This window comes from Dermochelys coriacea, chromosome 3 (genome assembly GCF_009764565.3).
Source record: "Dermochelys coriacea isolate rDerCor1 chromosome 3, rDerCor1.pri.v4, whole genome shotgun sequence".
Taxonomy (NCBI): Eukaryota; Metazoa; Chordata; order Testudines; family Dermochelyidae; genus Dermochelys; species Dermochelys coriacea.
The window spans coordinates 16,934,457-17,428,475 of NC_050070.1; the positions used below are offsets into that span (position 1 = coordinate 16,934,457).

Below are 494,019 nucleotides of genomic sequence, written 5' to 3' on the forward strand. Positions count from 1 at the left end.
AAATACTGTGTCCAGTTCTGGTGTTAACACTTCATACAGTACGTTGAAAAAAGGGAAAGGGTTCAGAATAGAACTATCAGAATGATTTGAGGACTGGAAGCCGTGCCTAATAGTGAGAGTTAAAAAGGTCAGTCTATTTTTGTTTGTCCAAGACTAGGTTAAGAGGTGACTTGATCAAAGTCCACGGATACCTACATAGGGAAAAGTGATAGTTCTTTAACAGGAAAAAGCAAAATGGGAGCTGGGGGTTGGAACCTGAAGCTGGGTATATTTGAATCAGAAATACAATGCAATTTTTTTTAACAATTAGGGTGATTAATCATTGGAACAACGTACCAATGGATGTGGTGGATTTTCCATCACGTGGAGTCTTAAATCAAGACTGGATATCTTTCCAAAAATATGCTATAGCTCAAACAAGTTATGGACTTGATGCAGAGATAACTGGGTGAGGTTCTATGGCCTGTATTATGCAGGAGGTCAGACTAGATGATCACAATGGTCCCTTCTTTCCTTAAAATCCATGACTCTAAGATGTGATTAACGTTTATAAAATAATGAAACATTAGAGAAGGTAGATCATGAGCTTATGTTTTCCCAGTCTTATAGCACAAGAACAAGTGAACAGTCAATTAAATTAAAAGGTAGCAAATTCAAAAGTGATGAAAGGAAATACTTTTTCACACAACATGTAATTAGACTTTGGAACTCATTGCCCTTGGAAATTGTTAAGGCCAAGAATTTAACAAGATTCAAAAAGGGATTGGATATTTACATGGATGGAAAGACTATAGAGGGTAATAATAGTTAATAGGAACAAAAATTTTGGAAGGGATACAAACATAATGATTCAAGCCACTCTCTAACTCTTATTGATCAGGATGAGACCTAAGCAGGGGCATGCCCACTAGCAGGGGCAAAGGGAGCAATTGCCATGAGGCCCAGGTGATTTAAAAAGTCCTGGGGCCCCCAGATGTCACACCAGGCCCTTTTAAATCTCCCAGGCGGGCCGCGGGGCTCTTAGCCACTGATTCTTTATGGAGTTCTATACAAGTAGGACCTTGACCATGCACAGAGCTAAAACTCAGAATACTCAGGTTTATATTAGTTTAACTCCTCTCTAATTACACTACAAGTGAAGTGAGTTTGGGGAAGGAAGGGATCTAATCCTACTCCCCTTCTTGCCTGATTCACAAAACTGCTGTGTTATGACATAGTGAAACCTTGTTATGGGTTGAGTTAAAACCCCATTGAGATTAATAGGTATGAAATCATCCTTCAAGTAACATAACTGTAAGCATAAGTCCCAACCTAAGACAAGAGATGTGTGTGAACCCACTCATTGAGCTTTTTGCTGAGTATTGTTTTGTGCTGGCTGCGGGGGAAAGAGATCATGCAAATACTGAGAACAGACATGGAAAAAAAAGAGAGGAAGAGGTAAGAAAGCCCAGCAGGAACCTGTGTGCACAGTGTGACCCTGGAAAAAGCTAGAGAGAAAGCTTTGGGGTCTGGTGTTGTCTAAAGAGGTTTGAGGGCAGTAAGCTAAGAATCTGCTCCTTTTGTTTTTGCACCCTTCTGTATTCAAACACACAGGACTTTGTACATTCCTTGTAAATAAACAAGATGGTATCCAGGAAAATACCAGGCTCCACCAAATTGCACTTTCAATAGGAACAACCCCCAGGTCACAAACTTTGACTAGTCACTTGGATCAAAAAAGGGGCAACCTCTGTAAAAACTGACAATTTAGTCAGGCTTTGTTCCAGGACTAGAACTAGGACTAGAACACTGTACAGGGCAGGAATGAGTATTTGCCCAGTTCCAAAGAGAGTCTCAAGCATCTTTGAAATGGCTTATAAAATCAGCAGCATTCCTCTCCAGAATTTTAGCCCTGTGTATTCAGCCTTACTGTTGTGATTAGGTAATTATTTTTATTAATAATTAAGAATACTAGAAGAGTTGAATTGTACTGATGGGGAGGGAGGATAAACTTCAAGCTAAGAGAGCAACTGAGCACAATTCATTATGCTCCAGTTCTGCAACCATCAAACTGTTCTTTCATGCAGACTGTTAATCCTCAGAATACTAGTTTACACCCTCAGGTACCTGCTTTGCTTCCTGACTTACTAGCTATCAGTGAACTTGCTGCTTAGCCTTGCCATTTTATAGGAGGCTTTCCCAGCATGCTCTCCAGCAGTTGACTCTTTAAATCCAAAAGACAACCAGCTGCAGCAGTGGTAGTCAAACTTTTGTACTGGTGACCCCTTTCACATAGCAAGCCTCTGAGTGCCACACCACCCCCCTTATAAATTAGAAACACTTTTTAATATATTTAACATCATTATAAATGCTGGAGGCAAAGCAAGGTTTGGGGTGGAGGCTGACAACTCACAACCCCGCCCCCATGTAATAACCTCATGACCCCCGAGGGGTCCCGATTCCCAGTTTGAGAACCTTTGAGCTACAGCGCTACAGTGGTGATTTTGCTTCTGAGTTCTGCAAGTTACACTCATCTTCCTTCCAGACAGCAAATACACTAGCTGCTTTTATGTTTTCTCTTTGCTTGCTTTCAGCAGTGAGCTGTAGATGATCTGCCAGTTACCATCAGCATTTTAACTACTGTGGCCAAGATTTTCAGAAGTGCACACTAATTTGGGGTACCTTAAATTTTGGTGTCTCAAACTAATCCTGAGGCACCCAAAGATCTAAGGCCAGTTAAGAAAACTTTGGCTCATGTCAATAAAATTATTCTGAGCAGTTTTAGATGCCATGGTGCTAACAAGTCCATTTACACCAGAGTTTCCAAAGTTCTCAAAACAAGTGGGGAATTTTTTAACCAATGTCCCTCATGTAGACAGGGGCATACATACTGAAAAACTGAAAGTCCTGTAGGTGCAATAATAGCAGCCCAGGAGAAAGACAAAAATAAAGCAAACAAAGAAGAACTCATTGGCCCTCATGTATTTCACAGCACTATCATTTTCACAGTACAGTGGTTCCTTTAGAAATTTTCTTTCTATTATGCATCTACAGAGGAGTTAACAAGCATTCTTATCGGCAGTGCGTCTCTGTGGTATACTTAGAGAGCAGCTAGAGCTCTTTGTACAAAATAAAGGCAAAGTTAAGAGCCAAGCACAAAATCTCTTTTATAGCTTCAGTGCCACTCCCCCAAAGTCAAATTATAGTAGCAGGAAGGGTATTAGTTCCAGTTCACAAAAATGAGCGGGATAATTGGTATTGTTACATTCTCCGGATCACTTATTTTAAAAAAGGAATGCTGAGTTGAAACTTTTTAGTTGTTGCACAGTTGATAAAAGTTTTCACATGTTCTTATCACTGTTCCCCTGGTCTACCCTCTTCTTTCTCTTCCAGTTGCCTCCGGCTTGCTGTGTCTTGCTATATTTAGACTGCAAGCTCTTTGGGGCAGGTGGATATGGTTCGCAACTTAGGTGTGAGATAGGCTTTGTTCAACTGAACCTCAAGAGAGCAAGGTGAAATATATTTTCAGAGCAGCAAAATGGAAGGATGCATGGCCTGTCACTGAAGGTACAAGACCAGGAAACAAGTGTTCTGAGCTTTATTTCTGACACTGCTAAAGCTCTCTGAGATGTTTGGATGGAAGGCTCTATAGATCTGCAAAGTAAAAATAGTGCTTATACCTGAGACTACTTCTCTAATGCTAGACAAAAATTGTGAATTCTAAATGTTGGGGAAAACAAATAGAAGCCATCACTCCAGCACAAGACCTTTATTCCATGGAAACAACTAGTGTGAAGAAAGTAACATGACATGGGACAAAAAACTACTCTGTCCTTTCACATTAACTACACATTTTTGTGCCTGGTCCTCTTTGGTACCTGGCTAAACTTCAAATGAGTGACAGAGGACAGTAGTTTTGGGCTTCTGTTCAGGTGTGATCATGAATAAAAGCCGATACAAAGTCACCACTGAAAACAGGATATCTACAGTGGTTGCTACAACACATTAAAAGGATCATCCAAGTAAGAAATCACATCCAGCACTATTCACACATGTATGTTATGTCACCAGAGATATGTGTGGCTTAAAAAATGGTTCTTTAGGAAGAACTTTCCGCTATGATTCACGCTGTCTGATTCTGTGTGCCAGTACAGTAGCACCCAAGGCCTGAAGCACTGTTGGAGCTGGCTTCCATCTGTCTAGATTTTTCACATCGTTCCTTTCGTTATCCAATTCCTGCTGTTTCTCTTTCACTTGGAAAGGTATGCTGAGGAAAGGAGAAACACAAATGAGTTAACTAACTGCAAAGTTCACTTGTTACAGCAGAGTGGCTTTCCTGATTCAGTCTTCAACCAAACCAAATTGGACTCAGTGGAACATTACAGCATCAGCATATATTTAAATATTAAAGCAGCTTTTGTGTGAAACATTCAGGGGAAGATTCCTTTTGCAATCTAACAGGATGCTTAGAGTAGAGAGCATTGTAGAAGGCACTGGCAAAACCTCAGCTGGAATATTGTGTACATTTCTAGACACCTGTGTTCAAAAAGATGTATTCAAACTGGAGCAGGTGCAGAGAAGAGCTACTTGTATGATCAGGGAATAGAAAGGCTATCTTATGAGTAGAGGTCTACTTAAATCATGGAGAAATAACACTTTTCATGGGTTGGTCACCGCATAAATACCAAATTTTGCAGATATGTAACACATCCATGAAATTTCCTATTTGTGTTGTGATCAACCCATGACAAACGTGTGGGTTTTTTTGTTTGTTTTGTTTTTTCCCACAGCATTTCTCAAACTGGGGGTCCTGACCCAAAAGGGGGTTGCAGGCCTAATATAGGGGGTTTCAGTATTGCCAGTCTTACTTTGGTGCTTCCTTTGGAGCTGGATGGCCAGAGAGTGGCAGCTGCTGGCCAGGCGCCTAGCTCTGAAGACAGTGCTACTGCCAGCAGCAGTGCAGAAGTCAGAGTGGCAATACCATACCAGCCACCCTTGCTGCTGCGCTGCAGTTGGCAGCAGCACTGCTTGAAGCTGGGCAGCTGGAGAGCAGCAGCTGCTGGCCGGGAGCCCAGCTCTGAAGGCAGTGCTGCCACCAGCAGCAGCGGGGAAGTAAGGGTGGCATGGTATGGTATTGCCACCCTTACATCTGCACTGCTGCTGGCAGTGGTGCTGACTTCAGAGCTGGGCGCCCGGCCAGCAGCCACTGCTATCCGCTCTTCCTTCAGAGCTGGGTGGCTGGAGACCAGATTTCATGGTCTGTGATGTGATGTGATTTTTTCACAGCCACAACTTTGATAGACCAGCACTGATGAGAGGAGATTGAAAGAATTTGATTTGTTTAGCCTAGCCAAATAAAGACTAAGAGGGGATTTGATGGCTCTCTATAAACACAGCAGAGGGATAAACACCAGGGTGAGAGAAGGGCAATTTAATTTAAAGGACAAAGGTGCATGAACAAATGGGAATAAACAAACCATGAAGAAATTTAGGAAGGAAATGAGAAGAAGGTTTCTAACCACCAGAGTGAGGTTCTGGAACAGCCTTCCAGTGGGAGTGGTAGGGGGCAAACAACCTAATTAATTTTAAGATGGAGCTTGATAAATTTATGAATGAGATGAGATGACGGGGTTGTCCTGTGAGGGCAGGGGACTGTACTCAGTGACCCAGGACCTACGTACTATGTTTGGTTTCTAAAACAGTGTGCTATTATCTGCTGAAAGCTACATGCAGCATTAGATATTGAAAAGAAAAATCCAGCTTTTTAAGTATTGTACAGTGCTTAATACTTTTCATCCCTAAATATACCAAATTAGGCCAGACACTGACAAATATCATGGACCAAATCCCCAGCTGGTGTAAACTGGCATAGTCCCATTGATTTCATCTGATAATTCTACTGATTCATTTTCCAGAGCAAAATTGAGCCTGGAGCAAACATCCAGCACAGAACATTTCCATTCAAAGGGTTAAAGTTTGGTAACATTATAGGCAACTGAGAACAGGTTCTTATAATAGCAAGTGTCAGGCAGCCTTAATGATAGGCCACCTAGAATCAGGTCCTAAAATATTAGTGCTGGATATCTGGAAGGTCTTCTAAAATTATGGAGCTGCAGTTTTTGAAATGTCTAGTCCTTGCAGACCACATGGTCACCTGGTGTAAAACAATATAGATCCACTGATTTCAGTAAAAGGAAAAGGAGTACTTGTGGCACCTTAGAGACTAACGAATTTATTTGAGCATAAGCTTTCGTGAGCTACAGCTCACTTCATCGGATGCATCTGATGAAGTGAGCTGTAGCTCACGAAAACTTATGCTCAAATAAATTTGTTAGTCTCTAGGGTGCCACAAGTACTCCTTTTCTTTTTGCGAATACAGACTAACACGGCTGCTACTCTGAAAACTGATTTCAGTGGATTTATGTTAATTCACAATAGCTGATCATCTGGCCCTGAATATCTTCAATGCTGTTAAGTAAACACAATCTCTAAGAAATTCCTCTTCATCACTTACTAAAAATTGATTTAGCCGATGTCAAGACATGGGCATACTTATTTAAAGTCAGAGCAAGGGGCTCTCTATCATGTGAATTTACATCTGTTCTTAGACTATGTGAAGTGTGTAGTGAAATCCAAGCATAAGTATAACTATACTGTCATAAACATACAGCTAAGGGTAGTATAAAATCCCTCCTTTGCTTGTAAAGGGTTAAGAAGCTCAGATAACCTGGTTGGCACCTGACCAAAAGGACCAATAAGGGGAGAAGATACTTTCAAATCTGTGGGGGGAAGGTTTTTGTTTTGTGCTTCTTTGTTTTCTCTCCAGGACAGCGAGGAACCAGGGCAGGGAAAATACATCTCCTAAAGCCATACCTGAACTAAGTATCTAAGATTACAAAATGTAAGTAATAGGAAGGAAATGTGTTAGATTATCTTTTGTTTTAGCTTGTGAATTTTCCCTAGGTTAAGAGGGAGGTATATTCCTGGGGTTTTTTGGGGGTTTTTTGTGACTTTGAAGTTTTGCCTACAAGGGAATCCTCTATGTTTTGAATCTGATTACCCTGTAAAATTATCTTCCATCCTGATTTTACAGAGGTGCTTCTTTTACTTTTTCTTTATAATAAAGTTCTGCTTTTAAGAACCTGATTGGTTTTTAATATCCTGAAAACCCAAGGGGCTGGTCTGTGCTCACCTTGTTAACTCTCAATCCTCCCCAGGAAAGTGAGTAAAGTGACTTGGGGGGATATTTTGGGGAAACAGGAACTCCAAGTGGTCCTTTTCCTAAATCTTTGTCTAACTCACTTGGTGGTGGCAATGATACCATTCCAAGGACAAGGAAGAATTTGTGCCTTGGGGAAGCTTTTAACCTAAACTGGTAGAGATAAGCTTAGGGGGTCTTTCATGCGGGTCCCCACATCTGTACCCTAGAGTTCATAGTGGGGAGGGAACCCTGACACATACAAAAACAGCTACATATAACAAAACATCCCCTAGATTATACATACTTACAACCTTAGGTTGGTACAAGATAAAAGCAAAAGAGAACAAAACAGATGCCCACACTTATCTTTTTTCCCAAGAGGGGCTTTGTTCACCAGGCCACACCACGTGATTTTATTTGCATGTAGGTAATCATCTCTACATGGCTTTTTTTTCACAATGGGAAATTTGCAGATGAGGGGAGAAGCTTTTTTATGATGAACACACTGAATAGCTTACAAGCAACTAACTGCATGGAGAATTTTAAACATCTTTGTAACTTGTGTGAGGATCTAACACCAGAGCAACAAGAAATGCTTCAGATAAACTGGTCAAAAGGGAGTGAGAGGCAGTAATGGTGATAGATATAATCAGGAATGAGCCCAGGGCTGGCCCACAACATTTTGGCACCTGAGGCAGGGAGCTCAAATGACGCCCGCATGCCCCCTCACTTGGGCCAAAACTTTGAAAAGTCTCAATTCTGCCTTCTTCCCATTTTACTCCTCTCATGGTACTGCTCTGCTACCTACCCCAATAAAGAACTAACAACGTAAAATGCCTTGTTCAAAAATTTTAAGTAACACTTAACTTTCAAATGCCTGAACAGCAAATGTAACTTTTCTTGTCTGCATAGTAAACACCGGCATTTTTATCTGTTTGAATAATCAAAGTGGTGCCTTCTTAGTTGCAAAGATTTGAACTGCTTCCTGCTGAAGGTCCACAGTCTGGACCAGCTCATGGTCTACTGAGATGGTTGCAAGGCCGACCAGTCTCTCCTGTGTCATTGTGGAGCGTAGATGTGTTTTTATTAACTTCAGCTTGAAGAAGCTGCGTTCTCCACTGGCAACTGTTACAGGAAGTGTTAGAAGTATGCGCAGAGTAACAAAAGCATTTGGAAAGAGGGTGGTCATCTTATTTGTGCACATATATTCCAGAACAGCCTTTGGAGCTGATCCTGCTGAAATGTATCTTGAAAGGGCTTTCAGTTCATCACCTAAATCACTCGTATCAATATCGCACATGTCATCATGTGTGAACACTGTCTCTAGTGCCCTGCATTGCTGATGTAAGTCTTCTTCAGGTAAAGTGAGGAGTTTTGGAATATCATATAACATCCCAAATATACTGCTGTGTTCCTTGAGCTGCATGAAACTTTCTTCAACTGACTGTATTGCACGATCTAGCACCTGGTTAAAGAATTCAACTTTGAATTGTTGTTTGGGGTCTCTTATGGGATTATCCCATGCCTCGTAATCAAAATGTCTTCTTCAGTGATTCTTATATTCTTGAATGGGTGGGGAAATAGCTTCAGTGTGAAGTTCCTCTGCCAACTTCTGTGCACTCTTCAGAATGTTTTGAAATCCTTCATCTGACCGGTAAGACTGTTAGTATGACTTTGCTTGTCCAGTTGTTCCATTGCTCCAGATATATCAAGGTCAACACCTTGGAGTCTCTTGCTTACAACATTTATTTCAAACAGTATGTCATGCCACAACACTAAGCCACACAGAAATTTGAAGTTATGTATGTTTCTGGTGATTCCATTTGCCTCTGCCACTGTTCTCCCACAAACAGTTCCTGTCATAGCATTATCCTCCATAATGGTAACTATGGCAACATCTATCTTCCCAATTTGGTGTTTGATAGGCTTTATCGCCTCCCCTCAACTTTCCCATCATGTGGCACTCAGTGGTTTCAGTATCAGAGAGGATGTTCCCAGATGTTGCTTCAAAATTTGCCATCGATGAGTTGATGCAGAAAAAAATACACAGATGCTTTGAATTACATTAAACAATTCAGCAGCCTCTCTAGAAGCCGATGCTGCATCACTGACCACCAAGTTCAATGAATGAGAGCTGCATGGGACAAAAAAAGCTTGAGGGTTTAACTTTCGAATCTGTCTCTGCACTCCTCTGTTCTTTCCTCTCATATCAGCTATCACAATTCCCGTATCTTCCAGCTTTTTAAGAAGCACATTTGTCATACCAGCTCCTGTAGTATCAATGCTCAAATAAATTTGTTAGTCTCTAGGTGCCACAAGTACTCCTTTTCTTTTTGCGAATACAGACTAACACGGCTGCTACTCTGAAGCCAATAAATTCTAGAAAATGCTCTCTGACAGTCTCCATTGCAGGCACATTTTCACTAGGTTCTATTGTTGTTACAAAACTCACCATTAAAGTCATTTGTTCCGTATGGCTGATGTCAGGTGTGCAGTCCAGAATAACAGAGGAATATCTTGCTGACTTCAGATCTGCCACAATCTTCTGTTTGACTTTTGTTGCCAGTAACTGTATGATCTCATTTTGGATTGTTTTTCCAAGGTGCTGGTGTGTGTACATTTCTTGGGTGGAGACTCTTCTTAGATGCTCCTGGAGTACAGCATCAAACTCAGACATCAGCTCCACAATTTGAAGGAAGTTTCCATTGTTTGGCACATACAGCTGATCTGAGTGCCATGCAGTGCTAGGTTTTGGGTAGCAAGCATTCTCACAAGGGCAATGAGCCTTTTCAGAACATTTTGCCAGTAAAGAGACTCTGATGCAATCTTCTCTTGATGCTGATCATCTGTGGTGACGTTTAACCTTAGTCTCATCTCAAGCTCTTTCCACCTATGGAATGCTCTCTGGTGATTTGCTGCCATCTCATGGCATGCCAGATTTTTCCAGTCCTGTGTTCCTGTAGAACCCAATGTGGCTGGAACATTAGACTGGAAGAGTTTGCAACAAAAATAGTATGCAGCATTCTGGATTTTTGAGTACATAAGCCATGGCCTCTCCACTTTGTCACCATTGGGGATTTCACGCCAGGAATGTATTGGATGGAAACTTCTATTTTCTTTGTCTTTGGGGAACATGATGTTTTTCACTTGCTGTACATGCAGTACAAGGAAGTCCCTCAGGCTACTGCTCAAGTGGGTCCACAGTCCTGGATCATCTAGACTTAAGGAACTAAACTCAGCAGCAGCTGTTTCTTCCGCCTCCACCACACTCTTCTCTGATCTACACTTTTCTTCAGGAATGTGCATGGTTATATCCATTTGAGATGGAGATATGGATGCTGCAGTAGCTGCCAGGTCACCTGCACTCTGACTAACTGGAAGATCAGACATCTCCTCACCACTCACATCCTCACTGAAGCCGGAAGGTTCACTGTGAACATTTGTGTCTATGTATCTCAGGAGAGCTCCTTTCTGCTTAGATAGAAAAGCTTCCTTTGCTTTCTTTCTTTTTTCTGAATGCTGCCACAGGGAGGCGTTTTCTTCTTTCACTCATGACTCATGTTCTGTGCCAGCTATAGTGGCTCTCAACACTCAATTGAAGGGGACAAATAAACAGGCTGGTAGCAGTGCCTGAGAGAGGGAAGATATCAGCATCTTAAGGGCTCCTACTATTTCAGTTGACTGCCGGTTCTCCTCAAGAGGGTTCAGGGAAGCAGCAGGAAACAGGAAGCTCCCTGAGAAGCTGGCGTTAATTGGTCCAGGCTCCTGTGGGTGCTAGAGAGGTACATAAGAGGCTTCTCCTCCTCTCTCTCTCTCTCTACAGCTCCTGCTGCTTTCTGTTATTCCCTCTCACCTTTTCTCCTGCCTGCCTGTTATGTCTCTTGTGCCCTTCTTCCTCCAGCACAGCACTCCACCATCTCTGTGCATCTAGAGCAGAGGGAATACACATGCACCAGCAGCAGATACAATTTTCTAGACTCTGGGTCCTAGTGGCGCCCCTGCAGTCTGGCACCTAAGGCGGCCGCCTGAGTTTGCCTCATTGTAAGGCCAGCCCTGAATGAGCTCTCAAGAGGAGATGGTTCAAATAAACATTAGATTTAACTGTGATCTGTTCTTTAAACTACTTTTTTGCCCAAATATTTTAATATTTAATTTGATTTTTAAATTTATTTACATTTAGTGTTTGGAAAAGTTCTGGTTTGACAAGCTTGGAGAATAAGGATCCCTATTTACTCATAACCAGATTCAGTACAGGCAGTAGCACAAGTTTCTCACAACCTCAAGGAACTTCCTGCAGGAATGCAAGGGCACTTTGGAGCTGATGGACTAATAGTCCTTGACCTCTCTGCTCAGATCTGGCTACAATGGTGCCAGTTAATTGTTGTTTTTATAGTAATGACCAGAATGTGCTGGAACCACATAGGAAGATATGGTCACTGCTCTGAATCTAAGGGCCAGATCTTGAGATCTCTTAGGAATGAGAGTTACTGCATTCATGTAAGTCACACTGACTTGCATGGAGAGTTATTCATGTCCAGGTGTTTGCAGGATCAGGGTCCAAGCCTTGTCAGCATATATCATGTGCACAGACCCACTGAACAGACAAGAAAGGTGTCGGGGTATTGGTTGGCACCAGCTGCCCCTCAACCTAGCTATTGTGAACACTGAACGTCTCGGGATTCCTGCTGCCCAGAGCCCCACAGAATCCACACTCACTCCCAGTGTAGCTAAATAATATGGCCCTGCTCCACTCCCTTAAGCATACATGTAACTTTACCCATTTGAATGTCCATGGATGTGAGTAGAACTTGGGATGTACTTGAAGTTACACACCCACTAATGTGCTTTGCTGGATCAAGGCCTACGGTCCTAGGGCGGGCCTGACTCTTCTCATTTACACCAGTGTAACATCACTGGAGATAATCCCGATTTAAAGTGGTCTAAGTGAGAAGTGAATCAGGACATATGGAACAAATCTTGCTCTCAGTTACAGCAACACAAATCCAGAGCCCCTCACTAGAAATTGATAGTTATTCTGGATTTTCACTGTTGTAACTCAGAGCAGACTTTGGTCCTTTCTATCTCAAATAGTGGCATGTTTCCATTATTCTCTGGAGCCCCTCATTTCACCTGTGCAAACCAGACTATAATTCTGAATTTTATTGTGTAACTATGGATTTTCAGGTAACTTATTACCTGAAAAATACAAATTCATATTTTAACATAAGTTTCAGATCAGCCTTTCTTAAACACAGGCTGTTCTAAACCCAGTCAGTTTCGCTGCTAGGAGCTCTAATCACCACAGTGGGGAGATAAAGCTACACATTTCACATGTCTGATTCCCTGCCGTAGCCGTCAAAGGAAAGACAGTAGGAAAGGATTACATGGTAACTTCCCTCTTTCTGCTGCTATGCCACTCTACACTCTCTAAGGGCATGTCTGCATGAGCATTTAGTTTGCAACAAGCTGGGATGTGAATCGACCCTGCATTAGCCTGCCCTGGACTAACTGTCCATGTGGACCCTGCTGACGTGCATTAACACTTTGTTAATGCACTTTGATCTAGATCTCTTTGAACTGGGACTAGATCAAAGACCATGTAATTCTGTTCCTGCATTGTTTGAAATATTTCAAACAAACAATACTCTTACATTATAAAATCTACAATGCCCTGGCTGAATACAGGAACTCCTCACTTAACGTTGTAGTTATGTTCCTGAAAAATGCGACTTTAACAATGTTAAGTGAATCCAATTCCCCCATAAGACTTAATGTAAATGAGGGGGTTGGTTCCAGAGAAATGTTTTTCACCCGACAAAAGACTATATATATATATATATATATATACACACACACACAGTATAAGTTTTAAACAAACAATTTAATACTGGTACACAGTGATGATGATTGTGAAACTTGGTTGAGGTGGAGGAATTAGAGGGTGGGATATTTCCCAGGGGATGTTTTACTGCTAAGTGATGAACTAGCAAATGGCTGAGCCCTCAAGGGCTGCAGCTCCCTCTGTCCATGTGTCCCTGTCCCCCCGCTCCTGCACCCTGCTTACCCCATCTTCCATAGAGCAGGGGGACACCCTGACATTAGCCCCCCACCCCTTCCCCTCACACACAGCAAGCAGGAGTCTCAGAGAGCAGCTCCAAGGCAGAGGGCAGAAGCAGTACACGGCAGTGAGGGGAGGGACAGCTGAACTGCCAGCAATTGACAGCCTGCTGGGCAGCTGCTGTACAGGGAATTTAAGGGAGCGGGGGCTGCTTGTCCACCCTGGTTCCAGGCCCCCACCAGCTAGCTGCAATGGGCTGCTCTTCCTGCAAGTAGTGGACAAAGCAGGCGGCTGCCAAACGATGTCAGAAGGAAGCATTGCACAACTTTAAACGAGCATGTTCCCTAATTGATCAGCAACGAAACAACGTTAACCGGGATGACTTTAAGTGAGGAGTTCCTGCAGTAGATTGCATTACATAACATTCAAAAACCTGTCGGAGAACACTTCAGTCTCTTTGGTCACTCGATTACAGACCTAAAAGTGGCAATTCTTCAACAAAAAAATTTCAAAAACAGACTCCAATGAGAGACTGCTGAATTGGAAATAATTTGCAAACTGGATACCATTAATTTAGGCTTGAATAAAGACTGGGAGTGGATGTGTCATTACACATCCGATGAAGTGAGCTGTAGCTCACGAAAGCTTATGCTCAAATACATTTGTTAGTCTCTAAGGTGCCACAAATACTCCTTTTCTTTTTGCGGATACAGACTAACACGGCTGCTACTCTGAAACTTATTTCTCCATGTTTATGCCCCCCCACAAACACACTGTTCCTCACACGTTCTTGTCAACTGCTGGAAATGGCCCATCTTGATTATCACTACAAAAGGTTTTTTCCTCCCCACTCTCCTGCTGGTAATAGTTCACCTTACATGATCACTCTCATTACGGTGTGTATGGTAATACCCATTGTTTCATGTTCTCTGTGTATATAAATCTCCCCACTGTATTTTCTACTGAATGTGTCCAGTGAAGTGAGCTGTAGCTCACGAAAGCTTATGCTCAAATAAATTTGTTAGTCTCTAAGGTGCCACAAGTACTCCTTTTCTTTTTGCGAATACCCACCTGCTGAACTGAAGAAACAGATTGACAGAGCCAGAAGAGTACCCAGAAGTCACGTATTACAGGACAGGCCCAACAAAGAAAATAACAGAACGCCACTAGCCATCACCTTCAGCCCCCAACTAAAACCTCTCCAGCGCATTACAGATTTACAACCTATGCTGAAAAATGATCCTTCACTCTCACAGATCTTGGGAGACAGACCAGTCCTTGCTTACAGTCAGCCCCCCAACCTGAAGCAAATACTCTCCAGCAGCCACACACCACACAACAAAAACACTAACCCAGGAACCTATCCTTGCAACAAAGCCCGATGCCAACTCTGTCCACATATTTATTCAAGTGACACAATCATAGGACCTAATCACATTAGCCATGCCATCAGGGGCTCGTTCACCTGCACATCTACCAATGTGATATATGCCATCATATGCCAGCAATGCCCCTCTGCCATGTACATTCGCAAAACTGGACAGTCTCTACACAAAAGAATAAATGGACACAAATCTGACATCAGGAATCATAACATTCAAAAACCAGTAGGAGAATACTTCAGCCTCTCTGGCCACTCAGTAAAAGATTTAAGGGTGGCAATTTTGCAACAGAAAAGCTTCAAAAACAGACTCCAAGGAGAAACTGTTGAGCTTGAATTAATATGCAAACTAGATGCCATTAACTTGGGTTTGAATAGAGTCTGGGAGTGGCTGGGTCATTACATATATTGAATCTATTTCCCTAAGTTAAGTATCCTCACACCTTCTTGTCAATTGTCTAAATGGGCCATCTTGATTATCACTACAAAAGATTTTTTCTCCTGCTGATAATAGCTCATCTTAACTAATTAGGCTCTCACAATTTGTATGGCAACTTCCAATTTATCTGTGTGTATATATATATATATTTATACAGAGAGAGATAGAGAGAGAAAGAGATCTTCTTACTATATGTTTCATTCTATGCATCCAATGAAGTGAGCTGTAGCCCACGAAAGCTTATGCTCTAATAAATTTGTTAGTCTCTAAGGTTCTACAAGTACTCCTGTTCTTTTTGTATAGATTTGTTGAACCAACATGAAGAATTCTGTAGGCGAAGACTTCTATCCCTTAGTTAAACAGGTCTGTAGAAAGAGTCTCAACTGCTACATTCTCTGGGTTTTGGAGTGCACACTTTAGGAATCCTATTTAATTTCTATAGAACCCTATTAATTGCATTCCTATTAAGCCCAACAGGACTTTTCCAAACAGGAGACGAAGGACCTGATTTTCCTCTTACTTTACACCAGTTAAATCCATGGATTTTGACTGAGTTTTCCCTGATTTTGTACTGGTCTGAGTGTGGTCTGAATCAGTCCCATATATTCTGGCTGTTCCCTGTGCTCCAATGCAGATACTTGCCAAGGAGTCCGTGACAAGCACTGGAGAGGGATAAATGTATCTGCTTTCCTTTTGTATGTTGCACTGTAAAAGAAAATAGACCTGTAAAACTGCCATGGCTTCCTGTACAGGCATGTCAATAGCTGGCTTGCTTTCAATAAAATGTATTTGCTGGTATTTCCTTTCCAAGAAATACACCCCATTCCAAATGCATTCTGCTATAGAATTTTGTAAGCAGCTTCAAATCACATGTCAATAGTGCAATTCACATTTTTTTTTCAGATTGCATACTCCATATTACAGTAGGTCCACAGGGATGTTTTTCCACATTCTATCATAAGTGCCTTTCACTAGACAATTCACCTTTGATCTATCTACTGGATGCTCTCTACTACTCTTTCACTCAAATTCAGCAAAGTACTTAAGTATGAGCATTATTTTAAACACTTGAATCGTTCCATTGACACCCTTATTTTTTCAGCAACCAACCATACTTCTTCTTTGGACACACTTTAGCTAATGCCTCTAGCCCCCTTCCAGAAGTCCGTTTCCCTGCCACATTCAAAACAGCCCCACTTCTATAGGAAACACAACCTAATATGAACTTTCCTTACAATTATCTATATCCTGTAACCCACCACCCTTTCTTCAGCAAAGTTTTAGTAAAGGGGGTCTTCTCTGACTTTTTTATCACTTTTTCCATCACAACCTCCTTGATAACACTCAGTCTGTCTTTTACAGGAGTAAGTCTGCTGCCCTCCAGATGGCTAATTCTCAACTTTTTGCCTGTGACCAAGGCTTAAATTCAGCAGACACTATCCAAAGCGGAGCTCCAGTAAATATTTTCAAACCAGTGGGGTGAGCCCCGGCGCCTCCTGCTGGACAGAAGCCCCGAGCCCTAGTGCACCCCCTTGGGCTGAAGCCCCGAGCCTGGACACACCTGATGGGGTGAAGGCCTGACACCCAGTGTGCCCTGCAGGGCTAAAGCCCTAAGACCCTCCTACCCCGGAGCTGAAGCCTGGAGTCCCAAACTGGGGGAGCAAGGGGTACTCCAGAAAATAGTATATGAGAATTTAAACCCTACCTGTGACCCTACGTGATCTCAAAGTACCAACGTTTTCTCTCTGTATCTCTTGAGCTGGTTCAGAAAGTTGATGTCTCCAGTACTCTCCTGTCCTGAATTCCACCCTAACTCCCTAACCACACCATTTTTATCTCTGGCAGACACTTTGCATCTTTCTCTCACTCCCTCCATTAGGAAAAGGATGAAGGGTCTTTCTATAGAACCTCATTTTGTCAAGCCGGGTCACCCTTAAAACCTTGCCACTACTGACCTTGATAAATGGCTGCAGTTACTTCAGTAGCTGCAGATTTATCTAAACTTCCTTATGAAATACCTAAAACATTGCAAACTGGAAGGTAAAAGCTATACAGTTTTCTAAGGAATTATTTAGGCTCAATGGCCAGTTTATAAGAATGCCCACCATATTTAGCTTTTTCTTCTAGGATGTCTCATTACTAGCATCAACTCCAGACATCACTTATATACCAATGACAGCCAACTCTACCTCATCCATCCATGAAATGTCCACCTTGTTACTAAGCTGCATTCTTACTGGCTTCTGCAAGATGGGCTGTGCAACAATCCTACCCCATCTGTCACATCATTCTGACCTTTCAACTCTTGTGTCTGGCTTTTGCATCTGTCTCAACTTTACAACCTGTGATTGACACTCCTTTCTTTTCGTATGACTCCCTTACATGAATATGTCTCCCTTACACACTTTTTGCGCATCTTTGGTCCCATCTGTCTGAACTTTCATGTTCAGATTGTAGCTTATAGGCCGGCCTGGAAATTTCATAATAGCAATAGCATACAATAGGATGAAGTATTTTTCTCAGAAGCAATACTTACTAGAAGGAACACAAAAAAGGCAAACCATACGTTCTGTGAATAGCTTTTAAAACGTGTAATACTACCTCTAGAAGATGCACTTGTCACCACAGTATTTATGAAGCAATGTGTCATCAACCTGTGTTGCAACTACATTCAAACTGGTTTGCATTTTATTTTGGAAAGCTGCCATCTTATATTTATTTCATTTCATCAGCCAAGTTTGCACATAAGTTGGCCACAGTTTTGTCATACTGAATAGTGCATGTCTGTGCAGACTGGGAGGAACTGAACTGTGTGAAAAGAACTGCGTGAATGAATGGGGGGAGGGATAGCTCGGTGGTTTGAGCGTTGGTCTGCTAAACCCAGGGTTGTGAGTTCAATCCTTGAGGGGCCATTTAGGGATCGGGGCAAAAATTGGGGATTGGTCCTGCTTTGAGCAGGGGGTTGGACTAGATGAACTTCCAACCCTGATATTGTATGAAAAGAGAAATTGGCACATTGCTTATTTGTTAGACCTACTGGGCCTGAATCTCATGTCACTCCATTGATTACAGTGACGCTACTCCTGGTTTTCACTGATTTGAGAGGAAAATTGAAATATTCAAAAATGGCTGGTGATTTTGGATGCCCAACTTGAGACACTTGAAAGGATCATGATGATCAGAAACTGTGGAGCATCCGTTCTCTGAAAATCAGGCCCCTTTAAGCTGTCTCTTGGCCCTTGATTTTCATAATTTTTCACCACTATATATAATCTGTGGTTCCTGTGGGTTTAATTAAATAAGTATCCCACATGACAGTTCTATACTCAGGAATGGTGCGTAATAATTTAATTTTATCAAATAAGAGGTAATATCCAGATTACGAACTTACCACCCAAAGTTCACCACGGGCCTTGTTGATCCAAACTTGTGAAAGTTTCTGCTGTGTTCTGGACAGCTGTAGTTGTTGTCACAGGGGGTTACCATTGTAATGCCATTTCTGTGATCGATTTCTATCTCCATTGTAACAAACAAAATTATAAAAAAATAAGGAATTCCTTCCTTAACAGAAAAGTATGAGAGCTAAATTACATTGACTTAATATCTTGTGGTGTTTATTTTTTATATATACAAAAAATCTCCCACTGACTTCATTTGCTGGGATCCCTAATTGATTTTTGCTCTAAATTGACCCAAAAAGATTGATGGTCTTTGAAAGTTTTGCAACATAATTTTCTGCCATTCTCCTGATGTACCCTTAGCAGGGATACAAGCGGCCCATCTATAATTTAGATCAGAATCAGGATTTATTATGGAGCACTTAATAATAATTAATACCTTACTATATAAATCAGTGTTTAACCATAGCTCTAACCGTGCTTTACAGAAGAGGTAAGCATCATCATCATCCCCATTTTACAGATGGGGTAATTGCGGCACAGAGTTGAAGTGACTTGGCTAAGGTCACCCACCAGGGCAGGTGTAGAGTCTGGTACAGAACCCAGGCCTCCTCAGTCTGCGTCCAACACTATCACCTTTATAGTCACAGGGAACAGCAGATGTTTCCAAAGGCTACCCACCCTGGTCTGTATATGTCTCAACAGCTTGGGCAAGGATGCTGGATGAGGCAGGGGCAGAATTGTCCCTTAGTATTTGTGAAAGATGCTGGACTAAAAACCAAGAGATAAACAGTGGAAGTGCAAGCTTCTATGGTGCATTCGTGTGTCTCAATCCTACTGTGGAGGGATCACTTCCACAAATCTGAGTATATTTCAGTTTCCTAACCATTGAATTTTGGAGAAGTTCATAAATATGAGATTAGAGTGAGAGGTGCAGCATATCTTTTAAAGATAATGATTATGGAAGTTGTGCAACCTTGTACATATCTTCTAGGCAACTCTATGGCCTTCATTCACCACTGACTGCAGCTCATCTCTTAATCAAGGTAGTGCTTCACAAATTCTTTCACACAGGAAGGCAGGGCATACAGTAGCTAGAGGAGCGAATTGGGAATCAGAACTCCAGGGGTTTGTTTCACCACTACATTGCTCCAGTTTTATGCCAGCATAGCGCCATTGATTTCAATAGGCACCAGTCAGTGGAGTTACACCAGCGTTTAAATTCTTTTCCTGACTATACCACTGACTTGCTGCTGTTGTGTCATGATGGGCCAGATCCTCAACTGGGGTAAATCAACATAGCTCCAGTGACTTCAGTGGATCTATGCTGTGTTACCCTAGCCAAGGAACTGGCCCGTAAGTGCGTTGTGCTTCCATTGGCTATCTAATAATGCTTGCCTATATCATAGGTATATTGTGGCAATTAACTAATGTCTATAAAGTACTCTGAGATTCTCGGACCAATGGTGTTATACAAAGCATTACTATTCTTATAGCAACTTGCTCAGAGTTGCAGCTGGAGAGAACCTGCCTGTTATAGTGGCAGGGAAAAAAAACAGACTTAGATTAGTGGCAGCTTAGATCTTCCCTTGTTCTTATGAGGACTAGTCTTGGTGTCCATACTCAGACAAACTGTCATTGACTTCAGTGGGAGCTTTACTTCCATAAAGAATAAGTAAGAAGCTCAGGAATTGTCCCATAGCTCCTTAGTGTCTTCCAAACAAAACTTATCTGTGGCTATAAATGGTATTTCCTGAGAAGGAGATAAAACTAAAATGCAGTTGAAACTGTACCTTTAATTTAGTTCCAGCCTTTTAATTAATCTTTTTAAAACATGGGCAGATTAGAAACAGGATGCTTAGACATAATGACTGGTTGACTCATCAACAATTGGGTTGGCTAAAGAACAGTGCTCCAAGGTTTTAGGCTATCTTGTTCTGTTAGTACCCTCACTGAAAATAGATTTCAAAATGGTACAATGTCTATATTGTTAGTTCCACTACTGCTCATAAATATAAGCTTAATTGTCCATGTCAGATGATATTGTCACATTTAATTATGTAAAATATACAGCATCACTAATTCTTGATTTGAAGAATTTAGTCATTTGGATATATAACACTTCTCTGGGCTGACTATGAAACATACACATTGGCTAAAGTCAACAGTGTCTTTCCGTAAATTTCTATATGATTCACTCTTAACAAATAACAATGCATGGATTTCTAAATCTTTAGCTACTGTTGATTTTAATCAAATAGACGAAGAAGGTAAAAATGCATCTATATACTGTATAAACTGATCTAAACTTGGGCGAGGGAGTTAATTCTAAAAAATGATGCAGTACATATCAATCCAGACAATAGACTGGTGCTCTCAGTCTCTCGCTCTCTATGTATACATACAGTATTTTCCTGTAAGAGTCAGAAATTGAACATGAGAAAAGGAAAGCTAGAGGATATGATCATGATTTTAAGACAGAGGTGGGCAAACTACGGCCTGTGGGCCACATCCGGCCCACGGGACCGTCCTGCCTGGCCCCTGAACTCCTAGCCGGAGAGGCTAACCCCCAGCCCCTCCCCTGCTATTCCCCCTCCCCCGCAGCCTCGGCACGCCGCCAACGCTCTGGCCCGCTGCTCCCATCCAACTTTCATCATTGCTGACTCATCATTGCTGAAATGTACAAGGCGGGCGACGTGGCTGGCTCTGGCCAGGCGATGGGGCTGCGAGCTCCTGCCGCTCTGAGAGGCATGGTAAGGGGGCGGGCAGCGGGGGGCAGGGGTTGAATAAGGGGCAGGGGGTTCCAGGGGGCAGTCAGGGGATGTGGAACAGGGGGGATTGGATAGGTGTGGGAGTCCTGGGGGGCCTGTCAGGGGTTGGGGGTGTGGATAGGGGTTGAGGAAGTCAGGGGACAGGCAGCGGGGGGGTTGGATAGGGGGTGAGGTCCCAGGGGGGTGGTTAGGGTCGGGGGGTCTCGGGAGGGGGCAGTCAGGGGACAAGGAGCAGGGGGGGTTGGATGGGTTAGGGGGTCTGAGGGGGGCAGTCAGGGGGTGGGAAGTGGGAGGGGGTGGGGGCCAGGCCATTTGGGAAGGCACAGCCTTCCCTACCTGTCCTTCCATAGAGTTTCACAATGCCAATATGGCACTTAGGCCGAAAAGTTTGCCCACCCCTGTTTTAAGATATGGCCCAAGATTTTCAAAAGTGACTAACGATTTGTGGTTCCTCCATTTGTGAGTGCCCAACCCAAAACACCTTAAAGGAGACTGATTTTTCTTCAGAAAATGCTCTCAGCCTACCCTCTGAAAATCACAACATTGGGGCACCCCAAATTACTAGTCACTTTTGAAAATCTTAACTTGAATGTCTACGACTTTGCACCCCAATCCACATTTAGACAGGTACATGGTCAGGTTTGCAAAGACTCTGAGTACTCACAATCATAGCTGCTGAGCATCTCTGAAAGATTTTTAAATGTTGGCCTGCTTTAACATCGCATTGTATGTCCTGGGGAAACAGACATTATATAGTCTATCTGAAGCCTGCTGTTTCAGCCATATAGTTCTTGTTTCTCAGACTGGTTATTTAATTTCTCTCATCATTCCAATCTTGATAATGATGCTCATCTATGTTCTTAGACATCCACTTATGCCCCAACAAACCAGCATAGGTTGTGTATTGAACCTGAATTTCCAAGCTTCTAGTGCAATGCACGAATGTTGCCCAAAGTCTTTTAGGATGTTCTAGAGTTAGCAATAGTTTTAGAGCTCGTACCATGTTTTTTTCTTCCCAGACACATTTCTAACATCCTTTCTGATGCAGAGGTTTTGTTTCGGAGGAAGAGACCATTGAAGATGCATCGCTTCCCAATATGATATGTGTGAAGACCAGATCTTGGATAAAAAGTCCATTCTAAGTCTGGGTCCCTCTTGTTTTCTGGAAGAAATGTGAAACATTTAGGGAATAGAGGTGAGTTCACACTTTAAAAGTCCACCTTAAACATTGCTTATTTATTGAATTATTTTGTTAGCTATTCCCTTTAATAATATGAACAACATGCACAGTTACACTAGCTAGTTACATTGATTGCTCTGCCTGTATGTCTTTGTCTATTCTGTGTATTTAGAGTGTAAACTCCTCAGGGCGGGGCTCTCTACTATTCTGTCTTTATACAGTGCCTCGCACAATGGGGCCACGATCTTGGTTGGTCCCTAGGCATTGCTTTAATATATAGATCAATAATAATAGTTATGATAAAATGTGTAAGGGATATCAACACATATAATGTCTAAGGTTACAAACAAAATAATAACTGGTTACGCTAAAGAAGAAATTTCCCAATATGCATCTAATTGCACAATTGTGCATTATTGGGATTTTAAACCTTCCTTTGGAGCATCTGCTGCTGGCCACTGTCAGACTCTGGATTAGATGGACCACAGAAAGTGCCAGATTTAGAGGCAGGCAAACCAGGTGACTGCCTGGGGTACAAGGCTTGGGGGGTGCCAGGCTCTGGGTGCTGTTTTTGTAGTTAGCGACAAAAAGGGAAATAGAATTTTTTGAAGTAAAATGTTTCAGGTACTCCATATGTGGATTCATTTTTCACTAATCTCCTAGAATGTTCTGGACTTTTGTAGAATCTCATGGAACCTTCCAGACTTTCTGAGAATTACATTTTCCTCAAACATCCTAGAATGTTGTCAGCCATGCCCTTGCGAGTATATAAGGGGTGGGGCATCGCCAGTCAGTCAGTAAGATCATAGAATCATAGAATCATAGAATATCAGGGTTGGAAGGGACCCCAGAAGGTCATCTAGTCCAACCCCCTGCTCAAAGCAGGACCAAGTCCCAGTTAAATCATCCTAGCCAGGGCTTTGTCAAGCCTGACCTTAAAAACCTCTAAGGAAGGAGACTCTACCACCTCCCTAGGTAACGCATTCCAGTGTTTCACCACCCTCTTAGTGAAAAAGTTTTTCCTAATATCCAATCTAAACCTCCCCCATTGCAACTTGAGACCATTACTCCTCGTTCTGTCATCTGCTACCATTGAGAACAGTCTAGAGCCATCCTCTTTGAAACCCCCTTTCAGGTAGTTGAAAGCAGCTATCAAATCCCCCCTCATTCTTCTCTTCTGCAGACTAAACAATCCCAGCTCCCTCAGCCTCTCCTCATAAGTCATGTGCTCTAGACCCCTAATCATTTTTGTTGCCCTTCGCTGTACTCTTTCCAATTTATCCACATCCTTCTTGTAGTGTGGGGCCCAAAACTGGACACAGTACTCCAGATGAGGCCTCACCAGTGTCGAATAGAGGGGAACGATCACGTCCCTCGATCTGCTCGCTATGCCCCTACTTATACATCCCAAAATGCCATTGGCCTTCTTGGCAACAAGGGCACACTGCTGACTCATATCCAGCTTCTCGTCCACTGTCACCCCTAGGTCCTTTTCCGCAGAACTGCTGCCGAGCCATTCGGTCCCTAGTCTGTAGCGGTGCATTGGATTCTTCCATCCTAAGTGCAGGACCCTGCACTTATCCTTATTGAACCTCATTAGATTTCTTTTGGCCCAATCTTCCAATTTGTCTAGGTCCTTCTGTATCCTATCCCTCCCCTCCAGCGTATCTACCACTCCTCCCAGTTTAGTATCATCCGCAAATTTGCTGAGAGTGCAATCCACACCATCCTCCAGATCATTTATGAAGATATTGAACAAAACGGGCCCCAGGACCGACCCCTGGGGCACTCCACTTGACACCGGCTGCCAACTAGACATGGAGCCATTGATCACTACCCGTTGAGCCCGACAATCTAGCCAGCTTTCTACCCACCTTATAGTGCATTCATCCAGCCCATACTTCCTTAACTTGCTGACAAGAATGCTGTGGGAGACCGTGTCAAAAGCTTTGCTAAAGTCAAGAAACAATACATCCACTGCTTTCCCTTCATCCACAGAACCAGTAATCTCATCATAAAAGGCGATTAGATTAGTCAGGCATGACCTTCCCTTGGTGAATCCATGCTGACTGTTCCTGATCACTTTCCTCTCCTCTAAGTGCTTCAGGATTGATTCTTTGAGGACCTGCTCCATGATTTTTCCAGGGACTGAGGTGAGGCTGACTGGCCTGTAGTTCCCAGGATCCTCCTTCTTCCCTTTTTTAAAGATGGGCACTACATTAGCCTTTTTCCAGTCATCCGGGACTTCCCCCGTTCGCCACGAGTTTTCAAAGATAATGGCCAAGGGCTCTGCAATCACAGCCGCCAATTCCCTCAGCACTCTCGGATGCAATTCGTCCGGCCCCATGGACTTGTGCACGTCCAGCTTTTCTAAATAGTCCCTAACCACCTCTATCTCTACAGAGGGCTGGCCATCTCTTCCCCATTTTGTGATGCCCAGCACAGCAGTCTGGGAGCTGACCTTGTTAGTGAAAACAGAGGCAAAAAAAGCATTGAGTACATTAGCTTTTTCCACATCCTCTGTCACTAGCTTGCCTCCCTCATTCAGTAAGGGGCCCACACTTTCCTTGGCTTTCTTCTTGTTGCCAACATACCTGAAGAAACCCTTCTTGTTACTCTTGACATCTCTTGCTAGCTGCAGCTCCAGGTGCGATTTGGCCCTCCTGATATCTTTCCTACATGCCCGAGCAATATTTTTATACTCTTCCCTGGTCATATGTCCAACCTTCCACTTCTTGTAAGCTTCTTTTTTATGTTTAAGATCCGCTAGGATTTCACCATTAAGCCAAGCTGGTCGCCTGCCATATTTACTATTCTTTCGACTCATCGGGATGGTTTGTCCCTGTAACCTCAACAGGGATTCCTTGAAATACAGCCAGCTCTCCTGGACTCCCTTCCCTTTCATGTTAGTCCCCCAGGGGATCCTGGCCATCTGTTCCCTGAGGGAGTCAAAGTCTGCTTTCCTGAAGTCCAGGGTCCGTATCCTGCTGCTTACCTTTCTTCCCTGCGTCAGGATCCTGAACTCAACCAACTCATGGTCACTGCCTCCCAGATTCCCATCCACTTTTGCTTCCCCCACTAATTCTACCCGGTTTGTGAGCAGCAGGTCAAGAAAAGCGCTCCCCCTAGTTGGCTCCCCTAGCACTTGCACCAGGAAATTGTCCCCTACGCTTTCCAAAAACTTCCTGGATTGTCTATGCACCGCTGTATTGCTCTCCCAGCAGATATCAGGAAAATTAAAGTCACCCATGAGAATCAGGGCATGCGATCTAGTAGCTTCCGTGAGTTGCCGGAAGAAAGCCTCATCCACCTCATCCCCCTGGTCCGGTGGTCTATAGCAGACTCCCACCATGACATCACTCTTGTTGCAGACACTTCTAAACTTAATCCAGAGACACTCAGGTTTTTCCACAGTTTCGTACCGGAGCTCTGAGCAGTCATACTGCTCCCTTACATACAGTGCTACTCCCCCACCTTTTCTGCCCTGCCTGTCCTTCCTGAACAGTTTATAACCATCCATGACTGTACTCCAGTCATGTGAGTTATCCCACCAAGTCTCTGTTATTCCAATCATGTCATAATTCCTTGACATCACCAGGACCTCCAGTTCTCCCTGCTTGTTTCCAAGGCTTTGTGCATTTGTATATAAGCACTTGAGATAACCTGTTGATCGCCCCTCATTCCCAGTATGAGGCAGGAGCCCTCCCCTCACAGACATTCCTGCCTGTGCTTCCTCCCGGTATCCCGCTTTCCCACTTACCTCAGGGCTTTGGTCTCCTTCCCCCGGTGAACCTAGTTTAAAGCCCTCCTCACTAGGTTAGCCAGCCTGCTGGCAAAGATGTTCTTCCCTCTCTTCGTAAGATGGAGCCCGTCTCTGCCCAGCACTCCTCCTTCATGGAACACCATCCCATGGTCAAAGAATCCAAAGCCTTCTCTCCGACACCACCTGCGTAGCCATTCGTTGACCTCCACGATTCGACGGTCCCTACCCAGGCCTTTTCCTTCCACGGGGAGGATGGACGAGAACACCACTTGCGCCTCCAACTCCTTTATCCTTCTTCCCAGAGCCACGTAGTCTGCAGTGATCCGCTCAAGGTCATTCTTGGCAGTATCATTGGTGCCCACGTGGAGAAGCAGGAAGGGGTAGCGATCCGAGGGCTTGATGAGTCTCGGCAGTCTCTCCGTCACATCACGAATCTTAGCCCCTGGCAAGCAGCAGACTTCTCGGTTTTCCCGGTCAGGGCGGCAGATAGATGACTCAGTCCCCCGGAGGAGAGAGTCCCCGACCACCACCACCCGCCTTCTCCTCTTGGGAGTGGTGGTCGTGGAACCCCCAACCTCAGGACATCGCATCTCATGCCTCCCAACCAGCGGAGTCTCCTTCTGCTTTCTCCCCCCAGACCTATCATCTGGTCCACTCTCCGCATTGGTACCTGTGGAGAGAACATGAAAGCGGTTAGTTACCTGTGTCTGTGTTACTGGAACCCGGACATTCCGCTTACCTCTTCTGGAGGTCACATGTTGCCAAGCTTCTTCACTGGCCTCTTGGCTCCTCTGTGCAACCTGCTCTATATCTTTAGAGCTTTGTGCCCCTAGAAGGCTATCCTGAGTTTGGTCCAGAAAATCCTCAGTCTCTCGTATACAACGCAGGGTTGTATAAGATATAAGAACAAACTGAAGTGAAGTGAGAGCCCAACTGCGATATTGTGAACTTTGTTTTATTGTGTAATTATGAAAGTGGAAGTGTGTTTTAAGACTTGAAGAGTGTAAGTAGCAACTAATAATGGACATATTTAATGAGATGCCAGAGATATCTATCGAACCCCTATCTTTACAACTATATAAAAGAAATACTGTTTCCTAAACTCTGCTGATATTGATTGTATTTTGAATGGGACAGGCAAAATCAAGGAGATGAAATTTCCAATAAATGAACAGAAGCGACACTTCTCAAAGTAACACTGCGAAAGAATGCTTGAGAATGGTGAGAAAATGAATCGGCATTTACTAGTTTACTCGAAATCAATTGACAAAGTGTTCTGTTCTTGTTGCAAAATATTTGACAAGAATGCCAAATCGTTGCTTGCTCTTTCCAGGTACAATGACTGGCATTACTTGGCTGATGCTCTCAAGCAACATGAAAAGTCATCCGACTACTTCATGGCCTCCAAATGGATGGAGGTCAAGTCCAGGCTCAAGCTGAATAAATGCATAGATGTAGAAAACAAGTGCATTATTAATGTAGAAACCCAGCACTGGAGGAATGTGCTCAAGTGTCTGATCTCAATTACCCTCTTCCTTTCAAAGACTAATTCGGCTTTCCGGGGTTCATCAGATAAGTTGTTCACTGAACATAATGGTAATTTCCTTGGTTTGGTAGAGCTCCTTGGGAAATACGAAAATGTCATGAGTATGTATGTTGAGTAGTTCGTAAAGAAGCTATCGACCATTGCTGCAGCAAAACAATTCAAAACAAATTGATTAATCTGACGACAACGAAGATGCTTGATAATGCATTGATGCAGCTTGGCAAAGCAAAATACTATGCTGTAATAATGGACTGCACTCCCGAAATTAGTCACAGTGAAAAGATGTCATTTATAAGATTTGTTGACGATGAGGATGGCTGTAAAGTAAAGGAACACTTTATCTGCTTCTAGTCTGTGAATGACCCTACTGGATAAGGCCTAACAGAACTGTTTATGAACGCTTTGAATGAGAATAAAATAAAGCTTCAGGACTACCGCGGCCAAGGCTATGATAACAGTGTGAACATGAAGGGAAGAAACAGTGGCATCCAGGCAAGGATCCTTGTGCTGAATCCAAGAGCTTTCTTCATGCCTCGTGACTGCCATTGCCTCAACCTGGTTGTGTCAGATGCAGCGTCATCTTCTTTAGATTCAGTATCTCTCCTTGGAGTACTGCAAAGAATATATGTTCTGTTTCATAGATACTAAGGTCAGAAGGGACCATTCTGATCATCTAGTCCAACCTCCTGCACAACGCAGGCCACAGAATCTCACCCACCCACTCCTACGAAAAACCTCACCTATGTCTGAGCTATTGAAGTCCTCAAATCGTGGTTTAAAGACTTCAAGGAGCAGAGAATCTTCCCTCAGGTGACCCTTGCCCCATGCTACAAGGAAGGCGAAAAACCTCCAGGGCCTCTTCCAATCTGCCCTGGAGGAAAATTCCTTCCCGACCCCAAATATGGCGATCAGCTAAACCCTGAGCATATGGGCAAGATTCACCAGCCAGATACTACAGAAAATTCTTTCCTGGGTAACTCAGATCCCATCCATCTAATATCCCATCTCAGGGGATTAGGCCTATTTACCCTGAATATTTAAAGATCAATTAATTACCAAAATCACATTATCCCATCATACCATCTCCTCCATAAACTTATCGAGTAGAATCTTAAAGCCAGATAGATCTTTTGCCCCTTGGAAAGCTATTCCAAAACTTTACTCCTCTGATGGTTAGAAACCTTCATCTAATTTCAAGTCTAATCTAATTTCAAATCTAAATGTGTTTTCAGCATCAATATCAGGTGGAAGATCATCACGGACAATGTTACAAATTTGACCATGAAGCCACTAAGGGACACTTGCTGGAAGAGCCGCATTGACAGTGTAAGGCCAGTGAGGTACCAAGTGACTGAGGTTTACTAGTGCAGTCAAGTAAAGCCAAGGCTGGAATCCAATACTAGGCACAAAGCCTGGCAAACCAGATAACTGACTTCAAATTTCTAATCTCAATTGGCACGATATCCTGTTCCAAGTAACTTTGTAAGCAAGGCATTACACACTCAATCAATGGACATCACGACTGCTGTTACTCTGATGCGAAGCTGCCTTGATTTTGTTGTGGCCTACAGAGAGAACGGATTTGAAGATGCCAACACTGCTGCCAAAGAAATGGTTGAAAACTTAGGAGTTGAGCCTGTCTTTAAGGAAACTCATATTCATTGGAAGAAGAGACAGTTTGGTTACAAAAGCAGAGATGAGGTGATGGGAAGCTCAGAAGGAAAATTCAAGGGGGAGTTTTTTTACTCGCTCATTGATACTGCTCGAGTGTCCATTTTGCTACACAAGAAGTACTCTCCACTCCAAGTTCTCCAATTCATTCATGATACACAGCTGAAGGACACTTTTCCTAATGTGTGGGTAGCTTTGAGGATTCTGATCACGCATCAGGCCACCGTCGTGAGTGGTGAGCACAGCTTTTTGAAGCTCTGGCTCATTAAAACGTGTCTTGAATCGACAATGGCTGATGAGAGACTGACATCACTTGCTATTTTATTGCTTGAAAAGTCTTTGCATCTCTCTGATGCTGTGCTTCAGTTCACGAGGGCAAAGGCAAGAAAAGCGACCTTTTGAACTAAAGGACTAGGATTAACATTCTAAGGCTGTACCTATTGTAACGTTATTTAATACTGGTCCACCCAATGTAGGTGCACAGTTCAATTTCTTGAGCTTAATACATTTCAGATATTCTTAAAATCAAAAACTTTCTATAAGCCTAGAGGAAATGATTTTTTTTATTTGCTCATATATCGCATGAATAAATACACATTTACAGATTCTAGCGTGCAAATTTATAATTTTATGTGACAGGGATAAATCATTCATGCAAATTGTGTATCAAAGTCCTGAAATAGGCTACCAATACAATAAAAAAATAAGGTAGTCAAAAGTTTAACAAATGGAGGAGTGGCGGGGGGCTGAAGACACTCCTTGTCTGGGGCACCATTTGGTTTAGGGACAGTCCTGACCACAGATCTGATCTCATACAGCTGTTGCCATGTTTCCATGTAAATTATGCACCACTGTTGTCCCAACCCAATTTCAGAGAATGGAAGGTTAATATTAAGAGGGATCTGGATAAATATGAATTGACTTTACATCTTAGCCTCTTAAAGTTAGCTTCATAAGCTATTATAGCAACTCACCAAATATTAAATGGCCTAAGCAGTCATTCCCATCTGACTTTCAGCTCTGCCACTGTTCAGACTAGCAGAGTAAACAATAATTTCATAATCCCATGCTGAATTCTCTGCTTCCCTCTCCTGTGTCTTGAAATGTCTCTCACTTTCTTCAAACTCCTCCTCAAAGCTCCCTTCTTTCAGTTAGCTTTCAGGCACTTTCGTGTTATTCAGTGGCAAAAAAACTACATTAATGCAGAGTTAAGGTTGGTTGGTGGTATGTTGTCCCTTGTAGAATATTGAGTTGATCAAAATTCTAACTTCTGAAACCAGGAAATTCACAGTAAAGGTTGCCCATGCAACCTTAACTCTGCCCTCTTTCAGCAATGCTCCAATACGTCCCATTAACACATGTACCTTTACGCTGCCTACCTCATCGTTGCTAAAATGTACAAGCTCTTCACCTCCTTTACAACCCATTCACTCTCACTCAGAGGATTCCATCTAATACTATTAAAGAACAAAGAGGAAAAAAAGGTCTCCCCCACTCCCACCTGATATAACAAAAGTTTGGTTAGACCAGCTGCTGCCTATTCTGCTGTGGTTTTGGTTTAGCCTGACCAAAAGAAGAAAGAGGGGAGATATGATTGCTCTCTCTAAATATATAAGTGGGATAAATACCAGGGAGGGAGAGGAATTATTTAAACTCAGTATCAATGTGGACACAAGAACAAATGAATATAAACTGGCCATCAGGAAGTTTAGACTTGAAATTAGGCAAAGGTTTCTAACCATCACAGGAGTGAATTTCTGGAACAGCTCCAAGGGGAGCAGTGGAGGCAAAAGACATATCTGGCTTCAAGACTAAGCTTGACAAGTTTATGGAGGGGATGGCATGATGGGATAGCCTAATTTTGGCAATTAATTTATCTTTGACTATTAGCGGTAAATATGCCCAATGGCCTGTGATGGGACACTAGATAGGGTGGGATCTGAGTGACTACAGAGAGTTCTTTCCTGGGTGTCTGGCTGGTGAGTCTTGCCCACATGCTAAGGGTTTAGCTGATCGCCATATTTGGGGTCGGGAAAGAATTTTCCTCCAGGGCAGATTGGCAGAGGCACTGGGGATTTTTTTGCCTTCCTCTGCAGCATGGGGCACAGATCACTTGCTGGAGGATTCTCTGCACCTTGAAGTCTTTAAACCACAATTTGAGTACTTCAATAGCTCAGAAATAGGTCAGGGGTTTCTTACAGGAGTGGGTGGGTGAGATTCTGTGGCCTGCGTTGTGCAGGAGGTCAGACTAGATGATCATAATGGTCTAGTCTGACCTTAAAGTCTATGATTCTGTGTTCACAGTAAACCTCTCCATAAAATAAAAACATGTTCTATTATAACAGAGACACCCGGAGTGGGCTAAGGACCCCCATATCCTGGCTCAGATGAGTGGGGCAGAGAAGGGACTCAGACACCCATAGAAATGTAAGAGCCCCCCAGATATGGGCACTCACAGGAGGGGAGCATGTGGGGCTGTTACCCTTACCCCTATTCTTCCCCAGTCCCCTGTCACTTATCCCCACGCCTCCCTTCCCAGTATTCCACCTCTCCACTACCCTTAGCACCGTCACCTGAGCCCCCAACCTTTCTCCTCACCCCTACCACCCATCCCCATTAATCCCCCTTCCTATAAGCCCCCTTCCCTTGCCAGAGCCCCAAACCCTCTCCCCCTACTCTCTTATTCCTTCACCCACTAATACTCCTCCCATCCATGGAAGCATTCACATGTCTAATATTTTACCCAAATATTTTGATTACATTCCCCCCAGTATACAATTGCCAACTATGATTCACAAATTGTTGCAACCTTCAGCCACCCAGGCCAAATCTTTCTTGGTTTTAGGTGGGGTCTTGTCATTAACTTATCCTTAGTTTTGTTAATTGAAGGGTGAATTCATTGAGCCATCAATATCAATGCGTTCTGTGATTCCATCAATCATAAGTACCTCTCAGTTTAACAATACAGGGCAGCAGAAGGAAAACAGCTTCTTTTGGCCAGATGTGTAACCCAAATCTGGGTCACTCATGCTACCCCACGCCCCTATGAGGCAATCCAGATTTCAAAGCAATGGAAGCATCTCTAGCTCTGAGCAAAAATAAAACACAAACAAAACAGATCAGCAGGTTACCTGTCTTCAGCACCCAGACACCCAGCTCCCAATGGGATCCAAACCTCAAATAAATCCATTTTACTCTGTAAACTCAGGGTAAATTCGTCAATTGTTCACCCTCTATATCACTGATAGAGAGATATGCACAGCTGTGTGCTCCCCCAGGTATTAATCACTTACTCTGGGTTTATTAATAAACAAAAGTGATTTTATTAAGTATAAAAAGTAGGGTTTAAATGGTTTTTCAAGTAATAGCAGCCAGAACAACATAAGTCACAAAGCAAAATAAAACAAAACACACAAGTCTAAACCTAATACATTAAGAAACTGATTACAGGTAATATCTCACCCTCAAAGATGTTCCAATAAGCTTCTTTCACAGACTAGATTTCTTCCTAGTCTGGGCCCAATCCTTTCCCCTGGTACAGTCTTTGTTAGATCCAGCAGACATCTCAGGTGATAAGCAGGGGTTTCTCATGACTGACAGCCCCTTTTGTCCTGCTCCACCCCTTTGTATAGCTTGGGCAGAAGGCGGGAATCTTTTGTCTCTCTGGATCCCCAACCCTCCTTCTAAAGGGAAATGTACCAGATTTAAGATGGATTTCATTATCAGGTGACATGGTCACATGTCACTGTAAGACCCCTAGTCTCCATTCCCCATGGGCTGGCCCACACATACACAGGAAGGCTTTCAAGTAACTAGGGCCATTTACATTTGTTTCTGGAGCACTCTTAATGGCCTCCACTTAATATGTTTACATAGTGATATAAGTTTATAGCTTATTCTCTTAACTCCAGATATAGAAATAATACATGCAAACAAGTAGGATGAACACACTTAGTATATTACAAGCTTTCTAATAACACCATACAAAGAGTATTTAGCGTAAAGCATATTCCAGTTATGTCATATTCGTAAGCATACTTCCATAAAGCATATGGAATGCAATGTCACAAAACATCCTAGAGATTTTTTGAAAAATAATTATATTTTTTATCCCAAATTTGGTTCACTAACCCTACTCCGCCCCCTCCTAAGGCACACCAATTTTCAAAGGAATCCAGTAAGTGTGTCAATTTTAGGGGACTTTGAATTGTCAACCTGATTGCCAGCCTGTCAGCCTGACTAACCTGATTGCCTTCTATGATGAGATAACTGGCTCTGTGGATATGGAGAAAGTGGTGTACATGATATATCTTGACTTTAGCAAAGCTTTTGACATGGTCTCCCACAGTATTCTTGCCAGCAAGTTTAAGTATGGATTGAATGGACTATAAGGTGGATAGAAAGCTGGCTAGATTGTCGGGCTCAGCGGGTAGTGTTCAATGGCTCAGTGTCTAATTGGCAGCTGGTATCAAGCAGAGTGCTGGGATGGGATGGATTGCACCTCAGCCAGTTCGCAGATGACACTAAGCTGAGGGGAGAGGTAGATATGCTGGAGGGTAGGGATAGGGTCCAGAGTGACCTAGACAAATTGGAGGATTGGGCCAAAAGAAATCTGATGAGGTTAAATGAGGACAAGTGAAAAGTCCTGCACTTAGGATGGAAGAATCCCATGCACCGCTACAGGCTGGGGACTGAATGGCTAAGCAGCAGTTCTGCAGAAAAGGACCTAGGGGATTACAGTAAGGGGGGATTTGATAGCAGCCTTGAACTACCTGAAGGCAGGTTCCAAAGAGGCTGGAGCTCGGCTGTTCAGTGGTGGCAGATGACAGGACAAGAAGCAATGGTCTTAAGTTGCAGTGGGGGAGGTCTAGGTTGGATATTAGGAAAAACTATTTCACTAGGAGAGTGGTGAAGCACTGGAATGGGTTACCTAGAGAGGTGGTGGAATCTCCATCCTTAGGGGTTTTTAAGGCCTGGTTTGACAAAGCCCTGGCTGGGATGATTTATTTGGGGGTCGGTCCTGCTTTGAGCAAGGCGTTGGACAAGATGACCTCCTGAGGTCTCTTCCAACCCTAATAGTCTATGATTCTATGAACCTTTAAACAGAAGCTGTGACACAACCTTAAGTATAATAGCACTCCTGTGTCACTATAATTTGCTCACTGTCTTGCATCTGATTATACCAACCAAAAATAAACAAACCCCTCTCCTGAAATATGTAACTTACAAACAAGATTATCACAGAAACAAAATGAATCATTGGACCTTGCTACAAGGATGCTCGATTCCTGCACCTTATTCTACTGCTATCTCCTTTGCTTCCTATCCCTCATTTTGACCTGCTAGATGTCTATTTTTCACCATCCAGATTTTGGCCTCAACTTTCTGGATGCAGGGATTTGGGTTGGATTTTCAAATGAGCCTATGTGGTTTAGGAGCTTTGCCGTTTTCCTAAGTCTCTTAAGTGCTTTTGAAAATCCTAACTCATGTTTTCTTGCTTGTCTGCATAATCAATAATAATTCATCGTGACTGGCAAGGGAAGAACCAGAATTTGTTTCTCATGTGGTGCAAATGGGGGAGTCAGTGGAAGCACTCAAAGGAGAGAGCGACGTGATTGAAGCAATGAGTTAGGAAGATGATGTTGGCTAAGTGGTACAAGATTGCAGTACTTACGCCCAAAAGAGGAGGTTGCAGTAGACAAGGCATGAGATGATGAGCATTCAGCGCTTTGGCAGGTTAGGCAGAGAGAAAAGCTGAATCATTTAAGGAAAATGTGACATGATTTGGATACAGCCTGAAGTCTAGAGAAAGCAACGTCACAAATGACACCCAGGTTACAGGCCTGAGTGACTGGGAAGAGGGTGGTACTGTCAGGGACGAAGAGACAAGAAGTTTGGAAGGAAGATGAGTTCATTTTTGACTATATTCAGACTGGTAAAACTGGTGTGAGATCAGCAGTAGGCTGTGTCTGTGTATGAAATAACACCTGAACAGAGCCGAGATACATTCTGCCCTGCAAGTAAATTATCTTTTCCTGTTTTTCTTTACAATTTACTCAAATGTGGGAGATTGCTGAAATCTGATCTTACCAGGAGGTGTAATAAACTGATGAGTTTCAGTTGCTGATTTAATTTCAGGTAGTGGAGCATCAGCGCATTGAGAGGAAGATGACAAGGGAAGCCTGGACTTCAGGTGAAGGTCCTGGCTAATCAAAAATAAAAGAGACGAGAGCAGCTATTTCCTAGTAATCACTGGAGCAATTATGATTAAGATCTGCTAATTTTGCACATACTCAGAACAAGAGGGCTCTGTAGAGTGGATAGAAGGTTGGCTGAGACTGTCTTGACTTGCACTGTCATGGGCTGCGTGGCGATGTTCATTAAGTCCGTTGAATTTCATTGCATGGCCGCTGAGTTTGGGAAGGTGGGCAGGCTTGCTGACTTGAGACCCTGTAATACGTATCTGATCTCTAACCACTACTTTTAGAGAGGCTGCAACAATTTCAAAACTCACTTCCTGTTTGGCAGTAGAGTTTGCATAGTAAAATGGGCCTGATGGTCCTCTGACTTTGTCAATGGGATTACAGCAGGGTAAAACTACAGTAAATGAGAAGAGAATCAGACCCACTGTCTTTAAATTTTTCCTAATAGTTAATCTATTGTTTTCTAGCTGATCCTGGAAGCTTTTGCTGTTCACATACACCAAAATACCTTCTACCAACCCAAGAATATATCTGCAGCCTTGAGTATTTTCTTTCATCAAGATTTCATCCTCTAAAGTCCTTCTTAACAAGACCTGTAATTGCAACTAGAATTATAACCCCTAGGCAGCTGCTAGGTCTGGTTTCTAAAAAGTTTATCCTGTGTGCTTTCCTGGATTGAAAACAATCCCAAATTTACACAAGGCAGGGGAATCAAATCTCATTTCTGATTTTTGCAACATCCTGCCACCAACCTAGTGAACTTTATTTTCAGTGGTCTTTTGCAGACCCCTTAATCATAGTCTGCAGACAATGAAAACACTGGTTTAGTAAAGGAGACCCTGAGTTCAGAACCCATCAGTTCTTCTGTTCTCTTAAATTAATTGTGAGCTGCTCAGAGCAGGGACCATGTGTGCTTTGTACAGTGTCCAGGACAACGTGGTCTAGATCCTGAATGGGGCCTTTGGATGCTACCATCAATAAAAATAATACATAAAATAATAATCCTGGGGCTACACAACTGTGATGTGATTTTGCCCTAAAGGACAAATACAAATACCCGTTTTTCCCTACTTCCCTAAACATTACCATACTCATCACCTTGTGACACAGAGCTGCCCTCTGGTTTCTCCATGGTACCTCCCTCGTCTGCGGTGAACTGCATGCTATTCCCAGAAGGCGTGGTGCTCCCACCACATCTCTGTGACACCCAGGTCACTCTGGGGTCTTGGGGTCTCCAGAGACCAATGTGCAGGAGGAGTGGGAGTGGAGACTCAGTGCTAATTATGCCAGCTGAAACAGCTTATTGTGTTGTCTCTTGGGTGTCCAGGAAACGGGAGATACCAAACTCTCCTAAATAAGGGGGTGATCTCATGAGTCTTCTCCCCCATGCCTACCCCACGCACCAGTTTATTGTGGAATCTCGCAGCAGTGGTGGATTTGCGGGCTCAGAGACAGAGCCTGTTCATGTTGCCTACCACCCTGCCCCCAGAAAGAGGCTGGGACCCACATGGTGTGCTAGGTGCCATGTAGTGTCATGAGTTTATGAATGAATGACTTAACCCTACTGCTTGACCTGCCCCTTCCCTGGCTAAGCAGTGTCCTTGCTTGAGCCTTCTCCAGTGGACGAGGACAGGGGCTGATACTGAGAAGGTGTGGGCCAGGGTTACAGTCGGAACTGAGGGGTAAGAAACTGACATGTCTGTGTTTGGTGTGAGGAGTTGGGAAGTTCTGAGGGCAGTAGCCAATCAGAGCAGAGGGATTTGTAGTAGCCAGTCAGAGCAGAGGGGTGAAAGGATGGAGAGCACATTTCAGGTTACTATTAAAAGGATCATACAAGGTTAACTCAGTAACAACCATAACCTGGGCTAATTAAACTCTGGAAGGCAGCAGAGTTCGGGATACTGTTATTAATTTGAAACCCAGAACAATCCACCTTATTTCATTTAATAGTTAATAAGTACTGTTGTTGTTCACTTATATTGTTGTAGATTTGCAGATTCCTGTACAAACATAGATTGACACGTCCCATGCCCCGAACAGCTTACAAATTACAAAAGATCGGACATGGTCTTATATTAGAGGATATGGAGGATTATTGGAGAGGAGAGTAGATTGGGAAGGATTCCTGGAAGAAGTAGAAAGAAAAGGAGTACTTGTGGCACCTTAGAGACTAACAAATTTATTAGAGCACAAGCTTTCGTGAGCTACAGCTCACCTCACGAAAGCTTATGCTCTAATAAATTTGTTAGTCTCTAAGGTGCCACAAGTACTCCTTTTCTTTTTGCGAATACAGACTAACACGGCTGCTACTCTGAAACCTGGAAGAAGTAGGTCAGTTTTAGAGAGGAATCTGACGGCTGGGGCTGGGGGAGAACACTTGGTGGACAAATAGAGAGACTTTTCCAAGCTTAGGAGCAGCTTACAGATGTTTTATGGGTGACTCTTACAAATACACTCTCTGGCACACATGCCTGAAACACTTCCATCACCCACATTTTAAAGTGGATGAGGATGAGTGGATTTTTTTTTAAGCTGATCTGAAACTACCAGTGCTCTAGATGCGAACCTGGGCACTGGGAAAGTAAGTTGGAATTGGCTGATTCCCCACCTAGTCTTTTCTTTCTCCTCCTCCCAAAACACTTGCCACCCCTGACCTGCACCAGACAGCCCCAGCCCTGCTGACTCTTTCAACTGACATCAGCACTGCCTGTAAAAGAGGAAGCATTGTAGTGTAGTGGTTTTCAGCCTTTTTCCAGTTGCAGACCCTAAAAAATTTCAAATGGAGGTTGAAATCCTTTTGAAATCTTAGACTTAGACTTAATCTTAGACTGTAGACCCCCAGGGGTCCATGCACCACAGGTTGAAAACCACTGTGAACCCAGAATCAGCAGCGCTTCCTTCTCCCCTATAGGTGGCACTACTGTTATGTCCCAAGTTACTGTGGAGCTCGTTAAATCAAGGCGCTTAGAGTCAGTGGGGAGGAAGATAAATTATTAGCAGGTCTGCATGGTGTGACTCTTACACAGCAAAGGCTTGGCCAGACTGGCAAACCTTGTACCAAGGTGAAAGCTATCTGCCTTGGAATCTGACAGAGTGATTGGGACAGAATTAGTTACTGTTTATAAAGAAATGTGAAAGATAGGACACATTTGAAAGAGTTGGGAATTTTTACTACCATAAGAAGGCCAGGCTAGGACAAATGAGTACTCTGTATGCAACATATATACTGTATTTCTATTTCCAGTCAGCTTTTACTGTCTTTCCCTCTCAGTTCCTTTTTTCACAAGATTTGTTTTCCTCACCGGCTCCTCCCTGCTTCTTTGCTCAAAGTGTCCCCTAAGTGAAATATGAAGCAATCATGTTAGAGTTTGAGTTGAATCCTGGAATCTGGAACATTCATACAAGTTTCAAATTAAGCAAACACATTTGCCCATCTCTAAGTATTATATGATACACACAGGCATAGTGTGAATGTAACCTATGTGCCTAATAGGGAGCTATCTCTTTAATTCCCCACTTGTAATGCCAACAGACCCCGGGCGGGATCAAACCTGGGGCTTCTGTAACTTAGTGCATGAGCCTTTAACTGCAATGAGCTAAAAGCCAGCTGCCTGTTAGCTAAGGCTGTAGAGCAGACTCATTAACCCTATTAAGTGGTCTTGGTGCCACTAGATGGGACAGAACACCACACCCAGGTGGTGTGTGGGTTACACAGACATAAATAAATGTCTAGCACTCAAGCTGTGTCTACAGGCTTCTGCCAGCATAGCCACGTCAGTCAGGGGCGTGAAGACGAGTGAGCCTCGGCAGGCACTATACTGGCAACACTGCTACCGATATAACTTGTTCCTCTCATAGCGTGATTTCACTGTAGAAAGCACAGCTTTGCCGCTCTAGTTGCATCCACACTAGCAGCACTTTGCCAGTGTATCGGTATTCCTATACTGGTAAAACACTCGTATTTTAGACATACCCTCAACACAGCAAAGTTTGAAAGGCAAAAGACACCAGTTAAAAGTTTCCATAAGCTATATTATCCTTTTACAATAGTCACATTACAGAGCTGTTAATGATTTGTTATCCCGTCCTCTGTTTATAAGGCAGTTTGAATTTGTGTGGTACTAACACATAATCATGGGTCTGATTCCCTTCTGACACCAGTATTACTCTGGTGTAACTCTATTGACTACGGTGGGGTTACTCCTGATGAATGTTCCTGAGACTCACCAGTGTGCGAGGAGAATCAGGCCAAATAATTGTATCTATTTTACACTTACTAATTCTGGCCTATTTTTGGTATGGTACTTAATCTTTTGACACTCCCAAACAAGTATTCTTTTAAAAAATATGTCCCTTAAATGAGCTGCATTTAAATAAGCTCCATTGTATTCTGGCTGCTGGAGTACAGAAAATATTTGCTATAAATAAAATTACCTTTACCTTCTAGGAAAATGTGGTTTTATTTTAGGTCTCCACTGAAAAATAGAGAATAGCAATTATCATCCTCCTAAAGATACCATTGTTGTCACTGTTTCATAGATCCTTATTATCAAACCTCAGATCCAAATGACGCCAAACTTTCAGAGACTTCAGATTTGAACAAATCAGATTTTTGTGGCTTGGGTCCATCTCTGCTATAAATAACAGGGTAGATTCTGAATGCACTTACACTGGTGTAAATGAGGAGTAACCCTATTGACATCAATAGGCTGATCTCTGTATTTCTGGATAATGCATAGTGAGTAAAATGCTTCTGGTTTTGGGTTGATAGCACTTTGCACCTAATTGCAATTCACTGTGCACAGATACAAATGGAAAGGAAGATTAGGCCCAATGTTTTAAGGTCAGTATAGACCATCACAATGAGAGCTGCTGGGTGCTGGGATCTTTTGAAATCTGACCCTATTTGTGGGCACAAGGCACTTGAAAATGTGTCTGTGAGCTCTCTCAAAAGCCTGGCACTTAACACCAATTGGAAGAATTTCCACTAGGGTGCGCAATATGTACAGCATTTCCCCTCCTTTCTTTCTTGTGTGTTATCAGGCTATAAAAATGAACGTATGTGTGTTTCAAAGAGGGAGGATGTGTAATTGTAGAGCTGTATTAACATACTGTGGATGAAATATTGAATCTGGAAGCTTAGTCCAAAATTCCTGTCTTTTGTAGGGCGATATGTGAGATATTTCCCATGGAATTCTGACCCCCGCATAAGGTAACTTTTCACCAATGTGATGTAGTGCTGTCAACATGGAGACTTAGATTGGCTTAACAGTGCCACTCAGGGTTGTGGATTTTTCACACCTGCGTGATGTAGTTATGCCGATCTAATTTCCTAGTGTAGACCAGGCCTTATATTGGTAAGATTTGAACAGTGAGTGGAAACTAGTATAGGGCATTGATGAGATCAATACTGGAATACTGTGAATAATTCTGGCGTCGATATTTTAGAAAGGATGTTGAAAAACAAGAGGGTGCAGAAAAGCACCACAGAAAATGATTCAAGTCTACAATGAGAGACTTAGAGCTTAGTGTGTTCCGTTTATCAAAAACAATTGAGAGGTAACTTGATTAAGAGTATATCAGTACCTTCGTGGAGAGAAAATATGTTAATCTAGTGGAGAACAACCATTGGCTGGAATCTGAAGCCAGACACATTCAGATTAGAAATTAGGTTAAATAAATGTTTAACAGTGGGGGTGATTAATCATTGGAAAAACTACCAAGGAAAGTGATGGATCCTTCATCTCTTAATGACTTCAGATCAAGACTGGTGCCTTTCTGGAAGATATGCTGTAGCCAAAAGCAGGTTATTGGGCTCAATACAGGGATACCTGCTAAAATTTAATGGCCTGTGCTATGCAGGTGGTCAGACTAGATGATCTGATGGTTTATTCTGCCCTAAACTATGAATCTGGGCTGTTTATCTGAAGCACAGTTTTAAAAAGAAACACTCAGATGTACGACTCTCCTTCACAATAAAATATGTCCTGCATTATGAAATGCTGGAATCTGACAAGTCAAGTTACCCAGTAAGTATTCCCAATGGTGATTCAATTTTGATGTAACCAGGGCAGCTTACACAGGAGCGCGGTGGAAACCTTCAAACCTGGTTGGATGATTGGTTGCCTCAGCAACTTCTGGAAATCAGGTTCACACAAAGCAAGATAAAAGGGCTTTCCCTCACCCACCACAACTTAATGACAGGGAAAGAAGGACTGATATGTTGATGATAACGTTAAATGTTGAGATTTAAGAGCCTATTTCATTAATAAAGTATTTGGAATTTACTTCTTTTTCAAAGTTCGGTATTTATGAAGCACCTTGATAGCTAAGAACCATAATTGTTCTTCACTGTGATGCAAGCTCATTATTATTTATTATTTGTAGTATGTCTAGAAGCCCTAGTCATGAACCAGGACCCCCATGTGCTAGGCGCTGTACAAACACAGCATCAAAAGACAGTCCCGGCCCTAAAGACTTTTCAATCTCATATTTGTTCATTAGTAAATAATAATTTGGTATAAAGAGAGAAACTTGCATTTCTGGAGATGGCAACTTTATACATTCTTTTATAAAAGCCATTTAAATGAGCTGCTGCATGACATTTTCTCTGGGAGAAGATATCGGAATCATCTTTATGGTGCACTGATTCTGCCCCTGACATTGGCAGCAGCATGAGCAATGGACTGGAAAAACAAACAAGAGTCTGACATTACATCTCTGTGTGTGTTTTGTGCTCCATATTGCTCAGACCCATGTTCCACGATGTTTTCATAAGGCAAAGGAAGCATTTAAGCTTACTGTATTGTAATTAAAGGGTTATCCGAGCTGTCAGGTGTCTCAAGAATATACATTCCAGTAACACGTACCCAAATGCTGCTACTGTATTGCTGGGGGAACACTTATTTCTGGCAATCCCATAAAAGGTATACTGCAGCTGTAAGTCTTAGAGAGGAATTCCATCTGAAATCATACCCCATCAGAGCGATTCTGCTGAGAAATCGAGTTCAAGACGTCCAGATCCCTCAGGAGAGTACAGTTATGTCAAACCTTGCTAAATAGATGCCTATGTACCTGGTTTAGAACCAAAGCATTACAAAGAGCGTTTTTGGCCTCAAGGCAGTAATTTGCTGCAGTGCACAGACGCATTTCCCATTGGTGGGATGAAAGGAAAACTTTCACCCCTTTTTTTAAAAAACAGTACATTATGTCATCTCTAGAAAGAGCCCTATTGTATGTGTGGCCTGTTGCTAATATTGATTAAACAAACCTTAAGTGATAGTTTGTGGTGTTTGTATCAGCATGCATTAACCCTGTAATTTCAGGGCTTCACTTTAACTTAGTCATGATGATTTAAACCTGATGTCTTGAGTTGCAGTTAACATACAGTGTGCATCTTATTTGTTTTCTTAGTGTGAAACTATTCAGCACATTGTCCATTTTTGGTTGCTCTCAAATGAGGCTTTAATAGCAGAAAGGATATTTTATTTTCCACTCCTAGGCAGACAGTATGTTGTGTCAATTTCCCCTTTGGACAGTGAATGTTTTACTGTAGATCACAACTTGGGGAAATATTATTTAAAGAGTAAATTTGGTTTTATCCAGCCTAATTCTTTATCCACCACCGAGTTTCTCCTGTTTTACACTGGTGTAAGTGAGAGAAAAATCTGGCCTTTAAAGAGTTGTTTTTTAATTTAAAAGAAATTTATTTGCTGGTCAAATAAGAGGTGAGATAGAAAAAGCCTATTTTCCAGCAAAATGCAGCAACCAAAAAGCCAGCGTGACATACACTTTAAAAATCCTGCATCTGCATCAATTGTTCTGAAACATATTTATTTACATGCCTTACTTTGGAAGTATTGTTAATTTATGCTGCGTAACAGAATCATTCAAAAGAGTAACTGAATGAATACAGTAAAGAAACACATATAACACAATTTTTCCAGTGATAGATTTTTATTACTTTAAAATACACTAGCAAATGTTCTATTACACATGTCATCAAAATAACAGTCCTAGCACTATGGTAACTTCCTGCAGCCTCTGCTATTAATTGAGAGCTCAGGCGTGCAGGGTAGTTTGTGGTGCAGGAGAACAGGTGTGTCAAACAGATGGGCAAGCGTCCACTGTACTGGAAATTTATTACATGTCCTTAAAGTATCTTTGATAAAACCACAGTCAGCTGTAGAGAGTGTCTGATGCAATTTCACTTAAATCAGTTTTACATCATTGACTTTCATGGCAGCTGTGGGAGCCTGGGGCCCTAGGTCGGGGCAAGTGAGGGGGCCCTGGGGCCAGAACCACGGCCCTGCCCCACCCCTTCTGTCCCCATGGCTCCACCTCATTCCATGCCTTCCCCAGAGGTCATTTGGCCCACAGCCCTTCCCTATTCTGCCCCTTCATCTACGGCCCTACCACCCACTCACTCATTTCTGCCCCCAGAGAGCTCATCCAGCCCCGGGGCCACACTGTGGGGGAGATTTTTCCAGGGGCCCATGATAATTTACCACTGAGCTCAGCACTTTTGAGCATCAAGCCACATTTATTTAGATTCCTAATTATGGATTTCTGGGCCCATCTTTGGGCATCCAATTTTGGCAGTCTATAATCCCCTTGGTATCATTCTATTACACTTCCTGATCCTGCAAGCCCTCAATGTGTGTTCAACTCCCACTGAAGTCCAGTAGGATCTCACAAAATCCCCCATGGGTGAGCAAAATGCCCCTGCTGATTTCAAGCACAAGATTAAATGTGAGCTTGGGTTGCTACTGTGGTGTAAGCCGCAGTGACGTGGTTGATTTTGTTCCCTGTGTGCTGCATATTTACATCGCTAAGATTGTATCATCAGTCACCATTTTGTGTTCAGTGCAGATGCCACTCACCACAGAAGATAGGCACATACTGGGCTCTCTCTCATGGAGATGTTACTTTTGCTTTTCTTTGTCTTTTTCTTAACTTCAATGAGTTGTTCCTAGGGAAAGTGTATGGTAGCTGTTTGTGTGGGGCCAGCTTAGCACTCACCTGCCCTGAAAATGTGGGGTTGGCACAAGGAAACCCTTCTCTTGTTATGGCCTGGGAGCCTATTCCAGAGACTATTCTGATGCGGAGGTTGAGGATTATCCATTTGGAGCCAGAATGCCAGGGGAAAGCTGCATTTGGAGGGTGAACAGAAGAACACCTGCAAAATTATTTTGTTTTCCAAACAGCTAAAAACAAATACAGAGTCCTGGTGGAACTTGAAGTCAAGTTAGTAAGACAGCCCTGTTATCATGGGAGGATCACAGACAGGTAGGGTAGAAAAGGATTACTACATCACCCACTTCTTCTTGCTGCTAGTTAAGGCCTGTTCCCTGGCTACCATCAGAACTGCAAGTGATGGTGAAGCGGGCGGTGGAGTCACCCTGATAATTCAAGGACTGGAACTTCATTCTCTTTTGCATTGTAGAGGGATGTAATCATTGCAACATCAAATATTTATAATCATTTTAGCCGATGCTATGTTTATGGAGTCATTTATAGTGTTTTTAATCTTCTCTCTCTCCCCCCCCCCCCCGCATCTATTTTTTTAAAGAATGCAAAACACTATACATTTACTGTGATGATCATGATACAGCCCATGCATGGCTATCAGTATGAACTAGCAAGCAGACTTTCTTTGATCTTTATAGCCCCACTAGTCAAAATTGTAAATTGACTTTCCTGATAGTTTTTGGTTTCTTTTACATTCAAGGAACAATGTGCTGTAGAGACTCTCTGGTGGTAAAAATGTGCTATTCAAAGAGAAGCACCAATGATAAACTATAACACTAAAGCACTGGGAACATTAGCCTTATGCCACCCTGTAGTTAGTCCGCTCAACCCTTTCTTGGTTTGTGTAGTATGTAGGAATTGGGCAGTATCCCTTTAAATAGTTTGTGAGCCCTCTAATAGCCCTCACTGTCTTCAGTGTTTTAGAAGCCTCCAGAACCCTGCTAGAGCAGCAGTGTATATATGTAGTGAGCCTTACATATTGTATATAGTTAGTAAAAATCCTGCTATGTCTATGTGATACCTTCATGTTACATTGTTGTGGAAAGAGCAAAAGACACAAAAGTTTGGTTTTATTAGCAAAAACAAAGTTAAGGTCAAACCTTCTTCCCAAGCTTGGATGCTCCTAGGGTTCCTCCCTCAGGACTACTCAGCTCACACTCCATATCCTCTCTCTCTCTCTCTCTCAAGAGCGACTCCTACCTCCCCTATATCCTGGTGGGATAATGAGACACCTGTCTCCCTGAGTCAGCTATACTAATATAACCCTGCACAGTAGGATCGACACCTGTCCATAGGGTGAGTGGGGGTCTCAGGCAAACACTGCCAGCTGTTACATTCCAATTGTAACTACATTACTCTAGCTGGAACAGCTACCACTCTCTCTTACTTAAGGTTCTGATCCAAAGTCTATTGAAGTCAGTGGAAATTGTTGAATTGACTTTAGTGCTTTTTGGATTAGGTCTAAATCCCTCCTAAACAGCTCTCTTCTTCTGCAATGCCCAAAGGAAATGGGTCAATACTAATATTAATTTAAAATATATTAACTTGAAAAACTAAACAATCCTAGTTGCTCTGTGCATCCTAGTGCTTCCTCTCTATGCTATGTCTTTCCTATCTAGATTGTAAATTATTCAGGGCAAGAACTGATTTTATTTTGTATCTTGTACCATGGCAACCAAATGTTTGAAAAATAAGTATCAAATAACAACAATACAAGATATGTGGTTGTCTGGAGATTCCTGCATTCCATGATCATGCAATATGATATATTAGAAGTCGGCCTGACCCTACATCAGCCCCCTCAAAACTTTATGGTGTTCATAATCCAAATTTCACATCTTTTTATTATTGCAGTAGTGCCTAGGTACTGTGCAAAGACCTTAGAAACAGTACCTGAATAAACAAGACACACAGCACAGAGATTAAGACCCAGATCCACAAAGGTACTTAGGTGTTGCTCTGTTCACAGCCAAAACCCAGATCTTTCCCATGAAAAAACAAATGAAGAGAGCCCAGAATAGTTAAGGTGTGAGGGCACTCGTGTGGATGTGTGTTCAAGTATCTTTTCATGAGCAAGAATTTGATCCTGGGTTCCCCAGATCTCAGGTAGTGCTCTAACCTGTGAGCTGTTAGCTATCGGGGGGGGGGTGCACTCTGGTTTTCATGAAAACAGTCTGATTTTCATGAAAAAGTTCTAGTTTTCGGCTGCTATGGCATGAGCTAACTAAGCGGCTGACCTAGCGTAGGCTGCTAACTCCTGGAGAAGGTTCACAGCTGAGTGGAGGGAGGCCTCACAGCCCGTCTGTCAAGGACTAAAAGGACAGATCAATGGAAGTTAGGCACCTAAATAACATTAAGGGTCTGGGCCAAAGCGTCTCCCTTTTTCTCTGCATTTTCTACTAGTAAGCTCAGCCAGTTCCCCACTAAGCTTGCTAGCTTTTGATGAACTCTCCCCATGCACAGAATCAGAAGCCTGGGTTCCCAACTCTGGGGTAAGGATTCCACCAGGCACCAGAGCACCTAAGGGTTACTCTACTGGGCCGATGCAAAACCCTGGATACAAACACACTAAATCTTCTGGGCACTAGAGAGAATTTTCCAAATCCAGATCTTACAGCTCAGTCTGCGCTCTCTAACTGTTGTACTGTGTGAACACCATGCAATGCAGCAATGCCATATACTAGCAATAACCTATCGGTTGGATCCCATTCTGTTTCTTATTGCAGCAGCAGCTGTGAAAGGTCGTATCTAGAATAGTGTACTCAGTTCAGAAGACAAAACCAGTTATATCCCTATGTTCTGTTGCTCGGGTTTTGTGGTTAGTCGATACATGGCAGTGAGTGGGACCTGGGATGGAGCACAGATTAGACTGAATTTAGGCAACTGGGTTTTTTTTTTTCCTCTGGAAGAGAGCCACACAAGGAAAGTATCTGCATAGATCCAGGTTTTTTTAGTTTGGCTTTGGCTCTAGAAGGCTTGAATCTTTGGCCCAGCTCTGAAAGTATTTTTGTATTCAAATCACAGTTCATACGGCTCTGGGGTGAATGAACTGCTATCTTAAAGCTCACAGCCTCAGTACAGCAGCCATGTTCATTTAGCTGCTAGGCCAAAGCTCCTCTTCCTCTGAACGTGTTTCGAAACTGCACTTAGACTAAGAAAAGTGGTTTTGTAAAAAATTACTTTAATATGGGGGCTTCCAATTTACAGGCAGCCATGATACCCATGGGGCTGTCATCTTCACAGGACTCCCAGGGCAAAGAGAGTTGGAACTGCTCAATGCACAGAGGGGAGACCTCCAAGAAAATTGCAGTAGGAAGTGATTGCTGGTGATTTGAGTAGGTGCCGCTCCTCCCTCAGTGTTAGTACTGAGCCAAAGTTAGAGGGTACTGTGCTCCTGGAGATGCCTTTCATGGAAGACACAAATCCTCACAATATATGATAATCAGAGATCCCATGGCACTTCTTGCTAGAGTAGGTGTACATAGATGTAACCACTGCAAAGATTAAAAGGACATGGCCCCAACAATGTTTTATTATTCTGTCAGCCTTCCTTTCATTGCTTAGATACTTAGGTGCTGGACATGACCAAAAAAAAATATCCTGGATAGGTGGATGATAGGAAAATAACGTGTCTTCTGGATGAATACGTTCTCACTCCCACTGTCCTCGCTTTGCGATAGAATACGAAATGCTAAAACCTCCACAGTTTTGTACATTACCTAAAATGGTTGTATCACCAGAGAAGCCAGCTGTGTTCAGACTTCAAAGCTTACAAGCAGAGGGGTAGGCACAGCTGCAAGACGGTGGATCTGAGGAGCTCCAGAGTACTGTAGTGACTGTTTGTGTCAACCTTAATAGATCCCCAGGGATGGTTCCAGTCCTGCAAGGTTGCAAAGCTCTGCAAGTGCAGAGCTACAGATCTTTGGAGCTCTTGGACCTGCTCATCTGCTGGTCTGTTACAGTACTACAGCCAAACCTCAGGGGATTTGTGTATCCTTTGGGTAACTGTGAATTGCAACTAACTGTGATTCAGATAATGGAGGTTTGACAGGCACTCCAAGTGCAACGTGGCAGCCTGGACACCATCTGTGTCTACAGCTAGAAACCAATGTCCATCTGAAAGCTACTTGGAACCCATGTTCAAATGATGCAAGGCATTAACCTCTAACCTTTAGCAATTCATGAGGTCCGCTTCTAAAAGCATGTTTCCCCTTCCATGCACACACTCGCTGGAGGGGCCCATTGGATCTCCCATGTAATACACTGAGACTGCACCCTAGGCCTTAGTGCTGCATTGAATGTGTTCTCGCTTCATTGTTTGGAAGGGACCTGTTGTGGTTGGGGAAGGGTTGTAGGAGGCAGAGCCTGTATGGCTATTGAGGGAGAGTTGCTGAGATGAGGTAAGTTAAGAAACTTCATTGCAAACCTGGGGAGCTGGTGGTGTGACAGTAGATGCGGGGAAGCACAACTTCTATTCAGATCACATACTGCTGGAAGATCCTTTCTATCCTCATACCGATTTATTGTCTTGATCTTTTGTTTCCCTCTAGGTCTGATGTTTTTGCCACTTAGTTTCATTGGTCCTTGAAGCCCCTCTTGAACAAGGAAACAGGAACTGTCGGTGAAAGGACTCAAACAGCCTCTTAAAGGTATAGATGGTAACTCTTACTTAAATGATGGGGTTTTAGAATGTTAATGAAACAAAATGATTAAATAAATCATTGAAATAAATGAGCTGACCCCCAGGCTGGAAGATCCAATATCTCTTAACTTACCTCTGTGGTGGAACCAGTACGAATCCTTTCCCAAACACTGATTCAGGACTGATGATTACAAAGAGAAAATACCCATTCCCTGTGGGAGTTTTCTTGCCTTGTAACTAATTTAACACGCAAGCAAGAGGCAGGCATTCATCTTCCAGCCAGTCAGATGCTGTGAGTGATATTCCTCACATCTTAAGACATTTATGCTTTTTGTCAAACAAGTAACAGGCAAAACACTGGGCAACTGATGCCATGACCCTTCCTGTACACATTTGTGCTCCTTACTAAAAATATCATGGGCCTTTTCAACTAGTGTGTCCTACCTGAACAAAGAAACCCATTGCCACTGCCTGTCAGCCCTGTTAGTGTGCTGCGGGGGGGTTGAGTAAAGAGGCCAACAGCTAAGATGACAGTAGTTGCAGGTTTGCTGATTGCTAATAGTTTAGAGAGGGGTAAACTAGAGCAGTGGTTCTCTGTTGTTTTGGTTCTTCTCTTGATCCATGATGTTGCTTCATTTTATCCATCCACCCACCCCCATTTTTTCACCCATGACTCCAAACCCCAGAATCCTTTGCACTAGTTTCTCCAGTACTTTAAAAGATGTGCTAGTTCCTTTCACTAAAGATCCCTTACAGAGATGGCACTGTAAGCCAGCTGCTTGACCTGGGGGGAGCTCCGCTGTTTCCCCACTCATACGCACCTTCTGGATGCTGTGAAAGGAGGAGGCCTCCATTCTGTCTGTTCTCCTGGTTCAATGATTCCCTGCCTCTTCACAGAGAGTTGGGGCATTCTTCAGCTTTCAGTAATACTTCGCTCTGAGCACTCTGTGTTTTCAGTAGTCCGGGAAAATGACTATTAACAGTCCATTTTACAGAAGGGGAAATGCAGATCTAGAGAGATGACTTGACCTGCTTTAAAGCTGCCATGCAGACTCAGTAGTGTCGCCAACATTAGAACTCAGGTATCCTGGGTCCCAGCCCCACGATGAAGTTACTAAACCATGCCACCTCTCCTACAATTGTGTGCTCTATTCTATGTCACATATATCAGTGTGCTACTGGCAGATAGCCCAGTACCATAGGCGCCGACTTTTGCTCCCGCCGGTGGCTGCTTGACTCCCCTCTGCCCCCAGTCCTGCCCTGACTCCATTCTTGCCCCGCTGCCTCTCGCCCCTGTCCTGCCCCGCTTCCAACCCCTTCCCCAAAGTCCCCACCCCAACTCCATCCCCTTCCTGCCCCTATTCCGACTCCTTCCCCAAATCCTGGCCCTCACCCCGCCTCTTCCCCACCTCCTCCCCTGAGCATGCAGTGTTCCCGCTCCTCCCCCTTCCTCTGAGCACGCCGCCAAACAGCTGTTTAGCAGCAGCAAGGCAGGAAGCGCTGGGAGGCAGGCAGAGGAGCGGCACACTCAGGGGAGGAAGAGGTGGGGCACGGGGGGTGGGAGCTTGGCTGCCGGTAGGTGCAGAGCACCCACTAATTTTTCCCCATGGGTGCTCCAGCCCCGGAGCACCCACAGAGTCGGCACCTATGGTCTGTACTCATTATTTGGCTATGCCCCCACAGGCTGAGACCCACTGGACTAGAATACTCGAGGCTGGCTCCTCTATCCCCTGAGTATTTTATGGGGAAATGTTAGATGAATAAATGGAACCTGTTGGATAATGCGTTGTGTCCAGGCAAACACTGAGCAGAAAAGAACAAAAGCCCAAAACTGCCTGTAGTTTACTTATTGGTGTCGGAAGGGAAGCTGCTGGTTTCTCCATCTTTCATTATGGGCATTGGTACTCAGGAAGTGGCTGGATACAGGAGCCTCTGGGCCTTGATTGGAAGTGAAAGTATCTATTTCAATGAGGGAGCAAAATCCATTTGTGCAGTATGTGGGTACTTTTCTCCCCTGTCAAAAAGGAAGTTTGGATGGGTTGGACCAAGCACAGCTAAATTAAAATGTAGCCCAGACTTGCTTAAAGGACCAGGGGGAATAAGGAAAGCTGCAGGGAAGGAAAAGCAATAAACCCTGATGAAGGGGGCAGAGTCGGGGGCCTTTTAAAGAGTGACTCACCCTGTCTCAGGCAGCTGTGGGTAGGCCTTTGTGCTATAAAGAGCTGCTGAGCAGGGGTGCTGAGTGATTACTTTATTGTTTCTTACAGAGCTTGCTGTGAAAGCCCCGTAAATATGTTTATTAGCTAGTTGGGGATGCTTCCCCACTGCTCGCTGTACTGTAAGTAAACAGGCCTGCCTTTGATTCAAGGAAGTCCTGTTTCTGGACTCCATTAGGTTGCCTCGCTCAGCTTTCCAGTTCTGCCTCAGGGCCTTTCCTACCCACGCACACAGTGCAACATTCGTGTTCTAAACAGTGCACACGCACCAGCTGAGCTTGCCACGCAGCCCTGGATCGGGGCGTCTCTGTATCACGAGGCTCACAAAGTCCTGCCAGAGCTAGAACTGCAGAGCACCATTATGTACTTTTCAGTTTCAGCTGTGGTGATGTGCCACGCAACTATTATTATCTAAATGTCTCATCCGCTCAGCATGGTACAAACCTAAATACAGTCCCCGCCCCAAAAATCTGACTTGCTAACTTAAGTGCAGGGAATATAATATAGAAAAACAGGTTAAGACTTGAGAGAATTTTTAAATCTCATTTTTAAATGAATTAATATATTGTATTGTGTCTTCTATAATTCCATCCAAGTTCAGTAGAGTTACTCAGCATGGACCCTAATTGTTTTGGAAAAGTAGAAATGTTTCAGTTTGATTTGCGGTGGGAGTCGGAGGGGGCAGTTTCAAATGAAGCAGAGAAGTAGAAGCCAGCTGCCTCTGACTCCAAGAAACTCCTCACATTGCCCCAACTCCAGGGGGCTCTTTGCGGTACCATGACTCTGCCTGGTGAGGCTCTCCTGGAGCTGTGGACCCTGGATGCCCTGGGGTCCCTTACTGTGAGGCAGTCAGGATGGTGAAGCTACCCCAAATCCACAGATCCTGGAAGCACGAGCTCCCCAGCAGCCTGCCAGGTAAGCCAGTAGGAAATCACCCAGCATTCTGACAGCAACCTGCCTGTGTATCAGCAGAAGTTTGTTGAAATGGAGACATTTCCACAAACCATTTCAGATTTGATGCACAGTCATTTTCTGACCCACAAAAACCCCTGTTTCATCAGAAAATTCCCCACCAGATATTAGGAAAACCTTTGCAATGATAAGGACAGTAAAGCTATGTAATAGGCTCCCAAGGGAGGTTGTGGAGTCCCCATCATTGGAAGCTTTTTAAAACAAGTTGGACAAGAACCTGTCAGGGATGGTCTAGGATTACATGGTCCAACCACAGTGCAGGGGACTGAACTTGATGACTTCTCGAGGTCCCTTCCAGCCCTACGTTTCTATGATTCTCTGATTCAAAATGCTAAATATGTGAAATCACCTTGGTGTCCTGGATTGGTTCCATGGACCAGCATCCACATCACAAAAAACCCTATCACAATAGGTACTAACTGGAAGCTTCAGCAGGGAGGAATGGAGCAGGATGAACAGCAAAGAAAAATTAATTATCTTCTCATCCTAATAATGATCCCTCCAGGAAAGGAAGTTCTGAGGCACGCTTGCAGTGATGCTGCCTGTTCTGTGGGAATACAGAGGACTTCCATCTCCAAGGTGGTCAGTCTGGCACCTTTCAGCAGAAACAAACCTTTCTCAAAACAGAAAATCAGAGGTGTTTCCAGTAATGTATTTATGGCCCCTATCTCCATAGTAGCCTAGATCCAAACAAGCCCAGACATTGGAGCAATTCAGATCTGATTCTGAACTCCTGTGGCTTGGTACCATGATCCCATCTCTAATTTTACCCTAGAGACATATATTTGAAATAAGTAATTTTTGGAAATGGGAAATGAAGGGGGATTTCCCCCTCCCCCTGATGTGTGGCAGTCAATTGTTCCCAAAAGCTGTCCAGATTTACTGCTTCTGTTCAACTGCCCATGGAAATGGATTTGGCTCTTTTGCAGCCTGTCAAAGATATTAAGAGATAGTTGCCTGAGCTATGTGAAACTGACCATGGAATAGAAGTGACTCCCTCATTGCTTTGCAGGTCAGTTATTGCGCCTTACACCTTAAGGAGACATATTGTGAGTGACACTCCAGATGCTGATGCGGACTTGCCTTTCATCTTTCCCACAACCTTTTCCATCATCTATTCTTGTCCCATTCCTAAAATTATTCTCCCTTTTTTTCTCAGCTGTAACTCAACTGTCAGTTATAGACTTGATGCAAGGATCAATGGGTGAAATTCTGTGGCTGTGTTATACAGGAGGTCAGACAAGATGATCACAATGGTCTTAAAATCTACGAATTAACTCAAGCTGAGTAACATAATTGTAAATGGCAGGTTTCAGAGTAGCAGCCGTGTTAGTCTGTATTCGCAAAAAGAAAAGGAGTACTTGTGGCACCTTAGAGACTAACAAATTTATTTGAGCATAAGCTTTCGTGCATCCGATGAAGTGAGCTGTAGCTCACGAAAGCTTATGCTCTAATAAATTTGTTAGTCTCTAAGGTGCCACAAGTACTCCTTTTATAACTGTAAATGCTAGTCTACACATTCTACGAATGTTTATTCCAGGACGTAAATGTGTGAGGTTTACCTTACGCTGTGTCTTGGAACACATATCTGTAGACAGCCTAGACTAGATGTGGCTGAAATTTGGGATTTCCAGGTAGTGAGAATTTTTGGCATTTAAAAATTTGGTTTGATTCCAAATTGGAAGGAAACCAATTGTTTTGAAATTTCTCACAAACTGGAAATCCATAAAAATGTCTTTTCAAAAACACTGACTCATGGTGTTTCAAAAATTAAATATGCTTCCCCTGTCCAGGAAACTCTATTTTCTCATAATTTCCAACCGGCTTGAGCCTAGACTAGAATTTACAATGATGCTAGTTTATTGCCAATCAATTAATTCAGATAAAAACAGAACTATAAATGCTAGTGTGTTGTATTTTAACATAAGCTAGGTGATCCAGATGAACCCTACTATCAGGGGGGCCTTTGACCAACTAGAACATGTTGAACTACAACTTAGTCTGTTTAAACTAGGGGTTTAAAAATTGTAAGTTAAAACCAGTTAGCTAACATGTTTGGTTTTTTAAAAAATAAAAACCTCCTTTTATCGTAGTCTAGCCATATCTCAAAGTGACTTCAATCTCAAGGAATAAGAACATAAGAATGGCCATATTGGGTCAGACCAATGGTCCATCTATCCCAGAATTCTATCTTCCAACAGTGGCCAGTGCCAGATGTTTTAGAAGGAATGAACAGAACAGGGCAATTATTGAGTGATCCATCCTCAGTCATCCAGTTCCAGCTTCTGGCAGTCAGAGACTTAGGGACACCCAGAGCATGGGGTTGCATCCTTGGCCGTCTTAACTAATAGCCATTGATGGACCTCTATTCCATGAATTTACCTAATTCCTTTTTAAATCCAGTTATATGTTTGGCCTTCACAACATCCCCTGGCAACGAGTCCCACAGGTTGACTGTGAATAGTGTGAAGTACTTCCCTACGTAGACTTTAAACCTGATGCCTATTAATTTCATCAGGTGACCCCTAGTGGTTGTGTTATGTGAAGGGGTAAACAACACTTCCCCTATTTACTATCAAACCAGCCCCTTTAACTAACAGTACATTCACCTACAATAAATGAATCATTTTTGCCAACACTGTGTTTTGTAAAAAGCAAGGTAAATTATTGCCAGTCTTATCTTGCATTCAAAAGGATTATTCTGTGGTGTCAGATTTACAATAAGCACTAATGGGGTAGTATATGGAGCATTTAAAACGTTAATTCTTCCTCTTGGAGAGCACAGGTGCTCATTTCCCACTCAGTAGCATGATGCACTTTGTGGTGGTTGCCCAGATCAAGAAACAATTAATTCAGTATAGTAGCTTCATGATTACCCCAACTACATAATGGATCATGACTGTCTTCAATGAATTATTTTTTAATCTGATGGAAGACTTCACTTTGATTTTCATCAGAAAGTTTTTGCTAAAACTTTTGCTTTCTCATTATCAGAGCTTCTAACTGTGTTGTCAATCCCAATAAGAGCTGGATGTGGCTATTCCTAGTCTGAATTCTCCATGTTCTCTGTGTGTGTATATAAATCTCTCCTCTGTTTTTTCCACCAAATGCATCCGATGAAGTGAGCTGTAGCTCACGAAAGCTTATGCTCTAATAAATTTGTTAGTCTCTAAGGTGCCACAAGTACTACTTTTCTTCTTTCCTCTGGTTTCCCTGTATATTTCTGATGTCTTGGTATCTTTATTTATCAGCCCACAGTACTTCCTCTGACTCTTTTTCTTTAATTTGTTATAATTCTTTGTGCTATTGCCTTACTTCTTTTACACTTCATTAGATCTTCACTATTCATTGTATTTTTGACTTTTTATAGGCTTTGTTCCTTCCTTTAACTGCCAATTTGCACTCCTCTTTCCACCATGGAAGTGAGTTTTTAGTTTTGGGGTACTTCAATATCTTATGGCAACAGCAGCTGCTGCTATAAATCCTTTTATTAAATTGTCATTGAAATTCTCTGTGGCATCACTCACACAATGATTATTCAAAAATTTAGTATATTTATTTGCAAATAGCTCCCAGTTAGCTTTCTTAAAATTCCAGGTGGATAATTTTCCATTACCTTCAACTTTACCTTGCCCTTGAAAAGTAATAAGTTTTGGGAAATGATCACTCCCATTCCTTCTTCCTTATATATTTCCCATTTGCATTTACTTGCAATATCTGCTGTTATAATTCCCAGGCCAGAGCAGGAAAATCTACCATCTTTCCTGGCTGCATGTGATATCTGGTTTAGTTTTCATTTCCGGGATTCTGGGGGTGCTCCAGGGCTAGAGCACCCAGGGGGAAAAAATGGCAGCGCCCAATCAGTTCCCCCCCATGCCTCCCGCCTGCCAGCATCCCCGCAGATCAGCACCTCCCCCTTCCCTCCCCACGCCTCCTGCCCACCACAATCAGCTGTTTCGTGACATGCAGGCAGGAGTGAGGGGGGAAGAGTGAGAATGCGGCATGCTTGGGGGAGAGGATGGAATTGGGCAGGAAGAGGCGAGCTGGGGGTGGAGCAGGGGCAGGAAGAGGCGGGTTGGGGTGAGGCCTTGGGGGAAAGGGTGGAATCCGGGCAGGGCCTGGAGCAGTGCCTCGGATTGAGCACCCTCCCCCCAGCATTTTGGAAAGTCAGCACCTGTGCCGGAATATTTTCTTTTAGTTCTGGCCATGTGCTATCAAGCTGTGTGCATTCCAACAAAAGATTGTGATCCCCAAAGTAGTAATATTTCACCATTAATCTCATTCATAATTGTATAAATATCATGATTCATTGACAAATTGCTAACATACAAATATTCCTCCATTGCCCTTTCCATTTTTTCTAGTTTTTTCTCTGTTTGTGATGTACTATTTATCATTTCTACCATAAATGCAATAAACCTTTCTTTTTTCACTACTAGTGTAACATCACCTAATTCTTCCGCAGCGTTTATCATATTCTCTGTAGAATGTGGCTATGGCTGCAGTTCCCCTTTTCCTGGGCTGATTGTCTCTTCCCTCTCGACCTGATGCTTTGAGCATCTCCTTAGCACTTCCACATAAGATATGTTATTAACAATTTTTGTCTTTTGTATCTCTTTAGCCTGTCTTGTGGCAATATAGCCTGACTGTGATTACCACCACAGTTCTTACAGTTGACCCCTTTCCCTTCTATTCAATTTTCATAGGAATGCTATCCCCAACATTTACGGCATCTCATTTTCCCTTTACAAACAGTTGCTACATGTCCATACTGCTGGCACTTACAGCACCTTAGAGGAGGGCTGGATATATGGCTTGGTTCTGAAGACCTGCATCTCTAGCATTTAAATGTCATCAGCACTTCTCTGGATGGTGTGTTTTCTCCCCCTGATTTACTAATTAGTCACATAGGAGAAGATAAAGTGTTAGTTGCTTTTCATAATTTCATTGTTGGTCAACTTTAATGACGCTCCATATATTATCCCCTTTATTTCAGTCAAATATTTTGGTAGCTGGCAACTTATTTTAACTTTCCCCAGTGTTTTATGTTTAGCAATTTGTCAGCTGGCTCTTTGTTTTTAAACCATCCCCATCTCAGAGCCTCCTGGTTCTTACTATATCACTGTGCCTTTTTTAATACAGTCAGCTACTTTCACAGATTTAGCATCACCTAATCTTATTTATTTGGCTAAGGGTCTTACAGTTATAACATTCTGGTTTATTTCCTTCCTCGGCTTTGGTTTTTTGCTGATATCATCATCATCTGTTTCTGCTTCTACTCTTTTCGTGTTTTACCTACTTTGTATCCATTCTCCCTCTCTAATAGACTCTTCCTCAGCTTCCACGGTGACTTCATTTGGGGATCAGAAAATCCTCCATCTCCCTCAGAGAAAACCCCAAAATGCAACCCTTTTTTTCTTTACTGCTTAGCCCAGCCAGGCTGGCTCAGCTCAGCTCAGTTCAGCCCAGCACCACCTTGACTGAGCTGTCCTGTGCCCTTTTAAGCTCCACCTCCATTGAAAATATTCCCAGCTGGGCAGAGCCTCCTGTGATCAGAGCTGCTGCTTAACCCTCTGTGCCCCAGGTTGGGGTTTTGCACCCCATCACAGGGAGAAGATTAAGAGCTTTGGTTTCACTATGTGGAACTTGAGTGCATGGCTAGACATCCCTGAGGAGATATCAGACACAGGCCAAGATTCGAGTCTGAACAGAAGGAGACATGTCTGGAGTCGAGTTCCATTTCATTTACTTTAATAGGACGTGGGTTCCTAAGGCCCAGAACCTCAAAAATATTTAGGTGTCTAAGTCCCAATGACTTTCAGTAAGACTTAGCTTCCTAATAGCCAGATAGGTAGATAGCCAGATAGCCAGATGGGATTTCCAACAGCACCTCAACAGATTAGGCATCTAACTCCAATTGAAATCAAATCTTAGGCACTTATCTGCAGCTTTAGGCACCTAACTAACATTCTAAATCTGCCCCTTAGGATATGTCCACACTGCAATAAAGATCCACAGCTGGCTCAGTTCAGCTGAGTTGGGTTTACAAGGCTCAGGCTGCAGGACATAAAATGGTAGCATAGACGATCAGGCTCTAAAATCCCATGGCGATTCCACGGGAGCCCAGTCTCCAGCCCAAGCCCAAATGTCTACACTGCAATTTTATAGCCCCACAGCCTAAGCCCGAGTCACCTAATCTGGGACACATTTTATCATAATGTAGACATACCCTTAGGCTACTAAATCTCTGAGCCATTCTGAACATTTTACCTCTAGTCAAAATAGAAAGCATCAATGCAAACTTTCCCACACACTGCCCCATGATTGTACCTCAATCGTGACTTAGTTTGTTTGATTTCTGTGATGTTAAATAGAGGTGAAATAGAGATAACACCATAATGAATCATGCCCCCAGTGCTTATTATGCAAAGTATTTGATTTTCCAACCTAAACAAAAACATGTAATTGGTTTTCTATTTTCCTAGAAACTATTTTCCTCCTTGTAGCACTGATTTTATTTCTCTATTTTAGAAATAAAAAAAAATCCTTCAAGGCCTAAGAAAAAGACTTATAAATTGCTGGCTGTACATATGGAATTGAACCTTACACTAATGTATGGCTTGTTTTATTTTTTATTAGAAAACTCCTGGGAAATAAACATATTTAATAATGGCTGTGCTTGTTATTCTGGTTCTGATTAACATTGGGAAAGCTGCAGCTTCTCTGCATGAACGGTGTTTTCAGAGCAAACCTGGGCAGGATCCAAAACTCCTTTTTGTTAATTTGTCAGGGTGAATTAGTTTTTCAGCAGCCCATTACTGGAATGCAGCCAACCTGGCTTCGGTCTTCATTGTGAGCAGTCAGCAATGCTGAGTTGACAGCAGCCATGGGCAGACACACCACAGATGTGGGGAGTAGCTGCCAGAGCCTAGCGATGACATCTGGAGATCAGCTTGTTGTTCAAGAGCAGTATTTGGCACACATAGTTCAACAGGGCCCTTCTTCAGCAGGAGCAATCAATTTGGTTGCTGTTGCTGCATGTTTCCTCCAATGAATTGGCCCCAGAATTTTAACAATTGGTCCTTAGATAATATTTGTCCTCGCGTTGTAGTTCTAATGGGATACAGGGCATGAGAATATATATTGCAGCTGTTATTTTAGGCCCTTGATACCCAATCCAGCTGGCTACTGTGTGTCTCCTGTGAGGTACTGACAGCTCTCCACTCCCTTTGATGTCAGGGCAATCACGCCTTAATGACTGTTTTTGACTCAATGGAAGTCTAGGATAAGTCCAGTGTTTGTATCATTTAGGTAGCAAAGGAAGGGTCGGCTCAGCTTCCTTCCCTGAAACTGCTAGTCAGCCACCCAGATTCTTGGCACTGTACAAACGTAGTCAGAGACAGTCCATGCCCTGGAGAGCTTACAGTCTGAGTAGAAAAATGAAAGGGTGGGAGGGGAAATAGAAAGAGGTTAAATGATTTGCCCAAGGACATGCAGCAGGTCACTCGCAGGATCTGGGATTAGAATCTAACTACCAGTGGAGTATGTCACATTGACAACACTGGAGGGTGAAGCTCCAAAGAGGTACAGAAAAAGCAGATGCAGCAAAAGGTTTCTGAGGCTGTCCTGGCTATAAGCCTTAATGCTGAACCTGAAGAGACCTCAATTCTTACGCTGGAAAATCATTGGGCCTTTCTTCTGAGATTACCTAGAAGAGAATATACCTTTTGACTGCAAATATGGTGATGGCAAAGGAGACTGGGTAGTGGTATGAAAGATGTGGGGAGGTAAATATTAACAGTATTAATATTCTATTTGTGACATCATTGACAGTGCATATACGAAGCCAGGTCTGGCTGTGGTACAAAAGATTTAGTTCTCACAGGGGAATCTTGAGTAGGCATGGAGAGGTTATTTCACCTCTGTATTTGGCACTGGTGCGACTGCTGCTGGAATATTGTGTCCAGGGGTGATGCCCACAATTCAGGAAGGATGTTGACAAATTGGAGTAGGTGCAGAGCAGAACCATGAGAGTGATCAAAGGATTCGAAAACCTGCCTTATAGAAATAGATTCAAGAAGCTCGACCTATTTAGCGTAACAAAGAGAAGGTTAAGGGGTGACTTGATTACAATCTATAAGTATGTACCTGGGGAACAAATATTTACTAATGAGCTATTCAGACTAACAGAGAAAGGTGTAATGTGATGGCAGGGCTGGAAGTTGATGCTAGACAAACCCAGACTGGCAATAAGGCATACATATTTAATGGTGAGAGTAATTAACCATTGGAACAATTTCCCAAGAGTTGTGGTGGATTCTCCATCAATGACAATTTTAAATCAAGACTGGATGTTTTTCCAAAAAAGATCTGCTCTAGGAATTATTTTGGGGAAGTTCTATGGCCTGTGATGTGCAGGTCAGAGTAGATGATCACAATGGTTCCTTCTGGCCTTAACTCAATGAATCTATGAATCTATAACATGGGGATTTCATTCAGTCGTAGATGATGCTGGAGATGAATATTTCTCACTGTTGCACCTCACTGACCACAATGAAGTTTCACTAGATTTCATCTGTGTATGTATGGGCAGATCCTCAGCTCATGTAAGTACACATAGCTCCACTGAAGTCAATGGAGCTACATCTATTTACACCTGATGAGAATTTGGCTCTGTAATTTGCTTGTTCTTTGTTAATGAGTTGATTCTATAGGCCTGATTCTGTTCCCATTTACACTGTCACTAAACAGATGGAACTCTATCTAAGACAATGGAGCTAGTATGGTGTAGAAAGCAGTGTGAGAAGAGAATCAGGTCCTTTGTCTTCTCCTTTCATTTTATCCTTTATAACGGAAGGGATGGCAAAGAGCCCTTCCATTCCATGCATATGCACGCTGGGAAGAAGCTTTCCAAGACATGTTTATTTTCATAAAAGTTTTTTTAGGTGTAACAGTATTTTGCACAGATCAGCATGCACATTGGAAGCCCAAGGACGTGCATGAAATCTATCAGCAAGTACTATAGGAAATTCAGTGAGTCGTGATTGGAGTGATGATGCTGGGAAGCCAGTAATTTTGAACATGTGGCCAAAGTGTAGTGTAGAATGTCACTCAAGGCCTGATTCTGATCTCACTTACCTGAGTCTATTGAGTAACACTCTTAAATGCAATGGCATTACAACGGTGAACTGAGATCGGATGTATGAATCTGAAATACAAGATCTGGCTACTGAATAAATAATAGCACAATTTAAGGTGGTTTCACAGTAGAAGTGTGATATGAGGAAAGGGCTAAAGGAGGACAGGTAGAGCTTGCTGCACTGAGCTAGAGAGTGAGCAAAGACAGAAGTTAGAGAGAGACTAGACCTGTTAGATCATTGTATGCAGCCCCTGCCAATACAGGATTGTTCCCATCCCATATAGCTTCCAGAGCATTGTCCAATCTAGTTTTAAATGACGAGCAGGAGTGCTTCCAAATTCCACCACAACCCTTATTGAACTATTCCAATAGTTAATTACCCTCTCTGTTAAAAATGTATGCTTTATTTCTAGTCTGAATTGGTCTAGTTTCAAATTCCAGCCATTGGATCTTGTTATACCTGTGTCTTCTAGACTGAAGAGCCCTCTATAACCAAATTTCTGATTCCCGGGTAGGTACATCAAATCACCTTCTCTTTGATGAGCCAAATAATCTCTGCTTTTTGGTTTGGACACCATATTCTCTCACTTCCTGCTTTAAATTGTTATTTACAATAACAGAGGTCTCTACCAAGTTCAGGACCCCATTGTGCTAGGTACTGTACATACCTATATTGAGAGACAGTCCCTGCCATGAAGAGTTTATAATCTAAACAGAGGAAACAAGCAAAGAATGGGAAGCATTATTATCTCCCTTTTTACCGCTGGGAACTGAAGCTCAGAGAAATGAAGTGATTTGCACCAGATCATATAGGTAGGCTCTGTAGCTCTGGGAATTGAACCAGATCTCTAGCATCCCAATGAAATGCCTTAAGCACAAGGCCAGTCTTGACACTTCTCACCTAAGAGATGGGTCTATTTCAGTAGTGGGAGATGTGAGTCCCGTACATGCATAGCTGGTAAACGCCATTGAGAACCCCCAGGGTAAAATAAGCTGTATGTTATAAGGTTATACTTTTCCTACCTTTTGAGCAGAGCTTTCCATCAGGATTAAGAAAACCTGATGACTTGTAGGCTGGAAAACCATAGTACTTATCTGTCTGGCAAATAATGACTACACATTATGTAATGTTTATAAAGCATCTCATGAAATGTTCATCAAAATCCAATGATTGCTGGTAACCTATAGGCCCGTTAACAGTTATTTTGCCAGCACTGTCAGAAGGCAAAGGCAGAGAATGTGCCCCTTGAAACATAATGAACACACTGGTAAAAGATCAAAAAGAAAATTATTTCTGCTTTGCACAGCAAGGCCATGAATAAACCCAATGATAAAATCTCAAGCTAGACCCACATGGCATAAGGAATCGGGGCTGAGGGATGAAATGGTTCATGAGCTACAGCAGTCTGGCCTTTGGAAATATGCAACTCTAAATCATATGCAAATGTCTCTCTCAGCAAAGCTACTAGGTTTTGAGACAGCATAATCTAAAGAGATGCTTAGTGCTCTGTGGTAAGCTAATCAATACAGTGTCTCTCCACCCCAGCCTTGTGTTCATCAATCTTTTATAGAAACAAATGGATGCTTTATCAGCATTTAAAACTTGTTTGTACTAAGTAGTCTCAAAGAATGCACCTATGCTTTCTTCTTTCCCAAAGGGACAGTAACAGATTTAGAGTTCCCCATGGAAACCAGACCTTAACATTACTCTTCCACGTCATCAATACATGTAATCAGTCACTGGTATTTGCCAACGGTTATCCTGGAAAATCCATCCCAGAGTGACATTGGTGAGTGTTGTTCTTAAAAGGCACCCTGTTTTGCTTCTCCCTAAGCTACATATTTCTCAGTTTTCTTCCCTCCTGGGAACATGAATAAAGACACCTTGAGAACAGAAGCATATTTGCAAATATCAGCAGCTTGTAATACTACGTACAAAGCTAAACCAGCAGCCCAGAGCCAAACACATGCTATGCTAGACGTCCACCTACCACTATTTGCACTTGTAACTCCTTGCAGGGGCAAGGATTTGTGGGCTGAAAAATTGCACCCACCTGACAATTGGGCCTTCAGCCCATAAAAGGGGAATATTTGTCAGCTTCACTGGAGTGTTATGAGGCCTAAGTAAATATGTAATGGTGCACAAGTGTAAAGTATTATTAAATTAAGTCCATGGCAGGAATGGGGAAAGAATGGCAAAAGAAGCTCGTTCTTAGAAATGGCTGAATTGCTTTTGCTGGAAATAAATTCAGCCTGAGGCAGGCACCTGGCATGAGAAATTTCAAAGTTTGGCAAAGTTATAAACAACCAAGTCTTATAATGAGAAGTGTTTGGAAACCTTAACTATAGGCATCAGTAATAGCCCCACCTACAATAAACACACACACACACACACATACACCCATCCCTAAGCCTCTGACTGCCAGACGCTGGGCCTGGATACCAGGGGGATGGATCACTTGATAATTTCCCTGTTCTGTTCATTTCCTTTGAAGCACCTGGCACTGGGCCACTGTCAGAAGACAAAATACGGATCTAGATGGACCATTGGTCTGACCCAGTACTGCCATTCTTATGTGCCTAGAAAAATACATCTTCCTGAGCAACAGTTTTAATGATTTGCCTGGAAGGTACATTTGTCCAGTTTATGGGGCACTGGACTGGACATTAAACAATATGGGATGTACTCATAGCTCTGTCACTGACTTGTCTGTGACCTTGGGCAAGTTATATCACCTCTCTGTTTCCCTTTTGTCTGTCTTTTAGTTTTTGAAGGTTTTCAGGGCAGGGACTCCGTCTTACCATGTGCCTGTACAGTATCTAGCACAAAGGTCCTTTGGATGTTACTGTAAAACAAATAACTATAGGTGGTGTAACCAGTAGTTAAGATTACAGTGATGCCTATAGTTTAACTTGCCCTTAATTAGTGGACACTTTTGATTTTAATGGGGATAATGCCACCACCTGTTCTCACAGCGGTGAGATAAATTCATTGTTTGTGAAGCACTCGGATGCAATGGGGACAGCACCAGACATGTGCCTAGGAGGAAATTAATAATTCTGTATTCAGTTCAGGGTTTCAATCATGTATGGTAAATAAGGCCTATACACAGCTATACTGTGACGGAGTCTACCTACCCCGCACTGGTTCAGCAGGGGTTAATCACACTCCATGGGCCAAGGAGGCCACACCCCCTCGTTCCTGCTGGGCATGCTCCAGCTGGAACCAGGATATAAAAGGGAGCCACTCAGCATTGCAAGCTCCCGTAAAGGGACTGCCAGAGCGCCAGGATGTGAGGCTCCAGCCGACCCCCTGCCACCCAGAACTGCCAAGAGAGGAGAGACAGCGGAAATCCGGGACTATCAGCCTTGGAAGGACAGAAGGCAGTAGCCCAGGGGAACTGATCCGGTTGTGGACCTGGGGTTTGCCACAGGGTGTTTCAAAAGGATCCCTGCTGAGCTGGTGGTGGATATCCCCTCTTGGTCACTAGGCCACATTACCGTGCCGAAGAGGGTAGTTCTGTAGACTCTGGCCACTGGGACGCACTGCTCTGCAGCAAAGGGCAGTCCTATTTACTCCAGCCACTGGGCCACACTGCCCTGGGAACCAGGGTTGCTGTGATGGCTCAGGCGATTGGGCCACTTGGGCCGCCTAAACTTTATTCTAATTCCCCCCCAGCTTTATATACCCTGCTGTGGTGTACCTACCCCGCAACACAGACATTGAATGAGGAGACTTAAACAAAACATTGAATGACAATTCATTCGCTCAATGAGACTGGGTCCTATGGGGAAAAAATAGCATGTGATCATGTAATTAAAGGCTGCATCATAATGCATATGCAAAAGGGGGCTGAGCTAAGATTGCAGAGGCAGCCTTAAATCTGGCATTTCCTAACTTTTGAGTGCTTGACTTTGCAACCTTAATGATGTTCTTTTAACGCAGTTATTTTTGGATGCAATTAATAATAATAATTTGCCTCAGCACAAGGCAACGCAAGAAAAATGTGCTGGGAAGATTTTTCACAGTCCTTTATTTCATGTCAAGGGTCGCTAAGGCTCTGCCCAGAGGAGGTTGTGTGTTGATATCTGCAAGGTTTATGACAGAGGAGATAATGAAAAACCTCGAAGGACCACGTAAAGCCGTCAGGGTGTTGATAGATACAGTGCCTAATTGGCTGGCAAAAGAGGCTGAGAGGAGTTAATGGACAGGTGCTGATCTGAATTCCGTGACAAGCTTTGAGAGGTGGAGTGCTGTACATGACTGGAGTGAAGACACAGAATGCAGCCGGAGCACATTCCAGCATCTCACTCTTTTTCAAGGGCCCAGAAAGTAGCAATGGCTTGCCCTGTCAGCACCCAAGCTCTTCTGTTTGTTTTTATTTCAAATGTCACTTTGTCCATCAGATTTTGTGGCTTCTCACTGAAGCAACCTGTGGCAGGTTCACACATTGTGACAATTCTCACCAGAGCATGCCTGCGGGCATGGGGGTGATTGCATCACAAAGTAGTAGCTGGGGCACAGAACGTAACAGACTTTATACAAAAGCAGCTAGTGGAGATTCTCCTTCAGGCCAAGTGGTTCTGGAGCTGAAAATCTTGAGTTCTAATCCTTGGTACCACACACGTATAGTTTAGCTGGCAAGACCAAAAAATTTCCCCAACCTGAATCAGGTTGAATGGTCAGAATCTCAAATTTTAGCAAACTGAAAATTAAAAAAGACAAAAGTCCAGGTCAATCAAAATAGTGTCCCTTTTGACCATTGTTGTTTTTTTAAAAAATACTTAGCTAACATTTTGAAACAAAAAGCCATTTTGAACATGAAAAACAGAATTTTTCTTTTCAAAAATGGCAAAACAAATATTTTGACAATTTTGAAACTTTTTAAATCAAGAAATTTGGCAAAATTGATCTCTTCCCACAAATTTTAAGTTTTCACACACTGGCTTTCATTGGACAGTTCCTGACCAACTGTAGTTACAGACATGGAATACTAGTGCAGGTCGCTCAATAGTATCCATACAGAGCACTGCATAATCCCACAAGCAGTGGGGATAATTTATCTGATGGCACAGTAATATGTGCAGTATGATACAGACAGCAGCAGATTAGTTGTACCAAAACCAAAGGCTTCAAAAAAGGATGTCAGGTGTAATATCGGTTTTGCATTTAATGAAGGGCAGTGTTCTCATTCCCATTCCAAATTCAAGCTTTGCTGTAAAATGCCCACAGTTCCTAGAGGGGTAGGGGAAAGATGTGGGATAGGAAGGGACTTTTGGGGTTATTGAGCCCATTGTCTCATTACAAACAACCCCCTTATGTAAACCTATTAATAAACGTTATCAAGCTCCATCTTAAAACAGGTAGGTTTCTTACACTCCTCCCTGTTGTTCTTATGGGACGGCTGTTCCAGAACCTGGTAATTTTAAAATCAAGACTTCATGTTTTGGTTTTTTTAAAAATGTTCTAGTTCAAACTGGAATTACTTTGGGGCGGTTCTATGGACTCTGTAATACAAGCAGTCAGCCTGGATGGCCCTATGCAACTTGTGTTTGTTTTTCCCCTGGAATGGGTTGTATTAGCCACACAACTGGATTGCTAACACCACTGCCTATGCATTGCTAGTGCCATTTACTGTAAGGAAGTAAATATACTTTACTCAGATGTATAGGGCACCTTCCATTTTTACAGCCTTCCTATGAATATGCATACGCATGGGCACCAATGATACTGCCAAGAATGACCTTGAATGGATCACTGCAGACTACGTGGCTCTGAGAAGAAGGATAAAGGAGTTTGAGGCACAAGTGGTGTTCTTGTCCATACTCCCTGTGGAAGGAAAAGGCCCAGGTAGAGACTGTCGAATTGTGGAAGTCAACAAATGGCTACGCAGGGGGTGTCGGAGAGAAGGCTTTGGATACTTTGACCATGGGATGGTGTTCCAAGAAGAAGGATTGCTTGGAAGAGACAGGCTCCACCTAACGAAGAGAGGGAATAGCATCTTTGGCTAACCTAGTGAGGAGGGCTTTAAACTAGGTTCACCGGGGGAAAGAGACCAAAGCCCTGAGGTAAGTGGGGAAGTGCGATACCAGGAGAAAGCACAAGCACGAGAGCGCAAGAGAGGAGAATTCCTGCCTTGTCCTGAGAAAGCAGGATGATCAATGAGTTATCTTAAGTGCATATACACAAATGCAAGAAGCCTGGGAAACAAGCAGGAAGTCCTGGCACAGTCAAGGAATTATGATGTGATTGGAATAACTGAGACTTGGTGGGATAACTCACAGGACTGGAGCACTGTCATGGATGATATAAACTGTTCATAAAAGACAGGCAGGGCAGAAAAGGTGGGGGAGTTGCATTGTATGTAAGGGAGCAGTATGACTGCTCAGAGCTCTGGTATGAAACTGCAGAAAAACCTGAGTCTCTGGATTAAGTTTAGAAGTGTGAGCAACAAGGGTGATGTTGTGGTGGGAGTCTGCTATAGACCACCGGACCAGGGGGATGAAGTGGATGAGGGTTTCTTCTGACAACTAACGGAAGTTACTAGATCACAGGCCCTGGTTCTTATGGGGGACTTCAATCACCCTGATATCTGCTGGGAGAGCAATACAGCAGTGCACAGACAATCCAGGAAGTTTTTGGAAAGTGTAGGGGACAATTTCCTGGTGCAAGTGCTGGAGGAACCAACTAGGGACCGAGCTCTTCTTGACCTGCTGCTCACAAACCGGGAAGAATTAGTAGGGGAAGCAAAAGTGGATGGGAACCTTGAAGGCAGAGACAAATAGATAGTTGAGTTCAGGATCCTGACACAAGGAAGAAAGGAGAGCAGCAGAATACGGACCCTGGACTTCGGAAAAACAGACTTTGACTCCTTCAGGGAACTGATGGGCAGGATCCCCTGGGAGAACAACATGAAGGGGAAAGAAGTCCAGGAAAGCTGGCTGTATTTTAAAGAATCCTTATTGAGGTTGCAGGAACAAACCATCCCAATGTGTAGAAAGAATAGTAAATATGGCAGGCGACCAGCTTGGCATAACAGTGAAATCCTTGCTGATCTTAAACTCAAAAAAGAAGCTTACAAGAAGTGGAAGATTGGACAAATGACCAGGGAAGTGTATAAAAATATTGACCAGGCATGCAGGAGTGAAATCAGGAAGGCCAAATCACACTTGGAGTTGCAGCTAGCAAGGGATGTTAAGAGTAACAAGAAGGGTTTCTACAGGTATGTTAGCAACAAGGAGAAGGTTAAGGAAAGTGTGGGCCCTTTACTGAATCGGGGAGGCAACCTAGTGACAGAGGATGTGGAAAAAGCTAATGTACTCAATGCTTTTTTTGCCTCTGCCTTCACGAACAAGATCAGCTCCCAGATTACTGTACTGGGAGGAGGTGACCAGCTCTCTGTGGAGAAAGAAGTGGTTCAGGACTATTTAGAAAAGCTGGATGAGCACGAGTCCATGGGGCTGGATGCACTGCATGCAAGGGTGCTAAAGGAGTTGGCTGATGTGATTGCAGAGCCATTGGACATTATTTTTGAAAACTCATGGCAGTCAGGGGAGGTCTCAGATGACTGGAAAAAGGCTAATGTAGTGCCCATCTTTAAAAAAGGGAAGGAGGAGGATCCGGGGAACTACAGACCAGTCAGCCTCACCTCAGCCCATGGAAAAATCATGGAGCAAGCCCTCAAGGAATCAATTTTGAAGCACATAGAGGAGAGGAAAGTGATCAGGAACAGTCAGCATGGATTCACCAAGGGCAAGTCATGCCTGACTAACCTAATTGCCTTCTATGACAAGATAACTGGCTCTGTGGATGAGGGGAAAGCAGTGGACGTGTTATTCCTTGACTTTAGCAAAGCTTTGGTTATGGTCTCCCTCAGTATTCTTGCCAGCAAGTTAAATAAGTATGGGCTGGATGAATGGACTATAAGGTGGATAGAAAGCTGGCTTAATCATCGGGCTCAATGGGTAGTGATCAATGGCTCCATGTCTAGTTGGCAACCAGTTTCAAGCGGAGTGCCCCAAGGGTCGGTCCTGTGGCCAGTTTTGTTCAATATCTTCATTAATGAACTGGAGGATGGTGTGGATTGCACCCTCAGCAAGTTTGCAGATGACACTAAACTGGGAGGAGTGGTAGATATGCTGGAGGGTAGGGATAGGATACAGCGTGTCCTAGGCAAATTAGAGGATTGGGCCAAAAGAAATCTGATGAGGCTCAACAAGGACAAGTGCAGAGTCCTGCACTTAGGAAGGAAGAATCCCATGCACTGCTACAGACTAGGGACCGAGTGGCTAGGCAGTAGTTCTGCAGAAAAGGACCTAGGGGTTACAGTGGAAGAGAAGCTGGATATGAGTCAACAGTGTGCCCTTGTTGCCAAGAAAGCTAACGGCATTTTGGGCTGTATAAATAGGAGCATTGCCAGCAGATGGAGGGATGCAATAGTTCTCCTCTATTCGGCATTGGTGAGGCCTCATCTGGAGTACTGTGTCCAGTTTTGGGTGCAACACTACAAGAAGGATGTGGAAAAATTGGAAAGCATCCAGCAGAGGGCAACAAAAATCATTAGGGGGCTGGAGCACATGACTTATGAGGAAAAGCTGAGGGAACTGGGATTATTAAGTCTGCGGAAGAGAAGAATGAGGGGGGATTTGATAGCTGCTTTCAACTACTTGAAAGGGGGTTCCAAAGAGGATGGATCTAGACTGTTCTCAGTGGTAGCTGATAACAGAACAAGGAGTAATGGTCTCAAGTTGCAGTGGGGGAGGTTTAGGTTGGATATTAAGAAACTTTTTCACTAGGAGGGTGGTGAAGCTCTGGAATGGGTTACCTAGGGAGGGTGGAATCACCTTCCTTAGAGGTTTTTAAGGTCAGATTTGACAAAGCCCTGGCTGGGATGATTTAGTTGGAGATTGGTCCTGCTTTGAGCAGGGGGTTGGACTAGATGACCTCCTGAGGTCCCTTCCAACCCTGATATTCCAAGATTCTATGAAACTAGAGGGGTAATTGAAATGAGCAGAAGGCAGTTACCTCTGCGGGATTCTAGCCAGGACACCAGGTTATACTGTAGCTTTTAAAGCCTAGAAATGGTCAGGGAGCTCCACGTTACTGCTCATCCAAAATGACTGTGGAGCCCACTGGTGAGTGTGTGTTTGAGTCACAGAGACTGAGTCTGTTACAGCCCCACTAGTGTGCTTTAGCTGCTCATGCTTTCAGCTCTGGAGATCCCTGGTTCCAGCACCAGCGTATTGGTCAAGGCGGCAGCCATCACAATAGCACCTCCTGCAGCCCAATGAGCCTTAACACCATGCTCAAGCATAGGGTCTGTCAGGAATTCAATCCAAAAACTGCCTCTCCCAGCCACAGTAAGTGGGCTGGAAGCTCCAGTCTGCCTTATGTCCCTGGCTGCAGCTGACACTACAGATGGCCCCTCCCCACGCCACAAAGAAATCTGGCTGGGGGAGCTGTATGCTCTATCCCTCTCTGTAATTATGCATTAGATATTCAGTCTGCAAAGGGTGTTGGGATACTTCATCATAAAAAGTAGTTGTGCTGCATGAGGAGATCAGCCAAGGTTTTCACAGCCGATTAGGGATTTTTGCGTGCTCACATTAAGATACCCTAAGGATGCCTGATTTTTCAGAAATTGCTGTGCCCTTGCCCTCTGAAAACCCACACCCTTTGAGGTGGCTCAAAGTAGGTACCTAAGGCAGTCACCACTAGTTGCAGAATCACAAGTCAATATTATTAGCAATCATTATGAAATGATTTTTTTGTCAGCCATAGAAGGCTTACCTGCCAAATCATTTTTATCTCGCATTCTATGACGACTCGTGCACTCTAGGTGTCGATGCAGGATAATCAATACTGACTTGGGCGGTTATTGTTTTATGCTTAGGCTCATGTGCTTGGAGTTTCATTGGGCTGTTTTTCTGCAACTGGCCTTTTAAAATAAATCAAAACTACACAAATGTTGTCCTGGGAGTCAGATACCTATGACAGGAATGGTCCCAAACACAGCAGCAAACAGCTTTAGTATTGCCAAATACTGCCGTATGGTTTCTGTAAGGAAAAGCACTTCATGCAAGGAGCAGTTTAGAAAGGGTGTTGGATGCCTTCTGAGCACACAGCCTCCTGGGTGGTCTAGCAGATGCCAAAAACCAAGGCGCTGGATGGAAGAGACCTAATTCTGTCCCTTTTAAACAATTCAGTTATTTAAACAAAAGTCCCTTTACCCTGAGAATGCAGCTTGGATGGTTCCACATTAAAGGGGAGTTTAAAGAACTTTGCAAGAAATGGAATGTACATATCACCAGCGTTCTAAAACCCAGAGGATGCTTTTTTCCAGAATTGCCACCACAACCACAAAAAGTGCTGAAGGGAGCTCACATTGCATTCATGAGGCAGAAAAACATATTACTCAGAACCCAAGAAGGAAATAAGCCAGTCGAGACAGTGCCCCTTCAGGAGCTGTAAAGAAAGATTCCTTTTTATTTGGAGAGCCCACATATTTGTAAAAATGCTGTTTCCCTTTGACTGTCGTTACGGTTTATATTCCTATGTGAAGTTGTAATAGAAATAGGCACTTTCTCATAGCACCAAGGAAGAAATTTGCCATCTCTCTGCTTTATTTCCTTTACTTGTTTCAACTATTTGTGTCCTTGGAAAATGTTTGCCTTAAAAAAAACAAAACCCTGTTATCCAGCAGAAATTATTGAAACTCCAAGGAGGTACTAAAGAGGGAATGTTTACACTTGGCAAAGGGCCCTGGCAAAAATGTCCCCTTCATCATAAGTGTTTGCCTTGCCCTGTTTCTGCTAGACCATTCGAGCTCACTGTGTTCAGCAATCATCGAATCTTGCTGTGAACAAATGATATTAAACTTTTCATATAAACATGGTTGTTCTTTATCCTCTAGACTTATATTTATTTTCCTGGAAGAAAGCAGGAAATGACAAGTGAACTCATGGAAAACACAGGCCAAATCATCTGCTGTGATAGTGTGCCATCTCCTCAGCAATAAGAAAGGGAAAACATAACAGGTACTTCTCAGCTGAAATAGAGAGACAGAGAGGCAGAAAACAACAGCCTCTGGCAAAATGGTCTTTTTGGGACTGCAGCTGCTCAGATCTGCCAAATTTAAAGGAGCAGCTCCAGAAAGGCATGCTAGGAGGGAAAATCCTATAAGAAGGCAACTCTGCAATGGGAAGAACCATTGTGTCCTCTAAGATGTTCCTAGCAGAAGGTGGTGCACCTGTGTGTTGTACATTAGATAGATGGCAGACATGAAAACTCAATCGACTTCTTAAGATACAGTACTTACCTCTGGAACTGATTAATATTTTTCATTTTGCAACCTTCTTGTGACAGAAACTGACCTTCTCGTACATACGTAGCTCAGTTGCAATGCCTGAGTCCCCTCTATGAATCTCATCTCTGTGCCCCAGTCTCGCATCTGTAAAAGAGGGTTAGTAGCACTGCCCTGCCTCTCCGGGGTGTTGTGAGGATAAATACATTGAAGATTGTGAGGAACTCAGACACTATGGTAATGGAGGCTGTACAAGTATCTAAGGGAGATAGGGTAGGGCCTAGCTAGCTACTATGAATAATAATCTATGCCCGGTGTGAAATGAATGTTGTGGGCTCAATCCAGTTCCTAGCAGACAGGTTTCCATGCTATCACATTTGGCCCCTACTCCTGTAAGAACAACCTGTGCAGTGAAGAGTTTGCAGGGTCTAGCCTAAGATTGCCCAATTTATAGCTCAGACAGTCTAATGCAGGCACAGAAGCCAAGAACTGAACGAGCTTGGACACTCAACTACCCCTTCAGCTCATCTAAGGAATCCTCCACCACAGAGGTGAAGCTTATTGGGGTGAAAATTACGTGGCTGTTGCCTGGGGAGCTGTTCTCTGGAAGGGTGAGTTCAGGCTCCAATGCTGCTAACCTGGCATTTTTCACGCAAAGAGTGAACCTCTTCAGGCTGTAGGTATTAACAACAGAACATACTTCAGTGATGGTATAAACAAGCAACCAAAGCCAGCAGGGAATGCTGTTCTCAGGGAGTGACCTTACATGTGACAGTCGATGAGCCAAAGACCTTCGCTGTATTTAAAAATATTTTTAAAAAGGGTGGGGGAACTAAATGAAGCAGGGTGGAGGCAAGGAAGAGAATGGTGAGGCGGAAAACCTGGTAATTACAGAGCGTGGAAAGAAGCCAATAACTTGAGATTTTGGTTTTTCAGGGGGCTACAGCACTTGCGGCTCAGAGCAGGTTGTTAAACATTCATTGTGAGGGAGACCACAGTAACATCTATGAGTGCAGGAGGCTGCGTGGGAACGTTTAACACGATTAACTGCTCAAGAGGCCTTAGAAACTCTAGCGTGCCCATGCAGCGAGAAAGGAAACGCCCATCCCCATATGCTTTACATTCTGCTGAGGCGCTGGCTAAGCAAACTTGCTTTATTTGTGTAGCCCCTGGGGTGCTGAGAACCATGGCAGTCAAGGGGTTAAGTAGAGCTAGGGAGGGTTCAGGAAGGGAAAGCCAGGCCTCATTAACTCTCTGGAATTCTTTGAGGATATTAACACCAGCATGGACATGGGAAAGGCAGCAGACATCGTATTACCTAGCTTTTCAGGGTACATTGAACAGAGTTCCCCATCGGAGGTCAGTGCCTCGAAACTGGGATGACCATGTGAGGTGGCAAATCAAGAGTGGGGGGGAATGAACAGGAACAAATAACGCGTATGTAATTGGAACCAGTCTAGTGTTTGTATTCAGCAGCAGTGGGGGGTGCTGAAAGCCAGCTAACAACACTGTAAAGTAGTGGTCCCAAAACTTTTTACTTCACTCCCCTCCCCACCTGCCTCGCCCCCCAGAGCTGGGGCCGGGAGTAGGCCATGGCTCCGGGGTGGGGGGAAGGTGCGGACAGGGATAAGGGGGGCTGAGGCTGGGGCCACAGGCGGGGGGTGCAGAGCCCCTGGGAGTCCTGCAGCACCCCCACACCCATAGTTCCTGTGTGTGTTTGTATTCTTGCCACATATGTGAATGAGGGCATGGATTGCAGGCAAATAGACTGGACTTCAGTTTGACTACTGGTGTGACTAGTAGTTTGCAAGATCCAACACCTTGGGCTAGTGTCATAAAAGGACTTAGTTACTTTAGGCACTTAAATCCCAGAATCAGGCCCTTCTGGGATTCACAAAGCTCCCGCTCAGCTGCTGCTGAACATTTCAGGCGCCTAACCTTGCTCGGCAGTTACATTTTTGCTGTAAAAGTCCCCTAGGGCCTATGTTTCGGAGCATGGACGCTGCTGCAGCACTCTAGGAGTCCAGACACCTAAGCCCCAGAGCAATGCACATACCGGGGTGTGTGGGGGAAGATGGGTGTTCCTCTGCCTAACTCGGCTGCAGGGCCATGGGCTATTCCAATGTGGGCTGCCTTCACTCTCGCCTGTTGCACTGTGGATAAATTACGAAAGCATCATTGGGCCAGGGAGCACATAAGAGAGAGCGAGCACAAGCATGAGAACGACTCTGTAGCCTGAGGGTGAGTGCAAGAATGGGGAATGGGAGACCTAGGATCCAGGCCCCCTCCTCTAGGGCTTTTTAAAACTATTTATCTACAGTGGAACAGTTTCAACAGGAGAGAGTGAGGGAGCTCCACATCAGACTAGCTCAGAGCCCAGCAGTTACAGGAGTTGCCTGACAGGTGGCAGAGCCCTGGTCAAAAGCCTTCTGCCCCTCAGGGGCAGGAGGAATTGAACTGGGTGTCTCCCCTGTCCCGGGTGAGTACCCCAACCACCAGACCTTTCCCTACAGCTTCTTGTAGCTACAGCGTAGGTGCCTAACTCCAAGACAGGGTTTGCAGCTGAGACTCCCAAGCTCAGAGAGGTGCCTCCATGCATCTAGGATTTCTGCCTCTCAGAGCTACGTGCCTGGCTTGGCATCTCCCACTGGCTAGCTTAGGCATGGAGCCACATAGGATGCTGGCTTTTGTGAATCCCATTCTGACCCCTGTCTCTCCACATTCATTGTGTAGGGAGCCTAGGCACCTACTTCAGGCTTTGGGATTCCCAGTGATTTTCTAAGGGCCTACAAGTTAGGCACTGTGATGGTTAGTGTCATCAGACCTAGTTTTAAATCTAGCCCTTAATTTCCATATTTGGCGATCACGTTGGGCTCTGGACCCACGCTGGTAAAGCCATCATTCACATTTATGAAAAGGCTACAATGTTCCATTGGTTCCAGTTAGAGACCCCTCATTGAATTGTTACTATTCCAAGGAGCAAGAAGTTCTCAGATGAGTTGGTGAGAGGTAGGCACTGTGTCCCAAAATACTTAACTAGTAAATGGGGTGCCATATTCATACATAGTGTTTATGAGGCCCCCCAGCACCGTATTAGCTGTGCACCTCACAATCTGCAATGTATTTATCCTCCCAGCACCCCTGCAAGGTAGGGAAGTGCTTTTATCCCCATTTTAAAGATGGGCAACTGAGGCACTGGCCCCAATCCTCAAAGGTTTCCAGGCAACATTGATTTCATGGGTCTTAGGTCCCTAAATACCTTTGAGGATCTGGGCCAGGGAAAGTGAGGACCAGATTTTTAGGCCCCTAAGGATGCAGCTAGAGACCTATTGGGACTGTCAAAAGCATCTGTTTGGGAGTTAAGCACTAAGGCCCTTTTTAAAATCACACAAGTCACCTAGCTGCATCTTTAAGCACCTAACAACTTGGCCTTATGTCTTGTGCGAGGCCACACAGGATGTCTGTGGCAGAACACCCCTGGTGCGTTGTCTGGGATGTACACATTGGGAGAGGGCAGTGCAGGTCGGGACATGTTGGAGGGATCACTTGGGAAAGAGAAAACAACCAAAGATGCATTACTTTTTCTATGACTGCAGCCACGGTCAGGTGCATGTCCCTTTAAGAGTAGGAGAAGCCTTTGCTAGGAAAGGTTCTTAAATGTGGGGCGCATGGCCCTCCCCCATTTAAAAAAAGTGGGACAATGGCTTCCCCCCCCCCCCTTTGCCCCTATGAGGAAGAAGACAGCACACTGAACTCAGCAGGGACGCAATGGCGGGGGAGCCCAGGGCCCAGGCTCCCCCTTTAGGCACTGGGTGACATACCAGCGAAGGCCCTTCCATGCTGGCCTTAGGGAGGGGCAGCCGGGTCAAATTTAAGTGACTTCTCTAAGGCCAAGTTTACACCACAGCACTACATGGGCACCGCTGTAGTGCATCTGGGGAAGACACTATGTGCTGATGAGCAAGCCCTCTCCCGTCGGCATTGTTACTCCCTCTCTGTGAGAGGTGGAAGCTATGTCGGCAGGAGAGCATCTCCTGCCAGCATCCCACCAGGGTGGACAGCACTTAGGTCACTGTAACTTAAACCAAATATTGCGGCTCACAATATGAAGTGCCACAGGCAGAGAATAGGAGGGACTGAGGTGTAGCCCTGCAATGGCAGGGAAATTATTGACATATTCCCAGATAATACTGGCAAGCGATCCCCACCCACATGCTCAAGAGCAAGACAACCTCCTCCCTCACAGTCGTTGTCAATCTAACCAGGAGGAACATTCCTTCTTGACCCCACATATGACGATCAGTTAGACCTTGACCATGTGAGCAAGAATTAGCTAGCCAAGCACCATTTTGGTGCCACCTCAGGTAGAGAGAGGTGTGTGTGTGTATGTGTAAACCCAAGTTAAAAGTCAAGTTGCTATGTCTTCACTGCTTTTTTTTTTTTGCATTGACTAACCTTAGTTAAGGACACACTTTCTTTTGCAGTGTAGACATACCCTGAGACCAGTGGTGATTAACTTGCAACCCATGGGCCACAGGTTGCCCACCACTGCCTTAGACACTTGGGTCAGCTTTGAGTGTCTGCAAAAGCTCGTTGCTCTTCCAAAGTATCTTACTGCAGCGAAGCGTGAGTCAAGAACAAGGATGCAAATTAAAATAGATATAAACAAAGCAGAGTTTATTTCCCATCCTGCTGGCATATTTGGCCCATTCCATCCCCATTTTCCGCTGGTAAATACAAACCTTTACTTTTATTTTTTTAATAAAATATATAAAACATTGTGCATCACTATCCATGGAAAACTGTAGTTTAACAACAAAAAAGAATAAGGCACATCGCTGTGCAGCCTCTTCAAATATATATCTATATATCTCAATTCAAAACAAACAAAACCCCTTTCAACCTCTTTGAGGCTGTTTAACATTTCACCGATCACTGACACATCTCCTATAATACCATAATTTCACGGTTGGGAGCAGGTTGGTTTGTGAGTAAGGAGATGGGGAAACATACTAAAAAAAAAGGATTTTATCCCTGAGGTGTCAGTAAATAATGCTGCCACTGAAAAGTAAGATTAAAACACCATCTTAAATAACAGGACACACTGTTGAATGTCCAAGCACCAAGACGATTTCATGGCATAAGAATCCCCACATTTTATAAAGTCACTTTTTTTAACTAGGTTAATCTCATGGCTTCCAAAGTCACAAGATAGTCACTCATCATGCACTTGTGCCTCCCACCACTCCCTCCCCATGTTATCTTTCCTTTAGCGGACACAGAGTCTCAGTTTGCTTTTGATTCTCCTGAAATCCTTGGGGAAAGCAGAACACTGATGGTTTCCCTGGCAAGCATGAGAGCAGCATTTGTACCGTAGCGTGCCTCTCACCCACCAAGAAGAGAAGCTGGCATCCACCTCTGCTGTAACCAGACTGATTCCAGAGAGAAAATCCTGCAGGGTGATTTCCTGGTGTGGGTAGCAATATGTCAGGGAAAAGGGGAAGGTGAAAGCTTTATTGCTGTCCATCCACACTGCTCCAGTTAGCCCTTCTGAAAGGAAAAGGGGAGACACCAATGTCACACTCCTTTCCTCTCTCTCTTTAGCAGGGCCAGGAAGACCGAGGCTGCAGTACCAGACTGTGGGATTTCCCAACACTTAGTAGTAGCGGTTCAGGCTTCTGGTGCCCGGAATGTCCGGCTGCCCATTCATCCATATCTCCCGGATGATGCGCTCCCGCTCTTCCAGCCTCTGAGCCCTCTCCAGCTCCTCGGCCGAGGTGAAGACATTCATGTTCAAAGTCCTTTCGAACCTGCGGTGCCTGCGGGCTGACAGGTCCGAAGTGGTGTCCGAATCGGCCTCGCTGTCACTGCTGTCACTGTCGCTCTCTGGTTCCTGAGATGGCTTTTTCCCCGGGGATTGTTTGCAGTCAGTTCGGCAGGACACCTTCAGCACCAAGGCCAGCAGGGTCAAAATGAGTCCGAGGCATACTCCAGAGACAAAATATAGAGCGGCACGCTCAGGATTTTCTGCAAGGAGAAAAGAAATTATTTTCAGAGGACAAGGCATCAAATAACTAGGTCACACGGGGCAGCAGCACAAGTTCAAACAGCCACAAGGTTCTTCAGAGGTTCAGATCTTCTCCTGGTTTCGTGATGGTACTTCCAAAGCTTCCACTGTATCACCCCACTGGAGTCAATGGGATCTAGTGGTCGAACATGTGCCTGAGGCATCTACTGCATACACACCATGAGCTACTTATGTCCGAACGCCATCCAATATTTTAAAGGAGCAGCCCACCAGATTAAATGCTAACTCCACTCCCTACGTGAGTGGGATCGTGAAGCCAGCAAGCTGCACAGTCAGCAGTGACTAAGTGCACCTTTCTGTCCCATACATTATTGGCTGAGGAATAAAGATGATTATAAAGCTCAATGCTCTCTCTGCACCTTTGCACAGCTGAAATGGCAAGCCTTGCACCAAGAAAGTGGCAAATGATCTATTCATAGCATTCATTTGCTTATTATCTAAGGCAAACATGCTCGCTTTCTGCTCAGACCACAAAAATGTACTGCCGATGACACCCCAAAATAGATGGAGCCAGGGCTTTAACTTGACAGATTCTGCATAAAAAAATGTTTCTGAGAAGATATAATGAGACTTTGAAGGATCCATATTGTATTTTAAACTGTCATCTTATTTTTGTATTGCTTATGCATTGGATTTTTCTATGGGCTGAATCTCTTTGGCTCATTTAAGTGTTATAGCAAAAAAGCAGTTGATCCAACAAAGGATGAAGATGAACTGGGCAAAATAGCTGGAGCCAAATTCAATCCTGTTAATTCAAATCAGAGCCCTGCATGGGAATCAAACTTTGGGGCCAGATCCTCAGATCCAGTGCAGCTCCATTGAAGTCAGTGGTGGAGCTGTGACATTTTACACCAGCTGAGAATCTGGCCTTCAAGGTCTGGAATATATCTGTCCCCTTCAGGCCAACTCTGCCTTCACTGGATCCCATTGCACCCTTAGAAATGAGAGCAGAATTGAGTCCTCTAGGTCTGATTTCCTTTAAGTGGAGTTTTCAGAAGGCAAGCAGGAAACATCCCTAAAATCACTTCAAGCAGATTTCTAGTGTGTAAAAGCGGAGGGTGTTTGGAGGTATTTATCTGGCTGAATCAATCCTGAAGTGTATAGTGGGGGATGGGGCATACTCCATTTGTAAATTCAAATAATACAGACAATTTCAGTCTTGAGCTCAGCATAATAATCTCAAATCCATTGCATCTAATATTCCCTTGAAATATGGGGCCACAAATCAAACAAAAGAGCATATTTTAGAATATTTTTAATAGCATTGGACTGTGAATCTGGGCTTGAATGAGGTTAAAGGTCACTGCGAAGACCAATACCTGGAGCTGCCCATGGCACAGCTACAGCAAGCAGTAGGGGGAAGAATCCTGAACAAGAACTTGATACGGTGTTTGATGTAATGTGGTAGGCATACTGCTCTTTATTCAGCATGAAGCTTTGCAAGACATTCCCCTCTGCAATAAAAACCATAGCTCAGGCCCTCTTCAGGTGCCTTCATTAGCTTTACCCCCTCGCTGTCTGGATCCAATTTAAATTCCTCGTCTTTGTCTTCAAGGCCCAGTGCATTCAGGTGGCCACTCCTCTGCTTCTGTTTCTACTCACCCCGCCCCCGATCCCATTCACTCTGCACAAGCTATCAGACCAAGTGCCCACTTTGTACCTCCTCCTTTCCTATCTCTGGGTCTTCTTTCATGCTTCCCCATATACCTGGCCCTACTACTTGATCCAGTCCATCTGCTTCCACTCCCTCCCTGTTCAAGCCCCTTCTTAACCCCACATTTCTCTAAGGAGAACCCAACCTCCCGCCTGGGGTTCTAACTTACTGAAACAGATACGCGAGAACAAAGACATTTCAATCCATGGAACTGACAAAATGGGTGCTGAGTCTCACTGTTTAATTGTACTGCTGTCTGTTGCTGCTCTGGCACCCTGCTGTGTTTGTCAGATCTCTATTTAGATTGCTCTTTGGGGCAGAGAGCTTGGGTGAAATCCTAGTAAAATTGCCATTGACTTAAATGGAGCCAGGATTTCACCCTTCATCTTCATCCCTATCTACAAAGCACCTGACCCTGCTGCTGGCACTATACAAATAAACATAGCGGTACAAGATTAGAGATTCTTTAGGACTGGGATTTTCAAAGCGGCCTAAGGGAGTTAGGTGCCTAACTCCCATTGACTTGAACGTCCCTGAGTAAACTGCTCCATCCCATCCCAGGGTCCAGATGGGTTGTTATTTTGTGCAGAAATTAACTTCACCCCTAAACTTCATTTTCAAGTGAACACATGGAGGGCTCCGAGGACTGGAAGAGAAGGGGTTAGCTGGACTGATTTGCACTGGCAGAATTGCTTATGGTTTGCCTCTTCTATGCCTGACTGATATGATTAGACAAACCTCACTTGTATGAGCTCTAAATTCACGTACGCATACAGGCTCATTTTTAAAAAAATATACATGTTGCATCAATTCCATAGCTCACTCTTTTGACACAATTCATAAAATGCAGAGTGTAGAGCCTGGAATGGACTGAAAACATATTACTTCTCTTTCCCTTTTGCCAGTTTCCTTCTTTCTTCCACACTCACTCTCTCCACTGTTCTAGCTACCATGGGCAGCTAGTGAGCGAACTGAAATTAAATTGCTTGTTAGCCAGTAATTTTTCATACACGACACACAACTCTAAACAGATAGTCCTTCATTCAGTACCAATGCAGTAACTGAATCTTTGGGCTCTGCTGGTATTCATGAGCTCTATTAGTTATGCCATCAGCATTCATAAATGCTGGACACAAGCTGGACTCCTTCACTGAACTGTAGCCTTGCAGACCTGGCACGTATCAGTTCATACAGCCAACCCAGTCATACAGCAGCCATCCTCCCAAAGCATGTGACTTTTTGCACAGCAAAGGGGCAATTTAGGCCAACAATATAGCTCTGAAACAGCTAAATCATCAATGGCCAAGACTCTGGATTTTGAAACATGACTAATAATTTGGGGAGCCTCCATTTTTGGGTGGCCAACTTGAGAAACCTTAAAGGGCGGGACCTAACTTTCAGAGGGTGTTTTTTCAGCCTTTCGGAAACTCCGGCCTCTTTTCAGGCATTTCAAGTTTGGCAGTCGAACACGAAAGCACCCCAAATCACTAGTCATTTTTAAAAATATTATTAGTATTATTATTTGTACGGTGGTAACACCAAGGAGCCATACTGATCATGAACCTGGATCCCATTGTGCTATGCACTGTACAAAAAAAAACCCTGTCCCTCTGCCGAAGAGAGAGAGAGAGAGTGTGTGTGTGTGAGCGCATGCACCAACTGACCTAAAATGGTGATTTTAGCCAAATATCCTTGCCTTACAACACATAAAATGTAAGTTAGCCAGATACAGTACATGGGCTAACTCTTAAAATGTAAGAAAGTGTGAAGCAGTCACTTTCAATAAAGTATAATTAATAGGAAACTGCACTATCCAGGGCATTAGACATGGGTGACTTGGTTTACAAATCAAACAATACGGATCAATCCTTGACAATCTTCATTGAGGGTCATATTTTGTGGTCTTTCATCAAGCAGAATTCCTCTTATTGAATACAGAATCACAGATGTTGCCCTGAGAATGGCCACACCTGTGCACTTCCAGTCTGTTAAGTGTAAGGGTTTTTTTTCAGAGCAGTTTTCAGGGTGTGAGTGCGTGGAGGGGAATGGACTTTAAACTCTAACTATGCATTTAAAAATAGATGTGCTCACTGCAAGTTTCCAAGCGGGGGGGATCCTCTGACCCTCTGGCTGGAAGAAAAGGGGCATTGTCCCTTTTAGGACTCCCCCTACAACAGAGAAAGGAGGGGGAATGTTTGCAGAGGCAGGCAGGACAGGCAGGAAGCAGTTGGGGCCAGGTCAGGAGAAGGTCACTGCACAGTTCAGGTTCAGACTGCCTGAGTGCCATAAGCATCTGTTGGCTGTTTAGTGAAAGGACTTGGTAGCGTCAGTCCAGATTCCAGTAGGCAGATCACAAAGCACAATATCAGACTGGGCACTAATTGGCACACCTGTCGCCAGGCTGCAAGGACCATATTAGCACAGGGAAACAGTTCCAAAGGGCCTGAGACCCAGCTCCTCAAAGGCATTCAGGCGCTGAGTGCCAACTGGTTTCAGTGGCAGTTAGGCATCTAACTACCTTTAGGGAGCGAGGCCTCCAGGGACACAGAGCTTGTCTACACTTGCAGCTTGTCTACACCTGCCCCAGCCCTGAGCCCCCTCCCGCACCCATACTCCCTCCTGGAGCCCACACCCCGCGCCTCCTCCCACATCCCAACCCCCTGCCCCAGCCCAGTGAAAGTAAGTGAAGGTGGGGGAGAGGGAGCAGCTGGAGTCAGTGGGGAGTCGGGCCTCAGAGCAGGGGCAGGGGCAGGGCCTCGGGGAAGGGGTGCTTGGCTTTGTGCAATTAGAAAGTTGGCAACCGTATCAGAGACTAACCCACTCTCTTCCCCCAAGTCCTTCCAAAGCAGAGTTGAGGCATGCTGGCAAGACTGTTGTTGCCTGTGCTATACCCACCATGTGGCTAAATAGTGGATTTCGGTCTCCTGGATTGTCAATCCAGCACATACACTAAAACCCATTAAAAATTAAATAAAATATATTTCACTTCTCTCATTACAAACTATTTCTGGCTCTTAGATAGCCCCCATTGCTGTAGTAACTAAGCACTTCAAAATCTTTAATATATTTATCCTCACAACACCCTGGTGAGGTAGGGAAGTGCAATTAACCCTAGTTGAGAGTTGAGGAACTGAGGCATTGGGTCCTGAATGCACGTTAGGCACCAAAATCCTTATTCCTATTCCACTGTGGATTAATACTTAAATAGTCATTGGGCAAGAACACAAGAATAAGCCTATAGGCCAGTGGTTAGGGCACCCACCTGGGATCTAGTCCCCCTAATCCAATAGATTTCATTATTTATTCACAGTGAAACAGCTTCAGCAGGAGAGATTGAAAGAGCCCTACATCAGACTGTCCTGCTGGTCTGTGTTTAGACACGCACATAGGTGAGTGCTGGAGACTTCTGTTCGGATCCCTTCTCCCCTTTGGCAGAGAGCGGGGAACTGAAGCAGGGTCTCTCACCTCCCGGGCAAGTGCTCTAACCATGGGGCTAAAAGTTATAAAAAAGGTGGGCACCCCCAACCCAGATTTTCCATGAGACCTGATCCACTAGGCAGCTTCTAAGCATTCCTACCGGATCGGATGAACGCCTGCCTTTCCTGGTTTGTGAATTGCTCTGGGGCTTAGGCAGGAGATAGGTGCCCAGACACCCAGAGAGAGGAAGCAGTGTGCGTGGCCCAGAGACAGAAACATAAGTGCCCAGGGAACTTCTACCCTAAAAACTTACGCAGGGTTTCATGCCCTGCCGCGGAGCCAAAACTGTCATGTAGGCAGCTAATTCCTTTGTGCATTCGGGCTTCTGTGATTTCCCCAAGGTCACAGAGGAAGTCACAAGCAGAGCAGGAAATTGAACTCAGATCTCCTAACAGCCAGGCTAGTATCCTTCCCCTCAGTATAGATTGTGCGTAGGATGGGTATCAATGGTCTGCATTTAAGGCCTCTCTAAATGAGTACCCAACCTAGACTTCATTCTTGCTGCCCCTCCACCCCCACCCCAGGGTGCTGATTCAGCAAACCACTCAAACATGTCCTTTACTTTCTGTGCATGCTTAAATCCTATTGTCCTCCTTGTGATTTATGCACATGCTTAAACACTTTGCTGAGTCACAGCATATATCCACTGGTAGATTGTTCCATATGCCTCGTGGTGTGAAGAAGTGCAAGTTAACAGTATTATCCACTGTAAGAGATTCCTCCCTCAGTTTCAGATGACATCTGTGAGTTACATTCTTCCCCTCTACGTTAATCAAGACCCATCTTGGAGCGCCATGCAATCTCCATAGCAGTGATTAGCTTTCCCCCTCTATGGTGCCTCTCTCTCTGGGCTGGGCATGCAGCTGAAAAGGTCGTTGACTGAAGACTGCTCAATCACTTCTTTTAATGTATGTAGCCAAAAGGCACATGCCTCCCCTCTCCCCCCCGGTCCCTGTCTTTGGAACGCACACAGTTTTCTAGAGGCTCCACACCAGCCAAAATTAGAAACACATTTTTTAAAAAAGTAAACAAGCAAACAACAATTATTGAGGTGATTTCCTGTGGGCTAATGATCAGCTGGGAGCATCAGCCCAGACGATCATTAATTCTCCAGGAAATGGCCCAGGCCAAGGTTGTTATTGCTATTATAGTGCTTTATTTTCTTCTTGTTGTTTTAATAAATAAAAATTAATCTGTGCAATGCTGCATCTGATTTCCTGTGATGGCATCAGGCCCTCAGAGAGCTCAGTGGGGAGGAGGAGCTCCTCATTAACATCACTCACTGCATCTCTTCTAAGGCACAGCAGCCAGTTGGACTCCCCATGTTAGGACAGCGATGTAATGGAGGGGACTCGCAGGGAGCCCCCTGTCTAACTTCCAGCCCCAGCAATTTCAGAGGGAAGTTGGTCTGAGCTCCCCAGGATTGTTTTTTGGGAGCCACGTGTTACCACATTGGCAGCACGTCGCTGTTTATGGGGAAGTTATGATGTCTCCCCCCCTTACATTTTTAAAGAAAATTTCTGCACAAATGCTGGAGGTCGAAGTCCTCTGCCTACAGAACAGTTACAGGGTAAATGGAGGCACCATCCCTGCAGCTAATGCGCTGCCATCCTCATCTGCAGGGACGTCCCACCTGTAGGTGGAAGATGGTAACTCAGTTTCCATGCCCGTTCAGTTCTAGGCCAGAGAGGATGCACTCAGGGACAAATTGAGTATCATACAGCTAGAGGGATGATTTTAGGTTTGTTGCTATGTTCTTGGTCACAATTATAGATCCGAAGTCCAATGAAGCCAGCAGGAGTTTTTTCATACTAAATAACAATTCTGTAGTTTGCAGCTACAGACATTATGTAACTAAGAACCTAATTCTTCAAAGACGTGCTGTAAAGTTACTTGCATGCCAATCTTTAAAGTCGAGGACCGAGTCCTAAATCTGACCAGTTTACCAGATGATCCTAAATAGTAAAATCACCAACGATTGATATTGTTTCTATTTTCTTTGCAAATTTCTATAGAAATACTACTTTAAAACTTCTGTGGGGTTGCATGAAACAAATAAACACAAATTCCTTTGTGGCTGGAATTCCAAAGGACCCTGACTAATCGTGTGGAGTGCCATGAGCAGATTGATAAAGAAAGCAAACACTCCCACAAGTGGTTCTGTGACCTGCTATACTGACTTTTTACACTCCTTTGCCATTAATAGGAACATTGCATCTTTACACACAGACTTCAAGCAGAAAGATACAGGGGATGGCCAGGACATGTCCCTTTGTATTTGCATCTAACCTTCCCACCTGCTGCACAACACGGTACATGCCAACAGGTGATAGTGGCAGGTGTTTGCAGTCTCTCCGTCTGCAGCTGCCTACCCGCTTCCCATGGATTTGGTCTGGAAATACTTGCATAGGTCAGTATAGTCAGCTTCTGAATGGCTTTCCTCAAGCTGCGATGGGAGGCAGCTGTAATCAGGAAATGAAGCTTCAGCCCTGTTTTAGTCTGTTGCTTGGAGGCACGACAGACAGGTGTGCAGCAGCATGATGCTGTGAAACACAGAGGGCCCATAACTCCCACAGACTTCAGTGGGGACTGAGGGTGCACATCACCTTGCAGGACTGGCCCCCAAAAGAGAATGGTTTAAAAAAAATCATCACCTATAGCCCTTGTGTCTTTACTGCTAGCTCAACCAGTTCACCAGTACAGAACAGCACTAAATCTAGCAGAATCCCAACTCAAAAGAGATTGTGTCCCACAAGAAAAATATAGGCCAGAGTTTTACTGTGGAAAAAGGAAACATAGTCCAAGGTACTTTTAGCATAGTCAAAAGACCTAGATTCTAGTCCCAGTTTTCCCTGACTGACTGTAAGTCCTTGTGTGAGTCACTTTTAACTTTTCCCCAACTATAAAATGACAATATCAATAATAACCTGCTTTACAGGGAAGTTGTGAGGATTAGAGACGGCTCCAGGCCAAATTCCTAGATTTGAGCTGCAAATTTGGATCTCAGACCAAATTTCATGTCTGACTTCTCCATAATCAACTAAATCCCAAATCCAAAAAATGCCAGAAATAGGGTGGAGAAGCTGGTGAAAGAAGGATTCAGATTCAGGGCCAGAGTTTGTGGCTTGAGTGCATCTCTATTGAAAATTCATAAATGCTTTCAGGGATTTTAATGGGAGGCACTACAGAAACACAAACCTTTATTATGTTACCATTATATTTCTAACTATGTCTGTTTGGCCTGTTAAACTGTATTTAATCCACATTAGCAGAAAGTCCCCTTAAAACAGTCCCCTTATCATGGGTAGCACTCCAGTAGGGATAGAGCCTTAGTCGCACAAAAATATGCTGGACATTCTTCTGGGCAGACTAAGATCCAGCATTCACAGGTTTGGGTTTAGAGCAGGGGTGGGCAAACTTTTTGGCCCAAGGGCCACTTCTGGGTATGAAAATTCTATGGCGGGTGATGAATGCTCACAAAATTGGGGTTGGGTGCAGGCTTCAGGGCCAGAAATTAGGAGTTCAGAGTGCGGGAGGGGACTCCAGGCAGATGGCAGTGGAGTGCGGGGAGGGGGGTGAGGGCTCTGGGGTGCGGCTAGGGATGAGGGGTTTAGGGTGCAGGAGGGTGCTCCAGGCTAGGACCGAGGGGTTCAGGGCGGGAGGGGGATCAGGGCTGGGGAAGGGGTTTGGGCATGGGGGGTGAGGACTCCAGCTGGAGGTGCAGGCTCTGGGGATGAGGGGTTTAGGGTACAGGAGGGTGCTCCATGCTAGGACCGAGGGGTTCAGATGGTGACAGGGGGATCAGGGCTGGGGCAGGAGGTTGAGGTGTGGGGGTGACTCAGGGGTTCAGGCTACCGGCCGTGCTTACCTCAAGTGATTCCCGGAAGCAGTGGCATGTCACTCCTATGCAGAGGCGCAGACAGGTAGCTCTTCTGTGTGATGCCCCATCTGCAGGCACTGCCCCTGCAGCTCCCATTGGCCGTAGTTCCCGACCAATGGGAGCTGTGGGGGCAGCGCTTTGGGTGGGGGCAGCATGCGGAGTGGGGCCTCCTGGCTGCCCCTACGCGTAGGAGCCGGAGGGGGGACATGCTGCTGCTTCCGGGAGCCACGCAGAGTGGCCACCGACACCTGCTCCCCAGCTGGAGCACCGGAGCAGGGCAAGCCCCAGACCTCGCTCCCCAGCAGAAGTGCGAAGTACAGATTAAAACGGCTGGTGGGCCAGATGCGACCCACAGGCCATAGTTTTCCCACCCCTAGTTTGGAGTGTATCTAAAGTTGAAATTAATGGGAGTTAGGGACCTAAATACCTTTTGAGGATCTGGGCTTTTGTCTCTCTGTGCCTGAGTTCCCCACCTTTAAAATGGGGATAGTAGCATTTCCCTGTCTCACAGGGGTGATGTGAGGATTGAATATATTAAAGATGTTGAGGTTCTCAGATCCCGCGATGATGGGAGCAACAGCTAGCTAGATAGATTAGATAGACAGAGGATGCATTTACAGCTCTTTGAAGGTCTTTCAGTGCAGGAGTCCATATCTATGAACCATATAATATTCAACCTTAATTTATGAAGGACGCTTATTTCTACATTAAGAATCTCTGCTTTAAAAAGACACTGAAAAGTCAGATCATGATGCTGCCATCAGATGGGTGGGGGGAAAAACCGTGCACTTAACACCAGGGTTGTTTTTTAAAAAAGTGTTACAAAAAGAACTATACACAGAAAAGTTCTCAAAATCTATGTACATCTGCCAAAACTAGAATTCCAAACCTTGTGCTGGGAACCAAAACACAACAGCCTTGTGCTTGTGCATGAGACCCAGAGAATGACACCGAAGGGAAATAAAAGTGACCGAAGCTTTGTGCCATGAAAAAAAGAAAGCTCGAAATTGTTTGCGTTTTAATCATTTTGGCCCTGATTCTGCAAGATTTATCCCTGTGCTTCCCTTGTTTTAGCCTCATTGCAGTCAATGGGATTATTCACCATGTGCAAAGTTACACACATGCATGTGTCTTTGTAAAACTGGGCATTCGGTTGTTAGCAAGACAGGTATGCATTTTTTAAAAAACAACAAGGGTCGAGATTCAATCCTGCCCGGGGAACGGCAAACTGTATGCCCTGTCTCTGTTATGCCGGAAGGAGGGGGCTCCCGTCCAGGGACAGTAGTTTTGCAATTCCAATTATAATTCTGGAGGAGCCCCTCTCCCCCAGCAGAAGCTGGACTAACAAAAGTGGTGAATCAGTACATCTCCTGGACAGCCTGACCCTGCGCTTTGTGGGGCTGGCTCCACCCACTTTCTGGGTAGCACCAACCAGCGCTGGTCTCTGATACAAACAGGAGCTGTGGACAGCTTGCACTACTGTGCCCCTCATTCTAGCAGGCTTTCTGCTATGGGGGGCCCACCCCCTGGCTGCCCCCAAGCAGTGATTCTGGCTGATGAACTTCATGATGAGAGTGACTCTTTAAAATAAATGTAAATGGAAGAAAGCTCCTGTGTTACATGAAAGACACATGACAAAAAAAGATGTGGACGGAAAGCTAAGCTGTGATCGGAGGAGATCTTTCCCTAAATTAGATTTAAATATATAATTACACTAAGCAGAAACTTCATCTTCACACTTCCACTGAAGATAAGCCAAATTCTCTTAAGTAGGGTAATGATCTTAGTACTGCTCATTTTCCAAATTACAGGACAAGCTTGCCTTCTTAATGAGCCAGCCTTTGATCTCAAGGAAAAAGGCACATTAGAAATAATACTGCATCTAAGATTACATTGTATTTAACTTCAGATGAGAGCAAGTCCAAGGGAAGGCAGAGCACAATACAGCCTGTTATATACAGTCAACCCCTCTCTAGAGCTACACTGGTCAGATCTTTCAAGGGAAAACCTGCTGAGAGACAAATGGGAAAATGAACCTCTGAGAGAAATACAAAAGGGGCAGATTGTGCCCTCACTTACACTGGGGCGCCCCACTGAGGGTCTTAAAATACATCACAGCAGCCCAGAGATGAAGCAGGTGAGAGACCTACCTGTGATAAAGGAATACGCTGCTAGGATGTTGCTGAACAAGGCCATCTCTGTGCTAACGCCCACGGGCTCCATGCTGCTGTTATCCACTGGCCGCTGTGTCTCATCCACTGGAAGCAGCAAGGGAGTGTTGTCTAGTGGGTAAAAGGTAGCCGACCTCCCTTTCTTCTTCTCTGTTTTGAGTGAGGGAACAAGCACGTCAGTTTCAGCACTGCCCTGCCCTAAAGCAATTGAACCTGCTTCTGCATTCAGAAATCTGGAGCCAGTCACTGGCAATGCCACCCAAATCTGCCGCAGTTAGGCAGCTGGACCTTCTCGGTTAGCTTCGGCTGAGAGCACACGGTGGATTCAAGGCAGTTTCTGTGTTAGCTACCAGGCAGCATCTCCTCTCCCCTATATCCTTCTCTTCTACATCCCCCGTTAGACAAACCCAGATGCTTTAAAGCAAATATATAATCAGGTTGGGGGTTTTTTTTGAAAATCAAAGAGCCTTTATCAATGCTGGGTTCCACTAACGGTGTAATAACTCAGTACATGAGCTTGGAAGACACAGACAGGGTCGGCAACACTACATTTGCATCTCACTGTAATTCTAGAGTGATCTACACCTGGCAAGCAGCACTGCTTTCCCTCCAGCCTTATTAAGGGAAGGGCGGATCTTTGCCTATGTTTATGACTTCCTTCAGAAGCATGCTTTCATTGTGTTTCACTGAGACATAATTTCCCATTCAGAGAGGTGAGGGAACATGGGTTAATGATTTTATTTTATTTGTTGAAGACTGGAGCTGAGAAGGCAGCTAATAATTCCAGAAGGCTGAAAGAGACCCTTTCAGACCTTATCAGATCACTGCTAAGAACTGGCTGAACCTTGATCCGTCTGCAGACACCACGACCAATGGCAAAATACTAATTGTTTCAAACACATTAAAAAGTCAGCCCATAGAGAGAGCTCCATCATCCACCTATGCAAAAGCCAAGGGCTGTTAAACCTTTTAAGACTCCTGTCCCTGTGTATCTGGTATAGGCTGCAAACAAACAGTGCACAGTAGCTGGCAATTGCATCTGGCTTCCACTTATCTGCTAGTATTAAGTTCAGGAAACTGACAATTCTGGTGCATGAAATACCATTACTGCTGCGGGAGCAAAGTCACTTTCAACTCCAGCCTGCAGAGCATGAAAGTCCACGTTTGTTCACTGTCTCTCTGTGTTTGCATTTGCACCGCTCACACCCAGGGTGAATGGTTACATTGTTCACTTCACACTGTACATGCCTGGAAGCTGTGTGGCCCCCTGAGGTCAGCGACAAAGATTTGGAAGTGAGGGGGAAATAAGTTAATTTAAAATGTCGGCAGGGGCGATGGCTCAGGTGGATAAATGCTTGTGTGGTGCTGCATCCTATTAGTGTGGCTTCAGAGATTCATAGAGTCCAAGGCCACAAGGGACCATTGTGCTCATCTAGTCTGACATCTGCATAACACAGGCCATAGAACCTCCCCAAAAAAACTCCTAGAGCAGCTCTTTTAGAAAAAACATCCCATCTTGATTTTAAAATAGTCAGTGATGAAGAATCCACCACGACCCTTGGTAAATTTTTCCAACTGTTAATTACTCTCACTGTTAAAAATGTAAGCCTTATTTCCCATCTGAATTTGTCTAGCTTCAACTTCCAGCCATTGGATAGCGTTAGACCTTTCTCTGCCAGATTGAAGAGCCCATTATTCAATCCCCATGTAGCTACTTACAAAGTGTAATCAAATCACCCCCTTAATAATCTTCTCTTTGTCATGCTAAATAGATTGAGCTCTTTGACATTCTCCTTATAAGGCAGGTTTGCTAATCCTTTAATCATTCTCCTGGCTCTTCTCTGAACCCTCTCCAATTTATCAACATCCTTCTTGAATTGTGGGCACTGGAGCTGGACACAGTATTCCAGCAGCAGTCACACCAGTGCCAAATACAGCGGTTAAAATAACCTCTCTGCTTAGAGCTGGATGCTGTGGTGATGTCTAGCTGTTAGAGTAGAGGACTAGCCATTGGGAAACTTGGGTTCTGTTTCCAACCCTGCCATTGAATGACTGCGACCTTTGGCAAGTCATTTAAGCAAAACTTTTCAAACATGGATGCCTGAAGAGAGGGACCAAAGGGGAAATTTTCAAAAGGACCTCAGATTTAGGAGCACTATTCCCATTGAAAGACAGTTTTACAGATGAACAAACTAAGGCACAGAGTGGTAAAGGTGGACATTTTCAACAGGAAATTCAGTGGCACGAAGGACGCTTTTGAAAATCTCCCTCTAAATCCACATTTCAGCATCTTAATAAATGCCTTGATCTTCCCCACTCAACTACTAATGTGAAACCAAAGGAAGCAATGGGTGCTCAGCACCTCCAAAATCCAGGCCATTTAACTAGGTGCTTAATGTTGGGCCCCCACGTTTGGATGTAGTGTTCTTGATCACTCCGTGCCTCAGTTTCCCTAGCTGTAAAATGGCAATGATGCCTACCTCAATGACATATTGTGATAACTTTTATAAGGCACTTTGACAATCACAGATAACAAGCTCTACTGGAGTGTAATTCTTATTATTGTCATGTCAGTTGTCCTCAGCCCAAGGTCTGAGCACTTGTGAAGGTATTTGGGCCTTAACCTAATAACTCTTGGAATGTAGAGCCTTCAAAATGCCATTCCCAGCCCCAGATTATTGATATGGGAGGAAAGATAGTAACTGGAAGTGCCACATATTTGGGAAATAAAGGGGAACTAAATGGGATGCTGAATAAGTCGAAGGAGGAAATGTAAAAGGAGCCTAGGTTGTGGCTCTGTTAATTTACAGCGTTTTGATTTAAAGGTGGTGTTTCTAAAGGGATTGTAATTTACCAAAGTAGCTATCCTCAGGGAACTGAATGGAGGAGATATGGGAAAATTTGACTCTTCCTAAATAACTCTAGTTATTTATTAATCTTATTTCTTTTACAGTAGCATCTAGGAACCCCAGTCAAGGATCAGGGCCCCATTGTTTTGGGTGCTGTGCAAACAACTAACAAAGAAGGCAATCCCTGCCCCAGAGCATTTACAATTCAGGTATCAACGGATAGAGGAAACTGACAAATGGGGTGGCAGCTGGTGGGAGGGCGAGGTAATAAAATGAAGAGAGTTTAGCAGAAAAACAGAAGTCTCAGCTCACCATTTGCCTCGCCAATGCCAGAGGGCAGCGAGCTGCAGGAATCACAGCAGAGGTAGGTTTTATGGAGGGATTTAAAAGACAAAGAGGATTCTCACAGACAAACAGTGAACGAGGCTTTGACAGCTTACTCCCTTGCGTGCTTTGTTATACAATATGTCAGGTCTTCTTTTAAAACGTAGCAGCAGCAGGCAGTCTATAGCAGAGGCTGTCACACCGTGATCAGGGCACCACTAGCAGGTGTACAGCAAAGCCAAACCACAGTGGGCTGTTACTGAGTCTTAACACTGTGATGCATGGATATGGCCCCTGCTCGGTGTGTGTTCTGTCTTCCCCCACCCATGTCCAACCCACCGAGCACATGACTCTGATACTGCTCCCAGCTAGGGAATTCCACCCAAGCTGTAGAGGCTCATACACTAGCACTCAGGGGTGAGTCTCCAATGATGACCAAAATGAGGGTCAACATGTGGATGGAAGCTATGCTTACAAATAAGCCTGCCAGTATCTGGTTAGAGTGTTACAAGTTATAGTGGTGACAGGGCTTTACTGACTAATAGCCATCTCTGCCCCTATGTATACGCTGCAGCAATTGTGCATAACGTAAATGGAGAATAGATAATTGATTAATCCTGTGTATATGGTCCACTCATTTCCAAAAGGGAAACATCCCACTCTCTGCACCCAGAGCGTCCCAAAGGCTCGAAGCCATAACAGTGTCAGCGTACATGCTGGAAGGCTAATGAGGAGGCCTGCCACCTTTTAGTCTTTGTCCTCTTAGGCAAAGTAACTACATCACCACATGGTAGTGCTTCCCTGCAGCCACATGGCATCATCATTCCATGATGCAATGACATGATATGAAGTCACAGGCAATAACTGAGAACTCTTTAATGTCAAAATTGGGGCTGTTCCATGGAAAACAGAAGAGTGTCAATTAAGCCTAAGTAGGAAACAGATAAGTGAGTGCAGGCCAGCAATACCGACTCAAGACCCATCTTCCCATATTGCCGTGTCATTTATATGCAGAGCAGCACTGCAAGTTTATCATGGCTCCTCTCCATCTTTGGTGAGCTCAACAAGCCCCCGCTCCCTTCTCTCCTGCTTTTCCTTCCCTCTTCAGCCCCTTCCACAGAACAGATTCCCCAGTGTTTTCAGAAAGCTCCATAATGGGGACGAGCCTCTCCGGATCTCAGCAGGACAAAGATTTCAAATCACACCCCCTTTTGGGGCTTCCCCGTAGGATGTGCTGTATATTAGATCAACAAAGCAAGGCCCAGGGGAAGACAGAGACAGAGACCTGCTGGGTTCTAGCGATCCCGTGGAAACATTGCATAATAGGCGTGTTTTCTAGGAGGCAGAGTGAAGAATAACTTCTTTACTTTGAACTGTAAGAGGAGTTCCGCTCTTTGTTTTCTCCAGTGGAGCCTTAGTGCAGTCAAACAAGTTCCTAAATGAATGATTGTCTGAGCACTCTACACTCCAGCAACTAGCACCATAAAGTCACAGAACTGGTTTTCTAATCTATAGGATTGTACAATCAGCCAGTAAGGATGGGAAAAAAACTAGAGGGGTTATGCAGGAGGAAAGGAGATCTATTCTATCGCAACTAAAGCATATCATGGAAGGGCCATCCACCGCTGTACACTGTCCTCATCCATCTCCACTGGCTCGCCATTCACTCCAGGATCTGGCTAAAAGTCACCCACGTTCCCCCATGCCTTCCTCAGAGATGTTCTCTTCCCCTATGCCTTGCCTATCGCTGGCCTTCTCTATGTCACCACTGATGGTGTAAGAGTCTTCTCCTTTGCAGCTCCTAGCCTTTGGAACAACCTCCCCTTATCTTTACAACATATGCATCCCATTTCAAACATGTTGCCTCTGACTTTCTCTGGCCTTTTTTCATGTTTGCAATATATCAGTTAAGGCTGTAAAGCATTTTGGCATAGAATTTTATGAAAGATGCTAGCTATACAGAGTAAAAACATAACCCTAATCTCATTGAAGCCAGTGTGAGCTTTGCCGTTGACTTCAGTGGAGGAGACTCATGTTCTAAAGCTGTATGGTAATCTTTGTACTATGCTGACAGACACTTACTGTACTTCACTGCTGGAACAGTACAGAGAACTCAGAAGCCACAAAGTCACGAGCTAGTTGTGCAATGACAAAACTGTATTTCTCCCACTGTTCCGAAATGGGTGGGGCCTATGAACTGCACAAAAGCCTGAGTGTGGATTCTGGTATTTAGTGTCCATTAATGGGAACTCATCATTGTTATCACTGCTGTTAGGTTTCTGTAAATATTGTTATAGCCTTAACTACCTGGCAGAACGCGCTCTAGAATGGCCGGCGAGACATCAGGAAAGAACACGCCGTCCCCTATAACATTAGGATCATACACTCTTGGCTGCTGTGGAAAATGTGGTTGCTGAATTCCTTGGTAGTTGGTTGGTTTTGGCTGGGTTTCATGCAGAAGCTTCTTGGGAACTGCAAGAAAAGCACAACAAGAACAACACGATCGTTAGGATGGGTTATTTCAGCTGGCAATAAACTGAATTATTGCATTTTGCTACCGGCTCAGCTTATATTTAATTATACTGTAAGCAGACCAAAGACATGCTCATTTACCACCATCAGGAGTGTGCTATGAATATCTAGACAGCCAGATTCAATATCGGAATGCAAGGCATTATGAACTTAGTAAGACATCATTTGATTTATAACGAATATTGTTAATTCTTTAGATTGGTCTAAATATTTAGATGAGGTGGGAGGAAAAGATCTAGGAGGTGACCGAAGTCTTTTCAAGACACTGATTTAACATCCCAAAATGAAAAACCATCAATGTTATACCTCCTGCAGTGCTATAGCACTGATCTTCACAAAGTGCTTTACTAACATTAAGCCCTTGTGAGATACATAAACACTATTCCCTCTTATGATCCTTTACTTTAGCATATTATCTTTTCTTTCAAATGCTATTAAGAGAAATTAAGGCAAATAATGAACCGTTCCTTTGTACAATTATAAACCAGCGTAATAGTGCACAACACTACAATTCTTGCTTTGGACCACAGATGTCTTAGTAAGAGCAGGGTATTTTTCTCGTCTCAATTACAAGGCCAGGTCCTCAGCTGTAAATTAGCAGAGTCAGTGGAGCTATCCAGATTTACACTAGCTGAGGATCTGGTCACACAGTAAATTAGCATTTGCCAACAGAGTCAGAACATCAGTTCATTTAGTCTGGTGATGTCCCCAGCAGTGGCCAACAGCCGATTTAACTACAGAACATAAGTGTCTTCCATACATGTTAGGGTTAAGAAAACAATAGTAAAGTCTCCATGAGAAAGTATAATATGTGTGTTCCTTCCATGACACCCTACACTAAAATCAACACAAAATGGTGGTTTCATTTCTCCAGACAGCAGAGTCCTTGAAGATTTAAAGCTGCAGGACACTGAAAATTAAGGTATAACTTTATTATACAGCTAAAAACACCCCAAAGACAAGTGTGAAAAAGGACTTGGCCAAGTGTGCAACATTGCACGTGGAGGGATGGTCCTTCCTGATCTCTAAGTAATTAGCTGACACCTTGAAGCAGGAGCTCTAATTGCCCTTATCATTATTTAGCCTGCACAGCTACAAAAGCTAAGGATCAGGAAGTAATCCAGTTGCTTTACACTGTATTAGACTTGCTGTCTTTGCTGAGCCTGAGAACTGTAACTGCATTTACTGGCCATCCTTTCATGTTTGACAGCCCAGGCATCAGCACTTACACTTCTACCATTATTAGTAGAGTCTCATCAGTTCAGGATACAGATATTTAAACAAACCCAAAGCCCTAACTTGTAAATATCAACAAGCTGGCACAGTAGTTTCTGGTGAGAACTGGAGTGGCAAGCCTCCTTTTCAGCGTAGGCAGTAGAGGAAACACATTATCTGGGGGGTAACTGAACAGAAGCCAGGGGAATGCCAAAGACTGGAACAGGCATAAAGTCCAGGAAGCATGTAGGGTGGATTAAAAATAGTCTCTTGCAGCCAAGAGTGTCACAAGTAACTAACAATTTGGAGTGTCAAGTTTGAGATGCCATAAATGGGCTTGATTTTCAAAGGACAGGGGCTCAGCACCCTCTGAATATCAGATCCTTTAAAACAGCGGTTCTCAAACTGTGGGTCAGGACCCCAAAGTGGGTCATGACTCTGTTTTAGTGGGGTCACTAGAGCTGGCATTAGACTTGTTGGGGCCTGGGGCTGAAACCAAAAGTCTGAGCTCCACCGCCCAGGGCTGAAGCCAAACCCTGAGGGCTTCAGCCCTGGCTGGCGGGGCTCAGGTTAAAGCCCCAACCCACCCAGGGCTGATGCCCTCAAGCTTTGGCTTTGCCCCTTAGGAGGCCGGGGCTCAGGTTTCGGTTTTGGTCCCCTTGCCTGGGGCAGAGCGGCTCAGGCTTCAGTCCCCCTTCCCAGGGTCATGTAGTAATTCTTGTTGTCAGAAGGGGGTCACCGTGCGATGAAAGTTGAGAAACCTGCCTTAACCAATCTAAATTGGGCACCTGAAAATAGAGGCATCCAAAATCACTACTCACTTTTGAAAATCTTGGTCTGTCTTTGTATAGCAGCAGTGGCTGAACCTCAGATTGGGAGCCACATGCGGCTCTTTTACGGTAAAGTGTGCCTTGTAGAGCCCTCCAACCCCCAACCCTCCCCCCCCACACACACACACATCCCTTCTCCACCTATGAAACTTGAGGGGGGAGCTAGGAGTTTCTGCCCCGCGGTGGGATGGTGGGGCTAGAGGCTTCTGCCAGAGACAACTGGTGCCTGCTGAGAGTGGGGGGGGGCACAATTTAAAAGTTCAGCCTCCCCACCCCCCCAACAGCTTCAGTCATGCCCGCTCAGGCATGCCCCCCTTTACCTTCAGCGGCCCCTCCCTGCAGCTCCCAGGAGTTAGCTCCGCAGGGAGAGGCAGCAGCAAACCGCTGGGAGCTGCAGGGAGGGGCCTCTGCTTTAGCCTCACCCCATGGCTGCAGCTCCCAGCTTGCCAGCTCCAGCAGCTGCTGTGCAGGGATGGGGCTCCATGGCACCATGTGACCGAGCAGTGCCAGCAAACCCATGCAAAAATCTGGTGGGGGACACACATGACCGCCCATGTTCCCCCATGCATTGCCTCTGACTTCTGCGCAGCAGGGAGAAGGGTCTCAGGCTTCAGTCCTGCAGGGTGCACCTGCTGGGGCTCAGGGCTTCAGCAGGAGCAGGGCTGAAACCCTGAGCTCTGGCAGACACGCCCCGGCTCTCGAACTTCTGAAGCTTGTCGTATGCGGCTCTGAGGGTCGGTAAGTTTGACCACCCCTGCTATAGAGTGTCTTTTCTCCCAAAGGGTCCCAGATTGCATCATGGATCATTACAGACTGTAAGGAAAGTTAGATTTAAAAAAAAATGAAGGAAAAGAGGGTAAAATTTCACAAACATTTTTACAAAATTTGTTTTCTGTTTTTGGACCAGCTCTTCATGGCCTACGAGAAAGAATATTTTTCCACCCCACTGAAGTGCAGCCATCTCTGAGATGGAAAATAGAATGGGGCAGGCTGGATCCTTATTTCCATGTAAACAATCTGAATGAAATGGGGGAAACCACTGACCCCTTTTTCCTGAGCAGGAAAAAGCAGGAACAGTAGAGCCAGCATTCCCCAGTTAATGCCTTGGCATCCAGGCCACCCCGCAGTAACCTTATCCCCTAGGAAATCCTATCTGTAAGAAGTAAGAATGATAAGTCTTATCCGGAGCAGGAGAAGAACCTGACGAAAGCCATCAGTAATTGATCAATAGCCTCCCATGAGAAGTGGGGAAAGCCCCATCATTTAAAATTGACTGCCTACTTGGGTAGATGGCGCCCATCACCATCATATCTGGGCACCTCACAGTCTTATGTGTTGATCCTCATGATACTCCTTTGAGGTAGGGAAGTGCTATAATCCCCATGTGACAGATGGAGAACTAAGGCCAAAATCCTCAAAGGTATTTAGGCTCCTAACTTCCACTGAAATCAGTAGAAGAGAGAGACTAAGTAACTTACCCAAGGTCTCAAAGGAATCCAGTAATAGAGCTGGAACTTGAAGCCAGGTCTCCCAGGTCCCAGGCTAACACCCTATTCAGCAGACAATCTTTCCTATCTAGAGGGGCTAACGCTCTTGGGAATATGCAGAATGGAAGTGTCCCGCATTGACGGGGTGGTCTAGGTGACCTAATACAAGAGGTCTTTTTTTGTCTAGTTTCCATGATGCTATGATAACATGCAGGGCTGATATCCTGAGTTAGAAAGAAAATCAAAAAGCAAAAGCCCCTCTCAAGGTCAGCATCCATGCAATTTCCAGTTAGCTTCTGTGTCCCAGATGTCTGGCAGCCAGCTAGCCAAGAAAGATTAAAACATCTGGTTCCTTTGAAATGCACCCCTCAAGTTATCACAAGAGCAAGAGGAACTAATTTGACATAATGTGTGGTGTCCAGCTCTAGTGAGCTGTCAAGAAAAATAATTTACATTATACTTCTCATAAAAAATGTAACTTGGATGTTATACTTATCTCAACATTAAGCAAAGGCATCCTGACAAGGCATGGCACACACACAGTCTGTACAGTTCAGTCAACCAATAGCTAAAGCAATCCAATCAAAAAAATGAGCAAAGCAAGTGGCATGTATAGGGAAGATTGCGAGAGGAAATGTTCTCCAGATAGTCTTCATCTGAAATGCTAACATACCTTGGTACCCTGGGTTCTACACATAAAATGTAACATTAAAAATTGAGTAACTCCAGGGGGGTTGTATAGTTTATGAGACTGGTAAAGGGATATGGAAATTTTCACCTCTCAGTCTATTTAATCTCTCACATGGAGCACATGACTATGGTATCTAAGCACCTTCCAAAGTTATGAAGTGTACACATCTCAGATAATTTGAGCCCCACAGTCCAAGGCCCACGGGCTTGAGTCAGCTGACCCAAGCCAGCCACAGTTGTGCTGCAGGGTTTTTATTCCAGTGTAGACATACCCAGAAAGGAACAAATTTAAAAGCAGAGTGTGCAACACAGAACATGCACATAGCCAGAGTCATGCTCTTTAACTGCACATAGTATGTTGGCACCACTATCTAACATGCTGTTTTCTACCTGCGGGTGCTCTAGAATTTCTCTCATGTAGCAAAAAAACAGGAGCTAATGGGGGGCGTGCATTTAGAATCACAGAAGTAAGAGATGGAAAAAACATCCATCAACCCACCTCCCCGCTAATCAACATCCCCTATAGCACATTTTCATGGGTCTAGTTTTAAACACTCAGGTGCTGGGGATTTGACCACATCCTTTAGGAGACAATTTTACAGCCTAATACATCTCCCTCTCAGGAAGTTTATCCTGACATTCAACTGAAATTTTCAATGTATGTTAGGTACGTACATGGCCCCATTGCCATAGTATCTGAGTGCTTCACAATCTTTAATGCATTTACTTTCATGACACCCCCAGTTTTACAGGTGGTAAACTGAGGGCACACAGAAACTAGGTTATTTGCCCAAAGTCACATAGGAAGTCTGTGGTAGTGCAGGGAATTGCACCTAGGTCTTCTGAATCCCAAGCTGGTGCCCTAGCCACTCTTTCTAGTAATTTCATCCTTACTGTTGGATCTATCCTTCCATGCTACCCTAAAGAATGCCACCCCTATATTCCCAGAGTACCACCTCCCTTATCCAACTACTTAGCCAATTCCATTTGCGTGCATGCACACACACACACACTATATATAGGGGTGAATGAAGGAAAGAACATTGAAAGTTCATCCCTAAAACAGGCAGACAAGGATTTGTCAGTTTCCAGTTCTCTACAATATGTTCATTTGTGCATTTCAGCCCATGATGTTTGTTCTGAAAGGTCCATATAATTAAAATAGATCCTGGAGAACATTAAACAAATCCTGCAGCTAATGCTTTAAAGACTGTGCGAGCTGAATAAACTGTGACTTCAGAGAGGAAAACTACATCTAGACTCCTCTATCTGGGCAGGCTGGGGCCAGCAAGTGTTGAAGCTCAGTGTATTCTTTGGATAACAAACAACTTACTATGGATAAACGCCCATCATAAATTACCCCAGTTTTTTAGAGGAGAGTAGATTCCTGGCAGGAGATGAGGTTAGAACCATGAAAATGCACAGCACAATCCACATTTATCAAAAAAGGACCATCTGGGAATTAGAACAGTTCAGAGAAAATGATTCTTTTGCCTGTGTCTTGTATACATGTGAGCTGTGTGGACTTTCAAGACCACTAGATTTAAAGTGTTTTACATGCTGCAAAAATAAAATCCACTAACTTGTTGGTCAACTGAATCTATTAAAAGAATGGATTTTGGGACATGCACGCCACTTACTGCCCAATAAAATTACAATGCAGAGATTAAAAAAAAGAATGTGTATCTTAGAATACAATGCCCCGATAATGCATTTATCCACCTGGTGCATTTATTATTATTCATAACAGTAACATCAGTTTATATTTACAATGTATAGGGACTTTCATATCCCTATGCTCTTTACAAATTTAGGACCAAATTCTGCTCACCATTTTCACACAAGCAGCCCCACTGAAATAAATGCAACCCCTTGTATGATTAAAGCAAGCAGCAGCAGATCTTTACAAATGTATGAATTATAAATAGCAACTGCTCCAATGGTTCCACCACAAAAGAGTGCAGCAGCCTCTAATGTAAAATGCCACTGCTTCAAATAGCGCACAGCAGCGTCACACAATTGTTCAGGACAGGAAGTGAAGAATACCCTATCTAGCTGAAGTTTCAGGAGATTTTAGGTAGACTAGTCCCAGAGTTGGAATTTGGCCAAGAAGCTGGAATTTTAAAATCTCTACTCTTGTGAAAGTGGTCACAGATAATTAATGACCACACATGGTCAAGACCACAATTTTTTCATCTCACCCATTTATTTTAAAAGGTAGGTGTTAGGGACCAAAGTACAATGGTGTATAATCCTGAAAATGAATGCAAAGCCCTCCAAAATAATTATTTGGCCTCAAACAAAAGTGTTTTTGTATGAAACTGTTCCAAACCTCTGACAAAAGGAAATGACTCATACGGCCTATGGTAAGTCCATTTTCCTGAATTTCCAAGAGACTTCTGGGATTTTCTGGGAAAATGCCTCTGTCACACAGCAAATCCCTCCCTGCAACCCACCTACACAGATCAGTCCCATGACTCAAGGGAGTCCCTGCTGTACCTCCCGGGGGTCTGCTACTCACTATGTGACACTGCTTTAAACAGATGCAAATATTCAACATCTCTGATGGAACTGGAGTAAATTTCAGCTTTTGAGCTTTTGGGAAAAGTTAAAGCCTGTGATGCACGGCAGCCTGTGTGCAAACTTTCCAAATAACTATGCCAAGACTGCCCCTGCAGTAGCCCTTCTGTCTCCACAGGGGCCTGAGACATGGGCCTGAGCCAAAGCCCATTGAAGTCAATGGGAGTCTTTTCATTGATCTCAATGGGCTTTCAATCAAGTCTTTCGAGTCTTTAGACTATCTGGTGTCAGAGTAGCAGCCGTGTTCGTCTGTATCCGCAAAAAGAACAGGAGGACTTGTGGCACCTTAGAGACTAACAAATTTATTTGAGCATAAACTTCCGTGAGCTACAGCCCACTGAATGCATCCGATGAAATGAGCTGTAGCTCACGAAAGCTTATGCTCAAATAAATTTGTTAGTCTCTAAGGTGCCACAAGTCTGTTCTCTTTTAGAATATCTGCTTCCTTAGTTGATAAACCAGATTTGTGTACATCCTGGTAGCAGCTCAGAATCAATACCGCTATGGAAGAGCTTCCAGTGTCTACCTACCTATCTAGTTTTTATACCATAGTCATCATTGTGGTATCTGAGTCCCTTGGATTCTATTATGTCTTGCAGATGGTCAGCTAAATTTTGACTGCATAATCTTTATTACCGGTGAGGAGGTGAGAGGCACAAAGAACACAGCTCAACTTTCAGGGTGTACAAGACTGGAAGTGAAGAGAAAAAACAGGGATTATTTTGTTGATTTGTATACTGAGCACATTTGTCATGGAGTCATTAAACGAACGAATGTATAAGCCTATCATGTCATTTTTAGATTCTCTTTTCTGACTATCCCCAAACTACTATTTTACATGGCGCTTCACATCTTTGACTCTCATGTTTCTTCCATCTTTAACTTTTAAAAATTGGCATTTGAAGTTACAAACAGCTTTATCTGCTAGCAACAAAAACCGTAGTGTATCCTGTCCTTGGGCTGTTTTCCTCTTCTCGTTTCATATTCATGGTTTTTCACCATCTTGAATTTCATAACAAGATACATAGCATCTATTGCCAATGATTCATAAGTCTGCTGCTTGATGTGGCTTTTGCTTTCCAAAGGGCACAGTGGAAAAGTGTTTAGTACTCTAGGGTGTTATGTACATATTATATTTGGAAAGAAAGAACCTGTGATACAAAAAGACACTCTCTGTCCTAGTGCTTACACATCCAAGCTCTGCTAGACTGTTATATGCTCCCAAATGTAACGTTGCTCTGCATTATCACACGGTAATGCACATGAAATCACATAGGGTTCAATGCCTAGGCATCTTACAAACATCACTCAGCCAGTCATTTCCCCCCAAAGGGACCTCCACCAGCCGCCAGAGCTCACCAGCACTCTGGCTATGCCCTATTTTCACCTGAAGCATCCATATCATGCCCCCTGGGCCAGGAGGGGTTAACTGTAAGAGAGCATTACCACCTGCTCTGCGCTACCCAGAAAGTCCCACATGCTAGGAAATCCCCAGCTGAGGGGCTGTGTAAGTTTTCCATCCTTTTAAATCCCAGGAGTGGCATAAAGAGGCCAGCGTGGTGTTCAGGACTGAGCCTACATTGTCATTTCCACATAGCTATTATTTTCCAGTGTAATAGCTATCAGTGAAGTCATTGTTAGACTAGCAGTCTGACACCAAGGTCATTCAAACCAATGCCCTGGAGTAACTCAACGGAGTTAAATCATGTTGCCTCAGATTTACACTGGTGCGTAGGTAAGATCTGAATGAGGCTTGTTGTATTCAGTTCTTGGTGCTTCAATTACAGAAATATGTAGATTAACTGGAGGGAATTCAGAGTACAAGAACAATTGTTAAGATGGACTGACAATCTGGGACAGTCTCCAAGTATGTGAAGGTTATAAAATGAGAGCCACAAAACATGACTTTGGATCTGAATGTTCTTAAAAATGCAGGGCTGTTCAGATCTGGGGTACTGGCCCATCTCTAATGTGTATGTAATAACATGAAATTAAAAAAAAGTAAATTCTCTCTCTCCCATTTGCAATGTGCCAATCCCTGTAGTTTCTTGTTGCAGTGCCAGGCTGCATATCAGGAAGATCCTCCAATGGCATCTGTGGAATTGCCTCTTGAGGCAAGTGGTGGAAATATTTGCCATTTAAAATTCCACGGGATAATGTACTGCAGGGAACACTCCTGTACTGGTGGGGATGTGGATGGGGTGACCTAGTGAATCTTTTTAGTCTCTAGCTTCCTTTATTTTATCATGACTATCGATTCAACATAGTAAGTAGTTGAAAATGCTGAGTCGTGCAACAACAGTGCAGGACAGGGGTTAGGGAAAGAATGATTGGGAAAAATCAGTGGGAGAGAGTAGCCTCTTAAAATGATGGCTAAGGGCTCTCCGGTAATCTTGTGAGCTTTGTTGCTTAGAGCTGTCCCTTTTATGTGCCTTTTACAGTCATCTCAATCAAGCTGCAGACTTTGAGACAATCAGATGTCCCATGGACATCCTATATTCACATTGTTCCGGTACTGTACATGTGTGTTGTATTCATGTATGTGCACATCCATGCATGTGTGTGTGTGTGTATATATATATATGTATTCATGCACACACATTATCATCTTCCAAGTGTGATATAGAATCTCCATGTAGATACACACATTAAATACTGTGCCCTCATATAACTGCAAGCTACTGCAAGTCACTGCCCATTTTCTGGAGCAGCAAATACATGCTGATTGCATCAAGTTAAAATGTTATGAAAGTGTGTGCTTTTATGTAGGCGGTGCTCTACTTTGGTTGCTCTATTAAAGTAGTATTTCTCAACGCATTTTGGCAGATTAATCCACCAGTTAACCCTGATGAACGAATCGGAAAATGTATTAAATATACATTTCAAAAGTGTCAAGTAAAAAGCATACATTTCCTTGCTCTGATGACTTATTCCCATAGTAATGGTGCCAAAAGGCCCATTTCAATGCCATTCTGCTAGGCGCTGTGCAGGCATTAAATAAAAAGAGAACCGTACCTAAGCACAATGCAGAATGAGAACTCAGGAATCCCAGCAGATGCTGGGAACTCAGTTTGCAAATCTGGACACCTGTTACTGTGTGTCCATTTCCACATGTGGGTGATAAAAAAGGCACATGGTGACCAATCCAGCAAGTGTGGAGGGAAGGGCCTGGGGTGGGGGAAAGGAGAGGGTTGGAGGGTGAGCCTGCACTGGAGTCACCCCACAGCAGTAGCTTCCATCCATGGGCACAGGCCCTGCCATGTGAAGGAGAGTCCGGGACTGGGAGCAGAAGCCCAGTTGCCCATTTGCAACACCACTCAAATTTGGCCTGGCTGCTCCTCCATCATGCCAGCAGCAAAGGGGCTGTGTGATTATGCCAGCCAGCTCTAGTTACTGTCCCCTTGTTGGCAGAGGTGTGCCCCAATCCATGCACAGCTGGAGAATGATGGGGGAGAATGGTTGCAGTCTGATGGGCTGTGGGAGTCGGGATGCAAGGGGAAGGCAGTAACAAGATCTGGGTGGCATGGGGCAGAGCCCCTCCCTGGCAGGAGAAACAGAGAGGTGGTTGAGCCAATGAGCAGTGTTGCAACAGAGCCCATGGGCTCCTGCTCCCAGTCCCTGGTTCCATTCAGTTCCCCATTTATTATTAGTGGGTATATTAATAGGTATGTTCATAGATTGCCCATACTTCTGGGGCACCATATTAGTATTCAGAAAAACTCACTCATTACAACTTTGCCAACTTGAGACATCGGCATAGGGCCAGAATGTGAACCCCTTTACTTCTACTGGGGAGCAGTTACGCTCATGAGTAATCCCACTGCCTTCAGTTCAGCTACCCTTGAATGCACAATACTCACTGTTCCTTCAGAATACTTTCAGAAGCAAGATATTGTATGTCATATGTTTTTGTGGAAAATACCCAAGTTGTACTAAGAACTTTCCATCAAGTACCATGTCCGATTTTACCTGGGGGTCAAGCATCATACTGTAGAAGTTCTGGTATTTAAAGGAGCTTTTTTACAATGGGAAATTTCCATTGAAAATTGGCTTTCATGGGGCTATCATGCAAATAATTTTTCACTAGTGGGAGAGAGGGGTTCACAATCCATTCAGTGACAGAGGCTTTAGAGGATCTCATCTTTAGTCACCTGAAATGGGTGGTTGCAGGCAAGGTTCAAACTAGCAATAAGCCATCTCAGTGGAACAGGATTGAAAGAGAAGAGGAACCCTGTGGCACTCTATAGCAGAGCAGATGAAGGTCAGATGTGAAAGGAATGTCAGAGAAGTAGCTTCAAATAAGGAAAGGAAAGTACCCAGGATAGTGACCCAGCCACAATTACATTATATAGTCTAAATATTTATCATAACGGATATAAAATTTCATGCTTCAGGACATGCACCAACCACTAACTGACAGGAGTTTGGAAGATATTTCACCCCTGAGCCTTTATGGGTAGATTAGTCTGTAATGTCTCATTATGGGGTTATTTGCACCTTCCTCTGAATCATCTAATATTGGCTACCATCAGAGACATGGTACTGGACTAGACTGACCACTGGTCCCATGAGATGCCCAAGTCTTGCTTGGAACACCAGAGAAGGAATGATCAATAGTCTTGAAATCTGAAAAAAGAACATGAAGAGGTTCATGTGGTTAGAGACAGAGAGCATGTCTATACTTTGAGCTGGAGGCAGAATTTCCAGCCCAAGGAGACATACCTGCACTAGCTCTGATGGAGCTACTGTGCTAAAAACAGAGTTTAGCCACAGAGATGCAAACTGTACTGTGCTGGGGTGAGCAGCAAGTGGGGCTAGTCACCCCAAGTATGTCATTAGCCTCTTGGACGGATACCCATTTGGGAAAGCTAGCCCTTCCTGCTGCTCACATTGCCTTGCTTATATTTGCTACTTACTCGATCAGAGCTAGCATGGGTAGATCACCTTGAGCTGGAAATTTAACCTCTAGCTAGAAACAAAGCCATAGAGTAAATCCTTTACCACGCTAGAAAGGGTAGCTATTGTATTAGAAATCCTGTTACTGTTGTAGACAAGTGCATGTGTGCAAATAATTACTATAGAACAAGATACATTATCCTTTAAGCACAAGTTATCAAGCTTGATGCAGGAATTACTGGATAAAAGTCAATGACCTGTGTTATACAGGAAATTGGCCTCTGTTGGTCTTGAAGTCCAAGGATCTATGATTGAAGTGGCAAAATTGTTTTCTATATAAGTTCTTATATTCACATGGTCATAACTTTTGAGATATTCTCCTTTAAGTCTGACACTTCCTAAGCTTGGTCTCAGCTCATAAGTGAATCATCCTGGAAAGTTTGAGAAAAATCCCTTTAGATGTTTTAAGTTATGAGAGCGTTAAAAAAAAACCCTGTTTTTAAAAGGCGTCTTTAAATGGCAGAAATCTTTGCCTTTTCATTAAATCTTTGCCTTGAAATGATTTGGGATGTATTCTGTGACAAGTACCATACATGGCTTATGTGTTTTACATGCAAACCCATAACACACAACATTTCTTGCTTTCGGGTCTTGGGGTAACAGTAAGTAAGATACATTCAAGCGTAACTGCAATTGTCACTGCAAGTAACTGCCAGTTTTCTGGAACAGCAAATTATAGTCACTTGCTTGTTGCAGCATACACCAAAATGCACAGTACATTCAACAAGGCCAGAGCTTTTGTTTACCCTGGAAAGAAAAGAGAAAGACATTACTGAGCACCTACTGAATATTCTTATGCAACTAAAACTACAGCTATTTCCATGCCAAGCGTAATCTGTGAGCTCAGAAAAAGCTGTGGGAAAATAGAGAGCAGGATGGTCTTGGCAGCTTTCCAGTTCTTAATAATAATGATTAAAAAAAAACATGAAGGTTTGGAGCATAAATATTTGTTTCTGAAGCTTAGCCTATTAAATCCTGTGCAGTACCATTGGTTTTATGAAATGGTCATCCAAAACAACAAGCAGCATTATTCATTCACACATGCTTGACTTTTCCTAGTTGTCACTCTAGTCAGTTCTATTGAGCACAAGGGTTCAGCTTCATTAAGGCTGCTATCTCAGTATTATGCTAACCAAGGGCCTTACTGGCTTTAATAACCCTCATGCCGGTGAGGCTTTGCAGGATTGGGCCCTTGGAATGCAAATTACTCTAGACAGGGACTCCAGGGCAAAATTCTGACCTCATTTACTCCAAAATCAATCTGGACTAAGGCCACTGAAGCCATCCAGGAGACGGAGCAGAAGATAGTCCTCTTTGACCATTTATGAAAGAGGAAATCACAGAATCTGTCATGCCTCTGGTCCCTGCAACAGATGAGCAGTGTTAATAATCACTATCTTAACTTCTTTCTACACCAGGAAGCCTTCAGCACAGTGTCTTCAAGGACCCCTGTTCTTGGGCCAAACAAGATGAGATGGGTTCTGGAAAGACCACCAGTGGCCTTTACTAAGCACCAGCCCATCTTGTGTCTCTTTTTATAGCGCAGCTAGCATATTGCCATTTTAGCTATTTCACCCTTCAAGATTATTGCACTCAGGAAATTAAAAAAAAAACTGAGATGTATCTTAAACCCCAGGCTCTTCAGAAGGCTTTCTTATTACTTCTTCCTTGAGAAATAAAGACTGGCTAACGGATTATTAGACTTCTATTATACACTCTACACTAAAACACCTCTGTGGTCAGACTTTGTCATAGTGAGTATTACTAGGATCCTAGATACCAGTGACATTGAACCCAATGATCTTAGCCATGTGGTTCCAGAGTTCAAAATCAGCCTGGCACAAGAAGTGAATTGATTCATGGAAGCAGTAAGGAAAAGAGCATGCAAAGCAGTAGCTCTGTCAGCTCTGTCAGAGGGAAAAGACAGTTGATTCATCTTAGGTTTAGCATCAGGTAAACCTCTTCTCTCTTTTTCTCTGAGTAGAAACATGCCCTTCAAGACCATCAAAAGATCCAAAGTATAAATCAGCCAGATTCTGCAATGATTCTACACCTAGAACATTCATTAAAGTGGGGCGGTAAGGGGAGTAACCAAGGATAGAATTTGGCCAAAGACTTCTATTGGTAAGTAGTTAATTCATTTCTTTGGGTTGCTTCAGACTTTCCTCTGAGAAAAATAAGGAAACAGAAAGTAAGCTAGTTCTTTTTTAAAAAAAAATAGAATCTTGCATGAAAACTGTTTTCTTCACCCTTGAGCAAATAGTCGCCTCCCAATTACATCCCAGGCAAGAAGAGGGCTAAGACAAATAAAGTTCAGAGTAAGTCAACTGGCAAAAGAGGTAAACTCTAATTAAAAGCAGCCTCTAAATCTGCACCCGTGCAACTGTAGGTACAAATAATTGTATTTGTATTGTATAATTGTAATTTCACAACCGCAATAAATGCTTTAGAGACATGGAAGTCACTGAACTCACTCAGGCATCACAAAGGTGAAAAGGTAAATAGCATCAGCTGAGCCCGCAAATGTCTTGATTGCGAACTGTGAGGATGGGCCAAGGTCCTTTCCAAACTCAGGTATTTCACAAAACAAAACATGTGCAAAATAATTGTTTAAAATGGTCCTTTTTGTGTACATATTTTCCTCCAGGGGAGGCTGTGATGGAGTGTATACCCTATCCTGGCTCTGAAAGGGTTAATGTGGACCTAAAAGGCCAATTAACCCATTTGTCTGCATCTGGAGGATGGACCAGACCTAATTAAAGATGAAGCCCAGCTCGGGAAGGAGCTGGGTGGTGACTATAAAGAAAGGAAGCCCCTGTTGGAAAGAGATTTCAAACACTATGGTAGTGGGGTATCATATAAGTAACTCACATAAACAGTGTCATTTTGTTTTATTTATTGTCTTTTAAAACCTTTTCTGGAATAAAACAAAGACCTGTGTCAGGTGTTGCGTCAGGGAGAAGAGAGATTGGAGTAGAAAGAGCTGGTTTTTTGAAGGGATATAAAACCTCATGCTTCAGGGTTTATGCCGTCTCTACCTATTGGAGATCAGGAAGAAACTTGAAGTGAGACACAGACTGCCCCATCTCTGCCTACTGTGGGGTTTCTTACACCTTCCTCTGAAACAGCTGCTGCAGACCCTTGTTGAAGACAGGTTAGTGGACTAAATAGATCCCTAGTCTGATCCAGTGAGGCAATCCCTTTGTTCCTTATTCAACTACGAATAAGGCTTTGCTTACTTTACATTGGTCAATAGAAAGAAAACCATGTTACTGTCCTCTTGTTTTACCCTATGAATCTAGACGGGGTGATTTCCTTGTCCTTGAATCACTAAACAACCCCAATGTACCTTTCCTACTATGGCAAGCCTCACAGGATCCTTGGATTAGGAAAAAAGGATTTAGGGTCAGATCGCAAAGCAGCTAAAAAGCCCATGGGTTCAGCCCTCCTGAATATTACCCTATGTGATATAGCATATCTGCCACCCCTCTGAGCCTCTGGTAGGAGGGGGCATGCTTGGGGTCGGGGGGGTTGCCCATACATTGGTATAACAGCTCCTTGGGCTGCCAAGTGTAAGCTATAGAAGCCCTTCCAAAAGGGATCAAATTGACCTCAGGAGCAAGGAAGACATAAAGGCTCAGCCAGACAGGAAGAACTCGGAGCTACAGGTGCTCTCTTTCTACCACTCTTTGAACCGATCATAATCCTCCCAGCTTCTCCCATTATCTTTCAATAACTTCTTGTGAGGTCTAGCAGGTTTTGCAGCACTTCTGCTTTATCCTGCATGCCCCATATCACACCCTGCACAAAGACACCCCATAACAGCCTGCAGGCCAGAGCACACACGCTTTCAACACAGCTGCCTCTAAGTCACAAGGAGAAAGACCAGACTGCCAGTCGGTAAGGCAGGTCACGGAATCCCTAAAGGGAGGAGGAAGTTGGGAAATGCTGGATAATGGTCACATAGGGAGTTTGTAAAGGGGGAGTCAAATCCCCCATAGAATGGTGTGTATGGGAAAGAAGTTGGGAGCCTTGGGACTACTGGAGAATTGGGTGCTTATCGGCTGACAGTAAGGTGGAGGAATCCCTTAGACAGACTGATATTGTCCTTTAGAACTATTCGTAAGGTTTGGTTTGCAGAGAGAGCTGATGTTCCAAACAGAAAGGGATGGAAAGAATTTGCATAACCCCCTTTTAAGTCATTTTACATGTGTTCCATCTGTCCTGATGGCAAATCGAACCTGATTTACTAAGAGGTACCTAGGGGCAACAGACCACATTCTGCCCTCTGTGCAAACCCCATTGACTTCCCTGGAGCTACAGGGGGAACAGAATCCTGCCCACCACATAGAGTGAAGAATGAATTCTACCCACCTAAATTAAACATTTTTAATCAATTTTCATAGTGCAGTGCTGCTACTGTTCGGGAACAGGAAGGAAATATATCAGCACATCTCTCCTCATTGCTACTCCTTTCTAAAAGGATGTTTTAGAGTCTGAGGAGGAAACAGCAAGACCAAGTAATTGTTAAAGGATATTATCCTGGACACCTCATCCAACAAAGAGATCAGTCAGGTTAAAGAGAGAGATGATGAGATAAAAAAGTCTCTTAAGGCCAAATTCAGCCCTTAAAGTTGCTCCCACTTACACCCAGGGGATATTTTTTACTATTAATTTTTTAATATATTAATTACATTGTATAAATCATAGACAGCTAAACTGTGCATCTACCAAAGCAACCAAGCTACCCAAAGATTTTGATTATCAGGATTTTTATCTTCCTCAAATAATATTATTGTCACAGATTGAAAGTACAGTGAAATTTCTTTTTATGGCTGTGTTTGTAACAAACATTTTGCTGTACGTAGACTCCCATGACTGGTTCCCATGTGTGTTAATGGCCTGACAGAGCTGGGCTAGCACCAAAGTGCCTCCCAGGAGATGCAAAATGCCCTGCAAGATGGAAGCGCAGCTCCTATCCTTATGTCCATGTGGAGAAGCTCACAATTCCCCACTTGGGGCTAGACTTTATTTTTTCCTGTTCCTCTGCTGATGTTTCTCACGGCCTTTTCAGCAAGGGATAAACTGGTTGGCTATACCAGGGAAACCATGAGAAGGGAAAACCGGGGAAACAATCTAAGAGCAAAAGATGCATTTGTTCTATGTGTGTATAGCACCTACCACAATGGAGTCCTGGTCTTTAACTAGGATTTCTAGGTGCTATGGTAAAACTATTATTTATATTAATTTAATAATAATACAGTAATCATCTGAGGGAAAAATATAAAGGAATTAATGAAGGTTTTTTCCTTAATCAACCTAATGATTCCTTGTAAATGGACCAATATAAAACCCATTGGGAATTTTTCCACTGACTTCAACTGGCATTGGATGAGGCCCACAGAATAGATGAGACACCACCAGAGTAGCTGTAAGGAGGTTCTATAGAGCTAAGGATCAAAAAAGAACTGCCCAGATCAGTTCTTAAGCCAAATATTCTATCATCCCATGCAGAACTGTATTCTACTTTCAATATCTATTTTGGGGTTCAAAAGGAGTCCTACCCCAAAGAACTGAGTATCATATCTGCCTCGCCAAATACTAGGCAGAAGAAGCAGTTGCTGATGGCTGTGGGGTCTTCTTCTGAGCATATGCACAACATGCCTCAGGTGGCATGCGACTAAGATTCATCACGGAATTTGGTCTGCTGGCTGAATCATTAGCTTCCCCCGCTTGGGCCGGGTACTGACAGGCAGCGGAACGTGAACGCTGATCCATGCTTGGTGCTCTTGGTCCAGTTCCCAGTAGACAAACTCACTACCATAGCTAGAACTAGCTGGCATCCTTGTTGGCAGTCATAGCTTAGCAGCCAAAGATAAAACTGATGGAGCACCTAAGATGGGGACTGCATTTGCCTCTTACCCCAAGACGTGGCCCTCTAGGGTACAGACAGCTGGATGGAGCTGAGTGGTATGCTCATGCTGCTGTACCTGTTTGGTGGCTAAATAGAGGACCTCAGGCTGTCAGTTCCAGCACCCTTTGCCAGTACTAGATTTCCACTTATAAAAAAACAAGCAGTGTGAGTAGGGCAGCAAAATGTTAGATGCAATTAACTGTTTGGAGACTATCTGTGTGTGATTGCAATAGGATAGAGAACACAGCAAATATGACCACTGACCTGACCCAACTAGGGTTAATTGGATTTGCATATTACATTCAAATACTCCAGGGCCACAGAACCAGATCTGATAAATGTGACTGAATCAAATAAATCCTCCATTACGGGGGAAATATCTCCTTCTTGAGTCTTTAAATAGCCTCAGTCCTATCAATCACAATCATCGCAACTGGCCACAGTCATCCCTTTCCCTACAAAATTAACACTGTTGTATTCCAAACAACAATATGCATTGGCTTAGTCTGCAGTTTTTCCTTCCTATGTGAGGCAATGGGGGTGCTTCCTGGACCATCTCAATGATGTGCAACAAGCCCAATGCTGATAGAAAGGAGGCCACCTCAGTAATAAAACCTTTGGTCCAGATCTTCAAAGGTAGTTTGAGTGAGGTACCTAAATACAGTAAAGGATCTGCATCTATGTTTCCAATGCCATGCTTCTTTCTTACCAATAGTTAAGACTTATCTCCAGAAGTCCTGGACATGAAGAATACTCCCCGGCCATGTGGCAGTATATTTCCACTTGCACAAGAAACATCAAGCCACATTCTGAGCTGGTATAACTTGGCCTAAGAAATCTGGCTCAAAATCTTTTGCTGAAGGGTAAAACTAACTCGGAGGAAAGGTCTTAAGTTCCACCAGACCAGCCAAAAATCAGATCAGGGTAGGTCTGCCAAAAAGCAAAACACCTTTTCCATTCTTGTCTCAAGTTGTGTGTGAAAACACATGGCAGGCTTCACCATTGGGCAAGTCATATTTCACCGAAAACTCTCATGTGTCCCATAAATACTCCCAAAGTGAGAGAAGAGTGGTAGCTTCTGGCAGCTCATATGGACACAGAAAAACAAGCACAATAGTTCTCAATCCCAATCCTGGCTGACACCGACTCTCTCTGTGGTTCTGGGCAGGTCCCTTAACCAATCTGATTCAGAGTCTACAACTGTAAAATAAAGAATACTGGTATGTATACAGAGGTAGCACCTACATGCCGCAACCAAGATGGGGGCTCCATTGTGTTAGGTCATATACAAATACAGAGTATGCTACATAGACAAGCCAGAAAAATTATGAGGAAAGGGAAGCATTATTATCCCTGTTGTACAGATAGAGATGAGGCAGAGAGCGATTATGGACCAGATTTTAATAGCTCACATGCACAACTAGGACCAGATTCTCCAAGGAGTTCAGTACCCCACACGCTGAGCGCACTTTTGAAAATCTGGCCACTTATTCTAGCACCTAAATGGGAGCTGAGCTCTTTTGAAAATTTGTCCTAAGGTTCCAAAAAAAAGCCTGTGGCAGAGGAGGGACCAGAACCTAGCTCCTCCAAATGCTAGACTCGCCCTGTAACCTCAACACCATCCTTCTTTACAAGAGAGTTCTAATGAGTAATAATAATAATAATAATAATAATAATCTGTAAAGGCATTTTGCAGAGCAAATCTGTTCTATAAGAGATAAGGACATGATTAGTAGTAGTTGTTTGAAATGGTTAAATCCAGAATTTTCTTGGGTAATTTTGACTGGTTTTGCATGTCAGATCACCCCTTGGTTCCATTGAATCATCACTCACAATTTGAGCTCCTTCTTTAGGACAAAATAATCATCTGTTTGTTGCAAGTTTATGCTTTCCTGGCATCTTTCATGCACTGCACTGACTTGGCTTCAAATTCCAAAGAAAGGGTAAAATCCACCCAGATGGAAGCAGGCACAATGTCAGTACATCAGTGAAGTGGCAGCCTACTTATTCCAGTAGTGAATTTGGCCCCTGGAGGACTGAGGAAGTATGAAGTTAGCACACCTTGGATTCCTTGCAATAAATTCAAAAGCAGTGCTAATGGGATAAAATAATGGAAACCAAGATTTTGTTGAAATATAATTAAACCATTATTTTACGACAGGAATTCAAGGGTAGAGGGGACAGGACAAGCAATCCGATTAAAAACTCTTTTCATAAAAGAATCTGGGGGAAAACAACTCACCTGGAATTGTTCAGCTATAAAGATCCTCTATTAACAGAGAACCTCTTTTGCACTCATTGTTGAAGTGTGTTTGGCATCATTACCTGGGCACATCCCGTAGCGCGGTCATGCATACATAACCAGTGTCAGCAAACAGTCAGTCACCACAACGGGAAGAGGGGAAGAAAGTCTGACTGACTCTATTATGGATGGAACTAGAGCACCATAATGAAGACAGTGCTGTCACACAGAGCATTCCGGGGCTTTTGGCAAGCTGGGCCCATTCAAACAAAAAGTGTTTTAATACAGCCAAATGCAAAGTTATACAAGTAGGAACGAGGAATGATGGCCATGTCTACTGAATAGGGGACTGTATCCTGGAAAGCAGGGACTCTGGAAAGGACTTATGGGGTCACAGTGGACAAGCAACTCAGCACGAGTTCCCAGTGCAGTGCTCTGGCAAAAAGGGCTAATGCAACCCTTGCATGGGGAGTAGTGCATAGGTTTGGGGGGAGAGGGGAGATTTTATCTCTGTCTATGGCATTGGTGAGACTGAATACAGTTCCGATGACCACATTTTAAAAAGGATGTTAAAAATATTGGAGTGGGTTCAGAAAAGAGCCACAAAAATGATCCAAGAGCTGGAAAAAATGCTGTACAATGAGAGACTTAGAGCGCTCAATCAGTTTAGTTCAGCAGAAAGAAGATGGAGAGGTGACTTGATTACAGTGTCTAAGGACCTTCACAGGGAGAAAATATTGGGTACTAAAGGGCTCTTCATTCTAGCAGAGAGAGGTATAACAAGCATCAACAGCTGGAAGTTGAAGCAAGACAAATTCTAATTAGACGTCGGGCACACATTTTTAACAGTGAGGGTGATTAAGCATTGGAACAAATTACCACGGGAAGTGGAGGATTCTTCATCTCCTGATGTCTTTAAATTAAGACTAGATGCCTTTGTGGAAAGTATGTTTTAGCCAAATGCAAGAGGCATCGGGAGGAAATGTAATAGCCTGTGATACACAAGAGGCCAGGCTAGGTAACCTAATGGCTTCTTCTGGCCTCTATGAATCTATCAATGGATCTATGAATCTATGGTCTTTAAAGAAAACTGTGTGGGATTTCAAGTTTCAAATGATGAGTTTGCCCAGTATTCTAAGGGTGTGTCTATGCTTAGGGCTCAATCACCAGATGCAAACCATAAGTGTACACAAGGAAAGCTGTGACTTGCCCAAATTGAGTTTAACCTGGTTTCAGGCAGTCAAAGGATATTAAAGTCAGTGGGACTAATCACATGCTTAGTTACGCACATGCTTAAGTGCTTTGTTGTATCAGGCCTTTAAAAAGGAGCAATGGGGTCAAGCAGAGAACGTTAGATTGAATTTCAGAGTGGAAGTTAACAGTGAGCTTTGTCAGAACTGACTCCCAAGTAAAATAGTGGAAGCCTCAGTTAAACTGCATTGGACAAAGCCATAGGTCGAGATTTTCAAAGCCAATTAGGGAATTTAGACACATAACTGCCATTAAAACTAATGGCAATGCAGTGTCTAAATCCAGCTTTGAAAAGCTCAGCTTTAGAAAATATACTGTAAGGACCAATCCCACATCAGCTTGGTGATGAACCTAGACAACCTAAAGAGCCTTCTCTGTCTCCGATATCAGTGATATTCTTTGATCATGTCATTCAACATGCACTTTCACTACATTCCCTTGTTAAAGCGAGTTGAAAAGCAGCCTGTCCCAGGGAAAATCCAATGAGTAAAGGTTTGGTTTTCTTTCCTCCCACTAACATTCCCCTTCGTAATTTGAGGGGCAGAGAAGGGACAGAGGTTACACACTTCATTCCCAGCATTTATCATCTGTCTTTCCCCACTATCTTTTCTTTATTCTTTTATTTTTATTTATTAGTTGTACTGTGGTACTGCCCAGAGGCCCCAATCAGGATCAGGGTTCCATTGTGCTAGGCGCTCTACCTGTTTTGGCTGCCCTCTGCACCTATGGAAAAAGAATGTAAACTGGTGGAAAGGCTAAGTCCTTCTCACGGGACAGGGGATGTTAATTAGGAAATGAACGTAAGGATCTATGTATGCACAAACGTGGTGCTAAGTTCAGCTCTAGAGGGGCATAGGCTGCTCCCTTTAACCTGGTCAAAACCATTTTGCATATGTTCATTTCACGTAGGCTGCTTTATTATATCTAGTGAACTTCGTACATCAGCCTGCATCACTGCAGCATCTGACTACCTATCAGCTGTCTGTTATTTTCATTCTCTCTCACTTGCACTCAGTAACTATATTTTTAATGGGAATCACACACGCACTGTGCGTCACACCCAAAGCCAGGATACCAGGCTACGATTTATCATCCTCAACTTCCCTTCACACAAGGCAGCGCAAACCTGGTTGCGACTATCACTCTGTGTGGATTTAGGGTTTCATTTCTCCTGCAACATTTGCAGAGATCGCAAAGTGAAAACAGTGTAGGGAGTTGCCCTGGCCTCCTTCCTTACACTGCATTTAGAGGCACTGGAGTTTTGACAGATAAGTGAAGGAGGAGGCTATTTTCAACAGCCTGCTTTTAAAATATGCTTATCTTTAAAATCATTTTGAGATTTGAAGTGGGTGCATACACACACACTTGTATGATACAGATGCACAATACACACAGTGTCACAGTTTGGATTCTTAAACAGTTTGCAAAATATATTTGATTTTTTTTCTATTCACCTTTAACTAATTATATGAACATCTAAATCTGTGCCAGATCAGCCAGACAAATCCTGCATCTTGGCAGGGGGTTAGACTCGATGACCCTTGCAGTCAATTCTAACAGTATGCTTCTATGACACACAATGCAGTCATTTGAAAAAAACAAGAATAATTAAATGATCAAAGCCCTAATATGTTTTTCTCTTTCTCTGTTCAGTTACTATTTGACCTCATTGTCTATATCAATAAAGAATATAGTCTCCAGGTTTTCAAAAGCTGCAGAGCTAAATCATTCCCAGGTAAACCAGTTTTGACATCTCAAAACTGTGGAGCAATCTGCAATCACGGATGCTATACCATGGAAGGAAAAAAAAATCAGTAGCACAGCAACTCAACTGACTGAGAGTGATGGATTAACCATCCACCACATGTAATCCACCCCACACTAGTATTAACAGATCTAGAGGTTTTGGCACTTCAAAACATCAGGAGCGATAAATATTCTTCAATGTACAGATGAAACGCAAATAACTGAAGTCAAAAGGAGAAAAACCACAAGACACAGGTTTCTTATTTATCTAATGCAAATAGTTCTAATCTGAAAATTCTAAAACAAATGTATCTGAAGTCAATTCTACAGAAAGGTAGAGAAATTAATGTCTTCTCATCTAAGAAGCGGCAACCTCATTTTCTATCCTAAGGGATTATCATAGAATCATAGAATATCAGGGTTGGAAGGGACCTCAAGAGGTCATCTAGTCCAACCCCCTGCTCAGAGCAGGACCAATCCCCAACTAAATCATCCAAGCCAGGGCTTTGTCAAGCCTGACCTTAAAAACCTCTAAGGAAGGTGATTCCACCGCCTCCCTAGGTAACCCGTTCCAGTGCTTCACCACCGTCCTGTTTATTATCTACATCTATAAAGTTTATTATCTACATCTATAAAGAATCAGAGGCACAACAATCTCCCTGACTACTCAAAAAACCCAAAAGAGCCTTTAAAACCAAGCAACTGTACACAATGGCAAGCTGTTTGGGGCAGGGACCCTTTTTAGTTTTGTGTTTGTACAGCACCTAGTATGGTGGCATCGTGGTCCATGAAATACAAATAAGAATAATAATAAAACTAACTGCAGCAGCAATAATAACTCAGTGGTGTAGATGAAGTTCGTAGTCAGCACATACCCAAACTCCAAGCAGCATCCATTCTCCAGTAAAGCCCCAAAGGAAGTGTCACCCATCTCAGATGTCCTATATAGTTCAGTGAAAGGCTTTTTCTGCTTCTTTTTTTTCTTTTTTAGTATTTTCTGCCAGCCCACCTTCCTGCCCTAAGAGAAGCAGTGATGTACAGAAAGCCTGAAGTCTGAGAAACAGCATCCCAAAACATCTGCAGTATATAAAATAAACTGACACCCAGCCTAGAGGCATAGCAACAGGACTCTACCGTGCCACAACATCAGACCAACTGGGGCAGTCGGGGGCTGATTGACGTTTGGTTGAAGGGTGACTAGTCAACAGACTTTAGCATCAAGGAACTTTCTTTTTAGTGTAGTTTTATTCCATTTCAAGATACCAAAGATGGGAGCAGATAACAGAAATAAAAGGAAAATTATATGTGGGACTAAATACAAAGGAATGCTTAGTTTTGTCTTTTATTTGTTACAGATATAGGGCTTGTCTACATGGGGGGAAAGCCTACAGTAGCTGGTACACACTAGCAACTCCTCACCAACTCCCCATGTGAACACTCTTACTGCACATTAAGGGCAGGTCAGCTCTGAGAAAGCTGCACTGCTGCAGTGCTTTAGTGAAGACTCTACTATGCCAACGGGAGTGCGCCTCCTCTCGGAGTAATTCATCCACCTCCATGAGAGGTATTAGCTATGTTGACAGGAGACGCTCTCCCATCGACAAAGCGCTAGGTCAGTATAACTGCGTCACTCCAGGGTGTGGATTTGTGACACCCCTCAGCAATTAGTTATACCAATGTAAGTTTGTGGTATAGATCAGGCCTCCAAGTATCTTTGTGCACATTTGCTTAATGCTACATGCTTCAGTGTATTAAGCTAAACTGCCTGAGGGCACTGTTAGTGCACAGTAAGTGTGTCCTCATGGGGAATCAGTGCAAAGTAGCTAGTACATGTTAAATTCACATCCTAGTTCAGTGCACACTATCTTCCCCATGTAGAAAAGTAATAAGGCCCCAATCCTGCAAACACTCATGCACGTATGTAACTTTACACACACTAGTGCCACTGAGTGACTTTGTTTACTCACCTACATGAAGGTAGTCATGCACGTAAGTACTTGCAGGATGAAAGCCTAATATTTAACTTCATAAATAAACATTCTAAATAATATCTTTCCCTCACATCCTTGCAAATATTATCAAACATTTCAATATTTAGGGCAACACATTGATTTTCTCAAACATAACCCAGGTATTTCTATGAGCTCTGAGCTTCAAGCACGAAATAGCAAGTGTCCAGAAGCACATGCACAGTTTGCAGACACACATGAACCAGTCTACAACTCACATGAGTGCAAGTACCACAACTGGCTGTCTTTTGTAGGTGCACATTTTTGCACTAGTGTATGGTCAAGTGTTAAAATTGCTTGGGTGCACACACAGGTGTTTGCACGTATGTGTTTGTGTGTGCTTACAATTTTACACATGCTACGTGGAGACCAGGTGGAGACTCAGAGGAAAAGTTGGTCTATAGGTATGTGTGTGCATTTGTGGGTGCATGAACATTTATTTGGACACATGTATTTAGATCAGAAATGGGCCCAAACCAAAACACCCTAGAACTGAGAAATGTTGTGCCTTCATCTCATTTCTAATACAATCATGATAGACAATTGTTACTCTTATAAAGCACTCTTCTTATATGTAATATTGTACATTCTTCCACAGGGTTGTCATTGCTGTCAAGCAAAATAATATGTTGTAATCACCTAATTATAAAAAAAAAGTAATTAAATCCATCATCACAACCCAGGCATTATTTCATGCAGATAGAATTCTGTCTTCCAGACAAACCTGGTTTGCGACAGAGCAGCCATATGGAAGGGTGTGGGAACATTAACATTCATTACACATAATACTCTTCTCTGCTGGCCAAGGAGTCTTGGGGAAGGAAGATTTCATCTGGTTCCAGAATGAAACCTAAAAGGACGTTTTCTTGAAAGATGCACTGTTTGCCTTGCTGTGTTTGACCTGAATGCCATGTAGTTGTGGAAAGCTGAATCAGGCTGCTTTCCAGTACTACAGAAAACAAAATTAGTAGTGTCCTCCAATGTCCTGTGCTTTACGATTGCTGGAGAATCTCATTTAGGGTTTGTCTTCACTAGAGTATTAACTTGCTATTGATCTTGATTGCTCCTGTTAGCGTGTCCCCCATTCAGGCACAAAGTCTGTGGTCATGGTCCATAACAAGGCAGCTACCTCACTGGGAGGTACAAGGAAGACTACAAGTTAGCTAGCTTCATTGGTTGCTAATTCAAGGCATCCCCAGTGAAACACTGGCCAAAGGCCCCACACAACCGTTGATCATCACTGGTCCCCTATCCTTTCCCACAACCCATCATGACACTCCAACCTGCATCCAATCTTGCTATCTACACATTCTCTGTACCCTGGCCAGAAGCCATTCGCTTTCATATGGTGAGGCTTTGTGTCCCCAGCCACACACTACCTCTAGCTTCACTCATGTCTGTTCTCCACTACAGCAGTGAGAAGGAGGCTTGTTTGTGAGCCATCATATCATGCTGTGTCCAGTACCAAAGCACTGGTAAACCTCTGGGCCTATGCCAGCAAAGGACATTACTTTGTGACACAGGCAAGAAAGTTGAGCTATGCAAAACCAGAGCTGGTAAACTACAGGCCAACTTTAGGATCAACCGTACAGGTCCACAATGCATGAAGAATATCCAGGGGCTAAGTGTATATGTGTGTGTCTAGGTGGGGGGTGGGTAGCCTTTAGACCTTTGCATAATTTACCACATACCTCAAGAGACAGCTGAAGATTTAACTACCATCCTCCAATCGTGTAAAAGCAAAAAGGCCACAAGCCAACACAATGTCATGCTGAAAAGAACTGTGACTGCTACATGCTGCTCATGGGGAACCATCTAGCCCTTGACAAAGAAGTCCCTTGTCCCAGTGAAGCCTTTAACCTTCGGTGTTGTTACCCAGTGATAATGAAATGTTCTTTTTTCTTTACCGCTAAAGGTGAGCCCACAGGAAACCTCCAGATCCCACCACAAACAACCTTTGGGGAAGTTCAGATCTTCAGGTGAAATTTGCAGCTCAGGCCCATTTCTTTCTCTCTCTTTCCTGCTTGTCCATTTGTAGAAGTGGGGACCACTGAGGGTCGTATTCTATCATGTCTCAAACCCTGCACAACCCCCCTGTAGCTAATAGGATTGCACGGGTCATAAGTGAGGGAAGAACTTGGACTGGAGCTTCTATACAATAACATTTATAAATCATCTGCTCAATTTTGTAGAGTGCCAAAAACGTAATGAGCCAAACACCCAGCAACGCAATAGCAGCAATCTGACTGTCAGGCAGCATAGTTGTTTTAGTCATGGACGCTGTGTAGAGCTTAAGACAAATCATTCATAGTATATGCCTAACCAATGCATCATCTTGGCTAGGCAAAGGGAAAAAGAAACGAGGCAGACAAGATACTCTTTCTCTAGCGTCAGCACAGAAGATAACGGAGACCATAAAAGTTGGGATCACTGATACAAAGATTTCTGCTGCTGCTACCACACTAGCCACAATTAACAAAGATCTTTAAGGGTGGTCCTCACTGAACAGAATGTTCCACGAAAGGCAATGCAAGTGGAAAGGGGCCTGTACGAAACCCAAGCTCCACCCCACGCTGGACTTTGGAAGGCGTCAGATCTCATGCCAAACGCTATATTTAGGGCTATAAAACACAAGAAAGTCCATGATAAGAACTGGAGGCAATGGTAGAAAAGAGGAGCTAATCTCCCATTAAATTCCCAGTACTATGGACCTTTTCAATGTTCTCCTCCCCCTACCCTACTAGAATGTTTTATTATTTTCTTACTCTCATTTCTACCCTCTTTCATGCCCCCACAGAGTTCCAATCAAAAGCACATTGCCCAGCTCCTTTCTCCTCCAGCCCCTCGCATTCCTGAGCGCAAAGCAGGGGCTGCTGGAGCAGATGAGCTGTAAAAAGCTGTTCTCACAATGAAAGCAGCACTTTCCAATAAAACCTAAGCAGTCTGGCTAGATTGCCTGTGCTTTGCTTCCCTGCTTCAGGGCACAGCTGCAGAGACAGAGCAGCCTCAGACTGGTGAAATAAATAATCATTATTAATAAGCATGCAACTTTTGCCCTGCCAAAAGATGCACGCAATCCAACCACTCAAGCTACTGTTTACTTACAAAAACGCTGGTCCCTGGAAAGCCTTCCCTCGTTGGTAATTGAACCAACCCCAGATTAAAAACAACGAGGAGTACTTGTGGCATTTTAGAGACTAACAAATTTATTTGGAGCACCTTAGAGATTGTGTCAGTTTTTAGTTGACTTGTAATCTTCCCAAGTTCCCCCCATGAGTTCTCCCCAAAAAGTATGAGCTTTCAGAACTTGATTTATGAAGTGCCTATAGTAAACCCATGCGCGCATAAAAAATACACTTGACGGGCAGATACAGCTGCATAGGAGGTGGTGCAACTGTAATCTCACTACACAATAAATACTACCTACATGAATCCTTTTACTTGTCCATTAAGGCTTAGGGACAGATTCCGAGCTAGTGTAAATTGGCATTGCTCTGTTGGTTTCAATTGAACAGTTATTTACATTGGTTTAGGATTTGGCCCTTGGATTTGGAAACTAGATTTTTTGGTTGCATTTGGAAACAAGTTCTCCAGAGGCAGACAAATTCTGTAACTACCAGCCATTGGACAATTCAAACCAGGATGGAATTGCACTTTCAAACAGCCTAAAATGCCCCAGCTTTAAAGCTTTACAGGCTTCTCTTCCCAGCGTCAAAGGTGAAATCCATTTAATTTTCATTTTTAAAAGGAGGAAGGTAAGCATATTATTAGGGGTTTTTAGGAGCTCCCATGGTGGAGGGAGGCATTTGTGGCACAATTTTTCCTCCCATTTATCCCACTTCCCTGTTATCTCTTTAAGACTTCCCACATACTCCCTGCCCCCTTTCTACTGAGTTGCTCCCATTGCGGGAAAGCGTATATTGACAGCATCCCTGTGCTCCCCCCAGTCCAGGGTCTGCTATTCTGGGCAATCCGTATGCAGGCAATGCAAAGGCAGGAAGACTGCTTATTTCCTCCCCATTTGCTGTATGGCCAAGTAAGGAATCGAGCTCATGATAAATCCTAACAAGATCTGGTACAATGGCACTAGCATGATTTTCACCATGGTGGCAAAGTCTCTCCCCTGTGAATTGGGTACAATCACACTTAGGATCTGGTTACCTTGGTGCGTTTGTTGTCTCAGCCCTTGTGCATGAGGCAACTCGGGGAAAAACATTCCTACACCCACTGAAAAGGGCTAACAATACTTGAACATCCATGAGCCTCAGGGATCCAGGGGAAGCACAGGAAGGAGCCCTCCAGAGATGCAGATTTGTGCTCCGTATCACAACAGATCAGATGCTGCTAATCCCACTACACAAGCTCTAATTGCCCATCTGACTCCAGCACCAGTTGTGTGACTTTGTTTAGCAAGGGCTTTACCATAAAGGTTTCCCTGGGGCATACAGATTGTCTAATTACTGATGCTCTAGTTGCTTAGCCCCAGAGCCACAAAGATAGTTAGGTGCCTAACTCCCATTGCAGTTAGGTGCCTAAATACCTTTGAGGATCTGTGTCTTAGTTCCTCAGATGCTGAAATGTGGGTTGGTAATCTACAGCAAACTGACCTCTTTGAATATATGTTTAACCCCCGGCCCCCTGTTTTGTTCCTGAAGGAATGATCCGTTTGCTTTACAGGAGCAATGAAAGAGCCGCTGCTCTGTACATAGTTTTGAAAGTGTCCTGAATTATTACTGTTGCGTTGGAGCAAAGTGAATGACTCTTTTACTAACTAGAGCCAGATAAGCATTCTACCTGTTGGAGGCACCATGCCTCCCAGTGCTCCACCTGTAACAATACAGCTGAGCAGAAAAGCCACCTGGTGCAACCATATATGAGCGCAGTATCACTATCATCACAGGCTAGGCTCCATTTTGGGAAAGAATCCCTATTTAGGAAAGGTGCTTAAGTGCATTCTTAAAGTTAAGCAGGCGCTCAAGTACTTTTCTGAACTGAGGCCGTAAATAACACTAGCCGTAGATCACGCTAATGATAACTGAGTATCTCACTAGGGAAATCAACACTGTGTTGGCCGGTCCCTAGTTAATTACAACATAGCTCTCTGTCTTTACGCTTATCTCACTGAAAGCATCTCATAAACCAACAATAATTAACACCCTTCTTAACAGCCTCAGCAGAAAGACCAAGGACTGAAAGAATAATATCTATGCATTCGTCTTCCAAGTGATCTATAAACACTAACTCATTAACCCTCAGTGCTAGAAAACCAGACATATCCATTTTACAGCTGAAGAAACAGGAGGGGAAGTTAATTGACCAAGGCCACAGACAGAGTCAATGTCAGAGTCAAAACTACAAATGGAGGTTCTGTTTTCCAGTTAGTTCTGTGCCCTGACCATCAGTCCATGCTTCTCTAACACTGGCCAGGAAGACTCAACTACCCCAGTAGGCTAGTTAGTGAGGCAGGATGACCCATGGTTAGGGCACTAGGCTACGATTCAAAAGATCTGGGGTCAATTCCCTGCTCTGCCAAAGACTTCTGGTGTGACCTTGCCCCAGTCACTGTGTCTCAGTTCCTCATCTGTAAAAGTGCCCTACCTACCAGAAGATTGTCAGGTGTTCCGATACTGTGGTACCTGTGTATACCATACAGGCACTGATGATCGCAAGGTAAGAGGTGATGGTTGAGGCATATCAGTGACACTGGACAGTGTTGAGTGCTGTACCTGCTCTGGATAAGTCGAGGAATTCAGGTTTCAGAGTAGCAGCCTTGTTAGTCTGTATCCGTAAAGAGAAAAGGAGTACTTGTGGCACCTTAGAGACTAACAAATTTGTTAGAGCATAAGCTTTCGTGAGCTACAGCTCACTTCATCGGATACATACAGTGGAAAATATAGCGGGGAGATTTTATATACACAGAGAACATGAAACAATAGGTGTTACCATACAGACTGTAACAAGAGTGGTCAAGAAAGGTGAGCTATTACCAGCAGGAGACCGGGGGGGGGGGGAGGAGGAAAACCTTTTGTAGTGATAATCAAGGTGGGCCATTTCCAGCACTTTACAAGAACAGTAGGAGGGGAAATAAACAAGGGGAAATAGTTTTACTTTGTGTAATGACACATCCACTCCCAGTCTTTATTCAAGCCTAAGTTAATTGTATCCAGTTTGCAAATTAATTCCAATTCAGCAGTCTCTCATTGGAGTCTGTTTTTGAAGAGTTTTTTTGAAGAATTGCCACTTTTAGGTCTGTAATCGAGTGATCAAAGAGATTGAAGTGTTCTCCAACTGGTTTTTGAATGTTATAATTCTTGACCTCTGATTTGTGTCCATTTATTCTTTTACGTAGAGACTGTCCAGTTTGGCCAATGTACATGGCAGAGGGGCATTACTGGCACATGATGGCATATATCACATTGGTAGATGCACAGGTGAACGAGCCTCTGATAGTGTGGTTGATGTGATTAGGCCCTATGATGGTGTCCCCTGAATAGATACGTGGACACAGTTGGCAACGGGCTTTGTTGCAAGGATAGGTTCCTGGGTTAGAGGTTCTGTTGTGTGGTGTGTGGTTGCTGGTGAGAATTTGTTTCAGGTTGGGGGGCTGTCTGTAAGCAAGGACTGGCCTGTCTCCCAAGATCTGTGAGAGTGATGGGTCGTTCTTCAGGTAGGTTGTAGATCCTTGATGATGCGTTGGAGAGGTTTTAGTTGGGGGCTGAAGGTGATGGCTAGTGGCTTTCTGTTATTTTCTTTGTTGGGCCTGTCCTGTAGTAGGTAACTTCTGTGAGGACTGGTCCAGGCTGAGGTTGATGGTGAGATGGAAATTGTTGAAATCATGGTGAAATTCCTCAAGGGCTTCTTTTCCATGGGTCCAGATGATGAAGATGTCATCAATGTAGCGCAAGTAGAGTAGGGGAATTAGGGGATGAGAGCTGAGGAAGCGTACCCAGAAGTTACCCACTTGGAGAACACGTCAATCTCTCTGGTCACTCGATTACAGACCTAAGAAGTGGCTATTCTTCAACAAAAAAACTTCAAAAACAGACTCCAGCAAAAGACTGCTGAATTGGAATTAATTTGCAAACTGGATACAATTAACTTAGGCTTGAATAGAGACTGGGAGTGGATGGGTCATTACACAAAGTAAAACTATTTCCCCATGTTTATCCCCCCCACCCCCCACTGTTCCTCAGACGTTCTTGTCAATGGCCCACTTTGATTATCACTACAAAAGGTTCCCTTCCCCCCATTCTCCTGCTGGTAGTAGCTCACCTTAAGTGATCACTCTGGTTACAATGCATCCGATGAAGTGAGCTGTAGCTCACGAAAGCTTATGCTCAAATAAATTTGTTAGTCTCTAAGGTGCCACAAGTACTCCTTTTCTTTCTGGTTACAATGTGTATGGCAACACCCATTGTTTCATGTTCTCTATGTATATAAATCTCCCCACTGTATTTTCCACTGAATGCATCCGATGAAGTGAGCTGTAGCTCATGAAAGCTTATGCTCAAATAAATTTGTTAGCCTTTAAGGTGCCACAAGTACTCAATAACAACAACAAAAAGGCCCTAACCCATTCCAGGGGAGTTCTTGTCTCCAAAATCCCTCTTATGAAAGACGCATGTGAACCTGATATTTCAAACAGGTTGAGGGAGTCCTTCTAACAGCAAGAATGAAAGTTCTTTCGTACAGAATCAGCTAGAGGTAATGTGTGGGGGGTGGGGGCTCTGAAAGATGAGACAAGTAAATCACTTCAACATGACAATCTGGATTTGAGAAAGATCTTATCCCATGGGCCTGAGGGTCAAAGGCAGTAATTACAGGCATAGCAAAGAAAAAAGCCAACCACCTACCTTTCCACATAAGCAGAGGTGTAGTGGTTTGGAAAGCGAGGAAGGAAATGAGCTACTATTCAGAGACAGGCAGATTGCAATAATCAGAAAGCACACATTTATCGGGGGCTTAATTTAAAGCAGAGAGCAGAGCAAGTGAAGCAAGACTAAAAAGAAAAGAAGTAACAGCGAAGGAATGCTATGAGCAAGAGGAAATCGCATGCATTGGAATTGCCTCGCTGAATTATACACAAACCATACAGCATCAGCTACACCCGGGTGGGTCCTTTAGCTGCAAAAACATTTGATTATGTATTCTGCTCTCTGGGAACATCAATGTTTTACTTTTTCTTTTCACTAGCTAGGTTACAGTGCAGCACCGCAAGCCAGCTCTACCAAGCTCTAAACAACAGGAGCAAAAAGAGGCCAGTGCAATTTCACTTGGATCCTAGATTAAGACAAAACAACTGCAAAGTTTGGAAGGTCCGAGTCTTACCTTTGAATCCTCAAGGCAATGAGAAGTGAAGTTCCCTGGCCTCTCTCCAGCAGATGGTTTTGGGGGAGTGGAGGGAGGTTGCTTTTCTTTAGGCTACAGATCCTACAGGTTGTGGCCACAAATTGTTCAATTTGTCTCTTCAGCACCAGCAGTGACAGCAACCACAGAACCACAGGGAGTGCATGCCCAAGACAAAGCTGAGGATTGTAACCAGCAACAAATCCAGGCAGACTGCCACATCTGCTTTTCCCGTTTAAGAAAACCAAACCCGGCTATTAGAGTGATACCAATGGCACCCTCCAGAATGAGTGAATTAAAAAATCATCACTACAGGAATGCCCAAGCACCCATCTAAATAACACAGGCCACCAAGGACAGCCGCTCTGCTCAGCTCGTGTCTGTCACTGACTCCACACGCTTCACACGCATACACACAGATCCAGGCTTGCTTGCTGAGTAACTGGAAACAGTTGGTGGGGTGGTTAAGTCAGTGAGAGGGAAAAGGTTGTCTCATTTCCTTTATCCCCCCATTTCACCCCACACCAGTTCTAGCCCCCTTGCACACCCCCAAAACACACACCCAGGTGGGGACAAGATTGGAAAAGGAACCAGCAGAGAAGTCCAGTCTGTTAGCACTCAGTTGCAGCCAGATTTTTTAAAGAGATAGAACACTCCCCTTTTTGGCCCAAAGCAGCACTGCCTCAGTCTGCCAGATAACACATTCCTGCTAACCAGCTCTGCAAAAATACAGCAATTCTGCTTTTCTAAACTCCCAGCTTTGGAGTCCTTTTGAAAGGACCACAGGTTTGAAACCAGAGCTCAGTTCTCCTCCCCCACAGTGGGCCAGCATATTAATTTTGTTTTTCTTTTTTTGTTAGCTTCTTTGATTGCACGTTCAAACGTTTCCACAGATTATATCCTTTCAAAGTGCTAGTAGTAAATAATAATGAACATATAGGGTCCAATTCTCAGATGAAATACAGATCTTTGCACCATTCTGGCAATAAAAAAGACTGAAACCCTACTGGATTTAGCTGCCAGGAATAGCCTCAGAATAATAATTAGTTTGACTTATAGATACTGTGATTTAAAAGATATACGTTGTCTGGGAGTTATCCGTCAACTCAGGCTGGTGTTAGCATAAAGTGGCATTTCTGTACTTGTTCCCTGTTTGCTTTCACAGCTGGTGATATGCAATTGTTTTCGTTGTACATTTATATAGCACATTTCACCACACAGAATCCCAAATTTCTTTATAACCAACGTGTTCAATCTTGCAAACCTTTAACCTCAGGAGTATTTTTTACTCTTGCAAGCAGTGGTGCAAGGGGTGAATAAGGGTTTGTAGACTCAGGTCCTATATAAGAGCAAGCACTGCCCCAACCCCAACTCTGATTGGAATGTGGCCGCTGCTTAACACAGACCTGATCCACTGCACAACACCGTAGAAAAAGAAGTGAGAAAGAGATTGCTGTCCCGAAGCAAGGGAGCAATATTCTGAGAGAAGAATGCAATGCTTAGCACTGAGGGATAGCTCAGTGGTTTGAGCATTGATCTGCTAAACCCAGGGTTGTGAGTTCAATCCTTGAGGTGCCCATTTAGAGATCTGAGCCAAAAATTGGGGATTGGTCCTGCTTTGAGCAGGGGGTTGGACTAGATGATCTCCTGAGGTCCCTTCCAACCCTGATATTCTATGAGTCTATGAGTAGACTTAAAGTGGAATTTAGGCAGCATACACCCACGTCCTTGTGAAACGTGACACAAATCCCCAAAGTCTCCACAAGAGGTCAGGAGAAATGACACTGCCCCTAGCATGGTGTCCCCAGTACCAGGCTGAGGCATCAGTTCAATATTGACTCTGAGGAAAAGCACCATCAGCTGAATCACTAACCCCCCTGTCTACTGCCCATCTCTAATATTAATCACCCAGCTGTCGAGGTGATGGACCGCTTCAGTGGCTGAAGCCCCAGCCATAGCTGCCCTTCCCCACTAGAACCCATGTGCAAAGGCACTGCTCCATCCCCCATCCGGAGTGGACTCCATGTGCTCCTTCAGACTTGTGACTAGCCAGACAGACAAGCAGCCACAGATTCATATTATTCTCTATGGGGCAATAGCTGGACATTTACTGTGAGTCTATTAGCCATTGAGAAATTAATAAATATATTTTAAAATGTGTATTGATCATCTGGCATCCACAAATCAACTTAGAAGGTATGTCTTTGTCCTACCCACGTCTACAATTACTTTTAAAGACCTGAATTTAAAACTACAATAAAAGCCAGGAAATCCCAAGTTAACCCTGGAATTCTTAACAGGTAAGATTGTAAGAAAATAAAATGTAAAGGGCACAACAGCCGCATTTCCTCTTTTCCCCCTTTATTTATATCATAACCTTAATGTTATTAAAATGTAATAAAAATATTGATTTCAATTTAATTGTAAATAAAAACAGCTTTCCAGCTGGCAGACTGGAAAGGCTCATTGGGACAGATTTTTAAAAGTATTTAGGCACCTAACTCCTATTGATTTCAATGGGAATTAGATGCCTAAATACATTTTAAAATGTGGCCCTTTGAATCTACTTGGTAAAGAGAGTTATTTGGCCCCATTTTAGATATACTGTGCTATGTTATAGAGACTGGAGATTGAGCATTCCCATCTGGTTTGAATAAGGTTTGAGTCAGGCGTTGTAGGTTCAAATCCTACCTCTACCACTCTCTTACCTTGGGAACATCATTTATTCTTTCTGTGCTTCCACCTCCTCATCTGTAAAATGGGGATAATAATTCCTCCCTCCTTCAAGGAGTGTTGTAAATTTTAATTCAGAGCCTAGCACTATTGGGTCCTGGTCCACAGGATAATAATAATTGTGAGACACTTTCAGATCCTTGAATGAAAAGTGCTACAATAATGCTTAGCATCTATCTCTGCCTAGTTAGGTTCTATCCCGCACTCATCACTGTAAGTGCATTTATACAGCGCTCTCCATTAAGTGCTTCATGAAAGGTAGGGAGGTGAAGGTTAGATTAGCTAAGTGAATTTCTCAAGACAAAAAAGAAGGTCTGCATTTACCAAAGGCTACATAGTGAGTCAGTAGCAGAGCTGAGAATAGGCCCCGAATCTTCAGACTCTGAGTCTCCTGCTCTCTGTGCCTCAGTTTCCTCAACTATATAATGGGGGGAAATGATACCTCCCATTTGCAAAGCATTTTGATATCTACTGATGAAAAGTGCTATAGAAGAGCCAGGTATTATTATGCTCATCATCTACAGGATCATATAAGCACTACGTATTTATTAGCATTATTCAGAATCTTCCCCAATATGGATCCTTTTCAAGAAAACAGCCTTACAGACCCATATGTACAGAGAGCCCAGTTGCATTGCTTAACAGCAAAGAAAAGGCATGTGGGATGTCAAATAAAGATATTTAATTCAAACAACTTCAAATGAAACAAGGATCCGGGAAAGTGAAAATTCCCCCCTCACTTCTACTGAAGGAGATAACTCACATGCTGAGCTGCTTCTGATAAGCTGTTTTTTCCCTGTTAGCAGCAGGTCATTGGTTATTGTTGCCCATCAGCTGGCCAATAATACATCAGTGGTTGGGAGAATCAGTAACCATTCAATTATCACAAACAGAGCTCGGAGCTTAAACATCCTCAACCCCTAGAGCACTGAAAATAGCCACAGACATGGTATGCTATTAACCAAGGAGCCTGAAATGTCTGTGTCTAGTGGATGACTAGATCTCCTTTTCTATTCAAATCTTCCCCCAAACTGATTTCGTTATGCAAGGCAATTAGATCACATTACAGATTGTTAAAAAGTATGACTCTCAGATACATTCCTTTATATAATTGTAGAGCAGGTGAAAGGTGCCTGATTGACAGCCTAGAGTCTGAAGTCTTCTATTCCATCACAGAACAGGAATACCAGAGGCAGTGCTCTCGTCTTCACCAGTGTACCTCAACCCTGGGTTGAAGAGGCCACCGCTAGGTGTAAGAGAATGCTTGTTTGCTCTTCCAGCCCTTGGCTTCTATGCTGAGACCACCAGTAAAATCCCACTATGCATTAATTGTGTGGGTAATTATCTATCTTAATACTCATATGGCCCCTCATCACCATAATAACTGAATACCTCACAATCTTTAATGGAGTTAGCCACACAAGACTCCTTTGAAATAAGGAAGTGCTATTATCCCCATTTCACACGTGGGATTCAAAGGTACAGAGAAATTTAATGACTTGCCCAAGGTCACACAGGAAGTCTGTGGAAGAGTATGAAAGAGACCCCAAAGTTCCCACAGTGCAGGCTCATGTCCTATTTAGCAAACCATCCTTCTGCCCCAGAGGACACTGGTCCATTAGGAACAGGACCAATGTAACCAAACTAGTTTCACACCATTGCGGAGCTCAATTAAAGAGCGTGAACCCCCTGCAAACCTTTATGTTTTTCTCTGCTTAAAAACAGACAAACAAATATGTCCGAAATTGTGTTAAAAGAAAAATTGCTGCCACTCTCAGACTGCAAGAGAAGAGTTTCAAATACAGGACTAGATAGATATTTTTTTTAATGGATGAGTTATAAATCTGAGAATGGAATGAGTGAATGAGACTCCAAATGAAAACAGTGAAGCAACAGAAAGCTGCCAATGAGTGGTCTCAATGAATCACTTTGAGACAGGGGTTCTCAAACTGGGAGTTGGGACCCTTCAGGGGGTCACGAGGTTATTACATGGGGGGGTCACAAGCTGTCAGCCTCCACCTCAAAGCCCACTTTGCCTCCAGCATTTATAATGGTGTTAAATATATTAAAAAGTGTTTTTAATTTATAAGGAGGTTGCACTCAGAGGCTTGCTCTGTGAAAGGGGTCACCAGTACAAAAGTTTGAGAACCACAGAAACTGCCCGTCTCCTCATTGTTCTCCCCTAATAAAATAAATAATAAATAAGTCGCCTCTGTTATTTCTATAGTAGACCCATGACCACATACATGCAGGCACCTCTGGATGTCAGCGAGGATTGAACCAGAGACCCTTCCGAACCAAAAGTGCAAGCCCTTTCCACTGGAGCTGGAAGGCTAACCACTGCTCAAGCTGCTGGGGCCAACCATTAGAGGGCAATATAATCAAAAGCAGTGAATCAGTGTGCTACATTTGCACCTGGTATAACTATGTACCAGTGAATGCGGCGCTCACTTGTTACAGTGGGTCAGGATCTAAAGATCCCACTGTGAGTTAGAACCCTACATAAAGCTGCAGAGTAAACTCTACTGCTTTATTGTGGTAGATTCAGCTTGTTAGCTCCCCCAGGATATATGACAGCTAGGAGTGACACTCTGGACAGAAAGAACAAGGCCTTGGAACAGTTGCAGCCAACCTTGGGAAGAAAACATAGGCTGAGGTTTATGTTGTTTTGTTAGCATTTAAGTTACCAATGAATCCCAGAAAGAGGGCAAGTTTGAACTTGTTAAATCTTATTTGGAGCAGGGTGGAAATGCCTGCTGCTAGCACCACCACTAAGAAATTTGCCAACAATTAGCAATACAATGGTATCTGTAGAGCCCCGCAAATCCCCGGGTATCTTATTTATATCCATGGACCATTTTTGCGGATAGCATCGTGGCTGCAGATACAAATTTTGTATCCACACAGAGCTCTGACTGTAAGAGACGGGCAGCAGCTGTGAGGAACTGTGGCGCAGACCCTCCACCTATCCTGGGCGGGGAGGTCTGGGGGGGGCAGGGACATAGGCCAGGGAATGCTCGGGCCCCCCACCCAGGGCAGGTGGAGGGTCCACCATGTGGCTCCCCACAGCGGCCTGCCCGGCTCTTACCGTGGCCGGACTGCGGCTCTGAGCTGCCCACCCTCCACCCCTGCTGGAGCTGGAGAGCCGCGCTGGCAGCTGTGGGGAGCCTGGGTCCCTCCACCTGCCCTGGGCAGGGGGCATGAGCAGTCCCTGGCCTATGTCCCTGCTCCAAAGGCTCCCCACCCAGGGCAAGTGGAGGGACCCAGTCTCCCCACAGCTGCCAGTGCGGCTCCAGCCAGGGTGGAGGGCAGTTCGGAGCCGCATCCCAGCCACAGTAAGAGCTGTGGGGAGCCACGGCGGACCCTCCACTTGCCCTGGGCGGGGGGCCTGAGCAGCCCCTAGGCGGCTCCACAGGTCACCCCTCTCCCGCCCCAGCCAGGCCAGTGTGGAGCCCAGCCGGGAAGTCAGGGGGACCCTCCACCAGCCCTCAGCCATATCCCTGCCCCCCAGGCTCCCTGACTGGCTGAGGGCAGGTGGAGGGTCCGCGACTCTGCGCAGGCTCCCCACAGCTGCCGGAGCAGCTCTCCCTAGCCTGGCTCCGGCGGGGGCGGGGGGAGGAGTGTGTGCCTCAGAACCGCAGCCCAGCCACGGTAAGTAGAGCCCTACAAATCCACAGGTATCTGCAGATAGCTGCATCCACAGACAATTTTTGCAGATGGCAGATCGCATGCAGATACACATTTTTGTATCCGCGCAGGGCTCTAGGTATCTGATATGCCAGTTTTCTCAGTACATTTAGTAAAGAAAATAACTGTAAGAACCCTATTGGCCAAAGCTGACTTTGAAATAACTACTTTATGCACAGTAGGAAGGGGGAAAGTGGGTAGGTTTTCACAGTATACACTTGATTTAATGACCCTATCATTGCAATGTTCTATTTTCTCTTGATCCGTCTGCAGGAAACCTTCAAATACTAAAAATTATTAATTCCAGAAGCAATAAATAGTCTTCAAGGAAGCGGGAGCAGGGGGGCAGCCTATTTAATCTAACAAAGAGACAAAGGAAATTGCATCATACCCAGATGGAAGACTTATGTGGCTTGCCAGAGAGACAGAGGGATCACTATGTCAGCATTAATGGCATCACTTCCAGACAGTCATATAGACGCAGAATTCGATATGGAAATGAGGGCCAAAGCAAATGCCCAGATCTGAACCCCTGTTGGCTGCTGGAATCCTAGATACTGAACTGTGGGTCTGACCACTATTCCTCAAACAGGCTGACTCAAACTGCTGGACTTGAGTGCCCCGCAACTTTGGGTGATATGAACTGTGCCACTTAGACACATCTCTAAATAGATATCCAAGCAGTTTTGCAAAAGAGGCTTATACTTTCTTTCAAATGGCAAATCCATTCATCCACTCAAACCGGAGATTGAGCTGAAAACGGCAGTTGTCTTCATTTTTAAATAATGTAAAACTAAACAACAGCTTTTTCATAGAACTTTTTTGTTCTGTGCTTCAATTTTTTCTCATCCATTATTTCTTTAGTAACAGCAGTGTTTTGCTTTTGACCCCCTTCAACCAGCTTTCTGGGCCAGATAGTGGTATTTGTTTTAATGTAACAAATCTGGCTAGTAACCAAGTTTAGAATGCTGAGGTTATTACAGAGTGTGTTCCCTACACAATCCCAACCTCAATATCATGGAGACCACTTGTATTTGAATTACAGGGAAAACCTACCTTAAATGACCTCTCAAGGGACCAACAAATATCCATTGCTTAGTAGAGGTGCAAAAGAATTGTATTCAGTGGGCCTGTACCTTGACTAGCCATTTATACCATTGCAAAATGCGTGTAAACACGATCAAACCAGAGAAGTCTTTTGCACTCACTATTCACTGGTGGGAGAGCAAGAAAGAATTAATTCTATTATGTTCAGGTATTCTTAGGGGTGGTTTCAAGGGCTAGAAGATTGCCTGGTAGGGTAATCTCTCAGACAGGTTTCCCTGTAGTCTGTTGTAATGGGGCAAAGAGGCCCCACGCCAGCAGAGAAGGGGTGAAGGAGAGTCTCTGGGCCCAGCTAACCCCACCCTTCTATACCTGCAGCCAATACCAAGCCTGGAGAGGGAATAAGAGAAGAGGGCCTGGTTCAGCTAAGGGCTGGCGGGCCAGGAAGCAGGATGGAGCTCTGCCCCCCACCTGAAGGGAGCTTTGCTTGCAGAGTTGTGAAGACAGCTCTAGTTGTGGAGACAACAGTAGCTGGAGCTGCCACGAGAAGGTGTAGTTAGACCACAGGAGTGACTAACACAGGGGTAAGCAACAGTTTGGGAGATGAGACCGAAGGGACAATTGGCTGGTGGGCTGGAGGCCTGCTGCAGTGGGCACCACAATTGGAGACTTCTCTCCCCCATGAGGAGACCTGTGTCAGGGTGCCTGGAGGTCCCCAAGGGGGTGCTGCTCCTGCCACACTATTACATCTGTTATTTATACAGACTATATCCAAGAGGAGCAGGTTTAGCCACTATGGAGCCAACCTGCAAGGGAAACTGCAAGAGAGAAGATGGGCCCTAAACAGAGGATAATTCGTCTCTTGGCATTTCACACTCCTCCTTTTTAATTGGTGGGACCTTTCTTCTACCCATCAAACAATTGCTCTGCCCTGCAAGGGAACAGGAAGTGAGACAAAGCTGTCCCTGTTTGGACTGAGAAGACAGAAGATGCCTCACACAGGCTCAACTGCCAATTTACCTCCAGGGCCTCGCTCAGAATTAGCTAAGATTTAATAAAATGCTGTATAGTACTTTACCCTGAGACTGTGTCAGCGGAGTGGCAATGACACAGCAGATCAGCCTGGCAGAGTTCAAAGCACTCAGTTCCCACTGATTATACAATATATGTTCTGATAATGGTCATTCATACAGACCTGTGGATGCTTCCTTGCTGACCATCTTGAAAACAACAGGCTTACAGAAGCGCCCACAGTCTTATCTATGCTTGGGGGATTTTGCTAAAATTTCTCACTGTTGCTTGTACTGATTTACCTCCACTAGCGTTTGCAATTTGGGCGCCCTAGTGTAGAGGGACTCTGTCTGCTACTGGTGTGTTACACATGGTAAAGATTAGACCTGTCTGAGCAGGACTAGATGACAACCCATAAAGGCAGGGGCAAAGCCCCATGGACTTCAGAGGTGCAAAATCAAGTCTAAGGCAGCAACTCCTCTAACTGTCATAGCTTCATTAACAAAGGATCTGCCCCACTGAGCTTAAAAGAGTAGTAACTGATGGCCCACCGACATTATGGCTTGCATGACTGATAACACTGGTTAAACTGAATGGATGTCGCAAAAATGGCATAGGGCACACAAGCCTTACATGTGCATATGGATGACTTGGCATTTGAGAGGTTAACATGCGGGTGAATGGGGGAAATATGGAACCAATGTTGGGAATATCTAATTACAAACAGGATTATTTATTGGCCAGGAGAAACACATCCCAGTGCATTGAGGTCTGCGTTGGTAACCCTGGGAAAGACAAATCAACCTAATCTCATCACCAACCCCTCCCCTCTCTTTCCCACCACCACCCCCATCCTGCAAAAATCAAGCTAGTGTGCTGGGCTCTGCCCTTCAACTCTCTGTTGCTGGAATTCATGCAGCTTTCTCTCTAAGTTTATTTATATTACTTGCACTCATTGCTGACATTGGCAGTTTGCACCACTCTTTGCAAAACTACTTTTTTCCTTGACTGTACTTAATCTGTTTTATTTTTATCCCATCTGTGAGGGAAAAAATGGCCACAGCTCATTAGCACTGCTTAGCAGTGAGGGCTCTCCAGGCTAAGGAACTGTGCTGTGCATGCTGCCTGTATGCACTCCCCTATAGACTGCAGCTCTTGCAGAATGCAGTTGTAATGTTGTGGATACCTCCTGTCTGAAGAGAGAATCATTCAAGGCTTAGCCCAGTTGGTCTACCTGCCAAGATGGTAATCAGCATGATATGATCTTAAGGACAAGTACTTTGGGGAACAGGAAACTTTTCCAAGAAGGACAACACAATGTTGATCCTTCAGTTGTTTATTAATAGGAAAGAACAGAAGCGAAACGACCACAAGCAGTTGTACTAGCCACAGGCCAGACTGCCGTTGTGAAGGTGCAAAGCAGGATTCCCCCAGCCCAGCCATGTCACCCCCAAGCAGGGGCCAGCCACAATTCCAGTCTCTGTGCTCTCCTGAGAACCAGGACTTCTTCTTGCTAGTGTCCCCTTGGTTGCCAGACACTTCAAAAGAATCATAAGGGTGAGGAGGATAGGATCATTGCTCTGCCTCCCTTTGCAACATCTAACACCGCTGGCCAGCCTCAGAGGTGGCAGCACCGTTCTAAGGGATGCTAGTGTGGCTGCACTCCTGGGAAGCACTGGGCTTCCCCAAGACACTATTGCCCCTGGCCTTTCCCCCTCCCCTTGAGGAGTACATCTCCCACTCCCCACTACCCAAGGCTCTGCCTTAATGGCATGATCTGGCACAGAATCTAGGTGAAAGCAGCTTTCGTTTATGGGGAAATGGATTTAGCTGAGCTGACTGCAGAGTTAATTTTTCAGTGAAAATTTGAAAAGTACTCTTTCCTCAGATTGTGACGTCCTTTGCGGCTGCTAAGTCTGGCTGCAAAGATTCTGCAGTCCTGTCTGTCCGGCATTAGCCTTTTCCTTCTCAAAGTTTAATGGAAAGGGGAAGCCCCGTGTGAGATGCCCCATGTGGAGTGGATTGGCTGGAGTGCGGGGAGAGAAGTGATCAGAGATAAAGCAGGGAACATTCATTTGTGTCAGGTTTTAACTTAATCAAATGATCGCAAATCTGCAGCGCATTTCAAACCACAAATCATTAGTGCCCAGAAACCATTTCAAATCAATGTTAATGTATGAAGTCTGTGTGTTGAAAGCCTGGAAAGGCAGAGGCTGGAAAGTTTGTAAACTTTAACAAGTGATGAGGAGAATATAACCACAAACGTTTTCACTGAGTAACTTTGATCTCCCTCTAGAGCCAGCACAGAAGCACAAGCAACAGGCCCTTTTCCCTCTGTTTTCCTGCCAAGGAAGCCATTTTAATTCTTTTGGGATAACTTCATTCACTTCTCCACCATTTGTGCCATAAAAATATAACATACATCTAAAAAACATAAATCATTAGAACTTTTGAGGATGAGCTGCCGCTAAGGGCTATAAAATCCCTCTTGTTACATAGCACAGAGGTGAAGAGATGGACCTATGGTGGGACCAAAAGGGCCCAGGAAGGCTTTGCAGAAGGTGAATGGGCTACTTGGTATCAGATAATGACACTATCTTGATGCTCCAGCCAACATTTCTGATACAGCACAGGAAAAATAAGTATATGAACAGGAGTCAGGCATCAGACACTCTGAGGGCCAAGTTCCTTTCCAGACACCCAGAGTATGCATGTGCATTTTGACCAATGTAGCATTAACTTCCCCTATTTCACCTTTGAACCTTATAGAAGATATCACAGGAATGCCCGTCGCCAGGTGTCCAAAGGCAGTACAACAACTGAACCAACCATGCTACCATTGCTGGATGCCATAGGCAAGGGGCTATAAAGAGTCAGTCCAAATACCCCATGCAGTGGCCTCTGTCTTTTCTTATGGGTTTCAGACCATGTCTGCTGCCTATTTCACATTGCTACAAGCCCCATCCTTCAATGGGAATGATGAGGCAAAACTAGCCTCCCTTAGAAGCCCCGAAGGCCTTCCAGTAAGTTCTCCTCTTCCATATGTTTTTTTCACAGACATGTTATGATCCAAAGTGGCCTAAAGGGTCTAGATGTTTGGTCTCCTGATCCTGACTGAGGATCAAGTCTTCATGCAAGCCAGTGTAGAATGTGGCTTTAGGTTACAGATGGAAAGGCATTGGTTAAGTCTTATTGTAGCCCCCAAAGTCCATATCACAAAACTACCACAAAATTGTGCTCAAAAGAGCTCCAAACTTGCAAATCAGGAAAGAGGTATGTGAGAAAATTTTGTACAGCAGCTGCCAGCTTTGTGCCTGACTCTTGCAATTGTTATTCTTGTAATTTCACAGAAGTAAAATAGATGCAAATTCAGAAGAAAACAAAGGCAAATCCCACAACGTGGGTATGGAGCACCAGTGCCTGCCAGACGCACACATTCATTAACAGAAGAACAAAAGTTTATGAAATAGAAGCTTTGTTCTGAGACCTGGCTAGGAATCTACTTCTTCTTCTTCTTCTTCTTCATCATCCAGGGTCAACAAAACCTCCAGTTATACTTTTGTTTATGTGCTTTCAGAATTTGCATGCTGCGAGGCTTCTTACATGGACAGCACATCTTTCCTCAAGCAACTTACACAAGACACATTCATGCGGATCTCTCCATTCTCCCTTATTTATAATCCTGAGTAGTCAGAGAGCACTTGTGATATGCCAAGCACATTACAAGCTGTAACTACTGATTCTTAAGGTCGGTAACTCTGGATCAGCACTCCCATTTTAAAGATGGGTTAACTGGCTCCCCTAAGGTATATTAGACCATGATTAGACCTCAGGATTTCTTAGCTAATAAAATTGTGCTCAAACAACACCTCTTTGTTATCAATTCATTACACTAAAAGGGCTAGGTTCATGGCTGCCCTCATGGTCCCGGTGCACAAACAAGGCCAGAAGGGCCACTGCAATAGGGGCATGAATTAGGACGCTCTTGTGGCTGCCTGAATTTGTGCTGGGGCCAAATGGCCCCTCACTGCCCTTGAGTGGAGCTGCGGGAAGCCAACTGCCATGTGTCCCTAGAGCAGGCTCAGTTGTGAATTTGCCCCAGAGAGTTAATTCATTTATAACTGCTCCTTGTATCACCTTAAAGGTAATACAAAGTCATTCCAGCCTACTAGTTTTCTTTATTTCTTTGCCTACACTCATATCTTTCTAAAATATACTGGGGGATGCCAGCAGTTTCCTTTTTACCTGTAAGGTTGCCTCTTACTGTTCCTCCATACCTTGTTGCTTTATATCTGAACTGTCTCACTCAGACTGCCTTGCTTCCCCAGTGCTAGGAAGGGCTCACTGTCCTAAAGGCAGTGCTTAATTTGTGCCCAGGCTTGCCGGGGCTCAGGCTTGGCAGTTCATAGCCCCAGCACCTCTGGGCTTGCCGCGTCAGTTGTGAAAGTAAAAAAATTGCTTGAGCCCCGGCTCCTCCTTCATTACAAATTAAGCACTATCTAAAGGGCTTTTAGGAACCAGATTTTCAGAAAGCCCCTCTTAGCTTACACGCATGAGGCTGCAATTTGCAACTACACAAATGAACTGCTGGAGCAAGCTGTGCCAGTAGTTCATATCCAGGCACAGATGAGTCATTGTGCCTCTACCTACCTAAAACTGGCTTTGTAAGCCCAGCATTCATTGGACATCTGCAGTTCTCCTTATAACCCAGATTGATAGAAGAGGCTTAGAATTGGCAATCACCTCCACCATAAATTTGCAAAATGTATTCACCTGATGGCAAGGGATCTCTTTAATGGGTCTGGTTCTCATTTAAACTAAGACCTCTTTACACACTCTGGCAGGAGCATAATTTATACTTGTATTCCCCTTAAGGCAACTTTACACTGCCAGAGTGGTATAAAGGGGGAAAAGTATAAATGAGAATCGGGCCCACTGTGCTTTCGGTTACCTCCAACTGCTTTTACAACAACACACCTCAGTAGAGGGGGCAAACTACGGCCCGGGGGCCACATCCGGCAGCAGGATCGTCCTGCCCGGCCCCTGAGCTCCTCGGCGGGGAGGCTAGCCCCCAGCCCCTCCCTCGCAGCCATGCTGCCGCACCACCAGCACTCTGGGTGGCAGGGCTGCGCTTTCCTGCAGGGCAGAGCAGCAGCACGTGTAGCTCTGGTTGGGCTACGCGGCTCCCAGACATGCTGCTCTGAGGGGGGTTGCATAAGGAGCAGGGGATCCCGAGGGGCAGTCAGGGGATAGGGAGCAAGGGGCGTTTGGATGGGGCAGAGATTCAGGGGGGCGGTCGGGAGGGGAACAGGGGGTGGTTGGATACGGTGGAGGTTGTGGGGGGGCAGGGGATGGGGAACGGGGGGGGTTAGATAGGGGGTGGGGTCCTGAGGGCAGTTGGGGTGGGGGTCCTGGGAGGGGGTGGTCAGGGGACAAGGAGCAGGGGGGTTGGATGGGTCGGAGGTTCTGAGGGGGGCAGTCAGGGGGCGGGGTCCAGGCTGTTTGGGGAGGCACAGCCTTCCCTACCCATCCCTCCATATAATTTCACACCCCGATGTGGCTCTTGGGCCAAAAAGTTTGCCCACCCCTGCACTACAGGCTAGTAAGATGTTTACAGCTAAACTCCCATAGGATTATGGATGATGGATGAGTCAAGTTCACCCCAAGTGTAACACCAAGAAAAGCAGCAAATTTGTGTTTGAGAAAAAGGTCTCTAAAACTCTCAAAACATACCTAGAATCACTTGCATTCACTTGGTTCATTCCATGTTGTTCCCTGGCACTTCACAAGCTATTCTGTGACCTTCCTTCTTCTTCTTCGCTGTGTGATGTTTGGCAGCCAGCAGTACAATTACATTTCTGCACTGGACAAACTGGAGAACTGGATGGAACTGACTTTTTCCTGCCTCAAAGGGACAACTCTGGAAAATTATAGAACAGGCTACACTGGTCCTGGGTCACTGACTATTTTATACTGTGGGAAAATAAAAGCAGGGGAGGGAGGAGAAATCTTACATTGATAGCCTCTTGCTTCCATTCTTACCATTCCTTATTTCTTTCAATGATGACAATAATAATAATGCAGAGTGTTTACATATTGCTTTGCAAACATTTATTAATTCTGAAAACACCCCTGTGAGATATAGCTGTACCATTATCTTCATTTCATAGATCAGGTGACCAAGGCATAGACAGATGAAGCAATTTGCCAAGGCCACTGGATTAGAACTCAGGAGTCCCGATCCAGTATCCACACCAGGGAGAATAATGGAAGCTGCAGGTAATCATCTCCCAAATATCAACTAAAAGACTTTATTAGTGGTACAAGGGATGGTCTGTGCCTGGCAAGCTGATACACCAGCCAGCCAAATGGAGAAGATCAAATATAGACCCAAGCAGACACAGGACCCAAGCAGAAGATGGCTATGAACTTAACTATAGGTATGGTACATACAGAGCACTTCTGTAATAACAATAGTCTGCTATTGTTGCTTTCTAAATAGTGGAAGCAATTTTGAAGCAGTTTATCAGGAATGGCCAACATGGCAGGAGGGTTTGCCTGGCTGGGGGTCTTCAAAGATGCCACTGCTCTGGCAGACAATGCTCAAGCAGTGCATTCTATATATTTACTATTTTTTTTAAATGGTATGATTCTACATAGAAACTATTCACTCAGGGACTGATTCTGTTTCATACCTAGAGCTCCCAATCAAGTCGGGGGGGTGGATTTGGGAGTGGAATGAATGCAGGATTAATATAGGGAATCAGAATAAAGGATAAAATAACTTGCTGACTACAAATCAGTTTTCAACTGAGGGGAGAAGGGTAGGATTTCCCTATTCTTAATAACATTCATCCCTGTATTCTCACTATTGCTAGCCCACCCGTGATGACTTATATTCATGGCTTCATAATGTCACCTCTGGAGAGCAGCTTTCTTGCCTCTAAAATGTACCGAGTAACAGAAAATACCATTTTTAAAGCAAGAAAGATAAACAAACAAGCTTATGGTTCAGACACTAGCCTAGTACACAGGTGCTTTGGGTTCAATTCCTGGCTCTGCTACAAACTCCTTGTGTGATTTGAGACAAGGCATATGAGGTAATATCTCTCATTGTACCAACTTCTGTTGGTGGAAGGTACAAACTTTTGGACAAGTCAGTCAATCTCTCCATGCCTCCAGTCCCACATCTGTAAAACAGAGACAATTCTTGTCTGTCTTGTGTATTTACTTGCCACTGCTTTTCTGTTTTGTGTATTTAGCTCACGAGCCCTTTGTGGCAAGGCCTCTCCTTTATTACTTGTATACAGAGCACCTAGCAATATTAACAATAAATAAGAATCTCATCACTGTACCTGCTACAGTTCTTGATACCACTTTGTAAAGACTTCAGCTCAAAACTTGCTAAATATATTATATCAGGTTGTAACCCTTGTAGCTATAAACTCTCTTTATAAAGGAATGGGAAGCAAAATAAATATGAAATTTCAGCTTTCAGAGTCTGCCAAATCTTCCAAACCTGGAGTATTGTCTAAAGTAAATAAAGAGTAACAACAAAACCAGAGTCAGAGGGATTTGAGTCTTTTATGGTCACTGATGTAGTAAAATCAAAGCTGCAGTTTACTGTAGACAAATGTAGTAATATGTAAAGTAATATGTCTGGTGGCGAAGGACCGAATTGTAGAGCACATATTTAAATGTGACATTCATGCAATGTACCAGCTATGGAAAGGATTTTGATATCAGAGTGAAAGAAAATCTTTGAAACCATTAAATCCAGTGGATGCACAAGTTTAAAAAAAAGGCAAAACCCAATATTGATCTTTTTCAAGTGAAAAACAGAGTGTGCAGTAAATTATAAAGAACGCTCTATGTTAATTCATAAGGCAGCTCCATTGGGCCAGAGTCGGACAACCTGACAGTGAGTAGTATTTGACTCCACACTTCCTACAAGCGCTCAAGATGTAAGATACTATTCAGTATGAGAAACAGGTATCATGATCTCTCCCAGTATCGTTGCTGCTGCCCTGGAGAGTGTAATGAATGATGGGCAAGCAGGGTACTTCCAGGTTTAATTAATAAAAGCATCATAATTTTAATGTGAATTATGGTGGCACCCAGAGGCCCCACCTAAGATCAGGCTCCATTGTGCTAGGCACCATACAAATGGTGTAAGAGAAGAGCAGAGGCGCTTGCAATCTAAGCAGGTAAAATAGTCAAAGAGAGGGAGAAAGTGAGTGTTGTTATTCTCATTTTACAGATCAGAAGCTCAGGCACAGAGGGTTTGAATGTCTTGCCCAAGGTCACACAGGAAATCTGAGAGAGAGCCAGGAAACGAATCCAGATCTCCAGCTCTTTCTTCTTTCCACCATAAAAAGCCTCAGAGGATCCTAAAGCACTTTGCAAACTACAGGTACAAAGGTTTCAGAGTAGCAGCCGTGTTAGTCTGTATTCGCAAAAAGAAAAGGAGTACTTGTGGCACCTTAGAGACTAACAAATTTATTAGAGCATAAGCTTTCCAATGAAGTGAGCTGTAGCTCACGAAAGCTTATGCTCTAATAAATTTGTTAGTCTCTAAGGTGCCACAAGTACTCCTTTTCTTTTTACAGGTACAAAGGAATCACTTCACTAGTGAAAAGCGGCAGCCTCTGGGATAGAAGGTGACATCCAGTACATTGTACAAGAGATGGGTGGGGAAAAAGAACAAGCTATTGGCCAAGGGTAATGGAGGAAATCTATCCATTTTAAAAAGTACAATGGCTCTATAATGCCCAGCACAGAGTAGGGAAGGCCTTGCTTTTCAGGGAGTCAGCCAAAAGATCCACACACAATACACTGCTAGAAAACTGTTTAACTTACATCAGAAGGATGAAAGTCTGATTGCCCCAATGGGATTCCCTCCTACAGATCCATGGGGTCTAGGTATCCCATATCTAACATTTAGTCTATTAATCCTGTTGTGAGATCAAGTTTATTCTCACAGGGGAATAACACATTTCACAATGACCCAACAGAAGTTAATCAGAATGATGGTGGGGTTCATGAAAGTAAGAACTGGCAAGGCAATAGGCCTGGTCTACTCCACTCAGTTTGGTTTTGTCGACCGCAATGAGAAATCTGGCATTTATTACACAATTCCAGCCCCAGACTTCCTTCCACAGGATGGAGGTAAGAGACCCAGACTTGTATGAATTAACCAAAAACAACACTTCTCGGGAAGGAGAGGGAGACTGAGGGGACTGCTAATAGAAGAGAGGCATGTCACCTTGCATTCACCAGTTCAACTCCAACTCAGATCAGTAATGAGGGGAAATTGTCCATCTCAGACAGATGCTTGGTGGCCTGGATCAAATTAGCTGGTAGTCTGTGTTCACTTCCCAGCAAGTAAGTGACCACATCACAGAAACCATCATCAGAACTGGCAGCCTCCTTAGAAGCCCCAATCCAGGGTCTTGAGCATGGAGGCTGAAATACCCTTTCATCCCCAGAGCAAACCCATTCTCAAACAGACATGAGGCACGTTGTCGAGAAGCTTGAACTGATAGAAGACTCCAGTCTCGTCAATCCAGCACCTCTTATCAGCACTACATGCATTTAAATGTAGAAAATTGAAACAACATACTTTTTTGGGGTGGAAGGGGACCTTCTTGGAAGTGTCCAGCCACCACTGGGGACCTCACCAGGTTGATCCGGATTGTCTTTGGTGTACCTTATGGCTGCTACGAATGCTACATGACCAGAGCAATAACCCGAGCCTCCACAGCCAATGAGAATACTCCATCTTCAGTAAAGTAATGATATTGTGTGGGGAAAATGAAAAAAAGATTAAAACAGACAGGGCTCTCGATGATATAAATGCTGCCTTAACTTGTGCTTTCAGCACTTAGGACTTGTCTATACTGCAGAGGTGTGACTGTAGCATGAGTAGATATAGCCCACCTATCTTTGATCTAGCAAGCTGGAATAACAGCAGTGAAGCCACGGCAGCATGTACTGTACTCTGCGAATGTTCTCAAGCAGCCAAACCCTAATGCCATGGTTTCCCTACTATTGTTATTCAAGCTAGCTAGATCAAAGCTAGCTCAGGTATGTCTACCTGTGCTGCAGGCAAACCTCCAAATGCAGTATAGCTATACCTTTAGAAACCATAGTGATAGGAGCCTTAGATAGACAACAGCCAGGCAAATGAATAAAGTGGGATCAATTAGGCCAGAAGAGATGGCTAGTATCCATCCAGGGAGCACGCAGAAGTAGTTTGAAGCCAGTATCAGAACATGTTGTGTTGTTTTAATGCCAAACAGGCCCAGGGTTCTGCTTCCATTAGCAGGGAAGGAAGGTAAAAAACAAAGCAAGAAAAACATTTCCTGGTCAAGAACTAGAATTTTTGCTATTCATTGAAATGTTAGGTTTGTCACATGATCATTCACATGCAATATTAAGTTTGCTAATGTATATATAAGACCTGTGTGTATTCACCTAGTATCACTTAAAGCAGCGGAATGATCCCTTGTCATAAAAGGGGGAAACCACTATTCCAAATAAACAGAGCAGTGGTATTATTATTTATCCTGCCCAAATAAGCAGGGCCACAGAAAATCTTACCAAAGACAACCCTTCAGATTCACACTTCATTGTCATCAACACAACCACAAAGGTGTACATTCCCTCCCCTCCCCCCAAGCTCTCTTTAACAGCTAGGCGAAGACAGGGATAAGGGTACAAACTCATGACAGGTGTAAACCCCAGGGCCAGATCAAGCACATTTAAGGTGCCCTGCAGACCCTTTTGATTGGGAAACCCCCTCACAGGGAGTTGTTCAATCTCTCCCCACCCATGCCTATCCTTACAATTATGAGAGGAAATGCAGAGTCAGGGACAGGAAGCCGGCAACACGCTGGTAGCAGTATCCAGGCAGAGGCTAAGAGTTCTTGGAGCAGCCTCCGTCAAGGGCAGCAGCAGCAACTAACAGGGTGCCTGAGGCAGAAGGTAGTTCAAGAGGAAAGAATCCCCCGCCCAACACACACACACCAGACATCAACTTTCACCACTCCCCTGCTGTCGTGTCTCACTAGGTGGTCTTCACAAGGCCTATAGGCAACTCCAAACGGTCCAACCCAGGAGCAGTCAGGGCTTACATCTTGTCATTGTCACAAAGCACAGCTTATTAACTCACCATTGTACCATCTGGACCAGGGGTTTTCAAACTTCATTGCACTGTGACCCCCTTCTGACAACAAAAATGACTATATGACCCAAGGAGTGGGGACTGAAGCCTAAGCCTGCCCAAGTCCTGCCACCCCAGGTTGGGGGGTTCAAAGCCAAAGCCTGTCCCCACCACTCTGGGTGGGGGGCTCAAAGCAAAAGCCCAAGGGCCTGTAACCTGGGCCGCACATCCCCTGGCTGAAGCCCTCGGGCTTGGGCTTGGGCTTGGGCCCCAGGCAGTGGGGCTTGGGCTTCAGCTCTGGGCCCCAGCAAGTCTAAGCCAGCCCTGGCAACCCCATTAAAACAGGGTCGTGGCCCACTTTGGGGTCCCAACCCACAGTCTGAGAACTGCTGTTGTCACAGCTGATTCCCCACTCCGGCACTTCGAGTGCAGAAGGTGGGGGCCCACAAGGATTCTAAAAATTAATACTGTCCACTTCAGGCTTGTATTAAACTTCCAAGGTTACAGCTTTACTCTGACCTTGGATGGGTAGATGCTGCCACCACCTAAGTCCAAAACCCCTTTGAGAGCCCAGGAAGGAGCACTTGGGAATTCCTTCCTGTGGGGTACCCTCAAGCCCTTTCACATACACACACTTCCGGGGAAGAGCTGAGAAAGAAAAACAAAGGAAATCAGCTGTTGCCACCAGCTAATTAAACAACGTGCACAAACCTCTTAGGACCCAAAAATCCAATTCTATTCTTTAAAAAAGGTAAATTTTATTAAAAAGAAAGAAAATACATCTGGGAACTTATTGCTAGATTTAAAAAGAGCAACTACAAGGATTAAGCATCAAGAATAGTTTTTTGAGGTCCAGCTTAAAAGTTACAAGCAAAACAAAAGCACTTGGGGTTAGCGCAGAGGAGTCCACAAGCCATAAAGAAATAAAAGGGATAAACCTAATCACGTCTTCCTAGACATTTCCTGATCTACTTACATATCTGGGGTTTCAAATGAGTAGTTTCTAGGTATGATTCTGATGATTTTTTCATACCTGGCCCCAAGCTTCTTACAGCATAGTTCTGCCCTGTCCACCTCTCCCCAGAGAACAACAACAGACAGACAGAAGGGGAGTTTGTTGCAATTTTAAGAAGTTCTAGCCTTCCCATTGGCTCTTTTGGCCAGGTGCCCACTCACTTCTTTTTACCTATGCACAGCAGTGAGGCTTTTTAACCCTTTACAGGTAGAGCAATTAGAGAACAGCTACTAAGGGGGATTTTATAGCTCCTGGCTGACTAGGTGTCCATAAAAGGGAGCTACTCCACCCCCTTCATTTATCACAGCTAGTCTGGATGAAGCACAAGCAGGCACATATGCATAACTCTGCTTTCTTGGGGAGGCCCTTCCCAAGATGAGGCTTCCTACAACACAAGTTTCCCAGCCACTGTGAACTGGCCCTGGAAGGAGGGATTACTTACGGTGGTGCTCAGGGGATGTAATTTGGAGCAATGACATTAAACTGAAACAAAACATTGAGGTTGCATAACAGGAAATACTTCCAGACAGACATCAGGTAAGTAGCAGAACTTGAAGACTGGCCCCTTTTCTCTTTAAGCATAGACTAAATGAACGCTGAAATAAATGTGCTGTTGGGAACAATCTTGCACTGGCAAGGGGATGGAATAGGTGACCTGTGTCATTTTATGTAGACAAAGGTGCCACTATCAGAGAACTGAGACTTTGTCAAGCAAGAAGGCCAATGAAGCAGCAGAAATCTGCTGATGATGTGCGGAACCACCTCATTCCCATCATACTCTCATCTTCAGCAGGTTTCTTTTCTGTCTTTTCTTCCTGCGTGCAGGTCACAGCCTAAGCTAGAAACGTAGAGCCTGCTCTGATCTGGCCTTTACTGGTGTAAATGAGAGTAAACCCATGTAAGTGAATGGAGGGCAAAACTGGAGTGAGATCAGATTCAGATCACTAATATTTAAGGGTCAAATTATACTAGTCTTACATGAATCAGGCTCCCATCACATAAGAGTAGACCAAGCTTTCAAAGCGCTCAGAGCCAGATTTTCAAGTATTCAACCACCACAATGAAAAAAGACCTCGGCTCCCATTTAGGGGCAGAAGTGCTCCGACCCAGTAGCTCCCATTGTGATATATATCGAGCAAAATTTTGTAAAAACTATTCAGCATAAAATATGATTTTTGAAACTCTGGCCAAGATTCCTGAGTTCCTAGCCCTTGTGGAAATGTGGCCCTGTAGGCCAATTGCATCCCATGGTCTGGAATGCAAAATACAGTCCTAGGTAAATACTATCTCTCCCCCCACTGCTTATGGGAGTGAGTGAGACTAGGGGTCCTCTCATGCCCTCTGCTATGTGAGCTCATATGGCACTTGCTCCATCACTTGTATTGAAAGGCAGGAATGGACTCTGTGAAAATCAGTCAGCAAATGGGAGTAACCAATGCAGTACTCTGAGTGAAGGAGCATCAGAGAGGAAGGGGAGAGATGGGAAAGAATCAAAAGAGTTTTCACTGTTCTATTTGTTTTTTAAAATTAACCTCCACACAAATCCCATCCAAAGCACAGAACCAGCTGATCCAAGGGACTGATCCTGGGAGCCTGAACATTTCACCTTGAAGTTGGCAGCTTTGACTCTAGTCTAGGTTGTTAGTTAATGAAAGTCATTAACGGCTACTGGCTGGTCTATGTGAAATGATTTGGTAGGCCCCCATCCAATTCCCACCCGCAGCAACCACCACCACCATGGATGACAGCCTGGAAAGAGACACTGAGGATTGGCAAGGAGCCTGAAATATCACCTCCCTGCAAGAGGTGATTCAGCTAGGTCAGAAATTAGGAATGTCAGACCAGCAGTGCTATTGTGTATGATGTGCCCAATCTGTGGCACAATAATAATTCTTATGCCCCCTATTCTGCACCTTCCATCAGCAATCAAATTCTTGGAGGAGGGAGGGAACTATAAAATGAAAGTGACGTGAGGTAGTAACATGTCTTGAGCAATGATTCTGTATAAACCCATGCTGTATGCACAAATAATTAGGATGATTTTTCCTGAGGCCAGATCTCTGCTCTCATTCCTACGTCTAATTAATCGCTGTTAAAAAATGTATATGTAATTCCCCTTATTAAATTCCACTGAATAGCTGAAGGTTGTAATGAGTAATCCTCTATGTAAGAACATGGGGTTCCTGAGCATTTACTTTATCTGTTAATGTAAACTGCTCTGCAAGCTATTTTTCCCCCAGACTTAGTGACACGGTGAAATTTACTATCCTGTGTTGGTTACCTCAAGAAAGCATTTTAACTCTGAAAGCTCCATGGACTGGCTCCAGCATATGCTCCAGAAGTGATATGCCAGTTTTTTAATGGGCTGTTTGTCCAAGAAGCAGTGGGAAGGTAGAGCCAGGACTGGCTTAACTAGGGCATGAAGTTGCTTTCGCTCAGCTTTAAAAAGAAAACATTTGTACCCCTTTCTTTTTTAAATAAATGCGAATTTTATGAGCAAACCAGGAAAATATCAGCTGTTGCTAATTGGACTTACACAGGCTGACTGATTTTTGCACAGTTTTATAGTGAATAGTGTGCAGATTCTGGAGATTGTCATGTTCCTTCTAGTTAAATGGACTGACTTCTATAACAATCACCATGGTTGTACCCTTCCACCACCACCGCCCCGCCTCTCATCCCACCCTCTGAACACTATAGTGAGCAAGTATTATGGAAAAACTTCTTCCAGAGTAAATCCTGTGCTGCAACTAAAAGACAAAGATCTAGGTGAAGAATGCTGTACACACAGCGTTTATTTCTTTTGCCACCCCAAGTGACATTCACAGCTTCTGTCCTGCCCCAAGCTGTTTTTTTCCATAACTGCTATTTTCTTCCATCAGCCTACATATCAAGCCACCAGTGTTTGCAAAACTACATAAATAACAGTCCTTTTAAATACTGCCTTCTTCTATAATGTGCACCTCAACAGAGACCTACACACGGTTCCTTCATTTCTGAGATTCCACAGTCAGCTTTTTCCAGCTCTCCTGCAAATGGCAAGATTGTACAGAAAATGCTTATCAGAAAGGGACTGAAACACACAGTGTTTGGATTCAGCAGCTGCATCTTCTCCGAGCTCTCCTCTCCCAGCTCTGCCGCTTGCCACTGCATTTCCCTACCCTTTCCCTTGCAATCCTACCTGAGCAAACAACAACTCTGTATCATTACTCTAAATTTGCCTTCTTAGTAAACCCCTGCTGTTATCCCTTTGCAATTACCACTGGGGAGAGTTTTAAAAAAATAACCAAGGCTTTAAGATCTGAACTCCAAAATTCACAACCAACTTTCACCCAAGCCTGAAAAATATGAAGTACCAAGCCCGGCTATAAAGAAGAATTATTTTACCTTCTATGTCGGTAGCAGGCAGAAAGCTGAGTCCAGCAGGACAGCAGAAGGCTGGAATGCAGCGTGACAGTAGAGAGCATGAGGTGTGTTGTCTTTGCCTCCTCACATCCTTCCAAGAGGAGCGAGTCCAGTGTGTGTGTGAGTGAGAGAGAGAGTGTTCGTGTTCACATTCAGAGGACAGCAACAGGAAATGACATGAAAAACTAAACCAAGCTCCAATCCAAACTTGGCCCCTGACATAAAGGAGGGGGCTATTTTCCCCTCATTAACCAGCCAGAAAATCTGCTGACTGGAAAAAAAGGCATCAAATTTTATTAAAGAAGGGAGAAAGCGGGTGGGAGAGAAAACTACCACCAGAGTTTATCTTTTTGAGCAGGAACAATGGGATGACATTATATATTAGTAGCCAAATTCCCTCCCCTGGGCTAACCCTCTTGTCTCCAGTGGCTTTATGCCAGGGAAGAGCTAAACCCTAGATGCTACCGCTCGTGCCTAAGGGCTGCACAGAACAAAGAAAGTTTACGAGTTGTCCCTGAGTGTCACCTACGCCTTGCAAAAGCCTGGATGATTCTGTCGGGGTTGCATGCAGTCATTCAGAAAGATGCAGCATCACTTCCAGCTCAGAACACATCAGGGCAGGGGAAGAGATAACAGGCAGGGCTGTCTGGACTATTTTGCTTAGCCTAGCAAGAAAGGCTCTGCAATCACATACAGGGTACACAGGGCTGGTCTGAGCACGAGCGTAGCTAAATATCTGGCCAGCTGGGCAAAATGGCTTTAGCATCACACAACCTGTGGAAATGAAAAATTATTCATGGCACGTGCTCAAACCATTGCCTAATGGATCCTATATGCTGTTTTGCTTAGCAAGGCTGGGATATATTTTGTCTAGATTTCAATTCAGTATTAAGTATCTTTCCTAGACACTCTCTCTGCTACCCCCTCTCTAGTTTACCACTGTCCCTCCACCATCCAAGCTTGTAGTTTGTGAGTCATCCATGACTTCTCTATCTCATCATTTCTTCCCTTCCAGTCTGTTCTGACAGCTACAATAGTCTTGCAAACCCTGATCAGCTTCTCTGATATCCTCTGCACCTCAGGAGCTCCAGGTGGCATTTATTATCCATTATTATTATTATTCATTATTAGAATTCCTGTAGTGCCTAGAAGCCACAACCAAGATCAAGGCCCCATTATGTTAGGTGCTGTACATACACAGTGAGAAAAAGTCCCTGCCCTAAGAGTTTATAGCAGTGTTTCTCAAATGGTGGGTCACAGAAACATTCCAGATGGGTAGTCATAGCCAGATTAACCCAACCCTGGGCTAGGGATTAGGGTTGCAGTGCCGGGGCAGAGGGTACATATATATGTAATAGAGGGTCACCCAAAAAAAAGACAAAATGCAGTTGGTGGGTCACCTTAGTAGAAAGTTTGGGAACCACTTTTTCTACAGTCTAGGCACACTTCCTCCTCCTAGACTAACAACAAGAATTTTTGCTTTAAACTGGGGATTTATCAGTTGGAAGTGACAGAGGAGGATAAAGACTTTGCGTACAACTGAGGTCAAACTAACAAGCCTGTAGTTTCCTGGATCACTTTTTTCCCCTTTCTTCAATATAGATACTATATTTGCAATTCTCCAATCATACAGTATGACCCCTCCCCCCCCCCCCCCCGAGTTTACAGATTCATTAAAAATCCTTGTTATTAGCCTTGCAATTTTAGGTGTCAGTTTCTTTAATATTCTTGGATGGAGATTGTCCAGGTTGGTCGATTTGGCCCCATTAAACTGTTTGAGTTTGGCTTCCACCTTGGATGTGATAATTTTTGCTTGCATATCCTCATTCTCCTTGGTACGGCTTGTGCTCCACGGGGACTGCAATTGGGCCTGGATTCTGTAGGAGTGTGGGGGCATAGAAAAAGTTCTTTTACCTTTCCCCACCCTGAGAACCTGCCTAGAAGCTAGGCACAAGCTGGGCCTGTATATTAAATTGTTTTTTTTTTCAAATTGTGTTCTCTCTATCTCTCAAATTAAAGATGGGTCTGAGGCAAAATCCTGGTCCATTCATCACTAAACTTCATAGAGTCATAGATTTTAAGGCCATAAGGGACCATTATGAGTATCTAGTACAATTTCCTGCATACCACAGGCCAAAGAACCTCACCCAGTGATTCCTGCATTAAGAGTTCTGTTGAGCTAGGGCACATCTTTTAGAAATGGACACCAAACTTGAATTAAAGACAGTAGGTGATGAAGAATCCACCACAGCCTTTGATAATTTGTTCCAATAGTCAATAACCCACACTGTTAAAAATTTGCACCTTACTTCTATTCTGAATTTGTCTAGCTTTACATTCCAACACCTGGATCTTGTTATGCTTTTGTATCAGAAATCTCCCCATGTAGATACTTTTAGAGTGTGGTCAAATCACCTGTTGAATAAACGAAATAAACTGAGCTTCTTTAGTCTCTCACTACAAGTCAGGTTTTCCAGTCCTCAGATCAGTCTTGTAACTCTCTTCTGAACCCTTTCCAATTGGTCAATATCCTTTTTGAAGTGTGGACACCAGAACTGAACACAGTATTCCAGTAATAGTCTTATTGATGCTGTAAACTTCAGGGCATTTAGGTTTGTATCCAGTCAGTCAGTTGCACTCAAATCTAAATGACTTGGAAGCCTCTCTGTTCCAGCTCTACATTGATGTATTTGCTAGTGTGTTAGCAGAGCTGAGTAAAGGATTTATTGGCATGGTATCATTTTACTCCAGACTTCAGCCTTGAATAAGAACACTTAAAGAGTTGGCATTTATACAATGTCCAGCTTTGATCTAAACAAGGGTCTCGACCTCCATAACCCTCAGTATATTTCTTTGGCTCTTGTGAATGACTTGAGCACAATCTTCAGGTATCAGCTGTCACTTCCTTAACAAGAGGTTATTTTCAATTCATCAATGAAATATAAACAGGGCCCTGTACTGAGTTCAAATAAACTCACAACAATTACCCCCTCAAAACAGATGTCTGTGACAGGGGCCAAAAACTGTCAAATTTTACATCAAGACTTTTGGTCTGTCAAGAACAGGCAGAGAAGATATGTTTGTTCAGCTAGCTGAGAAATCTACTATTACTTTCAGTTTAATGGCCAAATCCTGGCTTGACCTATACCAGTGTAACTCCATCAAAGTTAATGAATGAAACTGCCCAGAGTGCAAATTAGGGGAGAACTTGACCCTCAATCAGTTTCTCAATGATTTTATAAACAATGGAAGGCAACAGAAGAGGGATTAGACTCCAGCATAGTATTTTATTGTAAAAGATGAGCCTGAACCAGCTCCAAGAATCCCATTACCCCTGAACTTCATGATAGTTCAGATCTGGATTTAATTTAAAATAATAGAAGTTGTAGGTGGAAAAGCTCTAAAGTGGAGCATCCTGCTCCAGATCTAGTGCCTCCTCCAAGGTGGATCCAATGCTGACAATTACATGTGGCTGCTAGTCTGGGAGTTAATAGCTATTTCTAGATTGGTGAGGCTTTGGGGCAGCCTGCCAAAGAGGTGCTTATTTCCCACTTAGACTTTAAATAAGCACTAACTAGACTCAACACTTTCAAATAACTGCAGGTTTTTAGCTTCCTTATCCCCCGTCTTTTGTATGTTGCTTGATCTATCTGAAAACATTGTGGAGCAGGAACTGTGTCTATCTTTAAGGCTTTGACCATGCCATTAGTATGGGCCCTTGTCTCCACACAGATGTGCAGCAAAGTCAATGGGGGCCCTGCGTGGAGGCAGGGTTCTGCAGATCCAATTGCAAGAGATAACCTTTCACTATCATAAAATAAATATATTTTCAGAATAAAAAGATCTTATTCATAGATTCATACTTTTTAAGGCTATAAGAGACCACTAAATCATCTAATCTGACTTGGTGTATATCACATTTCATCCAGTTACCTCCATATTGAGCCTAACACCTTTTGTTTGGTTAAAGCATATTTTCCAGACAGATGTCCAGTCTTCATCTGACGACATCTGGAGATGAAGAACCCACCACTTCCCATGGTAGTTTATTCCAATGGATAATCAAACTCTCTGCTCAAAATTTGTACTTTATTTTTCATTTGAATTTGTCTAACATTAAAATCCAGCCATTGGTTCCTGTTATGCCTTTTCCACCAGATTCAAGAGCCCTTTTCCCCCCTTGAAGGTAATACATTGTAATCAAGTCACCTCTCAATCTTCTTTTTTTTTTTATAAAATAGATTGCTATCCTTAAGTCTTTCATTAATAACACCTTCTTCAACATATGGAAAACATAGGGGTAATAATAGAGTCAGTTCAGTCTTTTCTCTTCCATTAGCTTGCAAATAAAAACCACATTTTAATTTTTACCTGAAAATCTGATTCTGGTAAGAAAATAGGGATGTCTCAGAAGGACACATTTTACAGGAGATTTTGTGAAAATGTGTATCGTGTCATCTGTTTCCAAAAGACTAATTAACGTGCCTGTTTTTCAATCCCATCAGGCTCTGTTGTTCTCTCAGACAAGCTGCTGGTGAAGCTCTAGAGAGAAATAAAACAACTTCCTCAATTGCTGGCTTAGTTAACTATGGTCATATTGTACCACTGTTTGGTGGGAGGCGAGTGGGAGCTGAACTCCCCATTGGTTTCTTTGGGGAGTTCTATTTGAAAACCAATGGCATGACATTTAATGTTTGTAAAGTGCACTGAGATCCCCAAACAAAAGATGTGCAAATATATTATTTTTATTAGACATTTTCCCATTTTGTTTTATGACTCAGTAGAAATCCCTTCTTGGTACAATATACACAGCTATTTATTTTAAACCATTTATAAAAACAGTATTGAGGTCTGGTGAATTCCAGTCAGTCTTGTAGAATCCCCAACTCTTTTTTTTTCTCTGCATTTCCCATTTCATTTTTAAATTCTGAATCCACAAACTAAAACAATTTCCCAGGAATCTGATCTTCAGTTAGCACTGAAATTTCTGCTAGGTTCACACTGAGATCACTGTAGTTTTCACACTAGAGTTATATTATTTCCTACCTTTTCTATAGGATTAGGCCAATCTGTTCCTCCCCATGCTATTCCTTATATTTATGAGAAATTTCATTTGCAGAAACTTGCTGCAAGGACTTTGCTGGGTGAATGATCTTTTAAAATAGGCAACGCAACATAAGACTTGAAATCCCAAACATTTTAGCTCAGGAGCAACGCTGACTTCAAACCCCCATGTGAAAACAAATATGAATTATCTCTCCAACAGTATTATACCCATTCCTTCCCTTTGAAGAAAAGTCCAACCTAAGAATGCCTTTCTTATAATCAAAAGGAGTACTTGTGGCACCTTAGAGACTAACAAATTTATTTGAGAATAAGCTTTCGTGAGCTACAGCTCACTTCATCAGATGTGGTGAGCTGTAGCTCATGAGAGCTTATGCTCAAATAAATTTGTTAGTCTTTAAGGTGCCACAAGTACTCCTTTTCTTTTTGCGAATACAGACTAACACAGTTGCTACTCTGAAACCTTTCTTATAATCAGCAGACAAGTTTAGTCTTCAGATGGATTTATCATTAACCTTAAAAGCACATGATGTCCTTTCTATCCAACCTAATGGATGTGCTATAAATAAAATTTTTCTTAAAGCAAGTTTCACCATATTTATCCAAGCCATTGCTGCAATTCCTTGTAACTCCCAAACCCACTTATGTTAGAAACATTAATCACTTGATTATAATTCAAAGCATCAGCTCTCTACAACTGAAACTCCCCAGCACTTGACTTTGGCTAGACCTCCACCCCCACTTATAACTTTTGGTCCTACTTCACATTTTCTCCTCTGATCTGTCACCAGTTGGACCACATGTGAATTCTTCTAGATATGTTCATACATGAATGTTTGCATTTGGAGGGTTTGGATTATTTTGTCTTTCCGTGAGCTAGCAAAATGGTCTTGGAGACCCTGGCAAAAAATAGACCATTTGGATGAAGTTGCTAGGGCAGAGGTGGGCAAACTTTTTGGCCTGAGGGCCGCATCAGGTTTCGGAAATTGTATGGAGGGCCAGTTAGGGGAGGAGAACGTGGCCTGGCCCCCACCCCCTATCACCTCCCCCTGCTTCTCGCCCCCTGATGCGGCCCCCCAGGACTCCTGCCCCATCCAAACCCCCCCTTCTGTGATGGGACCCCTGCCCCATCCACCCTACCCTGCTCCCTGTCCCTTGACTGCCCCCAGAACCCCCGCCACCCCAGCCAACTCCTCCTCTCCTTCCGGACTGCTCCCCGGGACCCCTGCCCCATCCAACCACCCCTTCTCCCTGTCCCCTGACTGCCCCCAGACCCCTGCCCCTGACTGCCCCCCTCCTTCCTGACTGTCCCCCTAGGATCTGTGCCCCCATTCAACCCCCGTTCCGCCCTCTGACTGCCCCGACCCCTATCCACCCCCCCCAAACTCCTCTGCCTTCTATTCAAACCCCCCTGCTTCCTGCCCCCTTACCACACTGCCTGGAGCACTGGTGGCTGGCGGCACTACAGCCTTACCGCCCGGCTGGAGCCAGCCATGCACCGCACAGCACAGAGACCAGGTCAGGCCGCGGCTCTGCAGCTGAACTGCCCCAGGAGCTCGCCGCCCAGAGCATTACGCTGGCGGCATAGTGAGCTGAGGCTGCGGGGGAGGGAGAACAGCAAGGGAGGGGCCGGGGGCGAGCCTCCCGGACCAGGACCTTAGGGACCAGGCAGCAGGGTCCTGTGGGCCGGATGTGCCCCTCGGGCCATAGTTTGTCCACCTTTGTGCTAGAGGTTTGGAGAAAGAGGTTAATTGGAATAAATTCCATCTTTTTTTAACATCATCCATTACAATCTGTAAACGAAAAGATGAAGATAAAACTCCCAAAGGAAAGATACAGCAAATGCAAGTGTAAAAGGAAAGAATCACACATTCTCAACTCTTCTGATGGATTTTTTGCTAGCCTTATTAAACAGGAGTTTCAGATGTCGATTAATCACAGAAATAAACCAAGAGGTGAAGTGAGTTTCGATGTAAAATGAGACAGTTAAGGATTATGATAAAGGAGAACAGGAATCCAAGTGTAGTTCCATAAACTGCACCATCAACTTGTGGGTAATGGTCGCTAATAAACATCATTCTTCTTCTACATTGTCTTGAAGATCGAGAATGCTTCCCAATTTATAGCTGCTGGGAAGCCTCCATGGCACCTTCTCTAGTTACTTCAGTAGGTTTACATTACATTGAAGGCTTTATTTTTCTAACAATTATGGCTTAGTTTATGAAGTGAACTGTGGAACTTAAAAGTATCTTTTTTCTTTTGTCCCCATTTGAAAGGAAAGAGACTGAAGCATCAGAAGAGAAGAATCTGGGCAAAAACTCTTGTGCTTTTGAACTTTACGGGTTTGTAGAATTCTTCACTTAAATGCTGCTTAGCTCTCAAAGTAGCCTTGCTAACATTGCTGGCTAAGTGTGTGAATGACCCTAAATCATGGAAACACAAGCACAGTCTCTCTCCATGCCTGGTTCAGGCTTTCCCAACCAGTCTGATATGCTGAGATGTTGATATCTATGTGTATAGCCATTCTTAGTCATATATGTATCTGTCTGAGTTCTTGTATCATCCGATGAAGTGAGCTGTAGCTCACAAAAGCTTATGCTCAAATAAATTTGTTAGTCTCTAAGGTGCCACAATTACTCCTTTTCTTTTTGCGAATACAAACTAACACAGCTGCTACTCTGAAAAATGTATCACCACACTATCTGAGTCCTCTAGTGTAAATGTATTTTCAGGTGTTATCACTTATGTATTGGTTTCCTTTTCTTTATCCCCCCACCAGTGGATTTCATTAGTACAAATTAGCTTTGTTTACACAAGGGAAAACAAATCCATTTTTCAATACTCCCAGTTCGAAGCTGAAGGTTAGTAGTAACATACTGAGACAAAATGACATTTTAATACAATGAAACTTGCTTTAAGCAATCCCTCAAGGATTAGCAAAAAAACAGCTACTTAATGGTCACCTAATTGAGAAGGAGCAGAAATGCACTAGGTACATTTGGGATGCTTGACGGTGATATCTTAAGACCCAAGGTGGGTAACAAGGATGGTGGTGTCCTGCATAGGTTTTACTGTCTCTCCAATTAATTTTGGATTTCAATCACTTGTTCAGCCAGGGAAGGGAGTAGCTGTCTATTTCATTTCACATTCCCTCCTTTTCCTTCTCTTTCTGATTAGCCTGCGTGTCTTGTCCTGGCCGATAAGTGCTACATCAGCTCTACACGGTGCTAGCACAGATTTCCAAGCATGCTGAGCCCCCGTAATGAGAACAGCACTGCAGCTGTTAACAGACTGATGGGTGCTTGTTAGGATATAGATATTCAGGCCTGTCTGTAAAGGCCTATACTCTAAGAATGTAGGTATATGTTTATCATTTAGCTAGTAATAGAGGTATACAAGAAAGAATCTGTGTAAGGGCCTTCTCTCACTGTGACAGTCTGAGGCCCTGTTCTTAGGCTAAGATCTTTGGCTAAGCAGCAGAGGCAGCCATAAGCTGGGAAGCGACCGGTCACATCCTCACGTTCCAAACTAGTCACATTGAAAGCAGGTGCTATTGGGCCATTAGGATACAATCCTGTCCTGATAATGCCTATCGCCTCCAGAGAAAGGGAAGTGCCTAGAAGATGTAAAAGGAAACCTAGTTTGATAGCATCCTGTCTGGCAAGAACTCACTGGGATGTGAAATCCTCATTTCTTTGTTGTTCTATCACTGTAGTCCGTATTTCTTTATTGTTTGTCTGTATAATCTCTGTTTGGTTCTGTGATTGTTTCTGTCTCATGTATAATTAATTTTGCTGGGTGTAAACTAATTAAGGTGGTGGGATATAATTGGTTAAATAATCATGTTACAATATGTTAGGATTGGTTAGTTAAATTTCAGGAAAATGATTGGTTAAGATATAGCTAAGCAGAACTCAACTTTTACTATATAGTCTGCAGTCAATCAGGAAATAAGGGGGGGAAATGGGAACAGGGAATGGGGGTGGAGAAATTGGAATCATGTTTTGCTAAGGGTGGGGAATGGGAATGGGAACAGGGACACAGGTGTAAGGCTCTGTGGTGTCAGAGCTGGGAAGGGGGACACTAACAAAGGAAACTGGAATCATGTTTGCTGGAAGTTCACCCCAATAAACATGAAATTGTTTGCACCTTTGGACTTCGGGTATTGTTGCTCTCTGTTCATGCGAGAAAGACCAGGGAAGTAAGCGGGTGAAGGAATAAGCCCTTAACATCTTGGTGCCGTGACTTGGATACATCAGATAGGTTAGTGGCAGCCTGTAAGTCCCCCTCCCCAACAGTCCATGCAGCTGCTTGGAGGGGGTATAGCGAACTCTCGTGATGGTAGTTGCGGGTTCTGGCAAGCCAGGGTAAAGGATTTTTTGGATAAATGGATAAGGAAGAACGAGGGCCCATACCAGGCGCAGGGGTCAACCTGGAATGAGATTAAAAAGGAAATGGAGGAAGTGCTAGGGGACCCAAAGGGATGGGGGGTGGCTGAGGAGGCCACCGTCCTTGGTATATGGGTAACGGAAGAAGGTCCAGGCCCATTGGGACTGAATGCCTTCCAGGGAAAGGAGGCACTTCAGTCTGCTTGTGAGAGGTTTGAAGTAAGGGCAGCATTATGGGAAGCTGCCAGTAATCTTTCAAGTTTGGTGCTGCTTCAGCAAGGGCTGCAGCAGGGGTTGTAAATTAGTTAGGGGTGGTTAAAGATGATTTAGCACAACAGGGTTTAAAGTCAAAAGTAGAGTTAACAGACTACCTTTAGAGACTGGAGCTGGGAGTTGGTCCTGGGGGAGTGGAGAGAGAAAAAAAAAAGGTTTCAAAGTGCAAAATGGCAGGGTTTGCAGGAGCAGGTAACAACCCCCACTCTTCTCCCAGAGCCAGGATGAGAACCTGGGAATAAGGGTTCCCAACTGTTTCAACCCAGGGATCCTACTCTTGGCTCAGAGCTAACTATATCCTTTTCTTCTTTTCCTCCTTCTTTTTCTCAGTTTACTTAATTTGCTGCTGGTAGCCTATACTTTAAACTGACCTGACAGGCTTAATTGGTTTCTTTACACCTCTTTCCCTGCCTTTCCACATTTTTGTTTTTCTGAAGTTTTAATGGAGGGTACTTTGGATACTTATGTGAAATGTTTTTGGTTATTTTGGACAAAGTATGAGGGAGGTCTGCGGTATTCCACTGGATTTTTTTTTTTGAGTAAAAGATCCATGGGCACCCATGGAGACAAATGTTTTACTGACTTTTTGAACAGTCTCAAGGTAAAGACAGTACAGGTTAAGGCAGCTGTGTGGCAATAATACTTGGTGGCTAAATTGTTACAGACAAATTGCACTATCTTAAAGAACTAAATGTAGGAGTAAATGAGTGAAAAGTTACAAATACCTTTTGCAGAAATTAATAATACAGAGTTTGGAGGAAAGTAAACATTTGGGAGTTGTGGAAATGGTATAAGGTAACTGTTGTGAAGATGTTAAAGAGTAACAGTTGTGGTATTACAAGAAGGAAGTTTTTGTTTAATGATAAAACCCAGTTATATAAATTTAACTGTATGTGCAACTCTGTGCAGTCACATGGGATGGAAGCTTGGTAATTAAATTATCCAAGGGGGTCAGGTAGAGTGGCTACTACCACCATTATGCTTCTGTCCCCAGAAGCCTTTACAGCTATTCTGAGAGAAAAGGGCCCTTTTCCCACAGAAATGGTTTATAAGGGACTGCTGCAGGCGGAGAGAGAACCTGATCAAAATTATTTGACTATTGGGTAATGTAATCAAAATCACTAAAGGAATGTAAGGGGTTTCTATTGGAACTTAACTTGGCTGTCCCTGGTTGTGTCTAGTTGTACAAGATGGGAGTGCAATCAAGGCACAGTTGTGTAAAAGAGTAATTGCAGTGCAAGAAATGTTAGGCAAAAGAGAATTTTGTGTGTGCACAGGTAAAAGAAAAGGAAAAGGGGAGGAATGATGGGAACACTAAGCGTTGGGATGGCTCTGGGGGATCAGATTGTTGCTTTGGTGGGTGTGAATAAAAACTCTGTGGGCACGAGGGAGACAGTTACACCTTGTATAAAATTAATATGGCTAATATAATGTTATGGAAGTTAAACTATGGAAGGAATGTGCATTTTCCCAGGACGTGTGCAGTGTATATTGGAGAAGGGGTAAAAGAAATGCAAACAAAACATGGTACTTAAATAAAATCCTTTTAGGGCTCCAAAAGGGGCCACGATAGGTTGTGCTTTCTTTTTCAGATCTTTGCGTGATTTGGAGCAGGAGATGAAAGTGGAAAGTAATCAGAACTCTAGTGGAAGTGGATTGTGTCTTTTTTAAGACTGTCTCTGGGCTGCTAATAGCTTTGGATCCAAAAGCAATCTAGAAAGCCTCTGTGTAAATGCTAATTACCTAGCTGATGGGCACAAAGGAGCTGCAAATAATAAATACATCTGGTCAGCAAACAAGTTACTAGAAGACTCAGATTATGGCCCTCCAGGAAAGGGAGGTGGGAAAAAAACAAGTCTGAAAATAAGGGGAACAGGTTAACTCGTAGGTAGGTAGGGGTGTGTGTGTGTACAGTGCAGAAATCTAAAACTGTCTCTCAGCTATTACCTGAGAATAAAATTAATTATATCAGACAGAAACAATCACAGAACCAGAGAGATTATACAGACAAACAATAGGGAAATGGAGACTACAGTGATAGAACAACAAAGAAATGAGAATTTCACATCCCAGCTATTGATAAGTGAGTTCTTGCCAGACAGGATGCTATCAGACTAAGTTTCCTTTTACATCTTCTAGGCACTTCCCTTTCTCTGAAGGCGATGGGCATTATCAGGACAGGATTGTATTCCAAACAGCCCAATAGCACCTTATTTCAATGTGACTAGTTTGGAATGTGAGGATGTGACCAGTCGCTTCCCAGCTTATGGCTGCCTCTGCTGCTTAGCCAAAGGCCTTAGCCTAAGCGCAGGGCCTCAGACTGTCCCAGTAAGAGAAGGTCCTTACACTGGCAAACAGTGATTTTGATTCTTTCTTTTATACCTCTGTACCTAGCTAAGTGACAAGAATACACCTACATTCTTAGAGTATAGGCTTTTACAGACAGGCCTGAATATCTATATCTTAACAGCGCTCTTGGACACATCCCCATGCATTTGCACATTCACAGACTAGTCCTCTGGGCTGGGGGAACCCTGCCACACTTACAATTCCCATCTCCAACTCGCCTGAGAGTTAGAAAGCGTCTTCACTCCCTGATTCTGTCTGGGAAACAAAAAAATAAAATACCATTTTTCCCCCAAAGAGAAACATTGTGCCAAATATTCACACAAGTATTCTATCCCCACAGTGAACTGGGCACTGGGATGGGATTCGATTCCCAGCTGTGCCTCAGACTTTCCGTGTGACCTGGGGCAAGTCGCTTCACCTCCCTGTGCTTCAGTTTCCTGTTCTTTAAAACGCAGATAATGCCGATGGATGAAAATGCTATTCAGATGCTAGGTATTATTATTATATTGTACTGACACAAGCTGAGATTCACTTCTCGTTTTTTGTTTGATCATCATGCAGCAAAAGTCAGCTTCCAATCCAATTGCAATAAAATTATAGGTCCAGATCCTCAGCTGGTGTAAATCTGTGGGGCCTCACTGATTTGCCTCATCTGACAATCTGGTCCATCTGAGGAACTGGACCATAATCCTTAAAATGGTAAAATATGAATCAGAATGCACAATGTAATGCTCATCATGAGATCAACTAAGAGTCACTTGAGAAGCCAGACAGGTGGTATCTGAAGGGATGACACATATATTTCTGAGTTCACAATGGAGTATCTTTAATTACCCCTGCACTCTCATGCAATTCCATGGAATGTTCTCAGGCAGATATTTCAATTTCCTGTGTCCTTACATGGATCAGTATATGTAACTACACATGAAAAGAAATAATTCAAGTATGAAGACCTGAAATCTGGACTTTATGCTGACCTAATAAATTGATGTCTTGGTCCAAGGCATACCTCTCGGAAGCAAGGTTTCATTTCACTTTCAGATGTTTTTTTTTTAAATAAACATAGCTAACTTTCTCAATTAAACATTATTTCAGAATGAAAACTCTAAATGCTTTGATTGGAAATGGTTGAAATGAACCAATTCAACTTTTACAAATATCTATTTTGGCCAAAACCATTCACTGAATTCAACCTGAATTCATGAACAGTTTTGGTTTCCCAAAAAATGTATTTTTAAATTTCTCCCAGCTCTGTTCCTAAATCATAGCAGATAGGAGAAAAGAATAAGAGACAGGTTTATACCTGAATTTTAAGTTGAGTAACGTGTGTTGCTGTTCATAGGGGAAAATTACAAGAGAAGAGGGGGACGGAAAATGAAGGAGCAAAAATAAAAGGAGAAAAGTGAAAAAATAAAAAGCTGGACACATACACAAACATATGGATGCGAAAATCTAAGACAGATGGGACAATATTTGAATAGGTAGAATCACTGTCTTGGTGAAATGTACTCAGTTGAAATGACCTCTCCCAGGTAAAAGGGAGGTCCTTAGTTTCACAGAACGTAAGTGTGACAGTCAGTGAAAACTTTCATCATATGTTTGTACTGAAGTAGCTTAAATTACGCCTTGACATCTCAAAGCCACTACTGTTGGTAGGGCATATTTGAAGTAAAGTAGAGGTTCAAAATCATTTTCTTCCCAGCGTGATATAGTGTTGTGTCTACACCTCGCAAGGTAAAAAAGCAAAGCTGAAGTAAGAGCACAAGACAAGTTTAGATGTGATAAAGCAGTGTAATGTGTTCCAAAACATTTTAATTGTAGAACACCTCCTCAAAGAGTAAGATGATGATATATCGAGCATATTTCAAACAGCAAGGCTGGAATGATACTATTTAGAACACAAGATAAGTAGTAGAACATACATTGAAGGAAAAATTGTAGTTCCTTATGTGGGTTGCAGAAGTAAGCAACAGAGAGAGATCTCCAGCCATCTTTCCAATGCTTTCAAGTCAAAGGTTGGCATAGGTCTCTAGCTCAAAGCTCAGGACAGGAGCATGTTTGTAAGCGCCCATCTCTGATTAGACTGTATATCCCAGAAACCAAAGGTTTGCGCTCCAGTTAATAAAGCAGGGCCTCCTCCAAAAGCACAGAGTCTAGGAAGAGAAGCTTCTCTTTTTGCAAAGAGACACAAGGAAGTGCCTGGTCTGGAGATAAATGTAAAAATCCTACTTGTGGATTCTTCACTCTGATCTGCTCAATAGGCAATGCTTTTATATCCTGAGACTTTCATCTTCCCATTGCCTGCTTATCTGGAATACCTCACAAACTAGCACAACATTATCAGAGAAAATAGAAGTGGCACTCCTGTACCTTCTGAGCATTCTGCCACATTTGCAGGGTGGTCATAGAAGCATTTAATCTGAATTCTGGCAGGAGAGATGACACCTTGGAGTAAATAAAGTTGGGCAGTTGAAATGGGCAGAAGCATGTGATTTCTTTGCATGGCCACCTTGCTTCCCTCTTGTCAGCCTTCATCAAAGCTCAGCCAGTCCCAAAAATAAAGGAGCAGCACTGTTATAGAACTTCCAGCTGAGAAGGGTAGCACTGCCATGAATTTTGGTCCTTTGCAAGCCTCACTCCTAGTTTATTGCCAGGAGAAGTCAATGTAAACAAGGACACAAGACTCTTCCTAGTGGAAAGGCCACAAGGTTGGATGTGGTACTTCAGGCAATCTCTCCTCTGATGAAAGTCCAGGAGGAGGCCAAGCAACCCAAGAAAGGAGCATCCTATTTGGGAAGGAAGCAAGGCTGGGAAATTCATTGGAGCCTTTTGTGGACACTAAGGTTGTTCCTATTGTACCTGAAGAACAATAGGTCTTGCAAGAACATCAGCTGGAGAGAATCTAGCCCTGACTGCATGTTCAGATCAGATACCAGAATAATTCTTGACCTCTCTTCCTTCTCCAGACTCATTCAAAGCTGTTGAAATCTTGTCCAGTGATGCATCAGCTGCACTCCTTCAGTTTGCCACCAAAGTTCACCGGGGGAAGGAGACCAAAGCCCTGAGATAAGTGGGGAAGTGGGAGGAAGCACGAGCAGGAGAGCGCGAGAGGGGAGGGCTCCTGCCTCATACCAAGAAAGCAGGACAAACAGCAAGTTATCTCAAGTGCCTATACACAAATGCAAGAAGCCTGGGAAACAAGCAGGCAAAACTGGAAGTCCTGGCACAGTCAAGGAATTATGATGTGACTGGAATAACTGAGACTTGGTAGGATAACTCACAGGACTGGAGTACTGTCATGGATGAATATAAACTGTTCAGGAAGGACAGGCAGGGCAGAAAAGGTGGGGGAGTTGCATTGTATGTAAGAGAGCAGTATGACTGCTCAGAGCTCCGGTATGAAACTGCAGAAAAACCTCAGAGTCTCTGGATTAAGTTTAGAAGTATGAGCAACAAGGGTGATGTTGTGGTGGGAGTCTGCTATAGACCACCGGACCAGGGGGATGAGGTGGATGAGGCTTTCTTCCGGCAACTAACGGAAGTTACTAGATCGCAGGCCCTGGTTCTCATGGGAGACTTTAATCACCCTGATGTCTGCTGGGAGAGCAATACAGCAGTGCACAGACAATCCAGGAAGTTTTTGGAAAGTGTAAGGGACAATTTCCTGGTGCACGTGCTGGAGGAACCAACTGGGGCAGAGCTCTTCTTGACCTGCTGCTCACAAACCGGGAAGAATTAGTAGGGGAAGCAAAAGTGGATGGGAACCTGGGAGGCAGTGACCATGAGATGGTCAAGTTCAGGATCCTGACACAAGGAAGAAAGGAGAGCAGCAGAATACGGACTGTGGACTTCAGAAAAGCAGACTTTGACAACCTCAGGGAACTGATGGGCAGGACCCCTGGGAGAACAACATGAGGGGGAAAGGAGTTCAGGAGAGCTGGCTGTATTTTAAAGAATCCTTATTGAGGTTACAGGGACAAACTATCCTGATGTGTAGAAAGAATAGTAAATATGGCAGGAGACCAGCTTGGCTTAACAGTGAAATCCTTGCTGATCTTAAACACACAAAAGATGCTTACAAGAAGTGTAAGATTGGGCAAATGACCAGGGAAGAGTATAAAAATATTGCTCGGGCATCCAGGAGTTAAATCAGGAAGGCCAAATCACACTTGGAGTTGGCCATTATCTTTGAAAATTTATGGCAATCGGGGAGGGGGGGTCCGGGACGACTGGAAAAAGGCTAATGTAGTGCCCATCTTTAAAAAAGGGAAGGAGGAGGATTCTGGGAACTACAGGCCAGTCAGCCTCACCTCAGTCCCTGGAAAAATCATGGAGTAGGAATCAATTCTGAAGCACTTAGAGGAGAGGAAAGTGATCAGGAACAATCAGCATGGATTCACCAAGGGCAAGTCATGCCTGACTAATCTAATTAACTTCTATGATGAGATAACTGGCTCTGTGGATGAGGGGAAAGCAGTGGACATGCTGTTCCTTGACTTTAGCAAAGCTTTTGACACAGTCTCCCACAGTATTCTTGCCAGCAAGTTAAAGAAGTATGGGCTGGATGAATGGACTGTAAGGTGAATAGAAAGCTGGCTAGATTGTTGGGCTCAACGGTAGTGATCAATGGCTCCATGTATAGTTGGCAGCCAGTATCAAGTGGAGTGCCAAGGGTCAGTCCTGCTGCCGGTTTTGTTCAATATCTTCATTAATGATCTGGAGGATGGTGTGGATTGCACCCTCAGCAAGTTTGCAGATGACACTAAACTGGGAGGAGAGGTAGAGACGCTGGAGGGTCGGGATAGGATACAGAGGGACCTAGACAAATTAGAGGATTAGGCCAAAAGAAATCTGATGAGGTTCCACAAAGACAAGTGCAGAGTCCTGCACTTAAGACGGAAGAATCCCATGCACTGCTACATACTAGGGAGCGAATGGCTAGGCAGCAGTTCTGCAGAAAAGGACCTAGGGGTTACAGTGGACAAGAAGCTGGATATGAGTCAACAAGTGAGCTGTAGCTCACGAAAGCTTATGCTTAAATAAATTTGTTAGTTGCTAAGGTGCCACAAGTACTCCTTTTCTTTTTTGCAAATACAGACTAACATGGCTGCTACTCTGAAACCAGTGTGCCCTTGTTGCCAAGAAGGCAAATGGCATTTTGGGATGTATAAGTAGGGTCATTACCAGCAGATCGAGGGACATGATCATTCCCCTCTATTCAACATTGGTGAGGCCTCATCTGGAGTACTGTGTCCAGTTTTGGGCTCCCCACACTAAAAAAAGGATGTGGAAAAATTGCAAAGCGTCCAGCGGAGGGCAACAAAAATGATTAGGGGACTGGAACACATGACTTATGAGGAAAGGCTGAGGGAACTAGGATTGTTTAGTCTGCGGAAGAGAAGAATGAGAGGGGATTTGATAGCTGCTTTCAACTACCTGAAAGAGGCTTCCAAAGAGGATGGATCTAAACTGTTCTCAGTGGTACCAGATTACAGAACGAGGAATAATGGTCTCAAATTGCAGTGGGGGAGATTTAGGTTGGATATTAGGAAAAACTTTTTCACGAGGAGGGTGGTGAAGCACTGGAATGCGTTACCTAGGGAGGTGGTGGAATCTCCTTCCTTAGAGGTTTTTAAGGTCAGGCTTGAGAAAGCCCTTGCTGGGATGATTTCGTTGGGGATTGGCCCTGCTTTGAGCAGGGAGTTGGACTAGATAATCTCTTAAGGTCCCTTCCAATCCTGATATTCTATGATTCTAAGGTCTTTCAGTTATGTCAATAGCTTTGAAATCAGCTCCTAATCTAAGACAGGCTACACCTCCCCAAACCGCAGGGTTGTTCTGCATCTGGCAAGACAACAAAGCTCCACATACCAGCTAAGAATCACCTCACTGTAATAATTAACTAGCATCACACCCACTGCACTTTTCCACAGGAAAAAAAGAAGGAATTGCAACACAAGAAGGGAGGCGACTTTGGCAACAATCTATACAATAAAAGACTAAAGCCAGGTTTACAGGTAATCTTGCCTGTCTTGGCAGGCCCAGCTAGAATGATGTCACCTCTAAGTGCCAGCATTGTGTTTATAATGAATAACTCCTCTCCTTCCTAGCGTGGCATCTCTTTAATAGCCATCTCATAGCTGGAGAGGCTATTAAAATCAGAGGTGGAGCTGGTTTTGGTCACCGGAACAGCAGCATCACCAAAAGGCTGCTGGGAAACATTACCTAGAAGTTCATGCTTCTCATGTCAGACAAGACGACATGATGGTCAGAGGTAGAAACACCCCAATGAGCATTATGGGTATTCCCTACAGCCAATAGCTGCTTCTTCTTCTTCAATACTTAGCAGAACAGTTGGCCGTAGTAATTGTTCACCATTTGGTCCGTTCCTGTGTGGCTACAAGGGCTTGACGGGCCAAGAGTCCTACATGGGAAAGATCTGATGCACCCATGTAATAGGTTGTCTGTCTCTGGGCCACCTCAACCCTTCAGTTAGTGGAATTCTATCCCAGATGTTATAAGCCACCCAGAGAACAGCATTCACCAGAGTGTCTTGTGGCATTCTCGCGACGTGTCCAAAAAATGTAATGCCAACAGCTGGCATTTTTAAAAGGTAAAACACTGAAGCAGCATACAGTATATACCATCTATCAAAAGCAGAAGTGCTTTTTGAATCAGATTTCTTTGTGTCACATCTGGCAGTTCTAGCATGCTGACACAAAGAAAATGTTTGCTGTGATCTGACTGTTAATGAGAGCTACATCAATATCATATGACCCATAGACTTAAACCAAGTCACTGGTACACAGCTCACTGCAAGTCCTACTGGAGCAATCGCAATACTCTTGGGTCGATATGCATTCAGGTGAATCTCTTAGAGTTAGCAAAGCAAGTTCTGAGTTCCCCAGACATTAGCAGGCCACAGAGGGGCTCCCCCAGTAATGAGACAAGAAAGCAAGAAAAAAGAATCGGGATCATAGAATTTGTGTGTGGTGAAGGCTTAAAGGCACGTCAGCCCACAAATGCACAATTGTTGGTGCTGTCCAGTTTCAGATAACAGGCAAACAGAGGAGTTTTGGAGGGCATAGCTGTGGACTCTGTGCTTGGAGGCAGAGGGACTTGGTAGGCATGTGTTTTGTTGGTTTGTTTGTTTTCCAGGAGGACTGTGTGATGGGCTGTGGGCCCCTGAACAGGCCAGGTGAGGCAGGTCTATTTCTTTGTGTCTTGGTTTGGACTGTACGGTAGGCCCTGAGTCTTTGATCAACCTCAGCATTTGAAGTCTCTGAATAGTTAGTCCTTCCCTGTTAGCAAGGGAAGAGCTGAACAGTGAGGCTTAGAATATAAGCCTGGTGCCAGGATTGGCAAGCAGGGGCGTTTTGAAGGGCATTTGAGCAGAAAATATGAGTGTCTCTTTCCAGATGTGGCTCTACTCTCTGTACCGTGATGGCCAGTGATGGATCAGTGCCTGTGACCTGCAACGAATGTGCCATGTTTCTTTCCTGCTTGAAGCCAAAGGGACTTCCTTTGTATGAAGCTGGTAGCTGTGCTGGAAGAAAAGATCTTAGATGGGAAGGTCAAGTACAGACACTACAGAGCCTCAGAGGGCTGAGGAGTTCTTGGAGAATCGGAATCATCACCACCCAGATTCAAGGAACCAGACAGACAAATGGGAAATCAGAACCATCAGAGGAAAAAGGACTAAGCAGTACGCTACACAACTGGATGCAGAGAAGGATGGGCAGGCTGTGACTGGAGGGAGACAAAGACCAAGAAGAGCTCCACAGAACTAGAAATTTCCAGTCATTACCAGTTGCTCAGTATGGAAATTGTGAACAATACTTGTGACAATCCAGCTAGTCCAACAAGACAGAGAGGTGTAGGGGACACATCTGTGGATGGGTGCTCAGCCCAACTTGTATGAAGAAAAAAGATTACTCACCTTCTCATAACTGTTGTTCTTCAAGAGGTGTTGTTCACGTCCATCCCAATAAGGTTCATGCATGTGCACATGCACGATAGCCAGAAGATTTTTCCCATCACAGCCTCTGTCACTTCGGCCTGGGTGACCCCTGGAGTCATGCCTTCATGGCGCTCAATACAGAGCCATGCCAACCCACCAACCCCTCAGTTCCTTCTTGCCAGCTACTCTGACAGAGGGGTAGGTGGGTGGGTATTGGAATGGACATGAACAACACATCTCAAAGAACAATAGTTATGAGAAGGTGAGTAACCGTTTTTTCTTCTTCGAGTGCTTGTTCATGTCACTTCCAATCAGGTGACTCACAAGTCCAAGTTCAGGAGGTGGGGTCGGAGTTGTCCACTGATTGGAGCACTGCTCTTCCAAGGCATTGTCTTTGGCCCGCTGGGTGATCGCATAATGTGTGGTGAAAATGTGTATGGAGGACCATGTCACTGCTCTGCAAATTTCCTGGGTGGAAACCTGCACTGGGAATGCTGTTGAAGATGCCTGAGCCCTGGTGGAGTGCGCAGTGATCGGAGGAGTGGGCACCTTCACCAAGTTGTAGCACTCATGGATGCAGGACATGATCACCGACTAAATCTGTTGAGAAGAGACAGGAAGACCTTTAATCTGTCTGCCACTGCCATGAATAACTGGACAGACTTTTGGAATGGGTTTGTTCTCTTGATGTGGAAAGCTAGTGCTGTCGGACATCCAATGAGTGAAGCCTTTGCTCCCTGCCACTCAAGTGACGCTTAGGATGGAGTACTGGGAGGAAGATGTCCTGGTTGATGTGAAACTGGGGGACAACCTTTGGGAGGAAAGTCAGGTGAGACGCGAGCTGAACCTTGTCCTTATGGAACACAGTGTAAGGAGGCTCTGATGCAAGGGCCTTGAGCTCAGACACCCTCCTGGCTGAGGTTATAGCTACCAGAAACGCTACCTTGTATGAGAGAGAGAGCAGGGAGCATGTCCCCAAAGATTCAAAGGGTGGTCCCATGAGTCTAGAAAGGACCAGACTGAGGTCCCAAGCTGAGACAGGCTGTCGTACATCCGGATATAGCCTGTTGAGACCTTTAAGGAAGAGGCTAACCATAGGGTTAGCAAAGACTGAGCGGCCCTCTGCTCCTGAGTGAACGGCAGAGATGGCAGCCAACTGAACTCTTACTGACGATATGGACAGCCCCTGCTTCTTGAGATAGTCCAATATAAATGGCACAGAGGCGAGCATCAGGGACGAACAGTGCTGCGCCAACCAGATTGAAAATCTCTTCCACTTGGCAAGGTAGATGGCTCTTGTGGAGGGTTTCCTACTGCCAAGGAGGATTTGTCTAACCTGATCCAAGCAAGAAAGTTCCATCAGGTTCAGCCATGAAGCTTCCACGCTGGGAGGTACAGCGACTCGTGGTTCGAGTGTTGGAGAGGCCATGATCCTGAGTTAGTAAATCCGGAAAGAGCAGCAAGGTGACTGGAGCCTCCATGGACATTTCCCAGAGCGATGTGTACTAGTGCTGGTGGGGCCAGGCTGGAGCTATCAATATCATCAAAGCTTGTTCCCTCCATACCTTGAGGAGCACCATGTGAATGAGAGGGACAGGTGGGAACACGTATAGAAGACGGCCTCCCCATGGGAGGAGGAATGCATCTGCAATGGAACCCAGGGTGGGATTCAGGAAGGAGCAAAACTGCTGGCACTTCCTCTTGTGTCATAGGTCTATTTGGGGAAAACCCCACTGATGGAAGATTGATTTTGCAATGTCCAGGCAAAGGGACCACTTGTGGCCATAGAATGACCTGCTGAGATATCCACCAACTCATTCTGTACTCCCGGGAGGTACAATACTTGCAGATGTATTGAGTACTCTACACAGACGTCCCATGGCATGAGGGCTTCCTGGCACAGGGGAGAGGAACGTGCACTCCCGTTTGTTGATATAGAACATCGCTGTGATGTTGTCTGTCATAACTGATGCACATCTCCCTGTCAAGTGGACTCAGAGTCTGGTATGCCAGGCGTACCACTCTCAGCTCTCTGACACTGATGAGTAGAGCGAGTTCCGCCTGAGACCAGAGGTCTTGTGTTCCGAGCTCTCCCATATGTGCTCCCCAGCCCAGAGCTGACGCATCTGTCACTTGCCAGAGGGACTGCTGAGGGCTGGTGAAGGGGAACCTTGCACATACTCCCTGTGGGTCGAGCCACCACACAAAGGAGTTGAGTACCAGGTGAGGCAGGGTTACGATCCTGTCCAAACTGTCCCAGACTGGCCCATACACTAACGCTAGCCATGACTGAAGAGGTCGAAGTCTGAGTCTGGTGTGCTATACTAAGTAGGTACAAGCCGCCATGCATCCCAAGAATTTCAGGCAATTCCTTACTGTGGTGGTGGGGAACTGCCTGAGACCTCATATGATGTCGCCAAGGGACCGAAACCGTGCTTCTGAGAGGTATGCCCTGGCTTGTGTCGAGTCCAGTACTGCCCCTATAAACTCTATCCTCTGAACCAGGGACAGTGTTGATTTCCCCTCGTTGAGAAGAAGGCCCAGTTCACTGAATGTTGTTCTTATGAGGTCGACTTGTGCCTCCATTTGGGACCTGGATCAGCCTTTAATGAGCCAGTCATCAAGGTACAGAACACGGCTATGACTGCCATGCACTTGGTAAATACTTGAGGCGCCGCCGACGGGCTGAATGGGAGAAATATTAAAGTAAATGGTTACAGACTATTTAGGAAAGATAGAGTAGGACAAGAGAGAGGGGGACTAGCACTACGTGTCAAAAATGGCACCCTCCACCAAATTTAGTACCATTCCTGAATTTAATTCAGGTGATATTTACTCCTACTTCAAGACCATTAACGAAAATGTTGATGTTGCACCTGCAGCACCCTATGAGATATCTTTCCCAGTTTATTCTCATCTATTATTACTCTCTGTTTTTGGTCCTTCCAGGCAGTTTTCAGTGCTTGTAACACTGTTAATCTCCAAGTGAATCTAAATTTATTTTTTCAGTTAAGGCTTCATGAGACAATGTATTAAGTGTCTTACATACATATGAACATGCCTCTCCCTTAAGCAGTTTTAATGACCATATTCCTTCCATCTACTACTTTTGCAGTTGGATCAAACCAAAGTGATCAAGTAATGTCTGGCATATCTTAGACGTCTATTCACGTATTACTCATTGCTCCATTATTTCAAGAGGGTGAAGTTAACTTGTGTTGAGGGCCTACATACTTCTGACATCCACTTAAGCAACCATATTAAGGGATCTGAGTTGTACGTAGGATCCTGCACAGGATGAGTTTTGCTATAAGTGATTACAGATTTTCATCTCTTCACCCCTTGCGCCGTTGTTCTGAAATAATGAAATTCACTCTTGCCCTCCTCTGCATCATTTACATCCCATTTAAGAAGCCATATTAAGGGCTTAAGCAAGATGTGAGCAGTATTGCAGGGCCTCTGTTAGGACCTCAGCTGGCTCCGGGCACAGACACCTAGCAACCCAATAAGCTCACCTGGGTCAATAAACCCTCTCTAAGTGACTGCTCCCTGATTGGAAGGGCTGCTTCCTGTACTAGCCATTGCTCCAGCCTGTGCCTGTTCCCTCTCCAGCCCTAGTCCCTACCTTCTTCAGAACTCCTGGCTCCAACCATTGGCTTGTCTGCTGACCATGACTCTGGCTCTGCCCTTTGGTTCTGTTCTGGCTCCTGAAACTTAGTTCTGACCACTAGCTTGTCCTCTGACCATACCTCTGGTTCTGAGCTCTGATTTTGATCCAACCACTAGGCCAGACTCCTGTTCTGACCACCAGGTCACACCACCTGCACCTTCGTGTTTGACAGCCTCATGCGGGCCCTTTGTACTGCAGTAGATTTTGTATTATGTGCTTACTGATTTTTTCTTCTGAATATTGATTCCATTATTTCCATTATAAAAGGATTGTTTTTTTAAAAGGATTGGTACAACATATTTTCCCCAATACTCTGCTTCTTGTCTGTTTCTTCACAGATTTTCAGAAATAATTGCCAATGGGCCATTAAGCTCATTAGCTAATTCCCAGAGGAGTATATCATGCAGACCTCCTAATTCAACTTTCCCAGGTTGTATCTGTGAGATTTTCCCATGTCCTAGATCCCTGAAGTTGCCTTGTTGGGATAGAATTTTGCCCCTTTCACAATGTGTTCAGTTAATATTAGTGTCATGATATAGTAGAATGATCCAGTAAATCCAACAGTACTGACTTCCAGTTCTCATCCTGCAATGTCTCCTAATGTCATTAGACAGTTTGAGGTCTAAAATGGAATGAAAGGAGACAAGGCGAGGTAAAGATGTCACTTTTACTCACAGTTCTGCTTGTGGATTTTTCCCAACTTGGTAAAAGTCAGCTAAGCCATAGGAATGGTAGTAAGATAACTTTGTAATATGCCAAGTTAATGCCTAGAGCCACTGTTGTCAAAGACAGTTCTTTCCGTAGCCTACCACACTAGTCACCTTGGTAATCAAATGCTAAGAACCGGTTCTGGATCACAGCTCACCCTCTTGATCACCAGCCTGATATGACTAAGGGGGCACTCAGGGCCCCAGAGAAAAAGTTGCTCATGTCATTCAGCCAGCCCACCAATGTTGGCATCTCTAGGCCCCAGGTTAGCAAAGTCTGCCCTGACCTTGGTCAGCCATTAGACAGTAACAGAAAGTTCCATAGGCACTAGTGATGAACCTTTAAGGGGAGCTAAACCTTAACCTTAATCTTTAGCGGAGTTAAAATAAAGAGGAAAAAAATCAAAGCCGGAAAACAATGAGGTAAATGGGAAAAAATAAAGCTTCCTCCCCCCTCCAACCCCAACCTTCAAGGTAGAACTTTTTCTCTTCAAGAAGCTGTGGAGAGCATAGGTGTGTCCTTGAACCAGCTGCCCTGAAATTAGAGCATTTAAAATGTGAGAATTCTCCAATATCAGCTCTGAGACACTTGAGTGACAAAAGACACATTCTGCCTCAGTTCAAAAACCGTTTAAGTGTAGGGGATGTAACCGCACAAGCACATCCAAACCACTGAAATTTTTCCCTTCCATAATATTGCCCAGCAGTCACTGCATATGCTGTGCTCTTAGGCACTGAATCAGAAGAGAGGAATCACATGTCTCAATGGCAGAAATAGATACAGATCTATGATCCAAATGCAAAATACTCATTATCAGACAATATACGTGCTTTATATTCATTCAGAGCTTGTCATCTGAAGATCTCAACAAGCTTTATAAAAGGTAGGTGATTATTATTAACCTCATTTTACAAATCGGGAACCTGTAGTTCACTGAGGTTAAGGGCCTGATGCTGAATTCACCCCACTGTAAATCAGGAATAACGCCATTGAATTCAATGAAGTCACTGATGTGGAACTGATCAGAATCTGGCTCTTCAAAAGAGTGCAGTGCCCAACATGGGAGGTGTTTTAAAAAATCTAGCCCTTCATTTAGATGCCCAAATGGGAGCTGAGCTCTTCTGAAAATCAGGCCCTAAGGCGGAGATTTTTGAAAATCATAGTGATTTTGGATTCCTCGCTTTCTGCAGGCCCAACTTGAGAGACCCCAAAGGTGCCTTATTTTCAAAGGATGGGTGCTCAATACTTTATAAAAATCAGGCCACTTTGGGATATCTCAAGTTGGGCACCTAGAAACTTAGGCATCCAAAGTCACTTTTGAAAATCTTGGTCTAAGTTCCTTGCCCAAAGGCACATGGTGAGTCAGTGGCAGTGTCTGGAACAGCACCCAGGCATCTGGGCTTCTGGTACTGTACTTTAACCACTTGACAGTGTTCCTCTGCAGCCTGGAAGAAGTAAGAAGACTAAGAAAAATACAGCTGTGGATTCTGAGAGTGATTTTACATTGGTAGATATGTGATGAGACGTTGAAGACAAGAAGAGGTTGCTACGGGAGAAACACGTCTCCCAGAATCAGTGTCAGTGACAATGAACTGTTTGCCTCCACTGTCTTAAATAATTAGGACATATCTGAATAAACAATAGCACGTCCCAGACCATTTGGTAAAAACCATTCAATTCCCTGCTGATTCATGTTGATGGCCACTGGTTAAGGGTTAAATGCTGCACAGAAACATAAATACACACAACTTTTAGCTGAAATTCTATCTAGATACTTAGGTGGAGCCCCCTTACCATAGTATCACAGCAACTCACAATTTTTAGTGTATGCATCCTCAAAACAGCCCTGTGAAGCATGATCCCTGTTTTACAGATGGAGAACTGAGCACAAAAAAGCTTAGCGTCTTGCCCAACATCACACAGGAAGTGCATGGTGGAGCAGGGAATGGAACTTGGATCTCTTGAATTTCAGGCTAGTACCCTAATCACCAGACTATCCTTCCTTTGCTACCAAAATTTTGCAACCTAATCATGAAACTTTAATACTTTATTATCCCCAAAAATATCATTGAGTAGTGGCGCTAGTAGTTGGGAGGGCCCAACTTTGAAGATGTTAGGGGGAGGGTTGCCAGCCCTCCAGGATTGTCCTGGTGTCTCCAGAAATTAAAGATTAATCTTTAATTAAAGATTATGTCATGTGATGAAACCTCCAGGAATATGTCCAATCAAAATTGGCAACCCTAGTTAGAGGGGTAATGTCTAGGAAAATAACATCTCTTTTCCCATCTTTCCTCGTATGGCCCATACCTGAAAGTCATCTCCATGCTAAATCTACAGTTGATTATTACATGCATTGATGGAAAACAAACAGAAGTACAGGGTCTGGTCTGCAATACGGCAGAGGATCCTACAGATTCAGTTGCTCAGCTCAGCTCAGTTCCTTGTTTTTAGGTCTTCCCAATTTCCAAACCTATCCATTGATACCTCAAAGCCACCATCATGTAACAGGATTTTCTCACAAGCCAAGCACAAATCAAGGCCTGAGTTGGGCACTGAAGTCGGGGGGAGAATGGCTGTTTTGATACATTGTGGTTTAAAGCTTGCTGATCTAGGAACACAAAGTAAGAATCAGCAGTGGAGACACAAGAAAAAATTAAGTACTCAAATTCATTGTGCTTTGCTGAACAAAGTGTTCAATGCTTGAAGTTTGTCTAAGAAGGCCACTACCAGCAATGGCATCCTGCTGTCATGACAAAGAAAAACTAACTTGAAATCGTATGTTTCAAAGTGTTAGACCAGTGGTTTTCAACCTGCGTTCCACAGACTATGTCTAAGGGGTCTGTGAAATGTTGTCATAGAACAGTGATTTTAACCCACAGTCTGCAGACCCCTAAGTCTATGTCTATACAAAAGCAGTTACAGTGGCAGCTGCATTGGTGCAGCTGCACCGCTGTAGCATTTCTGGTGAATATGCTCTAAGCTGACAGGAGAAGCGGTAGCTACGTCAGAAGGAGAAGCTCTCCCACTGACATAGCAATGTCCACACCAACACTTAACTTACTTCGCTCAGGGATATTATATTAGCCTATGTCTAAAATTTCCAAAGAGGTCTGCACTTCCATCCAAATTTTAGTAGGAGTCTGCAAATGAGAAAAGGTTGAAAATCTCTGGGCTAGACTATAACTCAAGAGCCAGGGGAGCAGAAAGGGGTGAGGTGAGGAAAAGCTCCCCTGGTACCAAAGCATTGGACAAAGGAATTACGCACATGAGGGAAGCATGCTGGGCATGGCACTATTTAACAGCTGTAGCTTGCACTCCTAGTTGACACGTCAATAACTAGTCCACAGGAGGTCAGCTGCTATGTGGCAACCCCTGTGCGAGAGTTCTCCAGGCTCACCTATATTAATGCATCTATACCAAGCAGCCACCACAAAGCCCATCATCAGTAATTAAAGAGAGCTGCAAAGGACCACAGCCCAGTTTTAGACCTACTGCACCAGCTCCATTTCTGATGCTCAGACTGCAGAGCTGCCAAGTTTTAAGTAAGTTGCGTGATATTTTTTTCAGAGGTGAGTGAGCAGCTTTCCCTGAGTCAGCCTGTCACGCCCCCCTAGCTATCAATAATGTATTAGTGCTAACTCTTCCAACCAGGACCTTAAGATGCCTTCACCTACCTTGGGAGGTAACTCAGTGCCATCATCCCCTTTTAACAGGAAAGCTGAATGTTGCAGATTTCCATCTGTGCACAAGGACAGAGCATCAGGCAGAGGAGAAGGAGGGCCTTGCTGTGCAGGGACAGCATTTAGCATGAGCCTGAATCCAGAACGACCGGGGGACTAGAATTTTCACCATGCTACTGCTCTCATACTGGGAGTGGGGACACTTCATGCGTGTGTATTTTCCAGCGAAAAATCTGGTTTTCTCTTTTTAAAACATAGGAGAAAAGACGTGCCTGTCATCCTTGACTACAAACACAGCATTCTAAGGCTTACTAACGTACATTTATATCTACACTTTTTAATAAAGAATTCCCATCCTAAATTCCACATTTTAAGGATGTGATTTGCAACTCTGGATGCCAGTCAGCATCATATTTCAGCCCAAATACATATTTCACATTGAGGTGACTGTTGCGGTTATTCAGCCAGCTTAGACCACTTCAAGAAACGCAGGGATGTTTTCATGCAGTCTGAAGTATCTCACCAATAGTGATTGTGGCACAAGGGGGAGATCTTTGCAAAAGCAGACAGCAATAGCTATAGTTTAAAAGACCTCCTTCATTTAGTGCCTGACATCCTTCAAGCCAGTATCCAATAAATATCCCCCTAGAAGCATTTGGTTAGATAAACAGTATGTTTTCAAGCAATAATATGCAAAGGATCAAATGCTTTGACAGAAAGTTCTGATTTTGGAACATAAATAAAACATGTTGGTGCCCCTTAAAAATAAACTTTGTCCCACAATCTTTTCCCAAAAGAATAAAGTCTCAATGTGCTATGTTTCTGTGTGTGTGTGGTATCAAACACTGTGCAGTCTGTTCTCTATAAATTCTGGACACATGCTACTAATCTGCCTCTGCAATATATGTGTTATAAATGTGTTGCTGTCTTCTGATCTTTTGCAGTCCCGTGTGTACATTGGATTTTGCTGCAGATATTTTATGCATTCTATTATTTTTCCCCTGCCAACATCTGAAATGCACAACGTATAGTTTAATTTTGTGTGTGTTTTACTACAGATTTCACATCATCACTGGCATAATTCTCATCTTATGGGATCTAAGTGCAAATACATAACAATGTACATGGAGCCTTCTTCTGAAGTCTGTCTTTTAGGTTGCGATGGGGTCCCTGGGGTGCAGCCTGGACTGTGGGACTGCTGAGTGTTCTGTCCCACCAACCTGACATATCCCTCTCACACTGTGATGCTTTTGTCAAGTTACAATCCTCTGATAGGCACTGACACTTACACAGACATCCTCAGGCAGGGACATACCCAACTGCCTTACCATGAATGATCTCCAGGCTATTCATGAACCTACAATAGGGAGCATCCAACAGTTCCCCCAGGGTTCCCAGTCTTGCACCCCAGAACTATACCATCTTGCACTGGTCAGAAGCCTAGCCAGTGTAAATGCATTATCCAGTTCACCACGCCCTCATTATGGAGCGGACACGCACTAGCCTTTGTAAACTGAACTGAGATTTCCCAGGCACTTCAACCAAGACACACTGTTTTAAGGTAAACTATAAAACAGGATTATTAACTACAGAAAGAAAGACTTTAAGTAGCAGGCATAGAGATCTGAGTTGGTTATTTAAGAAACAAAATAAATTTGCAGTCTACATTCTACAAACTAAACAGGATTTGAATCAAGAAGTGTCTCACTCTGACAGATGGTACAAACAGGTTACAGATCCTCAATACACAGGCTGTGACTGCCTTTCAGCTTGGGACCACCCTCCTACAGTTCAAATTCTTTGTCCTCCTGACATGTTTCCAGGTGTTGAGTTGTGGGGGGAAGTGAGGCCAAATGATTATGTCACTTCCCTTCTTTTTTAGTTTCTTCCAGTTTGCTGGAAAGATGCTGTGACTTGGGGGTCAGTCAGTCCCCATTGGTCAACAATCTCCATTGCATACGTGTTCTCTCTGAGAAGTCTCCACTGCATACAGTCTCTGGGATAGTGAATTCTTTCCTTGATGGGGGTTGATGAGCAAATAACCACTGTCTGGCTATTCCATCGTTGTACATGAAAGGCTGGTTGTGGTGTTCCCAACCTCACAACATATTTCAGTAACACATACAGCAATACTTCATAACATCACATACAATGTTAGCACATACAATCCAACAGGATATTAATGTTCAACTGATCAATACTTTTAAAATGATACCTCACAAGGCATACTGTGTACAAAACATATCATAATTATATGACAGTGGTTAATATGGGGGTTCCAGGGTACTACTCTGAGGTACAGAGTGTCACACAAGTAAGACATGGAATCAAGGTCAGGACCTTCTCTGGCCATTAGAGATCCCATGGCACTTTTTATAAGAGAAGGGACGATATTAACCAAATTCCAACACAAATGGTAACATACTACTTGGCTAAATAGTTGGAAAACCATGCCCAGAGAGTAGTTATCAGTGGTTCATAGTAAAGCTGGAAGGCATATCGAGTGGGGTCCCACAGGGATCAGTTTTGGGTCTGGTTCTGTTCAATATTTTCCTCAATAATTAACACTTGAAACTTGAAAGGAAAATGTAGGTTAACACAGTTAATCCCCTTTGAAATGTCTCAAATTTTTAAAAATTGTCCTGTTCTTCCTAAAAATGGGAAATACTCTTCCTAAATGGAGACAGTGGGCATCCATGTAAATGAAAGCAGAGTTAGAGATGTCTTAGAATGACACAGTAGTTTTGTTTTGTTGTTTTCAAACTTCCAATATTTCTTTTAGCTCTTTCAGCCCCATTTCTGAGCCCAAGTATAAGGTGCTAAAGGGAAAAATGAAGAGTCACAAATCCTGAAATTTTATCCTCTTCAATTGTGCTGAGAAAAACACCTAACAAGTGCCTGGAAGTAGACCAAAACCAAGGCAGTCAGACATATGAGTGTCTTAGGCTTGTCTTCACAAGAACATTAAGTCAGGTTAGAACATGACCTCAAGAAGTCATGTTAACTGACATGACTTTGCAGTCAGTGTAGGCAGGTATAAATCATGTTTAATATCATACCAGGTGCCCGTGAGAATTCCAGTAAGGGTCACCCACAACCAGTGGACCCAATGTTAAACATGATTTGCCTTATTTATGCTGATTGCAAAGTCATGTTTAACGTCATGTTAGCTAACACCACTCTTCTAGGATGTATATTCTAACACAGTCTATCTTTCTACTGGAGATGAGCCCTTATTGACTGGATGCAGGAAAAAAGGTGGGATTTTTAGCTTTGGTAAGGGACCAGTTGTGAAATGAGGAAGAGAAAATGGTCATGTAAAAAACAAATCTTGTACAGGGGAAATGTTGGGGAGGAGCAGATGGCACAGAGGCAGCTGAGAAGCACTGTAAACAACCATCTAAGCTATAGCCACAAGCCATTTCAGCTGCTTTGAATATAGTCCCCATCATCACCCAGCTGGGGCTGGAGAACATCAGATATGTTTTGCCTCCGGGGCTTTGTGAATCTGCTTATTCTGAATCATTGCCAGTTGTAGCAGTAGTTTCCAGAGGAATCAATAGTGGGCCCCATTTGATTTACACAGCATATCAATAAGTCAGTGATTTATCTGTAGGGAAGGAAAGCCTAGGAAATCCCTCGCTCTAAACTTTCTACTCCCTGGCTCTATACATTCAATTTCCCAGCCCCGGGGAATGGATTTTCCTCTCTTCTACATATTTTCCAGAGGTCTGCATTATCATTTGCTAAATATATTACCACAAACTATTTATCTGTAGCCTCAAGACTGTAACCCACTCCAGGAAGTTCAAAAATAAATCACTGTATTAAATTGTCCAACATCCAATGTTGTTTAGACCATGTGCACACAGCTGAAATGATCATCTAAGGACCAGATCCTGCAGCCCTCGTCCAACAGGGAGCCCCTAATCACAAAAGCCAATGAGAAGATTCAGGAGTAAGAATTGCCTGCACCAGTAAGAAATGCAGAATCAGATCCTAGGTCAATAAATTTAAAGGGGATTAAACTCTTGGCTCCAGTCTGATTCCAGTTTGAATTTATACATGTTTAAGTGGACTGGAAATACCACAGTATTTCCAATTCTTTTTACCAGTTTCGTAAGTTCGTTTTGAAAGAGCTTCTGACCTGTTTGGTGAGGAAGTATTATGAACTAGTGGATACAGAGGGATTGGACGGGAGCCAGGTGAGAAAAGTTCAAATACCAGAAATTGCTTCTATAGAAGGATTATTAATACATATTACACACCCAACACAGAACTGTGTCATTTTGGGCCTGATCCAAATCCTATTGACTTCAGTGGAAAGACTCCCATTAATTTCCAAGGGCACTGCATCAGGTCCTCAGGGCATTATCTGAAGAAACCAAGAGTGTGATATAAGATTGTAAAACTGGCCAGTGCATTATGGGAATTTTTGGCTTCCATCCAACAGTAGATACTGTCCAAGGCAGAACACTAGACTGCATGGACATCTAGTCTGTTCTGCTACAACAGTTCCTCTGCTCCTGTCCCTGGAAAGAGATTCTTCTCAGGCTTATTCTTAGCCAATCTCTGGGAAATGCAGCAATTCCTATTCGCTGCATGGTCTTGTTCTGATATTTTCAAAAAGCACGAGCTTTCATGCCCCTAAACCACCCATGCTCTAGGTACCTTTAAATCAAGGCACAGGAATCAAACTAAATTGGAATTACAGGCAAGTGTTATTTTTTTAAAATTAAGTGCAACCCAAACACATGGGTTCAAAAGAAATATTGGTGTGAGGGGCATGTACAAAATGCTATCAGATTTGCACAGCTTGGTTTCCAGGTGCCAGTCTTAATGATGACAGATATCAATCCACAGCCTTCTTTTCTTTAAAGCATTGTAAGGCTAAAACCAATGACCTATCTTAGGGGCACAGTTTCCACTGGGCTCCACAGTGACTTGTGTATTGTTTAAAGAGGCTTTTTTCCAGATCTCCATTTTTCCATTTGTACATTGAAAGTTCTCTGCAGAAGGGACTGTCATCTTTGTCATTTGTATGTCCACTGCCTACCACAATGAGGCCCTGAACCCTGATTAGGGTTCCTACGCGCTACCATAATCTAAGTAATAGATAATTAACTCGATTGTCCATCACTGAGGCTGCTTGGCAGTATCACAACTACAGAGATGCAGGGAGTAGATGCTCTCTAGAGCACACACAGAGTATTTGTAAGCCTATCCTCACCCTGCCCATTGTCCTAAGTGACATTACTTACAGAAGAAGGCTGTCCTACAATATCACACATAGCACAAGAAGAATGCAGGTGTGTTTTCACCGTGTGTCCCCTCACATCCTCTTTAGGAGTTAAGATTTACAGAATGAGGCATTGAGGGTTATACACCAGTCTCATTTCCAGCCTGCAGAATATGTACCACCCGCTCACCGTGCCATCTTCTCTCAGCTGAAAAGATAGATTGTATGTAAAGAGTGTCCAGGTGCTAGACATTTTCAGACACAAGGTGTATGTGGAATGGTTTACCTAGGGGGGTGGTGGAATCTCCATCCTTAGAAGTTTTTAAGGCCTGGCTTGACAAAGCCCTGGCTAGGATGATTTAGTTGGTGTTGGTCCTGCTTTGAGCAGGGGGTTGGACTAGACCTGGTATAACCCTGGTATTCTATGATCTACAAAGGGAGCACAGATCTCTTCCAGCCTCAGAACCTCTCGCTTGCATGGTCAGCCAGCAGAGGGTGTTGGGTCAACCCAGCCCAACTGTTAGGGAAACGTTTCCACACAGAGATGAGTTTTGTACTATACCCTTAAGGGGATGCCTACACCCAATAAGAAGCAAGTTGCATAGCTGTGGGCTTTTCAACCAAGAAAGCACTTGCCTTGGTCTCGATAAAGTGCACTTGGATTCCACCACCCAAAATTCCCCTGATGACTGCATCTGCCATGCCAGATACAGTGAGAGATGGTCACTGAGACAGCTGTGCCTCTGCTCATTTAAAGGTCTGTAGATGAGGGAAAAAGTTTTGAACAGAGCATGAAGCACCCTGATATGGTGTGGACTTGCTGGTCTGCCCTATTTAGTAAGCCGGCTGCTGCATGTGTAACCTATTGTGATGCATGTGTTAGAGGTTACCAGCTGTGTCCCATCCATGGAGAAAATGACTAGAGATGATCAGAACCTGGAATTCCCATTCCACGGGAAAGTCCAAAAAGCAATCATCTCACATTGGCCATTTCAAACTGTTCCGTGGAATGGGGATTCCAATATTTCATTTGTGGGGGTGGGAACCATTTTGCTTTGCCTTTTCTAAACAAAACTAATGAGACTCCCTGAGCTGCCTGCAGACCCAGCAGCCCTGCTTCCAGGCTCTCATCCAAGCAGCCGGGAGCCAGGCAGCCCTGGAAATGCCAGTTCATGTTGGGGTTCTCGACTTCTAGACACCCCAAGCTGCTGCTTCCAAGACTTCCAGGTTCCTGGCTCTGCCTGGTTTCTGCTGGAATGCATTCCATAGGATCAGCATTTTCTTTTGGAAACTTTCATCTGGAAAACTTCCAACCATTTCTACGTGTGAATTACTGCAGTAGGTAGAGAGATTTAGCTCAAGCTGTGGCCCTGATTCAATTACTGGCATCTCAGCCAAGATGGTGGATGTCACTTGTCCAGTAACCATCCATCCATATATTTGGGTATTTCTACTGCCCCCTTTACAGTACTATATGAACACCTGAGGCACTGGGTCTAAGTTTCTCCTCTCTGCTCTTGCCATAAGTAAAACATCCTTCAGTTTTCAAGGACCATGCAAGAGCGTCAATGATCCTAAAAGGCACGAGGCAGAGGCATTCCAAAAGCAGCTACTGTTAAAATCCAGTTGGAATCCACAAAGGGACAGCTTGGGAGGGAAATAGAGAAGAACAATCCATGTTTAAGAGGCCTTGGCTAGTCAACACTGCCCAGATCCTCTCTGCGAGCATTAGAGTCGAGGTTCTCATGACCACTCAGTAAACAAATGCACAGGTTTGGTTGCACTGATTAATAAATTCACATATTCTGAGGCCAGAAGGGGTCACTGTGATCATCTAGTCTGACCTGCTGGGTAACACAGGCCATAGGACTTCCCTGAATTTATTCCTGTTTGAACTAGAGCATTTCTTGTAAAAAAACACCACCACCACACATCCAATCTTAGTTTAAATATTGCCGGTGATGGAGAATCACCACAACTTTTGGTGAAGTCTTCCAAGCATGAATTACCCTTACCATTAAAAATTTACACCTTATTTCCAGTATGAATTTGTCTAGTTTTAACTTCCAACCACTGCATCCTGTTTTACCTTTGTCTGCTAGATTGACAAGCCCATTATGAAATATTTGTTCCTCGTGTAGATACTTACGGACTGTAATCAAGTCACCCCTTAAATGTCTCTTGGATAAGCTAAATAGATTGAGATCCTTGAATCGTTCACCATGCTGCATGTTTTCTAACCCTTTAATCATTCTTATGGGTCTTCTCTGAACCCTCTCCATTTAATTAACATCCTTCTTGAATTGTGGGCAGAACTGGACATGGCTAGTCTGGTAGCTGTCTCTGCCGTGGCCACAAATACCTGACACATCAGAAGAAGGTTGGGAAATAAACCAATGTACCAAGCCAACTAGGATACACTGTACATAGAGAGAAAATATTCCCGTCTTTCATCCCTTCACATTCACCTACTTGAGAATAAACACAGTGCAATCCACACCCATCCACTGTCACTCTCTCTCCCCCTCTAATGATGGCAAGGCAACATAGAGAAGTGGGGGGACCCGGCTACGTCTTTCAGCTCAGGTAATCAAGGTTTGTGCTTTGAGGTCCCAAGTTCAATCCCTGTTGCTGACCTGTCCGGGGTGTAGCATAACAAGTGATGCCCTTTATATGTGGCCAGTCCCACTAGAGGGGGACAGAATGCCACATTCAGTGTGTGAGCGTTACAATCGTGCTGGCTTGACATCATATACTGTCACGGGGCTCAGGGTGCAATTGAGACTAGTAAGGGGTTGTGTCACACTTTTTCATAGATTCATAGATACTAAGGTCAGAAGGGACCATTATGATCATCTAGTCTGACCTCCTGCACAACACAGGCCACAGAATTTCACCCACCCACTCCTGCGAAAAACCTCTCACCTATGTCTGAGCTACGGAAGTCCTCATATTGCCTTACAATGTTTTGCTGCTGCAGCTCCCAGTCTGGGAAGCTCCCAGCCAGCCTACAAGCATGAAGGTCACACACTGAGAGTGTGTGTGCAAGGCAGCCCTGGTTCAGCAGCTCTGACCCAGCAGCCTGTCCACAGCCACAAAGCCCAACTCTAGCTTCCATCAGCCTGGGTTACAACCAGCAAGGTGACCCCAACACATCGACAGTCCCAAATTTCCCCAAAGCCATATGCCCTGAAATGTCCAGCCCTCTCCTGGATGGTTCAGCGAAAGGTTAATATTTATGGTTCCTTTAAAGAGACAAAAGCAGATTACAGTCTACTAAATTAACTGGGATAAATATATACTTCCTTCAAACACCGCACTGAGTTGGTTTATAGTAAAAATAAAACAAATTTATTAACAACAGGACCTAGGCTAAGTGATGCTAAGTAAAACAAAGTTAGAAAGGCTTACAAGTAAAGAAAAGGGAAAATACACATCTAAAAGTCTAAAACTTAATCTAGCAAGGCACAGGCTTTGTTCAAGACAGTTTCTCTCACCACTCTTTTCTTCTTTCCTGCCATGGCTGACTTTCCTTCAGTCAGGCCCTTCCACAGAAGTACAAGGTGCTGGTGTCCTTTTTCTTCTTAGGTGAAAGATTTTTGACTAAGCAGGTTTCTTACCTATATTCAGTTTCCAGAGATTTCAAAACCACCCCTTTTTCATCTTGCAAGAGCTCTATTCCCTTGCATCTACCTAGTGATGGATGCCGAAAATGGCTTCTCTTTTGCTTATACAGTATCTTCCAAAGTTCAATGACTTTGTTTCAAGAGGCAGAATGACCTCATGCTGTTCTTCCCTTCCTGTGGACTTTCCATCCCCATGCTGATTTCTATGTAAATGGGGCTTCTGTTGTTTTGGTCACACCTTGCTTAATTTCATTGGAGACAGGTAGATAGCTGCCATTTCTCCTATCTGGAAGGGAACCTTTTTCACCCAATATGGCCACAGACTTTAAAGCACAATATCATTAAGTATCCATATTTGCTTATATAATGTTAATACATACATTTCACAATGAAATTAATCACCAGTGTATCATTAGCTTTCAGAAAAGACCTTACTCTATACACTTTTATAATACAGTAATGTTGCATACAATCTGTTGATTCAATTGCTTATCACTTGAGGTTCAGCCCTCCTGTCTTTACAGACCAGTAAACCTTTGCAATATACTCTTTGAAAAGTAAAACCCAGACCAAGCTTCTTTCTCTTGCTGGGGCATAGACACTACACGGTCTCTGTCCCCCGCCCCTCTTGTTAGTTTGATAGCTTTGTTTACCTGATATGTAAATGTATCTTCATTGTCTCTGCCAGATGACCAAGCTGGTGAGAGAAGCAAACAAATTTCTTTGTCTAGGGCAGATCTGATTCCCAACTCCCCCGACATGCCTGGTTTAAATACATTTTAGTCATAATCCCATCATATATCCGTAACACTTAGTACACAGTGCATACATACATCATGCAAGAATATTAATGATCAGTGAGTTATTCATTTTCAAATGATAACTCACAAGGTATATTTTGTCCAAAGATTATTACAAGAGTGTGTGGGGTGTGAATACAGAGGTGCTGAGGGTCACATATACCTATAGCAACAAAAGAAATAATTACTTCACATAGAGTTTCACCTGGACTCCTGCAAAACAGCTTGGGTCTCTGATCAGAATGGTTTTTTGCTCTGTTTGGAACCATTCAATACTGGTTTAACCCATTAGTCACAGTCACAATACAACCTCAGGATGGATGGATGGATAGTCAGTGGGAAATGCTGCAGATGAGCACATTTCCCAACAGGTAGGGTGATAACCTGTCTGCTTTTCCTCTGACTGCTTCTCTTCCTAAATCATCATCAAAAGACTCAATATTCTTCCTTTCATGAGCCCTGCTACCACTGAAGTCAATGGGAGTTGCACACAAAGCAGAATTGGGTCCAATCTATACAAAAAAGCTTCCTTCAGTGCTGTGAACCTGAACACTGCTCTCCTTTCACCGCCATTCAGGATGCTGTGAAGCATGTCAGAAAAGATGAATAGCACTAAAACGTGGGTGGTTATATCCCAATTTGTGAGTGTATATATATATATATATATATATATATATATAAATATATATATACATATACATATACATATACACACACACACATATATACACACACACACACACACACACGGAGAGATCCTTCCAGGATTCAAAATATTACCCCCAGTGACTAAGGGACTGATTTTCAAAGGTAATTAGCTGCCTAAAGATGCAGAAAGGTGCTGAGCTGGATTTTCAAAAGCACCTAAGTAGGATAGACACTGAATTCCCACCACTCAAATCTATGGGACTGAGGTGTCTAACCTACTTAGGTGCTTTTGAAAAATCCAAGTGGGCACCTATTTGCATCTATAGGCACCTAAATACCTTTGAAAAACTGGCCCCAAGAGCCTTGTAGAGCATTCAGTCTTACACTGTGCTGCTTGTTCCCAGAGCCTCTACGTTGCCAAGAAATCATCAGACAAGTAATTAGTATCAGAAACAACTACTCCTCCAAATCTGAATGGAGTAGATAAGGGATGGCTCAGCAGAGCAGCTGCTGCTCCATGCAGAGGGGGAAACACGGGAGGAGGATATTAAAGAACACTTTGAACTGCTGTGTCATCGCATCCCATTCAATGAACAGCTGGCATTGGCAGGTTTTCCCTTGATGTCCTTATAGCAACAAAAGCAAGAAGAGAAGGAATCAGTGGAAAAATATGAAAACAGTTTCAGAGCTAGCCCAATCCACTGCAGCGTGCTGGTTCTGTACTATATTTCTCCTTCATTCTCTCACTGTCTCATGAGATGGGGATGGAAAGCGTCTACTAAATTTAGGCTTTCTGGTCCATCCCCCTGCCAGTTGCAAATAAACTACCGCACCCCCACCGCATATTCTCCAGTAAGTGTCTTGACCCCATCCCAACTTTCCCTTGGGGACTGTTCCACAGTATGTAGGTCTCGCTGTTAGAAGGATTTTCCTGATACTGAGCCAAAACCTTTCTAAACGTATTAGTCCCTTGGACACTGGGGCCCCTTTCTTTGGGGATGCTTGCCCTGAAATAAGAGACACTTCTGAAACAAAACAAACAAAAAATCAGTCACCGGATTGATTCTCCTCTCTTAGGTATCTGCTCACAAGTAAACCGACACTCAGTGCAGACATGGATAATCAGCAGAACCCTACTCAGTAGGGGACCTGCAGGAAGTTTCCACTTCCTTTGTGTCCCCTGGGCAGCAGAAATGGAGTAGGCCAGAGTAGAAAATCTGTTCCTATCTGTCTTGAGGACAGCATCAGTTGCTATATGTACAGCACATGTCTGAAGAATCCAGGCCTCCTACAATAGCGAGTCATAAATGCCCTCTATTCTCTGCCCCAATCCATTTCCTTTTTGCTACCGGGAGACACAAAGGGAACAGAAACTTCCTGCAAGTCCCCTGCTGGAGATGTCTTTAGCATGGGGAAGACCCCCATCCTGCATCAAACAGCAGAGCTAGTTCCTAGGTCTTCCTCCCCACAATACCCAGCACAGAGGGCTTGTCAGGGCACAGGGACTGGCCACACTGCAACATGTTGCAGCAGTTCCCAGGTGGCATATGGTACCTTGGGGATCACAGCCAGCTGGCACAAGTGAAAACAGCCCTAATTAGGCTGCCTCGACTTGTGCCAAGACTAGGGTTGGGGCAGTGCTCTGACAGCCTCCCACGCTGCTGTGTCCAGCTGGAAGCTGCCTGCAGCAGAGGCTCTACCCCATTAAAGTTAAAAGAATTTCTCAGTCTTACTGTGTCACACAGATCTGCTGTGCATAATGCAAAACTGCAGCAGAACGATATGTAAATATTGCCCTGTGCCTTCTCTCTCTCTGACTAGTTGCTATTCACAGGGTGGCTCAAAGAGTTTTGGTTGAACACGATCATGTATTTAGTGCAGTGACACATGTCTTAACCCCAAATCCCCTCTTTTGTGCACCAAAGTCTCATTTAGAAAGAGAAGAATGTGAAGGTTGTTCTTATCACCGCTGCGGAAAAGGAAATGCCATTCGAAGCGTCCTCAAAGTCCTTTCAACTCCCTAAATGTAGAAGAGGCTTTTCCTGTATCCAAATAAAATTAAAACTGCTACTTTCATTTTTGTTGTGCATTATTTTAGAAGGGGATAAATGGTAGAAATAATTAATTGCATAGCGCTCTCGCTCCCTCTCCGTTTTTTACGCTCTTTCACACGCACAGGTGTCCAGGTAGGGAACATATACTAGCAATAGGTGATTTGGTTTGAAAAAATAAGACCTTTCTAGTGCTCACCCCCAAAAGATGAAACAAATCCTTTATGGTCAAAACGTGTGAGTAAGTTTTTGTTTTAGGATATGTCGATGCTGCAACTGAAGGTGTTAATTTAGCATCAGTCAACATACCCATTCTAGCTTTACTATAGCTAGCACGGGTAACAACAGTAGTGTAGATGTGGCAGTAAGGCCTTCAGCATGGATATGGAGTATAAGCCAGCCAGGGACCACTCTGCTTGCTAGCCCAGGTTGAAGGCCTCGCTGCCACTATTGTGACCCATGCTAGCTAGAGTAAAGCTAACACAGTATGCCTATATCACACCTTCACTGGCAGTGTAAACATGCCTGAGGCACAGAGAGCAGAAGGGAAGAAGCAATATTCCATTGTTATGTGTCTCTTCACTTCCTGTTTTTGAAGAGGACCAAAAATCTGAACCACCATGAAAAGATCATCTTTGTGGATTTTTGTTACCCAGCTGAAAGCAGGCAGCAGTGGAAATCCCAGAAGGAAATCTATCTTTGTGAGATATCAAGACAGGATCAGGTAACAATAACAAAACATTCTTGAAATATATCAGAAGCAGGAAGCTTGCAAGAGAACTGATTGATCAGTTGGACAACCAGGGTATGAAGAAAATGCTTGAGAAGGATAACAGAGGAGCTAAATTATTCTCCAAGCCAGTATTCAGCATAAAACATGTTAGTGAAATACATACTCCAGACTTACTCTTTTCAATTAATACAGAAGAGGTACAGTAGAACTTCAGAATTATAAACACCAGAGTTATGAACTGATTGGTCATTTGGAACTGGAACTATGCAATCAGGCAGCAGAGACCAAAAAAAAAAAAAGCAAATACAATACAGTGCTGTGTTAAACATAAACTACTAAAAAAATTAAGGGAAAGTTTAAAAAAAATTGACAAGGTAAGGAAACTGTTTCTGTGCTTGTTTCATTTAAATTAAGATGGATAAAAGCAGCATTTTGCTTCCACAGAGAAAAGTTTCAAAGCCAATTAAATCAATGTTCAGTTGTAAACTTTTGAAAAAAGAACCATAACATTTTGTTCAGAGTTACGAACATTTCAGACTTACGAACAACCTCAATGAAGTTCTATTGTACTCTCAAAGATTAAACTGTCAAAGAGGATCTGAAACAAACTGGTAAATTAATGAGAAACAAGTCACCAGGACTAGATGGTAAATATTCAAGAGTTCTGCAGACACTGAGGGTATGTCAACACTGCAATTAGATGCCCAAGACTAAACTGTTCCAGCTGATTTGAGCTTGCAGGGCTCGAGCTAAGGGGCTGTTTGACTATGGGGTAGATATCTGGGCTTGGGCTGACATCTGGGATCTAGGACCCTGCAAGGTGGGAGGGTCCCAGAGCTCAGGCTGCAGCCTGAGCCCAAACATCTACACTGCAATTAATCAGCCCCTGAGCCTAAACCAGCTGGCACAGGTGTCTAAGTGCAGTATAGACATACCCTTAGGAATTAAGGGCCAGATTTGTATCATAGAATAATAGAATATCAGGGTTGGAAGGGACCTCAGGAGGTTATCTAGTCCATCCCCCTGCTCAAAGCAGGACCAATCCCCAGCTAAATCATCCCAGCCAGGGCTTTATCAAGCCTGACCTTAAAAATCTCAAAGGAAGGACCACCTCCCGAGGTAACACATTCCACTGCTTCACCACCCTCCTAGTGAAAAAGTTTTTCCTAATATCCAACCTAAACCTCCCCCACAGCAATTTGAGACCATTACTTCTTGTTCTGTCATCTGCTACCACTGAGAACAGCCTAGATCCATCCTCTTTGGAACCCCCTTTCAGGTAGTTGAAAGCAGCTATCAAATCCCCCCTCACTCTTCTCTTCTGCAGACTAAACAATCCCAGTTCCCTCAGCCTCTCCTCATAAGTCATGTGTTCCAATCCCCTAATCATTTTTGTTGCCCTCCGCTGAACGCTTTCCAGTTTTTCCACATCCTTCTTGTAGTGTGGGGCCCAAAACTGGACACACTACTCCAGATGAGGCCTCACCAATGTTGAATAGAGGGGAATGATCACATCCTCGATCTTCTGGCAATGCCCCTATTTATATAGCCAAAAATGCCATGGGCCTTCTTGGCAACAAGGGCACACTGTTGACTCATATCCAGCTTCTCATCCACTGTAACCCCTTGGTCCTTTTCTGCAGAACTGCTGCCATTCAGTCCCTAGTCTATAGCAATGCATGGGATTCTTCTGTCCTAAGTACAGGACTCTGCACTTGTCTTTGTTGAACCTCATCAGATTTCTTTTGGCCCAAGCCTCTAATTTGTCTAGATCCCTCTGTATCCTATCCTGATGCTCCAGCGTATCCACCTCTCCTCCCAGTTTAGTGTCATCTGCAAACTTGCTGAGGGTGCAGTCCATGCCATCCTCCAGATCATTAATGAAGATATTGAACAAAACCAGCCCCAGGACCGACCCTTGGGGCACTGCGCTTGATACCGGTTGCTAACTAGACATGGAGCCATTGATCACTACCCATTGAGCCCAATGATCTAGCTAGCTTTCTATCCACCTTATAGTCCATTCATCCAACCCATACTTTAACTTGCTGGCAAGAATACTGTGGGAGACCGTATCAAAAGCTTTGCTAGTCAAGGAATAACACATCCACTGCTTTCCCCTCATCTAGCTCATCATAAAGGGCAATTAGATTAGTCAGGCATGACTTGCCCTTGGTGACTGTGAATCCATGTTGACTGTTCCTGATCACTTTCCTCTCCTCTAAGTGCTTCAAAATTGATTCCTTGAGGGCCTGCTCCATGATTTTTCCAGGGACTGAAGTGAGGCTGACTGGCCTGTAGTTCCCCAGATCCTCCTCCTTCCCTTTTTTAAAGATGGGCACTACATTAGCCTTTTTCCAGTCATCCGGGACCTCCCCTGATCGCCATGAGTTTTCAAAGATAATGGTCAAAGGCTCTACAATCACATCTGCCAACTCCATTTGCACCCTCAGATGCAGCACATCTGGCCCCATGGACTTGTGCTCGTCCAGCTTTTCTAAATAGTCCCGAACCACTTCTTTCTCCACAGGGGGCTGGTCATCTCCTCCCCATGCTGTGCTGCACAGTGCAATAGTCTGGGAGCTGACCTTGTTCATGAAGACAGAGGCAAAAAAAGCACTGAGTCATTAGCTTTTTCCACATCCTCTGTCACTAGGTTGCCTCCCTCATTCAGTAAGGGACCCACAATTTCCTTGACTTTCTTCTTGTTGCTAACATACCTGAAGAAACCCTTCTTGTAACTCTTAACATCTCTTGCTAGCTGCAACTCCAAGTGTGATTTGGCCTTCCTGATTTCACTCCTGCATGCCTGAGCAATATTTTTATACTCCTCCCTGGTCATTTGTCCAATCTTCCACTTCTTGTAAGCTTCTTTTTTGTGTTTAAGATCAGCAAGGATTTCACTGTTAAGTCAAGCTGGGTCCCCTGCCAAATTTACTATTTTTTCTACACATCGGGATGGTTTGTTCCTGTAACCTCAATAAGGATTCTTTAATCCAGCTCTCCTGAACTCCTTTCCCCCTCATGTTATTCTCCCAGGGGATCCTGCCAATCAGTTCCCTGAGGGAGTCAAAGTCTGTAAAGGTATTTATGCACCTAGATAAACTGCTGGACTGCTAACAAAAATACGTAGCCTCTTATTAAAATCACCTAGTATATAGAGGATTGGAGGGTATCTAATAATGCACCTAGTTACAACTGCACTACTCCTCAATAGGACAGACCACCTTAAATACACCAGCCCAGTGCTCCATCCCCTCCACTTACTCCCTTCCATGTCAGTTCAAAGCCTTAGTCCTGATCTTCAAAACCATTAATGAGTCAGACCCAGCTACATCAGTGACCACGTTGCCATCCATGATCCACCAAGACAGCTGTACTTCTCCAGGAAAATGCAGCTCACAAAGCCAGGACAAAGCATTTGAGCTCCATCTAGAGACCAAGCATTCTGTCAAGGTGGATCAGCAGTGGAAGGAACTTCCAGAAAAGATCAAGAGTCGGATCACCTTTAGGGCTTTTTGCAAGCCCTCTTCTTAGAGAAAAGAGTTCTACTATAACTGGAAAAATCATGCTGATAAGCAAATAACTATCACTTGAGCAAGCCTCCTTACCCAAGATTCCATTAAGTCCTTAGGTACTCACAATTTAGATTTAATTTACCTGGGAAGCACTTAGACACAACAGTGACAGTCACGGTAGAAAACAGAATATTATTACTATTATTTATTTGTATGCGAGAGACAGACAATCCTTTATTGGGCCAACTTCTGGTGGTGGAAGAGACACTCTTTCAAGTACACAGAGCTCTTCTTCAGGTATGAGAAAGGTAATTAGTGTCATAGATAAATATAAATTGAAACAGATTGGTAAGCATAAGGAGTTAACACATTACAAGAGACCATTCAAGATGAAGTGGGCAATAAACACCTCTGTTAAAAAAAGGGTTAGTGGGTTACAGATTTTTGTAATAAGATATAAAACAAGCATCTCTATTAAGTCCATGGTGTGTTGGAGTTATGAATTTAAGCTCCCAGGCTCATCTTTGAAAGGTATTGTGCAGGTTTTCTTTGAGGATGAGCACTGAGAGGTCAGATATAGAATGATTGTTTTGTGAACAGAGTTCGCCCACAAGTGATAAGGTAATTTATTTGTATTACCTGTAGTGCAGTATCGTAGATTCTGTTAGGTAGTTTAGAGACCAATGGCATGGAAGCCCTTAATGACAGGACCCAAGACCTTGAATGCGACCCTGTTTGCTGTGGGAAGCCAGTTCAGGACAAGGAGTACTGGGGTGATGTGGTCTCAGTGAGTAGCACTGGCAAGTAAGAAAATGTCTGCAGTCTGGGCCAGTGGGAGCCGTTCTAAGGTCTTTGTGCTCATTCTTAAATACAGTGATTTCCAGCAATCCAGTCTGGAGGTCACATGGCTCAGCCATGAGGAAATCACCATTTTAGAGTGGGGCTCAGCCTCCTGGCCAGCGGGAAACAGAAGATAGGTCAGTCAGTCACTGGGTTTAAAGTGGCTGCTTGTCTTGTTATTAGAAGCTAGCATCATCGTCTATAAATTAAATGTGAACATTTGTATGTGCTGCTAGCAGAGAATCACTACCAGGACAGTAGATGGGAACCAAAGGAAAACTGAGAATGCAAACACAGATCTGTACCTTCATGGTCTCCCCCGCTTTGCTGTCAGATGCACTTTCATTTCTAATTAAGTGTGGTTAGGGGATGAAGCAGGAAGAGGAGGAAAGGGGAATCAATTTGTTGTTAGCACCATAACAGACGGGAAAACGTTTTGCGCTGACAGGAAATTTACATTACACAAATTCCTGCCCCAGTTCACTGGGTAGCTGACTCCATTTGACAGAAAAGAGCAATAGAGCTGTGCAGTTCTCTACCCCCATTCTTCCCTGACACACAAGACATGCACAGAAGGTTTTAATAATGATTAATCACACAAGGGAGAATGTTTGCCTTTCTTCTGTATGGGAAATCAGGCAGAGCCTTACTGCAACGGAAGCTGGACCCTTTGATCAATGTATGACATTTTAAGAAATTTGTAAACACTATTTTGTAATCCTAGGCTAAATACTATAGAGTTTGGGATTTATTTATTTTTAAATACAAATAAGGAAAGAATTTAACGTTAGCATTTTTTCTATCAAAGTTACACCACAATAATACATATTTTTCCACAGAATGTGAAAATTACACAGCAAATTAGGAAATGAAATATGTTGGACAATCAAGGATTCATAGCCTAGTGAACAGCATAAAAATAAGGGGTATGTAAGATGGGAGTATCTTAACACATGGTCCTTAGTGTTTCCCAGAACCCCATGACAAAAAAAAAAGTGAGTCTCAACTCCAAATGTTGGCATCTAAATTAGGGCATCACAACATTTGGGTGATCAAATTAATCCTATGTGCCTAAAGCCTAATTTTAAATGCCAGTTTGTGCATCTAAAATAGAAATTATAGGCCTTCAGTTTAGATGCCTATTTTGAAAATAAGGCCTAGAAAATTACTATGATTATTACAGTAGTGTCCAAGAGCTGAGAATGGGGCTCCATTGTGCAAGGCACTGTACAAACATATTTTGTTAGAAATAGTACTGGCCCTGATGTACTTACTCTATCTAGTCCAGGCAAATGAAGGGTGGGAAGAGGCACAAATGGGTGAAATGACTTGCCCAGGGTCATAGAGCAGGAGCCTGAAACAGAAGCGAGGTCTCCAGACTCCAAGTTCTATGTCCCATCCACTGGCACTGGGCCATACTGTCCCCAACAGAAATTGTCCAAAATAAAAGATGGAGGCAGGGCTTAACAGCCTATTTTTCTGCCCTCTCCTGAGACTATGAAGCCAATATTTGGGCCAAATTAGAAACAAAATAGATGTGTCTATATGCACTTGTGAAAGTGCATTTCCCATTTGTTTCATGAGACATTTTCATGAGATCTGAGGACTACTATCAGGATTTCATCAGAGACACAAATAAGGGAAGTTACATTTCAAGTTGCTCTGTGTACCCTGTAGTGCATGTCACATCTGCAAAATATTCTGTCACACTTGTTCCCTGGGCAGGTTTGGGCTCTGAGCACTGTGATACTCGGCCTCTGGAGGAAGGCATATTTCATGGTTGCTCTCAAATGACTACCTATGCCAACCAGAAAGCAGGCTAATGGACTCCAGGGGAAGCTGTATAGCAGTCCTCGTCTGTCAATTGAGGCTTTGGTTATGATTTCAGGCCCCTCGCATATTCACCTAATGCACTTACACCTAGGGACTGTTCTCTTGAATTAACTAGCTTCCAGGATCTTTGCTCTAGCAAAGAAACTGTTCAGATGGGTTATAAAGAAAGGGATGGTCCACAGTAGCTGAGTTAGGAATTTCGTTAAAGAACCTCTAGAACCCTCCCTCTAGAGGGATTTAACATAGCATGCAAAATAGCTCACACCAGGCAGTACCAGTTGTATTCAAGGCTCCAGCCCTGAGTAATGGATGAGGTGAGTAGAAAATCACCAAGAAGGAAAACTAGCAGCGTCCTTATATTGAGTTTTTTTTAAAAACACTTATGTTCTGTGACCTACCTGAGAGGATTCCCCTGCCTGATAGTAGTTAATTGAAATCCCAATCAGCAGAAAACCTGCAACTGTTCCACAATTGGAGGGACAGTGTAGTGCAGTGCAGCCCAGATACCTGTGAGTGGCACTGTGCAATGTGAGAATCCTTGCTGTTGCTAAGATAAGGCTCAGGAATGGCAAAGCCTTGCCAGCCTCAGGGAAAGAAAATTGCAAGCCTGTTTAGTGTATTTGTTAAAAGATAGAGATAAATGGCAGTGGATTCAGAGAAGAGCAAAGAGACAATTAAGAAGCTGGACAAGTTGATTTATGAGGAAAGATTAAAGGAGCTGAGCATGAATAGCTTGGCTAAACAATGTCTAAGGGAGGGCAGAAATGTAGTGAGCATCGATGGTATCTGAAGCCTCCATTTGAAGGGGCTTTCCTCCCCCCCCATCAGAGCCCTTCATTGTCGCATGTAGCTATACACCGCAGCGAAGACGCAGCCAGCCTTTCACTGCAGCATGCAGCTATACGTACCCTACATGATGATATCAGCGTAGCCAAGGCCTAAGAAATCCCCCAAATGTTTCATTTAAATATAAAACATCCCACAAAACATGATAGGCTAGATGCAGGAACCCAGAGCATAAATTCTATGACCTGTTTTAGACAGGAGGCCAGGCTGGCTGAGCATCATGGTCCCTTCTGCCCTTAAAATCTATGAATTTATGAATTTGGGAAATGTGCTTTTATAGACCCACATTTTCTTTTATTACAAACGGGTCAAGAGACCAGTTTATTTATCTCTGTGGAAAACAAAAACAGAAAACAGACTTTAAAAAAATATTTTCAGAGAAAATTATTTTTCTAGGAATGAGCTTGGCTTTGTCCTTGTAGTCCTGTGTGGGAGCATGCTAAGACACTCTGTGGGGATGTGAAAGGCTCAAGCATGCTTAGTGAGGATGGGATCTTTGCAGAGTTTCACTGCTAAAATGGAAGAAGTCTCTATTGAGCATGTGCAAACTGCAATATAAAAATAGGCTTACAACTTGGTCAAATTTGGGTGGATTTTCATTGGGATGGCAAAACGCACATGTCTGACACAAAGGCTACCCCGTTGCCAAATTTTAAGTCCCTGCTCTTAAGCCTGGGGGTGCTAGAGCTTTTCAAAGAAAATGTCACAAAACTTTTTTAACGTAAGCATCATAAAGTATCTTTCATTAGCTTCATTCTTAGAAACAGCTGAGCCATTCATTATGGCTGAAATGTTTTAAAAAATTTCAGCCTGGGGTAGATACCCACCATGGAAACTGTCAGCTCAAATGGTTGAAGTTTGGCAACGTTATAAGCAACTGGACATAGGATCTAATAACAGGAAATGTCGGGCAACCTTAATAATAGGCACCCTATCAGCCCCACCTACAATAAAGAAAAGAAAGGGGCACCAGTGCAATTACTTTTTCCTTTGCTGGTCACCTTTAATGAAGGAGGAAAAGTCACACTTAGCTACTCTGTCCTACAGGGTGCTGTCCTTGCTTGTCATTCTGAAGCAACAACTCATTGTTAGCTTGATTGGAGTCTTATGTACAGAAGCACCTGAACAGGTCAGGTCTAGCTGGCCTAAACACAGGAGCTCTTTATTACCTGTACAGAATGAGAATGCGTCTAATATAGATTAAGACAAATAAGTGCTTTGAGGCAGCGGAGCTCTGCATTGGAGGTGGAGTGGGTAATGGAGTCACCTAAAGAAAAAGGTCTTGAAACCCTTTAATTTTTAATGAAAAGAAACAGAGACCCAGAGATAAAAATCATTGCCTTGGGGGAGGGAGAGAAAGGAAGATGTGGTTGAAGGAAGAAAGAGGACCTTCAAAGGACCCATTTCATCCAAAGCAGAATGATCTGTATGAAAAATACCTCTCTTGCAATTAGACAAGTTAGAAGCTCCGCTCCTCCACAGTTTGAACTAGTAATTTGGTTACATTTTGCAGTTTCCACACACGTTCTTTGTCTCGTTAAGCCAGCTCCCCTGCCATCCCTTGGCTTCACTGTAGCTTATTATTCATATAAATGAGCACTGCCACATTAAATTCATCCACACAGCAAAATAAAACCGCACAGGGTACAGTCTTCTAGGAAATAACTGATTGACCAAACATTACTCCTCCTCCTGCTGTCGTTATCTTGTGAAGAATACAAGCTTTCCGAAGGGTAGATTCTTTGTACATTAACTACTTGCCACAGTCACATCTGCTGAGCTAAGAAATCATACTTGGAATTCAACAAAAGTACTTAAGGGCAACCACATACCAGCCTCCTTTTGTGCCGATTCATTCATAGTTAATCCCTATTGGGACACCGGTTAAAATAAGACTGATGCATGTATTTTGTCTCATCCCCCAGTTGAATCCCTTCAGTGGCTTTTTGTCTCCTTCCATATTATATTCAAACTCTTCCATAACTCTTTCACATACACCCTCCTCCCTCTTGCCCTATGCTGTGTCCAAGCAGCATAGCTTCAGCTTCATCTCCTCCACACCTTTATTAACGCTTCTCCCTATCCATGGAAGAAACTGTCTCCCACAATCAGTGTCCCTTCCTCCTTCAGATCCTTCCCCCAAACAACCTTCTTTTTCCTAGCTTTCTGCCACTAATCTCTGCTCTGGTGCCCTCCACTCCCATCTCTTATTGAGCTAAAATATGTAAATCCTATTATTGTAAACAAATAATTAAGAGTTTTATATGAAGCTAGCTAATTACTGCACAATCCCTCCTTCCTCCTCCACCAGCTGGGCACTTGAGACCTTTTACTGCCATTACATTGATCCCTCCCCCCATCTTCTTCCTAATAAAGACCTTTGTTTAACAACAGCTTGGGAGTTGGTTGGGGGCTCACTGCAGTTGAACCTAGCTCAGTACTCCCTGGAATCTGTAAGAGAACACTCTGGAGTCATCTTGCAAGAGTACTTTGCTGTTTGCCAAGGTTCATGCTGCTGCCAGCTCAGACCTGGCACAGTTCACAATCATCACTGGCATCAATGAAAAGCCAGATGAACATACGGGGAGGGGGGGAATAAAGACAGGTGGAATTTTTTGTTCTACTGTAACTAGCATATTAGTACAGGCATGATTACCTCTGCTTTTAGGGTGCTTTGGTAATTTTTACTGTCTTTCTGTTTATCTCTTGATTGACTTGTGCTGTGTGGGAGCTGTTATATAATTACCAGTCTATTCAATGATTGCTTAGACCAGGCCAGGACACAGAGACAGACCCCCTGTGTGGTGATACTATGTACCATTAGGCTAAGTTTAGTCAGTCTGGGAACTCGGAAGTCATAGGGAAAAATAATTTTGCATCCATATTATAGAGCTTGGCTTGAACCACTAATATCAGATCTGTTCCAAATGTTTGCAGTGCTTGGAGGGGCTTGGGTCCATCTTTGAGATCTTTAAAGAAATTAGATATAGAATTGTCTCCTCCCACCACAAAAGTGCAGCTACCTCTGGGGTGGAACACCAATGTACATATAGAGTGTGATATAATTTCAGACAGGAGGTTGGAATGATCACAAGCTAGAGTTCACCTCCTCTTCAGGTGGGTACTCCATGTTTTTCCATCACAAACTGAAAAATACTAAATCTTACAGAGTAAGTTTAAATAGGCAGAATGTAAGTGCTCAGATTTAGAATTTGGTCAGGAAACAGGTTAACATTAATGCTAGAGCTGTACAAAAAATTATCAACTTTTTCCCTACGAAAAATGGCTTTTTGAAGGAAATAAACATTTTAATGGTAGATTTTTGTTTCCTATGATATTTTCTGATTTTTATTTGAAAAATAGAAAATCAAAAATGAAAAATTTAATGAATAATGCGGGGGTTGCGTGTGTATGTGTGTGAGAGAAATATGCATTGTTATTCATAGTGGCAAATCATAGTGATTCGTAACAACAACTTATCATTGGGCCATGGAAAGATAGGGAGAATGACTCTATGGCCTGGTAGTTAGGACACTCTCTTCAGGGTATGGGCGACTCAAATTAAAGTCTGCGCTCCAATGAGTATTTAATTATTTATTAAAAGTGGAACATCTTCAGGAGAAGAGATGGAGAAAGCCCCATAGCAAAACATCCCACCTCTCAGTGCACCATCCTACAGTGTGGGAGATCCAAGTTTAAATCCCTTCTCCACACTAGGTGGAGTGGGGACTTGGTCCTAGGTTTCCCACATCCCAGGTAAGTGCCCTGACCACTGGACTAAAAGCTTATAAGGGAAGCAGCAGCTTGGCCACCTTCACCTCCAGCTCTTTTGTGAGTCCTTTGCTTTTGTCAAAATGCCTGAAAGTTTAAACAAAACGTTTGGGATCAAAATGAAATATTTTGTTCCTACATTTCCAAAATGTTTTGTGATGCTGGCAGACCTGGTGCCAGCTCATGCCAAGGCCCCTGGGCCTCACTGAACACTGACAAATGCCCAGTCTGGCTCACCAGTGTGTTACAGCTGCTACTCTGAAACCTATCATTAAAATACATATTAGAGCTATAAGAATGTGTTTAGATTTTATGAAATGTTTCTAGGATGCTACATGTATTAATGTTACTTATAATATTGGTATCCCATGTTACAAGGTAATATTTAAAGTGTTTGCTCTGTAACTATAAAAATGTTTGCTAAAACTGTAAACCCACACGGTCAGGAGAGAAGCATTACCAAGTGTGACATGCTAGTTTACCACAAGAGGTGTCATCTCCTCCTCTCCGAAAGAAGTCCTATCGACACCAGGCAAGCCACTATGGAACATCAGTGGACAAAAGACTTTGTTGAGTGCTTCCCCCACATCCATGAATAGGGTACTTGCATGAGCCCTCATCCCACCACAGCTTGAATATTGGGGGAAGGGCATACAACTTCCCTTCAAGGAGGAATTATCACCACCACGATGCTTGGAATTTAGAGAGGGCAATATTTCTAAGCATAAGCAAGGGATCCAGATCCGCAAGGTGCTTGGCTGGGTTAGCCCTAAAAGACGTATAGAGCTCGCTTATTATATCAGCTACTATCACCTTTTGGAACCTAAGACTGTATCTCATTTGTGCGTGTATGTTTATCGGCTTTAACCATGTAAATAACTCTAATTTCCTTTTCTTAGTTAATAAATGTTTAGATAGTATTGTAGGATTGGATAGAAGCATTCTCTTTGGTTTGAGATCTGAGGTACAATTGACCTGGGGTAAGTGACTAGTCCCTTAGGACTGGGATTAACCTGAATACTGTCGTGATTTTTGGTGTAGGGGACCATCTATCACAAAGGCAGTCTTGCTTGGGTCACAAGATAGACTGGAATGCCCAAGGGGACTGTCTGTGACTCCATGTTAAGACTGTTATAGTGCTTTAGGCGTCCATAGTTGTTGGCTGGTGAAATCTCCTTATAGAACATACCACCAGTTTGGGATTTGTTCCCAGTTTCTTCACAGTCTCCCCTGAGGTTGGCACTTAAGCTCAGGAGCTACTCTAGACAGTTTGACAAGTTTCAAATTTTTTGGTTCAGTTGAAAGTATTTGACGAACTTGACACAAATTCGCAAATGATTCCAGGCAGCGCAAAACTGCAGTATCGGAGAATAAACTATTTGTCTGAAAAATGTTACCCAGCTCTAGATAAAACGTTTTAGCCTCAGAAACTCAAAGCGCGGTGTTGGATTTCAGCCATTCTACTTCCCTTGAATCTGATGGCAGTCACACAACTAAACTGCCCCTTCAGATGTAACTCTGCCTCATTATGGGGGATACCCCCTCCATTTTACACCAAACTTTACATATAAATCCATCACTCTGTCCTATTAGTGGTCACAATTCACATCCGAAATAGAGAATTATAGAAAAGGATGGCACAGAAATGATCCCATTTTCAGTTGCCCACAGATATTCTCTGTTATGCTGGGTCTTCCCTCCTGTTGGGTTCCACTTTTAGTGCCTGGTGAATCAAGAGGCCGACTCATCCCCCTTTGAAAATATCTGATATAGTTAAGGTCTTGGTTTTTGGTTTTTATTTTGTTTAAAATTTCCCACAAATTTATCAGTGTTTATACAAAAAATTAAATAGAGGAAAAAAATCAATAAAAAACAAAAATGAAGGGCAAGGGTGGGTGTGGGCACAGGGTCACTCTGAAGGGCTAGGGTACAAGGAGTTTCTGTCTGGCAGGGGAAGTAGATGGAGGCTGTCGCCTGGCTCCCCTGCCCATCTTGTTCCCTACTCCACAACAGCAGCCACGAACTGGTAGTTACACTCCTCTGCACGCGCATGCTGTGCCATCCAGCGGGGACTCTACAAGGAGGAAGCCAAGTGAAGGAAGTTTGACACTTGCAAAATTTGGGTAAAAATCAGTCAAACCTGAACACGTACATCTTCAAAACTCAGGAGTTTTTCCGGGAAATTCAGTAACAACCAAAACCGAAGGGCCTTAGATATAATTTAAAGAGGGAAGAGAGACGACTACAGAAATGAATTTCTTTGATTGATAATCTTTCTGCATTATCCACACACAGAGTGATGACACTCAGAACTCCACTTTGGATAAAATCCTGTCCTCAAAATCACTTTGTTCCATGGCTTACTTAACTGAGTAACCATGCAGCATTCAGCATGTTTACACCTTCTCACCCACCTTGTCTCTCTAATATCCTGGGACCAACAGAGCTACAACAGCACTGCAAATAAGCCTTCTCAGTCACTTTCAGTGATAAAGCCAAGCCAAAAAGAGTTTTGAAATATCAGAACAGTCTTAACTGAGACGGAGACAATATTTTATATTATGCATCTGTGCAAGTAACTCCATGGTTAAGGTTGAATCTCCTGTTCCACTTTAAGGATAATTTTAAGCTGTCTCTAAGGGCACGTCTTCACTAGCAACGTTAAAGCGCTGCCGCTTTAACCCACCTCCATGAGAGGAATAGCTCCCTGCGCTGTGCACTCTCTACATTGGCACTTTATAGCACTGAAACTTGCAGCACTCGGGGCAGGGGGGGGGGACGTTTCACATCTCTGAGCGAGAAAGTTGCAGCCCTGTAAAGTGCCAGTGTAGACAAGCCCTATCTTTACCCAAATGTAGCCAAGCTACTTAACAATGATATGCATGGTCTTCTGCCAGAATAAGATTTTGGAGGGGAAATTTTATGACCAAATCAGGGGCAGAGATACAGGGCAGAGTTAAGGGTATGTGGAATACTTTAAGTGTGTGTTTCCATACATCCTAGTTTTTTTTTCCTTGAAGTACAACCCAAACTTTTGAGTATACAGGCTTTCTAATCTTTGTGATAGCTAGAAAATGATAATGTTCTCTTAGATATCTACCATTCTAACTTCAGATGACAGCTTTTAGCTTGGGAAATAATTGATCTAAACTGAATGGATAAATGGGTAGCTCTTAACTAAGAGAGACAAGCTTTTGAATTACACAGAGCTCTTCTTTAAGGCATGTCTACACATAAAATACTGGATCAGTGCATCTGCACTGATGCAGCTGCGCTGCTGTAGCACTTTAGTGAAGATGTTCCACTCCAATGGGAGAGGGTTTTCCCATCAGCGTAGTTAATCAACCTCCCCAAAAGGCGGGAGCTGTTCCAACAGGAGAAGCTCTCCTGCCAACATAGTGCTGTCTACACAGGAGGTTAGATCGGTATAACAATGTCATTCAGAGGTTTGGATTTTTCACACCCCGAGCAACATAGTTATACCAATATAGGTCTATAGTGTAGACCAGACCTAAGAGTGTCACATCTTAATACAAGATGTAACAGATATCTTAGCATAAGCAAGCACATATTCAAAGGGACCGTTCAAGATGAAGTGGCCCATTAACATCCCTGTAGTCACAGGACAAAAAGAGAGGTCAGTGGGTTACAGTTTCTTGTAATAATCCATAAATCAGAAATGGCCCACCTTGATCATCACTACAAAAGGTTTTTTTCTCTCCTGCTGGTAATAGCTTACCTTACCTGATCACTCTCGTTACAATGTGTATGATAACACCCATTGTTTCATGTTCTCTGTGTATATAAAATCTCCCTGCAGTATTTTCCACTGCATGCATCCGATAAAGTGAGCTGTAGCTCATGAAAGCTTATGCTCAAATAAATTTGTTAGTCTCTAAGGTGCCACAAGTACTCCTTTTCTTTTTGCCTTTATTAAGACCATGATGTTTAGTGTCTAGCAAAATTAGGAATTTAAGCTCCCAGGCTCATCTTCTGAAAGTGTTGTGCAGGTTTCCTTTGAGGATGAGGACTGATAGGTCAGATATAGATTGATTGCTCTGTGAAAAGCGTTCACCCCCAGGTGACAGGGTGTTTTTGTCTTTTATCATTTTCCTGTGTGAGTTCATTTGAGAGCATAGCGATTGTCTGATTTCACCCACATTGTTGTTATTGGGGCATTTAGTGCACTGGATGAGGTACAGTACATGTTGTGATCAGCATGTGTAGGATCCATGGAACTTGAAAGGTGTGTTGTGGGGGGTGTTGATCATGATAGAAACGGAGATACGTCTACAGGTTTTGCATCTGTTTTTCTGGCAGGATCTGGTGCCGCTTTGAGTTGGTGTGTCCTGGTCTGTAGGGAGCTTGCTTCGGACGATGACCTTGGAGAGGTTGGGGGGTTGTTTGAATGCCAAAAGTGGGGTTTCAGGAAAGATTTCTTTTAGGATGCGATCCCCATCAAGTATCGGTTGTTGTTTTTTGATCATGCACCATAAGACTTCCAGTGTGGTGTGGTAGGTGACAACTACGTGTATGTGGTCGGAGGGTTTTTTATTTCTGTACTGAAGCAGGTTCTCTTGTGGTATTTGGGTGACACATTCCATGATACGATCTACTTCTCTGGTGGAGTGTCCTTGTTTGATGAAGGCAGTTTTTAGTATGTTAAGGTGTGTATCCTGGACTTTCTCCTCGGAGCATATTCTGTGGTATCTGAGTGCCTGGCTGCAGATAACAGATTTCTTGGTGTATTTGGGGTGGCTACTGGATCTATAAAGGTAGATGTGGTGATTCATGGGTTTCTTGTATATAGTTGTCTGTAGGATTCCATTGTTGAAGCTGATTGTCATGTCCAGAAAGTTGATGCTAATGTGGGAGTGTTCCAGAGAGAGTTTAATGGATTCATGGTGGTGAAGTTGTGGTGGAAATCTATGAGGGATTTTACGTCAGCTGTCCAGATGATGAAAATATCATCAATGTATCGCAGGTATATCATTGGTTTTGTGGTGCATTTGTCTAGAAATTCTTCTTCAAGGTGTCCCATGAAGAGGTTGGCATATTGTGTCCATTCATGTAAGACTGCAGGCTGCATTTAGAGGAAAATCTCAGCTGTGAATGGCCAACACTTAGTTCAATAGTCACTCAACAGCTCATAATTGAGGTTAATGCCAAAAAGCTTGATGCTTACTTATTAGTGCATTTAAGCTTCTGCAGGTTGCTGATGACATGCTCATTAGATTAACTCTGAGGCAGGCATCTGATACCATGAGCAACTAAGATATATTAGTATGGACCAGTTGTTTTCAACCAGGGATCTGGGTCCCCCTAGGGGGCCATGAGCAGGTTTCAGGGGGTCCGTCAAGCAAGGCCAGCATCAGACTCGCTGCGGCCCAGGGCAGAAAGCTGATGCCCCACCGCATGGGGCTGAAGCCTGGGGCCCTGAGCCCCACCACCCAGGGCTGAAGTTGAAGCCTGAGCAATGTAGCTTTGCGGGGGGGCCTATGGCATGGGGCACCAGGCAATTGCCCTGTTTGCTATCCCTTAGCACTGGCCCTGGCTTTTATATGCAGAAAACCAGTTATTGTGGCACAGCTGAGCCGTGGAGATTTTATACATGTTGAGGGGGGACGCCAAAAAAAAAATTAAGAACCCCTGGTATGGACCACATGAACATCAATGTGTCTCTTTTTCTCTCTTCTCACTAAAAGGTTATCCTGTTTTCTTTACAGTTTAGTATTTCCTCTGCTCTTCAATTTCAGAGAGTAACTCAACATTTCTTTGGTGTGTGCATACCATTACCTCCGATTTTTTCAGCTACCTTGGCTTCTTTTTCTCCAAGTTTATGACAAGGTGTAGCTGGCCAGCTCGCAGCTTGGGCATGGCTGTCATCTTTTTTTAAGTCTGCTGCCCCTGGGTCCTCTCCAGCTCCCCTACTCCTGGGCAAGCTCACTGTTCTCTGTGGGAGTTAAGCTCAGTCCCAGGGGCCTTTCTGAGTGTAGTCCCTAGCGCTGCTCCTCAGATGCAGTTACAGGGCACTGACAGAGAGCAGATGTTCAGATCCCCTTTCAGGGCAGCAAGGTTTGTTCATCCTAAACTGAGCGGGTCAGGGGAAGGGAAGGCGAGTCACTGCCTTGGGCTGGGCTCACTTGGCTCCTGGGCTCACGAGCAGCCTCTGTTCTTGGGCAAACTTCCCCCCACCCCAGTCTGTGGCCAGCTTCACCTTTTTAAGTTCCCCTTCTCCAAGTAAAGGGAGCTCTACATGGGCGCCTAACTGGCACTGCCTGAGTGCAGGACACACGGCCGGTGCAACCACTAGGCAAACTAGGCGGTCGCCTAGGGTGCCAAGTGGTTGGGGGTGGCGGTGGAGCAGAGGTGAGCTGGGGCAGGAGGGGTGCGGGGAGGGCCGCCTGAAGCAAGTAACGGGGGGGTGGGGGGCGGCGCACAGGGAAACCGCTCCCAGCCCCAGCTCACCTCTGCTCAGACTCCTCCTCTGAGCACCACCCCACTCTGCTTCTCTCCCTCCCAGGCTTGCATGCCAAACAGCTGATTGACACCGCAAGCCTGGGAGGTGGGAGAAGCGGTGGTGTGCTCGGGGAGGAGGCAGAGGAGAGGTGAGCTGGGACGGGGAGCTGCTGTGGGGGGGGGCTCCCCGGGCCAAGGAGAGGGAGGGAGGGGACAGCGGAGAGCTGCTACGGGGGGGGCACCTCAGGGTGGGGGGGGCAGCACAAGGTGGAAGTTTCGCCTAGGGCGTGAAACTTCCTTGCACCAGCCTGGCAGGACGTTCTTTAAGCTTGCTGTCAGTGGGATGAGGACATGTCCCCTCCCCTCACACAAGGCAACAGGAAATTATCTGAGATGTGAAGAATTCCCATTCCTGTGATTGCCCTGAACATGAAAGGGATATGAAGAATGGGGGAGGGGAGAAGCTTGCGATTTTCGAAAAGCCATCGAAGGCAAAAGTCTTGTGCAACTGAATCTTATGCTCTGTATTTGACATCAATGCTTGAGCCTCTGGCAGAAGTGGAGTTTGTGAGAGTCTACTGAAATGGAATAATGCAGCAATCAGCAACTCCAGGGTGTGCATTAGTAAGTCTTTTGTTGCATCCTCAGGTGCAATGTAGGGGTCTTCATTCACCTAGGAAGTGCACTAATGTTACTATTATTTATATTATGGTAGTGCCTAGACGCCTCAGGGAAGATAGGGACCCTGTTATGCTATGTGCTCCCATAATAAGAGACATTTGCTGCCATGAAGAACTTGCAATCTCAATAGACAAGGCAAGACAAAGGATACGAGAAAGCGATAATTATTATTAGTTCCGTTTACATATAGGCAGCCAAGGCACATGGAGATTAAGCTACTTGCTCAAGGTCATACATGCAGAGCCAGGAGTTGAATCTAGGTGCCTCTCACATCCCAAAACAATACCTTAACTACAAGTCCGTCCTTCCCCACCAATAGATCACTAATCCACATTCTGGAGTGCTTTATTCCTGTGAAAGAGCCATACTCTAATTTTACATTCAATTGTTTTTAATTCAGGGAGATGTCTGCAATGTACCCTTCCACCATGACAAGTAATTTCTTGTATAAAGTTAAGAGAAAATAGTAGGGACCAAAAACCATGGTCTTCCTTTTCTTTGCTATTTTGAACATGCTCATTGTTTATTAATTTTTTTTCTAACACCTTCACTCTCTACTTTTAAGGCTCCCCGTGTGTCTGGGCCTCTTCACACACCTATCTCCTGAGAAGAATGGCTGCCCTATCAGCATCAGTTTGGGGCAATTTAAAACTCTTGCTTTTTCTCCAGCACCTCACCCCAAACTTCCTCTCTTCATTTCTCAGCCCCCACAGGAGTCTTTGTCCTTCCCATCATCATTTCCCCTCCCCGCTTCATACCCATTTAACATAACGGGCTCAGAGGGTTTTTCTATCTATGTCTCTCTCCTCCTCCTTTTTGTGTTTAAGTGATATGGGCACTGGGAGTTGGTGCATACCTGTGACATCGTCTAAAAGGCCTAACCAGTATGGCTTTGGATAAGCAGTGTCCTAAGTCTCACACTATTAGGATCGTAGTGTGATACTATTACCTCGGTTGATACACCGAGGATTGAACTGGGAAGCTCCAGAGATGAAAAGCCTCAGCTGCTACAGCTGGAGCTAAAGCCACATCGCTAAGGGCTGTAGTAACTCGTATCTTTTGTGGATCAAGCACAGATCTCACACACACACACGCATAGGGGGCTGCCAACTTTCTGATTGCAGAAAGCCGAACACCCTTGCACACATACACACTATGGCCATTCATTTCAAAAATAAAACGATGACAAAGTTTCGTCTATTTGTGCATGGACAAGCTGCTCAGAGGTCAGATCCTAGAAAAGTTACTAAAAAGTTCTCCTTTCCCATGACTTCACCAATCTCAAATCTGCCGAAAGACTCTTCAATAAAAAAAGGATTCAAAGTTCCCCAGTCATCTATCCCACCACCAACCCATTTCTAGCTAATGTGCCTGTTTGAAGAGAATGGACACTAGTGATGGAAGAGACTTTTTAGGCCACCTATTCCAATGCCCAGCTAAGAAAGGATTGTTCCCATAGAGAACCAAAGCTGTCTCCTTGGACACGTTTCTCAGGAAATAGGGGCTCTTCTAGCAGACATCTAGGAGCACAGCTGCCTCCAAAAGTAGGAGAAACACCATTTTATGTAACTGAAAGAAGCTACTTAAAAGAGCCCTCGTGGAGGAAAAGCTGATAGGCCTGTTAGGGGAGGGGAGGATTTGTTTTGTTGTTTGTTTGTTTCCATTAAATCAAGAGATCATCATAATGTTCATGTCGAAAATGAGCCATTTTAATCATCAGTTGATCCCAATTCAGCAAAATACTTAAGCATTTACTTAACTTGAAGCTTGTGAGACATCCCAGGCCTAATCCGAAAGGAATTTAAGTGTTTGCCTATCTTCAGTGGCATTTAAACACAGATTGAACATTAAGCACACATTTATGTGGTTTCCTGAATAGAGATGGGAATACTCGTTGCTTAAAGTTAAGCACATACTTGAGTGCTTTGCTGATCTAGGGCTTAGGTCTCAAAGCTGCCAGGGACATGGAATAGGGAACCAAATTGAGGATGCTGGAGGAAATAAGGAGACATGAAAGAAACTGCAAGGTCAAAAGGAACAAAGAAAGAGCCCTTGAGAATAGAATGGGAAATTTAGAGAAAGGAGGAGGCCACGAGCAAAGAAATCCTTACAAATAATTATTACAAAAACAACAATGACCCCAAACACTCTAGCAGCACTGATTGTAGACTGCAAAGTTATGTAGCATTATAAGAAAGAGTTTAAAGCTCTTGTTAAAACTGAAATACAGGCTTTAGTTTGTTTGCTGCCATGGGCTAATAGCTTAGAGGTATTTTAAAGTAAGAGCTGTACTAAATCTTTTGTGACTTGGTCTGGTTAAAGGTGCTATGCTCAGAAAGTGGCCCCAACACATGCATTTTCTGCTTAACCTGAATTTACTTGCCTTTGCTCTCTTTCATTTTTTTGTAATCCAGTAGTGGGGAGCTGCACACTGGGAAAACCCACCTTCCACACTGTACCATTATCTAAACCTGGCACCGAACCAAACTTTAAAATTTCAGTCTTACCGGTTTTCAGGTTTGGAATGTTTTTATGTTGGAGGATTTTCATCTGTTCCCTGACTCGGCTAATGGAATCCTAATGTACATGAGAGATCACTATCTAATGAGACTGCCAATTACTTGCTTGTTTCAGTCATCTTCTACATACAAGATAACTTGTACTATTTCCATTGCAGCTAAGTTATGCCTATAGGAGTTTCATACAAAACGCAAAGGATATAACATGATACTCAGAGGACTGAGAAGTGATCCTATTATGCTGACCTGAGATAATACAGGACCCTCCTGATGGCTGGAATAATTACAATAAACTACTCAAGCAGGGATGAAAACTAGAGTTAAACAGCAAGTTAGATGAAACCTGTAATTATTAACTTACAACTTGAAACCAGATTCAATCAGCATAACTCTAGATGCCTAAGAGGAATTTAACAATAAAATATGGAACTGGAGAACGGTCTAAAGCCAGTATAGCAGCTGGGTTGAACTTCCATGACCTGCTGTTTAAAAAAAAACTAAAGGTACCTGTGATGATGTTCAATGATCACTCTGGGCCAAAAGTATTTGAAAGAGATCCTCTTTATTTAGTGATGCAGATCCCCTTGTGTCTGTGAATCAGAACATGGGCTTCTGCAATGCTCCTCCACCAGACTATCTTTCTGGGAAGTTAAAGCGCATTTCCCAATACCACACCTGTTTTGCCCCATCTTTAGAATACGTATTGGACTCTGCTCCCTTTGAACTCAATGGAAAATTTAGAGGAGAGCAGTGTATAAACGCTGGGGCTGGTAGGATTTTGTAGGAGTGGGTGTGATCATCACAGAATCGCAAGCCAGAGAGGTCAGCGATGGGAAACACCTATTAGTAGAGCCCTGTGTTTATTGCAAATATGAAATAACATGAAATAAAATGAAAAAACATATAAAATGGATTTAAAAAAAAAAACTCACCCCGCAGCAGCAACTTCGCAGCTCCTGTCCTGGGGGGCTGGGCCCAGCTCCCCACACTGGGTATTGCAACCTGGCACACAGGGATGCAGCACCACTCAGGTTTGACCCAGCTTCCCCTCTGTCATCATGATGGGGGCAACAACTGGGCCAAACCTGAGCAGCGCTGCAACACCATGTGCCAAGTTGCAACACTCAGAGCAGGGAGTCAGCCCAGCCCTGCGGGACAGGAGCCACTACAGGAGGCCGAGTGTAGGACAGGCTCACACTGGTGACAGGAGCCAACCTCAACCCCACTCACCCCCACATGTGGATAAAATGAAACACCACAAAATTCCCAAACAAGAAAACAAAAAATTATACAAAAGAAAACATTTCACAGGGCTCTCCCTATTACGTCGCCTCACTTCCCCAGTTCTGGCAGTACACAGTTGTTCCATGTATCATATTCCAGGTTACAATATTATCTATCACAAACCTTGCAACAGCAAAAAGGAGGCCGAAGTTTCTGCCAATAACCCCACTGTACCATTTGCTTGGTGCCTATAGTCAATGTCACCCTTTGGTTACTCCATCAGTTAGTCCCTTGGCAGGTTTTTCAGGAATTGCTAAAAGCAGGAAACATTCCTCTCCGTTCAGCTCTCCCCAAGCTCTGGAACCAGAGCCAAACCTGGCTGACCTGTCATCAAAGCTACTGAAGTTTGTTAAGAGAGAAACGTCTCAGTAATATGATATTCCACCCGCACATCCATCCCAACCTTTATATCAACATGCTCAGTTCCACAGTCCCCTCTGAAGCACGTCAGTGGATCCACAGCACCGTTGGCACAAGACTGCCCCCACCTCATTCAGTGGATGAGCAGGAAGAGTGACAGAATTCAGGCTGCAGGATCACACATAGCAGTGCAGCATGACATGCATCATCACTAAAAGCCAAACCCTGAAGTCCTTCCCCACCCAATATTCACTCAGGCAAAACTCCTTGTGAAGTCAAAGTCGAGTTTTGCCTGAGTCACAGCTTGTATCCTGCCATGTATCCTTTTTGGCCCTAACAAAGGATTCCATCATAGAAATGTAGGATGGGAAGGTCATCTAGGACATCTAGTCCAGTTCCCTGCACTGAGGCAGGACTAAGTATTATCTAGAGCATGCCTGATGGGTGTTTATCTAACCTGTTCTTAAAAAACTCCAGTGATAGAGATTCCACAAGGCAATTTGTTCCAGTGCTTAACTATCCTGACAGTTAGGAAGTTTTCCCTAATGTCTAACCTAAATCTCCCTTCCTGCAATTTAAGCCCATTATTTCTTGTCCTGTCCTCAGTGATTAAGGAGAACAATTTATCACACTCCTCTTTATAACAACCTTTTACGTACTGAAAGACTATTATTATATGCCTCCTCAGTCTTCTCTTCTCCAGACTAAACAAAGCAAGTTTTTTCAATCTTTCCGCGTAGGTCATGTTTTCTAGACTTTTAATCATTTTTGTTGCTCTCCTCTGGACTTTCTCCAATTTGTCAACATCTTTCACAGTGTGGTGCCCAGAACTGGACACAATACTCCAAGTCTTGTCAGTGCTGAGTAAAGTGGAAGAATTACTTCTTCTGTCTTGCTTACAACATCCCAGAATGTTGTTAGCTTTTTTGTTGCAATATTATTACATTGTTGACTCATATTTAGTGATCCACTATCATCCCAGATTCTTTTCTTCCTTCCTAGGTAGTCAATTCCCATTTTGTATTTGTGTAACTGATGATCCTTCCTTAGTGTAGTACTTTGCAAATGTTCTTATTGAATTTCATCCCGTTTATGTCATTGTAACCTAGGGTGACCAGACAGCAAATGTGAAAAATCGGGACGGGGGTGGGGAGGTAATAGGAGCCTATATAAGAAAAAGATCCAAAAATCAGGACTGTCCCTATAAAATTGGGACATGTGGTCACCCTATTGTGACCAGAAATGATGATACTATATTTTAGCCTAGTTTAAAACCCTAATCATTTATACTTCTATAACATTTTTCACCCAGAAAGATCCTAAAGTGCTCCACAAGCTATGGACACATGGAACACGCAACAGCATGGATATGCAGCGAGCTCTTCGTTAAGGGCAGTAGCCAAAGCACACCAATGCAGGATGAGGAGATTTTAGTGAAGGGCTCCTGGGCAAATAACTGCTTTTACAAAAAGTACCAAGGGTTATTTAACAGGCTCCCAGATTTTTAAGAGTTCATCTGAAAGACCTACACACAACAAACTGCATAACATCTAACTGATCACCTCAGTCATGCGTCGGCCCTAAGGAATCTAGGGTTCCAACCTGATGTTTAGACCACTATGCCATCATCTCCAGTAGTTGTGCCTAGTAGTTGTGCTACTAGTTGCTAATAGTTGTGCTACTAGGTCAGGTGGTCTTATCACCTGATACTAAACATTATCTTGGACTTCTTGTAGCTTTCCACTAAAAGGGAAGGGGCGTCAAGTTTGGGGAAAAAAGGATTCCCACCTTAAGTAAATCTTATTTAAGGGTGGGGAGAAAGACAAATGGGACTCTCCTCCATTGCCTACCCAAGAAGAAGGACTTCTGAAAGAACCTGAAGAGACAAAGGAATTAACCTGAAGGGAAAGGCAGGGGTGAGTCCAGACTGAGACAGGGGTCCAGTCTGTGAGAAGAAATAACTGGAACGCTGACCTACAGAAACTCTGCATCCCGCCTAATTCAACATTTAGGGTGAGAAATTATATTTTGTAACCTGTTTCTTTAGTGAATCAAGCTTAGTTTGCGTATTTTGTTTTATTTGCTTAGTAATCTGCTTTGTTCTGTTGGCTCTCTCTTTAACTACTTAAAATCTACCTTTTATAATTAATAAATTTGTTTTGTTTATTATTAAACACAGTTTCTGTCATTTCTAACTAGGGAGGGGGCAAGAAGTTGTGTATATCTTTAGGGAGGGGGTGAATTTATGAGTTTGCATTGTATAGATTTCTCTACAGCACAAGACAATATACCTTTGGGTCTGCACTCCAAGGCAGGTGGACACCTGAGTGCTGGGGCAAGTCCCTTAAGCCAAGTCTTCCCAGAGCTGATCTCAGTGTCTATGTCATTCTGCAGTTGGGTGTGGCCCTGTCTGTGTGTGTGCTGGAGGAGACTTAAGAGCCTGACTCAGCAAGACAAATAAAAAGGGGGCTCATGCTGGCAAAACAAGCGGGCTCAGTGGTATCTCAGCACAGCAGGTGGTATCTTAAAAGAGGCAACCTGTCACAGTGACTAGCAACTGGTAATACAGGATCTGATCCGAAGCTTGTTAAAAAGAAAGACTCCCAGTGACGTTAGTGTGCTTTGGATCAGGCCCATAACGCAGGGGCCCAGCAATGTGGCATGTGCATCAGGAAGAGATTTCCAGTTGGAAGTGCATCTCCTGGGTTCATTTTGGTTTGTAATTAGATTTCAGGTTAATGTTTGTTCCATCACATCAGACTCTATTCCATCACCATAAGAAGCCTCTCCCTGCTGGTCTCTAAAATAGCTAATACAGTCACAGGGCACCCCCCAGTTGGAAAATTCACAGAGCTGTGTCAACATCCACTCTGCTTCTGCTGCCTCCGTTCAAAATACACTTCCCTGTCCGCTACTGCCAAAGGAAGCAACAGACTTATAAACAACCTTCCTTAGCAAATTCCCTTAAACAAATCATTCCCGAATGTTATAAATCAGTAAAATTCCATCACTGGACAAAGATGGACCAGATGCTGCTTTGAGACCACAGAAACATGGAGGGGAATAGTTATTGCTCTACTGCGAAACCCTGATGCCTGATTAAGTAGAACCACAATGTACATCTAATACTATGACACACGGAACCATATAGAGTACATGTAATAGTTACCGCTGATCACACTACTTTGGCTAGCAAATACCATCAAACAAATCTTGGGGTGTTTTTCCATTAACTCGGTGGGTGCTAATATTTCTAATTATTTTTGTTTAAAATGATAGAAACTGAGAACCACAGACCAAAACCTTGTTGCAAACAAATACAACAATATGCCAGTGTCTCCACTCAGAATGGGAGCATCAGCAGAGTTATCCCTTCACCAAAGCTCATACAGTAGGATGGTGATGGATGAATTAAAAAAGATTCATTCCATAAATTCTGCTTTTCATATCAACCTGCTGACAGGAAGAACTCAGCATTAAACCATCCACAGAGGCTGCCAGGCCCCTAGTTAGTCTACATTCCCAAACAGAGTTGCCATACACTGCATAATCAGTTTGATGAATGACAAACTTCCATGCATTGCCACAATAGGTTGACCTCTTAGTTCATGAGCCAGAACAAAGGCAATGCAGGGAGAGGGCACATGGGGGTCACGTGCCCTCTCAGATATAACTGTTTTGCTTGTACTAAGCATGCTTACACGGACTGAGCATGCTCAGTAACATCTGCTGAAGTTGCTGCCCTCACTCTGCCCTTACTTGTGCCCCTCCCCCCACTATCGGCAGGTACAAGTCATCTCTGAACCAGCATGTTTCCCAAATGAAGTTAAAGAAGCTTACCACATGTGTAGATAACATTGAGGTGCTTGTGGACACCTGGGTAACAAGGATCACTGAATTCATAGGTGCTGGCATACACACTGCAGCTTCTTTTTCCATGGCAGCGTCTGGTCATGAGCTGGAGAGCTGTGGCTGACTGACACTCTGAAAGGGAAAAAGATAGGTAACTGTTCTGAATGCACGCCATCCTCATCAGAACCTTTGGGAGAAAACCTATCAAATGTAGGCTAGGAACAACAGATCAGCACTTTGACATTGACGTGAAATATTTCAAGGCCTCCGAGCCTGCACCATGAAGAGGATACAACTCTAAACTCATCAGTTCAAAATCATGGGCTAGATAAGAGGTGACCAAACTACTGCAGGCTGGAGGGGGAAAGAGACCAGGAACCTTCTTCCTCATTGACATAAACAAGGTTACAAATGAGGCAGGTTTGTTTTCAGAGGGGAAAAAATGACCCACGAAAGAGAAAATAATAATACCTAGATCTTACAGACTACTTTTCTTCTACAGATCTCAAAGCATTTTACAAAGGAGGTGAGTGTTATTATCCCCATTTTACGGATGGGGAAACTGAGGCACAAGATATATGAAGTGGCTTGCCCAACATCACTCAGCAGAGCAGTGGCAGCTCTGGGAATAGACTCCAGATCTCCAAAGGGACAGTTCAGTGCTCAATCCACTACAGACACATGCCACCCTATAGGCTAACCTAAGAGAATGTCACATGACCAGAATGCACATGAATTCTAAGGACTTTGGATCATCTTGTGGAATTCCCATGTATCTATGTTCAGTTTTTATAATGGCATTCCCATGACAGTAGAATCTAAGTGCCTTCCATATCAATAGCAATAGCGAACTCCCCAGTAGACTTCATGGTGTCTCTGGTTTTCCACCTTTTTGAAAGGGTGAACATGGAAACTCTGCTTGGGGTCCTGCTTTCATTGGTTTATTTTAGTTGGCTGGTTGATGTTTTTTGTTTGTTGGGGTAGTTTTCCAAATCTCCAAACCTTCAGATTGTGAAAATACCATGGACTATGTCATTCAGAGCACTGTTGTTGCAAGTCTGTAACCTTCCAGGCTGGAACAATAGAACCTAAAGAGCTGAGAACTCCCACATTTGTCTTAACAGGCGGCCAGACTTTTACCCTGACTATGGCCGGGCATACACTAAAAATTTAGATTCACATAGCTACATCGCTCACGGGTGTGATAGGGCTTGTTTACATTATGTGGGGCTACAAAGGCAGAGCTGCGGCACTGCAGCAGGCCGCTGTAACCTCACAGTGTAAATGCATTCGTGACAGAAGGGTTTTTCCATCATCCCCCACCTGCCAAGCAGCTTCCATCAACCACACCGCATGAACACCAGTGGTTAGGTCAGCATAGCGACAGTGCTCAAGGTATGTAGCTATGTCTATCTACATTTTTAGGGTAGACCAGGCCAAAAATTGACACCCCGGAGCACTGTAGCTATGCCAACCTAATCCCTGCTGTAGACATGGCTCGGGTCAAGGGAAGACTGTTTCTGTCTACCTCGCTACTGCCACTCAGGGAGGTGGAGTTCTTTCAGCGGTGGATAAATCTTTTCCATTGCTGTAGAATGCGTCTACACTATAGAGTTACAGTGGCATAGCTTCAGCGCTCCGTAGTGTAGAGAAGCCCTATGTCTATTTAAAGACCAAAATAATTAAACTTAGTTCTGCTTAGATTCAGCAATTATCCAGTGTGGCTGGAAATGCTGGGCCTATTTGACCATCCCATTCACCTGGATACATTTTGCAAAACAACAAGGTGAATATTCAGCCAACTATTATTTTAAATCAGGATGTTCACTGTTGCTTTCATGAACTAAGGTGAAAATGACTTTCACAAACCTAAACACTGGACTGCATTTTGGGTCTCATGGTGATATTCGGTATTAACTATATGAATATGGACAAATAGAATAAAAGAAATTTCTCAGACATTAAGTTATTTTTAAAAGCAATAATACAGAGATATGTAGAAGGTGGGGGTAATATCTGCAGATACTATCATAATTCCTAATCATCTAGTTACCTGAGCTCATAGATATCACATTAATAAATAATAAGAATGTACATTCTACAGAATTCCAAACCTCAAGGCACTGTATAAACAGTCATGAACCACCATGACATTCTTGTCTATGCAGCTCAAGTGTAATATTCAAGAACTATCCCGATTTTAAAGATGGAGAAACTGAGGCACAAACTGCCTCGGATCGCCCAGCAACAAAGACAGGAATAGGACTCAAGATTTCTGACTCACACGTCTGAGCTCTACTCATTACACAACACTATCTTGGTAACTAACCAGGAGGTAGAAAATGAACCTAAAAGAAATTGAATGCTAGAGCTGAAGCAGTGAGAGCCATAACTGACAGGTGAGAATTCAGAATACAAAACCCAGCAGAGGGCGTCTTTATTCTGAAATCAAAGGTGACATTTTACTTTGCATGCTGTGCATGACAAAAGAACAGGACGACAGGTCAGGATTTTTATACTGAACCCCCCAAGCTTCTGTAGGCAATTTTTCCTTTGAGTGCCAGAGGTCCCCATTGGAACACCTGGAAGGCAGCAATCCTTCTTTGTCATACAGCCAATAAAACAATATAAGCCCCGTGCAGCTTACATGGGGAGTGTCTGTTCCTTGTATTTGTTATTGTTCTCATGCAGGACAGTCAATGTTCCAATGCTCCCTACTCAGGAGCAACGCCACCTTGCTGGGAGTGTGGAGAATTAGCCATGCAGCTCCCATTACTGTTATCACAAGGTGCATGTACTACTGAAGGTACTCTCCCTTTGGAATACGTGCTGGTAAGAATAAGCTGTAACAAGTGTGACAGGGTCGGGCCAGATGGCTACAGGACAGTAATTTTTATTTATTTATTTATTTGCGTGGCACGTTGGGGTTTTATTGCAGTGCTGGGGCGGTGGCTGTCGCCAGGGCATCAGGGCATGGCCAAGGCCATGCCGGACCATGGGTCTAGCATCACTTCTGGTGGCTCAATGGAGCTACATGGGCCCCGAGAGGGAAGCAGAGACACCGGGCAGGGGAAGGGGGCAGCCAGGCCCGGCAGGGTGCACCCGGACCTGCCATGGGGGGCCTCGGAAGTCAGGCCGATCCTTCTTCAAGCTCTTGTAGAGTAATAGAAGGCAGATATATTAGCCCCAGGTTAAGTAGGTCCTTTTCCCTGGGTAAGGTAACAGAGAAGGTTCCAGAACAATCAGAAACCTTCTGGAGACAATTACGATAAACAAACTGATTAGAACACCTGCAATCAAGCCAATCAAGAAGCTGTTAGAATCAATTAAGGCAGGCTAATCAGGGCACCTGGGTTTAAAAAGGAGCTCACTTCAGTTTGTGGTGCACGTGTGAGGGGATGGGAGCAAGAGGCACTAGGAGCTGAGAGCGAGAACGTGGCCTGTTAGAGGACTGAGGAGTACAAGCATTATCAGACACCAGGAGGAAGGTCCTATGGTGAGGATAAAGAAGGTGTTGGGAGGAGGCCATGGGGAAGTAGCCCAGGGAGTTGTAGCTGTCACGGAGCTGTTCCAGGAGGCACTCTAGACAGCTGCATTCCTCAGGGCCCTGGGCTGGAACCCGGAGTAGAGGGCGGGCCCAGGTTCCACCCAAACCTCCCAACTCCTGGTCAGACACAGGAGTCATCGACCTGGACTGTGGGTTCAGAAAAACAACCAAGCTGAGGGCTGCTGTGAAACTCCAAGACGAGCAAATCCGCCAATAAGCACAAGACCCACCAAGGTAGAGGAGGAACTTTGTCAGACAAGCTACATCCTCTCCCCTATACCTTAACATACTGTGCTGCCTCTTTGTGTCCCAGCCCTTCAGATTCCCTCACATAGAAGATACTGCTGCCTGCTTTCTTACATCTACATCTCACCGCCATTTCCAGGCACCACCACCATCTTCCCTGTTATTTAGGGCCTCTCTCCTGCAAAGCAGATCCATGCAGGCTGACACTTGCACCACATAATTGACTTCAATGAGACTTTGGGCAGCTATGAAGATGTACCTGCAGGTCTCCATTTGCAAGATCAGGTCTTTACACTGATCTCTGTATTTTAACACTCCATGGAACCAGTGTGCCATTTTGATTGTAGATTCCTCAGGGCAGAGACCTCGCCTCCTTATTTCTTTATTAAGTACCTTTGATGAAGTCCGTACCCCTCTCCAGCCAATGTACACTGCTTAAAAGGGGCCAGAGCAGCATAAAAGGGTTCTAAACACCACAATTCTAACGGGGGAAAGCTTCCCTCATTGCAGAAACTGAAGATGACAGCTGTAAGGTTGTCTTTCAAGGACCCCCTTGCAAGCCCACATGCATACGAAGCATGCCGCAGGCATGACTAGGGAGCAGAGTGGGTGTGTTGGGAATGCAGCACCGGCAATGTGGAGATTCTGTGTAGCACTGCAGCCCAGAGGGCAGTCCTGGAAGGCTGACTTAATTCACACAGGCCTCCAGAGCTGCCTAAATTATGCTGGGAGCTTTTCCAACCCCCACAGCAGGCCATGATTGCAAGGGTGGCTAAAGCCATTTTAGCCCCCATCCAGGCTGCAAGTTCTGGAAAAACTCCCATTGACTTCAATAGAGTCAAGAGCACACAGAATATCACAAATTCTGTTCCCATTTACGTAACTGTAAAGGTACAGCAATTCTCTTGGAATTAATGGAACTACTTCAGATTTACACCAGTGTCAATGAGAACAGAATTTGGCTCAATGACTCCACTGCAAATTTGGTAAAATGTTTACGGGGAAGATTGTCTTCTACTACTACAAAGTGGATAGAATCATCATAAACTTGTTATGCAGTTAAAACAGGAATGGTTCAGGCGCTCACAGAAGCAACAAGGTGAGAAATCATCCAGGTGCCAATCCCCTGCATTACACATGGAATGAAAAAATGCCAGCGAGCCATCAGACCCTCCAAACAGGGCCAGTTCCATCAAACACTTCAAAGCACTGGTGATAAGGAGGCCATTCAGCTGAATGTCAAAATGTCATAATCTAGAGTCTTTAGTTCCTTGTTAACTGACAGTGAAGATGTCAATAACAAGTCTGAGAGACAGCAGAGTGATAGATGAGATTACAACACTCTCATAAATCATGGAGTCTCCATGATGTTCAGAGCTTTAGAAGTGATTTCTGAACTTTTCTTTTTACACTTGGGTCCCAGGAGCATCACTGTGAAAATGTTCAAAACGCTCAAGTTGAGTTGCATGATGTGGTGCATGCAGAGAGTAATGTAGAGATCCCAAAATACCTGGGGCTTGTTTTAAAATTACACAAATTCTATAGTGGAAATATTAAGAAAGCTATTTCTGGCATTGATTCAGCGAAATCTGCACAAGAGATCACTCTTATTAAGTGCCCTCTGGCACTGAGACTCAAAAAATCCTCTATTTATTAAATAGGACTTAGTCTGGAATTCGTCTGGAGATCTCCACATGGTGAGAAATAAATGAACCACCATTTTCACCAATAAAATGGCATTTGTGTACTTTCAATATGTTACCTACTTGTCTTATCAGAAAGGTACACTGGCTGCTCTTGGGAAGGAGATGTGTAGCTCACAGTGGCTATCCCACTTAGCACAATTGTAAACCAATAAAAGCCAGAAATGTGGATCTTGAGGAGATCTAGCTGAATGGTTCAGGAAAAGGATAAGAAGCATTTGAGGTTCAAACCAGCCAAACGGATCATCAGTTCTGAGGTTAGAAGTTTACTGCAAGTGTGACAACCACTATCCTGGCCAACAAACACACCGGGGATTGAACAAGGAACCCATGGAGCTAAAATCATAAGTTGCTACAACTTGAGCAAATGAGCCAAGGCTGTTTAATTAGGGCTGTAACATACACATAGACTCATAGACTGCAAATTGACCTAGTGGGAGAACCTGTAATACACTCCCATAAGGAGTGTGTGTGTATATCATTTCAGAAGACTACACAGACTTGTAGTCCATCCTCAAAGATCGAGGGACAGGAAACTGGTGTCAGTCCCCTCCCTAGCATGTGGACTGTTCAGAATTAGCTTCACAGCAAGATGACAGCTATTGTACAGTGCTGTGTTCTTCTACAACATGGTGGCATAAAAACAAGATTGCACTGCAAAATATTCAGAGTCCAGATTGCCCATAGACTCTAGACCCAAACTTCTGCATGGCTCCCAGACCCTGATCTTGAAGTGCTACTAGAATGCAAAATAGGAAAAACTACTTTCTTCACTTCTGTAGCGGGAGAAGAAAGGTGGGTGTGTTTTCACAGCAGCTCTTGCCTACAGGTGTGGGAGGGACAGGGTGGTAGTTTGGATGGAGGAAGGCAGTGTGTTAATTTGGGGGAATGTCTGGTTTTTCTCTTGTTCCATGTTAGCGTTTGTTATGTTAAATAACATACATGTGTCCAGAGATGTGTAACTGGGCACATTTTAGAAATCTAAAAATACAGCATGGGATTTTCAAATGCATTTAGCATTGGCCTAACTGCTTCCACTGAGGTCAGTTACTGAGGAACTGAGTTTGGTCAATGCCGAGAGCCTTTTAAATCCCACCCATAGATAACGTAGATCAAATCTTATTGCACAGTGTAAAAGCACTTTAGGTTGTTACACTGGATAGTTATTCAAACAGACCCCACTTAGACAGGACAAAGAGTAAATCTCTGTTTTCAGAGCAGTCCTGAATTGTTTCTGTGCATTGCAGATATGCAGCTTGCTACTTCAGTTCCAGTGAAATTGTTAAATGTGAAATTGCTCTGCGTATAAAATGAGTTTGCTAGCCATTCTATTGTGCTCTGGACTCAATCATTTAACTCATCAAGTCTTTGGGGCTGGTTTGGTTTTTTGCCTGCTTCTGCCACCATTTTACAGCTGAAGGATTGGAAGGGAGGACCGCTGTTGTTGAATTATTTTGCGTTAGTGATTGTCATATTATCCCCTCAAACTCTCCTGCTGCAGAGTCTCCTTTCACAGTTCTTAATCTGAGCTCTCACCAGATAATTCATCCTACCGGTTGCATTTGGTGTTAAAGAGTTGCTAGGCTGATATAATCCTCAGGATCTGCTCTCTCTTAATCAGCCTAACCTCTGAGCTGGTAAAACTCTAATCAAATGTCAGGTTTGACTAGTGAAGCCACAAAGCTATGAGGAAGTATTTTACCCTATGTGAGCATCACACACACAGCACTGAAGTGGTTTTAAAACTGTGAAGACTTGAAATCAGTCTCAATAATGCAGTGGCCTTATCATCAGACTCACTGCAACTAATATATTTTAGTTCATTTAAAGCTCCTTGCTATCATGATTGTTCCTTTACTGCCCCCCTTGGCAAAAATTCCAAATGTAAGCCAGTCTCTATTAGTCACATCCTCATTTACTTAAAGCAGGTACTTTGGTTATTCATTGCCACACATTTTAATTTCCCCTTGGTACAACAGCTAACCAACATCCATTTCTAAAAGGGTAACCAGAATCCAGCAGACCCAGCAAGACAGTCAGGGTTTCAAGGGATACTGTCACATACATAAGACTAGCCATACTGGGTCAGACCAATAGTCCACCTACCTCAGTATCCTGTCCTCTCACAGTGGCCAATGCCAGATGCTTCAGAGGGAATGAACAGTACAGGGCAATTACCCAGTGATCCAACCCCTGTAGTCCAATCCTAGCTTATGGCAGTTTGAGGTTTAGGGACACCTGGAGCATGGGATCAGCTCCTTGACCATCTTTGCTAATACACATTTGTGGACCTAAACTCCATGACCTCATCTAATTCAACTCATTTATACTTTTGCCTTCACAGCATTCCATGGCACTGAATTCCACAATGTGCTAGATGAAGACACAGAATCATAGGACTGGAAGGGACCTTAAGAGGTCATCTAGTTCAGTTCCCTGCACTCATGGCAGGACTATATTATCTAGACCATTCCTGACAGGTGTTTGTCTTACCTGCTCTTAAAAATCTCCAATGATGGAGATTCTACAGCCTCCCTAGGCAATTTATTCCAGTGCTTATCACCCTGACAGTTAGGAAGTTTTTCCTAATGTCCAACCTAAACCGACCTTGCTGCAATTTAAGCCCATTGCTTCTTGTCCTATCCTCTGCAGTTAATTTTTCTCCCTCCTCCTTGTAACAATCTTTTATGTACTTGAAAACTGTTATCATGTCCCCTCTCAGTCTTCTCTTTTCCAGACTAAACAAACCCAATTTTTTCAGTCTTCCCTCATAGGTCATGTTTTCTAGACCTTTAATCATTTTTGTTGCTCTTCTCTGGACTTTCTCCAGTTTGTCCTCATCTTTCCCAAATATGGTGCCCAGAACTGAACACAATACTCCAGTTAAGGCCTTATTAGTGCTGAGTAGTGTGGAAGAATTACTTTTCATGTCTTGCTTATTCCTGCTAATATATCCCAGAAGGATTTTCGCTTTTTTGCAACAGTGTTACTTTGTTGACTCATATTTAGTTTGTGATCCACTATAATCCCCAGAGCCATTTCTGCAGCACTCCTTCCCAGGCAGTCAATTTCCATTTTGTATGTGTGCAACTGATTATTCCTTCCTAAATGTAGTATGCTGCATTTTTCCTTATTGAATTTAATCTTATTTACATCAGACCATTTCTCCAGTTTGCCAGATCACTCTGAATGCTAATCCTGTCCTCCCAGCTTGGTATTGTCTGCAAACTTCATAAGTACGTTCTCTATGCCATTACCCAAATCATTTATGAAGATATAGAATAGAACTGGACCCAGAATAGATCCCTTCAGGACCCCACTCAATATGCCCTTTCAGTTCACTTGTGAACCATTGATAACTACTCTCTAAGTAAGGTGCACAACAGGTTGGAAAACCAATCTTATAGTAGGTTTGTCAAGGCTATATTTCTCCAGTATATTTATAAGAAGATCATGTGACACAGTATCAAAACCCTTACTAAAGTCCAGATATATCACATCTACTGCTCCCCTCCCCATCCACAAGATTTGTTACTCTGTCAAAGGAGGCTATTAGGTTGGTTTGACATGATTGGTTTTTGATAAATCCATACTGACTGTTACTTATCACCTTATCTTCTAGGTGTTTACATATGGATTGTTTGATTATTTGCTCCATTATCTTTCTGAGTACTGAAGTTAAGATGACTGGTCTATAATTCCATGGATTGTCCTTACTCCCCTTTTTATAGGTGGGCAAATATATCACCTTCTTCCAGTCCTCTGGGATCCCTCGCATTCTCCATGAATTAAATTTACCATTCTAATTTCACTACCTAAATGGAGTCAAATGCAAAAAAAGCAAAGATACAGCATTAATGGTGGAAAGTGGGGGGGTTGTTTTTCTCCCCAGTGTTAATCTAGGTGAGGGATTATTTTTTCCATCTAATTTATTTTAAAAATTTCCCTTTTAAAAAAAAATTCGCTATAACACACAAGCATGTGATCATTGTGGAGTGTGTGCAGAAATGTTTTGCTGCTCATGATTAGGGCCCTACCAAATTCTCGGCCATGAAAAAACACATCATGGATCATGAAATCTGGTCTTTTGTATGCTTTTACTCTATACTATTCAGATTTCACAGGGGAGACCAGCGTTTCTCAAATTGGGGGTCCTGAACCAAAAGGGAGCTGCAGGGGTGTCACAATGTTATTTTAGGGTGGGCACAGTATTGCCACCCTTACTTCTGTGCCACCTTCAGAACTGGATGACCGGAAAGCGGCGGCTGTTGGCCAGGCACCCAGCTCTGCAGGCAGTAGCACAAAACTAAAGGTGGCAATACTGTACCAGGCCATCCTTACTTCCACGCTGCTGCTGCTGGCAGTGGCTCTGCCTTCAGAGATGGGCTCCCAGCCAGCAGCCACCGCTCTCCAGTTGCCCAACTCTGAAGGCAGCAGCGCTGCCAGCAGTGGCGCAGAAGTAAGGGTAGCAGTACCACAACCCACCCCTACAATAACCTTGTGAACCCCTGCCTCAACTCCTTTTTGGATCAGGACCCCTATAATTACAACATCGTGAAATTTCAGACTTAAATAGCTGAAATCATGAAATTTGCTATTTTAAAAATCTTATGATCGTGAAATTGACCAAAATGGGCCGTGAATTTGGTAGGGACCTACTCAGGATCCAATGCAATAACTGTTCTTTCATAGTGACAGGTTTCAGAGTAGCAGCCGTGTTAGTCTGTATTCGCAAAAAGAAAAGGAGTACTCGTGGCACCTTAGAGACTAACAAATTTGTTAGTCTCTAAGGTGCCACGAGTACTCCTGTTCTTTCATAGGTGCATCACAAATCTTCATAGGCCCTGCTGTAAATTAGTCCAACATGCCTTTGTCTGATACATCAATCATACAGAATCTCCGAGTTGTTAATTAATAAATAAATAAAAGCCCTAGAAACAATCCCCACCCATCTGTAAAGGGATGTTCTCTGAACTATGTGTTCAGCATAGCAAGCAAAGTACTCATTTCATTTTCCTTTTAAAGATTTATTGTTCTTTTCCCATGCAAATTGCACTATATCCTGCAAAACCCAGAGTAACCCCTGAGTTTAACTTGTCAGGAGGATCCATTGATTAATTATAATTAAAGGCCTCACAAAGGGAGCAATACTGCATAAGTCCCTCTCTTCCAAAGGCATACGTTAGAGTGAGGAATTGGGAACTGGAAACTGAGTGGAGACGTCTCATAAAATCATATTATTTATTACTTATTGTTGTACACAAATCAAGAATGTGCCTCTATCCAGAATCATAACCTACAGTAAATTCCTAGTTCTGCTTACTGTCTCTGAGGGGAACATGGAAGGAAATATGTAAGAGGCATACAATTAAGTGACATCTCTCTAGTGGAAAGCATCCTACAGGGCTGAGAAAGGGATTTCTCTCCAGCACAGAACATTCACCAAGATTGAGGTTTTGCAAATGCCCCGAGTATTTTTAAAGATACATGGTTAGGGCCATGAGGGGGAGGCAAGGATGTAGGATAGGAGCAGTCAGGGGTCAGATGAATACAAGGAAAGAAATCTGGTTCCTGCAAAGAAGGTCGGGAGAGGTCTGAATCAGCATTGTGGTTATATGCTCTGAAGTCTACCAAAATGAGAAAAGCAAACTTCAATGAGAAGAGAAAGATTTGAAGTGGAAAAGTGATTTGAACCTTGCTACTGGGGTAAAGTAATTTTTACTGCCTTCACATTTTACTCACCAGTGACTCAAAACTGCCTCTTTCTGTGAGAAGATGTTATGAAAGGGAAAGGAGTTCATCTCCCACTCCCCGTTAGTTCCTCATATTCTTTTAAGATTCTGCTCTAGTTGTTACTGACACAGTGTTTAACTCCCACAAAAAACTTTCAAAATATTAACCTGATCCTGAATAAGTAATGTACGATGTATGGTAACGTTTGATTGAAACTTTGCTTTAATAAAAAGTTAAAATAAATCAAGAAAGCTTAGTGTTACTTATGGTCCCTGCTACGGCTGCAGATTTCACTGGCATGATAACTTGTAAAATGACTTCATAGGGCACTGGTCACATCTCTTCCAGTAAACACACCAAATCTCTGATATTTTCTACTTCCTCACTGTATAAAGACATAGCTAAAGTGTGAATGTGTCTTTAAAAGTCAATGTAAGGGTATATCTACACTGTACATTTCTTTCAGCAGCATGTAGAGAATATACACTACATGCCCCAAAGCAAGCATGTAGATGGTGAGGCATTGCTTAGGTGAATGAAGACACTCCTGAATCCTGTGGATATGGACCCGGGTATGTACCCTACAGAGTTCTCTACTCGCAAAGATGTGCCTCTGTCTATACTGCTGTTTTTAGCAGTGCAGTGTCCTGCGGCCTCCCTGCTGCAGGAGTCCTTCCCTGCAGTGGGGAAATGTTCCAGCAGTTCCCAGCAGCTAGCCAGCAGCTCCCTTCTGCAGGAGTCTTTCTGCACCCCAGTGAAGGACTCTGGCAGCAGGGAAAGGTTCTGGCCAGTGGGAGGCAGCAGGGAAAGGCTCAGACAGCTCCGGAGATACACATGTAGCCACAGCCGCTGACTTTCCAAAAGTGCCGGAGAGTGCTTGACCCCTGGCTCTGCCCCAGGCCCTGTCCCCACTCACCCCCACTCCACTCCACTCCCACCCTGCCTCTTCCTGCCCAGTTCCACCCCCTCCCCTGAGCACGCCACATCCTCGCTCCTCCGCCCCCAGAGCCTCCTGTGTGTCGCAAAACAACCGATCGCGGCGGGTAGAAGGTGCGGGGAGGGAGGGGGAGGCACCGATCTGTGGGGCCTGCCGGCAGGCACTGATACAGGTCAGCACCCACCGTTTTTCCCTTTGTGGATGCTCCAGCCCTGCAGCACCCATGGAATCGGTGCCTATGCATATAGCAACAATATAGCAAATCCATAGTGTGGATGCAGCCTGATTTTCACTGCAATGAGTAGCTGCACACACCCCACACACTGCCGCAAAAGATGTACAGTGTAAGTGTAGCCTAAAAGACAATTAATAAAGGAATTTAATTTCTATCACTTTAAATTTTCTGCTAGCAGACTGGAGCCTACTACAGCCTATCGTGCTGATCAATATTATCTCCACATGTTCCCCCATCCATCTGTCTTTATCCATCCGCTGTCTCTTGTCTTATGCTTAGATTGTAAGCTCCTTGGGGCAGGGCCTGTCTTTTTCTTCAGTGTCTGTACAGCAATTAGCACAGTGGGGCCCTGGTCCATGACCAGGGATCTTAGGCGCTACGGTAATACAAATAATAATAATGGGGAACTAGTCTGTATATAGCCATAGCTCTACAAATATAGTGGTGCCCAAATGCCACAGAAGTGGGTGCAACAGAAATACATATAAGAAATACTCTGGATGTCTCTTCCTTGTAGCAGTTTATAAAGCCATTAAAACTGCAAGTAAGAGTGAAAAAGCCAAGCCACAAATAATCCTGCATCACTGAGATTCCTGAAGACCAACAGTTAACAAAACAAAAGCATATACCTAATGAGAAGGGATCAAAAAGTGCAGAGGGCAGAGAAGGGAAGACCAGGAGACAGTGAAAAGATTCCAGAGACACAAACCAATTAAGATGTTGTCGCTGCAGAAACCAGAACAATAGAAATCCCCTCCTGAGACCTGGTAAAGCCTCCAAAAAAATTCCCACTCCTTAAAGCAGTGAGTAAGAGAGACTAATTCTGGCAAAAAGAAAAGGAGTACGTGTGGCACCTTAGAGACTAACAAATTTATTAGAGCATAAGCTTTCGTGAGCTACAGCTCACTTCATCGGATGCATTTGGTGGAAAAAGCAGAGGAGAGATTTATATACACACACACACAGAGAACATGAAACAATGGGTTTATCATACACACTGTAAGGAGAGTGATCACTTAAGATGAGCCATCACCAGCAGCAGGGGGGGGAAGGAGGAAAACCTTTCATGGTGACAAGCAGGTAGGCTAATTCCAGCAGTTAACAAGAATATCAGAGGAACAGTGGGGGGTGGGGTGGGAGGGAGAAATACCATGGGGAAATAGTTTTACTTTGTGTAATGACTCATCCATTCCCAGTCTCTATTCAAGCCTAAGTTAATTGTATCCAGTTTGCAAATTAATTCCAATTCAGCAGTCTCTCGTTGGAGTCTGTTTTTGAAGCTTTTTTGTTGAAGTATAGCCACTCTTAGGTCTGTGATCGAGTGACCAGAGAGATTGAAGTGTTCTCCAACTGGTTTTTGAATGTTATAATTCTTGACGTCTGATTTGTGTCCATTCATTCTTTTACGTAGAGACTGTCCAGTTTGGCCAATGTACATGGCAGAGGGGCATTGCTGGCACATGATGGCATATATCACATTGGTAGATGCGCAGGTGAACGAGCCTCTGATGGTGTGGCTGATGTGATTAGGCCCTATGATGGTATCCCCTGAATAGATATGTGGACAGAGTTGGCAACGGGCTTTGTTGCAAGGATAGGTTCCTGGGTTAGTGGTTCTGTTGTGTGGTGTGTGGTTGCTGGTGAGTATTTGCTTCAGATTGGGGGGCTGTCTGTAAGCAAGGACTGGTCTGTCTCCCAAGATCTGAGAGAGCGATGGCTCGTCCTTCAGGATAGGTTGTAGATCCTTGATGATGCGTTGGAGGGGTTTTAGTTGGGGGCTGAAGGTGATGGCTAGTGGCGTTCTGTTGTTTTCTTTGTTGGGCCTGTCCTGTAGTAGGTGACTTCTGGGTACTCTTCTGGCTCTGTCAATCTGTTTCTTCACTTCAGCAGGTGGGTACTGTAGTTGTAGGAATGCATGATAGAGATCTTGTAGGTGTTTGTCTCTGTCTGAGGGGTTGGAGCAAATGCGGTTATATCGTAGCGCTTGGCTGTAGACAATGGATCGAGTGGTATGATCTGGATGAAAGCTAGAGGCATGTAGGTAGGAATAGCGGTCAGTAGGTTTCCGATATAGGGTGGTGTTTATGTGACCATCGCTTATTAGCACCGTAGTGTCCAGGAAGTGTAACTATTTCACATTTGGTGACAATGTATACCTTCAAATCAGCGGCACTGCGATGGGTACCCGCATGGCCCCACAGTATGCCAACATTTTTATGGCTGACTTAGAACAACGCTTCCTCAGCTCTCGTTCCCTAATGCCCCTACTCTACTTGCGCTACATTGATGACATCTTCATCATCTGGACCCATGGAAAAGAAGCTCTTGAGGCATTCCACCATGATTTCAACAATTTCCATCCCACCATCAACCTCAGCCTGGACCAGTCCACACAAGAGATCCACTTCCTGGACACTACGGTGCTAATAAGCGATGGTCACATAAACACCACCCTATATCGGAAACCTACTGACCGCTATTCCTACCTACATGCCTCTAGCTTTCATCCAGATCATACCACTCGATCCATTGTCTACAGCCAAGCGCTACGATATAACCGCATTTGCTCCAACCCCTCAGACAGAGACAAACACCTACAAGATCTCTATCATGCATTCCTACAACTACAGTACCCACCTGCTGAAGTGAAGAAACAGATTGACAGAGCCAGAAGAGTACCCAGAAGTCACCTACTACAGGACAGGCCCAACAAAGAAAACAACAGAACGCCACTAGCCATCACCTTCAGCCCCCAACTAAAACCCCTCCAACGCATCATCAAGGATCTACAACCTATCCTGAAGGACGAGCCATCGCTCTCTCAGATCTTGGGAGACAGACCAGTCCTTGCTTACAGACAGCCCCCCAATCTGAAGCAAATACTCACCAGCAACCACACACCACACAACAGAACCACTAACCCAGGAACCTATCCTTGCAACAAAGCCCGTTGCCAACTCTGTCCACATATCTATTCAGGGGATACCATCATAGGGCCTAATCACATCAGCCACACCATCAGAGGCTCGTTCACCTGCGCATCTACCAATGTGATATATGCCATCATGTGCCAGCAATGCCCCTCTGCCATGTACATTGGCCAAACTGGACAGTCTCTACGTAAAAGAATGAATGGACACAAATCAGACGTCAAGAATTATAACATTCAAAAACCAGTTGGAGAACACTTCAATCTCTCTGGTCACTCGATCACAGACCTAAGAGTGGCTATACTTCAACAAAAAAGCTTCAAAAACAGACTCCAACGAGAGACTGCTGAATTGGAATTAATTTGCAAACTGGATACAATTAACTTAGGCTTGAATAGAGACTGGGAATGGATGAGTCATTACACAAAGTAAAACTATTTCCCCATGGTATTTCTCCCTCCCACCCCACCCCCCACTGTTCCTCTGATATTCTTGTTAACTGCTGGAATTAGCCTACCTGCTTGTCACCATGAAAGGTTTTCCTCCTTCCCCCCCCTGCTGCTGGTGATGGCTCATCTTAAGTGATCACTCTCCTTACAGTGTGTATGATAAACCCATTGTTTCATGTTCTCTGTGTGTGTGTGTATATAAATCTCTCCTCTGCTTTTTCCACCAAATGCATCCGATGAAGTGAGCTGTAGCTCACGAAAGCTTATGCTCTAATAAATTTGTTAGTCTCTAAGGTGCCACACGTACTCCTTTTCTTTTTGCGAATACAGACTAACACGGCTGCTACTCTGAAACCTGTAATTCTGGCAATGGCTGACACAGACTTTTAATGAAAAGCATTTCAGAAAATCATTTCCATGTCTGAGTGGGAAAAAGTGACTATCCTTGATAGTGCATTTGGTTGTGCGGAACTGTTGGCATTAACAAAAGTGAAATGTTGATATAAGATGCATGATAGCAAGGGAATCTTTGTGTTGAGTGCAACTGCACTTAACGTTTAATATTTGTACAGTTACTGAACACAGTTGGGAGGTAATTACAGTAAGAAATCTATATCTCAGAGTTGAAAAGGTGTGCTACTAAGGCCAGCTGTTGCTGAAAAGTAAAGTGATTGAAAGGGAGAGAATTACTCATCATATACTTCATGAAATTTAGGAAACTTGAGCACAGTCAGCCAAAAATGAGAAAGTAGCCTTTAAAGAAAACTTTGCTTACATCTACAAATGTGTCAGAAAAGAATCAATTGCAGGCTAGATTACTGACACTATATTTAAATTCAGATTTGTTTGATTAAATGTAACCTGAAATCCTTTTTTGCTTGTATGTCTTGAGACCTAATTCATATTAAAAAAAAAAGTGTACTGGAGACCTAAGGCCCGTGTCTTGCAAAAACTTGCTCACAATCTGTAAAGTTAAGCACATGTAAGTTTTTGCAGGCTTGGGAACTATATTTGGAATCTGAAAACAACCTGCCCCTTGGCTCTAAAAAGTCTTATAGAACCAGGAATTTCTGATCAGGTGGCTAGTTGTGAGCTACAGGGCATTCAAACTAAAAGGTAAAAAGTTGCATCCGATGAAGTGAGCTGTAGCTCACGAAAGCTTATGCTCTAATAAATTTGTTAGTCTCTAAGGTGCCACAAGTACTCCTTTTCTTTTTGCGAATACAGACTAACACGGCTGCTACTCTAAAACTAAAAGGTAGAATCAGTGATATCATCAGCTGATTGTCTAGCCACTGTAACAAGACAACGATCTTGTTGCTCAATGTATCTAGCACTATACTAGGGTCCCAAATTCATCAGTCCATCCCTATTCAGCATGTGCTTAAGTGATTTGCTGAATACAGATATACTGAAAACACTTGTTTATATCTTTGCTGAGTTGGGATCAAAGGCTCCAAATTGTCTGGGACCTATTTATCTGACAGATTACCTCTCTCCCTCCTACCCATGGGGATCAATACAATTTAGCAAGTCACTTCTTGCTGAGGGCATCTGGAGTTAAACGCTCCAAGAACCGCACCCTGTGAAGGTTCACCAGTATCTAGGTTTCTCAAGCTTCAGGGGTTCACTGTAAACCTTCTGTTTAGTCAAGTTCTTGACCGACACCTGAACTATTTTTGCAGCAGGGTATATGGATTCCGAACCTAGTTACATGGGTGTAAAACCCGAGTAAGTCCATGGAATTCAATTGAGTTATTACCGATTTACACTAGTGCAAGATCGGTGAGATCAGAATCTAGCCTTTCATTTTTAAATCTATTTTATATGGTTTTTAAACTAATATCAAGTGCTAAGGAGATGGGTGCCTTTTACAAAAAACAAACAACTCAACCCTACTAAAAGCTGCGACAAATGCCCCTTTTATTTCTTCAAATGGTATAGTGTATATTATAGCATAACCTGCTAGTGCCACTAAAATTAAAGTTGTATCAGCATTTCCATTATGAACCATTTTCTTCTGGGCATTATAACAAGGCTGTAAAAATTTGCACTAGCAGGCTCTTGGCTTTCAAATGATCCCAAATGCCCAGAAGGAAAATATTTTTAATATTTTTTTCACATAACAAAAAAGACCATTGGCATGGTGTGATAAATGAAGGGGGGGTAGCTTCCTTTTATGGACACCCAGCCAGTCAGTTATCTATAAAATCCCTCTTGGTAGCTGTTCTCTACTTGCTTTACCGGTAAAGGGTTAAAAAAAGCCCATAGGTAAAAAGAAGAGAGTAGGCACCTGACCAAAGAGCCAATGGGAGGGCTAGAACCTTTTAAAATTGGGAAAAAAATTTCCCTTTGTCTGTCTGTCTGTTGTTCTCTGGAGAGAGGAGACACAGAGTAGGAACAGGGCTGAACTATACTGTAGGAAGCTTTAAGCCAGGTATGAAAAAACATCAAATTATACCTAGGAATTGCTTATCTGAAACCCCAGATATGCAAGTAAATTAGGGAATGTCTAGGAAGATGCGATTAGGGTTACTTCTTTTATTTCTGATTACCTTGTGGACTCCTCTTTGCTAACCCCAGGTGCTTTTGTTTTGCTTGTAACCTTTAAGCTGAACCTCAAGAGAGCTATCTTGAGGCTTAATTTTTGTAATTGTGATTTTTTGTTTTTGTTTTTTTAATCTAGCAAAAAGTTCCAGATCTATTTTCTTTTTTGTTTTTAATAAAATTTACCTTTAAGAACAGGATTGGATTTTTGTGTCCCTAAGAGGTTTGTGCACATGTTTAATTAGCTGGTGGCAACAGCTGATTTCCTTTGTTTGTTTTTCACCTGCTCCCCGGTTGGGGGGGGGGTGAAAGAGCTTCAGAGTGCTCCACAGAAAGGCATTCCCAAGTGGGCCTTCCTGGATTCTCAAAAGGGTGTTTTTTTGCATTTGGGTGGTGGTAGCATCTACCCATCCAAGGTCAGAGAGAAGCTGTAACCTTGGCAGTTTAATACAAGCCTGGAGTGGCCAGTATTAATTTTTAGAATCCTTGCAAGCCCCCACCTTCTGCACTGATACTGCCAGTGTGGGGAATCAGCCCTGACACATGTCAAAAAATAAAACCAAAAACTATTTGCTAGATAAAATCATATTTACATGAGGATATATAATCCAATAATAGTTTTGATTTTTTAAGATATTTTAGTTACTTGCGCTGTTTTTATAAGAAAAAGAAAAACAGGCAAACTATACAATGTTGCAAAGTTTTCTGAAAGTAGCCTTTTGCCCCAATTTAAATTAGCATCCCGATAAGGATTTCATTTAGATTTAATAAAGTATTGTATATGAATTAAACTGATATTTACCTTGCATACCTGCATACTTGTGTTTTTAATTAGATATTTACAGTTCTGGCTCAAAAAAAAGTTAATAATTAGCTATATTTATATACATAGTTGCTCCATTAAATGTAAGTTAAATACATAGGACCAGATTCACATTTACACTAAGGCCTCTTTACATCTATCTGGAAGCATAAATCACTGTACAAGGGAGACAAAAAGATATGTCCAATTTATGACATTTTTTATATTGCCATGATAGTATAAAGGCACTTTAATGTAAATGAGAATTTGGCTCATAGGAATATTTTGAATTCCTAATTTGTTATGAGACAAAATTTTACACTACACATATTTTACATACATGTGTACACTACAGTCTAGTCTTGGTAAAGAAACCACAAGATGTATTAGGTAAATAATATAAGAGGTATTTACGTGATACACCATGATGGCTCTGGTTGAACTCACATACACGTTCGCACCAAGATAAGGAAATTAAGTACAAACTGAAATTACCTTCTGAGTCCTGCATTGAAATGACAAAAGCCAGGGAAATTGCAGTGAATGCAAAGAGTCCTCTTCAGAATTCACTGCCCTGTTCCTATGTCATTGGAGCTGATAAGAGATGGAGTCATCCACTGTATGAACTGCCTCAAGCTGTATGACTTCATCCATTTTCTCTCTGCAAATTCTCTCATACAGACACTCATGAGAATTTGTACATTTGGTCACAAGGGTCATTTCATTTCTCAGCCAAATGCAGCTTTTTGTAGCAAATGATAGTAACATCCCATCCTGGAACGAATGGCAGTTTTTCCTTGTGTCTGACCCAGCATTCCATGGTCTGACCATAGGCATGGGCACTAGGACCTCCTGAGTTCTAGTCCTCGCTCTGACACTAACTCTCGGTGATACTAGACAAATCTTTAGGCCGAAATCCTCAAAGACACTTAACGTCCATTGAAACCAATCTTAGTGTTAGACCCCAACCCAAGAGAATGGGATGTACATGCTTAAGTTTAAAAATATAACTACCTCCAATGAAGTCAGTAGTATTGCTTCCCTGCTTAAAGTTAAGCATGCGATTAAGTGCTTTGCTAGTTCAGGGCCTTAACCTCTCTGCCTCCATTTCCTCATCTCCGAAATGGAAATAATAAAACATACAAATGGGTTGTGAGGGTTAATGTTTGTAACATGCTTTGAAGATGCATGTATACATGTATACTATTATCATCCTGTTTGAACATCTGAATTTCATAGGTGATGTGTATAATAAATAGCGCAGCACTGAAGGTACATTTTACCCCATGGACACCTGTCAGCAACAAAATGATTCAATGTGTAAAATCTTAGGATCTATTGAGAGTGATCAGCTAGTATTGGTACATTAAACCATAAAAGGGTGAACATCAAAGGGTAACTGTTGTACATAAGGGCAAATTCCTGCAAGGTCTTTTAAGAGTTATCTAGGCAGTCAGGCTGGGGGCCAGCTGTTTTGCAGGGTTTTCCCATTTCTGCATGAGCCTCTGTTCTTGAAGGTACATTTCCCTATAGTATGAATTCTTAACTTCTGGGTCCCAAACAGGTTTCACAGGGGCACGACCATCTTGCCTTTTTTTAGGGTTAGACAGTGGTGGGGATGATGACGCTTTGGGTGTTGTAACAGGAGATCATGTGAGAGAGGTGGAGAATCACTGCCCTAGGGTACAGACTTATTACTCATCTTTCTCTCCTAAGCTAAGCAAAGTTATAGATAGGTGAGACAGAGAGGATATCTACATGTTGTGGTTTGGTATACAGGTTTATCAAGCACAACTATGGGACTCCCATATTACACACGAGTGGTGGAACCACAAGTGTTTTATTTACCTTAGAAGATTGAAAGTACTATGTCGGTGCTATTTATATTATAGTTTTATAGTAGGATAGTTAAGTTCAGACTCCCCTTCATATAGGTGCTTACATAGCCTTATATAGCCACTGTCGTATTCGAACATTTCACAATCGTTAATGGATTTTATCCGCACAATGCCCAAGTGCAGTTGAGATGATGCCCATTTCAGATGGGCTTTAACTGACTTGCCCACAGCTACACAGAAAGGTTGTGGTAGAGCCAGGAATTGGACTCCAGAGCCTTATCCACCAGGCCATCCTTCCTCTCCATAACATCCCTTGTTTTTAAATGCCTGTAACTTTCTTTAAAATTCTCTTTTGTGGCTCTAAGTTTCCATGTTTGGCCTAAACTGAGTGAAATATGCCATTTGTTTCATCTTAAAAATAAATGCAATGTTCTTTGCTTATCCACAACTCACAGTGGCTGAATAAAAATCACTTCAGTTTTGACCAGCGTCTATTCCCCATGAAAAGTCTTCTCTGCTAACAACCCAATCCTTCTGGCCTTATGCAAACCCTTAGTGCCATGAAAGTCAAAATTGATAAATCATCACAGAATCAGAAGGGAGACCAGGTGGATGAGGTAATATCTTTTACTGGACCAACTTTTGTTGGTGAAAGAGACTTTCTAGGTACCCAGAGCTCTTCTTCAGGCCTGACAGCTTGTCTCTTTCACCAACGGATGTTAGCCCAATAAAAGGTATTACCTCACTCCCCTTCTCTTTTTCTAATATCCTGGGACCAAACACGGCTACAACACTGGAAGCAATCAAAGAATCCTAGAAATGTAGGGATGAAAGGGACCTCAAGAAGTTATCAATTCAGTCCTCTGCATTGAGGCAGGACCAAGTAAACCTAGACTGTCCTTGACTGGTGTTTGTCCAACCTGTTCTTAAACTCCAACAACAGATTTCCAAGCCTCCCTTAGAAGCCTATTCCAGAGCTTAACTATCCTTATAGTTAGCACGTTTTTCCTAATATCTAACCTAAATCTTCCTTGCTGCATATTAAACCCATTATTTCTTTCCTACCTTCAGTGGACATGGAGAACAACTGATCACCTCCTCTTTATTAACAGCCCTGAGTCTTCAACTATGTTATCAAGTTCCCCCCTCAGTCTTCTTTTCTCAAGACTAAATATGCCCAATGTTTCTAAACCTTTTATTATTTTTGTTGCTGTCCTCTGGACTCTCTCCAATTTTTCCATATCTTTTCTAGACTTTGGTGCCCACAATTGCACACTGTACTCTAGCTGTGGCCTCACCAATGTTGAGTAGTGCATGACAGTTACCTAACACACCCCAGAATATTAGCTTTTTTTTGCATTCTCAGAGTATAGCCAGACTGTAGCAAAGGGGGAATAGAGGTCTCCCTGGTGTCTGAAGCATATAGTTTATTTGTAAAGTCAGTTCACCCCTGACATTTGGAATCAAAGGCTGTCACACAATAGCTACATACGGCATGATTGTGAAAAACTGCAGAGCCTAAAACTGCAGAGTGAAAGCCTTGATTTACAAATCATGACATTTTAATTTACTTCTGGAGGAACATAGCTGCCTGTGGTGCTAGGCAGACTCATGGTGGGAGTACATTCTCCGAAGCAGGCTTGGGGAGCTATGCACATAGCTCCTGTGATTACTGATGGGAATTGGGCACATAATCCCCCCGCCCCCAGTGCTGAAAACGTATCCGTGCACTCCGTATATTATTCCTAGCAGCAACTTTGGGAATATTTGGCTTTGGCAGCGAAGACAGAGTGTATGTGCTTTTCACTGATTTGGGCTGGGAATGTGTTTTACCTTGGTTGTCCCTGTGCTCTGCGCATTTGGAGCGCGTGCAGGGGTTGTAACCACTGCTACAATTCACCTCCACTTCCACCATCATCTGAGTCACCTCCCCTAGGGGCTTCAGACAGAAAACAGATGAAAGGAATTCAGGACAGGCTGCCCAGTTGCAACAGGGAAAGACTAAGCGTAGCACCAGCAGTATCATTAGTCACTGCTGACCAGGTCAGCCAGCCACCGCAGAACACATTGCAGGTTCAAATGCACGCTCCTGAAGTGTGGGGGCTACAGGGGGTTGAAGGAGCACCTGCCTACCCTTACCTACCCAGCCACCCATCCCCATCCCCACACACACACACACACAAACAGGGTACGTCTACATTTGAGCTGGGAGGTGTGATTCCCAGCTCACATAGATGTATCTGCGCTAGCTCAAGTAGCACTTAGACTGCAAAGAATAGCAATGTAGCTGGATTAGCATAGGCAGCAGCTCGGGCTAGCTGCGTGAGTACATACCCAGGGGATCCAGGGGGTACATGCTTGGGTTGCTAGCCCGAGACACTGCCTGTGCTACCCTGACTACACGGATATTTTCAGCACGAGAGCTCTGCTTGAGCTAGCCTGAGGACTTCTCTACAAGCTGGGGATCACACTTCTCAGCTCAAATGTAGACATAGCCTCTATTTCCTGGAGCATAGGGGAACATCAAAACGAGAGGTGTACATGAACCAATAGCCTTCTCCCTTCACACTCACACTCACACGCACACGCACACGCACACGCACACGCACACGCACACTCCAAAATGTCAGGAGGGGGGTTCTCACCTCCTTCCTCTCAGCAACCATGAGATCATGGTACTTCCAGGTGTACAGCACATTGCGTCTCAGTCCCTTCATTGTCCAGCACCTCTAGGCAGCCACCTACGCTGCCTCCTCCATCACAGAAAGATTTCCTCTCCCCTCTAGCAGTTAAATGTTCCCCAGCAGAAACCCCACCTCCCCAAAGTCTGGCAAAAGCGGAGATTTCACATTTGGCAGGCACAACTTGTAACAAGACAAAACATATTTTTGTACTATTATTTTAGCCCCAAGCAATTCCAGATATACAGACTTTAGCTTCAGTAAAATGGCCCTCAGTCAAGAAGTCATTTTTAGAATTGTTCCAGTCTATAAACACCAGTCTGTTTCCAGTGTAACACTATAATGCCTGGTTTCAGACTAGCAGCCGTGTTAGTGTGTATCCGCAAAAAGAAAAGGGGTACTTGTGGCACCTTAGAGACTAACAAATTTATTTGAGCATAAGCTTTTGTGAGCTACAGCTCACTTCATCGGATGCATGCCTGGCTCTTATAAAGCACTTTCATCCATACAGCTCAATGTGTTTTTACAAAGGAGATCAGTATCATTAACCCCATTTTACAGACTGGTAAACTGAGGCACACACATTACATGATTTGCCCAAAGTCACCCACCCAGCAGGCTAGAGAAGAAGCCACGGAAAGAACCCAGATCTTCTGCATTGCAGGCCAGTGCTCTTTCCACTAGGTCAGACTGCAACTATCTAACTATGTAGGCATTTCTACCATGCCCATCACATTGTTCTATAGTACAACATCTTTTGTAATTAAATTTAATTGACAAGCCAAAGCTGCAGAGTGGAACTTCCTCTCTAAATTAGCTGATCATGCCCCAGACTCTAAAAATCAGACAGTATTCTCAGAGGATCAGGGAATCATTACAATATGCACCTCACTTAGAGCTAAAGGCTGGTTTGGAAAACACTACATCAATGACTTTGGACAGTATGACAGCCAATGGATTCCAATAGCCTTGCCATCATCATCGACAGTTTATTATCACACAGTTACAGCTGTGCTCTACCTCCTCTGGCTCCTTCCATCCTTGCCTGTAATGGGACAAATTCTGCTCTCAACTACAGAAATGCAACCAATCCCATTAACTCCAATGCCACTGAGAGTGGAATGTGGCCCTTTGTCGCTCCCATTCAGCGCCCAAGTAAGGGAAAAATGCGGTGACATTCGCACAGCTGATCTTGACTCCAATATTGTGCCACCAGGATGTGTCCATTTTTGCATGTGTTCCCAGAACAGACGAGGGAGTTAGGGTGCGGGAGGGGGTTCTGACCTGCGGCAAGGGATTTAGGGTGCAGGCTCTGGCAGGTGGCACTTACCTCAGGCTGCTCCTGGTCAGTGGCACAACGGGACTAAGACAGGTTCCCTGCCTGCCCTGACTCCGTGCTGCTCCTGGAAGCAGCCAGCATGTCCAGCCCCTAGGCGGAGGTGCAGCCAGGGGACTCTGAGTGGTGCTCACGCCCACAGGCACCACCCCCACAGCTCCGATTGGTTGGGAACCATGACCAGTGGGACCTGTGGAGCCAGCGCTCGGGGTGGGGGCAGCACACAGAGCCTCCCTGGCCACTATGCCTAGGGGCCTCAGGGACATGCTGGCCGCTTCTGGAAGCTGCGCAGAGCCAGGGCAGGCAGGGAGCTGCGCCACTGAACAGACTTAACGGCCGAGCCACCATCCCTTTTCAACCGGGCATTCCGGTCGAAAACCGGACGCCTGGCAACCCTACTAGACCAAGAGCATTAAACTCATTTCACACTGGCTAGAGAACAAGGGGTTCCTGTATGTTTTTTAAATTTATGGATGTTTAACATATGAGAGTATGCAACTGTAGATTGCCTGGGAGAAAAGAAGCTACTTAAAAGATACCATAAATCGACCGCAACATGGTGCAATTTAGCAGCTTTCTTTGAGGATTCCCCACCCCCCCATTTTAACTTTCTTCTTTATAAAAAATAAAAAATACAACTTTAAATACAAACTCTGGCTAGCCTTAGCCCCAGGCAGTTTATGACATCTGTTGCTAATACACTCATCTGCAGTGTATACATGGTTCAGGGCATAATGAAGGGAAGAGAATATTGAATGAGACACTCCATGAGTAGACTCAAATATTTAGTCTGCTAAACTTGACAAAAATCTGCACCACAGCAATATGATAGCTTGGCTAATGAAGCTTCGCTGAACCTAAAGAGTTCAGATGTGTTCTTGTCTCAGATATACATAAACGATATGCACACATGCATATATACATAGATAAAATATATACAACATACACACTCCATTTGCATTTGTGACTAGTCTACACTGGGGTTCAAACTGAATTGGGAACCACATCTCAACTTTCTTTAAACATAACTTCAGCCAACTGGTTTCTAACACGATTCATCTGGCCAAGTTATGGATGTTAGGAACCTCCTTGAGCTAGAATACAGTTCAAGTTGTGTTAAAAAGCTAGTAAAGAACAAGCATGGGACAATCCTGAAGAAAAAAAAAAACCTATTCATAGTGCAAACCAAAATTCTGTGTGACTCATAGAATCATAGGACCTCGAGAGGTCATCTAGTCCAATCCCCTGCACTCAAGGCAGGATCAAGCATTATCTAGACCATCATGTCCTGGTCTAAGCTAAGCACCCTGCATTTGGGACTCCCAAGCTCTCTCCACTGGCTCCCTTTTATATGCAGGATAGAGAGCATGACAAACATACCAAAGGGCTCCAAGAAGTTGACCTCCTTTATGGAGGATATGGGTCCCTCCCTGGTGAGCTCGACATCCACAATTTGTTTCTTCTGGCAGTGTCTTGACACCATGCTAGCATAACTCTGTCCCCAAAAAGACTCTGCAATACCTCCCATTACATCCCTCCCCAGGAAAAGTCCCTGATAGCTTCCTACCTTGTGTCATTAGAGCACATTAATGATGGTGCCCAAATCTCCCCTCCTCTATGACCTCCAACACACCAGTCACCTACTAACAAGACTCCCCCATCCCTCTTCTCCATCCCAACTACCTTCCTAGTCCTGGCTGCTCAAAAATTTTCTGTCACAACTGTTTTTGACAGAAATGCAAGTTTTCAACTAAACATGGGGGTGTGTTTGCAAAAAAGTATCCACTTTCCACACACAAAAAATTGATTTTTCATTGATCACCTACATCCCCAAAAGCCAAAATATTTTTGGGGCACACAAAAAAATGGTTTTTCATTCCCAAATGCCACTGCGCTGACTCCAAGAAGTTGTAGTTCAGGTGCCTCATTCTCCCATTTTCCTCTGTTGGCCAGGCTCCTCAGCCATACTATATAGCCCATGATGCACCGTAGCCATGTGATAGCCATGATGCATGGCCTCCTCTCACCAAGAGGGGAGATTGTGGTAATCACGGGGCAGATAGTTTGTCCAGGGAGCCATGCCGACAGAAGAGAGAGTGGGAGCATGAGGTACTCAAACTATAGCTCTCATGAGTAGGGTCCTGTGTAACTCACAATTTCACAGACAGCTCAGAAATCAAGAAAATGCCCATAAACCGTGATTTTTTTTAACTATTTTTAAAGGAAAAATGTCTACAAAAAATTATTTTACCTCGTCAGTTTTAAGGACAGCATGAATTTTATAAATAACATTAGTCAAAATTGACTAAATGTTACTTGTAAAATTCATTCTATCTTTGAAATTGACTATATTTACTCGTAAAATTCATTCCATATCAATACCATAAAATTCAATACTTTGCCATTTACAGTTACAAATTTAAAAAAAAAATCATGATTTACACAGGGCTCTACTCATGAGGCTGCACAGCAGCTTTTCTGAACCAAAATATTTTGGTTCTCATTTTTTCCACACCAAAAACAAAAATAAAAAACCACACCACCAAAATTTTTCATTGGGTAAAAAAAATCCCTCTTTTTCTGACCAGCTCTATTTCCTACCCCTGAAATTCCCCTGCAGGCTCAACAGATTCCAGGATCTACATGACCTCTGCTGTGGAGCAAAAGGAAAATCGGTGGGTTTGTTCACATGAGTACGCACTTACCAACATGAATGAAGTTGGCACAATCAGGCCCTAGTTATGGGGCCACTTTTTTTTTTTTTTAGAAATCTGGCATGTTCGCATAGAAATCCATGCTCAGCTGTGGCCTATTTCTGCAAGGGCAATTAGTGCCATTGCCCATGCAAATCAAAGGGTACCAAACAGGTTGATGGAAAGAGGAGAGTGACATGTACCTGGTGGAGAAGTGGTTAGTGGGGGCAGCATTCTAGCCAGGGGTGGAGATGAGGTGGATTTACAAACCTGGAGCTAACCCCAGTAGGCAATTCTCTCACTTTTCCTAACAATTAGCAAGGTCACATTAATGCTAATGAAATGATCAATCACCAGCATGGAGCATTGCACCCTGTGTACAGCCCATTGCCCTTCTGAGTGTCTCTGGATTAAGTTTAGAAGTGTGTGCAACAAGAGTGATGTCATGGTGGGAGTCTGCTATAGACCACCGGACCAGGGGGATGAGGTGGATGAGGCTTTCTTCCGGCAACTCACGGAAGCTACTAGATCGCATGCCCTGATTCTCATGGGTGACTTTAATTTTCCTGATATCTGCTGGGAGAGCAATACAGCGGTGCATAGACAATCCAGGAAGTTTTTGGAAAGCGTAGGGGACAATTTCCTGGTGCAAGTGCTAGGGGAGCCAACTAGGGGGAGCGCTTTTCTTGACCTGCTGCTCACAAACCGGGTAGAATTAGTGGGGGAAGCAAAAGTGGATGGGAATCTGGGAGGCAGTGACCATGAGTTGGTTGAGTTCAGGATCCTGACGCAGGGAAGAAAGGTAAGCAGCAGGATACGGACCCTGGACTTCAGGAAAGCAGACTTTGACTCCCTCAGGGAACAGATGGCCAGGATCCCCTGGGGGACTAACATGAAAGGGAAGGGAGTCCAGGAGAGCTGGCTGTATTTCAAGGAATCCCTGTTGAGGTTACAGGGACAAACCATCCCGATGAGTCGAAAGAATAGTAAATATGGCAGGCGACCAGCTTGGCTTAATGGTGAAATCCTAGCGGATCTTAAACATAAAAAAGAAGCTTACAAGAAGTGGAAGCTTGGACATATGACCAGGGAAGAGTATAAAAATATTGCTCGGGCATGTAGGAAAGATATCAGGAGGGCCAAATCGCACCTGGAGCTGCAGCTAGCAAGAGATGTCAAGAGTAACAAGAAGGGTTTCTTCAGGTATGTTGGCAACAAGAAGAAAGCCAAGGAAAGTGTGGGCCCCTTACTGAATGAGGGAGGCAAGCTAGTGACAGAGGATGTGGAAAAAGCTAATGTACTCAATGCTTTTTTTGCCTCTGTTTTCACTAACAAGGTCAGCTCCCAGACTGCTGTGCTGGGCAACACAAAATGGGGAAGAGATGGCCAGCCCTCTGTAGAGATAGAGGTGGTTAGGGACTATTTAGAAAAGCTGGACGTGCACAAGTCCATGGGGCCGGACGAATTGCATCCGAGAGTGCTGAAGGAATTGGCGGCTGTGATTGCAGAGCCCTTAGCCATTATCTTTGAAAACTCGTGGCGAACGGGGGAAGTCCCGGATGACTGGAAAAAGGCTAATGTAGTGCCCATCTTTAAAAAAGGGAAGAAGGAGGATCCTGGGAACTACAGGCCGGTCAGCCTCACCTCAGTCCCTGGAAAAATCATGGAGCAGGTCCTCAAAGAATCAATCCTGAAGCACTTAGAGGAGAGGAAAGTGATCAGGAACAGTCAGCATGGATTCACCAAGGGAAGGTCATGCCTGACTAATCTAATCGCCTTTTATGATGAGATTACTGGTTCTGTGGATGAAGGGAAAGCAGTGGATGTATTGTTTCTTGACTTTAGCAAAGCTTTTGACACGGTCTCCCACAGCATTCTTGTCAGCAAGTTAAGGAAGTATGGGCTGGATGAATGCACTATAAGGTGGGTAGAAAGCTGGCTAGATTGTCGGGCTCAACGGGTAGTGATCAATGGCTCCATGTCTAGTTGGCAGCCGGTGTCAAGTGGAGTGCCCCAGGGGTCGGTCCTGGGGCCCGTTTTGTTCAATATCTTCATAAATGATCTGGAGGATGGTGTGGATTGCACTCTCAGCAAATTTGCGGATGATACTAAACTGGGAGGAGTGGTAGATACGCTGGAGGGGAGGGATAGGATACAGAAGGACCTAGACAAATTGGAGGATTGGGCCAAAAGAAATCTAATGAGGTTCAATAAGGATAAATGCAGGGTCCTGCACTTAGGATGGAAGAATCCAATGCACCGCTACAGACTAGGGACCGAATGGCTCGGCAGCAGTTCTGCGGAAAAGGACTTGGGGTGACAGTGGACGAGAAGCTGGATATGAGTCAGCAGTGTGCCCTTGTTGCCAAGAAGGCCAATGGCATTTTGGGTTGTATAAGTAGGGGCATAGCGAGCAGATCGAGGGACGTGATCGTTCCCCTCTATTCGACACTGGTGAGGCCTCATCTGGAGTACTGTGTCCAGTTTTGGGCCCCACACTACAGGAAGGATGTGGATAAATTGGAAAGAGTACAACGAAGGGCAACGAAAATGATTAGGGGTCTAGAGCACATGACTTATGAGGAGAGGCTGAGGGAGCTGGGATTGTTTAGTCTGGAGAAGAGAAGAATGAGGGGGGATTTGATAGCTGCTTTCAACTACCTGAAAGGGGGTTTCAAAGAGGATGGCTCTAGACTGTTCTCAATGGTAGCAGATGACAGAACGAGGAGTAATGGTCTCAAGTTGCAATGGGGGAGGTTTAGATTGGATATTAGGAAAAACTTTTTCACTAAGAGGGTGGTGAAACAATGGAATGCGTTACCTAGGGAGGTGGTAGAATCTCCTTCCTTAGAGGTTTTTAAGGTCAGGCTTGACAAAGCCCTAGCTGGGATGATTTAACTGGGACTTGATCCTGCTTTGAGCAGGGGGTTGGACTAGATGACCTTCTGGGGTCCCTTCCAACCCTGATATTCTATGATTCTATGATTCTTACCTATCTTAGGCATCCCTAAGTTCTGGTAGGGGCATTCCAGGCTGCCTCCTTGAGTTCTTCCAAAAGTAGCAGAGTAAATGGCTATGACCATGTTTTTCTTACAGGTCAGTCTCAGCTTGTCATCTTCACAGGCCACTTTACTCTTGTACTCATCTGGAAAGAAAAAGAACGTCTTGTTATTCAGCTGATCCACAGCAATGTGCAGAGAGCGAGCAGGGGGAAAAAAGTAAGCCAACCAGGAAGAGATTCCTTCCCCCTCCAGCGTAGGTTGGCAGATATAGTGGGATCTGCTGGTTGGTGCCCAGAGATTGGCATGGACTTAAAGATCAGAAGGATCCCCACCCAATGACCATATTTGCTATGATAATGAAGATGATAATTTGCATTTAGTATAGCCACTTCCACCAGGAATTAATCAAAGCATTTACAAACATTAATTAACAGCCTCGCCACACCTGTGAGAGGTACCTTAGGTGAGCAGTATCCTCGTTTGACGGATAAGGAAATTGACTCACAGAGGTTAAATGGCTTGTCTGTGACCAGGCAGAAAGCCTGTGGCAGGGACAAGGAAAGAAGCCAGGCCTCCTGTTCCTTAACTACAAGGCCATCTGTCAGCCCTCACATGGACACCCCACCCATTAACGCAGCTAGAATGTGAACGGGACGCACTGTGGTCAGCAGGTAACAGCAGCTCCGCTGAAGGTGAACAGGAGCCTTCCCTTAGTGAGTCACTAGGAGCTGTGCTAAGCTTGTTTCATTCTGGGAGTTGCTCTTGCCTATCATACGAACAGATACACAAAGCTGCTCTCAAATCTGATTTCAGACAGACAGCCGGACGTCACAGGATGTCGTCCTGCTCTTTCAGAGCTGATGCTGGCAGAACAAACCCTGACTTTGCATGGATCAAACAGAGACTAGGGAAGTTTGCTCACAAGAGACCATGTGGCCTGAACTTCTCTTTATTATTAGCTGTCTGATTGGAGCATGCAGAGGCCACAACTTAGACTAGGCCCCCGTCCTGTTAGGCACTCTACAAACGCTTAGTAAGCAACAGTCCCTGTCCTGAGGAACCTACAGTCTAAATAGACATGGGGTGGGGGCAGAGGTATGGAGAGGCGAAGTGACATGCCAAAGGTCACACTACCAGTAAGTGGCCACAATGGCTTCATATAAATATAGGAAAGGACTAGACTAGCACAGGCTGCATGGGTGGATGGGGATGAATGTGCCTTATGTTTTCTCTCTCTCTCTCTCATGCACCTGCTCGGGGACCAGTCACAATCTGGCCCTAAACCTATTCAGACTGTTACAGTATGTGTACAACTCAGTCTGAATGCAAGCATTCAGACTGGCGAGTTTCATGTTTCCCCCTGAAAAATTAAATGTGCATAAGTGGCAGAGGATAGGTGGCAATGATATTCAGCAAATGGCTTACTTGACTCTAATCCCCCGTGCAGTCATTTGTAGGGCAACTGAGATTTGCAATTATTAAGATATTTGCTAAGGATAATATACCCTTTATTGCTGGTGTGTTTTCAGAGACACTGGATCAAATATAAGTAGATAAAGAGAGACTGGGAAGGGGAGGAAACAGCTGCAGGCTTTTCTAGACATAGTTCAAAGATCTTTATACAAGGTGATTGTAACATAGCTTGAACAGTTGAGGAAAAGTAGCAATAAACATTTCTAACGGAAAAATTGGCCCTTGAAAATTATAGAGTAACCAACAAGATTTCCTGTAATTAGACAATGTGTACAAGGATGTTAATTCATCGGACTGTAGCAAATTACTCAGAAGGGATCAATGGAACGTGGACATTTCCACATATGGCCAATAACAATTTTATGAGTGATTGTGATTGGGAAGATCAAAAGTTAACGTTAATGGTCTCAGTAAGATTTCAGTGCTGAAAGCTCTCATATAGATCTAGCTCTTGCAGTGTGTGATGGGCGGGTCTTAATTCCAGAGGTGTATTTAGCTTGAAACTATTTTTAAAAATGACTTACTTGAAAAACATATGTAACATTATTGTTTAAAAAAAATGACCATTTGGGGGAGCATTGGGAGCAATTCTTGGGGTGTATATTTGCTGAGTCAATTTTACAGTTCAAAGAGCCGAGAAGACATGGCATCAGAAATCCATATTCATCCCAAAGTTGTAAAGCATTCAGATCTGTGACACAGAGAAGTTAGAAATGGAAACAACTGAGTAGGTGACCTTTTCCATCTCCTTGTCACTGCAGGATTATTTCCTACAGAAGCTTCTCAAGAACAGTCTTGTCCAGTTTCAAATGACTGAATTAATAAGACTTCTTGCAAGATGCTACTCCAGATTTTAATTGCTTTCATCCTTTGGTGACTTCTCTTCAGCCTAAATTTTCCTTTGCTCAATTTCATTCCACCTCATCCACCTACAGAATAAACTCTCCCTACCTTGTAGCTTATACCTTTCTACTACTTCCTGTTACTTCACTGTCGTTACCCCTGCCAGTCTCACCATGTCATTTAAACAAGCTGCACGTTTATTTAGTTCTCTTCACATCTTTCTATGTGCCTCTCTTTGTGTTTAAATAGGAAGTCCTGACCAATCAGAAGTCTTGGTGTTCCTCCAATCAGTGCCCAAGGGAGGCCCCACTGATGTAGCTTCAAGTTTCCTGGTCTCTCCACTTGGGCACTGTCCTGAGTTCTCTGCCTGGTGGCCCCCCATCTGCAACCCTTCTTGTAAATCTTTGACCTGTGCTTCCATTTGTGTTTTAGCATTTTTTCATCTCAACTAATGACTTGTTCTCTGAGCCTTGTGTCCTCTACCTCACTGGAGGGGGAGGTCCTTTAGTGTGGTGGGTTCCACCCACTGCCTCCTAGAATTCAAATCACCCTGATAGGTGCTGACCTGAGTCTGTCTGTGCTGCATCCATCAATTCCTTGAACTCCTTCATGGAGCTGTGGACATTGTCCAGGGTACTCTGCTCAATGCTTTGGGTTCCCTCATTTTGTACCTAGGATCTTTACCCCATTCCAGTCTATTCATTTGTTTTCCTCCATATACTCAGCTAAATCCTCAATCCTGTAGCCCCACCCTTATCTGAGGGGTGGCCTTCAATCGGCTCTGCCCATCAATTCAGGATTTAATAGGCCAGCATGCATCCGGTAATAGTTCCTCTGGGAGGCATCCACTGACTCCCTGGACTCCTTCTTGAGGCAGTGGGCATTGTCCAAGTACTGCATGTCCCGCACTGGATCCCTTGTTTTGAGCCTGTGACCTGCACTTACTTCTCTGTTTTTCATTCCACAATCCGTTAAATATAGAGGTCTAGGTCTAAGACAGTGGTTCTCAGACTTTTGTACTGGTGAGCCCTTTCACATATCTAGCCTCTGAGTGCAACCTTCCCCTTATAAATTAAAAATACTTTCTTATATATTTAACATCTTTATAAATGCTGGATGCTAAGTAGGGCTTGGGGTGGAGGCTGACAGCTCGTGACCCCCCACAAAATAACTTTGCGACCCCCTGAGGGGTCCCAACCCCCAGCTTGAGAACCCCTCGTCTAAGAGGTGGGCTTTTTGTTGTTCTGGCGGGTTCCACCCACCACCCTAGATTGTAAATCAGACAGCATATTTCACAAACACTGAAATACACAATGAAAAAAATCAGAATTTTTTTGGTTCAATTTTTCTTTTTTACTGCACCGAGTGGAGATTTAAATACTAAAGTGTGCTAACCTGATGCCTGGCTGTAAGTAGTTATCAGTTCAGAAAGTCATCTGTCTGTATGTCTACCCAACCCGTGGCTGACCCATGCCACCTGACTCGAGCTTGCAGGGCTTGGGCTAAGGGGCTCTGGGACCTTCCACCTCTCTGGGTCCTACAGTCCAGGCTCCAGCCTAAGCCCAAACATTGACATCGCAACTAGACAGCCCCTTTATCCGAATTCCACAAGCCTGTCAGCTGGCACAGGCCAGCTGCGAGTTTTTAATTGCAGTGTAGCTATTCCCTAAAAATCTAAACATTACATCTAATAAGACAATAGAGTTACTTATAGATCAAAAATGTTGCCAGTTTCAAAAGGCATCCTGCAAACTCATCCACCTATAATTTCTGGAGGTTTGAAACTCTGACAAGTGGAAAGATTGTTCTTTATAGATGACCCTGTCAGATTCCTTTTAAATTATCCTTGTGATGCACCCATCCAATTTGCAGCATTTAAAAGGAGACTTTCCTGCTTGTCACTTTCATTAGACTAAAGCAGTTGTCTTTTTAGATTCTGCTTTGAAAAGGCTGGCAGCGTTGCAAATTAACTGTTACCTTTCATTTTCAAAGCGAGGCTCAGATATGTTGGGCTGGACTTTACTGTCAGACAAACAAAGCTATAGGGTGATCTAAAGGGTGAAAAAGAGAATGGTATTGAAATGTAGACACTATATTGTGAGATGAGGTCTAAATTTAACACTTCGAGCCGTGAACAACTAAATTCTAATCCCAGCTCTTTGACTGACTCATTGGCTCTATTTTTTCCCCTCTCATACACTGATGTAAATCAAGAGTAACTCCATTTTAAATAAACTGATATAAAACTTGTTTGTGTAAACTGAACTCTGTCCTTTAGTTTTCCCATCTGAAAAATATGCAAAATCATGGTAATCATACTTATCCTGCTCACAAGGATATTAGGAGGAGGAATGATTAGTAGTTAATCAACATAATCTAGTTCTGATTTATTCTGTAGTCACTAGAGTTGCCTAGGGCATAAATCAGGGGAAAATTGGGCCCAGTGCTTTTAATTTTATAAACGCTGTGTGTATGTGGTGGCAGGGCGCTGCAGGGGAAGCCTTAATCACCTCCTGCCACTCCAGCCCCAAGCAGGGGAAATGGGTTGGGGCTGGGCCACTAGCTAGGCCTGGCCTGGAAACTGGCCACACCTGCCAGCCTTGTTAACCAGGGCTAAAAGCTTGGGAGGAAGTGAGCCTGAGAGGGGGTTTGGAGACCAGAAAGGGAGAGTAGGCTCGGAAGGAGCCTGCTACCCTGTTGCCACTGAGGCCTGTGCTAGGCCAAACCTGTAAATAAGCTGTAAATAGTTGGAGCTTGGTGGTTGGGACCGGACACAGGAATAAAGAGCGTGGATGTTGCACCAGCTTGCAGTGGTCCTAACGCATTGGGGAGCAGGGCCAGGAGGCTGAACCCAGTGGGGCGTCGGGAGCACCCTGTTACAATATGATAATTATTACCTCATAAAAGTCCACTTTTTAATCCACTCTAACATTTTAGAAATCCATTTTAAACAGGACTATCGGAACAATTTTACACATAATTTCCTTAAATGGATTCTTGTGACAAAATCTAGAGTTGGAACAAACACTGTGTTGCCAACACTCGCAGTTTCATCACGAGTCTCACGATATTTGGTGTTTCATAAAGCCCTAGCTCCTGGACACATGTAATTTAGGTGAGCATCTTGGCTTTTATCTAAAGTATGAAAGCAAGTTTCTAACCCTCATGTTTGCAGAGAAAAAGCTTGAAAACTCAAAACCACCTGCACTCTTAAAAGGTTCAAAAACCAGAAGGCAAATTAAAACACACACAAAAAAAACCCCTTTAAAAAAATCTCATTATTTTTAACCACTGTAGCTGGCAATACTGCAAATTGTCCAGTGCCAAACCTGTATCCCAACACTTTTCTGATTCACTCTTCATTTATGCCAAAAGACATCCATTCAGAGTGATTGCTCTCTCTCCATCATCCTCGAATAGTTCTCTCACTCCCATGTGAAGTGCCCTATTATTCACTTCTCTGCCCTGCGTATTGCCCGATGAGGCCAAGTGCCTGCTCCAGACCATGGCTCAATTCTGCAGACCCTCACTCTCACATGAGTAAAGGCTTGCAGAGATGAGGACTAGATAACAAGGATGTCTTTAATGGGATGTGTTCCTTCACTTTTGGTTACTCTTAAAGGTGTGTTTTCAGGGTATCTTGAACTCTTTGCCACTGGAGTACCATTTACAGCTGCTACTTGGCTTCTCTAACAGAGTTTGATACTGCTTTATGAGTGAGGCGGGGGGAGTTGTTTTTACTTTTCATTCTAAAATACTTTCTCCACACGTTTGTTCTGGTTAATCACCGTGAAAAAAATTCCTATTCCTCTCGGAGTCAGCGGGAGTTCCTATGTCACTTTGACTAATTGTATAAACAAACTTTCCCCCCTCACCTCCCCACAACAATCAAAGTCGTTTGTCACAATTGAAATGTCTGCCACAATGCAATCTCGATCTTCAGTGCATAAAGTTATGACAGTTATACACAATGCCTAAGGATCTGCCAATTATTTTAGGTCTATTGTACCTGAAGCCAAAGGTTGTGACCTCCCAACTGCTTCGGGAAATACTATTTACCCATCTGCCTCTGTAAAGAGCAGTTTGAAAAGAAGGAGTTGTCTTCATGTACTGTTATTCATCCAAGTCCTAAAGAAAACCCCATGGTTGAAAAAAGGATTCTTTACCACAACCCCTCCCAATGAAACCCATAGAACACAAACAGCAGAGGACTACTGGCTGAGTCTAAAGAAGTCACAGCTTTATGATTTATACAACTCAAGTCAGAATTGAGCAGGGGAACTGCAAAACAATGCAGAATTTGCCTTTAAAGCTTTTTACATCTGGGTACCAGGGTCCTGATCCAACTCCCCTTCAAGACAATGGGAGTCCTGCTATTCACATAAATGGGAACTAGCCTGAGAACCCATTTGGGTGCTGGATTCTTCTTCGTACCAGAATTAGTCAGGAGAAACTCCTTTGAAATCAATAGGATTCCACTGGCAAAGGCAAGAGAAAAATCGGGCCTTTTATTTTTTCATTCTCACTCGGGTCAGATGGGGTTTCTGTGACCCTCTCCCATACACAGTGCGTGCACTGACTGACAATAATTTCTGCATTCACGGACAGTGAAATCATACATTTCTCTTAATCCTGCTCCTGACAGTCGATTAGTGCGTTTTAGGGACGGGGCTATTTGACAGCATCTGAAAATGTTTGCACATCGGTTGCTTAAATCAGAATTAACTGCAAGTATTAAAGTTTCATTTATAAGGTCTGCTCTCTGACATTTATAGCGTTCTTTTATTTACACCTTTTCATCACCGTGGCGCTCATGGCCTGAGGTTTATTACCCTTATAAATTTCCACTCCCTACCCAATCGAAGCAGTTTTGAAATAATATAGATAAGCAAGAATGAGCTGATGAGTCCAGGGCCTATTTTACACCCTCAATAGCAAGGCCAGGAGAATGTGCCACTCGAACAGCTCACAGTCCACAGGGCTGCTTATAAGGCATGAGCCACCAAAGAGCAATGCAGCAAACAATACAATGAACTTCTCCTGCCACCAATAAAACTGTCTCCCGAGGAAGACTAATGCTTTTCTGACAGGGTTGATAGCTACTGAATTACCAATCTATCCCAGCCCTAAAATCAATCACTAGTGTTAAAGGTGCCTGGGATTTCTATAGCTCCAAAAGAAACTATTATTTCCAATGTTCTTCCCTCTTCTTGTGCATAGCGTGCAGCAAATCATGTCAACAGCGTGTAAGTCTTAAGGATGGGTGTAATTTAACTAGGACTTTCAGGCAGAGTCCTGAGCTCAGAGGATTTAACGAGTAAAGGCATGATCCTGGGCCTTTGTGACAGTCGCTCTGAGAATGAAGTCAGTGCCAAAGCTCTCACTGGCTTCAAAGGTTCAGGATCAGGTCCTAAGGGAACTGAATGGGCGATGGTACGTTCAATGCATGCCTTGAGGAGGTTCTCCCAAAATCTATTGCCATGTTTTCCGGGCAGGCCCGCTGATGGGGGTGAAGGGGGCAATTACCCAGGGATCCAGGTGATTGAAAAGGGCCTGGGGGCACCCGGCCACCACCGGTGGCAGCACAACGGGGCTAAGGCAGGCTTCCTGCCCGCCCTCACTCATCGCTGCGCGCCTCTCCTGGAAGCGGCCGGCACCACCCCTGTGGCCCCTTGGGGGAAGGGGGTGTCCCCGTGCGTTGCTCCTGCCCTGAGCACCGACTCTGCAGCTCCCATTGGCCGGGATTTCTGGCTCATCACAGATAAAGGGGTCAAAAGCAAAGTTTGGATCCCAGGAATGTTCAGTAGAAGGGGTTTGGTACAGATCAATTTCCAACTATCATTTATACCATGTGATAACTTCATGTAGCATTTTACAACGGGTAAAAACACCGAATAAAAAGCAAGATACCCTGCCCCAAAGAGTCTGCAATCTTAAGGCACAGCAGGTACAGTACAATGGGGCAGAGGGAAAGAGTGGCAAGAGAACATTGCTGCTGGCTAACCATGAGGAACAGGTTTTGCTTTAGAAATTATTTGAAGAAGGAAAGGGGAACTGTTTCCAGAAGAGAGGGGCAAAGGCGGCATGAGGTCAGGAGGGGGAGTCAAGAATTGAGGCGAGGCAAGACGACTGGCAAAGCATAGAATCATAGGATTGGAAAGGACCTCAAGAGGTCTAGTCCACTCCCCTGCACTTGTGGCAGGACTGGGGAGTCGGAGGTCATGTAGGCAGCAGCCAAGTTGTAAAGTGCGCTAGAAATCTCTCTTCTCTCCTCTCAGAATATAATTAAAGAAATAACTAACTTTATACAGCACATTTCATCTGAAGAACCACAAAATGCCCTGCAAATGTAGCTAGGCATTAGTATCCTCATTTTGCTGAGGCACAGGGAGGTTAAATGACTTGCCCGATGAGGTCTCATAGGCCAACATAGGAATAGCACCCAGGAATCCTACTCCTGGCCTCTGACTGCAAGCACCAGATTATACCATCCCCCCTCCAGAGAGTCAGGTTTATGGCACAGAATGAGTATTTTCTATCTTACAGCAATACAAGATCCTACCCCCCAGCATTATGTCTCCCAGATTTGAGGGGAATAAACAAACCCTAAAATTGTTTGAATAACATTGGTGAATCAGGATTTCAATTAGAAGGCATGTGTATGAGGCCAATTAAATACTGCGTCAATTCCCTCTAATTATGTTTCTTCAGATCATGGGGTAATTACACATCATGGTTCTAAATGAAATCAGTGTGTTACCTGCACTCTGGTGAGAAATAATCATACTCTGTGTAAGATTTTATTTTAACATTGCTAAAAGGTGCCCTGCAGACTGAAATCCTCCGTGCATTCAGGACCTGACCCAAAGCCCATTGAAGTCAATGGATTTCCGTGGACTTTCAGATCAGACCTTTGTAGAACAACTACTGCCTAAGCCACAGCAGCACTAGCTTCCCCACACAGCCCCCCTCAACACGTCCCAATCCTGGCCTGGAGGGACCCACTTCGAAGCCTCTGTGCCGAGGCTGCCAGTAACAGGTAAGATTTGCAAAGACACCAAAGGGATTTAGGAGCACAAGTCTCTGACTTTTAGTAGGACTTGTTCTCCTGAACCCCTATGCTTTTGAAAATCTCCCCAGTGGTGATGTGGGCAGATGTGTATTAGGTACTGGCTGCAGAACACACAGCAGCAGCCACTTACAGTCATTAGCAAGCTGCCATGGATGAGAATGAGCGGAGCATTTTATTGACCATTTCTGATCCCCCCAGCAATCCCATACCCCCAGAAATAACTACACACACACACACAGACACCCCTAGCTACAGTCTAGACTCTTGCCACTATACAGGACTTACTGTGCGGCTACCGTTTAGGGAAAGGGCTATGTGCATACCTGAGACGTGTATTTAGATTCTGGCCTCAGACTCTCTGAATCTATGACACAGAGGGCATGTAAGGACCATTCTGATCATCTAGTCTCACCTCCTGCATAGTACAGGCCAAAGAATTTCATGCAGTGATTCCTACCCTGCGCCTCACAACCAGTGGTTGAAGAAGAGCAAAACTAGACTATTTCTTTTTAGTTTCTTCTTTTTCAAGAGGGGAGGTTCAGTAACTTGCCAGTGCCTGGTCTCTGGCACCCCTTCCTGTCTTGCTAGGAAAGCAGCATTTGAATCCAAGGCAGGCTCATGCTGCAGGGGCAAAAGAGGTTTTTAATCTCCCCCTGTCTTGGCTGGATGGCCAGATCTCCCCCAACCCCACAGGCTGGCAGGCATGTTGCTCCACATTCTATCCCTGTATCTTTTTAAATGGTGCTCAAGGGAAGGAAAACAAAACCAACATGCAGTCACCTGGTTCAAAAAGCAAAGCAGGATTGAAACTCACTTGCAAGGAACATGGGAGCAGAACTCCATTGCGCCTTGCGTTAACACCACTGGTGTGATCAGTCTGGCCCTAGGGCAACACGCAGCCAATGACCTCCATCACCCAGTAACTGCAGGGTAACAGCAAATGTGCTCAATGGCAGCTATGTTGTGGGGAGGGGGAAATCAAACAAGTTATTCATTCATTAATAAAGATGCAAATAAAAGCCATTATTACAAGCTGTGCAGCCCTCCACCCCAGGGACTGAACCAGAGACCTCCAGAGATAGAAGCAGAACCTACTACAGCCTGAGCTAAAGAACCAAGCAGTCATAGCTATGGGCTCTAACAAGTTATAGCCTTTATGGATCGGCATAGCGTGGAACCTGTAACACACTCACCTGTGGGTTACCTAGGCTTTTATTTTTTATTTTAAAAAAGATTCAGTACAAATGCCTGTGCCTATTTGGGGCAATCCTGGGGCTCCTGGCAAGTCTCCAGCACAGCACTCAACGTAGGAAAGCTCACACCTTCCTGTTGGATGTTTCAGATCAGCCTTCTAAACACTACAAAGTGTGCGCCGGGCAGACTGCATCCAAGTATATGCAGGCAGTAGTTGTGGGGGCTGAAACGCTGTTTGTGGCTTTTGATAAATGTATAACAGATCACATACCAGGTAGCATGCTTCTCTGGGGCCTTTATGCTTCCTGTGGTGAATACTCTCTGGTGATCAATGACAAGAGATGAGGGGGCTCAGTCCTCCCCAGAGATGCCCGCCGCCTCACTGGACCACAGCTTCCAGGACTGAATCATACGATCTCATTACTAATTAGGGCTGCACATTTGGGTTCCCCTAGAATATTACAATATTTGTATTTACATCTTTTGGTTTTTTAAGGCCCGCGGGAATCACCCAAAGTAGCTAAACACCAGACCTGTTCTCCTTGTGGTATGTCTGCCATGCACTAATTGAATTCATGAGAAGATCACATCTCACTTTATTTTGCCCTTAAAGCAGTGCAAATTAAAAACATGGAATACAAATCAACACATACAAGCATTAGCTCTTGTGACACTCCTGCTATTTCATTACTCTGCAGATAAAGTCTTGAAGCTTCTGTGGATAGCTCAAAATGCTGCTGCCATTCCATGTGCAAGGCTAATGCTCAGTGCATTATAAATGGTATTACGAACTGACCAGATTCCCAGGAAGAGTTTGCTCATTGACTGAGAAACAATAAAATGTATCAGGTGACCCTGGTTCACCCTGCAAAATTATAGCTGCATGGAAAACGTTTTGGGGAAATAAACTCAAGCAATCTAGCAAAGCTCTGCTGTCTTTCAGGAAAATTCCCCTTTTCCCCCACACTTCAGATATTCAACTCACACACACACAAGCCATTTCTGTCATACCTGTGAACAGGGGAGCATTCCAAGCCATAAATATTCCTGTACAGATGGGCTTCTATGACACCTTCAAAAGTTCAGCACAGTCTACACTCTTCACCTGAACCTGCATACAAATCCTAAGACCTTTTCATGACATTCCTTTACAGCATACTATACACAGTGCAAAACACAGCTGATGCAGAACAGAAACTTGTCAGAACAACGTGCTAATCTCTTCTATTTTATACAGAGAAATTTCTCATACAAAGGTGGACCTTCCATTCACCTGCTCAAAGACCACAACTAACATAGATAGTAGCGATATTACCCACTTTTCATTTAATTCCTGACAGATCTTGCCAGCTCCTCCCCTCCCCGCCCCGCCCCCCACACACACCACAAGTATCCGACTCAGGATGCTGCAGCAAGAGCCTTCTTGTCAGCTCACCATTTATTTTAAAATCTCTTCTGAAATCAGATCTATCTTCATCCTTGCCCAGACTCTCTTAAATTTCCTCTCCTCCTCTGCTATTATTGGCTGTGATAACTTCATAATTGTATTATTTAACTCTCCAAAAAGGTTTCGGATCTGGTTTTTATGAAAGGGGCTATACAAAATAAAAGTTATAGGCCAACATTTTCAAACTTTGGTACCTCAAGTCAGGCACCTAAAAAAGTGATCCCTATTTCAGAGATGCTGGGCAGGCACAGTTCCCATCGGGCCATTTATTTGGGTTCTTAACTTTAGGCACACAACTTTTGAAAGTTTGAGCCACATGGATTGTTGTCACACTATCAATTTGTGTTGTACTAATGGCTTCTGAAGTGCAACCTTGCATCCAGTCAATGCAAGTGGAAACCTCTGCAATACAAAGTTGGAGCAGTCCACCCAAAGAAGACAATGTTACCGGGGCAGTGCATAAATTGAACATTGGCAAGAGCTTTCTCTGGCACCTGCAAAAACAAACAATCCTTACTGCAGACTGCCAATCAGAAGGAAAAAAAGTCTAGCAGCAATGCCCTGAGAGAGCAGGGGAGAGGGCTCTTCTGTACCCAAATGGTTTATGTTACATTGAAAATGAAGGCAGAAGGTAGTGAAAATCCCCACAAAAGAGAATGCTAGGAAGCTTCACTGCAAAGGCTTAAGCTAGGAATAACTTTGATCTTACAAAAGCAACCAGACTCACTGGAGAGATACTTACTTGGCCTGCACTTGTACCATACGATGAGGTACTTGCCGGTTCCAGGGCACGGGTCTAGACCAAACAGCCGGCTATTGACAAGGAACTGGCAGCTCCGTCTGTCTTGGCACTCATCCAGCATTTTCTAAACAGGCAAGGGCACACAGACAAAAAACAAACAGAAAAATAGAAGCACTTTAGTACCTATCAGAGTCCACTGAATGGAGAAAGGCTTCAGAGCAGTAGTGTGATCTTGGCCTCCCTGAACAGCATGATGAGCTTGCACTGAAGAGGCCACCAATTCTCAGTGCCCTGGAATTCCAGGGACTCTTCCCAGCCTTGTTCAGCACACACAAAAGCCCAACAACAATGGCCAGTTTCAGCCTAATGCTGCAACATTATCCCCAAAATGAATCAATAGATTGCAAGCTCTTTGGGGCAGCAACGGTCTCTCACAAGGCGTGTATATATAGTGGTTGGCCCAATGGGGCCCTGACCTCAGTTAGGCGCTCTAGGCACTACTCTAATACAAAGAAACACAAATTCACCACAACCACTTTACATACCCAAGTTCCCACATAACAGCGTCCCAGCCACAAGTAGGGTGACCAGATGTCCCAATTTTATAGGGACAGTCCTGATATTTGGGGCTTTTTCTTATGTAGGTACTTATTACCCCCCACTCTCTGTCCCGATTTTTCATACTTGCTATCTGGTCACCCTAGCCACAAGCCAACCAGGGTGTTTGTTAGGTAAGAAAAGAGAATCCAAATATCTGTCCCCTATCGAAAATCTGAATTTCAGATTATTTTTCATGTTATATCCATGCAAATCCTTGAAAACGACCCCCCCTAAAATCAGTTGTTCACTCAGACTTACTATTATGGTGCTTCTTCTACCTTAGAAAGCTCATAACGACGGGCCAGATCCCCAGCTAGCTTAACTCAGCACAGCTTCATTTACCTCAGTGGAGTGACGCTGATAGATACCAGCTGAGGGCCTGGCCTAGTGAGTGCAAACAAAGCAGACTGAATGGCAACACTGCACCACAGGGGCAATGGGGGATTCCACTGGATGGCACTGCTGAAATGCTAGCTAGCAGCCCAAATTAGATCATAACGCAGACATTTGAGATTTAAGTGAATGAGTGTGAATGAAAGGGAAGCAAGCTCAACACTGAACATTTTAGGAAAGATTGAGGCCTTGGGTAAAATTTTAGCACCTAAGTGACATAGGAGATCCTCAGTCACTTTTAAAAATAGGACTCCCCTGTGCCACTTAAGTGCTTTTTTAAAATGTCACCCCTCATCTACACACAAGCTTGCACTGTGTTAAATTAAGATTTGTTTTTACACAATTTAGTTAAGCCCTGGGTAGACTTTGCTTTAAGAATGGATTTTGTCAACTTAGCTTAATCAGGTAAAAAAAAATGGAGGGTTTTACACTGATTTGACTAAAGAGATTTAAAAAAAACACACCTTTCGTTAAAATAGTGTAACTTTGTGTGTGGACAAGGTCTGAGAGACGGATAGTTCAGGAGTGAGGCTTGGCGTTGCCACACTGAGTACCAGATCATTAATTATACAAGACCAAATCCCAGTCTCACCGAAGCTATTGACAATTTTACCGTTGATTTCACTGTGGGGTCAGGATTTGGACCGCATACTTTTAAATGCCTTCTTTTGTTAGTTACAGAAAAAGTGCAGCAATTATCATTCTAATCACTAGCAGTAGAGGTGGTAGGAGTATTACTCAGCCGATTTAGTTTTGAATGGGACTCACTTCCCCCCTGCCCCCTTCCAGTGGCTTCATTTTAGCTAAACTCACGCAGGGCCTGTGAGCCTGATGGGGTCTCCCATGTCTCAAGTTCTTAGAATTCCCTTCACACACTTCTCCATTCATAACACCCCTTATAAAACTCCATCTTAAAATCCACAGGGGAAAGACATTCTGTCTCCTGATAGAAAATGGCTTCATTAAGAAAGATTAATGATTTTTATCCCTATGATCCTTTAAAGCAGAAGGGACGGGGGGGGGCAGTAATTAAGTTTTATGTTCAGCTAGATGACTTAGGTGGTATTTACATACTTCTGTGGAGCCCCTTAAAGCTCTAAAATTACCATAATGTTTGTCTGACACACATGAACCTGTCAGAGCATTTTGACTGAGACCCAGAGTGAGGTAAATCATCAACATCGTTAAGTCCCTGCTTAACAGAGCTATGAATTCCATTCCCAACCTGATTATTTTCACTTACAAGGAGACTTCAGTAAACTGCATCTCAAAAACTCTCCCAGCATCTCTCCATTCCTCTTTCTGTTCCCTCCTCTCACATGGACCTGCTTTTTATCCCTTTCCATAATCCCACCACTGTATCGCCCATGCTGACACTTTCTTCTCTGAAGCTTCTGTCATTCAGACCAACTTTCTCACTATCTCAGTGATTCTCCATCTATTTTCAAATCTCAGCTGAAAAGAACATATTTCCTCCCTAACCTACACCCCTTCATCTCTCCATCTCCCATATTTATAACAGGCATAGCAATGGCTCCTCCAGTTTAGGTTACATGGCAGGGTCCATTCTAAATCCCAGTATTTTCGGTTGTTCGGACACTTCAGGAGCTTTCACCTTCACGACTGACATTTGCCAGGCGTTGTCTCTGCTTGAAGTTTGCTGATTTATTTTAAAATTTAAATCAAGACAGTTCAGCCATTTTTGAGGGCAAAGTGAACAAAGAACATATTTGTGATCTTTTCAATATAGAGATCTACAGATGAAAAATCTGGGAGCTGAATGGAAATAGGCTGCACTAAGAAGAGGTGCCTAGGAGTGTTTGGGGATAGTAAGTTATTGAACTAAGGTATAAAAACCTCTGTGTTTAGCTCACGCAGCATATTCTTTTCACTAAATTCAAAATGCACACATTCGTCAGTAGCCATGTTTTATACAATCCAGGTGGGATTTTCAAAAGCACTCAGCATTGACCTAACTACTCCCATTAAAACCAATGGGAAACTATCATGGATTTCAGTGGGACTAAATCAAGTCAACATGGAGCACTTTTGAAAACCCCACCTTCTATGTGCAACTAGTACCTGCACAGCTTTCCCTAGGCGCAATGCAGAGACTGAGGGAACTAACTATGAATGTAGGTGGTCTTTACATGTAAAAATGTTTCATTATTCCTTTGCCTTGTTGTACACTAATCTCCAGTATGTACTACTTACTGTATATTTTTCACATCCATGACTTCTTGGCTCTCTTTGTCTGGCATATAGAGTAGTACACAGCCCTAGAGCCTGCTACATACTGGTGTATCAAAGTTTATAGGAGAAATTACCCATGCAACTGCAAGATTGTACTGGAATGCTAGGGGCAAAGTTAAGGTTAAGTGTGAAAACTTTTGAATATCTAACTGTGCAACTTCAACATTAAGAAGAGCTGGTCAAAAAGGGAGAAATTATTTCAAGAAAATATTCAACATTTTAAAGTTATTTTTATTTTTTTTAAAAATTGCTGTAAAATTTATCAAAATCATTATTCACATTTTCTGTCTGTCTAAAACCTGGGCTTTGCTAAACAAAAAATTTTGATAATGATTGCAATCTTTTAAATACAATCATCAAAAGTCATGAAGCATTGAATAAAAAAAAAAGAAATGTAAATCATGCCAAAAAAACCCATTCTTGATTTTAAAAGTTTTTGCATTAAACATGTAGACCTGCTCTTACATTAACTTTTCTTTAAATGGAATTTATCATTGAACTCTGTAATATATCTTGGATACATTTTGTAGGATGGATGCGATCTCAACAAAAATTTTGCCTTTCCACATGTACCACTGAAAATCTTTTCCCTGCTATCCTCATCTACATTTGCCCTACACTAGACAAAAAGGTTATAAGTGTGTCAAAAGTGGTGTTGGCTTTTCAAATCAGTCAGTGGGGTGATCAGACTTTCTTACCAGGGAGGCAATTTGTTTATTGTTTACTAATCTACTGAGCATCAATTTCCTTTGCAAAGTCACAGATGACAACAAATTATGTTGAGCAAAGAAAGCTTTCTGTTTATTCTCTCATTCTACTTCCTGCTTGATTTGCTCCAAGTCACTGTCAGCTGAGAATAACAAATCGCTGCTGAGGAGTGGAAAGGTGCAACAGCAAAATGAGAAAAATACCCTTGAACAGTCTGGACATGTATAGAAATAGGACTTCACATGCAGAATTAACCATGACTCTGGCATAATCATAATCATCATCATCATCTGGTGGGCCCTCAGCTAGTACAAAATAAAGTCACATTGTATTATAAAAAAAAAATCACACTAACTGGGGAGGAGAAGGAATCCTTGTCTGACGCAGAAGGGGAGGGAAGATTCCTTAATTGTCTTGTGCCATTTTATAACGGGGTTCCAGCGGTAAATCAAGCCTCAGGGCTGACAGCAAGAGCCCACAAGAGAAGTCATGGCAGTTTAAATCAATTCCATTCTCTGCTCCACGATTGAGTTGAGAAGCCATGAGATTTAGGGGAGATAAGGAAAGAAAGCCAGGTGAATTTAAGCAAAACAAACACCAATCTGACCACTGTGATTTATGCCTCTCATTAATCTCACTCCAATGACCCAGTTCTTAATGTGAGAGCTGCTGCAAGATCAAAATCAGGTCTTTCCAGTGGGTGCTGAGAAGCTAATAAACTTAAACACTTAATAAACTTAATAAAATTAAAAATAAAATTAAAATAAAAACTTAATAAAATTAAACACTTAATAAACTTCATTGTGTTCTCTAATGCGGGGGGAGGGCTCCTTGTTAAATGAAATCAAAAAGTTTAAAAAAAACAACCCTCAATTGGGTCACTGCAAGAAGGTGTTTTAAAAACCCACCCCCTACACACACTTGTTTATCTCTTTGCGGTATTCACCAAGAATTACTTGCCTTGAGCATCATTCATTTTACATAAACTCAGTGGTGGTGTAACACCTCAGGGCAAACCTATTCCTGTTTTAATTCCATTGTAGTCAATGGAGTTAATGCACCCAGGGTGACATCCTGACCCCACTGAAGTCAATGGTAAAACTCCCATTGACTTCAATAGGGCCAGGATTTCACCCCAGGGCTGCTCTACTTATAACATCCATCATCAGAGAGGCACAAGGATGACGCTAGAACAGTGGTTTCCAAACTTTTTTTCTGGTGACCAGTTGAAGAAAATTGTTGACCCAACGGAGCTGGGGATGAGGGGTTTGGGGTGTGGGAGGGGGCTCTGGGTTGGGGGTGGGGCTTAGGACTGGGGCAGAGGGTTGGGGCATGGGCTTACCTCAGGCAATTCCCAGTCAGCGGCGCAGTGGGGGTGCTAAGGCAGGCTTCCTACCTGTCCTGGCACCACAGACTGTACTGTACCCCAGAAGCAGCCAGCAGCAGGTCCAGCTCCTAGGCAGAGGTGCGCAAGCAGCTCTGCATGGCTCTCGCCCACAGGCACTGCCTCCCCTCCGCTCCCATTGGCCATGAGTGCGAAGCTAGTGCTTGGGGCAGGGGCAGCGCACAGAGCCCCATTCCCCTCACCCCCACCCCCACCTAGGAGCCAGACCTGCTGCTGGCTGCTTCCAGGGAATCACGTGCTGTCGGAACAGGTGGGGACTAGCCTGTCTTAGCCAGGCAGCACTGCCGACGGGACTTTTAACAGCCCGGTCTGTGGTGCTGACCAGAGACACCACAACCCAGTGCCCTACATTCCACGACCCAGTACTGTGAAACAGCAGGGAAGGCCCACACTAAATGATGTTTCAAGTAGATGGTGTTGAGACACAGCAATCAAAAGCATTAGATGCATTCTTAAATTAGAGATATATGCATTAAATTAGAGATATGTGAAAGCCTGTGCTGTCATATGGATGTAATTCGTAGTAAAGTGTAAAAAAGCCAAAAATGGCTGAGCACTTAAAAATTGCATGGTAACAGACCGAGAATCCCAGTGACGATTCAAACTTGTGATATTCTGAACAAAAAGAGCTCTCAGCCATGCTTGTAGCTGTTTCCATTACTTCACATTGATTCAGCCGATGTTCTAGGCTTCAGAATGACAATCCTGGAATCTTATTCTATAGCTATAAAAGGTTATTGGGCCAAATTCAGTCTTGGTCTAAGCGGGTGTAACCCCACTGAAGTCAGTGGAGTTATACATAGCTGCACCAACACATTTTCCAATCATCTACCTAGCTAGACCACAAGATTTTAATTAAAAGTAACAAATGACACAGCCTTTATTCTGTCTGCATTACCCATTGATACAAAGCGTGGAGTATCCAGGTTCCATCTCTTAAATGTCGGGAGTATCGGTTATTTCATTTGGATTATTCTTACAATTGGGTTTCATACTATTTTAAATATTGTTGATTTTTTTGTATGAATGTATACATTATTGTAAAATCATAACATGTTAATATTTTTAATTGTAATTCAAACGAGTTTCAGATTTAAAAGAAAAAAATCCTGAACAATGTACATAAAGAAATAATGGTCATTACAAAGGACCTCCCAGATCTTAATACAAATCAGTGAGGCTCATAGAGTCAGAGGATTTTGATAGGAGTTGTGTGGGGAAGTAGAACAAATTACAGATAGGGGCAGGAAAAGGCGGACTAATCAAGGAAGTGCTATCACTGTAGACTGGACATGAGGTACCTGTCTGAGGGAATATCAAGCAACTGCTATATCAGATCTCTATTGTGCACCAACTCAACTTGCCATGTGACTGGTAGCACATCATTATTATTACTTATTATTTGTATAGCAATAGCAGCTATAGACCCCTAACAGGAATCAGAGACCTATTGTGTTAGGCATTGTACACATAAAACAAAAAGGCAGTCCCTGTTCCAAAGATCTTACAATCTAAGTAAGTTTACAGATTACTTACCATCTAAGTAAACTGCAAAGTACAATGTTATGCTATGCTGGCCTAGAACATGTATCGGCATGCACCTTTCTGTCACATGCTGTTAATTTCATCCTGGTATGTTTAGACATGGTCTTGGAGCAAGATTAAGATGGAATGAATCCCCAGGTATTAATTCAGATGTGAACCACTCAAGAAGGAATAAGTTTGGCAGGTTGAAGGCAAATGGATTGATAAACATCTACTATAAATACTGGACTTACAAATACTGACTTATATTGACTTCATATTAATTAAGGGTGAGGGACTCAACAACAATCTGTATTAAAGGCGTCATCTTCAAAGGAAGAAGACATATTACAGGTACTGATGAAAATATGAATGAGAATATAACTAGGAGTCATGGGTTACAGGAAGGGAATGTTTAAAATGCACGCAGAAGAAAAATCACTGGCAGTGACTCATGATGTTGTCAAACACTTTCCTATGGGAGTAATGGATGTCCCAGCACTTGGAACTCTTACACCTCAACTGGACAACCACACTAATGCATATATTCTGGGGAACAATTAACAAGATGACCGAGAATAAAAACCTGAATAAAATAAAAACCCCCAACCTGAAGCAAATACTCACCAGCAACCACACAGCACACAGCAAAAACACTAACCCAGGAACCTATCCTTGCAACAAAGCCCGATGCCAACAATTAATTATTCTGGGGAACAATTAAAAAGGTGACAGATAGAAATTGGAGGCACAAATGATCCATCACCTTGTGGTATGCAATCAGACTGCTTTGAAGAGCAATTTCAGTGAAGCTAAAGATTTCACGGATAAGGCAATTTAGAGACTAAATCGGCAGATATTCACCACTGCTTCTGCACAGAGGTAGTATCAAACATTTTTGCCACTTACAAATATTTAACCCGTCATATACGTTGTGGGGAGTGATACTTACATTCCCAACACAACGCAGCCTGGGCACTGTACATGTGATAAATTGCATCAGTTCTGTGCTTTTAGGCTGAGTTGGGAAATTATTGTAACTTCAGAGCATATACTCACTGATTATGCTGCTAGCCTTTGTAAAGCAGCTAGCATCGTGGGTTTTAAGTGCTACCTCACAGTTCCTTTCAAAGCCTTGGAGCATTAAAGCTCATTGAAGATTTCTGTATGTTCAGAGGCTGAAATAGAAACTGTTCGAGGAAATGGCACATAAACCACTGTAACATATTAATGGACTATACCAAGATACAGATGGGTCCAGTGGGCACATGACTGGGACGGAGTAGCTCTGGGTTCTACTCCCACTTCTAGTCTGACCCTCTGCGTGGCCTTGTGCAAGTCATTTCCCCTTTCTGTGCCTTTGTTTCCCTCACACCCTTTGGATTCTGTGTTTAGACTGTCCCAGCTTCAGCACAGGGACCAGCTCTTATTATGTATTTGTTCTGCACCTAGCACAATGGAGCCCCAATCTCTGTTGAGGCCTCCAGGTGCTAATGCAATTTAAAAATAATAATTATAATAAACTTCTTGAGATGAAGACAGATGGCAGCAGAAGAGCCTGATACAAGAGTCACAGCGCTCAGTTAGCTAGGAAATTTGGATCACTTGAATTACATTCGTTTTCACTCCCTATTTCACTTTATCTGAGGCTCATGAAAAAATATTTGGGCAAAAACAGCTTCCATCCCCATCACCCTGTGATCAACATGTGCCTCCTGGCTCAGAAGCTGTGCGGTTGCTGGGAAGATCAGATAAGGTTTTCATCAGCAGAAGAGTCATATCACTGCCCTTGCTTTATATTATTAAAACCATGCCAGTGAAGGGAAACAACGTCTCAGGGAATTCTGTGGTTAAAATGCAAGGAATCCACTCCCTTTTGTATGACTGCCTCCTGCTCTGGTAGAATAGCAGCAGGATATGGTGACAGAGAAAGTGTCATGTATCTCAATTAAAAGACAAAAGGAAATACCACCTCAGCAGCCTTCATGATCCATGTCACTGATCATCCTTGAGAGAAGTGAACTAGACACAAACTAAACACAGAAGGAATGCCAAGTGTTCTTACCCCAAAAGCTAACTAATGTTTCTAATGAGAGAAGCATGATTCATCTCCAGAGAATTTTACAAGCAACACATAGTTTTCTTTTGAGGCAAATAAGTCACAAGGCTGAATTTTGCCCCCCAAGGTGCGGTTCCCCTTGGTTTCAGTGGGACCTATGCATGCATGTCTGATGGCAGGATTTAGCCTGCATTCTATTTGACAAATGCGTAGAAGCAGAAACGCCACACCTTTACAGTGCCTTTTATTTTCCTGATAACAAGGTTTTTATTACTTTCAGAGTAGCAGCCATGTTAGTGTGTATCCGCAAAAATAGGAGTACTTGTGGCACTTTAGAGACTAACGAATTTATTAGCGCATAAGCTTTCATGAGCTACAGCTCACTTCATCAGATGCATAGAATGGAATTTGTTAGTCTCTAAGGTGCCACAAGTACTCCTTTTCTTTTTGCGAATACAGACTAACACGGCTGCTACTCTGAAACCTATAGTAAGAGCTATATATGCGTTAAGTACTGTCTTTCCTCCTGACTGGGCCATAAGTATCAGCAGCTCCTTCTTGGAGCCATGAGGCCAGGCATGGCATTGGTGTGGCTCACTGAGGCCAAACACTGGTCCTCCTACTGAGGTTCTGGCTGCACTTCTCCCTACCTCTCATTACCGGTGCACACCATGTTACAGGCACAAGGCCTCCTATATCTATCACTATATGTTCCATTCTATGCATCCGATGAAGTGAGCTGTAGCTCACGAAAGCTTATGCTCTAATAAATTTGTTAGTCTGTAACGTGCCACAAGTACTCTTGTTCTTTTTGCGGATACAGACTAACATGGCTGCTACTCTGAAACTGGTCCTATGATGGTGTCACTTGAATAAATATGTGGACAGAGTTGGCATCAGGCTTTGTTGCAAGGATAGGTTCCTGGGTTAGTGTTTTTGCTGTGTGGTTGCTGTTGAGTATTTGCTTCAGGTTGGGGGGTTTTATTTTATTCTCCGTCACCTTTTTGATAGGAGTATATTGCAGATAACTGGGCATGAGGCATAATCTATGTATATGATAACAAGCAATGTCACACCTTGTAAACGCTCTTCCACACAAGCCTGGAGTTATGTTTAATGCTGTAAATTAATAACGTCAGGAATGTTGATTCAGGAACATAGAGTTACTGAAAGATTTATAAATGTATCAAGAATCCCATATCATTTTAAGCTTCTTCCTCTGACTCTTCTCATTGTGTATTTTACTTTAAATCTCTCACAGATTTTGCAAGTCAAATTTATGCATTTTGGGCTTGGCCAGTACTTTTATATGGCTTTTAATTACAGTTATTTCTGATTGGGCCGCACAAAAACTTACAACAGTTATATTGTGCCTTCTGTGCTAGTGTAAAGACTAACATGTGCCTATGCACACACATTGATATTTTATAGAACACACACACAATGGATCCAAGCTGCAAACTTTGGATCCAGATCTGAACTTTCCCATAATCTGGGAGTGTTCAGATCCAGGACTTTGGTTTTGGCCCCACTCTAATACACAGACATACAAACACATCACTCACATGGCCAGCAACCACACACCACACAACAGAACCACTAACCCAGGAACCTATCCTTGCAACAAAGCCCGTTGCCAACTCTGTCCACATATCTATTCAGGGGACACCATCATAGGGCCTAATCACATCAGCCACGCTATCAGAGGCTCGTTCACCTGTGCATCTACCAATGTGATATATGCCATCATGTGCCAGCAATGCCCCTCTGTCATGTACATTGGCCAAACTGTCTCTACGTAAAAGAATGAATGGACACAAATCAGACGTCAAGAATTATAACATTCAAAAACCAGTTGGAGAACACTTCAATCTCTCTGGTCACTCGATCACAGACCTAAGAGTGGCTATACTTCAACAAAAAAACTTCAAAAACAGACTCCAGCGAGAGACTGCTGAATTGGAATTAATTTGCAAACTGGATACAATTAACTTAGGCTTGAATAGAGACTGGGAATGGATGAGTCATTACACAAAGTAAAACTATTTCCCCATGGTATTTCTCCCTCCCACCCCCCCACCCCCCACTGTTCCTCTGATATTCTTGTTAACTGCTGGAATTAGCCTACCTTGCTTGTCACCATGAAAGGTTTTCCTCCTTCCCCCCCCTGCTGCTGGTGATGGCTTATCTTAAGTGATCACTCTCCTTACAGTGTGTATGATAAACCCATTGTTTCATGTTCTCTGTGTGTGTGTATATAAATCTCTCCTCTGTTTTTTCCACCAAATGCATCCGATGAAGTGAGCTGTAGCTCACGAAAGCTTATGCTCTAATAAATTTGTTAGTCTCTAAGGTGCCACAAGTACTCCTTTTCTTATGGCTAGAATTGTAGCTAAAGGCCTCAGTCAGCTTTGGAGTGCCATGGTGCTAAGAGCTATAAAGACAAATAAAATGATACAGTCTCCGCCTCCAGGAGTTTACAATTTACCTTGTAAATACTTATTACTGGAGGAATCTGAAAGAATGAGGGAAGAACACAGCAATTTTTTAATTAAGGCAAAGCCCTTACATAGCTGTGCTTGTGTCCCCCTTCTGCCTCCATAGACTCACAACCCCTTTTCCCACAAAATCTCATCATCATTTACTTTCATCTGAAATCTTCCAAAATAATCTGAAAATGGTTGTGAACAAAAATGGGACATTGATCAATTCACCTGAGATTGCTGAAGTTATCCACCATTTCCTGCCACTAACAGAATCTGGAAACAGATATTGGGCCATAAACCATGGCAGAGGTCCCTGATGGGGGAACTTCCATTATGGGAAGCAGTGGTGCAAAGTGGCCACACTCTACCATTTAGTATGGAGAATATTGTAATAATTGGGCCTATGAATTTATCCTAACTGTGACCTCCACTGTGAAAAGTGAGTGAAAGCTCATAAAATGTCACAATAACCGATAACCATAGATGTGGATGGGAAAAAATGCAAGAGGGACAGAATGACCACATTAGTCCAAACAAAAAACCCGCTGATAGGACTGTGTTAAGATCATTCTCTGGTAAACAAGAGGAGCGTGGAACTGGAAGTCAATTGACCAAAATTGGTGAGTCAGAAATCAAACTTAACTGGTGAACAATATAATGAGGTATGGGCTCTTACACCCATCATTCCTTTTGGGGTCCTTAAAAGAGAAGACTTTGTGGGGGAGAATAAAACGAACTACCATTGCTGACTGGGAGACAGATGGACAGGAAAGAGCAAGCTTCACAATCACGATCACCACCCCCACCATCTCCTGGAAAGCTAGGGCCCACTGTTGTGCCACTGGACCTTTGTTGTCCTAATTCTGAGAGATGCCCTGACCAGACTGAGCCAGAGAGAAGGACCTAGAGGATATCACCACCTCCCTCAACTTTGGCTAAATTCTGAACACCATCTGGGATAAGAAACTGTCTCCACATCTCCTCTCCTCCCCCTGGGTATGCTTTTCCTTCACCAGCTTATTTCTTCCCTTTCCTAACCTCTTCTTTTTACCTTCCGTCTACTAAGTGTCTGTATTAGCTGGCCAAGACTGTCTCTTTTACAACACTGCTGTAAGCCTGTGGCCAGAAAGAGGAAAGCAATGCCGTAAGCAGCCCAATGCTGATACAAGTTTGCCAAAGTGTCTGATTAGACTGTGCTGGGCCTATGTTTCTCCAGTTGCCAGTAACAGTCAGAACCAGAGACAGAAGCGGCATTTTCTATCTTTGTTTTTCTTTTCTCTCCCCTTTTGTGTGTTTGTCTTATCTAGAAACTACAGCAACAACAGCTTCAACCCATCTCAGCAAACTTCTCTGCCCCAAAATGGACAGTTATTACCATCTTTAATCCCATCTAAAAGACCACCAGCCAGGGTTATTTTCCTTTTAAAAAACTCTACTGCTAAAGAGAAAGGGAATAAGGAATATTATTAAAATGAAAACTTTGCTTAATACTTTACATTTCAAATGCTTTAACTGTTTTTCTTTCTTTCCTGTACCTTTAATTGAAGGTTTAAAAGATATTTAATGATGTGTTTGCCATGGGACGAAGCAGGCAGAGATTTTAAAACCCTGAACCATGTTGACTGTTTAGTGTGGTATCGTGACGGGTCATGTTGCTACCTAGAACTCTCTGGGCCCAGTTATTCCATCTTCTAAGACAACACAACAGGAGTCAGAAAGGACCAGCAAAACCCAGAAAGAGCCTTGGGCTGAAAGGCACCCTGAGGGCATGGAGGTCTTGGAGACTGGCCAGAGACTGCATTGACATGGCAGCCCTCTAAGGAAACTTGTGGAGCTATTGTGGGTTTTAAAGCTGCCCCTCCTTTACCAGTGGTGGGTATATGTTACAGGGGCTCCTCTGTGCGTGAAGTTGTAGCAGCTCATGCTTTTAGCTCTGGAGATCTCTTGGTCAGTCCCTGGTGTGGCAGCTGTCACATATGTAGAGGGCAGCAGTAACACCAGATGCTCTTCACATGGGCCACTAATCCCTCAGGTGATCACTGCATTAGTGGTTCAAGGAAGAATAAGTAATACCACCCCCTACACCAGCTGTCCAGAATCTAGTCCAGAAATCTGCAAAAAAACTGTCATGGGAAGAGTGACCTAGAACTTGGAAGCTACATTTCAATGGCAGACATAAAATTAAGGAACAGTTATGGCCAAAAGTTCAGAAATAGGTGTGACCGATTGCTGGTATCTTGGTCACCATTCAGATTTGAACCACGGACCTACAGAACCTTGAGTCATTACAGCTTGATCTGAAGAGCCAGTCTCTGTAGCAGGAGACTAACAGACTCACATCCTCTGTAAATTGGGCAGAAGGAGCCACATAACATGCATTCACCAATGAGTTACATAGATACCGATATTGTCAAAGCAAAATATGGGCATAAGAAACCTATCATGCAAGACTAGACCTGGGCGAATTTTTTTTTGGCGAATAGTTTATTTACTGAAACATGCAATTTCAGTTTCCTAAAACTATTCACAAATTCAGGAAGAATTCAGCTCATAGTTTTGTCTGGAAAAAATGGGGGAGGATGGGAAATCCCAAAAAGCTGAAATGTTTCATTTCAAAATTTTCTAAATGAATCATTTTGACTTTGTTTCAAAACTACATTTGCTTTTTAAGTTTATCTAGATTTAACACAAAAAACGGTAAAAAACACTCAAAAATGAAACAAAACATTCTATGTTGGAGGAAATAAAGTGTTTCAATCAATCAGAAATGAATTTAGGTTTTTTGTTTCATCAAGAAAAAAAAACAGAAAAATTGCTCCAATTACAGATCAATCCAAAAAACACTTTTTCCCGATTCAGCCACCAATCAAAAAAAAATATATGTTTCACCAACTCTACTAAGGCTATGCAGTGGTAACTATACAGATGTCTGCAAAAAGGAAAATACCTCTTCCAACCATAGAACTTTGCATTTGGTGCACACAATTACTATTGGTGATCAGAAGTATCTATTCTGTGGGCACAATTTAGACATTTGTATTTAATACTCTGATGCTTAATGTTTCAGGATTCTGACTGCCTCTTCCACTTACTTATAAGCAGGAAAAGAGATGGCCAGGAGACACAATAAATAGGACACAGCTGTCGCATCATACTTTTGGCCCCCTGCAAAACTTGATAGCTCCAACTGCCTGGGTGCTCTGCAGAGCCAAGGAGGAGACACTGAGTATGTTTGTATTCTGCACCCATTACCATAGTGCCTGAGTACATTCCTGACTGGCACCTGGACACTGATTTATCATCTCCCCATCAGAAATAATCTATGTGGAATTTCAGAAGCAACAGAATACAGGCCAGTGTTAGTGGTTGGCTTGCACCACAACTGTACTGGCATCTGGCATTGACTACTGTCAGAAGATAGGATACTGGGCTAGATGGACCATTGGTCTGGCCCAATATGGCCGTTCTTATAGAAATAGAATAGGCAAATAGAAATAATTAAATCTCAGTCACTTTGTAAACTCATCCACTAAAGCAGTGGTTTTCAACCTGTGCTCCGCTGACCCCTGGGCGTCCGCAAAAGATTGTTGTTACCATAGAACAGTGGTTTTCAGCCAGGAGTCCACAGACTATGTATAAGATTTCCAAAAAGGTCTGCACCTCCATTCAATATTTTTAGGGGTCTGGAAATGAAAAAAGGTTGAAAACCACGGATCTACAGGATCCGCCACTCAGTGCTCCACACGCACACATATAATACATGACTGACAGCACACCACTCATTCAAAAACCCAGAGGGACGCTTTCTGCTCTCAAAAGCGCCATGAATGCCAATGGAACCTGACTGCATAAATCAAAGGGCAGCATGTAGCCCACAGGATGCAGGGTCAGAGGTGGAATCCTCATTACTGGAGGATTTTAAGAACAGGTTGGAGAAACACGTGTTAGGGATGGTCTGGATTCATTTGGCTCTGCCTCAGTGCAGGGAGCTGGACTCGATGACTTCTCAAAGTCTCTTCCGGCCCTATATTTCTATGATCCCATGAGAACTCTGCCAAACACCTAAGATTGTCATTAAATCGCTCCTGCAAGCAAAGTCACAGCATGAAAAAACAAAACATTAAGTCTCTCCTCTTCTCTCGCTAGTCCAGACGCTGGGGAGACTTCTTAAATATGCCACTTGCAGAAAAGGGAAAGGACTAAATACATGTGTGTATCTATTGTGCATGCAAATGCAACTTATTGAGCAGATTTTGAAAAGCATTGTTTGGCAACAAATAAATAAAAAGGAGGATGGGTTGGCCTCGGCCAAAATCCTTTGTCTTTAATCTCCACATCTTCCTGCCCACACAGCGTGTCTGCCTGTTGTCCTCTTTGTTACAAGCTATCACCACCACATCTGGTAAAGCCTCTCTTTACTGCAAATTCTGGCATGATGGAAGGAGACTCCCAGCCACTTGATATGCAGTATTAGTGTTACAAGAGCAACTAAGTCTGTCAGCATGTGATTTTCTTCTAGGGCACACGTTGCCTCACCATTTTATCTTCAGCATTTACCACTGACATGTAGGAGCAAAAGCACTCAGATCAGCTCTTTAAATAAACTGTAAATTTCTCTAAAAGTGCCTGTGTGCAGGAGATGCCACAATTAGCAGCTCTCTGGGGACACTGGACATTTGCCAGATTAGAACAAAGCGGTTTCTTGTACAATAGATGCATCATTCCTTGTCCTGCTGTAACAATTCTTATGGACTTACAGCCTTAAATATGCAGGGCACTTAACACAAATAAAAGTGCAGGTCTTTGTCCCCAAAAGCTTGCAATCCAAATCCCTGATCCTGGAAAGACTGATACATTTACTGAATGTTATGCTCATGAGCAGTCAACAACAGAAGTCAACAACATCAGTGTAGGTTTCAACATCTGAATTTTCCAATCCTATTTAAATGTACAAAGGGTTCTTTGATTTGTGGTAGTCACACACATTTAAAGAGAAGATACTGGTGATAGTTTTTTTTCCATACAAATGAGTGACTAAAACTAACTACTGTCACCTGGGCAGAATTCTTCTTTATGATTCAGTTATCTGATGATGATTTAGATCAGCTGAGAATTTGACCCTGTGAGCACAGGAGAAAAAGTAAACTAAAGATTCTACCTGGATTTCAAGCAACTAAAATAAAAGACCCTAAAACAAAACGTAAGTTAACACTATAGGAAGTCCTTTCTACACTGAAAAACTACCATGTTGGGAGGGCCAATTAAAAGGTAGTCCATCCCCCAACACAGTTAAAACACAGTTTGGTCTGGCAATATATTTGTGTTTTAGACATGTTCCTGGATCACTAAAGTCAAAGGCTGCAGCAAAATTCAGGAATATCCCAGTGAGACGTAATTCGGTCCCATCTACATTGCAAGAACAAACTATTTTTTATAAATTAACTATAAATTAACAATTTCATAGATTATAAAGCCAGAAGGAACACCTGATCATTTATTCCGACCTCTGGAGTAACACCATAGGACTTCTCTCAATTCTGGTTTGAGCTACAGCATATCTTTTAGAAAAACATCAGACCTTGATTTAAAGATTTTCCATGATGATGAGTCCACCACAGCCCTTAGTAAGCTGCTCCAATAGTTAATTGTTCTCACAGTGGCAGATGGCCAACGTTACCCAGCATGATCATTTTTACAGCATAGATCTAAGTGGCATCAAGCACAAGACATGGCCTGGGAAAGATGAAACCCAGAATTAAAGAGATGAAATTTAGCATGCAGTACCTGAAGGGAAGTACCAGCTGAACAGGCAACATCTTCCTTAATTAAAGTTGCATAGGACTGTAGGTATCGGGAGGGACACATCTGATGACTTGGCACAATTCGGCCATAAAAGGAAGACTGGATGCTGATGGTGGTTCTGTGAGGGCATCTCAGGGAGACATATTCTCCATCGCAGGCATGGTCACTGTAATTCTTTAACACTCTTGATATAGAGCCTGCCCAAAAAAAACGACAAGAGCCATTAGCTTCCTGTCACTGATCATCATTCTTAGTTACACAGTGCTGACACTAATTAACTCAAATCCAGTGATTAACTCTCACTGCACTGCAGTCAAGTAGATTGTGTCATCTCCTCCCATTTCACAGCTAGGGAATGGGCACAGAGATTAAGTAACTTGCCCAAGGTCATTGAGAACGTGCATGGCAGAACTGAGGTTACTGTTCAGGAGTTCCAGGCTCCTAGTCCAGCACTCAGACCACGAAATTGCATTGTCTCTCCCAAAACTGTATTTTAATTTCTTTGGTTAAAAAGGGAGAAAACCAATGGCACGAAAAGTTTGTTTTCTCCCTTCTTAGATGGAGTTTCCTGGGTTTCTAGAAGGAAGCTGCTCCACAGAACAAAATCTTTCTCAAGGAGACATTACCACATCACAGATCAGAGTAAAAGCACTAAGAATAGGTCATTTATCCATCAAACTCCAGGGATGGAGTCTCATTAAAGTTACACTAAGTGAAAGTGACTGAGAGGATCATCACAGAGAAGTCACCATGACAACATCTTCTGCATCCACTACACTCAAGCTTCAGGGCTAAACATTCTGCTACTGACCCAGAAAGGCGATACTTGCCCTCAGCCACCACTGAGATCAATGAGAGTTATGAATACTCAGTACTAGAGCTAGTCAGGGACATTTTCAACAAAACAGGTTTTCTGTCAGGAATTGCCAATTTGTCAAAATTGAAACTTTTCGCAGCAGGAATGTACCAATTTCAATTAGACTTTTGCTGATAAAGGTTTCTCCCATTCAGGATGGGCTCTGGTCAAAATCAGCAGAAAAGACCCACCCCTGAATAGCCATGTGGTTAGAGAGTTACATACCGAGAACGTGACAGAGCCAGGTTTGAGGACCTTCCTTGCCTGATTCATGCCAAGGACTCGAACCTGGGTATCCCATATCCTAGGTTGAGTGCCCTAACCATCAGGCTGTTGGTTAATCAGAAATTGGTGTGTCTCTCTCTGATGAAAAACTTGGAAAGGTCTCAGTTTCATCCTGATAAGGAAAACTCTGAAAATCTTCACAGGATGGGGCGGGCGGGGGGGGAGAAAAACCATTCCCCAGTTCTACCTGGTACCTCTCAAGATCATACCCCATGTCAATACAGCTCTGCTTAATACACTAGCCAGTCCTTGTCCTAAGCAAATTGGGACTACAGTTTACCCTAATCAACTGGAGGTGCTGTGTCTAGAAACCTGTGAAGGTTTACATCCACTGAAAGAGGGGACTGGGTCAGGATTGCTACCTGTAGTGAGCTCTACCCACCGCTACCTTCTTCTCCTGGGAGCCATTCCCCATCTCTCAGCTGGCCCCCACAGTGAGAGCCATCTTCTTCTGCAGCCAGCATCTGCCCCTCTCCCATCCCAAGTAACAGCAGGGAGAAAGACTGTCTGCAACAGAGACTGAGTGCTGGCACTTTTGAGCATGGAACCCGAAACCTGCCCTTATTAGGAGGGCAGGAGTCTGACCGGCTGTCCAGCAAACCAAAACAACCCCAATCCTTTTCTTGTTTATTGTTTTTCCTTTCCCTGCCCTTTTCTCTAACCTTTTCAGTGGTAACTGGATAAAGGTTAAAGAGGGGAGGGAGGGGCAAGGCAGCAGGAAAAACAAAAACCTAGGAAGGGAGAGGAAAAAAAGTTTTGAAAATGTTCAAAACTGGGGGGAAAAGTGATAGATTTCACACACAAAAAAAATCATATAAATGATTTAGATGATCCTAGTGGTCCCTTTTGTGGGAATTTCCCACAGTCCCCCTCCCTTATCAACTATAGAGCAGGATAGACAAGTCAGTAAGCAGGCTGTCATGCTGAAATGGGTCAGAGGTCAAACTGGGCACAAGATTCCCAGAACAAATAAACTCCTCCTCAGGGACCTTGGGGGTTAAAGCAACAATGTAGCTCGGCCCCACCATTTAGCTTTGATTATAGGGTATTGGATACTCCCCCCCCAATCTTTTACTATTATTATTAAACAATTATATTGCCGTAACATCTCAAAATATACTCCAAATAGCCCCTTTGCTCAAATTATCTATTAACTTTCAAGCAGGAGCAAAATTTGCCTTTAAAAAAAAAAAGGCTTCTGGGATGCAACCAATGGCTGGAATAAGCTACCTGGCTGCATAAGACCAGAGGCAAGAGCACTGTTTTAAAATTAAACATTTTTATTCCTAGTCTGAGGAAGTTCTGTTGGTGTAAAATGAACTGGGTCTGCTCAATGATGTCTCCTACTTCAGAGAGCAAGCATCCTGCACCATGGTGATTGCTTTGTCCTGATGCACGCTGGAGTCTGATGGATAGCTGCTCTCCCTCCAGCGGGCACTCAAAGCATGGTGATCGAATAAGACAAATAAATAAAACCAAAAACTTTAAAAAAAAATTAGTTTCCAAGTTATCAATCCACCTTCAGACTTCTCCCTGCCTTCTGGTATACTTGTGGGGAAGGAAAGTGTTACCGGGATTCAGTAAAGACTCCCCTTGCTTCAGGGGATTTGTCTCTCAAAGCAACCATCCCTCAGCATGTCTCCTGTGTCAATATATCCAGAATCAGGATGGCTTTCAATCCCCACAATTAGTGCAGATCACATGTTAGAGCAACTTATTACTCCTTTTTTCCTTTGGCAACAGAACACCACGAGTTCATTCAAGCTCAAATTAATAAAAACTATCGTTTAAGCCCTTTGATGGTGACTGGCTAATGACAACTAAAGCATGTTTGCTGAAGATCTGGCACTGGCCACTGTCAGAAAGGGCATACTGGAATAGATGGACCACCCGCCTGTCTGTGTTCCCAAGCAGAGCAGAAAGGACTAGGTGTGTAGATAGTCGTTATGCTCTCGCTCGCTCTCTCTTCCTCTTCCCCATCTGCCTAACCTACTCCCAATTCAGTGAAAGCACTTTTGAAAATGCAAATTTTTCCTTATCCAGTGGCGTACTCTTCTGCATTCTGGGGTTAGGAAAATGAGCATCTGGATTGATTTCAGCATTAGCATCAGGGTCTGGGCAGTACTGGGGTGATCTCTTGGCTGATCACTGTGTAGAAACCTCAAAGGGTGAGTGAGTTGCTGATGAATTGTTCATTGATTGAAATTTATAAAAGCATGGCCCTTGTCAAGCATCTTGGGACTTCAGTGTTGCTTAGATAATAGGCACACATTATAAATAGAAAACTTTCTCCTCTTTCCCCTCATAGTGTTGGGGAATCTCTTTTGGATATCTGCATGGGACCACTTTTGTTAATCATACAGGATGACACACAATATCAAATAGGTGTTAACTGGTGCATAGAATTTGGTGGTAGGTAGATAAATGCAGTCTAAAGAAATCTGAGCGGAAAGTTATTCATTCAATCCTCTTATCTCCCTTGCCCGTTGCAGTGTAAATTACCAGTATTCACTGCTCACTATCCACTGGAATATAAATGTCTACATCACAAATGTGCAACCTTCAGGATAAAAACAAAGTCATTATTAGCAGGGTTTTGCAAGTTGCTGATGGGAATATAGTTTATACAACCATTTTTTCTTTACTAGCCTAACTTGTTGGTGGGTTGAAAGTATCTGAAAACAGATCCCAGCCAATTCAAAAGAAAGACGCTATTAAGATCTGCTGGCTTATCTGGGAGATCTTCAATGATCTGAAACTCAAAAAAGAATCCTACAAAAAGTGAAAACTAGATCAAATTACAAAGGATGAATATAATCACATAACACAAGTATGTAGGGACAAAATTAGAAAGGCCAAGGCAGAAAATGAGATTAAACTAGCTAGAGACATAAAGGGTAACAAGAAAACATTCTATAAATACATTAGAAGCAAGATGACGACTAAAGCCAGGGTAGGCCTGTTATTCAATGGGGGGTGGGGGGGAAATAACAGAAAATGTGGAAATGGCAGAAGTATTAACTGACTTTTTTGTTTCAGTTTTCACCAAAAAGGTTCACAGTGTTTGGACATCTAACATAGTAAACACCAGTGAAAATGAGGTAAGATCAGAGGTTAAAATAGGGAAAGAACAAAGTTAAAAATTACTTAGACAAGTTAGGTTTCAGAGTAGCGGCCGTGTTAGTCTGTATTTGCAAAAAGAAAAAGGAGTACTTGTGGCACCTTAGAGACTAACAAATTTATTTGAGCATAAGCTTTCGTGAGCTACAGCTCACTTCATCGGATGTATTCGGTGGAAAATACAGTGGGGAGATTTATACACACACACACACACACACACACACAGAACATGAAACAATGGGTTTTATCACACACACACTGTAAGGAGAGTGATCAATTAAGATGAGCCATCACCAGCGGGGGGCGGGAAGGAGAAGGAGGAAAACCCTTCATGGTGACAATCAAGGTGGGCCATTTCCAGCAGTTAACAAGAACATCTGAGGATCAGTGGGGGCTGGGGTGGGGGGGAGAAGTAACATGGGGAAATAGTTTTACTTTGTGTAATGACCCATCCACTCCCAGTCTCTATTCAAGCCTAAGTTAATTGTATCCAGTTTGCAAATTAATTCCAATTCAGCAGTCTCTCGCTGGAGTCTGTTTTTGAAGTTTTTTTGTTGAAGGATAGCCACTCTCAGGTCTGGAATCGAGTGACCGGAGAGATTGAAGTGTTCTCCGACTGGTTTTTGAATGTTATAATTCTTGACGACTGACTTGTGTCCATTTATTCTTTTACGTAGAGACTGTCCAGTTTGACCAAGGTACATGGCAGGGGGCATTGCTGGCACATGATGGCATATATCACATTGGTAGATGCGCAGGTGAACGAGCCTCTGATAGTGTGGCTGATTTGATTAGGCCCTATGATGGCGTCCCCTGAATAGATATGTTGGCAGAGTTGGCAACGGGCTTTGTTGCAAGGATAGGTTCCTGGGTTAATGGTTCTGTTGTGTGCTGTGTGGTTGCTGGTGAGTATTTGCTTCCGGTTGGGGGGCTGTCTGTAAGCAAGGACTGGCCTGTCTCCCAAGATCTGTGAGAGTGATGGGTCATCCTTCTGGATAGGTTGTAGATCCTTGATGATGCGTTGGAGAGGTTTTAGTTGGGGGCTGAAGGTGATGGCTAGTGGCGTTCTGTTATTTTCTTTGTTGGGCCTGTCCTGTAGTAAGTGACTTCTGGGTACTCTTCTGGCTCTGTCAATCTGTTTCTTCACTTCAGCAGGTGGGTATTGTAGTTGTAAGAATGCATGATAGAGATCTTGTAGGTGTTTGTCTCTGTCTGAGGGGTTAGAGCAAATGCAGTTATATCGTAGAGCTTGGCTATAGACAATGGATCGTGTGGTGTGATCTGGATGAAAGCTAAAGGCATGTAGTAGGAATAGCGGTCAGTAGGTTTCCGATATAGGGTGGTGTTTATGTGACCATCGCTTATTAGCACCGTAGTGCCCAGGAAGTGGATCTCTTGTGTGGACTGGTCTAGGCTGAGGTTGATGGTGGGATGGAAATTGTTGAAATCATTGTGGAATTCCTCAAGAGCTTCTTTTCCATGGGTCCAGATGATGAAGATGTCATCAATGTAGCACAAGTAGAGTAGGGGCATAAGGAGATGAGAGCTGAGGAAGCGTTGTTCTAAGTCAGCCATAAAAATGTTGGCATACTGTGGGGCCATGCGGGTACCCATCACAATACCGCTGATTTGAAGGTATACATTGTCCCCAAATGTGAAATAGTTATGGGTGAGGACAAAGTCAAAGTTCAGCCACCAGGTTAGCCGTGACATTATCGGAGATACTGTTCCTGATGGATACTGTTCCTAATACATGCCACAAGGGGCCACAACAGTGGTTCCCGTAACCCACCCAGCAATATTGTTAATCTATCCAACTATATTCTTTGCCCAGCATTCAAACATTCAAAAACCAGTCGGAGAACACTTCAATCTCTCCGGTCACTCGATTCCAGACCTGAGAGTGGCTATCCTTCAACAAAAAAACTTCAAAAACAGACTCCAGCGAGAGACTGCTGAATTGGAATTAATTTGCAAACTGGATACAATTAACTTAGGCTTGAATAGAGACTGGGAGTGGATGGGTCATTACACAAAGTAAAACTATTTCCCCATGTTACTTCTCCCCCCCACCCCAGCCCCCACTGATCCTCAGATGTTCTTGTTAACTGCTGGAAATGGCCCACCTTGATTGTCACCATGAAGGGTTTTCCTCCTTCTCCTTCCCGCCCCCCGCTGGTGATGGCTCATCTTAAGTGATCACTCTCCTTACAGTGTGTATGATAAAACCCATTGCTTCATGTTGTGTGTGTGTGTGTGTGTGTGTGTGTGTGTGTGTGTGTGTGTGTGTGTGTATGTATATATTTAAATCTCCCCACTGTATTTTCCACCGAATGCATCCGATGAAGTGAGCTGTAGCTCACGAAAGCTTATGCTCAAATAAATTTGTTAGTCTCTAAGGTGCCACAAGTACTCCTTTTTTTTTTTTAAGACAAGTTAGATGTCAAATCACCAGGGCCTGATAAAATACATCCTAGAGTACTCAAGGAGTTGACTGAGGAGCTAACTGAGCCATAAACAATTATCTTAGAAAAGTCATGAAAGACAGGAGAAATGGCAAATATAGTGCCTATCTATAAAAAGGGAAATAAGGACAACTTGGGGAATTACAGACCAGTCAGTTTAACTTCAACACCCGGAAAGATAACAGAGCAAATAATTAAACAATCAATTTGCAAACACCTAGAAGATAATAAGTCAGCAAGGACAGTCAGCATGGATTTGTCAAGAACAAATTGTGTCAAACCAATCTAATAGCTTTTTTTGACAGGGTAACAAGACTTGTGGATGGGGGGTGGGGAAATGGTAGATGTGGTATATCTTGACTTTAGTAAGGCTTTTGATACTGATTCGCATGACCTTCTCATCAACAAACTAGGGAAAGGTTTCAGAGTAGCAGCCGTGTTAGTCTGTATTTGCAAAAAGAAAAGGAGGACTTGTGGCACCTTAGAGACTAACAAATTCATTTGAGCATAAGCTCTCGTGAGCTACAGCTCACTTCATCGGATGTATGCAGCTGAATGCATCCGATGAAGTGAGCTGTAGCTCACAAAAGCTTATGCTCAAATAAACAAACTAGGGAAATGCAATCTAGATGGAGCTGTATAAGGTGGGTGCAAAACTGGTTGGAAAACGATTCCCAGAAAGTAGTTATCAATGGTTCACAGTCAAACTGGAAGGGTATATCGAATGGAGTCCCACAATGATCAGCCCTGGGCCCAATTCTATTCAATATCTTCATCAATGATTTAGATAATGGCATAGAGAGTACACTTATAAAGATTGCAGACAATACCAAGCTGGGATAGGTTGCAAATGCTTTGGAGGATAGAATTAAAATTCAAAATGATCTGGACAAACTGGAGAAATGGTCTGAAGTAAATAGGATGAAATTCAATAAGGACAAATGCAAAGTACTCCACTTAGGAAGGAACAATCAGTTGCGTGCACACAAAATGGGAAATGACTGCCTAGGAAGGAGAATAGAAGGGTGTGCTGTCTTCCGGGTGCTAAGATACGGGATGTAGACCTGAGGTTGAAAAGGATCCTCAAGGGAGCGGGAAAGAATCCCCTAATTATCCTTCATGTGGGAACAAATGATACAGCCAGATTCTCGCTGGAAAGTATCAAGGGAGACTATGGTAGGCTGGGGAAGACGCTTAAAGAAATTGGCTCAGGTGATCTTTAGCGGGATCCTTCCTGTTCCTAGAGAAGGGCAACAAAGGTGTGACAAGATTATGACTGTCAACAGATGGCTTAGGCAGTGGTGCTATAAGGAAGGCTTTGGGATGTATGGCCACTGGAAGGCATTCACAGACAGAGGACAGTTCTCTAGGGATGGACTTCATCTGAGTAGGGAAGGAAATAGACTTCTAGGATCGAGGCTGGCACAACTGATAAAGAGAGCTTTAAACTAGGAACTGGGGGGAGATGGATGGGAGATGTCCAGAAAATCTCCACGCCAGATTTTAGCATTGAGAGGGAAGAAGATGAAGTAAGAAAGGATACAGCCAAGGTTAGGAGAATGTATATAAGGAGCGAGGGCGGTGTGGATACTAGTCTAATAAGTTATACTGGCTGTAGAATGACTGTGCCTAATAGGGTACAAAATGTGAGCGAGGCCAAACAGCAAAAATTAAGATGTTTGTACACCAATGCGAGGAGTCTAGGTAACAAAATGGAGGAACTAGAGCTACTGGTGCAGGAAGTAAAACCAGATATTATAGGGATAACAGAAACATGGTGGAATAGTAGTCATGACTGGACTACAGGTATTGAAGGGTATGTGCTGTTTAGGAAAGACAGAAACAAAGGTAAAGGGGGTGGAGTAGCATTGTATATCAACGATGAGTTAGAATGTAAAGAAATAAGAAGCGATGCAATGGATAAGAGAGTCTGTCTGGGCAAAAATTACATTGGGGAAGAAAACTAGTAAAGCCTCTCCTATGATAGTGCTTGGGGTGTGCTATAGACCTCCGGGATCTAATTTGGATATGGATAGAGCCCTTTTTAATGTCTTTAATAAAGTAAATACTAATGGAAACTGCGTGATCATGGGAGACTTTAACTTCCCAGATATAGACTGGAGGACCAGTGCTAGTAATAATAATAGGGCTCAGATTTTCCTAGATGCGATAGCTGATGGATTCCTTCATCAAGTAGTTGCTGAACCGACTAGAGGGGATGCCATTTTAGATTTAATTTTGGTGAGTAGCGAGGACCTCATAGAAGAAATGGTTGTAGGGGACAATCTTGGCTCAAGTGATCATGAGCTAATTCAGTTCAAACTAAATGGAAGGATTAACAAAAATAAATCTGCAACTAGAGTTTTTGATTTCAAAAGGGCTGACTTTCAAAAATTAAGGCAATTAGTTAGGGAAGTGGATTGGACTGAAGAACTTATGGATCTAAAGGTAGTTGAGGCCTGGGATTACTTTAAATCAAAACTGCAGAAGCTATCGGAAGCCTGTATCCCAAGAAAGGGGAAAAAATTCATAGGAAGGAGTTGTAGACCAAGCTGGATGAGCAAGCATCTTAGAGAGGTGATTATGAAGAAGCAGAAAGCATACAGGGAGTGGAAGATGGGAGGGATCAGCAAGGAAAGCTACCTAATTGAGGTCAGAAGATGTAGGGATAAAGTCAGAGAGGCTAAAAGTCGAGTAGAGTTGGACCTTGCAAAGGGAATTAAAACCAATAGTAAAAGGTTCTATAGCCATATAAATAAGAAGAAAACTAAGAAGGAAGAAGTGGGGCCGCTTAACACGGAGGATGGAGCGGAGGTTAAAGATAATCTAGGCATGGCCCAATATCTAAACAAATACTTTGCCTCAGTCTTTAATAAGGCTAAAGAGGATCTTGGGGATAATGGTAGCATGACAAATGGGAAGGAGGATATAGAGGTAGATATTACCATATCAGAGGTAGAAGCGAAACTGAAACAGCTTAATGGGACTAAATCGGGGGGCCCAGATAATCTTCATCCAAGAATATTAAAGGAATTGGCACCTGAAATTGCAAGCCCATTAGCAAGAATTTTTAATGAATCTGTAAACTCAGGAATAGTACCGAATGATTGGAGAATTGCTAATATAGTTCCTATTTTTAAGAAAGGAAAAAAAAGTGATCCAGGTAACTACAGGCCAGTTAGTTTGACATCTGTAGTATGCAAGGTCCTGGAAAAAATTTTGAAGGAGAAATTAGTTAAGGACATTGAAGTCAATGGTAAATGGGACAAAATACAACATGGTTTTACAAAAGGTAGATCGTGCCAAACCAACCTAATCTCCTTTTTTGAAAAAGTAACAGATTTTTTAGATAAAGGAAATGCAGTGGATCTAATTTACCTAGATTTCAGTAAGGCATTTGATACCGTGCCACATGGGGAATTATTAGTTAAATTGGAGAAGATGGGGATCAATATGAACATCAGAAGGTGGATAAGGAATTGGTTAAAGGGGAGACTGCAACGGGTCCTACTGAAAGGCGAACTGTCAGGTTGGAGGGAGGTTACCAGTGGAGTTCCTCAGGGATCGGTTTTGGGACCAATCTTATTTAATCTTTTTGTTACTGACCTTGGCACAAAAAGTGGGAGTGTGCTAATAAAGTTTGCAGATGATACAAAGCTGGGAGGTATTGCCAATTCGGAGAAGGATCGGGATATTATACAGGAGGATCTGGATGACCTTGTAAACTGGAGTAATAGTAATAGGATGAAATTTAATAGTGAGAAGTGTAAGGTTATGCATTTAGGGATTAATAACAAGAATTTTAGTTATAAATTGGGGATGCATCAATTAGAAGTAACGGAAGAGGAGAAGGACCTTGGAGTATTGGTTGATCATAGGATGACTATGAGCTGCCAATGTGATATGGCTGTGAAAAAAGCTAATGCAGTTTTGGGATGCATCAGGAGAGGCATTTCCAGTAGGGATAAGGAGGTTTTAGTACCGTTATACAAGGCACTGGTGAGACCTCACCTAGAATACTGTGTGCAGTTCTGGTCTCCCATGTTTAAAAAGGATGAATTCAAACTGGAGCAGGTACAGAGAAGGGCTACTAGGATGATCCGAGGAATGGAAAACTTGTCTTATGAAAGGAGACTTAAGGTGCTTGGCTTGTTTAGCCTAACTAAAAGAAGGTTGAGGGGAGATATGATTGCTCTCTATAAATATATCAGAGGGATAAATATAGGAGAGGGAGAGGAATTATTTAAGCTCAGCACCAATGTGGACACAAGAACAAATGGGTATAAACTGGCCACCAGGAAGTTTAGACTTGAAATCAGACGAAGGTTTCTAACCATCAGAGGAGTGAAGTTTTGGAATAACCTTCCAAGGGAAGCAGTGGGGGCAAAAGATCTATCTGGTTTTAAGATTCTACTCGATAAGTTTATGGAGGAGATGGTATGATGGGATAATGGGATTTTGGTAAGTAATTGATCTTTAAATATTCAGGGTAAATAGGCCAAATCCCCTGAGATGGGATATTAGATGGATGGGATCTGATTTACTATAGAAAATTCTTTCCTGGGTATCTGGCTGGTGAATCTTGCCCATGTGCTCAGGGTTTGGCTGATTGCCATGTTTGGGGTCGGGAGGGAGTTTTCCTCCAGGGCAGATTGAAGAGGCCCTGGAGGTTTTTTTGCCTTCCTCTGTAGCATGGGGCATGGTTGACTGGAGGGAGGCTTCTCTGCTCCTTGAAGTTTTGAACCATGATTTGAGGACTTCAATAGCTCAGACATGGGTGAGGTTTTTCATAGGAGTGGTGGGTGACATTCTGTGGCCTGCGCTGTGCAGGAGGTCGGACTAGATGATCAGAGTGGTCCCTTCTGACCTTAGTATCTATGAATCTATGAATCTATGAGTACTGCAGAAAGGGATTTGGGGGTTACAGTGGATTACAAGCAAAATATGAATCAGTGTAACAAAACAAAAAAATAAAACCACCAACATCACCAAAAACGTAAACATCATTCTGGGATGTATCATCAGGAGTGTTGTAAGCAAGCCACGAGAAGTAATTTTTCTGCTCTACTCTGCGCTGATTAAGCCTCAACTGGAGTATTGTGTCCAGTTCTGGGTGCCACACTTCAGGAAAGATGTGGACAAATTGGAGAAAGTTCAGAAAAAAGCAATAAAAATTATTAAAGGCCTAGAAAACATGACCGCTGCAGGAAGATTGAAAAAATTGGGTTTAGTCTGGGAGAAGAGAAGAATGAATGAGATGTGAAATGATAACAGTTTTCAAGTACATAAAAGGTGGTTACAAGGAGGAAGGAGAAAAATTATTCTCTTTAACCTCTGAGGATAGGACAAGAAGCAATAGTGGATAATAATAATAATAATAATAATTGCAGCCAGGGTGGATTAGGAAAAACTTCCTAACTGTCCAGGTGGTTAAGCACTGGAGTAAGTTACCCAGGGGTTGTGGAGTCTCCATTATTGGAGATTTTTTTTTTAAGAGCCGGTTAAACAAACCCCTGTCAGGGATGGTCTAGATCAGGGGTCCTCAAACTTCATTGCACCCTGACCCCCTTTTGACAACAAAAATTACTACATGACCCCAGGAGGTGGGACCAAAGCCTGAGCCCGCCCAAGCTCTACCAGCCTGGGGGGGGAGAGGGGCAAAGCCCAAGTCCCTCTGCCCTGGGCAGGGGGAACAAAGCAGAAGCCCAGGGCTTCAGTCCCAGGCAGGGGGCCTGTAACCTAAGTCCCACCATCCCAGGCTGAAGCCCTCGGGCTTTGGGCCCAGGCGGTCAGGCTCAGGCTTTGGCCCCAGCAAGTCTAAGCCAGCCCTGGCGACCCCATTAAAATGGGGTCGCAACCCACAGTTTGAGAACCATTTGTCTCGATGATCTTGAGGCCCCTTCCAGTCCTATGATTTTACAATTCTATGAAAAACAGGCCTGCTGGGGAGGCCACTGTCAGATCTGTTCAATTTGGCTTCTAATGCAGGGGTTCTCAAACTGGGGTTTGGGACCCCTCAGAGGGTCACAAGGTTAATACATGGGGGGTTGCGAGCTGTCAGCCTCCACCCCAAACTCTGCTTTGCCTCCAACATTTATAATGGTGTTAAATAAATTTTAACAAGTGTTTAATTTATAAGTGGGGGAGAGGGTCACACTCAGAGGCTTGCTATGTGAAAGGGGTCACCAGTACAAAACTCTGAGAACCACTGTTCTAATGCTTGTCAATACTTTCCATAGTTTGCGGCGTTGCCAGCTCTTGGTGATTTTATTATGTCTCACTAAACTACAGGTTTCACTTAAAGCTGGAGAGAAGTAATCAAGCGAGAACCTCAACTTTCATTTTAAAAATAAAGTTTCTAGCCCTCACTGTGCAAGAGAAAAGCTTGAAAATGTGACCTGAATGCACCCTAAATGGTCAAAAACCAGAAGGCAAATTAAAAAAAAAAAGGACACCAATTTTTTTAAAAATCGCATTTTAAATCTGATGATTTTTGAACATTTAGGGTAGCAATAACGCAATGGGCTCCACACCTTTCACTTGTAGTTTTTGGGGAGAGGAGGAGGAAGAGGGAGGGATTGTTCCTTGCAGGCTACAACTTACTTAAAATAAACCAATCTGTAGGCATGATGAATTATGTTTCCGTTTGGTTCAAAGGTCTCTTGTTTTATAGCTGGTTTCACATTCCAAGGAAGAAGATGTAAACAAGAGTCAATTACAACAAAATAGAGGAAATGTCCCTTTCAATCACCACACTGAATGGGATTTTTCTCAGGGCAGGAGTCTGACTCTTAGCAAATCAGCAGCAAATTAGTAAAACCTCTCTCCACCAGACTCCGAACACAAACTTCTATGCTGGTTGTAACAGAGGTTGAGGAAAGAAATTCTACACCAACCAGAAATTTTATCAGTTCCCCCAACAACCATTTTCACTCGTGCAAACCGTCCTCTTCAGAGAATTGCTGCTCAGTTCTCAAGTAAAAGCCAATTCTAACTACCTAGGACATATGTTAGCTGGGGGGACAATAAAAGTTTCATAGAGCATATTATGTATCGTTTTACAGATATCACTTGATATGACATGACATTATCATCCTGATGTGGTTGCCCTACCTTGCTGCCTACTTGCTCTAAGAGAGACAGCTTTTCCTTATTCTCTAAAGGTGCCACAAGTACTCCTTTTCTTTTTGCGAATACAGACTAACACGGCTGCTACTCTGAAACCTATGAAACCAGAGTAACTGATGGAGTAGCTTACAAAAGAACAGAATTAAACAGCAGTTTTTCCCCTCACAGCCAGAGATAGGACAAAAATACAGCATACATGTGTACATCATTAGAAATGCGTGTTTACGGATTTATGGGGTTTTTCTTCAAAATGGTAACCACATTTCACCTGTTTCCATGAAGTAAAATTTCAGTTTTGCAATGTAGTTCCTGATTCTCATGTCGTAAACGTGTGCAGCAAACGATGAAACTGATTTTACAGTGTACCTGGCGACATACAGCACCTGATCAGCCATCAGAACGCATCCTTTCCCTTCACTAAGAAAAATCCTCTATCAACGTGTGCTATAAAAACGTGTTACATAAAAAAAAAAACTCTAAACATTCAATTCAGATACACTCTGGATACTGCTAACATTAGTGTGCATTCCATAGGATTTTAAGATCAGAAGGGATCATTATGATCATATACTATGCAACAGAACCTCACCCAATAAATTTCTGCATCAAGACCCTAATTTCAATTTGAGCAATAGCATATCTTAAAGTCAAGATTGGAAATCTTTCTAAAAGACTGCAAGTGATGGAGACTTTACCATATCCCTGGTAAGCTGATCCATTACCCACATTTTAAAAATGTCCCTGGACTTCCAATCTGAATTTGTCTAGCTTCAGCTTCTAACCACTGGATTTTGTTATACCTTTTTCTGCTTGATTAAAGAACCATCTGATGTCAGCAAGCGCGGCTCTACTAATTTTGCCGCCCCAAGCAGTCGCTGCCGAATTGCTGCTGCACCCGGACGGAAGAGCGGTGGAGCTGCCGCCCAAAAGCTGCTGCGATGGGAAGAGCGGCGGAGTTGCCGCTGAATTGCTGCTACGGGGCATGGACTGCCACCCCATTCTAACTGCCGCCCCCAGCACCTGCTTGGAAAGCTGGTGCCTGGAGCCAGCCCTGGCTGTCAGAAATCTCTTCCTTGGTTAGACTGTGCTCAAGTCACCTCATCACTTAACTTTCTCTTGGATAAAACTAAAGAGAACAAACTTCTTCATGCATGTGCATAGCCAATAAAATAGAATCTATATACTCAATCCTGCAAGGTGCCAAGCATCCTTAATTCCCACTGAAATCAGGATCTCAGAACCTATTATCATTGAGCCTGATGAGGAGAAGTGGCAGAAGCTTATGGAAGAATAAGCAACAGGTATGTGGACGTGGTGCTGGGATCTGTCTGTTACCTGCCTACTCAATAGAGGTGACATCTTCAACTACATTATGAACACAGCTGGTAAAAAGTTATTCTGTGAAAAAGTTTTGAACAAAAATTCTAATGTTCTGAATTTTTGAACAAAGAAGTTTTCATTGTGTCAGTTTTCAAACAAAAACAAAACAAAAAAAACCCACACAGAATGTTTCTGGTTTTCCAGGTTCTCCCCCACACACACGCGCCACACACACCCCATCCAAAAAAAGTGGGGCAAAAGAACGAGGAAGACAAACCAAACCAAAAATCTTTAATTTTAAACAAAATGAAAATTTGTTCCATTTTTGACCCAAAAATCTCCAAATATTTTCAAAGAAATAAGCGTCTTGTGAAAATGTTCATTTCCTTTGAAAAAAAAGTCTAATTATTTTTGCCAATGAAAGTTGACAAAAAACTTTTCACCAGCGGTAAATATGAATACATTATGCCAGGATACATTTAATTTAAATAATTAGTTTTATTGGCATAGACCTATCAACTTAGAAACAATTGATTTTCCATTTTCTGAAACACACTAAGTAAATACAATCGACTTCCCCATCAATAATACTGCTCTGTGTACAGTGGAGAGGGTAGATCTTTTAACTCTAACCCCCTATTTCCAAGCATTTATAAATGTTTACAAATTACCAGCTGGGTAGAATTTTGTATTTCTTCTAAACAGTGAATTTTTAAGTTAGATAAAATTCCTTGAGATCGTTTTTGAGACAATGGAATATAAGAGTTTTATCAGAGAAGTTATTCAGATGCTATTTCTTGAGTTCAGATGACCCCAAAACAAGCATGGTTTTAAGATGCGCTATAAACTGTTGTAACTTTCCGACATATTTTATATGCAGAGCATTGATACCGATAACATCATTGACATTGTGCTGAGCGGACAAACAGGAGTGGAAGAGTTGTCCTGGGCTAGAAGGAAGAGGTCCTGTTTGTCCACTCCAAGAGTGGGAGCTGGATAGCTTGAAGGGGTTGGTTCACTTCTAGGCTGCTGTCCTGAATCTAGCCCAAGATAGCCCAGAACAACAGTGAGGGTTGTTGTAGTAATCCTTGGACTCCCTTGTAGAAAACTCCTATACAATTTAATAGAAAATGATGTCCTTTCTGTAGGTAGCGTGAACCATTCTATGCAATTTAATATATTATTATTATAATAAATACCCCTGCCATGGAATTCTTTAGGATGATCCCAAAGCCCTATAGAAAGGATCTCATTCGCCATTTAAGTTTCATATTTAATAGTTTTCTGAAAGTGCCAGCTTCTGGAATTATGTGATCTCATATAAACTTCAACCTCAAAAAACCACTCATGGTTGCAGAGAAAAACTTGAAAACATGGCCTGAGTACTCTAAAGGATCAGAAACCAAAAGGCAAATAAAAAGGAATTAAAAAACCCTCTGGATTTTTAAAACCAGATTCATGATTTTTGAACTCAAGGGATTGGAAACACAATTCTGTAGGATGTGAGTCATTCATATACAACTCGTGTTTCATTAGTAATGCAACAGGCAGGCACAGAGTCATAGGAAAGAATGCTTCAAGAGTGCGGAGTGTCCAGTTACATGCTGAAGCTCTACAGTTTGAGAGAGAACATCTTGGCCTGTGACTGTATTTGAGCCCTATGGTGCCACTTCGAACTAGGTCCCTCCTAAACCTTAGCCCTTTCTCCTGTTTCACTCATCATGCTACAACACTATTGGGTTTAGCCCTATAGTACTTTTTTCATAATTGCTTCTTTACATTCTCCTTACTGTTTGTTATATCTATTCATCATCTCTTGTTTATCAGAGCCTGATCCCAGAAAGCCACAGGCAGATCCTCTTGCCCTGCCAGAGTCCTGTTGACTTCAGTGGGACCCTATGCAGGCATAAGGGTCCACCTGCATGATCTCTTTGCAAGATTATGGCCATTAGGTTATAAGGTCTTTGGAGCTGGGAGTATATCTTTCTGCTTTTGCTGTAAGGAGCCTAACACTTTTGGCTTCTAATATATGGGTTTATTTTACAGATCAGTGGGTATGATAAATATTTTGCATATTGGGAACCCATCTCCATACCTCTGCTCCCATCTAGGCGAGATGTAGCCTTGAGCCCTCTGCTAGGTAGAAACATGGGGTGGGCAGGATTGTGGGACCCCCTGACAACAGGTCACAGCCCCAAGTTGAGAACGGCTGAACTAGATGACAATGATAGCTGGCAGTTATTAATGCCTGTTCAGCGGCCTATGTGAAAGAAACTGTTGACCCCAAATCCATTCCTAATGGTTTGTATAGATGGGCATACCACATACTTGGTGCACCTGGGTGGTCTCAGCAGAAACGCTAAGAACTGAATGGGAGTAGAGACCAAGCTGAAGGTGGGGTCCTTCCAGAACAAGACACAGACTCATTGGCAGGGCAGTGTGGGGAAAACACAATGAATCTGTTCTATGCATTTCATTTCTCAGGGCTGCCAGTCTGGCATCTTTCCAGAGTACTAAATTCTCTGTAGCACAAGGCAGCCAACTGACCACTCTTCCCTTCTAACCAATTATCCTCTCTTCCCCGAAATGATTGATGGGGACTGAAAACATTTCCTGAAGTTTAACATTTCACACACAATCATTATGGATTGTGCCATTTAATTCCCCCCCATGTATTTCACCAGGAGGAATTAAAGGCCCAAACCCAAAGTAAATGTGAATACATACCATCATCTACCTTTAAAATGTCACTTAAGAATTTAAGAATAGTTACAGTCGAGGGGGGAAATCTCTCCCTAGGCTCTGCTATGTATGACTGCAGCTTGGTCTCTCTCTCTCTCTGGGGGAGTAGGTGGACAAGAGATGCACTGGAGATGGAGGAGGCAGCGTGACCTTGGATCTACTGTAGTTTCCTACTGCAGACGTGCTGCTAGGGGTAAAGCAGCAGGGAGCTCCTTGAAGACAGATTTCCTCCTCTTCCATTACGGCAAAGCCAGAATGGCAGTTTACACATAAATGGCTACATGCTCGGAAAGTAGCTCACTGGTCCAAGCTGGGCATCTCTGCTCTCTCAACATGCAGCTCAGCCACGACAGCACAGGTCCCAGCTCCACAAAGCCACTAGCAAGCGTCACCCAGCCACAAGGAATACATAGGCTCCTGTGGTATGTGTACATTACAAGCGTGACAGCGGCACAGCTGCAGCGATGCCATTGTAATGTAGACTAGTAGGTTCCCTCATTTTTTTACCTCCATGTGCAGAATGGATGTTATGTGCACCAATATGGAGGTGATGTGCAGTGGGGGTAGGGCTGAGGGGTTCAGAGTATGGGAGGGGGCTCAGGCAGAGGGTTAGTGCACAGAGGGGCTGAGGGAGGGAGCTCAGGGCTAGGGAAGAGGGTTGGAATGCAGGGGGATGCAGGCTGTCCTGGGGCTGCAGTGGGCGGGGGGGGGAGAAAAAAAAAGAGAGAGAGCGAGAGAGAGACACAGACACCCCAACCTCTCTCACTGCAGGTTCGGCCCGGGCAGAGAGAGGGGCTCCCCTCCCCGGCAGCTCCGGCAGGGCTGGCCTGGGCTGAGAGAGGGGCTCCCCTCCCTGGCAGCATGTGTAGCCCTTGAGAGCCTGCTGCATGGCTGCGCAGCTTACAGGGAACATAGGTGTAGACCCGCTCTACAGCAACAGAAAGGGTTTTTCCATCACTATAGTAAATCCACCCACTCAAGAGGTGGTAGCTAGGTCAACAACGAATTTTTCCATCGACCTTGCACTGGGGCTGAAGTCAGCTTAACTACATCACTTAGGGCTGTGAAAAATTCACACCCCTGAGTGACGTAGCTAGGACAACCTTAATTTTGGGTGTAGACCAAGTCCTAGTGTAATAGAGGAAAGAACCAGAGGAAGCAACAGAGAGAAGCACTGATCTGAGTATTTATCCCATACACTACACTCTGTTAAGATGGAGTTAAGAGAACATATCAATATTTTACAGTAAAATACATTACAGGATGCTGTAAATATCCTGAAACCAAACACTATAAAACAAGAAATTCAGAGTCAAGATTAAACTTCAAAGAAATTCAAAAATATTGTATGGAAAGGCACAGTTAGGATACCCAAACAGACTTAGCTCTGCCCTGCAGTAACACTATGCAATTGAGGGATTTCAGTGTTCCTAGTACTAGGTTATAGTAAACTGATTTTTAGAGACATTAGATTTCTCTACCCTACATTGCCTTGTTTAATCCCCCACTCTCATCCCTTCTTGTTCCTGTCCATATGATCTTTCATGCAGACTCACTCCAATTTTATCTCCCCTCTTGCACTGTTTACATTCCTCTGCATGTATGTACACACATCACACACAAAAATTGCCTCCTCCCTCCTGCAGTCACTCGAGTATATCTAGCAAAACTGGTAGCTTTCAAATAGTAATATATAAAATCAATTATTTTCTGCCTTTAAATAACTGAAAGATTATCCATCTACAGAGGTTAGTGCTTAAAATCTTCAGACAAATTCATAAAGAATTGCCCTATGTCAAAATGAACACCATCACCCATTGTTCTCAATGGGAGTGATGTCATACACGGATGCCCTCTTTCAAAATGATGGCCATCTTTTGTTGTTCCCAATGAGTAGGTTGTGGGGGGAGCGAAAATGAATTTTCTTTGTGAAATTTTAATATTTTGAAATCATTTTCCTTTCTGAATCAGAGTCAAAAGTTGAAATATTGGGACTTTGTGAAATGAATTCCAAGAAGTTTTGAATCACAAATGCCTAAACAAAAAAAAAATGTTTTCCATTTCAATTGGGCACTTGGGTAATGAGAGAGACTTCATTTTATTTCAAAAAACGTTGATTCAAAATGAATGTTTTCATTTAGGAGATCCCCAATCAGGAAATCAAAAAATGTCATTGAAATTCTGTGGGAAAACATCAAATTCTCAATTTTAAAGAAACTATGTTTTTCAGTGGAAAAATATCATGACTGAAAAACTATGACCGTGTCCATCAAGGTGAATGAACCTGGACCTTACTGTGCTAGGTGTTATGCAAATTCGGAACAAAGAGATGACCCTATGAAGACGGAGGTGCTCTTGTAAAGTGCTTTGAGATCTAATGAAAAGTGCTACATAAGAGCTAGATATTATTACTATTATTATAATACTTGGTCCTGTTAAGAACAATGGTAGGTGGCAGCCTCTTTGAAAGATGGCAGATCTTTGTGGAACTGTCTGTAGTAAAACATTCTTCATCCTCTGCTGAAGGAAAAATTTTCCACTAATGAAAATACTACTGATAAAAATTATATATCATCAAACATAGCCTAAACATGCTGAAAGATTGTGTATAAACTTTATGGGAAGTTTCAAGTATTGGTGTTATTCTGTTACTAAGATGGTGTCACACCTTAGTTTTGGTTTTGAACTAAGTTGTTCGTTTCTTAAAAGGACTCATTTTAAAAATTAATTTTAAATCCTGAACTAAATAGATTTACTTATAAATTCTTTCAAAAATCATTCTGTACTCTGTGCTGTGATTTTGGGGGCAGATACACTACATTTTCTTATAAAACAGAGGTTTAATTGCCACTTTAGATGCAAAACTCAACATGGCCTTAAATACGGAGAAGCAACTGGTTCCTCGATAACACAATGCTCATCATCTTCCACACAGACAGTACTCACTATTCCAACTCTCAGCAGCCCCTCTTTCTTGTTTGCTTCTACAGAGCCTTTCCCTAAACATAATGACAGGTTTCAGAGTAGCAGCCGTTTTAGTCTGTATTCGCAAAAAGAAAAGGAGAACTTGTGGCACCTTAGAGACTAACAAATTTATTTGAGCATAAGCTTTCGTGAGCTACAGCTCACAAAATGCATCCGATGAAGTGAGCTGTAGCTCACGAAAGCTTATGCTCAAATAAATTTGTTAGTCTCTAAGGTGCCACAAGTACTCCTTTTCTTTTTCCCTAAACATAATCTATATACAAATACATCATGGCACTGCCTTCTGGCAGCCTCCGATACTGTATCATAACTAGCTAATAAGACAGTTCATTCAGCAGGAATTGTATTCTTTTAAATGAAGCAGTAACACCTTTGGCTCTGTGGCAGAGTAACTGTTTCCTCTAATAAAGATTTGTCTATATGGGAAGTGTGTCCACAAGGGGAGTTACACCACTCTAATTATACCAGTATGATTCTACCAGTAAATTTCCTAGTGTAAGCAAGCTCTAAGTTTATACTAGTGTTGCTTTACACTTCCAGTTCTATTGCCTTTTAAGGCATATACACTAACATGCAAATAAAATACTCCTGACCCTCTCCCCCCCGCCCCCCCCGTGACAATCCTCTATGGCAAAAGAGTTAAACCCCAGAGATCATCGCAGATCTCATTTACGATAGAAACTAAGGTAATTATGAAAACAAGCCTGCAGCACTGATTCTTCCACCAGCTGTTGGCGGCAGCTATTGAAGCAGAAGTTAAGAACTCAGACAAGATGTATCCCTGCATGCAGCCTGCTGCCAAGGCACGTTGATACTGAACTTTTCTTAAAAGAACCTCTGGGGGGTTTGGCAAGAGACTGACAGCATTTCTGCCCTTTCTGGAGTATTTACGTCATGTGAAACTAAAAGCAAGGTGGCGTAACACCCTTTAAAGGACCTGCCAGAAACCAATCTGCATGTTACTAAGTCAATTATTTTACACAGCATTACGCAATAGGGAAAGAGGTCAGGTGCCTATAACCATTCACCTCCCTCAGCACGTCCATGAGTTCACAGAACATCTTATTAGGTTTAAATGTAACAAGAACATTTTACAGTGATTAATGTCATATCCTGCCTCCACTATGCTAATGATTCTAACATTCATGGCTGATCTGGTAAATTTACAAACACACACCTATATGCTTTTGCCAGTGCTGCCCCTTACACATGGGAAGAGCTCTTGGGAAACATCCACACTGCCTCTTTGTCCTCCTTCAAATCCCTTCTGCCATGATGCTTAGAAAAAACTTGACTTTGATTAGTCAGCTGGTGTGCCAAGACCACTGCCTAGCATGCTGCCCAATAGTGTCTCATGGTTTCCTTGCTCTCCCTCAGTCTGTTGTATCCATCTCGTTTGTCTTAGTTGAAAAGTTCCTCTTTTTGTTCTGTTTGTACAGCACCTAGCACAATGAGGTCCCTGTCTATGATTGTAGGCTCTATATAATACAATATAATTAAATATGGTAGGTGAACAAAACAATTGTGAGGTTTGCCAGCATGTAAATACAACGCCTTTGATAAGGGAGTAATGGGAGAAGAAACCAGGTGCAAATGGCATCTTTGTGTGGCAGCCAAGAAGGCTGCACCTGAAGGAGACACTGAGGGAGAGAAGATGCCATTTGCATTAGTGCCCTCCCCAAAGAGTTATGCCAGTAAAGGGCAGCTTTAAAACTACAGCCAAGGTTCCATAATGTCAGGACCTCAGGTATGGAGCGCAGATCGAGGCCAGGGTCTGGGTTCACGGGGATGTGGTCTGAGTTCAGTCTAGAGAGTCAAGCCAAAAGCAGCAAGCTGTACCACAGTAGGATCAGGTCAGACCTGAGGTTGCTGACCAGCACTGGGTCAGAGCCAAGTGACACAGACAAAGGAAGGGTAGTGGAGAAGAGCCATGCTGAGGTACTGGGAGCAGAGTTGGAGACCATGAACCAGAGGCAAGGTGTCAAGAGCGCAGCTGGGGACCAGAAATCTGAACCATGGGCGAGGTTTCTGAAGCAGAGCCGGAGACTGGGAACTGGAATCAGGGGCGAGACACTGGGAGCAAGCCAAGGTATCATGAGTGCACAGCAAGGTCTGTTTGCAGCAGCAAGCCAGAGATCCACCTAATTGCACAGATAGCCACCAGGTGTTGTTTTCTCCCAGTCTTAAATAGCATGCCTTGTCCAAGTAAGGGAATGCAGTAGGCTCCACCAGTCAGGACCTCCATGGGTGGGACAGTCAGTGGTGCTTGAACCCATTCACCACTTCACCAGAGATGTAGAGGTGTGCACACAGCAACCACCCCAGAGCCAGCAGATGCAGGGTCCAGAGTCATAGATACTTTCCATTTACAGAGCTGTTATGTGTGTGTGCCTGCAGAATGCACTGATTCAGTTCATTTCCCAGGTGCTCTAAACTAGACCCATCCCCAGCTAATGTTGCCAGTTTTCAGCAGAGCAGAGGTTGTAGCACCACAACCAGCAGACAGCTTCAGGTTTGTTCATGGACAGGACAGAGTTATCCATCAGTACCACTAGTGGTAGGATCTGGCATGAACTCTGACTAGGAAGAGTCTAGGATCTTGACAGCATAAAGATGTGTGGAGGGAGTTTGCTACAAGAGCAGCTCAGTAAAATGGGAAAGATTTTGCATGAAACACTTGCATCATTTTAATTCTGCAGCTTTCAAAAAGGAAAAAAAAAACCTCTCCTGGACTTCAGTGGATTTGGGATCATGTCCATTATTCAGAGAGTCAACCTGGAGGCAACCAGGGTAATGGAATGGTTCATGGTCTGGAGAAGTTCTTCAGGGCTTGGTTTATCTGCTCCAAAAGCATAGGAGGATCTATTAGCCTCTGCCACCGCCACACTAGGAGGACTTTAGAAAAGTCTGTGTGTGGAAATCTACCTACATTTAATGAGATTTTCCTCCCAATGGCAGTGCAATTTCCATCCTCCCCACATCACAGAACACTCTGATCTGAAGGGATAGATCTTCTACTCTTTGGCAGTGAGGTAGGTAAGATTTTCATGGACAATGCTCACTAGTTTGGCTGAGTCTATGAGGACAGACCACGGAGGCTGTACCCCCTTCTACTCACTTGCAAATCTGGTTTTGGATATCTGCTATGGGGAAGTGGCAGTCTGACCAAGTTAGGGTGTACAAGGCTTTCTATTTGCTGAGGATCCAGTCTTGGGTGTAGTCCTGAGATCATGTATATGAGACCTGTGGTTCATAAGAGATTTTGGGTCAATGTGTCAGAGATGTAGGACAATGAGCTTGAGTAAAATCCAACATGTCTGCCAGCATCTCTATCAGCTACCCTAGGAAAATTCCACTGCCTGGTGGTATTTAGATTTGTGGGATTTTTAGGCTGGTTAATGTCTGGCTGAAGACAGATATACTCAATTGATAGTTATTTTCCCCAGGAGAACATCTTCTGCCCCTGAAACCAGATGAGAGCTGGATGGCTACTCCACTCACTGGAAGGACTAGTACAGGAAGAGTCAGACACAGGAAATCCTTACATCTACCAACCAGAATGAAAATACACAGGAGAGGAGGAACAGCTTGGATTCAAATCCTGCTTCCTATCATCAGTGGGAGTTTTCAGTTGGTGTGCATGATGGGACCACACCTAGGCAGTTATGACGGAAAAAACAGCTACACATAGGAAAGAAATAAAAATAAAAATAACCATACTACTTTGTAAATTGTTTTGCAAATATTTAGAGGAGGAGAGGTGTTACACAGGTGCAGACAGAAATTAATTTAGCCTCATAACACTGCACTGAAGTAAGTGAATATGGAGATGAGAAAGAAACAGACATGTCAAGTAGGCACTTGCCTCTTAAAAAAGTGATAGGGAACAAACACTGGACATGTTGGTGACATCATGGCCTTCTTTTATCCCACTATGCTGTGGATGTTACTACTGTATAGTCAACATGATGTCACTATAATATGCAACATAAGGACTCCAGAATTTAACAAGTCAAATATAATTAATCTTAAAAGCATACATATTTCCATGTGAACAGGTAGGAGGAAAATAATCTCAAAAGGCTCCTAATGCTTTTTGACAGCCAGATAAACAAAACAGAAGAGACTGCTGAGTCCTGAACTAATTAAGAGGCCAGAAACTGATGCAGTTATTTTCCTGCTTGAAGATACAAGGATTAACAGTGTTATTAAAACAGATGAAAAGTCAACAAGCTACACAGCTGGGAACAGGGCTGAGAAAGACAGACATTGAGCCTGTGGACAGCACTTGAGAAATTAATGGTTTGCATTCTCCGAGAACTTCCTGCATTGCTCCCTCCCTCGGCCAAGGCACTTCACCAATGCTGTGTGGTCAGACATCTGGTTAAGAAAGGCACAAGTGGCCCCAAAATATATTTAAAAATAAATCCATCAATGCTTTAGTTACTCTGGTGTTAGCATCAAACTCTACTACCTGGATCTCCAAAATAATATTGTTGGTTTTACCTGAATTTAGTTTACTTTTTCTTTCCCCTCCCCTTTGTTTGAAACTACAGATTTCCATAAAAACAAAAATTGGAACAATTAAAATTATAAATACATTAGGAATAGAAGCAGACAAATATGGTATGCCTAAACCAGGGGAAGTACTTTAGAGAGTTATTTTGGACTGAGCACATGAAAAGTTTTACAAGGATTGTACTAGAAAGTTTCTTTCAATGCAGGCAATGAAGTGTGGCCAAAGGATCAAGGACTTGTTATATAGTTAAGATCCTGACTATACTACAAATGCAATCCTGTTGGTGAATCTGCCTATGACATAGCTGGAACTGTAGCAGGGAAATATCTTTCCATCATGCAAAGCAAATGTGACTTGTTTTAACTGCATTCCTGAATCATGCTAAGTCTTGGACAGATGTCTTATTAAGACACAGTTAGGTCTCCAATGCTATTGCACATTGGAAGTCTATGGAGCTATGACACTTTGTCCCAGCTGAGGATCCATTCCTCAGACTTTTACATAGTCTGGTCCAGAGCACACCTATCATCCAGTAGACCAATGTCCTTCCCCCATTTGAAATGACATGACTCAGTTGCTCTTCCCTCTTCCCATTTGCAGTCTCATCACAGCAAACACCAGGAACGGCAGGGATTGCATTAGGAAAGTAACATATGGTTTGTCATCTTTTGCTGAGAATTAGCAAAGAGTAAAGCTGGCATCCTGAAACAAGCAGCTCTCTAGCCATGGAACAATGTTCCACAGACGGCCATCTGGAAAATCACTGCATTAGGGTTTAGTCTCCAGGACTGCCAGTCCAACACCTTTCACAAAACACTACACTCACCCATAACATGAGATGAAATGTAATTTTATTTCTCTAGTACATTACACCTGGAGGAAGGGGTAAAAACTGGCTGATATTGACTTCAGTGAGGCAACACCAATTTCCATAGCTGAGTATCTGTACCTTCTCCATTTTTAGGCTCTTTTGGTTTCCAGTTATATTAGAACAAATTGTAATGAATCCTGGATACGACATCCTCTCTGTAACCTTCCAAATGCTTGTCAGAAAGAGGTTGTGGCCTGTTATTAGTTTTACACTAGGGAGTACGAGTAGAATTTTGCCAAAGTGATACCTGCTGATTAGAGTCTCTTTAATATTTTTCCTATTACTCCACAAGGAACAATTTTCAAACTTAGGTGCCGAAAGTCCCTATTTAGGCACAGAGGTGCCTAAATGGCATATTCAAACATAGAACTGAGTCCTTAAAGCCAAGAGCTTTTCCCAACTTTACCTTGGAATAGAAAGATAGATGCCTTCCATCTGACAAGTGGGACCTAAAACATTCTTCATATCATTCTGCGTCTCCTGTACAGTCAAATAAGAGAAACTGTTATAGTTACTGGAGCAGGCCTGTCAGAACCACAGAACCACCCTTTACAGTCTGACTGCTTAATCTCTGAATAGATTCATGGGACCAGCAAAGCAATAAGCTCGATTCCCAGCTCTATCACTGGCCTGCTGGGTGACATGGGGCAAGTCACTTGACCTCTCTGTACCTTAGTCCCCCATCTGTGGATAACTGTACTTCTCTGCTGTGATGTGCTCAGATCCCAGTGGTGGGGGGCATATTATGTTCCTAAAACAGAAGTACTCAACCAAATCTCAGTGTGTCTGCTGTATGCCTATCATAAGAAAGGTCATACTGGGATAGACCAATGGTCCATCTAGCCTAGTATCTTCTGACAGTGGCCAGTGCCAGGCGCTTCAAGGGAATGAACAGAACAAGGAAATCCTTGAGCAATCATCCTGTCATCTACTCCCAGGTTCTGGCAGTCAGAGATTAGGCACACCCAGAGCATGGGGTTGCATCCCTGACCATATTGGCTAATAGCCATTGATGGACCTACCCTCCATGAATTTATCTAATTTTTTGAACCCCACTATAGTTTTGGATTTCACAACATCCCCTGGTACAGGTTGACTGTGTGTTGTGTGAAGAAGTACTACTTTGTGTTTGTTTTAAACCTGCTGCCTATTAATTTGATTGGGTGACCCCTGGTTCTTGTGATTGGTGTTCACTCTTTCACCTCTTTCTTATTCACTTTCTCCACATCATCCATGATTTTATTGACCTTTATCATGTCCCCTCTTAGTCCAAGCTGAAAAGTCCTAGTCTTTAATTTCTTCTTGTATGGAAGCTGTTCCATATCTTAATCATTTGTTGCCTTTCTCTGTACCTTTTCCAATTCTAATATAGGTTTTTTGAGATGGGGTGACCAGAACTCCAGTGTTCAAGGAGTGGGTATACTATGGATTTATATAGTGGCATTTTGATATTTACTATCTTATTAGCTATCCCTTTCCTAATGGTTCCTAACATTCTGTTAGCTTTTTTGACTGCCACAGCACATTGAGTGGTTGTTTTCAAAGAACTATCCACAGTAAATACGGTAGTATCTGGATAGGATTGTCTGCAGTAAGTAGAGATATAGTGAGGCGGGGAAAAGATGGGCAACAGCAGAGTTTGCCACTTCTATTGCTAGAAGCAAACTCTGCCCCATCTTTACCCAATAAAAGCCCAGAAATCTGATAATTGACTCTGGAGGGGGAAGTATGGAACTGAAAATATGTCAGTGAAGCTGCCATTCCCACGCCCCGGGAATGTAAAGGGCAGCTCTTTCCCTTTCAAACTGCTTGGGAAGAGGGGGATTCAGAACAAGAGTGAACACTTTCCAGCTGGATTTTGATGGTTATCTACTGCCTGACCAAAGTGTGAACCATTACCCTTCCAAACATAATTAGAGCCCTACCAAATTCATGGCCATGAAAAAAGCATCAGACCGTGAAATCTGGTCTTTTGGGTTTTTACCCTATTCTATACAAATTTCCGTGGGGGAGACCAGTGTTTCCCAGATTGGGGGTTCTGACCCAAACGGGAGTTGCAGGAGGCTCGTAAGGTTATTTTGTGGATGGGGGGGGGAGTCACAGTATTACCATCCTTACTTCTGCACTACCTTCAGAGCTGGGTGGCTGGAGAACAACAGCTGTTGGCACCCAGCTCTGAAGGTGGCGACCCGCCACCAGCAGCACAGAAGTAAGGGTGGCAATACCATACCATGCCATCCTTACTTCTGCACTGCTGGTGGCGGCAGCTCTGCCTTCAGAGCTGGGCTCCAGGCCAGCAGCTGCCGCTCTCCAGCTGCCCATTTCTGAAGGTAGTGCTGCCACTAGAAGCAGCGCAGAAGTAAGGGCAGCAATACCGCAACCCCCACTACAATAAGCTTGTGACCACCACCCCCCACCACCCACAACTCCTTTTTGGGTCAGGACCTCTAAAATTACAACACTGAAATTTCAGATTTAAATAGCTGAAATCATGATTTTTTTTAAATTGTATGATCATTAAATTGACCAAAATGGAACATGAATTTGGTAGGGCCCTACATATTATACACACACACACAGGCCTGGACCAGTGTAACTAAAATTGAACCAGTTACACCAGTACAATCCTCAAATAAATGTGATGAGTTACTGCATTAAACTAAATTGTGTGTCTATATCAGGGATGGCCAACCTGAGCCTGAGAAGGAGTCAGAATTTACCAATGTACATTGCCAAAGAGCCACAGTAATACGTCAGCCTACCCCATCCACTACCCCCATCCAGCCTCCAGCCCAGCCAATCAGCACCTCTCCCGCCTGTCGCAATCAGCTGTTTTGCAGTGCACAGGAGGCTCTGGTGGTGAGAGCATGACAAGCTCAGGGGAAGGGGCGGAGTGGTGGCAGGACCTGGGGCAGAGCAGGGGGCTGAGCAGCGAGCACCTCACAGCACATTGGAAAGTTAGCATCTGCAGTTCCAGCCTCAGAGTCAGTGCCTATGCAAGGAGCTGCATATGGCTCCAGAGCCACAGGTTGGCCACCCATGGTCTATATTATGGTATTGCACTGGTATAACTGGATTGACAAAGTTATACCTGTGCAAGTTTCCTACTATATACACACTCACACTGCCTATATACCAGGCCTTTGGACTTTAGCCATATGACTTTATTGGGAGTCATAGGGAAATGTCATATAATCACTCAGATGGAGAGATTTTTTACATGGCACGTTAAAAAGTCAATAAATGGAGCACACCACTGACAGACAGAACTCTTTGCATTCTGATAACCTCCTTCAAGCAAATCAAGATTAGAGGCAGCCCCCTGACAGTTTAACAAAAGCTCATGTGGTAGTTGAGGCGCTGAGTGCCGAAAACACCTCCAAAACAGGTATTTTTCCCCATTAGAGAGAACTTATTGTGAAGATGCTGCAAGTATAGGAAGAATTGGCCCCTGATAGTAACAGAGCTTCATTTAGCTTAGGGTGATTGCCAAGAGTGATCAACAGAGTGGGAGTTGCTGCTCCAGCTGTCATAGAAGTGCTGACTTCAGCATGATGCCAGAAGGCAGCTTTGTAGCCTTGAAGGGTGGCACATCACCACTCCTTTAAACTCACTAGATTTCATTTGGAGTGTCTGAGAATTCTGTGTGTTTTCTGAGAAGTGAAATAACTCCTGGACAGAAGTTGCCCTGGATTGCAAATCTGAAACCCTGATTGCCTTGTGAGAGGGAAAGAAAGAATGAAGCCTTGTCTTCACTATACTATATTGCACCACACCCTCTCATCTAGCAAGCAGGAATCCTGGTTTCCTCTACAGGAGAGTGCCCCTAACCAAAAATGTTAGCTTCTTCCATCAATGTTTATGAACAGTTTAACAATTTCATGTTTATGTTATTGAAGCGTTTTTTCTCCACACTAATGGAGTCTCACGACTGTCATTATTTGATGCTGAGCAATACAGGCAGGTGATAGGTAGCTTTCCTGCCCACATCTGCCAAATAGCTCAACAGCAATAGATCCTCTGAATAGGCTGGAAATTGTACTGAATTATGATCAGGAGCTGTCTGCAAGGGAAAGGTCTGTGATGCACACAAAAGGCAACTGCAGGCTAAATTGAGACATGGGTGAATTCTCCCCAGTGTACCATCTCCATCTGTAGCTCTCTGGGGTTACTGGTGGGAAGAGCCAAAGAGCAGATATAACTCCTGCCCTCAGCACTGGGATTTAAACCTCACTCTTTCCCTTCTGCAGTAAATTGCTTATTTATTTATAATATTGTTCAATTTGCTTATATGGCTAATGAGAGAAGTGGCTTTAGAACAAACTGCCTTTTCTACAGGACATGTAATGGCACCCATGGTTTTGCCCTGCCAATGACCCTTGCCTGCAAAAATGTATTTCTTCTTGCAATAGCCAGGCTTTGGCAGTTGTATGAACCCAAGAGAGGAAAGAAAATGAGGAGAGATGGAGTATGAGAAGAGAGACAAAATAGGGGGGAGTTAAACAACTAAGAAAAACAGAGGGGAAAAAAGTAGAGAAATGATAAAGTGACAAAACAGAAGAGGCTGAGAGAAATCTGATCTGATGGAAATGCACCTCTTCTTGGTCACTGCTTGGCCACACAGTTCCCAGGAGAGCTAGCCCTGGCAATGAGAATTGGCTGAAAGAGTGGGGGACGCTAAGACACTTAGGCAAAGGTGGGGAAATAATTACAGAAAGGAAGTTTGAAATATAAAGTCAAGAAAAAGGGAAGGAGGAAAACAATAATTAGAGGAAGGGTAATCCATCTGTAGGTGTTAAACCTCCCTGATTAAACACTAATATGTCTCCTTCCCATAACATTGAACTTCCTGAATCAAGTTCCCATTACATGTCAGCAGCCTCCTCTGAGCTATATTATAGTCAGAGCAGGTAGTGCTACCTAGAGAGGGGAGAGAGACTGGGACTGGCTGGGCAAAGAGATGGGATGATGAGTCTGTGGTAAGGGAAAAATTAAGGTTGTAGAGGCATCCTTAATTCTGGCATTTACTAACTACTGAGTGCTTGACTTTGCAACTTTAATGTTCTTTTAACACAGTTTGTATGTGTATCCGTATGGTATTTCCTGGCTTTACATTATCCTGTCAAAAGCAAACTAACTGCACCCCAGGAGTTGGGTTACTGTTATATTGTATTTTGTAGTGTTAAAAAGCTGGGGGGGACATTTCATACACTAATGTTTTTAATTCAATTTAGGCAAAACTAACCCCATGAAACAGGGTGCCAGAGCACTACCTAACCTCCAGCAGACAAGACGTTAAGGTTAACTCACCCTGCCCCTCCCCTTCATGAGCACCTGAATGAGGGGGACCATATCACACTTGCTTCAGAATCAGAGGAAGCAGGATAGGCTCCACACCGACGGCTGCTCACCTGGTTTGAACCCAAATCTGTGAGTTTTCCATTTCTCTGCTTGTTACCTCCTCATTGTGCTTTCTTTTATAAAAGGATAGCTTCAAGGAAGAGACCTTGCCAATTGCAACTATTCCCCCCCGCCCCCGCCGAATTATGCCATCAGGTTACAGAATTTAAAATTATATTTTATATATATATATATACACACACACACATACACACACACACACACACACACACACACACACACACACACTTGGCTTCAGAGCCTTTCGTTGCTGGGAAGTTAAGCTGGGGATGTTTGTTAGTCAGATATGCTGGGATGTTTATTTTTAATTGGTGTGAACACTGAACAACTTTGTTTTCTAATAAGCCAACCCAATGCTGTGGAGGGAGTTTACCTGGCAAAACACTGACCCTCAACATATCAGTGGTCTATACCAAGGCACAGTATGGGCATTCCAGCCCCTTGGGCTCATAATAACTAGAACCAGATATGGGTGAAGGCTCATTGTGCAGTAGGTAAAGTCCATTTAAATTTCTCACTCAACTGTTTGAGTGACTAGATATTTCATATTACTTTGTTTTGCATTTGTGTACATTTCAAAGGGATGGCTATGGGAAGATGGCCAATGGAGTCAGTAGTTAAACACTCAGAATATACCTGATGTTATGGAGGTACATGATGTGAAAAGGAAGCAACACAAAGGAGGGAATGATCCATAGTTACAGTGATGCTAGGAAGCTGGTGTCTGACACAGTATATAAACAGGCAGACACTCAGGCCAAGCAGTCTTTACACAGAAATAGGTAGAACAGGGAGGCTGATTTAGTGGAAAATTGGTCCAGTGGTTAGTGTGCCAGCCTAAGATTTAAAAGATGTGGGTTCAATTCCCTGCCCTACCACAGACTAACTCCCTGTATGACCTTACCTCAGTTCTCCATAGATATAATATTTATGTAACTGCACAAGGGGATTATGAGGCTAAATTCATTAAAGATTTTAAATTCAACATGGATTCACCAAGGGCAAGTCATGCCCGACTAATCTAATTGCCTTCTATGGTGAGATAACTGGATCTGTGGATTGAGGGGAAAGCAATGGACGTGTTGTTCCTTGACTTTAGCAAAGCTTTTGACATGGTCTCCCACAGTATTCTTGCCAGTAAGTTAAAGTATGGGCTGGATGAATGGACTATAAAGGTGGATAGAAAGCTAGCTAGATTGTTGGGCTCAACAAGTAGTGATCAATGGCTCCATGACTAGTTGGCAGCCGGTATCCAGTGGAGTGCCCCAAGGGTTGGTCCTCGGGCCGGTTTTGTCCAATATCTTCATTAATGATCTGGAGGATGGTATTGATTGCACCCTCAGAAAGTTTGCAGATGACACTAAACTGGGAGGAGAGGTAAATACGCTGGAGGGTCGGGATAGGATACAGAGGGCCCTAGACAAATTAGAGGCTTGGGCCAAAAGAAATCTGATGAGGTTCAACAAGGACAAGTGCAGAGTCCTGCACTTAGGAAGGAAGAATCCCATGTACGGCTACAGACTAGGGACCGAATGGCTAGGCAGCAGTTCTGCAGAAAAGGACCTAGGGGTTACAGTGGACGAGAAGCTGGATACGAGTCAGTGTGCCCTTGTTGCCAAGAAGGCCAATGGCATTTTGGGATGTATAAATAGGGGCACTGCCAGCAGATCGAGGGACGTGATCGTTCCCTTCTATTCAACATTGCTGAGGCCTCATCTGGAGTACTGTGTCCAGTTTTGGGCCCCATACTACAAGAAAGATGTGGAAAAACTGGAAAACGTCCAGTGGAGGGCAACAAAAATGATTAGGGGACTCGAACACATGACTTATGAGGAGAGGCTGAGGGAACTGGGATTGTTTTGTTTGTAGAAGAGAAGAATGAGGGGGGATTTGATAGCTGCTTTCAACTACCTGAAAGGCGGTTCCAAAGAGGATGGATTTAGACTGTTCTCAGTGGTAGCAGATGACAGAACAAGGAGTAATGGTCTCAAGTTGCACTGGGGGAGATTTAGGTTGGATATTAGGAAAAAAATTTTCACTAGGAGGGTGGTGAAACACTGGAATGCGTTACCTAGGGAGGTGGTGTAATCTCCTTCCTTAGAGGTTTTTAAGGTCAGGCTTGACAAAGCCCTGGCTGGGATGATTTAGTTGGGCATTGGTCCTGCTTTGAGCAGGGGGTTGGACTAGATGACCTCCTGAGGTCCCTTCCTGATATTATATGAAAGATTGTAAGGTGCTCAGTCACTACAGTAATAGGCACCATAGAAGTGCTTAAGATAGATACCTGTAGGTGTTCATTTTTAACACGAGTAGCATTTTTATGCCACAGGGAAAGGTGCCATGAAAAGATAAAGTAAAATGGGGAAAGGATTGGCCTGGAACACAGGGGCAAGTGGAAGCACTCAATACCAATAGAATCACTGCCTGGAGACCATGAGCTCCACGGCCTAAACATTCGGGTCCAGATCCCCAGCAGGTGTAAAGATTCCATTGATTTCAGAGGAGCCACACTCAGTTGCACCAGCTGAGGCTCTGGCCAGAGGGGAAGAGGTCAGCCCATACTTAGCTACATCCCTGTAGCCACCCCTGCAAAAGCAGAAAATGAAGGGGGGGAGGAGCAGTTTTTCTACAGGGATTTCTCCCCTTCTCCACTGATGCAGTTCCATCGTATTAGGAGCTTCTTTCAAGGAGAGAAATAATATTTGGCTTCCTTGGCAACAAAGAACAAAGAGACAATGGAAATCCGACACTGGAATTTATTAAGCCGCATAGTATGCTAACCCCTTGTATAGGGACCACAAATAGGCAAAACAGAATGGCCCCCCAAGAAACAGCACTTTAGAAAGCTTTTGGCCAAAGGCTATTTGTGCGGCTTTGACACAAAGCAGTTGTTTTGACGAAGAGGTTACACGAAGGGGATTTCTGTTGCAGAACTGCACTTTGAAGGGTTCTGGGCCTCACAGCTGTGACGGCAACCGCATCACCACAGCAGGTTTCTTTCTTAACCAGTTACCTGCTAAATCACATCACTGGCCAACTCCTTATTCAGGCCAGACCCCCACTGAGGGCAGTAGAAATTATGCCTGTGTACGGACTGCATTATTTGGATGCAAAGCAGCTCAAGCGAACATAGAAGCAGCCAGATCCAAGCAGATAGCCCCTGTGCTGATCACTCCCTACTTCATTTTATGCCATGATGAAATGATGGCAGCATTTGCTGAATTCCCCATTCATAATAATCAGGAACCAAGGACCAAGACTGGGGCCAGCTTGGAGTTCAAGCAAAGCAGTCAGCCCTTCAGACTTCCACACAGATTTCACAGCTCAAATGCTGGCCCAAGTGTGGAGAAGGAGAAAAAATTCCCTACTGCCAAATTTTCAGCCCACACACTTCACCTATTGTGCAGCACTGTGAATCACCGGTATATACAGTGCTGTACCACAGGTGATGTGGGCCAAGGAATTAGCAGGTCTCCTCCTCAACAAGCTTGCAGTCAAAGGCTGAGAGGTACAAAGCTGCCTATGAACTGCAGATGCTCAGTTCCCAATGAAGTTAATGGGCACTGTGTGTCCAAGTCCCCACTAAAGGCACACCAGGTACAACACAAAATCAGATACACTGCAGTCTAATATAAAACTTAATATATCCTGTGCTGCAGGTTGGGAGTATTTCAAGTTGGGAATGAATCTCATGGGTCTCTTTTGGTTTGCGTTTTAAAACAGGGAGAACCAAGTCAGACTGCTCCATTCTCACTCTGATCCCCTTTGTCAATGGGCTGCAAAGAGCAATAGAATAAGTCAATTCATAGGACCGCAGACTGGGAACTTGCAGCTTTAGTTAACTGCATCAAATGGAATGGGGTGGGAGTAGTGTTGCAACTGTCTAATTGCACAAACCTAAACACCATTGCCCTGCCCCTTCCCCAAAGCCATGCCACTGTCCTGCCCCTTCCCACTCACTCCAGCCTCTGTCTCTCCATCTGTCACTTGCTCTCCCCCACCCTCACTCACTTTCACTGGGCTGGGGCAGAGGTCCAAGAAGGGGTGCAGGGCCAAGGGATTTGGAGTGTGGGAAGGGACTCTGTGCTGAGCCTGGGTCAGAGGGTTGGGGTGCAGGATGGGACTCAGAGCTGGGGCAGGAGTTGGGCGGCACTTACCTTGGCCAGCTCCCAAAAGCAACCAGCATATCCCTCTAGCAGCGGCTCCTAGGTGGGGGACCAGAGGATCGCTGTGCGCTACCTCTGTCTGCAGGTTCTGCCCCTGCAGCTCCCATCGGCCAAGAAACTGCAGCCAATGGGCACCGCGGAGTTGGTGCTCAAGGTGGGGGCAGCATGTGGAGATGCCCAGCCCCCCACCTGGGCTACATGCCATCCGTTTCTGGGAGTGGCATGGGGCTAGGGAGCCTGCCTTAGCCCCAATGGACAGCTGGACTTTAGCAGCCTAAAAATCTCTGGGATTGACTTCAGTAGCCTCCAGGAGATAGGGCCTGATTCCAGGAGACTCTCAGCAAAACCGGGAGAGTTGGCAACCCTAGGTGTGGGAGAGACACCCATGGACTAAAACAGGAACTAAGGGGTGCAGTATGATTCCAACCATCAGACTCCCAGAAATGTAGTTAACCCTATCCTGACCACTTTACTACAGGGTCCCACATCTCAGCCAACTAATGCTAGTCACACAACACTCCCTGATTGACAGATTGTGACCCTCAACTCAAGATCTTCACTGTTCCTGCCTTCTAGTACTGATTAAAGAGAACTCGCTGCAATTTCACAATGAAATTTTTCACTGAAATTGTTCACTTTTGAAACCAGTTCTAGTGTTAAGTGGCTGATCTCCACCTAGTCAAAGGAAGTAAAATCCTTAAAACTATGTATCCAAGCCCAAAAGATGTTGCTACAAACTAATGAAAGAGATTGAGAGTTTAAGGCCAGAAGGGATCATTCAGCTCATTTAGTCTGACCTCTGCTCTGGTATGTCATAAGATACTAAATTTCACGCAGTTATCCCTATATTTAGCCCAATATTTTGCTTTTCTCTGCTCAGTTAAAGAGTGCTTGGTATAGTCTCCCTGTGAAGATATTTTTAAACCATCATCAAGTCACCTCGCAGCATGCACTGACAGACCTGGCATTTCTTTTACAATGTTAAAGCTAACATCTGCAAGGTGGAGTGCAGTTTATTATTGCAATAGGTGACATTTCAGTGCCTCTCAGTTTTGCTGTCATCAGAGACGCCTCTCAGCTAAGCAATCTGTCCTACATCAGACTCCACGGAGGTAAGAACAGGCCTTTCTGTGAACCTGACCCCTTGACCAACAGCATCATTTATCTTTATAAAAATGACCAAGGGTTCATTTTATAAATTGCTGCTCAAGACAATGCAAGTTTCACCTTTAGACCCAGCCTGTCATGGATGAAATGCAGCTGCACGAAGCATTGCAACATGATCAAAAAACAACTCAGCATGGTTTGATGGTCTTTATTTGTAAATTCAGTGATAGGCTTACCGAAGCATTAAGGCAGTGACTGCTATAGAAATGTACATACAAGAAAATAACCACATTTCTAAGATTTGTTATGAGTTTCCCATCAACCACTAGTGCCCAAACTTTTAGCAACCCATGGATTTCGTTGGCAACCTGCCATGAGTCTGCTCTCCCAGTTCTGCCACTCTTGCCCTCACCAAGTACCCTCTCTTACCTCCATGAAGAGTTCCTTGCTGGGGGAGTAGAATTAGTCCCTTTCCTTAGGTTAGGTATGATTTCAGCATATGTAGACTTACCCAAGCTAGCTGTAATCTAGCTAGTTTGGGTACCAATAGCAGTGAAGCTGCAGCAGCACAGGCTTTAGTGTGGGCTATGCACACCTGGCCAAGACCTGGATACTTACTCAGGCAGCTGAAGTTAGCTGAGGCTTCACTGCTACTAATAACTGATCTAGATGGGTCAAAGCTAGCTCAAGTATGTCTGCACATCCTGCAAACCCTTCTGATTGCAGCATAGGCATACCCTTAGAAGGCTGTCCAGTTTAAGGCTGAGAAATGCATGCTGGGACAGGGGTGCTGGAACAATTTTATAGTGGAGGTGCTGAGAGCCATTGAACCAAACTGTAAACCCTATGCAGGATGGAAACCACTTCAAACCAGGGGGTAGAGCAGCATTCCCAGCACACCTACTTCCAGCACCTATGTGCTGGGATCTGCAGTCTTCATGGGCAGTGAGAGTAGCTCCATTTTTAATGCACCTGAGGGGCCCGATTCTGTCAGCTTTACGCATACCAAATAGAATCTCTCCCCCTAAGTAGTCCTTCAGTCTAGAGACAGAATGACCAACTGCATGTTGAACAGAAGATAGGTAAGGCAATACAGAACCTATTACTGCAAGGTTCAGCTCTGGTCCAGGTGACTGTAGACCAAGAGTTGTTACTAAGGCTAATCAAAATAACCCTTTCCACCCCCCACAAAAAATTTTGAACAAAAAATTCTCATTTGAAATTTTTCAATTTTTTGTGGATCAATTTCCAAAAACCAAAATCTGAAATTTAATTGAAAATTAGAATGTTTTCTCCTCCTATTTGCCTATTTTTTTAAACACCAAATGCAATAGAATGAATGTATTTTGATTTTAAATAAAGGCACCTGTCCAAAACTCTGGATGCCCCACCATAATTAATCCTACATTATATAGAATTACATTAAATCTCAGCCTCATTAAAATAATCAGTTCCGCAGGAACTTGGCCAGCTAGCCACCAATCCCCCTTCATCTGTCTCCAGAAACCCTATCAAACAGCTGTCTTGCAGCATTCCTGGAGAGTCACTCAATTTGGGTATTCCAAGTAAAGGGAATGAGGTCTAGAGTTTTACTTGTTTTCCTTTTTCCATTTTATATATTTTCAAAAAACTTCTCCAACTTTGGAAATTTACAGAGTAAAACAAGAAAGGGAAAAAAGTGAGGTGAAAATGTCCCTAAGCATCATTCATTCTATTGCTGCTTGCCCACTAGAACCCACAGTATCTCTTCACTAGGAAAAAATGTGTTCTTACCTCATGTTAGCGAACATGAAGTAACGAACATGAGGTAAAAGCCTAGTGAAATTAGGATGGTTTGTAGTTTAAATACTAGTTAGTAGGTTGAGATAAACCCTAGGATCCCTCATAGTTTTTAGCACACCCTACTAATATATGTGAAACCTGCAAACTTCCTTGTCTTCTCTAGGATTTTAACTCATGTTAGTTACCATGTGTAGCTAACATGAGGTAAGAACACACATTTTTTCCTAGTGAAGACACAGTGGATTCTAGTGGGCAAGCAGCAAACAGAATGGGCTAGTTACCACACGTTAGCCAATATGAGGTATAAACAAGGGCAAAGAGTCTAGGAGGAAGTCAAAGCCAGAGAAGGAGGAGCTGACAACCAACCTTGTGACTGACTGGGCTCCTTCTCTTCACCTCCCTCTTCCCCAGCAGCCTTTGTGCAGTCAGTGGCCAGTGTACCTAGGCTCAAAAGAGGCTCCTTTCCAGTTGACCCCAGCTCCTGTCCCTGCTGCTGTTATGTGGCCCACAGTACTTTTCTCCCTCTTTTCCATTCTCTTTCCCTGGGCCCTGCTGCCACAGAGCCCCAGTCTCCACACTCTTTCTGTTGTTGAGCCCCACAGAAGCAGGTTCTGGGAAGCAGCTGCTTTCTCCATTCCCCTCCAGGGAACAGGATCCAGAGGGAGAATCTCCTGAAGAGGAAAGGAAAAACCCCCAAAGCATGTGGGGAAAGATATGGGGTGAGGGGTAAACAGTCCCTTCAAAGGTAAATGGGGACATACTAGCAGGGAGAAATGACTTCCAGAGTGAAACAATGGGTAGGAAAAATTCATAGACCAGATGGTGTGTGACCAGCCATTGGGTTGGGGAGATACACAGATGAGTATGTTAACAGAGAGCAAAAGGGAGATTCCATATGTGCATTTAATTTTTAATCGTGATGTTGAACTTCACTAGCTAAAGAGACGTACTGCAATATTTTACCCCTTGATGGTGCTCATTTCTTCCCTTTTCCTGTTATTGAAGATGTTTGTAAATAAAATGGGTTTTCTCCCTCCCAGCCCAATTACTTCTGCTGCAGAGAAGTCATAATCCTTAGTTCATGACAAGGCAAGTCAGCTGCCAAGAAATCTGGGACATCACAAGTTCAGCTTCACTGCAGGATCAAATAGTTGCAGACAAGTGACTATGAGGTAGAAAGTTTAAGTGAAAATGGCTTTGGTAACTAAGTAATATAGCTGCAAGATTTCTCCTGCATAAAAGTCCTTCTTAAAATGTAATTTATGGCTTCTCTGATTGAATTCTGGTTTTCAGCTCTAGATTTCTGCATTTAAATAGCATTATTAGTAGATGTTTCAAATACGGTCATTGCAGCTAGAGAAATTTAAATAAGATACTAAAAATCTCAATAGCAAAATAACCAAAATAATAAAAAACCACCTAGTTCTTAGTAAATTTCAAAACTTCTACCATACAACCTGCCAATGTAATGAGAAGATAAAATCAAACTAATAGTATCATCAGAATCATCTGGGTATATTTATATTCTTTTAGCTAATGTACTGCACAAAAGCCATTAGGCTATTGATGTCAGTGGAAATGGAAATATGTCTGTCAGAAAATCAAATCTAGATAGTCCCTTGCAGGAAGGATAGCTTTCAACTTTGGGTGGTATATTTATTAACTTTGTCTATCCATCTGCTTACAATATCTACCCCTGCTTCCACAGCCTGGAGCTATCAAGCTGATGTAGCGTTGTATTAAAAAGGAGTTAAAGAAAAAAAAGGAGAAGGAAAAGTGAAACAGGAGAACGCTGGAAAGCAAGGAGATGAAAGACATACAGGAAGGCAGTGGATTAATGGACAAGCATTTATGCTGTGATCAGTTAATGCACAGAGATTAGCATGCAAGGTATGTTTCTTGCAGAAAATTCTGTCAGCCACACAATATGCAAAAAGATGGAGCAGACAAATGTCAAACAAACAATTTGTAACTCTGTCTTCCCTTCACCTTCTCTTATCCTGGGCCTGGAGGTTAGGCTGGGGGAAAAAGGATCAGAGGATAAAAACACTAAGGAATCGGTAGGATGCCAAGCAGAACCGTCCCTTCAAGGGGATAAATCAAGAGCATATATCTTGGGCTTCCCCTCTAGAGAAAGAGGGGAAAATTTTTTGGATATGGTTTCAGAGCAGAGGTTACCTTCCCCACACCAACAAACAGAGCTGTTTCTGGTCTGCATCAAGCAATTGCTACAGTAGAAAACAGCTAGAACTTCTCCTTGTACTATCCATAAAGACACAGGGGTCAAACAGAATTATCTGTTAGAGTTGGGATAAAAAAATAAATGTTTTTTTCATCCAAGGAAAATTTTCAAGATGCAAAAGCTTTCAAGATTGACTTTTGGGGAAATTTTTTTTGTAATCTATACATCTGAAAAAAAGCTTCATCTTGATCATTTCAAACAGTGTTGTTTTAATTTTGACAGTTTTTAACATCTAAATTTACTAAAATTTCAAATGAAAAATCATTTTCAAGCTAGAAGTTTAGGGTTTTAGAATTTAAATGTTGAAATGGAATGTTTTAACAAGTTTGAACATTTTTCCCCCCCAAAAAATTGGTCAAGTCGGGAGATTTGTTGAAACTGATGCTATTTTACAACCAATGTTAGTTTTGACAAATTGGTATTTTTGGTGAAAAATGGTTTGTTGAAAAATTCCAAATGAGTTTAACTCTCTCCCAGTTGAAATTCAGGATTCAGATGGAGTGGAAACATTAGTGGGGTTACAGCATTAGGAGAAGGTTGGGATGAAGGGGAGCTAACAACCAAAGGCATTGCAAATATCTACATTTTGCAGCTGAGTGTTGATGACATCAGGATGCTGTGAAAGATTCTCCCATGTGGAAGGGTAGAGGACTGAGGCTGTTGGAACAGAAATCCCAATCAGACCCCTCTGGGCCCACTGCCTGAAAGGAGCTGGAAGGATCTGATTTACCTTGGATACTCGTGGCTATAGCTTATTCCAGCTTCTTTGGGAAAGCAACCCCCAAGGGTCAGGGATTTCCATAATAAATAATATCAAAAAGCTCATTTATAAAATATTCAGGTTCCAGACAGACTGATTACTTGTGGGAAGAAGTATTCTGACTTCTGTTTATCTCTATCATGCTTACTAATACTTAATACTTTTCATGCATGGATCTTCAAACACTTTACAAAGCTCGAGAAGCAGCATTATCCCCCTTTACAAATGGAGAAATGGGCACAGAAATGAAGCTGCTTATCCAAGATCACACAGGGAGTCTGTGGCAGAAGCAGAAAATGAAACCTGATGCCCAGCCTGGTGTCCTATCAACATTGCATCCTCTTTCCCAAGGTCTCCGGACACCAGCCTTGTGAACTAAAGATGGACTAAAACACCAGGTTTCACAGGGGAGACTGAAGATGAAGGCTTACAGTGCTCTGCAATGACTGCAAACAAAATAACAGAGTCAACTACTAGAGAAATATACCACTTGGCTGGGATTTTCATAACCATTGGTCTAACTCTCCCCTCCCCCCATTAAAGTCAATGATATGGATTCTGCTTATATTGACATTAAATAGGAGCAGAGTGATGTCAACATTGAGCACTTTTGAAAATATCCCCTTTATTACTACTATAATGATATTTCAGTAGGCTAGAGACATACCTTGCTTGTTTCTGAGGTTGTATACAAGTTGAAGGCATATGTGCTACCATATATGGTCAGGCATGGTCCTATACTGTTCTTGTTTTCACCTAGAACAGTGGTTCTCAACCAGGGGTCCAGAGTCCCCTAGGGAGCCGCAAGCAGGTTTCAGGAGGTCCTCCAAGTAGGGCTAGCATTAGACTCACTGGGGCCCAGGGTAGAGAGCTGAAGCCTCACCGGATAGGGCTGAGGCCCAGGGCCCTGCCACCCGGAACTGATGCCTGAGCAACGTAGCTTCGTGAGGGACCCTGTGGCATGGGGCCCCAGACAATTGCCCTGGCTTTTATATACAGAAAATCAATTGTTGTGGCACAGGTGGGCCATGAAGTTTTTATTGCATGTTGGGGTGGGCCTCAGAAAGAAAAAGGTTGAGAAGCCCAGATATAGAAAGTACCAGTAAAAATAAAAAATTTACATTCCTAAAGACAAATTTTGGGCTGAATCAAAGCTCTAGATTCCTGTCTGAAAATTGGGGAGATTTGGCATCTAAACTCAAATCAATATTTTGTAGCTGGCCCCTAGCTTTAGAAAGTGAAACCTAACCCCAAATCTAAATGCCCCTGAAATCTGGGGTGTTCGAAATCTGCTCTGATTCACTCTACTCCAAACTCACTTTTGTGAGGGCTTCCATTTTCAGCCACCAAGCACAGGCCCTACATATGTCAAAATCAAAACTATTGCACTACTTGAAAGATGCACATATGAATTGACTGAGCTATACCATTTACATATGATTTAGGGCCCAACCCTACGAAAGCTTGCTTGAGTAGTCAAATGGGGCTATTTGTGTAAGAGCTACTTGCAAGCCAAGTGTCTGCAGTGTTTGGATTCTCCATATTTTGAGGCAAGAACCAGGTCTTCAATATTTGTATGGTGCCAAGCAAACTGACAGGTCTGAGACAACATTAATCCGTTTGGAAAGTAAAGCTACTTTAGAATCAGCTTGTGCTTCCCCTCAAAATGTCATATGTAATATCCTATAGCTCATTGATCAACAAGTCCTTGCTTGAACTAGTAGCTCATGACCTTCTGACCCACAACGAAATAACCAACCCAACCTTTGTCTTTTGATCTCTAATGTATTTAAACTACTACTGGAATCACTGTGACCCTAACTTTGGCCCAGATTCAGAAAAGCATGTGCTGAAGTCCCATTGACTTTAATGGGAGCTTGTGGCACCTTAGAGACTAATGCTCAAATAAATTTGTTAGTCTTTAAGGTGCCACAAGTACGCCTTTTCTTTTTTGCGAATACAGACTAACACGGCTGCTAGTCCGAAACCTGTTTAACGGGAGCTGTAATCCTTAAGCACATGCTTATATGTTTTCATGAACTGGAAGGCTTTCCTGAATCAGGGCTTTTACCTCTTCCTTTCTCCTCCTCAACCAAAAGTGTTTTAATGAACTAAACTTTCTCTAGTCACAAGACAGAAAGAACATTGTATTAATTACTTGTAGATTAAATCTCTAAATTAAAGGTTGTAATGCTTTGGAAATCTCAGTCCCCTGCATATGGTATAATGTTCATCTCCTCCTTGTTGTAAGCAGCTCATAAGACTTTAATAACCATTTGCAGTTTGCTCCATTGAACAACTGAGAATTAGTTTTAATCTTTAATCCTTATAATTGTATTTCTCTTTGAATCTTACACTGCTTCTAGTAAGAAGGACTGCAGCATGATACATGTGCATGGCCTTGCTGGTAAACAATAGAGGGTTTTGTATAACGGGCTGGCATGTCACTTGGGAATGGGCCAGAACAACAAATTGATACATAACAGGTAAAGCATGTTGTCAGTATTAAATCTCAGACCTATCGTCTTTCTCCAAAAAGCACCTTGAACCAAGCTATGCTGCCCATTAGCCATAAAACTTAAAACATCCTATGGACACAAGACAAAGGGGGAAAATGGTTCTACTTTCCATTGGCCTAGAGGCTGGGGAAGGGCTTTCCCCATCTCAGTTTTATGATCAAGCATAACAGTACACACCAGCAGGACCGCCCCTTCCAGTTTCTAGGATGAGTGAGGCTTAAGGGCTGTGAAGCACATAGGATTATATTCAAAAGCATGGATCACAGCTGCAAACCCGTACTCATACTGTACTTGTAATTCCAGTGGAGTCAATGGGCAGGATTTACTCTTATTGGGATCAATGGCAAGACTCCCACCGACTTTGAACAAGGCTGAGATACCCTGGTAACAGGCACCTCAGAAAAAAGAGAAAGGCTTCAGTGGAGTAAAGTAAAAGGTTTGTATCCATCTCCTATATATACTTCCTATGTCATTTATCTCCTTAGGCCCCAGCTTCTAAGCTGATCCCTGGCACGAAGACTCACCCACACAGTTCAGTTTGCAGGATCTGGCAGTCTTCAGAGCAGGGACTCGCCTGTATGAATTTGTGCAGCTGCAGCACCTAGCAAAACAGAGCTCCAATCCTAACTGGGATCTCTGAGTACTATTGCAATACACAGGATGTGCTTCCTCATGCACTCTTACAATAGCTCACCACAGTGTATTTTTTTCACAGTGTCTTTGCAGCTTCATGTCCCAACACCATTCGGCTTTTCCCAAGCTACAATATACCCCCTTGGCACAGGGGGGCTCACCTCTGTTAGATCCTGGGCTTCTTCGTTCCACCTCCTATCTCTCCTTGTATGCCATTTAACAGTCACCAGCTGACAAACTGAATCCCCGCATTAACTGATTAATCACCAGTTAATCAATTATCTCCCAATTTGGCCGGTGTAGGTGGAGTGGTGAGCCAGCCCTAGGCTAATCCCACTTGGTCATAATCCAAAAAATCAATACATTTGCCATAGTCACAAACCAATTTATGACCCCTGAAATTTAAAATAATCTTCAATAAACATCACAATCCCATTTGAAGACTGATCCTACTGATAAAGGGGAAGGTTTTAAATTAAGGTTTGCACACAAACATTTAATTGCAGGGGCCCTGAATCGAATATCTACACTGCAGTTTTATAGCCCCACAAGCCTAAATCAGCTGACACATGCCAGCTGCTGGTATTTAATTGCTGCATAGACATATCCTCAGTTTCCCATCTTTGCTATAGGGATATGACCACCAACCTCCCTTAGAGAGCACTGTGAGGATTAGCAATTCAATGTTTATAAAGCACTATAAAGATATAAACCACTACAGATTATTAACATTAATACACAGACATCTACAGATGAGATTTTTTCCCCCACCCCAATTTTTTTAAAGAATCTGTGTTGATTTTAAAAGGAGCCAACACTTCAGTTCCTGATTCTCCTGGAGAATTGGTGTGCGCACTAGGGGGAAGGGGAAGATGCTTCTTATAGAAAAGAAATGACTGATGACTAAAAACAACAAATCTGAGGGCATCTTAAGATGATGAAAAGGCCTCTGAAGGATATGTCAGGCCTGTGTCACGGGCTCTGAATCCCACAGAGGAAAGAGATGGATCAGGTTTGGGATAAAAGAGAAAAACAGTAACCCTGTCAAAACAGGCATTCAAGACTTAATCACTCTTTCTCCCTAATCCACTTTCAGTGGAGAAATCTGGGCTAATTGGTCCAAAAGCTCATCGTAAGAAGCAACTAAAAATAGCTGGGAAAAAAGGCTGCTACTTAGTCCACTGGCATAATAAGGGCCACTTCATTGAATGGTAGCTGGACCATGAAATCCCCAAAACTGTCCCATCTTGGTTTCTCCGACAAACTTCAATATAGTTGTTGACACAATTGCAGTCGAGTAGCAAGCACATTGGATACTCCACTAAAGGCATCTCTGGCATTCTGTAACATTCCATTAAAAGGCAGATACAGCAGCGGAACATATAGGAGTAGAGAACAATTCGTTGGGAAGTGCAATAGTAAGATGGATCACGCCAGAGGAATGCTGGGCAATGCCTATGCCACTTGGTGCAGTGTCTTTCACACAAATCACTACCTCAAACCACTTTACAGAGTGAAATATGTAGCAGCAGAGGAAGCAAGGGATTAATAGGTAAAGGCTAGGGAGCAAAGATGTGAGATTTGAAGAGAAGGGGAGTTCAGAGGGTTGTTTTTAAAGCACAAGAATTGCTGGACGCCCCAGGATGCATCAGCAATTTACAGCTTTATTCCTCACTTCAGGCATTGGGATAGGAGGGAATACAAGGCCTAGTTTCCTTCCATCCTCCATATTCAGAGAAAGGGTAATCCATGGCTGGGAATCCTCCACCTGCATGCTTGGGCTTCATAGATCATACGTCCATCCCTGGCAGCCAACAAGGTGGAGAGTGTTAAGGAGGCAGTTTCAGGGAAAAAGGTTCTCACCAATCAGTGGCTAGGTTGCATGAAAGGGTAGAAAGGAGGCCATTGTTGGACAAGTGGAAGAGACTGATACACTGTACCCTCAGTCTCTTGTACAGTGTTTATAATAGGTTGGTGTTGTGCAAGTGTTGTATTATTGTACCACCAAGCAGATGATCCTTGGGGATATATCTGCCACTAAATGCCATACAAATATGATGGAGAAAAATGTCATCCAAGACTCCAGTGGGAAGGGAACATGGGAACCAAGGCAGGTTCTTTGTCCCCTCCTGATGCTGGTATTGATTCCCATCTATATCATTGCTCAAATTTCCGGTCCTCTCAGCATATTAGCAAACCATGATTCACTTATTAAGGTGTATGTGATTTCAGAGATTCACCATGGAGACCACTTGTACTATTTCACATGGGAGTTACAATAGGTAGGTTTACATAGGTTCCCAATAACATTAGAGTACAAGAAATAGCAAGAGTGCACTGGCCTTTTCAGAAGCTTACTCCAGATGAGGGAGCCTTGGTAAATCTTTTAAGAGTGACAGTGGCATAAGATTAGGATTAAGTCAGTTTCTGTTACTGAAACATAAGCTTCTCCATGGGAGAAGGTAACTAATTACTTGGCTCTCTCTCTCTAATCTTTCATTACAAAGATGCAGAACATGCTACAGGAACAGGAGTAAGTCAAGTCAAAGCTCCTATGATACAATGTGGTAATAAACTGGTAGAATACAGTGTAAACAAAACTGAAAAGACCACCACCCTGGGGGCTCTTATCAGTGGCAGCTACTTCAGTTAGTAACTCCTATGCCTGCTCTACACTGGGGGAATTGCCCCAAATCAGCTGTAAGGTGCAGCTGCAAAACAAGGCCCTAAGGGCATCTGTGCAATACTACAGGGCTTGTCTACACTAAACACTGAAGCAGTGCTGCTGTAGCACTTCAGTGAAGATGCTACCTATGCCGATGGGAGAGGTTCTCTTGTCAGCATAGGTATTCCACCTCCCCGGAGCAGTGGTAGCTAGGTCAATGGGAGCATTCTCCCATTGATTTAGTGATGTCTACACTGGGAATTAGATCACTCCAGGGTGTGGATTTTTCACACTCCTGAGTGACATCCTTATACCAAAGCTATTTCCTAGTGTAGACCAGGCCTAAAAGTGTGAGACACTAGTTCTCTTGATGTCTAGACTCCATTAAGGACATTTCACTCTGGAGACTTTATTCTTTCCACTTAACCCTTGAGTGTGCCCTTTACAGACACATCATCACCAGTAATGCTGGGCAGAACTCAGCAGTTTCTCTTAGTATGGTGCCCCATCACCAGCCTATTGGATAACCTCCCACACATTAACGATTTTCCCTGTCAATACCCTTGTGTGATATGCATATTCTACCTAGGGGGAACTGAGATACAAAAGGGGAAGCAACTTGCCCAAAGGTCACATAGGTATCAAACCTAAAATCTCGAGTGTTAGTCCAGAGCCTTACCCACAAGAACATCCACCCATCCCAGTTCAACATAATGCTGCCAAATTCAACCCCCATGTAACAGTAACAGCACTTACGTCTGATTTAGAGCTTTTCATTTGAAGATCTGAAAGTGCCATACCACGGCTGTCGGTACTATTACTTCCATTTTGCAGATGAGTAAATGGAGGCACAGCGACGGGAAGTGACCTGCTCAAGATCACCCAGCAGGCCACTGGCTGAACCAGCAACAAAGTCCAGGTCTCCCAGTTCCCAATCCAGCACTCAGAGAACATTAACTGCAAAGGAGTTACGCCAGTGACAAATCTGCTGCATTTTCCCCTATTTTGAGACCATACCAAGAACTCTGAAAGGTGAGGGTCAATCAAGCTCAGCAGTCATGGATGTTAATACGCCATTTGAATGACATTTTCAGTTTTGCTAACCACAATTGCTTTTAGGTTTTTGTAATGAACAGGGTGAGAGTATCCAGTGCCTGCATCACCTTCCCCCTCTTTAAATAGAGCTGATGATTCCATAACATCACTTCTTACACTGATAAACATGATCTTACAGCCAGGTGTTTTCATCCAAGGTAACTGCTATTCAATGTACCTACTTAATAAGCACCATGTATTGAAGCATCATTGATAGCTGCAGTGAATCAAACGTTGCATTTTTATTATTTCAGATATCCACCCCGATGTGGAAATAAAGTAAACCATGGTCTCCCAAAAATCTATGCCCAAGGTATAAAGTAAGGTCCCCACTTCCTCTCAACTCAGATGCCCATCACTGAGCCAAATGTAACCAAAATGGAACTGTCATCTGGGCAAAGGAACAAGACAGCTAAGTCCAAAGCTGACTGCAAAGAGTTACAAAGGGATCTCACAAAACTGGATGACTGGGCAACAAAGTGGCAAATGAAATTCAATGTTGATAAATGCAAAGTAATGCACATTGGAAAACATAATCCCAACTATAAATATAAAATGGGGTCTAAATTAGCTGTTACCACTCAAGAAAGAGATCTTGGAGTCACTGTGGATAGTTCTCTGAAAACATCCACTCAATGTGCAGCGGCAGTCAAAAAGCAAACAGAATGTTGGGAATCATTAAGAGACAGATAATCAGACAGAAAATATCATATTGCCTCTATATAAATCCATGGTACGCCCACATCTTGAATACTGCGTGCAGATGGGATCACCCCATCTCAAAAAAAGATATATTGGAACAGGTTCAGAAAAGGGCAACAAAAATGATTAGGAGTACGGAACCACTTCCATATGAGGAGAGATTAATAAGACTGGGGCTTTTCAGCTTGGAAAAGAGACAACTAAGGGGGTGTAGCAAGGCGGGACTCACCAGCACAGCGCCTTCCGCTGGTCATCCTGGCAATTAGCTCTCCAGCCTCTGGAGCACCCTCTGCAGGCTGGTGTCCCACTTGCCTCAGGCCCCCATGTCCCTCCCAGACCCTGGTGCCCCTATATCTTGGGTGCTGCCCCCTGGCAGTACACCCTCTCTCTGGGTCTCCCTACCCAGGGAACCCTTTATCCCTACCTCACCTCAGTCTATGGCTACTGCCAGTCACCCTCTAGCCCCTGCTCACTGGGGCAGACTACAGTGTACAAGCCATTCATCACTGGCAAAGGGGGCTTGGACCTGTTGCCTTTGCCTACCCTGGGCTGCACCTCTGTAACTCCAGTACCCTTCCCGGCCTTTAACAAGGCCTGCAGCCTGGGGGGTTTCCAGGCTGGAGTTCCCCCAACTCCTGTAGCCTTCTCCCAGCCCTGCTCCACTCTGGGTATCTTACTCAGCTCCCAAGCAGCCAGGCCCATCTCTCTCCACAGCTAGAGAGAGACTGCCTGAGCTCCTGGCTCACAGCCTTTTATAGGGCCAGCTTTAGCCTGACTGGGGGGTGGCCCCAGATGTGGCTGCCTTCCCCATCAGCCTAGCCTTTGGCTCACCACCCCAGCCCTCTCTCAGGGCTGGCTGTAACCCTTTCAGGCCCAGAATGGGTGACCATGATATGATAGAGGTCTATAAAATCATGACTGGTGTTGGAACAATAAATAAGGACGTATTATTTACTCCTTCTCATAACACAAGAATTAGGGGTCACCAAATAAAATTAATAGGCAGCATGTTTAAAACAAACAAAAGGAAGTATTTCTTCACCCAACACACAGTCAAGCTGTGGAACTCCTTGCCAGAGGATGTTGTGAAGGCCAAAAGTATAACTGAGTTCAAAAAAGAATTAGATACATACAGGGAGGATAGGTCCATCAATGGCTATTAGCCAAGGTGGTCAGGGACGCAACCCCATGCTCAAGGTGTCCCTAAACCTCCAGCTGCCAGAAGTTGGGACTGGATGACAGGGAATAGATCACTCAATAATTGTCCTGATGCATCTGGGCCTGGCCACTGTCAGAAGACAGGATACTGAGCTAGATTGGTTTGGCCCGATATGGCTGTTCTTATGGTATAGGAAGAGTAACTGTGGAGAGATTGTTGTTTATGGACATGGCATCTATTCATTACCTGTCAATCCATACAAATATCCAGCTTAATGTATCTATGAAGGATAGAAACAAAGGGCATTTCCTAGATATTAATGATTTACAAAGGTCCTGTGACTCATGACTAGTTTGCAGGAGGTATCTAATCTCCAGTAAATGCCTTGAGCCATAGTCCTTGGACCCTCGCTATACAGACGCCAAGTACATATTTATGGAAATCTGGCTTCAGCCTCATCTGCTGAGATACAAAGCTTCTCCACGCAGTATAACTGCAACATTATTGTATATTGATACACCTGTCTAACTTCTACTATGCTAGTCGGAGCTGAAGGTTGGGCCACGTATCACAGGAAAGGTCATTAGCCCTAGATTTTTAATAAGTCTCTCTGATTTGATCTGTGCCCTCAGTGTGGCAAGTTAGGCCCCCCATTCCTGCAAAAAATCTCCATGCAAACAGACGTCTAGTTCCAATTACACGGAGCTCCTGGAAGGATCAGGGCCTTTGTAATAATCGTAAAGATGAAATTCTGTCCCCTCCCAAAAAAGTTATTTTTGCAGAATTCTATTAATTTGCAGGAATACACTCACTTTCAAACCATTGCTTATTTACACACAATATATGCATTCCTTTAACGGACGGAAATACAATCATTAAAATCAGAATTAAAAATAAATTTACAAACATCTATGCGTAAGAAGGAGAACTCCTGCCAGAAAAGCTGTGGCTGTACCCAAATAACTTACGGCGTGACCTCGCAGATAATACGCCCAGTGTTTTAGTCCCTGCTTTGCGACCTCAGACAAGTCACTTCCCTTCTCTGTGTCTTTATTTCGGCTCCCGCCCTTTGTCTGTCTTGTTTTAAATTGGAAGCTCTTCAGGTCAGAGAGTGTCTCTCACTGTGTTTTTGTACAGCAGGTAGCAAAATGGGACCCTGATCTCATTTGGGGCCTCTAGACATTAATAACTTATTGCAAGCTGTAGGTGCTTGTCCAAAAGGTAAAATATAAAACACGGGGTATAAAGCTCGATTATATTAAATAACTAGACACCGTTCACAAATGTACAGACTTTGGAGGATACATTAGGTAGAGCAATTACCCAGAGCAGCTCTTGTCAGTGGACAGCCAACTCATTCCTTGGGATGGCTATTGTCAGGTATCAGATTGTCAGGAAGGGCTTGAATACTGAGCAAATTCAATTCCTAAACAGTCTCTAAAGTCCAAAACAGAAGACTTTATGTTTTCAGTAAATTTCCTCTGTGTTTTTACTCCATGCCCCTGTAGCTATCCACTGTTTGCATGCAACATATTTGCTCATGAAAGTTTATTTTAAAACCCAAAGCCTGCTCTGTTCTGCTGTAGGTACAATGGAAAAGAGTCCCATTTATTTGAAATTAACCTCAGAAAAATTAAGTACACTCTTGTAACCTGGTTTATCACCACGCAGTGAAAGCTTCACCCAGAAAGGTCCCTTAACCTCATAAACCACAAACTTTTAACAAGGGAAGAATAAAAAGAATTCTATAATACAATGCTTTGTGAAGGCAGCAACTGGAGTGCATTAGGCCTGCTGGATCACCCTGGCAGAACATAACCACAATCGTGATCCAAAACTTGCCAGCTTCCAGGGCTGTTCACCAAAGAGCCTAATAAACATTGCAAGCCTGGGGGAAAAAATAAAAGATGAATAACCTCACACATACCCGTGCTGCAGGGACAGACTTCAATGGGTGCAAGATCAAATGAAACTGCTCCAACCTCCAAAGCCAACAGTGCTTCTGAAACTGAATCACACCTCAGACAGGACCTGGCACCCGGTGGTCATTTGGGCCCCAATACAGAAAAGCATTTTATGCACTGAAGTCTAAGTAAACGTGAAGTCAATGATTGGAACTACACATATGTTTAAAAAATGAAGCCTAGGCTTCAGTGTTTTGCTGGATGAGGATCTAGGGTTGCCAACTTTCTATTGGCACAAAACTGAACACCCTACCCCCGCCCCTTCCCTGAGGCCAGCCCCTGCCCTGCCCCTTCCCCATGCCCTACCCCCCAGTCACTACATTCCGCCTCCCTCGGTGGCTCGCTCTCCCACACCCTCACGCACTTTCACTGCGCTGGGTTGGGGTGTGGGAGAGGCTGAGGGCTCCGGCTGGAGGTGCGGGCTCTGGGGTGGAGCTGTGGATGAGGGGCTTGGGATGCAGGAGGGGGCTCCAGGCTGAGGGGGTGGGGCCAAGGTATTCAGAATGTGGGTGGGGGCTGTGGGTTGAGACAGGAGAATGGGGTGTGGGAGGGGTGAGGGCTCTGGGCTGGGGGTGCTGGCTCCAGGCTGGGGCCGAGGGATTTGGAGTGCGGGAGGGGGCTCCAGATTGAGGCAGGGGGTTGGGGTGCAGGAGGGAGTGAGGACTCTGGGGTGGGGTCAGGGATGAGGGGTTCACCATGCAAGGCTCCAAGCCTGCAAGCTTCTCCTTGTGGGTGACTTCAAAGGAGCTCCACTACACAGACCAGCTTTCAGGGTCATGTCCTAAATGAGGAGTCACCTATAAGTAGGTAAAAGGTCTGATGGGGCTGGCAAGAAGTGGCACCAGCAACTCTAGAATAGCCCCATCAATATCTACAGAATTTAGGCTTACATTTAAAAAAAAATTGTTTCTATATCTTATGATTGCAAAGAAAGCCTCCTGCACATAAGCCAATGCAAGTCTGCAGGTAGACAAAATGAAACAATAGTCCTAATAGGAGTGTGCACAGCACTATTCATCTCAATTGTGTGTTAACCCTGGGTGACAATCCAAAAGTAAAATTTGAAAGTGAAAGAATTAACAATTATCTGACTGGAAACATCCAGCTGAAAAACCAAATTAAAATTCAAGGATGTTCGCTTCTTGTGTTTGCTGGGAAAAATAAAATGTGTCCCTCATCCTTGACTATCCCTGTAAAACCAGGTCTATAGAACAGTAGATTATTAATCCTGCATCACTATTAGAATATCATCCAATTATGACGGTGATACTGCTAATCAGAGTTCAGCCAACCCTGCAGTATCTGTTGCCTGTGTTACATATTATTCATTTTAGTGGTAGTGCAAGAGTTGCCATGTGGGCCATTGGTATTTTCATTCCCCCACCACACCGGGAGGGTGCTGCCACTTATCTAATACCAACACCACAAGGCTCATGTCACACACTGCCTACACACACATCACAATTCCCCTGCTACCTCGCAGTGCTCCCTTTTACCTTTGTCCTGTTTAACAGCTCCCAGCTGGGTAGGAAGATAGTAAAAATAAAAGAAGGATACAAAGGTGGCTGTTCGGATCAGTGAAGGCAACCGGCTGATCTTGTCAAATGAATTCCTAAACACAATCCCAAGCAGACATATGCCTGAGACTGAGTTATTCCAGTGATCAATAACCATTCCCTATAACACAGGGTTTTTAACACTTGTGGTGATTGAGTTCAAATTAAGCCCTATCAGTTTGGCTGAAGGAGTGTAGCCACAGGCTAGCAAATGGGCAGATCTGTTATTCATTTATACACATATAAACAGACAGGAAATGCACTAACGCTAGCTTAGTGATCTGTCATGTGGCATAAAAGAACTTAATCTTTTACACTAAATTTCAACAGCTTCTCCACACCCTGGCCTCCCTCCGTTTTAATTCCCACCTCTAGGCTCTGTGTTTTGTCTAATAAGTGGGTGAGACTGGCTGTATAGGCTCATAAACCAGAGTCAGCTTTAGCCCAAGCTTGCCTGACTGATCCTTTTTCTTAAAAACAGAGACACACGCGGGCTTTACACCTTATTTACATCAGCACTTCAGAGCAGCTCAGTTAAAATCGTCCCAAACTCAAGCCTCCCTCACAAACAGGATGAAAGATTCGCTCCCGGGAAACAAAATACGAAAGCCAAAAGATGCCGTGTAGACGTCTTCCTGTAAGAAATCTTGTCAGGAATCGAGCTGCTACCGCCAAACTTTTTGTTTTCAACAAAACAGCATTTGCTGCAAGAAAAGTGTTCCATTGAAAAAATGTCAACCGATTCTAAACGAAAGGGAGCAATGCAATGTCCACCAGCACTCACACCCCGCCAGACAGGGCCTCTCCTGTCCCAGAGCACTATCCATGTTACAGGGCTTGTCTACACTTACCGTGTATCGATGCAGCGGTAATCAATTCACCAGGGGTCAATTTAGTGGGTCTAGTGAAGACCTGCTAAATTGACAGCCAATTGCTCTCCCATTGACTCCGGTACTCCACTGGAATGAGAAGCATAAGGTAAGTCGATGGGAGAGTTTCTCCCATCAACCCAGCGCAGTGTAGACACCGCGATAAGTCGACCTAAGCTACATTGGCTGAATAACGTAGCTGGAGTTGCATAATTTAGGTTGACTTCACCCCGTAGTGTAGACCTGCCCACAGTGTGCAGGTAGGGAAGGAAGGGTGTGCTTAACAGGGATGTCCCTGGGGAGGGGGAGGGGAGAGAGCGGGTCAGAAGTGATGAATCCATCACTTCCGGGACTGACCATGCCGGCCAATCGCACCAACGCGCGGGGCCCCCAAAGCGCGGGGCCCGGAGCAATCGCCCTGATTTGCCATACCCAAGGGACAACTCTAGTGCTTAAAGGCACAGAACTGGGTGTAAGTAGATCAGGGCTCAAGTATGTCTCCAGTCTGGTGCTAACTTGGTGTGTAACTAAATTCTGCCCCTTCAGAGATGCCAGACCCTCTTTGCCTAACAACCCGCTCCCTAGACACCAAAAACCCACAAATAATAGGGCTGAGAAGGGGTTGTTTGGTAAAGGCTGGCACCCCGGGGCAGAATTAAGGCTGTGGTAGTTGGGGAAATGGTGAGGTGTATGTCTGGGTACAGAAGCAGGGGGCCAATAGCATTAGGTGACTTAACCTTTCATTTCCTTTTGCAGGTGTGGGTATACCTTAGCTAGTTCACAGTGAAGGTTTGGTGTATTAATATTATGGCTGAGCAAATAATTTTTCAACTGAACTAAAAAATCTGAGGAAAAAAATCAGTTGGTCTCAAACCGCAACTGAATTTTTTCCCAATTTTTTCATGAAATTAAAAACTGAAAAAATTGTTCAGGGTAAACAAAACATTCTAAACATCTATTCAAAATGACACTTCATTTCAAAAGTGCCAAAAAAAAATCTTTTTTAAAGTGTCAAGAAAAAATATTTCAGCGTTTCTTATTTTTTCCAGTTCTTTTTTCAGCTGGAACTATTACCAAATTTGCCCCAAATTAACAAATAATTTTGGTGCCCAAAAATGCATTTTTTGGCAAATGTACTTGACACTGAAAAAATTTCAGCTCCAGTTAATATTATTGATTGAGAAACAGCATGTGATGTAACTAGACTGTTTTGTAAAGCATATGCAACATGGGCAGAGTTAAGGTGCTATGTTTCCCTCTGTAGACCAGTCCACATAGGTAATAAGAGCCTACTACTTTCTACCAGCCAACAAAGTTACTCTATAAGCTCTAGTCATAGAGGCCAGTGTTGAAAGTCCCAGACTGAATCCCCATTGATGACCTGTAGTGAGTGATTTATTACATCGATGAAGTAAGCTGTAGCTCACAAAAGCTTATGCTCAAATAAATTTGTTAGTCTCTAAGGTGCCACAAGTACTCCTTTTCTTTTTGTCTAGACTAGCATCTCTTTAGATCTCCTTAGCTAGCTCAATCCTACACCTTCTAGAAACACTAGTCAAGGCAAGTTGTATTTTGGCATGTACTAAACTGGTCAAAAGGTCTTAATGACATAGATCAAGTCACTAAGACATGGATCTTAAAAGGAGTCTAAAAGACACAGCTGCCCCTATAACACTCTTCCATTCTTGAAAATCCCAGCCTTAACTTCTCCGTGCCTCTGTTTCCCCAAACTTAAAAAGTAAAGGATAACGATGCTTACCTACCTTGAGATAAGTGGATGCAAAAGTACTAGCCGTTATAATTGTTCCTTATCTATTCATAAAGACCACCACTGCCAAACATGAATGGCCTTGTCTATCACTATCAGGCTGTTTAAGTTCCATTGATGACTCAACCCCGGGTGGCTAACCTACTTGTCTGAAATGGGAGGCATTTATTTGTAAGCAGAGGAAAGATCAGAGAGTGCACACTCATTTTCCCATTGCCTGGCTGCATTCAAAACTGAAAGGAAAGGAGAGCTTTCTCCTTGCATACTTGGCATTTTTACTGTCACAACATCAATTTTAACTAGGCTGTCAAATAATGTTTGGATGCAAAACAGATGTCACGTCCTTAATGCATGCCCCTGAAGGAATGCTGTTCTGTTTTCACATGTGCTGTCTCTCAGGACCCTGGGGATATCCAATGTCCCATTCAAACCCTGGCAACAGAAAAAGTTGAAAAGCAGATTCTTGTGGATTTCTCCTCTAATCCATGCCCAAACCTGAAACATATCAATGAGGCTTTTGGTAGCTTTGCCCAGACCGCCTTCCTTTTTAATAACTCCTTCATTTACTACTCACAAAAGCCAGTCTTCTTCCTGCATTACAACCTCTTAAGAAGATTGCCTCTACATCACTGAAAGTCTGATTGTGCTCGGTGGCTGCGTTATTCAGAAGACAAGAAAGTTTGGTTTCAGAGTAGCAGCCATGTTAGTCTGTATTCACAAAAAGAAAAGGAGTACTTGTGGCACCTTAGAGACTAACAAATTTATTAGAGCATAAGCTTTCGTGAGCTACAGCTCACTTCATCGGATGCACATCCGATGAAGTGAGCTGTAGCTCACGAAAGCTTATGCTCTAATAAATTTGTTAGTCTCTAAGGTGCCACAAGTACTCCTTTTCTTTTTTTTAAGAAAGTTTGGATTACACAGCCATTCTTGCTGGCATTCAAACTCCCTCTGCCCCTCCTCACGCAAATCAATCCTTCAGCAGAGAGAGACTCTATAACTGGCACCACCTCCTGAGAAGGGCAGACTGGAACGGCTACAGGCTTCCCACCAGCAGCCAGGGTACATTTGCTATTTCAAGAGGAAAAAATACCTTTGCGAATGAAAGCTGCGATGAGAAGCCAGGATCCTGCCAAGCAAATACTACTGGTGTCTAGTAGCACATCTACACCCATGCTGCATTATTCAAGAGGACACAAAGGAGGGCAAGGACAATGCCAGATATGATTCATGATACTTTATTGCAGTCCCTGATTCAAGAGCCTGAAAGGTATGTTGGATCCCAGGGTGGATTTCCATTGCCGTGTATTCAGGTCCAGTGAAGCATGAGAGTAGTAAAAGAGGAGGTGCTTCCATGAAGAAATGGGATCTACCTCCTTAGACAGCCTCCATCACTGCAGTCTCAGAGCACTTCACAATCATTAATGAGTTTAGCCTCACAACACCCCTGCAAGATAAGACAGCACTTTTGTAACTGTAAATCTTCTCCCATGTGGATCACGGCAGCAACGAGACTGTGTTCAAACAGCTAGAGGTCCCTATTAAAATTAAAACACACGCCACCACCTTGAGCCCCCACCCAGAATTTCTGAGATCGCTCAACTCTAATAGGCAATACTTCCCCACGCACAAGCACTGAGTCTATATATGAAACACAGATAACTTTATCAGGAGGAATGGGAACACAGCATCCATTGGAGAAAACACAGCAACCATACATCTGTATGAATGATAAATGAGACACTCCCCCATGGTAAGTTTGGCAGCAGTCAATTAACTTGGTGTCCCACCTGCAAGTGCAAATGTCCAATAGGAAAGTGACCCTTAGACATGTCACTTCCACCTTCACTAAACCCCGCTTAAGGTCTGGTGTCAGCAGGCAGTCCAGTTCTGAGGTAAATCTGGATAAGCCTGTCTACTGTCTTTTGGAAAGTACTGCTGGGTCCTGCTTGGAGTTTCTACCACCCAATTCAGCAACAGTGATTTAAGCTTACTTTAGTGGCTAGATACGGGGGCCTCACCAGAGGGCACTCAGCTCTACAGTTATTCTCTGTGGCTTCAGAAAAAAAACCCTCTATGCATTGCACCCACCAAGGATCCACCTCTGGGTTGTCTCCCATCAAAGAGTCTCCCAACAGTGTAGGATCACCAGTGAAGTGGAACAAGTAGCATATAGAGGACACTTGGGTAGAGTCCTTGCCACAAGATAAGGGCCCCTTTCCCTTCCCTCAGTTCAGTTTCCACTACCCAACCAGTCCTGTGTTTCTGTACAGTTATGGTGACTCCCTGCATCATCATCAGCAGCAGCAGCAATCCCTTGATTCAAGGATGATCTCTACCACAGATTTACATATGGGTCCTGCGATGACTCAGGAGTCCAATCCTGGAACCACAGGAACACCTGCAGTAGGTACAGACATTTCCTGGTGGGCCAGTTCCTGCTGGGAAAAAGTTCTCTTTTTCCTTCCTTCCTTCTCTTTCTCCCTTTCTCTTTTCAGCTTCGAGGGCAAGGTGCTTGTCCTCGAAGCTGATGACTGCCTGATGGAGGATGTGGTGCCATTGGGGTCAGTTGGTGGCTTGCTCCTCCCAGCTTGTGATGTCCACATCAGTTTTCTTGAGATACTCTTTTAGTGTGTCTTTGTGGCGTTTCCTCTAACCACCACAGGAAAACTACGTGGTACTCACCAGTTGCCAGTGACTCCCTGCACTGGCAACTGGTGAGTAGCATGTAGCTGTTCCAGCCTACCCTTCTCAGGAGGTGGTGCCAGCTATAGAACTGTTAGTTCTGGACTACTCGAGGCTCTCTGCACAGGCAACTTCTGGAGGGTGAGAGCTGTGCAAGATGCAAAAGATTCTGCTCTGTGCCTGGGAAAGGAGAGCTTTCTCCTTGCATTTACTAGAGTCAATTTCTGATGCAGAGTTTTTTCTGGGTATTGGTGTTGGGCTGAAATTCCTGAAGGAAGATATGGCCTGCATCTCTGATCCAAGGCTGGGTACAGCTAAAGCAAGTTACACTTAGAATGTATACAAACTCCAAGCCACTGATTTCTCTGCCACCAGGAAGCCAACCTGCAAGGCCCCAGACATCATCTATCAGAGAAACTGAGAGCATAGGGGAAAGAAAGACATTTTGCAGTTGAGAACTGAACCAAGTTGGGAAGCTGATAAAGGGGAGATGCATGGGAAAAAAAAAATTTGAGACAATGTGAGCTACAGAGGAGAAGACTCTTGCCCCAACAGCTATGCACTAACATCCAACTCCTCCCAGACATCACCACAACTGAATCTCATTTCAGGCAAATTCTCCATCCACTCATCCCATAATTGGCACTGCAATAGTCCCATTTGCTGCTCCTGAAGCAATTAGGCCAGACTTCCTTATATACCACTCCACCTTCACAATAATTTTCCCTAACCCCTACCTACCACCTGGATCTGCTAAAAATGAACCTCAGGGCCACTTGTTTGGCTTTCCAGTACAGGCCATAGTTCCCCTGCCATCAGCCCCCATATACTGTTTCCCTTCTGCCCACCCTCTATGGGCAAGCAATTATATCATCAGAACTTCCAAAGGAGAAGTAAAAGCACCAAAAAGGGAGAGCATGGTGGAGAGGAGTAATAGGGAGATGGAAAAAGATGGGTGAAATGAGGCAGTGGAAGGGACCTGAAAAAAGTCAGAAGACAGTGAAGAAACACATTAATGCTGTACATGGTAACACTACAAGAGAGGTTAGCTAGGGCTTGTCTGTTTGCACACAATAGTTGTACTACTTTAACTAGACCAGTAATGATAAAAATACCTGTTCAAATATAGCACTTTTCATCAGTAGATCACAAACCACTCTACAAAAGTAGGTCAGCATCATTATCCCCATTTCACAGATGGGTAAACTGAGGCACAGAACTAGGAAATGACTTGCTCAAGGTCACAAAGGAGGCCAGGGGCTGAGCAGGGAATACAACCGGTCTCCTGCATTCTAGTCCACTGCTTTACCTGCTAGGCCTCACATTACAGACACAGTTATATCAGAATAAAGGTTAAATTTTTCCTCATATGGGAAAGGGAATAAAATATACCTCTCTAAGGTACTTTTATATCCACATTAGGGGTTGTACTGATATAACTATTTTGCAGAGGGGCACGAAATCACACCCCAAACCGACATATTTATACTAATACAAAATCTTTATGTAGAGCAGTCCTGAGTGAGTTACTGCATGTCATTCTAGGCAGAAGCAGCTTATTCGCTTTTGTATTGTTTATGAAGCAGGTTAACTGATCTCTGGAGCAATTAGGTATCATGCTACTGGTTATTTTAAATGGCCAAGCTGCCTCTCTCTCTCTCTCTCTCTCATCATCATCGTCATGAATACAAATTGGAAGAATAGAGTTTGGGAGTTTGTGCATTGTAAAGTGAAAGGAATTAGCGCCTAAGAGGGCATAAGGCACAATTTAGCCCTGGTGTCCAATTTCACCTGGGTCACAGCAGATTTGTAATGAGCTCTGGTCACTGAAACTGCAAACTCATTTACTGTCTCATTTTTAACTTGTGCTGCCTTGTCCATCTGTATCCACCTGTTGCGTCTTAATTAGATTGCAAGCTCTTCCGAGAAGTGACAGTCTTTCTGTTATTTGTGTGTACAACACCTCACACAAAAACCTTTATCCTTAGTGATCCTTACTAAATAAGGGAAATAACTTGTTGCTAAAGGATATTACAAAGTCTCTGACTGCCAGATGCTGGGACTGGACAACAGGGGATTGATCACTCGATAACTGCCCTATTCTGTTAATTCCTGGAAGACAGAATACTGGGCTGGATGGGCCATTGGTCTGACCCAGTATGGCCATTCTTCTGTTTTCACTTGCACTGAGAAACCCACATGGGTCCCTTTAACTTGTAACAATGTAGCTGTGACTTACAGCACAGGGAATCATCACAGAATGGTCGTTCAGTGGCTGGGCTAGCGCTCGGTCATGGCTTCTGTTTCTGAAGTCCTGTCTTGCATGGAAGTTATTAATAAAGAGCCTGATTCATCTCTGGTACAACTCCTGGCTTCAGTGGTGTAACACTAGAGATAATTTGGCCCCCACATTCTTAAAACAAAATTCAGCTGCTTCAAGTCTGGCTATGCCGATTCATCTTGACAGCTTTACTTCAAGTGAATTAAATGTCTCCTAATGACAGACAGGACTTAGCATTTGTTTCCTGGGCCTATGAATGTTTGATCTCTTCCCATCCCCCTTGTCACAAAGCAGGAGGTGTAGACAATACAGGGTGGGAAGCAGAGTTCAAAGCAAATTCCTTTCAGAAACAGGGAGTGTGGGTTTCACTCAGAAAGAAGCTGTTCTACTTGTCAGGCCAATTAGGGTCTTATTGTTAGGGGAGAGGGAAAGGGGTTCTGGTAAGGAAGGGAATGAAAATGTTTCTCAATCCTTGCACATCTCATTAAATTTTCCTTCAATTACCCCAGGAAAAGCTGCATAGAAGAAATCCAGCTATTTCCTGCAGTCCTGACTGTCCCAGCGCAAGCAGAGGTCACAGCTAACAGGAGGGTGAAAAGAAAAGCAGCATTATGTACACAGAAAGCACAGATCTGCAATGCTTTCCAGGGGCAGGTCATGCCCAGGCCAAGCACAATACTGGGGAAGGAAGTGTAGTTCCCACCCAGAACATATGGCGGAATTAGTGAAAGGCAGTAAGTGTGCACTCCAAAGTAAGGCAATGCACTTTGATGAGCTTTTCTCCATGGACCCATGTGCAATGCATGCAGATCCCAAGGCTGGAAACAGAGCAGTTGTGGTGGAGATAGGAATTGGGCCTATGATTCATAGTCAGCCAAGTACCATCAGTATTGGGGGAAAGAGGCAAAGTTATCCAGCTTGTCGCTGTTTGGCGAAACAAAGGGTAGCACATACCAGAGTCAGCAGTTGGTTGCACTGTGGACAGGAGCTGGATAAGCCGGTTACCATAGCTGGTGACCAATGACTGGGTATTTTAGGTCACTGCTTTGTTTCCTATGTGATTTTTTACAATGCCTATCTCTAAGATCATGACGGCAGGGAAGGTACCATACAACGCTGCATTCTGCGGCACTGTGTTTAGCTGGCCCATGAGGTGAGCACAGCAGGGTAGTTATTTCCCTACAGGAGGAGTTTGCAGAACACTCTCCTCCACTGGAGAGGAACAAGCTCATCTCCCTGACTGGGAGCTGGTGGCTACATGACATTAGCACTGATGCCTCTGGCACCTTCTGGAGAAATGAACAAAGCTTTACACTGCTGGCCTCAATGATTCCATGACTTTATACCTCAGCACAGTTCACTTCCCACTTACCCTGTGTTTTTCTTGCACACATTTACGCACCATAAGAGGACATAACCAATACAAAAAGAAAAGGAGTACCGGTGGCACCTTAGAGACTAACAAATTTATTAGAGCATAAGCTTTCGTGAGCTACAGCTCACTTCATCGGATGCATTCGATGAAGTGAGCTGTAGCTCACGAAAGCTTATGCTCTAATAAATTTGTTAGTCTCTAAGGTGCCACCGGTACTCCTTTTCTTTTTGCGAATACAGACTAACACGGCTGCTACTCTGAAACCTGTGATAACCAATACATAAATCTATGGAATGGCAGGAATCTCTCAGGTACATAATATGGTCTATACTGTGTACCATGAGGAAGCTAAAGAATGATGGAAATACACTATTCCCAGGAATCCATATTGACTAATAAAACCCCATGTGAGTTATGATGTACAAAGACAGAATCCAATACTTCAAAGCCTCACCTGCACTCTGAAATGTTCCCAGATGTCAGAAAGCAGCATGTTTAAAAAAATATATATATAGTGGAACTAACAAAAAAAGGTCCATGTGTTTCTTTGTCTGAAGATACAAAGCACATCTTGATTTCTCCATTACTCATTTCAGGAAAAAGTAATGGTTATATGGTTTTCCAGCAGCACAATGTTCAGTGTGTTAATTTAATCTCACCCCTAAAACAGTACTATATTTGAATAGATAGTTTGACCTAAACTTCCAAGAACAATTTGAGCTAGCTAGGAACTTTGTTTTCTTATCTGAAGAACCTGCATGCAATGGTGAGAATTATTTTCAACCTTAAACTCTGACTTTTGTAGATTTAAGTATGGATTTTAATGTTGGCTGTAAAGAGCACATTCATCTTAAAAAGCCTAGGTGGTAGACAAATGTCTTTACCTCTAAGCCTACTAAAAGTGAAAGAAATATAAAAATGTATGTGTCACTACAAATACTCTTTCTGTTGCATTTCTCTCATCTTGAACAATGGAATATGTCCCCCAGAATCAGACATATAATATTGGCCAAAGAGTTGTGTAAACATGAAAAAAATCATGGGCACATCCATACAAATACCACAGTGTTTAGCAGGGAATCAAACCCGCTACCTTTAGCGCCAAACCTACTAATCCTTACCACTGAAGGTGGTATCCTGTTACCCTTACCACTGAAGGTGGTATCCTGTTATCATTAGTCATCACTAAAGTTCTTAGTCTGCCAGGGCGAGCCTCTCCAGAAGCACACCATCTCACATACTTAGCCAATATATTACAAATACCTAGACCCAGATTTTCTAATGGGTGAGCACACTTGTGTGCTTCACTGAAAATCTGGACAATATTAATAGCGTTTGCAGTGGTGTTGTAGTTAGGATCACCAATTCTGGCTGGATGAATTCCTGGAGGTTTCATCACGTGACATATTTTTTAATTAAAGATTAATCTTTAATTCCTGGCGACTCCAGGACAATCCTGGAGCACTGGCAACCCTAGTTGTAGACACGTTGGTCCCAGAATATCAGAGCGACAAGGTGAGGTGAGGTAATATTTTTACTGGGCCAACTTCTGTTGGTGAAAGAGACAAGCTATTGAGCTTAATAGTGAGCATTTAGAAAGGCCTTTTATTTTCAAAGCACCAAAGCAGTTACACCTGTCAATTAGAGCCGGTGGAAATGTTATCGTTAACAATTTTTCCACCAAGACATTTTTGCATTAAAAAACAAAACCCAAAATGTTTGTGGAAAAGTCTCATTTTGGTTCGAGTTTTAACAGGTTTAAACTGAAAATGTTTCTATAAAAAAAATGTTCAGACTTTGTTTTGTTTTTTTTCCACCACAAAAACAAAAAAAATTTAATTATCATTTTCCATGAAAAATAACTAGTAGTTTTGGATTACCTCTTGTCTCAATAACCTCTTGGTCTGTTGGTAACCTAATAGGGTCCTGGTCTCTGACTAGGGGCCCTAGGGACTATGGTAGTACAAACAATAAATACTACTACCACAGAGATGAGGAATGCTGCTGGAAATAGCAAGCTCTCCGAAAACGAGACCTCTTGTGATTCACTCTCTAAGAGGGACCACTATCATACAGCATTTGCTACAGCTTTGGTTACTTCCATTCTGAGAAGCTTCAGAGCACATCAACCATATTACTTTTTTTTTTAATTATAAAAACACTCACTTCAGGGCTGAAATTTGTTCATCAGATTTCAGCCCAAGGTTCATTTATATTGCAGATAATGACAGGCCCTTCTGGCTGACACAGAGCTAGTGGATGCAGCTAGCTGTAATTCAGCAAGCAAAAAACAACTTCCAGTCAAAGCTCTGGTTTACCAAATGCTGACATGTAGCACAATCAAAGCAAATCTAGTGATGAAGAGAAGCAACCAGGCCAGTGAGAAACAGCTGGGCCAGAGGGCTGGGCTGGTGATGGATGAAAACAGCTCCTTACTGAGTGAATCATTTAAACCCTTTTCAGTTTTGTTTTGTTTTAAGCTGTCAGAGTTAAATAGAGGCTTAGAGTTAATTCTATCCAGATTCAAAACAGACATGCCCCACAGTACAAATTTTCTTAATCAGTAAAGGCCGAATTCTGCCCTCAGACAACACATGCACAATTCCCATTGAATGCCTAGATTTCAAAGTCAAGATGACGGGATCATTATGACCATCTAGTCTGACCTCCAGCATAACACAGGCCATACAGTTTCACCCAGCAATTCCTGCATTGAGCCCAACAATTTGTGATTGTACATTTCATTTTGAAACATAACCAGTCCTGATTTAAAGACTCCAGATGAGGAATAATCTACCACGTCCTTTGGTAAATTGTTCCAAAGGCTAATTCCCCTCGAATGTGTCTCTCACTTCCAACAGGAGTTACTTGCAATTAAGAGCTGGATGTAGCCCTATGCACTCTGGATGGTGTGAAGCAAAGATTCTTTACCAGTCAGGACTCCAAGTCGTGTGCAGAGACATCATCACAGCTCTCCAAACATGACAAACTAAAGCCTTTCCTAGTAGTATATTGCAATAAACAAGCAAAACCAGGTTCACTGCATGATGACTGAGCTGTTGAAAACTCCTCCCCACCTCAGGACACTGAATCAGTGTTGCCAACTCTTGTGATTTGTAGGGAGTCTCACACTATTTAGCATTTTTCTTGTAGCTCTATCTCATGGTAGGATGTGATTACAGAACAATCTCTGCTTTAAAAAAAACATTTCTAATCCTCATGGTTGCAAAGCGAAGCCTGAAAACATGATCTGGGTGAACATAAGAACGGCCATACTGTCAGACCAAAGGTCCATCCAACCCCAGTATCCTGTCTTCCGACAGTGGCCTGTGCCAGATGCTTCAGAGGGAATGAACAAAATAGAGCAACTATCAAGTGATCCACCCTAATTTATGGCAGTCAGAGGCTCACAGACACCCAGATCATAGAGTTGCATCCCTAACATCTTGGCTATAGCCATGGATGGATCTATCCTCCATGAACTTATCCAATTCTTTTTTGAACTCAATTATACATTTGGACTTCACAACATCCCATGGCAATGAGTTCCACAGGTTGACTGTGTGTTGTGTGAAGAAATACTTCCTTATGTTTGTTTTAAACCTGCTACCTGTTGATTTCATTGGGTGACCCCATCTTGTGTTATAAGAAGGAGTAAATAACACTTCCCTATTTAATTTCTGCATACTGTTCATGATTTTATAGACCTCAGTCATATTCCTCCCTTAGTCATATCTTTTCTAACGTGAACAGCCCCAGTTTTTTTAATCTCTCATAATTTCTCCTCATTTTTGTTACCCTTCTCTATACTTTTTCCAATTCTAATATATCTTTTTTGAGTTGGGGTGACCAGAACTACACACAGTATTCAAGGTATTTCCATATCATAGATTTATATGATGGCATTATGATATTTTCTGTCTTATTATCTTTCCATTTTCTAATGGTTCCTAACATTTGGTTAGCTTTTTTGACTGCCACTGAGCGGATGTTTCCAGAGAACTATCCTCAATGACTCCAAGATCTCTTTCTTGAGTGGTAACCGCTAATGTAGACCCCATCATTTTATATGTACAGTTGGTATTATGTTTTCCTATATGCATTACTTTGCATTTATCAACACTAAATTTCATCTGCCATTTTGTTGCCTAGTCACCCAGTTTTGTGAGATTCCTTTGTAACTCTTTGCACTCGACTTTGGACTTAACTATTTTGAGTAATTTTGTATTGTTTGTATGTTTTGTCACTTCACTATTCACCCCTCTTTTTCCAGATCATTTATTAATTTGATGAAAAGCACTGGTTCCAGTGAAGATCCTTGGGGACCCTACTGTTTCCTTCTTTTCACAGTGAAAACTGACCCTTTATTCCTACACCTTTGTTTCCTGTCTTGTAACCAGTTACTGATCCATGAAAGGACCTTCCCTCTTATCTCATGACTGACTACTTTGCTTAAGAGCCTTTGGTGAGGGACTTTATACACCCTAAAGCAGTGGTGGGCAACCTCTGGCCCGCAGGCCACATGTGGCCCATCAAGGTAATCCCCTGCAGCCCGGGCCTCTTCCCACAGCCCCCATTGGCTGCAACTGGCGAACCACGGCCACTGGGAGCTGTGGGCAGACGTGCCTGCAGACAATCAATGTAAACACTGTTTTTTGGCCCACCAGAGGATTACCCTGGCGTGACGCATACAGCCCACAGGCCGCAGGTTGCCCACCACTGCCCTAAAGGTTTAGAAACCCGAAGGCAATTGAAAATAATTCCAATTTTATTTTATTATTTTTAAATCTCATGGGTTTTAAGCCAGACTCATGATTTTTGAAGGCTAGTGATCAGGGCCAGCTCTAGGTTTTTTGCTGCCCCAAGCTCCAAGAGCACAACTGCCCCAAAAAAAAAAAAAAAAGGATGGCCAGAATGCCACCCCTGGAATTGTGCCACCCCACGCATGTGCTTGCTTCTTGCTTTGCTGGTGCCTAGAGCCGGTCCTGCTGGTGATTGACCATGTCAAAGCACCAAAAGCCTTCCTCACGCAGCTGAGTGAGGGGTCGGGGGAAGGGAGATGACAGCACATGGATTGGCAGCTGGGCAGTCACTAGTAGCTGAAACAGAACCCTACACACACGAACCGTGCACAAGCCTGTGATCTAAGAAGAGGCTGGTGCAAACTCCATTGCCTATCACTGAATTATGAAAAACTCTAAGAAATGGTTTGCATGAACATATCTTTCTTTCCCTGTGCAAAGAAAACCAAAAGAAAAAAATTCTCCTTTCTGGTCCTGGTCATGTTCTACAAATGAGAGATCTGCAGTGCCGATCAGAGATGACTGTTTTGCCCTAAGGAATGGATTTTGGTCTATTTTGAACTGGGAAGTTGGCAAGATACGTTACTTTTTTGCTTTGCTGGCTAAGGTACTATGCCAGTTGTAGGGGATGGCTAGTTTGGCTAAATTCTGCTCTTATTGTGTAACTGACTAAAAAGAAAAGTACTTGTGGCACTATAGAGACTAACAAATTTATCTGAGCATAAGCTTTCGTGAGCTTATGCTCAAATAAATTGGTTAGTCTCTAAGGTGTCGCAAGTCCTCCTTTTCTTTTTGTGGATACAGACTAACACGGCTGCTATTCTGAAACCTGTGTAACTGAGAGCAGTCATTGCAGGCTCTAACTTGTTCCCAACTCTTTGAAGGGTAGGAGAGGAGTCAGTGGACTTGAGCTGATCTGACAGAGCATATGCTGATGTACTGCATATAAGCCACACAGACTTAGTGGAAAATTACTACTACTGCTAATTATCACTACAATGCCATGTGGGCACTTTACACTCAGTTTAGAAGACAACTCCCTATCTTGATGGTTAAATGTGTTCTTGCAAACCCCAGTTTACTGGGAGAACCAAGGCGGGTTGCTTTGACAACAGTACCAAGCAGCCTGGTTTAACAAAAAGCAGTGCCGCACTAATCCACGAGCTATAAGAGGTTCAGCTTTCACATACGCCACATGTTTTTCCTCCTTCTGAATCTGCACTGTCAATGGTTGTCTTTAAGCCCAATTTGCCTTAAAGGTATTAGAGCAGTCACCAGGTTCTTAAACGGCAGGGGGTAACTCAAACTAAAACCACTGGTCTCCCACTGAGCCCAGACAAACAAGACACCATTTTCCTCTCCAAGAAAAAAATAACTTGGAGAGTTTAACTGAGGTATTAATAGCAGCTGAGAAACCCTCTCTCCTTGCTTCTACTGAACAAACCAGCATTTTTCTAGTATCTAGAATACCCGTGGAGGACAGTCTCCCTGGACTCCCCAGCTGCTTATCTGTAGCACTAGTAATGCAATTAAAGAGCAGCCACATTTCAACAAGACATAGCATCTTCCTTACTTATTTTTGACTCTTCCAATAGCTTTTTATCCAATTAAACCCCAGTGTGCAGATTAGTTTGGATTTCTAACAGCTTTTCTAACATGGATGGCTATTTGATAGTCTAACTATGAACCTTGTAAAAAGAAAAGGAGTACTTGTGGCACCTTAGAGACTAACAAATTTATTAGAGCATAAGCTTTCGTGAGCTACAGCTCACTTCATCGGATGAAGTGAGCTGTAGCTCACGAAAGCTTATGCTCTAATAAATTTGTTAGTCTCTAAGGTGCCACAAGTACTCCTTTTCTTTTTGCGAATACAGACTAACACGGCTGCTACTCTGAAACCTATGAACCTTGTGTGGCCCTCAGGACATAGGACCTGGAGATAGCTTTGTAGGGCATCTTTTCTGTGAGCACAAGTGGAATGCTATTTCACATTGCAAGTTTTTTGTTCTTTTTGTTTGGTTTTCTTTTATGAGTGGGTGGTGGAAAGGGAGATAATCCCAGCACTGAGTTACTGTAGATGAGCTATGTAATTATGTGACTTATTTGTTTTTCTCTGTGCCGTATACAGCTCAACCTTGATTAGTCAAACCTCTTCATTCTCTGAAGCAGGGCTGTATCTGCCAATTTATGTAATTGAAAACTCAACCTTCTTCAGAGCACTCAGATTGCCCTCTATCTGCTTTTATGCTTGCTTTTGTGTTGTTATAGGGGATCCATTCTAGAAACGCTTTAGTTTTCCTTGTTTGCCAAATCTAATTGCGAGCAGGGAAAGTGGGAGAAATGCGACAAGATCTGCTCTGTACTGCTTATGTGATGTGAACCAATGAGCCCTTGAAAAGTAATAAGTTAACCATCAAGAACAGCATCACAGAACAAGAACCTACAAGAAGCCTCCTCTAACATACAGCCACTTTTTGAAGCTCTTTGGGGGGGGACCTTTACAGATAAGATTAATAATACTGAATGTTATAACTAGCTGCATTTTTATAAATTGCCTGAATGTCTCTCCTGCCCCCAAAGCGTCTTGTCCTTAGGCCCATATTTTCCAAGAGTGGTCAGTGTTTTTGGATGCTCAGCTGGAAACACCTTAGAAACGGCTTGATTTTCAGAGGCCAGAGGCTCAGCTCTTTCTGCAAATCAGATCCCTTTCATAAAAGTTCCTCAAGCTAGACACCCAAAAATTGAAGCACTCAAAATTTCTAGTCATTTTTTAAAGTGACTCAAACATCACCTTCGTATATTACTGTGATGGCTAGGTGCTACAGACACCCCAAGATAGACAAGAGGATAGAAAAGGAATTCAGATAAAAAAAGAAGATGAGTAAATACATCCTCCTTCCCCCAAGACTGTTGGGATTGTCAGTTGAGAGTAATATCTGGCCACATCTCTCTTACTTTTTCAGTGGGAAATTCCAGTCTAAGGTTTATCAGTCTAGATGCACCTGATCAAGATGGCATTTTAAATTCTGACAGCAGAAAACACAGCACAATTGGCAGAAACAGCATCCTTTCCAAAAGGCTCATGCAGAGGCCTGTTTGTCTTAAGCCAAATAGTGAGCATATTTAATCCTCATATCAAGAGACACACTGGCATTAAAAGGAGACTGTTACCCAAAGGACAGACCTAAATTTTTATCATTATCGTTTGCATCATTTTTATGCATTGGAGTTTGAATTAGTAACTTCAACACTAGAGTTCTTTCTTCGCCCCCCCCGTCATATGGACTTTCTAAACTTCCTGTACTGTGGGACTTTTCTCATCCCACATTTCCTCCCCATTTCCATTATGCTGGTTTCTTAAGACCCATGATCCTCTCTCTCATTTTAAAGGAGGTAATTACACAAGCTGGCAACATGAATAGGTTCTGGTTCCAGGTCAATACACCAGAGAATAAGGAGAAGATATTAATTATAGAGAGTGGATAATTGCTTCCTTAACTGCTAATCCTTCTATTTATCCACCTAAAAGGTCAGATCCAGAAACCCAACACCTTTTCATAATACAGTGAATAATCAGTACTTGTGGCCATGCACCAGAATTCCCAGGTATGTACTAATCGGAGGAGCCTGCACTAGCCAGTTAAAGTCAATGTAAACACTCACCTTTCTTCCTGGCCACTTTCAGGTCATTAGTAAGCCCATCAGAGGGTGAGGACAAATGCAATTCATTGTGACCTATTTATACTATTTAACTAAGACAAGAAATATTTTGGTGTCTCTTCATCCAAAAACAAGGCAAAACATGCAGCTGCTGATCCTGCAAACACTTCCTCATACAACCAATACTTAGTAGCATGTGAAAGAACCACATGTGTAAATGAGGATTTGCTAGAGCAGGCCCTGAGGTGCTATTTTATCTTTATTTGGTATTTCTAGCCCTCTTAGTATCAGAAATAGTAAGCACAGGGTTTAATCTTATAAGAATAATTGCATCTGAATGTGGTGTTTATGGAGGAAGGACCAAGGGCCTGAGCCAAAGTCCACTACAATTAAAGGAAAGATTCCCATTGAATATTTCCATTGACGCCAATGGGCTTTGAATTTAATTGCTTTGCAGCTATACATAATATAGGCAGGTAGTGTGTGAACTTCCTTTCATAGCTCCAACCAGACGTCAGCCCCAACCAGATACACTCCCACTATTCCACTCAGTCTGTTTGGAACAAGAGGGGCAACGGCCGCTCCCCCACCAAGCACAAGTGGTGCCTTTTTAACTTTTTGGCACCTTTTTAGTTTTTATTCACTTCGGGGGTGGGTCAGGCGGCGCTCCGGGTCTTCAGCAGCACTTCAGCATTGGGTCCTTCATTCACTCCGGTTTTCGGCGGGGGGAGGGGTAGGGGGGGTGTCCTTCAGTGCCAAACTTCCATTGTGTTCCATTCCAAAGACCCGAAGCATCACCTCACCCACTGCTGAAGACCCAGAGCTAGGCCTGACCCACCGCTGAACACCTGGAGCACCGCCCAGGTGAGTATAAGCAGGTGGTGCCTTTATCATCTCCGCTCCCCATTTTCTCCACCTGGCTACGCCACTGGTGGTGTGTAGGGTTTGTGACAAGTATAAAGGGACATGGACTATGATGAGAGAACCAAGCTCATTCAAGAAGCCCAGGAGACAGGATTTGCATTCATCCCATTCAAGATTAAAGGCCTGTACTCTAACCACACTGAACTACCTAGGAGAGTGGTTTTCAACCTGTAGTCCGTGGAGCCCTGGGGGTCCATAGACTAAGATTTCCATTTGAAATTTTGTAGGGGTTTTACAAATAAGGTTGAAAACCACTGTGCTACTGTTACACCGACAGACCCCAGTCATCGGCGGGCGGGATCAAACCTGGGACTGCTGGAGCTTAGTGCATGAACTTGTACTGCATGAGCTAAAAGCCAACTGGCTGTTAGCTAAGGCTGTAGAGCAGACTCATTTTACCACTCTCTTTAAGTGGTCTCGGTGCCACTAGATGAGACAGAACACCACACCCAGAAAGTATGTGGGTTACACTACGACCTGAAACTGGCCTCTCAGAATAATGGAGCTGACAAAGTCATTTCCCAGGTGTTGTTGAGCTCAGCCTACTGTTCTTCCAAGGTTGATGAAATGTGTATGCAGGACGAGGGGGAGTTTTTCATACGAGACTTGGAGATACTGGAGGTTCTTTTCGTTATGCCTGGACAAAGAGCCCACAGCACCAACTGAAAGATTGTGTGTAAATGTAAGATCCTTTTCAAGGAGTTGGATGATTTCTTTTTATGCTAATGGAAGCCATAGGACAAAATCATAGCAACCCTGAGAAAATGTACCCCTAAAAAGTGCACATACTACACCCTTTAATATATATCTGTCTTCTTGATGGAGTGTGGGCAAAATTTTGCAGAAGACAAGTGTACATCCAAATAGGCCAGTAAATGAAGCAGGCAGAAGCTGGGTGCAAATCAACACCCATTGAAGCCAATGGATGTCTTTCCGTTGACTTTAAGAGTTGCCACCTTGTCATCCAATTCTGGGCCAACTGAAGTCAATGGCCATTGGATCAGACCCTGAATTCACATGCACAACAGGTAAAGTGATGTTATATGAATCAACATTGTTGCACATGATAAAAATACTCTGCACCTGACAATCTCAAGGCATTTTACACAGAACACTAATTAATTTATTCCCCTGCCTGCAGGTAGATATGTATTATTATCCCTCTTTTACAGAGGGGGAAACTGCAACAGAATAGTAAGTCACTCACACAAAGAGATAAGTGAATTAAATTTGTTCCTCAGGCTAGAAAACATCTCTTTTCCCAGTAGTCTGAAGAAAATTCCTGTGTAATATTTTAGAATGTAAACACTGTGTCATAAGTTTAAGTAAGTGAATCTGGTCTCAGTTATAATGGTGCCATAAAAGTTGGCAAATACTGACTTTTTAAAATGATGACCACTATATGAGACATACTATAGGGCCCACATTCTCCCTTTCAGTCACACCTATGCAACCCTATAGAACTCTGTTGGGTTGTACTCACGGTAGAAGCTGTGGGCAGAATTTGGAGATATATATATATATATATATATAGTGTATGTACATATGAATTTAGCAAACTTGATCCTACCAGGAAATGCACAGATATTATACACACATAGTGTAAGGGCCATGGCATAGAATAAAGTTATATAAAAGCTCTTCTCAGTCTCCAAGTTCTGGAATCCACAGAAGACCACATGTTCTCACTTTTCTGTTTCCACTGACATTTTCCCCTCAGAGTTTTGATCCCTGTTCCCCCAACATTCTGGACATTGTCTTTTTAGATGACGCACTCTTCAAGGAAGTGACTGTTCTAGACTGTTCTCAATGGTAGCAGATGACAGAACGAGGAGTAATGGTCTCAAGTTGCAATGGGGGAGGTTTAGATTGGATATTAGGAAAGGTTTAGATTGGATATTAGGAAAAACTTTTTCACTAAGAGGGTGGTGAAACACTGGAATGCGTTACCTAGGGAGGTGGTAGAATCTCCTTCCTTAGAGGTTTTTAAGGTCAGGCTTGACAAAGCCCTGGCTGGGATGATTTAACTGGGACTTGGTCCTGCTTTGAGCATGGGGTTGGACTAGATGACCTTCTGGGGTCCCTTCCAACCCTGATATTCTATGATTCTATGATTCTATGTTGGAGAGTGCTTGTGCCTGCCATGCCATGGGTGCTATCACAGTACAGTAACTTGGCACTTGGTTTTGCTTTTTAATGAGTGCTTTGTTAAACTGCCAATTAATTTATGGGGCTATTAATCACCTTATTCCATGCTGGTAACTTTCAAAGACAGAAAAGATACATGGTACTGGAGTTGAGGTGCCAGATCCCCAGGCCCAGCACTTGGCACGCATGGGGGAAGAGGGAGAGGAAAGTGGCTCTAAGGCACTTTTCCACTCACCTCATTCCAGCCTGACCCAGGCCCTACAGGCTGCTCTGAACTACACCAGCTAGAGCAGGCTTCTAGGGACTGTGGATCACCGGAGTACATCTCTCTTAGGCTTTACCCTCAGCCAAACCCCCTGTGCCAGGGTTGTGCAGAGATGTGTCTTAGAGCCAGCTACACCAGCTTTACCCAACTTAGAAACTCACCCTATATATCCTGGTATGCACAGTTGGGGCAGCTCTCTACCACCACTACCACAGGCTAGAATCATGCCTGAGATAGGTGCTACTATTTGGAGCCCAGGTGTTCATGGCTCCCAGTCCCAATTTCTAACACTTGCTAACAATGACTCCCCCTGTAGCTTGGGCATGACACATAACCCCCGTGCCTCAGTTTCCCTGCACTGGTGAAGGGTCTCATCTGGAAAATGGTGATAACACTTGTGGGGACTGATCACAGTTAACGTTTGTATATGGCTTTGAAGAGAAGCCCTGCCTACATATTGCACAAATTTTGCTACCAATGCAGCCCTGATCTCTGCTATTCTTTGTCAAGAATGTTACTGAGTGGGAAAGGGTTTTTTTTTTTTATGTTTATGAGCCCCATTGAGCCTACCTCTGTGGATATCACACAAGGGTGGGGATTTGTACAAACATTTTTGCCCATATTGTTTGAGGGGGCCTAACAGAGCAGAGCTTGACCTTTTTTTCCCTTCAGAGAAACAGCAAGCATCCACCCACTGCAGTTGGGCCTCCCCCACCCCCATTCCCTACCAGGTTAGGGACTGTCTTGAACTCTCCAGGCCTCAGATCCCCCACCCACATCATCAATCATTGCTCTGTCAAGCCTGACAGCCAGAGCCATTCTGATTTATAATGGATCAGCTAGGGGAGACCCTCTGCTACTCTGATCACAAATGCCAATATAACAGGCTTTACACCTTCCATTGCTTGCTAGTTGGCTCCTCTTATCGTGATTATTTCAATGGCAAGCATTAGCCCCTCTGCAGGCTGGATGAGGCAGGAGGAGGAATGTTCTCTATCAATACCCAGAGTTTATTATAAGGATACCATCATCTTACATTTGCAGCTCATTGTACACAAGATGGTGGCCACCCTTTACCTCAGAAGTGGCTGCATTTCACTTGTGCTATTTACCTATTGCTTTAAAGCACTTTCCAACAAAAGTCATTGCAGGTCAAAATCAGCATTCCTTACTCAGGTAGCATGGACATTACCAAGGGCATTGCCTGAATAAGGACTGCAGAATTGGGTCCTATATGATCATGCCAGGCGAATGAAGGGCAGAGCTAACCCTGCCAGGAACTGAAGGAGATCTACCTGCATTAAACCTGAAGCTGGCACTATTGCTGCAGGCTTCTGCACAGAGATCATACGGTAATACAACGCGGTAGGGCCAGAACCTCAACTGGAGTAAATCAATGTGGCACCACTGACATCAATGGAGCTGTGCTGATTTACACCAGCTGAGGATCTGGCCCATGAACTTTCACTGTAAGCCTCTACAAGGAGAAAATTCCTTCTCCCCTCACACTCTCTCCTACCCCAGCGGATATAAAATGCTCCACTGGCTACACACCAGTTGCTGACCCTTTTTCAGTAAGGATGCTTATGTACGTGTACTGAATATTTCACAGCCAACAGCAGCTCGGCTACTGCTTTGGTGGTTTTTGTTAGGCAATCTTAGCCTTGGGCACCAGTGAACACAGTTACCACTTTGTCCCAAAGCCCATAGCAGGCGTCATCCCATGTTTACCAGGAGAAAAAGGCAACATGCTGCTGCCAGGCAAGCTGATATGTGCTACTGGTTTCCTCCTATTTGGTTTATTGCCATTGTACCAAAGCCCAGAAGGGCTACTCATTATTCTGCACTTTTAGCAAACCTACAAAGATGAGGGTGGCAAAGCAAGTTCAGAAAGGGGGAAGCGGGTCCAAACGCAGTGTTCATGTCAAGCACGGAAGATAGTTGTGGTCCAAGGAAAGGAATGGGAGCTAGCCCCTCCTGACTCTTAGTCCCTTATCCTCCTGTGTCACTTTGGCCAAGTCTCTTAAGCCAAAATGTTGTAAATGTCAAAGGCGTCAATGTTGGGGCACCCAACTCTAGATGCATTTGGCCCAGATTTTCCAGAAATTGCCGAGCACCCCCAGTTTGAACCGAAGTGACAGCTTATCACCTCTGAAAACAGGGCATCTCTACGGGTGTCATAAGTTGGCCACCCAAAACCTGAGACTCCCAAAAATCAGAGGTGGCTTTGAAAACTTTGGCCTTTGCCTCTCTGCGTGCTAACAGTTTTGCTTATCTAAGGCAGCTGTGTGAATTAGTCAGTGACCATACGGTGAGTTGAAGATGAAAAACACCAACAGGGGATAAGGATGAAGGGGATGCATTTTGGCCATAAAAAACAATTAAGATTTCTGGCTATTTATTCATACACCTTTGTGGGAAGGGAGCTACTGCAACAATAATAATTCCCTGTATGGCATTATAAACATTCAGTGACTGACCCCTTTACTCAAGTGCACAAGGCCTCAGATTATTTCATCTTGGCCTCTGTCCTACACACCCAGCAATATTCTTCTGTAAGTGCATCAGTGACTTTTGCTGCAGGCCTGTTCCTCACCTGCTGCCTCCTTCACAACTAGTGTATGGGTGGCACTGTGTGGGAGAGCAGGGATGGATGAACACCTTTAGCCCACGTAGAATCGCTACAAAGCACAAGCGGCCTTCTAGCTCAGAGGAGCTGTGTGCATCTCACTACAGGTTTTGTCCTTCCAAGTCACTGCTTCCCCCCCTCCCGCCCAATGCCTTCCAAATTAGGGGGAGAGCAATGCCAGACCATCTGGCACATAGAATATATTTGGAGATTTCATTATCCACTCCTCTGGCCCCAGGCCTCCTTCCATCAACTAATGAAATTAGCTCCTCGCCTCCCAATTGCAGCCTCTTAGCCCAACATCTGGCTAGCTCCCCTAGCATCGGGAAAGACAAATCAGTAGGCTGCTTCAGTGTGAATGAATAGCAGGCTGCTTCCAAACAGGAAACAGCAATAATTAATGGGAGTCGTGTTCTAAGCATTATTATAAGTCTAGATTTCCTTAAAACACACATAAAGGCCATTGGGAGTCTGTCCACTGACTTCAATGGGCTTTAGATCAACCTCTTATAGCTGTGCCCCACTGCTTTGCTAAAATGGTGTTCTTAAGCTGGAGAGTATCTGAGGGAACCGGCTTGACTCTGTGATGAAGATAAAGGGGGAGACAAATTTTGGGGGACCCCTCTCTTTGGTAAATTGCCTCACCCTGCCTGCGTTGTGTCAATCTCCCGGCTGTGTTTGAGGGCAGCAGTCATCAGATGGCAATTCCCAGCCAGACAACAACCTACCAAAGGAGCAGGAATAAATGGACCTGAATTGTGTCTTGGAGTTTGCACCAATATTTTTCAGGACAGAAGGGGAGATCTAGTTTAGAAACCATAAGCTCCAGTGCTTTTGAACTGTACATGTAGGAAACATTACTCCGTGTTCCCTATAGGGAAGGAGATATCAAAAGTACTGCAATAAGCTTTGTGACTTAAAAGGCATTTGTAAAGATGATAATGGAGACCATCTCTACTCCCCCATCTGACAGGCTCATTGGGATGCTTAATTCATTAATGCTCATCAAGTACTGTGAGATATTGGGATTGAAGGTGCTCTAGGAATGCCTTATCTTCATCTAACCCAAATAAGATACAGAGAGGCCATGTGATGAAGGGCGGGAGGGAAGAGCAGGAGGCTGGAAGTCAGGACACCTGCCTTGCTGTTGTCCAGTCAGTGACCTTGTGTCACTCTATGCCTCAGTTTCCCCATCTGTAAAACAAAATAATTATATTTACCCATCTTTGTTAAGAGTGTGGGACTCCACGGATGAAGAGTGCCATATAAGCACTATGAATTGTTATTATTAGTAATATTGCTGAACAGACTGATGGATGGTATTTCAAAGCCAAAACTGGAGGGGAGAAACGTTACATTTTTCTGATAGATCTGGAAAAAAAAAATCTAAATTAGGTCATACAAAGGCAATTCCGCATTTTGGATTTAGCAAACTGAACTGACCTTGCCGCATGTCCTGCTGCAGCACTGAGATGGAAACACAAAGCTCTGCAGCAAGGAGTCAGTAAATAATGACAATACTGTGTCTGTCCCGTCTGTCGCTGAAAAAAACCTCTTAGATGTTTTATCTTCACTTGTTTCCTCATTACGGGGGTCTGAAGGATTCCAGAGCACTTCTAAGAGCCTCATTAGAAACGCCAGTGCAGATTTATGTCTGAAACACTAGCACACACAAGCTGCCAGCCACAGTGAGAAAAAAAAAATAACCACCAAGCACTAAAAATGCATAGATCATCTCAGAGTGCCCTTCTTGTCTAGAGATCTAGAAGGCTGGATGCTGCCAGCAGATGGCCAGAAAAACAAAACAACGGAGCAGGAGCTACACAGAATGAAAGAAAAACCCAACACCTGTGACAGTGAGTTTCAGAGCCCAGGTCAACAGACTCAGGCTCTCGGGGCTTGTTCTGCAGGGCTAAAAATAGCAGTGTAGACGTTCCAGCTTGCGCTGGAGTCCAGGCCCCGGAACCTGGTGAGCTTGGTGGGTCTCAGACTCCTGGCTCTAGCCCAAACCCAAACATCTACACTGCTATTTTCAGCCCCGCAAGCCCGAGCCAGTTGACCTAGGCTCTGAACTTGTTGTAGCAGGTCTTTTTTTTTTCTTTTTTACTTGTTTTGCTGTGTAGATGTACCCTACGCTGCCACTTTTATCCTTAGATTTGCTACAGGGTAAATTTCTTAAACACATCTCAAGACATGCCACCTCCCTGCCTCACCACTCTTGGGAGATTAGTGTCACAAACGGCCCTTATGCCCAGCCCCTGAATTGGAATGGACTATCTAACCATAAATATATTGGGGTCCTGATTCTCACTTACCCTCAAGTCCCTTTACACCATCAATCAGACCCCCTCATCTCTAAAGAAAATTAAAGCCTTTAGAGAGACAAGTTGGGAGAGGTACTATCTCATTGAATCTACTTCTGCTAATAGAAAAGGAGTACTTGTGGCACCTTAGAGACTAACAAATTTATTAGAGCATAAGCTGTTAGTCTCTAAGGTGCCACAAGTACTCCTTTTCTTTTTGCGAATACAGACTAACACGGCTGCTACTCTGAAACCTACTTCTGCTAATGGAAGAGACAAGCTTCCGAACTCCACAGAGCTCTTCTTCAGGCCTGGGAAAAGAAAGTTATTGATAATTCACAGTCACAGAAAAGTAAATAGCTGTTGTCTGGAGAGTAGATGCCTATTTGGACACTTCCACCCAGGCCAAACCTCCAGGAAAAATCATAAGCCATCTCTACGTTTGTCAATGTCGCGATTAACCCACAGCACTGACAAGACAAACAAAGGAATCTTTACACAAGATCACTCATCCAGCACATACAGTGACTCAGCAAAGATGCTGTAGGGAGATTAATAGTTTCCTGAAGTCCTTGCTGACAAACCATGCAGGAAAACACCAGTGCCCTGGTTCTCAGAGGTGTTTAGAACCCTAACTCTTATTAATTTCACTAGTAGGCAGGTACATAAATGCCTTTGAGGATCTGGGGCCAGGTGCTTTCACTGGCAGAAGATTTCATGTATCTAAAGGTATGTCTACTCTTGTAATGGCATGTGGTGTTCAGACACTGCACTCCCAGCTAGCACAGGTGTAAATAGTAGCATAGACAGAGAGGCACTACTTAGGAGAGTACAGTGCCCTACACACCTGAATCCCAGGGTATATACCCTACACAGGCGCTCTACTCGCCCAAGCAGTGTCTCACATCTACACTGCTATTTTTAGCAGTGCAGCATCCTGCTGTCTCTGCCTTTCCTCACTGCAGTGAAAAGCTCCGGTGAGGAGGCAGTGAGGAAAGGCTTTGGCAGGGGGGGAATTACCAGAGCGTTTTCCTGCTGCCAAAGCCTGTCACTGAAGCATGTAGCTACACATGTAGCGCCTGTACTCTGGAAGTGTAGACATAGCCTAAGAAACAGGGCTGAGTTCAAAATTATTTCTGAAATCTCTTCGGGCTTCTTGCTGTTCAGATCCATGGTTTTGATTTGGCCCATTATAAAGATTCAAGAATAAAGATTTGGCTCTCACTGATTCTGGCATTTGGGAGAACAAACGGATTGGTTTCTGTGGCGTGTTTAACTTTCTTCAGTGTATTGCACCAGTAAATCTCTACAGCCCCACTGACTGCATTGGCCACTGATCTCTGCAGACATTACAGCTTAGCAATTCATTGCAACAAGGTTTCAAGCAAGGACACAAACTGGAAGCAGATGTGTGTGAGCTTTGAAAATTTAGGTGAACCCTCTAAAATTTGCTTTTCACAGGTTGCCTTGTACCTTTGCAGAAAAGAAGCTTAAAGGAAGCCAGCCTTTCCAGAAGCTATTTTTTATACTTACTCAGAAGCAGGAGCAGTTATAGCGATCATTTGAAAGGCTCTGAGCTGTTCCTCAGTTATATCTATTGGCAAGCGTGGGTACATCAAGAGGTCTGGGAATTTTGAAGAGCAGACGATAATTTTGCTATTAGAAATTGACCCAGTCTCTTCCCGAGGTTTTGCTCATGATGTAACAACATTATACATGTCACTGCATGCTCTCCACATAATTGTTCCAAAGTAGGGCAACTTTGATTTTATTGTTTTTGTGTATCTGTCTGTCTGTCTGTCTCTCTCTCTCACATACACGCTCCACCCCCTCGCTAAAACCGTATGCTCTTTGGGGCCAGACTGTCTTATCATTGTGTGTGTATAGTGCCTAGCACAACGGGTTCAAGATCCCCCAGTGGGACCTCTAGATGCTGCCATAATACTATTGCTCCTATTTGGCAACATTGTATATGACTGTTATGATTGCAAAGCACACCCTTTATGCAATCAACATCTCTTCCTTCTGACACTTTGTCCTCCTACTCCAGTTTGTCTGTTCACTCACCTGTTGTGTATCATGAACTCTCTGGGGCAGCAGCTGTTTCAGTTTAGAGATCAAGGACTGAATGGGCCCCAAGAATGAACTTTTCTTTCTCCCACAAGCCTCACTTCCACTAGAGCAGGGGTCTCAAACACGCGGCCCGCGGACTTATTTCCTGTGGCCCGTCATAGGCGCCGACTCTACCGGCAGCCAAGCTCCCCTGACCCCCCACACCCCTTTCTCCCCCCAACAAGAATGCCGCGTCCCTGCTCCTCCGTCTACCTCCCAGCACTTCCCACCACTAGCAGCTGTTTGGCAGCGCTTAGGACTTTCCAGGAGGGAGGAGGTAGGAGCGGAGACGCGGCACGGTCAGGGGAGGAGGAAGAGAAGAGGCAGGACCAGAACAGGGATTTGGGAAAGGGGTAGGAATAGGGGCAGGGTGGGGGCAGAGTTGGAGCGGGGACTTTGGGGAAGGAGTTGGAATGGGGGTGGGGCCTCATGGACTAGACAAGCAGTCTGAGGTATGAAGTTCAACATGTATGATCCTTTGCTGTGAGTAGTTGGGAAGAATGTTTGTTAAAAGTGGCAACGTATTTTGTATGAATAGTTACTTTTAAAAGTTCCGGCCATTACACCTGTGTTGATAGACTGTTAGTGTAGATCATCATCAGTGTTACTGACCACACAAGGAATAGTTACAAGTGTTTATATTTTAATAAAACCCTTTTTTGCATTACAGTTTTAAAAAAGTTAATACATTGACTTTTAATAGCATACTATATTACTCTTCATTTTTGACTATACTTTTGTATCATTGTATGAAAAGGTTTCAGTGATGCGGCCCTCGGGCCAATGTACTAGTCCTCATGTGGCCCTCGTGGTGATTTGAGTTTGAGACCCCTGCATTAGAGGATTTTGGTCTTGCAAGCACCTGAATGCCAGGCCATTTCTAGGGGTGGGAGAGCAAAGCACTCACTGTGGGATCCAACTTCCGGGGAGAAGGGATGGCTGTGTCACTGTCTTTTTTTTTTTCTCTCTGCTCAGCTGTGGGGGGGGGTGTTGTTTGGGTGTGGGTTTTTTGGCTGTGTCGCTGGGAGTGGGGGAAGCACCAAAAAAAATTTTCTGCCATGGCTAGAAAAACTGCCTGCATGTGCCCTTTGTAACAGTTTTTGGCTGTCAGAATCAGCCTGGTATTTCACCACTGGGGTAGCTCTCTTTGTCGGCTGCAGCAATAGATGCTGAAGTGCAGAGCAGGCAGAGGGGTTTATCACCATGTCTTCTAGCTGCACCAGTGGTGAATTACACCTCCAATTTTCACCAGTGCAGACACACACACAGTGAAGTGCTTGTGGGATTGCGGCCATCTTCAGAGACCCACCGGAGACTGAACAGGGATCTCCAAAGCTAAAACCATGAGCTACTAAAGTGACCCACCTTAGGGACTCGCATCCTCTATGGGTCACACACAGGCTGGACCTGTAACACACTCACCACTGGGTTACACTTGCAATGGTGCATGAGTGCAGCCGACACAGGTGCAATCACATTTATTCAAAGCAAAGCTCACTAATGCATCTTGTCCAGGGTCACTCCACACCACTGCAGTGCTAAGGAGGTTGACAGAACATGTTGGTGCTGCACCAGCACCACTGGAATTGGCCATCCCAACACAGTTCCCCTGCTCCAAAGTTCCTGCATCCCCTTCAGTGAGTTACGTGCAGCCCACTTGGAAAGAGAGGCTCAGTCACTGCAGCATGAAAGTAGTGGAGATTGTGGGATATTGTTCTGAATTTCTGGATAAATCTGAACACACATAACAGTCTACTCTTTCGGATACATCAAAAGTAGCATTTATAGCACAATTGGTGAAGAAGCTATTGCAGCATGTCAGTATTAATTATCTTTATTAAATAAATGTCATTACCTAGCACAGAGGTTAAAGAGCCACTCCCTATTGTCCCACCTCCCGACATCCCACTGACAGAGTTGCATGCATGAGCCCAGCCCTGCAAATCCTCACTCCTGGGAGCACTCCTACCGATTCCCATGGGATCACCCACACAGGAAAAGGCTACTCACATGAGTATATCGCATTGATCCCCCCATGCTACTAATCAACAGCAATGAATCATTGCAATAACTGGAGCAATCCAGACGAAACAAAGAGCTGCCAGTCCACAGGCAACCGCTCATCTCACTGCAAGATTCTGCTTCTTTGCTCAGCTTAGTGCCACTAGCAATTGCTGTCTCCCCTAACTCGTTACAGTGTCAGCCAGGGTTAGATTTACCAGCCCTTGGGGACAGACGCCGTTGCAGAGATCAGCTGGAGAAGTGTGCTGTCGGAGACAGAGAGGATCAATTGGGTACTGGACTTTTTTGAAAAATCAGAAATGCCAGTTAGTTGTTCTTGGTGTTCAAAACATCTCCTGGGAGAAATGGGTAACTGGTTAGATGCAGCTGAAGAACAACTTTGACCTCTTTTTTTCCTTAAGTGGGTGTCCCCCCCACACACACCCTTTTTCCCCAGAAGCAGGTAGTTCCCTGTGTCTGGATATGAATGGGCTTGTACAGGTGTCACTGGGGCCCTTGTTTTTATGATTCAGGCAGCCATGTCTGACAAGCAAGTGGCAGGAGGTTATGATGGGAAGTCAGGGAGAGCCCTACTTCCATCTAATGGAGGCCACACTGATCCCTAATACAACTCCATTCTAGTAGGAGCTTGGAAATTCAGTGCACTCCACTGATGCTCAATATGCTGTAAATCAAGTGAGAGGTTTACACCACTCTGTGATTCGTCTCTAGATACTACATTGTCCTCTACCTCCCTTCTTCCCACAAACAAGCTTCTACTGAGCAGAAACAATTCCTATCAGCTCCATCACTCTGATGTACAGATGATGGGGAAATGCATAGAAAAGTTACATGAACAAAAGGCATCTCAAGCCTGCTGGGGTCAGAATGCATATCTGTCTGGTAGATTGGACTTTCCACTAATTTGTCTGTTTCTAATGAGACTGGTTCCCATTGCCGCAAAAAGAAGCCATGGCTTAATTTGCCAAGAGGACTTTTGTCATGCAGCCTAGGGAAGCAAAACAATCTTATCACTTCGGCCAGTTTAAACTTGAAACTCCTCCTACCCACCCCATCCCAATTATAAAGGCAGAATTTAGAAAGAAGAACGGTGATTTCCACTTCCTCAGCAAGGAAAACTTATTGTTGGCGATGTTAATCATTCATCTCCTCATGGATCTTTACAACCCTGCTTACCATTTAGCAAGGGTCATGTGTCATGGAAAAAAAAATCCCATGATAACACAGGACCAATTTGGGGCAAATATATTTCTCCTTGAAATGTGACATTTTTCCCCTCACACAATTGCCATATTTTGCAATGTGTCTTGAAAAAATAAAAGAAACTCCAGAGCAGGAGCAAAGGCAAAGTAGAAAAACAGAACAGCAGGAGTTACACAGAAATGGTTCTGGCCACTTCCCTCAGTACTGCGGTCAGCGACTGAGCAGTCTTACTTTAAAGGTCCACTGTCAGGTACCGATGGCTGCCACACGACCTATGCTGGCAGGAGTCTCTGCCTGATATAGTCTAGCTAAAACTAGATAATTTTGGCAAATACAGGCCTGCCTTCAGCTGTTTTTTCCTCCATGACATTCATTTCATCCAAGTTATTTCCCTGAACAAGAACCAGTGCTGCTCCTTATCATTAGCCTAACAATAAAAGAAATGCAAGCAAAGCTTGCACATGTGTGCACCATCATCAACTGGGGATCCCCTTCGCTGCTCCACGCTCCCTTTTATAAAAGCTTTGATCACTTTGATTTTGCATTTGGCTTGAACACACAAACCAGGAAGTGAACAAGCTTTCACAACAGAAGCAGCAACTAAACAAAAGACGCATGAAAAGAGAGACGTGCTTCAGAAAGAATCAGATCAACCTCTGGCGTTTCTAAGGGGTGATGTGAACAATAAAAGCTAGAGAGAAAGAAAATTCAACAATTACCAATCTTCTAAAATGTAAAGCATTTCATTGTAGTGAATTTACCTATAGCTAAGGGGGTTGGCTTAGAAACTCTGTAACTTTGAAAAGGCATGTTTCATATTTGTAGTAGGAAAAACAAGAAGACATATAAGAGAGACATCTTCAAAAATCCTATCAATCATTTATGGAGGAGCACAGGAGAGACAGGCTCCTTGTTCTCTGTTCCGGAGTTAGGTTCCACCCAAGCCGAGAGCAGCCCAGACAGGGAAAGTCCCCCTTCGCATCCAGGCCTGGAGCATGCTCATTCTCTCACGCTCATGTGCAGTCCAGTCACTCGCTGGGGCTGCAAGAGGGTGGACTGTGCTTAGCAAGGATGGAATCTGCAGAGATTTGACTGCTAAAATCTGAGCACATGCAAACTGTGTTTTATCAGAGGCTCATAACGGTAGGATTTCTACAGTTTTCATGGGTGTGGCAAAAGGCATCTCACTGACAGAGACCTTGCCCTGCCAAACTTCAAGACGCTGCTCCAAAGCATAGGGCTGTTACAGCATTTCCAAAAAGAGGTTGTCAGAAGTTGTGGCTGAAGTTTTCCAGAAAAGTTTAGCATGAGGCAGGCATCCTACAAGAAAAATTTCAGCCCAAATGGTTAAAGTTTGGTAACATTATACGCAAGTGAAAACAGGACCTGATACTGGGAAATGCTGGGCAACCCAGCAGCCTCACCAGCCCCACCTATAACAAACTCATTAATCCTGTAAAACCAACAGAGCAAAGAAAGCGTGCAGCATTCTGTTCCTTCTTGTGCAGCCTCGGCAGAATCGTTTACTAACTTCCACTTGGTCACATCTGTGAAATCCATTTAAGGCAGGGATGGGGAACCTCTGGCCAGGGGACGGATCCAGCCCCCGGCTTCATTTCATCCGGCCCGCAGCAAGTCTCTGCTCTGCGGACCGGAAGCCTCAGCGCCGCCTCCCCACGCGTGGGGCTAGAGCCGCAAGCACTGACTCAGCGGCATGTCCCTTCAGCTCCTAGGCAGGGGGGCAATCAGGAAAGATCTGGAGTGCTGCCCTGTCCCCAGTGCTGGCTCCACAACTCCCATTGGCTGGGAACCGTGGCCAATCGGAGCTGTAGAGGTGGTGCTTGTGGGCACGGGCAGCGCGAACCACAGAGAGCCACCTGGCCCCTCCACTTGGGGCTGGACATGTTGCCACTTCGGGGGGGGGGGGGGAGAGGGAGTGCAGAGCCAAGGCAGGCAGGCAGGCAGAGCCTAGGGGAAGCCCCAAGCCTCCACGCCCTTTCACCCTGCACGGGGCTGGAGCTGCAAGCACCGGCTCACCCACTGGTGGAGGAAGGCTCCGAGCCTCTGCACGTTCTTCCCCCCTGCAAGGCAGTGTGTGGCCCCTGACTGATTTTTTCTGTGGGTCAATGGCCCCTGATAGAAAAAAGGTTCCCACCCCTGATTGAAGGCAAAGTGGGCGAAGAGGTGTCAGGGTAGGCCCAGCCAGCTGGCAAAGAGGAGTGAGGAGTAAAGAACCCAAACAAACCCCTCAGATCCCCCCCAGCCTGAGTTGGCAGCATGAACAGTTAGACTTGCAAATGGAACACATTTGATATGGATGTCATTGAGGGGCAACAAACATGAAATGCTACAATGTTAATTGTAGAGTCACTTGTCAGAGTAAAGCCACATTTTAAGCCCTTGAGCTAGTCTTATATGCCAATACTCATCCTCAGCTCTAATCAAGTTCAGCAATATTATATAGAATCAAAATTTTCAGTAAAAAATAACCTGAAAGTACAGGCTAAAACAAAATAGTGTGATCACATTCTCTCTTGCAGCACTTTTACTGTTACAGGATAATGTAAGATCCCTATATAGGTGACTAGCTAGTTTATAGATAAGTTGTCAGTAGATGGTGCTGAAGAATAAAAAAAAAAAAAAATAGTTCCTGAGCTTTGTAAGGCTAATCGAACTTCTTGCTGTGCACTTCAAATGGCTTGCACTCTTGAGCTCTTAACATGGGGATAGTTTTTACTGCTGTACTTCTTTGTTGTGACTGACCAGAGACACTGAGGGCTAGATTCACAGAAGGATTTGAGTTTCTAACTGCCACTTTAAGCACCTAAATCCCAGAATCAGGCTCCACCTGGATTCACAAAGCCCCTGCTCAGCTGCCACCCAACCTGTAGGTGCCCAAACTCACTCAGCAGCTAAATTTTGCAGTAAGAATTGCCTAGGCACCCATTTCTTCCTCTGTGCACCATAGGGGGTGGTGACTCCGTGGGGCTCCGGAGCTGGAGCACCCACGGGGGGGAAAATGGTGGGTGCCGAGCACCCACTGGCAGCTCCCTCCCACCCACCCCCAGCGCCTCCCACCTGCCGCAGCCCCACTGATCAGCAACTCCCACTCACCATGACAGTTGTTTCGTGGTGTGCACAGAGGCTGGAAGGAATGGAGAGGAGCAGGAACACAGCCGCGCTCGGGGGAGCGGGAGGGATTGGGCGGGAAGAGGTGGGGTGGGACCTCGGGTGGAGTGGGGGCAGGGCCTAGGGCAAAGGCAGGGGTCGAGCACCCCCTGGCAGTTTGAAAAAGTCAGTGCCTGTGCTGTACATGTGCGCTGGTGCCCCTCTCTAGGCATCCGGACACCTACGCCCCAAGGCAATGCACAAACTGGGGAAAATAGGTGTCCCGCTGCCTAACTCATCGGGAGGGCCCAATCCAATAAAAGTGCTCAGAGCTTGCCTACCTGATTGGGTCCCACAGGAGAGTTCATACAAAATGGATGAGCTCCCTCCTAACTTTTAGCCTAGGGGTTTGGGTAAGTACCTGGAATGTGGGAAACCCCAAGATCAAGCTCTCCCTCTGCCTGAGCAAGGATTGGAACAGGGATCTGTCACCTTGCAGCTGCATGCCCAAACCACTGGGCTATGGGATAGTCGGGCGTGGGGTTCACTCAGTCACTTGTGTTGAAGCCATTTCACTGCGGATAAATTAAAAAGTCTTTGGGCCAGAGAAAAAACGCACATGAGCTGGAGAATGACTCTGTGGCCTGCTGGTTAGTGCACTCACCCAGGGTGTGGGAGACATGGGAGCCAGGCCTGACTCCACTGACTGTCAACATCCACACATGATGAGACAGGAGACTCTGTACTAAGCAGCTGCCCAGATCTTCTGCTGAAATTAGCTGCAATTGCCCTTTTAACCAGGTTCAGCGTCTGCTCTAAACACAGGTTTCAGAGTAGCAGCCGTGTTAGTCTGTATTCGCAAAAAGAAAAGGAGTACTTGTGGCACCTTAGAGACTAACATATTTATTTGAGCATAAGCTTTCGTGAGCTACAGCTCACTAAACACAGCATGCAGCACAGCCGAATGAGACGAGCCATTTTCAAATCTTTCCTCACACTTTGGTCAGAATCCAGTTTGTCCAAGACTGATCTGTGCTCCCCTCCCTCCGTAGAGCAGAGCACATAATAGTTTTTGAAGGGCACGTATCGAAGACCAGCGCTCTACCCCACCTACTCCAATGTTTTCTGCCATGCCACATGTGCATCCAGTATTTTAAGGTACTCCTAAATCAGGACAGAGTTTAGCAGCATGCAGTGAATGCAACAGATTACAGGTGCCAGGTTACAACACTCCATCTTGATCAACACTAGAGTCAAAATGGGGCATTAAAGAAGGCCAATGTAGTCTGTGTGGTCCACATCCTGTGCCAAAGAAGAGGGCACCCACTGGCTGCATTTATGGGTACTAGCTGCATTTGAGGTGCCCTGTCCTACTTATAATTTTATTGTGTAAATGACTCAGAGCTGCCAACCCAGAGCTGTATCTCCCTGACATGAAGAAACACGCCTTAGGTCTAATGCATCCAAGTATTAAGCACCTGCTGGAAGAGCAGAAGAACAGACTTTAATTACTATGAATGGGAGCTCATTCTCACTCAATGAGCTGAAACAGGCATGCTCAGATGAGTCCGACATCCGAATCAGAGCTGAGAGACAGCACACAGTCTTTCCTGAGGCAGAAGCAGCAGCTAAAGAGTGGGGGCGGGGGAGTTTAAATCTCAAACTTTTCTTTCAAGAATACTTAGAACAATGCAGAATGGTTACTTCTCGATCAAATTTCATCAGCAAGAGGAGGAATTGGAACCAAATTCAGAGCTTATTCATACCCTGCAAAACACCAGGAAAGTCAATGGAGTTTCTGCACCAGCATAAGTCACTGCAGAATTTGGCCCTGCTCGTCCATATGGAATGGGGCTCAGCTCACAAGTTGTGAGTCACAACCAATCACGGTTCTTCATTAAGGAAAGCTAAAATTAGGAGTTAGGCCTATTGGAACTAGTGATGATCAGTACATGAGTAATAGTGCGTAAATTGTAAGTCTCATCCCACTTCCTTTGACACATGGGTCCTGCCGGCATTGGATCACTTCCCATATGCATATACACACTTTAATACACCACAGAATGGAGGGAGCTGGAGAAGTGCTCAGATATCTAGGCAAGAGGGAATGACAATGATGTTAGAAACCCTGGCCAAATTTTTCAGACTTGGTTGCCTAATGATGGGCACCTAAATCACTGTTTAAGCACCTAAATTAAAAAATGGCCTGATTTTGAACTCTGAACACCCCATTAAAATCAGGCAACATTTATTAAAGTACCTACATATGTATTTAGGTGCCTAACTTTAGACAGCCAAGTTTGAAAATTATGGTCCATATTTTTTCCTCTGAAATGTAGCGCCCTCTTTTCAAAATTAATTTATAAACCCAAATTTACTTTTCCACTCTTTATACTTGTTTATTTTTTGCATTGTATATGAACAATGAAAAGAGACAGTCACTTTCACTTTTGTTTACAGTCACTTTCTAGTCAATTTCACTTGCAGACTCTCCTGCATTAATGAAACATTGCCATGTTTGGGTTGCAAACACTGCAGGAGGATGCCAGCTCAGAGGGATTTTTGGTTGTTTCAAACTGTTTCTATAGAATTCTTTTTAATTCACTGAAGTTCTGTTGGATGTTGATTGTATGAAACCTGCTTTCACAAGTCTTTCATCGGGAGCTAAAGTTCACCTGACCCTGTCATTTGAACATTTTTTCATTAATTCATTGGCATCTGCACCTTTAGCACAATACAAAAGGGCAGGAAACTTGCTGCAACATCATTTTCCTGCAACAGATTGTGTGTGAAATGGGAGCAGTTGCAAATTGGCTCTCTTGACACCTTCTTATCTATGCAGTTAAAAATAACCAAACAGACTTTTTCAAAAAGAGAAATGTTTCCCTCTTCTAATGCACGGTTTTGTCAGCAGCCCAGTTCTATTCAGTAGAGAAATATGTATGTACAGTCTATTTAAACTCTACCACTCATTGCACGTGAGTTCGGACCCTCAGGGTTTCTTCTGTTACAGCTGACAACATCCACCATGCCTAAAGTAGTGCAAGGAGCTGCATTCCTTACGCTGCTTTAGGTGTTGGGGGATGTCATCAGCTGTAGCTGGGGAGACAAACATGTCAGCCCCAACTCAGGTCTTGGCACATAGAGCCTTTCAGTTCAAATTCAGATATTGTACGCTAACCAGCCCCTCCCCCCCACTTTAATTTGCATGTGCAAATCTAGTGCATGTGGTCAGAGCTCTGGAGTTTAAAGTTCTCCATTCAATCACAAAACAGGCTCTGGAAGGGCAACAACTGTTCAGGTTTCTCCCCGTGCCTCCAAACATGACTTGGCGGAATCACCTCTGGGTTGTACTCTAGGTTTGAACAGAGCTGCTAGTGCAGGGCTCAGATGCTTCTGCCTCCAGGTTGCAAGACCAACACAAAAAGTTCCATAAGCTAAGTCAGGCCTCACTGAGTCCTGTGCAATCATTGCAGCTTCTCAATTTGCACAGGTGAGACTGGATTGTAACGTAGTAAACAATTCTGTTGCTAATTGTAAGGGGACTCTTGCCCCCTTACGAACATTCAGTGGGGGTGTTTTGGTTGGCTAGCTCCCAGTACTAAAAAGGGGGACGGGTTGATGGGGAATCAGGACCCTGAGACGGACAGCCCCCAGGAACAATGGGGAGAGGCCAATGCTCCAGGTCAGCCTGAATGGCAGGCTAATCAGAGAGTCAGGAGGCTAGGGAGGTCCCATCCTCCATGTGAGCTGGATTTGCCTGGGTCAGACAGAGTGGGGTTGAGCTAAGGAGAAAGCAGGGGCCTAAGCTAAACTGGGGAGCAGAGCTGCGCCAGATCCAGAGGGACCAGAAAAGCAGCCCAGAGAGCAGACCCTGTCCTGGGAGCAGAGCTGCAGCCCCAAAGCTAGAGGCGCAGCCCAGAGAGAACAAACTTGCCCTGGGAGCAGAGCTGCAGCAACCAGAGCCAGAGGAGCTAGAAAAGCAGCCCAGGAAGCAGGTCAGTGCTGGGAGCAGAGTCACAAAAGCAGCCCGCAGAGCAGACCTTTCCTGGGAGCAGAGCTATAGCAACCAGAGCCAGAGGGGCCAAAGAAGCAGCCCAGAGAGCTGAAGGCAGAACAGCAGCAGCAATGCAGAGACAGAGTGGTGGAGCTGGGGCTGGAGCAGCCTGGAACTGGGTGCGGTGAGCAGCTGGGGAGACCGAGGGAGACCCTGGGCAGCAAGCCCAGCACAGGGAGACTCCTCAGCCAAGAGGCTCTGCAGGCCAGGCTTGGATCGTAACCCCGACAGGGCGGGGGTGACACTGGGAAGAAGGGTCCTACCACTTAGAGCCTGAGAGCGTGTGGCCACCAACCAGAGCGAGTGTCCAACCCACAGCATCCCTACAGCACAGCCAGGGCCGGAGAAGGCGGCCTAGGACTTACAAGGAACAGACCGTGAACTGCCCTGACATTCCAGAGATGTCGTTTGTGATGTTCCCTGCCACAGAGCAGGGTGATGTGTTTCCTTTAACCTTTCCCATTTTTCCTTATTCTTTTTAAAATTGTTGATTAAATAACTTGCATTTGCTTTAACTTGTATGTAATGGTCAGTGGGTCAGAGAAGTGCCCTGTGCAGAGAGAGTACCCCAGAGTGGGGACACCCTAGCCCCTGTCCTAGGTGACCACAGCAGGGTTGGGGGTCGAGCCCCCCAGGAATCCTGGGCTCAGCCTTGTTGGGGTTACGAGGACTTTGCCAGACAGGAGAGGGGAAGGGGAGTCCTCAAGGGCAGGGAGGCCACTGGGTTAAGGAAGTGGGAGCGAGGACTCAGATCCTTTCGCTAGCCCACTTCACCGGGGTAGTGCAGAAGCCAGGAAAGTTCCCCACAATAGCACTTGCATAATGCACAAGGAGGAACAGAATGCTGCTGATGCTCTCATAGCTGTGCTGGTGCAATGGCCCCAGCATGGCTGACACCGAGCACATAGCTAAAAGCATGAGTCTCTGCAGCTTGAGATAAAGAGCCAGGTTTCTCAAGCTCAGCTCTGTCATAGACCCAGACCAGAGGTTCTCAAACTGTGATCCATGAGCTCTATTCAGGTGGTCCACAGATAGCTCCCTCTAAGGTGCGCGCGCCTTCTTCACACAAGAGAATGAAGGGCCACCCACCTAATTAAGGGAGCCACACAGACATGGCTCCATTAATTAGATGCCTGGAACTTGAAGAAGATGCACATGTAAGGTGAGGTGGTGGCCTGGGGGGAAATAAGGGAGAGGGGCCAGTGGGGTGAGAACAGGGGGTGTGGAGAATTTGGGACGTGCAGGGCTGCAGTGGCCAGAGAAAAAGGTGACTTTCCCCAACTCCAGGGCTGTGGCTGCTCGAGAGAGACCCCCCTCCTTCCCAGCTCAGGGGCTGCAGCGGCTGGGGGAGAGAAGGCACATCCATCGCAATAGAAAGGTAAGACTATGGATATTAAAATATGAGTTGTGCGCTTTTAAATGTGGAACAAAAAACAATTATTTTTATATATATTAGTGCTTTTATCCAAAGCACTCTACAATAGTGAGCTAACGGTACAAACAACATTTGGAAAGATCATTAAGTGGTCCACCGAGACCCTCAGCGATTTTTCAAGTGAGCGGCAGAAAAAAAGTTTGAGAACCACTGACCCAGACAATCTGTGGATCAGACACGGGGGGGGGGGACACAAAACCCACCAACCAATAAGCCCCACAGCTCAATTTACTTTTGTCACTACAGTTAGGAGATAAGTCTTTGAATACACTAAGGCTGTGTCTGCTGGTTCCCTAGAGGCCTTTGAGGAGCAGTGGATTCTGTCTGGGGTTCTCCGTTTGGTATCCCCCTCTGAATCCCTGATTTTGACTCTCTGATCCTCACTCCTGTCCCCGTTTTCTCATTAATTGTCTCCCGGAATTGGTTGGAATCTGGGTCTGGTAGTTCCTTCCCTTAGGCTGGGGTGAGGAGCCTTTGGCTGTGGGCAGGCAGATTCCCAATAGGTTCTAGCTGCCTGAACTCTCATACCTGAGGTCCAGGTTTCTCTTTCCCTAAACACTCCCTTCTTAGGAGAACGCACTGGAGTCTTTTTGTTCACACTTGCCCCCAGAGTGGTTATCCAACTTCCGCCCACAAAAGTTGCATTTCTTGGGTGGGGAACACCCCCATAGTTCTGTTTCTGCCCGTAAGTCTTCACACCAAGAGCAACCCGATGGGCTACTCGCCTAGCTTTTTTCCGCTTTGCTTTGGGGCAGAGCCTGCTGTTGTCCCCCATTTTTCTCCTCAAGCAGGGATTCTGGTCTTTGAACTGGGGCTGGGGTTCCTCCTCCCACTGTTCTGGTGGCAAGGGTCCCTGTCTGACTTCTATCAACAACCTAGGCATACTCTTCTCCCCTACATCTTGTTCTGGGCTACCTTTCCCTTCCCTCCCTTTCCCTGGGGAGGTCCTATTTTTGCTCCTTGGTCTAGGATTTTCTGATTTTTCTGTTTGAAGTTCCTTTTCCTCATTCCCTGGTGCCACTGCGTTTTTGCCACATGGGACCCCGGGACCCCATCTTCCCCTTTTAAGGGAAGGGACTCCAGTCAGTTCCCACCATGACTGGGTTAGGTAGCTTATCTATTACCCAGCCCACTCCCCTTTGAACTTCCCCTTCATCTCTAGGGGGAATCTCAGCCACTGGGTAGAGTCTCCTTTTCCCTTTTATACACTCCAACTCTAAGCATCCACCTGGCAACATTCATAAGAACATAAGAACGGCCATACTGGGTCAGACCAAAGATCCATCTAGCCCAGTATCCTGTCTTCCAACAGTGGCCAATGCCAGGTGCTCCAAAAGGAATGAGCAGAACAGGTAATCATCAAGTGATCCATCCCCTGTCACCCACTCCCAGCTCCTGAGGCTAGGGACACCATCCCTGCCCATCTTGGCTAATAGCCATTGATGGACCTATCATCCATGAATTTATCTAGCTCTTTTTTGAACCCTGTTGTCATCTTGGCCTTCACAACATCCTCTGGAAAGGAGTTCCACAGGATGACTGTGTATTGTGTGAAAAAAAACACTTCCTTTTGTTTGTTTTAAACCTGCTGCCTATTTCTTTCATTTGGTGGCCCCTCGTTCTTGTGTTTATGAGGAGTAAACAACACTTCCTTATTTACTTTCTCTACACCAGTCATGATTTTATAGACCTCTCTCATAACCCCCCTTAGTTGTCTCTCTTCCAAGCTGAAACGTCCCAGTTGTATTAATCTCTTCACATACGGCAGCCGTTCCATACCCCTAATAATTTTTGTTGCCCTTTTCTGAACCTTTTCCAAGTCCAGCATACCTTTTTTGAGATGGGGCGACCACATCTACACATTGTATACAAGATGTGGGCATAGCATGAATTTATATGGAGGCAATATGATCTTTTCTATCTTATTATCTCTCCCTTTCTTAATGATTCCTAACATTCCATTAGCATTTTTGACTGCCGCTGCACATTGAGTGGATGTTTTCAGAGAACTATCCACAATGACTTCACAATGTCTTTCTTGAGTGGTACCAGGTCTTTACCAAATCCCTTCAAGTCCAGTGAGTGTCTCGAGGCAGTGTTCACCAATCCTGCTGCTGCCACCTGCCCACTTCTACAGGAATGGTTAGCAATCCCTTTTTTTGCCTGTCTCCAATAGTCACAGTCCACCCACATTGCATTACCACACAGTCCCACTTTATAAGCCTCCGTCCCCCAAACGGACAAACAAACCACTCCCTGGGTCCCTAAAGGAGTTCCCCTCATCTCCTTTTTCTTTTCAGTCATCCTTGGTATGGCAAAGTCACCCCTCTTCTCCCCTGTCTCTGGTCCTTGAAACAGCCAGACCTCTCTCCTGGGAAAGTCCACTTCCACAAACCCTTCTGAGAGTTTGATCGCTGCCTGTGGCCCCAGACACAGGTATTTATAGAGAGGCTCTGGAGAAATTGTTGCAGTATTATTATTATTTCGGTCTATATTTTGCCCTTCTCCCCCTCCTCATCACTATAGTATCTGAGTACCTCACAATCTTTATTGTATTTACCTTCATACACTCCTGTGAAGTAGGGCACTGCTATTATCTTCATCGTAATGATAAGAAACTGAGGTACAGAGAGACTAAGTGATTTGCCCAAAATCATTAGGAAATCTGTGGCAAATCAGGATTTGAATCCAGGTCTCTGACAGCCCAGACTGTTTCTAAACAGCAAAAAAATTAAAGCAACATTTTAAACAGATAACACCTCCATGTGCAGTCAGTCACTTTTCTGGCATCTCAAAGAGGCGACATTTCAGTTTAACTTCTGTTTACAAGTATATAGAGTATTGCAGTGTATTGGCTAGTGTGCATAGAATCATAGAATCATAGAATATCAGGGTTGGAAGGGACCCCAGAAGGTCATCTAGTCCAACCCCCTGCTCAAAGCAGGACCAAGTCCCAGTTAAATCATCCCAGCCAGGGCTTTGTCAAGCCTGACCTTAAAAACCTCTAAGGAAGGAGATTCTACCACCTCCCTAGGTAACGCATTCCAGTGTTTCACCACCCTCTTAGTGAAAAAGTTTTTCCTAATATCCAATCTAAACCTCCCCCATTGCGAGCATCTTCCCCTCTGTGTCTCTTGGGGTTTCATACTGCCTCCTTTCACAATCATAGCGGAGCACTATACACAGAAAAATCAATAGCAACTTTGACCATTGACTTCTACGGAAGAGAACCACTCAACTATGTATTGGACCACGTACTACTACCAACAATTCTCCCTTCACTCACATGTTAAGGGTCTGCATTTTAGGAGAAGGAACGTTTTCTCCTGTGGCACCATGATTTCCCAAACGGTCTTTGTGCTCAACATAGCAACAACCATGAAGTCTTAGGTGACCATGGATTGGTTCCATGATTTTTTTTTTTCAGATATATGCCAATGCCATATAAATAGCTTCCTGCATGAGAACATACACCCTCTTTCCTCTAATTTAAACCCTTTGGACAACTGTTAATTCATACCACGAGCCTTGTCTACAAGTAGAGTTGCACCAGATTGAAGATAACTAGTTTAAAAATCACAGCTTTAGATAAACCAGTGCAGAAGGCTGCATGGTCACTCTTTTATCTCAGTTTGAGTGTCTTCTAATCAGTTTAGCTGATTCAAAGATTTTAAGGCCAGAAGGGATCATAGTGATCATCTAGTCTTACCCCCATATAACACAGGCCACAGAACTGCCCAAAAATAATTCCTAGGGCAGATCTTTTAGAAAAAATACCCAATCTTGATTTTAAAATGGTCAGTAATGGAGACTCCACCATAACCCTTGGTAAACTGTTTCAATGGTTAATTACCTTCATTTTCAAAAAAGTATGCCTTTTATTTCCAATCTGAAGCAGGTTTGTTGTAGACTTAAGTTAACCTGATTTCAGACCCTCAGACCAATTTACATGTTCATGCTGAGGGTGTTATAGCAATTTAGTTAAATTGGTTTAGATTAAATCAGTGCACAAACCATAATCGGCATGGCCCCTCTACTGTAGCTCAAATAGAAGTTATGCGTTTGATGCAGGAATCACTGGGTGACATCCTATACAGGAGGTCAGACCGGATGATCAGAATAGTCCCTTCTAGCCTTAAAATCCATTAAGCCCCCATGAGGCACACAACACCAGAAGTTCAGTGAGGCTGGTTTGGCCAAACAGCGTGGAAGGGGACAAACTAGGTTTTAAGAGGAAAAAGTCCTTCAGCCCGTGTAGAGACCTACGTTAGAGCACTGGGAGGTGGTAAGGAGGAAGGCAAGGGGCTTAGCTGGTTTTGTGTGAGGTTGTTTGTTTGCCCATTGTAGCGAAGGCCATAAGTACAAACCCTCCTCCCAAAATTACAGCTGTGTTAGAGCCATTGAGAACAAAACGGCTGTCTACCTTTCCCTTGCATTAACACATGGCTTCCGTTCACTGCCCAGTTTTCAACACGTTTGGATAATGGACCTCCCCCTGACCTGACTGAACTCATTCACTTCTCCAAACCCAATATCTAAGTCTACTTAAATGCCATTCAGAAGCTGTTAGCCTGTCAATTTCTGTGATAATTTGGTGAATGGACTTGTCAAACAAATTGCCATTATTACAGGCTGATTAAATGCAAGCGGGGAGACAAGGCTCTTCTCCTACCACTGCTAGACCCCATCCCCATCAGCTCAGACAAACACAACGAGCCAATTAGGAGGGAGGTGACAAAGGCAGCTCACAATTTAAGCCAGCCCTGCTTAAACAAAAAGCACGCTGGCAGCCTTTAAACCTAGGGAAATGTCTTCAAGGGACATTCACAAAAGCTGCAGAGCAGTTAGCCAACACGCAGGATCCAAGCAAGGCGTTATTAGCAAACATTTCTATTGTGTGGGCATCAGGTTGGGGCCGCATTGTACTTGGTGCTGTAGATCCATAATCAATGAAAGTCTCTGTCCCAGAGAACTGCTAAGACAGATACAGGTGTGATGGCCAACAGCAGGGTTGAACCAGGGACCTCCAGAGCTAAAAACATCAGCCACTACAGTTTGAGCTAAAGAGCTCTGGAGCTGGGGGCTGTGACAGACTTGTGTCCTCGGTGGAGGACCTGTAACATACCCACACCAGTGGGGTACATAGATTGCAGCTCTTGGCAAAGCTTTAAACTGGTGCATTTTAAGTCAGCACTAAGGGCCACATTTAGTCCCATTCTCATCTGTCCAGCACCACAAGTGCATGAGGTGCAGGACAGTGCACAGAACTGACATCCCTGCGTGCCCCAAGGAACCTGCACATTAAGGCCTAGTCTTCCCAGTTCCAGCCCCCTCTGTAGCTGCAGTAGTATAACCCCCAGCAGGCAGGGTAAACAAGGAGAAGGCATGATTTACACCCTTCAGCTTACCGTTCCAAACTCTGTCAGCACAAGCAAAGCTGCTATTTGTCTGCACTAGGGGCTTCTGTCAGTGCAGCTGCACAGATGGCTGAAACCGAGGCAAATCCCCAGTGCGGAGAGGGCATGAGGCACTCTGATGGGTGCAGATACAAGTGATACATACAGATGGCAGGATACACTAGGAAATCCAAAGGTGAGGATGACTTGAAGGTTGCCCCTCACCCCCAGCTGATTTAGGCCCTGCAATGAGCCGCACTCTAGCCAACTGCTGTTCTTGAGTGGATCCACATCGACTTAAATGGGGCTGCACCTGGGTTCACACAGAAAGGATCAGGGCCCGGAACGAGCGCTGGACTTGGCCCTGAAGAGGTTACTTTCCTCTCCACAATCCCACTGACACTAAAAGGATTTCATTTAGGACATCGTGAGCTCATTCCCTAAGCCTCTGGGTGAATTCACAGCAGGAATTTGTACAGCACCCAGCAAAGTAGGGCCCTACTGCTAATGGGTGATTCCAAGTGTTTCTGTAAATGTCCAGCAAGTCAGCTTACACACAAGTCCAAAGGGCAGAGCGTGTTTTGTTTTGGCAGCAATACTCACTGCAAGGATGGAAGGATGGATGAGCTTGATAAGTTTATGGAGGGGATGGTATGATGAGATTGCCTATCTGGGACTGCTAGTAGCAAATATCTCCAACAGCTGGAGACGGGGCACTAGGTGGGGAGGGCTCAGAGTTAGTAGAATGAATTCTTTCACCAGTTCTGGCTGGTGGGTCTTGCCCATGTGCTCAGGGTACAACTGATCACCATATTTGGGGATAGGAAGGAATTTTTCCCCAGGTCAGATTCATAGATATTAAGGTCAGCAGGGACCATTATGATCATCTAGTCTGACCTCCTGCACACTGCAGACCACAGAATCTCACCCACCCACTCCTGCGATAATCCTCTCACCTATGTCTGAGCTATTGAAGTACTCAAATCATGGTTTAAAGTCTTCAAGGTGCAGAGAATCCTCCAGCAAGTGACCCATGCCCCATGCTACAGAAGAAGGTGAAAAACCCACAGGGCCTCTTCCAATCTGCCCTGGAGGAAAATTCCTTCCCGACCCCAAATATGGCGATCAGCTGAACCCTGAGCATATGGGCAAGATTCACCAGCCAGATACCCTGGAAAGAATTCTCTGTAGTAACTCAGATCCCATCCCATCTAACATCCCAGAGACCCATGGCAGAGACCCTGTGAGAGTTTCACCTTCCTCTGCGGCATGGAGCATAGGTCACTTGTAGGTTTAAACTAGAGTAAATGGTGGATTCTCTGTAACTTGAAGTCTTGAAATCATTACATTAGGACTTCAGTAACTCAGACAGAGGTTAGGGGTCTATTACAGGAGTGGGTGGGTGAGGTTCTCTGGCCTGCGATGTGTAAGAGGTCAAACTAGATGATCACAGTGGACTTGTAGCCTTAAAGCCTATGAGTCTAAAACAAATTAGAAGTTTTTAGAATAGCAAGAATCAACAAGGAAGTGTGCACAGGGATTTCATCTGGCTGTGTATTAATCCTGTGGGTCTTGAGGTTAAGTACAGAGACCCAGGAGATCAGCATTCTAGTCCTGGCTTTGCTACAGACTTCAGATGCGACTTTGGACCCCAAAATCTCTGTGCCTCAGTTACCCCATTTTTTAAATGAGGATAATATTCCTCTACTTCCCAGTGTTCATTAATGTTTGTAAAACCCTTTGAGGTCTTTAGCTGGGATGGGCTCCAGAAGTGCAAAGTATTCAGATTACATATGAAGACTAGAGGGGATACAACGTGCAGATAAGAAAAGCTACTCTTGCTACTGCATACTTGGGTATTTGTTCTTAGCTCTTTTCTTTTTGGAAGAATATGGAGAGACAACCGTCACTGAAGGCTTCAATGCACAAACACGAAAGTGTGGAGAGTTTGGTTCCCTAATGACCGTCTAGAACCACAGGGTCCTCAGCATTAGATCCACTGAACAGAAGCATGATGTGGCAAATCACACAATTTAGTGCAAACACTAAGATCAGTCAAGGCAGCAGCTCATTAGCAGAAGTGGCTGCAGAATGCCTGGTTACCCTCCCACACACACAGCGCCAGCTGCTTAAAGAACTATAACAAAAACCTTCAAAACTCTTCATATAGTTCAAATACTTCACATAAAAGGAATTTTTATTCTTACATCTCAGATTACAAGAGCCCCTAACATGACACATGCTTAATTTGTGTCCCCCCCCATTCCCCCCCATTTTTTTTTTTTTTTTATAAAACATGCAAGCTGCTCTGGCAGTGGGACTCCAGTGGAAATCTGAGGCAGCATGGTCTAGGGTAGGGCGCTGCCCTGGAGTCAAGACACCAGTGTTCTATTCCCAGCTCTGCCACCAACGTACTCACGTGACCTATAGCAGGGGTAGGCAACCTATGGCACTCATGCCAAAGGCGGCACGCAAGCTGATTTTCAGTGGCATTCACACTGCCCGAGTCCTGGCCACTGGTCCAGGGGGCTCTGCATTTTAATTTAAATTTTAAATGAAACTTCTTAAGCATTTTTAAAATGTTATTTACTTTACATACAACAATAGTTTAGTTATATATTATAGACTTATAGAAAGAGACCTTCTAAAAATGTTAAAATGTATTACTGGCACGCGAAACCTTAAATTAGAATGAATAAATGAAAACTCAGCACACCACTTCTGAAAGGTTGCTGACCCCTGACCGATAGCAAGTCACTCAATCTCTCTTGGCCTCTGCTTCTCTTCCCATCATCTATCTATTTATATTTCTCTTCAGGCAGGAACTATCTGTCACTGTACAGCTTCTAGCACAATGGGGCCCTTGGTCTCAGTCGGGTGCTGGAACAATTTTTATAGTGGGGGAGCTGAGAGCCATTGAACCAAACTGTAAACCCTGTATATAATGGAAACCACTTCAAGTCAGAGGGTGCAGCAGCACCCCCAGCATCTCTAGTTCCAACACTTATAGTCAAGGCCTTTAGTTCCTACAGCAACACTTGCAGTGCTAATGCAGACCAAGTTCTGCGATGGTGTGTTTTGCCTATGCAGGGACTACAGATTTGGATCCTCAATAACCATTTTTCCTTGAAGCAGCACTACCTCGTGAGTGCCTGCTTTCCCCGTGGAGAATGCTGCTCTACACACACAAGGAGACCTGCATCTGAGTCCCCGGCCTGCTCTCACCTTCCCCAAATGGCCAGCGATTGGAATTGCTATGGAAGCCCCTGGTAGGAAAGGGAGGGTGTGTGCCACACCCTCCTGCTGCTCGGCAGTAACAGTGATAGATCATAAAGGTGCATTAATGGACTCAAATGTGAGACCAGTTCAGCCCTACCCAGCCAGGACAAAGGTGGCTACAACACAGGTTTTCAAAGGGCGAGGGCAGAGCCAGTACTTGGCATAAGCAGATTAAGCAATTACTTAGGGCCCTGAGCTGCTCAAGGGGGCCCCCTGTTCACTTTTTATTATAGAACTTGTGTGTTTTAGTATTGCGGGGGGTAGGGGTGGAAAATGTTCCTGTTTTGGACCCCCAAAGGCTAACGCTGGCTCTGGGTGATGGTTGCAAGCATGAGATAATGCAGAGAAAATAAAAAGCCATTGAGCCCATGGGGACAGACACTGTGACCATGTTGGACTGCCACTCGGGGACAGATCCCTTGTCCCTACAGCTGGTGAAATTCAGACAAGGACCTTGGGTGGAGGGAAGACCCTGGAGCTGGCTGTCCTGCTTTGCCAGTGACCTTTGCCTCCTAAGCCCCAGGGCAGCTCTTTACAGCCCCACCAGAGAGGGGTCTGTGTGCTCTGCTCTCCCGGTCATGGCAACTGTGGTCAAACAGCAAGAGAACATACATTCAGATCTCTTTGCAGGAGGGTCCAGCTTCTCTTTCCAGGAAATCAGTAATTCCCCGTCCTGGATGGTGGCAAACAATCTACATATCTGATTTGCCTTAATAATACTTCACAGGCAACCGCAGCAGATATGGGGAGTCCACCCGTGCATGTTTTCTTACTGTGCAAGAATGAGCATTTTATACCAGTTCTGAGCCAGTGTCCCTCTACGGAGATGAGCCACATTTGTCACAAACTTTGGTGATATGTCAACTGGGCTGTCCCATCAAGGATTGTGGCAATATGATAAAAGTGTTATTAGTATTTAAGTTGTAAAAATCATTGCAGCTGGGAAGGTAGGTAAGTATTGTTAGGAGGAATATTGTAGTAATATTGTATTATCTAGTACCTTTCATTCTGAGGATACACAAATCAGTATTATAGTAGCACCCACAAAGTGGTAGGCTCTGTACATACCTAGAGTGAGACTTGTTCCCCGTTCCATAGCCCACAGTGTGAGAAAACTGGTGACAAAGGCCCCACAATCAACGTTTCAACGCAGCATCCAACTGACCTGCAGCGCAGCAAGTGGGTAAGAGAAGGGAGACTTTGGACAAGGACAACAACAGGTGCCATGGACCTCACTGAAAACTTCCACGATCATTAGACTTCATGGAAATGCCAAAGCACAGTTTCCTTGGTGACATTTGAATCTGTGGTTGAAAGAAAGCTAGGTATTGCCAAGCTAATACTTAGACCACTGACCTATCCCCTCCTTTTTAATTGAGCGCACTGTAGTTTTGAATTCATTGGTACCCTGTAGGACATGATTTTGCTACCACTGACTTTCTTATACCTGCTTTTAAAGTGGTAGCATCCCTCTAAGCCAGCATCCCCATACTCTATTGAATTGGTTTTCTTTTTCTGGTTGGGCTGCTCACATTGACTTTGTGCCTACCCTTACTGCTGGCCCAACTGACATTTATGCTAGTGCCTTAAGATCACAATGTACATCATTATGATCTTGCCAGTAAGGCTGGCTGGGATGTGAAGTGTCTATATTTTAGTAGGATCAGTACTTTCTGCACAGGAACTGAAACATAAAAGGCAATTTCAACAGTTGTTCCTAAGTAGCCCACCCCACACACATCCACTCTGCACCAGCTTGCTTTGAATGATGGATACAGAGAAAGCTCAGTGCTAAAGAAACTTTAAATGGAACAAACTACTATAAATTGGAAGTGCCTCAGCTCTTTCCATTCACAGGCAGATCTGCTTTGAATGGTAGCCACAGAATTGATCGGCCCCCAAAAGAGACTGAATCCCAGGCAGGTCAGCCCCTTCAATACACTTTAAGTAAAAGACTTAAACCCACCATATTCTAGTTCCCAACTGAAACTCCACAATAAACACCTCCTTTATAACACAAATCCCTCTGCAACATGCAAAGGCATTGGCTCCCAAGAACCAAGCTGTAATGTTGTGATGTATTGAAACTGCAATCGTGTACTTCAGTCTAAATCTTTTGATGACACAGTTCTCACTAATGAGATTTTTCCACCAACAAATTATAATAGGCAGCTCTCCTCCACCAAAAAGTTTTAAAACATTCTTTATAAAGAGTATCCTGAACTGTTCTTAGCTCTAAGAAATACACAAGTGCATTCAGAATTCAGTCAGATATTCTGGAGTCAATATTGCCCCATCACTAATGAGTTGACTGATTACTTCTAATCTCATGCAAAATTAGATCTACATTATTGTTTTATAGACTGGAGTTGCTTTGACACATCTCACAGCCACAAGAGCAGCAGAAATCTAAGAACAGCAAAAATCTAATTTTAATGTGACTATTACAGCTGTATATCATACTCAAAAAACATAGGTTTCAGAGTAGCAGCCGTGTTAGTCTGTATTCGCAAAAAGAAAAGGAGTACCGGTGGCACCTTAGAGACTAACAAATTTATTAGAGCATAAGCTTTCGTGAGCTACAGCTCACTTCATCGGATGCATCCGATGAAGTGAGCTGTAGCTCACGAAAGCTTATGCTCTAATAAATTTGTTAGTCTCTAAGGTGCCACCGGTACTCCTTTTCTTTTTTCAAAAAACATATAGCATTTCACATCTTTAAAGTGCAGTTCGTGTAACTACTGTGAAAGTTTCATGATATATGCTGTGGAAAAAAATGTGAAACCGATAAAGATGTCTTTAGAGGTGAGTACCAGTAATTTTTGAGCATTGTACAAGTAAACATAGGGTCAGATTCCAATCCATTTACTCACAGCTAGTAGCATCTAACTCTCTTAGTATTCCTATTGACTGCAATGAATTACTTGCTGATTAAAGGTACTATTTAACATGAGCAAAGGTGTCAGAATCTAGTCCATAATAAAATATCTTGATCCTACTGTATTAGTTTTAACTTGTGTCCAGAAACTTCCCAGCCCTGTAACTTAACTCTTTTCCACCCTCTCACAGGTACATATTTCCATCCAACACCACAAACTTAGGAAAGTTTACATAATTCCCTTCCCCCCATTTCTTGAAGTTATTCAGAAACATCTCTGCTGAAATATTTTAGCTGGGGTTGCTAAGAAAGTTTAAATAATTGAAATCCTCTTAATGAAGATCTGCTTCATCATATTTTAAAAGAATTAAAAATTGCTCTCATAACTATTTCAGACCCGCTTGGATCCACTTTTCTTAGGTTGTTCTTGAAGAATATATATTACAAACTCTCACTTATAACCAATACACTTCAAAGGATTAGAGCTTCACTCCTACCTGAGAAGTCTGAGGAAGTCTTAGCAAAGTTGCTGAGAGCTGTCAAGCACATTACTCCTAAGAGAAAGGTAGAAGTGGGAGACACATCTGGGCAATTCATCCTTAAATATCCTCAATTGCTTGTTTTCTTCCAGAAAAAATAAATCTTTCTCCACCCAGCCTGAAACTCCTCATTGCAGAGAGATCACTACTAGTCCCCTGGCTTGTGAATGATCACAGCAACCAGCCAGGAAGCAAAAGCACTCACTGAACACACATAGCTGGGAGTGAGTGAATGGATCCCAGAGTGAGTGAAACTGACGAATGAGACAGACCTACCTGGGCCTTGGCTGCATTCCCAGGGTCCTAAAGCCCACCCTTCAAGCTCCAGTATCAGAGGGGTAGCTGTGTTAGTCTGGATCTGTGAAAGCGACAAAGAATCCTGTGGCACCTTATAGACTAACAGACGTATTGGAGCATAAACTTTTGTGGGTGAATACCCACTTCTTCAGATGCATGTAGTGGAAATTTCCAGAGGCATGTATAAATATGCAAGCAAGAATCAGGCTAGGGAGAAGGAGGTTAGTTCAATCAGGGAGGATGAGGCCCTGTTAGGTAAGGATGAGCAGCTGAGAGGTTTATGTTGTATTAAGTCCCCAGTGTGATTCTGGGAAAAACCCAGTTGATTTTACTGTATAGTCTGAAATCATCTCCCTCACATACACAGAACCATGGCAAGAGTTTTCAAGCTTGGGAGCAATTAAATCCATACTGACACATCTAAGTAAGTAGCCTGATTTTTCAGAGGCACTGAGCACTCCTCCCCTCCAAAAGAATCCATCAGTTCCTTACTATTCCCCACCCCCTGAAAACGCAACAGGACTGCCATTCAGGGCAACAGCAGCAGCCTCCTCTTCTTGCACCACTGGAGCTGTTGATGTGGTTTCTAGGTCATGCATATTCCCTTGTTCAGGCTACAGTTGCTGGTTCAGATGCAAGACAGTAGCAATATCAGCTGCCTTAACCTCAGCGACATGTGACCTACACAGCCCAGACTCAGAAAAGAACAGAGAATTTTAACAGGCAGAGCCAGCATTGCCATTTTTTAGTGCTTACAAATCATTTCCCCCCCCCCAATCTCTTCAGACTCAAATATACCAAATTCCACAGTGCAGAAAGCCAGCCTTAGGATCGGGGTGGGGGAGGGAGAGCAGGAGGGGAGTTAGTTAGTAGTGAGATGATGCTCAGGGGTACACCCAAACCCCACAGACTCAATTGACTTAAGAAGGGTGTGAGAGCATGCACCAAAACTCCTGCCCAAGGAGAGCTCAGCTGCTTGTTCCTCTCAGCCTTAGCAGTCAATTTCCACTTCCAACACTAGCTACCTTCACAAGAAAAAAAAAAAACTAGCAAGATACTTTTCATTTTAAATGAAAGCTGAACTCCTGTTAACAGGGGGCCCTCCTGAGTCCCCTCCAACTCATCAGTGAGTGGAGCTCTAGATGATCAGTGTCTCTGAAAACCAGGCCACTTAATCTTTGATCCTGCAAACACATTAGCCTCGGATTTCAATTAAGCCTACTCACCTGAGTAAAGCTAAGCAATTATGTCAATGTTTGGAGGATTGGGACCCATGTGAGTAAAATTACAAGAATGAAGCCCAGTTTTTAGGCTCAGGCCCTAAGTCCCTGGCAGATTTTTTCCCCTGCTAAAAAAACCCACTACTTTTTTCTCTTTTAAAAAAAGGAAGCCTGCATCCAACAACGTATCTAAGTAAAAACCACATTTGATTCATGCTTATATCTCAAGCCCAGCCACTGGAATTAGGCCAGATTTTCCAGAAACATTCCCCTTTCAACTGACAGCAAGCATAATAAATTTTACCCCAAAGGATAATTTTTTTTTCCAAGAGTGGATACGCACCTAACAAGGGTCTCATGATAAAAGTGAGCAGGCAGAATACTCTGGGCTTTATACAGGTGGACTTCTGCACCCCTGCAGATCCTCCGTGATTTTGTTGGAGGGGTCCATCCATGTGAAACTCCTGGCAGGATCAGGCCCCCCAACAATTGACATTCCTTTGACTCCTTCACTACACTTTATTTCTCCTCTAACTTTAATCTCAGATGCTGGTAAATTTGCCATAGCTTCACAGGATTTAAAGAAGAGAGGTTATTATCTATGGCACAATAGGCCACTAAGAGCTACATGTGATTTCTGTCTCTATTGTTCTTGCTAAAATGGATATGTATCGCTGTAGCTTATAGGTATGAGATAATCAGCACTTATTTCTAGATATAGTTCATCATGATCACATATTCTATGCTGCTTACCAGGCAGGACAAATAAGCAGTAATAGGACCTCTAGAAACTTACCAGCAGTTCATATAATGTTTGGGAAAGTGAAACACTCTAGCAGTATTTGCCTGAAACAGCCCACCCTGTTAGCTGGTGTTGATCTTCCTGATTAATAGTTAAGTGGGTCTGTTGAGTCAATGATATAATGGAGATGAGAGAGACTCTGGTGACAAAGGACTGAGAGGTCCAGAGTCAGGACCCTCAAGAGCAGCTAAACGTAGGGACCAGTTTTGAGCTGACTTTTACGTCATTGTTAATAATGTTGAGCCCCAGGAAGGGAGTGAGTTTTTACTGTCTTTATAGTGTGTGGGCTTTGGTTTTGAGCAGGTTTGGAAAGACCCCACACAGACAGAAATAATCCTCCAGAAAGAAACGATATATCAGCCTCTTAGAACTGGGCAGTTCAGTTTAAACTTATCTCCATAAATGCCCTTATCCTTAGGGCATATGGGAGCATCAGCTGTGAGTTTCAAACTGAAAATGGCCACCTGTCCCAAATGCAGCAGAGACAAAGGATTATTCCTTCATTGCTTATGGTCCCAAAGGATAAATATTAATCAGTGGACTGGTGCAAATCTGTAACTCCCTCTTAAAAGCAACAGACCGTGAAATTTGTCCATCCCTCCAAATATGCTTCCCAGGGGATATACCAACATGCATTATGTGTCTTGTTTGTGGGCTGGAAATACATATGATCATATAAATTTAGAGGTGACAAAGCCTAATGGAGCCCACGCCCCACCGAGGCAGGATACAATCACCCACCAGAGGGTATAATCATATATTAAACTGACATGGCTTTTGATCTCGACCAAGAGGACTGACTGTTTGCCCACTCCATAGAATTACTATGGGGTATGACGAATGGTATCCATGAAGCTGTTATGTTGGGATCTATTTAAATGTACTTGCTCCATTCTAGAATTTGCAGAATCCTGTAATCAGTCTAGGTTTTGAGACCATGCTCACCACTATATTGTTTGTACTAAACCTTAGGCCCATGTCTGTCAAAGACTGTTACGTACTTGGACAATCTGAGAAGTTCATAGTCCCTGATTATACATAAATATACAGGATGTATTGGGCCTGATTTCCAGGGAGGACTGAATCCAGAGAGGACCTCCCATCTCCAGCTGAAGTCAATGTGGGCAGTGGATAGGGTGACCAGATAGCAAATATGAAAAATCGGGATGAGGTGGGGGGGGAAGGGGTAATAGGCTCCTATATAAAAGACAAAGCCCCAAATATTGGGACTGTCCCTATAAAATCTGGATATCTGGTCACCCTAGCTGGGTGCTCAACAACTCAGAAAAATCAGACCCATTGGCCCAGATCCTCAATTCTTAACTTAACTCCCAGGAGTGATTTCAACAGGAATTAGGTGCCTAAATAGCATTAAAGATCTAGACCATTATGCCTAACCATTTTTTTCTCCACAATTATCCTTTTATATTATGTTTGTTTTTCTTTCCAGAAACAGTTTCCTTCTTTACTTGCATCTTGCACTGAATTCTCTCTCCTATAACATGAGCACTGTTTAGCTGTATATTTATTTTGATTTACAGATTACGTTTAGGTGCATATAACATAGCGGTCTTCTCTTTCTCACTCCAACCCCCCCCCCCACCTTCTCACCCCTCACCTGCCTATTTATAATACTTCTGTTTTACATAGTGCAGCTCTTACAGTGCTTTACCAAAAAAAAAAAAAAAGAGGTCTCATTCCAGAATGGGAAATTGAAACACAGAAAAGGCACAGTGACTTGCCCAAAGTCATGCAGCCTGTCAGGAATAGAACCCAATTCCCTTGATTCCTAGTCTAATGTTCTAAACATGGTGCCTTCTGGAGATACCTTATGGCAATAACTATTTTCCGAATGACCCTACAACTACTTCCTCAGTGATGCTATTGCAAGCCTCGTCTGAAAAGGGGGTTTGCAGAACTGGAGCTGGATTAAGTTTAAGGGAGGGTACCAGGTTTGGGTTGGGCCAGATCAAAGCAAATTGTTTGGTTCAGTTTCAGTAGTAAAGCTATCTCATGAGCCACTCATTAAATATTGGCCCTAAAAGGCCCACACTTTTCCCCTTTTCTTGAATGGTGGAAAACTCCTTGGATCAGCTGTTACAAGATTTTTGCTGTCTTCTTGGTTCTCATGACATTTTCATAAAATCTAAATCAAAATAGGAAAATAAGCCCCTTCTAGTTTGGGATTCTACCCAGAAGCAAAACTACAGTATAGCTGCAGGTTCAGGGATTTGAATCCTCTTTTCTGTGACAATGTTCAAAGATGTTCTTGTTTTACTCTCTCTCTCTCTAACAATACCCCCAATGAACCCTTCTCTCCACCATTCTTGAACCACAACCCGTCATTGGGGAACCACTTTGTGCAGACTACCTTTTCTTGCTGGGCATCAATGCCTGATGATGGTGGTGATGCCTACATGGAGTAATCCACCCTCAAAAACTGCATCAGCTGTGGCTCTGGAATGGAAACTTCAACCTTAATAAAATGAAGCTTTCGTTACTTCCCTTCTGATATTTCTCCTCTTAGCACCACAGACCACTGACAGTTATCATCCCATGTGTCCCAGATATCTCCAGGTGCCATAATAGCACCTTGGGATCATTGGCAACTGCAGAATCTTAGAGCAGGCTGGTCCAAAAGGAATCCAAATTTTATTAGGCTATCTAAAATGACCGGCCAGTAAAGCAGGTCTTTCTGAAATATATAGTTCAACCAAACACAAGTAACTGGTCTCAGTGCAAGGGGAACTGGGTGAAATTCTATGGCCTTTGCCATACCGGAGATCTTATAATGATTTAATGGTTCCTTCTGGCCTTAAGAGCTGTGAATCTATATATTAAAATAACATACCCATCAAACAACTTTTCTACTTTATTGAGGGGAGACAGGGAAATATTCTTCTGTAACAGCATGGATTTTGCTTTCTATGAAGATGGATTTTAAAAAACAACATCAGCTTGTTCAGTCCAAAAATCCCTGGGACTTCAGCAGTTGTGACATAGAATCACAGAACTGAAAGGGACCTCAGGTCTAGTCCCCTGCACTCAAGGCAGGACTAAGTATTAACTAGACCATCCCTGACAGGTTGCTCTTTAAAAAAAAAAAAAAAACACAAACCAACCTACTCTTAAAAATCCCCAGTGATGGATATTCCACAACCTCCTCAGGAATTTATTCCAGTGCTTAACCACCCTGACAGTTAGGAATTTTTTCCTAATGTCCAACCTAAACCACCCTTGCTGCAATTTAAGCCCATTGCTTCTTGTCCTATCCTCAGAGGTTAAGAAGAACAATTTTTCTCCCTCCTCCTTGTAACAACCTTTTATGTACTTTAAAACTGTTATGTGCCCTCTCAGTCTTCTGTTCTTCAGACTAAACAAACCCAATTTTTTCAATCTTCCCTCATAGGTCATGGTTTCTTTAATCATTTTTGTTGCTCTTCTCTGGACTCTCTCCAATTTGTCCACATCTTTCCTGAAATGTGGCACCCAGAACTGGACACAATACTCCAGCTGAGGCCTAATCAGCACAGAGTAGAGCAGAAGAATTACTTCTCATGTCTTGCTTAAAATATTCCTGCTAATTCATCTCAGAATGATGTTTGCTTTTTTTGCAACAGCGTTACACTATTGACTCATATTTAGTTTGTGATCCACTATGACCCCCAGATCACTTTCCGCAGTACTCCTCCCTCGGCAGTCATTTCCCGTTTTGTATGCGTGCAACTGATTGTTCTTTCCTAAGTGGAGTACTTTGCATTTGTCCTTATTGAATTTCATCCTAATTTACTTCAGACCATTTCTCCAGTTTGTCCAGATCATTTTGAATTTTAATCCTATACTCCAAAGCACTTGGAACCCCTCCCAGCTTGGTATCATCTGCAAACTTTGTAAGTGCACTCTCTATGCCATTATCTAAATCATTGATGAAGATATTGAACAGAACCGGACCCAGAACCAATCCCTGCGGGACCCCACTCATTACGCCCTTCCAGCATGACTGTGAACCACTGATAACTACACTCTGGGAATGATTTTCCAACCAGTCATGTCCCACCTTATAGTAGCTCCATCTAGGTTGTATTTCCCTAGTTTGTTTATGAGAAGGTCGTGTGAAACAGTATCAAAAACCTTACTAAAGTCAAGATATACCACATCTACCACTTCCCCCTATCTACAAGGCTTGTTACCCTGTCAAAGAAAGCTATCAGGTTGGTTTGAACAATTTGTTCTTGATAAATCCATGCTGATTGTTATTTATCACCTTATTATCTTCTAGGTGTACGTTCTCAAAGTAATTCTACAGTCAAGGACTATGGAATCAATCACAAATTTGTTTCTAGAATGGACCACATCCTGATAGAGAGATTGTCTCATGGATCCACCTCTCCTCTGTTTCTTGATTATACAGAGCATTTCCCATTCACAATTGCATAAAATTGTGGTGGCAACTACAGAATTGCTTATATTGGAAAGTAGTATTAGGAAAGTACGCTGGTTTAGCTATCTTAGGCCTTGATCTTACAAACACATATATGCTTAACTTTACACACGAGTCATCCCTTTAACATTAATGTGACTATGCATATGTGTAAAGTTAGGTATGTGTGTCTGCAGGATTCGGGCCATTGTACTCTAAGGTTTTTCCTAAACTAGTGTTAGATAATTTCATCCAAACTTGAACTTTAACTCAACCAGTTAGCATGTCACTAAAAGTATAACTTGTCTTGACTGGCATTTTAGAAGGTTAATTAAATCAAGTTAACTAGCTAATACTATCTAATAAACCCTTAAATCCTAGTCTAGACAAAAACAAAAGTTCTGTTTGTTTTTTTAAAGTGAATCACCTGATCTGCTTTTTATTTTCATTTCATCTCTTCTCTTCCTACTCTATTTCTCTCAGCTGGAAGGAGGGGACCAGCATCATGGAACCAGTCAGCTGTCTGTGTGTTCCACAGATTGCTGTTTGGGAACCACTGACTTATCCCCAAATTTAGCAAACCAAGACCTTTACAAATACAGGAACAAATAAGAATATAGTTGTGAAATGTACAAATCCATATTGGTTGGATTTAAAATATCCCTTTGACATGGAACAAACCCAAACACAACAGCATTCAGCTATTCCATGACACCAAGAAAATACAACTGTCCAGAAACAGAAAGTGAATTCACTAGTCTACTTTCCCTGTCCATGCAATGAGCAGGGTGAAAAGTAAACAATTGATTCAAACAGTGAAAAATCAGTATAATTTCTAAAATTCTTTTGGCTTTAATAAGCCAAGGCCTTACTACTTGTTAGCACAAATATGAAACAGTTTTCATATCTTGACAATCTCCCTGGATTTCCAGGATCCAAGTTGGGAAAATTAAGAATTTCACATTTGTGGGCTGTAGCAGCCAGTATTATTGGGTCACAGGTAATATTAGGGCAACTCTTTTAGGGCCTGATCCAAAACCCATTGAAGCCAATGGAAAGACTCCTGTTGACTTCAATGGGCTTTGTATAAGGCTCTTATACAGATGGTCAAGTATGGCGTTCACTTCTAATCACAAGGTTTAGTCAGAAAGTATTACTCTCACAGAGGACCTCTGCAGATATTGGACCCAACCCTGCATATATGGAACGTACAACATGATGATTTACCTCAAGTGCAACTCAACCCTGAAGCAAAAGCTGAAGTTTTCTATCATTATCCAGGGGACTAAGTAAAAGACTCCAACTAACAGATCTTAGATTAGTATGAAAAATGGAATCAGAGGAAATGCCTTTCTCCACAGTGGGTCACATTAATCCCTGGTATAAAACTCCATTAATGTCAGTGAACCACATGTACGCTTCCTCATAAAATACGTTGCGTGGGATCCAAGTGACGTAGCAGTCAGTGAATTGTGCAAAGCTGGCCTAGTTTGCTTTCCAGTAGTTCCAGCAAGGGTTTTTTATTGGTGCTCACAATAGGTATGGTCACTGTCATTCAATCCTTACCATGTGAGAAGTTTTTCCATACACTGCTTATAGCTCAAAGTAGAAAATGGGTTTCAACAGAACTTGAAGACAGGAGCTGTTTTCTTGGACCTGACAGCAGTTTACGATATAGTATATCACACTAGTCTTCTGGTAAAACTGTCAGAGTTTTCCCAGCATTGGTAGTGGACATTATTGAACTTGTGGCACCTTAGAGACTAACAAATTTATTTGAGCATTAACTTATTTGAGTCTCTAAGGTGCCATAAGTACTCCTTTTCTTTTTGCGAATACAGACTAACACGGCTGCTACTCTGAAACCTGTCATTATTGAACTTCTACTTCTTGACAGGTGTTTTGGAGTACATATGGGAGACAGAACAAGTGCATGGAGAAGACAATCCAACAGCTTACCCCCAAAGCTCTGTGCTTGCGCCCACCCCGTTCAATTGGTACACAAATAACTTGCCGCTGATTCAGTCATGCAAGTTTTTCTATGCAGATTATATCTACTGTAGTCCCCAGTTACACTTTCATTGAACTGGAGAACGCCAACCTGGCCAAGATGGCAACCTACTGTAGCAGTTGGTGCTTCCAACCAAGTGTGACCAAGACAGTTTCAAGCATCTTCCACCGCCACATCACAAGCGCTAAACTTGAGTTAGATGTCTCTCTCAACAGAAAAGAACTGAAACACAGGCAAAAATGGTCTACCTTGGTGTCACACTGCTCTTTGACTTTCCACAACCATCTATAAAAGACTGCTGCCAAAGTCAGGACCAGGAATAATCTAAATCAGCAAATCACCTGATGAGTGTCAGCTAAAGATGCTTGGAATGGTTTCCTTGTCACTGATCCAACCATTTGACCACCAGGATTTGACCTGCCATGTCATCTTTGGACTCTGCTGAACAGGTTTCAAACTGGCCAAGGAATATTTGCAGCCAGCCTCGACACATGGGGTTTTCACAACAACCCACTTTGTCAATATGGCCTCCATTAGGCAATGGTGCATGTTGTTGACAAGGTGTCAACTGACTAGATTTCAGGTAGCCTTTGGGCTCTTCATTCTACTGATGAAGTTGCTGTCGGATGGCTTGGCAAGCACTGCAAATGCTAGAAGAAGCAGCTCAAAGTGGATGAGTGACTGGCTGGTGGCCCAGGTGAGGTCAGAGGTGCAGCCTTGCTTCCATTTGACAGAATGAAAAGTACCCTATTGTTCTGGATCATGGATGAGGTGGAGGTCATCAAGTGAGGTTCAGTCCAAAAGATCAAATCCATTTTGATTTGGCTTTCTATATCCCCAGATGATGTGGTGGTTATTAAACTCTCCAACGTAGATGGCAGGGTGTGGGAGCTTAGGAAGAATATTTGGAGTAGGCCAGGATTGGTTAAGGGTCTTCTACACATTTGCCACTCTGAAATGGCTGACTCCTACAATATCCACCCTCACCGGATTTCAGAGCCTGGGGTCCAGCCTGAGCAGGAATATCTACACTGCTATTTTTAGCTGTAGCACAAGCCCAAGTCAGTTGACCCAAGCTCTGAAACTCGCAGCCACAGGGGGGTTTTTTGCAGTGTAGATGTGCTGTTAGACTAACATACCTGATTTGACCATCTATGTAGATGCAACCACAATATATATGCTAACCTTAGAAGAAATTCAGCAATGACCCACCAGTTGGAGCAGGTAGACCAGGGATTTCTGAACAGGCATATAAATGTTTTTTTTAAATCTTTTGCATTTGAAAGGTCCATTCACAAGTAGCTGTGCTGTTTAACATACAATTAAAGTACTCAAGAGATTATTATTAATCTGTATTACAGCCAGGTCTAGAGACCAGTTGATATCAGGACCCACTATATAAACAGAGGGAGACAGTCCCTGCCCTGACAAGCTTGTACACAAATTCTAGTTCATAGATTCCAGATATGAAGCTGTGTTCCAGCTAGTATTTAAAAAGTAGCATGGATTTAGTACAGCAATGTTATATCCTCCAATATACCCCTGCACTATGGACTCAGGATTTGCTGGTCCTATGGCTCTCTCCATTTATTGTTTAAACAAGTTTTCTACCAGACAGCTGTCACTATGGCAGTTGCTACTAGATCACAGATAATCTCATCAGTGAAAAGTACAAGATTTAAATGGCATGGCCTAATAAATAAATAAATTCCTCACTTAATCTGCAAACCCCATCTTGGGAGGTACTGTACTAGCCACACTGAGGTGTTTTCTCCTGTGCTGACAGGTTGATTCACTTATTTGCACCTCACTAACCCAGCTACAGCACACCTGCCTGCCTATAAATAACCTTCTCTTAAAAAAAAAAAATGTGTATTGTTGCATAAGCTTAGGCTGAAAACCAAAGTACATTCATTCATTGAAAAGAGGCGCCATGTGAACTGAATATGAATACAGGCCTAGTGATTGGTCACATGGTCAAAGGAAGGAAGCCACAGCTGGTGGTAGAATTTCTCTGGGTTTGGGGGGCGAGGGGACAAAGGGAAGAGACAGGAGGTTACATAGCTTAAAGCAGCATCTATGTCCTGCTGCTTTAAGCACTTCCTGCTACCTTTACAGAGAATAAGGCAGGAAAGCAGTACTTGAAAAGCACCATTCTATTCCTATTGAAGTATATGGAAGTCCTCCCATTGACTTCAGTGGAAGACCAGGCATAATATGAAACACCAGTAACTCTACGCAGCTTGACTTCCTGCACTGCTGCAGCACACACTTGAACCCACTGGCACTGGTTTTAAAGGGGATTTATTGCAAAATAAAAGATATTGGGGCAAATTCTACTTGATTACCAGCAAGATCTTGCAGCAATGTAAGTAGAATTTAGCTCATTTTGTTTCAGTGAATATGAATCTGTGACTGAATAATTTTAACATAGATTTATTACTTCTGCTCTTTCCCCTCCCTTCCCCTTCCCTCCTCCCTCAGCCCCCACTCCATGACAAGGGTGTGAGAGTAGGTATAATTTACCATGGCAAACCCACAAGCCCTAATAATGCATTAATCAAGGGAAAAAATGTTCTGCCTTTGAACTCTGACTACCTAGAGAGTAATAGGGTTATAAACTGAAAGAGAGCAAATATTGACTAAGAAATGAAAAGGTACCTAAGAGTTCACCCACCGGTCTTCAGTTTACACTTGCCTCTCGAGATGAATGAGTTCTCTCTCGTAATCCACCCTGATTTTGAAAGCATCTAAAGAAACAGGATGCTGAGTATGGACATTTCAATTGTGTGCCCTCTTCAGGTTTTCAGGCTGATCTGCAGTGGGCCATCTTTATGATTTATTGAGCCCTGAGCAAGAGAAGGACCCCAAATTGCTAGAATAGAGTAGGTGTAGAGTAGGGCAGGCCAGGAGTTCTCCCTTGGGCCTCCACTGGTGTTATTACCAAAGGAGTAGCTTGGACTAGTCCATAAATTAGTTTGATGGTGTTCCCTGAAGTCCATGATCCCAAGCACTCATTTCTATTGTTTGCACTTACAGCCAGCCTTGGGCAGAGAAATTGCAAGAATCTCAGTATTGTCCCCTGGTAATTTTGACCACAGCTGAACTCCTGAGGACCCAAGAGACTGCTGCATAGGAGGAAAGACTCAGAGTCCATTTATTGTAGCATTATCTCCATTCCACCATCTTATTTTGTCACTGTATCCAATCTTCACCCCCATGGAAGTCCGTCACTCCTTTATCCTAATACTTTATCACCTACTGTACAAGTCTAGAACAATTCTCTCAACATGTTTATGAACGCACTGCACACTTCATAATGGAAGAGAATATGAGGGTTTATAAATCCCTAGGTAGCACAGATTAATCATCCCTTCTGTAACCAGCAACTGTGCTATGTGTCACATCCATGATTTCATGAGTTGAAACAAAGCCAAGATAGAAACTCAACGAGAAGTCATAGTAAATTGCATCTTAAGTTCTTAATTACCTAAAGATTCCTTGAGGAGATTTTTAAGAGACTTGATTATTAATACAGGACCAGTATTTTCAAAACGCACCACTGTCAAAGTTCACATTTCATGTATCTCCCATTCCCTGCAACATAAGTCATTGGCACCTGTTTTTTATTCCCCCCCTAAAGTTATATAATCGTCAGCAGCTTATTCTTCATGTCTGGCATTTTAAAGAGAGCTTGTATCAACAAGTTCGTTGTGTGCCACAAAAGCAATGCCCACAGCAACAGGTATTCCTGGAGCCTCAGGCAAAGGTAAGGGTATTTAATGAGCGCTTCATCAGTCAGTGCTTTGCAAGCGAATGGGGAAAAAGCATTAATAGTATGGCAAGGTTAACCATAAGTAAATCAAATAGAACGTACATGTCACAACTGCTGAAGTCCCAGGGATTTTTGGACTGAACAAGCTGACTTTTTTAAAAACCATCCTCATAGAAAGCAAAATCCATGCTGTTACAGAAGAATATTTCCCTGTCTCCCCTCAATAAAGTAGAAAAGTTGTTTGATGGATGTGTTATTTTAATGTATAGATTCACAGCTCTTAAGGCCAGAAGGAACCATTAGATCATTATCTGACCTCCAGTATAGCAAAGGCCATAGAATTTCACCCAGTTCCCCTTGTACTGAACCCAGTTACTTGTGTTTGGTTGAACTATATATTTCAGAAAGACCTGCTTTGCTGGCCGGTCATTTTAGATAGCCTAATAAAATTTGGATTCCTTTTGGACCAGCCTGCTCTATGATTCTGCAGTTGCCAATGATCCCAAGGAGCTATTATGGCACCTGAAGATATCTGGGACACATGGGATGATAACTGGGAACCTCAGACAGGCCCTCTTTTCCCGCAGCCACACCCCTGCACCAGTGACCAATCAGTGGGGCTAAAGCAGCTCTGCCCCATTTGAGGATGCCGCTATGGAAAATAAATCCTCCAGTGGCTGGCTAAGCTGGCTTGAGGACAGTGCAAACTTAATATAGAGCAGGATCTGAGCCATTTCACACAGGAGTAAATGAATCTACAAGGCTCAAGGCAGGGGAGACTCAGGAGCAGGGATTCTATGTCAGCTCTCCCAACAACTTGCTTCTATGGCCAGTAGATCAAATGCCTCGCTTGATCTCTCTAGAGAATAGGTATCAGAGTACTTTTCTCCCTGGCAAAGGGCTATAAGGTTTAATTGTTGTTGTTTGTGACATGTTCTGAGAAGCTAAGAAGGAAGGTGTCATAGACAGTGCACAGGATCCTGTTGTAAGGGCGGAGGAACTTATTGGAAGGTGCCAATGTTCCATTTTTTTTAAACCTTTCCCTCTCCCATATTGACTCCCTGCATGTTTCAACTCCAAGCAGGGAGCATTGACAGAATGTGCACCTGGTTAGGGCTGAACAATTATTATTCTAATGAAGTACAGATTGCAAGAAATGATCTGTTGGATGTATAAATAGGGAAATATCAAGTAGGAACAGAGAGGTTATATATAATTTGTTCAGTTCTGGCATCCATTGTTCAAGAAAGATGTTGAAAAATTGGAGAGGTTTCAGAGAAGAGTCATAAGAATGATTAAAGGATTGGGAAACACTCAACCAGCTCAGTCTATTTAGCTTAAAAGAGAAAGTTAAGGGGTGACTTTATCACAGTCCCTAAGTACCTACATGGGGAATAGAAATTTGGATAACAGAGTACTCTTCAATTTAGCAGTCAAAGATAACAAGATCCAGTGGCTGGAAATTGAGGCTAGACACATTTAAATAGGGTGACCAGACAGCAAGTGTGAAAAATCGGGACAGGGGGTGAGAGGTAATAGGACCTATATAAGAAAAAGACCCAAAAATTGGGACTGTCCCTATAAAATGGGGACATTTGGTCACCCTACATTTAAATTAGATACAAGGAGCAAAACTGTGAGGGTTATTAACCACTGGAACAATTTACCAAGGGTTGGGGTGGATTCCTCATCGCTGGAAATTTTAAAATCAAAATTGGATGTTTTTTCCTCAAAGACCTCATATAGTTCAAACAGGAATTAATTCAGGGATCTCCTATGGCCTGTGTGATGCAGGTCAGACTAGATGATCGCAATGGTCCCTCCTGGCCTTATAATTTATGAATTACCATCATGCTCCCAACAACTATCCTGTTTTAGAAAAGATGCTTTCAGTATTATAAATCTGAAATTATGAAGGTTTTCATGCTGTTTCCTTCCTTGTGATAAGTAATGTGGGAAGAGATCCCTTCCACTTCCATCTCTTATCTCCTAAGAAAATTGAGTCAAGGTGGGAGGGTTTCTAGTTTGCTTGTAAATATCTAAAAATAGAGAGGACAAAGCATTTGAATATATATTGTAAGGACTAATCATGCATTGGCATGGGATGGAATAAATATGTGATAAAATTTAAAGATGGAGTGAGGGAACTGTTATGCTATTAGGAATACACTCAGCAATGGTGGAACAAGGAGCTAATAAATTGTTTTTATGTTGAAAGATCCAGTGCTAAAAGGCTAAAATCTTCATCCACAGGGACATTTGTAAACCCTAGGTCCTTACTTTTCTCTATTCAAAGAACCTATGCACCTATTTTTCCCTGTTTGGTGGCCTCCTTGATTAGCATGATTATTTGGATTATCCCCAAATTACTTCCCCACCCCCACCCCATGTATCTTTCTACCCTCTCAACCAGGCTGGCCCATTGCCATGCACTGAAAAAACCTTAGCGAGAGGAATCTTTGCTGAAAGAAAGATACCTAGTTCTCATTGATGGGGCTTTTTTATTTTCAAGGTTAGAGTGCCCCCTGCTGGCACCCAGATCTTCAGAATAGTATTCACAATGTGATTAATCCAGTTGTATTAAAATCAGCAAATGCCAAGTCAGGAGCCAAACATCTGAAACAACACATTCTCTAACAAACCAGCAATAACTCATGCTAATATGATGGCTCGTGCAGACCACAGCATCAGCTGCCATCCATACATTTGTGGCAAGAGCATCCCTAGCCTGATTCTTGCTTGCATATTTATACATGCCACTGGAAATTTCCTCTACATGTATCCGACGAAGTGGGTATTCACCCACGAAAGCTTATGCTCCAATACGTCTGTTAGTCTATAAGGTGCCCCAGGACTCTTTGCCACCACAGACACGGCCATCCTTAGGATTTATGGGGCAGCATTATTAAACTGGTACCCCTATGCTCCACTGAAGGCGGTCCCCATCCAGCACCGCTGACCACAATGTGTTGAGGGGGCACAGCCACCATCCCTGCCTGTGGACCCCCACCTCCCTCCATTATTGACACACACCGAGCTTCATACGCAGCAGACACTGCGGCAGTGGCTTAAGGCAGGTTTCACGCTGTCACATGGGGGCTGCATCTTGCCAGAGCCCACGGTCCTCCTACCAGCCCCTCGCCATGCCTGGCTCACCACAAACACTTTGACAGGAAGTACCAAGCAGTAAAAACAACAACAATAATACAAGTAAGTAAGTGTGTGTGTGAGAGAGAGACTGTGTGTGCGCGTTTGTGACTGTGCGTTGGGGGACTGTGACAGAGTGTGTGTGGGGGGAGTGTGAGACTGTGTGTGTGTGTGACAATCTGTATTGGGGGACTGTGAATCGTGAGAGGCAGTGTGTGTGTGTGTGTGTGTGAGAGAGACAGTGAGCGCACTGTCTCTTTAAGTCCCCCTCTCCCTCCCCAGCTCGGCCTGGCTCCCCCCACCGCTGAATCAGGTGGAAGTTTCACTCCTCCTGTCCTGACCCCCACCAGAGACCGAGTGGCGCAGGCAGGCAGGGTCCGGGGAGGGACTCCGCTCTGGGCAGTGTGGGGGCTGGGCCGGGCTGTCAGTGATTGGCCACGCTGGGTTCCCCGGGGCTGGGGCAGCAGAATCGAAGGCTGGAGCCCTCAGCTGGCCGAGGACCGAATGAGGGACGGGGCAGGGTTGGGAGTGGGGAGAAGCCTGCCAGCCCAGCACAAGGGCGAGGCTGGAGAAGAGAGGATTCCAGCCGTAGCCAGTGACAGGAATAGTGCCCCAAATTTTCAGGTGTCCTACGCAGCCACGTGTGCTGCTTATGCCTAAGGATGGCCCTGACCACAGACTTAGGTTGATCAGGTGTGCAAAGAGATGTGATTTGTGACTGATACAACTATGAAGTCCTTTGTGTAGATGCAGCTATACTGTGCTTTTACCAGTATAGCTTCTTTTTTTGGGGGGGAGGGTACTAGCCTGCTACACAGTACAACTTTACCAGTGTAGCTGTGTCTACACTAGGGGTATGTTGCTGTTGTAGTATATCAGCATCCTAAACCTTCAAGCACTCTCACAACATGGCTGTAAAGTAAATCAACGGTGGTCTCCGTACATCAGCTACAGCAGTGGTTTTCAACCTTTTATCATTTGTGGACCCCTAAAAAATTTTGAATGGAGGTGCGGACCCCTTTGGAAATCTTAGATATAGTCTGCAGTAGGGTGGATTTGATGATTTAAATCAAATTGATTTAAATCACTAGTCAGGAAGACTCCATTTAATCATGGATTTCTACATAAAAGTGCATTCTTGTTGGTTGTTATAACCTTAATACATATTCTTCACAACTCTGAGATAGATGAGACCCAAACTGGGTCTCTTATGGCCTGCTGCCGTTGTAGGTTTTCCCTTCTAGTGAGAAAATGGTATGGTAGATCTCAACTCAATGAAGGCCACATTATCTTTGAAAACTCATGGCGATCGGGGGAAGTCCTGGACGACTGGAAAAAGGCTAATGTAGTGCCCATCTTTAAAAAAGGGAAGAAGGAGGAGCCTGGGAACTACAGGCCAGTCAGCCTCACATCAGTCCCTGGAAAAATCATGGAGCAGGTCCTCAAGGAATCAATTCTGAAGTACTTAGAGGAGAGGAAAGTGATCAGGAACAGTCAGCATGGATTCACCAAGGGCAAGTCATGCCTGACTAATGCAATTGCCTTCTAATACGAGACAGTGGACGTGTTGTTCTTTGGACTTTAGCAAAGCTTTTGACACAGTCTCCCACGGTATTCTTGCCAGCAAGTTAAAGAAGTATGGGCTGGATGAATGGACTGTAAAGTGGATGGAAAGTTGGCTAGACTCTCGTGCTCAACAGGTAGTGATCAATGGCTCCATGTCTAGTTGGCAGCTGATATCAAGTGGAGTGCCCCAAGGGTCGGTCCTCGGGCCGGTTTTGTTCAATATCTTCATAAATGATTTGGAGAATGGTGTGGATTGAACCCTCAGCAAGTTTACAGATGACACTAAACTGGGAGGAGAGGTAGATACGCTGGAGGGTAGGGAGAGGATACAGAGGGACCTAGACAAATTAGAGGATTGGCCAAAAGAAATCTGATGACGTTCAACAAGGACAAGTGCAGAGTCCTGCACTTAGGACGGAAGAATCCCATGCACTGCTACAGACTAGGGACTGAGTGGCTAGGCAGCAGTTCTGCAGAAAATTACCTAGGGGTTACGGTGGACGAGAAGCTGGATATGAGTCAACAGTGTACTGTTGTTGCCAAGAAGGCCAATGGCATTTTGGGATGTACAAGTAGGGGCACTGCCAGCAGATCGAGGGACGTGATCGTTCCCTTCTATTCGACATTGGTGAGGCCTCATCTGGAGTACTGTGTCCAGTTTTGGGCCCCACACTACAAGAAGGATGTGGAAAAATTGGAAAGTGTCCAGCAACAAAAATGATTAGAGGACTGGAACACATGATTTATGAGGAGAGGCTGAGGGAACTGGGATTGTTTATTCTGCGGAAGAGAAGAATGAGGGGGGATTTGATAGCTGCTTTCAACTACCTGAAAGGGGGTTCCAAAGAGGATGGATCTAGACTGTTCTCAGGGGTACAAGATGACAGAACAAGGAGTAATGGTCTCAAGTTGCAATGCGGGAGCTTTAGGTTGGATATTAGGAAAAACTTTTTCACTAGGAGGGTGGTGAAACACTGGAATGCTTTTTCACTAGAGTGGTGGTTGAATCTCCTTCCTTAGAAGTTTTTAAGGTCAGGCTTGACAAAGCCCTGGCTGGGATGATTTAGTTGGGGATTGGTCCTGCATTGAGCAGGGGATTGGACAAGATGACCTCCTGAGGTCCCTTCCAACCCTGATATTCTATGATACACTCAGGTTTCAGAGTAGCAGCCGTGTTAGTCTGTATTCGCAAAAAGAAAAGGAGTACTTGTGGCACCTTAGAGACTAACAAATTTATTAGAGCATAAGCTTTCGTGAGCTACAGCTCACTTCATCGGATGCATTTGGTGGAAAAAACAGAGGAGAGATTTATATACACACACACAGAGAACATGAAACAATGGGTTTATCATACACACTGTAAGGAGAGTGATCACTTAAGATAAGCCATCACCCACAGCAGGAGGGGGAAAGGAGGAAAACCTTCCATGGTGACAAGCAGGTAGGCTAATTCCAGCAGTTAACAAGAATATCAGAGGAACAGTGGGGGGTGGGGTGGGGGGGAGAAATACCATGGGGAAATAGTTTTACTTTGTGTAATGACTCATCCATTCCCAGTCTCTATTCAAGCCTAAGTTAATTGTATCCAGTTTGCAAATTAATTCCAATTCAGCAGTCTCTCGTTGGAGTCTGTTTTTGAAGCTTTTTTGTTGAAGTATAGCCACTCTTAGGTCTGTGATCGAGTGACCGGAGAGATTGAAGTGTTCTCCAACTGGTTTTTGAATGTTATAATTCTTGACGTCTGATTTGTGTCCATTCATTCTTTTACGTAGAGACTGTCCAGTTTGGCCAATGTACATGGCAGAGGGGCATTGCTGGCACATGATGGCATATATCACATTGGTAGATGCGCAGGTGAACGAGCCTCTGATAGTGTGGCTGATGTGATTAGGCCCTATGATGGTATCCCCTGAATAGATATGTGGACAGAGTTGGCAACGGGCTTTGTTGCAAGGATAGGTTCCTGGGTTAGTGGTTCTGTTGTGTGGTGTGTGGTTGCTGGTGAGTATTTGCTTCAGATTGGGGGGCTGTCTGTAAGCAAGGACTGGTCTATCTCCCAAGATCTGAGAGAGCGATGGCTCGTCCTTCAGGATAGGTTGTAGATCCTTGATGATGCGTTGGAGAGGTTTTAGTTGGGGGCTGAAGGTGATGGCTAGTGGCGTTCTGTTGTTTTCTTTGTTGGGCCTGTCCTGTAATAGGTGACTTCTGGGTACTCTTCTGGCTCTGTCAATCTGTTTCTTCACTTCAGCAGGTGGGTATTGTAGTTGTAGGAATGCATGATAGAGATCTTGTAGGTGTTTGTCTCTGTCTGAGGGGTTGGAGCAAATGCGGTTATATCGTAGCGCTTGGCTGTAGACAATCTGAAGCAAATACTCACCAGCAACCACACACCACACAACAGAACCACTAACCCAGGAACCTATCCTTGCAACAAAGCCCGTTGCCAACTCTGTCCACATATCTATTCAGGGGATACCATCATAGGGCCTAATCACATCAGCCACACTATCAGAGGCTCGTTCACCTGCGCATCTACCAATGTGATATATGCCATCATGTGCCAGCAATGCCCCTCTGCCATGTACATTGGCCAAACTGGACAGTCTCTACGTAAAAGAATGAATGGACACAAATCAGACGTCAAGAATTATAACATTCAAAAACCAGTTGGAGAACACTTCAATCTCTCTGGTCACTCGATCACAGACCTAAGAGTGGCTATACTTCAACAAAAAAGCTTCAAAAACAGACTCCAACGAGAGACTGCTGAATTGGAATTAATTTGCAAACTGGATACAATTAACTTAGGCTTGAATAGAGACTGGGAATGGATGAGTCATTACACAAAGTAAAACTATTTCCCCATGGTATTTCTCCCCCCCACCCCACCCCCCACTGTTCCTCTGATATTCTTGTTAACTGTTGGAATTAGCCTACCTGCTTGTCACCATGGAAGGTTTTCCTCCTTTCCCCCCCTGCTGTGGGTGATGGCTTATCTTAAGTGATCACTCTCCTTACAGTGTGTATGATAAACCCATTGTTTCATGTTCTCTGTGTGTGTGTATATAAATCTCTCCTCTGTTTTTTCCACCAAATGCATCCGATGAAGTGAGCTGTAGCTCACGAAAGCTTATGCTCTAATAAATTTGTTAGTCTCTAAGGTGCCACAAGTACTCCTTTTCTTTTTATGATACACTCAGAAAGACCTCAAGACTTCTGGAATATGCTGCTCGAACAGTTTCACTTTTGTTTCTACTGCCTGTCCTTCCATTCTCATATTTATCTCCAGACTTCTTCTCCTTGTCCAGATCTATTCCGCCCCCAACAATCTGCTATTCATTGAACTGTCTGAAACTTTTCACTTTTAGAGAGAGGTAAGGGATCGACTCTGTGTACACAAATTTGCAGAGGGACAATAAGATTGAGGTCTTATTTCTCACCTCTCTCTATTATTTATTTTAAAAAGTTTTTGCTGTTAACAAGCGTGTTATCTCTGGAGACACAAATCCACAGTTTGAGAACTGCAAAACTAAGCATCTCTGATGGTATCTTCTAGACTGAGCACTGAGTCCCATTGGGTAGATAGAAAGATTAACCTAAATAAATCTATACAGAAGCCCCTGGAACCCTATAAGATTGGGTCCCTAATCCATGAACTATTGGAACTCATTTACAAAACTTTTCTTAAACATTACATGAATATATTTTCTCATACTATAGAATTAGAATTTATAATCCCTATTCCATGATGAGATATCTTTGAGCTAGAATATATCTTAATTAAAACTATCTTTTAGTTTTTTCCTCAAAAAGCATTTTATCAAAAAAAAATGTTGATTTTTATCCACCCTGGTCTGCAGACCCCCAAGGGTCTGTGGACCACACGTTGAAAACCACTGAGCTAGAGCCTAACTAAGGCCTGGTCTATTCTAGGAAATTAGCTCAGTATAACTATATTGCTCCAGGGTGTGAAAAATCCTAACCCCCCATATAAACAGTGCTAGGTCGACCGGAATTATCCAGTCTCATAGACTTTAAGGCCAGAAGGAACCATCATGATCATCTAGTGGTCTGACCTCCTGCACATTGCAGACTACAGAACTCACTCACCCACTCCTGAAATAGACCCATAACTTCTGGCTGAGTTACCGAAGTCCTCAAATCATGGTTAAAAGCAGAGGTGCCCAAACTAGGGAGGCATGGTGGGATGTTCAGGGGGAGGCATGGTGGGCCTGAGCTCTACTCCGAGCTCTACTTTAACCCACCTCCAGCCATAGACCCTCCACCTGGCCCTGTAGCCAGCCTCAGCCTGGCTGCTGGCCCACACTGCAGCCCGGTTGCAGCTCCGCTCCCGACCCCAGCCTTGGCCCCTGGCTGTGGCTCTATCCCCAGCTCCGCTCCCAGAACCACCCTCAGCTGCGGCCCCAGCCTTGGCCTCCTTACCCCTGTCTGCATCCTCCTACCCTCCAAGCTGCACCCCACTCCCTGCCCCAGGGTCGCCACCCTCAAAAGTTTGGGGACCACTGGTTTAAAGACTTCAAGTTACAGAGAATTCACCATTTACACTAGTTTAAATCTGCTAGTGACCTGTGCCCCATGCTGTAGGGAAAGGCAAAATCCCTCAGAGTCTCTGCCAATCTGACCCGGTGGGAAATTCCTTCCCAATCCCAAATATAGCAATCAATTAGGCCCTGAGCACCTGGGCAAGACCCACCAGGCAGATATCTGGGAAAGAATTATCTGTAGTAACTCAGAGCCCTCCCCATATAGGGGACTTTTGCTATTGGCAGTTGCTGTTGAGCCACATCATACCATCCCCTCCATAAAATTTATCAAATTTAATATTAAATAATAATCTTAATCTGAAGACAAAATGGAGGGGTCTCCCACGGGTTTAAATAGACTTTCTCTTATGGGTGGAGGCCCCCCTTCTCTCTCCTATGCAAAGTCCAGCTCCCAGATGGAGTTCTGGAGTCACCTGGGCAAGTCACATGTCCATGCATGACTCACAGTTTCTTACCAGGTAGCCGCCATGGGTCACATGCTACCTTGAACATCCTCAAGTAGACTTCTTATGTGGATTGGAGCATTCCAAGATCCATTGTAGTTTAAGTGCTTCTTAATTTGCACATTCCTTTCTCAAGCTGACCAAATGCTTTACAAAGGTTACTTAACGATCAAGCCAGTACACAGCCAATATTCATAACTTCAAATACAAAAATGATATATGCTTACAAATAGGATTAATAGATTCAGTAGATCATAACCTTTACAGAGATATGTTACATGGCATATGTAGCTTAAAACATATTCTAGTTATGTCATATATACATTCATAAGCATATTTCCATAAAGCCTTATGGGGGGCATATTGTCACAACCTTCACCTAATTTCGAGCCCTAACTTGTTGACAGTTTATATCCATTTGTTTTTGTAACCATGTTGGGTGTTTAGCTTAAATAACTCCTCTTCCTCCCGGATATTTATCCCACTGATGTATTTATAGAGAGCAATCATATCTCTTCTCAGCCTTCTTTTGGTTGAGCTAAACAAGCCAAGCTATTTGACTGTCCTCTCATACGGCAGGTTTTCCAATCCTCGGATCATCCTAGTAGCCCTTGTCTGCACCTGTTCCAGTTTGCATTCATCTTTCTTAAACATGGGACTCCAGAACTGCACATGGTATTTCAGATGAGATCTCACCAGTGCCTTGTATAATGGAACTAACATTTCTCTGTCTCTACTGGAAGTACCTCGTCTGATGCATCCTAGGACTGCATTAGCTTTTTTCACAGCCCATCACATTGACAATTTATAGTCATCCTGTGATCAACCAATATACCCAGGTCTTACTCCTCCTTTGTCAATTCTAACTGATAAGCTTATAGAAAAAATTCTTCTTGTTAGTCCCTAAATGCATGACTTTGCACTATTAAATTTCATCCCATTTCTATTTCTCCAGTTTACAACGTCATCCAGATGTTCTTGTATGATATGCGAGTCCTCTTCTGTATTGCCTATACCTCCCTACTTTGTATCATCTGCAAATTTTATTAGCACACTCTCACTTTTTGTGCCAAGATCAGTAATAAAAATGTTAAATAAGATTGTTCCCAAGACCGATCCCTGAGAAACTCCACTAATGATCTCCCTCCAGCCTTACAGTTCACCTTTCATTATGACCTGTTGCAGTCTCCCCTTTAACCAGTTCCCTATCCACCTTTCAATGCTCATATTAATCCCCATCTTCTCCAATTTAACTAATAATTTGCCATGTGGAACTGGATCATCATACCTGAAAGCGGGTGGCGGCCCTGCCGCTCCATGCTGCACTCCCTTGCCTGCGCTGGCCACTGTGACCGAAGGCTACAGCACAAGAGCGGCGCCGGTGGCAGGCTGAGGCGGCTGTTGCACCTGAGGAGGGGAGGAGGCGCACACATGATTGGCAGCCTTCCCCTCCCTCAGCACCCACTGAAGGCAAGACCAAGGGGGCTTCCAGGACACGGCGTCTGGACCTCACCTGAGCAGTTGCTGGGGCTTGGGTGAGTGTCCAACGATGTGATCTGTGCCCTACCACCCCCCACAGCTACCACTCATGTCCCACGCTGGGCAACGGGCAGCCACATCCCCCGTGAGGCTATGGGGAAGGACAGCATGCTGCAGCAGGGGAAGAGGCCACACATGATGGCAGTCCCCCTCTCCGCCCCAGCACCTACCACAGGGGAGGCGAGGGGGTTTCCTGGACCTGAGAGGGGCCCAGCCCCTAGGAGCGCAGTCAGTGACAGTGGTGCAGGGTAAGTGTGTTGCTGGGGCAGGAAAAAGAGGGTCCCTCCCCCAGAACTCACTGCTGCCGGCAGGGAGAGGGTTGCAGGAGTCCTGCTCTCTGGCCCTAGCCCTGGGGTAGCCTGTCTGCACCCTAAATTTCTCATCCCTGGCCCCGCTCAATTCCTGAGCCTGCACCCACACCCCCAGCCAGAGCCCTCACACCCCTGCACCCCAACCCTCATCCTCAGCCCTGATCCCGCTCCTGCACTGCGAACCCCTTATCCCCAGCCCCACCCCAGGGCCCTGACCTGAGGGGAAAAAACACACAACTTAAATTTGGCGGTCAGTTTGGGGTATGATCATGTTTACATAATACTTGATTATTTTACACCCTTTAAAGTATATCATTGGTTGAACAACAAAATATAATGTCTTTGAAGCAGGTGAGTGCTGCTTCTGACTTTTCACATTTAATTGGCCGTTGTAATCTTGTAGCATCAGCGCATTGTAGCTTCATTTTATCCCAGCAACGAAATTCTTGATTTATAGGACCAGTATTAAGAATTTATTCATTGTTGATTATTAAAGTTACCCAAAGAAAAAGAAAAAGGTAATTCATCAAGTGATGGCCTGAGTTCGACACCCAGCTTTCAAACTGAAGTTATACAAAAGAAAGATGTGGCAAATCTACAAGATAAGAAAAGTTTCAGAGTAGCAGCCGTGTTAGTCTGTATTCGCAAAAAGAAAAGGAGTACTTGTGGCACCTTAGAGACTAACAAATTTATTTGAGCATAAGCTTTCGTGAGCTACAGCTCACTTCATCGGATGCATTTGGTAATGCATCTGATGAAGTGAGCTGTAGCTCACGAAGGCTTATGCTCAAATAAATTTGTTAGTCTCTAAGGTGCCACAAGATAAGAAAAGGAGTTTTCAGCAGTCTTGGCTATCAAGATTTATGTGCTTGGAGTACAGTAGCAAATTACACAGAGCTTTTTGCTCAGTCTGCAACAACTATTCTGAAAAGAAGAGCTTAATATTTTCTACAAAGGCCAAACCAATGTTTATTTCCTCCGGATTTCAAGATTGGAGACACGCATTGCGGGATTTTACGTCACATGAAAAAATCCTCCTGCCACAAGGAAGTGGTAATGACGTATGCTGCTCTGCAATTGCAGGTAAATGTTTCTGCACTAATGTCAGCCAGTTACCAAAAAGAATCACAATCAGCTAGGAATGCACTGCACAAAACTTTTAAACAGAGTTCAGTACCTAGCTCAACAAGGAATAGCATTACATGGTGTGGCAAATTGCCAGCACTACTTTGATGGGTCTAGCGCTTTCTCTTCTTGGGGAGGGGTCAGGGCACCATTTCTCGCTCCTGAACTAGGGTATTAACTGCCCCACTAGTGTCCTAGAGGAGGGGAGTGGAGAGGGAGGGACCCAGGCCCGCCCTCTACTCCGGGTCCGAGCCCAGGGGCCCTAGGGATAGCAATAAACTGCTTGAACTAGCAGTTCCTTCCCCTGTGCTACTTCCCTCTCCTGCCCTTCAGCTTGTGGGGCTTCCTGCCCTCCCTCTGCACAAACCAGGTGTCCCTTTACCTAGGGTCTTGGTCTTCTTAGCCCACCACAGCACTTCTCCAAACTCTTCTCTGCTTCCCTCCAAATTGCTCTCTATTCCAACACCAATCTACTCTGCTTCAACTCCTTCCCCTCTCTGATTGAAACATGGAGGTTTTATCAGGTGACTGGCTTCAGGTGCTCTAATTGGCTTCAGGTGCTTTAATTAATCTATAGCAAACTTTCTTCCCTCTACAGGGAATAAGGCTCCCTTCTAACACTCTCCTGCTGCTCTCTGGCCATGCTGTATCACATAGGACATAATAAGAGTGGTTCAAATTTGATGCAGCTCTTATTGCTATGCAGTACAGATTCAGAGGAACTGAGACAGTGGCTTAGTCGCACAAAATACAAACGGCTGTCACATGAGGTTATTAATGAAATAATCAAAATGATGGCAATGATGTCGCAAAGACAAATTGTACAAAAGATAAAGTCAATACAGTTTTATGCCATTGTAACAGATGAGACTACTGAGTTGTCAAGAAAAGAACAAGTACGTTTTTCTTTAATGATCTTTTTTAGTGCAGACTGGGAGATTTATGAGGAGTTTATTGGGTTTTACCAAACTGACGCAATGGACACTGCTTCTCTTTTCAAAATTGTGGAAGATACACTTCTCAGGTGAGATTTGCCCTTTTCTCATTGCCGGGGGCAGTGTTACAATGGAGCCAATAATGTGTCCAGCAAAATTATTGGGGTCCAAGCCAGAGTGAAGGATCGAGAACCGAGAGCGGAATTTGTGAACTGTGACCCACATTCCCTTAACTTTGCCATGCAGGATGCCCTGCATAATATTCAAGAATGTCATGATATGTTTTCGATGGTGAAAGATCTCATCAATGCTTTCAGGGAGTCACCAAAGAGTATGGCAGCATTCAGAGAGTTTCAGAGTGAAGGGGAGCCTTCTTTATGACCATTGTGCCCAACAAAATGGACACTAAGGATCAGTAGCATTAACTCACTGCTCCACAACTACGAGGTCATGATGAACTGCTTAGATGAATTTAGTTACTCTTCTGATGAATTTGGCTCAAAATGTAGTGGATTCTCGAAGCAACTTCAATCTTTTTCAACATACTTTACACTAACAGTTCTTGTGAAAGCCATGGGTCCTGTAGAAGAAGCTAATGCAAAAATTCAAAGCCAAAACATGTCATTGGCAAACGTTATGAAGAAAGTTGGCCTGTTGCAAGGTGTTGAGTGGGACTGCGCACTGACTCATCAAAGAGTCACTTCTGGGAAACAACAGTAGAGAAGGCAAGAAATCTTTATTTAGATGATCCTACACTCCCGAAAAAACCCAAGCCACCAAGATGGTTCGACCATGGAAGCTTTCCTCACACTTTCAGTGACCCCAAAGTGTATTTTCATCAAATATACGTCGGGATCATTGATGCTTGCAAATTGATGCTTGCCATTGAACAGAGGTTTTCAACAGAAAGCTTTACATTCACTGTAAAATTGGAGAAGCATATAACTGATGCAGCAAATGGCTTGAAACAGCCATTGTCCCAACAACAACTTATTGTCCCAATAAGTGAAGCTTTCCATGTCGACATTAACCGGGAGAGGCTCTCTCTTCATTTAGCAATGTTGAGTGATATCTGCAGATCGAGAAATTGCCAGCTTAATTAGGCGAGCGAAGTGAAGCAATTTCTGAAACAAAACGAAGGCTTGCCTGACACGTTGTCGGAAGTTACAATTCGCTGAGCGATCATTCAGTTGCCTGCGCAGACGGAAGAAGTGCTTGCGAGCGACGTCTAAATCGCTTGGCATTTCTGCTCATTCATAAGAACTCTACCTCTGAAGTGGACATGGCAAGTCTCCTGGATGACTTCATTGCACGAAGCAAACCACGACGACAAGCGTTTGCGGCCTCCCGAAGAGCACTGCGAAAGCAGGGGCTACGTTTGTTTTAATTTTAGAAGGCATGTGCTTTTGAGGGTTATTGATCCCTCAGTGCTGGGTTGTTTCCCTATTCGGAAGAGCGTTAATAAGGTCGATAGTCTTAGTTAAGAGTGATATGGTGCCATACAGGGAAACTGTTAAGCGCCTGCTGTTCCCAGTCCATTTTTACCTTATTTTTAAAAATATACAGCGGCCTACAAGGCGGGGAGGCGGGACTGAGACCCGTTCTGGGCCCCACCAAACGTGGCACACACCTGCCGCCCCCGAAAGCGACTGTGGGGGCTTCGCCTCCCGTCCTCCCCGCCCGGGAACTACCCCGCCGGGGGCCTCAACCCCTCCCCCCCCCCCGGGCTGCCCCCTCTCCCATCAGCCCCCCCCGCCTTCGGCCGGCGGGGCAGCGCGGGAGCCTGGCGCGCTCTGCCCCTCCTCCAGCTGCCCCCATTCAGAAACCAGCCCCGCCTCCGAGGCAGGGCCCCGCCCGCGCGCCCTGAAGCCTCGTTCCGCTTTCGCGGGCAGTTTGGGACGCGGCGCGGGCCGTCGCTTAGGCGCGCGCGGGCGCGCAGGCGCCGGGGACGTTAGCTGGAGCCGTCATGGCCGCCGCCTGCCGGGGGCTCCTGGAGCAGGCGGGCGCGAGGGCCCTCGCTAGGGCGTCCGCTGCCCGCTGCCGTAAGGAACCGGGGCTCAGCCCCCAAAAGTCCGGGAAGGGGGGGGAACCTGGGTCCCTCCTGCCCGTCACGGCCCCCTTCGCCGGGTCCCCGCTCTCCCGTCACCGTGCCCTGCCCGGGGCGGGCCTGCCTCCGCTTTCCCCGCCACTGCCCCTTTTGTGGAGGGGCTGCCTGGGTCCTGCCCGCCCTTCCCCCGGCCACTACCCCCTTTGTGGGGAGGCACCTGGGTCCCTGTTTCCTTTGCCCTGCCACTTTGTCAGGGGGTGCCTGGGTCCCCGCTCCCCCATCAGTGTCCCCTTTATGGGAGGGCTGCCTGGATTGCTGGGCCCTTCGCTGCCTCCTTTGCTGGGTGCCGGGGGCTGCCTGGATCCCTGCCCCCCCCCCCCCCCCGGGAGGGAAGCGCTTTCTGTGGCCCTGGAATGTGTGTCGCACCTGATGACGTTGCTTTGGGCTAGTTACAGCCTCATGCAGTGTCCTCGGGCTCGTTTTCTCTCTGTAAAAAGCCTCTCAAACGCTTCTTTCCAAATTGGCGATGGTATAGATTACTCTAGTTTTCAGATTGCAGAGATCTGCTAAGAGGCAGGATGGTTGTGGTTCTGGTCCAGGACTGTGAGTGAGGAGAGCTGTACTTTTATTCCCTACTATTTATATTCCTTGCTTTTTTTTTTTTTTTTCCCCTAAGGGTCTGATCTTGCGGTGAGCTCTGCACAGATCTTGGAGGATCAAGGCATGCAAGAATATTTTTGTACTCGCAGTGTGATAGTGCAGTAATAAGTCCTTTAGCAATGTTCAAATAGTAGTGAAACATAAAAGTACCTCAGACTTCTGCAAATCACTGAGGAGAAAGTCTGTAGGTTAAAAATAGGTTTAGATGAGTTTAGTCTTAACTTGGAAAATATTTCAGCAATAACTGCTTGAATAAAGTCATCTGACAACTGTTCTAAAATGTGATGCTTAAACCAGAAGAAGAAATGTATCATTTTTCTTAATCTCCTTTTGACTCATCTAAAACTTCTTGAATTAGCTTTTCACAGTTTTCTTCTATGAGCATCTAACAAAGGAAGGCATGATCTTTTACTATTACCATAAGATGGTACTGGAGGAACAGAGGAAGCACACTGTGAATGTTCATACACACATAGTATTTTGAAAGGTTGAGAATTGCTCACATTATAATTGTATGCATGCTTGTCATGGGCGTTGCTTTTACTCCTGGTTGAAATTGGTTTATTTTCAGCACCATCTTGTTTCTGTCTCTTGAAGGGTGCTTCTCTTCCTCTGGACTTCTGAGGGCTAACAATGACAAACCTGCAAAATTTCAGCCACCTCCAAAGCCAGTTGTTGTTGACAAACATAAAGAGGTAGCAGAGAGAAGGTAGGATACTCTGTTGCTTAACACAGCGTATAGTTACACTTCTTAAAAGTTGCTACTCTCTTCCATAGTCTGCATTTGAGTTATTAATTAAATGAGCACTTCCTGAAATCCACTAAGCACCATTATGCAAAGTATAGTAAACATTTGTTAAGCAAGCAGAGCCAATTTGTCAAAAAATGGGCTTAAAATATCTTTCCCTGTGACTTGCATCTACAAAAATTCCATTACTAATCCTCCTTGTCCATAGTTCTAATGCTCAAAAGTGATAGCAATGACAAAAGTGATAAAAAATAGAAAATTATCACGCACTCAAAAGGCCAATGAATACTGTAGGTACTTGTAGCTGCAAAATATCTGAATACAAACTACGCATCGTCTCATTGAAAGAAACTTGGAGTACTCAAATCAGGAATTGCAAAAACTGCTATTATGTCAGTGTGAAGGCAACTTGCACACATGAATAACAGAGGTCTTTCATGTGTAAGCCAAATTTTTACTTCAGTACTATGGTAAGTTGTAGGTTTTAATACAAGTTACTTCTGTCTTTACTCATAAAGGTTTTGACTTCCCCACAGGTTCTTGAGTCCTGAATTTATTCCCCCCAGAGGAAGAACAAATCCTCTTAAATTCTATATTGAAAGAACTGACATGATACGGAGGCGAAAAGTGCTCAACATTCCAGAGTTCTATGTCGGTCAGTTAACAGCATTAGGATTTTTAATAACTTTTCCAGTATTGGTCATTGATATAGTAAAATATATATCAGGAGTCAGCAACCTTTCAGAAGTGGTGTGCCGAGTCTTCATTTATTCACTCTAATTTAAGGTTTCATAGATTCATAGATACTAAGGTCAGAAGGGACCACTCTGATCATCTAGTCCGACCTCCTGCACAGCGCAGGCCACAGAATGTCACCCACCACTCCTATGAAAAACCTCACCCATGTCTGAGCTATTGAAGTCCTCAAATCATGGTTCAAAACTTCAAGGAGCAGAGAAGCCTCCCTCCAGTCAACCATGCCCCATGCTACAGAGGAAGGCAAAAAAACCTCCAGGGCCTCTCCAATCTGCCCTGGAGGAAAACTCCCTCCCGACCCCAAACATGGCAATCAGCCAAACCCTGAGCACATGGGCAAGATTCACCAGCCAGATACCCAGGAAAGAGTTTTCTATAGTAAATCAGATCCCATCCATCTAATATCCCATCTCAGGGGATTTGGCCTATTTACCCTGAATATTTAAAGATCAATTACTTACCAAAATCCCATTATCCCATCATACCATCTCCTCCATAAACTTATCGAGTAGAATCTTAAAACCAGATTCACATGCCTGTAATACATTTCAACTTTTTTTAGAAGGTCTCTTTCTATAAGTCTATAATATATAACTAAACTATTGTTGTATGTAAAGAAAATAAGGTTTTTAAAATGTTTAAGAAGCTTCCTTTAAAATTAAATTAAAACGCAGCGTCCCCGCCCCCCGGACTGGTGGCCAGGACCTGGGCAGTGTGAGTGCCACTGAAAATTGGCTTGCGTGCCAGAGGTTGCCTACCCCTGCTATATATATTATTGGCATAGCTTTACAACAAGGTTACTATTTTCTGCTGCCATATTTAATGGACAGCGTAGGATCAATTAATAGAATATATGATTAGTAGAAGTATTGCCATTTGAACTCAATGAAAAGACAGGTTAGCGTTCTGGATGCAGACATTCTCTATGCATTGCTTACAACCTAAACACTGCAGTGTGCATGTGGTCCAAGAAACATTTGTCTATAATTTTCCTGTTTATAGACTCAAGTAAATAGCGTTAATGATGTGAACTAAATCTTTAAAGGCAAAGAAATGTTATATTTTATATAAATATTTAAGCCTACATTTTGTAAATTAAGTCTGTTTCTTAGAAAGATTAATTTAGTTGAGTGTGTCTATTAATGTCTGCACTTAAAATCTGACTCCTTCTCCATGTTTCAGGAATGATTTACTGACTAGTCTCTCCTTTGGACAGGAAGCATCCTTTCTGTTACCACAGCAGATCCATATGCCAGTGACAAAACCAGTCGTTTTGTTGGAATTTGCATTCAAAGAGGAGGAAAAGGACTTGGTGCTACCTTTGTGCTTCGGAATATTATAGAAGGGCAAGGTATGTCTTCATATAGCTTTCATTCTTATGTTAGGACTATTAAATGGAGGAGCTATAGTATTTAAGCTGTATATGGAATGGTATATTATAGAAATCTTGTTTGCAGTTGGGATGGTATTAGAGTATTAAAGGAAAATCATCATTTTGCATACCACTGTTTCTTGTTTGTTTTAAAAACAAGATGCACTGAAAGATGCAATGAGACCTTAGTGTACAGTATATCTCAGCTGCTTAAAAATCTGGTACATCTGGACTGATCTCATGTTTCAACTCTGGTCAAAAGTAATACATCTACTAACTTCATTTATGAACTAACTTTGTAGCTTGATTTTAAAATTATTCTAACAGCCGTACAAAAAACACTTTGTTTGTAGTAGCTGCTAGGGCCCAACCGAGAGTGAAGTAGCATTGTGCTAGGCACTGTGCAACAGAGTAATACAGTCTAGGCCCCATAGAGCTTAATCTTGATTCTCACTTGTCTCATATCAGTCCTACATCACCTCATTTCTAACCTAAGCTACGTTTGACTCTAGGTCTCCATAATGGAAGACGAATGTAGCAACCAGCTGCATCACACACCTCCTTTCTGGTGCACTTTAAAGCCATTGTAGGGCAATACAGGCGTTGCTTTGTCTGCATTACTATAAATATAAGCAGGAATTAGGCATTCCTTGTTTTACTTAAATAAATATATCACAGGTGAATCGCCATTGTACCCAAAATACATTGAGTAATTTAAAATCCATGCTTGTGGCTCCCTCTTAAATTCTGTATTTAGAAGTGCCTCTGTCTCTTGAGCTAGTCTAATCCACAGACTTTAATTTCTTTGTAAAAGAGAAATGTATACAGTACTGTATTCAAAAAATGGACCCAAATGTAACAAAACACTGTCCTTGATTAATACAAGGATCTGAAACACTAAAGTGCAATATATCAAACCCACACTAGATTGCTTATGGCCCCTGATTCTCAGCTATAAGGTAAATAATTGTTTGTCTTCTTAAGGTGTTGAGTTTTGCTATGAACTGTACAATCCTCGAATCCGGGAGATTAAGGTTTTGAAGCTGGAGAAGAGACTAGATGACAACCTGATGTATTTACGGGATGCTCTTCCTGAATATAGTACTTTTGATGTTAACATGAAACCTGTGCCCCATTCAGCTAATGATGAAATTCCTGTAAACCAGGTATGAGTCCAGTGTGATAGAAGTTTGGTGGGAAAGTGAGGAGGTGATTCAAGTGATTGTAATAAAATATAAATGCTTCATATATAATGTGTTAGCTTGAATCTAGCCCTCTAAGGCCACTGAACTGTTATCAGGTGTCACATGTGAAAGAACTTTGGTCTTACTCTGTTTTTATAGTGAATAATCATCCTCAATGCAGTTGAACTATCCAGCATCCTTTATGATGATTTTAACAGAGAACAAGGATTGATGGGCATGAAAAATAAAACTTCTTCGAGAGGTGGGCTCTCCAAGTCAGAGTTGAGGCACGTGCAGGGATTTATATGGAAAAAGCATCTCCATGTTGTATGTGTTCTGTAGATGGAACTTAGATGTCTGCCCGACATCCCTGGAACTATTTGAATACTAAATTGTCATCATTTTCTTGGGAGAATCTGTGTGTAAAATTACGAGGGGGGAATGCTAGTGGACAGCAGCTTATTGTCATGCTGAGGGTAGAAATTTAGTGGATGTAAAGTAGATCATTTCTTTCCAAAAGACTTAAAGAAATCATTTACCCTCTTTGTTAGCTCAGGTTTCAGAGTAGCAGCCGTGTTAGTCTGTATTCGCAAAAAGAAAAGGAGTACTTGTGGCACCTTAGAGACTAACAAATTTATTAGAGCATAAGCTTTCGTGAGCTACAGCTCACTTCATCGGATGCATTTGGTGGAAAAAACAGAGGAGAGATTTATATACACACACACAGAGAACATGAAACAATGGGTTTATCATACACACTGTAAGGAGAGTGATCACTTAAGATAAGCCATCACCAACAGCAGGGGGGGAAGGAGGAAAACCTTTCATGGTGACAAGCAGGTAGGCTAATTCCAGCAGTTAACAAGAATATCAGAGGAACAGTGGGGGGGTGGGGTGGGAGGGAGAAATACCATGGGGAAATAGTTTTACTTTGTGTAATGACTCATCCATTCCCAGTCTCTATTCAAGCCTAAGTTAATTGTATCCAGTTTGCAAATTAATTCCAATTCAGCAGTCTCTCGTTGGAGTCTGTTTTTTGAAGCTTTTTTGTTGAAGTATAGCCACTCTTAGGTCTGTGATCGAGTGACCAGAGAGATTGAAGTGTTCTCCAACTGGTTTTTGAATGTTATAATTCTTGACGTCTGATTTGTGTCCATTCATTCTTTTACGTAGAGACTGTCCAGTTTGGCCAATGTACATGGCAGAGGGGCATTGCTGGCACATGATGGCATATATCACATTGGTAGATGCGCAGGTGAACGAGCCTCTGATAGTGTGGCTGATGTGATTAGGTCCTATGATGGTATCCCCTGAATAGATATGTGGACAGAGTTGGCAACGGGCTTTGTTGCAAGGATAGGTTCCTGGGTTAGTGGTTCTGTTGTGTGGTGTGTGGTTGCTGGTGAGTATTTGCTTCAGATTGGGGGGCTGTCTGTAAGCAAGGACTGGTCTGTCTCCCAAGATCTGACTTGTAGAAGGTAGTAGGATACATATGCCATGCCAATTCAAGTATGCAATGTCTATCATGGCAGATCCTGTACTGTGCCATATATGGTACCATCTGTTAGAGAAATCACCATCTTCTGAGTTTAATACCAATCTACTTTAAGTTCTTGTATAGTGTTCATCACTAGGCTAAAAGCAGCGTGGCCTGCATATGCCTGTGTCTAGTGGGCCGTATAGTGGTTAGGGCTACTCAGTACAAAAAGGCATTAATAGACTGCAGGGGCAAACCAAAGTAGAGGGTGTCAGGAAAAAATTCCATATTGGAAGTTTGACCTTAAGTGTGAACATGTGATCTTGAGGATGATGGAGAGTGGATGACTGTTTTTAACTGTCCAGTACAATTAATAGTTCAAAGGGGGAGGGAATATTTTAAATGATTATGATAGTAAACTAAGGACTAACAGCCCTGCTACCGAAAAGGAAAACAAGTTGTTTATGTGAGATAAGACCACATCTAACTTTGATCAGCAGTGGGGTTCAAAAGTAGATTGAAAATAGATGAACTTTGTCTATAGAATAATTGTGCATATAGGCATGAAATGACTACCTTTCTTCAGGAATAAATTTCTGTTTTCCAAACAGAACTGATCAGTAGCTCTTTAGAGCTGATCTTACAGTCAAACTTGGTATCACTTTCTTTTAGAGCAAAAAGACCAGTAGGGCCAAGTTGAAAATGCATCCTAATGCAAAAAAGTCAAAGTTCTATGCAGACTTGTATTTTATGTATTCTTTACTTGTTTCCAATCCTAGCTGAAGGTCAAAATGAAACCTAGGCCCTGGACAAAACGTTGGGAACGACCAAAATTTAACATTCAAGGAATCCACTTTGAACTACCTAAAGAAATGATGAAAGAAGCACAAAAATGGAGCATGCCCTGGATACAGTTTGATATGCTGCGAGAATACAATACTTCAAAATTAGAGAAGGAAATATGGAAAGAAGTGAATGAAGAGCTAAAAAAAGATACTGCTTTTATACAGTAGATTACTGAGAAGGGAGGCCACCTGAATATTTTAATATATAATTCAATTGTGTAAGACTTGTGTATATAGTCAGAATGTACAATAAAGTTACTTTCAAAAAAATTAGTACATTTTTGTATAATACAGTGCAGTGGTTTTAACCTCCTTTAGTTCCCCCTTTTGAGTGGGGGCAGTGAGTCCTATTGTCTTCAGTAAAATCTTGAGAAACTATCTTACCAAAGTACTATGTCCAGCCCCCTTTTTCCAGACATTCTCAGTCTTTACAGTAACAAAACAGGCCTTTGCTGCTACACTTTTCATGATACTCATTTGAGAACAAGTCATATACTACCAAAATCCAGGGAGGTGTTTATGTTCTTTTGCAATTAACATATCCCTCCAGCCATGAAATTTTTTTTTAATCCATTGGTTGGCTGCCTTAACTAAGACTTTGTCAGTCACTACTTTGTTAGACACTTGACTTTTTCCAAATTCTGTCCCAAGACACATCTTCCTGTCCTTGGTTTCACAGCCAACTGACTTTGCAGTGATGGTTTTGTTGTCCATTGTATTATGTCCTAAACCTCTTTTTTTCCCCCCCGTCCCCCCAACACACACACACTTTCATTCCTTGCTTGTTTAAAAACAGGAGGTATATGTCTGTTGAGTGATATTGCTGAACAGGAAGGAAGGGTTACAACTCAAAACTAAAAGTTAAGTAAGGCTTAAGTGAAAACACTGGGCACTAGGAGTGTGCTAAACAGAAAGGTTGTCTCTACCCTCAAGAGCACATGGACCAAGACAGAGGGATTGAAACTGTCACTCTGATCATTTTGTGAAGTGTTCTGTTTTTTGTTGTGTTGTTTAAACACCCAAAAGCCAGATTCAGGCCCTTCATGCTTGGGATTGTAAAACATGCACATGACCTTGTGAACCATTCACTCCTATGTAGCACTAGTTTACAAATTTGAAGTTGATTTGATTCTCCTCTTCCTGTTCCCCACCCACAGTTTACTAAACTCCTAACACTTATTCCCACTTACCACAGCAAAGCCAGCCCAAGTCCTCAACTTCCCTTTTTCTGTAAGGTCTGAGGAGTTGCATCCCTGCTCTCATTGATGAAATATTATGTATCCTGCTCCAGACAGAAGGATCTACCACTCGTAGTTGAAGGGGAAATGTTATTTTGAACAGTCTAACATGCAAGACCCTGGAAGCATAGAAACTTTGGGACTAGTCAAACTTTTCTATCTATAAAGGTTATAGGTATCAGTCTGAGCTAGGAATTGTATGTTAAGCTTATCAGCAAGGTTACCAAGCTTCCCCCAAGAAAATTGACTGGGGGTAGCAGTAATTAGATCTCAGGACAAGTAAACAACTCCAAGGAAGTACTACCTGCTGAATTGCATGTACTGGTTCAGACTGGGCTCAAGAGGCCTAGCAAACAAAAAGATTTAAGAATAAAGGGTCACACTCAACTGAGCCACAGCCCTCTTTCTGATTTAAAAACAACCTGACAAGATGGTACCTAAGAGGGTAAAATCCTCTTGGAGAGGTGTGAAGGACTGGAACTGGCCAGGGTCTCCCTGTGGAAGATGGGTGATGGCTGGTAAATTAGCATACAGGTAGACTATTTACAGAGAAAATAAAACAATGCATTTGTCCTAAATGTATCATGCTTTAAAAATTAGCTGGTCACTGGTAACCCAAGGGAAAGTGAGCTATAGGTGATGGACTAAGAATCACTGTGAATGGCAGGGGAACCATACCAAATCTTTGGTATTGAGGGAGAGGAGGACAGGCCTCTGTCCACACAGAGGTGACAGCTGGAGGCCTGGGACCTGAAGTGGCACCCTCAAGATGACCACTGTCAGCCAACATGTATACATTAGACATAGTTCACACCACGTTAACAGTTATGCACATCTGTGATAGTCCATACCATTATGTACACCATTTTTACTAGACTATGATTAAGGCTGCATCCATCACAGATTCCATGACTTTGTGACTTCTGCAGCAGCTGGTGCAGCTAGCTCTGGGGCTGCCCAAGCAGATCAGTCATTTCCTGGGCCAGCAGCACTGGCCATTGCTGGGGCAGTTTGGGTGAGGGAGGGGGCTCAGGGCTGGGACAAGGGGTTGGGCTGTAGGGTGGTACTTACCTCCAGGGGGTTCCCTAGAAGCAGCTAGCCTGTTCCTGCAGCTCCTAGGCAGAGAGGCCAGGGGACTCTGTGCACTGCCTGTGCTTACAGGCACCACCCCCACAGATTCTATTGGTTTCAGTTCCCAGCCAAGGGGAGCTGCAGAGCTGGAGCTTGTGGTAGGGGCAGCACAGGGAATGCCATGGCCTTCCCTTCCCCAAGGAGCTGCAGGGACACACAGAGCCAAGTAGGGAGCCTGCCAGCCCTCCCCCTCTCCCTGTGCAGCACTAGCAGGGGTCCTGGGCCACTCCACAGAGCACCAGCAGTCCCCCAGCCCAAGTTTTAGTTAGGGGTATATAATAGAAGTCATGGACAGGTCACAGGCCATAGGCCATGTTTTTGTTTACTGCCCATGACCTGTCCATGACTTTTACTAAAAGTACCTATGACTAAAATATAGCCTTAACTATAATAAATTTTGTACTAAGTGTGCCTTGTGAGGTATCATTTGAAAATTCATACTATGCTGATTATTTTATGTAAAGTTTTTAGATTCTAGTGTACAAAACTGCTGTAACATGCTCCAGAGAGTCAGAAAACCAGGCCCAAACCAGTTTTTCAGAGACAAAAGACACATTGATGCCCTGGCCACATATAAGCATAATCAGAAGAACTATTATAGGCTATCTCCTAGTTAAGCAGCCATTTTTTGGCAAGAAGAAGGGTCTGAGCAAGAACTTCACATATTGACAATGAAACTATTGGAGAGCCCATGTAACCAGACTGGCTATAACCTGAACCCCAGATGGAGATAATCCTCAAAGATGGGAGAATGATATAAGAATAGAGGACACACACAACAGTTACCTCTTTCCCTTCATCACTACTCACAGCAGCTACAACAGTTGAAAAGCAAAGGAAACACCACTGAACTAGAAGGCAGATCCTGGCTAAGGCTAAATCTAGCCAGTCTGCTGTAAGCCTATGGTGAGAGAACCCTTCTTGCTTTTAAGTTCACTTAGCTTGTTAAAACAACAAGGAGTCCTTGTGGCACCTTAGAAACTAACAAATTTATTTGGGCATAAGCTTTAGTAGGCTAGAACCCACTTCATCAGATGCATGGAATGGAAAATACAGGAGCAGGTATAAATACATGAAAAGGTGGGAGTTGCCTTACCAAGTGTGAGGTCAGTCTAACAAGACAATTCAATTAACAGCAGGATACCAAGGGAGGAAAAATAACTTTTGTACTGGTAATGAGAGAGGCCCATTTCAAACAGTTGACAAGAAGGTGTGAGTGAGTAACAGTAGGGGGAAATTAGTATGGGGGAAATTAGGCCTGAATAAAGACTGGAAGTGGTTGGGTCATTACAAAACCTACACCTAATTTGATGGTGTCCAGTTTGCAAATTAAATCCAGTTCTGCAGTTTCACATTGGCAATTCTTCAACAAAAAACCTTCAAAAACAGATTCCATTTTTAGGTCTGTTATTGAGTGACCAGGGAAATTGAAGTCTTCTACTGATTTTTGAATGTTATAATTTCTCATGTCAGATGTGTCCATTTATTCTTTTGCACAGAGACTGTCTGGTTTGGCCAATGTACATGGCAGAGGGGCATTGCTGGCACATGATGGCATATATCACAGTGGTAGATGTGCAGGTGAACAAGCCCCTGATGGTGTGGCTGATGTGGTTAGGTCCTATGATGGTGTCCCTTGAATAGATATGTGGACAGAGTTGGCACCAGGGTTTGTTGCAGGTTCCTGGGTTGGTGTTCTTGTTGTGTAGTGTGTAGTTGCTGGTGAGTATTTGCTTCAGGTTGGGGGGCTCTCTGTAAGCGACGACTGGCCTGTTTCCCAAGGTCTGTGAGAGTGAGGGATCGTCCTTCAAGATAAGTTGTAAATCCTTGATGATGCTCTGGAGAGGTTTTAGTTGGGGGCCGTAGGTGACAGCTAATGGCGTTCTGTTACTTTCTTTGTTGGGCCAATTTTGTAATAGGTGACTTTTGGATACCCTTCTGGCTCTGTCAATCTGTTTCTTCACTTCACCAGGTGGGTATTTTAGTTTTAAGAAAGCTTGATAGAGATCCTGTAGGTGTTTGTCTCTGTCTGAGGGATCAGAGCAAATGTGGTTGTATCTTAGAGCTTGGCTGTAGACAATGATGTGTGATATGGTCTGGATGAAAGCTGGAGGTATGTGGGTAAGTATAGCGGTCAGTAGGTTTCCGGTATAGTATGGTGTTTATGTGACCATCGCTTATTTGCACTGTAGCGTCTAGGAAGCGGACCTCTTGTGTGGACTGGTCCACGCTCAGTGGGGTGGAAATTGTTGAAATCCTGGTGGAATTCCTCAAGGGCCTCCTTCTCATGGGTCCAGATGATGATGATGATGTCATCAATGTAGCGTAAGTAGAGTAGAGGCGTTAGAACAATGCTTCCGCAGCTCTCGTCCCCTAAGTCAGCCATAAAAATGTTGGCATACTGTGGGGCCATGTGGGTACACATAGCAGCCCCACTGACTTGAAGGTACAAATTGTCCCCAAATCTGAAATAGTTGTGGATGAGAACAAAGTCAAAGTTCAGCCACCAGGTTTGCCATGATAGTAGTGGGGATGCTATTCCTGATGGCTTGTAGTCCCCGATGCCAACTCTGTCCACATATCTATTCAAAGGACACCATCATAGTACCTAACCACATCAGCCACACCAGGGGCTTGTTCACCTGCACATCTACCAATGTGATATATGCCATCATGTGCCAGCAATGCCCCTCTGCCTTGTACAGTGGCCAAATTGGACAGTCTCTACGCAAAAGAATAAATGGACACAAATCTGACATCAGGAATTATAACATTCAAAGACCAGTAGGAAAACACTTCAATCTCCCTGGTCATTCAATAACAGACTAAAAGTAAAAAATAACGAGGAGTACTTGTGGCACTTTAGAGACTAACAAATTTAGAGGCTAAACCTAAAAGTGGCAATTCTTCAATAAAAACACTTCAAAAACAGACTCCAACATGAAACTACAGAACTGGAATTAATTTGCAAACTGGACACCATCAAATTAGGCCTGAATAAAGACTGGGAGTGGTTGGGTCATTACAAAACCTTGACCTATTTCCCCCTACTTTACTCACACCTTCTTGTCAACTGTTTGAAATGGGCCTCTCTCATTACCACTACAAAAGTTAATTTTTCCTCCCTTGGTATCCTGCCGTTAATTGAATTGTCTTGTTAGACTGACCTCACACTTGGTAAGGCAACTCCTGTCTTTTCATGTATTTATACCTGCTCCTGTATTTTCTATTCCATGTATCTGATGAAGTGTGTTCTAGCCCACAAAAGCTTATGCCCAAATAAATTTGTTAGTCTCTAAGGTGCCACAAGGACCCCTCGTTGTTTTTGCTTATACAGACTAACACGGCTACCACTCTTTAGCTTGTTAAGTTTATTAGCTTTCATTTTTGAAGGGTTAAAATCCATTGCTAATTAATAACTTGGTATATGGATTTGTGTACAGGCCCAAAATCCAGAGTTTAGTCAAGAGGTCACAGGCCTAGCAATAGCTAAGAGAAAGCAAAATAACCAAAAATAACCTTGCTTTTGCTAAGATATGCCTGGTCAGCAAAACACCAAATGTTGGGGGGCAATAATTGTGTCTTATTCAAAGCTGCAACTAGAACAAAGAAGCCCTGTTTCTGTTGTGTTAGTCTCTTCTGTAGGGAGTTGTTCTTCCCACACATCCAACCTTGAGTTTATAAAAGGTTCAAGCATGTCAGTATAAAATATGGCCTCCTCCCACCTCCCTTTCCCAGGAACCAATGCCTGCCTTAAAACACAAACAAACAACTTAAAAATCTTTATTGCCATATACTTTCACTGTTTCTTTGTTTTTACCTCCAGATATGCATCTGTTGGACAATCAAAGAAGCTACTTCATTCGTATGAACCCCAAATCAAAATTCAACATATATATTTTATACTAATACATTGATTAAAGTACTAATTAAATGTTAATCTGTCAATTTAAAACCATGGGCGGAGACATTATGTAACCTTTGACCATTGGCTACTGTGCTATCATGTCTTGCTGCTAGACCCATCCATGGTTGTGGAACTGCCTACCCAGTCATTTTCCCCCGCCCATGGAAAATCCGTATATTCCATTGTAATCAACTGACTGACAGCGTCTCTAAGCCTAATAAGTGAGGTAACACTGTCAGCACGGTACGTAATAAACTCCTATGCTTGCCCTCTACACGATGTGAATTTATGTCCTTCAGTTTTATCCTGTTATTTTCTTTGTAATCAATTTGACTTTTATGCCTCATCACTTGTGATCACTTAAAATCTATCTTTCTGTAGTTAATACACTTACTGTTTTATCTAAACCCGTGTGGGTTTGGACTGAAGTGTTTGGGAACCTCCACTTGAGATAACAGACTAGGCATATAATTTTCAATTGATGAAATGACAGACTTTGCATGAGCTTGTATTGTCCAGGAGGTGTTGCCAGGACAAAAAGCACATTTCTGGGGAAAGATCTGGGATTGGGAATATGCTGGTGTTGCCCTGCCTCTAATTCCTAAGTGGCTAGACAGGGCATTCATGTAATATAGCTGGGAATGTCACAATGGGATTTTGCATGCTAGCGGTTGCATGGTTACTGGCCAGGAGTGGTTGTTCCCACAGCAAAGCAGTATAAAAGGCATCCCAGACTGGAATAGTGAGGGGGACACAGCTGTTCAGCCATGCTGTACCCTGGGGAATGTCCCAACATGGTATTAATATAATATACATTATGTATGGGTGTTTTGAAGTTACATCAATGTATTATGCTCTGCCAATTCTGTTCACCTATGTCAGGTATCTCACAACACTTTGCAAAGCTGATGTCAGCTTTAGTATTAGAAAACAGGAAGCCTGAAAAAGCCAGGAAACATGAATGGTATGTCCTAGCACAGATTGGGATGTATCATTATGCCCAACTGGTTTGGAATGTAGTATCCAAAACAGAGGTGAGAAAGGTACAGAACAAAACAAGGGACCGCTACAAACTGGTGGATTGGATTTTAGTGACACATTAGGAGTTTTGTAACTTTTAGAAATCACAGAATCAATACTACTAGCTGAAATGTGCATCTTTGCAACATACCTTCCATGTAAAAACATGCTGAGAGATAAGGAGGGTATGCATGCCTCCTTTTCATACTGTACTATTGTCTTTGGACAATAGATTTAGCTGTGGTTGGTTATTGGGTCTCAATCATTTTTAAGAACAAACAATGAATGTAATCAAACAACTAGCTACACCTTTTAGTTAATACCACAGCAGGAGAAGAGATGTACAGGTCACTTGAGGGAGGATTCTCTGCTCCTTGAAGTCTTTAAACCACGATTTGAGGATTTCAACAGCTCAGACATAGGTGAGGGTTTTTTTTGTAGGAGTGGGTGGGTGAGATTCTGTGGCCTGCGTTATGCAGGAAGTCAGACTAGATGATCAGAATGATCCCTTCTGACCTTAGTATCCATGTAGTTAAATCTGCTGGTAGAAAGGATAAGACTGCACAAATGCCTAGGTTCCATTTTTTAAAAGGGAGGATGGAATGGAGTTTTAAACTTAACAGCTATTTTACCCTTCCCCCCATTGCAACCTGTAGGATAGGCCTGAGTCTACATTAGGCTTTCTGTACACGGCTAGCCAAAAAACAGTGGGAAATGTAGGTGTCTGTTAAGTGGTTGAAAGCTTTGGGTTTGGTACAAAATACACTAAGTAGAAACTTAGTATTTTTAAGATTGCAAAAAAATCTTACTAAAATGGCCTTTTAAAAGTGTGTAAGTACACATTAGCCTGTGGGCTCCCACAGCACTCTACAAAATACACGCGCATATATGCTTGTCACTTCAACTACACTTCAGTAGGAGCAGTGTTTTGGTGAAACCGTGCAGCTGTTTAACAGCTCTATTATTACAGGACAACTTACATAGCCAACAAACTTCAGGGAAAACTGAAGCATGCAAAATTCAGTTACACAAACTGTAATTTATCTCGGCCATCACCATGAGTAAGTACCCCTTACTCTGGCCATACATCTGAGGGGCTTTTTAGCCCCTGACGGCTACCATCTTTTATATCATCCAAAATAGCACCTCCAATACCATCCAGGAACATCAAGTCAATAATGACATAGAAGGAAAGTTACGTGTAGTGCAACAGCATCTACATTGTCAAGGGTCCATCGTGCTGGGTGCTGTACAAATACACAGGTCGACACTGCTCATTCCCTGAAGAACTCAGTCTAATTTGAGACAACATACCAACAAATATGGAAAGGCAAGGAGGAAAGGCAAGGAGGACAGATCACATGCTTATATTGATTAGCTATTGCCTAATTTCATAGTTCCTGCTGGTAAAAAAAAAAAAATCTTAATTTAAAAAAAAAGTTATCAATTGCTGCACAATCTTGCCATCATTAGTAAGTTGATTTATTATAGTCATCACAGCAAAAGATGGTCTTGAAACAGGGTACTGCTTTGTAGAAACCTGCACATTCTAGAGATATGCTGCTTAAATCATGTTAGTATGATAAATACAGTGAACACCCAGAATTGACATTACTTGTTCAAATAAATATGAACTAAATGCAAGACTAATAATTTTATTTTATGAAGTCCGTGTGTACAAGAGTTAATCAAGATAAAAAATAGTACCTAGTCATTTACAATTGATATTCATTTATTTTACAAAAATAAAAAATACCCAGTTTTTAAAAAATGTAAAAGCATGTCCAGAGGGAAAAAAAATCTACTATAAGAAAAATACAAATATTACATGTTAAATACCATTTGGGGAAATACATATACAAATGACTCTGCATCGGAACTTGTGCCACGCTCTGGATTTCTATAACCAATTCTCTTTCAATTCCATGGCAGAGGGACTTTTGTTATATACATTTAAAATTCTCTTTAAAACACAATCTATTTTAAAATAAATATTCCATGTATGGTAGACAAGACTGTGTACACATCAGGGGGAAGCAAAAATAGCAATCAGCAAGACTCTCGGACACCAGTCAGATTTCTGAAAACGATGTTCTGAAGTTGCTACAATAAATGACTCCTGCATCTCACTGCCAACCACTGAAGTGTGTATGAATCACCCCTGTGGTACTTAAGATTGCAATTTCATCTTTAACTAACTTGATGCCAACCAGTGCAACATGCACTGGACCAGATTTTGCATTCCTGGTGCACCAAGTACACTCACTCACCCACCGTGGGAATTTTGGGTGCACAAGAAGTGCAAAAATTCAAGCCTAATACTTGCAGGGCCATTAAGTCCCATGAAATATCTAGGCTCAACAAGGTAGACTAAAGAAAGGGCAGCCCTAACTCGTCAGTTGCATTGTTCAAGTGAAACCTTTAACACTATTTTAGCTTGAACTTTATCTTGCTTTAAATCAAACCCAAAATGGCTACAACATTTTAAATTTTGTATTTTAGTCCTTTCGCTGGAATTCTACTTTCTGACAATAGATTTCAGGTGTTCCAGTTTATATTCCTCAATGAAGTCCTCTGCAATATGCAAGGCGTTGACTTTCACCAACAGAAGAATCAGGTCTCTTGTTTCATCACTAAAAAAATAAAAGAAAATGTACAATATTCAAGTGTCTGACCGCCACAGAGTTTGAGTGAATTGACACTTAAAATGAGATAAGAAACTACACTGGAAATTAATGAAAATGACTCTTGGCCTTGGTGATCGATTGTGTTGCATACCATTCCAGTGTCCAAAGGCTAGGCAAGAAAAGCTAACAAATCTGTATCTTCCACTTCTATTAGATCACATTTTATAAATTTAAACTAATCTGATTAGATATTCCATATTTTAATTATTTCATTCCTTATAAAAGCAAGCACTACTAAGACATTTCAGCGTGCAAGATACAGAGAATCACAGCAGATCTCCAATGCCCCTTTAGGAACAACATTATAGGACTATTTCCTCAATTCTCTAGAAATAGATGGACCAGTGTTATAGGAACAATGTAATGTAGGATTTTACATGTCTGTACACTGTTACCAGTAAGTCGGTCACATAGCCCTTTTCCATTATTCTTGTATGTCCATTACAAGATTTTTAATTTGCTTTTGATTTACAATCCTTCCACACCTCTCAAATAGATATGCATTGTTATGAAAAGATCAAAATATATACCACTGACAAGGCCCCTTTTGAAGTGTATGATGTAAATGTACAAACAAAAAAGTTAACAAAACATAAGAAACATGCACAGTACATGTAGAAATAATGAATTCCAAAAAAATGCCAGATTACCTGCAGTTATTCTTGTACAGTATATGTGCACTTTGCAACAAATGTTGGCTAAAGTTTGCCAACTGAGGGAGAGTTGATCCATTTTTAAGCTCTTTGAACCATCGTTCTGGAATACATGCAACTACCTGTTCAATCAAAACGTATTTGGAAGAGATTAGACAATCCTTAAATGCATTAACTCACTTTGCTTTAACTCATGCTTCTTATTTCTCCTTTAATTGGCTCCATTGTTGTAATTAATAAAAAGCTTTGTCAGATGTAGAGCCAGATATCTGTTATTCTTGGCATACTCAACAACTTCAAGAACGTATAGGCTGTTTGTTCTAAAGGTTTTTATGTTTCTGTGTAATGAACAATTATACACAAATGTTTGTGATAAAAGTTCAGTCCTTTTTACACCTTCCATTTTGCTCTGATGCTTGTTGCATGCATATATTAAAAAAAGACTGCCTAAAGATATAACGATTTTATCTATATTAGTATATAGGTCTGTTAGTTAGCCTGGAATAGAATTTTGGGTTTGACTTTTTGATACTCTTATACTAATGTGTGTAAACAAAGGACAAAAAACAATAATATTGCTTCTACCTAGTCAGATGTATTTGCTAGTACAATGGGAATAGATCAGAGCAGTTAAAGTGTTACTCAGAGCACACTTTAAGATTGCCTCAACCCCTACCTCAAGGCAAAAAAAAAAAAAAAAAAAAAAAAAAAATCAAGCAACCAGTTGGGAGGGGCAAAGGATCTTGGGTCGGAGGGAAGGTATAAAATACTAAAAAGACTAAAAAAAAATGGCGGTCACTCCTTACCCCTCCCATGGGATACGAGAGATGGGACTAAAGGGAACAATGACCCTAAATTGTAAAGGGTGGGACTGTGGGCATGCACTGCAGGTATAATTATGCCTCCTGGGGGGGGGGGGGGACCAAAAAACACTGCGGCGTCAGAGTTATGGAACCCCAATAAACATTGCATTGTCTATTGTCGGACTTCTGGTTTTCTGCTTTCTGTCTGTGTGACAAGAACCAGGGGAGAGGGTGAAGGGAAAGCCCTCTAACAATCTAGCCGGTATAAAACACCATTAGTTTTTGCCAATTTGAACTGCTAACCTTTAAAGCACATAAGCATACATTAGCTTTGGGCAAAAACATATGCTTGTATTAATCCCTCAAGTCAAGAAGTTAGAATCTGCCCAATTCAAAGAAGCCACCACCTTCTTCATCCTCAGTACCAAGATGTTCATTGATAAGTCATTTTGTGGCTAGAGATATAAAATTCCAGCTATTGATCGTACATTAAGAACCAGCATTATGAAAATACTTATTCCGGAGCCAAGGGATTAAATCATTAATCGCCAATATCCTTTTTAGAAATTGTTTATTTTACCCTCTACCGTTTGTAACACTTAGAAGCAAAAAGCCCAGGATTTCTATCCTCTCAACGGTGTGAAGATCTACTTTGGAGTCAAACACTGGCATTTTCTGGATTTTTAACAAACCTAATGTGGCTTTTGTTTTGACAAATCTCTCTGTGCATTAGCATAATCTATTGCACCAAGAAAGCAAACAACTTTGGGAGTAGTGGGCCTGAACCAGACTTGAAGGAATTCAACAGAGGTCTTTCCATTCTTCAATGGGTTTTGAAACATTACTAGCATGGTGTAAGTTAAATGGCTAATTATAGCTGGTGATCTAGGTGAGCATGAACAGCTCACACTTTTTATTTTATTTCAATTTCAATGGGGCCAGGATTTCACCCTTAGGATCCAAAAAAGATATTTTCCATTGGACTGTAATAGTTTAAGTTTCAGGCCTGAATATTTTGTCTGTGTCTTTCTAACACCATCAAGAGTTTACAACATTACCTTAAAAGCTATAGATACTGTTCGTTACTTATTTTACCTTCAGACACTGATCTCTTTATCATGAAAGCTCTTTCTTCAATATAAGCCTTTTTCCTGTATTTAATGTTTACCTTGTTGCACTTTTCCACATTATCTGGTCCAGGTGGTGCATTAAGAAGTATCAGAAGGAGATATCGATTCAGCAGTTTGCCTAGTCCTAACTCATGTAGTGTATCTTCTACTATGATCCCATCCCAAAGAAGAATATTAGACAGCAGCTGAAATGATAAAGAAGCTTAGAATGAGCACACTTGGTGATGGCAGGTAAACTGAAGTATAAAACCAGAATGTAATACTTTGGTTACACGTTCTCATGGGACCGCATGCAGGCCCAAATTCCCACTTAGATTAAAAAAATATGTTGATGTGTTTATTTGAATAGGAGATCATTGGACTGCACACTCACATCAGAATTCAGAGTAGCAGCTGTGTTAGTTTGTATTCGCAAAAAGAAAAGGAGGACTTGTGGCACCTTAGAGACTAACAAATTTGTCAGTCTCCAAGGTGCCACAAGTCCTCCTTTTCTTTTCACGTCAGAATGTGTGCTTGGGGTGCGGAGCCCCAGAAGTGCAATGCACTCAGCAGAGGACAAGGACTTGGAAATTGATTTAGGGTACAGCCCAAAGGCCACCAAATCTTGTTGACACTCACCACACTCAAGTGAACTTTTGAAGCAAGTGATGGAGAGAGGAAATATGCAGGGCAAGAATGGTTGGCCAAGATCTGGGGTGAGATGGGGAGGATCTGGCATTTGTGTAAATGGATGGATAAGTACATTCAAATGACAGCACATTTATAACCATTATTTCACAACCAATTATCTTTGAAGAGCACACATTCCTGAAACTAAAACAGGAGTCATACAAAAAGGGGAAAACTAGATCAAACTACAAAGGATGAATATAAAAAAACCACCACAAGCATGTAGAAAGGCTAAAGCACAAAAATGAGATTAAACTAGGTAGGGACATAAAGGGCAGCAAAAAAATATTTTACAAATACATTAGAAGCAAGAGGAATACCAAGGACAGGGTAGGCCCATTACTCAATGAGGAGAGAAAGATAAATGTAGAAAATGCACCAAGGCCAAAGTACTAAATGCCTTTGTTTCAGTTTTCACCAGAAAGGTTAGCAGTTATCAGACAACTAACATCATGAACATCAGTGTAAATGGGGTAGAATCTGAGGCTAAAACAGGGAAACAACAAGTTAAGATGTACTCAGACAGGTTAGATGTCTTCAAGTCGGCAAGGCCTGACAAAATACATCCTAGAATACTTAGGGATTGGGCTGAGGAAATCTGAGCCATTAGTGATTATCTTTGGGAACTTGTGGGGGATGGGAGAGATCCCAGAGGGCTGGGAAAGGGTAAATTATAGACCAGTCAGCTTAATTTTGGTATCCGGAAAGATAATGGAGCAAATCGAACAAACAATTTGTAAGCACGTAGAAGATAAGGTGACAAGTAACTGTCAGCATGGATTTGTTGAGGACAACCATGTCATGCCAACCTGATATTCTTCTTTAACAGGGTAACAAGCCTTGTGGATACAGGGAAGCAGTAGATGTGATATAGCTCAAATTTAGTAAGGCTTTTGATACTCACTCTCTTTCTCTCTCTCTCAAACAAAGTAGGGAAATACAATCTAGATGAACCTAGTATAAAGGTGCATGCACAACTGGTTGGAAAACTGTACTCAGAGAGTAGTTATAAATAGTTCATAGATGAACTAGAAGGGCATATTGAGTGTGGTCTTGCAGGGATCTGTCCTGGCTTTGGTTCTATTCGATATCTTCATAAATGGTTTGGAAAACGACAGACATTTATAAAGTTTGCAGATGATACCAAGATGGGAGGGGTTGCAAGTGTTCAGGAGGACAGGATTAGAATTCAGAATCATGGAATCATAGAAGATTAGGGTTGGAAGAGACCTCAGGAGGTCATCTAGACCAACCCCCTGCTCAAAGCAGGACCAACGCCAATAATTTTGACAAACTGGAGAAATGGTCTGAAATAAATAGGATGAAATTCAATAAAGACAAATGCAAATTTGTCCACTTAAGAAGGAATAATCACTTACACAAATACAAAATGGGAAATGACTGGCTAGGAAAAGGATCTGGGGGCTATAGTGGATCACAAACAAAATATGACTCAACAATGAAATACTGCTGCAAAAAAAGCAAACGTCGTTCTGATACTTATTAGCAGAAATACTGAAACCAAGACATGAGAAGTAATTCTACTGTACTCAGCGCAGATAAAGCTTCAACTAGAGTACTGACAGGTTTCAGAGTAGCAGCCGTGTTAGTCTGTATTCGCAAAAAGAAAAGGAGTACTTGTGGTACCTTAGAGACCAACGAATTTATTTGAGCATAAGCTTTTGTGAGCTACAGCTCACTTCATCGGATGCATTCAGTGGAAAATACAGTGGGGAGATTTATACCCCGAGACACTGATGAACTAGTTCATGAAACAGGAGGTATGAATGTATCCGATGAAGTGAGCTGTAGCTCACGAAAACTTATGCTCAAATAAACTAGAGTATTGTGTTCAGTTCTGGGCACCACTTTGGGAAAGATGTGGACGAACTGGAGAAAGTCCAGAAGAGAGCAACAAAAATGACTGAAGGTCTAGAAAACATGAGGAATTTGAAAAAAAAATGGGTTTGTTTAGCCTGGAGAAGGAAAGACTGAGGGGGGGGAATATGTTAGTCTTCAAGTACGTAAAAGGTTGTTATAAAGAGAAGGGTAGTAAATTGTTCTCCTGAACTGCTGAGGACAGGACCAGAAGTAATGGACTTACATTGCAGCAAGGGAGATTTAGATTAGACATTAGGAAAAACTTCGTAAGATTGGAAGATCAGCTAAGCACTGAAACAAGTTATCTTGTGGAATCTCTGTCACGGGAGTTTTTTTTTTTTTTTTTTTAAAAACAGGTTAGACAAATACCTGTTAAGGATGGTCTACTCTAGAAATAGTACTTAATCCTGTCTCAATGCAGGGAACTGGACTAGATGATCTATAAAGTCCCTTCCAGTCCTACATTTCTATGATTTCTATTATTTCTCATTGAGGACTACATATATCCTTCCCAGTACAATGCACTATCCCCAGGATATCAAACTTCCCTGAATATGTATTTCTTGGTTGAGATCAAGCATGAAATATTTTAGCCCAAATGACTTTTCAGGGAGAAATTAGGTACATCTTGCTTACCTTTACAGCTGACCAAAACTGTCTTTCTTGAAACTTTGATTGTGGCGATATTGTGTCTTCCACAGTGCTGGTCATAGAAAGTATAACAGGAAATTGGTAAAATAATATTTTCATGGTTTTTGTTTAGAAAAAATATCCAGCCAATCGATCTCTTCTGTATACTGATGGATGTTAATTTCAGTTCTCAAATCAATAAAGTGGGTCAAAACCAGAAAATAGGTCTCAGCTCTGTTACATAACTTTACATTTGGAATCTATGACTAGTCTCTTGATAGTCCCTACTAAAAGTAGTAATTGGAAACACTTAACCACACTTGATATCAGACTGACAGCACTGTACAAAGCCAGGCAGTAGAGGGAAGATACTCTGCAAACTTCCTATATCAGCTTTAGCAATGCATTTTTCTCCAACATTACGCTAGTTTGCAATCCCATATCTCTCTTGAAAAGAGGGATTTCTATTAATTCCAAATTGTGAAATATGCTGAATATAGTGATAAACAAATCCAATAAAGCAAACAGCTAAGTATTTTTCTTTACAGTGAAAAGACTCAAGGGAAACAGTAACAATCCGTGAATGTGAGGAAGAGATGAATCAAAGGGGAAATACAGGCTGGCTGAGCCAAAGCATCCTTTTAACAATCACCAATACATACATAGGGCCATACTGAGGAGCTCTTACATTGTGGAGCACTTACTCACAGGAGTAGTCCCATTGATTTAAATTCCTCTAGTTAACAGAGCTACTCACCAGCTTGAGTAAGGGGTCCCCAACCTGACTCAATGATGTAGCAGACATTGGAAATTGTAGCTATTTCAGGAAGTTTTCTATTCCATTAGTTTCCAATTCATGTTGACTGTATATTAAACTGGCACCTCACTTCCAATGAAGTGGTTGGTTGGTATTTTACAGAATTAGCCTTACCTTTTAGGATACAGAGGAATAAAGACATCTTCCTCTATCGACTTCTTCATTCTTGAAACAATTGAGTTTACCAGATCCTATTAAAAAACTGAATATTTATCACTGATATACCAATGCTTCCCCACAAAAACATTTAAATGATAGCTGATACATTGTAAGATATAATTTTAAAGACAGCATTTCCCTTTAGATGAATGTGATAGTATATAATAAATGTAATACAGTTGCCACCTGTTTTATATATTTTCTTAGCTATAGTTATCACTGGTTGCAATTTTAACTGACCCTACCACGCTCTTTGACCATCTGTCAATGTGGTGTTTTGCAAGATAGAATCATTTCAGAAAAATTACATTTGCTGCATATTATTTTACTATGATAGCAAAATGATTATACATAGTCTATAACTAGAAGTAGAAGGCAGGGATAAATCACTCCATAACTGCCCTATTCTGTACACCTCTCATGACGTATTGGTATTGGCCACTGTCAGAGACAGATAATGGGCAAGATGGACTATGGTCTGAGGCAGTATGGCCATTGTTATGTTCTTGTAACTACAAAATTAAACTGGTGGTTAAACAATAGATACATCACACAGAAAAACTGAAAAATTCTGCATAACTAATTGTGTCATAAGCAATACCACAGTTATTTTTCTCTCTCCAAAGATCTAACAGCTTTACATAGCATCTCTATACTTTTATCAAATTAAAATGTGGGTAATTTTTAGTTTTACTTTTTCTGACTTTGGCCAACACATCAAAAATATGCTGAAAAGGTACTATTGTATTTGATTTCCCCAGTTTCAAAGCTGTAATCTGGCAGACAGGTACACACACACACACACACACACACACACACACACACACACACACACACACACACACACAGGTTTTCATATTCAAGATCTGATTTTCTACTCAATTTCACCAATTTTATGATGGTGAAGTTCATTGAATGTACATAGGAATGAAACTAGAATACTGGAGTAAAGAATCATGAACTCAGTACACCATTATAAAACACTTAATATTAGAGAGATCTTTTTCACTGGTGGAATGATTATCCATTTTTTAATAAATTAAAATCCTTTTAGAAAGGAAGGCACTTAGTGAAGTTTAAACAGGCCTGCACTTTTTTTAAAAAGCTTTTCTTTAGCTCTACTGTAGTATTAAACCAGTGAAAAGGATTTGAGCTCTGAAGGATCCTTCAAGATTTTAAACAGTTAAAAGTTGTGTATTTAATTTTTTTTTTTTTAAATCAAATGCGAAGTAATAAGTTCTTGAAAGATTCATCTTCACAGAGGAGAGGAAAAAAAGATTACTATTAGCAAGACGCTCGTCACAATTGTAGTCATAATTTTTCTGGGAGCAAAAGCCAATTTCTGCCCAAAGATGTACACATCTCCCACAGACTAAAAGGGAGTTGCATTTGCACATCTGAAAGCAGAACAATTTTAGCTTTAAATTTTTGCTTATTACAGGTGACCTGAAAAGGTTAATCAAGTACCAGCAACTTTAGAATTTCAGGATGAATGCATACAGCAAGGGTAGGAAGAGTATATAATTATCAATGACTTTAAAATATACCATTTTCTTCTGGTCTCTAATAGCACAGTAGTTTTTACCTGTTTTACTTTACTAGATTCATTTTTGGAAAGGGAATGTTCTTCAAAGATATTTTTGCAGAGTTGAACTAGACTGACTGTTTGTGAAGTTGACAAAGGATCCCACACGTGTTCTACAAAGCCTGAAAAACATTAATTTCAGAAATGATGTACAAGTAGTTACTTGCTTGTTTTAAAATATCACTCTAAACAGTAGTGAAAATTTGCATACAAGTGTCCACCACGCAAAAAACAACGTTACTTCATTCTTCATCTTTACAATAAGCATAAGCAGATTTTTTCCATTAGATGCTCTCGTGCCTTGTGATATATAAGCAAACCCAGTCTTTCCACCTGTTTAAATGACACATTTCTTCCTCCTTTATAATCTATTTTCACGATAGCAACATCTTTCTAATGGTTTTCTTATATATCATCTATTGTCCTCTTTTCTGTCTTCTAGGAGGTAGTATCCAATCAAAGGCTTATCTAGGAATACATTTTTTAGCCATCCATACAACACACCCAAACCAGCTTTCTTTCTCAAATCATTGTATCTGAAGTTTGCTGAACAGCCTTCTGTAATATATTAGCATTGGTTAGCTTATCACAGTAGTTCTCAAACTTTTGTTTTGGTGACCTCTTTCACATAGCAAGCCTCTGAGTGGGACCTCCCCTACTAAATTAAAAACAATTTTTTAAATATTTATCACCATTATAAATGCTGGAGGTGAAGTGGACTTAGGGTGGAGGCTGACAGCTTGTGACCCCCACATAATAACCTTGTGACCCCAAGGGGTCACGATTCCCAGTTTGAGAACCCTGGGTTTATCCCATTGATGGACACTAAGTATTCTTTGCAAGCATTTCTGACAGAATGCATCAAGTTTTCTGTTGGTGTCTAACATTTGTGAAGTTTCAGAAGCATATGACAATGTGGAATTACAATAGCATTGTATAACTTTATTTTGGTTCTTCTATGAATCTCCATATTTTTCCAGATTTGCCGCCTTACGGAGCTGGCCATCAGCAATCATTGTGCTTCCAAGATATACAAACTAGTTATCCATGCTGTATCTTCACTATTGATCAGATATGCATTATCTTGCTTTCAATGATCATGACATTGACGTTCTTTTGGCAGATTCTTAATCCTACTTTGGCAGCCTCACTTTGGAGGTGATCTTTATCAGAGCATCATCATCTGTGTCCAACAGAACAATGTTATCTGCACAGTCAAGATCTTAAATTTTCCTTTACTTCATATAATTCCTGCATCTTCCTTTGATGTTGCTTTTCGCATCAAGTAATCTATCACGATGCAGAAGAAGAGGTGATAAAATGCATCCCTACCGCACTCCAATGATGGAGATAAACCAGTGGAGCTTTCCACTTTCTGTCCTTGTACAGCATTTTGAACAGTCATACAGCATCTTATCCAGTGACACTACCTTTCTAGTAAGCTCATATTGCCACAAGATCTTTCATAGCAACTCTGCATGAACGCAGTCAAGAGCAATGGTGAAATCTATAAAGTTCAAGGCTAATCTTCTCTGGCAAGCAAGCCCTTTCTCAATCAATCATCTCAGGGCAATGATGTGATCTATACATGACCCTTTTGGTCTAAAGCCCGCTTGCTCAATACACAGTTTTTCCATCTATGGCCAGTTTGATTCCGTTCTATAGTACACTGCACAACACTTTTCTGGACACTGAAAGTAGCATTATTCCTTGCCAATTGTCACACCTGGTTTCCTCTCTTTGGTAATTTACAGATCACACCTTTCTCCCAAACTATATTACAAAGTTTATGTATTTCATGAACTACACCTCCTCTCCAGCTTTAAGCATTTCAGCAGTGATTTTATCTTGACCAGGCACTTTCACTTTTTTTAGCTGCTTAACTGTCTCTATTTCTGCTTCTGAAATTTCTAGCAGTGAGATATTTAATTCTTCACCTTCATCATATCCATCAATTAGAATTGTTGGCTCTGGTTGGTTGAGTACTTCCTTAAAATGTTCTCACGATTGTTCTGCTTCCATTTTTAACTGTCTTCCATCTTTCACTTTTACAATACTTTTATTGTGACTCTGGAATCATGATAATTGCTTATACATATGGACCAGTTTTGTTTCTCACTGATGCACCTTCAGCTTCTCTAACTTTGTCAAGCAATTCTTTTACCTTCTCAACACAACTTCTTTACTTATCTTTCTCTACATACACTCATTGCAATATGCATTGTTTTTCATGTTGCCTGTGCTTGCCTCTTTTTAAAGGTTTTCTTTCTTCAATCTATTTCCATGTGTCTGAATGTATCCACTCTTCTTTCCTTGATCTTCCTGGTGCAAATGAAGTTGTGGAAGCTTCCTGACAGACATTTCCAAAATGAGTACATTGTTACTCTATATCATCATTCATTACCCACAGCTCTTGGAACCTGCTTGAGAGCTAGATTTTAAAATCTCTCCTGATTCCCAGGTCAGACAGTTTCTTCACAAGGAATTCCATCTCTCTTTTCTTATTAGCTTGTCATTTTAGCTTTATTCTAACTGTTCCAATGACAGCATAGCGGTCATTTCCTACATCACTACTTGTAAGATTATGTATCCAGCACTTATCTTCTCCACCATCTGCTAATGGCAATGTGATCCTATTGTTTCTTGATAATTCCACCATTTGACTTCCATATTAGTTTGTTTCCTAGATGAGGGAAAAGTGTCCCTTTAATGTACAGGTTATACATACTTCACAGCTTAATAAATCACCATTGTCCACCCACCTCTCACTTCTATATTTACTCATGCAGTGCTCATATCTGAGGTTGTTGGATTCATGTCATCCATAACCAGAATGACATAAGTATGAACCTGGTTTAATACAGCCTTCAACTTACTATGCAATGAATTTTTTACTTGTTCATCATGTTCATTGGTAGATGCATAACACCGGATGATAGTTACTTTAGCACTATTTGTAACCAAACATGCTCTTATAATTCTTAGGTTAACTCGTCCCCATTCCTGTAGAGGTTATGTTGCCTTTCTGTAGAGGACTACTCCACCTCCCTCTATAAGAGTATCATTTTACCTTCCGGAATAGGGTGCTGTGATACCATCTGAATGGAGTCTTCCACCTCCAGTCTCTCTCATTTCACTCTTTCCAAGAACATGAATCCAACTACTTGACTCGGGCTCCCTGAGTCACACATTCTAGCACCTGATTCTTAGTTTTAGAACACAAGAATGCTCATACTGGGTGAGGCCAATGGTCCATCTAACCCAGTATCCAGTCTTCCAACAGTGGCCAATGGCAGGCACTGTGAGGATCTCTGGTTTCAGGCAATGAATTCCCTCTTAGGTTTGGTCCAACCCCTTCATACCTCCATTCAAATGCATCTGTTGTAGACTCTGATTTCAAGAGGCTAATTGAGACATTCTTTTTATCAAGGTTATTTCCATAACTGGGACTTAAAAAAAAAAAAAAAATACAAGGACAGAAAATTGGTCTGACTCGCAACCATAGATCCATGGCTCCTCATTCAATATATATTTGGAGCAACTTGTATTATGCCTGACATTCCCTCGTCTACTGCATGAGGGATGCATTGCATAGCTTAGGATGCCCCAGACAGCAGAAATGTCCTTAGTAGTAATTCATTCCTTATGTAGATGAGTAAGTATATACAAATCTTTATATAACCATACACATAATGGAGCTACTTGTCTGAAGAATCTGTACATTCAGTGAATATAAAAGTACATTTTGCAAGTGAGTTCTGCTAATTTTGCATATACTTATACATTAATAGGTCTACTTAAAAAAAATGTAGATTTATTTGCCTGTACTGTTCTGACAGACAAATACTTCCTACTCAGTTACGTACATGGTACCTAGATGCTATGATGAGGGGCCATAAGAAGCATATAGACAAACCAAGAATACATTGTGAAATCAATGTCATTTATGATTAATTCAAGAGGTGATCTGCAATAACATACAACTTCCTACTATCTTTAGAAGTCGAATTTAAATAATTCAGAATACCTTATTTATTTATAGACATAAAAAGATCCTTACCAAATATTATGTAAAAAATATGAAGGGTCTCAAGAACTAAGTGCCTAAATTAGAAAAGGAAAATATTTGATATAGCACTTTGTTTTAACTTCGCTACACAGACATTGGACAAGGAAGGCAGTGAGAATAAAACATACAAAAATGGTTCCAAAAAGCGGTCGTATCTGCTTAGATGGATTAGGCTCTCAATTTGATATCAAACGGCCTTCTTATATGGACAGTGTAGCACAACATCCTTGGGTGAGTCACTGGTGGCAGGAAGAGACATCCAAATCTTAAAGCAGAAGCCTTTACCTTCCTGAACTAAGAGACCCAAGTTGGTTAGCCAAAGCTTTAGTAGGCTCATCAACCTCCATCTGTGGCCCAGTCACCACCAGAAAGTGTTAGAGTGCCATGCTAAATGTGTGTGGGTTACAATAGCTATGATATTTGTTTTCATATGGAAAACCCCTTTTCCTTTTCACTCTTCTCCAAGAAATCTACTGTTTGAATGACAACCTCCCTACTTATAATGTGCTTGTCACCACAGCCCCTTGACCTCATCCTGAAGAGCTATATAAAACAGCTAATGTGCTGCAACAAGGAATCTAGCTTTACCATTATTAGTAACTAAATAATATTGGTTAAATTGGAGCAAGAAAGCTCACATTTTAATTGCCTATCTATAGTTAACACTATTGAGGCAGCCTTAACATACCTGTAATTTTAGGAAGAACAGTTCTCTCAGTGACTGTAGGCAAAATTGTTTGATCAGTGTCATCATCTCTCTTGGACTGTGGCATATTTTTGACATCGCTAAATTCTTCTATAGCTCTGAACCAGGGCATCTCATTCAGATCTATGAAATTCTGCTTAAGAAAAAAAAACAAATCAGTGAGCGACATCAGGCCACTGAGGACTCACATAGGGCATTTTTGTCCAAGTATTTTCACTGATGGATTTCCCAATGACAATTCTCTCCCAGGAGAACAGGGGCAAAATACAAAAATTGAGCTTTCACTTTAACGAAAGCCAAGAACTACCTGAACAACCAAGACAGACCAAAAAGATAGATCAAAAAGATGTTGGCTGAAAAGGCAGAAAGTCGAATGGCTAACCAAGAAGACCAAGAAGAAAATTAGGATTAAAACGGTGAACTCTTTGTAGATCACAATGCCTGTGATCATCTCAGTTTGGCTTCCTGTAGACCAGGGGGCATAGAATTTTTCCAGAAATAATTCCTAGAGCATATCTTTTAGGAAAACATCCAATCTCAATTTTAAAATTGCCAGCAATAGGGAATCCCGCTACCCTTGGTAAATTTTTCCAATGGCTAATTACTCTCACTGTTAAAAATTACCTCTTTTGAATTTGTCTATCTTCAACTTCCAGCCATTGGCTTGTGCTATACCTTTCTCTATTAGATTGAAGAGCCCATTATCATGTTTCGCATGTAGGTACTTACAGACTGTAATTAACTCACCCCTTAACCTTTTCTTTGTTAAGCTAAATAAATTGAGATCCTTGAGCCTATCACTATAAGGCATGTCTTGAACCCTCTCTAGTTTATCAACTTTCTTCTTGAAACGTGGGCACCAGAACTGGATACAGTATTCCAGCAACAGCTGCAGCAGTGCCAAATACAGAGGTAAAATAACCACTCTGCTCCCACTCAAGATTCTCCTTGATACACTTAAGTATTGCATTAGGCCTTTTGGCCACAGCATTGCATTGGGAGCTCATTCTCAGCTGATTATCCACCAATATTATTCAATCAATCATTATCATGATTATCCATGACCCCCAAATGAGTGTCTGCTTCCCACGATAGAGTCCCCCATCCTGTAAGTATTTTATTTTTATTTCCAGGTTATTGATAAAAATGTCAAATAGTATAGGGCCAAGAAGTGATCTCTACTGCACCCCACTAAACACACACTCGCTTGATGATTTCCCATTTGCAATTACATTTTGAGATCTATTTGGTTTTAATCAATGTAATGTGTGTAATCTTAATTTTATACTGTTCTTGTTTTGCACTCAAAAATGTCACATGGTACCAAGTATATTACAAAAACACTATTACTGTTATCAATCAAATCTGTGATCTCATTTAAAAAAATCAAGTTAGTTTGACAGGATAAAATGGGTCTCAAGGAGTTCTATGGGAGTTAGGTCTTTTTCAAAAATCCCTGACAGATTTTTCAAATATGAAGGTAACACAATAGATCTGTACCGATTTTTTAACATACCCATTGTAAGGCATCTGGGGGCATGACAGGAGAAAGCATGAGAATATCATTCCACACCTTTAACTCTATTTTATTATGACATATACCAAAATGATTCACACTCAACCCATATTTGGCCTAACTCTTACACAGTTCATTGACACCTGTAAACTCATGCTCTGGCAGACCCTCAGAGACAGAAAATTCAAGTTGGAAACACTTCACCATAAACGCTCAGATTCCAGTCCCCACGTACAAGTCTGTTGAACTGCCATTAGATACATTGTACTCCACAGATAAGACCTATTGAAAGTGATGCCTAGGGATAAAAGGCAGGTCCCTAAGGTAATGAGTCCCCATATAACATAGGGCTTTACAGATTAGAACCAACTCTGACTTGCACACAAAAGCATATGGAATGCTAGCGCAGTACATGTATAATAAAGTACAGTGTGCCAATTGAAAAGTGAAGAAATTTACTAGTGAACATACCTCAAGAGGATTCCAGCCTATTAACTGAATTCTGATTAATGGGCTTAAGAGTTTAGGCAGACATAAACTAATGTAAGCATCATAATAAGAGTCAGGAAACTTCTGTCTCCACTGCTGAAATTTCAACAGGATATTTCTGATGTTGCAAAAATCTGCATGCACATCTTCACATATTTTCTTACTCTCCCGTAAGATATTATCTGTGGATAAAATACATTTGTATATTCAGAAATATTACTAAAAATATATATGGATACACAAACTAAAAAAGAATATGCATAGACAGCACACATGGAGGATGTATCCATGTGATAAACTGCTTTTTTCCATGAACCTTTGACACCTCCTTTTCTCTGTCTGCTAGAATTTATTCTAATATTCCAACTCCCTGAGAAGCTTCTAACAGTTGATCTTTATTTTTTAAATTCTCCCCCCAAAAGATTTGGACCTCCCACACCACTCAAAAAACAATTCTATTGGCACAAAACTCAGGACAGACAAGGCTCAGTCTTGAACTAGCTGCAGGTTAAAAATGATCGATATCTTACAAGCTCTATACCAAAAAGCAATGGGAAGATAGACCCACAGCTATTCAGTACGGGGATTTGCTTCTAACCTTAGAAGGAATCAAAATTTCAGACTTTAAAACCACAACAGTTTTTCCAATGGATAATCATTTTAAAAGCGCTGTAAGTTAATTATATTTTTCCTCTCCCACTGAAGCCTGTGCATCTATACCAGAGGTGGGCAATCTATGGCCCGCGGGCCACATCTGGCCCGCGTGACCGTCCTGCCCGGCCCTTAAGCTCCCGGCCAGTGAGACTAGCCACTGGCCCCTCCCCTGCAGCATCAGCCGTGCCGCCAGCGCTCTGGGCAGCAGCACTGCAAGCTCCTGCCGGGCAGTGCAGCTGTGAGAGCCACCGGTGTAGTGTATTAAATTGCTCCCTGTAAGAATGTGCTACTTACGGTCTACTACTTATGGCTGCCAGTCCTGGTGCTCTGAGCAGCATGGTAAGGGGGCAAGGTGGGGGACAAGGAGCGGGGTAGTTGGATGGGTCAGGGGTTCTGATGGGGCAGTCAGGGGAGGCAGAGCCTTCCCTACCTGGCCCTCCATACAGTTTCGAAAGATGTGGCCCTCAGGCCAAGAAGCTTGCCCACGCCTGATCTAAACTCAAGGTCATTAGAGAAGCCTACTTTTAACCACAGGGGCGAAAATACAGTCTCTACAGAGCTGAAAAATAATTTCTTTAAAAATAAGCGGCATACAAAATACATGGTAGTGTGGCATCAGGTTCTGTCAGAATTCTTTTGGGATAACCTGTATAATTCACTTATGGCTTCACTGTATGTCAAAAGCAACTTACCTGTATCTTAGAAATATGTAAGGAGTTTGTTCATTACAAGGCAGTCACTGACCTTTGTTTTTCTGGAAGTCAGTCATCTCTGCTGCAGACAGCTCATCATCACTGGACATGCCCTCATGGTGATCAAATTTGCCAAAACTCTCTCTTGTTTGCCTTCTGCATGTCCTATATTTTGTAATGAACTCACGTTAGAGACCCATCATCATATCTATATCTAAGAGAGAAAACTTATGAATGCAGATTTTAACAATAGAAGTGAAGAGCATGCAAAAGGAAATATAATCAGCACAGAACAACAGAGCAAAAACTGCTATTTTGTAATAAAGCAGAGCTAAAAGGAAGTGGAAAACTTGTATAAAATGGTTTTGGAAACTGATATTAAGACTATCAGGACACTTATCTTTGGGGATGTGTGCCCCAATAGGACCTTCTAACCTTTTCTCCATTAGCTTCTACCCCCACTTCACTCCCACCTTTCCTGACATCTCCCACCCCACCTTCAATATGGAACTTCAGGTTCAGTTGTCTCTGTGCTGGACTATGATAGAGTATTTCTTTTAATTGAGAGCTCTGGTGCATAATGGGGTCTGGCACCATAAATCGCAGAGCCCATAAGACCTAGAATTGGAGCACTCGAGACTTCACTGTGCAACCGACCATGTAAAGATGATGTAGTTGAGTTCTAATTTAACTATAAACATAGTTAAGGGATCATATATTAGGCTGCAGATTCCAGAACCCATATATATCCGCTTCTGGAAAATGCTCAGTTGTTTACATGAAAAGAAATTTTTTCCATCAATGCAATACTTTTACTTATCACTTAACTGTTCTAAATAATTTACCTAAATTTAAATCTTCTTATTGTACTATTTTTCATCTATTTTAATTTCAAAGACAATGCCTCTTCTATGTGCAATAGACTCAATTCGTTACCTTATTTTATTGTATTTAAGTAAAAAAGTTTCTTTTGCTCATTTTACATGCTTTCAAATGCTTGCTAATAATTTATTGTTTTTTAAACAGAAAGATCCTCTACAATGATAGTAGTCTAGGATCTAACATGAGATTAAGAAAATTTCTTATGAACTGAGGGGAAAAGCTACTGATTGAATGAGATGATTTAACAGGTCATTTTCATTTTGGTTGCCCACACAATGATCTAAAGTTTCTACACAAGTTCACAATACTGATATTGAATAGTAGCTTTTCCCATCATCTCATAAGACATTTTCTTAATACCAATACATTAATATTGTTCTCATCTCTGGTGAGAACAAAAGCATTGATGGCTCAGATCCCAAGCAACATGAGAGTGAAGATCATTAAGTAACAACATGTGAAAGTATACTCCAAATAGTCCCATTCTAAGTTATGGAAGGCAAACTAGTTAGTATTCCTTTTGGTAATAAATTAGGCAGAATCCAAGAAAAATGTTAAATAAAAGCTTCACGGTTAGAAATCCTGCATATTTACATTCACCACTGCATGAAAAATAGGAAGTTACTCAAACAATGTGTGATCATCAAAGTTATATGAATTTATGTTTTATAATTACCTTCGAGCCTCACACTCTTCCAGGAGCCACTTTGTTTTTTCATCATCTTCCAAGCTGTCATCAGTTGACTTGCCATTATTTCCTATGAATAGAAACAGTTGTATAACATCAGCTGGTTTGAAATTTCCATTTTCTTGAATACAAAATATTTTTGTCCATACTCATTTTTTCCCCTCTACAGTTTATTATTTTAGAAATAGCATGAAAAAACTTTATCAGTAACCTCTTCAATGCTAAAGCAGAATAATATTACACCTGTATGGACTGTGCAACATTCTGATATGACAGTTTTTTGATATAACACAGTATGAGGTCAGAGTGTGAGTGATGAAGTTATTGCTTTTTGGTATCTGTTGGAGATGGAAATGAATGTCTTATGGAACACACTATTGACAGTGCTGACAGTGACAATGAATGCTAGTGACAGTGCTGACAGTGACAATGAGACTTCTCTCCGTTTGTAAGTCAAAACTGAAACTAGGCAACAATTTTATTCCAATTCAAGAAGTTATTCTAACCTTAAGTATTATGAATAATTACTATCTGGTTTGGAACCTATATCTAGTGATAAAGAACAGCACCAGACTAGTCCTCCACTAGTGCTGCCTTCTGTTGCTGTTGAGTGCTCACTGTGTCTGTGTCCACCAATATCAATTGTTTCTTTTCTGATCTCCTTTTAAGCTAGTAGAGAATAACCTGATTGGGCTGGAAAGCATCTTAGGGCATGGCTACACTCGAAACTTCAAAGTGCTGCCACGGGACCACTCCTGTGGCAGCGCTTTGAAGTGCGAGTGTGGTTGTGCGCCAGCACTGGGAGAGAGCTCTCCCAGAGCTCCTGGTAATGATTAGCTTAGAGCACTGGGGCACTGTTTATACTGGAAATTTACAGCGCTGTAACTTGCTGAGCTCAGGGGGATGTTTTTTCACACCCCTGAGTGAGAAAGTTGCAGCGCTGTAAAGTGCCTGTGTAGCCATAGCCTTACACTTTGGCTACGCACTTGTACCTTGATCTGCGCGCGCATTAACACACACGCGTATTACACACAAACACAGTTGCTGAAAATTTATTTTTAAAAAGTCATGCTAACTTGATAGCAGCTGAACATAAGCAGATTCATTTTTCAGATCCTCTTGCCTACGTTTCAAGAGAGTTATGGCTTGTTGTTGAAGTAGCATCTGCATAGCTGATTCCAGTTCATTAATATGAAGTAGCTGAAATATATTCAATAGATATTACATTTTCAGTTAACTGTTAGAATTACAAAAGAAAAGCTGAAAGCAAAAATGTGCAGAAGAAGTAGTTTCCCCAATTATTTTTTATAAACAACAATGACGAACTATATACATTATTTTTTCCAATTTGAGTAATAAGTTCCTGTTCCTTTCAGGCTCAGTACATGATAAGCTGAGAAGTACCATCTATTGAGACATGTGAAGGAATAAACAGAATTCTTAGAATGTGTTCAGTTTGCAAATAAAAAGATGTTTTTTCTAACTGTTGCCCTTACAAGCTCAATAGGGTCTCTGGGAATCAAGCTGCTGTCTTCCATGCATTTCACACATCACCAGTAATAAAACTTCAGTAGGCCAAAATTTCACCCTCAGTTATACCTGTATTATACCTCACTGTCTTCAAATTAGGCTATCAGACACCTTTTCAATTTCAATGCCTCCAGTAGGCTTACACAGGAGTAACTGCCTGGAACTTAGTAAGCAATTTTTTTTCCATGATGCACAAGATGGAATAGATACCAAATCAACCTTAGCTATGTTAGGCTTTGCAGGGATAGAAGGAATAAAAGCGGTAAAAATCTTATTTTTGTCATTTAAATAAATATGACTTGACTTAGAACATCCATCCACAAGGAACTAAGGTGAAGTAAGGTTCCATTAACACAGTCACTTTTTCAGGGTAAAAATTAAACAGAACGTGGATACCCCTACCTGAATCAGCCCTACTAGAGACCTTGAAATCCACTGGCTTTTACAAATCCATCCTAGCATGTTGAAAAAAGTGTGACTCACCCGGTTCATTTCAGGTGAGCTTTACAGGCCCAAGTTACACTCTGAGCTAATTAAAAATCATCAGTAGTCTAAACTAACTCAGCTGTTCCAGCACTAGGAAAATAGAGAATTATCCTCCTATCACAAGAAATTAGAGAATTCTCTCATCCAAAAGGTTTCAGAAAGACTTGTTGGAGCTTTTAATTCACATGGCCTTAGTTTCCTTTTACAGTTTACTTAATCATTTGAAATAAACTTGTGAAATGGACACTTTTTTTTTTACATTTCAGATTTTTGAATGAATACCTTTGCTCATTTTAATGAGCAATCTGCAGTTATTCTCCCTCTTTCCGATATTTAAATAGCGGTTTTAAAGGTAGCGCTTAAGCTCTAAATACAGTAATGCAGACCACATAGCAGTATCCACCCAGGACATAATGGCAATGTATTCTTTGCCTCACCCAGATTGTAAGAAGCTTTGCTCGCCCTCCCACTCATTTTAAATGCACATGGTGGTTATGATGGGAAGGCTACAGCAAACAATTGTGCTTCAGCTAGTTAGATATAGCACAGCCAGGTGGTGTAAAAGAATCCCCTCCCCCCAAGTCCTGCTAATCCATCTCAATCTAAACTTGAAACCCTCACTCCATCCATTCTATAATATTGAGTACATTCCTATGGAAGTTTTGAGATGCACACAACTGAGCATTTAGGTGAGACAGTCAATTTAATTTTCAATTTTTACTTAAGACAGCATAATTTATAACTAATGTGTCCCCCGCCACATATCCTTATTGTAGTCCAATATTTTTATTTTGAAAAAAATCTGGTTGTTGGCAGAGCAGTACAAGATCTAAAATTATACTCAAGCCATTGTCAAATACTAAAGCTACCCAATGTAGTGATGGCACAGGGAGAGAATATTTAAAAGGGATTTTTTTTTTTAAAGTACTTTTAGGGTATTATGTTAACAGCAAATTCCCTCTGACAATACTTGGATTTTACAACCACCACAGTAGTTTTACTATTCCCACACAAAGACGACAAATTGAAAATAAGAAAATTATATATTTTCTTTAGGCTCTTTAAACAATCTTAAGCATTACATAAAAGATAGTCTTCTGACAGAAGTGCTTTTAAATTTATGGTGTCCCGTTAATATTGTTTCCCCATACTTGGTGGCAACAAAATGTTAACTTCTAGAGGAAGGTGTCTATTCTATTAGCTGAATATCATAAACCTCACCTCATCCCCTTTAAAGAAAAAAAAAGTTGGTACCTTTTCGTTCAAACAGTCTATAAGGCTTTCCATGTAAGTTTTCATAGACCTGTAGAATTTGTAATTCAGAGCTGCATTTGAAGACCTCTCTAACTCCTGGATGGTATTCTTTGAGCTTTCAATGTCTTGTGTATATTTTTCATGCTCTCTCTGGTGAGCACGATGAAGGTCCTGTAATGATGTCATTCTGAAAAACCCCCAAACGTTTGTAAACAACTTAACAAAGACTGCTTGCAAACAAGTTAAGCCACCTTAAGTTTTTCCTCAGTCATTGGGTCATATTGCCTCTGTATAAATCCATGGTATGACCACATCTTGAATACTACGTGCAGATGTGGTCGCCTCATCTCAAAAAGGATCTATTGGAATTGGAAAAGGTTCAGAAAAGGGCAACAAAAATGATTAGGGGTATGGAACGGCTTCCGTATGAGGAGAGATCTACAACACTGGGACTTTTCAGCTTGGAAAAGAGATGACTAAGGGGAGACATGATTGAGGTGTATAAAATCATGACTGATTGAAGAAAGGATAAGGAAGTGTTATTTACTCCTTCTCATAACACAAGAACTAGGGGTCACCAAATGAAATCAATAGGCAGCAAGTTTAAAATAAACAAAAGGAAGTATTTCTTCACACAATGCACAGTCAACCTGTGGAACGCTTTGCCAAAGGATGTTGTGAAGGCCAAGGTTTCAAAAGGGTTTTCAACAGGGTTCAAAAAAGAACTAGATATGTTCATGGAGGATAGGTCGATCAATGACTTAACCAGAATGGGCAGGGATGGTGTCCCTAGCCTCTGTTTGCCAGAAGCTGGGAATGGGCGATGGGATGGACCACTTGATTACCCATTCTGTTCATTCCCTCTGGGGCACCTGGCATTGGCCACTGTCTCAAGACAGGATACTGGGCTACACAGAACTTTGGTCTGACCCAGTATGGCCACTCCTATGTTCTAATGCAGCAAGTCTAGTTCTAGGTTAGTAATAATAGTACTTACTTCCATTAGCCCCACTCAATTTAAAAGTCTACTAAGAATTAATAATGCCAGCATTTCCCAACGTGTGGGGTGTGGACTGGCCTTTCTACTGTTCTCCAATCTCAGCTTTCATTTAATGGGTGGTGGCTTAGATGCTAAATGATGTTACTTCAACATCAACACTGTTGACTATTTCACTGTTCATCTGGTCATGTAAGAAAGGAGAGGCCAGATATCCTAAAAATCTGCACAATCCACTCTGAGTGCCTGTTCATTTTGGACAGACTTTTAGCACTACAAGACAGGATTCAATATGGGCTTCAGTTTCCTAAAGTGGGATTCCGCTTCCAACTTTGAAAAACTAAGCAATACATCAAAAAAGTAGTCATTATGATTGACTAGCTGGTCAAATCAAACTAAAGGAAAACAATACAATCACAATTCAAAAAATCATGTTCAATTCAGCCTTCTGTAATTATGCATATTTTAAACACATTATGATCAAATTAAATTTCTTATCCCTGCTGGCTTGCAAGTAGGTGGCCTAATTTTTTATATTCCTAATATCCCGATTCTCTTTAATGAATTTGATTCTATAGTCAAGTGAACCCAGAATTTAACTCATCTTCTCCAAGAAAATAAGCAAAAAAAAACATTAACCACTGCAAAATTATTCAAGCCAATTTAGCCACAATTCTTAAAGCTGATGTCAATAGGGCTCTGTATGGGTGCATGGGTCTCTCCATGCATAACTCCACAGGACAAGGACCTAAAATTGGTGTTAAGATTTCAGCTTTCTGCTGTTTGTTTAATCTCCCACAACTGCATTACCACCAGTTTTAGCAACAGTGGGGGGTACTAGCAGAGAAGAGCGGAAAGCATTTTAATCAACATTTCATTAAGCCCTTCTGACACCATATTCACATGGCTTTGAGGTGAACACACCATTGATTAGTCTACATTAGTACTCCATCCCATGGCTCTGCACTAGTGGTAGAACAGTAGAAGAGATTTTAAGAAGCAGCTTCAGATAAACATTGTGGCAATGTTTACTACCAAGCAAAACAAAAATCTTACTACTATTCTGAATATAGCAGCAAGTACATTACACTTAAAACAATAATGCTAATATCCTCTAGTACATGGAAAAAAGTCAAAGGAGGAGAGACAGAATGAGATGTAATGTCTTTTATGAACCAGTGTAACAGCACTGTATGTAAACACAGAATGTTCAAAACTTGTGTTTCACACTAGCAACACTTACCTTGTAGTCAGTCGCTTCTTTACAATTTCCAGGTTCACAGGTGGCAGTGAAACAGAGGGATCAAACCTTATTTTCATGGGTCGAGATTTATGTAGAGAAGTGTCTACATTAATTCCCTGTGAGAATTAACATTAATTTTTATGAACTTGTTTTCCTCTGGAACGGTAAGCTTTAGCAGGCCCAGTGATTAGAATATATAGCAAGTTGTTGTTACTATGTACATAATGTAATACAAATGTCTAAAAAATTAGATGTTTCCTGTGTAAAAATGTATACACAGGTAAAGCTGATTATCCAGATCTCTCTTTAGTTCAAGCTATGCGTTTTTCCTCTCTTCATGAACTGATAAATCCCTACAATTTCCAGGATTGTACAGAACATTTCCATCCTGAAAACTGAGACCTGGTAAATAATATTTTTTAATATGTTTTAATCCCATCTTTTACAGCCAACAGTAAATATGCTCATTTTTTTCCTTCATATTTTGTTTTAGAACCACATGGTTATATGCAAGATTTCTGGGAATAATTCATGATCTCCTCATGAGGCTTAAACAGTTAATAATATAGAAGGGCTACAGCACATATAAGCATTAAGCAACAGACTGCAAATATAATAGACTTTTACTATAGGGTAAAAATAAATTAAGTAAACTACATTTTGTGACAATCGGCGAATATATGACAGGTTCCACAATTTGAAAATATAAATTGCAAGTAATTGACAAAAGAAGGATTTCAGCCAATCACAGCTTTGAGCAGGGGATTGGACTAGATGACCTCCTGAGGTCTATTCCAACCCTAATATTCTAGGATTCTATGAAAAGATGTTCTGCATTCTAGGTCAGCTTCAGTTTCCAAGTTGATTTAAGGTCTGGCCAATGTAGACAGTATCACACTAATCTAGTCCTGAAGTGACAAAGTCATGCATAATAGCAACAAACTCTGCACCTGAAAGAAATGGTTGCAATTTGCTGGCCAGACAGAGGAAAAAATGCCTTTCCAGAAATAACTGCCACACAATGGTCTAATAGGAGCTGGGTATCCAATAATACCAGATTGTAAACATAGTGGGAAAATAAACCCAGCATCCCTTCAATCATATCCAGACTGAGCTTTAGACAGACTGTTTCTCTTACCTGCCCCAATCTCACCTAGACTAGCTAAAGGAGCACCTATTTGGTTATCAGCACATTGAAAGTGCCATAGTTCATACTCTTACAAAGCCTCCCAAATGCCCACGTACACATTGAACAGAAAGGGAAACAAGGTGGAACCCTGTTGAACGCCACAGGAAAGTGCCCTTAGAAAGGTTAAATAACCAATCTAGTACTAGAGGGCGGGGGGGAGGAGGTGAGCGGCACAGTAAGTATTATGACAGTGTTTCTTCCCTTCCCTTGTTGATAGTTTAATAGCGTAGCTTTTAGAAGATGGCATTTACACATTTTGGTTTGTGAGTACTTTTGTTTTTAAGATCCTTCACATCTTAGATACTTTAGCTCAGAGTTTCATCCTCAGACTTTAAGTTGACTCAGATTTTTTGCCTTTCCAAAAAGTCTCCCTCTGCACTGAATAGTGTGGGTAATACACCTTTTCTTTCAGGCTAATGACAATGCTGTTCCTCTGATCAGCTAGCAATGAGAAATTTCTGATCTGTATTAGCACAGTCTTCGCCTAGTTCTATTCTCCTCCCACCTAATGAATTAGCATGTCCAATGACCAAGGAAGAAGGAGCTCCAATATTGCTCCCAAACCAAACTATCTTGCATAGCAGCAAAAAGCAACAACAGTTGAAAGAAAAAGCACATCACCTGTGGGAGTTTGACTGCTTTGTTTAGTTGCTGTTCTTCCCACATGTTTTGTATTTCATCTTCACTTGCTCCATCACTCTTGGGTACTGGAAGTAAAATGAAGAGTAATGATATGAAAAATAGCAGTTTCTCTCTATCCTTTCTGCACTCCTACCACCATCCCCAAAAATATTTGTTGCTGTTCCTACAATATTACTAAGAAAATTGGACGGGCAGAAAGAACAGCACAGGTGGGATTTTCAAAATGGAATTTAAAGGCTGCAGCAGGAACATACCTGTACTGAAAATTAAGTCCCTGAGAATACAGTTTTAGTTAACTGTTGCTGCAGAGCCAGTGCAAGCATAAAATACTGTGCCCTACAAACACATTTTATTTTGCAAATCAAACTGTATATAATCCATACTACATATATGTAAATATAGATGGTTATTGTTTTAACTACTAGGGCTGTCAAGCGATTAAAAAAATTAATCGTGATTAATTGCACTGTTAAACAATAGAATACTACTTGTATAAATATTTTTGGATGTTTTCTACATTTTCAAAAGATATTGATTTCAATTACAACACAAAATACAAAGTGTACAGTGCTCACTTTATTTTTGATTACAAATATTTGCACTGTAAAAAACAAAAGAAATAGTATTTCAATTCACCTAATACAAGTAGTGTAGGGCAATTTCTTTATCATGAAAGTTGATCTTACAAATGTAGAATTATGTACAAAAAAACTGCATTCAAAAATAAAAACCATAAAACTTGATAGAGCCAACAAGTCAACTCAGTCCTATTTCTTGTTCAGCCAATTGCTCAGACAAAGTTTGTTTACATTTGCTGGAGATAATGGTGCCCGCTTGTTTACAATATCACTTGAAAATGAGAACAGGCATTTGTATGGCACTGTTGTAGCTGGCGTTGCAAGATATTTATGTGCCAGATGCACTAGAGATTCATATGTCCATTTATGCTTCATGCATCCATGCTGATCATGCTCTTTAGGTGGACTTGTAGACTCTGTTTTACACTGTTTTGTTTATGAATGCAGTTATGAAACAAAACAAATCTACATTTATAAGTTGTGCTTTCACGATAAAGAGATTGGACTATGGTACTTGTATGAGGGGAACTGAAAAATCCTCTCTTTCCTTTATCATTTTTACAGCGCAAATATTTGTAATAAAAATACGAAGTGAGCGCTGTAGACTTTGTATTCTGTGTTGTAACTGAAATCAATATATTTGAAAATGTAGACCATCCAAAATATTTAATAAAATTTAATTGGTAGTCTATTGTTTAACAGTGTGATTAAAACTGCAATTAATCACTCATCAACAAAACTATGAACTAAGTTCTCATCTTATAAACTTCACTTGAATAAGGAGTGTAGGATTGGACTCTATTTTCTAACTGCAGAATCGAGAGCCAGAAAGCTCAACTTTCTGATCCCAGGTTGAATTTGCAATGCTGGCAGTTGAAAAGATGCTTTTTTTTCTACTTGTTAACCAAACAAAATGGCTATGAACGTTATTGAAAGTCAATATAATGGCTACACCTTAGACCCCTTTAATCCCTCTCGAGTTACTCCTGGTGGAATTCTACCCCACTGCACAAGCCCAGAACTAATGTCCCCCACAGACTCCCCTGCAGAATAATTGATTTTGACAGGGCGGTGAAGGGAAGCTTGCAATTACATCTTTCGCTCACGAGGGGCTGGTGTGGCATCCAAAGAGAGGGCAGCTGGCTCACAGGCAAGAGCAGCCAGCCACAGAGAGGGAGGAGGCAGAGGCTGCCTTCCTCACAGCACCCTACCAGTGGGGCCAGGTGAGGAGGCACAGGATATGGGGTGTCACACAAGCTAGTGGGGTGACAATGTTGAGACAGTGGCTGAATGGAAGTGGGGGTGCAGGGACACATGGAGACAAGGGAAGGGCATGCAGGAACACCTGGGGTCAGGAAAGGTGGGGGTGTGGTGAGTGGGGGTGCAGGGACACATGGAGATGGGGCAGCTGTGCCTGGCTGAGTGAGGTGACAGGGAGGAGTGGGAGTGCAGGGACATACACGGACAGGGCCAAATGTGCTGAACTGAATGGGAGAGGCTAGGGATCAGCCAGGGTCTGCATGGGCGAGGCTCCTCAACTCCCTAACAATCCCTCCCCCCCCGCAAAATAAATCTATTCCATACTTCTCCCACCACACCCAACAGCCCTCCAGGTTCACTCCCAGGCTCCTTCCCAGCAATTACTTCCCTCTCCCTCAGCTCCTCCATTTCCCTGGTGCTCCCAAGCCTTCGCACCTCTTCTCAGGGGTACAGGAAATACATTTCTGGATTGTAGTTTAAATGAATTTGTACTCAAAATTCTGTATTAATATACCTAGTAAGAAATCCATCAAAAAATATTTCCTGATTTTTTTTTTGTTGTATTGTTACAGACAGACATACTTACCAACAGGTATTTTGACATAAATTACCAAAATATTTGTAAATGGCATGATTATACTGTTACTTTGATAAAAAAAATATGCAGAATTTAAAAAAATTTAAAAATTGTTAATATCAAAACGGATAACTTGAGGGGCATGTTTGTAAAAAATACTACACAACTTTCTTATTCTGCAGTCAACAAATATTGCACCCCTATTCTGGCATTTTTACAGTGTCACTCTTTCAGGTATAACCATTCTTTTAAGAAGTTCACATTTTGGTCTTAAACTACGTGACTGACTCCTTCAAAGGCATGGATTCCTAAAAAGTAGGTCACATTTAAGAAATGATCTTTTGAGGGTTGAAAAAGAGCTGAAGAGAAAGGAAGAGGAGCCATAGATATAATTTACCTGAAGTAACAAAAATGTGACAGTATAGTATAAAAACTAATCTACATGGTCATTACCGTGGTCCAGGCAATATACATTTAAATGTAATTAGCTTAATATATAAAGCTAATGGTACATGTAGACAAAAGGTTAAAGCTGGAAAGAAGTTACACTGCTCAGCACTGAAAATGACTGTTTAGTTTAAAAAATTTGAATAAGCAAGAATAAATAAAATGTAAAACATGAAAGCATCAAACTGGGATAGAGAAGGGAGGCAAATTAATCAAAAGGAGGAAGACAGGGCACAAATTCATTGAATCAGGCTATGAGAATGGTCAGAAAAATTTATTCAGCAGATAATGTAAAACAATGGATAAACACTCATCCACTACAAGAGTTCAACATACATTAAACAATTGTACAAGATGAATCTGAGGGACTGCAGTATACATCAGAGCAGGGAATGGTGACTAGAACAGTAAAATCCTTGATGTAAATTATCTGACTCATAACAGTGTTATGTGGATTAGTCAACATTTATAAAGTTCTATAAAAAAAAAAGTTACTCTGAAACTCCTAGGAGTCAAGTAACAAAACACCATTATTGAATGCATAAAAAGAGTCATACTGAATAAAAATCTGAGGCAGTTATTATGGTAACATATATTGGACTACCTCCCTCCCTCCACCCCACTTTGTTATACCATCACAATGTACTTTCCTTGTTAATCATTACATCTATACAGCTCTGCTGAGTGGTTAACTCAAGTGCATTCTGGGCACGTACCCCATGATGCAATGTTCCATCACTCAGCCCTAAACTCAGATTATTCCCAGGGTGCTTGTGGTATGCCTACCAGAAAGTATAAGAAGGCAGGATCTCAGGGTCAAATTAAGACTTCCACACAGACTCCAACGAGACTGCTGAATTGGAATTAATTTGCAAACAGGATACAATTAACTTAGGCTTGAAGAGAGACTGGGAATGGATGAGTCATTACACAAAGTAAAACTATTTCCCCATGTTATTTCTCCCCCCCATCCTTCCCCCCCACTGTTCCTCAGATGTTCTTGTTAACTGCTGGAAATGGCCTACCTTGCTTGTCACCATGAAAGGTTTTCCTCCTTTCCCCCCCATGCTGCTGGTGATGGCTCATTTTAAGTGATCACTCTCCTTACAGCATGTATGATAAAACTCATTGTTTCATGGTGTGTGTGTGTGTGTGTGTGTGTGTGTGTGTGTGTGTGTGTAAATCTCCCCACTGTATTTTCCACCAAATGCATCCGATGAAGTGAGCTGTAGCTCACGAAAGCTTCTGCTTAAATAAATTTGTTAATCTCTAAGGTGCCATAAGTACTCTTTTTCTTCTCCTCCTGTCATCCATTAATTTTGCCAGCACCATTTTCGAGGTAGCATGGACTACAGGCTGCTGAGCTCCATGATCATGACAGCCGTTTATACAAACAGGATGATGCAAATGCATTTTTAGTCATGGAGACTGACAGATTTGGCTCTGCGGTCTCACAGCTAATGGAAGAGGAGAAGGAGAATGAAATCAAGCAGTTACTTCTGCAGGGCATTTATCAGGAGCTACGTTATTCACTGAACCAATGCTTCTGGGTTGACCAACTAGCTGTGTCCAGGGGAAGAGGGTAGTAATGCAGACCAGGATACCAGCAATGGTAGCAGATCCTCAGGATAACAAAGGCCACTTTCCTAGAGGTTCTGTACAGTGCTCACCCACAGCTGCAGAAGAACACCAACCTGCGAGTTCCCCTCAACATGGAGAAGCATGTTGCCATCACCCTCTGGAAGTTAGTCTCCCCTGTTTACTATCAGTCAGTAATTAATTTGGTTGGTGGTGGTAGCTCAACTGTTGGGGTTGTTATCATGGATGCTAAGAGGAAGGTTCTGCCACACCATGTCAGAGTGTGGCAATGATTTCCCTATTTCTTCTCCCCTCCCTCCCTCCCCCACATACACACACACAAACCCTCTCAAACCAAAGACTTGATCAAGAGGAAAAGGTATTTCTCTATGGTGTTGCATGACCTTGATCATTGTCAAAGATTCACTAATATTGACATCGGGGTGGTCTGGAAAAGTCCATGAGGTCAGAATATTTAGAAGCTGTGGCCTGGCTACTGGAACGAAGGAGGACATTTTTGTTCCCCAGACCATTACAGAAATGAATAGAGTTATGATTCCTCCTGTCATTCTGGGAGACTCTTCTTACCCTCTGCTTTTTTGGCTTATGAAGGCTCTTGGTAGACACTTGGACAAGAGAAAGGAGTATTCCAAATACCTGTGGAATGCTAGTGAAGTGTACTTTTAGACACCTGAAGGGCAGATGATGCTTTAAGAAAAAGCTGTATGTTTCTCCTCATTGTGTGCTAAATGCCTGCCGTATTTCACATAACATCTGTGAGAGTAAGGGAGAGATCCTGGAGGATGGGTAGGAGCAGGAAGTGAAGAGACTTTCTGAACATTACAGACAGTGAAAGAGTACGTCTCTACAAAATGCCCCAAGTGATCAAGGAAATAGGGTCAGCGATGCATTTTCTCCTCCACTGGGGGTCACAAATGTACCATAAAAAAAAAAAAGAAATAAGTTTGTGCTCTCTTCTGCTAAGGAGTTGATAACATCCTCCCCTCCCATACTATGTCATTTATGGGTTGAGCTGTTCCTTAATGGAACATTTCAGCCAAGTTAAAGCAAAATGAACTTATTCAGTTAACAAAAACAGGTAACACTGCATCTTGGGGGTGGGGGCCAGAAGAACCAATTAAATGAGAAGATGGTGCAACCTTAACACCAATGGAACTGAGGTATTGCCAAAGTAAGGAATGCTCAAACACTCCTGAATGTGATGCATTCAAGAGAATTCTCCTTCTCCATGTCCCAGGGTTGATTGAAAAAATGGTCCCAGTATGGTGCATTCTCTATAGTTTGCAGAACACTGGAAGTTTGGGTGCAGTGCTTGACCTTTATAACTAAAAGGTGCTCTATCACAGCTGTCTACCTCAGGTCCCGGTCCAGGGCCATTCAATCCATTTTGATCCTTTGAGAATGCTCCAGGAAGCCACTCCTCCACAACTGCGTCCTTCTATGTGGCTTTCTGCTGGGAGGAATTCAATACTTCCTGGGACAGATCTTCTCTTGCCATTCCCCCCTGCCTCCCTGCTTTGGAAGATTTGTCAGCCACTCTGCAGGTGATAACGCCCTTCTTCACGTGGGCCATGACATTACAGGTGCTACAGGAAATAAGAAAGAGCACAAGTACTTATTGTCCCCACCCTAATCACCAAACCAAAAATGTTTCTTCCCCACAATTTTAGAATGCTATTCCAATAGTCTCTTCCCACATTGAGGTTCAATTCAAGACAGTAAGAAGATTTCCAAAATTACTTCTCCTTGCATAGGCCCCCTGTAATAAAAACTGGGCATCTGGATTGGCTGTGCTGATTTTAAGTTGCAGGTTGTATGGTGCAGCAGTCAGCAGGCAATTGCATGTGCACCCCTGCAGGCTGTCCTTACAGTGGAGGATGTTACTCCGAGATGAGTCCCCAGAAAATTAAGAAGGGTCCTGTTCAAAAAGGCAATGGGCAAACCAGGAAGATACACAGCACTGCTATTTACCAAGATAGTGTCCCTATGCTGGTGCAGGAGTGGAACAGAAACACTAGCTATATGGGTATTCCCAGGAGTGCTGCTTTGCCTTGCAATGTGTGCGCCAAAATAAAACACCATATTTGTTTTCAGTTCTCTTTTACGATACATTTTTAAAAATCTATAGGTTTCAGAGTAGCAGCCGTGTTAGTCTGTATCCGCAAAAAGAAAAGGAGGACGTATGGCACCTTAGAAACTAAATCTATAGGTACCTTCTAACAAAAAATTCTACAGTAACTGCTCTAAACCCATTTTCAAATGACTCTGCAACCTTATTGGGTCATTTACCACATGAATCCTCAACTTTACTAAAAACTGAGTATTAATGAAACAGATAATGAATCTTTTCTAGTGCATTTTTTTTTCCCTTCCCTTTTTCCTGTATCTGCTGCTACAATAAACGTTTGCACTTTGGGAATTAAAAAATGCATTGCCTGGCAGACATCTTGAGCAGCGTATAAGGGAGGACATGGTGGAGAAGGGAGAACAAGCAGGACACAGCTTAGGAAGAGGTTTATGGAGTCGGCAAGTGTGTGGCCGATGGTTGTACAGCCTGATACCACAGGGAAATAAAACTTTAGAGCATTAAATCTCTGACGCAGAGGCCATTTTCAGTGTGCTAGGGGCAGGGTGTTTAATGCAAAATATGGAGGAGACAAAAAAAGGTTCCTAGCTCCACCCAACATGGCAGTGGACAGCTGGTCCCTGGAAAAAAAAAAAAAAAAAAAAAGTAGAATACATCCCCCTATACTATCTTGTTGTAATACAGCACGTAATGCTTATGGGCATAAGTCCCCATCCCAGCATTTTCAAACTGGCTGCTAGTAGAACTCATCCACAGCAGTTTTAGTATGGCTATTCATATGCTGTTCTTGTGTAGTGTCCGAATCTGTTGGGTAACAATTTTTGGCTGCCCTGAAAACATCTCCTCCTGGTTGGATCCCCATGGCATACATGAGGCCAAGGTAGCTTTCAGTGGCTTTTTGGGTGCCAACCATGTTGTCTTGGGTGCGTTGAGGAAAACTGTCGGCCACATAAGTCTTGGGTTCTGTGGTAGTTTCACTTGCAAAAATGTGATTCAGTTCCTCAGAGTATGGGCAGGTGATGGGAGCATTACCAGAAGTCCTGTTATGATCCCTTGTCCTCAGGTCCCTTATCCTTCCACTGGAGTGCCTTTGCTTTGACTCAGCACTGGGACCAGCTACAGGAATGCCTCCTTACCTTCATTTGCTCCAAATGTCTTGTAGATGGCTGCATTCCAGTGACTCTTCTCTGGATGGGATTGAATGGCAGCTCTCCAAATAGGGCTATCAAGTCCTGAATGAGTCCACACAGAAACCCGGCAGAGGAGAGGGGCTTGGCCTGACTATTATAAGGAGTACTATTTCAAAGTAGCAGCCGTGTTAATCTGTTTCCACAAAAAGAAAAGGAGGAGAACTTCTGGCACCTTGGAGACTAAAATTTATTGGAGCATAAGCTTTCATGAGCTACAGTTCACTTCATCGGATGCATTCAGTGGAAAATACAGTGGGGAGATTTACATACACAGAAAACATGAAACAATGGTTGTTACCGTACACACTGTAACAAGAGCGATCAGGTAAGGTGAGCAAGGAGTATGTGAACTCACTATTATTTGATATCAAACATGGCATTCTTGGTTGCGTGCCAGCATTTAAACTGAGAGAGGACATCTGGTTAAACTAAGGGGAGTGGATGGCACAAGACAGGCCAGTCCAGGAATAAAACAATGTAGTGTGAGATAGTAGAGGACTGCCAGAAGGAGAAGAGTTAGGAATGCATCCACCCAAACTTAAAGAAAGCAAACTCCCTGCAAAGCGGAGTTACTCCTGTTCTGAGAATTATTACTGTGACCTAAGATGCCAAGTAATCACTTAAAAAAAAACGTTGTTGTTTGTGGACATAAGGCACTGTAAAAAGTGAACTAACTAAAGTTAATCTGATTTAATATACCTGTATAGAAAAGCCATAAAAAGGGCAATAAGGGTCCGCACCACGCTTTTTACAAACAGGGCCTAGAACTGCACTTTTTTAGTGCATTTCACATTCTTCAAACAGTTAAAGTTTTGCCACTTTTATGCCCTGGTAAACAGGCTTAAACTTACCTGCATATTCAGCCATCCTCTGCTTAAGAGTTTTTGTTTTGGGAGCGAAGTGGAGAATTGTGTCATGATCAGAGTCATCCTCACTCTCTGTATCACTGCATGCTTTTTTCTGAGAGACTGGAGCACGATGCGATGGGTCCAGTGGAATATAGTCACCCTGAGTCCTGGCCAACTGACGTTTCCCACAAGTAACCCGGATATAAGCTGCATCAGGTATATTACCTGTAATGAACGGAAAGAACCTAAGGTAAGAGACTAAGAGCAAAATTCAATACTACTCCTCACGACAAAGTTAATTATATAATGCTTTTTCTCCAAAGTATAGTAATATATTAGGAGTTTGGGGCTTTTTTCTGCAATACATTGTTAATGATAAATTGAGATAATTGTGCATTTTATTTCTACAGTACAAGGGGCACAACTTGAAAGAGCACAAATATTGAGGAGCACTTCCATACCCCTGCTGCTTCAACTACATCGGGGTGTGCAAACTATGGCCCAGGAACCACATCCGGCCCTTCAGATGCTTTAATCTGGCCCTCAAGCTCTGGCTGGGGAGCAGGGTCTGGGGCTTGCCTTGCTCTACATATGCTGTGGCTCCACACGGCTACCAGAAGCAGAGGCATGTCCCCACTCTGGCTCCTATGCATAGGGGCAGCCAGGGGGCTCTACATGCTGCCCCTGCACGGAACAGTGTGCAGAGCCGCTTGGCCGCGCCTCCAGGTAGGATCCAGAGGGGGGACATGCCACTGCTTTCGGGAGCTGCTTGAGCCTACACCCCAGCCCCCTCCCGTACCCCAACCACAGCCCTGATCCCCCTCTCACCCTCCGAATCCCTCAATCCCACCCCCACCACCTCATCCCCAGCCCCACCCCAGCTGGAGCCCCAACCCTCCCTACACACCCCAACCCACTGCCCCAGCCCGGAGCCCCCTCCTGCACCCTGAACTCCTCATTTCTGGCCCCACCCCAGCTGGAGCCCCAACCCTCCCTACACACCCCAACCCACTGCCCCAGCCCGGAGCCCCCTCCTGCACCCTGAACTCCTCATTTCTGGCCCCACCCCAGAGACTGCACCCCCTCCGGCACCCCAACCCCCAATTTTGTGAGTATTCATGGCCCACCATATAGTTTCCATACCCAGATATGGCCCTTGGGCCAAAAAGTTTGCCCACCCCTAAACTACATGTTAACTTTCCAGTAGTTTTCAGACCTTCAAAACAAAGGCCACAGTAGTCTTAAAAGTCACAACAACCTAAATAAAAGTTTCCAGTATTTATGCCATAAATGGAGGTGCGTGTTGTAAGCATAACAATTCTCTTCATTTTGCCAGTCCTAAGTCTCAAATATAATCAAGGCAAAATTATTGAAGTATGCTTATAAGGCTGCAAATTAAAATATGAGCAGTAAAGAAAAAAGTATGCTAAACTATTAATCTAGATCATACATGAAAATGAAAAAAGGATTACTACTACTATAAATACCTTAATAATCCAGGAATGCAAAAGTTATGTCTCTAAACATTCATCCTTAATGCTGCATTAATAAAGTTTTATTGCATTTAATTTCCTGTTTATTAAAAATGAAAATAATTAGAAAGGACTATAACCTTGAATCCATCATTTCTCTTCTATCCAAATGCCTAGTGATGGCGAGTGATCCATAATAGAGGTTTGTTTTGTTTTGTTTCAGTATAAGGACATACTTATAAAAAAACAATGATATCAATAATTTTACCTTTTCTTTTATTTCATTACTATAAATATTACAGGACTTTCTATCATATCATCATGCTAAAGATCTATCCCAAGAGACCAGATAGCACAATTTGCCTTGACGTTCTATTGTCACTCAGTTACACCAATGAACTTTGGAATAAATGTCCTTGATATACAACGATTTCAGTGAAGTTACACTAATGTATATTTAAAGTAACAGCATCCAGTGTTTTAAACAGTACTTTGAATATTCTGCAATATGCAAAACTACATGCAGTACCTAGTCACTGCTCATAACTAGTTACAAACCTGCTGATAAATCCTCTCTTTTCCGTGGAGGGCTGGATTGAGTTTCAGAGGTTGAACTAGTGTAATCTTCACTGGCTGATGAGTAGTGCTCATCCTCTTCTTCTGTCTCACATGTATCAGTAGTGTTAATTATTCTATACTCCGACTGGAAGATTTCTGTATTCAAGGAGGAAAAACCAAGACCCGGGATTTTTGTCTCAGCTACCGGAAATGTCTTCAGATTTATGATGTTTCTTAACAGGTTAAGAACAATCAATTCCTGACCCTGAAAGACTTAAATTTACACATTGAGCAATCCCATCGTCTTCAAAGATTTAAGGCAGTATTTTTAGTAAAAGCATGACTCTTAACAAAAGCAAAATTTTAGGACACAGTAAAGTAAGGCATCATCATACAAATTCATGTATTTTCATTTCAACTCTTTATCCTAAATTCAGATGATTTTAGGGGATTCTTAACACGATTTATTCCCTCATCAAAAAGGCCATTACAGTACAGTACAAGTAGTCTGTCAGTATTTCATTTATTACTACATCTTCATTATAAAAATTCAATAAAATATATTCAATAAAAGCAAATAATTGAAGTTACTAGATTATGACTAGTTTTTAAACAGGTTGTGCTGTCTCATTAATGAAATCTGAGGCCCACTTCTAAAAAATGAAAATGCTAAAATTATAGAGAAACTACTGCCTAGGACCAAATCCTGAGACTAATGGAATTTGTAACTGCCTAGTAATCTCCATTTACAATGGGATTTTCAGGAGGTCAACTCCTCTCAAGGTCAGCCTAAGTGCCCAATACTACTCCTACAAAGTCAATGGGATTTTGGCAGATGACTTAAATAGATACAGGATCAGACCTGATTATGTGTTTTGGGATATACATTTAAATTAGACTGTCAACCAAAAATTCATTCTTGTAATTTATTAATATAAAACAATATGTATGATAACAGTACTTGCCAAAGCACCCTTCCTTCATGGATCTCAAAATGCTTTACAAACAACTAGACTAAAATACACCCAATAAGTAGCTACGTACTTACCTTTGCTTCTTTCAGCTTCTCTAACTACAGAGTGAGAGTTTTCTTTCTTTTGCATTCTAAATGTTATTGTGTTAAGAGATGGTTTCTTTATTTTAAAGAGTTCCTCACCCTCTGTAGGAGGGGGAAAAAAAAAAAAAAGATTAGTGTAAACAACGCTGACAAAGCAATATCACCACATTTGAAACATTTTATTATTTGTCTTACCATAGTGCCTAGTCAGCCTAGTCATGGACCAGGACCACACTGTACTGTACAGACAGAACAAAAAAAAACAGTACTGCCCCAAAGAGTTTACGATTTAAGTATAAGACAAGAGACAACAAATGGATATAGACAGATAGGGTAGGACAAGTAAACAATGAGACAATATTAGTCAACATGACAAGCTGTTGGTGTACTGAGACTACAGCCTAACTATTGTCAAGTTTTTTGTAAGAATCACAGCAAGAGAATTTTGAAGAGGGATTTGAAGGTGTTAAAAGATTACAATACACATTTATAAAATCAATAATCAGTGGTCTATATGAGTATGATCATGGCATATGGTCTTTAAAAATCTATAGTGCATTAGGTTAGACTAGTTCAAGACTGTCACCACAGGTGGTATAGCTCTTTCACCTCTCATTTCACCTATAAAGCATTAGGACATTTATGGGCCACTGTAACAACTTCCTACCAACACTACAAAAAGAAGGATTCTGGGTGGACTCCTCCTAAGGTCGAAACAACAGACTGAACTTCTACACAGAGTGCTTCCGCCAATGTGCCCGGGCTGAAATGGTGGAAAAGCAGCATCACTTGCCCCATAACCTCAGCCGTGCAGAACACAATGCCATCCGCAGCCACAGAAACAACTCTGATATCATAATCTAAAAGGTTGACAAAGGAGGTGCTGTCATGATCATGAATAGGTTGGAATATGAACAAGAGGCTGCTAGGCAGCTCTCCAACACCACTTTCTACAAGCCATTACCCTCTGATCCCACTGAGGGTTACCAAAAGAAACTACTACACTATCTGCTCAAGAAACTCCCTGAAAAAGCACAAGAACAAATCCGCAGACACACCCCTAGAACACCGACCAGGGATATTCTATCTGTTACCCAAGATCCATAAACCTGGAAATCCTGGATGCCCCATCATCTCAGGCATTGGCACCCTGACAGCAGGATTGTCTGGCTATGTAGACTCCCTCCTCAGGCCCTACGTTACCAGTACTCCCAGCTAACTACAACCCATCAGTGATCCTCCTGAAAACATCATCCTAGCCACTATGGATGTAGAAGCCCTCTACACCAACATTCCACACAAAGATGGACTACAACCTGTCAGGAACAGCATCCCCGATAATGTCACGACAAACATGGTGACTGAACTTTGTGACTTTGTCCTCACCTATAACTATTTCACGTTTGGGGACAAAGTATACCTTCAAATCAGCTATGCTATGGCACTGCTACGGATACCCGCATGGCCCCACAGTATGCCAACATTTTTATGGCTGACTTAGAACAACGCTTCCTCAGCTCTCGTCCCCTAATGCCCCTACTCTACTTGCGCTACATTGATGACATCTTCATCTGGACCCATGGAAAAGAAGCCCTTGAGGAATTCCACCATGATTTCAACAATTTTCATCCCACCATCAACCTCAGCCTGGACCAGTCCACACAAGAGATCCATTTCCTGGACACCATGGTGCTAATAAGCGATGGTCACATAAACACCACCCTATATCGGAAACCTACCGACCGCTATTCCTACCTACATGCCTTCAGCTTTCACCCAGACCACACCACAAGATCCATTGTCTACAGCCAAGCTCCACAATACAACCACATTTGCTCCAACCCCTCAGACAGAGAAACACCTACAAGATCTGTATCAAGTGTACTTACAACTACAATACCCACCTGCTGAAGTGAAGAAACAGATTGACAGAGCCAGAAGAGTACCCAGAAGTCACCTACTACAGGACAGGCCCAACAAAGAAAACAACAGAAAGCCACTAGCCATCACCTTCAGCCCCCAACTAAAACCTCTCCAACGCATCATCAAGGATCTACAACCTATCCTGAAGGACGACCCATCACTCTCACAGATCTTGGGAGACAGGCCAGTCCTTGCTTACAGACAGCCCCCCAACCTGAAGCAAACACTCACCAGCAACCACACACTACAACCTCTAACCCAGGAACCTATCCTTGCAACAAAGCCCGTTGCCAACTCTGTCCACATCTATTCGGGGACACCATCATAGGGCCTAATCACATCAGCCACATTATCAGAGGCTCGTTCATGTGCACATCTACCAATGTGATATATGCTATCATGTGCCAGCAATGCCCCTCTGCCATGTATATTGGCCAAACTGGACATTCTCTACGTAAAAGAATAGATGGACACAACTCAGACGTCAAGAATTATAACATTCAAAAACCAGTCGGAGAACACTTCAATCTCTCTGGTCACTCGATTACAGACCTAAAACTGGCAATTCTTCAACAAAGAAACTTCAAAAACAAACAGATTCCAACAAGAGACTGCTGAATTGGAATTAATTTTCAAACTGGACACCATTAATTTAGGCTTGAATAGAGACTGGGAGTGGAAGTAAAACTATTTCCCCATGTTTATTTCTCCCCCCTACCCCCTTGTTCCTCACATGTTCTTGTGAACTGTGGGAAATGGCCCACCTTGATTATCACTACAAAAGGGTTCCTTTCCCCCCCTCCGCCACTGGTAATAGCTCACCTTACCTGATCACTCCTTACAGTGTGTATGTTAACAACCATTGTTTCATGTTCTCAGTGTATATAAATCTCCCCACTGTATTTTTCATTGCATGCATCCGATGAAGTGAGCTGTAGCTCACGAAAGCTTATGCTGAAATAAATTTGTTAGTCTCTAAGGTGCCACAAGTACTCCTTTTGTTTTTGCAGATGCAGACTAACACAGCTGCTACTCTGAAACCTGTATCAACTGAGAAGAACAAAATATTCTAGAGTTCTACTGAACTGCTCACAGAGCAGTCACTCAGATGAACATTTTCCCCCCTCAGTGAAATCAGACTTACAAACATAAGAATGGCCATACTGGGTCAGACCAAAGGTCCATCTAGCCCAGTATCCTGTCTTCTGACAGTGGCCAATGCCAGATGCCCCAGAGGGAATGGGCAGAACAGGTAATCATCAAGCAATCCAGTCCTTGTTGCTCATTCCCAGCTTCCGGCAAACAGAGGCTAGAGACACCATCCCTGCACATTCTGGCTAATAGCCATTGATGGATGTATCCTCCATGAATTTATCTAGTCTTTTTGAACCCTGTTACAGTCTTGGCCTTCACAACATCCTCTTGCAAAGAGTTCCTCAAGCTGACTGTGTGTTGTGTGAAGAAATACTTCCTTTTGTTTGTTTTTAACCTGCTGCCTATTAATTTCATTTGGTGATCCCCTAGTTCTTGTGGTCTGAGAAGGAGTAAATAGCACTTCCTTTTTTACTTTCTCCACACAGTCATGATTTTATAGACCTCAATCATGTCTCCCCTTAGTCATCTCTTTTCCAAGCTGAAAAGTCCCAGTGTTATTGATCTCCCCTCATAAAGAAGCCGTTCCATACCCCTAATCATTTTTGTTGCCCTTTTCTGAACCTTTTCCAATTCCAATAGATCCTCTTTGAGATGGGGCAACCACATCTGCATGGAGTATTCAACATGTGGGCGTACCATGGATTTATACAAGGCTGACCATTCAAACAGGTCCCCTTACTTTATCAGGGTAAGGTAACCTTAAACAAAGGAAACAAAAGTCACCTCAGGTCTTCAGTAGTATTTAGGCACTTAATTCCCACTGAAATCAATATGAGTTTTATGTCTGGGCCTCAGTCCAAGAGAGGTAACATCCATTCCTTCATACTCCACTCCTGACCCTTGTCTTTTAGGCTCCAAGTTCTTTGGGGGCAGAGACTGTCATTTATTACATGTTTGTACATTGTCTTTAGGCATTATCATAACATAAGCATAAATAAAAAACCCCACCATGACCCAAACATCAGATCCAGAATGTGCACAGCCTTATAGTTGTAGGGTCCACTCAGATGAGATAGTCCTATGAGTGTCAGGTAGCCATGAAGTTCCAAACTAATCCAGAAAAAAAAAAAACCAAAAACAAAACATAAAAAGAGTACTTGTGGCACTTTAGAGACTAACATGTGCCTAGTGAAGTCACCAAGAACCTTCAGCAGTTCTAGTATCACTGCTGATCAGCCCAGCTTTAGTGTGGGAGATCAGTTGTATTTGAGTTTACATGCAAAAAAGTGCAGATCTACCCCTTCACAAAACCTCTTTCACATGAGTCATATATATTGCAATGTCTTGCAGTATCAAGCAGCCAGGTCTTAGCTATGCACACTTACTCCTCCTTTATCACATCATTAACTTTATTAGTCTTTACATCACAATGCGTATTATTGTCTTGCTGTGTCCAAGTATATACCTTTCTACCTTCCTAAATCTTCTCCACCTTTCAAATACTTTAATAGTACTAAGAAAAGGAGTACTTGTGGCACCTTAGAGACTAACAAATTTATTAGAGCATAAGCTTTCGTGAGCTACAGCTCACTTCAATGCATGCGATGAAGTGAGCTGTAGCTCACGAAAGCTTATGCTCTAATAAATTTGTTAGTCTCTAAGGTGCCACAAGTACTCCTTTTCTTTTTGCGAATACAGACTAACACGGCTGCTACTCTGAAACTAGGATCTCTCTCTCTCTCTCTCTCACACACACACACACGCTGCGAGGCGGAAGGGAGCCGGCATCAGATTTTTACCATCTCGCTCCTCGTCGGCGCCGAAGCTCAGCAGGGCCCCCTCTCCCCGCGCCTGCCCCGCTCTGGGGTTTGCCCCTCGGGGCCTGCCTCGGGGCACGCCGCCGCCATCCTCCTCTTCCTCCTGACCGCTAATGTCCCCTGCTGGCCCCTCTGCGGGCGGCTGCCTCTCGGCGGCGGGCCTGGCAGGGCCTTGCTCCTGCTCCGCATCGCCCTGCTCCCCTCCATGCTCCGGCTCCGGCTCCGGCTCCCCTTCGGCGCTGCTGCTGCTACAGCTGGACGCGGCTCTCTGGCGGCCCCGGAAGTTCCGCGGGGGCCTCCTAAACATTCTATCCGGTAACGGTCACCACGCACGACCGGAGCCAAACTCCGACGACGTGAGCCTGCTCCGGAAACGTGGCTCTCCGCAGAGCTCCCCGTAATACGCATGCGCGGCATCGCTCGACTGGGACGAGGGAGTGGAGCGTGGGGGAGGGGAACAGGTGGCCCCGCCCACTAGCAGCGACTCCGCCCCCTGAGAATCGGGTGGGAGGAGCGGAATAGGCCGCGGGCCAGTCAGCCAGAGAGGGCGGCTCCTCATTTAACCCTTGATTGACGGGGGCGGGGGGTTTGGCCCAGGGAGTTAGTGCGCCTGCGCTGAAGCGTTGGCGAGGCTGTTTGGGGTAGAAGGGTGCGAGGGGGACGAATCAGGGCTGCAGAGTGAAGGGCAGGGGGCTGATCTGTGGGGCCCACCTCCCTTGCTGCAGGTGCCAGCGGGAAGGTGCACAGTGGCTGAGGCAGGGAGGAGAAGGGGCCAGTCTGGTTAAGACAGGTTTCAGAGTAGCAGCCGTGTTAGTCTGTATTTGCAAAAAGAAAAGGAGGACTTGTGGCACCTTAGAGACTAACAAATTTATTAGAGCATAAGCTTTCGTGAGCTACAGCTCACTTCATCGGATGCATTTGGTGGAAAAAACAGAGGAGAGATTGATATACACACACAGAGAACATGAAACAATGGGTTTTATCATACACACTGTAAGGAGAGTGATCACTTAAGATGAGCCATCACCAGCAGCAGGGGGGGGGGGAAGGAGGAAAACCTTTCATGGTGACAAGCAAGGTAGGATGGTTAAGGCAGTTGACAGCTGCTTGGAGAACTTCCTTTATTCCTGACTCAGCCTGCCACACCTGTCCCTGCTGTGCAAGTCGCTTACACCAAACTCTCCACCGGCACTGATTATGTTCCCCACAGTCCAGGTGCTGGACTTGAGACCCTTGGGGCAAGCTTTGCAGGGCTGAGCGCTCACCGCTGCAGTTGAAGTCAGGTGTCGCTGTGGTGTGAGCACAGAAAGTCCTAGAAAAGTAATGACAGGTTTCAGAGTAGCAGCCGTGTTAGTCTGTATTTGCAAAAAGAAAAGGAGTACTTGTGGCACCTTAGAGACTAACAAATTTATTAGAGCATAAGCCATCCGATGAAGTGAGCTGTAGCTCACGAAAGCTTATGCTCTAATAAATTTGTTAGTCTCTAAGGTGCCACAAGTACTCCTTTTCTTTTTTCTAGAAAAGTAAGTGCTCTAAGAAATAAGGCCTTAAGCATCTCAAGAGGGGCGGTCAGAAATGGTGGACACAACGATTTTTGTCTTAATCTCAGTACCTCGGTTCTCCTTCAGGAAAATGGGGATAATAATAATTAATACCACTTTTCCTGAGAGGGATGGTGTGAAGATGTTACATTTCTGAAGCATTTGCATTGAAAATACCATAAAATAACTGAGAAAATTGCCACGTAATAATAAATCAATTCTTTATTCAGTACAGAGCTACCCTGACAGAGCACTGTCTATCTTGTGCACTGGATGAGGCGGGGTACTGTGGAAAACAGTAGTATGCGATCATGTGACTAAAGACCATCATAATGCATACACACATGGGGGGCTGAATTAAGGGCTTGCCCATATTTGAAAGTTAATTCTCATAATGTGTTTCTGTTTCAGAAATAACTGTTTCTAAAGCAGCCTGCCCAGTGTCCAGCAGCGTTTTGTTGTCCCAGCTTAAGCTGTTTTCGTTTTGCATCATGAAATCCACACAACGTGGTGGTGGTGTTTTTTAAATAAGCACCGCATTCTGTGCAGCCATCCCCTGGTGCAATGTTTCACCACTAAGCTATATGCATTCTGCTATTATTCTAACAGTACACTGTGTTAGGGCTACTAGATGTCCGGGTTTTCCAGGACATTGCCTCTTTTTTGACGGGATTTTTGTTGTCCGAGGGGATTTTTCAAATAACAGGCAATGTCTGGGTTTTTTTGTAGAGCAGAGGCTGCAGCTCAGAAAGAGCCCCAATTGGTCCGCTTCCCTGCATTGGCAGCTGATTGGTCCATTTCCCTGCAGCCACAGCTGCCAGATCCTGCTCACCCTGGCCCCAGCTGGCTCCCAGCCCTGGGAAGGGGGCCCACAGAGACTGATGGCTGTAGCTGTGCCCAGGGCTTGCGCCAGCCACCCTGCTACTATGACAGGGAATGGTGACACTGCCCCCCACCTCCAGTGAGTACCCCTGCTGCAGGTACCCCTTTAGCTTCCCCAACTGTACCCTGCCCTCCAGCCCCCCCCCAGTATCCTCTTTTTGGGAACCTGAAATATGGTAACCCTACACTGTAGGATCTCTACTGGAACTCTGAATCTAGGGGTGAAATTAATAAATTCCTATGATTCCTCTCCTTTCATCTCATCATGCGGTCTGGCTTTTGTAAGACAGCTCCATTGCCAAATAGCTGCAGTCAGGCAGCATGGAAGAAATACATGACTTGAAATGTATGGTATTCTGGTGACTGCTGTTAAGATGGGAGTGGACCATTTCCTCTCCCCAGAAGGCAAGAAAGCCCAGGATCTCAGCATGGGACCATGCAGAAACACAGAGCATGGTTGCTGTATAATCTGTATGTCTGGGAGCTGAAATCACAATGCAAGCACATCGGCAAGCTAGCATTTAAATAGAGCAGGGTTGGCAACCTTTCAGAAGTGGTGTGCCGAGTCTTCATTTATTCACCCTAATTTAAGGTTTTGCATGCTGGTAATACATTTTAACATTTTTAGAAGGTCTCTTTCTATAAGTCTATAATATATAATTAAACTATTGTTGTATGTAAAGTAAATAAGGTTTTTAAAATGTTTAAGAAGCTTAATTTAAAATTAAATTAAAACGCAGAGCCCCCCGGACCGGTGGCCAGGACCTGGGCAGTGTGAGTGCCACTGAAAATCAGCTCACGTGCCACCTTTGGAAGCGTGCCATAGATTTGCCTACCCCTGAAACAGAGTGATGACATCCCATCAAGATGACTGATCCTGGAGGAGTAGAGGGTACATATGTGAGGCAGGCTGACCCAGGTATGCAGTAAAGCCCCCCCCCCCCTGCTTTCAGTGGTTAAAAGAGGAGCTGCCCCTCAAGCTGATTGATTCCCAATCACCAGGGGGCAGGGTCCCTTCCAGTGGGCAAGGCCAGCAGGGAGCCTGATTGTTTTTTTCACACTCCACCTCCACATAGCTCTTTGCAATGCAAAGGCTGCTAGAGGCAGAATAGTTTATTTGAAATGGGGATGCATAGACACCTACCTTATTGCCTGCTAACTCATTCCAAAATTTATGAAACTTGCTTTCAAAATGGATTTTGTAATGCAGATTGAGACACCAGATAATTCAAAATAAAAAATTGTTTATGAATGCAAGACACTTTATCCCAAAACAACTAAAGTTAATCTGAAATAACTTTCAAGTGAGACAAGCTCTAAAATTACACAGGCAATCTTAATTCTGGCATTTCCAAGCTTTTGGCTGCTTGACTTTGAAACCTTCACATTCTTTTAACAGGGTTTTTTGTTTGTTTTTTGTTGGGTTTTTTTGGTACTTCTATAATAATGTTGTAACATCCAGAAGTGATCTGTTTGCCCTGTCAATCAGATCCTTATTTTGTCACTTCTGATAAACTTAGGTATGCTATGCCTTCGTATACTGCTTTGTCTTACAGCTTTTATCTTGTGTCCTATGCTATTTCCACATTTTTCCAGAAATGTGCAAACCCCCGTTAACTTACCCTTTTGCAGCATTCCATGAAGGTTCTGAAAGGGAGTACTTGTGGTACCTTAGAGACTAACAAATTTATTTGAGCATAAGCTTTCGTGAGCTACAGCTTACTTCATCAGATGCATTCGATGGAAAATACACTGGGGAGATTTATATACACACACAGAGAACATAAAACAATGGGTTTTATCATACACACTGTAAGGAGAGTGATCACTGAAGATGAGCTCTTACCAGTGGGGGGGGGGAGGAGGAAAACCTTTTGTGGTGATAATCAAGGTGGGTCATTTCCAGCAGTTAACAAAAACATGTGAGGAACGGGGAGGGGGGGGAATAACATGGGGAAATAGTTTTACTTTATGTAATGATCATCCACTCCCAGTCTCTATTCAAGCCTAAGTTAATTGTATCCAGTTTGCAAATTAATTCCAATTCAGCAGTCTCTCGTTGGAGTCTGTTTTTGAAGTTTTTTTTTTGAAGGATAGCCACTCTTAGGTCTGTAATCGTGTGACCGGAGAGATTGAAGTGTTCTCCGATAGGTTTTTGAATGTTATAATTCTTGACGTCTGATTCGTGTCTATTTATTCTTTTACGTAGAGACTGTCCAGTTTGACCAATATACATGGCAGAGGGGCATTGCTGGCGCATGATGGCATATATCACATTGGTAGATGCGCAGGTGAACGAGCCTCTGATAGTGTGGCTGATGTGATTAGGCCCTATGATGGTGTCCCCTGAATAGATATGTGGACAGAGTTGGCAATGGGCTTTGTTGCAAGGATAGGTTCCTGGGTTAGTGGTTCTGTTGTGTGTTGTGTGGTTGCTGAAGAGTATTTGCTTCAGGTTGGGGGGCTGTCTGTAAGCAAGGACTGGCCTGTCTCCCAAGATCTGTGAGAGTGATGAAGTGAGCTGTAGCTCACGAAAGCTTATGCTCAAATAATTTTGTTAGTCTCTAATTTGCCACAAGTACTCCTTTTCTTTTTTGCGAATACAGACTAACAGGGCTACTACTCTGAAACCTGTTCTGAAAGGGTTTGTGTAATTTATTTCAAAGGTGGTTCTTACGTCACCCTTTATTGATTCAATAATTAATGGATGCTTTCAGAGAGAATTATTAAGACAACAATCCTGATAAGAGGTTCTTCTCAGCAGTCTTCTCAGCAACAGTACTCACACTTCCACAGAGTTCATTTATGAAATATGCAGCCACATACATCACCAACTTTCAGCTTAGTTGAAATAAAAAAGTGGCCTGCCGTAAAATATACCATGGTTTTGTTCAAGTGAAGGGGAAAGATTTGGTAAGGAAGTTTATTACAGGGCACTGGTGGGAGTTGCTGAAAGAAGGGAGGGGAAACTTGTGTTGGGTTTGAAATAGGAGTTTGAAGTGGGAATACAATGGATGAGAAATTATAAACAAAAGCAAGCATAGAAACTTCTAGCACTCTGAAGAATAAGCATATTATCTTCAATCTCTGACATAATTCTATTAAATATCAATTTAAAGTATATAGCTGTTCAGAATAGCTGCCATCTCCTATCATAGAGCCTAGAACAGTGGTTCTAAATCTAAACCTGGAGGTACACAGAGGTCTTTGAGGGGGTACATCAACCCATCTAGATAGTTGTCTAGTTTTATAACAAGCTACATGAAAAACACTAGTGAAGTCAGTACAAATTAAAATTTTATACAGACAATGACTTGTTTAGACTGCTCTATATGCTCTACACTGAAATGCATGTACAATATTTATATTCAAATTAGTTTATTGGGCAGGAAGTCGGACTAGATGATCAGAATGATCCCTTCTGACCTTAGTATCTATGAATCTATTGTATTAATTATATAGTAAACATATAATTTTGTCAGTAATAGTGTGCAATTTGTCAGAAATAGTGTGCTGTGACACTTTTGTATTTTTATGTTTGATTTTGTAAGCAAGTAGTTTTTAAGTGAGGTGAAACTTGTGGTATGCAAGATAAATCAGACTTCTGAAAGGGGTACAGTAATCTGGAAAGGTTGAGAGCGATTGGCCTAGAATGTCTGGAGGGAAATGCACCTAAAGTATAAGTATAAGAATGGGTAAGGCCCCTATTGTAGATTCATGGGAAGATGGATAGACAACATTTTCTAGTAACATGAAAACTAACATTAAAACATTAAATTGGAGAAACAAATGCATTTGGAAAAAAAATTCAGCTGTGGGTTACTAAAGTACTAGTCATGACTCATAGCATCAGGGTAACAAGTTGCAATAAATTATCCTGCGTAAGTCTGGTAACATTTTTATTGCCACTACATTCTTGTTTTTCTAATGCTCAACAATCAAATTCGTTGCATTAATGAGTGCTTGCATTTTTCTGTGTGTCTGTGCTGCAGCCAGGTTTCTCAAGTAGTGCATATATATTCAGCAGTTAGCAATATTTTCTTTGCCAAAATTCAGTCTGCATGAGTCAGTGCTGCTGTCAAATCACATTCTGTCCATTTAATCTAGAAATCTACTTTACAGATGGTTACAGAGATGTTCTATGAATACCAGAATAAGAATAATTTCTAAATGGGTGACCAAAGAGTCTTTACTGTTCTAATAGTATGAGTAACCGAGCCTTCCTCCCCGAGAACCTCTTTGTCTTGGCAAGGGAACAGTATTGGGGCATTTTTTTTCATACAGATTTACTCTTTTTGAAATAGTAGGATCCTACAAGGTTACACACCAGCCAGCCCCATTCACTATCTAATGAAATGTAAGAGTGTCCAGTTCAGAACCCAAAACACTGCTTTTTGGAAGGGCATGTGTTGGAGGGAGCAGACACCTTTTTGAGATGTTACCACACAATGTCAATATCAAAAACACACCAGCCTCATTGCTTTGGGTATAGAACATACATATTCACATGTCCCTGTGCCTATAGCATAGCAGATTTCCAGGATTAGATACCAAAAGATGCTTCAGAAATAGAAGGGCCAGACTACTGAAAATATCAAACATTTGTGAAGGAGGAAAAAATAGGGGTGTAATTGCATGTGGCACTATGGGGTAAATAGGGATTAGCAGAAGTATTAAAGGATAGAGACAGTTGGTTACCATGTATGAAATGTTGGGAGACAATTTTTAAGAGTTTGTGTGAATAATTTTCAGGCTAACTGTCACAAAAGAGCCAGTGCCATCCCTCATCCAGGTGTATTTGAAACAACAGCTGGGGCAACTGCTGAGGAGAACTTCCAGCCTAAAGAGGTGCCTACCATTGCCCATCATAGTTAAACAGAAGGATGCAACCAGATTAAATTAGTTTGTGTGCAAACACGCTGCAACCGTTTTGATTTTTCAAAAACAGTAGCAAATTGTATGTAACATGTCATATCCACTAGACGGCAGTTCATTAACTGCACACAAAATATATTACCCGAGCCATTTTGTCTCGCAAGCTATGGGTCACTTTGGTGAGGAAGCCTTTCTCTGATGCAGCAGAAATCTTTATCAAAATCTTTTATATTGTTTATTGCCGAACCATTAAATGTTGTTCTGAGCATGTTCTTGAATGGATTTGTCTCTCAGCAAGTCGAGGCATTGTTACCTGGGCAGAGGCACTTGGGCTTGGGCTGTAAGAACAAAACATCAGTGTCTTCTGCCGTGTTTTCCAAACAAGCAGTGACATAGCAGAAGAGGTGAGCCACATGACTGAATATATTTGAGGTGGGGTAGGGAGAAAATCTGATCTAGTTGCTCCCAGTTCAGGGGTTGGCCAGCTACTCTATCTGTGGCTTGTTCTGCTAATATTGGAGATCTTCACCTATCAGCTTTCAGATCACTATGTTCAGCAGCTGTCCTAGGCACAGGCAAGCTAGACAGCTCCCTTGGGTGACACAGCCATGGCAAAAAGGTGTGATCTACCTCACACTAGCCTGCCACAGTGCAGACTGTCTGTGTACATCCTGATGCACATTAAAAGTTCCTTAATATGCTTTGATCTCGTCCTCTTTGAAAGGGACAAGAGGAAAGTGCATTAACAAACTGTTAATGCATGTCAGCAGGGTGCACATGGTATGTACCCTGTACGTATCAACACATGCACTGAGACCTCAGTAAGGGCTGTAAGGCCGGAGAGCCCAGTGTGGTTCAGTGAGGGCAAGCCAGGGGAGCCCATGGCCCAGCCTGGACCCCAGCAGACTCTCCCCAAACAAGCCTGAGTACAAGGGTACCCAGTGTGGGTTGTGATCAGGTATGTGGCATTCCCTACCCCCATCTGCTCCCTGCCCCTGTACTCCTGCCCCTCCCATATCTGCTCCTTCCCCCCAGGATCCTGCCCACCATCCTAATCTTCCTGCCTCTCTCTGCCACCCAAAGTCCTGCCCCCACCTCATCAGCCCTAGCCGACTCTCTTCTCCCCATGTCCTATCTCCACCCCATCTGACCCCCTGGGTCCTGCCCTGATTTCTCTAACTCCTCTACCCTATCCTTCCTGCCCCTCATCTCCCCTCCTTACCCTAGCCCATCTGCCAGCTGGGGTAGTATCCCCACTTCTATCTCCCACCTCATCTGTCTCCTGACCTCTCCCCGCCTCCCCAAGGTCGGCCGCCTTCCCCAGTTCTCCTACCAAGTTCTAGCCAAGTCTGCAAAAGAGCTAACCATGTATAGAAAAAGGCCAGTTGCATAAGGACCAAGGATTGGATGTTCTAACATTTTTGGAGTTTTTTTCTTCACATTGGCATCTTTGGATGGTGTTAAGAGATTTTGAGCCCTCTCATTGTATACCTCAAAGTAACTCAGCTAAGTGTGATGTTTCACCTCCTCTCCTTGAATCAGATTTACTTGCCAGAACATTTCCTTGCAAAATCATAGAATTATGCCCACTTCCTCTGCAGAACCTGTCATTGTGTGAGATCTTCCAGATCATTTTGTCCATAAGCAAAGAGGCAGGCATTGTAACCCTCAAAGATTTTGTCTAGGAGTAGCTGGGCCAGCTAACAATACACTACTTCTTGACTGGCACATGTCTCATCCTCTGGATTCAGCAACCAAAACCAACAGTCATAGGAGAACGTCAACCGCCTGTTTGTGTGAAGATGGTATATCAGTATTTCCTTTCCAGAAATTGATACAACACATTTTGTTCAAACTTACTGTTCCCTTTGAGTTAGTGGCCTGACTCTGACTGTGACAGTCATAGGACTGTTCTTCCCAGAAGATCCTCCCCTCACACAGATGTTCAGCTGCTCTTTCACACCTCCAAGACTCCCCCATTTTCATAATAGAGATCCAAGTCTGAAGAACTGTCAGATATTACAGTCATATTTAGACTTCAGTCAAGAAGAAGCTGCTGCACTGCTCATTTTTCTGGCTCTGTTAATTACATTCTCACAAACTGCTCTGCTTTCTCTCTTCTTCAAAAGGCCACTTTGTAGATCTGGGTGCTCTGTCTCTTCCCAACTAACCAAATCTCATAATCTTCCTTCCCCACCCAGCACACTATCTCAAAGGGCCCCTGCCATTTAGTGAACATTGTGCACTTGGAGCTAGGTAGTAATAACAAGACGCTCCCCCTAACTGGTAAACCCCAGCTTCACATTCCTATTATCATATTGATACCAGAGAGATTCCCTGGACTCCATTTTGTGCCCCTAGCTTCCATTTTGAATAGGCAAAAATCACTCCACCATCAGACACTGCAGGTCACAGGATACTTCACTGTTGAAAGTAGGAAAAAGGTGTGTGTAAGAAAAAATCCCTATAAAATTGGCAGAAAGTCAAACAGGTGCAGCATAACTCTGTGGTAAACAAATAGCAATAAAGATGTGCAGTAAGATCTGGTAGTTGACAGGATAGTATAAAAGGCAGACAGGACAGTTAGAACAGAGGAGCAGAGCAAGACGGAAAGCGGACAAGAAGCTGAGAGAGAGAGAATGGGAACGGAGCTGGAGAAAGAGCCAAGCAGATAGCTGACTGAAGCTGATTTCAGCAGCAGCAGCAATAAGATAGCATAGTGAAGCCAAAAGGACAGAGTATAGCCTGTTATAATTATAGTATAAGTGTAGCATAGTATAGTGTAGGATTAGTGTTAGTATGTGTATTCCTGGGTTAATAAAGATGCATAAGATTTTGTTATTAATGTAATTTACCTATATAAAATTTAAAGTACATTTAAGAACTGCTGTCAGCGACCTGTTGCAGAGTGGTCATCTGTAACAGAGCATAATCACTTAGAATCATTTAAACGGTACGCGTTTGTGGCTTGAATGCTCTTTAACTTGCAGTAAGGGATAGGTGTCTGATTTTTATTTCTAGATTATTACTGTATTAGGGATTATTAGTTACATTAATAAAAAGATAATTTGTTTTGGAAAGAATACTGCCTGTGTCAATCACTTATTGGAAAACTGTATCCGTGTCCTTCAAGTGTTTCCTTAACTACTCTGGAGATCCGTACCTTAGGAGACGCAGATTAAAGGGGAGATAGGTAGGCTATTCTAACCCCAAAGCCTGTTTTTCAGTACAGCTCCTGTGAATGTTGCACAGCCTGTAAATTTTGCTTGGCAAAGGCCGTAATCAAATCCAGTTGTTCCTGCAGATTTAAGACATACTTCACAATATTCTCAGCCTTGGTTCATTGGTCCTGACAAGCTTCCTGCATGAGGTCCTGAAGGTCTTCTGTACAATAACTCAAAAGGGGAGAGCTCTACGGAACATCAGGGAACCTCCCTGATGCCAAACATTAGATACAAGAGCAGTTTTTCCTAGTTGTGGGATTTGGCTGTGACAAACTTGCATAGCATTCCCTTTAGAGCTGGTTAAAATGTTCCACTAGTCTGTCCATTTTGAGGTGGTAAACTTATGGACTGTATGTCAAGTACGGAGAAAACTTCTTGTAGTAACCTTGGCGTGAAGGTTGTGCCCTGATCTAGGTAGGCATCCCCAGGGTGATGCTGACCGGAGAACACTTTTAGCAATTCATCAGTAACTACTTGGGTTGATACTGACCACAGGAGAATGACTTGAGGGTACCGGGTGGCATAATCCCGGATGACTAAAATGTAGCAGCATCTGCAGGCTATCAGTTCAAGATACCCAACTTAATCTGTCCCAATACATTCAAATGGCTAGTCTACTAAGGAAAGAGGAACCAGGGTAGGTTTGGGACACACCAACTGACATTTGGGACAGGGAAAAAAAATCTTAATTATAAATACAAAATGAGGGGGTCTAAATTAGCTGTTACCACTCAAGAAAGAGACCTTGAAATCATTGTAGATAGTTCCGTGAAAACTGCTCAGTGCGCAGTGGCAGTCAAAAAAGCTAACAGAATGTTAGGAGCCATTTGGAAAGGGATAGATAAAACAGAAAATATCATAATTCCACAGTATATATCCCTGGCACGCCCACACCTTGAATACTGTGTGCAGTTATGGCTGCCTCATCTCAACAAATATATATTACAATTGGAAAAGGGTAACAGAAATGATTAGGGGTATGGAACAGCTTTCATATGAGGAAAGATTTAAAAGATTGGAACTGATCACCTTAGAAAAGACACAACTAAAGGGGGATATAATAGAGGTCTATAAAATCATGAATGGTATGTGGAAAGCAAATAGGGATGTGTTATTTACCACTTCACATAACACAAGAATTGGTCACCCAATGAAATTAATAGGCAGCAGGCTTAAAACAAAAGAAAGTACTTCTTTATACAATGCACAATCAACCTGTGGAACTCGTTGTTAAGGATGTTGTGAAGGCCAAAAGTATAACTGGGTTAAAAAAAGAATTAGATAAATTCATGGAGGATAGGTCCATCAATAAATAAGTATTAACCAAGATGGTCAAGGATGCAACCCCATGCACCGGGTATTGCTAAACTTCCAACTGCCAAAAGCTGGGACTGGTCGACAGGGAATGGATCACTTGAAACTCATCTATTTTGTTCATTCCCTTTGAAACATCTGGCACTGGCCACAGTCTGAGCTGTAGCTCACGAAAGCTTATGCTCTAATAAATTTGTTAGTCTCTAAGGTGCCACAAGTACTGCTTTTCTTTATACTGGGCTAGACTGACCATTGGTCTGACCCCTAAAGGAGCTGGGGACCTCTAGCCGTGACTGGCATATTCCAGCTCTTTGCCCACCCGAACCAGTACATCTCCTTCCACATCAAAGTGAAGGTAGTGCGCATCTCATTCTGCATCCACCAGGGTCCCATCCACCCTCACCAGCTGCCCATTCAGGCACCTATCATTTTGCTGGAGGTAGCAGCCCTTTTGTGGACCTGTCAAGGGTGTCCAAACTGTACTGGGTAGCTGTGCTCTTCCGTGCTATTTCACCAGTTCTGGTCCAGGGTCCATAGAGTCCCTGGGGGCCTGAGTGGCCACAGGTGGTGGTATCTGAGTCAGGATCCTGTGAGGGCACCTCTGGAGGGTCCAAGCCACACTAAGTGACAGCTGATATAAGGACTCATCTTCCCAGGCCCTTAAATGTTAGTAGAACTTGCTTCTGGGCAAAGCAGTGCTCCGTATGTGTTTTATGGGCCTGGGTAGTAGTGCCAAAGAGTTCAGGGTCAATAAAAGGGAATTTCTTTCCAAGAGTTAAAACAAGTACCTCCTGCAGGCTAGGATTTGAGTGTGATTAGTTTGTTTCCTGTAGCAGGCCAGTTACTGGGCCCAGTGGCGAATTAAAGATTTTGCCACCCCAAGGCCCTGAAATAATTGCTGCCCCCCTGCCCCAGCTCACCTCCGCTCCGCCTCTGCCTCCTCCCGAGCGCGCTGCCAGGTCCTGCTTCTCCCCACTCTCTGCCAGTGCTTGTGCATGAAACAGTTTCGCGAAGGAGGGGGGAAGAGGAGGGGGAACATGGCACGCTCAGAAGAGGAGGTGGGGCCGGGGTGGGGATTTGGGGAAGAGGACCTATAGGGGCAGGGAGGGAGTGGGGAATGGGGGTGGGGAAGGGGTAGAGTTGGGGCAGGGCCGGGGATAGAGGGCAAGAACTGGCACCGGGGAAGCAGCCTCTGGCTGCTATTATAAATTTGCCGCCCCTGCAAATTTTCCACCCTAGGCCTAGGCCTTGTTGGCCTAGGAGTTAATACGCCGCTGACCGGGCCCCGATCTCAACCAGCATCACTGCGTCTGACAATTCTTTCACCATGGCCACCACCAACCCTGCAGCCAGAGTCGGTGCTAGGCATAAGCAGACTAAGCAATTGCTTAAGGCCCCAAGCAGCTCAAGCTTAATATTAATTCTTAGTATGTCTTGTGCGGGGAGGGGTTCCCAATGAGCTAGCACTGATACTGCCCACAGCACTCCTGTTTATGGACAGCTTAAGCCTGGTAGTGGGGTAGGATTGGAATTCTCCATGGACACACCCTACAAGCAACATTCCCCCGGTCATTGGGAAGTCAGAGGCCCCATAGCTGCTCATATATAAATGACTGTCTAGAGTTGGAGTCAACCAGCATTGGGACCTCCCTGCATTGTCGATAATGGGGACAACTAGAACGCCTGGCCTCCTGAGGAATGCTGATGTCTCAGAGGAGCAGGCTACAGCATAGTCAAATTCCATACTGGAGCAGGAGCTGTGGCCCTACTACCCACAGGTGAAGCCAGATCAGGCTCCTTGATAACCCTAGGGTTATACCAGTTCTCACCTAGTCAGTAGTGGTTTACAACAGGGGAACAATTTCGGCAGCTCCTGTCAGCCCCCTTTTCTCACAGGCCCCTTTATTCCCCACCCAACTACACTCTTTTGGGTCTGTTGCCCTAAAGGTGGTATGATCTTAGGTAGGGGACTGCCCCAGCTCATAGAACAGACTTCCTGTGGTCTTCGCAAGCCCTTGGTTTTCCCTTCTTCTGTGAGTCCAACACGCTGCAGGGGGAAACCAGCAGACCCCTTAGAACTATAGTTCTCCTGGTTCCAGTCAGGAGGGTGCCCCACAATCTAGTTCAGCCTCCAAAAAGTTCTCAACCAAACATACTGTAGACTTCAGGTTGGCTGCCTGATCCCGGTAAATCCACTCCTGAGGTCCTGGTGGCAAAATCCAGCAGAACTGTTCAGGAACCACCAGCTCAATGATTTCACCAGGGGATTGGGATACTGGCCTTAGCCATTGGCAGCAAAAGTCTAAGAGCTCTTGCACCACCAGAGACCTTGCATCACCAGATGCCTTGCGTCAGCACCCAGTTGTGAAAACTGAGAATAAATGTTTTGGCCTGCAACTGTCCACAGTAACCCTCCTCCGTGAGGCCCAGACAATCCAAAATAGCAGCTTTAAGTTTTCCATAATCTCCATCAGAGGTGAAGCCTAATGCCCTATACGCTGCCTGAGCCTCCCCAATCAGACAGAGAGCCAGCCAGAGGGCCCATTGCTCCCAGGGCCAATGGTGGGCCAGGGCCAGGCACTCAAATGCCTCCAGATATGCCTCTGGATCATCTTGGTCAGGGCCCCTCCCCTACCCAGGGTCACAGGGTCTGTTTCTGAAGCTTTTTTGTTGAAGAATTGCCACTTTTAGGTCTGTTATTGAGTGACCAGGGAGACTGAAGTGTTCTCCTACTCACCAGCAACTACGCACCAGTCAACAAAAACACCAACCCAGGAACCAAACCCTGCAACAAATCTCGATACCAACTCTATCCACATATCTATTCAAGGGACACCATCATAGGACCTAATCACATCAGCCACACCATCAGAGGCTCATTCACTGCACATCTACCAATGTGATATATGCCATCATGTGCCAGCAATGCCCTTCTGCCTTGTACATTGGCCAAACCAGACAGTCTCTATGCAAAAGAATAAATGGACACAAATCTGACATCAGGAATTATAATATTCAAAAACCAGTAGGAGAACACTTCAGTCTCCCTGGTCACTCAATAACAGACCTAAAAGTTGCAATTCTTCAAAAAAAAAAACAACCTTCAAAAACAGACTCCAACGTGAAACTGCAGAACTGGAATTAATTTGCAAACTGGACACCATCAAATTAGGTCTGAATAAAGACTGGGAGTGGTTGGGTCATTACAAAACCTAAACCTATTTCCCCCATACTAATTTCCCCCTACTGTTACTCACACTTTCTTGTCAACTGTTTGAAATGGGCCACTCTCATTACTGCTACAAAAGTTATTTTTCCTCCCTTGGTATTCTGCTGTTAATTGAATTGTCTCGTTAGACTGACCTCACACTTGGTAAGGCAACTCCCATCTTTTCATGTATTTATACCTGCTCCTGTATTTTCCACTCCATGCACCTGATGAAGTGGGTTTTAGCCCACGAAAGCTTACGCCCAAATACATTTGTTAGTCTCGAAGGTGCCACAAGGACTTCTTGTTGTTTTTGCTGATACAGACTAACACAGCTACCACTCTGAAACCTCTAGTTATAAATCCACAGTCCCGAGAACGGGAGTAGTAAAGAGGCAAAATGGAGATGTCTCAGGTGCCTTTTATATCCTCTGCCATGTACACAGAAAGTTACTGTCCCAAACAAAGTCCACAGTTCTTGGTCCAAGATTGAGTCCAGGGTCACATGAGCATATCACATGCCTTTACACATTTTGCTGAATCAAACTGTGGGTGGCCAGTGGCTCCTCACTGTCTGAGGCAACCACAGAAAAGGCCTACTGGGCAGGATGAGATTCTTCAATGTCCCATTGTGAGAGTGTCCTTAATGGGTAATCAACACATAGCTGTCTAGCCCTGATGTGAATCTATCTGCGGGGAGTCACCCAGGCATACAACACATGTTTGAGATACAGCTACATAGCCAATATTCATAACTTCAGATACAAAGATGATATGTCCATATAAACAGGATAATCATACTTAGCAATTCATAACTTTTCTATTGATACCTTACATGACATACTTTGTAGAAGATTTATGGAAATTGTGCAACAGTGATAACAGCAGTGATATTCTTATACATGGCATCACAGAGCCAATCAGACTTCAAAGCAGAGGTGCTAAAGCTTAGAAAAATTAAAAATTAGGTTGCTTTAGCTATTTGTAGAGCATCATCTCTGCAGTATCTAGATATCCTTTGCTCTCACTCTATATTATTGTTATAGAGTAATAATAACAATATTATTGTTAGCCCGGCTAGTGACTGGAGGAAGATCTTATATGAGAATGTAATAAGAATAGAAAAAGACATACTGCTTATTGTAATTATTGTTTAATCCCCGTTTCTTCTGCTTGCCCCAGGCCTATCATCTTAACTAGTCTCAGCTTTTCTGTGTCCATCATTCTGCATCTATGATAGAATAGCAAGCACCTTATCTTTCCTCCTTTCAGCAATCGTCTGACCTTCTCATTATTAATAACCTCCTTAACCTGACATGTGCTTTTGTATGTTCTTGACTAACTCTCATTGTAAACTCTGTGAGATAGAGAACATTACTTAACCTATCTTTGTAAAGCAGCACGTGCATTTATAATTTATAATGCAATAAGTCATTTAACTCATTTTGCATTTAACTCATTTTTAGATAGGGATAGAAATAATATGTTAGACCAGCAATTCTCAAACTGTGGGTCACGACCTTGTTTTAATGGGGTTGCTAGGGTTGGTGTTAGACTTGCTGGAGCCTGGGGCTGCAGCCCGAGCCCCACCACCCAGGACCAAAGCCCAAGCCCAAGCCCCATCTCCAGGGCAGAAGCCGAAGCCCAAGGGCTTCAGTCCTTGGTGATGGGGCTCAGGGTTACAGGCCCCCCGCCTGGGGTTGAAGCCCTGGGGCTTCGGCTTTGGCCCCCCTCAGCTGGGAAAGTGGGGCTCAGGCTTTGGCTTTGGCCCCTGGGGCGACTGGGCTCACGTGGGTTCAGGCTTCGGTCCTCCCTCTTGGCGTTGTGTAGTAACTTTTGTTGTCAGAAGAGGGTCGCGGTGCAATGAAGTTTGAGTTAAACTGTACTTCTTTAAGTAAACAAGGAGTCTTAGTACCACTACATAATAGAGCAAGCTACATAATTAGCCTTGTTTAGAGAGTGCACTATTCTTTGAAAATATTTTTTAAAAAGCAAGTATATAGTAGCTCAAAACCAATACACCAAAAACAGTATAAATTACACCTTGAATTTACTAGGAAGCCAGTCCACAGCAGACATCATGTAACACCCTTTAAATATGGGCTACCAAATTTAACAGTAGCTGAAATGTCTGCCTGGTCTTACGGGGTAACTCCATATAGAACCCACTGCAGTAATCCAATCTTTAGATGACAAAGGCATATATCACCAAGTAACACCTGCTTCCAAAAGGAAACTTCAGACACAAAACAGATGGAAGGTGAAAAAAATTACATTTGGTTGCTACTATTCCCTGAATATCCACAAATAAATAAGGATCCAAAAAGACCCCTGGACCAGGAACCTGTATAATAAAACCTCAAATTTTAAAGCCCAGAAGGGACTATTATGTCACCTAATCTGACCTCCTCTATAACACAGGCTGTAGTATTTCATCCAGTTACCTAATAACTTGTTTGACTAAAGTACATCTTCCAGAAAATCTTCTAATACTGATTTGAAGACATCAAGAGATGGAGAATCCACCAATGGACATAAAGTGGGAAACAATAATATTTTCTAACATGAGTGGGAAAGTTGATGATTAGGGAGCTTCAACCCCCTCCCATTCCAACCTTGAACATTGACAATGACTCAGGGAAACAGTTTCCCTCCTAAAAAGGAGAAGTGGCTGACATTAAAAAGCATGTGAAAAAACCCAAACCTGAGAAGATTTTATATCACAAAGATATTAAACAAAACAATAATAGTTGTCTCATGTCCCCGTTCTCTTTTATGAAATGGGCTCCCTGGCCAGATTGTATCTCCCACAATGTACCATGTCCGCTCTCCAAGTGGAAAGACTTCTTATGGCATATGACATCTGATGGCACAAATAATGAATTAGATATTGGGTAAATGATATAGCCACTATCACAGCAGCAGCATTTGGAGATGTCAAGCACATCCATCCACCATCAAGATGAGAAAGAGGGCAGTCCATAACAAGATGGCATGCTGTGTGTTCTTGAGCACCACAGAGGCAGGACAGGGAGCTCAAGACTCTCAACTGTCAAGATGCAAGTTAAACCACCCATGGCCACAATGTATCCTGTTGTAATCTTTCAGTTCATATGACAGGTTTCAGAGTAGCAGCCGTGTTAGTCTGAATTCTCAAAAAGAAAAGGAGTATTTGTGGCACCTTAGAGACTAACACATTTATTTGAGCATAAGCTTTCGTGAGCTACAGCTCACTTCATCGGATGCATTCAGTGGAAAATAGAGTGGGGAGATTTATATACATAGAGAACATGAAACAATGGGTGTTATCATACACACTGTAATCAGAGTGATCACTTAAGGTGAACTATTACCAGCAGGAGGGGCGGGGAGGAGGGAGAAACCTTTTGTAGTGATAATCAAGGTGGGCCATTTCCAGCAGTTGACAAGAACATCTGAGGAACAGTGGGGGGTTGGGGGGTATAAACATGAGGAAATAGTTTTACTTTGTGTAATGACCCATCCACTCCCAATCTCTATTCAAGCCTAAATTAATTGTATCCAGTTTGCAAATTAATTCCAATTCAGCAGTCTCTCATTGGAGTCTGTTTTTGAAGTTTTTTTGTTGAAGTATTGCCACTTTTAGGTCTGTAATCGAGTGACCAGAGAGATTGAAATGTTCTCCAACTGGTTTTTGAACGTTATAATTCTTGACGTCTGATTTGTGTCCATTTATTCTTTTACATAGAGACTGTCCAGTTTGACCAATCTACATGGCAGAGGGGCATTGCTGGCACATGATGGCATTTATCACATTGGTAGATGTGCAGGTTAACGAGCCTCTGATATTGTGGCTGATATGATTAGGCCCTATGATGGTGTCCCCTGAATAGATATGTGGACACAGTTGGCAGTATGGTTGTTCTTAGGTGCATGCAAGACCCGATGCAAAGAGACTAAGGGACAACGATCTGAGTTTTCTATCGGCCCAGAAATGCGCCATGGATATAAAATATAGTCCCATACCAGCTGTTGCCTGTGTTCCTTAGAAAGGTTAGCAAAAAGAACGAGGAGTACTTGTGGCACCTTAGAGACTAACACATTTATTTGAGCATAAGCTTTCGTGGGCCACTTCATCATTTGATGTATTGTCTGAGAAGCTTGACTATTTCAGAAAAGGAGCTTCTTTAGTCAGCATGTTGATGTGGCTTTGAGATGAAATTGTGAACTAAACTGTCCTGATAGTTGGCTGCGCACAGTAATGCAGCCAGGGCACTGCCTTCACACCTAATCTCTGGGGGAGCAATGCCAGACAAGATTGGAAATTGGAGCTGTCTGGGTTGCACCCATCATGATATGAAGGGCAGAGTTGATTGTTGAGTCTAGCTTGCCACAGTGAGGACTGAAGCCCATGCTGTTGCACAGTATTCTGCAAGTGCAATAATTTAGGGCATTTGGTGGACAACAGGGATTGGATGAATCACTGGTAAATGTCCATAAGGTTTCAACACTAATACCCCATGAAGAGATACCTTTGCACATCATGGGAGATGTAGTCTGACCAACGAGCCCAGCCTATACAAGGAAATGGAAGCACAAAGCACCCTGAACTACAACTCTTATGAGGCACCACAGCAGCATTTCTGGATTTACAAATTTAGGTTTACGGCCAAAATATTTCAGTATTGAATTTTCACTGAAAAATCAAAACTTTCCAAGAAAAATTTACACAAAAATGATTTTTTTCAGTTTCATCAAAATGTTCTGTGGACACCTTGGCACCTTTCCCCCCATGCCCCTGTTTTCTGACTGGCTCTAGTAATTACTATAGGAACAATTTAACTAAAGATATGATGGATTCTATCACTTGAACTTTTTAATCACGACTGGATATCTTTCTGAAAGATGGGTTATAGCTCAAACAAAAGTTATGGGCTTGATCCAAGAATTGCTCAGCAAGATTTTATGGCCAGTATTATCAAGGTCAGATTAGGTAATCTGTCTTTAAAAATCTTTGAAACCAGTGTTTCAGGCCTTGCCCCAGAGGCCTCTGGGTCAGTGTCTTGGGCCTTG

The 494,019-nt window shown here is 43.2% G+C and overlaps 4 protein-coding genes across 8 annotated transcripts; 1 reads left to right on the forward strand and 3 right to left on the reverse strand.

Annotated features, from left to right (window-relative positions):
• Positions 1-2,958: 2,958 nt before the first annotated feature.
• SPATS1 (spermatogenesis associated serine rich 1) lies at positions 2,959-36,962 on the reverse strand. Its single transcript, XM_043510157.1, is given in 7 exon segments — positions 2,959-4,246; positions 15,701-15,763; positions 18,450-18,570; positions 22,228-22,389; positions 35,478-35,593; positions 35,681-35,837; positions 36,677-36,962. Coding segments are annotated over 7 exon segments (1,056 nt in total). The 3' UTR covers positions 2,959-4,095.
• Positions 36,963-77,548: 40,586 nt separating this feature from the next.
• On the reverse strand, positions 77,549-337,837 carry LOC119853485 (protein eva-1 homolog C-like). The gene is made up of 8 exons (XM_043510156.1): positions 337,719-337,837; positions 281,007-281,221; positions 263,795-263,918; positions 251,014-251,166; positions 220,333-220,476; positions 95,643-95,807; positions 90,142-90,312; positions 77,549-78,919 (listed from the first exon to the last, which is right to left on the reverse strand). The coding sequence occupies exons 2-8, from the start codon at positions 281,085-281,087 to the stop codon at positions 78,549-78,551; spliced, it is 1,209 nt and encodes a 402-aa protein (XP_043366091.1). The 5' UTR covers positions 281,088-281,221; positions 337,719-337,837; the 3' UTR covers positions 77,549-78,548.
• Positions 337,838-414,866: 77,029 nt separating this feature from the next.
• Positions 414,867-422,342, forward strand: MRPL19 (mitochondrial ribosomal protein L19). The gene is made up of 6 exons (XM_038397943.2): positions 414,867-415,022; positions 416,285-416,396; positions 416,972-417,090; positions 418,408-418,542; positions 419,548-419,729; positions 422,004-422,342. Exons 1-6 carry the CDS (start codon positions 414,947-414,949, stop codon positions 422,235-422,237), a joined length of 858 nt encoding a protein of 285 aa, XP_038253871.1. The 5' UTR covers positions 414,867-414,946; the 3' UTR covers positions 422,238-422,342.
• An 8,662-nt stretch (positions 422,343-431,004) lies between these two features.
• On the reverse strand, positions 431,005-474,342 carry GCFC2 (GC-rich sequence DNA-binding factor 2). 5 transcript variants are annotated; one of them, XM_038396461.2, is made up of 18 exons: positions 473,906-474,341; positions 469,080-469,190; positions 468,032-468,187; positions 466,005-466,226; positions 457,396-457,481; positions 455,586-455,701; positions 453,346-453,532; positions 451,152-451,275; positions 450,064-450,145; positions 448,558-448,670; positions 447,142-447,341; positions 445,137-445,287; positions 440,380-440,501; positions 438,750-438,826; positions 437,825-437,891; positions 434,677-434,823; positions 432,703-432,827; positions 431,005-431,998 (listed from the first exon to the last, which is right to left on the reverse strand). In XM_038396461.2, the coding sequence occupies exons 1-18, from the start codon at positions 474,228-474,230 to the stop codon at positions 431,884-431,886; spliced, it is 2,526 nt and encodes an 841-aa protein (XP_038252389.1). In that variant the 5' UTR covers positions 474,231-474,341; the 3' UTR covers positions 431,005-431,883. The 5 variants fall into 5 exon arrangements, with proteins under 5 accessions (XP_038252389.1, XP_043366103.1, XP_043366105.1 ...); XM_043510168.1 differs by having other exon boundaries at positions 450,064-450,151; XM_043510170.1 differs by having other exon boundaries at positions 450,064-450,151; positions 469,080-469,195; positions 473,826-473,934.
• Positions 474,343-494,019: the final 19,677 nt, after the last annotated feature.

Bases quoted from the DNA above. Each gene is read 5' to 3' on its own strand.
- LOC119853485 (XM_043510156.1), bottom strand. From the start codon at position 281,087: ATGTGTCCCTCCCGATACCTACAGTCCTATGCAACTTTAATTAAGGAA. The intron at 95,808-220,332 runs GTAAGCTTCTTT...CTTTTCTTGCAG, and splicing joins CAATGTTATCTACACATGTG to TTCCCAAGAAGCTTCTGCAT. The intron at 78,920-90,141 runs GTAGGTCTCTCA...TTCTCCTTGCAG, and splicing joins AGCGTATTCCTTTATCACAG to AAAATCCTGAGCGTGCCGCT.
- MRPL19 (XM_038397943.2), top strand. From the start codon at position 414,947: ATGGCCGCCGCCTGCCGGGGGCTCCTGGAGCAGGCGGGCGCGAGGGCC. The intron at 415,023-416,284 runs GTAAGGAACCGG...TGTCTCTTGAAG, and splicing joins GGCGTCCGCTGCCCGCTGCC to GGTGCTTCTCTTCCTCTGGA. The intron at 417,091-418,407 runs GTCAGTTAACAG...TCCTTTGGACAG, and splicing joins CATTCCAGAGTTCTATGTCG to GAAGCATCCTTTCTGTTACC.
- GCFC2 (XM_043510168.1), bottom strand. From the start codon at position 474,230: ATGTTTAGGAGGCCCCCGCGGAACTTCCGGGGCCGCCAGAGAGCCGCG. The intron at 451,276-453,345 runs GTACCAACTTTT...AATATATTTCAG, and splicing joins TAGACTGTTTGAACGAAAAG to CTACTTCATATTAATGAACT. The intron at 434,824-437,824 runs GTAAGCAAGATG...TTATCATTTCAG, and splicing joins AGTTTTGGTCAGCTGTAAAG to CTGCTGTCTAATATTCTTCT.